Raw genomic sequence first — 568,262 nt, 5'->3', positions numbered from 1 at the left:
CAGCTAGCTTTGAATATTCAACCTTGTTGGGTTTCCTTCTGTTCTTTGCCTCTTCTGCCTCAGCTTATAGTATGCTTATGGACAACATCTGCTTTGTACTAGGGGTTCAAAACTGTACATGTAAATGCTTGAATTCAAAGATACAGTCAAAATTTAATACTTTTAAGTTGGGTCAGAAGGCAAATTTCTTGAGCTTATCAAAGGAAATGAAATTTGGAAGAAAAATGTTGGTAGAAAATGTAAAACTGAAGCCTAATGAACTTCATTTTTTGAACAAGTAGTAATTAAAAGAAGTGAAACAAGATTATGCCTGCATCTTCAAGTGAAGTAGCAAGAGTATATTCCAGCCCTGAGAGCTAGCATAGACCCTAAAGTGAAGCATCTGGGTACTTAATCTCACCCTGTGGTCAAGAGAGGTGGCTTGAATGAATCTGAAGGGATGATTCAGATCCTGGGTGCATTGAACTGCTCCATGAGGGTCTGTCCATGACTCCAGTTGACCTTACAGTGGCTGGGACAGGGAGCAAGAAGCCTGGAATTGGGTAGGCTGTGCGCCACGCTGGAGATTCAAGTACTTCTGTGTATGTGCAGTGCACATCCTCCTTTTCAGGTGTGTGGGTCAATTTGGAGAGCCACGCTTGATTTGTGTGTCCTCAGCTTAGAATCTGTGGGTACATTCTGCTGTGCATTTAACATTGTAGTTCAGTTAGTCTGGAGTAAAATGTTGCAGTATGTCTGTGTAACATGATTGTGACTGGCTTCGCCAGCTTGGAGTGAACAAGTCTCTCCCTTTCTGTAGGTTTCTATAGGGTTGGTAAAGAAGAGACGTGGCCAGGGGCGCTGAAGTGGAAAAGGTGTGAGCTTTCCTCAGCTCTGTGTGCTTTGATGGAGACCTGTCAGCCTTCCCTGCCATTGCAGAGCTGCCTGGATAGTCCCCCAGTTACCCCACAAATAGAATATCACGTGCATCCTCGCTCTTTCAGTTGGAACCTTAAGTCTGTTTGGTAGTGAGCAATGCAAACCCTGAAACAAGTGTGGAGCTGGGGAGTGACAGGCTGGTGTTTCAATTTCTGGGAAACAGCTGGCAAATTTGGAGCCCCATCTGCTTGTGAGGTTGGATGGAAAAGAAAGAGAAAGTTGCTTGAGTCTGGTGCCAAAACAGGGGACATCAGTGGTCACAGGGTCTCACCTTGCCCTAGCGTGCAGGCACAGCCTCGCCTTGGCATAGCCCTTTCCCAGCCCAAATATGCAGCCAGCAACTCATTTCTCCTCCTTTAACCTGGTTATGAGGAGCAGAGGAGAGGAACAGGAGGGAATAAAAGGAGAAGCCAAGGTTGGGGAATGGCAGGAGAAGGCTCTTGGTGGGCAGTGTGAATGGTTTGGGTTGTGGGACAGCCACCCCCCTGACCCTTACCAGGGTTAATAATATTTTCTCTGAATCCTGACTGCTCATTGCAGTTCATTAACTGGTCTGGCAGAGCAAAAGGGAAAACAGTAGTGACTAGGTAAAGTGAAACCATGGATTTTAAACTGTCCTCTTGGATGCCAGGAAGATTTCCTTTACCCTCTTTGGAGCTGTTTACTGTGCCAGTACCTTGCTGTTCTGCATTCTTCTTGCCCAAGGTTTCATGGGTGCTGAGGTGTCATCTTTGGCTAAGTATTGGTATTTCACTCATCCCGGAGGCAAATTTTCCACTAATACCTGTGGCAAAAAAACTTCAGGCAGAGTTAGCTTCTGCCCTCACAACAGCAAGGGCCTCAGTCCTAATTCGTGCTGTAATTAGGTTATTAGTTAAGAAACTGTGAATATTTCCTCTCCCCCTTTTTTGAAATATGGATGGAGTCAGACTTCCATTTGGCCCAAGTGTACTTAGTGAGGCTGAGTAGTAAAGACACAGTGGCAAGTAAAAGCACGTAATGGAGAGTCTTACCTCTGTGTCTTCTCACACAGCTGTAAGTAGTTGACTCCAAGCCTTGTTATAAAGAGGTGTTTGACCTCTTTTTAACCACAGTTAAAAGCAGCATAGCCCCTTCTCAGCATTATTTGATATGGCACAAAGAAAGGGAAAATACCTCCATGGACTTCAGTGGACCCTTTCCAGGTGTGAGGGAGCTCCTGCTGTATTTAAAGCTCAGAGCAAAAGGCTATCTTTCAATACATTGTGTTTAACTCCATCCAATTCTGTTCCCTTCTTCTACAGTGATAAAACTACTATTGCTCTTTCATCTCTCCCCCTTTTCTTCCCAAGTAGGTTCTATGAAAATGGTGTTTGGAGGCAGTAAATCACAAAATGAAAGCATGCATTCATAAAATACTTTATACCTCCCTCCATCAATATTTCAACGTGCTAACACAGACACCAACATTTCATTTTAATTACACTGCAAATTTCCCTGTCAAGGAAGAAAGCTGAACTCTGCAAGGCAGCCCAGCCCCGTCCCCTCCTTGCCATGGGAGCACTGCGATATCCAATTAGCCATGTCTTTTGTTCATCCGACTCACAGGGCTGTATGTTAGCGTGGTGCACGTCTCTCCCACAGGAGGAAGGCATCCAGCCGGGCTGAGTCTGGCCTGGCTAGTCCTTTTCTTGCCACAGGGTGAAAGGAGGTCTTAAAGCCATTGGTGTATGTATCTGTGGGAGCTGGTGCTTTGCCTGGAGACCTCCAGCGGGCAGGAAGGTCAATCCAGCACAAACAGAAGGTTTTGGAAGATAGGCTCTGGCAGTGATTAGAGGCAAGGAAAGGCTTCCCTGCTACAGCAAGTGTCAATGTTTTTTAAAGCTGTCCTTTCTGAGGTTGCTTTAGTTGCTAGGGCTGTTTCCATTTGCAGGAGAAGAGAAAGAACATGACCGTGGTGTGCAAGTTGCTGAACGACAGGCAAGTCACCCCATGCCCTCATGTAGGCTATTTTGGGAGATTTAAGAGATGGCCACTTGCAACCGAGTGGCAATACAGGAGTCAATACATTGCATGCCCGTTAACATGCTAACCTGCAAAACTCCTTGGCAGAAGATACTCCCAAGTCACCCCAAAAAAGCTACAGCAGACTTACTTAATGTGTAACATTCACAGGTATGCAAGCTAAGATAAAAATATACATGACAAAATGCTTAAGGAAAGGAGGGGGTCCCCTAATGCAAAGGAAACATGTCCCTCGTGGTGGTGCTGTTCCATCATTGTCAATTATAAGGAGTGTTAAATGTTCCTCTGTAGCAGCTGGTGTGGGATAGTATTGTAGAAAGAGCATTAAATTAGATATATTATCAGTGTAATTCAATATGACAATTTCTGTGGTCATATCCTGAAGACAGTGGAAAAGGTGGGGAGAGGGAGCAGCACCCATGACACACACAAATGCTAACTAGAAGAGAAAGAGACATTCATTTCTTGTTAGTGCGTACAAATGTAAATGTACTGATTTATGTAACTTCCTAAAGCTTAGCTGCTTGCTGCCTGAAGAAGCATTCTTAAAACACATATCCAAATTAAGATGTCACTTATCAGATAAATTGCTCTGTGTAGAAACTTTGTTTGCAAAGTCAACGTTTTTCCAACAGCCTTTTAAAAGTCCCTAAAAAACCCCCCAAAAACTGTATGGACAAAAAATATCTCTCTGTTTCTGCTATTAAGGTCCAGGAGATGGTTTTGGGGCCACCCATGTCAGAGAAAGCCAATGTGTACTCATGGTGTCAGTACAGCCTGGTCTTAGATGGTCAAACATTGGCATCTTTGGTAATGTACTCCTTAAAATTAATTCAAGTCCAAGCAACACCAAATGAACGAATGAATCGCCTTATTTTGACCTGCCCCAAGCACAGCAATTTGGGATTCTGTAATGGAGGGCTACATGTTTCAAACTGAGATGGGGAGTGTGGGATGTGTTATAGTTCACCCAACATCTTAATGCAACATTTCCTTTGCCAAGGGAAGGTGTGAAAAGTAAAGTTAAAGTTGTGATGTCTTTTTTTTTTTCTCCTCTCCTTAGGACTGGTGTCTCCCTTTTACTCAGCTATACCAGACTCGCATAAAGGAGCTCTCAGGTAGTGTTATCCATGGGGTAATGTGTATTTTCCTACTCTGTATGTATGCTTAATAACGTACGTACAATGCTCAAGTGATGTTAGGACAAGACTAGTTACTGTTTTGGACAACCTTTCCGAGGACCCTCTTGAAGTTCCTCTGAAAAGAGCTCTCCAGGATCCCCATTTATGCAAAAATAAATCTGACATCTTTAACAACAGAAGATGGGGACATACATATAAGGCCCTGAAATAAAGCTGATTTGCAGCAAAACCATAATAGGTCAAATAGCAAGTCTTCATCTGCAAGATGAAGAGAGTCAGTCATGTGAGCTGGGATGTGTTAGGAGGATGTGCAATGGGATGAAAGCGTGGGACACCACCAAAAAGCATTTCTGAAGAGGTGGAACTGCTGGTCACCCTGTGCATTAGCAAGGAAGATTTTTTTTGCTTGGTCTTGAGATGACACAGACCATCGTAGCAGCCAGCAGTCTGGAACAGGAGAGTTTAAAAAGAGCTGGAATTTATCTGTCTTTAAAGGAAAGGAGTGCTGGCAAGTTTGGTTTGATCAGCAGGAGAAAAGAGGAGTCTGGATGGGAAGAAGTGTTTTGCCAGGTTAATTTGCCTCCCTATATGGTGCAGCAGTTGCTTTAAGTCAATCTCAAAGAACTTGTGGCTGACGAATGTGGCTTGTAGATGTAGTCATCAATGCTTTTGGGGCTGAGACCTTTTTATCTGTACCCTGAACAACAAGACTATCAGAGAGCGGGCAGCAGGTAAAAAGCAAAATGGTAGTGCTTTCGGAGTATCCTCTCCCCAAATACACATTGGCAGCCCAGAAATAAGCAGGAGGGATCTATATATGTTTTTACGGGTTTGCTGTCCTTACAGGTTATGGGTTTGTTTGGATCCTGTTTGAATATACTCCATCCCAGAGTTGTTTTGCATTTCATCAGGGAATCTTTTGTCTAAAGGGCATCACTGCTGTAGCAAAGTGGAGCGTGTCCCTGCCCCTGCTTTCTCCAGTGGATATCACATTTCATTACCCTGATGAGCCTGAGTGAATTCTCCCGGTTGTGTTAATTTGCCCACAAGCCAGCCTGTGTCACGTCCGCAAGAAGCCTGTGACATTTTTTAGCCTCCCCCATCCCTTCTGGATTCAAAACCTTGAATAATAGTCGCAGCTTTGTCCCTTTTCCTACTTATTGCTTCTGAAATGGATGAGAGAGGGGGAGAGACACCCCTTCCTGTCTGCACAGATGCGGTCAGCCTCAAGCTGGGCAAGCATGGGAGGCATTTGCCTCTCAAGGCTGTGTGTGTGCCCAGTCGTCTGTGGTACTGCAAGGGCTCATGGTGGGGGGAACAGAGGGGGTGCCTTTGCACAGCCTTGGTCTTTGCGGTCTGGAGCTCATCAGTGAAATGGAAAGTGGGTGGTGGCTGGTGGGGCGGCTGTTTTGGCATTGTCCTATCCTTTGGGCTGCTGGGGGTGCAGAAGTGGAGTGCTCTTAGCTCTAATGCATTTGATGCCTTCACCAATGCTGCTTTTATTGTTGGATTTTGTTTGTTCCTGAACCATAGGTGCATCACTAGGGAGAGAACCATATAGCGTGGACAATGGAAGCTTTAAGCCCAGGATCCGAGTTTCAGAGTGCCCTGAAGGCAAGGTGTAGAGGAGGGATTTAAAATTAGATGCGTGGGGGCAGGTGAGAAGTAAACTATTTGTGTTCCCAGTGTGGTGCTGCTCTTTCCCCACATCTTCAGTTTAATCTGTATTTTGGATTATATTGATAGTACCAGTGAGTTGGAGCTGTTTTCCAAAATGTAGTTACCCAAAAATGTGAAGCAAGGTGTGCTTCTGCATGTATCACAAACAATATTCATGCACTGTTGGGTTTTTTTTCCTTTACATAAGAAAACTTTGGCTTTAACTAATGACACCTTTAAATGATGATAATTTTGCTGTTTTAGCAGCCCTGAAGTTGAGCTGTTGAAAAATCAGTGCTTATATCAGCCTAACCTGAAGGACAGGTATTAATTTCTCAAGTAAAACAAGCTCTAACAGGACAGAGAAAATTAACTACTGATTATGGGTACTTTTAAGAGAGATGGAGATGCATTCTTTCAATATACTTCTGTGATTATGTCCCTCATCAAATCATCCCAGGAAAGCAATTCAACACTCTGCAAGTCTTAGCTATGCCTCATGCTCTCGACTGGTTATTAGGCCTTTTGGATAACCATCAGTCTCTGTATTCAGGTTTCTGAGAAGGAAAGGTTAATGCACGTTGGCTCATAAACACCACTCTGAATGTGCTGAGAGGCTTTGTACTGAGCGCACAAGAGCCTTGGTCACGTGTGGACAAGAGTTACTTGCACATGGAGAACCGGCGACTGATTGAAAAAGAGTTTCAGGCTAAGTGTATGAAGGGGCTTTTGAATGGATTTGGCTGTAACACAAAGCTGTTGCTGGAGTGCTCTTTGGCAGAAGGAAAGAGGCTCCAACTAAGAACTGGTTGTGTGTTGTATCAAAGACAAGGGGTTGGGGATTGGAGTAAGTGGGTCTTACAGTAAATGGATCAAAGACATCAGGACACAGAAACTAAAGCAAAAGATAATGACGGGTAAGAGTTACCACTAATGAAACTTGGAGCCCTGAGCACTTAAAATGTGGTGAAAAAGCTGCAGGAGCTTCATTCAGCCCTAAATAACCAGGATAGGTGAGAAGTGACCTGTGACGCGCTCGTAGGTGGGACAGGGTGATGGTCTGAGTGGCCAAGGACTGCAAGAGTATTTGGAAGGATTTGGTTGCATATAGCATGGATGTAGAATGCATGCCTCTCCTCAGACCTATTTGGTAAGTGAAATCTTTGGGTTCTTTTCCAAGAGAAAAGAAGGCTAGAACTCCCAGGAAAGCTTGTTGATGGCTTGGAGGCTCACTACACGCTGAGACTGTTGCTACTATCACTTGCTCAGCTTGCCTCACACCTGGGGTCAGATGCGCAGCACCATGTATCCTGTGGATGTTGCTTCCAATGAATCAGAATATAACATAATATTATATGACATAATACTCATACCATTCACTTAAAACCAAGGTGGCAGAAGGTTTCAGATGATGCTAGGGAGAATGGGGTAACTGATGAGGATGTTTAAGTTGTCCTGACTGAGGCCACCTTTTGAGGTGTCTGCTTCTTCCTTCAGGAGCCTGTGATCCTAACCTCACCCCTTTACCAGCTGCTTAACATCTGGGGACATCAACATACCTTCATGGGACAATGTAAGTTGTACTCCAGCCTGAGCAGAAGCAGATAATCCAAACCATCTTCAAATGCTCCCAGCCTGGCCAGCAGCTGCTGTGGTGAGAGATTTCTTGCCCAAAGGGAAATTTCTTCTCCCAGCATCCCTCTGAGACTTTTTTTTTTTTTCCTCTCTGAAAGGGTTCCTACCTGCATGTTGAGCCATGCTTGAAGCAGTGCTTGTTAAATAAGTACTGCTCAGCTTTGCTTAAAACAAATGAAGTTGATTTAATATGGCTATAGAACAGCCAGGTATCTGTGTTATTTAAGAGTATTGGCATTTTGAAGGCCGAGCACTAAAAGCACTTCATTTTTAGTTCAACTGTTAATTGAAAATCAGTTGGTTTGTCTTGTTTTTTCTGTTACTTCTCCTCTGCTCCCTGCTCTCGTCTCCCCAGTGCCCCTGTGACAGGGTAACAGCTGTCAATGCAGCACCCTTGCACAACATGCTAGTAAAAATGTGGCACAAGGCCAGGCTTTCACTTGTGGTTTATTAGTTTAATTAACCAGGGTCTTGCAAATACTTCTTTGTAAGGAAGAAATGAGAGAATCTAATGTTTCTTGGGCTGGATCTTTACATCATTTTTGGGCACCTGCTGAAGGCACCAAGGTAAAAACTTGGCTTCTCTGATTAACCTTGACTGAATTCAATAATACCTTGGAGTCACATTATTGCTGACCGTGTGTTTTGCTACCTTCTCATCTTTCTAATATGTCTTTTCTTCCTGCCTTTGAAATAACAGTCAGAAGTGTTTAAAAAAAAAATCTGCTGTCTCGTGGGAGAGCTCCGCAGTGATTTTTAAATTTATTTTTTTTTTAACTTTTCAGTATATTTCTTGTTGGTGGTGTTTTTCTTACATTTACACACATAAACATTTGCATGAGAATAGCTACTTAAGAGTTGCTTAGAGGTGACCTTGTGATTTTTTTTAAACTAACTTCTGTGATGATGTGCTGAATAGTACCAGCCATCGAGAGAATTTGCCATTTGTTCATGCAAAAAGAGATTCTTCCTATGTGCCATTTTAGGAGATGATCTTGGCAGTGTTCTTGAAAAAAAAACAGTGTGGAAGCTGGGATGTCCAAAAAGAAAAGTCGGGATGCTGCCTGGCTTTATTTCAAGTGATTTGCTATTTTTTTCATTTGTATTTTTTCTTACCCCAGGTTTCTACTGTTTTATGCTGTTGAAAATGTGTGTATATGATTTTAGGTGAGGCATGAAACAGAGGATCTGAGCACTCATAGTGATCTGTAAATCCTCTGGTATCCATTCAGAACAAACTCCAGGGTCTTGTTCAGGGGTATTTGTGTGGGTGCAGTAGAAATCTTGTAGATCAAAGGACAGTAAGGCCAGATCTTAAAATCCTTTAAGGACTTTGAATACTCTAGCAATACTAACTAATAAATTGCAATACTAACCCTATTGCAATTCCAGTTTTGGGGTAAATGCTATTTACACTTCCTTCTTGAACTCTCTCTTCTTTGATTCCTTTTCCTTTACTGATACCTAACATCATACACAGTTCCTGTGGTCCGCCCTAAAAGGTAGTGGCAGTGATTCTTTCTTATAACTTTCTAATGATCTTGAGGGCGATGGCTGCGTTTTGAAAGAGAGAATATTGATTACTGTCTTAATTGTCAGTTCTTCCTTGCTAGGATCTATCCAAGCCTGGCAGGTCACATTCCAATGGGGTATCCAAAGCATGCTGTTAATTTCTCTTAAATTCTCTCAAAGCATTTGGTCAGGTGATTAAACAGTTTATTAAGGTTTACCTTCCTGCAGTGATTTTTCCATTGAAGTTTCAGTTTTCTATGCAAGAAATGTCTTCTTTACTAGTAATTTTGAAACAGAAATGTGCTCAATTTAGGAATTTAGCAGGTAAAATGCTTGCGAAATACCCAAAATCGGTACGACACTTGGTAGAGTGGTTTCTGGTATCTGGGTGTGCGAATGGCTTTAAAACCCAGGTCCAGGTAAGCGGGAGTGCATGAGGATCTCACTCTGAGCAGGCTGCTGTGGAAAGGTGCTTGTGACCTATCTGAGACATGAAGTAGACTGTAAGGTGCCTTTAGAGTTTTTCCATAATGTAGCTTCACATCTATGGTGGTTGCCTTTGTCTTCCTTGGCATTTTTGTGGAAATCCAACATCGCGATCCTGTGAGTCACAGGCAATTGAAATAACACCATCGTCTGCTTCATGGGTGATAAAAGGTAAACTTCAGCTAGGTAAACCACATCATGCTCTGTCTTCTCTCACCTCCTATAACTACTCTGACATCACCCAAGTAGCTGCAATTGGTTCACCCAACTGCTGACAGTGTCACAGCCAAGTAAAGGGAAATGTCTGCAGTTGTCTTTGCTGGAGTGTATAGCTGCCTAAGGCACACAGTTGGTATTTCTCCTTCAGTTCTGCTCTTTCAACTACCTGATGCAACTGGATGGTTTATCAGTACAATCATCTGTGTGATACAGATTTGGCCAGAAAGTCCTTGCTTTTAGATGTAGGCAGGTGGGGCTGGCAGGACCAAGTTGTTTGCTCCAGCCCTCTCTATTTGTGAGCAACCTGAGAAAATGTTGAGTCCAGAAGGGTCCAGGGAGCTTCTGTTGTCCAAAGACATTGCACAGGACAGAAGCTTAAGCTGGCTGTGAGCTGTGACCTGTCTCTGCTTATCCCAGCATCCAGCATTGGGAGCAATCGCTTTGTGAGACTACTCACAACACATTCCGAGACACCAGCAAGTGTAAAATTGGGTAAACACATCACTTTGGCTTTTTTTCCTCTGGAGCACCTTGAAATGCTAACTGTCCTGTTTACCATCTGGTATAATTTTAGATGTTGATTGGAAGTGCAGTGTCTGAAGTGAGATAGCTGCTAGCTACCCAAAAGATTCTCTCTTTGCTTACATAACACTTCTCCATGACAAATCTAAGTCTTGGTAGAGTTCACAGTCTGGTGGATTTGTGTAGGACCATCTTATTTAGAAACAGATTTAATCTCTTCACTAGCACTCTGCTGACCTGTCAGGTGCATTGTAGGTTTCAGCCATTTCTTTGGGACTGGGAAAGGGGTGCTTACCAGGTGGGATGTTTTATCTCTCTTTGGGAGTGGGTTTAGTTCAAACATATGTCATTATGGAATTTTCCACCTGCAGGTCAAGAGGAAGTCTACATATATTTTCAGAAACATGGATACCCAAACTATTGAATTAATTTGTCTTTGCTTTAATAAAAGCACTCCTTGCCTTTAGAGAATGATAATGGCACTAGATTAATGTATCCAGGAGTGCCATCGTGAGTGGCAGCCAGAGAATGAGAACTTGATGGGCTCTAAAATGAAAGAAAAATGTTTGCAATCAGTTTTGTGCTTCATTCTCCTCTTACCCCAGCTACCTGAGATGTTCAACACATAATTCTACAATTATGTAGTGTTTTTTTAAAGAGAGGCATTGTAAGTCTTCCATAAGAAACTCTCAAAATGCTATTTTCATGCAAATAGCTTTGTGTGATAAATTGAGGAACTTAAGAACCACAAAATATAGGAAATGTGGGCAGAATGCATTTGAAATGTAAAAGTTTCCTGGGAGTTGTCAACAGCTCTTTAAGAAGTCTATTGCCCTCACCTTTCAGCAGCTTTTCTTTGTGATTGCTGGGGAGAAAAAAAAAACAACAATTACCGAAAAGATTGTGTGTAGCTGTTACACTGAGGAACAACTCTTGAGAAGTGATAACGGACCTGAATGGCGTTCTGCAGTTCGCCCTTCTGGCTTTGTTGAAAATTGAGATGACAACAATGCTCCAGTTCTTTTTCTAGTTCTCAAGCTTAAAGTAAGAGGACACCCGGTTTTCTAGATGGCTTTCCCTTAAAGGTTCTCTGACACCTTCTAGCATATGTACCTGTGTTTCCTTTAGTGGCAACCCTAGCAAAGAAACCTGAATTTCCCTGTGGATGGACCTTTATTGCTCACACAGGCTCGTACAGAAGATGAGTGTATAAGCCTTGATTCATGAGGGTAAAACCAGTCTGGAAAAGCATCCTCTCGAAATTGAGTGTGGTATGAATAAAGCAAGTGACTTTTCCACACCACAAAGATGCATACTTTCTACTTCACTGCTGCGGATGATTAAGGAAAACAATTGCATTCTGACAACATGCATTGACATTTTAAAATGAAAAAGAAATGAAGAACAGATTCTGGGAGGCTTGCCATCAATGATAATGGATTTCCCTGAATGGGAGCCTTTTTGAAAGTCGAATTCTCTCTCTCTCTCTCTCTCTCTTTTTTTTTTTTTTTTTTTTAATAATGTTGCCTAGAACAGGTAACCCTGTCACAGAGAACAACTGGTGGGCCAGAGGAGTTCAGGGGGTAATCCAGGGAACAAAAATGGCTCTACACATGCGCTTATGAGCCCACTTAAAGACAAAAAAGAAAAATGCCTGAGAGGGCAAAGAGGGGAGGGGGGAAGCTGGTTTAATGCTGATAAATGAATATTTGACGTTTAAGTTCAGCTTTCATTGCTTGCAAATGAAAACTATTCTGTCAACACTGCAGGAGATGGTCCATGGTGGTTTTGATTTTGGTGTCATCCCCCATTCCCCTCAGTCCCCTGCCTGCAAGGTTAATTCTTCTTTGATGTAAAGGAAAGTGAGAAACGTTGACTTTAAATGATAGGCAGATACACACAGTGCCTCCCTGGCAGTGCGTGCTCCACATCAACAGCACAGCCCTGCTCGAGCATCTGTCAGGAGGCTGGAGCCTACATGATAACACGGCATTGAAGGAAGAGCTTTCCAGACAGGTGTAAAATGTATTGCAGTTAACCATTTTCTGTAGGATTTTTTTGCTCCTTCTGATACTGTCTTTCAGCTGTGAGGTTAAAACTGGGATGTTTACAGCTGCATCTTTTTATAGGCACCATGTGATAGGTAATTTTATGTGAAAAATCTATATAGTCCCCTGATGGAAGAAGTAAACTTAGGTGAGGCTCAGTCTCCTGTGAATTCTTGGCATGCCATAAAAAACCCCCCGTTGCAGTTCTCCAAAACATTCGCTGTAATACTTGTGCCTTGTTAAAGTTACAATAAGAAGATGTAATAAATGGATTATTTCAGCATACATTACCATGTAATGTTCATCTTGGGGCACTTGGATTTTGACTCTGTACTACCGTGCTTTGCCTGGCAATCTCATGGTGGCTGCTGGGTTGAAAAACACAAACCCTCCTTTAAATAATGCATCTCTTTCCTGCTGTGCCTCTCCTCTGGTTCAAAGACACTCCCCCTTTAAAGTTTAATAAGTAGTTTTACCATTGCTCCCAGAAAAAAGGTACTGATCCACACACACACAAAAAAAAAGTGCCTTGGGATGGAGAAGTTTAATGCTGGATGGAACTGCTCCTTCTCCTTTGCTCCTGCTGGTTTTAATTGATTCTTTGTAATTGTGTGTGTTTATTTGGATGGGGAGGCCCAAGGACGGTGATGGGAGTTTGTGAACCGCTGTTCTGGCAGACATCACCTCTGCTGAACCCATTCACAGGGAAACTAAGCTCTTGGTGATCTGTGCTGGAACTGAGCAGAGACCAGGTACTTTCTGGGGTGTTTAGTTAGGTTGCTTTCCCCAGGAGGCTCTCCCAGAACTGGTTATTCCCTTGTAAAGTACCTTTTGATTTTTTGTTTTGTTTTGTTTTTGTTGTGGGGTTGGTTTTTTGGGGGTTTTTTTTTTTTTTTGTATCTGTCACCAGCCAATGCTCCTGAAACACTAAAAGGGTAGATGTGGGGATAGGTCTCTCCATGCTTTTTGTGGCATTGAGAGACCTGAGCTGATGCCTTCTCAAAACTCATGTCATTAATGCTATAATTTTTCACAGCAGACGCAGTAGTCATGGGCAGTGATTCAGTGGGAGGGGTCCCCCCCATCCCTTCCTGGGGGTCAGAGAAGAGAAAGCACTGAGGAGCAAGCAGCAAGCTGGGAAGGCAGGGGCATGAAATGCAAACTGCATGAATCTGAGCTTGTGTCTGTGCCTGATGCTCCTTGTTGGCTTTTCAAGGGCATTCAGAGGTGTCTGTCTAAAAGGAATGGTTTGGTGCAGGTTCCCAGAGGAAATTTAAACCATCTCAGTCTGTGCCTTAATTTTCATGAGTACTGTTTGGTCTAGAGCCTGCTTGGCCTTTTGAGCTGAGCCTGCATTAATCCTGACTACTTAGAGGGTACGTCGTTACTTAAGGAGGATAATATCAATTTGTTGGTATATCGGCATCAGAGGGAAAAGGTTAGCTCTTCATGCTTCACTGACTTCTCTTAATGGGAACACCAAAACAGTTGGTCACTTCCAAAGTGGAAAGGGGAAAATGCATCTTCCTCTTCTTTGAAAGATCAGCACTATGGACAAGCTGTGGTGGCAGCATCTGTGGGAATCCTCTTCAGCCTGTCCATGCAATGAGGGGACACAGATGTGTTAATGTTCTATATGTTCTTGCTGCTGCCATTTTCTCTCTGAGATCCTTGCAAAGCCAGTATATGGTAAAAGGCTTATTTCTAACTCTGAATCACCAGTGCTCTCTGGAGTCTCTTTACAAGTCTAAATTTGTTTTATGAAGCTGGTAAAAACAATCCAGCTTAGGATGCTACTGGTTTTGCTCAGTGTGTACTACCCTGGCCCTCAGTGTTGTTTGCTTTTCCACCAAACGTTTTTCTTGGTCAGTCTGGCTGCCACTTTAGATCTCTAGTTCTTCCGGTGCTGCTTTTCTGTTTGAAGAAAGATGCAAGAAAATTACCCTGTAACAACCAGGTCTGTGAGAAATTTCCAGTCTTTAAATAAGCCATATGGGATTTTTCCTCTTTTTTTACTTCCATGATTGCTGTCCGCATAGTAAAGCCAGGCCCAGCAAGTGCTGGTAATTCAGATAAAATGCACAGCATTTAGACCTTCTATTGTTAGCTGTGGGGAGGAAAAGAGGCATTTAGTACAGCTTTGCAGTGGATTGATATGGAGATGGAAGCAGAAAAGTCTCTGGCCTCGGGTTTTCTCCAGAGCTTGGTGCAGAATTTTTATGCATGGCTTCCTGGGTAGCTGCACAGGTATTTATCCACTATATAAATAGGAGATTGACATCTTTATAGATCTACTACAAACGTGTTCTCAGCTCAAGGTCACAGTTTTCTTCATTTCTTGCATGTAGCTCATTTGCGGCTTCTCTCCATGCCTTGTGCTTGCTCTGGGACTGGCGACCCATGCTATGGACTCTCCTGTCTCTCATACTTCAGGTCCTGTTTTGCTGTCTTTTATCTGCAGGGATTTGTCTTGAGAGCCATGATGTACTTATGCATTTCCTTGTTGCTGTTGGTGCTGTATAACTAACATTTAAATATATATATATTTTAATAGTGCAGATTTGAAGGGTCCCTGTCCTGTCCATCCTCCCCCTGCCCCCCATCATCAAATAAGTTTGAGGCTTTTACTGTTGGCAGGGAAGAACTGAAGATCTTTTTTGTACCTCTTAACAGTGTTCCCTGTTCAATGGGATGGGTTACTTATGAAACCAGTTGCATTGCTACTTCTTTTAGCCTGAGCCTGATGCCCAAATCACGTCATGTTGCTTGAGGCTTAACTGACGCCCAACTTCACTGTGGGTTGCTCACTTACCTCTTTGGGTTTTGTCTCCAGTTCAAAGCCAAAAGCTTATCTGCCGCCTCTGAGGCATTCTCAAGATAGAGATTTGTAGCTCTGCCATGGGAACCGGCTTCTCCTGGAGCTGTGCTCTTGTGTGATGGGAAGAAGCCTCCTGCAGGAGCTGTTCCTACTGGGCAATGAATTCCAGTTTGGTTTCTTTTCTGTTGGGAAATAAGGGAAGGTTGCTCTATGTGGGTGGGGAGAGCCAGATGAGCACTTTCTGCAGTTTGCTCCTTTAGACCATTGTTGGTGTGTTCGTTGGGCATGTACCTTGTTTCAATTTATGTGATTAATTTTTTTACCCTCTCTAGATGAAACATTTTGAAGATGACCACAGTTTCCACATGCTCCCATCTGTGATTATCTGCAAAACAGTGATTTTTGCCTGTAGATTCCAAAGCACTGTAAGCTTCTGATACTCAAAACCTGTAGTTAGAGAGGTGACTAATTTTGCAAGGACATGCCAATCGTGTGTTCTCTGATTTAGAGGAGTAACTTTTTTTTGGAATGGCATTTGTATCATTAATGCCACTTTCTGTCAATTCAAATTGCATTTTGCAAATGTTCTCTAATATTCCTGAAAAATCAGTTTCAGCAAATGTTCCTTCTGGAAACTTTGGCTGTTGAACCGTGCAGAGATACTGAACACTGAAAGAGTATGGGCTGGAGCAGAGAATTACTGAAGGTTGCTAGAAGGCACTGTTGGGAAGCTGCATTCAGCATTTCCCTATGGGATTATACCAAGGAACCCAAACCCCTTGACTCTCCAAGCTATTTAATAGTATTTTTATGCAGCCCCAAAACTCACCACCTTCCTCACTTTTCTAACCTCTAGCCTGCTTCTCCCCACCAACCTCAACCTATTCCCCAGACCTCCCTGAGCAATGCCTTTCCCATCTAACCTTTAAGGCTTTCTCACCTGCAGAAATTCCTGCAGGTGGAGCTGGAATGACATCCTGCTGCTGGAATAAGTTATGAGGCATCGGTTGTCACAGAGTAATTGCTTCCCCATGGTTCCCAAGTTCTCATGCTTGCTCTTGATTTGCTTGTGTGTGCAGCCACCCAGACAGAGCATTCTGTGTGCCCAGTGTCCTTGTGGTCTGCAAGCAGTCTGAGCAGCGGGTGGCCAGCCTGCCCTTCCACTCTCACTGAATTGTGGCGGTTCAGCCACCTCCAGCTCTCAAAACTGGAATATCAAAGGATATCGTGCAGAAGTCGAGTTCATTTTCTTATAATAGGTGTCCTGATTTAATTCTGACAGGAGGGAATCTCCTTCCATCCTTGTCCCCTAAGGACTGCGATGAAAGGCATGGTCTATAGTGGAAAACAATTTGTTACTGGATTACATGTGTAAATATTATCCATGATAAGGTTGCCCTCACCGTGGCTTTGGACTGATTTATCTAAAGAGGCTGGTTTGGCTCCCACTGCACCTTCAGTGTGCTGTTAGATCCCACCAGCAGAGTGTCTCCCAGGCTGAGAAATAACTGCTAAAGCACAGGAGAGCTTCAAAAGGTTGGAACGTGCTGAAAACACCAAAAAATATCCTGTACAGGATTCCAGCTGTAGGCATTAGTATGAAAGGCTGGAAGCTTTTGAGAGAGAAAGGAGGCAGGCTGGGTTGCATGAGAAGACTGAAATGAATTGTAGGGGGGCTGGGATGTTTTCACTGCAAGTCGTTCACTATCCTGAAGGTATATGGTATGTCCACTCTGGAAAGGCTGTCTTGAAATCCATGCTTCAGCAAAGCGATCCTTACTTCTGTGCAGAATTGTAACACTATCACTTGTAATGCACAGTTGTAGTGCTATAAAAAGACAAGTAATGTGTCTTGAAGGATGGGAGAGTAGGGTCTCCTCTCTGTCTGCCTCCGGTTACATGCTGCAGGTAATGAAGGGGTCCTAGATACGGGCGGGTGTAGCTTTCCATGGGTCGCTATCAAGGGGCCATGCTTCCAGGGACTCTGCCAGCAGCCTCACAGCCCCTGCACCAGTAATGTGACCGTCAGCCATTTTACCTACAGCAGGTACTGGCTGTGCTGAGTTCGCTGGTGGATCTCCAGCAAAACGCAGCATCTGATGAGTGAGAAAGACACTGTGCCCTTGTCCTGCTCCCTCCCAGTCTGGGGCATTTTGCAGCTTCAGGGCTTCCACAGCTGCAAGTTAATCTGTAACTTTGTGTTTAATAGTCCTTGATAGACTTCTGCCAGTTTGGTTAAACATTTCTTTAAAGGGTCCTTTGCATACTCTGTCGTAAGGAACTCTGCAGTTCATTCCCTGTGTGACACGGCTGGAGATGTGTTTCAGCAATGCTCCAAAGTCTTTGTTTTTTCTGGTACATTGAGGTTCTGCTGTGGCTTCCAGGCCTCTTCCATCCCCTGCCCCGCCTCTGGTGGGAGGAGCACCTTGCAGTCCTGCTTCTGAGGTATTTTTTTCCTCTCTGAATTGTTTTGGACGTCTGCTACCCCATGGGGGGCCGCACGCCAGGGCTGGGGGAGCTGCTGTGCCTACTGTTGAGCTAGTGCTGGGGTTTGGAGCAAGTCTGGCAAGACTCTGCTTGATAATATGTATGTTCTCAGCTCTGTCCAAAAAGCAGAGCTTGGCTCAAACAGCTGAGCTAAACCAACAAGGTGCTACCCCTTTCCCTGCTGCTCTGCTTTCACTATGTTTCCCTATGAGTATCTGCTGGAAGACTTCATGTATGTGCCATCTCAATGGCTACCTGAGCATGTCCATGCCCCTCGTGTGCAGAGCTTATGTTCTCACAGTTCCCTCTCCCCTGGATGTTTTTCACTTATTTTTTATTTCTTGCGTTTTAAGAGCTCAGGTTATTTTAGCACAGTAAACTTTTTCTTTTTTTTTTTTTTTTGACAGTTAGTGACATGAATAAATCCTTTTCCTCTCCTTCCCATAGTTTCTTATTTAAAAGGGTAGAAGATGATTAAATCCAGCAGGTCTGATTTGAATTTTCTGTTAACAGGAAGAGGGCGGCCAATGGGGGTCTGTCAAGGCGCAGAGTTTGCATTCATCAGCATCTTGGAAGAAACAGAGATGCCAGCTGCTTAGAAACATCTGGTTTTGGTTGTTCTCCCTCCACCCCCAGCTTTTTACATTCTTTCTCTGGTTTTGGAGACTTTAGCATTACTGACTCTAAATGTTGGTTGTAGTGGGGTGGGAACTTGGTTTCTCCTCTTCTACTCGAGTACCAGAGCCCTGCCAGGGTACTGGGTTGGAGTCCAAGTGAGGGTCAGCCAGAGCAGTAAAAAACTTACTGGCTGGGTGCAGGTTTCTGAAGGATAAGCTCTTGATGTTTGGGGCCAGGCTCTGGTTAATGTAGTGCCAGCATGAAGCAGGGCCCCCTGAGCAAAGGGAGAAGGTGTTTTCCTAACCTTGGTGGCATGGAAACACAAGCAGTTTAGAGCGAAGGAAGCCCCAGTAGAGTTAATTAAGTATTGCATTTAAAAGGTGGAATTGAATGGAATTGCTTTGCATTTATTGAAGTTAGCTTTTTCTGCTCTCAAGGGTTGGACAAGAGTTGAGTACCTGTGCTATTTGGGTTGGGAAGGCAATCTGGAGTGCTGCATTAGTGTGGGTTTGAAAGAGCAGCTGTGAGCAACTCTGAGCAGTGTTTTTGCTCACCAGCAAGCTCTTAGCCTGCCTAGCATAGGCAGTGTGCTATATGTACAGTGAGGAAGGATGCTAATGTGGAGGGTCCCCTCCTCTCTACCACTTTTCCCATCATCTTGACTAAAAGATGCGTCTATAAAATTGGAACCTGCTGGAGACTGAACTAACCTGGTGTATCTGTAGAGCCAAGTGTCATCCTGTGCTCAGGTCCTGCTATGTTATCTCCCGGTGGTGCTCATCCTGGCTAATAAAGCAGGGGCTAAATAACCCAGGCAGTGCCCTGTGCTGCTGTGGTTGGCGAAGCTTGGTGTTGGCTTGGGTCCTCTATCAGTCAGAGGAATCGGTGGCTGTGCAGTGCAGACACCCCCTAAAGGCTGTGGCTCACCCGTCACTGGGGTTAGGAACCTGTGACTTGAAATAATCAGTGCCATTTCCTGTGGTCTGGATGCCATCGAGACTGGAAAATTCAGAGTAATCTTGTTTGGTGCCTGCCTGCACCTTGCTAGAGGGGAGTTCTGTTCTGCTAAAAGAATACACAGCAAATGTGCCAAAATGAGCCATTTGATGTATAAAGCAGAGCAGGCGCCTTCTCTTGGCATCGAAAGGAGTCTCCTGGCTTCACCTGCTCACATCCTCTGTTGCCAGTATTTTAGTGGGATAGATTATTTCTCATGGTGTTTTGGAAATAAAGGATGTCTTGCAATATTTCAGGTTTTCTAGAGGTTGTCCTTTCACCTGCCTGTCTCTCCCCTTCGGTCTTCTGTGCTTCTGATGACTGACTTTATTATCTTTGCTATTTCTAACCCTCTTCTGGTCCCCATCGAAGCCTGATTTCTGCTGGGGGGAAGATGGAAAAGGTCAGGCTTTCACTAGTGAAGCTTATTTAATTTGTTTGCTCTGTCTGTGGGCAAATTTGCACGTATGTTGCTAGTATGAACTATCAGGACCCTCCTGGACACATGGGCCCATGGTTGCTTATTTGTTTACCTCTTCTCCTCTATTGTTCTTTTCTCCCGTCTGGCCCAGTATTCCCAGTTTTACCTCTTCTACAAGAGAAAAGCTTAGTGGACTCCAAACAGTAAATAAAACTGACATTTGCAGCAGTCAGTCTGATACAACAGGACTGGGATGCAGCAGCACTTCTTTGTTTGGGCTTGTATCCACTCTTTATTTAAAGCCTTTTTTAATCAGGAGCTAATGACAACTTTTGTTTGCAAGAGCTGATGCACAGGAAAAAACCAGTTTGCATTCAAAATAATGGAAACTGTTATAAATAGGAAGATCTGCAAGGACATAATCAAGCTAAATTGCCCATTGTTACTCTCACTATAGATGATTTCTTGCCTCTGCTATCTGGGGTGGGTTGTTGTCTGGATTTAGGGAAAATGTGTTCTCTTTTATTCCGGTTATAAACCTATGCAGCAGCAGCTGGTTGTTGCAAGAGTGGGTTTTGCTCCATTTTTTTGTGCAGATCAAGCAAATATTTTGGTGGCTTGGATATTGCCATTTAAATTGTCTCATGAAAATTGTCTAACAGACTTCTGCCAGTCTCTTTCTGCAGCTAAACTGACCCTTTAAGGTGGACACATCTCCTAGGGGAGTGTGTTGCAGGCAGACGTGAAGTAGTCTTGCAACAGGTCAAAGCAGCAGCCAGCCAGGAAAACAGCTATGACTTGGGAATAGAGAAACTGTCTCTGCCTGCAGATGGTATGCTATAAGCTCTGGATTTTAGTGACTCCATGCAATTTATCCTATTGAAGGTAGCTGAGCCTGTAAAGAATTTGTAGCTGATGCTGAAGTCTCCAAAAAGATTATAATGCATTTAATACTTGGGGGGTTTTTTTGTTCTAATTTTCCTCAACCATGTTGTACATGAATGTGGCATAAAAGCGGCACACTTTTCTGTGCTTTTATTGAAATACTGTATTATGGAGATGGCTTATAAATTGGGCAACAGAATTTTTTGGCCCTCTGACTTTTCTGCTAAATGATCTTTTTAATTTTTTTAATAATTTGGCTGGTTGTTTTTTCACTGGGCAGTTCTCTGGCAAGTGTATGTGTCTTCAACTATGGCATGACAGTGAAGCTTAACATGAAAATATTACAACATGATAAAGCCTTCATGGTTATGGATGGCAAACATTGCTTGATAATGTCACTTTTGTCCCCAAACACAGTCTTTTGCTCACTTATTCCACATGTCTTTCTTTTAAAGCATTTTCCCCTTTGCTTCATTCTGTGCAGTGCAACCTTTGCTGAGGAATGGTAATGTTCTGAGGGTTAAGTGACCTCATTTCATCTGTGCTTCTTTCTAATTTCTAACCTCAGAAGCAGAGACCCTGAACTGCAAATTATATGAAAAGATTCTAATTAGGACAGGACAAATAATAAAATAAGAAGGGGATTTGGTTTAATTTTCTAAATTAACAAAAGGATGGAGTTAGTCCAAACCACGGTTATGGCACCTACTTGAATGCTCCACAGCATCTTTTTTTTGGCCTAGTTCTTGGTAGGAAGGCAAGGGGCTTGGTGGAGTTATAGCTCTCATCAAAGAGTTGTTTTGTTTGGACACCTTGACAAGTCATCGATGTCCTTGTCAGCTGTAAACGTCGACCTGACTGTCAGGAGACAGCTATGTATAAGAGAGGTGAAAGTGTCTGGTCTCACCTTCTGCTTCCTTGTGTGGCCCACCTGTGACAGGCAGGAAAATCTTGCTTAGATGAGCAGTTGGGAAAGCCACTGGCTTGTGGCTGAGCATGACGTCAAGTCTTCTGGGATACAAAGAGGTTGTCTCAACCCCCTTCTCATAATGAGCTTGCTCAGAAGGTCTCATAAGTAGGAGCTGCTCTTAAACTGCCTTCAGCTTCTCTTCCATAGAAGACAGATGCCCCTGGAAAGATGATTTTTGGAGTGGCCAGTATTGGAGGGTTCTTGGAAAAGGGCCCTGTGCATCTGGGTTAGCCAGATGTCCTAGAGGACATCACCTTTGGCCAAATACCTGGCGAGCTGATGCATTTTTGCCAGGTTGAGAGGAAGAGTTTTGCTAGGTGCTTGGGAAACTCTTTCCTCCATCTGCAATTGTTCGGCTGAAACTTCATTCATCTTTATTGCTGTTTTTCCTCATTCTTCTCTGGGCTCCTAATGACAGTGATTATACCAAATGCAGCACATTTCATGTACTATGGAAATGATTTTCAGGCCCAACTCTCTCTTTCAGTGCTTGAAGGATCATTAAAAATACTGCTTTTTAGAAGTATGGTTTTCTATCCTCCCCATTCTATTTCCAGTCGTGTGTTAACTTGCAAAGTAATAAAATTGCTGACTTTATTATGTTGCATTAATTAATTATCTCTATAGCAACATGCACTGATGTCATAAATATGGGAATTCAGCAGCACAGCTGGATGGAAGAAGAGCTAATAGATAAATAGGGAGAAAGACTTTTTTAAAACGCTTAAATATGTACAGTAGTTAAGTAAACAGAAGATTGCTAGTAAAGCAATATTTTGCATCATTTCTCTCTTGCTGCCTCATTCCCCTTTTGACTGAACCTTCTCTGTTACATAGGTCCCTCATGTTCTTGCTAAAGAGGTTTTCCAAGCTGTTGATCTGCATCCCTGCCTGCTCAAAGCACTGGGTTATCTCCTGCTTGCTTTTATGCTGATACATGGAAATGTAGGCAGCAGGGCTCCTCCTTGCAGGAGAAATCCCTTCAGCTTAAGCAAAGCCACCGTGCTAGGGGTGGTTCTCCATGGGGAGGGAAGGGTATGGAGCTTGTAAAGGGAATACAGTTAATTTTGGCACTGTGGGAGGGTGACACAGTGTGAGACAGGGTATCTCAAGAGGCAGGGGAGCTGGAAAAATGGGAATTTTGGCTCTGAAAAGGCTACAATGCTCTGCTCTGCTTAATGTGTGTGAGTAGTTGCAACTTGCCTGGCTTTGAGTTCTCTCTGGAGGTCCTTGTTGGTGCTACTGTCTTGGATGAAAGGCACTGGAGAGGTGTTTGTCTGAATGGTGCCTGTGCGTTGTACTTGCAATGAGCCCTCTGCAATGGGGCTCAGAGAGGGACTGTCTCTCTCTGTCTCCCAGGAGTTTGTAGCAGATACAGTATCCTAAAAAAGCAGCATCAATGGTTTGCGATGATAGCTGCAAAACCAGGCTGGGAAGAGGACTAAGTAGTTGTTTCAAGGGAAGAAATATGGTAGGAAGAGGCTGTAATTGCACTGCAGGTCTAAAGCTCCCCGGGGGCTGATACGTGGTGCTTTTGTAGCTCTTTTTTTTTTTTTTGTCACTTAGTCTATTCACTGAACAGCTTTGTTTTGCTATTTGTTTGCCGCCATCGGCTGTGAAGCTGATCAATTCTTACCAGTCCAGTGCGGCCCTTGAGGAGTAAAGGCACTCTCCATTGAATAATTTATTCAGTTAATCTATTTTGATTTTTGGCATTTGACAGGTCCCAGGCAGGATACTGTGTGTCTTTGTGGAGGAGTCTTGATACGCAGTGCTGCTATTTATACATCATCCCAGCTATGGGAAATACTCTGTGGATGTGCTTGGCAGGGTGAAAAGCTCTCAGAGAGAGCATTTTAAGATGCAAGACACTCTTGCATTCTGCTTCGTACAGAAGGAAAAGACTTTGGAATGTTTGCTTAGTTTTGCACTGAGGTAGAGCGGAGAAAATTCACAGCACAGACATGACAGACACTGATAGGTGAGCTGTTGGGCAGTCCTTTGGGATGAAGACACTGAGGGTTAAGAAAAAGCCCTTCTTTGGATCAGCCCAGATAATTTGCCATGCAGCATCTGCTGGGAAAATGAGGCCCAGTATATTGCTGGTCTGCTCCATATGTAATTAACTGCCATACCCAAGCCAGGGAAAGTTTAACTCTGAGTGCAGGACACTGCACAAACCTCACTTTAAAAGTCAGCACTCTCTGCCTGGGATAAGTGCAGAAAGGGTTAAGCTGTAAAACAACCTGCCCTTTTCTATATAAATTAAAGAAACTGTTAACATGGTAATATTTTTATTTCCATAGAAAAGTGTTTATTTTGGTAGCGTGTACAAAGTTTCAGCTATTCTAAAACACTGAGATTTCACAGCCGAGCTTTCATGTTCCCAGCAGAGAAGGAGGTGAGATACTCAAAGAATCTCTGTTCTTATTTCAGCACTGCACTTGCCAGCCAAATTTTCAAAAGAGCCCAGTTTGCTGACATAAATGGGGTTGCTGATGTGTCGAAAGAGAAGGAAGTGTGGTAGAACATATTCCTTGCTGGGTCCAAGTCTCTCCCATTTTATCTTTCTCTTCCATATGTTTCCCCTGTAATGAGAGGAATTATTTATCATTAAAGTGCTATATAATTTAAAAATTAAAGTTAAAATTAATGAATGCTTAAATTAATTTACTGACAAAAATAAATGTCTGTCCTTCAGATCCTATAATTTTAATTGGAGTGGGTTACAGCTTAATTAACATGTATTGATTGTAGTCCTGTGTGCATCTATAGGTGGGTGGACTGTGTAGCAGTGGTGTGAGAAATCCTCCTCACAGATGAAGGTGCATTAAGATTTGCTGATAACTTTCTGAATAATTGTCTTGTGAAGAGACAGAAAAGTCTTTGGTCTCAAGCTGTTTTCTCCGCAGAAAGCTTAAACAAAATATGTTGTTTAAAATTAGGGCTAAGAATTGGCATGGCCACTTTATAGATGGGAAGAGAATTCTGCTCCAAGAATATTAATGAATCATTAGTTAGATGCATGAAGAATATGGAAAGTTGGAAGGAAGTTGAAGCAAATAAAGCAGCTGATGCAACTGGAATTGTTTTTGGAAAAAAGGAAGGCTTCATTTTGATCTTGGCTCCCTACACTCTTTCCTCCTGGGCAGGTGTCCCCTGTTTCCCAGTGGGTGCTGATGGGGAGGAAGAGTGTGACAGCATGGGGTGTCATCTGAGGGAGGTGGTGGCAGATTGGCCTGCAAAGGATCGCCTGCTTTGGGCCAGTGGGAGGAGATGACATTCTGAGGCCCCTCCAACCCAAGATGTTCTGGGAGCCTGTGAAGCCTTGGGGCAGGCACTGTGCAAAGCCCCTGCAAACAGGAGCCTGGAGGGTGAGGAGGAAGAAGGCAAGCCTTGCCTCTTGGCACAAAACCATCTGCCTGATGCTGAAGGCTTTTTGCCTGGCCTGTTCCGCACAGTGGAGGACCCACTGCCAACCTTTGCAAATCAATCTCTTTAAAGAGAACTCTGTAATCCTCTGGCATTAATATTTTATGTTTTGTCAATACTATGAATTAACAGAATGGAAGATGTGCCACATCTCACCTTGCAGCCGCAGCCCACAGACTGCCTGGCCTCCTCTGAATGATTCAGAGTGCTCTTCCCTGGGACCCGTTGATATATGTGGCATGAGAGCCTGTTGGCCCTTGGGGCAGGTTTTGGTGTGCAAGGGCCATCCTGTTAGGGGAAGTGTTTGTGTAGCACAGGCCCCATAGCATCTCTCACTCCTAACCCTATGAATGCAGGGTTGCCTCTGGGAGGTCTGTGGATCCCTGGGAGTGTAGAGGACCATTAGCCTGCTGCAGTGGGCAAGGCAATGTGCCAGGATGTGAATGAAGGATTCCCATGCTAAGCTGGCAGTGTTGTTTGCTGCCTTGCCCTCCCCAGTTGAAGGCAAAGGAGATAGAGGGCATGGGGAGGGGTGCAGGATAACTTTGGTTCCCTGTGCTCTGCTTGGCCCTTTGGAATTTGCTGAGTGCCAGTAATGCCATGGGACTTTGCGCTGTGAGAGGACCCAGTGGCAAGCTTGCAGCCCCCTCACTTCTTCCCTGCATTGGTTTCCTTGGCTGTGGTGGGCACTGAGAGTTCCTGAGCACATAGTGGCATGAACTGGAGGTTAGCTAAAATCAGCCCTTGGTGGGACCATTTGTAGGATGATGAGCCAGCATAGCTCAGAGCCATCAGCTGGCAATTGACTGTTGGGTATGTATCTTTGGTCCTGTGCTGTCTGCAAGGGAAAAAAGCCATTAAGCGTGTTCTCTCAGCCTTGGATTTGAGCAGTTTTAATTTCCACAGCACAAGCTCCTCTTTCTCCAGATAGTTGTGGGTTTCTTTCTTCATTTGTTTACTTTTTTGTTTTGTTTTATTTTGTTTGGTTTTTGTTTTGTTTGGTTGGTTTTTTGTGGGTTTTTTTTATTATTATTGAATTGTATAGGTGCAAAGGAAAAAAAATCCCTCTAGACTTGATTCACAGCAAAATGTTTATAAACTCAGATTCATGTTGCAGAGGCAAAGCATAAAATAAAGGGAGAGAGAGGCTTTTTTACAGCTCATGAAGTCCCATCTCCCCTGAGCTGGAAGAGCCTCACAGCTTTCTTTTGTTACTGCTTTCTGCTCAGGGAATGGGGAAAGAATGAACAGCAATGTTTTGGGGAGCCCTCCAACCTCTCTTCTGCAACTAAATCCAGTTTGCAACTCAACATGCTGTTTCTTACCTTGCAGTGGGGTAAAAGGATTAAAAATGCGGCCACAAACCTACTGGCTAAATAGGTGGTAACATTTGATATCATGTATGAGTCACACATGAGCCACTGGCTGCTTCTGTCTGGGAAGTCCCTTTGCTGCTGGGGCGTGGGAGCACCGTTCCTTTCTGCAACCACATATCCTTTGATATCCTTTGATATCCTACATTACCCCATATAGTCACTTATGATCCCATAAGTGATTATCCACTGCTCCCAAATACAGTGCTATGCAGGTTGCTATATTTACTACACACAATAGGTGATGGGTTTGCCCTCAGGTTTCTTGGGTGTCTCAGCATTTTCAGGCAGGCATAGTATTTTATCCACGTCATCTTCTCCTATATCACACAGCTTGATCTTTTGCTGCATGGGATAAGGATGCCCTTGCTCCTTTGGAAGTTTGCTAATTAAAATCTTCCCTGTGGCCCACATGCCCTTCAGTAGGGGTATTTTAATTCATTCAGTGGAGTTGGGAAAATGGAGACTCCTCTTCTAACTTGTCAAGCCCATCCGTTGTGTTGTCCCTTCTTATTAATGCGGTGCACAGGCAATGCCTTCCTGGAGACTTCTTTTTTTCTCCAATATATTGAATAAATTCTACATCAGGAAGGAAGGTAACTTGCAATAATGAACCATCAGTGGGTATTTAAGATTGCTTTAATGGGTCACATCGATGTAATCTGCACTTTTTCCTGGGAAGATCATACTGGGCAATTACTTTAATTCATATTTATGTCAGAAGAAAATAGACAGTGGAGATAGCTCAGAAAGAGCATTTCCCTGCTAAGCAGCCAGATATAAATATACAGAAATACACCAGGGTTTGGGGGGAGTGGGGGAGTGGAATATCAGGTGTCTGGACATTTATCTCTTGCATGGAAAAGTTCCTCAAAAACTGTTTTGCCACCTCAGGATGCAATCCAAGAAAGTATGTGCTTATGGGCCCAGAAGTGTGCAAGTTTGAGCAACTTTAAAATTACCTTGAAGAGCATTTTTATCGCACTCATCTTTTTTCAGTGCTCTGCTTTGCATGTGGCTTAAAGAGCCACATGCATGGGCATGAGAGATGCCTGTAAGTAGTTTGGCTGGTTTAAAAAAAAAGATCAGATGGGAAGGAGAGGGCAGTCAGAGTTATGAAAATAAAAGCAACGGAGGTAAATATAATCAATAAGGTTCGACCTTCCAATAATGTACTTATGTCCATTATTCCTTGTTGATCAAACCCCTCTGAAGGCCAAGAGCCAGCCCGGACTGGGGTATTAGTGGCATTTAGGTTGTCTGCAAGAGAAAAAGATGAAAATTGTATGTTATCCCATTCCTCTTGGCCAGGACAAGCAGTTCTGTCTTGATCTGCTGCTGTAGGAAGATGAGATAAAGTTGCAAGTTCACTCAGTCAAGATAGATGGAGGTATCAGGGGAAGGCAATGAAAATAATACAAATTACTGGAGTTGTCTCTGTGAGGCTGTGAGGAAGGGACAAACATGACTAATGCCATGTGAATGATTTGCAGAAAATGATTTCTTCGATAAAATTTGCCTTTATAGAGGTAAACTGTCAAAGGCCACAAAGCAAGTTTTCTGATGTGTTCATGAGTCAGGATTATTTAATGAGGAAATGAAGCAGCCGTCCCTCAGGCCTTCGAGACGGGTTACCCAGGGGACTAAGAGAGAAAGAAGCTCGAACACTGGCTCCAAGTGAAGAGTGCTTGTTCTTGAGGTCACTCCAAGTTCTTCCAGATAAAATTAGGCTCTTTAATTTGAGGCTTTTCAATTACAGGGAGTATATATGCAATGCTAAGAGATGTGAAACCTAAATGCAAAAAGGGGTTTGATAATGCTACCATTCCAGTCTTGACGCCCGTGCTGTTTCTACAAATATTTCTAGTGGTTTGTATCTATATACACTTTATATTTTTTCTTTTCTGGTACACTGTCTTATTATATTGTTCTTTCTGTTTTTTGATATACCTGTGAGAAGAATCATTTATTCAACCTTTTATTTAGTGTGATTATCTCTAGCAGAAAGCCAACAAGTAAAAATTAGCGGGTTTGCACAAATACAGGCTAAAGAACTAGACTTTCTTTCTATTTTTTTAAACTTACGTAAATGCATTGGTTGAAAAATAGGGTTTCAGGTCAGCTGAAATTATTTGTGGTGTAGTCAACAAAAAATTACACCAGAAAGTAGCAATTTTAAAAAAATCAAACCACTTCTTTGTGTATTTTTGAAATGAGATGCTCTGACATCTATTTTTTGAAGCAAGTTTGTAGCCAAAGTGAAGCTAATGCTAACTTTAAAAAAATGTTTGGTGCTTCCCTGGTGAACCTTTTTTCCTCATTTCCTCCCTGCTTTAAGTCTTTTTCTTTTATGGAAGAAAAAGCAAAACTTTGTCTTGAGCTGCCTCAGAATGTCCTCACCTCCCTGACCAAAAAAAAAAGAGGTAAAATTACATGGTTATTAATTGGTTGAAACACCCATGAACAAAAAACCAAGGCAAAAAGGCAAAAGCAAGGCCACCAAGCATTTGACATTTTCATTCTAGAAAATATTTGCTTTTTTTCATTTGGTCAGCCAAGCTCTAATTCAGGAAAACATTACATGCATGCCTAATGATGAGTATGTGCTTAAATCCCTTTGGCTTCTCTCCTTTCAGGTGAGTTAGGCCATCTCTCCCGCTGAACTGGGAATTCTCAACAGCTCCTTCATGGAGACCGCTTAAACCTGCTGCTTGCTGGAGTAACTGCAGACCCATGGGTGAGGTCCAGCTGGGGAAGTCCTCCCATCTCAGGCATCAATCCCTCTGGCTCTCAGGTGCCTGCACAGATGCTCTGAGCTGTCACCATCCGCTGAGGTGCAGGATGTGTCCGTGGAATGTGACTTGAATTTTTGCTGCTCCAAAAATGGAGAATAAGCTACAGGTGCAAGCCAGGAGAAATGGGAAAGATAGCAACATCTGAGCAGTCCCCAGGCTGTCCTAGTATAGAAGAGGAGTGTCTTACAATAACTCGTGCCAGTGTGAGAGATCCTGGAGGTACCTTGGATCCCTTTTTGCATGACAGGGGACACAAGAAAACTGGTGGCACAGAGGCTGCTGGAGGAATTGCATCTGGAGGGGAGGTGGCACCTGGCCTGTGGGCTACGGGACAGGTATACGGACCTGGGCCTTGTGGGACCCCTGCAGTGAGAAGGCTTTGAAGTTTCCTCCCTGCTCGCTGCACAGATACAGCTCCTGTTAGCATGTCCCAGGAGCAGCAAAAGGGGTCATGCTTGTTTGGAAATTGCTGGTTTGAAGAATAAAGTGATAAAGGACCACAGTTTTCCTCGCTTTTCCAACCAGCAGATTCATGAGGTGACTGGGTGAGTTTAAAGGAACTTGCAGTCTTTTAATCATATTGATGGGTGGATGGATTTTGTTTCTTGGAGTATGTTTAAGACTTTAAATCAGGAGCACACTCTCTGCAATGAGTCCTTGTTGCTTATCAGCCTCTTAAGGCCTTGTGTGGTGGGTTCACCCTGGCTGGGTCTGCTCCACCGTGTACCTCCATGGGCTGCAAGGGAACAGCCTGCCTCACCATGGTCTGGAGCACCTCCTGCCCTCCTTCCACACTGACCCTGGTGCCTGGAGAGCTGTTTCTCTCACATATTCTCACTCCTGTCTCTGGCTGAAGTTGCAGTTTTTGTTCCCCACCCCCTTTCCTAAACATGTTATCCCAAAGGCGCTACCACCATCGCTGGTGGGCTCAGCCTCGCCTGGTGGCAGGTGTATCGTGGAGCCACCGGCACTGGCCCTGTTGAACATCAGGGAAGCTTCTAGCAGCTTCCCACAGAAGCCACCCCTGTGGCTCCCCTGCTACCAAAACCTAGCCGTGCAAACCCAGTGCACCCTAATTCATTACTCAGTATTTCTTTTTCAGCCTAAAATGAACTTTAAAGAGTTATTATTGGAAATATTAAAGTTATAACAAACTCGTATTAATGTTGGTTTTGCACAGAAGATGCTTTTAGTATCATATTTAATGTTCCAAACAAAACCAGTGCCTATGGGGAGCTTTGCAACCTGAATGCCTTTGATTAGGTAGATACAGACCCTGTTTGATCTTGTGTTATTTGGGGCTTTTTATTTGCATTTAGTGGCTCTTATGTTGTAAATAAAGACTCCTTTATACGTCTGTAGATCAGCATGTTACCCACAGAGCTCTGCGGAAATGTAAGATGGCTCTGGAGGGTGCGAGACCATAGGTGCAGGGCCAAATGGAAGTCAGGCATGTAAAGTACTTTCACTTTGAGGTTTGTCTCATCACAGCTGAGATGGAGGTAACTATTTTGTTTTCCCCACATGCTGTTTTGATTTGTTGAAGAATTTCCAGACTGCACTGTTGGACTTGGTTGGGTGAAGCCACTGCTGGCATGGTCGTTGCTGGTGAATTTGCTGGAAATTTGCAATGCCTCACCCAAAAGGCAGAGAGGTGCAGTAGCTGCCTCTGGGTGCTTGGCCTCTGGGCATGGTCCCAATGCCAGGGGCCAGGGAAATAAATGCCATACTCAGAGCTAACTTCAGCCATGCGTCAGAGGGCAGGGAGAAGAGGAAAAGGGCAGTGCAGAAGAGAGTTTGTTCATTTGTGTGTTCAAGGGATGCATCATGCCTGGATCTGCGGGTCAGATGGGGGTGGTTGTTAGTGGAGGGCTCTCAGTTTATTGCAGGCTTGCTCTTGGCCTGCCATGATGTGAATCATTGGAAAGCTTGCTGCTGAGAGCTGCTTAGGAGACTTTCTGCTTGTGGCCAGTGCCTGTTGGAGAGGAAAACCCAACAGGAGCAATGGGGAGGCTCCGAATGTCCTGCTGCACAAGCCGCTTTGTCTTGAGCCACCATGCAATGTCAAGGACATGCCTGGGGCACAGGGTAACCCTGGGTGGCCTCCAGTCCTGAGCCCTTGAGTGCCACTGCCCAGTGCACAGATACCCCTTGATTCTCTGAAAAGCAAACTTGCTAAAACCCACCCTCCAAATCTGGCTGCCTCCAAAGCCACCCCTGTGTGGTGGCAGTGCTATTTTGTGAGGCGCTCACAGTAGCTACCAGAGCATCAGCTCTTTCGGCATATGTGCACAAATGGGAGGGTGCAGGAATGAATCAGGCAGTCGCTGCTTTTGTGTGCGAGCAAGTTTTTCTAATGTGGTTATCTCTTGTTTCTGTAAAGGTTATAAAAGTAAATAATCCTCCTATAACACAGTGTCCTCGCGGTCCCTGCACAGCTCCATGAATAACTCTTCATGAGGCTGACTTGTGGTGATTAATACACTACAGAGGGAAATTATTTTTTTTTAAAGGGAGCAAAGAACTCAAGCTGAGAACATGCTTTGAAGAAGCTTCTTCCCTTCATGTCCCCTGTGCTCGATGCTGATTAGCTTTTGTTTCTTCCTCCAGCATTAACGGGGAACTGCTGTGGGTTTTTTTCTCCCTCCCCTGCAGTGCTGATCCCCAGCACTTTGAGGATTAGCAAGTGATCAAATTCATTGGGGGATGACCTTGCTCTACTGTAAGATCTCTCCTTGCATGCCTGGACTGCTGGGCTGCCATGGGGAAGCAGGCAGCACCCCCATGGACTAAGTAAGCAATATCAAGCCTCTTTCTGCACCCCATGCAATGTCTGTGGTGTCTGGAGAGGGACTGGGGCTGGGAAGGGAATGTGAGCAGGGATGAATCACTGAGCTGGCCAGGAGAGATGCTGGCCCTATGCAGGAATGGGTCAAGTGTATCACACCCTCTCTGGCGGTTGTGCTGTGCTGAATTAATATTTATGCTGGTCCTGTCTCTGTAATGGGTCGTTTAGCACTCTTCCAGATAGCTGTATTGAGTAGTGCCTTAGGCTATAGCCAAGAAATGGGAGACCAATGGGAACTAGGTTGGTGCTGCCCAATGTTTCTCTGAACAATGTGGCAGGGTACCAAGTACATGTAATACAGCTGCCAGGTATCTTATGTCCTCAGTGCACAGCAAAATGCACCTCTGTAATGTTCATACTCAGTTAACTGGTTACCACCATCACAGTCTTCTGCTGAAAGCACAGTGTGAGGCATACACCTGTTTTACAAAAATAAGGAGAGTAATGCAAACTGTCCCATTTTCTTGAAAATTCTCAATATTGCACCCCTCTCCATCCATAACATATACGTAAATTATCTTGCATGGAATTTAAGTCCTCCAGTGTTGCATTCCCTAATTTATGAGAAACACTTCATCTCTGTGGATCACAAATGTCCCTCTGAGACATCCAGGTCTGTTTGCTCCCTGCAGGCGTGGCTTCTCCAAAACTCTCCAGTTAGTGGTCAAATCTCTTTTAACCTTTGGAAAGCTTTGGCTTGAGAAGGAAAATATTTTACCCCAGGTGGATGCTGCTTCCTGCACAGGGATGCTGCAAAATAAATTCAACCATGAGGAAGGGAGAAGCATCTAATCTTCCTGCTCCCTAGATTTAGCTGTGCCATTAGCTGGACCCTGCACATAAAACTAATTTTATAATTTGTAAATGTAGCTGAGTGGGTTTTATAGAGGAATGTCGGGAAGTGATGAAATACCTTTAATAGATTTATAAGGAAGTTCAATACATAAAGCTTTCTCCCCCCCTTCCACCCTCCTCCCTCTGTCTTGGAGTTGCATACAACAGAAAACATGTCCATGGTAAGGGCTTTGTGGCCAGTACTCAAGCCTTTAATTTTGCTTTTACAAGACAGTTTTATAACATCAAGAAGAATGGAAAAGCTGCACACTCAAGACACTGCTCCTGGAAAGCTTTGGATGGTCTTCAGGAAATGTTTGGTGGCAAAGAAAGATGAACATCTTGGAAAGAAAAAATAATCCGCTAAACCCTCATCCCACAATATTCCTGTTCCTGTGAGCTGGGAATATCATTGGAGCACGAGAAGGGCAGAAAAAATGCATTCCTGCAATATCACATGTCTGAGGGTGAGTTTTGATTGCATCAAGAATAGCTACTTCTGTTCCACCCTATTGAATTTTCCTTATGTAGTAAAAATAAGCCGTCCCATGACCTGCAAGTCTAAGTCCCTACTTTTTCCTTGTGTTTGGGCTCATCATGGAGTTTCTCATCTGTGTGATTTCTCCAGAGTTTAACAAGGGAGAAATTCCAGTTGCTTGCTATACCTCTGAGTCAGAAAAGAGGTCTCCCCTGTCTGCTTTCACGAGGGAGGACGATATTGTGTTACCCAGTGATTTTTTTGGAGGGGATCTGTTCCTTTTGGATGTAGTTAAAATGGACTAACAAGTTCAGAAATGATTAGTGAAGGGATGGACAGATGGATGCTGTGACTGCGTGTACCCCATTTCCTTAAGAAACTAGGCTAGCAAGTGTGCCCGGATGTGTCGCAAAACATCCATAACACAAACGCCTGCCTCAAACAACCCTGGGCCCCTTATGAGGGCCTTATGGGGTCAGGAAAAGCATTATGGACTTAGAGATCTGGATTAGCAAGCCACGGCCACGCTGATAATCAGCATTCATAGAGCAGCCTTATAAGCAGCAGCAGCCCTCTCCTCCCTCTGGCTTTATCGCCCAAGGACTGAGCAAATGTGTGGCCAGCTTTCCTCCTTAGCTCTCAACCGGGGATTATTAGTAGATCTTGCTTGGTGTGGTGAAGGCTTCTCCCAGGCCAGCTTGCCCATCTCTGGCTCGGTAGTTTGCAGATTAATCTCTGATTTAAGACCTTACATACCTGAAAGTGTCGGGGGGGGCTCAGAGCTGAAAGGATTGCCTGAATGTATTTTTCCATTCCATCATCTCTGTTTTTTATGTTCTTGCTTGTGTTTTCTCTTAATGGTTCCCAACTTGGACTACTACCCTGATTTTTTTTTTTTTTTTAATTTTCTTTTTTTTTTTTTTTTTTTTACTGTCTTTCTATTGAACACTGATGGAAAAAGAGAGTGTTTTCCTCCTGCCTACTTAAATCTTTGGCTGATTCACATGGAAAAAGACACACTTACTGCAGCTCCCAAAGCCTTCAAACCACGAGGGGAGAGGGGAGGAGGGAGCTGCAGAGGGAAGGAAATAATTTATATAGGCGTAGAGTGAAGAATCACCTTCCTTTAAACTCGTGATCTGTCTGTGTTTGTACAGATCGCTGTCTCTGATCTTTTCTTCTCTGCTCAATATCTCTTCTATTATCTTTCCTCTGCCTTTGCTGTCAGATCTGTGGTGTGTCTCTTTTTGCTGGGACATCTTGCTCCCAGGAGAGTTTGAATAAGGACACTGGGACTTGAAGATCCAGATTATTGACAAGAAATCATTACTAAAACCTTTTAATGCATCTTCTGTAATTGATACAGCAGTGTGGGGATTGGTTTTTCCTGTAGATGCTGGGGTTCCCCCACCTCCCCCAATGTCTTTAAAAGCACTGAGTGTGGTGTCCTCCAGCCATTTACTGATTGGCTAAATGTATTGATGCCAGATGCTTTGGGGGTCTGTAAATATTGCCCTGTTTGCTACTCACAGATGAATACACTTGCAGGGAAGCAGATGGAGCCCAAAATACCGAGCAGCAGAAGGCCCTGAGGGCTCCCTCCCAGCTAAGCACCATCCTATGTGTAATACTGGGGTCTCCCTTTTAGCTATCAACTTGGCCACCTGTGCATGGCTACATCCCAAATTGTGGCCCTATTGCCTCGAATTAAGCTGGGTGGATCCTACAGGGAGGAGGGTGAGAGAGGTGCTCTACCAGGGCTGAAAATACACAGACATCTTACTCAGGCCACTGGGGTAAAAAGCAGCATGGCTGGGCAAGAGCAGTGGTGTTGGTGTCCACAAGGAGCCCAAAGAGGGGAGGGGTGGGGATCCATCAGGATGAGACTTGGCAAAGCACCCATTTCCTCAACCAAGACTATCTTCTGACCATATCCCTTGGCTTTTTGCTGGTATCTGTTGCTAGGAGATAGAAAGCACAGTCTCTTTTGAAGCATCTTCAATTGCCCTCTGCCTTCCTGGAGAGCTTCAGTTTTGCACAGTCTCCCTCCTCCTTTCCTCTGCTCCCTTTATCTTTCTCCCCTTGCCTCTGTGTACCGGTCAGGAAGGACGACTCGTGTCCTCCTGCTGTAATGTGGCACTGTGCTTGCTGTAAGGTGCTTGCTCCAAATAGTGCTGTGAGCCCTCTCCCCAGATCCACTTAATTAGCATGGGATTCAGCAACAGACACTAGTCTGTGGACTGAACTTCTGGCAGGGTTTCCTTTACAGGGTTAAAATAAAAAGGGAGATGAAGGATACTGCGGCGGCACGGATAAGAACAGGGATGAGTATGTGCGTAGGGACTTTTGCCCCAGTTTTGGGCTCTAAATCACTCTGTGTTCCTTAAAAAGTAAAAAAATCAATCAAAATGTATAAAAAAGGACAAACCTGTTCTCAGTCATACAGACACGTGCTTGCAGCTCGCTCCCATAGCCGCAGAGCTGCATATGCAGAGCAGGTGGTCACTTAGGGCAGCGAAATGTTTAGTGATTGCCTTGCGAGCAAGTGACATTTTCCAGCTTGCCTAAGGATGCAAGAAAAATGCATATGTGTCTCCACTGGACCCATGAGCCGGCAATGACCTATATACATGCACAATTATACACACAGGCAGATGCCCACTTCCCCACCTCGTAACAAAGGGCTGAGCCCGGTGCGGCCATGTGCCAGGACGAAAAATAGCCAGCACAGATTTTTTTCCTGAGAAACACTCAGGATTCAGGGACGTGAGCAGAGGGCAAGGGCTCAGCGGGAGCTCAGAGGGGTTGGAGTGATGTGTTTAGCCGAGCTCCTGTTTATTTGCCTTTGGAGTGAGGGATGCAGGCAGTTCGGAGGGAGCAATGAAAAATCAAGCCAGTCTCCCCTTTCCACATCCAGTAATGCCTACTGAGTGAGGGGGTCCCCACTATGGCCAGCAACCCACCTTGAAGGCAACAGGGCTGGTACCCCTCCGCTGCTCTCTCCTCTTCCTGTCCACACTGACTTGCCACTTGCCATATTTCATTTCTATTATGGCCCGTGACAGCCACGTTTAGTGATTCCTTCACACATTCATCATGCTGTGGGCGTCACAGCATGATGGCTGGTGCCTTTGTTTGATTTCCAAAAAAACTCCCCCTAAACCACCAAACGCCAAGCCAAACCAATTTTAACCTACCTTTAAAGCTGAAATTACAGGAGACTTTTCCATGGGAAGTGGAGACATTTTTAGTGATTTCTTACTGTTTCCCTTTGCGGCCTTACCCTGCGATTTGTTTTCAACATTATGGGCATTGAGTTCTCAGGCAATGGTTTATTTTGGAATGACATAGCAATCTGAAAATGAAGAGTAAGAATCAACCTGACAAGTCAAACTGAGCAGTGTAAGTTAGAAATAAACTTTTCTGGGAACTTTTTCCTTTGGGCCAAGCTGTATGTAAGTGTTAACTCAGGATGGTTGGAGTCAACTTGGAGGCATGTTTTGCTTCATCACCAAGAGGTCTTTTTGCTGTACCACACCTGGCCAGCATCAGCTGTTTGAGCCTTAATTCTACCTGGGCTTCATACATGGAAAGGGAAAAGCTCACACCAGAAGGAGCAACAATAAAATCATATTTATCCTATGAGGAAGGGCTCATCCTACCTGGCTTCCCAGTTGTGATGCAACACATAACCCTTGCCATAAATGCATGAAGCTCCATGCTAGATGCAGCAAGGGCTTTCTGCTCCTCTATACCTCCTCCTGTCCACCGTCACGCTTGGGAACATATTGTTCATGTTGAACAAGACAAACTGCTCTCCCCATACATAGTCCCTGGGCAGTTCTTGGCTGTGTGACCACCCTTCCGTCCCACTTAACTGCTCAGGCTAACGAGGGAAATCAATCTTGCTATGTGGGGCTGGACATCCATCTCTGCCAGCATTGCCCTGTCCTCGGCTGCATTAGAGGGGCCGGGGGAAGCCTGGCCACCCCTGTGGCACAGTGGACAGACTGAGCTTAGGTTCCCCACAAGCATCTTGGAGGAGAAGGGTGCAGGTTGTAGAGAATTGCAACACTGCAAGTCAAAGTTAATGTTTCAACAGTGCTGGATGCTTTGCAGTTGCTCTCTTAGTATTAATAATCTTCTTTTACCTAAGAGTTGTTTGTGCTAAATCTGCTTGTTTCTAGCTGAAAGAAAACCCATTACAAGACCATCTTGAGTCCTCTGTAGCAGTCATTTCTCTCTTTTGGCAGAAATTGTGGGGTCTGAAAAGCCCCAGCCACCCAGAAGTGTAAAATCACAAGTGACGTGAGTTGTGTTGGAGGACACTAGCCATTTGCTTTACTTTTAACACCCAATTTTTCCAAATCCCCTGTGGAGGTGCTTAAAAAGAGCGTATTCCCCCTTCTCTTTTTCTGCTAGTTTTGTTATTCTGACAAATGGTTGATGTTTTGCTTGTGTTTCTAATGCTGCTGGAAATGGTTGTGGCTTTCGTGTCTTTAAGCCGGCACCAAATGCGATTTCTGCAGAGAAATGAGAGTGAGTGCCTGTAGGTAACTGTTCTTCTGGCCTTATCGCACCCCACTATGATTCGCTCTATGAATAACACCTGCTTATTTTACATCTTGACAACAGCTTTCCTTATTTATTGAAAGACTAGGGATTCTTTGAGGATATTTCCATTTTTCTCTGCTATTTCTAGCTGTTGTGCTACAGCAAATTGGTTTCCAGCTGCACCTTTCCTCCTCCGTTTTGGCTGGAGGGAGCTTGTCTTGCTTGCTGGCTGATCAAAATCATCCCATGAAATGGTACCCACTCCTGCAATGAGCCATTGGGGGATACAGTATTAAAATAATACCTTACTCAGCAGTGATGCAATGGAGTGTGGGGGCAATATTATGTTCCTTTGCACTGCCTTATAGAGCGCTGGCAGCTCCCCAGGGTTAATGGCCACTGAAACAGAGTCATGTACCCCTTCACCTCTGCTTTTGGTGACAGGAAGGACAGCTTGCACTGGTTGCTGTCAAGAGGAGACCGAGATGGAGCATGAGAAGTTTGTTACTCTGTATGGAGTGCAATGAAGCTGTTGTTGAGCTGAAGAGCTGGTCTAGATCATCAGTGAGAAGGGGAGAAAAGCATGCTTACACAAGGCAGAAAACAGTCTTTGCTGGGTTAAGAAACATTTTTGGATAGGTTGAAAAGCACTTGCTCTTTGACAGAGCTTTTTTTTTTTTTAAATGTCAGCCTAATACCAGCTGCAAAGACACTGAGTTTTTGTACCTCTGCTTTTCTTAACATGTCATATCCAGGAGTTAACCACCTCCCAGAAATAGCTAGGATGGCAGTTGCATCACAGCCGGGTTTGAGCCATACCCTGGGTGAGTCCTCTGGCAGTTGGCTGCATTTATTAATGTGTCCCTTTTTCACTCATATTGACGGAAGGCCATGCTAAGTACCAGCATGTAGTTAGAAAATGAAAAATCTGTGGCGTGAAAGATCTAACATTATTAACATTGTTCATCAAATATTTAAAGAAAATAGTGTAAAGGCTAGTTTTGTTAAAGCTCTGGGGATTTGCTCATCCTACACTATGTATGTATACTGATGCGATGTTAACTTTTTCCATCTGTTGAAAGCTTTTCTGGTATTCTGGCTCTTAATAAAATGAGCATTAAACAGTCCAAATAGCTCCTTGGCTGGCTGTCTTAAAATTCTTGAATCAAAGTTCCCTAGCTATGATCACTTAAATATATCATGCTGTTGTAGTTGCCACATTTTGCCACTTTCACATTATCTTTAGTTGTTACAAAGTCCATGGATTTGACTTATTCCCCAAATGCTAAGTGAAACGGCAATATTTACATCCCATGCTGTCTGCTGACAAGTTCTCTCTTTTCATGAGAAAAGCAGAAATGAAACCTCTTATTGTCTTCCACTCCACTGGACAAAGCTTTTTCCTTTTGCAATATGAGCTGCTGTCTAACACCAAATAGGATAATATTTAATCTGATGGACATCATATGGTTTCACAAAGCGGTGTAGTGTAATTGGAAAAAGAAGAACGGTTCAGGATTACAGTAACACAACTCAGCCAAAATGTAAACTGAGTACTACAGGACCTGCTTGTGCTCCAGAACTCTATTTATGATCTTTAACTGATTCAAAATAGCGGACAGGATAAAAGACGAGCCTGTCTCTGTTAGTTTGCAATTAGGCACTCAGCTCACAAGCCTCTGTTTTCTAGGAGAGATCACCGCTGGCGATTGTATGGCTCATGTTTTCCTCAAAAGGATGCCGGAGCTGGACCAAAGAACTGGGGCTGGAAAAGGGCTGCTAACATGATAAAAGAAATGAAGCTCATGTTCAGAGGGAAGGTGAGGAAAGCCTGACTTAATTAAATTAGCAAAATGAAAGCTGAGGAAGATAGCTGCTTATGAATACATTGGCAGAAGATGGGGAGGGGAGAGCATAAGCAAAAGAGAACTATTTATGCCTGAGGACAGTGTTGGCAAAAGAACAAATGTACGTAAACTGTCCCAAAATAAATTCAGCCTGGAAATTGGAAGATCGTTTCTGACAATTAGAGAGCAATCAGGCTCTGGACCAGCCTTCCCCTGGGAATAGAAGGGATAAAACCCTTCCTGCTTTTAGCAGGAACTTGCAGGAGGGCCAGATCTGATGAACCAGGGATGCTGTGTAGCCCTGCATTCATTCTCATTTCCTTATTTTCCTATGATTTCTGCCTTAGCCTTATATTTATGCCAATTCTTATCACATCGCACCCTCCTCCCTGTCCCCTGGTATGTATCTTGGTTGCTTGCTTCACTTCCTTCTGATGCAGGTGGCTTTCTTCTAACTGTAATAACTTGCCTGTGTGGTCAGGAGCCTGCAGTATTCTTGGTGCTTGTTAATTTTTTATCTATGTGCCCATCCCTTTTTGTCCATTTGCCCTTCTTGCACGGAGGAGGCCAGACAGAGGACACACGGTGTCCTCCAACCAAGGTGGCTCTGCCAAACCCCACGCAGGTAAGAGTCCCTGGAGGGGACTCTGCTATTTCCTGCTTGGTTTAAATAGGTGCAAAATAGTGGTTGGAACCTATTTCTAGCCCTTGCACAGTATGACCCTGAAAATAACTTACGCCACTGATGGAGGAGGGGTTTTTTAAAATCCAAAGTACTCCTATTTGCACACCTGGGAGCTGTGGATGCTGAGCAGCCCCAGGAGACATGGCAGTAGTTTGCAATCTGAGTTCTGGGAGATACCCTGTTTGCACAGCTCTTTCTAGGTCTGGGAAATGAGAGATGCTTCGTAATACCCTAATCAGCTTTTTGTGTGCCTTTACTCATGTTTCCCTCAAACTGTTGTGAGGGGATGCAGGCAGTGAGATCACTGAGCTCACCTTGCCTGCAGGGATATTTCAAGGATGGCATCAGTGGTGCTCTTGAGTCATGAGTTTGGATGCTTCTGTTTGGTTTAAGTGCAGCAATGAAGCTTGTATGTTTAAGTTACCCTTTTGCTAAAAGTATGGGCAGTGGATGGATGCAAGTAGGTGTGAGGAAGGGATTTCTTTGCTTGTAGGTTGTACCAATTACACCAGGATGGAGCCTTCATTTACTACCATAATAACTAGGAAACTTCCAAAAAGCTGGAGGCCTGTGAGGAGAAGCATAAGATCAAATTCCTCCTGTAACCGAATCACAATGTTGAATCCCAAGTGTCCCTAAGGGGCGGAAAAAAAAAAAGAAATCTTTGTAGGTTATTATGAAAGCTTTCTGAATTATCTAAAGAAATCTTTTCCATGAGATAGTTGAAATACTGTGTTTTCAGTGGAATTAAATGGCTGTCTGTGGGTGTTTTGGGCACCTATTTTCTCTAAGGCCTTTGAAAACACCTGCCTTCATTCATATTCTCCAAGTGTTACCACTTAACTAGCCTTAGCTGCACGTGTGCTACATCAGATACTCAAACAATTCCTCTTGATGAGGGAGCAAAGCTTTGTGCTAATGCTTCTATTCTGCATGCACACAGCTCTTGCGAAGACTAGCAAGTGCATCTGTTTGAACTTTACACTGCCTTCATTTCATTTCAATTATATATTTAGTTATCATTACCAATCTTATCACATGTGGAAGTTGGAGAGGGGGGATGCGGAAGTTCTCAGGCAGACAAAATAAAACCCCTTTGCTGTGATGCTTCACCTCATTTCCTAATGTACTGCCTCACATCTCTGAAGCATACATTTCTAACCCTATTAATGCCCATCTTTTGTACAACTCTATTCCCCTTCCCTGTCTTTATTGCAGGTTTTAGATTCATTCTTATAAATTCTTTTTTCATAAGGCAAAATAGAAAAGAAGTCTGATCGGGATGCATTAAAAAGGTAATCCTAAACAATACAATCAACTAAACTAATTTAGTAAAGCAAGTTTGCACACATCAAGGTTTTTTATTCCTTTAATGCCTTAACACGTAATTGGGCTGAATGTAAAGCTGAATAGCCATTTGCAGAAGGATAAAAATGTGGTCTTTCTCAGAAGAGGGAAGCCTCTGTTCGCTAGGCTTTGCTGGGCTTCCCTCCTTGCTGAGGGACAACCGAGTGCTTAAACCTTGTGGATGGATCAGTGAGGAAGGACTTCGGAGCTGTCTTCTCCCAGTAGAGAGGGGCCAGCCCTGCAGAAGGCTCAGCTTGCCTCCCTGGCAGCATCAGGGAGGAACTTGGACTGTGAGATCCCAAGCTATGGGACACTACTTCAGACAAATCCCAGTAGTGGGATGATGCCATGGGGACAGTGTTGAGGTAGGACTGGTCAAAATTCTCTTTGATGGGGCAAGACCTTAAAGGGGGAGAATTGGTAAGAACTTAATTTGCAAAACTTCCGCCTGCTCCTTCAAACTCCTTGCCACCCCATTTTTTTTGTATGGGCCCATAGGCTATATCCCCAAGGCAGCTTTATTGTTGTCAGAATTATACATGTTCTGATCCCAACCAAATCAAACCTTACATGCCAAGCATGAAGCAGTTGGGCTGTGTCTTGTGCTCCCCCCACATCAAGCTCCTTGCCTTGTGCATCTGTAGAATGACTTCGGAGTGCTGCGTTTCCTGTTTTTTCTCAATTTCTGCCTTTGTTGATTTGGGTCCTATTTCAATATTCAAAAAGAATATTGAAATTCTCACACTTTATTTATTTAGCATTACTTTGGCTCTGCTCAGAGTGCCTCAACATTAAGATTTTACCAGCTGAGCCTTGCTATGCAATGCATGGGAGCATTTCTGCTTGCAGCCCCCTGAGTGCAGGTGTAAATTGATAGTTCTTCAGTAACTCAAACCCAAAGGCAATGTTGTGTACAACTCCAGCTGCTCTCCCATGCATGGCTGGCCCATTCTCATCTCCTCCCACTGTCGTTGCCCTAATGCATTGCTTCTGAGATGCTGTCCTAAAAGACTGTTTTGGGGGAATAGGTTAGATGGGGTGGAAAACTGGACTGAATTCCTTGTTGGAGCTCTCAGCTGCCTCCCTTCATGCCTTTCTGGTGCATCTATCTGGTAGCATAAAGGAAAATGTCATTAATTTTCAGACTAATCCCTACTGAAGTGTTGAGCTCCTTCTGATGGCCAGCAGCAGTGTGGGAGGTGCCAGGACAACTTATGTGTTGGTCAGGGCTGTGGGAAATGGTCACCCTGGCTAGCAGGTGTGATTTGCTCGCAGGTGCCGAAATGCAGCTGCCAGTTTGCCCTGGGACCAGACATAGGAGGCTTTTTGCTGTTGCATTTATCCCATTTCAGGGGCAATGTCCTGTCTCCCTCTTCAGTAATAACTACCGACTCTTGTCCATGGTCTTGAGATGAGGTGGTCTCTTCACGCTAGCACTGCCAGACCTGCATCCCCTCTGGAGCTGTGCGGGGACAGAGCGGGTGGTGGGGAACCCTAGGGCCGGCATTGGCTGCTGCTCTGCATGTGAACGGGGAAAGAGAGGGGGAAGATGGAGGAGAAGCAGCTGAGGCTTGTGCTTGGTACACTCACAATTTTATGAGCAACCCCTTCAAACCTGGGCTGGCATCTATTGCTGCCGGTGCGGTCCTGGCAGAGGGGCCATGCTAGTCCCTTCTGCAGTCATCCCTGTGGCGTGCTTCCAGGAAAGTCACTGGGTACTAAAAATAACTGGGAAATAGCTGATGGCGTGTCTTCTCTCTGTGTATTAGTGGAATTAGTCAGGAGGCTGACTCCAGCCACTGCTGCCTCTGGTTGGCTGCTCCTGGGTCCTGCTGGGCAAGGACACAAGTCTGCTGGTCTCCAGAACAGGACTTGAAGGTCACAGCACCTTGGCATTGCTCCATGGCTTCACTGCCACGCTTGGTAGGCTGTCAGAGGTGGTTTTGCTCTTATGCTATGAAACCAGGCATTGATGGGCAGTCAGCTCTTCCAGCACTGGTTGTGTTTATTGCCTTTTGCAGGCACAGTGTCACATCTCTGGCACAGCTTTCTTTGAGCCTTTGGATGAGTAGAGGCTATTGATTTAATTCACATCAGACAGACTGAAGTCTTCCAGCTTTGTTGCTCTCCTCAGCCTCAAGTGGGAGTGAGGATATGGTGTCTGGAGTATCTGTAGTCTAAAGCACAGCTCTCCTCTTTATCTGTGAGCTGATGATGTGTGCAAACACACTTAATTTTCTCCTACAGGACAGAATTTCTGGAGTGCCCCACTGGAGAGGAGAAACCAAGAGCTTGCTGTGTGTGCTGCAGTGGTCTTCTGTCCATTGCATATCCAGAGAACTGGGCTTGCAAATCACTTTGATGGTTTTCTTCCTCTCTATATCTTTATTTACTGCTTGTTATCATTCAGGAAATTATTCTCTTCACTGGCCTTTGCTGCTAGATGGTGCAAAGCCAAATGACACAGGGCTCCAAGGAGGATGGGTGAGCTGATGTGAATCCTGCTGATTCAGCTGGGCTGTTTTGGTGGTGAGGTCTGGAAGTTACAGCTGCAGGCTTGCTTTGGTGCAGTTGTGGGGTATAACCACCTAATAAAAAGCCTTGGGTGCTCAGGGTGCCCTGTGGCACGCGGAAGAGGTAGTCTGGACACCCTTCTTTGTTAAATAGTTGTTTTATTCTGGCATCCATCTAAAGAGACCTCTGCTCCATGAACTTGTGTGCTGGGTTGCAGGTAACAAAATGCCCTGCCTTAGCAAAGCTCATTCACTTCTTTACTTTAATCAGTGATAGTGATGTCAGTAACCTTGCTTCTAACAGCTTTCTGAAATGACTGCTCTTTATCATCCATGCTAAACATATTCAGCCCTGGAAACTAATGATATGGGGAGATGTCTCCCTCCCTGTTTGTGGAAAAGGGGCTCTTCCTATGTCTTGCTGGCGTGGGGGACTGTGTGCTCAGGGTTACTCTGCCAGCTAAGCCCTTGTCATCTCCTTTGAATCCTTTAGCTGGAAATACTGAGAGCTGTGGCAATGCAAACCTGGTTCAAGGACTGGTCAAAAGCTGCAGCTGGGGACATGGATGACTGTGCTCAAGCTCTGCTGCTCTGCTCAGGACTTATCTGTGCTTTTAATTCAGCTATTGTATTTATGACTCTTGCCTTCTAATTATAGGCGATACATTTTTTAGCTTTCCTTTCTGGGAAACTTGTCTGCATGCGTGATTAGGGCTGTGCCTGCTCCATGCCCGCCTTTGTTAAGAAGCGGGATGCAATTCCCCTTGCCTTTTCCCTCCTTGCAGCTGCAGCTTTCCTGGCAGCAGCTCTGATGAAGTGTGGAGTTCACAGAGGGGATAGCAACCAGGGTTCAAGGGGAAATGGGTGTCTACTGTCCTTTATAACTGCAGTTACCTCTTATTTATAAGTGCAAGCCAACAGGTGCTAAAAGCTTCTCTCTCCCCACTCCATCCTCCGCACTTCTTGTGTTGCACAGTTAGACTTTCTCCTGAGATGCTTTCTTCCCCCCAAAGCTTCTTTTGTATTTCTTGGCATTTCTGCAGGGACTTGATTTATCTATTTATCTTCCCATGCCACCTTCTTCATTATAACTGGGGTTTGGAGCTTGGGAAGAGGACCAGGTGGAGTCATCTTTGAGCTCTCTGCAGGTGATGTGGTGATTGGAGATTCCCTACTCTCTTTGGGTACTGTATTTCTTCAGCAGGGTGCTGTCTGGAATCCTGTGTCCAGAGTCACATTTTAGACTTGTGAAGGGTTATGCTTTAACAAAGTTAGTACCTGTGAATCTCTGCTTTGGTGGTCTTAGTTTGCTTGTTCAATCCAGTTGCATGATTGGATCCTATGGGTATTGATTCACCCTCAGAAGAGCGCCGCTTTGGAAAAAGGTTTGTGTATGTCTTCTACATGGTGTGGTTCCTTAACCTTTCTGCTCCAGAATAACCCAGAGACCCTCATAATTTCCTTCGGATACTAATTCTGGCTGTTCGTGGTGCATTTTTAACCAGGTGGCTTCTGGATACGTTCTTTTGAAATGTTTACTTTGTGGTAAAGCAAGACCTCATCAGTGTCTTTGGAGAAAAATGTATTCATTACTGTTATTATCACTATTTTTAGTAAAGATGCAATCTCACCTCATGCATAAAATTAGTTTAATGAAACAGCAGGAATGGGAGGGAATATTAGCTTTCCTGTGCTTGTTTGTGGAGTGAGTGAACAATTTCTTTGCTCCATCTCTGGCCTTGGATGAATTATATGTCATTGAAACAGCATAAGGAATTTGAGAGCTTCTAAATATGGTCCTCAAGCAGCCAGTAAGGCTGAGACCTGAAAACAACTTACGGAGAAAGAAAGAGGATGGCACTGGGACAGCGAATGGGTTTATGCTCTGTCTTGTAAATCCTCAAATGAAGAGGATACATTTCTTCTGCATCTAGTTGGAAAGTGCAAGCAGCACCCTGTCAATAGGGTTGGGGGCCCAGACCTTTTATGTCCAGCGGTCTTGCCTGAGCTAAGATTGTACTGTGTTTCTCTTGAGGTTATCACTGCTGCTTTTAGCTGCAACAGTGACTACAGGCAATGGTAGCACTGTTAAAGTGCACTTGTGCTTGCCAGCCCCTCTGAAAACTCTTTTTTTCCACTTAACTCTGGGAATTGGAAAGGAGAGATGAGGACAACAGTGATGTCATCTCAGGGCATTGAAACGGTGGTGATGGCAGTGTGCTGCATGAGCTCTTGTCCCCTCCAGCAGTCCCATGCAGCTTTGTGCTTTGACTTATTCCCCTTGGGACTCCAGATTGTCTTGGGGATTTTTTCACTGAAAAATGAACTTTAATTACTATCTCCCTCTCCTGTGGAAGCAGTAACTTTGTAAAAATTTAAAACCAGAAACTCTTTCTTCTTCAGCAACTGGAGCATCTTCCCCCCCTGTGTTTGGAGGGACACTCTTGATGGAAAACCTGAGCTGAGTGCTGGCTATTAGGCTTATCACAGCTTCTAGCCCTGGGATTTAGGTGGGGCTAAGCCAAGCCCTTCAGTCAAGAGGATGAGAAAAAGAAGGATGACTTTCCTTGAGAGAGGCAGGAGAAAGAAAGCAAGCTATGGTGTAAGCAGCAGGACTAGTGAGGGGAGACAGTAATAAATAATGAAACTGATCTTCTCCATGACCCTTGGGGATCTTTCTTGTACCATACTCCTCTGATCTGCCTGACCTGACCATGTCAAGAGCCTCTAGATACCCTTTGCACAATATCACAGCTTCGCTGATGTCCTTGTCCGGGTCTGCACTAGTCTAGATGTAGATTTCCATGAAAGCTGCTAAGAACTATGTGTCCTGGAGAGTCTCATTGTCTTCTCAAGCTTTGGTGCAATGGGTTAGCTAGAATTAGGGGCTCTCTGAGTGAAAAAAACCAATGAATGGGTTGGATATAAGTGTGAAAAGGAGGCAATTACAAGCAAACTCATGTTACTTCTGTCAATAGACATGAGTCAAGCTTGGGGTTCTGCATATCTCCTGATTCCTTCCTTCCCTTGCAGTTTGTATGGGATTTTCACATTTTTTTCCATGCAAGGCAAGTTTGGTTTTTGTTGTTTTTTTCCCAGCTCATCAAATCCTCTCTGGTGGTGCCAAGGCTCTGAGAAACCCTAAATGGCTTTGAGACTGGTTGTGTGCAGTGTCATTTTGTTCAGATGCCAATCCCCAGCATTCCCTCCTCCAACAACCTTACTTTGTTGTGATGGCTTTCCAATATCTCTTCACCCTTGGGCTCCTGCAGCTCCCTCAACACTGCTTGCTGCTACTTACTCCAAACCCTTTCCTCCCTCCAAATTGTCTTTGGTCCATCTCCTGGCTTTTCTTTATGACTGTTCTTCAACTCACATCTTCACCTTGCAGCTCTTCAAATGTCTCTTTTCCTTTCCCCATACCTCCTCCTCACATGGAGGTGCAGGTACCTCCATGCTGCTGTATGGCCCAGTTCCGCACTGCAGAAATGCGCTTGAATGAATGTCCTCCTGTTGAACACCATTGGCCTTGCCAACCAACATCTACCATTTACATTATATTGTAGTGGCAGGGGACGAAATCTCCCCGAAGCCTTGGAAGCAAGTGAAAACACCACCATGAACGAGCTTCCTGTGTTCTGGGTGTGAAAATAACTCCACTGGTACACAAAAAGTAATATATATATTTTTTCTTTAACCTGCTTTTCTTCCTTCTCCCTATTGCCGTTGTGTGGTCTTTGCTACAGAGCTTGTTTGTGGCTGCTGGCGTGCATAGCAGTGTCAAGATGATGGAAACATTGATCCAACTTGCTGTGTGACTCTGTTCAACACAGTGATGTGCAGTACTGTCAGCATTAAGGTTGTCTCCTAAGAGCTTCTGTAAGCCAGGATCACAGGCCAGATTGAATTGGAGGTAAACCCTATCTTTTTGCAGAGCTTCTGCTGTCTTGGGGGAGGGAAAGGGGGTATTCCCAGAGCATACAGGGACTTGTTAGTGACATGGGATCTTGAGTAGAGCAGGCTTTGTTGGGAGATTTTATCTGTTTTTATAGCTAGCGCAGGTGGATTTTCCTGTGATAAAAGCAGTAAACGCCAAAGAAGCCAGAATGCTCCTTCCTGGCTTGTAATAATCAGTTTCTGAATCACCCCAAAGTAATAGGTCTTGCTGAAAATATGGCAGAGGTCAAGCTCTGTTTGTAGGAGATAAGGGAGTCTAGCTTTGAACCAGTTTGTTTGGAGGTGAGCAGAGGGAGCTGGGCAAAGAGGAGGTGCTGTCAGTGTCCCATCTGGGGAGAAATTTGAAGTCAGCCACCCCCTTAGTACACATCAGAGAATCCACCTACACCAGTCTCTCATTTATTGGAGACTGTTTTCCTTGCTCCTGCAAAGAACGTGGACATTGCATTGTAATACCTTTCAATATCAACTTCCTGGTGTGGTTTTACTTTACAATAGTGTAGTCTTTTTTGCTGTCTCTCCTTTAAACCGGTTTTGAGCAGGAAAACAGTTCCCCCAAAGGTTACTTTAAAAGTTCTTGTCAAAATAGTGACAGCCGTGGCACCTGGGCTTTGTGCATCGATCCCATAATGCAAACAAACAGACCCATCTTAAATCCTGCACCAACTGTAAACCTTACGCTTTTTAATTGAGAAATTGATTTTAAATCCAAGTCTCTTTAAAAATCTAATTAATTTCCTTAAAAAAAAAAAAAAAAAAAAAAAGGGAGAGTCTTTCTTTCTGTCATGCTCCACCAGGCAGAAGAGAAGGAGGAGGAAATAATTCTTGGCTACATCTCTGCAGGGTGCCCTGTTGATAACCTGGATAATACAATCTGATTTTGGCCTTGAGTCTGTTCCCTTGGATTATCACATTTCTTTAAGGACCAAAAGCTGCACTAGTGATTCAAACCTGGAGGAGAATGTCTTTTTTAGTGGTAAGCTTTCATTTATTTTTTTTTCCTTTCCCCCAGCCATCAAAGGCTATAGAGGAAGCTTTCATCATGTTACCAGTGGCTTCTTTATAGAAAACAAGTTGTGGGCATGCTGACCGGAGCCCAGGTCTCCTTCTTTCCCAGTGAGGACCCTGATTGTTGGGTTAAAAGGTGGGCGGGTGGGGGGACGGAAGTGAAAGAAAAGGCTAATCTTTAAGAGGTGTTTTTGAGACAGCATGTGTATGTGTATGCCATCTGCCCTGTAAAGAAAGTTAGATTACTTTGGAAAGGTGTTTGTATGTATAAAACCTAAGGTATGCTGCACTTAGTGTTTTGGCTGAGCAGTCCGTCAGGAGCTGCATGCTGGATGTGAAGTCTCAGTGTGTAGAGCTGTTTGCATTTAGTCGGGGGTGTGCAATCTGCTTCGACCATTAGATGCCTATAGGTCAAGGGTTGAAATCCTAACTCGTGTGCCAAAGTCTTCTCCCCCACTTTTTTTTTTTTAATTCTTTATGGTCTAGGTTTTATAACACTCATTGCAAGACTGGGTTCATGAGTCTTCACTGGAGAGGTGAAGCATCCTGACTTTTTCCTCCATACTTTGGCATAGCTGCAGCTGGTTTTGCTCTGGAGAAGAAAAAGAGGTGGGTTGCCTTGTCTCTGCAGCTGCCTAAGGATTCAAGTGTATATGTCCCATATCTCTGTCTTTGAAGAGGGGTTTCTTCCCCTCCCTGGTCTGGGTGAGGTGTTTCTTCTGGAAGCCTAGGTGCTGAGGGATGCTGGAGTAGAGGGATGCCAGCTGGCCTGCTTCCAGCGGTCTCCCTCCTTCTCTTCGCTGCCTGTCATGCACCCGCAGCCACCTCGGAGCTGGATTTGTTTATAGAAACACTGTCAAGCAAGAAGTCTTTTCACCAGCTCAGAGGAGAGAGATGCTTTCAGCTACTCAGTCACCCTCAAACTGTGAAGATGCGAAATATCAGCTGCATAAAATTAATTTATTTAGTTAAGGGAGGTGTTAATTAAGAGATCTCATTTATTGTGTCTCCACAGACAGCTCTGGAGGGCCTTTTGAATTGTCAGTTCTGGTGACAGCAAAAGCTCATGGTGTCGTGAGTTAATAGCAGTATGATTCATGCCGAGGGATGAAGTGGGAGACTGTGGAAGAGGTTGGGAAAGGAGTGAAGGAGATGTGGGGGCAGAGGTTCGGGCACACCCTCCTGGAAGCTGACAGATCAGGACAAGGTGTTTTGCCATTCGTTAGCCTGCCCCTAGGTAGGCTCTGGCTAAAGGAGGCTGCCTTGGCTGCAGGAAAGCCCGGGGTGTGCAGGGATTTGCTGGCAGAGCACCTTAGCAAGCCTGTGGATCGCCAGGGCATGTGCAGCCAGGAATGTATTTATGTGGATCGACATAAAATAACTGACCGTCCCTGTGACCCAAAATGGATAAGAATCTTTGATTTATGTTAAATAATCAACTTTTCCTGCACTCTGAGAGGCTAATTCTCCTTGGTTAATCAGGATGTGTCAGTCTGATAACTGAGTGTAGGCCTAAACCAAACTTACAGGTTTAAATTTAAAGTCTCTTAGAAAATAACAAATATGCTTTATCTGAAAGAATTACATGCTCCAGTACAGCTCTTTATAGGCATCTTCTTCAGCAAAAGCTGCGCCAACACTTTTTCCCCACTTTTTTTTCTTCTCATGATCTGTATCATGTTGCTTTTGGGTGGAAATTGAAATTCTCTTGTATCAGAAAATAGGCCAAAGGGAAAAAAACTAAAAAAAAAAAAAAAAAAAAAAAAATGTCCAAGAGAAATGCTAGACTCCCTGAGTAGGTGGTGCTGCCTTCTCCTAGTCAAAAATGTTTTGTGTTTTCAGCTACCCAGTTTGTTAAACAAAGGCAGTATTGCTTTTGCTTCGTAAATCAGCCCCATCTCTTCTGGGCTTTACTTCTTGTGTGTCCTCAAAGCTTACAAACTAAGCTCTGTTGCAAAGCCAAACTTCCAATTTCTCTCTCAAAACAAGTGAGAGAGGCGGAGGTTGACAGGATGCCACAGCCATTTTCCAGCTGCTTTCTCCGCCATGAAGGAACCACCTCCTGGACTGCAGCAAGCCGATTAAACAAGTTAGTATTCAGGGAGAACATGGGGCACCTATAGAAAAATATATGGCTGCCGGAAGGTTATTTTAACCGGCTCTTGTTGCACATACCAAACTAGTGATTTTCTCCAGGTTGCTGATTTGACTTTCTTTAACCCTCTACTAGTGAACGTGTATTACTTCTTCCTTTTTTCAATCGACTTTCACTGGTTTTAACAAGGGTAAGCATCGGCCTCATATAGTCTATCGTTACTCTAATCTTGTTTTATATATTTTGTATTTTTTTTTAATTCTTTTTAAGCATGTGTGGGATGGCAGTGGCCATGTAGCTTGGATGAACCCCTGGTTGTGCCCCTTGCTGTGTGAACTCCGTGCCCCTGCCAAGGGGGATTGAGGTTTCAGGGTAGTTTTCTGCCGTTGTGAGCTCAGGGTTGGTTTTTGTTGTGCTCAGCTGCTCAGGAGTGATTTGAAAAAGAGGAAGGGCATTTTTCCAAGCAGTCCCTGCAGGGATTCCAGTCTGAAAGCATCACTGGGAGCCGCAGGTGCCAAGTGCCTGTCTCCCCAGGGGCGTGCTGCGTTTTCCTGTCCTGCTCTCGGCGGGGAAAGAAACCTCAGCTTGCCCTTGGCTCCCATCACATCTGTGAAACCTGTTTCCCTCTGAGTGAGCTCTTCCCTTGTGACCCTCTGACAGAGATGGGCAGGAAGGGAAAATGTGGTGCAAGACAGGTTTTTGTTTCTGGTTTAACCCCAAAGCGATGATAGGGCTTTCCTGTGGTGGGAGCTGTAGGGTGAGGATTTTTTCCCTTTGGGAGCTGCATGTCCAGATTTTTGTCTTCGGACTATCTCCTCTGAAAACATGCAGGACCTGACCAAGGCTTTTGCTGCAGCCACAGGTGTAAATTTTCCACTGCCTACTACTGTTGTTGCATCCCCAGTGCTGCCTTTCTCTGCGTGGTTCAAAACTGAACTGCTGCCATAAAGCATGACCCCTGTTTGCACCAGAGGAGCAGCAAAGCAGTGGTCCAGCTAGCGTAAATGATGGGAGATTGGCAGGCTGGGAGCCAGAGGGGAGCACGGATATGTCTCCAGACCTTCCTGGAAAGGATTACTGCTCCGTGTAGAGCAGGCATGCCGGAGCCCAGAAAAAGGGGTGTTGCAGGAGAGGGCATGAGCAGAAGACAAAATCATTATGGATTCATTTAAACTGTAGTGTCAGATCCTATATATCTGAGGGCTTTTGCATATTTCCATATTTATATATGAAAATTCCACAAAGTGGCTTAAAGGCAACTGAAATAAAAACAGGGCTGTCAGAGCTTGAAAAGTACCGGCAAATTTCTAACAGACCATTTAATACAAATGTATGGGCTTGGAAAAGCTCCAAGCGGGTGGAAGGTTTCTGCATGCAAATCCCTGGCCAGTCCCACATTGCTCCCCAAATGCTGGAAGGGCACTGGTGTCTTGGGTCACTGTGGTTCTGCTGGCCAGGAGGGTGCAGAGCAAAGGGGCCTTTCAGCCCGGATTACAACATGCAAGGAGAGCACTGGAACGGACTTTGGGCTGCTCTCATTTCCCTTGGGTGCTTTCTCACCACCTTCTGTGTGCTCTGATAGTTTTGGGGTGGATGGGAAGTTGATCTTCATAGCTCCTTGCTTGCAGTACCCCAAAGCTATAAGCTGGGGAGGACTGCAGGACTGAGCATTACTGTAAGTGATGCTGGTGGAAGCGCTGGAATGGTGCAGTGAAAGTATTTTACATCCCATAGAGGCTGTGGTTGCATGCAGACTGTTTTCTTTCCCAGTGGAGACCATCTCCTCCCTCTCCTGTGAGTGTGTGTGCCCTTTTCCTTTCTGATCTTTGGTTATCAGTCAAAACGAGAATTCTCCAAACCAGTGGTCTGAATCATCCTCGCTGACCTTCTGCCATTTAGCGAGTCTCTTCCCATGGATTAATTTGAAGACGCATTGCAGAGATTTATGCTTTGTACTCAGCATGGGGCCTGAGTGTGTAGAGTGGCCCTCCAAGTTTGAAAACGTACTCTTTAGATTACCCAGCATATCCTTTTTTGGATGCCTCTAGATGTTGTCCTCCTTGCCCCAGCTTGGGTAAACCTGGCTAGTGCTCCTTGCTGTAGGACCTCAATCCTTTCTGATCCCCCCATGTCAGCCCCAGATTTCACTGCAATGTACTGTAGCTCTCGGGTCTGGCTTCTAGTTTTCGTATGTACCAAATGCCTCTAAAGAGAAACTGCTGCTTTTTTCAATGCAAGGACAAGAGCAAGCCTCCCCCTTCTCCAAGTCCTCTGTCATTCAAGGCTTATTTTCCCCTTCTTCAGCCCCAAGACGGGTAGCTAGAGGCCACCACTGCATCTTTTCTTCTGAAGTTTTCAAATCAAAGGGAAATAATTAGCTGAGGACGAGAAAGCTTGGACGAAAACAAGCTGTCAACAAGAAGAAGGTGCTAATGTGTCTGTCATCCCTCCTCCCTCCTGGCCAGTCCTCAGAGGTGGAAGGCTTGAGTGCTCTGTCTCCAATGGAGGAGAGGGCGTCTCTGCTCAGCGTAGTTCGCCCATCAGCCACGGCTGTCTCCAGACATCAGGTCTTGTCTTGTGAAGATATGTCTCGCTCTTGCGCTGATTCCTTCTGTTGTTCCCTGTTGTGTGGTTGGGAGGGATTTGCTCCAAGTGTAGCTTGTATGTGGATGGCTGTGACTTCCTAGCGCAAGTGCTTTCAGCTCAGGTTTTATCCACGAACGTGGATGCCTAAAATCGATTTGTATCCTAAAAGTGCCTATTTCTCTTCATTACAGAGAGACAGGTGTGCAGAATGAGTAGCTCAGATGTAGGTGTCTGCAGTTATTATTAAGTTAAGCAAGATGAATCCTGGTGTCAGCGTCTCCCTTGACTGTGCTTAGCAGTTTGTTCCTTCTCCTGTAGGACTCCTCATGGTGACTTTGATGCAGGGTGACATTCTTGGGAATCTTGAAACTTGCTAGATATTTTCTGCCTGAGATGTGACATAGCTTCCTGGGGGAGGCATGCTCTCAGGCCATATTTCTGCAGCAGCCCCACACTGCAGCTTCCTCCTATATAGCTCTTTGCCACAGGATGTATTTTTAAACATTGATTCAAACAGCATGTAGGGTGTTGACATTTCAGAGTGTTGCCTGTCCTGAGTCTCTGAGAGAGTGATGAACAAAACCTTGACTGGGTCACAATTTTCAGTGGCAAAACTCACCTTAGTTATTTCATTCCTTACTGATTTTGGGACTGAGGAGCAAGCTCTTGCTGTTCTCAGGTGTTTCTTGTGGTGTCCTTCCTTTGCCTTGATGATCAAATATCACATGTAATTGCATCTCTAAGGGACTTTCAACTAGACGTTTCTATCTGATTTATCTTTAACGGTGCTGTTGGCTGAGGTACTTTGGGGTGATTCTGCTTTGTCAGGCTGGAAGATGAAACTCCATGGAGGTGTCCTCTCTTTCTCTGCCCCCATCCCTCATCCCTGCTACAGCGATACTGCCATAATGGTACACGGGGGGCCACTTAACCCGAGTTCCCTTGTCACCCATGTTCTCTGTGGTTCCAGCCTCAGGCCTCCAACAAAGGTGCACAGGTTGTTTCCATTTGTGCAGAAGAAGCCACGGTTTGAGGGAAGAACCCAGGTGCCGGGGTGCAAGGGGCAGTGGTCCTGCAGAGCATGGCCAGCTCAGTTCATTGCTGCCACCTATTGCTGGGTGAGGGGAAGAAGCAGGCCTTGGCTGCAGAAATCCAGAGGTGAAAACATCTGGGGACCATTGCTCAAAGTTCATATAAACATTGGGGTATAAATCTCCCCAAAACTGTAACCTCGATGTGGGGCTATCACTCTCTATTGCCCTGGTCCATGAGGGACTTTCTGGTGCCTGGTGCCCCCAGCAAAGGGCATTACAGAAAGCAGGTTTTAAGTCTGGCAGTGAATTTCTATGGGGGTTTTGGAGCCCAGGGCTAGCTAACTTCTAAAGGAATTCTTGTGCACTTCAGCGTTGGTCTTCTTGCTGGTGGTAAGCCTTAAAGAGGCTTACTCTCCTATGCAGAAGAGAGTTTGCCTGGCCAAAAGTGAGCGCAAGCATGGGTGAAGCTTCCAGAAGCTGGGGTGGAGGAAGCGGCTACCCCAGCCTTCAGCAAGACTTTTGTCCATTGCTTCTCTGCAAGGCTAATGATTTCTGAGGAAAAAGGAGCATCCCCGCATTAACAGTGGCCTAAAATACCCCATAACGGCATACAGTGCAGTGGTGCTGGTTTCTCCAGAGACACAATTCATTCCTTGGTCTGTTCTTGGGCTCCATCAGGTTTATGGCAGCATCTCTCACCTCGTTGTGGGGATTGCTCCCAAGCGTTGCAGTCTCACTCCTGGCAGGCCCCTAAGATGTCCTCAGCACCCATCACTTTTTCCTCTACCTGGCATTAGAGGGCAGTCAAAGGAAACCTTCCCTCCTCTGGCTCTGCGGGCTGCCAGCCAATGCCTGCACCCACCCCGGGAGCAGAGAGCTGACTCCAAAGTGGGACCCAGCTGCAGCCTTTGCCTTGCCCTCACTGCCTTGTTTTGGGTTTCTGTCTGTGCTTTCACCAGTCAGACACAAACTCGTAGTTTTGTGTCTGACATTTGGGATACAGCATCTGCAACGCTGATAAATCCCACGCACCGTTTCTCCCCTGCCTGGCCCTCCATCTCCTCCTAATTGACATCTTTGACTCTTGTCTCCGTTTGACAAATCAGGCTACTTATTATAAGTGATGACATGTATAAATATTGCAGGCATTCGTTTTACGTCTGGATACCGTGATAATAAAAGCTATCAGAATCTCTTCCACCTCCTTGCATAGCAATTACTACGAAAGAGTTTTCTCCTCCATCACCGGAGCAGGATGTGGAAAGTGTCTGTGACAGCAAGATTTCCCTCTTGCATTGGGGAAACATGGTTTTGGGCAGTACAACAGCTTTTTTTTAGTCTAATGCAGCAGCGGCACGGTGAGACTGTACAGGCTGTAGGTATGTAACTGGGGAATCTTGCAGGAGCCCTTTTGCTTGCAGATTTCTGGGTGTGGTGGGCCTTGGTGTCTGGGGTGGCCAGTGGGTGCCGTCGCAGGTTGAAGATGTAATCTCGATTCATGGGTGCTGTCCCTGTGCCTTACTGGAGCCAGCGCCTGGTCAGGCTCTGCTCCTGCATCCTCGCTAGCACACTGGTGGCTCTCCTGGGCTGAGGCTGTCAAATTGCAGGGTATTATTTTTAGCCTGGTTTCCTGAGGAAAAGAAGCTAGCTTATGTGATTGTACTGTCAGTGCTTTTCCTCCCACCATCCTCCTCTTAACAAGTTTTGAACCCCTTGTCAAATTTACCAGGATGGATAGAGAGCTCCAAGACGTGAAGTTCCTGCACATCTCCCTGCAGATTAGCAGCTGGGGCCACCTTCCTGAAGGAGGGCATGAGGCTCGGTCACAGCACCAGGGGCAGAAGGAGATGCTGGGGAAGGTGCGAGACAAGAGGCTGGGAACAGCCTCTCTACTGAAGGCTTAATATCTCAAATATAGATATTAAGTGCTCATGCCTTAATTAAAGTTAATTTCGGGGAGAGGCATTTTATTACAAAAGATTTCTCCAGCTCAGGCGTGTCCACGCCATCTGCTTGGAGCTGGTGGTGGCAAAGCCCTTGACCCCGCCGGGAGCGGGGACTGGCTGTGAGAACCAGCCGTTCTCACAAGGACAAGCTCATCAGAAAAGCCTCTTTTCTTCCCCCTGCCTCCTAGTCCAGGTTATTATTGACAGTAATCTATTAGGTTTTTTAAGAGCCAAGTGCTGCTGCTGGCAGGGGAAGGTGCAGAGCTTAATTTCCTATAACTTTCCTCAATGTGGGTTCTCTGATGGTTAATAGTGAGGTTGAGCAGGCTGTCCTTTATGGACAGCTCTCTTTATGGGGCTATCACTGTTTCCTTTGTCCAGCTATTTATTTTCATTAAGCTTTCAGAAACATAATAGTTTGCGATTTCTACCCTGTGTCAAAACTGGAAGTTATTAAATGGTGGCTTGACTGAGACGGACATGTGTGCACAGACACATAGGAGCTCCTGTTTCATAGGAGACTGGTCTTAATGAGAGACAGCTCCTATTAATGCTTGCTTACTTTTTTGGTTGAGTTGTTTTCTGGGAATGGAATTTTTATGGGAAATCCTAAACCAAACAATGATGCTAATAAGCTGTAATCAAAAACAGGGAGGGAGGCGACTTTTCTCATCCTATAACCCTTCCAGAGGTTTTGAAAGAAGTGCTTTTTCTACATCAAGATAATGAAAGATACTTTTTTATTACTTTTTTTAACCAGAAGATGAGGGTGAAACTCCCAGGACTGTTTTGTTGCTGGGGCCTTGGTGGTAATGTTGGGTACAGAGAGGTACAAATGCCTGCTTTGAAGGGCTTGAATCTGGGCCATTTGCATCCCTGGCTAGTACCCAACATACCAGGTTATTTGTGCTCTGTGAAGCTACTTTTTTATTGTTTTATTTTTTGTTACCTTTTTTTTTTTTTGTTTTTGTTGGGTGGTGTTTGTGGGGTTGGTTGGTTTTTTTTTTTTTTTTTTTGTCTGGGGTTTTTTTTGGTTTTTTTTTTTTTTTTTTTTTTTAAACCTGCAGACAACTCCACAATGATGCTGAAAAATCCCTGACCCAGGTAAATAAATTTGTTGTTTGAAATGGCCTTTCTTCTTCCTCCATGTGAGATCTTGGATTCAGCAAGTTGGCATTCTCAACTAAAACCCATTTTTGTCTTGATTCCTGGCCATCCTTAATCACAGTGAGTGGGTTTTGCCCATAAACACAGACATTACTGGGTAAACCTGAGTAATTCTCCTTTTAGAGGCCTTTGTTGCTGCCTTCTCCTCCCTCAAATAGCCACCTGAATTTTGAGGCTTATTGTTACATATTTTGGTGTAAAAAATGAACCTGGCTCCTGATACACTTGGAAGAGATCCAAGTGTACTCAGAATGAGCCCAGGCTTCCTCATGAAATGTTCACCTGCCTAAAGAAGGCTTAAAAAAACCCTCTTTTGTTAAGAAGGAAAAAAAAGAAGGAAAAGCCCTTTTTACCACTTAATGCAGTGTTGGGTTTTTTTGTGGGTGTTTTTTTTTTTTGTTTTTTTTTTTTTTGTTTGTGGGCAAAATTTAGCTAAAAGGGGCAGAACTTCCACATACATTGCTAAGGGAGACTTAATAATGTTTGCCCAAAGTATCTTGTCGTGAGAATTCACCAGAGTAAATTTAGCTTAATTTCTGCTGAAATCCCTTTGCTTCATTCCTTACTGCTTTCCAAAGACCTTGTAGGGCTGCCTGAGTGAGGAAGGAGAAACCGTGGTTTTGGGTGCCTCCAAAGATGATTGTTGCATTTAGAGAGGGCTGGTGAAGACATGGGCTTGGAGATGCTGTGTTGTGTGCCCTCTGATGCTGGCAGGACATAAGACCAAGCTTATATTGCATCTGTTTCTCAGTGTTTTCGTTTTTGAGATAACTATTGATATCTTTATTCCTGTAAAGTCTTCCTATATTGAGTGAGAGGTACTTAAGACTAAATTGGGCTGACTCAGCTGCAATAAGGACCAGCAATCCCTGAATAAGCAAGCCTTAAATTAATCTGGTTTGGACCTGGGAAAACCCTGGCGGGGTATTTCTGAGCATCTTGAAAAAGCAAAGCCCAGAAGCCCTTAAATGATGTTTTGGAAAGCATGTTGGGCTCTTGGAAAAGCACTGCTGAGGGATGAGAAGTGCGTCTTCAAGCTGCAAAGGGTCTCACCCACTTCTGGTGAAGTGGGCGATGAGGTGCCTGTGAACTGGTGCCACCAGAAGTTAATTACAAGCTTAATCGTGCTAGTGCCTCTCTGTCCCTGTGTCACACCACAGGGATCTGATGAGCATGCTGATTGTGATGGGCATGGGGCCAGCTGGGGAGTATCCTTGCTCCCCTGATAATTACCAGTGTCTTACAGGAACATGAGACTGGCAAGATCTCATGGCTCACTGTCTCCACTTGCTTGCTATAACAAGGAGCTCTACCACTTTTTTAAAAACTTTATTGAGAGCTATCTCAACAGCAGGCGGGTTTTTGCTCCTGCTGTTCCCATGGAGGCTGTCTCAGGCCCTGGCTCATATGGTAGTGAATGGTAATTAGCCAACCTAAATGTGCTGATGAGTGGTTTATATCAGCTCTCTCCAACCTCACCACAGTACTCAGGATATGATCGCTCAGAGATGTTCTTCATTAGCAGTTAATAGGTTTTTCTCTCTGTCTCCTGGAAATACTTTTGAATTGTAGAAGCCTTTTTATAATGGTGTTGTGCCATCCCCCCCTCCCCAGTCTGTTGTAGGACAGCTAAACCACACAGGTGGGTCTTCTTGTTTGTCATGTCCACTGAGTTTCTATCCTTGCCGCTGATCTTTTAAACCTGGCCATGGATTTTGCACTGTTGAATGTCATTCCACCTCTAACGGTCTGATTCTCGAAGTCATCATTTCCTTCCAAATGATGCCAAAACTCATTGTTTTGGGTTGTTTTGCCTCCTAAGCAGCGAGTTTGGTGACTGTTGATACCCCATCGTTAAGGAAGCGTTGAATGTGAGTGGTGACTGAGCAGTCTGCTCAGCAAAATCCCTCCAGACTGCCTCCTTTTTTGGTATTATCTATTGTAATCTTATGTTTTAAGGCAAAGCTTTTCTTTGATTCATAATTCTTATTGTAATGTTCCCCTCCTACAGTTTAACTAATCATTTGCCCATGTGGCACAATATCAAATGTTTTTCTGAAGTCCAGATGGTCAAGCTCTCTCACAAAAGACAAAGATTGGCTTTTGTCTAAAGAAAAAGGACCGTTATCTCCCAGAAAAATGTATTTACTAGGCTTGCCTGGCAGAATCAATCTGTGTGAAATCCAGTTTGTGTTTTACCCTTTTTCTTAATTTTTTGCCTTTGTGTTATTTCTCAAGCAGAGATGTTGCTCAGACTAGCCTGAGCAACCTGTAGCTGCCTGAAACACATCCTCCCACCCCAGTCTTAAATATTCTCTCTTCTTTAATCTTATATCCTCCTTCCCCCCTGCTCCCCCTTGTTAGATGAGTTTAAAATAATCTGTGGAGAAAAAAGTCTCTGGGAAGCAATGCAGCGCCACTGAAGTGATTATTTCCACTACAGTAAAGGTTGAAAACTAGTTACAATTACCACTCCTAGTTCTACATGCTAACGGGATTTGCCTTTGGGGGATTATGTTAACTATTCTGTCATGCAGGTGAGTGTTTTGTTTTGCTCCTTTGAACCGTACTTTCTCAGGCTGTCAAGGAGTTTGCAGGGGAAGATAAAGGATGCCATCCTATCCAACTTTCCGAAGCCCCAACCATGGCTCGGTGTGTGCGCCTGCACAAGAAATGCTTCTTTGCCTCTGCAGCAGCTTGGGTTGGAGAGATTCATTTTGGGTTGTTTCAAGGTCATCTCAGGTGCATCTTTTTGTGGAGTTCACTTGTACCGCTTGAGAAGTGCGGACCCTTTTTAAATTCTTCCAGGTCATATAGCTGTGAATCGAGAGGTGTCAGGGGAAAATAAACCTGGATGTTTCAAGAAAATAGAAATAAGGAGACTTGATCCAGACTCTGTGCAGTACGAGGACGGTGAAGCTTTCAGGTTGGCACCATGTGGATTCTCAGACTGAAGGCAAAGAGTTTCTCTAGCCAGGAATTTTCCACTTAATTTGTCATTTTGACAGAAAATATCAGTGTAATAGACTTTTTTGGACAGGACTATGCTCAAACCATTCCAGTGAGCTCTTGTGACTCTTTGTGAATGGGGCCAGTGTCACCTCCTGTGCTGCCCACCTCAGAATTGAGAGCTTCACTAAAAGGAACGTGTAGCCTTGTGCCAAAAATTTAGGGGATGGAGCTGCTGCCTCCAACTGATGCTTCTTTATACAATGTGGCATAATCCATTGGTGCCACAACAGGGTTGGTCCCTGATAATGCAAAAAAGGCAGCTAATTCGGTCAGTAGACCACTATGGATAGACAGCCTTCATATCTCTGCCTGCTTTGCCAGTACAGAAGACATCAAAAAAATGGACAGATGTGCTTAATTTACAAGGTGGCAGTGAGTTCCACTGGACAGAAACAGCTCAAATTGGGACCAAACCAACACAGACCAGGGCCGTGAAGGAAATGAGGAAACCCTGAGACTGGTTGTGATTTTGGGAAGAAATAACCAATTTTGCCTTAGAAAAGTGATCTAAGGCTTTCAACAGTTATGGGATCAGGTTGATACAGCCAGCGAGCAGCACAACGGATGTCAGCAAGAAGGTTTGTTGCAGAAGATGGTCCTGCACTGTAAAATTCGTGTCCATTTCCACATCTGAACTGTGCAAAGTTAAAGGATTTGACTTGTGTATCACTTTAAGTTTGGGAAGGTAAAGACATTGCAGTTCCTAAAGGGTTGTATTCTGGAGATATTCATCCTCCTAAGTACAAAACATCCTCTCTATCATTCCTGCCTGAGTCAGGATTACCTTAAACACCCCTGAGTAAACAGCCCTAGTACCCCTTTACAGCTAGTGTAGGAGAAAGGCAGGACCAGAAATTGGTTTTCTGTTGGCTCTATGGGGAGGTTGTAGCTTTAGGAGATAAATGGAATGAAACAAATCCCTGGTGAATTAATTGAAAGGGTCACTGTCTGTGGTTAATAAGTTAAAATTGCCCGTAGTTATCCAGCTGTGTCTTTCATGTCAACTAGAAGATGTTGGTGAAGCAGGAGCCATCTAGTATGTAGACTGGGTTTGTTGGTGGGTTTCATTTTCCTCCCTGCTTGCAAGTGGTTTTTCAGTGGTCACATGGACAAGTATGTTCTTGATATTTATCTGAGTTTATCTAAGATCTAGTTTTGCCTCTATTCCTCCTTGCTGATTCTTTTTCTCAGTTAGGTGGTGGTTGGAATAACTTGACTTAATGACACATTTTCAGCACTGATTTCAGCAATGACGGTTATTAATGGTTTCACGATAAGAAACAGGTGTTTCAGTATGGTCCATCAGGCAGAAGAAGAACAATGCCTCCCCAATGTCACTGTTCATGATGTATTCAATGACTGCTAGCTTTTTTTAATGAAGATTTTGTTCAACCTCATAAGTAGCATTTACTATTTAGTATGCAGGCTTTGGGCAAGCTAGTGGAGTGGAAAAGCTTTTAATTTCTTTTTAATGCAAACATGGATCTTGCAAGACCTTGTCAAGTGACTGGAATGGGCACAGGCTCTTGATTACATCTCTCAGCACCACTTGGTGGTCCTCTGCAAGAAAGTCCTGGGTACTTCTTGTAGGAGTTATGGTTCAAGGGACAGGTCCGAGCCTGAAGGGATCACGGCTATTCTCCTGGCTACCCCTGTTTTGCAACAAGGAGGCACGCCTAGAATGGTTTGGGCAGAAAACATCATTAATATAATAGGAGCATTGCAACAGCTCCTGGGCTTTGCTGCCACTTCCCATGCTTTCCCATGGATGGGTGGGTAAGGAGTGATGTTTTGGAGCACAAGGCTATCAAATATCCCAGGTAGTTTTTTCAGACAAGTTGTGAACAAGTATCACTTACCCTTCAGTATGTGAGTGGGTTTGATAGTCATTTTGCTTGGCCAAGACCACTTGGCCGAGCAAATGTACTCTGCATTTCTGCTAATCCTCTGCTCCCTCTTTGCTGCTGTTTACACTTCTGCCATATACACTGCACCTCTATTCTTCATGTGGTCTCACAGCAAATAATGCGAAAACCCTCTGGCTCAGTGTAGGTGCTGTGTAGGCCCTTTTCCACATCCTGTGCAGGAGATGTTCCCAGGGAGAGCTGCTCTCTCTGAGATTGAGTGGGGCTGGCTGTCTGGACACTTGCAGCCTCTTGCATCTTTATTTTTTACCACAACCTATAGGTTTGTTCTGCAACCATTTTACTTCCCATTGATGTTTGATATCACAAAGGGGTGGACCAGTGCAGGGTTCACCAAAAGTGCTTGATAGGTCCCCAGTGCTACCTCACGTGCCAGTCCTACACTTGGGCTCTCTAGTGAACAAGGAGAAAAAAGATTAATTGGTGATAAATAATGCATTTTGTTCCCACCTAAAGGTTGTTTGATCTCCATAGTCTTCATTCCTCCAGTGACAGCGAGCTCAGTGTTAATAGCTCTTTGTTACCCATCACAGGGCTTAAACAGCCTGAGCAGAGCTGTACTCAGCTAATATATCCGCGCCACAGGCAAGGCTTCCCATTAGTTTCTTCACAAAAATTAAAAAGAAAAAATCTGCTCTCCTGTGGTGACTTTTCACAGCTATTTCTCGAAATGAAACAATTAATGAACATTAAACATACTTTTCCTCAGAAAGCAGCAATCAGCAGAAAAGATATAGTATCCCCCTAAAATCTGCCTCTACTTATATACATGCACACAGAGCCCCTTCAAGGCTGAGTAGAATTGGAAGTGATAGTTACCAGTGTAATGTTTAAATGAGTGCTAATTACCATAAACCATTTGGATTTTTATGTCTCCTTCTGTACAGTATGTAAATCAGGGCTGGAATGGGTCTGTGAGCATGCATTGGGCCTCTGGTGTTGTGGATTAAAGAGCTGATTTTCAGTACCGGGATTTAGCTGCCTGGGTTCCATTAATGTGAATGGAAGCAATGGGGCCAACCCTGGCCACTGTGGGAAAGGGTTCGCCCTTTCTTCAGAGGTTACAGGGCCCTGCCCTGTAGACAGCTTGTGCTCACTTTCCCATCCCAACTCCCTACCTGGAAAGGCTTCCCAAGGAGGAGGCTGATCAGATGCCGAAACGACTTGGATTTGGATCTGGATAGAGGGGTGTCTTACCATCAGTGTGAAGTAGCAGTTTTTATACATTTTATTGGGTACTAAGGGCTGTTTATGGGTTTTAGCATCCAAACTGTGAGTGAGGTAATTCCACGGTGCGTGGTTCGCTGGGCAGTGCTGTTCCTGCATCCACACTTTTCATCTCCTATTCTCCATCTTTCCAGCCTGGCCTGCAACCCTGAGCGGAGGGAAAGGGACTTTGCATGAAGCTGCTGGAGATCGGCAGATCTTCAGGCACCTTGTGATACCTCCCTAGCCCCCTTTTTGTCCTTCCTCTTTGCCCCCTCTCCTGCCGTGGGGACCTAGTTTGCCTTGCAAAGTGGTCTCATTATAAATGCATCAGCTTCTGCCAGTCTCACATGCACAGCCTTCATTTAGCCCTCCAAGCTCGATTACATCTGAGGATGTCTTGGGGTAATTAAGTAATATTAGAACATTTTCTTTTCTATTTTTTTCCCCTTCCCTAATGCAGCTTTCAAAGCACAAGCCTCAGTTCTCACCCACTGGAGCCCACTTCTCCGAGCCTCTGAACTCTCCCTAAGGTACCTCGCCATGAATGAAGGCTAATTACACTTCTGAAAGATGTCATTAGTGCCATATTCATGCTGGGTTTCAGAGAGCTGGCAGGCAGCAGGGAAGGCTCCCTTAGGTGTCTTTCAGCTTCACTATGTGCAGTGCCATTGGTGAGGAGTGGGGTTCAAACTGGACAGGCTTTCTGGACAGCAAAGGGAAGCTCAGCCAGCAAAGAGAGATGCTTTGGGCTTTGTTGTGAGCAATCTCTTTCCTTGGATGTTTTGCATCCTTCATCTCCAGAGCTCATCGTGGTTTACAAATATTAACTAATTAAGCCTCTCAGAGCTCCTGTGAGATAAGTAATTGCTACTCTAATGATTGGCATTATATCCACTCTTTTCTCTAAGCATTGGACAGTGCTTTTTTGCTACAGAGAAATAAGGAAGCAAATCTTGGGTGGGCACCTGGTCTTGGAAGCATTACAGCAGAGGCAAACAACACAGAGCTGTCTTCATCCTTGGGCATCTCTGTTATAGCCTCCTGGGTTTTAAGAAAGCCTGATCTGAGAGGCCTTTGGGTGTTGAGGTAGGCATGAGCTCCATCACCTCCTCTCCTCTTCCATCCTTGTGGAGGGATCTCTCACCTATCTGCATCTGCTGTGGGTGGTTTCCAGCCTTGAGTAAAGGGTGTCCCTTGTTCCTGCTCCCTGAGCAGGAGCACGCTGTGACCAGGAGTGCTGATGATATCCCAGGAGGGGCTGTATGTGGCTGTACTTAGCAGGGACAGCCAGGCAGACTGGCTTTTCTGTTTCATGCGCTGGTGTGAAAATAAAAGGATTTTGGAAAAAAGGCTGCACTAGCAAAGCTAAGCTGCCCTGGGAAGTGGACGGAGAAGCTAATTGTCCGAGATGTGAGAATCCCAGGCTTTCCCACAGACTCTGCCTTTCCAGTCCTGGCCAAGCTGCCAGCTCTCTCTTGTCTGGAGAGGGAGACGGATGATAATTGAGAGGCTGTGTTTAATTTTGGGCATGAAGGTAGGATGTGGGCTGCAAGACAGCTGCAGGGGGAACTGCTGCATGCAGAGATGGACCAGGGCAGGCTCCTGGAGTTGTGGGTCCAGCATGTGCCCCAAGAAGAAGGAGATGTTGAAGGGAAACATAGCAAGGAGATTACTTCAGGTGAAAGGAAGAGTGAGTCACACACACAGAATTTAGGGCAAGGAGAAACCTGGGCTGTACCAGTCTGGTAGGTAGTAGAGTCCTAAAACAGTTCATTTCAGTACACTGAGATAAGCCCAGGAACTCTGTTTGCTCTGGCCCCAACTAGTCCTATCTGTGATGAGCTGGCAGGGCTTTTACATGGACCCAAACTGACTTTAGAACCTCTATTTTCTGTTTATTGATAGCTGTGTCATTCAAAAGGTGTCCTACTGAAGCTAGAGTCTGGCAATGCCCAGTAGTGAAGGGACAGGAGGCAGAAGCTGAAACCCTGTAGTTGATTCAGCCACTCCTGTTGTGACGGTGTCTATTCAAAGGAGTACTGTGACTTCACTGTGAACCCCACATGTTATTTGGCCATCTGAACGAGAAACAAATTTCTGAAAGACTCCCTTAGCCTGTAACAAGCTGCAGGCCTGGGCTGCCTGTGCTTCCGTGAGTGTCCCATCTGCCCCAGGTCAGGGAACTGCGGATGGCTGCATGGGTACTGAGCAGCTGGCGAGGCTTCCCAGCATGAGAACAAGTACCTCATCTCTCCGTGGTCACCTAACGCTGAGGCAGGAGAAGCTGGAAGATAAACAAGAAACTTCTCTGAGCATATTTAGACCGCTTGAGGTTGCCGATACTCTAATGACACATTCTGCAGATTACAGAACCTAGTAATTACAGCTAATAAGTCCAAAATGTGTAATTACCCTGTAAGCACTTTGAGCTAGAAGGCAGAAATAAGCATGGTCGTTACACACTTGTTAGGTGATCTATCGCTTTCACCATTCAGCATGCAAAATCCAGGAGTGGCAGAAAGTATAGCTACTCTTTTCCCCAGCCTCCATCCTCATCAGTGCTGAGTGAAGAGAGGAAACCACCCCATATTCCTGCATCCATTGCCCAGCCAAAATAGCTCCAAAATCCGGTTTTCTTTCATTAAGAGAGCAAATTCCTGATCAGATTTTCAGATCTGGAGTGGGAGGCTTTTGAGGGGAGGTTGTTTGTTTTTTCTTCCCACTACTTTGCTTTCCTTCCTAATTAAAGTAGCTCTTTTGTCAGTCCCTGAATTTCTTTCCACCCTCCAGTTTTCCCAGAGAGGCTTCTTAACATTTTCTGCCTCTAATCAATACACAATTTATATGCAATAACTTTGTCCAGAGAATAGGGAAGCAGCTATCAGCGTTTCTCCTGTAATTCTAGAGTGCTGTAGCCATTGACTGAAGGTCAATGCAAGCTTGACTATGACTGATTTTTACTGTCTTTGGGCAACCCATCAGCAAAATGCAAGCTTTGTAAAACCTCGGCTCAATGCTGGCCATAATGCATAGTGCTATGCAACCTGCCAAGCACACTGTGAAGCTGGCTTGCTTGGCAAAGCTTTGTCTTATGCTCATGTAGCCCTTTCTGGTGGAAGGAGGGGACTCCACACCTCTGTGGAGCCTGGTAGACACCCTGATAGATGCTATTTTCCATTATTATACAGGTAGTGGGTGCTTTGATAGCAGGTGAAGCTGACGCCTGCTCAGTGAGCAAGGAGAAGAGCTCTATTAGTCGCCCCTGGGGACAGCAAGACAATGCTGCAGAGAGGACCTTGCGCTGGGGGAGTGGGCACCTCATTTAACCTGCCTCCAGCCAGGCTTGCACTCATCTGTCCCTATCACTTGAGATCCTGCTGTCACCTCTTCAACATCCTTCCAGCTGTGGCCGTACAGCAATGGCTCCCACCAGGAAGGGGACAAAAGGACAGAGAGCAGGAGGGACAGGAGAAGGTATTAAAGAGGACCAGAAATCATCCTCTGTGCTTGTGTGTACCCTAACCCTCCCATGGACATCACGTGGGAGCAGTGGATACGTCCAATGAGAATGACCAAGGCCACTCCACACCATTTTTGGGTATCCCATGATGTCTTGCAGCAGTGAGAGCAGCCAGGGATGCTCCAGCTGACATGCTTAACAAGCAGGGAGGTGCAGACTAGCAGCCATTTGGCGTCTTATTAATCACATTTAATGTGTAGGTTGCTTTAGCGTTGATAATTTTAAAATTCCCTGTTGGAAAGGTTACCTGTATAATTACAGGTATAAATCTCAGAGACATTCTTGCCAAAACAAATGGAGTGTCTCACACTCAGGCCAGGGATGAACCCAAAGAAGCCGTAAAAAAAGGTTCGTAATGATGGACCAGGAAATCCGCACCCAGTGCAGGGTTGAGAAGAGCTGTGTAACTGCAGAGATAAATGAGGTATTTGGGTAGCTGGGAATAGTTCCTGCAGTTGTCCTGACTTGTACAAAAGTAGGAGCTGTTGCTCTCAGGGCTTCAGGTGTTAAGTGATGCCCGAGTAGGCAGAGGCAAGGAAGACATTTATTCCCAGCCACATGGGTGCTGTAGGGAGGGACTTGGGTGACCTCACCATGTCCTGGCACTGAAAGCCCTGCCTGCTGCTGGTTTCTGGTCATTGATGGCAAAATTGGCTCCAAATCTGCCTTGCCTGCTGCTGACTCCAGCAATACCCAGGCTCACGTTGCAGTCATAACTGGTGTTGGCAGTGTTTTTCAATGGAGTCTTGAGCATCATTTGATGCAGACTTAGGAAAGTACCACACAATGCATGGGTGTGGCTTGAAGGGTCCCAGCAAATGGGGCTTCATGAGGCTCAGATGGTGTCTCCTGAAGGTTGAAGAACCTGAGGATAACCTGTTTATGAAGCAGATTTTCTGGGAAGTGTGGGTAAATATCCTTGGTTAGCAGCAGAAATCTTCAGTCTTTGGAGTCATGGGCTGAAAAATGCATGTTATTTGGTCTGCTAGTGAAGGAAATGGAGTTGGGCCTGTTTGCCTTTTTTGAAAAGTCTATCAGATCATTAAATTCACATGTGCCCTTAGAAACCTGGCTGTTGGGAACTGCCTCTCCCCTGCTGCAACACCTTGTAAAACAAAGCTCACGCACTTTCATCTCTTCAAATTGCAGGTGCTTCCTAATCACAGCAGGTCTTGGATATCACCCTACTTCATACTCTTTGTCTCCTTAAGGCCACATTTGTCCACCTCCCATATTTCTGGAGAGAGGATGCTAGATGAGTAGTTGGAAGGAGAGATGCTGATTTGGATTTTTGGTCTGTGCCGGTGCTCAGCACTCAGAAGGATTAGTCACGGTTCACACTCTCATAATAAATTAATGTGCAAGGACAACAGTATATTAAAAGTAAAATATTCTGTTAACAGTAAGAAGAAATTTTAGAGACTTCAGTGTTTTGGATTGCTAATTGCAGGATGTGTTAATTGCCAAGTAAGCAATACAGGCTGTTATATAAACTCCAGTGCCCACAGCTTACGTTATGAATAGCAAGAAAAGTACATGGGACATCATCTTGATGAAACCAAGACAAACATCTAAAAACACTTAAAATACTCATCTAAAACCATCCTCATGTCTCTATGGTATCCCAGTTAATCACGGCCCTTTCTAAAAGCACTGCCTGGGTTTTGTCTTTTACATTTATGTTAGTTGCTTCCAACTTTCTCATCAGCCTCATCTATAAATTCAGACTGTTCTTAAATAAGACTGGTGCCACACAAAACCACTTCTCCCATCCCTGTGCACTGTCTAACGATTATTCCCTTATCCCTTTATATAACTGAATCAAGCCTGACACTTAAAGCACTCCCTTAGGGAAGTTATTGAATTTAACAGGGCTGAAACCAACAGGGTTCTAGAGAAATGCTCTAAAAACCTGTGCAAGATAATGGAAAACAATATCCTTTCTATAAGTTTCTGAACCACCCTATAAAATTCTATGGCAAGAATGAAATTCCGTAGGATATTTTTGCCCATAAAGAGTAATTATGAGTAAATTGGCCCCAGTGCTTTTATTGCTGAGCCCCAAAACCTCAGTGGATACTGCTATCCTGCTTTCACTTTCCCAGGATGTTTTGGCTCTACTCCTTAGCAATTCATTCTCATTTTGACCCCAGATGGGATCTTGTCTGATCGAAACCTGTGGTACAAAGTTCTGCTCTGACTTGCACCTTGACTAGCTTTTCCCTGTGAGTCCCCCACCTTCCCACGGCTCCAACAGTGAGGAGGCTTAGCTTGTAGTCTCTGTTTCTGCTCAATGGAGAGATAGTGGATGGATTAATCCCAGCTGCCTGGGATTAAAAAAAAAAAAAAAAAAAAAAAACCAACAAACAAAAACAAAACCCAAAAAACCAAAACACAGAACCCCCCCCCCCAAACCAGCTTGGGCCCTCAGCTCTCAGGAAAAGATGTTTTTCATTGGGCAAGGAGGATTACGGAGTGTCCAAAGCTTTGACACTACAAGGGATTTTGTATTACCTTGCCTGATAGTTCTCCCAGGAGCCTGTGCAAATATTCTCGTGAATGAAAACTACAGAGCTACTTCACTGGTATTTGAAATTCCTTTTATTCACAACGACTTTTTCTTGCTCAGATTGCTCACACAAAGGGCAAATATATATTCAAAGTGCTCATGCCTGAAATGGTCCTGCCAATGTTATGAAATGTTCTTTTTATTATTTTTCTCAGTGCATTCAAACAATTTCGATTGATGAACCTTAAAAGAAACTCGTGTGTGTAAGGGGAAGGTGACTCAATAAGGGAAAAGATCACATGGTGGTATTAATGTCATTACCTATTTGCCAAAGTGAAAAAAACCCTGACAGTGAATAGGGGACATCCGGATATTAATCGAGAAGCTGAACTGAGTTCGTTTAACACTCCTTGCACAGATAGTAAATGTTTCATCCCATTGACTTGTTTGTATGCACATTTTGTTTTGTGCTCTTTAACAACAGGAGGAAAAAAAAAAAAAAAAAAGATGCAGCCAAAATCCTGATAAATAATTCAACTTGCTCTGTTCTCTTTAGAGCAGTGGATACAATTGCCTACATTTGAAGACATGGTTCAGGCTGTGCCCCCTTCTCTCCAAGGCGTACCTTAAAGCTGGCTTTCAGCTCAGTGTGATGTGAGCAGAGATGACATTGCATTGTTCCTGGGACAGGTTAGGTAAAAAAAGAGCTGAAAAGGAACTGCGAAATCATGGCTTGGCACAGCTAAAGGACCCCAGTGGAAGGGACAGGGCTTTCCCAGTGGCGGGAAGCAGATGTGTCTCTTTGCATCAGTGGTACTAATGCATCTCCATTTTAGTCCTCAGCTTTCTCATCCAGTGCCTTGAACTGGGAAGAGCAGAAGTGGCTAAAGAGACCCAGGAAATTGTCCTGAAAACAGCATCAGTCTGCATCCTTTTCTGTTGGTGGACCAAGTCCTGGGCTGCTCAAAATCTGCTGCCTAACCAGTGTCTACCATTTCTCATTGTCCGCCCCATGCAAATGACACCAGTGGGAAAGATGCCTAAAGCGATCTAGGCAGGAAAGCCATGGAAATATTCACTGCATGGAAAAAAAGTAAGTTTTTTTTAAAGTAGTAGATAGAATGTCAGTTCTCTTTCTGGAATTGTTTTTCAAATAACTCTTAGTCAAAGTACCCTTACAGAACCCAGGACTATAAAAGGGGACAGGCTTGTTTTGCCCAACTAGAATGAGGTTCCTGATCTTCACAAGGGAAGCCCCTTGCTTGAAGGCACCCAAAATAAAGCTCTCCTCTCTTGGGGTGCGCCTTCCGCTCTGGAGTGGGCAACAGGATGCTGACATGATCTTCTGCACCATGTCTGAGTTCCTTGGTTTGGAAATGAGGATCTAACACCTTGGCTACAACTGGATCCTGGCTCTGGTCAGCAGAGACACCCTGAGTTCCCAGTAAATCTCCATTCTGGGCTGCATTAAGAGGGTGGCAGAGGGACCAGGTATGTCTTTTTGGGTTGAAATGCAGGAGTAAAGCCAACTGCTGGTAAGCTGCGCGCAGCCTTTAGCTAGTATGTCGTTCCTGCTGGGATGAGCAAGTATTACCACATGCCTCATCGTTTCTGCCTGCCTTTGAACTGAGTTCTCTGCTCTTGGCTCCATGAAAGTAATAGATTATGGCAGGTGGTAGGAGGAATAGGAAAAATGGTAGCCTGATAAGTGCTAAAGAGACCATCTGAGTAACTTGGGGTGATCTTCCCAGCATGACCTGTCAGGCCAGGTCTGGCAGGGCCACACCATTTCCTCATTACTGTGCCTACAAAGAACTCAGATGTCCAACCTCAACTATCAGTATTTTGTGTTTCCAAGGCAACCCTAGCTTTAACAGCCTTCATAATGACATCATTTGGTTGAAATGAGCATGCATGATATTTTGATTACCACTGGAAATATAAATTAGGTTACTATCCCCACCCTCACCCACTTGAAAAATAAATGCATTGGAGGGAGGGGGAGAAAAAAAAAACCCTCAGAAGAGGGTAAATGAAAAAATCAATTTTTACATTAGTGGAGTCCTCATTCAGCATTTCTTCTCTTTATAGATTTAGATAACAGTGATATCTTAGTTTCACAGAGCAAAGAAATTAATTACTTACTAATGGTGCAATTCAGAAATTAATTTATGTTGTCCATTTAAATGTGTCATTATTAATCAATTTAAAGGAAGGGACCTGTAAGCCAGCACCATCTGAACTGACTTATGTTGCCAGAGGTCTCCCCCTGCCCCCTCCTTTCTAGAAAATACTTCACTCCTGCTACCTGCAAGTTGCTGCACTTCAAAGTGCTTTGGCATCCCTGATGCAAGCGAAAAAAGGGATTCCTCAGTCCTGATGGACAGGCCCAACCTCAATGCGTTTCCCTAGGTAGGTACCAATGTCAGGGTTCTGCAAAGATTTTAAGGCTCTTTTTTTTTTAAGTTACTCAAATTTGTGGCGACGTACCTAAAGAGGATGTGATCTTCCAAGGCAGCTGCCTTGCGGAGATGTTTTGCTGCTGGCTTCCCCAGCAGATCTTGGCCATGTCGTGGGGTTTCAGCACACTATGGGCTTCATAATAGGGTTGGGATAGGGCAGCTGCCTTGGGAGGGTGATAATTAAATTGCCACAGATCTGATTATCTTTTTTATACTGCTGTATTTCGATGGGAAGAGGTAATATATTGCACAGGACTCTTCTGTTTCTGAGTAAGGCTTGTCCCAGGCTGAAAAGGGAAACCCCATACCATGCAGTAAATTGTGAACAAACTAAAAAAAGCGCTGCTCAAATTCTCCTTGAGACACCCAGGATTTCAGTAAGTTGCTGCTTTCCATACCCAGCTGCTCTGGCTTTACACTGGCAGGCAGGAGCCTGATCTGATGGTTTATGCTGTTTGTGTTATTAATGCCTCCAAAAATGTTGGATCTGTCATGTATTTCTCCCTGAGTTCCTTGGAGCAAATGGCAACTCCAATGACTTGGGAAGGCAACCTCCTGGAAGATCCTGTATTCAAATCCTGTTTGGGCTGCTAGTATAAAGGTGTGATAGCCATTCCTTTCCTGTAATGGTATATTCTTGTGTTAATTTTGGTGATATCCACTGTAAAATAGATGGATGTGAAAGCCTGCAATCTGAGAGCCTACTGTGGTACCTGCCTGTCTGTATCTGTATTTATATACAGGTTATTTCTTCTCCGCCCCCAAAAAGTAATGCTTGCATTTAACATCTGCTGTAGTGATAATGCTTCTTTACTAGGTCTGGAGATGTTTAGGTATGTGCTGATGGTAAACCGAAGCCTTTATTTAGCTGAAAGGGTTTCAGATTAGTTTCATGTTCTTCCTCAATGTTTTGTTTTTCAAACCAATTGCTGCCCTGCTGCCCACATCAGGCAAATTTCAGCCTGAAAGTTCTCTGTTGAACTAAAAGACCTCTTCTGTGAAACGCTGAGCCGTGAGGGCTAGAGGCAAGTAAGCGGCAGGTTGCAGAATTAATCAAGAAATCACTTAGTACCTGCAAATAAATACTTGTATCTGAAGTATTTCTTTTTCTTTTCCCCCCCCTCCCCCCCCCCAGCTCCCTCTTTGTTCTGGATAAATCCCTGGCTTCAGAGCAGAAAGACTGGGAAGAAGCAGCTGAAATTTGACAATTTGACAAACAATGGTTTGACTTTGTGCTGGAGCAGATTATGGAGCATCCTCACCCTCCCTTTTGCCAGCTCTGGTTGGAGTTCACCAACTTCCTGCAGCAAGGAGGTAACCCAGCGCTGGGAGATGGCAACAATATCCCTCTTACTACCCTTTCCACAATGCTCGCCTGCCTAATCATGTTAAAGATCATCCTGGCTTTTGCCTTTTGGAGCCAGAGAAAGCCGAAAGATACCACACCCTCTAGCCCATCCCTTGCACCTCCTGCACCCACAAGTAAGAAGTATTTTTTCATGATTTTTCCCATGGAACAATCCATTTCTCCCATTGTCCATAAGTCATGTGATAACCTTGGCAGTGGCTTTGTGGACTGGGCTCTGGAGGGTTTGATGTAGGAGTCAAGCCTTTACTCATTGCCAAGCAAAAGGGAAAAAAAAAAAAGGTGTAAAAAATGTTAGTATATAGAGCATTTGAAAGATTTTGCTTTCTCTGATGTAGAAATCGAGAAGGAAAGATAAATCCAAGTTTAAAACCTTGACTTTCAGATGTTTACTGCTATTACGTCCTCCCCATTTTCAGAATCCTTGTCCCTTTTCAGGGTGAGAGAGGAGTAATCTGGGGCATTGTCAGCCTGATTTTTATTCATTTTCTTCCTCTTTCCTTCCCTCCTTGTCCAATGGCTGCAGAATACTTCGACTGTGGTTTTTTTCTGTTGCTCTAGACATGCATGGAGGCATGCTCTGATCTTTCTTTTGTGTGCTGACAGCAACTCCATAAAATTAGTGTGTAGGTCCTTGATCACCCTGATTGCTACAACCTATTGAATTAATTTTGAATTACCCACACTCCCGAGCTATGAATGAATAGCTCATAACAGCCCTTGTGGGATGACATGTGTGGGTCCAAGTCAGTCTTTTCCCTAGGCTGCTGTGGCACGTGATAAGTAACTCTAAAACACACAACACTCATGAGTTACTTTACCTTGCCACTGTGTGGTTTTTGGAGGGCTGGATTTGGTGCCACCCCTGGCATGGGAACACAAGCACTTTGTAACCTAAAAAGCTCAGATTCTTGGGGTTTGGCAGATTCCATTATAAAACAGCCCTGAAAGTCCCTGATAGATGACATGAGGACAGAGCGGAGTGTTTGCTTGGCCTTGCTTCTCTTCAGCTGTGTTGTTTTCCTTTGCCTCATCTAGAGGATCTAGCCCCAATTTTTCTCACATTTGTGGTACGTGCTAGCAGCAATCCCTGCTGCAGGGAAGAGAGCAGTGTGGTTTGGAAGTTGAACCGCTCCCTCCTCTAGCAAAGATCCAGAGAATCCTTTGACCCTCTGTGTCTGACAGGGATCCTCTCTTCCAAAATACAACCTATGCTACAACCCATAGCAGGGAATCAAGATCCTTATATATCCCCAGCTTGGCAGCTGCCTCTCGTGTCAGATGCAGGACTCATTGCTGATGTCAATGACACACAAGGAAGTCAATTGCAATGTTATGCTTGCCCAGAGAAAAAGGTATTTCCAAAACTGCAGTAGCATGGGGAAAATGCATTGCAGTAAGCTACCCTGCCACTGTTTATAGCCTGCATTCAGAGTTCTTCAGGCAGAGTTTTGCAGACAGAGATGCATTTCCCATGTGCACATCCCTGCCACAGTATGACCGAACCTACAAGGGAAGGGGTAAGGTCATAGACAGCTGCCCTCTCCCATCTTCGGCCAGGTTGTTGCCCTCAGGTTCTTGCTATCATTAAGGCTTGAAGTTTTTAATGCATGAGGAGATATGTTGTTTGAGCTGTGCTGAATGATGAGCTGCCTCTAGGCTGGGCAGCGTGCCCTTAACCCTGCAGCCCCAGGGTCAGAGGTGGTGGTTTGGTTATTACCTTGGCCCAGTGAGCTTGGCCACTCCATCACTGCTGCATTCACCTGTGGAAGAGGATGGCATGGGCATTTCTGCACCATCATCAGTCACCTAGAGAGAGGGGTATGGGCTAGGGCTGCCCAAAGAGCACAATGCTGGTCCTATTTCAGCTCTCTAGCTGAAAGCTCTTGAGAAGCAGGGAAGATGTGAGGGGAAACAGAAAATAAACTCACAGCAAGCATGCCTGGGAGGTGCTGTGCTGGCAAATAGAGCTTGGGTCAGCAAGAGCGGATGGCTGCACCTCTTGACAACTTTTCTGGTAGTGACTGGGGGAGTAGAAGTAGGTTTTATGGTCCTTGTTGCCCATCCCTCTTTGCTGTTCTGTTAAATCAAGTCGCACTGCAGGAATATAATCTTGCCTGGCCAGTAGGCTTTGGAAATGCGGCTCATCTCCTCCTGCAATGGGTGTCATCATTGCTGCAAGGAACAGATCTCGATAGAGCTTTGTTTCGCTCTAATCCTGTACTGTGTCCCTGGTGACAGCTGCAGTGGTGCAGAGCAGAGCCCCATGGCAGGAGGGCTTAGGGCAATTTGCTCCCTAGCTGATGGTAATCCCTAAAGATGGTAACTGGTTTAAGACCTGAAAACAGGGTCTTTTTATAATTTCCTAGCCATATCTTTCTCTCCTCGTCTTAACAGTGCAGTCCACAGGGTCTTCATACCTATTTCCACAAACTGGCTTTACCCACTCTGTAGGTGCCGTATGTGGCGCAGTATGCAGTATGACCCCAGCTGAATGCCAGGTGCCCACCAAAGCTGCTCTATCACTCCCCTCCTCAACTGGACAGGGAAGACAAAATATAAGGAAAAGCTGTGGGTTGAGATAAGGACAGGGAAAGATCATTCACTGATCAGCATCATGGGCAAAACAGACTTGACTTGGGGAAATTAGTTTAATTTATTACCAATCAAATCAGAATAGGATAATGAGAAATAAAGCCAAATCTTAGAAGCACTCTCCCCAAACCCTCCCTTCTTCCCAGGCTTAACTTTACTCCTGAATTCTCTACCTTGTTCCTCCTAGAGGCCTGGGAGTGGGGGAATGGGAGTTGTGGTCAACATACACTTCCTCTGCTCCAGTGTGGGATCCCTCCCATGGGACATAGTCCTCCACAAACTTCTCCAACATAAGTGCTTCCCACAGGCTGCTGTTCTTCATGAACTGCTCCAGCGTGGGTCCCTTCCACAGGGTCACCAGGTCTGCCAGCAAACCTGCTTCACCGTGGGCTGCTCTCTCCTTGGGGCCACAGGTCCTGCAAGGACTCTGCTCCATTTTGGGCTTCCCACAGGGTCACAGCCTCCTTTGGGCATCCCCCTGCTCTGGCGTGGGGTCCTTCATGGGCTGCAGATGGATATCTACTCCACCATGGACCTCCATGTGCTGCAGGGGGCAGCCTGCCTCGCCATGGTCTGCAAGGTAATCTCTGCTCTGGAACCTGGAGCACCTCCTGCCCTTCCCTCCTTCTGCACTGATCCTGGTGTCTGCAGAACTGTTTCTCTCACATATTCTCACTCTTGTCTCTGGCTGAAGGTGAAGTTTTTGTTCCTACCCCCCTTCCTAAACGTGTTATCCCAGAGGCGCTACCACTGTTGCTAATGGGCTCAGTCTTGTCTTGCGGCAGGTCTGTCATTGAGCCGCTGGCACTGGCCCTGTTGGACGTTGGGGAAGCTTCTAGCAGCTTCCCACAGAAGCCACCCCCGTAGTCTTCCTGCTACTAAAACCTGGCCACACCAACCCAATGCAGCAGGTGTCATCCTGCAATATCTGCAGTACAACAATAAACAGTCTCAGCCTGAAAATGAGTTGACACGTGGAAAGAGAAGTGTCCATCATGAATATGCCTCAGGACAGGACTGTTCCCTCACCGTGTTGTGAAATCCCCTTGCTCATCTTTAGGATGGGTGAGTGTAAGACGCAACAAAGCCTCATAGCATCAAATGATGCAGTACAGTAAGAAATGTTATGGGAAGCAGGAGGAGGAAGCTGGAGATAATGTCCTGGAAGCACATTGACTTTTCCCCTTCTATAACTTACTCAGACAACATAGGTCCTTGCAGGCTCTTTTGTTCTAGTGCTGCTGTGGGACTCCTATGATCTGCTCTTGCTCCCAAACTGCTCTTTTGGCAGAGCTCAGGCTCCTAAGTGATCAGCAGTCAGCCTGGCCAATCAAACCATCTTCACTTGCTGCTGTTAATTGCTCTGAGAAGAGGGTGTTTTTCAAGCCAGTCACTTTATCTTTTTCTGTCTGCTTATAAGGGCAAGGTCCTGCTGCAGTGGGACAGCAGTGCATGAACTTCATCTGCTAAGAGGCAGTAGGCATCTCTAACACCATTTTTACCCATGCTGCTAATTATCTTGCATGAAATGAGAGTCCATTCAGTGTAACTAGCTGAAGCACAGAAGGTGGCTCAGCGCCAAATAAATGATGGGTTGGTATGGCAGCTGCCAAAAGCATCAGCCTGATTTGCAGGTTCACAGGTCTGCGAATGCAACTCATCCTCCTGCAAGTGGACAGGGAGGGGAAAGGGAAGAGGATGGCTGAAGGAGGAAGAAACTTGGAAGATGGTTCAGCTGAAACCTGGCCCCTTCAAGTGACAGTGATTAACGTTGCATGCTTTGCCACTAAGGAGGTAGAACATGTGGTAGGTGTCTACCAACTCTTCCTCTGAAGGCACTTATCTCATAAAAATGAGTTCTCCAGTGTATTTGACAAATCTTGATTGATTGGTCCCTGCCTCTCACAGAATCAGTGTACGTGAGAGCTTTCTCCAAGACAAAATTGACTCTACAGCAGTGTCAGCACCAGCAAGAGGAAGAGCTGGGACCAGCTGCTTTTGACATGGGTGTTTCTGCCTGTCGTGCACCTCTCTACCTCAATGCTTGTGTCCTTCCTGTAGCCAGTACTCTCTAGCTCTACCTGTCAGCCAGTTAAGCCTCAGCTTTGCAAAAGTTTTAGCATAAACTCACTGGAGTACAGCTATTCACTCCTCCAGGACACTGGAGAGGAGACTTTTAAAGGATGGCATTACAGAGGAACAGCACTAAATGGGTGTGAATGATGACCTTTTTATTAAGCACAAATAGTCTAAGTTCACAGGCTGAGCAAGCCAGGCTGGGAAAGAAAAAGACAGAGAGGTAGGATCATCTTCCACAGGCAAAGTGTGGCTGTGCAGCTAGGGAGTCTTGTTTCCATCTCATCTGAGATTAGGACACAAAGTGCCCATCAGCAGCCCACAGCTAGGTAAAAATGCTTTTATTAATAGCAGGTGCTATATTTTTGCATATAAACCTCATAATTTGACCATGAGAAAGAGTCCTGTGATGAAGTAATAACCCAGATTATCAACACATAGAGGTATGAAGAAAAGTTTCTCTCTGGCGCATCTATCTCTTTTCATCTCACCAAAAGCTCATCTTCCTCTGTGTTATTAGATAGTACTAATGAACAGAGAGCTCCTTTTTAGACACCGGCACTCTCAAATCAGTTGTATATTCTCGAAGTTACAAGATAGGTGCAGAAAAATACAGCATTTGCAAAGCATTCTTCACTTGATAAGCAGTTAACCAGTAGAGTACCCTCTCTGGGAAAATGCAGCAAAGAAAGCACCTTAAGAAATTGAAAGGTACACCTGGATCCACTTATATTAAAAGATCTTGCTAGGGAGGCCTAATTGGCCTGTGCTAGTTAGCCCAGTTGTGAACAGTTTTGTAGCTGCAAGAACAGGAGTGAGGTGCTCATGAGGTTTTCTACTTTATTCTGGAAGCGGAAGTTAGAGAAAACTTGGAAATTTGGGATAGCAGGTAAGAAATATTTGGAGATTGTGTATGTGGGACAGATTTGAGCTAATTCATTTCTCAGAGGGCTGCTACTCTGATAAGAAATTCTTCTGTTTTAACTTGAGATACACAGTTAAGGAAAAAGATTGAGCTAGATGCAGTGTTTTTGGAGTCCTCTAGGGCTAGGAGCAGGTTGTCTTTTCTCTCACTAATAAATGCTTTAGGGAATGAGTTTGGATGCAGGGTGCCCTATTGCTGCATGCAGATGAAACAATGTTTATTGCTGTGTTTCTGGAAGAGATTAAATGAAACATGGAGTCAGGGATGCTTACCTGAAAAGCTGAGACTCTGAAAGTGGCACAACTCTTGTAAAACTTCTTTAAAAAGGGCTTTGTGGTGTGAGCAGGGCTTTTTCTAGGTTATGGTGTTGATTTGAAGGTGCAGTAGCTCTCCTGCTGTGTTTGCAGCATGGACAGCTGGGAGGGCAAACTCTGCATGTACTGCAGGGACTAAAATAAGAACAATTAATTCTTCAGAGATCACTTACTCTTTTGCAAACTCTGGTGTTTGGTCACCAAGTGAAGCATGTCAGTAAAACCCGTGTGTATGTGTGTATATATATATTTTTAAACTGCTGTAAGCTACCAGGGAAGGAGTAATCTGGGGCTGGATCCTCTGTTTGGAAGATCCAGAAATATGTAGTTTGCTGGTAGGGGCTGCCTCCTCAGGAGCAGAGCACGGTTGCATGGGTGGAGAACAGCTTCGGGTGCTTCTGTGTTCTCCTAGGTCAGGCAGTGACCCTTGTTCAGTTTCTGCTACAATGTCCAAGGTTAAACTAAAGCTTTGGCTGTAGCTGGCTTCTAGCTAATATGAGTGTGTTGCTGATACTGGCTCAGTATCCTGGTCTATACTTTTCACTTATATCTATCTTTCATTACCCAACTGCAGATAAAAATGCTAGATGTGCTGCAAATCAATTTTCTAGGCAAATGGCTGCAAGGACAAGAGTGACTGTTTTCTCTTTTTTATAACTCTGCCTCTTCTGATTTATAGCCCAAAATGCATTAGTTTAGTTAAATTTCTTCAGTGTAATGGCATGCTCTCTGGTTGGGTAGCCTAATCGTGCTGTGTATCATGATCTGCTTTCCGCTTGAATGATGAGTCTGACCGATAAGTGCGCAGTGACTTCTGATCTGGGTTCCTGGGGCACTCTGCTCTCACCTCTGGATCCAAGGCCTTCCCCTCTACATTGGTGAGAGCCTCCTATTCCACTCTGTAGTTGAGCTGTGCATAGACAGGAATGCTCTGCCTGAACGAGCAATCTGCTCAAAACCGTGCCTAGCGTGGGAACCAGCAAAATAAGAACATATGGCCACTACTAGAAGATTGATTTTGGGGAAATGAATGTCGATGCTGAACATGTAGTTGGACTTTTCTTGTTTAGATCTGGTAGCTATTACAATGCTTGAGAAACTTGGGTGGTTTTTCCTCTCTGGGATTCCAGACAGACTCCTGTATCTTTTCACTGCTGGTTTCTTGACTGCTGCTTGCAGTTCTTGTTAAACTCATTTTACAGAAACTCCCATCCCTGCTCCAGGCTCCTCTGCTGATAATGGGGTTGTCTGTATTTTTGAGGCTATCCCAGCCCTGCAGTGAGCAGGCCAGGCTGTTTGCAGCTGCATGTTGCTTTTTAAAAAAGGCAAAACCAAACAAAAAAACCCCACACCAAAAACCCCAACCTTTTTTTTTCCCTCTTTTGTGGTGCTGCGCTACTGATGCAAAGCCTGTCCTGCTTTCCTGGTGATAGACTAATAAATTGAGTTTTCCTGCAGGAGCAGGGGTACCCTCTCAGACATGAATATCCATGTGATTCCAGCCATGAAAAGTGGTGTTCAAAATCAAAGATGATGAAATATTTTCATTAGGGAAAAAAAAAAGAATTGGACTATTGCTGCTGCTTCTCTCTTCCCCCTGAGAGCACTCTGTGAATTCCCCTCTGTCTGAGCAGATCTGTCAGCTTGTGGTACTTGGGGCATCACCTGTGATAATTTATCTTCAGTTATTTTATTTCTGATGGTTTCTAAGCTAATAACAAGTGATGAGGGCTGATATCCTGCTCTGGGCACCTTCCGATTACTTAACTAACAATTAATAAACCAGATAATGGAGTTTTTCTCCCACACAGGAATAAATACTCTAATAAACTGCAGCAATGCAGCATCTCCAATCTGTTCAGAAACTGCCACCAGTGCACAATTTGGTGGCCTGCTTATAAGGAGGTATTTCTCCCAGTTTGCAATATGAAAACCATGCTTGATTTATTGGTTTCCAGGCTGGTTTGGGTAAAGTTTCACACCCACTGAGCCCTCTTGGACTAAGGGCCCCTGCTCCAGCAGCATGGTTACCCATGGCATTGCCCTGGGAAAACTGTGGCCATCCCATCTCTCGGGAATGTTCTGCAGGTCACCTCTGGGCCGTGGGGAAGGAGCGAGGGGCAGGTTTGCAGGCTGGCTCCTCGCAGCCCCTGTGTGAGATGATCTGTGGGAGGTGGTAGGTCTGTTTGTTTGCAATACACTTCTTTAATTGCTGGAGCATAGGAAGGGTGCTTGTTTATTACAGTGTGTATACATCAAAGTAAATACATTAACTCCATATAAACATTTAGTTGCTGAAAAGCATCTAATTAAGAGTTCTCACCACCAGGCATCCAATTACTTATCTTGGCAGCCTCTCCTGTCCCCTCCTCTTCACCCACTCCCCAAGTGTCCTGGGGGAGGGTTGGTACTTGCAGCACGCTCTGGAGGGTGAGGAGGAGGAGGTTGGCTTCCCCATGCTGCTAGAATGACACATGAGTGACCTGTGCTCTTGTGACTGGTCTCGTGTGCTCTCTCTAATCCTGTGAACAGGCTCTATGCACCTTTTGCATGAGCCACAGGCTGTTCTATGAGACTAGGAGTTGTCCTTGGAGGTTAATGCACCACACTGACATGACCATCACACCTGGGAGCCTCTGACATCCCACAGTGCCGTCAACTGTGTGCTCCAGCATTGCATAAGGGGGACCACAAAGTCCCTGAGCATGTATTTGTCCTTTCAAATATCCTTTCCGCCCCTCCTCTCCCTGCTGCTGAATGTTTCACCTCAATCTGTCCTTTCAAAGACTAACCCCTGCAGAATATTGCTGGTGGCTGTGCATACTTTTTTGACATCCAGAAGTGTGCTAGACCACTGAGCTGCCATTCGGAGAGATCAAATGATTCCCATGGCTTTAAAATTATGACACTAGCCTTGAGGGTTGGAGGAGGTGGATACTCATGAGCTGAAAGCTGCCCCTTTGAAGTTTGGGGTTTCTGGAGATGTCATCTCTTATATATATCACCAGCCAGGTTGCTTTTTGTTTTGTTCGAGTGTTATTCTTGTCTAGATTCTTAGTGAGCAAGACCTTACTTCAAGGCAGAAGGGATGATGAGAAAGATATATGAGCCCAGATGCTCAGGCATTACATATCCCTTTGAAATGTAATAGTTCAAATTCTTCAGAAATAACAATACACTAACACCTTGCCTATTTGTACACAGCACTTCTCTCCTGGACGAATGTAAATCAGAAGATCTCTGATCTGTGGGGGGAAATCTGAGCTTGGTCTGGTTTGACTTGTGTCAAAGCTGAGTCTGGCTTCAAGGCAGAGGTACTTTCCCAAAGTCGTGGGGTGGATCGGCATGAAAACCTGTGCTGTTTGCCAAGGAGCTGCTTTGCTGTCCCCACTTAATGGAGACGACCACTGATGGCAGTGGTGGTGCGATAGCAGATGCTGACATCGAAAATTCACTGTGCCCATTTTGGTGCACACCCAGCCCCTCTGAGCATCACTTCTTCATAGGGTTGTTGGAAGGATTAGTAAAAGCAAAATCACTTAAGCAAACTGAATGACAAAGTTTCAAAGGAACATGTATTTTCTCATCTGGGTGTTGTCTTGTCCCTCAGGAATCCCTCACATTAAAAGTTGGGGGACTGACTGAGGGTGTTTTGTGATATGCCATCAGATGGGATTATGACATGAGGGGCACAGATCAGACAGGAAGAGCTTTTCCCCTCCTTACAGGAAGAAAAAAACCCAAACCCTGCCTTTCACTTTTGTGCTTTTAGCATTTTGTTTATTGCCTATTCCCCAAAAAATCCAGACACAATGTGAAATTGTCCCAACACATTTTGTGATAATCCACCACTCTTCTGCTGTCTCTTTGCTTTGGTGATGACATCCCTAGCTTGTTCTAGCACCAAGCTGTCAAGGGGCCTGCTCCCTGCATTGCTATTACCTTTTTTCATGCTAGGGCACTTTTAAAAGAGTAATTATTTGTGTTCTCATGGTTAACATCTGATCCGGGGAGAGAGGAGCTGCAGCATCCGTTCTTCCCACCCACTGGGTCATCAGCCTTGGGCTTGCAGGACGTTGCTGTGAGAATGGAATCTCGTGTCAATGTAGTGCAAGTGCTTCTTGGCCAAAAGACTCATTTGAAAGTGGTGTGACATGACATGAGCCACCTCCTGCTTTTCAAAATCTTTGCCTGATCAAGAAATGGTCCCGACCAGACACTGCAACTAAGCAATAGCATCTGCCTGCATGAATACAGGCTTAAAAATGTGCTTTAGCCATACAGGACTAGCTAAACTAAATTTTTCCTTGCTGGCTGTGACCTAGAGACTGTGTCTGAAGAGACCTTTGTGGCCATGGTCTTTGCTAGTGGAGTCAGCAGCTCTGGCAGGTGAGCAGGCAGAACGAGCTGCAGCAGCCAAACCTGTGCAGAGGCTCTCATCAGGCTCCCACATACATCAATGTCTTGTGCCTGCGAGGAACTCTTGGACAAAAATATCAAACTGAAAAAAAATATCCCCTTGCACATAGAGCGGTGACAGATCTGGATTGTCTGGAGATGATGGAATAATTTATAAGCTTTGGTTTAATGTTCCTGTTTCTTTTTTTTTTCTACAGCTGCCACCTCCCCACCTTCTGTCACTGTCGTCTAAATGAATTTACAAGGAAAAGAAAATAGTTCTCACTAATGTTCTCACACAAATGAAACATTAGCCAGAGAGACAAAAAGAAAATAACTGATTGTGAAAGCAAACCCCTCTGAGACAGTCTGAGCATTATCAGGAACAGCCTGGGAGAGGAACTGGGGAGAAAGGGAGAGGGGAGGAGAACAGAGCAGGCTGGAACAACAAATGTAGCGTTTATGATAATTATCCACATTTTAATCCCCGTTTCCAACCAAGCATTCACTTCCTTTAATTAGTTCTCGATTAGAAGGAGATTATCTAATAAATTGTACAAATAAAGAGCGGGTTATCTTTGCAGTGTTCCTGCACACGAAGTTCTGAATGGATGGGGACGCAGGGAAAGGGTTTAAGGGGGGGCGAGAGCATGGAAAATCTTGCTTTCCTTTTCCCTCGTTCCCTTGGCTGCAAATATTGGCCATTGCTGGCATTAGCGTTGCAGCCAGTGAAGTAAATCCATAATTAAACTGAATTAGCATGTACTTGGAAGTTTTACATGCACAGACACAAAGAAGGTTTCTGCTTCAAGTATTTCCAGTATGATTTGCAGGAAGGGGGGAAAGAACAAATAAAACCTTATACTTTGCTGAGGTTGATTCTGAATTTTTATCATGCTGTGTGTTCAGAGAATATAATTTGGGGTTTCTGGACCGCTGGTTGAACAGTACCTCCTTAGTTTACCAGTTGATCTTTGGAAACGGCATGAGGAAAGTCACCTCTCTATTGGCGTTTGTGTGTCATCTCAGTGTTGCAATGCTGAGGTCTCTGGGTGATGTACACAGAAATCAGACAGGTGAAGTCAGCATAGGCAGCTTAACCTATGCTCAAGCTTCAGAAGAATCTCCTGCCTTGCGTGGAGAGGGCTTTCATCTTGTGCACTTTCACAGGTCCTCGCTGTTGACCTGAGCTGGCCAGCTGAGATCCCTTCATAGGCAGAGATCAAAATGGGTGCATCTGGGGTGAGATTTTTCTGGTCTCTTTTTGATCTTAAAGCCAGCTAATCCTCAGAAGTGCATGTTTCTTCTCCATTATTTATGGGGGGAATGTACAACAGGTTTCATGGATGTGGTGACATCCTGAACATCTACAACAGGACAAATGCATCTCTGCCATGGTTTACATAGTAGGTGGTTTCCACCCCTCATCTCTCTAGTTTCCTTGAAACTTGAATGTTTTCACTGGCCTCTGCAAAACACTGAGCCAGCTCTCAAGCCTAGCATCCCAGCTTTTGTAAGCTGTGCTAGGTGAATGTTAAAAGGTAGTCAGGACTTTGCTCTTCGGAGGACAGGCTCTTAATTGTACATCTTGCCCAAGTGCAAAACCAAAATTGTGCCAACGGATTAATCTACGAGGGCTCTCTTTAGCTTCTCTTGTCAATTCTGATAATGAGTTCCCTGGGCTGTTTTGTGAGGTTTTCAGTACTGGTGGAGACACGTTATGGTGGGAGTTGTGTCGCACTTGCCCTGTGCATGGTTTTTAGTTGTCTGAGGTGGGTAGGTGTGTGCTTGTTCAGACAGGACTTCTGGCTGACTGGGTCAGGTCTAACACCTTCTGCTGTCTCAGTCTAGCTGCTTTGAGTTGCCTTTCAAAGCCTACATGTGACCTCTTCTTGCTGAGCTAGCAGCGACCTGGATTTTAACTCTAGCCCCCACTACAAAGAGGGGGGTAGAGCCCTATAGTGAACTCTTAAGCTTCTTGGAAAATTTCTTGATTTCTTTGGGCATCAGGTACTTTCCAGAATCTTGTCCGAGTTCTGTCTGGTGTCACCTTTTGTGAAAAGGCAGAGTGCCTTGATGTACTTTACTATTAAATACAGCTAGGTGGGTTTGAAGGTGAAGTCCAACTTCTTTGCGATGAGGAGGCTCTGGGATTCCTTCATCGGCAAGGGAGCTAGGTTGTGCAGTCACGCTGTGGTCAGGCTCCATCCTTCCTAATGATTTTCTAGACCCATGGTTAAGCAGTCAATAGTTTTGTTGTCTAGTTTCAATCCAACTTGACAGGAGAGTAGAGATCTTAAAGATACTGAGTTCATGTGTGCTCCTGCCAGCACAGATAAACCAGTCTGTAGCACCCTCTGACTCTCATTGCTGTTGCTGCTATTGCCTCTTGAACATAGACTGATGGTTGGGTGGTGTTCTCCAATGTGGTGTTGCTGGACTGAAAGATTTTGTCAGCATCTTGTGATGTCTCGTGCAGATACTATATGACCAAGTTTGTCAAAAGCAGGTGTGAGAAGAAATAAAGGGGGGACATGGCAGAAGCAGGAGTGAGATGTTGGGTCATGTCTCCCTGGGTTTGTCAGAGTGTGCATTTCAGTCAAGGATGTGTCCTGCTTGCGTATCTGCCCAAAGTGACCTCCCTATCGATCGAGACAGTCAATAGACAGCTACTTAAGAATAAAGTTCCATTTTCTTATTTCTTCTTCTTCTTCACTTTAATTATCTAAGTTAGATAAGCAGCTGCAGGCCAATTAGAAAACAATTACCCACTGTAATCAATGCTGGTGTGGAAAAAGGGGAAGGGCGAGCATAAAAGCTGAAGAAATGTCTTAAACCAGCACTGAGGTAACACTATACGTGACTCCATCCTTGAAAGCCCTTTGTCTTAACTTTCCCAGGGTAAAGAGCCAGAAACGCCTGTGCAGCAAGGAGTTTCAGACAGAAATGAGTGAAACCAGATGAAGAGAGCATGGAAACCCACTGCACCCCCAAAAAAGGGAAGAGTTAAGGACTTCAAGATAAGGAGGGGGACAACAGCCCTCTGATTTTTGAGCAAGTCCCTCTGTTTTCCTGCACTGCCTTCATCTGGGAGAAAGCAATCCTAACTTTATGTAGGAGGTAATGGCTTCTGCACAATTATTACTTGCCAATGAGATCTTGTGGTTATAATAGATAGCCAGATGAAAATATAAACTCTGTTCTCAGTGGCAGTCAAAGGAAGTGAATAAAATGATAGGAATTACTAGACAAGCAGAGAACAAGACAATGAACAGTATTACGCTGTGATAAAAGGTGCGTCCATGTCATGAGTGCTGCACGCAGCTCTGGCCTGCCACTGGCACCAGCAGGAGACGGAAGGATGAGGAAAGGTTCATGGACAGGCAAAAAGGACGATCGAGGTATGGAAATGCTTCTTTCACAGGCTGGCTAAGTAGCATAGGATTCATAGGTAATGAACAGAAATGATTGCTGACTGTTGTTTCCAAGAGCAAAGCTTGTGGGTATCAAGTAGAGCTAAGAGACATGAGGTGGACTGAAGAAGATTTATTTTTTTTCTTTTTTAACATGAAGACTTTTTCTTTTTATTTTAACACATGATGAATAGCTAAGCTAAGCTTGTAAGCCTTTAAGGATGTTAAACTTCATATCTGCTCAACATGCAATTAAAGGGCAATTAAGAGTGATGCAACACAGCTGCATCCTGGTGTCCCCATCCTCTGCCTTGTCTGCCGACATCACAAGAACATGGCCATTCCCAGCTCTGGGGTATTGCCACCAGGGTGACAGAGCCCTGCTTTTGGGTAGAGTCTTTACATACCACTGAAGAAAGTTAGACTTCAGCATGCAAGAAAAGGCTTTTCTTTTCTGCAGCCATTGGACAATTTCCTTCACAGCCCAATTCCAGTGAGGCTATGCTGGTATTTCACTGACATCACTGTCTGTCTCTATGGCGATGACTGGACTGTCACCATCTCGGCATTATGACCTCACTACTAGTGCCCAAAGAGGAAAATTGCGTCAAGTGAGAGAGGGCAACCATGGTTTAAACAGGGATTAACAGCATTTTATTCCATTAGCCTTCAATTATCAGTATCCTTGTGGCAGAGCCCTTCAGAAGCGTGGTATGTTTAACCCTCTAAAACCGCAATTAGAAAGGGAAAAACTGAATTATTGTGAGCCCAGCTTGTGGGTTGCATATACCTAGATGTTTTCTGCCCTCAACCCTGCCCGCTTCTCATGACAGATGGCCTGCTGAAAGGTTTTGGCATTAAATCTGTTGCCAATGTCCATGAAATGCAGCGACTGAAACCCAGAGGATGGGATGACCAGTTATTAGCAATAAAACAACCCTTACAGTCCTGCAGCCCCTACCCTGTGTGGTAAAATCCTACAGAGACATGGGAATGACCCCAGCATCACCCTGTTCACACCAGTTCCTCTCTGCCTGCCAGCTTGCCTCATGGAAAGACATCTCATGGACCTTTTTGCTCTCTTTTCCTCTTTGCCCACAGCTGGGAATGCCTGGAAGATGTTATTTTCATAGGGTGCATTTTTCTGGTGACATGCTAAGAAGAGGTCGTACCTCCTCAGACTTGGCAAGGACTAGGGAAACTGGGTGACCTGTGTAGTTCTCCTCTGATGACAAATGAGTGCTGCCCAGAAAAGGTGATTACTTAGCTGTGTTTATGTGATAGGAAACAGCACAGCTGGGAAAAATGGGGTGTTTCTGAAATAGGTGCCTGGTGCACAATAGCGAGCCTGGTCTTCCTGCTGCCATCTTGTACCATACTGTGGGACCCACAAAATGTGGAGTTTATATTCACAGTGTTGGGCACCTGGTTTTATTGGGGCATTAAGAACCTCTCGGAGGAGTATGAAACCTCTGAGCCGTGGGTGAATGTCTCAGAGAACCCATTGGATGCTGTGGAAGTTGGTGTAGGTCTGGGCTGTGCTCTTGGACCAGGATGGGGTCCTCAGGCACAGCTCCATGTCCTGGATGTTCCGTGGGACTGGGCTGGAGAGAGGCCACCCTGGCTATTTCTGCATCCCAGCACCACTGGTGAGCCTCAAGACTTCCTGCAGGCTGGCGGAAAACAGCGATGGGATCCGTTCCCCCACTGCTCAGCATTTGCTCAAAGCTGTTGGGAGGGAAAGGAGAAGCAAATGGGCAAGTTGGGAGCACAAAATGCCCTGGGATCTAGCCCATGCAAACTTTTAGGACCATGTTGGTTATCCTGCAGAAGGACAGCGTTGGCTCGACTACACTAGAGTGGCTCCTTGCTACAAACTCCAGGATCCCTGCTTGCAAATGTGTGTGTGGGTGAGCTCTCCTCCCACTTCCCTGTCAGGTGAGAGCTCTCAGGGTGGCTTTCGCCTCTCTGCCTGCTTTTTGTGCTGCTCCTGCCAGTGCAATCGCAGGTAAATAGCCACTCAGTTGCCAAATAGCTCTGTGAGCAGCAGGTGGACAAGCAAGACTGAACTGTATGCAGTCCTTGAAAGCCTGAAATCAAAAGCTGTGCTGTGGCTTCCCAGCACTCATCAGCAAAAGAAGAGCAAAAGGTGAATTTTCTTCGTGGTTGCCAGCTCAGTTCCTCCTCTCCTCGGTGTCCATACCGCGTTTCTCCAAGGAACATATCTCAGCTGGCTCTGAAAGTGATGCTAGGACTGGCGCTTCACTTGGAAAGGCTGCTTGAGAATTAGTGAGAAATAGCAGCCTTTTCCCTCAGTGCTTAATGTCACTCTGATTGCCTCCAATGGTCACCAATGTTTTTGTTTCATTATATAAGATGTGCAATAACAAAAGGGGTTTTTGGTGAAATATTAACTGCGCAGAAGTGGTTTGCTTATAATGAACCCTCTACACGGAGATTGCTAACTACGATGTAATTATCAGACCTCAGTGAATAATTCATAGCAAATAATTTAATCATTCTAGTCCTTTTGTACCTAAATCAGACAATGACTCATAATTTCCAAGAATTATTCTTAGAGCACTTTAATGACGCCTATTTTACTCAGTGAGGTCAATCAGAAGTATTTGAAGTTTGGTTGTGGCAGGCAGATCTGTTCCTTGACCAGACAGGAACAGGCTTCTGTTACAAAAACCTGAAAGAGGAAAGATAAAAATGATTATCTTCTGTTCAGACTTGCTGCTCTGAGCTCTGCTATTCTTGAATGGCTTTGTCGGTGAAATTGGAGTGCTGAAATGTTTGCATTGAGACCAATGCACAAAAGCAGATAGCATAGCTGCCGTAATGTGTTGGTTTCACCATTTATCCCATTCTAATAACCACAAGCCCTGCAAACAACAGGCCCAGCAAACGTCCTCATTGCAGGTCTGTGCACAGAGCCCATGTGTTTAAAAAGCTGTAGGAACAGAGGGGTGAGAAGAAAAAGCATAATGTAAATGTGTCTCCCAGGCCTTTTGCTTGGAGAACTTTCTGATCTATTCCCCAATTCGCTTTTTTCCAAGAGTGTGCACACTGTCTTCGCTTTCAAAAAACATATATGATCCATCACAATTTATAACCTCTGGTTTAGTGAGGAAGGGGCAGACAAATTAATCTCTATAAAAGGTTCGGTTTTTATTACAGTTACTATGCACCTTTCGCCTTGTGTAATGGAGCTTATGTTTTGAAAAAAATAAGTGTGACATCTTCCTATTTTATATCTTTCTTCTCTTTCGCTGCATGCAGCATCCTGCTCTGTTCACATGAACTGGCCAGGATAATGGGGCAACATGTGCAACTTTTCTTTCTCTTGCTCTTTCCGTGAGACGCAACATTGACATTGCTGTTTTGCACAAACCTCTTTCTCAGCACCAGTATGTGACATGTTTAGATATTACCCAGCTGTACAGATTTGCTCATTTCCTTCCCTTCTTTCTTATCTGAGGTGTCGGTGCTTTCCAGGTTGCTGTAGAGTCACCATGACTTCAATGCTTTGGGCTCCTTTTGCTGATGAGAATCATCCTGTAGATGACTGGTCTTTTTTGGGGGAATCATGCGGCTCCTGACGTCACCTCCTATGCTGATCCTGCTCTCAAACCAGGTGTCTTGGTGGTTATGTTGAATATAGCCTAGTGCTCTACGGGAAGGGATGTTGGGATGCGATGCTGCTGAGAGGCACCCATGGGGATGGGTCCACCCTCAGGCAGAGGATAGGGCCAGCACACCTCCCCCCAGTCAATTGCCTTGCTCTTTAGCATTGCTGCGTCCTTCCCCCCCACTGTCTCCCCTCCTTTCCCCATGCTTTCCCCCATCCACCTCCGACCCTTTTATTCCTGGAGAGGTGGCAGAACTTCCCTCTGGCTGGGCTCCTGTGGTGAAGAGACAGTCTCCTTTGACTTTGGCCTGTTAGACTGTAAAAGAGCTGACCTCACTGGGGATCAGGCTTGACCCCAAACTGTTAAGGAAAAATGCAGACAATCCTGTAACCGCATCCTCCTTCTCTCTGTGCCCTCTTTCCTCCTTTTCAGAAGCCAGGAATGCTGCCAATGACTCTGGCAGCCCTTGGCCCTGCTTACCTCTCAGAGCTATGAAAATTTATTGTACGAAAAGGGGGGATGAAGAGCCCAAGAGATGCATAGAATAAATTTTAGAAGAGTTTCTAGGAAAGGAGCATTGCTGTCGCTACTACAGCTACTTCACTTTCAAAGCATTTTTGTTATTTTCCTCCTAAGAAGGAAAGTCCAGAGGCCCTGACTGCTTTTGTTTTCCCCTCCCATTGTGCTGTTTCCCCATAGCTCTGGGGAAAGCACAACATATCATCCCTACCTTTCTTCTCCAGTGGTGCCTGTGTCTCTGTGTGATGCTGAGGGGAATGAGCTGCCAGTACCTGGGTTTTAAATGGATCCAGGAGAGCTTTTCCTAGCCTCTGCATCCCAAATTGATGGTGTTTTTTCCGGGAGATAGGGCAAGTCCTGGCTTTGTGCTGTGAACAAGGTGGCCTTCAGGGCAGGCTTGGAACCAGGGGGAATCAGGTTTCTGTTTTCCAGGTAGCTTTAGGAATCTCTGGCTTAAAAAAAGCTGCAAATGAGCTGCTACATAGGTTTGCTGCAACAATTTTAAGCTGAGGATGTGACTTGTACAGTGCCTGTTTCAGAGCTTGGCTGAAGCTTCGATAATACAAGTTTAGAGAAATAGGCGGTGTGTGCAGAAACACTAAAACATGAGGTTTATCTTCTTGTATCACTTGTTGTGGAAAAAACCTGGTATGTCAGCACCTCCTGAGGTCCCCACAGTGCTGCTGAAACATGAGATCTGCCTTGAAACCAATTGGATGGGAACTAGGAAGAAGGCTGTGAGCCATGCATGCCTGGATCATTGGACATGTCCTCTGCATCTGATGGCTCTCTGGCCTACAGCCATGAAGTGGTTATAGTCATACTTTGCTGTGTTAAAAAAATAAATAAAGATCACTGAAATTATGCTGCTTTTTGGAAATGGTCATCTTTGTCCCCTTCTTCTAGTTCATGGCAGCACAGAAATATCTGGGGAGGAAGAGTAGCAGTGAGGTATCAGGTGCCCTGAAAAACGGTGGGATGCAATGCCTGCATGAGCAAGGAATATGCAGCTGTCTTCCCTGGAAGCTCTCTTCCAGGGAAATTCCATCCCAGGGGAAAAACAGAGTTTCTAGAGGAAAAATGAAGGCAGGAGTCATGGGGGAGATGGTTTAGGACAGCAGCCCACCAGGTCTGTGCCTGTGCCTGAGGAAGACCAAACTTATGCAATGTGGGCATTTTTGTTCTGTCTGAAAGAACCATCCCAAAAGCCACTGCCAAGTTACAGAGCAAAATGCATGAGTGACTTTTTTTCTACCCCGCCCCCCCCCCGAAACAGATGTGAAATCTCATAAAAAAAGTGAGAAATTTTGTCAGCTGCATATGATCATGGAGCCCTGGGTAAGATCAACTTAAATTCATGCAGAGAGGTTAGTTTGCTCTGTCATTAACTCACAGTTTCTTTTCTCTTTCCCTAGCATGTTTTCCTGCTAGATGATCCCCTCGAAAGTGGTACATCCTAGGTCATTTTAGTTTCGATCACATGTATCCCAATACTCATGCTTGTAACAAGCAAGCTATATCTCCTGGATTTCTCTGGAATATTAGAGGGAGGTATTTGCTTTGGGTTGGTTTTTTTTTTTTTTTCCTCCAAATCAAGATGCATAGGGCCCCCATGTCACTTCACAAGAGATGCAGATTCTCTGGACACTGCATTAGACACTAAAATTACCAACTGGGTATTATACAGAGCATGTTGATGTGAAAAAAGTAGAAAGAAATTAGATGTGTGCGTTCATATGTGCTCCAGATCTGGATACTGCATTATAGTGAAAGGGATAGGAGGTGGAGAGTTTCTGGAGTATTGGTATGTAAATGAACACTAATTATTGCAGTCTGAATGCTGATTTCCCATGTCTGGCACTACTGGAGCACCTGGATCCTATGTGGATGTGGAATTTACTCGGGTCAGGTGGGAAGCTGGGGTCTTTTAGCTGCTGCTGGTATGCCTGGTCAATATACGCAAAATACCTAACCTGGAGTGGGAGATAAAAAAAAAAGAAAAGCTGACAATGATTTTGGTGCTGTAACATGGGGCTTTGAAGACCACTCTTAAAAACAGTGACCAAGGCAGAGCGGGGGTGTCAAGTGCTCCTGGGAGCTCGAGGATGACCTTCTCCAGGCACTGCTTGCTTTCCTTGTGCTGCAGGCAGAGTGTTTTCATGCCAAATATTGACTTGAGCCTTGTGCAGATGTCCTGCACATCTTCCTTGTCCCCTGCATGCCCTGGTTCCTGCCACCCTGCCAGGAGGTGGGAAGCCCCCGGTCATGTGAAGGCTTTGCCTCCTCATTATCTCATGGATTCCCCTGCCGTCTGCACCCTGGGCTTTTCACAGACCCCCATTATTTCCAATCCCCTTCACTTGTCAAAAGTAATTTGGTGACTTATTATCGGTCAGACAAAACAGCTCTGGGCTCTGCTGGCCCCGATGAGGGGCCCGGGTCCTTTCAAACTTTTATCCTCCCTCCTGTGTGCAGGCTCCCCACTCTCTGGGCAAAGCCACTGAGCGAGCATGCAGCAGGCAGATCCCAGCCCCAATTAGCAGCCTTTGCAAAAGGGCAGGAATTTTAATTGGTCCAGCAGTCAATTATATCAATGGAAACCCTTTGCCCTCTCTCCTTGCTCCCCTCTCTTCTGCCCTGCAGCTATGTCCTGTTACCCCTGTCCCCTTGCTGTCCATGGGCAAAGCTGCTTGCCCCTGCTCTGAGCCCTTTGCAGGGACTGGCAGCTGCCTCTGGGACCTGGTTGTCCCAGAGCCCGGCAGCGGCTGGTGGGTTTGTCCCTTCTGGCGCACGGCTGCATCCCTAACCTCTGCTTGAACTTGGGCTTTGTGCCCTCCTAGACCTGTCCTGCCAGTGGCTGTCTGAAAAAGAGGAAAACTGTGTAGGAGAATACTTTGGATTCTCCTACTGTGCAGCCAGAGGCTTGGGCTTGGTTTTCTCTATTGGATGTCAGGGAGAGGAATGAGATGGGGAGGTTTTCAGAGTTGAGCTTCTCGCCCTCTGCCTGTGTGGCTCTTGATACTGATCTGATTGTCAGCTCTCCTCTGAGAGGGGCTTAAAAGTTGGGGCACCAGGGAAACTTCCAGGCTGTTAATACTGTCACTTGCTTATCAGGAATAATCCCTTCAGATCTGAGCTGCTATTTCTATTTTATTTGCTTCCTAAAATTGCCTCCTCTCCCACTCCCACACTGGCAGTGCTCAGGGCTTTGCTGCATCTTCAACATAGCTAAAGAGCCTCTCTACCTAGTTCAGGAATCAAATAGCTGTCCTGAACATGCTGGCTCTTGCTACTTCTGATGTTTCTTATCATTTCCTTCTAAGTATTACTCTTTTGCTATAAGATCAGGCTACAATGAGTCCTCAAATCTGCACAAAACCACATCCTAAACTCACTGGACATGCTTTACAAAGTAATGCAGCTGATAGCAGGACTCAGTAAATACATGAGCTCCTGCACAGTTATTCCCAAATTTTGGCCACAGAAGCTGTCCCAGTTCTCTTCTACACAGCAAGTGCATCTTCCCAGGGCATGAAGCAGCTTGATTTTCCAATCCATCCACCCATCCATCCCACCTTTACCCTGAGGCAGGATCTACTCACATCTTAAGCAGCACATTAAAGACTGAGCCTGTGTAAAGCTGAACCCCTGACCTTTTGGTGTGGAGGTGCGAGCGGTGGTAATTGAGTCATAGTGACGCATGCTGGTTATCTACTGTAGTAATTACCAGGCATTTAACAGCATCTTGGCCATCGGAGGGGGAAGTCCTCTCCCACAAGTTGCAAGCTTTGGATTTTGCAAGATGAAACGCATAGCCGTGCCGCACGGGGATGTGTGCGCAGATGTTATGGTACATACAGGCAATTACCGTGGATACCTTGTTCCCCTCTGCAGGGGCTATTATATATCTGTAGTGGCAGCATGATGATAGGGAGCTGATGATACATGATGGGAAAGAGATTCTGAAGCCATCTGTGTGTACTGAGTGTGATATGGGTAACATCTGGTGGGCACGTGTAAAAATAGGATTATGAGCAAAAAAGTGACTGTGGGGAAAAACATCTTGCACCCTGTCTTAATTCCCCTCCTCCCCTTATTGACTGTGATATCAGACATTCTCAGGTTGCAAGTCAAAGCATTTTTCTCTGTGCATCAAACATATACAGTTTAGTAGCTGGGTATTTTAATATGCTCCAAGCACAGGAAAAAGAACTGGGTCCACTTAAAATGGGGAAGAATAGGAGGGGAAAAGGTTGGAGGAGAAGCCAAAGGCCATGAAGGAGACAGTGATTTGCTGTTGGTCATTCAGTCAGTTAGTAGCAAAGAGAAAGGAATGACTCCCATTCCATAACTACACTTGTCCTGGAAGGTACAATGTACACATGGCAAGGGACTGATAGAGCCTCCTGATTTCAAACCAGTGTGATGTTAAGTGGATAAAATGCTCTGCAGATGCTCCAGTGAGATTTCCTACCGGTGGGGGTGGGGGTGGGGGGAAGGAGATGAAGTGAACAAAGTGGAGAGAAGTCCGTAGCTAGACTAGGAGAAAACAGCAGATCCCACGCTTCCCTGTCAAGTGTCTCTCTTACTTTGATTGATCTCTGTGAGGAACAAAGGCTTGCCAGGATACCAAGCGTCTTGTATATCCTGTTGGTCTGGTTCGAGTTCATCTATTGTGAATGCAAGATCTGAGATGAACATGTCTTGCTTGAGATTTAGCTGTGCTCCTTCTGTCTCCATCATCTTGAGCTGTAAATATTCCAGAATTACACCAAACCTGGCAATTCTGTCACACATGGATGATGTTGAGGGGCTGGTAACAATGAATTGTCAGTTTTCTCATTAAATCAAATAGATGTGATTTATGGGGATGAGGTATGAGCAGCACATTAACCACCTTCTTAGAAGAGTGGACACCATTCAACCACGAGAAAACCACCCTTCTTCACCTGGCGTCCTGCCTTTTATCCTGTGCTGTTGTGAAAAGACCTTCAGATGTTGCACACTTTGATTTCCCCTTTGGAAAAACTGAAAGAGGACGGACGCACTTGGCTGCAGGGACTGCAGCATGAGGTGGTGTGCTTGGCATTTGCTTCCTTCCAAAGCACCTGGCAAAGACAGAGATACTGCTTCTTGTGGGTGGGAACAAAAGCCCCGGAGCTAATGAATGTGTGCAAAGTGGCTCATTTTGTGCCTGCAGAAGGGGAGCGAAGGGCGTGCATCTTTTCTACACACCCCACCCTGCCCTTCTTCAGTGCAGAGATTGCTATAAATGCCCATGATGTGAGATTAGGATTGGCTTTTTTCATAACAGTTCAGCCTTCGCTTAGGACCCTAAATAACAGCCAAATTCTTTCATAAGGACACCACATCCAGCAGCTCTTAATATTGCTGGGCTCACTTGAAAATACTGGCTGTAATGGCTGCAATTATGAATTGATGGACTCAAATTTGCCATCAGACCTAATGCCTAGTTTTTCTGTCTGGTTCTTGTTTCCATTCTGCCTTTCGTTGGTGTTCCTCAGCCACAATTATTTGTCATTAGTCATTAATCTTGAAAGCATCAGCTTTTTTTTCCCTTCTTTTTCACCAGAAACTCTTGCCTGCTCCCCAGTTTTATTGTTCACAGTTTTCCATCACTCTTTCTCCTGCCTCACTTTAATCAGTTTTGTACTGCTCTAAATTTTTTTTTTTTTCCAACTGGGGAATAAAGCAACACAGTGAACATGCCCAAGAGATGTGTGTGCAGCTGATGCTGCCTACACCCCCGGGATGTTTATGCCCTGCTTACAGCCCAGCCTGCTGGGGAAGGGGCAGCATCGAAGTGGTTTTCATTAGAGCTGTAAGGATCTTGGATTTTTCCGGCTCATATGGCACCTGAGTCCAAGCACAGATAACCCACGAAGCAGCAGGTTTTGGCAGGGGACAGGCATGACCCATGGTCATCCTGCAGACCTCCTGCTGCAGCAGGAGAGCCTCCACATGGTATTTCACTGGGGACCCAGGCTGGTGCGGAGCTGGTGCTCTCCCTGTGGAGCCCAAATCTCATTAAAAGGCTGGCACAGGTGGTTCTCAGCCGGGATCCTGCTGGAAATGATGAAATAATACAGGAGGAGCAAGTCTGTCAGACCTCTGACCAACATCAAGAGGTGAGAGAATAAAAGAATAAGGCCATGTGTGAAAGGGTGAAAAAGACCTCAAAAACACATGAGGGTATTCGAGTCATCACTGCTCTCTTTCTCTGGGAAAGAGCTGTCTTGCTAGAGACAGGTTAGGATGGGTCCTCACTGCAGTGCAAGCCCATAGTAAGGCAACATAGGCGTATTCAGATACCACAGATGTGCACTTCTTCCAGCATAAATTAATGCATTTCTTGTTTGAATCCTTTGGCTAAAAAAAAAAGTCATCCTGGTAGGGTTTTTTTGTTTGTTTTTATATTAACCCTCCTCTGGGTTAAAATAAAGGACACAAGGAGGTGTGAGGAAAGCTGTTGTATTTAATGTGCAAGGAGTTTTGGCTTACTGGGTGTTACCATTTGTAAGCTGCTGCTAAACGCTGAGTGATACCTGGTAATTGGCAGGCAGGGAGTTGCACCTTGGAGCTGAATGAACTCTCTGCTGCCAGAGCAGCCAAACATCTCCCAGCTCTTACTGTTTTCATCCCTGGGGACAGTCCTGTGCAGGAGAGGAGTGCCATTAACAGGGGGGGGACCACCGTGATGGGTTGCATCTTGTTTGCCTTCAATCATCTAGACAGTGTTTTGGTCACTGAATAGAAAGAGATGCTCCTAAAGACTGCTTCCTACTCTCAGATCTCCATCTTCTTCCTTCACCCTCTCTGATACTAACTCCAACTGTTTTTCACCACTTCTGAAGTTCTTGTCTTCCTTACTATTGCCAGGTTTCTGGGTTGTTTTTTTATTTCTCCATGGTTGGTTTTTTTCCCCTCTGGATTCTGAGTCTTTCCAAGGAAATGGCAGGGGCATTTTATGCTTCAGCTGTTGCTGGCCCCTCTGGTGCCTTCCAGATGGAAAGAGTCAGCACTGATCCCGGTTTTCCTTCCTCTGTGCACACACAGACTGGTAGGATAGGGACGGAGGAGGGAGGGAGCCTGCACAGGGTGCTCAGAGCAAGAAGTGAGGGATTGTGCATCCATCCCATCAGTATGAAGAAAGTGGAAATAAAGCAGGGGCAAAAAGAAGCCAGTTAAATCAGGCACATGTCTGACTCATGCATGACACACTTTGGCAAATGTGATCAACAGTAGCAAAACATATAATCTCCGATAGCTGAGCAATCTGTGGCTTTAATTATAAAACTCACCAGGGCTCTGGCAGTAGGTCCCTCGGCAATAGGAGATGGGGAGGGGGGGAGGCAGAATAGGAGAAGCTCTGGGCAGCAGCAAAGTTGTTTTTGTTTGTTTTGTTTTTTCCCTAGGGTGTTTGTTCCACTGCCTGTCCCCCCCTAACTAAGACCAAAGGCTCTTGTTATACACAGACAGCCAGGGCCATCTGATTCTGGGTGGCCTTGATGGGACCAGACAGCATGAGATCATTGCTAGATGGAGGGCAATGCTTCTCATCAGGTGCAGCATGGTTTCAGTGGTGTTTTGTGTTTGGCTGTGTTGCGTTGCATCCCTCTGGGCATGCTGCATGCTGTCAGATGTTGCCTCTGAAGTCAGCAAGGCAGAACAGACCTGCTGGTGGAAAGAGGAGTGTGCCACCCCCGGGGGACCCGGGAGGAAAGAGACCTCGTGGTGAGCTCATGGGGAACAAATGGCACTGAAGCAGGAGCAAATTGGACATTTTTGGGGAGAAGTGGGACAAAAAATATCTTTCAGGAAGACAATATCCAATAAAACCAGAGAGCTGCAGGAAGGAGAGAACTTGTGAGATTTAGGGTATAGCCTAAAATTCAGCAGACGTGTGACCCACAGGGAAGACAATAGCGTTGCGACATTTGGGGGCCAACTCCATTAAAAATAACATTGCTGAAATGTGCCAAAACCACATGTATGGCCTCCTTCCCTACTATAAAATGTAGGAAAACAGTGGTTGGGAGGAAGAGGGAAGAAAAGGGTTATTTTTGTTTAAATACTGCGGGACTAGAAGGGATCAAAAGCTGTGCCGAGTCTTTCCTGAAGCACTAAACATTTCTTATGCCAGCCAAGTGCCCAAAACTTGGCAAGCCTTCATCAACTTGATTGCTATCCAGTAGTCAAATGCTGCTATGGAAATCTTCCAAATAGCTGATGACTGATCATTAGTATTGCTTAAAAGCATATTCAGCTTTTAGCGCTGGGTTAAAACACGTAAGGAACGTGGAGGTGCCTTACCTTCCAAGGCAGCGTTTAACACTTCCCAAGGTATCATAGCTCACTCAACCCTGCGTCTGCCTCTGTTTATAAATAGGGAAGATGAGATTTGGGTCTATGCCATCAAAGCTGGTGAAGGTATTTTTGGCTTGCTACCGATTTCCCTTGGTAGCAGCCCTTGGCTGCTGTGAAGTGACTTGCTCTGTGTCCCTGCCTGTGGTCACTGGGGATGCAAGTCCTCAGCAGTTGAGTTGCCTCACCTACAGTGCTACAACAATGGCATGCAGCAATTTGGCTGCATGTGGGGGAATAAGTAACCCAAGAGAAAGAATGGAAAGTGACAGGCATCAGAAGGGGACATCTCCAGCTAGCTGGTCTAGCAGACATCCACTGTGTGTGCTCCTGCCTATGTGCATGCTCAAGGGAATGGAGCTCTGCAAAAGATATATGCCTTTTGCTTAGAGGCTTTCCACACAGTTATTGCTGAACAGGGAAGGGAGGGTGCGGCACCTTCTGGTGCAACACCTTTTTGACTCTCCCATCGAGAGAGGCCCACTGAGGTTTTCCTTGCCCCTGTCGGCGAGGTGTGCTGGAGGTGTCAGTCTGCTTCCTTTCTAATCATCTTCTCTAGCTACTGGCAGAAGAGAGTCATAGGGCTGACTGTGGTAGAAACAGATGGAGAACTCCCAGTCCAAAAAACTTCCCTTGTTTTTCCTCTACTTGGTGCAACTGTGTTGCCTGCTCTTTGCACCAAAGGCTCGGAGACCTCTCAGCCCCAAGGCCAGGCACCACCTTCTGCTACTGCAGCTTCTTCCAACTGGAGGACCCATGTCCTTCCTAGGTAGTTGTATGGCAGGAGTGTAGTCACTTTGGGGAAGAGAAGCTCCCCTGATCCTCAGAGAGGTGGGGAAGTCTATGTTGCCCCTCAGTGCTGAGAAGGGGAGGAGAAGATCTGGGTGTCTCTGAAAACTCTCCTTCCTTTTCTTACCCTGGCTGTATTGGGTTGCTAGGAAGTTGGTTTTAAAGCTCATGGAAGGGGAGAACTATGTTTGACACATGGCATGTGTGGTCATAGCTCTAGAATTAGCCAAAAGTTGTAGCAGGACTAAGGAGAAAGAAATCAGCCAAACACTCCATTTTTCCATCTAAAACTAGCTAAGATGGATTTGAGAGAGACAGAGAGGGAACAACACAAGCAAATTGGACCCATTAAGACAAGGTAGCAAAGGCAAGTCCTGAATTTCAGAACACAGTGCCTGCCTTTTCTTACTGCCTAGTAGAAATCAAAACAAAAAATAAGCTGAAAAACCTTTTTCAGCCTCATTTTCAAAGCCATCTCTGCCTTGGAAATAGCCCTGAAATGAGTCTGAGAAGTTAAGAGCCGCACAGGGAGGCTTAGGGAGGGCCCTGCTGGTGTGCTAGGAAGGTTTGTTTGTGTGCAAAATGTATTATTACATATCTCGGAAAACAGATTATATTATATTGCTTTATATTTGTGCTATTTTTGCTTCAAGACTCCAATGTGATTTGTGGCGGTGGGGCCAAGGGAAGATAACAAATGGGTTTCGGGAGCCTATGAAGAATGGAATTTTCCCCCCTTTTGTTATAGTATTAAATAGCTATTTGTATTACAGCAATTTCTTTTATTCTTCTTTTTTTTTTTTTTTTTTTTTTTTGTGGTGTGCTGAGATAAAAAAGAACTGTATTTGCTAATGCCATATTATTTAACTTAATCAGGCTGAAGTGCATCTTTAATAAATTTGCCTCCAAAATGAAAAATTACAAAGATGTGGCAGAAGAATATTTTAATGAAAACTGATGATGTAGCAAGTTAGAGCAGAATTATGTCTTCTTCCTGCCCTTTCCTATCACCCAACAGCACAAGAGAGCAGCTGATATCTCAGAAAATCACAGGCTGTGGCATATAAGTCTTTTTAGTTTTCCTATCCTGAGATCTACTCTCTCATGGAGTTGTTTTCTAGTTTCTAGATGACCTGCCAAGAAACCAGGCCCTTGAGTAACAGCATTGAAATAAGGTAGGCAGCAGTAGCTATCAGTTTGCAGGATGTGTAATGCAAGGCTGGACTGTCCAGGTGTTGTGAGGGGTGGATTGTTCAAGGGCAGGGGATGTATGACAAGGAGGACTATTCTTAGATGGATCCACAAGTAGTCCCGAATACACCCTGCTGTCCTTCCAGATGATGGCACTCAATGGTGCCAGCAAATATTTACCCAGCCTCAAAGCAGCCTTGCTGCTTCTTAGGCTGGGAGAGCAGTGATTGATAGATGCAAGAAATCAACATATGCAAGTATGTATAAGAAGGAGGATCTACATGCACTTGGTGATGCTCTTAGGAGGGCCAAATTCAGTGAGGCTGACACTGGTCTCTTCAAATAAGAGGGTCATTGCCTTCTTCCCCCTAACAGTGCTGGAATTTGGACTTTGAGCATTTCCCTATTCTCTGCAGGCATCTTAAGAAACAGTAACCACAGCTTTGTCAACAGGCTAAGCTGTAGTCCCACACCAACCTCAAATGAGGTCTCACCTAGCTACAGTCCTGTTTTCCCCAACAATCTCTCTGCTCATAAAAACTGCTAAGTTGTCATGTGGAGGAATAGAAGTTCTTGGAAACTGAGCAAAATAAACTCAGAAAGCAGAGCTAACCTCCGCAATTAGTGTGTCCAGACTCACCACGCTGACCAGATCTCACTTTGGCAATAAATACAAAAGATAAATCTGGGCTGAAAAGCATGAATCCTTCCCTGCTTCTGAGTGCTTCCTGGAGACATTTGGGTGTGAAGTGTCCTGTTGGCCAAATCCCTGCTGCTCGTTAGAGTGAAGGTCCTTTGCTTAGCCCTGGAGCACTTTCTCCTTCTGTTTGGTCTTTCAGTGATGTCATTGTAGTCACAAATTTATGACATCAGAATGTGAATCCATGGCAGCAGTCATGACAGATGAAGTATTATGGGTCCCCTGCAAGCAAAGTGAAAACTCAGCAGTAGAAAACTCAGATGAAATGTATGAGTCTTCTGTAGGAACCAGTGTCACTTCTGGCCTGGGGCCACCATAGCCAACAAGATTTATGCTGCCTGTGCCGTAGGCCTTGCTCTCACGGGATCAGGCTAAGATTAATCCAGCCAAAACCAACACCATGCCACAGAGAAAGTTACTGGGGAGACTAGGTGAGAAAAATCTGATAGAGGTGGAAGTGCTCTGAGGGATGTCCAGTGCATGAGAAGTTCTACCAGCTGGTCCGTTTTTATCTGCTACCTGACTAAAAGCGCAAAGAATGAAGCCAGTTGCATAGCTGTAAGACGCAAAGCTGATGTGTAATTTTTTTTTCTTGTCTCACTCACTGGTCAGACCTTGCTGGTTCTTCAGACTCGTCCACCAGGCATGATGAGCATGCCCATGATTTCATTCTCTGCATAATGAAAGTTCAGTAATGAACTGCCTCTGCTAGCAAGCTGGCAAGCCAGTACGTTGTGTGAGGTATCTTTCTTCCGCTTCTCACTAATCTAAGCTGAATTTCAGCTGATGACCTCTGGATCCCACACTTGCTGTGTTGGGTTAGGCAGACCTTTAGGGTGATCGTGTGTACCATCTCTGAAGCATGCTCCATCAGCTGCAGATCAGCAGTGGCAACAAAAGCTGTCCATAAAATATACTCTTCCCCAAAGGATAAGCTGTGTTTTTCCAGGTTTGCTCGCTATCCTTTTACTAGTTTCCATGAAAACAAATTGCAGTTTTCATAAACATAAACTACCATCTGGCCCTGAAACATTGGTAGGTGTTTTTATCTCCTGTCGACAGGATTTGCAAACTGTTGGGGAAAATCCTAGCAAGGTGAAAATGGGTAGTCTTGGCACAGCTCCACTGGGCTTCTGCTCCAACCCCAATAGCTCACTCTAAGGCCAGGTTTGCTGTTGCGGGTTCAGCTGTCTTGATTTGGTTGAGTGCTACCTAGCACCATCCCAAGAAGGTTTTTTTCAGAAAAGCTTGTTAGGGCTGCTTTATCCCTTCACCTGAAAAGCACACACACACACACACACACAATATCATTTAAAGTCATTCTCATGCAAGCTTTTATTCAGTGGTGATTCAGTGCTGGGCGTAAGCCTGGCACCATCTGCCCATAGCCCTGGTATTCACACCTCAGGAGCACAGCGTGAGGACAAGAGGACAAAACTAGCACAGGACTGAGATGTACAGGTTGCCCGTTAGCATAAACACAGTTCCGTCATCCTAAACCAAGGAAATGCTTCCCCCACCCCTAACTTCACTTAACAAAGCCATTAGCACTCCTATTAAATATTTAGCTTGGCGCATCGTGTTATCCTACCTGCGAGCGGGGAAGGGCAAAGACTGGAGCAGATGGGATGGGGATGATTCAGAGCATGGTGTTATGTCCCAGAGTGCTAGCTGGGGAGCTACTTAAGTCAAATCAGGCTTAGTAATGGGAAAGTACATAATTAGATGCTTTAACAGTCACGGCTGCCCTGTGTGAGGTTTTGCAAGATCTCTACAGGCTGTTTTTCAGAGTGAGTCAAGTCTTGGATGAATTCTCTGGAAGGGTTTCTGTATTCGATCTGGGTTGAGGGAGTGGAGGGCACATCTCCAGAATGGTGGGGATTAAAAGAATGGGTTTGTGTGTGTGGCAGAGAAATGAAAAGGAGCGAATTTACTGAAGATGAGAATTTAGGCAAAGCTATGCCAGCTTTTGGGGTATTGGAGAATAGAGGCAGTAAGAGATCAGCAAGAGGTCTGGTTGCCTTTGGTTTCTGTGTCTGTTCACCAAAGTTAATCAAAGGGTGGCAGTCTGACAACAGAATATAGCTGGCAAGGAAAAGTGCATGTCCCTAAAGCTGCCTGGCAATCACAGTGCCCGAAGAGTCTTTATATTCTCTCTTCTGCAAATATCACAGCATTGCTGCAAGTTTGGTGGATGCTGACTAGAGAGTTGGCATAGAGGCAGGGGCTTGACCACCTGAGGCCTTGCCTACTTTCAGCAGTGAAGGATGGCGATGAGATTTTTGTTTGGTGGTTATTTTCTGTTGGGAGGTGGAATTTAGGAGGATGGGTCTGATACCCATTCTTGGCAGGCCTCTCAGCAAAGGTCATGTTGCAAATGCAATCTCCAAACCAATGTAATTTCTAAAACACCTCCCTGCATTTATACCAGTAAACAGATTCAACCTGTTGATGAGACATTTTCCAAGGTAAAGTCTCCAAAAATACAACAACTCCTGACATTGCCCAGTGGGCTTAGGAGTGGCTCGGCAAAGCCTTTAAATGCCTAAAGGGCTCCAGCAAGAGGACTTCAACAGGTCTTTCATCTGTGCTGAGGCTTCAGTCCATCACTGTGTGTTAAAAGATGACCTATAGCTAAGAAAGGAAGGAAGCTGGCCGGACACATTTTGCAGAACTTTTTTCTGGTAGAAAATGCTATCCATAGGGCATCCATCTGGGATATGGGCAGTCATGTTTGAAACCTCTGCCTGATAGAGAGCTGGCATTAATTAAATATACACGGGGCCAGAGAGAGACTCAAGCAGAGCAAACATGCAAAATCCTTCATCTTCTAGGGGAATGCTCGCAACCTGCATATTGTGTTTCTTAGATTGGCATGCGTTTCCTCTCTCAAAAGAATCAAATATTAAATTAAAAGGTCTTGGAAGAGAAATCCCCAGATCTCACAATTCACACAATTCTTGTTTTCTGGCTAGTTCTTATTCCCAGCACAGGATATTGACATACTCGGATAAGGGTAATTCTGGGGATCTTCAGGACTTCCTTGCACGCTGGGCTTGAAAACAATGTTTAGATATGGCTCAGAATCCACACGCATTTCAAAATTGATCAGAAATGAGAAGTGATGCATTCCTTTGTGCTCATATTTTTTCCTATCACTCCCATATTCCTTAATGTGTGTTCTGCCCATCAGCAACTGTCCTCCTGCCTCAAATGCAGAAACCTTAATGAGCCTCCTCACCACCACCCTCAGCCTTGGCTGATCTCTGTGCCCCCTGCCCTTGCAGGGGTAAGGAGCTAGCACATCTCATCTCCTGCATGTTTGGCATCCCATAGGTAGCATCTTCAGTGGGCAATCAGCTCAAGGAAAAGACCTTTACATCAGTCACTGGGGTCACCTCTATTTTAAAGAGCGTGCAGTGTATTGCACAAATAGTAGGTAAGGATAAAGAACTTAAACGTGGCCTGATTTGGGGCTTGCCAAAAAGGACTTTTATGTGAATGCTGTCTGAAATTGTTGCAGATGAGAGACAAAAAGACAAAAAGTGTCAGTACAAGTCCCTCCTTGGACACTTCCACTCTGGGTTGCTGTTTCCTTCATAGCTCTTTCCCTCATCTCCGAGACAAACCAGAAGTGCCCTTCTATTTAATAACAGGGGAAATTCAAGTGATTTCAATCAATCAGCCTTACTCAGGGTTTCTGGAGGAGCGCAGCTCCAGCTCTGCTTCCCTTCCCCATTGTGTTCAAAAAATACCCAAGAACATCACATTTGTAGATTGGCAATTAATAAAGGATTCCCATCATTCAGAAAAATAGGTAAATTGTGTTAGAGTCAGACTATGGGCTCGGCTGCTTAGCAATGAAGAGAGCTGTCCGAGGCTGTACTTTACCCTTCTTGGCATTTTTTAAACAAAACATTGTCCATCTCTTTCAACTCCTCTTGGCTGGAAAGAGAAATAAACATTTTCCACAGGGCAGTGCAGAAAAGCTCTTCATCTCAGCTCTGAGAGGGAAGAGGCTGTAGTTACCTGTGGGAGGATCTGATTGTACCTGAATGGATTGATTTTCTTTATTATTCTCTCCCCTACAAAGTCCATCAAACTCTAGTCTATTGAAATCTATTTAAGTAGCCATCCTTGACTCTGGCGACTGGTTCTTCAGGGTACTCCCATCTATCAGGGGAAGCAGAAACATGTTGCAGACATCTAACGGCAACAGGGAGCTGGTGCAGGGGATTGAGAAAGTGAGAAAACGAGAAAGCAGAATCTCTTCCTTGCTCTGCTCAACATGCAAGGAAAAAAAAATCCTCTTCCCTTTAGTGAAAGCCATTAAAGAAAAAAGGAGAAGGAGGAAAGAAGAGGAAAGTCATTACGAGGCTTTGAATCTGGAGGTCTTTTAAATTTCTTAAACCCAATGTAGGTTGTTAGCAAAGAAGAAAAGCAGACACTTTGCTGATTGTGCAGGTACCAGTAAAACCTGCTGTGCTTCTAATGAATTCTGACAAAGCACTTTTGGAGAGGAGGGAAAAAAAAACCCACCAGCTTTTGGAGTTTGACCTGTGGTGTGGCCTTCATCTGAACCAAGATGCTTTGTAAGGGAGGCTTGATGGTTTCTCATTGGCTTGCAGGACTCTCTCTGGGCAGTGATGGGGGAGGAGCAGTAAAAGTGGTGATGGGGTCTGGGAGCACTTTGGCAGGGAACAACTACAGGAGACAGCTCCTTTCTTTTTCCATCTGATCTTATAAAGTGGGGCGTGAGGCGGTTGGGAGGAGTAGGTCCTTATCATGTATGGATTTAGGAGGAACCTCCTGAACTTCCAGAGCAAGTCTTTTGAGATTTTGGTGTTCCCCAGTGCTTTCTGTAGAGCTTTTCTGAACTCAGCCTCAACAGGTCTATGGGTTGCTGGTTTGGTGGAGCGCCAGGTGGAGATGTCATGTGATTACACCTCTAACCTCACGATCTCAGGCTATGAGACCCACTATTGTGATATGCCTTTTGCACCTCTTCTTGGTGCCCAAGTAAAGATTTGTTGCTTTGTTGCGATAAAGAATTTCAAAATCAGGGGTGAGCTCTTTTGCTACCAAGTCAGGCCATGGAGTGAGATTAGAGTGTGTGTCCTCACCTGCTGCTTTACATTCCAGCTGTGAGCAGATGTGTTTTCTTTATTGATGGTCCCACAGAGCCCGTCTCCCTGCTGCTGGCTGGGAAAGCAAATATTCTTGCTCACGTTGCAACTGTTGCTTCCAATGTTACCTTCAGGAACCGCAGAGGTAACTTTTCCTTTAATGATAATGGGAAGAAAGAGTAAAGATGGACAAGAAAGGATGACAACAGTGTGAATTAGCAGTCTACACAGCCAAGAGATGTATGTAGTAACTTCTTTTATGTCTTATTCTCGCCCAGGGATACCTTTGTCTTCTGCAGCACAGAAGGATTTTTAATCTTCACAAAGACAATCTTTGCTGGTAGGGGAAACAATCAGCTTTTATGGGGCTGTTCACTCCTTTATTTATTTGCAAATTCTCAGCAACAGTCAAATTTGAGCAAAGAGTGAAAAAAGAAAAAAAAAAAAAAAGTAAAAGAAACAATCCAGAAAAGGTGAACAGAAAGATGGGTATTTTTCTTCTTACTGTATCTCACAGAATAAGAAATGGATGTCTTACACATATATAAATAATAGCCATCTATAACCTACCAGTATTGAGATGTAAATGAGGTAACAGTGGGAATTTTATCTCATTCAGCATGAAAAATGAGTCTCCTGTTACAGGGAGTTTAAAGGCATGCCTTCGAAGCTGAAGGCACAAACCCTTTGCTGAAGCATGGAGCAGTAAGGGAGGCAGGTGACCTCCAGCAAAAACCCCTCCTGCCATGTGGTATCCCCTCATGTTTTGTCTCCAGCAGGGTGGCCATGCTTCTCTTGACCAGAAAAATGGAGGGGGAAGAGGAACGGTCAGTGTGCCACTGAAAAAAGAATATGTATTATTCTGCTTGAAGCATGGGAAGAGGTCAGTCTTGATCTCCTTCCCTCTAAATTTTCCCTATGAAGCGGCTTATATGGCAGACCTTGATGCCTGCCTCTGCCAGAGAGAGGCAAGGGGACCATGGGATCTCCTGTGGCACCTGCGTTCTCCAAGCACCAAGACATTTCTTCTCTTGATGTGGGAAGTATCAGACAGCACTTTGTGTTCATCCTTTTCCTTAACTTCCCATCAAAAAAATTTGTATACAAAGGACTCTTGATGTGTACAAGAGTCTTCCCTCTCCATGAGTGTTTTCAGTCCTGGCATACCAATTACTCAAGAGAGCTCCAGACATCTTATTAACAATTCCAAGGGAGGTTCTATTAAAATGGCACTGTCAAGTTGGTTAGGACCAGCCTCTCTTCATCTGTCAAGGAGTCTCCTCTTGATTCTAACTGCTTAAAAAAAGAAAAAAGAAAAAAAAAGAAAAAAAAGACAACGCCTCAAAACAAATTCACAGCATCTGCTGGTAAAACACAGATTTTAGTTGTTAGTTAATGTTGCAGAAGTCACTGTTCATGCAAGGTTAAGCCCACATAGTTAAGAATTAGAAAATCAAGGTCACAAAGATGAAGATCGATTGTAGTTTGGTTCCCTCTGAGAGTGTTTGTCAGGCAGAAGGAGATGGAGGAAAAAACCTACAACAAAATAAGATTCCCGTAATGCTGTCACATCCTTGTTTTTTGCAAGAGGTTTTTGTTCACAGCTGTATGACTGGAAAGTCTTTCTGGATAAAATAACGTCACATTGTTCCTGAAGATCTCTGTGATCTCCACTCCTGAATATGTATACATATGGTCTTTCACACATTCAAACACAGAAAAGCAATTAGATCTTGCAGCTCAGACTGTGATTGATTACTGTACAAATAGCATATGGGCATGGAGAAAAGAGGTAGTTCCTGAAACACATGGGGTTTGTATCGAAGTGTTCATCAACTACTGAATGAACTGGGAAAATCTGTGAAGACGTATGTTCCTTTCTGCATGCTCCCCTGAAGTCAGGGCTGAACTCTGCCCTTGCATTCTTAGCCTTAAAACCTGGCGTTGCCTGTAAAACACAGGTTTGGGACTAGACAGATAAATAATCTCAGTGCATCATAAACTTGGAGTGTGCAAATTCATCACTCTGCTCCTCAGCTGTAGAAAAGGGAATAACAGCATTTCTTTCTCCTTGCTGCTTCTCTGTGCTGTGTCTACCCAAACTGCTGGCCTTTCTTTGGAGAAGTGCGGTTTCTCTGATGCATGTGGTTTGTTCACCATCTAGGCTACTGCCTATTCTTTTTAATATGCGAGTGCCACTGTAGAAAACGGTCATTATAAAGCTATAAAGAGTTGACAGCACTCCAATTAAGAAGCTGTACTTAATTGCATTAAAAAAAAAAAAAAAAAGAAGAAAAAGTTTGCTGCTGCTGCAGTCCTTGATGGAGAGACCCTTGAACTTAGAAGAAGGTTTTCTCAGGTGACTCAAGTGTCTGGATAGCACTCAGATTAGACTTTGCTTTCTTTTTTCCTTTGGGTCAAGGGCATGAGTAGAAAGGCTAGGCCCTCTTATCTTACCAGACAGAACAATACGTGGTGATATGAAGAGAGCAGAAGACCAACAGTCAAGCAGTTTCTGAGGTCTGATAGCCAAACCTGATGTTGGACATGCCATTTGGGCTGTAGACAAGCAATGAACCCTCAGCTTCACCTGGCTTTTCCTTACTGCCCCACAGATTTACTGGCATTGCTCCTAATGAAGCAAGGCTCTGCAAGCCATGGTTTACCCTCCATACCAGCTCTTTCGTGCTTTGGTTATCCTTCTAAATGCCCCACAGCATCATGGGGTCCAGAGAGAAACCAGCAGTGAACTTGGAGGAGTAAGTGATGGCCCAGTGGCCCCTGCTTGCTCCCAGGTTGTCCCCAGTGCTTTGCTGAAGTCACTGAAGATGCTGGTACCTACAAAAAGATGCAATAACTTGTATGGGGCTACAGCTCAGGGTGGATCAGCAGACTAAGGTGCTTTATCTGCTGACTTCTACAGTAGTACCGCAAAAAGCAGGGTACAAAAATTACATTGAAATAAAGTACTTGACAGTGTCCTTTTCACATTGGTCAGACAACGGCCTTACTTTCCAATGCTTTTGTAGCAATTTGCATGCTATTACCCACAATGCCTTCAGCTTTAATGCTATTACATCTTGGCAGTCTCTCTAACCTAATGATGACAAACACTGCAGTATTCCCTATCTGCTCTTTGCCAAAACCCCCCAACATTTATTTGGGGGTGAAAAAGTTATTTTTCTGCTTCCCCCTTCCTTTCCCACTCATTTTTTCCCCCCCCCCCTTATCTTAAAAAGGCTCTGAAGGAAAAAAATGGGAGGCTGATAACTTTAGTACAGGACTGGCCATAATGCCAACTACCAATTGGAGAACGCACTGCTCTTACTGCTGACTTAGCCCCTGTGTCCCACATCTTCCACAGCCTGTTCCCTGTCCCTTTTGCAGCAGTTCTCCTACTACCTGCCTCTCCTGACATTTTCCCTGATGTATTACAAAGTAGTACTTCCTTTCATCCACTTTCATCTTAGCTTTGGGGCAGGGGCTTGCGTTTGGGAGTAATGTTTCCAGGTGGTGGTTTAAGTGCGATCCTCTTGTATGTCTACATTGGTCTTCAGGCTTCCTTGCTCTTCCTTTGATAGGAAATACATTATCTGAGTGATGCAATGAGGTATTCTGAGTTTTGAACATAATTTCTGCTTGGGCTGGTGATGCTAAATGGGTGTCCAAACCTGAGACTGTGCCGGCCAGCTGCTTGTTGCATAGCAAGATGCCCATAATGTGGTTATTGCAGACCTGGGCTTTGTAATATTGTGTTTGGTAGGTGCCCGCCTCCACCAGGGCTGCAGGATTAGGTCCCAGGGGGGCAGCTGCCATTCTAAAAGGACACCCTCTGGAAAGTCTTGGAGATGAGTGCTTGGGCAAGTGGCAACGTGGCATTTTTCTTTGTTCCCTGGCACAAACCCAGCTTTTCATTATCTTATTAAAGCAAACAGAATTGGGACAATAAGCTCTGTTTGTCCACTAAGTGGAATTTACTCCCTGCACGCAGCCAGTGTTGATCCAGCCCAGGTGATGGGTGACCCAGGGTCACGGGGGACGTTCAGGGATGGGTTCAGGCATCTCAGGAGGTAACAGCATTGAATGAAGAGCTTCACGTTGAGGCTGGCGCGTGGCTTTCTCCAGCCTGGCTGGCAGAGAAGGGAAAAGCTTTGTCCCAGAGAGGCAGGGGTAGCGCAGGGCAGTGTGCCGAGCTGGCCTGTCAACTGCATTTCTCCAGACAAAATGGTAAGAACAAAGCTCATAAAACACCCTTAATAGCTCCGGGTTTGGCTCCTGCAGAAAGCCGTGCTGCTTTCTCTTCTTCAGCTTGATTCCTATCCAAACGTCCCATGAACTCCCAAGGGACAACAGGGAACACGCGCCTAGAATCGGATTTTCAGCAGACAAGCATCCCCACCCCCGTCCTTTATTTTGGGTCTGGGAGGAAATGGGCTGAGAGCCAGGACCAGAACAAGATCTGTTTAGAAACCCGCCCAAAAATAGAGTTGCAGCAGCACATTCGGTGCTCGCTGAAGTGTTGGAGGTAACCAGGTTGTCTTGCAAAGCTGCCTCTCCCTCCTCCTCCTCCTCCCACTCCCTGACTTATTAATTAATCTCTGTTAATTAATCTGTAGCTTTCATTGCTAGAAGGTATCGGCGTGTTCAGGAGCTTACCAGGATTAAATATTAGTAGATGTTCCTGGGTAATAGGAATGCTGCTGTGCTCTGAGCTCAGGTTTAGTGGCTGGCCTGTAAACTGGGGCTGGAAAAGTGGGGGAGAAAGTTCTTGTTTACGTAGTCATACCTGAACCAGATAGTCTGGCCCTGTGGAAGGAGGAAAAAACCCAAAAAGCTGTTTTCAGTAACAGAGCTCTCTTTAACCTCACCTGGTGAGCCAGAGGCTCTGAGCAGCCTCTGAAAAATAGAATGCAACAGAAGCTGGTGACACAGGAAATGTTACAAACTGAACACGGGTGCCTCATTTGGCTGAGATTAGCTGAAGCCAGTATATTTTGTGTGACCCCTTTCCCACCTCTGCTCAGCGCTGAGCCTTGCAATGCCACCGTATGGGGGTCCTGGCACCCACTGCGCAAGGAAAGCATCCCACTGGTGGTGGGAGCTGGACGGTTTCATCCCTCTCCTCGTTTGTATGATGGACCTATAACAATCCTATAGAGAATCAAAGGCAGCCATGGAGTGTGCTGGCTTATAAAGTGAGCAAACATAATATTTACATCAGTAAGACTCCCTGTGTTTGACTAGAAGCTAAACAATTTAAGGGAAGATTGATTTGTTACGTTAAAGGGTAAACCAGGTCAGGGTTATGAAAAGAAGCTTTAAATACCATTCAGAAAAGCAACATACCAAATCCCCCCGCTGCTCTTTAAGCGCTGGAAATGTCACAAAAAGATAATTCAAGCAGTGGAGGAGCTGCCACATGAAAGCAGCTGGGAAGATGTCCACTTATGAGGGCTTCATCCAGTTCGATACATGCAGCTGGATCGATTGTGTTGTGTTGAATATTCAGACCATTTACAGGTTCTAAGTTGGTTATTATTCTTAAACTTATGAGCAGAAAGCTGTGAATTTCCCATAAAACAAGAAGTCAGAGAGGCAGCTTGTTTAGATAACAATGCAACAACCTAAGAATGTTAGAAAGAGCTCATAAAAGTAAACAAAGCAAGCGTGAGAGAAATTCAAATGGTTCCCTTCCCCCCTCCGGTCAAACTTTTAATTGCTGGGAATTCAAAGCAGCTGCATTTTCTGCTGGAAAAGTGCTCTGTTGCATTTTTATAGCAGTTTCCTTTACCGTAGGAGCCTCGGGAGCAGGATGGAGCCTTGCTCCATGGGTCAGATAGGCTGTGTGTGGAGCAGGAAGTTTTGAGGCGGGGAGAGGAGAAGCCAAAAAGGCTCTGGATGCCTATTAGGTGTCTAATAATCTTTCATTGCTGAAAAAAAAAGAGGGTTATTTGGCCCTAAGTCATGCAATGAATGGCCTTTAGCGTGTTTTGCCCTTTTTCCCATGAGCAGGCTGTGGCTTTTTCCTCCCCAAATGAACCATGACAAGCCCCTATCCAAACAGTAATAATAGTAGTAATAACAGTAATTATCCCAGCAGCGATATTAATCATAAAAACCTCAATTTTTTTTTAATTCACCACTCTGAAGAGCACTAAACCACTGATATCAGCTGCTTGCCTGGGCTGCCTGCACAGAGATCCTGCCTGTTCCAGGATCTTCCTGGCTGGGAGCATGCTGACCCATAGCTCGTCTGGGTGCCTGATGCTCATAAGCAGGGTGCACCAAGTCTTCTGGGGCAGAATTTGGCCTGTTTTGGACTGATAGATATCTATATGCTCAGTCTTTTTTGCTTTCAGGGTTGCCCAGTGGTCTCACTCTGTCACGTGGGTGCCTGCTGCTGCACACCAAAACCCAGAAGCCTTATCAAAGGCGAATTAAATTCTCCCCTGATAAGGCTTGGACTCCAGCTCTGTGCTAAAGTCATCTGTAGCCCTAGGTGCTCATCTGTGGCAGCTGCCCTTTTCATTCCCAAAGCTCTCTGGGTGCAGGGGAGACAAGGCGAGATACACATGTAACAGCTGATGAGGCTCATCTGACGTGAAAGGGCAACTGGGTGAGCAGCCTCCTGCCTTGATACTCTGCTGCTTGGGAGCCATTTCCCTCTATTCCCTTTCTGCAGGGAAGGGGAAAGTGGGAGAGCAAAGCAGCCTTTCTGAAAGCGTTGTCTTTAGAGGCCTGCTGGTATTTCTCTGTGCAAGCAGATTTGGGTAGCTGTGTCACGGGCTGCAGCAAGAGGTGATGCTCTTCCATAGCCAGCTTGTGGAGTTGTCACTAGCAAAGGCCAACAAAATGCAATTAGGATAGTAAGAGTCTGGGGCAAAAAAATGCTTCATGAGGATATGACAGATGTGCACAGCCAGGGAGAAATCCTGACTCTGCTGAAGCCAGTGGGGTTTTTGTGTTGTCTTCCCAGGGGCTGGGACATGTCGCGTGTCCCAGTGCTGGTGTGAGAGAAGTAGGTTGAGCTGCTTGCAGCACCAGGATGGAGCTGGTCCCTGCTGCTACTCTGGCCGCACAGCCCTGCCTGGTGCAGGGAGAGGCGGCCAGCCCTGTCCCCATCTCTACGCCACGCTAGCTGCTTAGCACTGTAGCAATTAATCACTTTGTAAATATCTTCTGTTTTACTACATAAGCAATAAGCACTTTGTCGGAAATTGCATAACTTATAATCCAATTAAACAACAATTACATTGTAATGGGTTTGTAACTATGGCATTAATTAACTTTTATTGCCCTGTAAATTAAGCATGGTATTGATACAGAGTTGAGAGCAGACAGCTGGCTCTGGCGGTGGCAGGAGAGGGATGGGAAGCCCCAAAAGCTGTTGAGGGGACGGTCAAGGCCTGTGGTCACATTTCCAGCCTCAGCAAGAGAGAGCTTAGTTTGAATTGTGAGCATGTCCATGTGCATCCTCTTTCTCCCGGGGAGGTCTCCTACCCCAGGGAAGGGAGGGATCCTGGTGGCCAAGGGTACCTGGGGACCGGCTTTGCAGCATTGACGTGGAGCCAGCGGCAGCACTGGTGGCTAGTGGAGAAGTGGGAAGCTGGCTGCGTGTCAGGAGAGCTTCTGCACGTCTGTGCGTTGATGCTCATCCCTACCGAGCACCAGATTCACCCACGGCTTGCAGGTGCTAAAGAAATGGGAGCTCTGGCCAAGGTCCTCTGAGGTACTCTGATACCTATCACCACTTGTGGTGGGAGGAGCTGTGGCTGGTTATTGGGAAATTGCCTTCCTGGAGGGGGTTTCTTAGCTGACAGTGGCACTTCAAAGTGCCTGGTGTTGATGACAAGGTGCTCTTGCCAGCTTGCTTGCTGCCAGCAGGCAGTGCTGGAGTAGTGCTCTCTCCCCAGTTAGTAGGGAGAGAAGAAATCCGGTAGGGCTGGATGCTTGCCCTCTGCTTGTGAAGTTCTCTAACTGGCAAGTCTGGAAGAGAGGTGCCTTTGTCCCTGATACCCAGACAGCTTTTAAGCTGTCACCAGGCTTGGTACCACTGGAACATGTGATGGGTTGCTTCAGTAGGATCTCCTCTCTGTGGCTCTCTGGGCAGGGAAGCTATTCTGGGGACATGAAGAGCAGGGAAATGTTTGCTCAAGGCTTGGAGGCTGCTGCTTTGTGCACACAGCTTCCCCCCTCTTTTGGAAGGGACATGCTTGCGCATAAGCACTTCCAGCCACTTTGGGCTCCTCTGGGTGCAGCCAGCTCCACACGAGAGCTGCAGGTCAAGGAATTTAGGCCAGAGCTGGCAACACCATGGGTGTCCCTCTGCCTTTCACCCCCATCCATCCCAATCCTTACACCTCCCCTTAGGTCTGCTTTGATGGAGACTGCAACTCCTGGGCGAGCTGCTGCTTGCCCAGTGCAAAAAGGCTGCAAAGGGCAGGATTTTGCAGCAACTGCTTTGGGAGCAGCCTCCCAGGAGGGAAGGGCAACCAGAAACCTATCTGGGCCATCTACCCCAGGCTTTCAGGCAGAGCAGGGAGGCAAATCCTGTCTCCACTCCTCACCCCTGTTTACGGCTGGGGATTTGGTGACCACATGTGAGTAAGGGCGTTAGCTTGTGCTGGGACTCATTTCTTTGCTGGCTGGAGGTGCTTTATATGGGGATGAGCGACTTTTCCTAAGACAGTTCAAGTGGGAAGCCAGTAAGTTGCCAAATCAAGATGCCAAACTGACCAGAGAGCTGCTTCATTTGAGGGGGAATGTGTCCTGTTCTGATGCTCCTTGACACCTTGGGAGGCAGTGAGCCTGCGGGTGTCAGGGGAAGCATTTGCAGACTAAATCCCCAGGTCTTGCAAACTAAATCCCCAGGTCTCACCTATTTTGCCTCTCCTGCTCCTGAATACACAGCAAGCAGGTCTGATGAAAGATTGGCATTTATTGCCGAGGCTTTAGAAACATGTTCTTTACGCCAGGCATGCTTGGAAAATAGATAATCAGCACAGCCGCTTGACTTCTCGCGTAACCGGTAGAGTGATGCAGATAGGGAAACTCAACAAAAATAATTATCCTTTTGATCTGGCATAATCTCTAAATCTCCTCCCCACCTTCCGAACCTTGTTGAACTACTGCTCGGCTCCCTCCTGGGTTTCTACCTCTCTGGCATCCTCCTGCTCTGCCACGTGTCTGCTCTGAACTCTGCAATCACCCAGGACATGCAAGGAGTATGATTTGGCCATGACTTGTCCTAGTTTTTTTGTGCCGCTTTTTTTTCTTTGTACGGACATATTCGTTTTGCAAAATCGCAGTTTACATGGGCAGAAGACCCATCTCATTTTTGAACTTGCTGGGACTTGGCTCCTCTCTTGGCAGAGCTGGCAAGCCACGGCTGCTGGTGGTGGGCTTGTGAGATCAGGATCACAGAGTATAAAACAATTATGGAGAACTGCCACCTTGTGGGAGCTGGGAGATGTGGCAGGACCCCCCCCTTCAAGCCCCTCACCCTCTGTGCAGGCTGGATTTAGGAGCATCTCCATGCTGGGTTTTAGGAGATGCACCTCCCTGGAGGCAAAGTGCAAGCCTTAGGATAGAAATGGGCAGTGCTTCTCCTTGCCTTGAAAAAAAAAAGTAGGAGAGAGAGAAATAAGTGAAGAGAGACAGTTGGAGGTGAACTCCAGGGATGGGTGGTGGGAATGCCATCCGTCATGTTTGCTTTCGCCCAATGGGAATTTCCACTCTCCCTCTCCAGCCTGTGTTCAGGCACTGTGACTGCCTCAGCATGCATTTCCCTAGTGCCCCCTCCCCTCTTCCTGGGTCAATAGTCCATCTTCTCTTGCTTCGCTGAGGACCCATCACTGCTCCATAGGGCTGTCATTAGGAAGGTGAAGAGCATCTGTGAGCGAAAAACAACAGTATTTGTGGCAGCTTGATTTTTCTCTTATAGAGCTGCTAGTCCTGTAAGAGAAATGGATGTGGAAATCACTCCCCAGTATTGCTCAGGGCCTTCTCTACTTTTGCCCTCCCATCACTGCCTTTATATAATTTCGATTTTCCTTTTAATTGAGGAAGTTAGTTTTCCTCTCACCTGGACATCTGTCCTTCCAGCCCCTGCTGTTGTGACATCCTGTCTTTCTGCAGTGATGGGTTGTGATGTTGCTACAAAGACCTCTGACTTAAGGTGGGCACCTGGCAGCAGGAGCTAAGGCGCTCCTCAGGCAGAGCAGTCCGGTGTGCTGTGCAGTTCAGTGACTGACGGGAATGAAAAGGGGGGGGAAAAAGATGCAGGAAAAAAATAGTATGAATCAACTGATGCTATAAATAATTTTGAGGTGTTAAAAGAAATACTTTTCATGGCTGGTTGTGAAACATCTATGGGGTTTATCTAATGCCCAGGTTTTTCCATCTGTCCAGCTCTTTTCAGAAACATAACCCATGTGCCATTGGTCTGATCCTGCCACCCCAGAGGCCAAAGGCTTTGCTGATGACAGCTCTCCACGCTCCACTGGGGAGAGGAGAAGGCTCTTATCATCCAGTGGGGCTGTGCCCACAGATATGCATCCCTGCCTGGCTCCCAGGGCAGGCAGGAAGGCAGCAGCCTGCGGGTGCTCCCCGAAGCAACACCCCTGTGATGCCAGGAGCACGTGGGCAGCCTGAGAGCGCCTGGCACTACCCGACTTCTAATTGGAACAGACGGGGCTGAGAAAAGGGAGAAGGGCAAGGGAAGATATGGGGAAAGCAAAGCAATGGTTCTTCCTGGCACGTGTCCTTAGATATTGCAAGCATCCCAGGACAGGCCAGGCACAGCGGGAGGGCAGAGGGCAGCCCCTTGCCTCACTTTCCCCTTGCAAAGGGACACCTGGGGTCAGTGCCACCCTAGGGCTGTGACTCAGGTGGTGTGTGTGAGTGGGGGCTTGCTGGAGGGGTAAAAAGAAGCACCCTTCTGAGCAGGAAGAGGGGGCAGGAAAGCAAACCTTCAAGGAAATTTCCTTTTCTTAAAAGAAATATGCCATTGCCCATATCACTGCGAGGTGACAGGAGAAAAAAAACCCAGATGGGGCCAGGCAGGACCCAGCTGTGGGTGCTGGGTGCACCCGGGCTTGAGTGTGATGCAGGTAGGGTAAGAGTTCTGTGTGAGCACCATCCTTCCAGAAGGACCCGAAGAGCGTGGTTATTACTGATTATTCAAGTTTTCTAAGCTGAACCTCATCCCAGTGAAAACTTGAATCCCACAAAGCCGCTGGTTAAATGGGAGTTCATTGAGCATTAAATCCGCCAAAGCCTTTTTTTTTTTGACTCAGTGTGAGCAGGATTTGGTCGCTGACACCTCCTGGCTTCCCTGGGGCTGAACAGGCACTTGCAGCAAACCTGAGCATCCTGATTTCCCCTGTGCCAGGTAAAACATTTTGGGATGCCCTCAGTCGCAGGAGGAGACTGAAACATTTTGCTGGGTTGGGGCACATGTGCTTGCACTTTTAAAAGGGAGGAGAGGGAGGAGGCAGGAAGGGTAATTAACCACCAAGGATACTTTGCTCGTTTATTTTAACAACTGGAGTTCAGCTTAAATTATTTATGCCAAAGCTTCATAATGCACTAGGAAATGCACTGCAACATATGTCATCAAAAGAATGAAGCCCGGGTAATGTGAAACCTCACTCCAGCCCTATTAAACTTGCGTTTAAGTGGGAAGAGGATGACTTCTTTTTTCCCAGCAAATTAATAATGTGTGCTGATTAGCACAAAACAGATTAGCAAGGTTTCTCTCCATGAGCTTTGTTTCGTCAATAGAAAGTTAATTAACAGCCCTCTGCCTTCTCATACCCAGTTATAAGACAACACTCCAGCATCACACGGATCTTAATCTTAGATTATGAGTTTGTTCATTTTCTTTAATTTTAGCTACCATTAGATCCGAGCTGTTCAGGAGGTGTGTTTTCATAACAGATAGGCCCAGTTTGGGTTTACTCTAACTTTCCATATTTCAAGGCAATATTGTATGGGTAAAGCATTGGGTTTCTCTCTTCCAGCATGCAATTATGATGTAGTTTACAAAAAGAAAAAAAAAGGGGCCACCAAAAAGTTATTAAAATGGTACGTAGAATATTAAGGACATGCTACAGATAAGCAGGTTTGATAAGGACAGAGAATACTGTATGGCATGTGAGATAGAGAGGCTGTAAAGCATTTTTAATAAGAGGGTAAACCTTGGTAAAAAAATTACAGTCCCATGGACCCAAACAGAGCTGATTATGGAGACTCCCTAAGGTGCAAATACCTAGTGCAAGGTGCAGTGCATTATGTCTTGATGAGCTCAAGGTGAGGAAATGTCCTGTCCTGTAATACTGTTATGCTAGATCAAAATTAAATATTAAATTAAGGCCAAGTTTCTCTGAAGCTTTGGCACCCCAGAATATGTTTCCCTCTCCCCCCCCCCCCCCGAAAAGACACATTGTTCATTAGAGGATCCCACTCATGCTTGAAAAACGTGCATGTAAAAAATAGAGTTACAGCATAGACCTTTGCTCGTACCTTTAGCTAAGGCCATTATTTCTTAAATCCCTGTGTGGTTTATTTTCCCACATTTGCCTCTATTTTCCCATAATTAGTGTTCTCACTACATTAAAGCTCTGGCAGAGCTGCATGCCCCATCTGCATAAAAACTGGCCATCTTCTCCTCCCCAAGGTAAGTATCTGGACCATGAGGTTTTACACATGGGCATTAGCAAACCTGCCCGAGATGCCCACATGAGGAGTCCAGGCACCACCCAAATTCCTCTTCAGGTTATGTCTTGAAAGGAGAGGAGCCAAAGTCCTGCTCCCAACTGACTCTTCTGGGCTCCAGCCCTCCCCCTCCAACCCAGCGTATGCCTTGGCATCCCAACCTCCATCCATGGAAAAACCACAAAGAAAAGAGTCTTTTGCCCAAAGACGCTGCCCAAATTATGGACGAGACGAGAGCTCCCGGCCTTTGATCTTGTGTGCGGCGATAATAACTCATCTGGCTGACAGCAACCTCCCCCTCCCCTCTCCTGCCCCCACCCTGCGTAATTAAAGGGAACAAAGAAAAAGTTGCTAATTAAAAGGAACAAGGGAAGGAGGGGGAGAGCATATGGGAGGGAGGGATGTGGTGGCAGAGCAACACAGGGCGGTACCCATGGCAGTGCTGGGGACACCAAGATATGCATTCAGGGTTGGGAAGGAGCTGAAGGTAAATCTTTATTGCTCATATACTGGGTGCAGGTTTACCTGTTCTGTTGGGTCGGGCAGGGGTTGCTGCTAAAGCACCCCAACCCTCCTGCAAGCCAAACCCAAGAGCCAGTGAAACCAGCCGTGTGCAGTGCTGTCCTTCCCCGTCTTGAGGCTTGCCTTGCAGCTCCTGCTGTGCTGAGATGTAATCACAAAGCCGCCTTCTCCCCACCCTCCAGCTGCTTTTTTTAGGATGCAGGGAAGGGTGGCCCATCATTTTGGCTGGGCCCCTGCTGGCTCTGGTGACTGCCTCCCTGCTTTGTGGCTTATGGCAGTCCTGGTGTGCCGTAAAGGAGGGGTGATTGTGACAGAGGAACTAAAGTGCAGTTACAGAGTAAATTTGCAAGCAAATGACTGGTGGTGCTGATGTGTGAAACATTTGGATCTGGAAAGGTCTTCTGGTGGCCTTCAGAGAGAGAAAAAACATAGCCTGTGAGGCCAAAGACCCCTACTTAGTTGTAGTAACCTCTTCTGGCTTTACCAGCCATATATCTGCTTGTTCCTGGTGAATTTGCAGAGCTTATTCCATCTCAAGGAAGAATGACACATGCTAGCAAGGATTCCCAGCCATGGTCACATGCAGGGAAGTCAAACACAGCATGATTCAGCCACACGGCATTTGGTTACTGCAAAACTTTGACTTATGGGCACTGTGTATGGAGAGGAGGGATGTTCTTCAGAGGGGCATGTGACACAGACCTGCCCAGCTGCTCCCTGTGTGGCACAACCCCTGCCTCTGCCAACAGCTCATGCCAGAGCTCATCCTTGCTCTTAAATGATCCATAAGGACTTTTTAAAGGCTCAGTAGAGCTAGATTTTATTCACAGTTTCACTGTGCAGCTTTCAGTTAATAGCTATCCTGCTGCTTCACAGTACAGTGCTTTCCAATTCCCTAATATGTGGCTGGGTGGTAAGAGACCCCAGTTTACACGCTCTTCCTCTTTGGCAGGTTCTCACTGAGCAGACCTCCTTCCCTGGCACTGCCTGAGGTCTGTCTCCCCTAACTTAGGGTTTGCAGGCAGGACATCCTTTGTCTGGGGAAGGCAGCAATGCTGGCAGAACTGTTTCAGACCTTACATCTCTCACTAGTGCCAAAGGAGGTTGTCTGCCCCATGTCTCTCTTATGAGGGGTGTGCTAATTTAGGACTGGGTCAGGTCAGAGAATCACCTCACCTGCGAATATCTCTTCAGCCAAAGGCAAGCAAGGATGCTCAGGGAAAGGAAAAAAGGAGTTGCTCATGCCAGCATTTTGCAGTCCCCAGCAGAGGTCCATGTGCGTCCTCCCATTCCACCCCTTAGCCATATGGTCCCCTAAAGAGCATGTTCCCCTTCTAGCAGACGCTGGAGGGCCCTTTCAAAAGCACAAATCAAAGCTGTTTCCATTGTAACCTCCAAGCTGTGTGCATAATTCATGTGTTCAGGCAGATGTACCCTCCGTAGATAATGCCCCATTCCCACTGAAGTTGTTCCTATCTCTGTTACCATGTGTCTGAATCCTTCTACCTTCTAGGCCAGCAGTATTTTTGGAGAAGGACCCTTGAGCAATTCTGCATCCTCTCCAGGAAACAGTCTCAGCTTTTTGGGGGATTTTTTAATTTTGTTATTATTATTTTCTCTTTGTCTTGCCTGTGAGTTATCCTTCATTTTCTGGCAACCCGATGTTGTGCTGACAGACAATCTGACCTAACATCACTGGGGTCAAAAAAATTTAAAAAACCCAAAGCTTAACAATAAAAATAAGCAGCTGGGGCTGGCAGAAAGAGAAGAGGAGAAAGTCAGAGGGATGGCTCAGGGAGCTGAGCGGCTGCAAAGAAGCAGAGGGGCTGGGGCAAAAAAAGCAATGCAGGACAGAGATGGGGCAAAAATCTCCTGAAAGCCAAGGTGAAAAGGACAATAAGAGTTGTAGGAGAGTGGGAAGAGCTTGTGAGGGACTCGGGAAGATTTCATCTGCATAGCTCCACCTAGGGCATGCAAGCAATGCAGTGGTCCTGCTGTAGCTGAGCACTACCCAAATTACTTCAGGCTCTGGAGAAGACACTGCTCACACCTATTGTTTTGAAAAATGGGTCCTGTTCTACCTGTCTTGTCATTACAAATAGAGGAGCAACAGGAGTCAAGGGGAGCATCAACTTCCATCCAGGAACGATGGGTGAAGCAAGGAGGAGAATGGCAGCAAAGGTGGGGGGACAGCCCATCTCCCTGCCTCCTTAGCTGTAATTAACCCCAGTACTAATGAAGTGCAACCAGACAGCTACCTTCACATGATGGAAAGCTCACAAGGAACAGCCCCGGCTAATGAGGACTGATCTTTCCCGTGTCATCCTCCTATTGTTATAATATTAGGCTAATTTTACTTTAATGTAGATTAATTGGCACCTTTCTGCCTACAAATGCCTTGGACAGTCAAGAATACTATTATTTTTTAAAAAAATTATTTCCCACCCAAATAAAATAGTTTTCTTGGATTTGGAGGAGAGTTGGAGGAAAGTAGATATCTCTTCTGAAAACCGGAAACAAGACCCAGATGGAGGCTGAGCAGGAGGAAAAAACATGTTTTGTTATTCAGTGAGCAAATTCATCTCATCCATTCCCTTGCTGGGCAAGTGCCATTCCCTTTTTGCTCAGTGTGATGGCAAAGCAGAATGAAAGGAGGCTAAATATGGCAAATAATGTGAGGGAAAAGCAGGAGCAAGCGTCATCAACTGTCTAGCCTTGCAGACTAAAGGAGCCAAAACCACTACTATTTGTATAAATGTCTTTGCTCATTTTCCTCCTGGGGTGAATTTGGCAATTCCTGCATTTCCATGTGGTGAGCAGCCATAATACAAGCTTGCCCATGCTGTCCCACCATAGTGCTGCAAGGTTGGAAAAGGAAGGATCCAGATGTTGGCTGCGTTCAACTAGGGCAAAAGTTGGGAGGCTTGTGGCAGTGCATAATCAGCACCAGCTCAATAGGAGCTGCAAGGCAAACCTCTAGCTCCTTTTAGAAGGTTGTCGGAGCAAGGCTGGGTGGAAAAGCTAAGGCAGGAAACCATCAGTCTTTTGAAAGCTGTCTAGCAATAGGACAGCAATCCTTGCACAACAGCAGCCCATTTGTGTCTGCTGTGAGACAGGAAGAGTAATACAGAAAGAGAAAAGATTAGAGTGTTTTGCAAATATGCTTCAGGCTTTGTGGACCATGATGCTGGTGGTACCAGCTAGAATCATGTGAAGCATGGGCTAAATAGACCTAGGCAAAGCTGGTCTGTTTTATTGGTATATCTGTTTTGATAGACATGTAGGTGGAGGAAGGAAAAGGTAGTGAACTGGTTATGAGTTTGGCATGGCGTGAACTAAGGGAAAAAAGATGGGGAGTGGTAAAAGGGACACATGCGGGTGGAATTGGTTGTTTCCCAGACTGCCTTGTTAATCCATCCTTGGATTGAACTCGCTAGGGTGTCCCTCATCAGGAGCATACGTTGCTGTGAATGGACAGATGTCTCTCCATTCAGCCTGGTACTGTGTCTCAGAAGATACATCTCCATTAGTTGCAGCTAGATGCTTGTGTTCAACCTCTGAACTCGCCCAATGTCCACACTGCCCATGTGCTTCCTCCTTGTCTGGCTGGAGTGACTCAGGTGGCTGGCCAGTCAAGGAAGCCCAACCATGAGCAGCAGGGACTGGTTTGGTCATCAGCATCATTGCCATAGTCAATATGAACATGCCTGAGATCTGCCAGTGGGCCAGACAGACTCAAGTTCAGCTGGCGAAGGCTGTAAGAGCTTAACCAGGACTTATGGATCAGTGATTTTCTGCTGCAAGAAATATTTTCCAACCCAAGCATGCAATTTTGAGGTAATGTTTCCCTTTAACAGGGGAAAAACCAGGTATCTGCAACCTTGGAAGTTCCTCATATTACTCATTACTGGTACTCTAATCATCTCTCCAGAAAAAAAGCAAGATCCTTTTACACCTGACTAATTCTGCTGCTGTTATTCAGAGCTGCTTTCACACCACTTCCCAAGCTTGCCAAGACACCCTTGAACCTGTTTAGAAAAGGTTAGGATGCTAATTAAGAAAAGCTATTTTCTGCCCCCCCTAACCTGAGGGAGAAATGTAAAAAGGTGCATGAGCTGGGGTTGGATCTATTATTATTCTTTTGTGTGTGTGTGTTATGAAATGTATATCCCACTTTTCCCCAGGGGAATGAGCTGCTCCTGCAGGTTCTGTGTGCCACGGTGAATATGGGACAAGAGGTTAATTTGTAGCCCTGTGATGCTCGAGCTTTCCCTTTGCACAAATATTGATCTAAGGCTGTTCAAATACCCATCCTTACCATAATAGCAGCGGTGTGATATTGCTGCTGGAGATACGCAAGGACATTGGAGGGGAAAGGAAGGGAGATAGAAAGGAGAGATGGGTAGGAGCTGCAAGTTGGGCATCCATGTTCTCTCCTTCTCCCCTCCCTTCTCAACTTAAATATCTTTTTATTGACATTTCTCTCATGGGGCTGACCGATCTTTAAAGAAGAGGAAAGCAGCAGCTTTGTTCCACCCTGGGCATTCATTATACGATACTGTTTCACCACTTGAGTCGTCTGAGCTGCCTAGGAAGTGTTTAGGAGAAGGTTAAATATAGCTGTTGAATCCTAAGCAAATATATCTCCCTTTGCCAGTTCAAGCCATAACAGAGGAGACCCTCTGCTCTCTTGCCCCTTTCCCAGGAGAAGAGCAATTGGCAGGCAGCAGGCATAGCTCTTTTGCTGAAGGAGGATGAGTGGGGCTGGTTCCATCCTTTAGCAGCACAAAGCCAGACAACCTGAGAAGACATGGAGGTTTTAACCCACTCCATTGAGTTTTGAACATGCTCTGCTTTAGGCAAAACTCCCGTTCCCTCTGCTTGGTGGGCTACACCTCGCTCCACACCAAAACTCTCCAGAATTCTTTCTCTGTTAATAATAATGAAAAACCATTGTGAATTAGCTGATTAGTCAGCTCCCCTAATTAGCTAATTACTCCACTCTGCTTTCACTTGTGCTTTCCTGTCGTTTTCCCAACCTCAGGTTGAAGGAATGAGCACGCACGTGGCTGTGCTGCGATCTTATCCTGCTTTGAAGACTTTAAACTTGCATGATTCAGCTGTGTAAGGCTGACATGCAGCTGACCTTACACAACTTCTCTCTTTAAACTCTTTTGTGTTGAGTGATGTACTTGCCTCCTGTGCCAGGGACCAGCGTGTCTCCAGTGATGGCTTATGCAACCCTCCCCTCCTCCATCCCCGCTGCCAGCCTCTATACCTGTTAAATTCCAATCCATCTTCCTGCTTCATGTAACATCTTGCCATTGCCTACATACCCTGCAGGTTTTCCACAAAGCTGTAGGAGAGGGGATGCATTGTCTCTCAAGCTGTGTCCTGGAACTAGTGAGATATGAAGGCAGCCAACTACAGGTACCAGGACATGGTAACAGTTGTGCCAGGTCAGACCAGGTATCCTCCAAATATGAGATCCTGCCTCTGATGTGGGCAATAGTGTGTGCTTGAAAACCTGTGTAAGTTCGGGGTGAACAGTAGTGGTAATGCTCCAGAATGCTTTCCCAGCCTCCTGTGGTTTGAAGGTCAGGGACGTCCTCACCCATAAGCAGTGTGTTTGTGCAGAATAGTCTCTGCAGACAAGCTCTCAGCAGAAAAAGCCTTTTTTTTTTTTTTTTGGTGAACTCTTATGAGCTGAAGAGTCCCATGGCACAGAGACACAACAGGTATAAAGATAGCTCATTTTGTTTGTTCTGAACCTGAGAGTTTCTTCTGATGCCCCTAGTCCTTGCTCCAGGAGAGGTGGAAACAGGTTTTCTTGTGATTCTCAAATCTATACAGTATCCCTTTTCAAGGCTGAGAAGCCCTTACCTAGCTAACACTCCTAGTTCCTTTGATCATCTGGTTGCCAGCCTCCAAAGTTGTTATTCTCTGAATCCGTGATAGTTACCCTATAACATTCAGCTAGGGAGAGGAGAAGCACAACTTCATGGAGAACTCAAGGCTGGGCCAGTGCTTTCTGCTTTGTTCTTTGCTCTTCCTCCTCTGCAAGTCTTTTGCTTGATCCTCCATTGAAATTCAAGAGCATGGTAGGAACCTGAGAGGGTCAAGGAGAGGATGTTGTCTCAGTCAGGAAGCCCAAGGAGGGAGATTGCAGGGGGAAAACGGATGGATTGTAGAAGAGAGAAAGCAGCATCAATGGGAGGGAAAGCCAAAAACAAGGGAAGTGCCAGAAAAAAAAATCACAGTGAATCTTCAGGTGGACATTTTATATATGGCTTTGCTTGTTTTACATATTGTACAGTTACTGCCCCTTCTGCAAGGAAGGGGCAGGAGATGAGCAGTCAGTGTGGGTCGCACCATGGCAGACCTTTTCTTTACCAAGAGCTGCACAGAAGAATGAGTCGTACATTTACTATCTTGCTACACAGAAGTTGCTTATGTGAGAAAGCAAAACTTCAAAGTGCTGTTTTTATTCTATAAGCATATTGGACCCTCTTCTGAGGTATTTCAGGGTGACTATGAATGTAATCAGCTGTATGTGACATATAGGAGTTGGTTAAGCAGGGAACTTCCTCATCCCATCTGTAATGTTGACTTTGAGAGAGCCGTTAAGTTGACTTTACTCTTTTGCCCCTGCCACATCATCCTTGACAAAGGCTCAGTTAAGTGGCCGAGAGATGATCCCATCTGCAGTCAGGGGCAGGAATCCCCCCCTTCCTCTTGCCTTTCCCATTTATGGATAGAAATGAAGTCTGTGGTACAGACCCTTAAGCTGGTTAGACACTTGAGACTTGGAAGTCCTTAAGCACATTAGCAGCTGGAGGTCCATTATTATTCATTGAATCTCTCCGGGGTCGATTGGAATCCTCCTTTTAATTGTCTGCATTCTCCTCTGTCCTTTTATCACAGAAGAAGGAAAGAAAGAGGGCGAGAGACACAGCAATCAGGTTATCTCATTACCCATCCTGGCCCTGGAACGGGACGAAGGCTTGAATTTGCTCTTCTCCTCCAGCAAAAGGAGGGAGCATCGCCCATTTTACATATTAATGGCAAAATAACAGGCTCCCCTCCTTCCCCCATATCTCCTTTAGCACGCTGCAGTTAATAATTCACATTTCATTAGCACGTCTGTGTGGCCTTATAGTGTTTCCCTTCTGTTGATGAAGAGATACTGGGAAGGCTTAGAGGAGTGGGAATTGGGCAGGACAAGCCGAAACAGCTGCTGAGGTCAGTCGGGTTAGACTTGAAGCAAATGAGCTTTTAGAGTAGGGGATTTTTGGGCACTCCTCTGCATATTTACCGTGCCAGCCAGCATACAGCAAAGGTACTTGGGCCATAGCTCCTTAACAGCTTGTAAAGAAGCAGAGAAGATCCCCCTAGATTGACCACCAGCAAGACAAAGCCTGATAATATCAACCCTGGCCAAGCAGGTAGGGTAGGAGGACTGTTGTGGACCATCAGACCAAGGGCAATCCTCTGCTCGGCTGTAGCAACATGCCGCAGAGGGAAGGAAGCTGGGTAGGTGGGGACACCAAAGTCCGTCTGAGCAGCCATCGTAGGGAAGTTCTGTTACCTCATTGCGCAGCCCTACTGGAGAGCATGATTGCCCCACACTTATAGGTCAAGCATTGAACTAGCACACTCATGAAGCACCAAGCCACCAGCAGGAGCAATTTTGAAGGGGGTTAAAGGAAATACACTCTCTGAGAAGTTGGCCGTACAAGTCCTACTGCCAGCTTAAAGAATTTAACATCAGGAAACTTGCCTCTTGAGCTTGGTTTTCCACGCACTGAAACATTAATCAACTTTTGAATCATGTACTGTATGAAATATTCATCTTTTCTTCTAGTGAAAAACAAACCAAAAACCCCAGCTATCTTCAAAGCTGTCTCGTTGTGTTCCATGCTGTGATCCTTTAGGAATTGCTGTGTCATTTCCAGCTAAGTTTATACTGTGATTGCTGGAGAGCAAGTGAGCTAAAAATCACTTCTAGAGTGACTTTACTAGTGTGTCTAGACTTGAGGGACAAATGGTTTTTGGCTTGGAATTTGCTGGCCAGATCCAGACTGGTTGTTTCCATTATGGAGAAAAAAGGGGTTTAATGCCATTTTCAAACATAATTTCATGGGTAGCCAATTCATGCTTGATCCAGTGGCAGGTGATTTGTTTATTAAAATGTTTGAAGAGAAAGCAGCTTAGATCAGCCATCCTTGAAAGGGGAAAGTCCATTCTGCCGGTCCTTTAGACACTGGTGGAAAGCCCTTCCCCAGTGGGCATTGTCTTTCAGGAAAGGCAAGAGCTGTGAGACTTGCAGGGGTGGTCTTTCCTTTCACAAAGATGGACAAATATATCCTTCTTATGGATCCTCTGAAACTCTGAACATGGATCCTCTGAAACTTATTGAACTATGTGCACTTGAAAAAGAGCCCTGATAAAAAACTGTAAAAAAAAAAAAAAAGGGGGGAAAAGAAAAAATCATATATAAAATGTACCTAAAATGTACCTTCCATTAGCAGACCTTAAGGCACTTTCAGAAATGTTGAATGAATGAAGTTTCTTCCTTGCCCTGTCTGGGGTAAACAAATCCATCCTGTCCTTCAGCTTGATCTTGCAGTAATGTCATAATCCCACCTTTATTACATCACTGTTGTCATGGAAATAACTGTGATTTCATAAAGTCTCCGTAATGACTTTACCACAAGATCCATTAGGATGGGAAGATAGATTGTGAAGGCTAGAAAAATGCTTTCTTTAAGCAAATGTATACTGGATAATTAGCAAATGCGGCAAAGGGAAAGAATGGAAATTTGATGGGAAAAATAAATGGATCCATCTTTAACATGGGCTATTTATGAATGTTTTCTTTGATTTGGTTTCAAATGGCACAAAGGCACTATTATAATACTCAATAAAGTCTGAAAGTCCCATACTTCAGGGCATAGTCAGCATGTATTGAACAAAAAGCTGGTCCCTGCCCTAGCTTCATACCTCATAAGTCCCTCAGGCTTTGAAATAAATTTTAGGGGCTTTCACTGGTGGCCCAAGAGCCTCCCACTTTAATGTGGGACCATTTGCCTAGCTGAATGGAGGAGCAGGTTGGGCACATGCTGAGGATAAGGATCCTGGGGGTCATCTGGCCAGAAACCCTTTTGTATCTCAGTATAAACTCAGCCCATCAGCTTATCTTGGAAACCCTGCCATCATTCCAGGAAAGGTCTTTAGGTTTGCCTGAACTAGGCAGCCTTCAGTAGGCAATCCCTCCAAGGCCAAGAGGCATTTGATGCTGAGGTGTCGAGCATCTAGAGCAGGCAGATGATGGCAGTAAATCTTGGGTGAGCAGGAGCTGTCAGGAGTCAGGCTATAAAATGACAAAGAAACTGCTTTGGCTTGTGTCTCCTGACAAGGTATTGAAGGAAGTGGGCTGCATTAACTTCCTAAAAAGTGTTTGGAGGTGTGATGCTGAATGGAATTCCTAGCTGGAAATCCTCAAAATGCAAACAAGTGGCTTCCACCCATTTCCCTGCAAGGAGACAGAGGCAGGTGATTAAAGGCTTGATGGAATATTAGAGTTACCTGAACTAGAGTCCTGCGTCTTTCAGCACTCCAGGCATCAAAGTGACCTTGCACTAACAGTTAATGCACGAAGTAATTCTGATGTTGGTTTTTTCTCTCCGAGAGCAGTCTGATGCTGATGGCTTATTCCTGTGTCTTTCTGCTTCCCTTAGGAGCACGTGTCTTATTGACATGTATTTATTTTTAATTTCTGGAGAAAAATACGATATTTGTGGTGGTGAAGCACACACTGCTCACTGAGTATCCTGGCCCAGGCTGACAGAGGATGCTGAAAAGACCGCAAAGAGTGCTGGCACTGGATTTCTGCTCTGACCTGTGCAATCTCTTCTCTCCTGTCCCAGTGCCCTTGTGCCATGGCTGGCAGCACCACATCAGCCAGCTCCCCAGAGATGCTCACAGCTCAGACGGCAAGGAGGACCAGGGCACTGGAGTTCAGAGAGAAGGTGTGGGGACACAATGTATGGGAAATGTGCAGGCACTGGACAGAAATGCTGAATTGAGGTCTGCTGATCAATGCTAGAAGACCTTTCTGCAAGCAAAGGCTGCTTGCGCTGCCATTTCCGTGAGAGCTTCAACATCTCTCCAGCTTTGCCAACTGTGCCTGGCCCAGGAGCAGGGATGCAGAAAAGCACTCCTGAGCTAATTGAAGTGGTCACATCCTAGCCAGCAGCATTTCCCACATTAGCCAAATTCGAGCTAAAACTAATCTCCTAGTCAAGATAAACCTCTCCTCTGCAATCCTCTTACTATATTTACATATTGAAATCCACAGACGGTTACTGAATGGGGCCATGGTGAAACTTGTGGGGATGGCTTGTGGCACTGCTGGCTCCTGGCACTGCTGGGCGGAGAGGGTATGAGGCACTACTGACACCTGCATTCCCCAAATCACTGTCGCCTCTGAAGAGCTTTGAGGAGCTGGGTAGCTGAAGCCCAGTTCAGATATTTAAAGTAGTCTTGAGCTGATGATCTGACTGTTCCTTCTGTTATGTGAAAAATATCAGCTAAGGAAAAAAAACTCTGGTAGGACTTGATACAGATACATGATGATCAGAAAACATTATCTCGTTAATTGGAGGGTCTTGCCTAACTTTAATTGCCAGTGTTGTTACTGACTGCTGTCAAATCCATGATGGAGGCATAACGTGAATTGGCTTTCAGCAATAACTTTTTGTGATTAATTATTGCTGCTGGTCAAGTGCAGTCTCTAATGATCTCCTGGGGTGTCTGGCTGAAGCAGGAGGAGAAGGTATTACCCACTTGTGCTGGCTGGGCTCCAGTTTTGACTATGCTGATTGGCCAGACAAAATTCATACCACACCATTAGCCACCCATCATGATGTTCCTCACTTCATTCTGGCAGATCCAGGGCAGGGTAATGTGTGGTCTGAAACATCTGTTGCAGTTTATAAAACCAGTGCGTTACAGGAGGGAGATTATTCCTATTCTGCCAAATGTGTAGCAAAGCGGGTGACTGTTGCTGCTAACAGGGGATGTAAGAGCTTGGCCCAGCCAGAATGGGAACCACCTTGCCCTGTCCACAGAAATACCTGAGCCACCTATAAACCAGCTCATGGACACATCCCAGGTTGCCTTAAAATGCTTTGTTGGAAAGCAGCAGTATCTCAGTACTGACTCACCATCAGCTTCACCATCTGTGGACCAAGGATGGTGGCCACATCCTGTCATGCAAACCCCCAGCCCTGCTTCCACTCCTGTTCTTTCTGCAGGCTGTTGTAGTCAGTTTTGTGCTCACGACCGTGGGGCTGTGGAGCTTTAGCACAGAGCATCTTGGCTTCTAAGCACGTTTGCCAACTACAGTGGTCAAGAGAGAGGTTGGATGGTTTTTTTCCCCAGGTTTTGGATCTGAGCTCAGAAGTAGGGTGCCAGTGAAGAAAGTAACCTATGTTTTTATTTCTTCACTGAAAAAAAATTGTTCAGGGTTTAAAAAAATAAAAACCAAAACACTGAAACCAGGAACTGAACTATGCATTTTGGGTAAAATGAAGCATTTTCATTCAACTTGAAATGAATTTTTTGACCTCCAAACCATTGGTTTTGGGGTGTGATCTTTCAGTTGGACTGCTGAACCAGGAGACCTATGACTCACACTGGTCCCCTAATGAGGTCCTCTGGACTTAAGAATAGGTACTATATTGACACCTTATTCCCTTTTTGTGTCTGATCCAAGCCCTGCAAAAGGCAGTGGAAAAAAATTGCTTTTAATAGGAGTTAGACCAAGCCTCTAATGCCATGTTTTGTTTGGGCCTGGTTGAAGGTCGTGGGGATCCTTTAGGATGCATTATGAATAGAATCCTATTTTGATAAACAGTGACATCTTTTTGCTTCCCTGATGTATATTCTTAGGCAGCTCTCAAATAACACCGATTTATTCAGATAGGCTGCTCAGGGCTGTAAGTTCTGCCTATTTATTATATGCTGCTTTTGACGAGGTCTGTAAGGAGTTCTACTTTTGCAAATGTGGTGATGTCTCATATCATAGCCAAGTAGCAGCAGGACAAGACTTAGCGTATCTTCTTGACTGCCCATACCATTCAGAAGGAGAAATCCTTCTACCATGAGAGGTGTTCCTGCACCACCAAGTGCCTGTGTCACTTATTATTTACATACTTGCTCATCTTATTAGAAATAAGAGATAAACGTTTTGGCAAATCATCAGAGACTTAGGAGTTCCTCCCTGCCAGAACTGGGGTTGAAAAATGTTTTAAACCAGTTTCTGATGTTGAACTTATCCTGTGCTCATTTCAGAGCAGCTAATCAGTTGTGGGACAAATACTGTATCTACAAATACTGTATAATGCTCTCTCTGCTGAGAACAGAGAGGTATCACTTCTTCATGGCTCCTGTGGATGCAGCTGAGCTATCGACTGCTTCCTCTCCATGCTTAAATGGACGTGAACCATGCAATTTGAAAAAAATATCCCTTAGAAAAAAGTAAAATATTCCTGGCATAGATGTCCAAGAATTGCTATCTGTTTTTCTTAGGTATATAGTCATCTTCACACTTCTCAGTGCCTCCATAAAGGACACCCTAGGTCACACAGAGTTCAGAAAAGAGTGTGGATGGTGAAAGGAGAGCTTAGACTTTTTTTTTCCCCCATAGAAAGAAGTTAGGAAAGGTTCAACTTGTCTTTTTGCCAACTAAAAGCATCCAGCTGCTGCCATGATTTTTGCTATTAAAGCCTCTGTTCTAGGTAAGGAAAACAACTGATACCCCTGCAACTCCCTCTTCTCTCCGCCTCCTCATCTAAATGGAGGAGATACTTGGCTCAGTGTTAACCCTCACCTGCCAAAGACGTTGTACCTCTGTGAATGCACTCATGTATCAGCCTTTCAGGATGATGGGCCTAATTTGCCGTGATGTTGTACTTCTATTTGCCCTATTCTTTGGTTTTCCAAGGAGCGTTTCTGCAGTTCTGAAGCCCTACATCTGCTCTGAGCAGATGCAATCAACCCCCTGTCTTGCCCTGTATAGAGGCTGCAAATGGAAGGAGCGGATCACGGACATTTCAAGTGCAGATCCCAGCTTGTGCAGCAAATAAGCCAGGCAGGGGGTCAGCCTCATGGATCTGAACAGCCACTTCTGACCTAAACCTCAGGCCGGGCTGCAAAACCAGCTGAGACTTGTTCCTACAGCACTGCAGGCTTGAAAATCAAACCTGAGCTCCAGGGGGAATATAGGCTGCTTTTGGAGAGTCAAGAGGAGTCTGACTAGCTGGTAGATCTGATTAGCCTGACATGCTGCTGAGCATCCCACCCTGCCATCGCCAGTGGGGAAGAGTGTGGGATTCCTCCATCCCTTAATATGCCACCCTCCTGCCACTCCAGTGGTGGGTAAAATCACTGCCTTGACACAGGCGCTCAAGAAGCATCGCCTTGATTTATGCTGGGAGAAGGGCGAGGAGGAACTCGTAGGCTTGATTTTTCCTCTGCTGCTTCTCTGCAGAGGCACAGCTCTGCATCAGAAAAGCTAAAGAAAAAGCTTTCTCCACAGCTGGGCTGAGCTGCTCCGACTGGATTTTGGAGGCATCACAGACGTTCGGATAACAATCCTTTACTTTTCTATTTTCATTTCATCACCATGTTCAGGACTGAGTGGTAATAAGCAGGCCCCCAAATAACTCAGTCTTCAGCAACAACATTTCTTTTCCACTGCAATGGAGAAGGCACTATTTCTAGCATAGGTTTTTCCCGTGAGTGGCTTGCATGCCCCTGTGAGAGCTGTGGGCTGTTTCTAGTGGTCTGGGGAAAGGGATTGAGTAATGCAAGCCCATTGCCAACAGGTCTGGATTCACCTCATGTGGTTCACAGCCCCACTGGAAAATCCCTAAAGCTCCACAAATCAAAAGGTTGAAAAATTCCTGGCCTGGAGTCCTGAGTGCTGTAAAAAGGCCTGGGGATACACAGCCAGTGATTTGTGTGAAGGAGGATTTCTCTGAGAAATAAGGCTTCAGACAAACTTGCAGAAGTGGAAGTGCAGCTTAACAGCAGAGCTGGGTTCATTTGTCAAGCCTCTCTCTGCTTCTGTACTTAGGAGAGTGAAATAATAATTGGGAGCAAAGCTTAGGTTAATCTACACTGAGAACATGATATTCAGTAGCTTTATTAAAAGAAGGGGTGTGGGGTAAAGCACGCGGCTTCTTGGACTCATTTTATTTTTCAGCTTCATCTTTGATGCTGGCTGGTGTTTGAAAATAACCCACTTCTTCACTGAGCAAAGTGCTGTGCAAGGAAGAAATCTCAGCCGAAGAAAATGGAGAAGTCGCTCCCTTTCAGACCAGCCTCCTAATAGTGAAAGTGCCATTAGCCTCCTAGGTGTGAAAGCTGCCTTCCCTTTGTGGGCTGAAAAGGCCAGCATGGCATTTGCAAAGCCTTGGTAAGCATCATTGGTGTGAAATTTCCCTCTGTCCCTTTTTTAAATCCAGCTCCCTGCCAGGCTGTCCCCAGGCATCTTGGGTTTCCTTCCCACTGCAAGCCACAAGAAACCCAGCTTCTCTCTCTTGTTCACTCTCTCGGCTGGCTGCATATTCCAGCACAGACGTCCACTGAACCTGACAGTGGCTTTTCCACTGGTTTGGTTCATGTGACCAACCTTGCGTGATCCAGGATGCTTTGCCACATTACTGTTCATCCAAGAGGGGAAATAAATCCCAGCATCTTCCAAGTCAGGTTATATTATTGAAATAGAAGTTGAAGAGATTATATCAGAAGAGTAAGAAAGACCGCAGAGAGGGAGGAAATCCCCTTCCAAGTCTGGTAGCTAGATCCTCTCCCTTCTAAGCTGAGCTTGCACCAAGCTGAAGGGCTTCTCAGGCGTTAGGTAATGACTTGGGATGTCCCTGAGACCCCTCAAAAGAATTATGAGGCCATGACTCACAGCTGCTGCTATCTGAACTTCCACACATACAAGAGGCTGTCAGGAATTTATTACTAATGTATTTTTATATCACCCTTCATAATAAGTAAGAAAGACTCCGGTTGCCTCTAGTGACCTTTTAATCACCTAGGGATGCGTTCAGCTGAAAGCACTACACCTAATGTGACAAGCACCCAGCCTATTGATTGGAGCCACTTTGCTTGATGTATTTATGTGAGCTGCAGGACTTATTCTATAGCATCTCACCTCTCATAGAAAGGAGAAACAGCTCTCCATCCTTTATGACCATAAAGAAATCCTTTCTGGAGTGTAACTGGTGCAGTAATGTCTTTTGGAGTCAGCTTAGAAAGCAAGCAGTCATGGTTCATTTAAAGCATCATAAGTAAGTGTTTGGGTACCATGTTCATCAGCTGATGTGAGGGCAAAGCATGAAGGAAGACAGATTGCCTGTAGTAATAGTGTTGGGGGATGAGTCTTCCCTTCTTCACACCTAGGAAGAATCCTTTTGGGTTTATAGGCTAACTATGCTACAGAAGGAACAGAGAGGGATCAGTCCATTCAGAACGAATGCTTCTGTTTTAGCTGCACTGTTTTTCAATGCAGTTAATGGCAATGGTTAAATTTCTTTGCAGGCTTTCAGAGGAGACTTTGCAGGCCTCCAAAGTTGAGACAGACCAAGTTGAGATACTCTAACAGACACCCAGGCTGCAAGGACTTGGATCCGCTTCCCTGCTCAGGATCAGTCAAAACAACAGAGCTGTAGCAGTTTGCTCCAGATAAGTGCCTTAAGAGCCTCAAACTTTTGTTCTTAATGTTACGCAGGGAAATGCAGCTCTCCTTACCAGGTTGCCTGAAAGTGTAAAGAACAGAAGTAGAAAGGAGATAAAGAAGAGCATGGTACTATAGAAGCCAAATACAGATCTAGGCTTCTTCCAGTTTTTGACAGTCTGTATAAGCATACAGAGAGATAAAGGCATAGAAGGTCCTGAAATGGTCTCATGGTTTTTGAAAGAAAAAAAAAAAATCGTTTGTTGGAGTCCCACATTCACTGGAAGAATAAACTTTCAATTTCTCTAGTGCTCTCTTCCCAGATTCCCGCTTGCTGAAGAGAGACAAAGGCTTTGTGTTAGTCTAGCTTCTCCTCTAGAAAGATCGGGAGGTAGAAAAGCAGTGGGATGGAAATGGGACAGAAAGAGCAAGCTGCTGGGCAGTGATGACCCTTAAACTCTCCTAGTGTGATTGCACAGCTAGTCCATTGATAATTTTAAACTTGCTGTTGCCCATCCAAGGTGCAAACACCATGGTTTGGTACATCTAGATGGAAATTGCTAAGCCAACTTCATGCTTCTGAGTGAAATCAGTTTAGCAAAGACATCCTTCTTGCCCAGGAAGGACTTCCCATGTGGATTTACTAGCATTACTACTCACCTGGGGTTACCATTCATGTATTTTAGAAATTAAAGCAAGTACTGCCATGCAGGGTTGAATTGTCTAACAATGACTGCTGGGAGGGTAGGTTTAGGGAAATAATGTTCTTTTCTTGCTGTATTCCTATTCTCTTTTCAGGGTGTTTGCTGATGAGCATACCTGGGGAGGAGATAGGTTGTGTGGACCTTGGGTATGACACCGAGCAGCCATGCTGATGTTCCTGTGGCATGCACACAAGATGAGAGTATTGCCAACAAGATGTGTAAATCCCTGTGACACTTTGGTTCACAAAGTTGATCTTGCTTGACCATACCCTGTTTTTTTCACTCCAAAGGCAATGGTTTTAGAGGGCTGCACTGAGAGCTGTCTGCAAGCTGACAGCACAAAAGGGTCCTTCACTAATCTTTTTTCTCAGCATCTCTAGGAAGTCCATGCAAATTTCTTGTGTAAAGCCTCCCCCCAGGTTTTGTTCCTCCATCAAACAAACAACTCCTGGGAGCTTTCTGCTCAGCTGAGAGCCAGGTTAAATTCAGTTTTCCTAGGAAATGTCTCTTGATATATTTTACAGTTTAATATTTGTCCTTTGTGAAGCATCTTCCATTCATGCTAAATGTGCACCTATTATATGCATGGTTTATTTTCAAATTCCTAGAGGAGGCTGGAGGCTCAGTCTGCTATAGCATAGAGGAATTCATCTCTCCAGCACATATGAAGCAAGGAAGCCCCAACTTTTAGTGACTTTCAGCCTAGGACCTTAGGGGCTGGGTTTTTCCCAGCTAGGAGGACTTGGCTAGAGACTATGTGCGCAGACTGCTCCTCGGTACAGGCTACAAGCATTAGCAAGTTTAAGGCCAGAAAAACATTGTGGAAGGGCAATGTGTTGTTTTTTTTCACTTGCTGGGGAAAGCATTTATCTCTGGATTTGTAGAAGTAACCTCCCGCAGTCACTCTGCGGATTTAGGAATCTTATCCCACTGTCAGTAATTTTTACGGAGTTGTAAGAGCTTAATTTTTCTACTCTACAGCTTGGCATATTATACACATTTGTCATCAGCTCTGGGGTCCTGCTAAAAGAAGACCAAAAAACCCCCAACCAAACCTACCCAGTAGGTCTCAGATTTTTACTTTGCTAATAATAGTTTGGATTGGACTTAGGATTTTATTAAAAAGCGTCTCCAGCCCTCCTGAATTTCAGTGCCAGCTGTATTCCCAACCTCTCTCACCTCCTGCTGATACCGTAACACTCAACCGGGGGTTTCATTTGGTTTAGTCTGAAGATGGGGCATTTTGCAGGTAACTCATTGGGATGTGTAAGTGGATGTGGACAGTGCTGAGAAGCTGGTGGTCTTGCCTGAGGTCCCGTGCTTCTTGCAGCATCTGCAGAGGCATTTGCAGGATTGAGGCACACTTGTGCCGCTGCAGCTCTCTGCACACAGCAGCCAAGGGAGGCAGCACGTAGTCATTCATCGTTTTGATCAAGCCTCCTGCTGGGAGCAGTGCGAGTTTCAAACGCTAAATTAAATGAATCAGGAATGTTGTTGTTTTAAAAACAACTGGCCACAGTGACCGATGGTGACACGCATCCTAACGGCTGATGGGTCCCCGAGGAATGAAGAAGAGGGAAGGGAGAGATGCTGGAAGAAAGAAAATACATCACTGGAAAGCAAATCTGATCTTGGAAGAGTATGAACAAGAAGGACCTTTACTCCTTTAATAAAACTCCTGTGCGAGGAACCGCCTACTGAGAGAGAATCCATTTCAAAACATCATCTCACACAGAACAAGCTCTTCAGTTCACTTCAGTGGAGAAATGCCTTTTGCTGTGGTGATATTTGCATTGCCGAATTTACTTCTTTGGCTACTGGCAGCATCTGAAACCAGAGGAGGAAAACAGGAGTTAATTTGAAAACATCAGTCCCTATCTCCATGTTCCCCATTTTTTCTTGACAAGCATCTGACCATGCAGAATTGATCTCCTTTTCTCCTGTGAAAACTGGAAAGCCCAGAGAAAGTTCCCAGGAGAAAAAACAGGTACAAAGTCATGGTGGGAAGCTCTCCTTGTTCTGAGCTGCTAAGCAGTGGAGATCAGGGCATCAGTTCAGCATCCGGGTGGCCCAACAGCATCCCCAGTGCAAACCAGTCCTGACCATGATGGACTCGTGGGAAAGTGCAGGGTAGGTTGCTTTCTCTTGCTGCTCATTTGGGACTTGCAAGACAAATGTCGGATTTGAATGACTAGACTGTGGGCAGCCAGTGCAGAAAATCAATTAAAATACCAAGCAGCTTAGAAACAGGAGCTTTAATTACTCCACAGACAGGTCTTTAAAAGGGAAAGAAGCCATCATCGCTGAGTAAGACCTCTTCTACCCTTGTGCTTTTTATCCCAGGGGTCTCAGGACACCTCTCTGGCACATTTTCTGCACATCAAGAATAGGTGGCCGGACCTCCTTTGTGCTGAGCAAAGTGTGGGTACAGGGCTCGCATCTTGTTTTGTGGTGTGTGAGCATAGTCACCTCAGGACATCGACTGCGTGGGGTCCCTGCAGTGCAGGTTGTAGGGGTCTGATGGTGGCTGGGCTTTAGCAGCTGGGGTGTGGTGAGGGAAAAAACTGCTTGGCAGACAGCGTGGCAGGGTGGCCGATCTTCTGTGACTAAGGCTAAAGCTTTTTATCTATAATAGAAGTGGCTTTCTGTGGGACCTGCTGCTCAGCAAGCATTTTGTTTATCAGTGGATTGGGTCTTGAAGCCTGGGAGACAAAAGATGCACACAGATTTGCTGGCAAAGTGATGGGCATTAGAGGAAAAAATTGTGCTTTTCTCAGAGAACACCAGGCTGTAGAGCCTGTTTATCCTGTCTGCCTGTTTATTTGCTTTCTGCTGACTTACTGTAATATATCCAGCATGGGCCTTCTGTGATTGCAGGAACCACAGGGATTTCAGTGGGTTTTTAGTGGCAGCGACTGGCCCACAGTGGCCCATCTCCTCCTCCCTTTTCAAAGCAGCCCAATGATGTTCGCTGTGCTGTTGCACAACCAAACTAGCATGTTAATAATACCCCGAGCATGGAAAGTATAAAACAAAACAAAGCATTGATGAAACTCTTGCAGGCTTTCCAGATGCCTGTCCACAACAATGTCCTGCTGGGAAGTACACAGAGTGAAATAAGGCTCAGTGGGAGCCAGCCAGGGAATGGTCTGCGCTCCTCCTCTTTTCCCAGCCTGGTGGAGGAGTCTCAGGACACAAGGTTGCTCTGCAGGATGTGCTGCTGACTGCCAAGAGAATGAGGGAGCCTGGTTTTATTTTTATGTAACTTTCGGGGGAAAAGGGAAAGGAAAGACAAGCCTTGCTTTATGCTCTGCATCAGAAGTTTAGATGCGCAAACTTTCAGCTCTTCTGACTGCCAAAACAAGCAATTCCAAGTCTTCCTGGGGTTTGCCACCCAACTGTCATTCCCCCACCCCAAAAGAAGGCAGGAGGATTTGGGATATAAACTCCTAATGTAGAGGAAAATAACAATAAAAGAGGAATCTGCCTGGAAAGAACAGAGGAGACTTCTGCCTGCCTGCGGGGAGGAAGAGATTTTAAAATATTCCCTGCTGACAGAGAGATGAGTTATTTCAATCCCTGAACAGCCTGGATGGGGCAGAGCTAAAAGTCTGTGCTGTGCAGTGGGGGAGTTATTGGGGATCTGGCAAAAGGGGGCTCACACCATTGGCCACTGCTTTTTTGGTGGGGCCCTGCTCCTGGCCCAGTTTGCAGTAATAATGCTCTTGGATCTCAGATAGCTCAGTGTGTTTGCACCACGATCCATGCCGTCTCGGTAGGTGGCTTCTAGTGCGTGATGGAGCCAGAATGGGGGAGCTGAAAGGGACACATACTCTTGTCTGCTGAGCACTATGCTGCCAGCTCTCACTGTTCTTGAGAAAGTCTTGCAGCATCTAGTGTTGTTTCCTGCTATTAGCTGTATGGCTGTGCAATGTTCTCTGCTTTCGCTTTTCCTTTTTAAAAGCTTCCAGGTTCAAGGCTGCCAAAACCACCTTGAAGGCAAAGAGCTGAGCTTAGCCGGGATCTTAGGAACAGGAAGGAAGAGCAGTGAGAATCCACCACTGCAAATCTTTTCTTCCTGGGGAGGGGGAAGGACTGAATGTTCCTTCTGGATTGTTGGGGTAGAGTTGGTGCTGCCTTGGGATAAGGGGAACAGGACAGGGTCCCCACCTGAGCCTCTTCCATGTCTGCATCACGGACTTGGGGTATGCAATACCCTGAGTGATCCCATGCTCCTGACTGGTGTGTACAGCTCTCTTGCAGGTAAGACCTTTCCAGGGTGTTGCTTGGGCACCAGGCAGCCATGTGCCATAGCCTTGTTCCTTCCTTCTCTGGGGTCAAGCTGCTTTGAACTGCTCCCGGTGCCACAGGGACTGGCTGTTTATTGCCTCTCCTGTGCAGCGCCCAGGATATGCAGCCCCATCTGAGTGTGGCTGTGTTGTGTAAACACCAGCTAACGAAGCTTCCCCCATGCTGAAGCCAAGGGATGACATTGCAGAAACAGTCTAGGTCAAAATAAATTGCTTTCTGGCATTCTGAGATTATCTAAACCCTTCCTTTTCCCAGGATGAAAGGGAACAAAGGCTCTTGCCTGCTCAGGAAAGAGCCTGGAATACCGTTTCTGTGAGCCACAAGAGCTTATTAGGGGTGAGGGTAAACAAAGAGATTTGGGGTTAATTTACTCAGAAGGGGGAGGAGGGAAGAACAAGATGCTGGTTTTTAAAGCCTGCCATTTCTTCTGTCAATAGCAGCAGGTTGCTGGTTTGGGTTGTCGCAAGCAGCAGTGTCTTTTCAGCGTATTGACTGGAAGCCCTCTGTGGTTTCTCTAATGGCACATTGATTTTACATGGACTCTCTTCTAGCTCAGCAGCTGCCCAGTTGATTAAAGTGGTGGCAGTGCTACCGTGTCACTTCTGATGGGGCGAAGGGGGCTGTAAGTCAGCCCCGGTTGCTGAGGGGAGTTTTTTTCCCTGTACGGGGAGCCCTGTGGCCTTTTTCCATTCAAAGGCTGTAGTGGTGCTGTATTCCCCACTCACCCTCCCATCACATCTCCCTCTGCTCCTACCGTCTGTTTGGCAGCAGATGCCTGTGCACCTTTGGAGGTGGAGGACACCGGGTGTTCTCAGAGCTGGCAGGCTCCGAGTCTGCCAGCAAATCCCCATCCTGGGTGAATACAGCTGCTGGTAGCAGGCAGGAGCTGCTGGAAGCTGTTGGTACATCAGCAGCTCTGATGGTGGGACCAGTCTCAGCTCCCAATGCTGACCCCATCCTCAGCACACAGCACTCTTCTGCAGCTGCTTGCTGAGGAACAAAACCATGCAGAAGAAGCAACTAGTAAACCTGGGTGTGGATTAAAAGAAATTGTAAAAGCTATTTCTTTGCTTAGTAAGTCACACGTTGAAGTCTTTTTGCTATGGGAATGTCTCTTCTGGCTTAAGTGTGCATGGCAAAGAAAAGTCTTTTCCAGAGCAGCATGTTGAGCCTTCATAGCTCCATAGCTGGAGATTTTTCTCTAAAGTTTTATAAGATTCTCATTTTTTCATGCCTTTGGCTGCTGGAGCCAGGTTACTAAGAAGCTTCCTTCTTGTTGTTCTAGCATAGCGAAGTTAGCACTAATGGGTTTGGAAAAGGTAGGGACATACAGAGAGAAACTCAAATATTTTTTTTAAATATTATGGATTTGAAATGCTTGAAAATTTGCCACAGTGGAAGCCTTTCTTTTCAAAAAGCATGTAGTTCCACATTAATGCTGTCCATGGAGAGCCGTGGCATAAAGGGAGAATTCCTTGCTCTAAACTTTCAAGCTGTGGACTGAATAAAATCCCTCTTCCCTCCCCCACCCCCGACTTACTTTAGTGAGTGCTTTTCTCCTGCTTGGGAAAGAAAAGAGGTAGGTCTGTAGTTTAAAGATAAATCTTTAGGTCTCTTAGCAAAATCAGTTCTTGCTGGGGTCCTGGCAAGAGCAGCTTGGAGGGTGTTTGTATCAGCTGGTGAAGGACAGATCTGGCTTTCCCCTGGGATGGAAACTTTCAGAGGAAATTATAATTCTCATCTGGTGCAAAATTGAGAGCACTTTGATTTATCGATGGAAATGATGTTGTTTTAGCAAAGAAAAATCTAAAGACTTTGATTTTCTCTTCCTCTGCCTCCCATACACACACAATTTGTAATAGCAAAGCAGATTTGCCTGTTGGTCCAGTGTCTTCCAGCTGCCCATGGGACTCCTTAGAAGGAAAGGCCATGCTTCCTACCTTATGATGTAGACCTGTGAGTACCCGTGTACCTTGGTTTAAGAGCAAGTATCTGCATCTTCCCCCTGTTCTATGGCAGAGCTGAATCCTTCATGTCAGGAGCATCACAGACCAAGCATCTGAGTTGCCTGGTCCCTTGCCAGGTGAGTTGGCAAGAAACTGCACATCAGTCCTTTAAATCCTCTGTGGGGTTTGATGAACGTTTGCTGCTCAAAACATTTTGGTTCTGCTTAATTGTCAGTTTTTGATGAGCAGCCACTTGGGCAGGAGGTTGCCACCTTCCACGAGGGAATTCCCAAGGCTGGCAGAAGCAGTAGGGGATATTTAGGAACAATCTCTTGAGTTTTCTATTCCTGCATTTTGTATTTGGAGCAAATACTTCCATGCGGGCTGAATCTTAAAAGCATCATCACTTGCTTATCATCATCTAATGGTAATACTTGGCTCTCCCCACTCTCCACCTCAGGCAGACAAAGCCATATTAAAAACAACCCCTTTTTTAGTCCATCAGCTCCTGAAAACAAAAACCTGCTGGGGGACTTCTCTGGGTGGATTCAATGCTTCCAGAGAGAATCCCAGTTCTCATCCAAAACTAATAGAGAGAAGATTTCCCTAGGAAATACCGGCATGGGCCAGAGAGCATTAAACTGGAACTTTAAGCCATTTAATAGCCATACAATTACAACTCATCCGCTCCTACTTGCTGCTGACTTCCCCATGTAATTTTCTTCTAATTTTTGCCTAATGGGCACACGTGAAAGATTATTTACTTGGTGTGCTGCTCGAATTTGATATGTACTAGGCCCAATGGTAAGGAAGACTTAGACCTGCTCTGTCCATCCTGGGCCAGCCCAAGCTAAAGCAGAGTGACACAGACTGTCAGAGCAAGGAGTGTGCTGGAGACACTGATGCTGCTTCTCAGCTCTTCAAGAGGTGGGGAAGCTTAAGGAAATGGAGGTAAAAACCAAGTCAAGGCTGGACAAGAAAGGCAAAACAGTGAGTAGAGCTAGTTGCTGACTTGCAACAGGACTATGGCTTTTCCTCACTCTTCCCCTAGCCCCTTGCTCTGGTCCAGTTTGGGTCTGTTGTAGCATCTAGCACCCTCCATTCACATTCATTTTCCCATGTGAAAGTGCAAAAATGGCATCCTCCATCAGCCAGAAGAGCTCCCTTCTCTCTGGCAGAGGGAAGAGTCCTTCCATGCCAGCCCTGGTGCAAAAGGCAGAGAAGCTTCCTCCAGCCACACTCTGCTACATCAATTCCAAGGAGGAAGAAAAAAAACCCCAAACCCAAAACAAAAGTCAGAATTGTAGACTTTCGCAAGCATTATATTAAAACAGTGTGCAGGGTCTGGTTTTTTTCCCAGGCATGAACATCGTATCAACTCTCCACTCTGCCTGCTGTCTGATAACAGCAGTACCCACTGGCTAGGCTCAGCCTGTGGTATGCGAAAGAGAGGGAAAAGAATAAGAAGCAGCAGCCTCATGTAACCTGGCAAATGTAATTTCAGGTGTCTTGGCCTCTCCTGTTACTCCTGTTCCCTGGCTCCCAAGTAATTAATTTTGCAGAAGGGAAACCCCAAACGTCTGATTGAGTTGTGTTACCCTGGAAATGGTGGGCAGTGGGAGCTGGGACTTGCTTGGGCTGCGTGCTTAGCAAGCTCACCTGTATTTCCCAATGGGTCCTGCACAGGGAACAGAGTGATTTGGCCCAGAGCAAGTGACAGTGCTCAACTGTAGACACAGAGCAAGGCTGTGGAGGTGCAGCGGGGACTGAGGGAGGGTGAGACCTCCTTCTAGGGACACCCATTGAGGATGGGTGGAAATGGGGCTGTGTGGTGTGCTCCCTTTGACTTTCCCTGCCCAGCACGGGGAGGTTTGTCATGTGCTCAGCCCCTCAAAGATGCAAGTCCCCGGCCTAAGCATCAGCCATAACATGCAGGTCTGGTGCAGTCCCTTTTTTTCTGCAACCCTTCCCTTTGCAACCTGCTGCTTGGCAGGGTTTAATGCTTTTCAGGGTTTGCACACAAACTGCCTGAAGAAGTTTCTTCTCAGCAGTGTCACCCTTTGCAGGGCCTCTCCCTCATGCACTTGAGAGGTAATTAGATAACCGCTGCCAACAAATATGTGCATTTAATAAGTATGCTAATTGGTATTGACCAACATGTGGCAAGCACTTTGTCACGTGCCAATTAGGAGTGCCTAAGAACTGCTGGAGATACAAGAGGCCGGTGATTAGACCTCAGATGGGGATCCAAGTAGATATCGGTGGCTAACCTGGCTGTGCCAGCCTCATGCCTGAGCAGGAGCCTGCAGCCCAGTCAGAGAGGGAGGGCAGGGATGGGATGAGTGCAGGGGTGTGCAAGGTCCTGTTTATCAATCCCATAAGCATGCAGGGACTTGCCTGTGATAAATTAATTTGATCAGTATCAACCATGCGTGGTGGTGTTATTTATGCCCCTGAAGGTATAGGAGGTGGGATAAAACAGTTGGATTAAAAGAACCTGCTTTTGCCTGGGTACGTAAGGCAGGGCAGACCAAATGAGACCATGTCAGTGATGGAATTCTTTGAGTAGAGTCTGCACGTGGTGGCAGAGCTTGTGCTGAGCCTAGAAGAGGGGGATAGATGGTCATCACTGGGATGCTGTGTGCTGGCCCATGTTCCTTCTGCAGCCCAGTTTCACCCAGTGTATTCAAAAAGTGAGCGTTATCTCTCCCTTCCCTTTGTTTAACAGGTTTATTCGTTCATCAGACATGCACTACAAAAAGCTCTCCTTTCCCTGTTTTTTCTTCTATCATGTTCCCAGGAAAACTTATCTGACCAGCTCTCTTTTCCAGTTGTAAATTACAGAGGGCACATGCTGCTGGATAACCAGGCAGAGCAGCCAAAAATCCCCTTTCCCACTCATAGCAATAGACACTGACTGGATGTTGTGCAGTCAGTAACTCCAGCGGTGTCCCTCAAACCCATGGGCACTACCAGCTAAAATTTTAGCCCAAACTATTAGCATGGCAGAGTGCTTCATCCACCCAAAATTACAAGCGTGTATCTCAGCTAGCTGCCTTCCACACAAGCATCATGGGGATGAGGTCCTGACATGCTCATGGGTGGTGCCACCTCAGTGCTGGTGTTGACCAACCTTACTATTTGGTCAGAGCTGCTTCCTGGGGTGCCTCACTGCCCTGCTGTCACCCATGTTTGCAGGTGTTTAGCTACAGGGTGTCCATCATTCCAGCATGAGTCCTGCTCCCGTACAAGCTGCTTCCCACTGTGTGCTTGCAGCAGCCTCCCGGAGTGGGTTAGATGCTCTCATTTGACTGGATTGGTTTATTTATTGCCACCATTAATTAACTTTGTTTGGGTAGGAACGACAGGTCCCCCGAGACTGACTGTGAGCTGGAGACCATTACTGCATTGGTGTCTGAAAGCTTCAGCACACAAAAACCCCTTGCTGCTGTCAGACCGGCACAATTAATCAACTGGCACCATTCAGAAGCTGCAGCCCAGTGTGCCTCTATTGTATAACGAGGATGGCCCTAGGACATCTTTATTTAAAGCCTCACTTGGGGTAAAAAGGTCTTGGCTCAGAGGCACAGCTACTGGTAGCACCCTAAAGCTACACCAAATACACTATCTTTTCCTAAGAAGGGGCCCAGGCATTGCATGGAAAGACCACCCATCTCTCCAGGTGGAGAGGGCTTCTACCTCCGTTCTGATGGAGGACCCCAAGGTGGGAGCTACTGCTCCCACCTTCTGCTGTGTGATGGCTCCTGGGGCTGTAAGCTTAGCTGAAAAGCCAAAGCAGAAGTGTGTGATGGTCTTTCTTGACTTAGCCCAAATTCAGCCTCTGCATCGTTTTTGTAAGAGCAGAAGAGAACAACCTTGCTTGCTTTACGCTGTGCCACATCTTGGCATGTGTAGCTGGTCCTGGAGCACAACAGCAAGTGAAAAGGAGAAGAGCTGGTTGGTTTTATATGCTACCAGGAGCACATTTCTCAGTAATAGTGACCTAATCTCACTCTTATTGATTTTGAGCTATATATATATACACAGACACATGGGGAGAGACACTCATTGCTGAAAATACAAAATCATGAACTCCTGGAAGGGCAAAAATTGTTTCCTCCAGCTTTATTTTCAAACCCAAAGAAAAAAAGGAGCAGGCAGAGGGCCTGACCCAGCTCTTGGTGGCTCTGTGAAATGGGAACTGCTGCAGGAACGTGGTACATGTATTTAAATAGGTGCTCTGTCCCCAGGCTTGAGCCATCCCAGAACATTGCTTTCCGTTATTACTGCTTCTCTCCCTGGAATATGCAAAGTGGAAAGAGAAAAGCCCCAGCAAATTAGGCAGAGCAGTTTATCTGACAGGCCAGCACTCTCTCAGATAAAGGAACAAACAGAGTTTGTCTCGTGGTCAGGGTGACACTTTGCCACAAAAGAAGAGCAGGGAGAAGTTAATTAAACTCTAAAGAAGCCATTTATTAGAAAAGGAAAGTAAGACATGGCTTTTCTTCAATACTGGAGAAAGGTTCATTATAGAGGGAAACCATTCTTTAGCAGTTAATAAACTGTTTTCTACCACCTGGCTTTGAGGAATGGCTAATGAAGTGTCCATGGCTCATTTTAATGCGCAGCTTTGTAAGGTGTCCATGGCCCATTGGCTACAATGGTTTAGTAAACAGCTGCCTCTGAGGGAACTGGAGAGCTTGTCATGTCCATAAATGAAGGCAGAGACTCTGGTGCATCGTTTTCCATTTGCCCTGCATACACAACTGCCACGCAGTCCCTACACTGCTCCATTCCTGCTGGGGCATTCTGGTGGCATGCTCTGTCACTGGGCAGAAAGGACCTTTCTCTGTCCATATCTACAGCAAAAGCCAGACCACAGGCTCTCATCGGGCAGGCTGGATACAGCTGGAGCACATCTGGAATAAACTGAACTTAAAAAATTAAAGAACTGATTGCCACTGTTTATATTTTAAAAACAAAAAAACCCAACCAAACATTCTTTCGGATGACATGGACTCAGCTTCTGGAGCCAGACACTCCAAACAAACAGCAACTATAAAGCCGCAGCATCTCCATGCGGAGAAACCATTTAAATCCTGAATCTCTGTTTGCACCCAGCTGCATTTGATTTACCCTAACTCTCCCCTGTTAGGGTAGGATACCCTCTTGTTTTCCTCAGAGTAGCTGGTAAATACCACAGTTACAAATCCAGAGAAGAACTTTAAAGCATTGGAAAAGACTTCTTATTTTAGAGAGGCTTTTTCTCATTTCAGCTTCTTGGCTATGCTGAAATTCAACAACCTTGTTATCTATAAAGCAAATATGCGTGGTGGTAGATTTGACTTTACCACCTGCACTCTGCTACCCTGTGGAGGATGCTGCCTTGAGAAGATGCTTATGCGCTCGCTGATGGTATAGCATCAACATGCAATTCATTGTGCATCAGTTCAGCTACATCTTCTTGAATATGGGGAGTCCGAGTAGGTCTGGGGAAAAAGATGAAATAACAATATTTGCTGGCAATGCTGAGTTAATACCAAAAAGATTAAAATACATCCAATGTCCAAGAATAGGAAAAAGACCTTATGATACTTAGTGAGTGGATAATAAAACGGCAGATGAAATTCAAGGCTGCTAAATGAAAAACAACGCACAGGGGAAAAATCATTCTAACTTTACACGTACAGTGATGGGCTCTGAACTGACTATTACTGCTCAGGAAGAAGAACTGAGAGTTATGCTAGGAATATCTATCAAAATGACACTTCTGCTCCATATAGTAGTTCAGAAACCAAATATAATGATAGGAGTTACAGGGAGGTAAGAGAGAGTGAAATGGGGAATGTTACTGTGCTGCTTAATGAATGTCTGGTATAGCCCACCTTGAATAATTTGTGAGTAGCTCTAGTTTTCCCGTAAAAAAAATGGATGGGAAGAAGCCTAGAAAATTATCCACTGAATGCAAGGATTGATAAAGGCAGGGCCAGAAATGAAATCATTTGTATTTTAGAGCTGAAGAATTAATGAGCAATGATTGCTCAGTTCAAGAAACACTTGGTATCAGGAGTATTGTAGAATCATAGAATGGTTTGGGTTGGAAGGGACCAAGGAAGATAATCTAGTTCTGGCCTTGAACACTTCCGGGGATGGGGCCTCCACAATTTCTTTGGGCAACCTGTTCCAGTGTCTCACCACAAGGAATTTCTTCCTTGTATCTGATTTAAATCTACCCTCTTTCAGTTTAAAGCCATTCCCCCTTGTCTTGTCACTTACCAACACCCCCAAGTCCCTCTCCTCATGTCTGCTCTCAATCCAGTCTCTACACAGCCTGTGTTTGTGCTTGGGATTGTCATAACCCAGATTCAGGACTTTTCATTTGGTCTTGTTGAACTTCATGAGGTTTGCATGGGTGCACATCTCAAGCATGGCAGGGTGTCTCTGGATGGCATCCATTTCCTTCTAGGTGTAGGGAATATCTAGAGAAGTTCCAAGAGGCAAAAGCAAACTGTTTACTTAGCACCCAGTTAAAAGGTAGAACTCGCAGGCATGGGAAATTATAGGTGCTGAAAGCATACATAGATACAGAAAGTGGTTAAATGTTTTCATGGGGGAAAAAAAGTGCTGCTGTATGGGATTAAATGGTTGTTTCTCCCCATTCTGTTGCAGAGTGGCTGCAGGGTTTGACAAACAAAAGGAGCTTTGCTGGCAGCTCACTAGGACCTGCCCTGTGCCACTGTCAGGAACCAATGGTCCCATCCAGCTGGTGGCTTCAGCTTTCTGCCTTTTCCACCTCCATCCAGACCTGCTGAGCTCATTTCAGAGGCAGAGTGGTGCACTCCCAAACACCTTCTCTGAAATGGCTTCAGTTGGCCAAGTGCAGAATTTAATGCAGTTGTTATTTTTCCTGTATTTAAATAGCATGCTGAAGGTGTTCGTGGTGTTTTCCCTCTATTGCAAATACATGGGGAGCATCCCTGCAGCCTGCCTGGCTACCCACCCTCCCACGGCATATATGGGTTCTGGCTTTTCTTCCCTACTGCAGAGCCGGGGCAAGCAGATCCAGGGCAGGATTTCACAGACACAATAGTCCTGAGACCTGGGAGGTGATGCTTCTTTCCTGGGCAGAGTTCAGCTGCTGGAAATGATCTGCCCAATGGTCCACTTTATAGCCAGGCAGACAGGTTGAAATTCACGGCCACCACTTACCAAAGAATAATGAAACATTTCCTGAGACAGCAATAAATATCTCCTGCCATGACAACACTTACCAGTGCCTCTTCGATCCAGGAAAACGTTTTAGAACTCAGCAGAGCGGGATTTTTTTAACGCCTCTCTACTTGCTGGTTGCAATGGTCCTGGCTGCTCCTGGTCAGGGGGCAGTAGGGAGCAGTCTGATGTGGTTCATGGCTCCCTGGGGAGCTCCAGTGCTGGCCCAAAAGTGGGTGCTGGTGGGGTAACCTCCTTTCTGGGCTGGCCCCATAGCCAGGTAGCTGTGCACCGTCCTCCTCCTCCCAGCTGTGGCCATCATGAAATGCCCCTGATGCTGATTAAAACAACATGAGTGAATAGCTTATCAGTTACAAGGGATCAATAACCCCTGGCTTGTGTTCTTCAGTCTAAAAAAAGTCTGAATAACATGAGGCAGGGAGTATCCGAATAGTCATCACCAATTGATAGCTCTCCCCATGCGAGCATGCAGTGGGTCACTGAGTGAGGGTCATTTATCAATGCCACCCTCTCCCTCCCCAGCATCACTCCACATTGTCCTCGGTAGCTGCAGTTAGTCCGCCCCTGTAACACAGAGCAAAGCAGAGCCTACTTGCTCACCTCCGCTCTGCCCGTGCTGCCTCCAAACAGCACCATGTCTAATTAGCAGTGCTTAATGAAAAACAAGCGAGCCGGATGGATGTAAGCACATGCTTATGTGGTGTCTGGGTGTCAAGGAAGGAAAGCTGCATTTGAAACATGTCCTTGAGTCAGGAAGATGACCTGGAGGAAAACTTCTTCTCCCCAGGCTGATGGAAAGGGAGAGGTTTGCAGTTACTGTCCCCTACCAAGGAACTTCAGTCTGGTCCAGAGCAGCTATTTCTCTCTGTGAGGAGAGGCTGTTGGTATGGTTCATGCCAGGGTCTGCTGGAAATACGCTGCACGCTCAACACAGCTGGGTTGGCTCCTTTCACCCCAGGACAGTTTTCCAGCACTGGAGATGCATAGCGTGGCTTCTTGGTGTTGGGCTGATGCAGATTGCAAACAAAAGCCACCAACTAGTAAAAATTATCTCTGAGGGCCTCTGGGCCATAACGTGAGGCTCAGGGGAGCGCAGCCAAATGTGGTCGTGCCCTCTTTAGGCAGGGCCAGAGCTGACTGTAATGAATGCAAGCCAGTCTGCAGTGGTTTCCCCAAAGGGCTGGGCTCCCTCCAGTCACAAAGACAGAATTTCCACTCATCCTGTCTCTCCCCACACTGAGAATAACCAGCTCAGAGTCCAGGTGCAGTGGCTACACCCAGTGCACCCATGCACAGAGCAAGGGTGAAACCAGGAGGAGATGGGGATGCACCAGTCTGGGCCAGGGTCAGCCTAGGGCTGGAGGGGTTTTACCACCTCTGAGCTGGATGAGAGCCTAGGGGTGGCTGTCATGGGAAGAAATGCTTTTAGCAGCCCTAGCCACAGAGGGAAAAAGAGGTGTTTGGTAGCAGAAGAAAAGCTGATGGTGGAAAAAGCTTGGGAAAGTAATAGATTTTTACAACCCAGACAGTGAATCAGTCTCATTGCTGCGGTCACTTTGAAACGGATCAGCAGAAATAAAGTGGGTTTAAATCCATAGGAGCTTGGGGAAGCCTGAGCACTAAAATGAAGCTGACAGCATGATGACTTGCTTGTGAGCCAGTTGGGGTGCAGCATGCTAGCATGCCTTAGCTGGGAAATGCATCAGAGTTCTGCTCCACGGCATGTCTAGCACTTAGCACAGCTGTGCTATGCCCCATGCATTGATGCCCAGCAGAGCAAACAACAGCCCAGCACAGCCTGCACCATAATGTTTCAGTCCCCCACATCTTCCTGCTTTCCTTAGAGATCGTAAGAGCTATGGGCAGCCCAAGAAGAGGAGTGCAAACATGCAGCGGGAAGTGATGGGGAAGAGGGAGACATCAGATGGCAGTAACCAACAGAGAAGATTGACTTAATGGGATCAGCCCTCATTTTGTTCTTATTATCAGCACCTTGGGAATGCAGCTTCTCTAATTAATTCCTTTGGTCTCTAGAACATGCAGCTGAGGTTTGTGCCCCATTAGTGACTGCTTGCACTACTGCTTGTGGGTTGGGGCAGACAGGGAAACATGGAGGTCTCTATGTAGTCAGTGCCAGGTATCTCTCTACAAATCTTTTCTTAAGCAGTTTGCCCCTCCTTTAAAGGAGAAAAAGGACTCAGTGGGGTTTAATAACTCAGGAGTGAGGATTTTTCTTCTTGATGTTCTTATGGTTGGTTGGGGGTTTTTTGTTAGTTTTTGGATTGCTTTGTAATCCATTTGCAATGTTATTTGGTTCAAGTTATGGGGGATGGGAGTAGCTGTTTCCAAAAGAGCTTTTCTTAATCCTTCTTGGGAAGATCTCTTCCACAAGGCACTAGCACCTTCAAAAATGGATGTGTATTTTGAATGTGTTTAATTGTAAAGTGGAATTTTCTTGCTAGCTGCATAAGTACTCGGTGTGCTGAAATCCAGCCAAGCCTGGGTTTCCCTGCCATTGTGTAGCCACCAATTCACTGGCTCAAGGGAAAAAGTGTTTCTCTGGGTCTCTGTTGATGGTTCACTGGGTTTTTAATGTGAAGTGGGAAGAAAGCAAGGGCTCATTTTATGCTTTTGGTATCACTCAGCATTTTATATGCCTTTGGTAAAGTTGTGATTGTTATCAAGGCTATCAAAATCTCCGGAGTCTGTAAAATCAAGGTGAAAGCTTGCTTTCATGGATTATTTCCAGTGACTTTTCTTCTGGCTTTGCTAAAAATAACACAGGAATAGCTTTCTTTGAACTTCCCTATTCCCTCCTGGCTGGAACGGAGAAGGTCAGGAGGACGAAAGTGAAAAAGGAGTGGGGGGGAAGGAGTCATGGCAGGAGTCTTCACGTGTACAGGTTTGGGTAAGATTGCTGTTTCGTTTGGGTTTTTTTCTTTGATTTAAACCTGATTAACTTTCTTCCTGCGTTTCTTTTGTTTAGCCAATGCAATGGTGAAGGCTGGGTGTTTCAGTCCCTCTGGAGCAGAAAACTTGCCACTTTTAACCGTTTCCTTTTGAAAGATCATTAGAAACATCCCCAAATCTAGAGGATGGTCTGACAATATTGCCCCCTATGTTGTAGAACTTTTATCGAAGATCTTGGGCTGATGTTATGTTGCATATCTTGTGTGAGGATAGCTGACCTGTTTTCCCTTGTAATGGCTATGGGTTTTGTTAATTACCAGGTTGGTGCCTAAATTTGCTGCCTCTTTTTGGTCTGAAGTGTTTCCATATGATCTAACAGGAGATAATGGTACCACAGGAGACTGTCAAGGTGTTGTCTCAAGGTGCATGTCCAGGAGAGAACTCCTTTATGCCACTCAGAAATGAAAGAATAATAGAAAAAGGGAAAAATAAGAAGCCTGGTGCTAACCACAAGTGGAAAGGGATTGCAGCTGAAAAATCCTCATATGGCAGAGATTTCAGCTTGTTACTGAACTGCTTCAGTCAGCTGCAAGTTTCTGAATTGTGATGATATTTTTCAAGCAAGGGGATAATGTGATGTTGTTTTCTTCAGCTGTTCATTAGTGGTGTAAATAACAATGGATCATCAGGTATCCTTTACTATCCGTAAGCTCATACTGCTTGTAATATCCTTTCTTAAAAAAGGACGATGGACAGTCCAGTGTCACTTTTGAGAGAAGGAACCTTTGCAAGATAGATGTTTGTTCTTGACCCCGGCCACCATAAAAGCTCCACTCAGCCTCTTTATTCTTTCCTGCCCACTTTGTTTCAGGGACAGGTCACTTGTCTGCAAGGAGATAAGGTGAAGGGTCCATCCTGGCTGCCACTTCCAGGGTGGGGACATTGCTTTCTGCCGTGGGTCAGCCTCTGACAGATGCTCTCCTGCCCACAGGAGCAAAAGAAGAGGTGTTTCCTCAGCTGTGGCTTTTCCAACTGTTCCCTTTGCACCATTTCCTATCTGTTATCCCTGTAAGTTGATATTGTAATCCAAGCCTAAAAAGCTGTCTTTCCTTGTTGCCCTTCACACCTGCTGCCAACTGCAGTAGGAGATCACACTGCAACACAGCCTGTGCAGGAATTTCTGCCGTGGCTTGGCTAATGAGAGCCTAACTGTATCACCTGAATGTACCTCAGGTTAATTAGAGGTGGAAACAGCCGTTTATTTTCAGTTGAAACACATTCCCTGTGGTTTTGCTGCTTGCCCTGAGCTGACACAGAAGCAAATGGTCTCCAGGAGCAATCATGGGATCTCAGCCTTCTTTCACCCAAATTTCTGTTCCTGGGCTGTTCCAGGAACACCCAAAGACCTGCCTCCCCACATAGAAGAGATGCCCCTACAATAAATTGGTGGCAGGTTGTCCCCTGTGGAACCAAGAGACCCTTGCTGGTCCCATGGGGAGGAGGTCATGGGGGCTCTCGTGGGTTGGTGGCACTAACAAGTTCCACTAGCTTCTTTGGTTATGGGTTATTGGTACAATTGTCAATAAGGGAGGTGTGTGATTCTCCACGGCTTGCAATGCAAACCCTAACTCGGTGCAGGACTTTCTGGAAAAGACATTACAGGCTATTCCCAGCTTTCTAAGTGGAGCAAAGCCAGAGTTTTCCCCGCTCTTCCTGCACTGGTGTAAATGGTGCAAGGATCAATCAGGTCCGGCAGAGGTCAGATGTGTAAGACGAAGGTCAATAAAGGTGACAGAGATGATCCCAGGAGGGACTGGAAGAGAGCTATAGCTAAACCTACAGGGTCCTGAGACAGCAATAAACCCTTAAGCCACAGTGCCCTGGAAGGCACCAGGACATAGCCCAGCACAGAGCCAGCACCATGGGAGAACACCCCAAGTCAGCCTGGGGTATCAGGTGAGATGCCTGGGGACTAGCAGCCACCTAAGGGACCAGTTGAGGCAATGCCATGTGGCAGTCACAGTTGCAGGGACAATGGCCAGATGGGAAAGCTGTGCCACTTAAGGAATTGAGTAATAATATATTTATTAAAATTTGTTGTGCCATGCCATGCACTGGTAGCAGCAGATACGTAGCAGCTCAGGTAGACTTTAAAAAAGAAAAAATAAAAAGCAAAGTGTTTGGCAAAATTTTTGCTGAAAGGAGGAAGTATATATATTTATATATGCATACATATATATAGTCCATCAGCTCTGACAAAACTGTGGTTCCCCTTGCTTCTCCAGAGAGAAGGGGAAGAAGACCCACAGCACACCTGGCAGGTAACATAAAAGGAATGCAAGATGCTATTTTTGGGGCACAAAGCATTGCTGTTGTGAAGCTGCAGCTGAAGCTGCAGCTTCACAATATATTCCCAAAGATGAGAACCAGGTGGGCACTTACAGGAGACACAGACATTAGCGGAGCAGGGGGCTAGACCACTTGGCCCCCTATCTCTCAGTAACTCAGTACCACTTATTTATAAAAGCATATTAGGGCAGAAGTTGATGTCTGTGCCTCGTCCTCACAGGGGCAAAAGTGAGTTTAGAGCAGCATTGGTCAGATTTTGTCTAGCTACTCCTCTTGCTGTTTCTGGTGACAGGGCTCTGCTTTTGTTTCCCAGTCGTGCGATGGGGCTCTTGACTTCCCGGTTTCTTTGGATGGGTTTGCAATGACACAAGAGAAGCTCGGATTGTATAGGGGGGTTGGAAGTAAGGCAATAAAATTAAATAGCATCATCTTGTGATATAGTGATTTGCCTCATTCTTAGACAAGGAAACATTATTTTCAGAATGATTTTTTTATGTCATTCTGAGGTGCAGGAGAGTTCTTTTATGTTTACTCATTTTCTTCTCATCTCCTAAGTGACATGCTGGCAGGCATAGGATGAACCTCGGCCCTGACCCAGAAGCATGTGCTTATATCTTGAGTGCGTAAAGTAATCCACAGGCATTGATGGGATTGCTAAAGGCTTGGTGTTAAGGGTGGGCTTAAGTGGGTGTTCAGCCTGAGGTCCTATTCATGGCACAGAAATGGTCACTGAGCAGCTTGTGCTAGCCGGCATTAGCTCATGGATCATCTCAAGTGGTCACTCGAGCTGTTTATTATTCCTTATTGGTAGTGTGTGACTGATCACTGAAATTATCCACTGTTGCTTCTGCACTGATTAGATTCCTGCAATTTTGGAAGAAGTGGGATAATAAATAACAAATTATGAGGAGCGAATAACAAGTGCCTCTGTTTGTGCTGAGGTGTCCTTCTTTGCATGCCGAAATGGGGATTTATCTGCTGTTGCTCTCCTCTGCCTGCTATTTTTTATTAGTGCAATGAGTTTAGGTGTGTTTTACCCCAGCAGCAGCTCGGGTCTTGCTGAAGCAAAGAGCTCTTTGCAATCCGAATGTGCTTTAGCCAGGGGAGCTGTCAGCAACTGGCCAACTCTGAATCCAATGAAAAATCTTTAAGAGAAGGAGAAGGGGGGGGGGGGGGGGGGGGGGGGGGGGGGGGGATATAAAGCTGGGAGAGAAGAACCCAACTCTAATGCTTTTTGTTCCAGCAGCTTTCTGCCACTGGTTAAATAGAGAATCAAATATGATCAGCCAGGTAGAAAAAAGAAATAAAGACTGGGTTTGCTTAAGGTTGCTGCTTTCTTTGGCTGCATTTTTCTCCTAGTGCACGTGGACTGCCACTGCTGACATAGTGTCAGCCACGTCAACAAAGGCTAGGAATATTTATATATTTATTTTCTCATCTGGTGCTCTCTGCCTGCTGCTGTCAGCTGCTCAGAGTCACCTTCCTGCGTCACCTCTGCTTCGGTGTTCTTTGAAAGCTGGCAATAAATCTAAAGCTCTTCTACAGATTTGTTGGAATGCTGTGGAGAAGTGGCAGTAAAGGTAAAGTCGACTAGGTGGGGAGATAAATTGCCTTCACCTGCCCATCAAAAAGAACATCTCTTCTCTGCATGGATGGGAAAGGTATTCCACCACCCCAGCCCTCCTCCCCCCTCCCCCCCCCCCCCAGTTTTTCCTCCTCTGTGCTGGCTGCTGTCTTCAAAGGGGAGGTAGTGTCCTGCAGAGAGATACTCACAGCTTGTGGAACACGCTCCTGGTCCTCGCAATGCCAGCAGGAGCTTTGTTGTCAGCGTGTGACAGGGCCAGGATACCATGCTGGGGTTTTGGTGTGGCTGCAACCAGATGTGCCTTTCTACTGCTGTCTGCAGCACTGAGCACAGCACGTGTGTTTGCAAGGGCAAGGCTAGAGGAACCAGCAATGCTCGTGCAAGCAGCTCCATGAAAGGCAAAACTGTCCCCAGCCTCTTTCCTACCAGTGGTGAGTTAAAGTGCTTGCAAAACCAGTCTCTTGCTCTTGGCTCTATGCACTATAACAGCATTGCAGGCTCTTTCTCCCTCTTATTTTCTTATTATTTTCTCTAAGGACTTTTGCTTTTGAAATATTCTGTTGATTTTTTTGATCTCCTCTACTTTTGAAAAAGCCGCCAGAAAGGTCTTGTCAGCAATTTAACAGGGAGATAAAAGAAGAAGGGAATTGTTAACAGAGGGATAGTGCCTGACATCTGGACAGGGCTAATGCATGATAAGACAGGAAGCTTGTAGGCCAATCTGCTGTGCTTGATCTCTCGCCAAGGCAAGGCTTGGACCCAATGGCTTTAAAGCATGCCTGTGTGGATGGAGCCTGAGTTGCCCAAATCCCTGGCGATGCCTGCAGATCAGGTATGTGGAGACCTGGTGTCCCCGCTCAGATGCTCGCTGAAGTTAAAAGTCTTTCGGCTCACTTCAAAGGGACCTAAGCCCAGATTAACTCCCCTGACCACTTTGACTGGGGGGGATTAAAAAAAAAATAAATGAAAAGGAAGATGCTGCTTCAAACCTGGGTTCCCAGGAGATGGAGGATGCTTGTAGGTTGTGAAGTTAGCAGCCACGGGTTTGAGTGTGCTAATGTCCTTCCAGAAAGCTTTGTGCCATGCAGAGCTCCTAGGTGACGCACCCAAACCTGCACATGGAGGTGGTTGGAGCAGGCATTAGGAAGAGCAATCACTGGCTTGTTAGTTATTTAGCTTATGAATTATTTGGTTAATCTTGGTGCTTTTCCATTCTTCCAATAACATTGTGCTGGAGTAACTGGTTTTCAGTAAAAACCAGGCAAACAAATAAGAGGATGTGTATAGATGCTGGCTTGAGACTCCTCTGGGGCTCCAAACACCCTTTGGTTCCAGTGGAATCGAGAGCTAGTGCTTTAATAGTTTGGTTTTGCAGTAGATGGCACCCACCACCTCGTCCCAACCTGTGCACAGACCGCGGGGGCAGCTCTGAATCCAGGCTCAGTTTTGCTGCTTGGGCCCAATTTCTGGTTTCTGCTGGCCTCCTCCTGCAAAGTTTTGCTCTGTGCTGGATGACAAAAGCTCAGCATTTAGGGAAGGACTTTTCCCATGAGTGCAGAAGTCCATGCGCAAAGAGAGGTTCCAGCAAAGAAACTGATGTTGAATGCACGCTACATTCCTTTTTGTTGGTCCATAGCTAGGAAACAAAAGATGAATGTTTTGTTTTTGTTGTGTTTTTAAGGGCAGAAATGGCTGCCGTGAGCCATGAAAATAATTTTGGCTACTGCCTGCATTAGAGATAACTCTCCATAAGAGATGCTGGCTCAGATGCTTCTTTCTTTCCATCCACAGGTGAGAATGACTTCAAAACTTAAATCCAATATATAAAGGCAGAGAGGGAAATGTTTAATTGTCCTGACTCTGCTGCAGGCTGATAAGCTCGCATTGATTTTCTGTAGTGAAGTCTCCAGAGTGTACGTGTTGGTGTGTGTGCATGTACGTGCGTGAATGTGTTTTGCTCCTTGGGTATTTCTAGTCTTCCATTGAGTGGCGAGAACTCAATGCTTCCTCCAGAAAATGGTCATTTACAGCACAAGTGGGTTTTGGTGGTTGGTTTTTTGTTTGTTTGCTTGTTTGTTTTCCCCTCCTTTTCATCCTTTCTATTGGCTTCCTACAAGCTTTCCAGCAGAGTGAGGAGGAGGTCTCAGGGAAGATGTCCCTTCCTCAGTGCATATCCCTCAATCTGAAACTCAAAGACAGGTTCATATTCACATAATTTAAAACCACCTTGTTGAGAGGTCTAATCCCTGCCTATTTCTGCTTGTAAATACAGAGGGAATAATAAAATTAAAAGCAATACTCAACTGGGGCTTTGTCAATAGCTTGATCTATTTTGTACCAGAGAAGCATGGAAAAATGTCTAGTTAACTGTTTATGTATTTTGAAGGTTTGTTGGAAAGAAAAATAAGTGAACACAGCAAGAAGGGATTGTCCAGCAAGTTTTATAGCTCATATCTGAAGCCTACGAGCTCCAAAAGATTCTGGGTGTGCAGCTGGAACCTGGCTGTTTATCTCACCTGAGCCTGCAAACCCACTGAGATTTGTTTCCCAATGCTAATTATAAAAAAAATTTGTTTGTCTGTGGTGGTAGAGAAATGTCCAGAGGAGCTAAAAAGGAGACAAGCAGAATTCAGATGGGGGGTGTGTGTGGGGTGTGTGTTGCAAAAGGAGAAAACACCAGCCTCCCTGGAGATGTAATAGGCTTAGTAGGCCTGCTTGACACATGTCGGATAAAATAAAAAAAACCCACAACAATGTTTATAAGAAGATTAGCTTGAACATGGCGAAATTTCTCTAGGGACTGTCCATGGCTGAAGCTCAAACCAACAACTACCAGGGCCTTATCAGAGTAATGAATTTTCACCACTTTGAGCCATTACAAATCCTCCCCTGGCCCCTTTCTCCACCCAAAACATCTTTGATTTGGGGCGCATCTGCTGGGGATGGTTCAATTTGTGCTGTCCCCCTTCTTGGTGGGATGGAGGTGCGGTGTTGGGAGTTAACTCACTGGAAATAACATGTTGTGACTATCCAATTTATGGCTGCCACCCCTCTGGGAGAAAGACCTGTCTCTGGGCAGCAGATAATCCTTGGGCTCATTACAACATTGTTCCGAAACAAATCCCCCAGGCTTCTGCCTGTAATCACTTTTACATACGTGCAGGCAAATGTCTCTCCATCCGTGCTTGCCACATCGCAGGTGGAGACTAAGCCAGTAGACACGGGGTTAGGATCTTTATTTGTTTGGCTGGAGTTTGGGATTTTTTTTCTGGAAAAGCAACTAAACAGAAAATAGAAAGAGACCAGACTTGAAAAATTTCAGCTGAAATTCTCAGCAGCTATAATGCGGGAGAGCAGAGAGGTTAACCCGTACTCCCCTTGGCTATTTTTGCCCTGTCCAGCAGTGCCACGGAGCTGCTCCAGTGGTTTCAGGGTTGGTCCCTGCAAGCCTTGTCCCAGGGCTGCGTGCCACAGCAGTCCTTCTGCCCCTGCTACTGCTTTTTCCATGAGTGGTCTTCTGCCAGAATCTGTAATTATCGTGTTTTTAACCCACATACTTTGGTGAATCTGTACAAACACACTTCCTGTTTATATCTGCTTAACGGTGGGAAGCGCTGAAGACTGTGCCAACACCAAAAGCAAGATTTTCACTAGCAGTAGCCAGTCTTTAGAGACTGTTTGGGGATACTTTGGAGAATAGCTCTGCAGTGCATGTTAGAAACTGGCAGGTTTGGGGGGGATCTGCAGCACATAGCTGTGAGTTATTTCAAAGTGTGGTGGCAATGTTTGTGGGGTATCGTGAGCACCTTGTGATATTTGGGATGTTTATGGTATGTGATACCCACTTGTGGTACCACTTGGAATTTGGATGGGATGTGTGATATTTGGGCATTCACATTTGGGAGGTCTGAAAGAGCTTGTTGTTTTGCAGGGAGTTGTTGTGTGTGAGTTTTGGACCCATTGAGATGGCTTCAAGAACTCCAAAATTGCTGACTATTTGCAAAACTACCAATGGCCAGCTCCAGCCAGGTTTATTTATCCTGGTGCATCAAAATGCACCTGCCTGTTGTCTTGCTTTTAGCCGGCTGCAGCAACATGTAAGCTCTCGATTAGCAGTTGCTTTACAGTGACCTGAGAGGAGCTTGGAGCTTGCTCAAGAGCCTGCGCTTTCAACTGCCTACATGACTAAAGCTGCCAGAAGCTGTCTAGAGGCAGAGGCCAAGGTTTGAAGCCATCAGTGTTTTTTCCAGTGTATGAAATACCCAGATCCAGTCTGGAGCAGCTGGCGGGGGAAGGACCCCATGCTGGCAGCCAGCACTTATATTGCCAAACCTGTACTCATCCTGGCATGGTTTGGCACACTTGCCCATCCCTGGCAGACTGCTTCTGCAGGATTACAAGTGATTAAGCAGGCATGAAAACACAGCGACCATCCCTTGTCACGCAGAGGTAGGGGTAAAGGCATGGACCCCCCTTCTCCCTCCTTCCCGCCTCTTCCCCTGCTCTCCTGGACACGCATTTCCTGCTGGCACTACAGATTCCCACAGGAAGAGCCATGCAAAGGGCTCTGGAGCAGCCCTTGCTTTAAAAATTGCTTTGCAAGAATTTGCTATGGCAAAATCACCCTTGCTATAGTAGAAGTCCTTTTGTGGTTTACACAGTGCACTCTGAGAAACTCCCAGAGTGCCAGGAAATCTCTGCTTAGTCTGCCTTTTCCTCCTTTCCATGAATTATGATCCTCTTCTTGTCATCCCCCTGGTCCGCCATGGTGAAGAAATTATTTATTTGGGAGGGGAAGGACTGTTAAGGAGGTAGATTATGCATTTGTGTTTGCAATACATGGAAACGAGAGAAAAGATTCTTCTTCCTTCTCCTCTTCCACCCTGTCTCCCTTGGTGGTCTTGGTGCTACATCCTGTATTTTCATCCAAATGGTATGGTTTCTTTTTATCTGTTTAGAAAAATAAGCATTAAAAGTTACAAGATGGATTGCCCGCATGCAGGTCTTCAAGGGCTGGAGGGAAAGACTGGGAAGGGATTATTGTGACCAAGAGGAGGCTGAAGGAGTAAGTCAGTAATATGTGTGGAACTGAAAGGTGGCTGGACCATTCATTCCCATTATGAAAAGGTACACTAACATTAATAATAATTTTAACAAGACCTGGCCCGAGCTAGCAGGTCTGGGCTGCATTTCTGGAGAGTGAATTTTTCTTTAATAATAAAATAAAAATACCATGCATACAAATGAAAAGGTACATCGGGCTCATTTGTCCTACCTGATATTTATTACTGCTTCACCTGCCTTGAAAAAGGAACATTTATTTGGCTAACACATATTAAAAGGACTGTGCATGTCGTATTTCCTTTCCTACAGCACTCAAACCCAAGAACACTTTGACTTAAAGCTCCAAAAGTGCTGGTTTCTGAGCAGCTATAACCTTTCCAAGGAGGAAAGGACTGCATCGCCTGGATGAAAGCATCTCACCATCAGAAATCCCATGTTTCTAAGGTGGGTTGTACAAGTCTTGGAGGCTGCACAGTAAGACTGGAGTTTGCCAAAACCTCTGATTTTGCTCAGGTGGGTTTCTGTAGCCCTGGCTTGTTGGGAAAATCAGCGGAGTGCAGGTTCAGGAGATGGAGCGTTGCTGAGGATTTTATCCATAAAACCACATCTTTTAAAGTAGATAATGCATTCCTTTTTAAAGGAATAAATGAGTAAAGACCTTTGAGTCTTTTATGAAGCAGCCATCAGGAAGAAAGCATTTAATTTTGCTGATTTAAGAGAACAGGGAAATCAGCTGTTAACCAGGCACTCCTCATCTGCTTTATTTTTTGGGGAAAAAAGCAGCAAGGCAAAGAGCGAAACTTGAGACAGGGGTGTTTGGGCTGCGGGCTAGGAGCTAACTGAGGTACAATCCCTGCTCCAGCCATGTTGCCAAAGGCTGTGGGAATGTGGGCACGGAGGGGCATGGGAGGTCTCTCTGCTCTTACATGAGCCAAAAGCATCCATGCACCAGAATATAAGCACCTTTATCATGGTGTACCAGTGTTTGTGTCCACACATGCAGGACAGGGGACATAAAATCAGCTATGCATGGAGCAAGTCCTACTGATGGGGGTGGGCTGTGGCACCTTGAAAAGGTTCAAAAGGGCAGAGAGGAGAGAGGATGGGCAACTCTAAGCTAGGCTGTTCACTTAGATGTGAAGGTTGCAGCTGAGATACCTCTGACAGTGAAGAAAGGATAGGCAAACTCTCAAGAAGAACCATCCCATGGAACTTCTCATGCCATGGCAGTATCACAGCAGTCTTGGTCTCCTGGCACCTGATATGGCATCCTGCAGGTTGGGATGCTCTACAGGCAGGCTCTTCTCTATAGACAGACCTATTGATACATTGAGGTACTTGGATTTTGACACAGTTAAGATCTAACAGTTCTGCAGGCTGTCCCTGTTTGTTTGATGCTGCTGTGATTCCAAAGTGAACTTAGCCAGTTTGTCCTCAGGAAAGTGTTATTTTTTTAATTTTTTTTTAATTAATGCAGGAAAAAAAAAAAGAGTGAGAACACAATATCAGCTGGGCTCCTGCTATGTCTGACACCTTCATCTTCCCCTCCTGATGCTGCTTGGCCAGACTGTCTGGTAAACATATTTGATGTTTTCTTATCTAGATGGGCTGGGATAATTGATGATCGCCTCCTGCCAAGCGCAGGGTACCACAACTGGGAAGGCATGCCACAAGAGCCACATGCTGCACACCAACAGTACACCCCTTATTTTGGGTAAATAAGCCTCTTTTTCTAGCAACGCAGCTCATTTCCCTCTTTGGACCCCGTTATTGGAGTACTATGCTTCCAGAGTGACTCACCGTTGCAAGAACAGTGTATCCAACTGAAGACATGGGCATTTTGAGTAGTGCCAGGCATCTGTTCCGTGGAAATGAAGGTGATCCTGAGTGCCAAGGGACAGAGACGGCTTGCTTTCATTAGTCATTGTTAAGATCTTGGTCCCCGGATCTTGCAAAGGCCAGGAGAGGTTGAGGATTTGCTATTTTCAGTGTCACAGCAATAGATGCTACAATCTCAGTATCTGATGGGGAGAGTGGAGGAGCTATCTCCCTGGAGGAGCCAAGGAGATGTGTAGATATCTTCTTCTCATTTAACTGACTGAGATTTCCTGCCTTTAACTGAGCCACTTCAACCCTCTTTCCAAACAGACCCTCTCCCGTGGTAGAACCTTTGTTTTGCCTTTAGTGGGGGACTCACAGAAACACCCTCTTGCAGTGTTTGCCCCAAATTTGTGGGGATTTGCTACCGTAAGAGTCAAAACCTAAGGGCAGGGGACAGGCAGACAGGTGCTGATGTACAAACACAGCGTCAGATCCCACGTGCTTTTTCTTCTTAAGAAATTAGAAGAACTTAAATTACTGAGATTTCAGTTTCCTCTCTGATGATCCACAGCCCTCCCATCTTCATACCCCCACCTTCTGTCTCATACCTGCTCTTTCGATCTCAGAGATTTTGGAAATTTGGATCCATCTGCTTCTTTCTGATAGAAAGATACTGTATCGCAGGCAATGCAGGCAGGGCCCTGGCTGAGCTGCAGTGTTAATTAATGGTAATCCCTTAATCCTAGGGTGATGGGAGAGGCCTCATTGCCCACTTTGTCCTCTCCTGAGCACACAAAGGCGTCAGACCTGTAACAAGAGTGCCTGTCCAACACTGCACCAGGCACCAGAGGTGTTTTTTTTCCTCTGATTATTTATATTGGAATAACTAGGTATTATCATGGGGGTTCCCCCCTCCGCTGGTTGTCATAATCCAGTGAAAGCACATTTGCCACAAAAAAAAAAAAAAAAAAAAAAAAAAAAGAAGAGGAAAATTATTTCTTTTGCAATTTTAAGGGGAATTAGGAGTGGAGTTAGCTAGGGCAGGTTTTCTTCCCTTCTGTCGTTCCCCAGCATCAACATTTTTACTCAGAAAGGAGCCCCAAGTGCCAAAAAGCACCATTTCACTTGGACAACTTACTGTGCTTGATCTGGAATTTTCCTGAATGCTTTCATCCAGTCGATCAAAACTGTTGAGCTCTCAGCTATCCTACACAAAAATAGCTTCGTTTTTCTTTTAATTTTGCACATTTCAGTTGTTCAATACCAGTAAGAGGCAACAGGAGAAAACATCAAGATCAGGTAATTCCCAGAGAAAATCACATTTGGCTGAAAAAGCTTTTTTCTTTTCCTCCCAGAATGGTAGTTTGAATAAAATTTTAAAAAAGAAATATTGACCAGTTCTGCTTCTGATGGTGTCTGTGTTTCATTCTCCAAAAGGAAAGCACCCAGTCCTGGCACATGCCAGGAGGCACAATTGGGCCATGAATATTAAGGCCACAGGGACACAACCTATGTCCTTACCTCTCCTGTTTCCTACAGCCAAACTTTGAGCTTTCAAAATCACCAACCCAGTAAGAAACAACAGGGCAGTGTTTTGATGGCCTAAATTTCATCTGAGTCACCTTAACTGTGCCTTTCTTCTCTTTAATTTGCTCCTGTTTTGTTATAGTGCCTGCTTCTGCATTTCCCATTGTAACTCAGCCTTGGGTCAAGGCCAGCATTAAGCATGTTTGAGCCTCCAAAGGAGCTTGTCAACATTTTGTGTTGGGTTCTGGCACAGGGGTGAATGTTATCCCTGGATCATGCTGACCTGGAATTCAAAAGGCTGGAACACCTCCCCAGCTGCAGTGATGCTCTGCCCAGGCTGGATGCGCACACCCTTCTGGGCTGTGATGAAGTCAAGACTAGAAAACCAGAGCACACAAAGGAGGGTAATGTTATCTTATGATGTGAAGCTCCTTGGAGTGTCTCACACCCTCTCCAAGGATGCTCGATGCTTCCTCTTGTATTGTCTTCAGTATGGCGGCTCAAGTCCTCCTCCAGCACCCCTGCCCCTTCCCTATACTCCTCAGGAGGGGAGGATTTACCATGGGTTTGCCTGGGTGTAACATTTAGGAGGGCTTTCACTTTTTCCCAGCATCAGCAGAGTTGTAGATGAACTAACACCTCGGCTTCAAATTAAAAATTAAGACTAATAACATTCCTATACATGTTATTAAAAACTCCTGGGTTAAACAAATACGGCACATTTCCACACACCCAAGAGTGATATTCGGGGTCTAATGAAACCTCTTCCTCTAATGCAGAAAAGTATGAATATTTCTCCAAAGCGCTCTCTTTAATAAATTCATCTCTGCTGTAAACATCATCCGTCTCTGAGGGTCTCTAAGCAACTACTGTTGGGGTCAGTCCTGTCTGCAACATTCATTTGCTGCTCAGCCGCACAGAGGCAAGCCAGGGTGGGTTAACAGGTGAGGCATAGTTCCAGCTAAGGCCATTTAATTGAGTGGACCTTCCTGCTGGAGGATAAAAATGGAAGACCTGAACAGTAGTATGTTAGTGATGTGCTGCTGGGATGGTGAGGGCTCTTCTTTGCTGGGTCTCTGCTACTAGGCTTCTCCAGAAATAGCCCCTGTCTATATTTATGGCTTATTTATTATTTTTATTATGTAATATATTTATTATATATTTATTATATATTTATTATATAATATATTATTATATAATATATTTATTATAGTGTTTACTACCCCCCTGAGTTTTAATTTTTCCTTTATTTTGAGAGCTAAAAGGCTTTTTGGCTGTGCTACTACTTGCTTTCTGCACCTTTTCTTTGGTAACATAGGAGAAGGTTTTGAGGAGGTAGAGCCTGTATTTTCATCAGCTGTTAATATAGCCAAGGGCACCAGCTTTTCTTTCATTTTGGTGCTTGAATTTCCTTATATTATAGTGCTTGGAGCAGTCTTCTGGTTTATGAAAGCTGCATGTAGAATGACTGGGATGTCAGGAAAGATGCCTGTTTCTGTTTAGTAACAGCAGCAATCCTCCGTAGTGGAGGAGCATAGGTGCTGTGATCTGTGCTGATGTTGTGTGTGTAATAGTTGGCATGTGGATAAAACCCCAGCCGTGTTTAGCCTTAGTTTTATATTACTTTGGATGGGTGAACCAGAAAAGGAAAGAAATGAAAAAAGGAGCCAAACATGCATAAAAATTAGAGATGGAAAAGACCTAGGTCACCTACTCAATACCACCCTGCCACCAGATGATTGTTCCTGGACTGAAATCTCTGCTTGGAGTTGTGGCTGGGAATACATTAACCTTTAAAACAATAGTATTAAAATGTTATATATTTTCTTTAACCCAAATGCTGGAAAGCTGGTAAATGTGAAGTGCAAATTGTGCCTGAGCAAGTGGTCCCTCAGGAAATGTTGGGGGGGTTTCTTTGTGAAGGAGCACTCAGCCTGCTGCAGTTCACTTGAAGATGGTGTTGACCTGGAGCACAGATGGCCAGCTCCTGACCTCGGGGACTGTGCTGTGTCCCGCCAGGGCTTTGTGAGAACCAGTGCAGCAAAGTCAAAGCCATCAGGGTCCTTGCAGCAGTGACCCTGTGGTTGCACTGGTCCTGCTGTATCCAGGCCTGCTTTCCGGTCCATCCAGAGAGCAGCTCATGAGAGTACAAGCAGAGGAGAAAGTGTTGCCTTGCAGGTATGTGGTTATTTTTTTAACCTCTCATGCATGGTAATTAAATGATACTCTGGAACTGAACTGTAGAGGTCCTGGGTAATTTCAGCTCCTGCTTCTGTGGCTGTTTCCTGGAGGTGGAGGGCAGGGAAATCTTTCTTCATCTCGCCTCATTTCAAAGCAGCATAGAAACGATCAAGGGAATGTGTCTCCTTGATTTTGGCCAGCCAAGGTCAGCCAAGGAAGGCACATCAATAACAGTGATTTGCCTATGGCTTTCAAAGTGGTGGTCTTAAATTTCTGTCAGTGCTTTTGACTATGTTTCATATGCAAGAGGACTGGGACACATCTACTGTATCAAGTAGATAGTGCCTTATCTACGGAGTTTTTCTTCCCTTCCTCTGCTACTGAGGTGGTGCTCCAGTTTTAAGTGGCTGGAAACTTTTTGCAAAGGCAACAGGTTGGTAGACCAGGTCCAATTTGGAAACCAGGGTTTTTTTTAATCTTCTGTTTGGACTATTGTCTGCTGTTTTTCTGAGTTGTTCGGCAAGTTGCAACAAAAAGACACAAAGAGAGATGTACTATTATTATTGGTGGTTGTTGTTCCTAAGTCTTTATTGATTTTTATGAAAGGAATAATAACAATGTGCATGAGGTATCCAGCTAACAAAAGAGGTCCTGCAGTACTCATCTCGAATTAAATATATAGAAGCAGAATCCAACTGGGATATTGACAGGCAAATACAAAGCTTTGTGATTCAGTGTAGTGCTGGAGTGAAAGCAGAACTTTGCCTTGCCACAGCCCACCTTGGTGGGGAGAGAGACAGCATTGTTCTTCTCTGCAGCTCATTGAGAGACATGTCCAAAACATCTTCGCCTGAGGCCAGAAAAAAGCATGTTATCAGTAGGAGAGAGCTGCTACCTGAGGCTTGATGTTGGGCTGACTTGTGCTAGCTTAGAGGGGATGGGGGGCAATCTGGGATGCTCTCATGGCAATAGAGTGGGGTTTGAACCATCCCCTTGTAATGCAAGAAGGTAACTCAATCAAATTGCTGTGCTTGAGCTCACCCTGCAAGAGCAGATGAGCATGTCTGTTTCTGTAGAGGGTTTCTGACAGCCATTTGTTGTTTGTCTGGGTTTCTGGTGTGCATCAGCTCAGAGCATTATTTTCAGCAGTAAAAAGGCCATGAGGAGGGAAAGGAAAGAGAAAATATGTAAATCTGTTCCTCATGGTTGTGTTTTTCTTTGGCTTGGTTTTTTTTTCAGTTGATGGTTGATGCATCCCAAGCAGGGATGGATCAGTAGGGAAGGATGTGGGGAACCAGCTTTGATGACATTGCAAATGCTCTGAACTCCTTCCAGTGTAAGTGGATCCTAACAGAGAGGTTAGAAAAGCTCACTCTCCTTTTTCCTTTTCTCCCCTTACTTCCACATGTTCTCACGTGGGCCAGGATGTAACCCACAAGAAAGACCATGTTGCTGCTGTTCCACGTGGGAGCAGAAGCTACCAGATGCAACATGAAAAGGCGTCACAGTCTTCGTAGGTTTATTGACTGATTCTCACTCTAAAAAGATTCTGAGAAATTCAAACAAGGCTCAAATAATGCTGTAATGTCAGAGCTTGTCTCTCTCTTGACTTTACAAGGAATTCCTGAGCATGATATTGAATCACAACCATATCTCTGCTCTTAAATCATTTCCTCTAGCAAAACATCACCCCATAGAGGAAGTCCCTTCAGCAAAGACAAAAATGAAAGCACTTATTGGTTTGAAAAGATCCCTCTGTGCCAGAAGCAGTGAGAGAGAGAATGGAAGTGTTAGTGCCTCTGGCAATGCCTTCGCAAGGCTGTTTGTCATCCCAGCACAAGAAGAAGCTGAGCACACACAAATATTAAACTAATATTTTTGGCACTTGGTGAATTTTGATTGTCAGTTCATACCGCCTGAGGCAGCAAACAGGAATGGGATGTGGTATCCTTAAGCTTTGTATTCGTGGCTGAATGGATGCTCCTTTTATATTTATTTATAAGTGTGTAGGACTCTTAGTATTGCTATTTATCTGTTGTGGGAGAGAGAGATGCTAATGGTAGCTGGTAGCAGGACCCAACCAAGACTGCCAAGTCAGGAAGCAAAACAGCAAAATAAAGTGGTTTTGGACCTCAAGATGCTGTCTATGCTAAATTGATGACATGGCAATTTTCTGCTCAGTTGTGAACAGAAAGGTGGCTGAGGATGTAAAGGCAGGATCACTGAAGACTCCACATTTCCCAAATCTCTGCAGTTTTGTGTTAAAATTCTTCATCCTACCTAGATGTGGAGGAAAAAAATAAAAAAGAAGCTGAAAGCTGAGAGCTGATTAATCACCAGAAGGTCAAGGCTAGTGCTGAGGCTTTTGCACAGCTGTGGGATGGAAACCTGTCCTCTTCCTCTAGATTTGCCCTAAATTTGTGTTACCAGACTTGACTTTGAGGAGATGGGATGTGTTTTCTTTCCTTGGGCAAACAGTGAGGAAAATAAACGAGGTTATCAACCCATGACCCTTCTGAAAAGATGAGGCCACCCTTTGCACTCCAAATAGCCACACTGTTGGTTGAGATGTACTTTGTGGAGAGTGTACCAATTATGTGGGATTTTTCAGAGCCTGGGAGTGGTGTGAGCTGTTATTTTCTTGAGTGAACAAGGAAGAGGCTGAGAGGTACGAGAGGTGATAGACAGCTTTGCAAGGAAACTGCAGTTAACCCAGAGTTAAATTTAACTCCCTGGGAACATCAGGAGCCAAAGACACGTTTTGTGCATTGCAGTACGTGAGGACAAGCACCCTCGCAGCTCACCACAAGTGGCTTCATGGAGGGAGTTTGTCCAGCCCTGCGCTTACTCAGCTCCAAGCTACTTATGGGGAGATAGAAGAAAATTTATGTTGTGCTCAAGGCTCAAACCCAGGACAAAAAAGAGAAATGGACAGAGAGATTGGATGGCGAAGAGAAAGGATAAGATTCTCTTTTTGTTTCTCGTTTCAGCCATTTTGAGGGTGATTCATCCTCTCCAAATTCCTGGCAATTTCTCTCAGTGACCAGCAGCTCTATCTTGTGTTGCTGACTCATAAACTGCTGTACGCTTCTTTGGCTGAATTTAGAGTAAGGAAAATGTATGCATTGGCTTTGATCATGCAAGAAGTTCTTTTATAAAGGGCAAGGGGCAATCCAAGAGAGGGGAAGAGCAAAAGATGTAGTGAGGAAGAAGTAAAGATGAAGGTAAAAGAGGTAAAGCCCAAGAAAGGAAATGTGTATTTTGAGCAAAGGGGGGAAAAACATTCATCTGATCCAAGCCAAACAAATGAACAGCATGATCAATGATGCAAAACTATGCACTGTGGTTGATTTCTTATTGCGGCAGTGATATTAGTAATAAAATCAATACCAATAGTTAGCTAGGCCTAATAACTACAGAGATCAGATCAGATTGATATTATTTCTCCTAATGACCCGCTGTTGTTGCTATTGCACACTAGGTAGGAAAAGATATCATGTCTTTTAATTAAAACAGAGGCTTCAGCAATTTTATTCACTTATAGTCATAACTGGAAATGGCTAGTCCATACCCCAGCAATTAAATCTCTCCTGAAGGCTCTTATAAATGAAAATAAAGAGAGAATCCATTGAGAATTCTCTACCTGAGAGCCTGGCACTACGTGCATGTGTGGCAACCAGATGAAAGGCATAGAAAATCGAGGCAATTAAAACTAGGGTTGCTCTCAGCTTTGGACCACTCAAAAGCCCCAAAATAGGCTTTGCAGCAATTTTTGAGGTTCTGACATCAGGCTTCATGGCTACATTTCATGCTGGAGCACAACCAAAGCCCTTCAGGTGATTGTTGAAGAAGGCTGCGTTGAAATGTCTGCTTCCAGCTGAGACAGGTCAGGCTATGGGTCACCACCTCTCCCTGGCTTGAGGTGGCCACTGTGCCCGGCATCTCACCTCAGAAACCTCCCTGGTGAACTCCTGGCCTCAATCAATGCACTTCCATGAAAAAAACGGCAGCTCAGAGAAAACAGCATATTTAAAAGCAAAAGGCACGCTGAGTTTTATTGAATTTGTTCCAAATGGTTCTACATTCAATCACCCAGAAACTGTCTCCCTGCAGGCAACAATATCTTTTACTAACGAGTGTTTGCTGTACGAAATAGCTCTCCTTGTACTTCACAAGTTCTTTGCTCTGACTCCTCACCTGCCCTGTGTTAGGGCTGCTTCCTGCTTTTCTTGTCTTTTGGGGCTGCTTCATGTTAAAGAAACTGTCTGAAAAACCTGGATTATGGAAGGAAGGAAAGAAAAAAAAAAAAAAAGAAGACATGAGGTCACTTCGGGTCTGAAGTGGGGTGAGAAAGGTGTTGTCTTCCTCTCAGATCTTGGCCCTGGGGGCTGGAGAAAGACCCTTTGGGTTGCTCTCCTGACCTCTAAGCAGAGCAGGTACAGCATTTCTGCTGAGTTACAGCCTGGGTGCAGCCTTGTGTGCTGTGCTGCAAGGATGCTTTTGGCTTCCACGGAGGCTGGGTGTGTATTTGCCACGAAACCAATGTGCAGGGTGCTTTGACTTGCTCACACCCGATGCTCTGCTCCCACCAGCTTTATTCTGGTGGCTCTGCAGTGCAGCAAGGGTGTTACGGAGGAGCAGGCTGTTCTGTGCCAAGGCATTGCAGCCCACATGGCTGCCTTTGACCCTCTTCCACTGATTGTCTCCTTGGTTTGGGTTTTTTGTTGTGGTTTTGGTTTTGTTTTGCTTTGTTTGTTTGTTTGGGGTTTTTTGTTTGTTTTTGTTTTTTCAAGCAACTGAAATACTTTTTGAGTGTGAAGCTTGCTCTCCTCTGTCTCTCCTTCCCTGTCTTTCCCCTCTCCAGTTGTGGCCACAGTCTCTGGTGCTGCACCCAAGGGACTGCTGAATGTCCCACCTGCACTGGGACAGGGATTTAAGTCCAGCATTGGGGCAACTTTGTCAAAGCGAGATTCAAAACCTGACTAATCAATTTGGTGTGCTGAGCATGGATTAAGTGAGATGTCTGCCTTGTATCTCTCAGGTGACAGCCATCTGCGGAGGGGAGAGCTGGAGGAGCAGGCTGCTCCTCTCCCAGCCTCTTTCAAGCTTGTGCTTTCGGAAACAGGAGCTTTGGGGTTTGTGTGTCTCACAGAGCTGGAAGAGGATAAAACTCTTCAGCTGCCCAGGAGGGAAGAGAGACAGAAACTTTGAATTTCTTCCCCTAGATCATAAGTAACTCTAATTGTTTTCTTCTTCCATTTTCTGCTTTTTCTTTCTCTCACTGCCTTCCTTCGAATCAAGGATTTATCTTCACTGGCACATGTATTCAGGGCTATTGCAGACAGCATTGTCTAGCAAAACACCTGCCGAGCGAGTAGGTGCTGATGCTGCTGCCGAGCTGCTCTCTGCACATCCAGGACCCTCCCTTCCCACCTGCGCCCCATACACAGCAGCATCTCCCACCTCACTCCCATCAATCAAGGTGCAAGAGTTTATTAGCAAAGCTGCTCAGACGAGCAAGAAGGATGGAGCAAGGGGGAGAAAAACACACTGAAGAGACTGCGAGACAGGAGTCAACTAACCTGAAGTGAAGGAGGAAAGCCTACAGGATTACCAGCGTAAGTAAGGACTGAGGGGCTGTACTGATGCCCTGTCTTGACAGCAATCCAAGGTGGAATGCTGAAGGACAGCACGCATGAAACAAGATAGATCATGCTCTGAGGTCAGCTAGCAGCCATGGCTGGATCTTCCCCTGCTGTGATTCTTACAATTAAATATCTCCAAACTTTGCCTGTCCTGCCATATCCAGATGTAAGTGTCATCCCAGCACAGCCAGTGCCCCAAAAGCTGCAGGGTGTGGGTGAAGGGGTGCTCAGAAAGCATCTGCACGGGCACCCACCCCGAATCTCTGCTCTCACGTCTATGCCAAAGCAGTATATCTGCCCTGTGCAGGGAGACAGGTAACCCACACCATGCCACCTCCCCATGCAGCCATCCCTGCTGTATTGCTGCTGCCTCATTTCAGCAGCCTGCTGGCTGTTGGCAGTGCATCCAGCCTAAAAATAAAAAGACAGATTGTCCACTTCAGCTGTAATTACCGACTGAAAAGACCCAGTGGGTAAAGAAGAGGCGGGGGATGTGGAAGGGAGGACAGAGAAGAAAAAGAAGAAAAGGGGAAAGCAAGAAACTCATCCTTGAACAGGTTATATCAATCATCCAGGTTGCTGCCTGTGCAAGGTCCCTCTCTGGTTCCCAGGAGGGATAACTGCATTCTGCACTGGGAAAGCATCAGCTGGACCCACGACCTCCTTGGGGTGCAGAGGGAGGGGTTCCACCCTGACTTATCCATCCACCCCAAATTATTTGTCCCCTCCATTTCTGCCATTCCTCAGCAAGCAAGGCTGGCTGGGATTGCTTACCCTTACCCTGGGAATGGGCGGGCTCTTTTTCAGGCAGCACCAAGCTCTGTGGTGTGCTTAGCTGGTCTTTGATCAGCCCCGGCCTGTACCCACATGCAGAGCTGCTGGCAAGTGCATATGGAGGGGGAAATTTCCTCTTATCAGGAACCTGGACTAAAATACACGTGAATACTAGATCCACAAGAAATTTTGTTTGGGCTTTTTTTGCCACCCTTCCCACCCCATATGTATCAAATTTGCTATGTCTCCTTTTCTTTGGAGTCTTTAAATGTCATCCTCCCCACCAACTGGGTCCTATTTGTGGAGCTGTGTTTTGGCTTATATTTATTTCTTTGGCTTTAAGTGTATCTGCCTCAACAACTGGAGAAGCTGAGACTCTTTGATCGGACAGAACAGGAGGGAACAGCAATGCCAGTGCTCCTGGCAGCGCTGCCAGCCTGTGTCTTCCTTTTGTTCCAGCCCTGGTGAATAATGATGAATCCTGGGTGTCAGAGGCGGTGAGTGATGAGTTAGCTGTGGAAGCAGAAAGCAGCTTGGGTGACATTCCCAGAGTCACTGACATTTCTTGGCACTGCAGCAAGGTGTCAGAGGCAAGGATGGATCCTAGGGGAGTGGTGGCATGGGTCACCCAAAGGGTCAGCAAGGAAAAGGCAGTGATGACCCATGGTAGGGAAGTCTTGTGGTTGCAACACTGGGGCTCGTGTGCCTGCTGCAAGATGAGTATGATGGAACTGCTCCTGTAGGGCTCCATGAGAGTGCACCTGGGGGACAGTCATCTTGCCAGCTTCTGTTTTCCCACTCCCTCAAGCCTCCTCCAGCACCTAGCAAGGCTTGAGAGACCATGTAGGAGTCACTTCCTCAGAGACCCGAGAAGCACTACAGCTGGCCAGAGACAGCATGACAGATGGAGAGACACATGCATAACCCAAGCCTATAGCTCAGGCTATAGTCTGTGTGCTGCCTCTCTTTAAAATGCCAGCAATGTCCTGTCGTTAACAGCTAATGCCCTCTAATGGGTCCATTAAACAGCTCTGTCTTTGCCTTGGCTTCTAGTTCCCCCTCCTCTACTCATAATCAGGGGGCATTACCTGCTTCAGAAGATACAATTAAACTACTTAATTCTTTCTAAATGACAGTGCTGAGCCAGCAGCAGAGAGCCATTCACCTTTACTTGGCCAAGCAAGACCCCTGGATGCTGGACTGAAGGTGACGGTGGCAGGGGAGACCCAGCTTTCCCCTTCGCTGCTGTAGCAGCATGATGGGTGTCCCTGAGGGAGTCTGCCTGTAATTATAGCAGATTTATAGCAAGTAGTTCCTCCATCCCTGTGGAGCAAAGGGCTCTTTGCCTTATCCCTACCTGAAGCAAGTCTTACCAACTGCTGTTGACCAGAAGGCTTGCTGTCCCTCCAGCCTTGCCAGCCCAGATCTTTGCTCGCTGGTGGGGCAAAATCTTCTATGATAAACCAGCAGGACAGCCAGATGCCTATTGCTGGTCCTCTGTGCCTCTCCACATAAATGTCTCTTAAAACACTAGAGGAACAGGGGTTGGAGTTTTAGAGTGACTAAAAATCGACTGCTTTTTGCTCGGTAGTTGGTTGGCTTTCTCTGGAGTTTGGGGAAATTTTTAATAGCGCTGACTATTGATAATATGTCACTGGGAATTTGCTTAGCATTTCATGGCACAAGTGCTAAAAATACAAGGTCCTGCTCCCCAGAGTGCTTGGAAACATTGAGAGAAAGCAAACTCAGAGAAGTGGTAGATGTGGAGAGATGTGGAGGTTCCAGGGGCACAGCCAGCTGAGAAGGCTGCTGGAGAATGGGCCTGAGCAAGGCTTCTGGGGACCCAGTAGAGAAAAGGGAGAGAAATGTGGGTCTGTTGGAAGCTTGGTGTCTGCACTGAAAGGCTGATGGAGCATTGTCATTTTGAGATCCACCCACCACCTCATTTGCTTTTCTCCACTACCCTTTCCTGAAGATGGGAAAACATGGCTCTGGGGCTCTTTCCACAGGTGGAAACCGTGGTGATAGTAATTTTGCTTATTCTGAGGAAGGCTAAAGGAGAATGTAGACAAGAGGAGCCACAGACCTGAGAGATGGTGAAATCTGTGCACTGTTATGTCCTACAGCAAAGGGTTGTTTGTAGCATAAAACAATGACAGAAATAGCCTTTAAGACAATATGTTACTTCCTGCAAAACTTACTCTGCATTTTAGTCTGTTTTCTGTGCCAGTTTTTTTCCTAATGACCTCTGTTACGGTAGGTGGGCCTTCATCGTCTCCTTTTCGTGCTGGGCTGTACACTTCTTGAGGTTTGTTTTCTTTCCTTTCCATGTTGCTCTGTTATAATATCATGCTGAGCTGCTAAACCCAGCTGCAGTTTTGACAGATGATGATGCATCATGATTTGACATTTTCATGAACACTAAATACACATGCTTACAAATTTTAAAAGGGAAAAGAACCTTCCATCACCACTCTCTCCTGTATTTGGTGGGGTTTTTTTTGTCGTCGTTTGGCTTCATTTTGGTGCTGATGAAAGATGCCAGATTAATGGCTCTTGAAACTAAACCCCTCTATTTAACTACTGAACAAGTGATGCAAGGGAGCCGACCATGCATGCTACTTCTCTGATGGCGGTGCTGTCCCCAGCACATTCGCACTGTCGCTTTCTGCCTCGGCTGGTGCGACGATGCCACTCAGAAGGCATCATCCATGCCATTAACCTCTCTCCCATTGCTCTGTGGCTCTGGATTTAGCACATGAAGCTTTAAATTTTTCAGGTCCATGCTGCTAGATACAGCAACTCCTTCCTTCTTTGCAGCCAAAGCAGTGTTGTACAATGGTTTGAGAGAAATGATCCTGTGGAGGATGAGAGGGATGGTTAACCCCAGAAGAAAGCCCATACTTGAAGCCCAGTCTCCTGGCAGAGAAAGGATAGGGAAAAAGGTAGGAATAAATTTAAGATGGTCAGCCCATGCTTATATTCTGGGAGCTTTTATGCTGCTGCAGAAGAAGCTAAGCGGAGTTCTTCCTTCCACGTTGGATGGAAGTGGGATCAGGCTATTTATCTTTGATGAAATGCCAAGAAAGGGCTGATTGTGTTTAGAAACAGCGAGAAGGTATAAAAGGTAGTGCTTCCTGCTCCAAGACAGGACAAGAAGTGATAGTGAGGAGACCAGATCTGATAACCATCAGCACACATCCTTTTTTGTGCTGTAACTGATGTGACTCCAGTATCCACAGTGGATCTTGGGCTAGAGAAGAAAGACACAGAGGTCTATTGACATTTCTGCCATCTGAAAAGCTGACCGTGCATTGGGATACTACAAAATAAGGAGTACTCCGGCATGGCAAATTGTAGAGGTCATATTTCCAAAGGGTAGCTCTGGGTAACACAGAGGGGGATGCTGCCAGTCAGTTATTGTGCAGACGAAAGGCAGCCCTAATTCTGGGCCTGGTGGGGCTTGCCTAATCTTGGAAAGCCAGCTAAGAAGAAGATCTTCAAGCTCCAATCAAGACAGAGGGGAGCTCCAGGTTGCTATTTCTTGTATGAAAATGGATGAAGAGAAGGCAGCAAGGGTTTGCTGTGCCATCAACTGTCAAATCAGGGCAGATGAAGGAAGAAGAAGGAGGAACTCAACACACATAGGGGAAATCCATCTGAGTCTGTACTCAGCACTTTCCCAACTTCCGTCTAATGAAGTGGTGATCCTATTACTGGTGGATCTGAAGCAGTGTGATATTTAAGTGGTTGGTGTAGACAACCATGAAGTTGCCAACGTGAAAGCTTGGTCAAATCCTCTGGTGAGCTGCAACCAGTTGCATGGTGTTGGGGCTGCAGCTGTTACAGATGAGATGGCATTTTGGTCATCTCCTGGCATCTCTCAGAAGTTTGATCTTCTGGAACAGCAGGCAAGTATGGAAACTTTCCTCTTCCTCCTTCCCCCCCCCCCCCCCCCAAGTTAAACCCTGAACAGGTGAAAAAGAAAACTTCTTTCAGGGAAAGTAAATGCTTTCTTGCAACACATTAATTTTAATTGCAGGCAGGAGATTATTTTCCTTCATTTGGGACTATTATCAACCCATCACAGTCACACTTCATCAACTGTGCTTTGTTTAGGCTGCAAGCTCCTCGGGAGAGGACTGCCTCTTGTACACAAACCAGGGGTGTAATTAAATGTACACCCCTGTACATTGATGTAAATAAAATAAACAGCCTTGTAGAAGTAGTCACCAGTTTTGTGCTGCTTCAGGCACTTGTGGAAGGGAGAGGCTTTGCACCATGGGTCTGCTCTCCACCAGCTGGCATGCAGATGTTGACGTGCTTACTGCCACCTCAAGGAAAAGGAAGGTGCATCGTTCGCTCAGTAATATTTTGCATTGAAAATTGGAAGTGCCATGTAAATCCTAAAAGCACTATTGTTTTTTTCTTTTTTATTATTATAATAGAGCCAGAAGAGCGGCAGCAAGTGGGAGCAGCACACCATGCCCATTCACAGGCATCGCGGCATCTCATTGAGAAGATGGTTTTGCCTATGCTGGCCGCCCACTTTTGCTTGCATGGGAAACACTGACCTATGGCGTTGCAATGGGTGACAAGGGAGAGGAGGGAGAGCAGGTGTGAGAAAAGCAGGCACGAGCAATCAGGTAGTGTTTTCCTTTAGCAGAAATTAATGCTGTCTGAGGCACGAAAGGGAAAAACCCAGAGGATTTGATCTTGCCTGCCACTTGCATCTTTTCCCAAGCATGGCATTCCCCTCCACCTCTTGGACCCTCGGCAGTTGGACACCACCTCGATGTCCCTTTCCCCACCTTGGGGCCTGGGGCAGGAGGCAATGGTGCTTTGTACCACTGTGTTTGAATGTCAGCCCAGGGGAAAATAGTGGGCATGGAGGAGCAGGAGCAAAAGCCCTTGAATAGAGCAAAGGTGGGCTGCTGCTGGAGACAGCAGTCCTGATGGTCTGGAAGAAGATAGTACAACAAAAGGGGAAAATTTTTGCAGGCAACCTGACTATGCTTTTATCAGGGCCCTCTTTATGTGGATCCTATGTTCTCTGATGAAAAGAGCTGTCGGGTGACTCCAACACACACCATCCTGCTCCATGGAGGAACACATCTTAATTAGCATTAGGGCTGAATGGATGAGCAAACTCCTCTGCCGGTGGAGCGCCCACCCTAACATACCCTCTGAGATTTTCCAGTCAGCAGCTTGTGGTGAAACTTTCCTTTTTATTTCAAATCCAGGGCAGAGCATGGCTGGGCGCCAGCAGGAGAGGTGGCAAAGTGGGAGCCTATCTGGGTAGGAGGCAGTGGGCAGAGATGTGGCCATTCATTTCCCACCGAGGCATCCTGCCAGTTGCACACAGCAGTCCTTTGCACGGGGAAATTATCAGGGAACAAACCCAGCTCCTAATCTGTTCCTCAGGGCACCCCCAAGCCCCCTCAGCACGAGTGATGCCAGGGAGAACGCCAGAGGTACCAGCCCTGCAACAAGCAACCAGCGAAGGGCACAGGTAGGTAACAGCTACACAAATGATGCCTCCTCCTTTTTTTTTTTTTTTTTTTTTTTTTTAGCACTGGTGATCTGGGGGAAACGCATTTGTTTGGGAGATTTGAACAGAAGTGGCAACAGATGCACTGTGTAATAAAAATGTGAAAGCCACTATTATGCTTTCAGGAAGAGAAAAGAGAGGAGAAAAACTGCAGGCATCAGAGATAAACACATGCAAGGTTGTGGAAAGGCAATATTTAATAGCTCACCAATCACGTTCTTATTTCCAAGGTACATTACCTCTAGAGCTGAATTAAATATAGAATCTTTAAAAAAAAAAAGAGAACAAAAAGAAAAAGAACAAAACCAAACACCTACCACCACCAAAAAATAAAATATTGGCTGCTGCCCCTCCACTAGGAGAGCTCTCCTAATGCCACCAGTGCATCCCCCACTTTTAATCATCGTGGGGCAGTTCTTGTTCAGCATCACCTGGCAATCCCTTCCTGATGGCTGTGCCCAAGGGTAAGTCACTCTGCTGCTTGCAAGGGCTATGCTGCGTGCCCGGAAAGGGAAGTTGTATAGTGGTTTTTTGGAGCCTATCAATAAGGGCTGTTTTACCCTTCCCACCCAACTGTTTTCACTAGCACGACCCCTAATCTAGAGACACTCACGGAACTTGATGGAGGGTCAGAAGAGGCAGTAGTAAAGGGGAAAGGGCAGTTATGGGAGCTTCTTACACCAGCTTCATCTGTAAAGGCTGTAACAGGGTGAAATCAAGGTCCATCTAGACCAGCATCTTTTCTTCCACAGTTGCTATAGGCATCTTTTTAGAGAAGAATAAAACCAAGCAGGCTGATGTGACTGGTCCTAATCTGCTCATCTTCACATCTCTGTGCCATCGCTTGTTATCTCCTTCAGCAGTGGAGGTTATTCCCCTTCCCCTGTGCATGAGGCAGAGAAGCCAGTTCCCTTGCAACCGACAAGGTTGGCATTGATGTGCTGAGGCTGCTATGGATCAGCTGGACCACAGGTCTCATTCTCCCCCGGCTATCTGTAACTATCTGGTGGGTCTTTTACAGCTCTGTTGTGGGACCCTCTTGTTCTGCACTAATATCCCACTAAGCACAATAGGACTTGTGAATAGGCCTTTTAGGCACTGCATTAATACCACAAATAAAGAAAGAATAACCGTCCCTAAATGGAATAGCTCTTTCAAGGAGGTATTACCTTTAATCATTTTTAAACTTGTGTAAGGCAACTTGGAATTACCTACAAAAGACTCTCTATAAAGCCAGATTGTACTTCATTTAATACCTATGCTTTTAGCCCTCTCTTTCCTTATTTTCTTGTACTTAGATAGATTTTCCTTTAGAAGACTTGATTTTTTTATCATTTCCAGGTGTCTGCACTGGCTCAAAAGTGACTCAGTACTTGATCAATACCTCTGGTGGCTGTTGGTACAGCCACTGATGGGAAGCCAGCAGAGAATTATTCAGGTGAAAGCCTCCAAGAAAAATCAGTCAGGGGAAGGTCGGTTAGTTTGCTTGTTTTAAATCTTTGTTGTTTTCAGAAATGGGGAGGAACCAGAGAGACAGACAGAAAACAGATTTTGGAGAATGCCAGAAGTATTTAAATACTCAATGGAGGGAGGCAGGAGCTTATAGTAACAAAACACAATTACCAGTACAACACAAAAAGGCTGATTTCCAATACGACTGCACTTTGCAGTAAGGAAAAGCCGGTAAAGACATAAGAAAGGCCTTTCTGGTTCAGGTGAAGCATGCATCTATACTTACCATAAAGGCTGTCCTGACCTCCAACTGTTTTCCTCTCTGGAGAATCTGGAGTCTGATGTAATTTCTCTGCCTAGTAACACCCAACAGATTTCCCTCCCTGCCTTCACTCCATCCACCCCTGAGCCTACACAAACATCTTCCAAAGATGTTAGAGGTGCAGAGCAATGGTGTTGACGTTTGCAGAGAGGCATGGGGTGGGGGAGTAAAAAAAACTCCTTAAAGGGTCAAATTTTCTTGTAGCCTTTTACCTTCGTATGTGCTGCTCTCCTCCAGCACAGGACCTCCAGCTTGGAGTGAGCAGGAGGACCTTCCCTGCCTTTCCCCTCTTGTGCTCGAGAATGAAGTTTATTCCTAATGCTTGCAGGGTGTTAAGCCCCCTCTCTCCTCCAAAACATCTTCTGATGCTCAGTGATGCAGGGAGCAGTCTCATGGGACCCTGAAAAAGTGCTGCTTTTGACCTGGGACTGGACCAGGTCACACCACGCTGCAGAACCTTTGATGCTCTGCTCAAGGGATGCTCTGCTGTCAAAATCCTCCCCAGGTGCTTTCTGCTCCAGCAGAGCATCCTGACCTTGCAGCACTGAAGGTACTTGAGAAAAGACCTGCATCACTTCTGTGTCTGGTTTTGGGCAGCTGAAGAGCAGCTTCCTTAGTGCCCAGCAGACATCTCTGCTTGGGAAATCCAGCTTTTATTGGCAATGTTTTCTCCGCGAGTCTCGCTTTCCTCCCCTCTCGCTCCAACCCTGTGCAGCGGATGCTGTGCTACATACCACATGTGCCATCCATCTTTCCAGCCACGTGCTATCACAACTTCAGGGAAATGGCAGATTGACAAATTGATCTGAAAGGGGTTTCTTCATTAAAGGGAAACTGTTTTGGTGGGATAACGGCAACCTGTATCACTCACCAGTCTCCAAGCACCTACAGGTGATGCTAGTACTCAGGCAAAAAACTCGTGAGGCTGAACTTCAGGGAGCCCCTTGTTAAAGCACTTGTAGCACATCGCTGCATCGGCCTGTGAAAATGTGACTGTCACCCCCAGGCTAAACCCAGCACTGAGAAACCTGACAGCCTCCATGAAACCAGCCACAAGTGACTTCTTCCGTCCTCCTTGGGAGGGAAGATAAATGTCATAAGTCATCAGCCGTCACAGCTTATACAAGGCACATTTTTCTCTCCCTGGTGCTGAGCTGAAACTGCTCTGGATGGAGGGAGGGTGAAGGGAAAACATGGGGAGGGCGAGTGGCAAAGGGGAATTGTGAATCCTGCTAAACTTCTCATGTCCCTTGGGTGAGACCGTCAGCACCGATAGGAAAATGCATGCGTAAAAGTGGGGGAAACAAGGTATGCAACCACACGAGCATTGCAAAGGCAGCCAAAGCAGGTAGACAGGTAGGTGCCTGGATGGGCAGGCATCTGTGCAACACCAAATCCTGCAGAGATTGCGCACGTACTCTCAGCACCTGCCGCCTTTGCTGAACAAATGCTTTTTCAGCAAGCCACTGCTGAATGCAAGCAGTGGTGGACCCCAGGAGTCAGGAGCAGCTAGAAGGTCTGAAAGTCCTCCCCCCTTCCCAGAAGCTGCCTGCTAATTTTTGGCATGGATACCATTTGCTGAGCAAGCTCATGCTCCACAAGTCCACTTCCTTGGATGAAGTTGCACCTTAACAGCCCATCAGGTGGGCACCCATCTTCTTAGCACCCATCAACTGCACCCCCCAGGTCCTTCTGTGCAGCCCAAAGGCGATGGACCATGTTCTTTTCTCTATGCACAGGAACGAGTGCAAGGAATGTTTTTAGTACTGAAAAGTCCATTTTCTTCCTTTTGCTGTCTTCAAGAAACTCATGTACCCCAGCAGAGCCTTCTTATTCTGGGCATGGAAGAGCAGGCTCTGCTTTCTTCAAAGCAAAAGTCATCCCAGCAGCTCATGAGAAAAGTGGCTGTAAGAAAGCAGTGGACTGGAAAGGGTTAGAGCAAGGGGAGGAGATACACCAGGAAGCCCAGCTCCTCTCCCAGCTTCCAGGTAGTTTAAGCTTAATGGTGAGTAACAATTCCTGTAGAACCAAATAATTTCACATTGAAAAGACCAAGGAAATATTTTCGGCATAGCAGGCAGTGCTGTGCTACACAGGCGGGCTGGTGCAGGCAGGGATGGGGATATTCATCTCAAGAGGCAGGTGTGTTTTCTGAGAAGCCAAATTCTGATTTGAGTGATTCCCCTCCTTGTCCCAAGTTTGGATGGGGAGGAAATTGTGGGTCTCCTCTTTCCCTAACCCCTGGTTGCTGCTGCTCTGTTTCACTCAATAGGGTGAGAGTAGGTGATTCTCATCGTCAGCCCAAGGCAGGTGCTTTCTTTGGGGATGCCTTGAGCCAGATACAACCAATGTGTATTTAACAATCTGTAGCAGAGCCTTACCCATTGTCTTGTCCAGTCTCTCCTGGAGCCCATGCAACCTCTTGGCATCCATGGCATCCCATAGAATGCAATCTCACACTCCAACACTACCTCCATTTTATGAAAATCACTTCACATCTTCCAACAGCATCCCCATGCTGTGGACTCTGCTGAAATACCTCCACCCTGGTCGAGGACCACTTGCAATGACAAATCTTGCTGAACCAGGATGACTTTGGGTCATGCAGATAAAACTCAGCCAACAAACTTTGCTGGGTGATGAGTATAGCGTGGCAAATAATTCCATGCAAATAGCTTGCTGAATGAATTGAGCTTCTCTCACCTCTCACAAACTGCCCATGAACACACTGTGACCCACGATGTCCTCAGGTAAACCAGTTATTGGAAATCATTCACCACTTCAAAATTTGTTCTTGGGCTTATGATGCTCAATAAGCGAGCTGTGCAGATTCGTAGTGGCTGGTCACATAAATCATGAGGCATTTTCCTCTCCGTCCTAAACATGCCAGAAGTCAGTGAGCTGAGATGCATCCTGGAGAGAGACAATGGACACACAGGATTACCAAATTTTGGAACATTTCAAACCTTTGCCTCCCTGAGCAATTAAGCTTTGTGTAACACATCACTCCAAGGGAAAATGGACTCTTGCAGAGAACATAGTTCAGATTTAATATTGCTATATTGAGTTCACACTTAAATAATTACCTGTAAACTTGCTTATTTGATCTGCCCCACTGACCAGTCTCTGTTGAGGCCTGGGAGATTCTCCTTTGTTAGGTTTTGCATAAGATGAGCCAGAGAAGAGGTGCCAAGGAGAGGAATGATTTTTTAAAGTGAACACATCAGGCAGCATTTGCAACATTTACCCAGAGGATATTCAGTCCTGCTATCCCTATTTTCGCGGTGGCTCTTTGCAATGATTAAAGTGCCAGCATCAGGAATCATGGGAACATATGAGAAACCCAATTTTTCTGTTAAAATAGAATAAGTTTTTTTCTTGACGTTGCAGGAAAAAGATGGGAAAAGGTCACCATTAAAGAAATGTAAAACACCACTCTGCTTCTCGTCTAATCTCATACTTCTTGATTCCATTTCTTAATTTGGAGAAGAAACCCTCTCGTTTGGAGTGCACCATATGGTTGCAGATCACCAAAATGGAAAAGACGATATCATCCGACCTTTAGAAGCGGATGCCCTGGTTTCCCACAGGCAGGGTGCTCAACAACAGGCACAGAGCAACTACCTTACATACATCTTTCGAGAGCTTTCATGACAAAGTTGGGCTTGTGTTTCCCAAAGCAGTAAGCAAGCTATGCGGGCTAGGGATGGTGACTGCATATAAACTGAATCTTCACCCTTCCCACCCAGCAGTCTCTCCTGGTCGCTGCTCTGGCCCCATGCAAGGAGAAGAATTGCTACCAGCCCTTGCCTGGGGTGCCTTATCTATGCATTATTTGCCTGCCTTGATGATGCAGCCTACTTCTTCAGGCTATCTGACAATGTCACCTTTTAGGGACCTTCACCATGGCCATGAGCTTTGTCTTATATTTCGTAGCTTTTGGCCTCTTCGCGTCTGCTGTGTAGTTCTGAGAAATGCATGGCCTTTGGTTGGGTATGTGGAGGAGGTCTCCCTGTGCCCATCTCAGATTGGACCTCTTAACCACAGGTCTATTTTTTGTTGTTGTTTTCTCCAATCTTACATTTTGAAGCAACATCTTATTGCTTCGCAAGGCCAGGAAAAGCCTTTCCTGCAAATTTGCAGTCTGCTTCCCTACAGCTGTACTTTAGGTGTGACCGCAGCACTCCCCTTGCCGTACATGTGCCTCCCCATCCCAGGTGGCCCTGTGGGCATCTCTTGTCTCACTGCTTCCTAACAGGATGTGCTGTATCTGCCTGGGGTCCCAGTGCTACTGCTGCTCTCGGTCAGGTAGAAGAAAGCCAAGCTTCCTTGGAACCAACGTTGGACATGGGGGTAAAGCCACTCAGGCACTCAAGTGGATTAAGTTTGATACAGCAGGCCAAGTGTGCTGCAGCACAGAGCGTCTGGCTGTATGCAGTCACTGCTTTGTCTAACATGCCAGCTCACCTTCATGCCAGGTCTTCCCCACCCGAGTATCTTCCCATAAAGGCAGCAGGCCAGACCTCCAGGTGATGCCAGGCAGCAGGAGGGGGTCATACCCATTATACTTTGCTTTATCTACCCACTTAGGGTGAGGCATCTCACCCATCAGCTGGAGCTGGGATTTTTGGAACATTTCTGCCATATCCTTAACCCCAAACCCATCCACTTCCATGGATGTTGCGCACAGCTGCACTCTGCTTCATCCCCAGTGAACCTTCCCTACCTCAGCAATTCACTGAACAAGTCACTTCCTTGTGTCCCCACACCTAGGCTCCTCTGTCTTCATCTCTTGTAACATCCTGTCTTTATTATACCCTACGCATCTCTCCCCTCTCTTCCTGTCCCTTGTGTTAGGCATCCTGGGGTGAATCCCATCCCTTATGGCAAACTCCTTACCTTTAGCAAGCAGAGGACTCACAGGTACTTACCAGGGAAAGAGTAAGCTACAGCATTTATATAAAACATATTAATAATTTCGCCCTTTCCCTCCACATTTTCCAAATTGATTTTTGAACTGCTAGCAGTCTTATTGCAATAAATATAGTTGAAATCCATTGCACGTAATGGTTTATAAATTGTGAATCATAATTCAGCAGGAGCCTTGGGTTTGGTTTGCTGGCTTCTGTCGGTGTGTGCACGCGTGCCTGTGTTTTTCTTTCTCCAGCCCTTAAGCCTGCACAACTCTCCAGTGGAGTAATAAATTGGGAATAATAGAAGCTCTGCTAACTGAATTTCACTTGTCAGTTGGAAGATCTCATGCTGTGTGTTAAGTTCTTGCAAATAGTGCAAGGTGAAAAATAAAAACAAAATACCCCCACTCCCTAGGTCTCTGGTCTGTATTATCAGTGGGATGTGTCCGGATGGGAGGAGAGCTTGCATTTCCCACTCCCAGCAGCGGCATCTGTTTATGCCCACCATGAAAATGGCTCCTTGTGCCTCTGGGCAAATTCAATGCTGCGGGAGGGTGTAAACTTGCAGCTATTTTGTGATGGGGTCCTCTTGCCAGAGCACCACCAGCCCCCCTGCCAAGGCAGAGATGGATAGCAGGGGAACTGAGCGCTCCCACACGATGCAGTAGCAGCAACAACGGATTATATATCCAGTTCACAGCACGGGGTCCTTCCTGCCAACCATGTTTGGCTGTTGTCTGAGGCAACTGTTTTCAGTCTTACTGTTTTTAGTACATCCCAGGATCTGTGCAAGTGAAAGTTTTGGCATCAAACGTGGAAGATCCCTGGAGTGGAGGAGGCCTGGGAGGGAGCAGCTTTGCCCTGACCAATCCCCCAGAAGTTTGGCCACAGTAAAGAACACATGCTTTGGAAGAAGGAGCATCTGACAGTGGGGGACAGTGCTCACTGTTCTTCCACCAAAACTGCCTTTGCAGAACCACGCACAAGATACTGTCCCTGCAGTCACCATCCCCAAAAACACAGTCGCAAAGGTGATGGGCAGGGGAAGCAGGAGAGTTTTGTGCAGGCAGCGAGATCCCCCCAGGGTACAGAGCCCTGGTGGAGCTCAGTGCAGCAGTCAGGCAGGAAAATCCATATCTGCTGCAAATTTATTATCTGTTGGGAGAAATGTAGCACAGATATTTTTAAAACGTGGGGCCATTAAGCTCTCCAAATGGGCCGGCTCACCTGCTATTTTAACAACACGTTGTGACACCATCTTATTTTATAACTATTCCTCTCGGACTTATTAACTCTAAGCTGTCGTATCCCATTTTGAGGGAGGAAAATGCCATCGAGATGACCGCTCCGGTCACACCGAAACTGCTTAATGAGTTTTTATGGGGTGCAGAAAATTTAAGTGTCAGTCCAGGACTTTGGGGAGGAAAAAAATGGATCAGTTAGGAATGGTAGTATTTACATTGCTTTTCATTTTCACACTCTTTCCTCTGCGTGGCTGTCATGGTTTAAGCCCAGCCGGCAACTCAGAACCATGCAGCTGCTTGCTCACTCCCCTCTTCTTTCCCCTCTCCCCTCTGGGTGGGATGGGGAGGAGAATCGAAAGAATGTAAACCCCATGGGTTGAGATAAGAACCTGTCTTATAATAACCATTGTTTAGTCCAATAACTAAAGTATAATATAAAACTACTACTAGTAGTAGTAATAATAATAATAAGGGAAATAACAAGGGGAGAGAATATAAAACTACAAAGTAAAGGGAAAAAAATCCCAACAATAAACACAAGTGATGCACAATACAATTGCTCACCACCCACCGACCGATACCCAGCCTGACCCGACCAGCGGTCTGGGCTTTCGGGGTAACTCCCCCCATTTTATATACTGGGCATGAAGTGCTGTGGCATGGAATACCCCTTTGGCTAGTTTGGGTCAGGTGTCCTGTCTCTGCTTCCTCCTGGCTTCCCCTCCTCTCTGGCAAAGCAGGAGACTGAGAAAGTCCTTGGTTGGAGTAAACATTACTTAGCAACAAATAAAAACATCGGTGTTATCAGCATTGTTCCCAGGCTGAAAGTCAAAAACACAGCACTGCACCAGCTACTAAGAAGGAGAAAAATAACTGTTACAGCTGAACCCAGGACAGTGGTCTTGTATTTATTGTGGGATGGGTGCATGAGAGTCTGTGAACTTCATCTGAGACCCAGGAATGAAGAGGATGGGAATAGTTAAGTGTCATCCCAGCAACATGAAGTGTCTGCAATAGCGGCACATCCCTGTGCACAGACCCTTTCTTGTGCCAAAAACTGCTTCCCCTGAAAAAATACGCCTCGGTGCTGCCAGCGGCTGGTGCATGCCCTTGGGCAAGGAGAGAGGCATTGCCAAGAGAAACGGAGGTGAGGTCATGGAAAAGGGAAAACAAACTACGTCTTGCATCTGGGAATCAGCTGCCAGTGCGGAAGAAGGGTGGAAAAAGGGACTTTGCAGCTTCCCAGACTTTTGGCAGCAGAGGGCTCAGGGCAGCCCTCTGAATGGGGGGGGGGGGTTGGACGCTCAACTCTGCAGTCCCAGCCTTTTTTGCACACGAGTTTATTTTGAAAAACAAACAAACAAAAACTCAAAAGTGGGGCGGGAAGGAGCTTTGGAGAAAAACACGTCTTGTAATGAGATGCCAGGAAGCTGGCAAGTTTGGGGGATGCTTGCAGCACCGCTGCTCCATCATGCTCAGCGAAGCAGTGTGTTGACAGGGGACTGACACAGTGAGCTGCCACTCGGTGTGAGACTATGATCCCCCTGCCAAGCCCTGCACTCCATGTGCAAAGCAAACTAGAGGGCTGTGAGCAGGGGTTGGCCATGCTATGCCCTTGATGTACACACCGTACACCCCCATGCCAAGGTAGGGTGGGGGTCTTGGGGCTCACTTTCCAGCACCAGCCCATTGCCCCTTCCCTGGAGCGCAGCTTTCCATCAAGAACTGAGCGCTGGCACCCGTGGTCAAAAGAGTAAGCCAAGTAGAATCATGACACATCCCAGAAAAACCACAAAGAAATTACTTCAAGGAGCCAGATTTGGAGACAAGGAATGACAGCATTTAACCCTTGGCAGCACTCATTGCTCTCTAAGATGGTGCATGGGGTGGGAAAAGAGCCAGGTGCTGAAGAGAGGCACTGGCAACGCCCCATCCCTACCTTTCTGTTGCCTGTTAGGGATAACTAGGTCCACCTGCAGAGGCTTTAGTCACACCAGGGCTGTAATCCCTTCGTCTGCATTTTAGCCCTGCTATCAGCTTTGAAGGAGGCTTGTAGATGTTGCTGTTAGTTCTAGGGTTTGGTGTCAGATGTGGGGGCTTAGGGGCCCCAGATCTGCTGGGAGAAGCTGCATTGCCTGGGCACTGTGGGATGCACAGGTAGGAGATATGGCAGGTATAGCATGGACATGGAGTTGAGCGCCTGTCACAGAGAGTTTTGGTTGGTTTTTGTTACAGATAGCCCTTAATAATAGTTTGTTGGGACCCCTGCTCTGCTACCAATGCTGGTAAGGGTGCATGTTTTCCTATGCTGTTCCCTATCACCCCACCAATTGAGCCATGTGAGCACCTTCTCGTGATTGCCATTAGGAATAAAAAGGAAACTTTGGTCCCAATTCCTGGCAGAGTATTCTCCAAACCGCCTGTGCTCTGCCTTGCTCCCCTTTTTATGTTACAATCATAGCAGAGCTTTGCTTGGAAAAATTGAAAAAGTAGCCAAGAAGAATACACACAACTGTCCAGGAGAGATAATCAGTTGTTAAAACATGCCTGCTGTTCTAATTAGAAAGGAAATGAAATTGGGTTTAAAGTGGAATTAACTGAAGGCTCCCTTATTCTGTCTATCTGTAGTGCTCTCCTATCCCTTCTGGACAAATGTGATGGAAAGAAAAAAGAAAGCTGATCCTCTCTGAAGCCTCTATCCTTTAGAAATCCCTCCAAAGCCTGGACCTGAGCAATGCCAGAGAGACACCCAGACCCTTCTGCTCTGCTAAAATGTACCTCTGAAGGTACTGAATCTGAATTCAGTATCACCAGTTATATGGGCTCAGGCAGAGCTCATGTTTCACTGCTGCCTTGTGCTAACTTTTGGCATCCAGGGAATAGATAGAAGTAGATTGCCTATGTCTAATAGGTAGTTTAAACTGTTAGAAATTATTTTCTGTTTATTAAATCTTAGTTGGTACCGTATATATCTTCTGCTTCCTCAGGTGAAGGGTTAAAAGCCTGTATCACTGATGCTAATATAATAACAATAATAGTAATAGACTTTGCCTCTCCTTCTAAATCTGCCCCTCTGGAGGAAAGTGTGCAAATAGGTAGACTGTGTTATGTGGTCAACATGCTTTTGTTGTCTGCTTTGTGATCCTTTCCCTCTTGGCAACAGGGTGATCCACCCTTTGGTCTTCTCTCGAAAGGTCTTCTCCCTCCAAGCAGTTATCACTGCTCTCGGCTATTTGGGGTGTGACTCTGGGTTTCCAACATGTGGCTGAGGATTTCCAGGGTGCTAACAGCTCCTAAAAGGGGGTGAAATTAAATATTAACAATGACAAAAAGAAATGGTAAGGTATTGACATGACACTAGTAGCACCTGCAAGAATACTTCTCACAGTGCCTGACACCTTCTGCAGTAAAACACCTCTGCTTTCACTTGAAATCTGGCTTTGCAGATTTGGAGGAGTAAAAACAAGATGTTAGCACTGCATTAGAAGTTCGCCTGCAACACCAGAAAAGATGGCTCTAAAACTGGATCAGGGAACTCCAGGGGAACTGGATGGGGAACTCCAGGACGGTGACCAGTGAGGATCTCCAGCAGCACGCAGTTTCAGTGGGAGAAGCCCATTGATCAAAGGGAGTAGAAAAAAACTGGCCAATGGGAAGACTTTGCTGACATAAATATCTCGTTGAAGTTTGAACTGCAAGTCCCAGCAGGGAAGGCCTTATCTGAATACCAGCTTGCATAGCAGTAGCTATGCCAGTTCTTATTCCTTTTGGCTAATTTGAATGTATTTATTGGCAGAAGTCAGTGTTCAGAGATATTTGCCAGTTTTGATATTTTTAGGTGAGCTCCTTTGCAGCCATCTTGCTCATGCAGCCTTCACCCTTAGCCTGAATGCCAAGGGTAGGAAGGACTCTTCCAATCAGACCTCCCAGAGGGCTCAGGGTCGGGTTAGACACTGGAGAGATGCTTCACCAGAAGGCTGCGTGCATTTTAAAAACTTGGCTGCTCCTCCTCTTGCCATCATTCTCCCAGTGTCTCCTCCCTGTTAACCTTTGCACTTGCTACCTGTGCCATTCCAGGAGTTAGCAAGGCTGGTACAGTCATGCTAGGGCTGGCAAGAGGTCCACAACTGAAGCCATTAAGGCTGGAGCGAAACAGTGTCATGGGGCACTGCACCCCAAGACAATGAGTTCCAGCAATAAATCATACACCACCACCACTCCCCCAGAAAAAGGGCATCTTTTGCCTTTTAAATTTAAATCAAGCTCCCATCCCTGAATGTTTTCATGCTGTTAGAAAGGGGAAATACCTTACCAGGACCATTAGTTATGTCTGTTCTCTATTATGGCCCTCTTATTCAGCTGCTTCCTGAAACTGCCAGTCCCTGACCCATCAATCTCTCCTCGTCTCTGCTAGTTTCTATTACTCACTCGTCTCAGAGCCTCTTATGTTTCTGCCATGTCTTTTCTTGGATTAAAAATGCAGCCATGTATTATATGTCCTCTGAGGAGGTAGGGGAATATGATGGCACTGCTAGACACGTACCAGAGTGTTTTGAAATGACACATCCATAACATATGAGAGATTCTCAGCTGGGCCATGTGCAATGGAAGGAAGCCACTTCTGGCTTTTCCCTTAGACTGAATTCCTATAGACCCCAGCCTTCTGCCTGACTGTCATGGCTCACTCTAAGGAAAGCCTTGCCGATAAATGAGCAAATTGCTGGATGGCTGAAAAATGTGCACTTTGCATCCTCTGTAATTTGTACTGCCACACAACTGTTTCTGGAAGTGAAATGCAATCAATGGATCAGACCAGAAGGCTCTAATTTCATCTCTGTAAACACTGAAGAATCAAAGTTTTCTCTTGTAATCTTTCTTTTTCAGTGCCAACAGATCCCCATCCCATCATGCTTAGACAAAATCTTCAGATAATTTCATGCTTTTCCACTTTTTGTGTCCTTTCTTTAGATGAAGATCCCTCTTTGTCCAGAGGGTCAGCAGATGTGCCATCTAAATCCAACTGAAATCCTGTTCCCCTGATTGAGGGATTGGGAAGAATGACCAAGTGGGGCTTATCTGTCATCTAGCTCACCTGGCTGTCCTGGGCACTTTTGCTGAGAAGAGCATCTCTGGTGGTTTCTATCTTTTCTTGCGCTCATGACTGCATTGTGGCACTGCTCTCTGATTCAAGATCCAGAAACTTCAGCTTGTCCCTCCTGCACTTGCGTGCCTGGCTAGGGGATGGATTGGGACTATGATCTTTGCTCTGAAGGGTTTCTGAAGACATCTAATTTGGTTCAAATCCAAGATATAGCACAGCTCTTTGAGCCAGCATTATGTGTCCCAAAGAAATCTCATTTACCAGGTTTGTCTGCCCTCTCCAACATGCAAAGCTGCAGAAAAGTCCACCACATAGCAGCTGTGAGGTGGCTGATCTGCATAATTTTGTATTTTACTTGTTTCTGGGTGTTTTAATCTGTTGCAATTAGCTAGCAAGCCTTGTTTTCTTTATGACCATTTCTAATGCTGATTGTTTGCCATATATCTTTGGGCCTGAGCCAGAGAGAACAGCAGTCTGGAAACCAGCTGGTACCTGAAGCTGGTCAGAGCACTGGACTAATGCACAGATTATTTTGTGATTACTTATTTTGATCCAGAGCCATGAAGAAATGAAGATTTGGTCTTTACCAGCCTGGAATATCACTCCCCTAAAAACCAAAATCCCCAAAACCCTCACAACCCTTTCCACCCATTAGGGGGAAAAAAAACCAAAACCCTCTGCTCATTGACTCAAATATCTGGTTCCTTCAGGTCCAGTTTACACTGAAAAACTAGTGAATGACTATTCAGTATGAGTTGAGGAGACTTTATGCTTTATGGTGGTCCAGAGAGATGTAAGTTTTGGGGTTGTTCCATGAGGCTGTCAGCTGCAGAAGGAGGAAGGCACCACTGCTACCTCCTGCCGAAGTTACCTGACCATTGCCAGGTCAGAAAAGACTTGCAGGCCAAAGAGTGTAAAAACTTGTTCTCAGAAAATTTGGGAGGAAAAAAGAAAGAGTTAAAAGCTGTTTTGCAAATCTGTTCTGTGTTGCTTGTGGAGTAAGGGTGGATGAATGAGTTAAAAGACCAAATTTGTCTCTATGAGGTAAAGCATGTCCTCAATGGAACTTGCAGTGTTGCCCGTCTGCAGGAATTGGGGTGACTGGATTAGTGGAGAAGTCTGGATGGTACAGGCATTGCCTGAAAGTATACAGAGGCGGTGATGTAGAGACACCAGCCTTGCTCTGCATGTTCTCCTGGTCCTGGTTTTTCTAGGATGCATGCAGTCTGAGCTTCTCTTGCTTACTGCATGGCTGACACCAGCCAGGTTCCCCCAGCAAACTCTTCCTGCTGCTGTACACCTGCTGAGCCCCACTTACCTTCCCAGGAGGCCTGACATATAAGAGGCAGGAGCATCAGCTACCTGGGCTTCTCAGAGGTTAAAAATAATCTGCTATACCTAATATAAACTCAAAAATCTGTATCACCTGAGCACCGACACTGCGGCTGTAGATCTGTCAGGAGATATGGGCAGATGGGAACCAAAAAAAAAAAAAAAACGGGACTCCATTAGGACCCAGCAAATACCCATGTTTTTCACTGATGGTGTTGTCCTTCACCATGCCCCTGTGCCTGGGCTGCAAGAAAGTAGAAGTCCCCTGGCCATAACTCTGGTGCAGAAGGGAGGCTGGGAAGGGCAAGAAGCTTTTGGGTATCCCTGTCACCCTCAGAATGCTCCTGTCTTGCAGGTGCAGCTATGGAGTGGGGGAACCTTCCCCAGGTATTTGAGGTGTCTGTTTGGGAGCTGGGTTTCCTGCTATTGCATAGGGGCAGCCTGGTATCACAGGTACTGCTGTATTTATTAGAAGGAAGTAACAATTCATGTCTCTGTTCCTGGGTCACACTTGAAATTAATGAATGGCTTTGAAAAAATGGAAAAGTTCCCTTTTATTTTACAGCTTGAACTCTTTCTTTGCCTGCAGGTGTCTGGGCACAATTAGGTCATGCTTTCAAGCCTTCTTCCAACCTAGAATATACAAGATACAGAGGTAATCACAGGACTCCTGAAGCAGAGTCTTCAGCAGTGGGGAGGTGAGGAAGGAGCAAATGTAGTAAGCAGGCTGTGATAAAATCATGATCTGGTGTGACTGGCACATGTAGATATCCTACAGTAACAGCCATAAAAGCCCGCACCATGATTCACAGGGCTGTAATGAAGTCATTGCAAAGCATTCACTGCTGGATGGCTTCCTGGGTCTAGCTCTTAACAGGTCTTAATGGGCCAAAAAATTGAAGGCTTCAAGAGGGAGCCTGAAGCAAAGCCCTGATTGCGATGCAGCGTAGTGTAAGAGCTTCTGTGTCCCACCCAAGCACTGAGCTTTTTGTTACAAATGGATGAGAGGAGCAAGAGAAGTGGTGTTTCTCTGAGACTGCATCGAAGATGCGTATTTGGCAGGTACCTTGTTAGAAAGGATTACTTTGTGAGCAGAGATGCTGAGGAGAGGAATTTTAAGGAGAGTTTGCAGATTTTTCTTTTTCTGGAGGACTTTAAGGGATGCATGTGTTCTTCTCTAAAAAAGGAAAATCCCCCCAAAAGCTGCTGTGGCTTGAGCATCTATCGTTTGGAGCACAGCCTTCCTGACATTGGTCCCCCTCTGCAGTCCCTTGGGGACCGCAGGCCACCGTTCCCTCTCCAGCATCACCCATCTCTCTGTTATCCTGCATTTAAGATGTTAAAATATTAGTTTGGGATGTCTGGGTAGGATCTGGATGCTAGGCTGGCTCCCCCTTCCTGCTCCAACTACCGCGATGGGCACTGGGGTCTGGGCACTCTGGGGCTATGTGTGAATGGTGGTGACCGCAAAACAAGAGGAAAAAAAGAAACCACATGCACAGGAGGGGAAAATAATCAAGCCGAGGGGGAAGGAAAAAACCAACTTGTCCTCTTATAACATAAAAGCCCTCCTCCCCTCGAAAGAAATAAAAGCCAGAGTGAAATGAAGGTAAATGCCAGAGGTTTAAGTACCACACTGCCGAGTGTGTTTTAAAGGTTACCTTTCAGGGGGTTGAAGAGAGAGCGAGCGACAGAAAGGGAAGGAGTTGGAGCACTTCCCATTGTGAGGACCACTCCAGCTCTTAATGGATTTTTATATCCTTGTCTGCTTTTTGTGACATTATTAAAATTGCTTATTTTTAATTTTTTTTTCCCTTTCTCCATCTGGGGGAAGGGGTCGGGGGGAGGGGCAGGAGGACAAACTCCATTGCCATGGCAATATCCAGCTACATGGTGCACATCTGCATTGCTGATTCAGAGCAAAAAATGAAGTTTTGGGCCAGTTTTTAAAGAGGAAAGCTGCCGCGTCTGGGAGTGTGTGTATGCACACATGCATGCTCATGCCAGAACAAAAGTCACAGGGTTTAATTACAGGTGTGGGAAGGTGACATTTCCAGTGCTTACCTGACCAGGACAAAGAAATGAGGAGCCTGAAGCAAGGTAAGCACCTGTGTATAATGTAAATGCTCTATGGCAGACCCCCCACTCGCCTTACATCTAGCAAATATCTCCTAATTTGTTATTCAAAAAGTACACCAGAATTTATCTCTGTCTTAGGGTATATGCCCATACCTTTGGAAGGTCATGTGTGTGTCTGGCAGACCTGGGAGATGTGGGTCACTAGCTTCTAAAAGCAAGGACGAAACTGCTCTTGGATGGCAAGTACCATCTTTCTGCACCCCAGAGGGCTCCTGTTATCTCCTCCTGTGTAAACTCAGCCTGCTGGAGAAAAAAACAGGTCCCACAGGTGGTCTCAGCACCTGACAGTCCGGTGTACCAAAGCAAGAGAGGCTGATGGCACAGGACTGCCAACACACTGTTCCACTTGCAGTCTGCAGCGAACTCGTTGGCATAAGCACCCTTTGTCTTCCAAGCTGGATGGCCACTGAAACGCCCCAGCAGACAGTCTTGCAGCAGGAGAGTGTCCCAGCTCCTCCCAGGACAGCTGAGGATGCTCTCTGCCTGCTGGCCAGGGCTTGGCATGGGTTTGCCTCCAGAAGGAAGGTGGTCTGAGGAGCAGCATGGCTCTGCAGCACTTGCCAGTCACCCCAGCATGGTTCTGAGCTATTAAGCAAGCTCCTGTAAGATAGCGCAGCTCTTTCTTCAGCCCTTGCTCTCCTTGGAAGGATGGTTTCAAAGACAGCATCAGATCTGAGTGGGGGAAGAAGCCTTCTTCCCATCCCACATTCAAGCGGGTGGGTAAAAAAAGCATATGCTGAAGGTGCCTGCTGTACTTTTGAATCCTTCTTTCTCTTTCCAGTTCCCCAGCCCTTTGATTGGGTTTTTTCTCTTTAATTTTGTTTTCCTGTCAGAAAGCAAACCTACGCTATGCACCCAGTGGTGTTCACACTCCGTTGTGGCCAAATAAGCTCAGAATTACTCAGAATGAGCTACCTGCTCCAAAAGCCCCATCTTCCCTGCCTGCCCAGCCATCAGAGGCAATCCTATTTCAACATAGCTCCTGAGCCTGGCTTTGTTATCTGTCTGGGTAAGCTCGTTGCTCCTTACAGCTCAAATGCCTCATCCTCATGACACGCTGGGTGGGAGGAAAGGCATGTTTTAGGTTTCTGCATGGGATAAACAAGTCACGCTGGGGCTAAGCTTGGATGGGAACCAGCATTTCTGCTGGTCACCTCCATTTTCCCCTGTACAACTGAGACATGTCCAGTGCTGCTCGCTGGGAGCTGGGTAGTATAACCAGGTGCTTAAAACACGGGTCCATGCCAGGACTCACTGGGTACAGGTGCTCTGTTTCCTCTAATGCCTGGTGGGCATGGAGTCCTGGGGTGTTCAGCCTGCAGCACCCTTCTTATCCCAGGGATGGAAAAGGATCTCAGGGTTGCTCAGCCTTCTCTGACTCTTGAGCAAGGGAGATTCCTCCTCTCCGCTTCAGATCTCTGCTCAGGGAGCAAAAGCACACAGAGGCAGAGGGGAGAGGTGATGCAGAGACTGGGATGCATCAGCACTGGGTTGCTTTGGCGTGGTTTGGTGTGACCCAATAGCATTCTTCAGGGCTTAGCCCCTCCTGGCAGAATGAAGGGGTACAGACCTCCCCGGGAGGGCTCAGGAGGTGGCATGGAGAGAAAAGTCCCCAGCATGACAGCAATCTCCACCTCTGTGTGCCCCAGCTCCCCTGCTGGGCGCCCTGACCAGGCTCTTGCTGGGCGTCAGATGGCCTCACAGAAACAAATTATCGCCTTGGCTGGGGAGGTTGATGTGATTTCATTTACTGCTGCTTTTACCAGCCGTGCTCAGTGCCCAGCAGGACCGAGGCATCAGGGCTGTGTTGGCACCAGGGGAGGCAAGCTGAGATGATAGAGGGTCCCCCCAGGCACCAAGCTCTATTTTAGACACTCTTACAGCTCCTGCGGTGAGGGATTTGCTGTCAAGGACAGGAGAGGAGCAAATCCCATGGCATGGGCTGCTCTCATGGGGCAGCCAGGCAGAGCAGGGAGTGGGAGATGGGGCCTACAGAAACCCCCTCCCATCTGGCTACCAGTCTTGCCTCCTGGAAGCCTGGAAAAGGCTTCAGCAGCAACCCCAGCTCCTGGCAGGGGACTAGAAAGGGTGAGGGGAATGGTGGATGCTCGTTCTGCTTAACCCCTTCCTATGGATACATCAGTGGGCTGCATCTGTACCCCCACCAAGTGCTAGCATAGGGACATAGAGAGACACCCCTGCACCTAGAGCTCTGTCCTGTGGCCAGTACATCAGCCCCTGGCTCTATGCCACCAAGCCCACTCTTGCAGGACCTGCCATCCCACCACCACGCTGAGCTGTCCAGACACGTCGCCAGACACTGTCACTCCAGCCGATGAGTGGGAAGAGAGATAGCTTGTTAAAACTTTTCAGCTTCACATCTGAAATCTGTTTTGTGGGCAAACAGGTAGTATTTTAGCTCCAAGGGCTCTGGTAACTGCTGCTATTGCTCTTATTTCTTTTGCTCTTCTTTCACCAGAAAGCCTACAATAAAAATACAGTGGAAATGCTTGAAGAACAGTAGTTGTCAAGACAAGCAGTTATTGGAAATACTTGGGGCTGAGAGGTGACACAGAAGTCACGCAGCAACCAGGCAGTGCAACTCCACCAGCTCCTCCTGCATCTGGCCAGGTGCATCGGGCAGAACTCCACAGGGATGAGCCTCATCATGGACAGGCTAAGGCCAGATCCTGGTGCTGTGCCAGCCACGACTCTTTCTGCAGGGCAGGACTGGAAAGGTATGGAAAGGTATTGGGTTTTTTTTGTTGTTGTTTTTTCTGCAGAGCAGGGTTTAGCATCTGCACTTAAGGAGAGCAGCAGCACCTACTTGTGCTGTGCGCAGACTTGTTTGTGGCAAAGGAGAAAGGATGGGCCGAATAAAGGGGGAGCTGTGCTATCAGAAAAAAAAGCACTGGTCAGCCCCTCCTGAGACTATGTGATGCATGCAGTGTATATATTTAGGTTTTGGTTCGCTTTCCTTGCCTCCCAGCAGCCCCAGTGTGGTGCCCCAGAGACCCAAGCCAGTGCTGCAGGGACATGCAGGCGTACCCAATGCCCACGCTGATTGCTTAATGTGGACAGCACTTGATTAGAACTTGTGTCTATTGCTGTGGTTGATAGTGCCGCTACAATGGAGGGGGGGTTGTGTATAAAAAAACCATGAAAGCCAGGGAGAGATGGAGATTTAATTGGATAATTCTCACTGAAGCATCTCCTGGTTAACCAGTCAGAACCCCACCTGCATCTTTACATTATTTTGCATGTTAACAAGGTCTGCATCCTGTGAAGTGGCTGGTGGGGCATGAGGGGTTATTAAACCTAGCAGCGACACTTCCATTTATCCTCTGGGGTAACTAAAGGGTGTAGCTGGATGTCAATGCTCATCTCCAGCAGCCCCTGGGAAGCTGGATGCCCAGCGGGGGAGCTGGGCTCTGCTTTAAGATGCTCATAACATAGAGCTAGAGCAAAATACTGCTGTTTAGGAGCTTGGGCAGCTTTAGTGTTATTGTGAGCAGACGCTATTCACCAGCAGAGAGAGAAATGATGAGACTTTAACATATAACCTCCATCAGGGTGAACAAACAGGAGCCCTGCTTTCATTTTGCCTTTTCCCCTGCATTTAGCTGATGAGTAATAGCACAAAGCAGGGTAGTGGGAGCAGAATCATAGAATCATGCAAGTTGAAAGGACTTTTAAGATCATCGAGTCCAACCCTTAACCTAGCACTGCCAAATCCACCACTAACCATGTCCCTAAGCATCACATCTAGATGTCTTTCAAACTCCTCCAGGGATGGTGACTCCACCACTGTCCTGGGCAGCCTGTTCCAGTACTTGACAACCCTTTGGTAACGAAATTGTTCCTAATATCCAATCTAAACCTCCCCTGGTGCAGCTTGAGGCCGTTACCTCTTGTCCTATCGCTTGTTACTTGGGAGAAGAGACCGACCCCCACCTCACTGCAACCTCCTTTCAGGTAGTTGTACAGAATGATAAAGTCTCCCCTGAGCCTTCTCTTCTCCAGACTAAACAACCCCAGTTCTCTCAGCTGTTCCTCATAAGACTTGTTCTCCAGACCCTTCACCAGCTTTGTTGCCCTTCTCTGGACACGCTCCAGCACCTCAGTGTCTGACTTGTAGTGAAGAATGGAGCAGCAAAACCAGTTGAAAATGTCCAGGCTTGTTTATTTCGCTCCCAGTTATCCAAAACAACCTGAATGGATGGCTTTCTTTCTTCCAAGGCCGGCCTGGACACAGACATTAAGCCAACTGAGAAAGATCTGCAAAAGACAGTCATGGACAAATGCTCAGAAGTATAAATATATCACTGGAAATTTCTGGAGCTCTTCCCATCCCAGACAACCTGACCTTCAATTTGTTGAACGTCATCTCACGATTTTAATGGTTGTCAGTGCAAACGCAAGCCAGTTGTTCCTGGAAACACTGAGCCATCCTCCAGGCCTTGAGAGAGATTCATGTTGCCCTTGTCCTCCCCCCGCCAGGAGGTTTTTCTCCAAGCACTTTATTTATCTCAGAAGCACCGTGCTGTTCTCTGGGAGGTTGCCCTCTCCTGTGACCCTCAGAAAACATGTCCTGAAAGATGTCACTCAGTAGGAAGCAAGGCATAAATGTGTTTGTCTGAAAAGCTGCAGAATCAGGCTGGGGAAACAAACACCAGGAAGGTGGAGGAAGATCTCACGTTCTTCCCTCACCAGCATCAATAGCAGTCCTAGCAAAGAGTGGGGTGCCAGGGAGAAAGCCACTGTAGGACTCAACCCTGCCATAGAACCCCCCAGTCCGGATATTTTTCACATTGGCTTCTAGGAAGAGAAGAATAAGCAGCTGATAATCCAAACTTCTCAAAATCATTGTGGGTAGTAAATTAGCAGCAGCAAGTGGAGGCAGGTGACTCAAACTGACTCATAACGAGTCACAGGAAGCATCCTTCTCCCAGAGCGTGGTCACAGCTTGGCTTGACACAGGCTTTGACAGGTATCCTTTAACCTGAGGGAATCTCTCTGAATGCCATGAAATGTCATCAGGTTTGCCTGTGTCGGCACCAAGTCCTGCTCCAAAGGGGGATGCTTTTCTGCTAATTAAAATTAATGGGCTCTTACAGCTTGTGTGCATCCAGGTTCTCGTAGGTACTAGATGCCATGGGAGGGTTGGTCACTGCATGAGCTGCTTCCTGAGCTGCACAGCTCAGACCAAGAAGGGATATTTAAAACCCCCAAGGTCCCCAATACAGACATAACTTTTAGCCAGGGAACACAGCCGGTAGTAAATATTAGAGGTTCCTCACCAACACCCATCCGCTGCAGAAACATAAACTCCATTCAAAACCAGGCACCTCTGGCCCTGTTACTCAGAGAAAGAGTCATCAGACTCTGGCAACCTCCAAAGCCTTGTACTTTGGGACTTTGGATTTAGGTCAATGTAAGCACAGTGTTATTTTAGCATCAGCAGGAAAGGCTCCAGTCCCTCAAACCTACTCCTGTTAAACACACACTGCCCTGGTTTTGGAGTGGGGAGGGATGTCTCTACACCAACCAGCAACACGTGGCACTGTCCTTGGTGATTCACCCAGAAGGCCAGTGTCAGCAGTAGTGAACATAGTGGATATGCCTGCAGGTAGTGGGCACATGCTTCCATGCCATAGGGAAGCCATAGCTTTGGTCAACTGTTATGGTGTTTTTCCAGACACCGTGATGATCTCCTTTGCTCCCAGTAAATTTTCACCCACCTTCTTGGCAAAGACAGCAGGAGGCTTTGTGCCAGCCACCCCTCCTGCAGAGCAGCTCTTGTTTTCATGTGATGATCCCAAAATCAAGCAGCCACCATTCTCCTGCACTTCTCCCCTTCACCCAAGGGTTTGTGGTTGCAAATGGAGGCCTCAAGCTCCATTTCAGCATGTGAGGATAAAAACAATGAAAACAGCATTTATAAGGAACTGCTTTTTCCTTTAACTTCAGTACCATTTACTTGGTCATGTAGGATGCATCCCAAAGCACGTTGGATTGAGCTACAAGATTCTTATTCACTTGCTTCCACGGTGCTGGAAAACGACACTGCATTTCCCTGACAGCAGAGACCAGGAGTAGTCAATACCACCAAAGATGCATCACAGAGCATCATCATCAAGCACTGGATAGCTTCAGCCAGCTGGAAGATCAGGAGATGTGATTTGAGGCTTGTCGCAAACAGAAATGCACCAGGACACATGGCTGGAGACCCTAGCCCTTCCACTCCATGCCCTTCCCGGATCTGGTCCATCTGGCGGATACCCCCTGCAGCACCCCTGATGCTGGTGCTGTTGGCAGGTATATTGCAGGAGGAAGCTGGGCTTTGCCTCAGAGAGCACTGGGTGTCATTCAGCAAAGGATGTTCCCAGCACTGGGCAGTGACACACATTGTTAGCAAGGCCAGGCTGAATCACGAAAAACAAGTGAGATGACACTCAGCAATCAGTAATTCCTCCCCCTCACTCATAACTCTGTCAGCCCGTACAGCTGGATTGTCAAAATACGTTTGTCACAGAACAATTCCTACTCTTTTTTTTTTTATTATTATTATTTTTCCCCCCTTTTTCAGACTCTGGCTGAACTCATCTGTTTGGAACAAAACCCAATATTCATTTCCTCTCTGGGCAGTTGATTTTATTATTGGCTCACCTGCTCCCGTGGCTGAAAAGCTGTAACACTAGCTGGGTCTTCAAAATTAAATTTTGTTGGGTTTTGGGTGGTGATTCTTTTTTTCCAGCCTCACGTATTCCATGACTCCAGGTTACTGGCAGGGATTTGAAGATGTACTTGGCAAAGGCACTTTCTGTCTGGGATGGGGATGAGCAAAACAGGAAGCCTGCCTCTCTCTAAATGAGCATCTTTCCAAGGGCTCAAAATATTCCAGAGCAGGACAGACCCTGCTTGTGCCTTGTATATCTTTTGCTGGGGGTGAAGTGGAGCTGTGGGCTGTTGCTAGAAGTTCCAGTGGGCAGATGAGACTAAAAGAGGAAAATGTGGGTTACTTTGGGTTTTTTTTTTGAGGGGTGAGTAGGAAGGCTCCTGCTCACCCCCAGTTTGGAAGCTGGGAGCTCTGCCAGGCTAGGATGAACTTGGGATGTTGCTTGGTCTTGGGATACTTTCCAGGCTCCCCAATTCCTGCCATGGCAGGATGAATTTTGCTGCTTCAGAGACTGTGTTCAGGAGGCCAGGCTCAGTTCTGCACTGCACTGCCAGCTTTGCTTATTTTTGTTACTGCTCTTCTCTGCTGGTCTAGCAGAAGAAAGATCTTGGGACAGGGAGGGAGTGACCAGTGTGTCCCATGGCATCGCTAAGACTGGCTCTCCCATGCCAGACCCAAAATGCTCCAAGGGCTGCTTGGAGCGCTGTGTTAAGGGTTTAGAAACTCTGGATTAGCCACTGCTGGATTAAACTCCTCACCTTTCTGTGACGAGGTGATGTTATCTTCATTCCGCAGCTGCAGTAGTGAAGCCCAAGGGTAGGAACAAAACCCTAATCTGTGTTGACACTGGCTTTCACCTCCCCAGAAATATTCTCTGCCTCACTTGTCCATGCACATGTTTTCCATGCCTATCTTTTCCGTGGGAATCCTGGCTGAGACATTTGCTCCCTCGGAGTTCCCTGCAAATGCTAAATGAGATGCCAAAGCCAAAAGCTGACCTCATCGTTTCTCAGCAGGAAATAAGTTTGCCAACAACTGGTATTTTGTCTGACTTCATATCGCAAAAGATCTGTGCCCCATCATACCTGGAAATGCCAGCCACGAGACAACGCTGCTAGCAGGAGCCAGCATTTTTACTGGAAGGAATATTTTTAGCCTGGCAAGGCATTGTATTAGGAAGCTTATTCCTTCAGACAGTAGAGTGGAACCTCAGTCCATCAGAGCAAGTGCAGACTCCTTGGCTGCAGCGCCCAGAGGAGCAGCCCACCCGGCCGGGAGCTGTGCTGGCACCAGCACCACCCCTGTGCATCCCCAGCACCGTGGACGGATCTGAATCCACCCGCCTGCCAGCATAGGTCAAGGCCAGACATGTGTTAGAACATGAAAAGCAATCCCAGCTGAAAATGAGAGGAAGGGGAAGTGTGAAGAAAACCTCGCAGGTGTCAGACAAGCCCCTCCGCGTGCCTGCCCTGAGAGGGCTCCGCATAGGAAAGTGCCTGGGGAGGGGGCTGCTCAGTGTGTGTGTTTGTATTACTGCTCTACCCCAGGAAATTGGCTTGGCGAAGCTGGATGCTGCTGCTACGAGTGGATCGGGCTGAACTGCTGTTCCTCAAGCTGCCAGGCACTCACCCACACCACCATGGCTGCAGAGCTTATGGAAATGCATAAGTAGGGTTGGGTATCCACAGAGCAAGAAGGGCCACACACCCACACTCCCTCCAACTGGCATTTTCCCTGTGAACCTCCTAATAGGAAGGGTGCAGGAGGATGGGGAGCAATACAAGCTGTCATCTGATGTACCTTCAGATTGACTGAAGAGAGGGAAGGAGCTGGCAGACACTACATGTCCTATGCATCAGGCTGCCCACACACTTTTCTCCCTCTCAATTACCAGCTGCAATAAAGAAACAGGCAGGACCAGCCTCCTTAGTGGGGCTGGGGCTGGAATGGTCTGGGATGAGTTTCTAGCCTCTTTGTGGGCTGTTCTTCTGTGCCTGCACCATGCAGTAACTTGCAACGCAGAGTGGTCAGGGGGAAATTGCGGTAATCCTGCAAGCTGGGAGCTGGCTCCCAAATGGCTGGCTTGAAACCCAGGAGGATAAATCCCACCGGAGTGTGTGCAACGCCTGGATTTTGGAATGAAGGGCACTGTAGCAGGGCTCAGGGGGATGCAAAGCAGCTGGCTGGCTGCAGCTTCCCTTCGCTCTTCTTTCATCCCTGACCCGGCATCTGCACCTTCAGGTAACACCAAGTGATTGCTGCCTTCATGCTGGTCTTCTCCTAGCAAGTCCCCTTGCACTGTTCCCCTGCTAAATTAAGATCTCTGGCCACCCAGTATCATTTTCCCAGGCACTCCTGAGCTCTAACGTGTCCCGCTGAGACCTTGCCTGTGCTGTCGCAGCAGCAGGCAGCAGCAGCAGGAGGGGGAGATGGGGTTGCAGGTGAGCCGGGGACTCGGAGTGTGACCGAGTAGGTGATTATTTGGTGGAAGGAGGAAGCAATTGCCATGTGGCACTGCCTGGGTATACCTGGAGGGCACAGCTGATGAATAGGACTGTTTTACTTGCCGCAGGCTGAGCCATGCAAAGCTCAAGAGAGTTTTTTCCTGAGCTGCTCCATTAACACAAACAGACAGCAATGCTAGCTGCTGACATCAGGGTTAATTAAATCCATCTCTCCATCAATTCTTATTCAGCTATTATCGATGGTCATTAGATCAGAGACAAAGTGACAAGCAAACAGTAATAGACTCATCTTAACCCTTGTGGTGCTGGAGAAGGGTAAGCAGACCAGGTGGATGGGGAGGTGGCTTCTCTGGTGCCCTGCTCAAACTCTCCTTGCTCTGCCTTAGAGCATCCCACCTGTATTTGAATTAGTCCCCTTGGCAGGACAGGTCACCAGCCCCATTCCTCTGGGAAGCAGAGTCTGTGCCTGTGCCCCTTTCTGTCCCTTTCCAACAGTTTCATGGCCCAAGGTCCTCACAGGAGCTGTGCTGCTCCTCAGGGATGCTGGGGAGAGCAGATGCAGTCTGGGCGCAGTGACACGTGGACTAAAAGCTGAAAGGTCTCCCTGACACATCTTTCTTACCATATCACAGAGATGGCAAGACGCTCTGGGGCAGCTGCGCCTTAGTGTTGGTCCACTGGGGCAAAAAAGTCACCCTCATCACATGGTGGCCCTGAACTACATGACAGAGTGATGAGGGTAATGCCACCCTCAGAGGAGAGACCCACAGAGCTCCTATGCAACTAAACAAACCACGGGAAAACTAGTTACTGGAATAACCCTATCTATGAAAGGACTAACAAGAACAAGGGAAATGAGCGCTTTTGGCTCCTAGAGCCCTTTCTTCTTGCAACAAGGCAGAGTTGATTTCCCCCCCAACCCATGCCTGTGTCCTGAAGGCCCTTCCAGTGCCACTCACACTTCTACAGTCAGGCTTGCGGGGGAAAGCTACTGCTGCTGCTCTCCTCCCTCTCCCCCTCTGATTAACAGCTTAAATGAGAACTGAAGGCTGCCCAAGGGCTGCAATACATTTTCATGCCTCTGCCACCGCAGCCAACAAGCTAATGTCCAGTTCCCTTCAAGGTCACTCACAACCTTCAAGTGACTTTCCGGCTTGCCTGGGGAATGACACTTTCATCCCGCGGTTTTAACCAAAACCAGCAAAGAGACAGGGTCTCGCTGGGAGTGCTGGGGCTGGGTCTTGGTGGTGGCTCACATGGGGCACACGATGGTGGGTTATGAAATGCCTGCAGTAAAATAAATATGTAGTTCTGTGCATATGTGCAGGTAAACAACCAGCATTAGATTTTTGCCTCCTTACAGGTGAAACCCTGCAGCAACATTGCCCTTGGTGGTCCATGCAAGTCTTTCCAAAAACGTAGGGTAGTCTTTGGAGATTTTACATGCGGGTTAGGTAGCTCCTTGGTTAGGAAGGGTGAGAAGGACCACTTGATGTGACAGAGCAAAGCCACTGCTGTTTTATCCAGTATTTGAAGGTAGTGCTGCAGCCCAGAATTCTCCAGATTTGTTTTCTACATTAGCAAAGTTACAAAGTGCCACCAAAAACCTGCCTTCAAACTGGTAGGATGGAGCTTTCGGTGCTTGTTGGCTTGCAGTAGAGCCTTGTTATGACTTTTGACCCAGCATGGTGCAGGAAAAGCATTAAAAATATATTTATTACCACTTTTCTGCCTCTTACCATCTTTCTTGTTCTTGTGTTGCTGGAGTTGGGCTGGCTGCAGTGGTAGGGTGTGATTTTCTGGAGAAGCAAGACTTTTCTGGAGCTCAGACTCCTTCCTCCCAGCTTCTACCCAGCAGGTTTTGATGTGAAGACAAGATTTCTGAGTGCTGGTACAAATGCCTTATGATGGCCTATATCTGCTCTGCCACAAAAAGTGCATGTTCTTGCAGGATTGCCTGGGGTTTGTGCTTCTGGAGATGATAGTTAATAGTGAGGGTGCTGGTTCATCACTCTTTGGTACACACTGCTGCATCGCTTTGGTGTTTTTGTGGGGTTCAGAGATTTCAGCGTGTGCCACAAATAGTTTTCTTTGTGTAGCTCTTTACAGCAGCTTTTAACACCTGCAAAAGCTACAACATGCTTGAGAGCCAGTGAAGAAACACTTTATGAGTTGATAAACCCCTCATGTTAGAGCTGGGAAACGGACATTCACGAAATGAATGCATGAAGGCAGTGCAAGGTGTATGTGTGGCAGGCCTCTGTCTCAAAACACAGCCCTGTTGCTAAAGAAGTGAGACCCTGTCCTTGCTCAGCATTGATCTCTTGCAGGGTCCATGCATGGATGGTGCCTCACTGCCTTCTTGTGCTGCTGAGAACCACAGAGCAGTGATGACAGGTAGCATCTGCCTGCGACAGGCTAACCCTGGTCTCCTGGCCATCACCCCAGTCCTTTCTTTAGAGAAGGAAGACCCTGGTCCAGGCAGGGAATAGGACGCTGGTGAATGGAGAAGCAGAAAAGTAGCTTTTCCACAGTCATCTCTGTAATTGGGATATGTCTTTAATATTTCCCCTATGCACATACCCAAGGCAGTATTTTATCTCCGCTCTTCCTCAGTGAAGGGGTACAGGACAGGCATGTTAGAAAATGTCTTCTGTTCCTGAGCTGCGGGAAAGAGCACGGAGGGGGAAAGCTGCTTTAGGTTCAAGCAGATCACCTTAGGCTAAATGCAGAGCTGCCCTCCTAACCACAGTCCTCTCCAGCTCCCTTGATCCAGCAAAGTGCCTGTGCCTGGCATGGACCCTCAGCTGCTGGAGGGCAGCAAGGCTGAGCTGACAAAGATAAGAGGTGGCTCCACAGCGGGGTAAGGAGGGGGCAGAGGCACTGCATGCAGTGGTCTGCACACCTGGCTGGCAAGCAAAGCCCGAGAGCTGCCCTGCTCCAGGTAGGGAGCGAGGTTCTTCTCAGCAGCTTAAACCTCACACACATCCCTCGCTTCTCAAAAACGAAAATAATTGCCATATTCATTTGAGGAGGGAAATAATTACTTCATTCATGACATGAAGTCAATTTTTGTCCTGAACCGGAGGGAGCCCTGTACTGACAGAGGGAATTACAGAGAGAGCAAAAACAGGCCTGGCATTTGTACGCTGCAATTAAAGGCGAGAAGGAGCCAGCGGTGATTTTTGGTTTGCTGTTGGCTTCCCCCTGTTCCTCCTTCTGGTTTTTTTTTTCTGTACATCAAATCAGATAACGGATAAGATGTTCTGGCTTCTCTAGCTCAGGCTGGGGGGAGAGGAAAGGTCTCTCTTAGCTTTGTTAGCCACAATGAAATGTTGTGGTTCAAAAGATGACTGTGGCAAGAGAGTGCTTTCCCCACCTCTTGCCATGCCAGCTGGGCGAAGACTGATGGGCAGATTGAAGGAGCCTGTTGGTCTTTCAGTGGAGCCAGGAGAGGCACAGGCAGGCACTTTACACAGGTTAAAAAATTTACAGGAATTTAAAAGGAAAAGAATTTTTTAAAAAAGGCTAGAAGGCCTTTCTGCCTGTGCCAGGGATGGGGTCAAACCTGAAATCTATTCCTTGGAAGGATCAAAGGGCCAGGCTGGGATTTCTGGGTGAGCAGCACAAATTGCTAATGGACTCTGGGCTTGCACACTGCTGCACACAGGCATGCTTGCTTGGCTACTGGTGTGGGCAGCAGCAACAGCAGGCTTTCCTCTGTGGGCTCCAAACAGAGGTGAAGTGTTCCTGTTGCAGCTGAGGAGTGTGCGAGCCCAGGCACCCTGCTGCGTGCCGTGCTGCCCTGAGCTGGAGTCCCTGGGGAGCTGGGGCCAGGGCGCCTCTCTGCCATGGGACCTTGTGTCTGGCATGTGCCCAGGAGCTGTGTGAACAATGGGGCTCCTGGGAGCCCCGAGGCATGCGGAAAGGGCAGTCGTCATCCTGCCATGGGGCACACAGGCTCTTCCAGATAAATTATAAGGTAGAGCCTTTGGCATAGCTCCTCTGCTACAGGGTGGCTCCAGCTAAGTGCTGAGCTACTCACTGCAAAGAGGCTTCCCATGCTCTGTCCAGATTGCCCACTGCTTACCTCAGATGCCCCTCCAGCTCACCTCCTCCTGGAGGACAGCAGGGGAGACGGGGCTCAGCTAGAGCAGAGGGGAAGGTGATACCCGCACAGGCTAATTGATACTAAATTATATGGGAAAAGAGGAAACTGAAGGTGGGCAGTTCTGTACACATTTATTTTTCACAATCTGCACTACCATGATTGAAGCTGGTGTCAAGGGTGATATATGATAGAAAATTGATGAAACATTGATGTTGAGGGATGAATATTTCAGGAGGAGCTGTATACATTGTACAGTGCTTTTCTTAAATCTTTAACCAGTGTTGGATAACCTTGAGAGGGGGTGTTTATAAGTTTATTCTGTGGCAACGGGAGCAGGGAGCCCGAGGGGATTTGGGGTATGCTGCCCCAAGTAAGAAGTGATCCTCTGTGTGAGGCTCAGCATGTCTTATTGCACAGAGCTGTCCAGCTAAGCCTGCACCACGGGGAAAATCCTTGAGGCCAGTACATGTCGAACCTTTCCTGGCTCCAAAAGCAAGTGCAGGACTTAAAGGTCAGCCCTTGCTCCACCTTCCTTGTTACAGCCCTTAGAGCATCCTAGCCTGCAGCTCTCTCATGCACCAGCTATAGCTGCTTCCCAGCAGCTTGACTTCATCCTGGCCTCAACATGCTCGGGCACAGCACCCTCAGACCAATGGAAAACAGGTTTGCAAGATGCTTTCTCCTCCAGGTTGGCTTTTAAGGACCAGCATCTAGCTTCAGCAGGGAGGTTGCCTTTGTTCAAAGGAGAGGGAGAGTAACTGGAGACTTGGCATCTGGCTGGGAACAGTGAGACCAAGCCGTGAGCAATTACAACACTGGAGAAGCTCAGAGCAGCTTGCAGCATGGTGAGTGGAAAAGCCCTGCTGACTCGTAGCTATTTTGAGGTAAGATATTAATTGAGGACCAGAGGAAAAACAATAAACCCATCCCTGAAATAGAAGCTGACAAAATGTCATCACTAGGAGTGAAGCCGAACCCACTTGTGTTTTTTTTTTCTCCCGTTGCAGAGTCTGTTGGCTTCAAGCAACTGTGAGGGAGCCCGAGTTTGGGGTTTTTCTTTGCCCCCCCAAAACCAAACTTCCTAATCTCCCTTGTGCCCAGAGCAAGGGCTTGGGAGGCAGCGACAGCTGGGCATGTGTTAGGACTAATGCTCTTCAATGGCATTTAGAAGACGCCTCGAGGGCCCTTTGTATTTGCTGCTCCAGAGATTTTCTTGTTTATTTTGGAAATTAGCAGCGTTCAAGCTTTTTTGTTAGTGAAACCTCTAAGAAAAGGCTTTTTATCACATGGAGGGAGCATCATCGAGGGTGGGGTTTCAGTGGGGTTTTGTTACCAGGGCAGGGAGAGGAAATATTTGCAAGCAGGAGTTTTTTAAGCAGCGGTTTTGATGTTTCATGTACAAAACCAGTGTTATTGTAACATTTGGGTGTGCCTTTACGGGAACAGGACCTCCTGCTGCATCAACTCTGCAGCTCCTGCCTGGAGCTGTTAACTGGGAACGGTCATCATCCCAACAGGACCAGCTTCTCACCAGCAGCCCCAGATGGAAGCAGAGCTGGATGATTTACACTTCTTATCCCCCACACTGCCTCTCCATATACAACATTTCATCTGAAGAAGCAGGATGAGCGTGAGTGGGGGAAAAAGGGAGGAAAAAGCCTGCTGGACACTCGTGGTGGCCCTTGGAGGCTGTTGGTGCTGCTGGGCCAGGAGCCCTTCCTGCACAGTCCCTTTGGGTTGTGCCAATGCCACAATTCCCAAGACCCCACCAGGAAGAGCGTTTTCCTGCCACCAATATTATTTTGTAGCACGTGCCATCTTTTCCCCCTCACGCAGAAAGCTGCAAATTGAGACCCTGAGGCACCCATGTAGCACCAAGAAAACTCTTACATATCTTTAAAAGAGATATACTTTTCATTTTGCAGTGTTCAAACACCATCTGCTGTTTTGTACGGTGGCACTTTCACAGGAGGGGGTCATTTTTAGGTGTAAATTGTTCCTTAAAGTATCTATCGTAGCAGAGGCTGAAATGGCTGGGAAAACCCTACAGTGAGCACAGCAAGTACCTCAAGCCCAGCCTGTGATGGCCATCCTCATTGTGTGGAGATTTCACTGCTTGCCTTCTCACCTGGAAAAGCATATTCCACCTTCAGTCTCCTGCAAACCCAGGGACAGCTTGCAACCAAGGTCCTGGTCCTGAAATACAGGCTGGAAAATAAAAAATCCCTGATTGCTTGGTTGAATCTAGGCCAAAGGCACTTGGGCTTATAACAATAAACTGGAATGCTGCCTGTGACATGTAACTTACGGAGGATCATGGTTATTGGGAGCAATGAGGCATCGTTTCAGAGGGATGCACTTGGCCAAAACCAGGGTAATGGTACGAGCCCCCGGGTTAATCTCCTGGGCACTTGGTCTCTATTTCAACATGGGCAAAGCAACAGCAAATACCTTGCAAGGAGAGCTAGTCTCTGATCTGTAGCACTTAAACAAATACGATTAAAATAATTGCTGCAGCTGGGTGGCTGCTCTCCTGTTTCTTGTTACGGAGTGTCACCAGGATGTAATGACTGCAGCAGCATGGCCCCATGCTATTTCAGCATTAATTTGGTATCTCATTTCCAGCTATCACCTTATTTATTTTAGAAGCTTTAATTTATGTCGGGCCAGGTATGCTAACCATCCCAATTACGTGAAGGTCGGGGAGCGGCTCATGCAAACAGCATGTGAGTCAGAGCTGAGTGCTGCAACAGTCTCTTCCCCTGGGTCTCCTGCCGCACCCGGATGATGCTACAGGAGCTCCTGCCATGGTCAAGGCTCAGGCACACTCCACAGACCAAGCATCTCCAGCCAAGTACAGGGAAGAAAATGTTTTCTGTGTGTGGTTTTTATTTTTCCTCCCAATTTTCTATTTTCTCTTGGTTTTTTTTCTCTCTGTTCTAGCTTCTTGCTGGCAACAACAGACGTTATATTTTGACGAGTTAATAAACATCTCCCCCGGGAGTGAAGGAGCTCCAGCATGCTCTGCTTCACTATGTTTTACGTCTGACTAACAGAGTTTGCAGAGCAAGAGGTGTTTTTCTAATCTGAGAACTCAGTGGCTCATGTTTCAGACTTCTCCCTGAAGCTGCTCCGCTTCCCTGCGTCTCAGAGGCTGATACCATGATGTTTCCGTGTTCTCTTGGGGGCTAACCCATTGTGGCAACCTCTCCAGGCCCTTTCTGTCACTCCCCTACCAACTCCACACCCTAAATCATCGCTTGGATCTTATGTTTTTGAGCTGTTTATCATACTTGGATATTAAGATGCTGCTGAACATCTTGCTCTGTGGCATCTCTGGGATCTGCACACTCCAATGGCACAGGGTTCCCTTGCTGACAGGAATTCCTTCTCTGCTGGAGAGGTCACCAATGAACACCAGGCACTGCTGCAATGAGCTGCTGGTGGATGCCAAGTCTCTGCATCAGGGATCAACCTTGTCTTGCTCCTCCCAAGTATCTCCATCTATTGCTTCTGTTGCTAATAGGGTGTCCCACAACCTGTGTTTTTTATCAGGCTTTCAGACCAAAATACAAGAGTTCTTCATAATTTTTTTCACCAACAGGTGAGGAAGCCCTTGGAAACCTGAAGAGCAGGGACAGATGGACATGGCTCCAAAACCTGTCACTTCTAAGATGCTACTCATGGTCATATTCTGGAGGTGGCTGCTGCCTTCATGCCTTTTGGCAAGAATAAATGAGACCTTGGATGTGGCACAAGGCAGGCCCGGGAAGATGGCGCATGGTCCGGGGAGCCAAACTGCCAGTTTGAACTTGTAGAACATTATTGCTCGTGAATTATGGATGGTTATTGCACCTCCTGGACGATAAATTATTGAGCTGACATGCTGGATGGAGAGTGAGGAGCTGATGCCGTGTTTACAGCAGGCAAATCTGGCACATGGTGTCTTTGCGGGGAGCGGGGAATGTTTTTCTCCCTTTCCTTCTGAGCAAGAGCATCTCCGCCTGAAGCTGCAGAAACAGCGGGGCTCTGCCCACCATAACTCACTGAGTCAGCTGTGAGGGCAGCTGCAGGCAAAAATCCCTGGCAAGGGATCCTGGAGAAGTTTGGAGGGGTTCTCCCCAATACCAGAGGTTTTTCTGCTTGCACTCTTGTTGGATTTGCACTCTTACTGGGGTTTGGGAATGGGTAACACTGGTCTGCAAAAGGAAATGAGATGGATTCCTTTAAAACCACGTATAGGAATGCTCACCCCAAAGCAGGAGAAAGGGCAGCATGCCAGCCCATCACTGCAAACACCAGTCTCTTCCCCCTTCATAGCATTGGACATTGCTTTTGCCTGCAGAAGATGGAAAACTCTTCTTAGTCTGTTCATCAAAGTCGACTGCATAATATTTGTGTTGGAGATGGAAGATAAAGCAAGCCAACCAATTCTGTAAATGCAAGGATGCCTTTCAAACATCACTGCATGTGCACAGACACAGGAAACTAACCAATTAATATCATAGAAAAAGGATTAATGGGGACTGTGGCCATACTTCATCAGCCTGGGCACTCATCTTTCTTACATGAAGGGTGAGGACTCTTCCCAGGAAGCTGCACAATTAGCTCCAGTGCTCAGCTTGAGCATAGTCTGGTCTGAAAGTTTGCGATGGCTCTGGCTAGCCAGCTTGCCCTCCCCTCCTGCCCTATCTCCACAGAGCAGCCTGCCCAGCAGTTTGGTGGGGATGGGGGATTTGGTACCCCACTGAAGCAGTCATTAGTCACCCCCACGTCTACTTTGGAGAAGAGGCAGGCAGCAGAACGAGCCACCCCGTGGTTTCTGAGCCTGGCTTGGTTCAGCCATGAAGAAGAGCTGTGGGTTGGTCCCTACGGAGGATGGACAGACACTTGTTCCTCTGCTGCTTTGCTCTATAGGGCTGCTTGTGCCACTCCAATGCAGCTTTGCAATGCCCAGGGATCAGTGTCACCCTGTACTGGGACACGGACATAAATCCTGTTGTCGCCCCCCATCCCTCTCTGCCTATAATGTAGCATCAGCCTGGGCACTTCTGAAGACAAGTAACCTCCCACTTGCTCTCAAGAGGACTTGGGTAACAGTTTATTTTAGGTGATGAGACACTATCTACTTATCTCCCAGGCTGCGCTGGGCTAGCGTCCCTGGCAGGGGATAGCAGGTCTGCTGAGCCCCTTGTGTGATGTATGCTACTGGCAGTCCTGGGTTTAGGGACTCCCTGGGGTGACTGCTCCATCATGTTTAACAGACCTTGACAGACCTGTATGCTCCCTGAGTTTGCCTAAATGCTTTTGGGGGCCCATTTAGGCTGTAGGTATCCATAGCATCCTGTGGCAATGAGTTCCGTAATTTAATCATGGGTGGCGTGGAAAAAGCACTGTCTTTTGTTTGTCCTTAAATCTGCTGCCCAATAACTCAATTTGGACACTCCTAGTTCCTCTGTTGGGAGAAATGGGGAATTATCATTGCCACTGCACCTGCTCCACAGCACTGGTGCTTTTATAGTGGCTCATTGCAGCTTTTCATTTGCTTCTCCCTCATTCAGATCTCCTGGCAATTTCCCACTCCCCTGCCAGCCCAGCCTGGTATCACGTGGAGGACGGAGCTGGAAAGGTCTCTGCTTTGCTTCATAGCTGTGTTGATCTCCACTTCTCTCCCACTCTTTTCTTTCATAGGTGTGGGAGACATGCTCGGGAGGCACTGCTTGACTCTGGTCCAGATGTCGACAGGCTCCCTCTGGAGCAAACTGTGGTCTTGATTAAAAACCCCAAAGCATTTTCTGGTGGTTTGGGGTGCTCCCTCCTGCCCGCTGGGTCCATGTGTGCACATGTGGACCCTTCCCCACCCACCCAGCCCAGCCCTTCACAAGCGGAAGGGCTCATAACACAGGTTACGGTCACCTTGGGAATTACTGATCTCCTAACCAAGCTTTCCTGGCCCTAGAGTAGTGGCTCCCTCCACATCCGTGGGACAGAAATGCATGAAACATCACCCAGGGTGAAGAAGAGAGGGTCCGAGGTGGGGGATGGGAAGAGGGGGGTTCAGCCTCTCCCCCTGCTGAGCAGGATTTCCATTGCATCTAAAGCTGAATGTGAAGAGGCTCTGGAGTCAGGAGAAAGTGAAGAGCTTTCCCTAATCGAATCACACGCCAGTGTCACTCGTAAAGCTCTGCAAAGCAGAATGGACTCGGGAGCCACTGAACCACAAATACCTCCTCCCTCCTCAACTCCTCCACAGGCATCCTGCCTCTCTTCTCTATCTCTCACCCCCGAACACAGTTTGTGAGGGAGCCAGGACAGGGGCTCAGAGATCCCACCTTGTGCCCTGTGTCTTGTGCAGGGCCATCACACTAGGTATCCTATGGGATCAAGGGTTTTGGGAGACCTATATGGTGCTTCATGGTCTTGGTCTTCATCTTGGGGATGTTCTGCGCTCTCTGATCATTTCTCTGTCAGGGGTGCCTCCCTCCAAGCATGTACTGGGCATGCAATCATGTCTTCCTAGTCCAGTTGGTCTTCTCCATCCTCAGCTTCCTTGAAGTTGCTACATCATCTGCTGTGCCTCATTCAGCCCCTTCATGAGTCCCTGCCAGCCCCCCAAGCATGGGATGTGCAGTGTATAGCCATCCCATTTGAAGGTGAGGGACAGGAGGACAATCACTCACCTTCACCTCCCTGGCACAAGCTGAAGGGGTAACCTGAGGACCACAGGATGCCTTTCCCAGCATGGGGTAGGGGAGCCTACAGAGCAGCGGAGGGAAGGATCAGTGCTGGGTATTTCACCCTCAGGGACCATGGGAGCTGCTGGACATTTCTGTAAAAGTCAGATTTTGACAATGCATCAAGCACCGAGTACATTGCTGCCTCCAAGCATCCCCACGGAGCTGTGCACAGAGTAAAATTAGCAGAGAGGCTGGCCAATGTCAAACCGAGAGGACAGGCTGGCTCCATTGAGGTGTCCACCAGCAACAACCTAGCCAGCAAAATATGCTGGTCTGCCTGTTTTGCAGGAAAACCTGCCTTCTCCTCCTCCAGCCCATTTTCTGCCCTGGCTCTCCTTGCGTTATAGCAAGAAGCAAATTCTCCATCCTTTACATGCAGCAGCTGGGACTCCTCTGTGGCAGTAAAGAGCATCCTTGAAGCAGGTCCATCAGTGGCAATTTCCGCAGCCTCCTTCAGTGCACCCAAAGCATGCAGGTGAGGAAATTGTCAGCAGCAGGGAGGGGAAAAACCAAACCACTGCTAAACTCAGTGCTTACTTCATGCAGGGGCTCTTTTGGTAACTACAAGGCCCCTTGAAAAATCTCCCCTTCAAAAAAGCAGAGGGATTTCAGCCCAGCTAGATTCCTGGAGGAGGAAAGCGGCTATTTGTGGAGCGAGAGGAGATGTGGCGGGAGATGGCCGAGCCTCCTGCGGCAGCAGGACCAGCAGATTTCAGAGGCCACTGCTTTCCCTGAGCTGAAAACATGCAATTTTCTGCATTTGGTCCCTGCTGCTGTGCGTGAGCCAGTGGGGAGCCAATGCGAGAGCATCTGGGCTGCAGCATCCCAGGGAAAGCAAAACTCTGCTGGGGAAGTCCAGTGGCTTTTCTTTGCTAGGGAAGCCCTTCCCAGTGTCTCGACCCCACGTTATCTGTAGCTTTGCTGTGTAGCCCCTCCTCTTCCCTGTATGCATGTCTTCAGATGCTCTCTTCTTACTAACGCCTAATTAGGTTGGTGGGACTGCTTGGCCCGATAGCATAGTTATGGATAATGCTATGCAAATTGACTTGAAGACCTAAGAACCCCCAAGCAGATAAGCACCTCTGGCTCCCCCCCTGCTTAGCTGCCTGTGGCCCTTCCAGCCAAATAGCGGCAAATAGCATGTGGGGGCTTTAAAGAAAATGCTCTTAAAACCCCCTAAGAATCATCTATTCCACCCAGTAGAAAATTCTTTATACTATAAAGATGTCTTGACATCTCAGTGCAACCAAGCACTTATTCCAGGTAGCTGAGATATTTAGTGAGGAGCATAGTCACTATCTGAAAGAAAAAGGCACTTATAGAGGACATTTCAGTCCACCTAAGGTCCACTCTAAAGTTTGGGTCAGAAAAATACCCACCCCTCCCATGACAATGCGATCACAGCTGAAGGGCACCATGACCTCAAAGTCTGAACAAGCAAGTCTTTGTCTCACCTCCTGATTATGCTTTGAGAGTTTCCTCTGCTTATTATTCATCTGATTGCCATCTTTTTTTAACACTTTAATGCACGCCCCTCCCCACTATACTAGAGACGTGAATGCGCATCCCAAGACACACACCAGAGAGGTTGGAGCTTCATCTGGCCCCATCGCCCTGCCAGTTCGGGCTGCAGCTGGCAGCTGAGTCCTGTCCAACTTGTCTCACCTCCCGATCGGCTGCTGGGAGCGGTCCCACTGTGCTGGGGATTTGATTGACATGTTCACAGCAGGCCATTAGAGGAAAACGAAGGGTAATAAGTAAACACCTGGGAGGAAAAACAGCCCTTTGCCTTAATGATAGTTTGTCATGTCATATTTTTCTAAAATTGCGAAATAGTGGTAGCCTAACCATTAATTTGCATTGCTTTAATTCATATTTTGAATACCAGACAATGACTTAAATGGCACTCGATTTAACCCACATATTCTCACTCATGTCTACAAAAAACCCGGTACAAAAGGCACATTATGCTTCCAAAAGCAGGCACTCTAAGCGCCCACTGGCTTCCTCCACTCATTAATACCAATACCCGTGCTGATACCAAGCCATCCTTCAGAGCCCCTCCAAGTGCTTTAACACTGTCCCGAGTGTTATTGGTGTTACTTAATAAAAGAATAAACACCTGCCCAGGCACAGAGTCCTCTCTAGCACAGATGGTCACTGGGCTCTGGTGCAAGTGCCTGGGGTTCAGGGCTGCACGTGGGGCCAGAGCCAAGTGCGGATGCGCCCTTGCGTTATACTGCCATGAACTGCATGAGCCCAATGTGTGGCCTCATCCGGGTGGAAAATAGCCTTTTTTTCTGGTTTATCTTCCCAGACCTCTCACCCCCAGACCCTTTTGATGCTGGCACCACTGGGTTTGCATTAGGCGCATCCCTGGCCCTTACTGCCCAGCCACGCTCTTCTCTTACAGCTTCACCCCCTTGACAGCAACTGGAAATGAGACTTTTTTTCACTCTTAAGCCTTTTCCGGCACGTCCAACTGCTCCGTAAATACAGGCTGAAGTGCAGCCGAGTGTGGGATGCTTGAGGTAGCATGCAAGGCAGTTGTATTGCTGGCAATGTGCAGGTGGCCCAAGCAGCGTGGCGTGAGTACGCCTTGTCTGGGCTCCGGCTGGGATACCCACAGGAATGGCTGAGGGAGGGGTGCTCTGCAAATCTGGGAGAAGGCAACTGGGCAGTGGGGAGAGCTTATAATGGCTTTCCAAAAGTGGATTTTCAGTTTCATGTGATGCCCTGAAGCCCCATCCCAAGTGCAGAGGCCACCCCTGGTGCTCCTGTATCCCCAGTCAGAACCCCATGGTGTGTGTGCAACACCCCAGTTCAACAGCAGAAGCTGTCCCACAGCTTCTCCATCCCATCAGGGTTTGCACTACCTCTCTGAAGGCAACAACTGAGCTCAGGCCAAGGAGCAAACCCATGGCTGCAGCAGCACTTTGGGCCTGGAGAGAGCCAGTGCCAAACCCACAGCCCCGGTTCCACCAGGCTGGCGGTGAGACACAGGCTGTAATTACTGTCTGCCTGCCAGGGTTTCTTCGCCCCCACTGCCCTACCCCGGAGGAACTGAGCAGCTGCCAGCAATTAAAAGTAGTTAGCAGTTCCCATGCTATTTTAACCACTTATAGGCAGCAGTGGTAGCCCCTTCTCCCTTAGTGAAAGGGAGCAGTTCCTGCTGTCTTCCAACACTTTTCAGCCCTGCCTGTGTGGATGTTGCTGTACAAGAAGCAGTACTGCTCTACTGTAGTGCAACTTTGCTGAACTTGAGCTTGTGTCATCTGTGGGCACTGCTGAGCCCTTTTGCCCCCCTAAAGCGAGTGGGGAGGCAAAGTGGGGCTTAAACCCAGCCTGAGACTCATGCATCAGGAAAACTGCAGTCCCACCGCCCACAGCTTGCAAACTTGTAACTTCATTTTCTGTTCTTTGCAAGAAGAAAGGTGTTCAGCTGTTGATGAGTAGCTACAGGATACCTTCCCCCAGTGTGTGAATTTTATCTTTTTATCATTTTTGTGTGTATGTGCGTCTGGGGGTTTTTTATGCTCCTGCGGGAATATTCTACAGCCTGGGCTTCAATGCCGGTTCTTGGGTGGGGAAGTAATAGCCCATTACATGATCCTATGGCGCTAATGTCGTTAGTAGAATCGTTAGACGCGTTGCTTCATGCGTTGAAGTGTTTTTGCCGGCGTGCTTCTCTTCCTCGGCGGGCACAGCGGGGAACGCCGCGCCGGGGGCTGGGAGGATGAGCTCGCCGGCTTCCGAGGGCCGGTGTCCCGCTTGGGCGCGGGGAGCGGAGCGCGTTGCGGGGCTCCCCCTTGTGCCGGCACGTCCCCACTGCAGAGCTGAGCCGGCTCGTGCTTAGCGTGGTTTTTCACCCCTGCCTCGCAGCCCCTCTCCCGGCTTAGCTTTGCGTCCCCCGTCTCCGGCTGCACGGGATGGGGGCAGGAGGTAGTAGTCGTGATGATGGGGGGCCTGAGGCCGGGAGCAGCTCATCGCAGGCACGGGGGGGGGGGGGCGGTGCCGCCCCCATCCCGCCCTGCTCCGCCCCGCCCCGCCGGTCCCCGCCCGCTCCGCTCCGCCCCGCTCGGCGCCGGGCAGCCCGGCAGTGTGGCGAGGCGGGCGGGCAGGCACCGCCGCTTCGCTTCGCTCTGCTCGGCTCCCGGCCCCGCCGCCATGCCGCCGCCCGGCCCCCGGCGCCCCGCCGCCCTGCTCATCCTGCTGCTGCTCCGCCGGGCGCTGGCCGCCGCAGGTAAGGGGGGGCCGGGGAGCAGCAGAAGTTTTTTGAGGAGGGGGAGAGGCGGTGGGCAGCATCCCAGAAGAAGGTTCACTGCGGCTTATACCTTCTTTAGGGGCAGCTCGGGAGGGAGGATCCAACCTGGGGACGTTTATTTCCTTTTCATTTATTCTTTTTTCTTTAATCTAGAGGTTGAGGGATGGGCAGGGGAGCGCAGGTTTGAGCGGGGGGAGCTGAGCCGCCTTCCGCGCCGGGGGATGCTCCGGGGGATGCTGGCTGGCAGCTCTGCTCCCGGCCCGCCCCGCCGTGCCGCTTCCTTATGATGATGATGATGATTATTATTATTATTTTTTTTTTCTTGGGGAAAGCAAAACAAATCCAGCGTTGTTTGTAGTGTCGCCGGCTGTGATCCCCCAGCGGGCCAAATAAGTAATTATTTAGCTTGGGTATTTTTTTTTATCTGCCTTTTTATAAACAGAGCTATTGATGGCCGGGCAGCTAAGTGGTCTTTTCCTATGGCTCTTCAAAGTTTCCTGTGCGCAACCCAATCTTGTGATTGAGATGCACTTAAATCCAGCCCTTCCGTTGGTAATCCCTGCCACAGACAATAAACAGAGGCACGTCTTTCCTGCTGCCCTCTCTCGTTAGGACTCCTGTGATCAAATTCAGCCTTTCTGCTATATTTCCCCCCCATCCTGGAACTCATGAGCATCCTTTGCATCTCAGGACTTTGTCCTTTGTCATCCTCCGGCGGTGGCAAAGCAAAGGTGCTGGTGTTTATCCTCCAGGTATAGAAAGATGTCCTCGAGTGTAGAGTTCAGAAGTGGAGCCCTAAAAAGTTTGATGGCTTTTAGAGGCTGGAACTGTTGGGGCTCCGGTGATGGGCAAGGTTGTTATCCCTGTGGGAACTCGGGAGGAGAGCCCATTGCTCGCTTCCTGCAGCTTCTGGCAAGGGGTTGAGGACGCGTCGCAAAGCTGCGTGCAGCACAGATTGGTCTTGTTAGTAGTTAAAAGCATCTCCTGACAAGCTGATTTTCTAGGAAAATGAACCAAGCCTTCTTTTCTGAAGCGCAATTAAGGTGACGAAGAATTTTGGGGAGGGAGTTTAATTAGATTAATATTTTTTCCTTCTCCGCCACACAAAGATCTAGTGTGTTTCGGCAAATGGAAAACAGAAATGGCACTATTGAGTTATTCAGTGGCCTGGACGTTGCTGCAGCAGCATCCTCCAGCCAGAAGAAACCCTCCCTTGCTGGAAAGGGAAAGGTTCGAGAGCTGGCAACTGGTGTCTGGCTTGGCCGGAGCAGTGCCGTGTTGTAGGGGTGAGCAGCGAGGGGCCAGAGGCTCAGAACGGTGCGGGATGCTGTGGATCCAGGGGGCTGGGAAGGCTGGACTAACCAGGCTGCTGTGGGTCAGGGTTTGGCTGTGGCCAAGGCAGCCTGGAGCTGCTGGGGATGCTGTTGAGGAGGCATGTTGGCTGGGTTGGTGGTGCAGGACCCCTGTGACAGCTGTGTCCCATGCCATGCTCTTTATTTTTGCGTGCACCAAGTTCATGCAATGGTTGAATTAAAACTGGGCAGGAGGGAGGGAGTGAAGAAGAAAAAACAAGTTAAACCTGACCAAGCTGGATCATTTTGAGTCTGGGGAGCTTTCTGAAGGCACGCTTAATCTGGCATATGTAAATGTATATAAAGTTTTTAGCCGTAGAGCTATAATTAGTGCCTCTCCAGGAGTGTTGCGTAGAGATTGCATGTGATGATGCAGAGGAGAGAGCAGAGATGGGTGCTCAGCCCTGGTGATAATGCCTTCCCTTCCCCATCCTTGCCTGGTTTTAAGGAGGGAGAGAGAGGCATCACCCAGAAAATGATTTTCTCTTTTAATAACATAGGTGGTACATATTGTTTGTGTTGGGTTTTGCATTGAGGGGCGGGGGGAGAAGCATTGTTTTGGATAGGGGTTTGAAACCCAGAAGCAGTCGTCCCACTCATCCCCAGGGCAGGTGCTGTGCTTTGGAGGGAACCCCAGCTCCCACCCGCGTCCCCTCTTCCCAGTCCTAGCTCTTTGCCTGCTGGGCTGCTCTGCTTTGTTCTGCTTGTGTGTGCTACTCTCCATAGCAAAACAACTTGGTGCAAGGATTTTGAGCTTGCTTGAGAGCCTTTCCCCACAAAGCTCACTGCACAGAGATTGAAGAAGGGCTGCCAAAAACCAAAGGGTGATGCTGGAAGCGGGCTTAGCTGACAAGGGTGTTTGCAGGCAGTGTGACACAGCTATCCTGGTGAAGGACTGTTCTTCTATCCTTCTGCTGTACCACCATCAGGAAAACACCTGGGGATGGAGGGAGCAGGATATTGGCATTGCCGTCCCCCACTGGCATGGGTCTTGGGCTCCTGCACATCAGTGCCAGGAGGCTGCCTGCCTGCCACTGTCATCGTGAGCAAATGGTAGGGGGAGAGACATGCTCCAAGACCTGTTGCTCATTGGCAAAGCCTGCCCTTGCAGGAGGTGGAGGCTTGCTTGCTTGAGGACAGTGGTGTGTGTGGAAAGATCTGCACTGGCTTTTTGTCTCCTTCTCCTTCTCCTTCTTGGTTTTGGAGACCTCTGTCTTAGAAGTGGATGCTCTCTGTGCATGATACTGACAGAGTGAAATAATAAAACAACAACAACAAAAGCAGAGAAATACAAAGATACTGCTTTAAAGAAGGCAGAATCTCTTGGAAGTGGTAGTTGGAGGGTAGGGGAGAAATCCAGATTGCATTTTCCCTATTTAGAAATCAGAAGTGCACCACTACTGACCCAGTAAGCAGCTTGGAGAGTCCAGCTGTGTCCTTTATCTCCTCTCTGTAAGGTCCCGTGGGTCCTTTTGATGCTATGTACGCTGGCTCCCTTTCTGTCCCTGTCCTAGCTGTACAGGAATAATAACAAAAAAATTATATTTTGGATCAGTTAAGTGAGCCAAGATGATGCAAGGAACTTGGTTTTGCTTCCATTCTAGCAGCAGTGCTTTCAAGTCCTCAGCCCTGTGGTTTTCTCCCTCCCAGCGTGTTTGGGGCTCGTGGGATCAGCCTACTAGCCCTGTAGGTTATCGGGAGAATCCATGAGCTAGGCTGTGCTCGGCAAAAGCCAGGCTTGCAGGCTGGTGCCGGAGAGGCGGCAGGAAGCGCTGGGCTGCGAGGTGAAGACGGAAGGGGCTGTATGAAGTCTGCGAGGAGTTCATTACAGCAGATGTTGGTGCCATAAAGCCACAGGTTCCTGCTGTTTCCTATTCACTTATATCCTCCCAGCTTTAGCGATGCTAATGCGAGTGAAAACATTTGCTGGAGCGAGGGGGAGGTTTGGAAAGCATAAATCACCAGCCCATTCCCTCTGCTCCTTCCTGCTATCCCACCCGCATGTCTTGCCTTGGGAAGTGGGGAGATTAATACGGGTGCAAGGGATGCCTGAGCCACTTGCTGGCTGCCATCAGCTCTGCCGTTGCATTTAAAGGCCCACTGCTCTGATCTTGTTTTACTTTAATACGTAGAGCTGTAATTTGCTGTAATCAGTGGTATTGTGCAAGCCACCTCTGCTTGTGAGTCAGAGCGCGGTAGTACCGAGCTGACACAGCCCTGGCCCTTTGGATGCTGGTGGGGGGGAAAGAGTAGCCTGTGTCTGGTGGCGTGAAGACTCATTCTTCTTGGGGTGAAGGGAGCTTGGGTGATCCTTTCCTGGATCTGCCTGAGCCCAGGACCTAAGGGAAATGTTGTGTGAGTTGCTTTCCCCCCTAATACAGAGCCTTTGTGGTGCACTAGGAGTGCTGGACTGGTAGCTTTTGAGTGATGTGGCTCCTCACAACAGGCTGGGGCACTGGAAAAAATCATATATGACCTGTAGTGGGGTTGCACTGGGGCTGGGGAATGCAGAGCTTTGACTTGGGAGAGGCAGAAAGCCCTATAAAGCTGCTCTGATGCCTGATTTCACACCCACCCTCTGAGGGACCTCTCTTGGTGGGAGCCTGGAGGCTCCTAGCTGAATGCAGCACCCTCCCTAACACTCCCTAAATCTCCATCTTGCTGTCCCTGCAGCCCTGCAGGCTTGGCTGACGCTTGACTTTTTACTGTTGAGGCAGCTTGGGAGCGTGGGTTTTCTTTTAGCTTCACACTGGGTCCCAGCACAGAGGGTGATGATGTTCTTGAGGGTCCCAGCTGGGTTTTAGTTTAAATTGGTTTTGACCCTGTTGGGGGGCAAAGCGCTAAAACCAGGGGCTGCAGGGGGAGGCTGGGGAGCCAGAAGGCAAGCAAAGCATCCCGGCTGCATGGAGTATTATTTTTGAAGCCTCCTGGTTTTTCGGAGGCCTGACTCACGGCACAGGAATGCGCTGGGCTGGCAGCCCCGGACCTGCTCCTCGGTGGAGGGAAGAGCTGCCTCTCCTCCTCCAGAGCCCGTTCCCCAGCCCCTCTCCTCCCAAACCGCTGGGCTGGGCTGGTAGCAGCCACATGTTTGCTGAGTTTGGATTTTTAGGGGATTTTCTCCCCCTTTCCCTTTGCTATTTGCTTTTTCACATGGGGCTGTGTTTTTTTTTTTTCTTTTCTGATGGGGCTGGGGCAGCTTGGCAGGCCGTAGCAGGGCACCTCTGGGTTGCTTTGACTGCTTGGAGGTGAGAGAAAGGCAGAGCGAGCACTGAGATCAAACAGGAGCCAGGCTGGGAAAGGCTGGGCAAATCCACACTGGAAAACGAGGAAAGGGAAGGGAAACAGCACGGGGCTTGCTCCAGCGTGTCCTGCACGCTGCCTTTAATCTCCTGTTGAGTCTCTCCCCACTGCAGCCCGGCACGGCCCCACTTGGCTCCCCTCGGCCCCCTACTGCCTTTGGTGGCTTCTCCCAGACCCGCTATTTGGCTTGCCTATTGGGAGGGCTGATCCCTATTGCAGTGGGCTCCCCCAGACCTACACAGGTGTGTTACATCTGGGTTAGGCTTGTAGTGGAACACCTGGGGCAGTAGGTCCTGGTCCTCATCCCCAGTCTGGGGAGCCAGGCGCTGCTACCTGGGGTAACTGGGTGGGTGTTGGAAGCTGTAGGCCTTAACCCAGACTCTTATTTGTTGGGAGTGTACTTTGGGGTAAATCTGGTAAAGGGACGGTGATGATGAGCTTGGCTCCCTGAGTTTCTCAATGTTGGGCTCCATGGAGAAATTCAGGTGGGGAAAGGAGAAAAAACATAAAAGCAAAGCAAGCCACATGCCACCACGATGCTCAGCAGCAGGCAGGATGTCTTCCAGCTCAAGAAGAAGAAAGTGTTTTCATCTTTGGCACCTTTCCTCAGTCCAAAGGTCTCTGCCAGGTCCCTTGCCTGCCTGCAGCATCCACGGAGGCTACTGTGTCTTCCGTCTTCCTGCTTCAGCCCTCAGCCCCACTGTAGAGGGTTCTGATGGCCAAGCACTCACTGGTTTAAGTGCTGAGAAATAACGCCCTTCCAGCTAATACATTGCTGACCTTACTCTTTCCTCTGCAGAGGAGGCGTTACCAGGTTCCAAGCCCTGGGGGTGGCTGCAGAGCTGCCTTCAGCACGTGCACAGGGGTGGCAGGCTGCGGGGCAGGGGTGGCAGTGGCACAGGAGTCCCAGAACTGCACTGTGACCATGAGACAAGGCTTCCTTCTGGAGCTGGATTTGCGCAGGTGAAATATGTATCATTGACTGCCACTCAGGGCTCTGTCTGGATGGATGTGGCTGACATGGATGCCCACAATGTAAAAAGCAAATGTTTTGAGCCATTTTTTCCCCTTTAGCTTTGCTTGTTTTTTAATTTAAAGGCAGTTCTGGTTTTTGGGGGGAGTTTTTTTTTGTTTGTTTGGGTTATTTTTTTCACCCTGGGAGATGGAGGACACAAGTTGAGACACTTTTTGAAGAGTAATATACCCAGTTATACAAAAAGCAAACTGAGCAGAGCTCTAGCCTCAAACTGAAGCTTTTCTCTGCCTGTATGGACTGTGATGTCCCTTTCCCTGGGAAAGTGAGTCCCTTCAGGTAAGGAAGACGACCTATACAGATTTGCAGAGTATCTTTGCAGGTCTCCTTCTCCACCTCCATCCCTTTGCCCCACAAATCTCATCAGCAGCAGTCTGTAATACACGTATATACAGACACAGCACAGCTGTCCTCACTTCTCACTCCTATTTATTCCCATAAGATCCAGGAGGAGGAAAAGGGCTTGTTTGCCCCAGGAGCAGCCCCTTCCCTGCCTGAATATGAGGGGCTGTGAGCATGGGCTGTCCTCCTAATCAGTAAAAATCCCTCATCAAACCAGACACAAAAGTCAGATCCTGGCATCTCTTATGCTTCCAGGGGGACCTGCCAGTGTGGTTTCCATAAAAGTCCCACGAGTAACCTTTGCTGCCCCCCCTGCTCCCCTCCTTCACAAGCCTACACTGAGTGTGAAAGCTGAGGGATTGTTTCCCTTTGAAAGAGCGTGGAAAATCTCATTTTGAGACGTCTAATGCGTATTAGATCCATCTGCCTTTCGAGCAGAGGCCACCGCAGGAGAGGCGAGGAGTTCTGAGTGCAGATGCCTAGTGCCCAGGCAGGCTCTGGGGCTCTGCAGGAGTGATGCTGTGGGCAGCATCCTCAACTGGAAGATCTGTACAGGTAGATAGCACAGGATGATAGAAAGAGGTGGGAGTGAGGGGTGGACCCCACAAAACTTCCATAGGGGTAGGGAAATGCTCTTGGGTATTGATGTCACTGCATACAGGTGCAGAAGTACTCTGGATGCTTTGGGGCTTACCCTAGGGATGGGATGCAGCACACCTTGATATATTGAACCAAATCTGTCAGGTGCAGGTATAATGTATATGAAAGGGTTTGAGTGCAGGATGGTGCGTGGGGAACACTCCTGTAAGGCATGATGATGCTTCTCCCTGCCAGGCATCCCTCCTCATTGAAACTGTATGGAGACTGACATGGTAGCTGTTGAATGACAAGAGCCGTGCAAGGGGGAGGCTTGTACTGGGCAGGGAGATGACAGCTTGGCTGAGATGAGAGCATGATTTTCTCTACCCTGACTTTGTTCTTCTGTTGCTTTGTTAGTCTTCTCTTTTGCGGAGAAACTCTCCTCACTGACACCTGCCACCGACCTGTAAATTACTCCCGATTGCCCCCTTCTTGCTATGTTTCCTCTTTGTTTGACAGCATTTAAATGTCTCTACATGTCCTCCTCCATGATTTGAACCAGGAGCAGCATGGGCTGTCCACCTCTGGGTGGACTCCTTGGTGTACCTGCATCTCCTGGGGCGGTGGCAGGCTGGAGGGACAAGACATTGTAAACCAAACCCAGGCTCCGTGGCTCATGGAGGCGGGAGGCTATTAAAAGAGTTGCACTGCATTGTATAGCGTGGGAGTTTTCCTTAGGCAGGAGGCTAGAGAGCCCAGAAACTCCTCAGGACAGATTTAAATGGGAGAAGGGAGATGCCTGGGTTGTGGTGTTGCAGTCTCCTGTCTGAGGTTGCTGTCAGTGAGTGTCAGTGCTTTCTAGGCTGTGAGGTTTTGGGCTTTTTCATGATCAGTGGAACACATGGGCACACCCAGCTGTGGCTGAAGACACCAAGAAGGTTCTCAACAGACCTTGCTTCATTGACAGTCTAGTTTCCTGGTGGACCCATGCAATGTGCTGGGAAGTTGTAGTTCTTCCTTCAGATGATGGTGACTGCTAGTTGGAGAACTGAGAGCAGTTGGGGTGGAAGAACGGGACTTCTGAGTGTTTTATGTAGATGGGTGAGCAGAACTTCTTCCACTGAGTTGATTGTCTCTGCTTCTCTCACATCTTTGGGGGGTGTGTGTCATCCCCCCCTTGCATGGTCTGTGAGTGGGAGCTGATCTCCACATGCCTGTTAACCCCCATGAGACCTCACCATCCTACACTGTCACCTGGCTGTGTTATTGGCTCTATCTGTTCAGGTTGGCTTGAAGAACAGAAGGAGGGTGTTTTCCAGCAGCCAGAAAGTGGTTGCTATTTAAAACAACCAAAAAAAAAAAAAAAAAAAAAAAAAATGCGGTCTGCTGCTTGCTTTTCATCCATGGAGCCAAATGGAGCCGAAGAAGCATCCCCACCCTCACCTGGAGGGGCATCTCTGCAGGCTTTGCAGGGCCTGTAAGTGAAGCTAGTAATTAGTGCTGGTCATGAGGGTGCGTCTTGCAATGTGGCCATGCTGTCTGCTGTGGTCTGGCCTGGGGCCATTGCCTTGTTTCTGATGGCCGCTGTCCAGGTGTGGGATGCCTGCAGCCTCCCTCCACCCCTGTTTATCCCAAACAGGCTGGGGGTGCTGCTTGGGGTGTGGGTACCTTTGCCTCCCTGCCTGGCTTGGCTGTTTTTACAGTTGGTACGGTGGTGGTGGTACGGTGTTCCTGTACTGGAATATTATTTTGAAGGTTTTTCTTTCCCTCTTGACAGATGTGAGATGTAGAGACGTGTGTAAAGTAAAAGCATGGTTCCTAAGTCCAATTACACAGCAATTAAAAATTATGAGTCACTCTCTGGTCTGGGTCGCTCCATTGGAGACCAGGCTTGTTTAAGGGTTTTCTCTTCCAGCCTATCTTGGAGAAGCTGAAGTGCCCTGTCTCTTCTGCTTTCTGGGTCCTGATCAGAGGACATCTTCCAACAGCAGGTCAAGTATTGATGAAAATCTGCATCAGGCTGGAAGCAAGCTTTTCCCAGTGCTCAGGAGCTCCTCACTGAGGCTGTGGCATCCCTATGTGGCTCTGTAGGGACTCCTCTGAGTTGCACTGGTCTATCTGTGTTGGGGAAAAGCGCTTGGTGACACAATGTTGCTACTGGGTGCATGCCCTGCTCTGTCAGCACCTCTGGGGCTGCAGGATAATGCTTTGGGCTGGAAGGAAGAAGAGATGGCAATTTGGACTCCCCTGCCATTTCCACCCATGCATTTCCACCTGGGTCTGTGGTTCCTCTTGTCCTCCCCTAGTCTTTAGGAGGGAGATGCTTGACTTAGTTGTGTAAACACGTCTTCCTGGAGGACGGTGTGTTGTCTGATGCACATCATTTTGGCTGCTTTTCTGCAGTGAAAGCCCTGCAAATGCCTCCTTCTGTGCTCTGGCATTGGCTCTAAAGGGATTTGTTTCACGAGAGGGGATTTGGCTGCACAGCTGTGGCGCACGGAGCTGCTTGGGTGACTGGGGTCCAGAGTGTGATGAAGCCACGGAGCAGGCTGCCAAGGGCTATAAAACTTTTTTTCTCCTCCTTTGCAGTCCCTCTTTTTTCATGTGTGTCTATGCTAAATGATTTGCTACTACTGAATGACTAGTCTACTTGGGTGAGGCAAGCAAGGCAGGGAGGCAAAGGCTGTGGAGGCTTTGCATGTTAAAATCCTGTGGTGCCATAGCCCAGGGATCCCGGCTTTGGATTGCAGGAGTTAAAGCCCCGCAGTTAATCCCTGTAGTGGGTACTTTAGTTACCCTCTATATGTCTGTATAAAACACTGTACTGAGGCATGTGTTCAGACTCTAAAATTTATACACCAAGATAAAAATGCTGGCTCTGCCCAAAGCTGGAAAAGCGAGATCCAAAAGCTGGGAAGAGGGTTGGGTTTTGGTTGGGCTGAACAGTGACTAACGAGAGTTGAGTTTTTAAAACAAATGCTTGGGATAAACTGGTTATGCAAACTGGGGCAAATTGTGTAGGTTCCTTTGTAGTTTACAACAAAACCCCCGGAGTCTGGAGCGTGTTGAGGCTGGTCCTGCTGGGGATGGAAAAACCCACGCACCGGCTTTGCAGATGGGGTCTGGGCTGATCAGGAAGGATCTCGGGGGATAAGTGGTAGGGAAAGCCACAGGTAACTGCAGGGCTTCATCTGTCCAGATAAAGCGTTGAGTAATGCCAATCCTAAAAACACAGTGGGTTAAAAATAGATGATTTTTTTTAAGTGTGGTTTTATAATACCTGCAAAGAGGAATTCATGCTGTGCTCAGCTTCAAGAAACTGTCAGGTTTGCTGGTCCTGTGCTGCTGAAAATATAGAAATTCAAGGGATCTTTGGGGTTTTTGCCGTGGTGTGGCCACAGCCGGGAGAATGGTGTGGGGTACGCAGGCGCGCCAGCAATGCTCGGTATGCTTTGCAAAGGCAGTCGGGCTCACGGACCGCAAGGCTTCTGGTTTCTATCACAGCCTGTACTGTTTTGGCCAGGGGCACCCATCCATCCCTCCATCCATCCCACAGCCTTCCCAGGCTCCGCAACGCTCCTCTAGAGTGCGGTGCTTTAAGGACACTAGAAAAAAGAAGCAGGTATGAGGGCCTTAGTGAATTTTTAACTTCATCCCGTGATGTGGGCTGGAGGAAGGCAATGCCTTGCTTGTTGGTAGGACAAAGTAATGCTCTGTAAAAAATGCCTCTTGCCATTTCCCCATGGATCAGTCCTCTGGGTTGAACAAAAACTGGCTTAGGCTGCTGTCATCCCTTTGCAGGAAAAGCCCGGTTGCTGGATGAAGCAGAAAATTAGGTGGAAACTGCCTAACAGGAAAATAAAAGATGATTTTTGCACACAGGGAGGGGAAAAGAGGAGGTGAAGTTGCTGCTTTATCCTGCCAGTGGCCAGCACCTGCCCTTCAGACATCCTCTGACCACTGGCACCCTGCAGTGCCTTGGCACTGCTGTACCCATGTGCTCTCCCTGCATCTCAAAGGCTTGTTGCTGTTTCTCTCATGCTAGTGGAGAGGAATGAGGTTGGAGGCTTGAGCAGCGCAGCTTTTAGGTGGTCCCTGGCTGGCTGGGGAAGGCAGAGCAGGTTTTTGCTGTCCACATGCTTGTGCCTCCCCCTTTCCGTCTCCATATCTCAATGGCATACTCGTTCGGTTTTCGTTAGTATTTATGGACTGGCTATAAGGGGACACAGCAGATCCAGCCAGGCCATTAATGACTCCTGCATGAAACAGCAAAGCCCACTTAGCGGTTTCGGCTGAAGAGTTTTACTGCAGCCTCTCCCTGTCTGCTGCTGCCCATGTCCTTTCCTTAGAGAGTGATGGGGAGGGATGCTGGCACGATTTCTTACTTAAAGAGGAAAGGTTTGGATTTGTGTGCCTATGGGAGGCAGGGGAAGGAGAGCGTGTGTGAGTCTATGGAAAGTATAGGGGGGAGAATGCAAACCATATGTTTCTGTGAGGGTCAAGTTGCAGAGCTAAAACCAGCGGGGAAGCAAAAGAAGCTGGAGTCCTGCAGTTTGGCTGCGCTTTGCATCTTGGTAGGTGTTGGGAGGGGGGATCCAGTGTGGCCTCGTGAAGGACAGTTTAAACAAACCCACCCTAAAAGATGATTTGGGTCCCTGCCTTGGCACTTTTTGGTGTCACTGCTGTCCCGTGTATTTAGGGCTGGGGTCCAGGACTGTTTCCAAGCCATTAAGGTCCTATAAATAAACAGCAGGAATGCTGGGAAGAAGCTTCTCTGGGTTGCCCTGAGTTCATAGTGTTTGCAAGTTTGATAGGAAGTCAAGGGAAGAAACATTTGCAGGGAAGGGAGTGCCTGCAACTTGCTGGAAAAGCAAGGTTGATGCTGTGCCATGCTGTCCTTGTGCTCTCCCAGCTATGGAGAGGAGAGTCAGATTAAAAGATCCATTTTCCCCTCCTGGAGTGGAAAAGTTATGTGCCGGCAGCCCAGAGTGTTGTATAGACTTCAGACCTAAGCGATACAAGCTGGATTCAAGTGCTTCTAAAAAGAAATCCGAAAATAGGGGGAGCAGCAAGGTCCCACAGCACATTTCAGCTGGGAGACACCTTTTGTTTCCAAAACCAAAGGCATGGAGACAATATCTGATTCCCTGACCGGCTCTACGGAGCTGTTTGCAACCTGTCAGCTTGGTAACCGTCTGCTCACAGACCGCGGGGATCATGCTATATATGGGACGCTGGAGAAGAGAGGCATTGCTGTGGCCTCCCCCTCCGCAGAAAGCGATTGTGGTGCACAGCATCTCCTTGGCCCTTGCACCAAGAGGAGCTCCTGTGCCTAAGACATCAAAAGTACCGATGGATTTATCTTTTAGCTGTTTGGCTTATTTGGGCTTTTTTTTTTTTTTTTTTGTTTGTATGCTTGGGGGAGATTTCTTTTTTTAGCTTGATTTCCTAAAAAAATCCAGACTTCTTTTGTTTTTCTTTTTTACAGTCATGCAGAAAAAACTGCTGCATGCTGTTTGTGTGTCTGCAGCTCTCCCTCTCTTTGAGTTAGAAGTAGATGTCTCGCAATTAAGCTCCTGACTGATTAGGAAATTAGCAAAAAAGTTTTTATCTAGGCGTGCTGGTCAGCCAGTGAGAGGGATCTATTAATATCCCACTAAAAAAACCCAACAGCATAACACTTGCCACCTACTATTGGGAAACAAAAACACCACATGGACGTGAGTATTTTGAGCAGCATATCTATAGGAAAGCGGGTTTTGTTCTGCCGCTTAAGGGAGTGTGTTGTTTGAGCTGAGATGGGTACCTTGAAATACATGAAGGACTGAGGAAAAACCTCAGGCAAGGTGAGAGAAGTGCTGAAGGATGCCTTCAGGTCATGGCAAAAGACACTTGTCAGCAGATGACCTTTATTTGTTGTGAAGGAAATGGTCCTTCACTAATGATGGTAGAGTCGCTGAAGGGGAAGCAGGAGGTGAGCATCCTACACCTGGGTCAGCTGGTGAGAGATGGGGAGGGGAGTGTGGGCTTTCTGGTAGCCTACACACATGCTTAGGAAGAAATCACTTGGCATGTTGGATGTGGCAATTTCTCAGGGCTTTCTTTGCCAGCATGTATAGAGGAAAAAAAAAAAAAAAAAGAGTTAAAAAGACATTTACGTAAACTGTGGGGTCTAAAGGCTGGAGGAGTTTGGATTGTCATAGACTTTCAGGTCAAGGGTATTCTGCAGGTTTTGCTTTTCACGTTTTTGGGGAGCAGCAATCTCTGACATCTCTGAAATTAGAGTGTCATGGGGAAAGATGAGGTAGAAAAGAGCATCTTCCCGTAGGCATGGTGCCAGCTGCTTCTGCAGGTCTTGAGGGTCTCTGCAGGGTTCGATCTGGCTGGCATTTCTCCCTAGATAAGTGCCATAATAAGCCTTGCTCTTGCTTCACTGGCAAGGTGGCCTCCTGGCTCATACCAACCAAGCTGCCCAGGATATGCTTTAAGCCAAGAGGCACTGAGTCTGGAGAAGGGCTGCTCTGGAGTCAGGTCACTTAGGTGGTGAAATGAGTCCTTGTCCTATTGCAGAATTCCCCAGGTTTTAAACCATGTTATTTGCAGAGGCGGCCTCTTATTGCAGTGCAGAAGGAGGCTTGAGAAACCATAAAGAGGTGCTCAGGAAGGTGTCGAAAATGAGAAACTGCAGTTAAGGAAGCCAAAGTGTGTTTTCTTCCAGTATCAGGACGTTTATTCCAGATAAAACACAGATGCAGAGAGATGGCATCCCTTTTACTTTAAAAAAAACCAACTATTTTGAAGTTGCTGAGAATGTGACTGCCCCTTGTGATGTTTCACGCCTGAGATAATTTCTGGCTGAGTTAATCTGGGAGGTTTTAGTCCCAATCTGTCTGTATGGGTGAACTCAGAATCTGATTTTTTTTTTTTTCTTTTTTTTTTCTTTTTTTTTTTTATTTTTTTTTTTTTTTTTTGGAGGTGGGAGGGGAGTATCGCCATAGTTTTGGACCAAAAGGTAAAATAAAGCTATGAAGAAGCATTAGTGAAGTAAAGACTTTCAGGTTTTTGGATGAATTGTGATCTGGAGCTGCTCTGCTGTAATTTTGCACACGCAGATATGTGAAACGAAATGCAGAGTATTTGCTAAAAGAACATTAGCAAAAGCTGGAAGAAATTGCTATTCTTTTCAGAAATAGGTAATAGGCATTATTTTTGGAGTAATTAAATTTCATGAGTGCTTATTTAGAAAGAAATTTAGTCCATTCACTGTATTACAGACTTTTGGAGAAGATAGTAACTCTGAGGCAAGCAGGCTGCCTCTGGGAGTAGCTGAGACTCAGAGCAGGGCTTTAATTTCAGTGGTGTATCAGTGTAATAGCATTGTTTATAAGCTTCTCTTGCCACATGAAAGCAACGTTGCATTATCCTGGTTGGTCCTAAAAGCAGTGAACCAGCCAGAAGAGGCCTGATTACAGAGCAGCAGCTCTTTCTTCCCATCAGTACAAAAGAATAGACAATAGAAACCAGGATCCAGTTTTAGCTCCAGTAATGCAGTGTCCTTTTTCTGGTGGTCATGTCACATGCTGCTTGAGTAATTCCCATCCTCATTCTGCCTGGAAAACTGGCCTCAGAGAGAGGGAGCAATGGTTTCGGCTGGGTGATGCCAGGATGAGGCGCCCTGCTGCGGGTGCAGGCTGGTGGTGATGGTGTTGTGGGTGGACCTTGCATGAGACACAGAGTTGCAGGTCTGGGAAGAGTGATGGCCTTCAACATGTGTAGGGACTGTGGTGCTGCAGAGCTGGCGGGTTGTTGGGTGGGGGAATCATCGCCCTTAGAACTGTGGAGCAGTTTGGCTGGAGCTTGGGGTTTACTTGGAAGAGTGAGCCTGAGGCATTGAAAGAGGAGCTTGCAAACGCAGCTCTCTGGTCACTACTTGCTTGTGCCATAAGCCTGTCATCCATGCATTGGGAGTACTAAAAAATGTGATTATATTTTTCCTTCAACAAGAATAACTAACTCGACCTGTGGGTAGCTGCAGGACATGCAGGGCAGCCAGGAGCTGTACAGCCTCCCTTCTGGATATGGTTCCTGCAGGGCAAGTTACCATATAGCTGCATCATGTGCTGCTTCCTGTCTTTCTAAGGTGGTATGGAAATAGGGCAAGGTTCTGTTTCCGGCTTGTTTTGTGTAGCTTGGCTTTCCCAGCCTGGCCAGTCCTCATGGGATTTAACAAGTAAAGAGAGAGCAGGTGATTGCTAAGGAGGAAAAGGGGGACCCCTTTGAGGTTGAGTTCCAAACTCTATCATTGCACAGGGCTCAGAAAACTTTGGCAGAGTTGTTTCTTAAAAAGCAGGTACAGATCACAGCTGGCTGGCTTTGACCAGGTGTTCCCAAAGAGCTGGATGGGAAAACACTGCAGAGAGAAACTCACAGCAGAAACCTCACAGCACTTTGTGCCTGGGACGAAGAGTTGGTTTGGACTTACAGAGAAGAAAAGGAGTGAGGCTGGGGGGGGGAGAAGGTGTTGTAAGATGGGTATTGGGACTGGGACATAGTGGAGGAAGCAAAAGGGGATGTAATGAACAAATACATTGTTGGGGATGATTGAGGATGCTGGCTCAGGGGGAATCTTTCACCAGCCTGACGGTGATTATGGATGCTTATTTTTCCCACTTCTCTGCAGCTTTAGACATGCAGAAGACAAACTTTTCCTGAGTGCCTTGGTGGCAGGAGATGGGTGCCCAGCATCAGCATCCTTCTGCTTATCCCCTGGGAGAGTGTACCAGGAATGCTGCCTGTCCTGCAGACAAGCCCCAGACCTGCTGCCACCCCCCAGCCTTTGGCCTCTGTGGGTTTTTAATCTTATTTACCCTGCTCATTCAGTTTTCAGTTAGGAATCCTTTTATACACTGAAGACTTATGGTTCAGCCTGAATATGTTATCAGTGTGGTGTCTGGTAAGTTTTCTGCCTCGAAGCCCTGGGGAAGCGCCTGTTCAGGGTCACTGCAATAGATTTTCCTCCTCTTTCCCAGCTGCCTAAGAATAGTGTGATTCTTACTTACTCCTTAACTTAACGGAATTACTTTCATCAGTGAAAGAAAAATGCACGCTCTAGCCAGCGTTGTCCATAAAGGCCTGTAATGCTTTTCCCTGCTTTCATAAATTCATAAATGGGTGTCAGAATGTGCAGTTAGGAAAGAATAAATCTCTGATTATTTGAGTGAGCTTGGACTATATGAAGAAGGTGGCAGGGGAAGGATGAAGGGTTTATCTTGGTGGGTTGTGGAGCTGGTGGCTCGATCTTGAATGTGGAGATGATTGAGGGGGATGGTGCTGGAGAGGCACAATGGTTTTATGTGAATGGCATAAAGGGGGAGTAGTGGAGGGACGAGGACATTGCGTTTTGCAAGAGGAGAGATGCTGAAGCATCACTTTGAACAGGCTTGTGATGTCCTCTGACCATCCTCTGACAGCTGCAAGAATTGAAGTGTAATGCCCAAAGAGAAGGGTCTTGCCACTCTCCTTTCCATCCTACTCCTGGGTCTTGCAGGTGGGATGTAGTTGCAGTGCTGGGATTGAGGGGAGCCTTCCCAGGACCCACTGCATTTGGGGCGTGGGTTGCTGGGTCATTTGCTCAGTGATTAAATGAATGTCTTGACCACCCACTGGGATGTGCCTTAGTGGCTGGGCAGGGCTCTGTGGGTCAGAATGTCATCAAAGTGGCCATTTGGGGCAGCTTTGCTTGGGCAAAGTGAGTATGTTGCACTTCTGGAGCAATCCCTCCCCAAACCCGTGGCGCTCTAGCTAAAACATACATGGTGGAGGATTGTGCCACCCTCCTGACCGTATACGTAGGGGGTGAGACAGGGGTTCCTGTTGTTTGGTAGGCAGGAGGAGGTACCACGTGGTGTGGGATTCTGAGCATCTATGGAAGCAGCCTTGTGTGCATTAATCAAAGACCCGCCTGCAGCTCCCCTTTCAATAGCCAGAGCTGAGAGAGTCAATCCATATCTATTTAAAGCACTTCAATAAATAAAGGTACTATATAAAATCACAGTGGCCCTGTACTCTCTCCCTGCTTCTAGGATTTCTCTTCCAAAAGAGACAGGGAAAGGATAAGGACTGTTAGAAGTCTCTTAGTTTTGATGGACGACCTACACCTCGCAACAGCAGTGTGGAGCCAAACACCAGCTTGTGCCACTATCTGTGCCTCTAGCAAGCAGCAGCCCTGTCTCATGGGCATCTGCAGGGTGATGGCAGCGAGGGGGCCAGGATGCGCCGAGCTCCTTTCATCACCCCAAATAATGACAGTGGAGGATGGGGGGACACATTTTCTTACGGACCTTTTATTAAAGGCAGTTTCCTTGCCTTCTCTGGCACAGCGGAGAAGCTCCATTGGTGTGTGTGCTTGCTTTTTTCCGTGGCAGGGAGAGGTGACAAGTGGGAAGCTGTCTTCGCAATGCAAGCCTTCTGTAATGCTAATGGGAGCTGCAGGTTGGCGCTCCCCTGGAGGGTTTTTTTTCTTCCCCCCCCCTTTTTTTTTTTTCCCCTTTCCCAAAGACTAACCAGGGAACACTTGTTGAAGGATAAAATTAAAAAGCCCATGGTGGTTTATTTTCAGGACAGTGTGTTTGCTTTCACATCATGCTGGAGGGAATTGCTCTGCTACTGTCAGCAAATAAATAAAATAAGAGCTTTGTTTTAAATTAGACTTTCTTCTGGTAGCTAATTAGGCGAGCTGATACCTGCAGTTGCATTACCTAGGCACCAACTGTACTGTGCATATTTGAGGCATATGGCTGGTGTCGGCAGCTTCTAAACTTCATTAGCCCCTTATTATAATTTTTTTTAAATATCCCTTTAATTGGATGCAAATCCCTTGGGGCTCTGATGGCATCAACAGAGCCCTTTTTGGGTGGATGCCCATGGAGCCCCTGGCATGGATCCGAGACTCAGCTGTCCATGGCAGCCATGGCACCATGTGGCGAGTACAGATTCACTGTGGGTGCTGGTGTGATGCTTTCCAGCCAGTGAGGGGAAAGGTCTGAGTTCCTAACTGTGAAAATAACGACTCGAAGCTCTTTTTGAGTGTTGGAGCATCCAGCCCTGGTACCAGGAGAAAGCTGAGGAAGCGCGGGGCTGGAGCCATGGTTCGTGTCCTGCCTGGCAGCAGGCGGGAGGAAAGCCAGCAGCTTGGCTTTTGCCTCTTTTCCTTCCCCCCCCCGCTGCTATTAGGTTGCTTGAAGATCCTGTCAGTCCTGTTGGTAATGGAGATCAGCCCCCGGGCACCTGTAGCGCTGGCGTCTGAGCAGAGCCTGTCGCCCTCCTCGCTGGGGAGGAAGGCTCCCGAGGCCCAGTCCTCCTCTCTCTTCACCCCAAAGGCTGCTCCTGTGTCCGAGGGTCCACAAGCCGAGCCCTGGGGGTCTTGGGCGTTATTTTGAGATGGCTTGCAGCCCTCACCCTGTGTCCTTTTGGGTGCCGTTTGTGAGTGGGAGGGGACGCAGCGCTGCCTGCCAGCCAGGGTGGGGAAACCAGGCTGTCACCTCATGTCCCCCAGGCTCATGCCCTGGGCTTTTCCCAGCGGGATCAGCCGGGCCCTGGCTCCTCGCTCGGCTTTTTTCGGAGCCGGCCTACCCAGGACTTGACTTTATGGGGAAGTTAAGCAGAGCAGTTATCCCCGGGATAATTACACGGCCCTTGCACAAGGCAGTGGGTGCTTCCGACCCCTCCGGCCGCCCCGGCAGCGAGTGCTGGCGGCTCGTAGTCACCCTTCGGGGGGGTTCCATGCCTGCCGCCCCTTCCCCCTCTTGTGTGCAGGGCGCAAGGCGGGGGGAGTTCGCCCCACACCCCTCTACCCCGTTCCTGGAGCTGTTGCAGGGTCTGCCCCCATCCCACATTCCTCTTCTGGAGGAGATAAGGATCCTGTCTGGCGCCGGGGTTTCAAATGTGCTCCCTGATTATCAGCAGGCGCCGGGGCAGAGCCCCAGGCAGCAGATAAAGAGGGAAGGGGAGTGGGGGCTGCTGAGGGAGCGAGGGCCGCGGCTAGCCCTGCCTCTCTGTCGCTCTGCTCTGCAGCCCCCCGACCTTGCTTAGCATCACCACCGCACTTGGGAAGTAGTTAATCCCACTTGAAAGGATGTTTTAAATATTGTTTCTATTTTTTTGCATGCGCACGCTGGGCTCCTGGGGCCTCATGGCTGCCCGAGAGGACTTGCAGACAAGGCTTGTGTGGGGATGGAAAGGGATGAGGGAGAAGGTGTCCCAAGCTCAGCACATTGGTTCATTGCTTTCCATCCTTGTTCAGCAACAGATTGCCTCCCAGCACAGTGGTTTGCCTCCTGCCCATGGCCGCGTGAGGTTTGGCACCCGGATGGTGCTACCAAGCACACGCTGGTGCTCCTCTCCCCTGGAAGGGAGGTCATGCATGTCCAACATCACGTGCCACGGTGCAGCAAGCACTGTGTTGCATGGAACATTGCCATGGGACATTGCTCCCCTGCCAGATGTTGTGTTGCACATCTAGTATTGCATGTTCCCCACCAGCTCCTTGCGTTGCCTGTCTTGGCCTTGCAGTTTCCCCACAGCTCAAGCTGGGCTTGGCAAAGATGCTGAGTTTTATGAGCTATAGGGCAGGGCCTTTATCAGTCGGATGAGTCCACAACGGGACAAAAGCTCTTATCACGCTTGTGTCCTGGCTGTGGCATCTCTATATGCAATTAAACCCCATGTGTCTCCTCTCTGCCAAGAAATCTGGAGGCAAAGGAAGAGACTTATCTTCCTGCTGGTGGCTGGAATTCTCTTGCAGCCCAGAGGCATTTCTCTGCTGTGCTAATGCTGAGATCTGGAGAGAAAAAACAGGCGAGTTTTGCCCTCCCTTTTCACTATTAAGCTTATAAATAACAGTGGAGCATCCTGGGGAGGGGTGCTGGGGTTTGAGTTTTCTTTTTGTTTAACTTATGTTTTTTTTCTCCAAGTGTAACTCTGGGCTGATATCCCAGGAATGTGATCTCTCCCGCTTGTAAAGCCCAGCTTCTGGCCTTCTCCTTTCTCCTCTTTCCTTCCCAGGCACTAAAGAGCCAGGCCTGGGGATGAACTGATGGGGTCTTGCATCCACAGGGATGCTCCACAACGTATGGGACTTCTGGTTTCCGATGTGATATCTCTGAAGCTTCCTGCATTAATATTTGATGCTGTTCCTTGGGGTGAACGTTAAAAAGAAATGACCACTATGACCAAAGAAAAAAACCCCAAACCGGTGGTTTTTGATTTTTAGTGGGGTGAGAGAAAGAAGGAGTGGGGGAAAGCTGAAATGCAATTGTTTTTTATGGTTTCCTGGAATGGCTTGGTTATGGGTTGGACAGCAGCAGGTCAGGAGCAGAAGGAGCGGATAGCCCCATGATCGTCTGCCTACTTGCATCTTTCCCTTTCAGGTCGTAAATATAAAACCACTACTTGAAAAACAAAAAGCTCATTAAGCTGTCAGCAGGCTCCCTCTCGGAAGGTCATAAATGTGTCTCTTAGCAGCGGGTTTCATTCCAGTCTCCACTGGGACATAGGCACTGGGTCCCCCATGGGGCTGGAGGGAGGTCACTGCCCATAGGGACACCAGTAGCTGGTGGGTGGTCGCTGACTGCGATTACAAAAAGAGTAACGTCCCACCACCACTGGTTCGAGGCTCTGCATCCATTCTTGACCTGTGCTGCAGTCTTCCACATGGACCTTGAAGTATAACCTCTAGGTATGATGGTGCTCCAGTGAAGCACAAATTCTGCACACACTCTGTCTGCTGCTGTGTTGGTGCAGAGTCGGGGTCATCTCTGCCAGCCAGGGCCTGTGGAGCTTTGGCTTCCCTTATAAAGTGTCTGACAGGGTGATAAAAGACAACAGAATATTTGAAATTAGATAAACTCTTGTGATAATGGTAATGGAGCTGGGCATGGGGTGAAGAGGACAGCATCAGGGTGGAGCGTTTCTGCCAAGGATCTCTGAGCACGGTTGGGTTTACCATGTTGGCAATGATGAGCGGTGGCCCTTGATGACTGTCCGGTGGCAGGGGCAGGTGCCGCAGGCAAGGGCACAGACTCCTGCCTCTACAGCACCTCATTGATTTTACTGCAAACAGCTTGGCTCAGCTCCTTGCAGCTTGCTGAGGTGGGTGTTAGAGATGATTCAAATAAACAGCCCAGCAAAGAGCAGAGAGGAGGAGGAGGAGGTGGCAGTGAAGAGCATCATGTTGTCTACTTCTAGGAGATGGTCTACTTAGGAGCAGCCAGGAGAGTTGGTTGGCCTTGTGGCTGGTGGTTGATCTAAATGGAGGTTGTTTTGAGATGTCTTTTGTTTTGGTGGAGTTTTTCCACTCTCTGGCTGCATTACAACTAGACAAAACAACCTTGCACATCCAGTGCCCTGGTGAAGAGGTTGGATGTGGGGATGGAGGGGGAAGAGATCTGAAGCAGGTACCGTTGTGACCCATCACATCTGTGGGTGCAGAAGCAATACATCCTGGTGTGGAAATAATATCAATGTTTTATGGCCTATTTTTCTTCCAGAGAGATATTTTCCACACTGAGAATAAGGACGCACATCCCTGTGATCTGTTTGTCATTGAGGGCCCTGGTATTTTTTCTCTTGGTTACACCATGTGCTGAAAATGCAATTGCTCTCGCATTAACATCTAATTAGCAGCAGCTAAAAAAACTGTGCCTGAAACAGGAGGAGAAAGAAAAGGGCAAGAAATTAAAGATTTAGATCATCTGGCCCTTCCTTAGGGATTGTTTCAGTGGTGTTTTGTCCAGTCTTGCGCAGAAGTCTCCAGGGCCATTACCGCTTCCCTTGGAGGCCCTTTCATTGTGTATTGAAAGAAACCTTTATAACTGTAAAAGCTTTATACAATTGAGGTAAAAGAAACAGATTGAGTCATTATATTGTTCTTTGTAATCAGCTTTGCTTTTCATTAATTTCCTCCCCAAAGCCTTATTTAGGCTGGGAATTTTAAAGAAAAAGCAGGGAAATGGCACGTGGGAAGGATGGTGGGAACAGGCTGCCTGGCTCCGGTGGATTCCTGTCCATCACCCTCCCCACCCTAAAGGCCCGGATGTGTTTGAATGTCTTCAGGAGCTGGTCTGCTTGCTCACTTTGCCATATTTAGCTGTGGTGTTTCACACTGGGGACTTGTCTGGTGTTCTCACCGCCTCTTGCAATGGGGTCCAACTCGTCTGGGCAGCTGCTCTCTGCTGTAGCCTTTTAATTTAGCTATTTTTAAAGATGACAATAATAGCACAAGAACAGGCTACAAGTGGGCATCAGCTGGTGCAAAGATGACCGGAAATCAAGCAGTGAAATAGGACTGGGCTTTTGCGGCACCCTTGCTGCTGCAGTGGCTCAGGGTGTGTGGTGCTTGGGGTTTGGGAGTTGTGCCCTTTGCAGGGCATGCAGTGACATGGGATTGGGCATGCAGTATTCTGTGTCTCTGTCCGTGACACATGGGATGCTTTTAGCTAGTGGTGCGTTCTCAGTGAGGCTTCTTTAACTAGGTTTCTATATCCCCCAATGTCCCAGTGTTTTTGATTTTTTTAACCTTGCCAGCCTGCTGGATAATATTTCTTTAAAGTGCCTTGGTTCTTTCCCTTCCCAAACCACCGTCCTTCCTCCTCTGACATTTTATGCTTTCCTCCTCCCTGCTCATCTCTCTGACATCCCCATTCTCATCCCTAATGTCTCCACTCCCCAAGTCTGTCACGTCTCAACTTGGCTCTCCAAGAGGAGATGCTCCAAATGCAGGCAGGCTGCCAGCATTGGTGCAAAACACCCCAAAAGAAATGTCCTTGTCCTTCCTGACCCATGAGCACGATGGCCCTCAACAGACCTATATGCCACTGCCCACATGTACAGGATGAGAAATGAGCAGCGGGCAGTAGATGCTGCACATCCAGCTGCCGTTTCCTTGCCCTCATGGTCCAGCACTGGACCAGCTTTAATCCTTCCTGCTGGAAAACATGAGGTGCTAATCATGGGTTGTGCCAGAGCGAATGGAAGGTATATCTCTGCCTGTGTAGAAAATGCAGAGGAGCTGTTTTGGAGGAACTGAGGTTTGCTTTGGTTTCATCTGGTGAGCTGGGGGATCCCATCCCATGCAAGGAGCAGCTCGTTTTCTCCAAGCAGCTGAGTCGAGCTGATACACCAGAAGTTTGGTGCTTTGCCACATGCCCTGACACAGTTGGTGTAACAGCGGAGGATGCAGCAGAGTTGCTCTGTGGTTGCTGCTTTTCCCAGCTGAGCATGCAGGTGGGGGTGCGTGGAGATCACAGCAGTGACTCCTGCTGTGATCCAGACCAGTCCTGAGCATCGCTGCTGTTTCATTGTAACTCCTTCTGTCTAATAGCTTTAGCTCTGTGAGGTTGCTTGCATCCCTGTGCCCCGCTCTTTTCTCACCCCTGGAGCACCCCACTGGCTGTGGGTGGATGGAGAGGGAAGACATGGGATGGCAGCTTGGGCTGGCAGCCATGGGGGAATTCCCCCATGCGGAGGGACTTGACTGCGAGCTTGCCGAGCTAGCTTTCCTCCTGCACAGCCAGGCTGGAGCCTGCCCAAGCATCAGGCCCTGCAACCTCCCCAGGCTTCCTGAGTCTCTGCATGGGATAGTATGCCAGGTGGTTCTTTCTGCAGGGCTTTTGGAGGAGTAGAGCAGGAGATGAGAGACAGAAAATACCTCCAGCTTCTGTGTCTGCTGGGCAGGACCTCCTTTTTCTTTAGGAGAAGGATGTGGGGCATCTTGCAGTGTTGCGCAAGTGTGCCCTGGTGCCAGCTGATCAACCTGCCTCTGTCCTGCAATGCTTAGTGCCCTGTACCAGGTTGTCTTGCAAAGCTTGGAGCATCCTTGAATGCTCAGAGCCCTGCTCAGGGATGTCTTGCAGTGCACAAGGGCATCCTGGAGTGTCCTGCACCAGGATGTCCTGCTCAATGGTGACATGCTCCTGAGGCTTTCCTCCTTTTGCCAGAGGTGCTGCCTATGCATACTGCTGCAGTGGGCTGAGATACCCATGCATTGCTGGGCATCCATGTGAGAATAGCACAGGGGGTTATTCATTTCACCCAGCACAGAGAGGGACAGAAAGCTCAGGAATTGCATCGCTCAGCAGATGAGACGACTTGAGTGATGGGCACAGTTATCCCCAGGAAGTGCCCTTTTGGGCAGGGGAAGGGGTTTTGGGTACCTCTGATTTGGAACTGTGGGAGCAGGTACCCAGAGCTGTGTCGGGGGCTGGGCTTGCAGGACGACCAGGGCCAGATGTTTCCCAGATGTTACTCACTTCCTGTCTGGCTCCTCTGTGTTTAGCTTTTTATGTACTTGTTTGTTTTGGACTACAAACAAAATATAAAAAGGGTTTTTATAACCCTGTTCCCATGAGGCTGCGAGTTCAGGATATAATCTGAAGTCTATTCACTATTGTCTTGATCCCTCTCCCTGCCCTCGTTGTTGTCCCGGGCACGCACAAACTCACACGCTGCTTTTGTTAAAAACGTTTTTTTCCCACATGACATCTTTTCTCAACAGGCCACAGCACCAGGCATTTTTCCTTATCACCTCCTCCAGTGCTCAGGGAAGCAGTGGGAATATCCTTGGCCAGTTAGGGATGGAGGCAGAAGGAGGAAATGCTGTGTTTCTCAGTCTAACCTGCTCCTTGCCATGCGCCGTACTGTTAGGAGGGTTCTCCTGTACATCTGAGGATGGGAAACTCATTGCACTGATGGTATCCAGCATCCTGATGGATTGGTCTTCTGCCAGAACTTTGCCTTATTGAGGATGTTTGGAGAGGAACGGGGCAGAGATGCAGAGAGAGTGAAATAGCCATGTAGACCACTTTTAAAGAAAAAAACCAAAGATTAAAACACTTGGGTTAAAGGTGTTTGTACTTGATCAGGTGAAGGCAGGGGTTAAAAAAGACAAAATAAAATAAAAAAGGGTCAGGAGTGATATTACATAAGGGAATACTGTTGGCTTAGGTGTAGGGAGGAGGAAAAATAACTTATCTAAAAGTGTTGTATGTTCTGGCATGTCCGTAAGTCCCGGCAATTGCCATAACCAAGAGCTGTTACAAAGGCAGCCAGAGTTTTCCTCTCCTGAAAACAACACGGAGCAGAACTGGTCCTGCTGCTCAGTGGGCTTGTTCAGTATATGCTCTCCTACCTGTCCCCCTGGGTCTCGGGCATCCACTGTGCTACCTGCCGGGCTCAAACAAACACGGCGAAACAAAATCCCTTTAAAATGTGTACGTTCAGCTCCTTCTGGTCTCCTCTCACTTCATTTTTTTTTTCCTGCCTGTTGGGGTTAAGGCCCCTTTTGCTCTTTTCTTTCTCCTTCTCTCTTAATTGCCTGTTAAATAATTTAAATATTTAGGACTAAAGGGCTTCAATTATCCATTAATTTACATTAGTAATTTATATATCAGGCTGAATGGACACACTGTTAGTGTAATGGGTCCCCGCGGACAGGCAGAAGCTGTGCTGCAGTGCATTTTCCTGGAAGCACAGCCGTTTCTTTACACCTCCCAGCCTTTATTTCAAGTGTGTGGCAGAGAGCCCACTGCCTGCACGCATGCAGGGCCAGGCTGCTGCGGAGCCCGGCACGCTCCTGCGTGCTTGCCCATGGCAAATGCAACCCTGTCTTCTTGAGAGAGGGTTGCTTGGGTTTGGATGTAGGTGGGTTGGTTTTGTTTCTTTTTCTTTCTCTTTTTTTCTTTCTTTTGCAGCTTGAGCTGTGCTTGCAAGAGCCTGGCTCTGCCCAGTGCAATTCCTGTACTATAGGAAGCAGACCTAAATAACCCCCTCTGATCTCAGCTGCAAGCAGAAATGTTCTTGGCAGGTTCGGGCTTATACTTAGCACTAGATTTGAGACTAAACGCTGGCTTTAAATTCAACCAGGACAGCTATATTTGCTGCATGGGTCTGCATTTTATGATTGCTGCTCGCTGCCACTGAGGAATCTTGGTTGAGGGCTCCTGTAGCTGAACTGGAGGAGCTCGGCATGCTTCCAGGAAAACTCGTCTATCTAGGAGCAGTAAGAGACATGTGGGAAGGTGCTGGAGGATCCTCAACCCTGTCTGCCACCTCCTTAACGAGTGCATGTGTTGTAAGCCCCAGTTTAAGCCTCACCTATAGATGAGGCTGCCTGGCCAGGACTGAATGTGTCACATGGTGGTGGACAGGGCTGTGGGGGCTTTCTGAGGCTAAGCCCCTTGGCTGCAGGCTAAAGCCATCCTTGGGGATGCTGGGGAAGCAGGGCTGGTAGGTGGCTGGTGCTTAGCCTTAAAAACCAGTGTCCCCTGGGGGATGACAGCTGGTTCTTCCCTCCTGTCACCATGCATCAGGACAGGGATGGAGCAATACATGTTTTCTACATTCAGAAATACCATTTTGGGGGGAATTTGGGGGGGGTTAGGTGCTTGTACGTGGTTGTTTTGAACCCAGCCTGATAACCACCAGCCCTGGGCTTGCTGGCAGCCATGGTGGCTAACGCACAGTACCATGGCATTGCTGGCATCTTGCAGACAGCTAGTCCAGCCAGGGCAGGGGCAGCCAGGCATCATCAGGATCCATCCCTGCTGCGGCACGGGCATTGGGCAGCATCTAGACTCCCCCGCTCCAGGGCAGGAGGGAGGCCATTTACTGATTGGGCTCCAGGGAAGAGCAAATTGGAGCTGAACTCCATCACTGCGGGCCACTGGGGATGTGGGAGCATGCCCTGCTCAGGGGGAGGCTGGCCCATGGCCCTGGGTGCAGATCTCTGCACCAGCCCTGCATGCCCTTCCAGAGCAGAGGTCACTTAATGACTCTGATTACCCACAGCATGGTGGTATTTAAAGCAATTAGAGCAAATCACTTATGGAAATGCAGCCGCTAGGGGACAGAGAGAAGAAGAGGACAGGGTTGGGGGGTACTGTGCTTTTTTAATCCTTTTTCTATGTGCTTTGTGCTTGATGCTCAGTCTGCATGATCCTTTGCCCCTGCTCCCTTGAGACCTTTCTGGATCATCTCTGGTCCCTCCTGCTGCACATCCCTTTGAGGTGCCTCCAAGCCGTGCAAGAGCAGTTTCACTGGTAGCTTGACTAAGGCTATGCCTTGGGTGTCCTACATCCATCCTAGCTATGCTCCAGTTCTGACGTAGGAGATGCTCAGTGCATTTGCCACCCTAATTCAGCATCCAGCATTGGGATTCAGTGTCCCAAACTTCATTTAATTTGGTAGTGTTGTGCCTTGTTAGCAAGCATCCTAGTTTTTTAGGGCAATTTTTATTGATACCTCACAGTCCTGTAGCAACAAGTGAGAAAGGAGGGAGGGGAAGGCATGGGAGGGAGTGCGACTTGTGTGTCGGTGTATCGCTACATGTAGGTCCATACAGATTGCAGCATCAGTGAGGATGCTGCCAGGTGGGGTGGCACAGACCCCCAAAGCTGGTGGATTTCCAGCTCTGGCATCTCATGCACCAAGCTGTACCCATGCTGAGGAGACGATGCTTGTGGAAAGGCTGGTCTACCTGGGAGTTTGGATTTGGTCCATGGGGCAGAGCATGCTGGAGGACAATGGGAGGAAAAAGAAACTTGGCGCTGTGGGAACATAGGTTATGTCCAGAGAAGAAAAGGTGGAAATTCCCAGTGGTGAGAAAGGAAGAAACTGGCTGTGGCGGCTTGGGGTCTCATGGTATTTAAATGCCAGGGACTGCAGGAGGGGAGGAGGGTGCCAAACAACATTAAGAAGCTCCTGAAGGCTTCCCACCTTACTGTTGATGGGAATGGGAGCGTGAGGGAAAAGGCTTTGTTTTTTGTAAGGGTTTCCTTCCGCTGGAGCATGAGGTGTTTCTCCCCCCCGGTGCTGCGGGAGGCAGCAATGCCCAGTAGTGCCAGGGCAAGGCAGGCACTGAAAATAGGCACCCACCAGAATCCCCTCTCCCAGACCCTCCCAGTTTTAATGTCCTGTAAAAGCAGGTGTGAAGTGCTAGGAGCCCAGCTGGCTTCGGCATTTACAGGGAAAGGAATAAAACTAATCAAGGTAATTGCTAAAATCCTTTTGCAACCAGCTGGAGAACACTCTCCATGCTGCAAAGGGAAAGCCAAGCTCTGGTCTCGGGTACCTGCTCGCCTGCCTGCACTTGGCTGCAGGGATTAAAGTATAACGGAGGCAAGGGGATGGGAAAGCATCCTCTATGGTAGTCTTGCTGATTGTTTGGGGGTTTTTATTCTTTAAAAGGGATATTGCTGAAAGAGGGGGGAGAAAAAAAATCTTAATATTCGATATTCAACATCAGAAGGGATTATTTAATTTTTTTTTTAATTTTTTTCTATCCCTGTTCTTCCCCTCCCCCCGTTTTTCCTTCTGTTTGTCCATTATTGTCACAGTAAAATGAGAAGGGAAGAAAAGGGCAGAGAAAGGACAATGAAAATCAAAATATTTCCAGCTTCCATTTGCGGTGATTGGTTGTTGTTGTTTTTTGGGCTTTTTTTCTTATCATAGTAACAAATCTGAAAGATTAAGGGCAACTTTAAAGACTTTAATAAAGGGACCTTAATCAGCTGCTTTTGTGATGTTCCTCCCCCCGTTGAATTAATGGGAAATTTGGGGCATCAAATGGACCTTTTCTTTTGTTGTTTTTTTAATGATTAAAAAAATGATGCAATGATTAAAGTGATTTAAAATCAGTGCAGCATTGCGCTGAGCACCTTCCTCCATTGAATTTGAATGCCTGTGGGATAGGAGATGACCCTGGCTGGTGGGTCTGGTGGTGGGAGCCCTGGCATGGGTAGTGGGTGATGCTCCCAGCCCACGCCTGCCACTGAGCAAGCTGCAGAAGAGTGGGAAAAGCGTTGGGGAAAGTAGGGCAGCATCTGGCGAGGGGCCTGCGGAGAGGCTGGCTGGAAGCGGTGGGGAGCATCCTTACAGCCAGCTTCGGCTTCCCAGGGCTTGCGGGAGCTGCTTGGGAGGAGAGAGTGGGTGAGAAAAAGACCAAAACGATGGCAAGGGGAAATGCTTTCTCCTTTTGCACTGCATGTCTCTTCTCTGCAGCCAGCTGCCTAAACTTCTTGCTTTACCTTGTTAGGCTTATGCCATCCCTCGCTTCTCTGCCTCAGCTTTGTTGAGGACATGTACAGTCCTCCTTCTCTGGATTTTGCCACTGAAACCTCATGAGCCACTTTTAGAGGGTATGGCCGGGTTGTTCCCCGCTCAGTGTTTGGCGTCTGGATGCTAAGAAGTGAAACTAGCTCCCCTCAGCCTTGTGGCCCTTGTGTGATGTGCATGTCCAGGGTGGCATGCTTGGAGCCATCATGCCTGGTGGGCAGCAGAGGATCCTTCTCTTCCTAAGGAGCACTGGGTGGTTCGCAGCTCTGCTTGCTGCCAGTTTAAAGTTGCTTTTCATGCCTGAAGCCAAGGCGGTCGCCTCCGGATTTGCACGTTGAGGGAAGTAAAAAAACAACCAACATTGCAAAACAGCCTCTTGGAAATTGCACTCTCAAGGGGAATGCTGGGGAATTTACATTTTTAAATATGTATGTAATTTGGGCGAAGGGGAAATGGCTTTCTGTCTGCGAAACCGGCAACTTTCTTTCTCACGGAGTTAGCATTTTAAAACTGCATTGCTCATTTGAACAGGAGACCCTTTCCTCCCCCTCCCCCCAGGGAGAGGTTGCATCTTGCACTTGATTTACCGCAGTTTGAATGATAATTAATAATTCCTCGGACTTTGTGGCGTAAACCAGGGCAACAAGTCCCTGTTTGTTCCTTGTTTTCTTTTCTTTTCTCTCTTTTCTTGTTGAAATTATTATTCTTTTCAAAACAGAAACACACTACACACCATACATGTGAATAAACAGCGTATTACCGCATTATCCGCTGCTGGCTTTTTTCTTTTATGAGCCAAAACAAATAAATATAAGTTCACATAATTATTATATCCATTAAAAATAATGCTGTAGCTCAGTAAACAGAACGAGCTATACAACAATACCGTGACAATGGAATTAAAATAGCACAAAGAAAAGTGTCTGTGCCCCTAACAAGAACCAGCGCTAGATGAAATTTGGAGATATTTTTCAAACATAACTGCTTCCCTGAAGGAAATGTGTAAAATAGCACAAAAGAAGTAAGCACAATAGAGTGTAACGGGGATTTGCTACATAATTCCTCCTCCTTTTTTCTTTCTTTTCTTTTTTTCTTAATTCCTTCTCCTTTCTGTAGGTATTTTCGGGGCTGTGTGAGGTGCACAGCTCTGCTCTGTTAAAACTAGAAATAAGGAACAATTTACTCCAATCTGCCTGTGCCCTGTTATAAATCTGTATAATGAAAAATGAAGAGGTTCGTACCATAAGGGATCTCAGCTGTTTATACTTCTCAGGAGGCTTCGCCTTTGATTATCATAATCATAAAGATAAACAAAAGAGCAGTGGCTCCATAAATACTCCAGCATAATGCATAGTCAACGAGCTAAATTTCTCTTCTCTGAACTCCCAGCAAGGGAAGTTGCTGCCGGAGACTGGGTGTTTCTCCTTGGCGGATTGGGATGATTGGGATTTCAGCTGGACTTTTAGCTGTGGCTTGCAGTGTTGCTGGGATGCACAGGGACACTGTGGTAGGACACCCCATGCAAGGGTTTTCCCTTGCTTTTAGTCTTCCGCTCAGACTGCTTTGCAAAAGCCTGACCTGGCGGTTTAGCTAAAGAGATGATGATTCTATCTAGTTATTTATTTAGTTTTAGTCAGGTGAAGTGGTTATTGATCGATAAGGCCATTGTATGCAAAAACATCCTTGGCGCTGCCTCCTCCTTCTTCCCACCCTTTTCTCAGAACAGACTTTGCTTTCTGTTTTTTGTCCCGTCCCCCCGCCCCGGCTTCCCATTCAGTCCTGGCTTAATGAAGGTGCACAGCGAGGGAGGCTGGCTGCAGGCTTTTCATTTGGCTGGGAGAGGAATCTGCTTATTTTTTTTCCAAGGGTGTAATTAGGGCTGGCTGGGTGCACCCCCTCATTACCCATGCTGGGGAGGAATGCTCTCTAATTATAGTGTTTGCCTGCCGCTGGGCAGGGGGAACTGCTAACCCAAGTGGGATGCCACTGCAAAATGTCTGTCTGTCCTGGTGTCCATCTGTCCCAGGCTGGGTGGGCTCCAGGAGGAGCTGGAGGTGATGGGGGTGAAGGGACAGGGCTCGCTCGCAGCTAGATTTACCCCAGGGGCTGATGCTGGGTTTGGCAGAAAGGGTGTGCAAAGGAACTGTAAAACTCCTGGAAGAGAGCAGTTGATGGAGGAAAATAAGCTGGCTTGTCAGACAGAGATGCTTTGGGGAAAAGGTTAAGTGGTTCTTCCCAAATTTAGTTATTAATAAAAGATTGGTGATAATGGAGAGGCTCTGTTGTGTTGCATAGAGGGGGACAAGTGGGTTTGCAGCCTGCGGTACTATGGAAGCAGCATGTCAGTCTGGCCATGCTGCCAGTGAGTCCCGCTGCTCTGTATGGAGGGAGTGGGGTGTGTGCGTGTTTGTTCCCCAAATGCAGCCCATGCAGCCAGGCTTGCAGGAGCTGTCCTGGCTGGCAGAAGGGGTGGACTCTACTTCTTTGGGGGGCGGAGAGGAAGACTCTGTAAATACACAACTCTGTGGTGGAGCAACACCTTCTGTGGACCCCAGCACACTGCTGGTAGTGAGGGTTGAACGTATCACCATACTGAATGCTGTGGTTTTGTGGTCTGGCCTTTGCTGAGTTGCCATTGCACGTGCTTGTGGGAGGTGTCAGATGCCACAGGCATGGGCACCCCATGAGCATGTCAATAGCTGGATATCCTGTGGCTTTGCTCCAGCCTAGAGACTTGATGCCAGGTACCAGTGTTCCTTCTCAATACCCATGAAGGTCCATGCTCAGTTTTTTGGCCTTTGCAGGCAGTTTGTGTCTGTCCCATCCTGTGCCCTCGGTCCTCCTGCAGAGGGAGAGGTTAATGAGCACCAAGCTGAGTTAATGAGGCCGGGGTTACATCAGCAAGCTGTAGCCCTCGGGACAGCAGTGCCAAGGGGCTGGTACATCCGCTGCATCTCACTTTCAGCTCTTCCAGCATGTTTTTGAGCCTGCTTTGAACAATTCAGAGGGTTTATAAGGCATGAGATTTTGTGGGCTCTGTGTAAGGAGGTAGCAGGTTGAGAGTTGGGGAGGAAGCTTCATTTGGTACAAGTGGCTTCAAATCTTCCAAACCCATCCTCAGTGACACCCTTTATTTTGGGTCATCCTCCTTTCTCCCTACTTTGCCTCCCATGGGATGTGCATCCCCAGAGGAGGCACAGTGGGCCATGGCATTGCTTGGCCTCATGGACACTTTGCCTTTGAAGATGCCACAAGCTGCTGGCATCTCCTCAGCAATGCAGTTTCATGTTGGGGGACCATGCTGGTGTGCAGGAGGCTGAATTTGTGTGATGGGGAGCGGAGCAGGGAGGGGAAGGGGATGCTCAGAGAAGAGAGGATGGTGTTTTGAGGAGAGAAGATGCTCAGGGTGCTTTTAGAAGGAAAAGCTGAGCTGTGGTTTACTGCTGGACCTGAAATTATCTGAGGAGGGCCTTCTGTGATGGGAGGCCCTTAGGAACAGGGCAGGCCTGGATCGGTGATGCCAGCCTCCCCTGAGATCAGGACTGACTGAAATGTGGTGAGATGAAGATTGCATCGGATGTGATGATGCCTTTGCGTCCCTCCGAGGGTTGCAGCAGGGATTTCCTCTGTATGGCAGGCATTCTGGCATGGGAGTGAGCCATGCCACTGCTCTGGCATGGCAATTTGCTTGAGCTTAAATGGCATCAATGCTAATCCTTAAATGAGTCTGTTCATACATATACCCTGGAGGCAACAGGAGGAGGGGACTTTCAGCCTTTCAGAAACCTCCTTGAGCCAAGCTGGTGGCTGAAGTATCCCCGCCAGCTTGGTCTCTGGAGCCTGAGCCATCACCATCCCTGCCGGGGGATTGGGAAGGCAGGAAGCTCGCCTTCTCCAATGCTGGAGATAAGCTGTCGTTTCTATATTTTTTTAATTTCTACAGGAGGATTTCTACCCACCCAGCAGGCAGGAATGGGTTTAACTGTTGCCTCTCAGGCCTTCGCATGAAATAGCGCTCACCCTGAGACAGGCATGAATGGGGGGAGATGGAGGCAGAAGGGGTTAAGCGTCCACCACCGCTGAAATTTACCACTGGAGAAAGCCCGCGTTCTGGCTTAATCCTTACATCAAATTCCTGCCTGCCTGGTGCGGGAGGGATGCGTGGCTGTGGGTGATGGGCACAGGGCTTCAGCTGCTGTTAATGCTCCTGTAATCTTCCAAATATTTGGACGGATAACAATTGCAGGAGAGGATTTTAACGCTTTCCTGTGGAGGTTTACTTGGCCACTGCTGCAAGGGGAATAGCCTTCTGGGCTTGCCATCCCTTGTGCTGTGTGTTCAGGGTGATGGGGAGGGGGGACGTCAATGCTCAACCCCAGCTCCAGTGCTGCTGCCAATGCAAGATGGTGGTATTGGTTGGGGTCATTGATCTTTAACCAAGTTGCAAAAGCTGGCTGTAAACATCTGCAAGTCAGTCTCCGGGGAACAGATGCTGTGGATAATCCACATCAACCCCATCAGATTAAAATGTGCTATGAGGGATAGGGGAGAGGAGGTTGTAGTGGAAAGAAATCGTCGGTGCCTATTCCCCTCCTCCCTTTTCTGTCTTGCTGCTCCTACCACACTCATCCGCAGGGCTTCAGGGTTTGGTCCCATGGGTTTGAGCCCTGGAGCTGTCCCCTCTGTGTCTCTTCTCCCTCAGATACAGATATAGTACTGAAGCCTGTGCTCCAGCCCATCCTCTAGCACATTACACTTCAGCGCCCAGCCACATGCCCCAAGTAGTGCGAGACTGTGGGATGGTGACAGCCTGGGACTTCCAAAACCCTCAAAAGGGAGCTGGGAAACAAGCACCCACCTCCAGCGGGAAGGAGGAAAGCCGGCAGATGGGAACCCCCGGTAGACGTCTGCCAGGGAGACAATGATTACAGTCAGTGTAGCACACTCTCAAATATTTATTAGTTTGTCGCTGCTGGGAGCTTTATTGCTTGTCTGATTACAGTACTGGAAATCCCGGCTGTGCAGGGCTCCTTCCCTGGCTCTGCATGCTAAAGTGTCTCTCTTGCATGTGCTGCTCTTGCAGTCAATGGCCCAAATTGTCATCCCGGTGGGATCAGAGCAGTGTTGGGCAAAGCAGAAGTGGCCACACGGAGGTGATGGTGTTGCACCGCTGGGAAAGTGCTTTCGTTTTCTTTATTTTGCAGTTTCTGCTGGATAGTCAGGGCAGCGGGATCAGCAGCCATTCCTCCACATGGTGTGAGCAGCCTGCTTCCCCCCCCGGATGTATGTGGTGTTTTTTTTGGGAGGTCCCTCTTGAGCATTAGCAGAGCGAGATGTTTCCCATGCAGCGGGTGGCTGGCCACTGGGAAGGCAGATGAAAGGCTGGTTTGATCACTTATGATAAACGTGCCCAGCATGGGTCTCCTCCCTTTTTTCATCCAAAGTCCCTGTTGTTTCTCTGCCTTAATTCTTCCCCAATGCACTTAAATACCAGCAACTGTATTGGGCTGGAATCAAACGCTCTGCCCAGCTGCAAATGCTATTTTTCAGCCACGTAGGGCTGTCTTCTGGATTGAGAAATCAGCCTCCCCCTTGCTTTGCTCCTGTTCACGAGTGAGCAGGAGCCTGGGGTAGCCGTGGGGTTGGGGCTCTGTGGCACAGTCCTCGTTACAAGTCTGCCACAAAAAACCCACCATTTCCGTGTCTCATGTTAGAGCTGTTTTTTTGGCCTCCGATCTCTCTTGGCCAGAAATAAAAGATCTCTCAGCTGTTGTGAGTTTGCAGGATTTAAATTTTCCCAGCAGCCAGGATGCTCCTAGCTTTAAAGGTTTGGGGTTTTTTTTGTTCAAACCTTAAACCAAGCAGGTTTGTATAACCACCAAAAGCAGATGCTGGATCTGGCCAGGGCTGGTGAGATCATCCTATTCCACCATCCTCATCCCTAAAGTCACTGTGCCCCTTTGGAGAAGAAACCCAAAGCATTGAGCTTGAGACCCCCATCATGGATTTGGGAGGACCCTCTGCAAGGGCAGGGGGTTGGATGGGGCCCATCACTGCAGGGGTTGGCAGTACCAGTTGTGGTGTTTCAGCCCCAAACCTAGTGCTGGAGGATCAAGGTGGCTCCTACCTCAGTCCAGAACATCACCCATCCTGCTGCAGATGATCATGGGTGAGTCACGAAACTGTGATTTTCACCAGGCCGTGACTCATCCCCTCCCAGCTCTGAGATCTTCTTGGATGACCTAAAGTCTCATTTAGCATCACCAAAGTGGCAGTGGGGTGGGAGAAATGTGTCTTTAGTGTTGGCTGCTGGAGGAAGACCTCTCCTTGCCTGCAGTTTTGGGTTAGGGGATACGTGTGCTTCAGTGTGTCCCCACAGGATTCTGAAAATTAGCTTTTTCAGGGATATTGGGTCTCCTCACCTGCATCCTGAGGTGTTACACCTGGCTTGGGAAGAAAACAACAATAAAATAGGAAGGAAGAAAGAAAAGAAATAAAAAGCAGCTGGCATAGATACAGAAGAAAAACTTAATGGAGAACCTCAGGCCCACATCACAGCCAAAGTTAGTATATCTTGAAGTAGTTATCATCTCTGCCACTGCTCTCAGCAGTGCCTGGGGGAGGCTGGTGCTGGCCCGGGGCAGGGCTGGGGATTGAGGGTGACTGCTCTGCCAAGAGACTAATGGGCTTCAAGTGTTTACATTCCTTATAGCAAGCCTGCTTTCTAAACCCACCTGCCCTTAGAGTTGTAAAACAAAGCCCAGGAGCCAGCCCTACCCTGGGGGTGGGTGGCAAGCGAGCCCCCCAGGCGTTGCACCAGGTTTTCTGAGGATGCTCTGCAGCACGTGCTGCCTGTGCCCTTTCCCGGCAGCCGAGCTCAGGCCCATCTTTGCAGCCTGCGCGCTGCAGGGATGCGGAGAGCATCACTTCAGAGAGGTTTTCAGATGAGCCCGTGAGTGAAGTTTTGTTGGCTGCCTCCGATGCCAGTTGGATTGTCTCCTGCCAGCCTCCTTTGCCAGGGAATTTAGATTTGTGGCATCAAAGTGGCTTTAAAAAAACCCAACAACCAACCAACAGAACAACAACTCAGTGGATGCAAAATTGAATAATAAATTACAAAAGAAAGAATAAGTGATGTTTGCCTCTGTGATACAGGTGAGAGGCTGCTTAGCAGGAGAGGGGAGCAGGACTGGTGGCTCAATGTGGGCACAGAAGTGTGGGACCATGCAGGGTGGGGGCTGGCACCTCCTCATGCCCCTGTCTCCCTGCCCGTGGTGGGGTGCTGGGAAAATTACAGGTCTGCAAATGAGATAGGGGAGGAAATGGCCGGCTACAGAGAGGTGGTGAAGAGACAGCCAGAGAGAGAGAGAAATTAGCCCAGAGTTTAATTCATTGTTTCCAAAAGAGTAGTTAATGGATTATGACATGTCCTACCTCTCTCCCTTAGTGCTGTGTTAAATGGAAATGGAAAGTCAATTTTCCTAAATGGATTTTAAACGACTGACCTCGTGTGTTTTTTTCCCCCACTGATTTTTGCTCGGGAGGCAGCTTGGTCATCTTGTTTTCTTGATACATCTGATTATTTTTCTGCTGCTCCTCCTTGCATCTTGGGATTCTGATTTTCACTGTGCAGCACTGCTCTTGCCAAGGGTGACGAAGGGAGTGGGCTCCTTTATTCCTTGCCAGCTCTGGAGATGTTATCATGGGGCTGGGGTTATTTACTGTTTTCCAGCACGCTGCAGTGCCTGGAGTAGAGAATCACAGCTCTTGCTGGGGGAAGAAAGGAGGAGGAAAAGCTCATAACGCTTCTAGGTGTAAAGAAATGCCTCATGATGTGACCTGACTGCTAGCGAGATGCCCAGAAACAACAGGTTAAGGAATAGCATCCCAGTGCATCTATGTGGTTTTTTATCAGTCCTGTGATACTTGGGTTTGATCTTAATGGGCAAATTGGTTGGAAACAGGAAACATTCCTATGCTGGATGCTGCAGATGATCCTCAGTGTTGGTCACAGCATCTTTCCAAGCCAGTGCTGGGGGTGTGAGCCACCTTGAGGCTCCCACTCCTCAGGAATTACATCCCTGGGTAAGCACTGAGGTGCTTGCCCCTTTTCAAGGCTTTCCTTGGCCTGACCTGAGCAGACATGACCTCTTTTTCTGGTTGTTTTTGCATTTAGATTGTTTTTGAAAGAAAAGAAGCAGGAAGATGGAGATGACCAGAGCAATGACTCAATCTGTTATTTGGGGTGGGATTGTATGAATCCTGATCGCATTTTGGGTGACTGCATTTCTGTGGAGGTGGCTGGGCTGAAGCAATCATTTACGTGTGATGGGCAGATAGCTGGTCCTTGGGGGCTGTGCTGGCAGGGGCTGCTAGTGTCCCCTGTGTTGTGTGATGCTGAGATCCAAGTGTTGGCAGGCGGCTGAGATCCCAAACACAACTCCACCAAAGAGCAGGATGTGTGAGATTTGTGCTGGGGTTGTGGTCAGTGTTTCCCAGCACAAGCCCTGCTGGCATTTTACTTGGAGCATGCCCTTGTGTTCCTCAGGGCCTTGGGAGGGAGTGTTGGGAAGGGGAACACTAGCTCCTCTGGAGCCTCTCTGTGTCCCTGTCACCTTCCCCCACACTTGGGTTTGTTTTCCTTTATATCTCGTGGTGTCATTTAGTGAGATCACCCAGTCTTTGGGGTCAGCCAGGGCTTGGGATATGGATGAAGGGGCTGGTACCCAGGCAAAAACAGGATGCACACTGCAGCAGCAGCAGGTCTAGCTAGCAGAGAATTGCTTTTCTCTTTTTTTGGGAGCCTCCAGCCCTCTTTTGCTTTTCTGAGCATCCTCAGCAAGCGCCGTTGGTGACACCACCGCACACAGGGCAGAGCTGGGAAGGAGAGGGAGGGATGAAGCAGCATAGGCAGGAGTTGCGTCCCGGCTGGGACAGGACTAAGGGCACCTCCTGACCCTCTCGCTCCCCTGGCAGGGCTGGAGTACAGCGATGTGCTGCCCGACTCCTTCCCCTCGCCCCCGGCGGAGACCCTCCCTTACTTTCTGCTGGAGCCACAGGATGCCTACATCGTGAAGAACAAGCCAGTGGAGCTCGTCTGCCGCGCCAACCCCGCCACCCAGATCTACTTCAAGTGCAACGGGGAGTGGGTCAACCAGAATGACCACGTCACCAAGGAGAGCCTGGACGAGGCCACTGGTGAGCAAACCCGCCCTGGCATCCCCCTGCCTGCCCTTCCGCTCTCTACTTTCCAGGCACTTCTGCCCTTTTCTGTCTTGCACATCCGTGCTGTAGATGATTCTCCTTCAAGCAGACCAACAGGTCTGTGATTCATGTTTATCATTCCCCAGGTGATTGCAATCTCATGAGGTCACTTTTGTATGTTTTCCACTTCCTTGGTCTGTGCACAGCTTGTCTCTCTTTCTATATCATCAGTGAATTTTAGTAGAGGAGCTGCCCATTTCCCGGCCATTGATGAAGGCATGATGATGGTATGGGTCACCATACCTCATAGAAGCTTGGAGAATCATAGAATCATAGAATAGTAAGGGTTGGAAAGGACCTTAAGATCATCTAGTTCCAACCCCCCTGCCATGGGCAGGGACACCTTGCCCTAAACCATGTGGCCCAAGGCTCTGTCCAACCTGGCCTTGAACACTGCTAGGGATGGAGCATCCACAACCTCCCTGGGCAACCCATTCCAGTGCTTCACCACCCTCACTGTAAAGAGCTGCTCCCTTATATCTAATCTAAACTTCCCCTGTTTAAGTTGGAAGCCATTACCCCTTGTCCTACCACTACAGTCCCTAAGGAAGAGTCCCTCCCCAGCATCCTTATAGGCCCCCTTCAGATACTGGAAGGCTGCTATGAGGTCTTGTCGTGGTTTGAGCTGAACCCAGGACAGGTCTCCACGCAGTCTTCTCTTCTCCAGGCTGAATAGCCCCAACTTTCTCAGCCTGTCTTCATACGGGAGGTGCTCCAGCCCCCTTATCATCCTCGTGGCCCTCCTCTGGACTTGCTCCAGCAGCTCCATGTCCTTCTTATGTTGAGGACACCAGAACTGTACACAGTACTCCAAGTGAGGTCTCACGAGAGCAGAGTAGAGGGGCAGGATCACCTCCTTCGACCTGCTGGTCACGCTTCTTTTGATGCAGCCCAGGATACCGTTGGCTTTCTGGGCTGCAAGCGCACACTGCCGGCTCATGTTAAGCTTCTCGTCAACCAACACCCCCAAGTCCTTTTCTGCAGGGCTGCTCTGAATCTCTTCTCTGCCCAGCCTGTAGCAGTGCCTGGGATTGCCCCGACCCAGGTGTAGGACCTTGCACTTAGCTTGGTTAAACTTCATAAGGTTAGCATCAGCCCGCCTTACAAGTGTGTCAAGGTCCCTCTAGATGGCAGCCCTGGAAGTCAGCCTGCGTGCTTGCATGCTTACCCATTTGCAGGACGTGGGGTTGTTAAGTGTGATTTGAAAGAAGCACATTTAAAACTGATAAAAAAAAAAGGAAACACTTTCCTGCAAAATGCCTAATCAACATGTAGGAGTCATTGCCACAAGGGGTAGCGAAGTCTGGCAGCTCACTCAAGTTCACAAAGGGATTAGATGTTTAATGGGTAATGAGAACATTTTCAGGTAGGATTTGAAATGCCTTTTAATGGCAGATGAGTCCTTCCCTGCCTCAGAGGACAAGTCAGCTGCTGGCTGCCTGAAACTGGGGGGGATGAGAATGTGGTTTAGGCATTCTAGGAGGTTTCTTATTGCAGGAGATTGGGCTCCACAGATCTTCCTGCCCCATGCTTTGAAATGTCTCGGCATGAGAATAAGATGTAGGATTAGATATATCATGTGCTAAAGTAGATCTGCTAAAATTGGGATGCTTTAGCTCAGCTCTTGTCTTGTCTGTGCCAATTTTGGAACCTGTGGCCTGATCAGGAAGAGGAAGAATACAGTCACATTTCTCTGCAAATCACTGAACATGCCACATCCCTCATCTCTAGAGGGCTTTAAACCAACGTGGCCTTTTGAACTGCTGTGGTGTTGGCCACAGAAGGCAGGCTGAGCTGAGGAGAGACACTGTCAGCCTGGAGGAGCACAAGTATTTTTATAGAATCTCCTCTTGTCCCTTTGATTTTTTTCCACAGTCTTGCCCTTCCCTGGCATCTCCTCAGTGCTTCATCCAGTGCTGTCTGTGAGCCAGTTTTTGCTTGGGTGCATCCCTGAACCTGCTCTGGAAAGGGAAGATAATTTCTTTTCTCTGCGGCTTTTGAAGCCTTTCTTCCTAATGCTGCTTCATCTGTTCCTGGAGTGTTTTTCCTCCAGAAGATCTCTGTCTGAAGGATGGTCAAACATGCATGGGAAGGCTGTCCCCTTGCTTCTACAGAGGCTGTTGGTAGCACCAACAGCACCGTTTTGGAGTCCATCTCCACCTCCCAGTTCTTGCAGAGACCAGATTTGAAACCCTCACTACTCTAGGGCAAAGCCACTGCAGATTAGCAACTGGGCAGCCTTCACTGAGAGGTTATTCATTTATTTTTAACATGTGGCCACACTGGGTTGAGCCAAAGGTTCATGTGCCCTGCGTGTGGCAGTGGTGGATGCTTAGAGGAAGGGTATTGAACCAGGACAAAGAGGGAGTGATGGACCTCGCTCTGTTACCTCCTAGCTTTCTAATGTCCATGATTAAGGGACGACTTGGTCTGGTGGCAATATCTTAGCAGTGTGGTCCAGCCCTGGATGGATTCCCCCCTGTTAATTTGTCTAAATGCTGTTAGGATTCATTTCTCCTCTGGATCATCCCACCATCCTGTAGCAGGAAGTTTCATGGTTTAGTGATGTGGAAAAGCACTGTATTTCTGGTCCCACCATTTGCTCCACTTCTTGCGTGAAGCAGGTTATTCAGAAACGGGTATTCATTCAACTCTTGAGTAGAACAGGCTGGAGAAAACAGAGCAGTAAGGGAGCAGAAAGTCCATGGAGCAGGAGCTTACCCTGTTTTAGTGGCAGACTCTTTTGCTTTGGGCCAATTCCTCCCTCTCAGATCGCAGTCTGCAGATGAAGAACATGTGCCAGCAATTTGGGGAGGAAACACTGCACACCTTCTTCACCCAGGCTTCAGAGATGGTATTGCTGCTATCAGTGAACAAACTGACAGTGCGGAGGTGATGCTGTGCATGTAAAACTCTGCCAGCGTGGGCATATCTGCCCAGCAGCTACCTTAAGAAAAAAGGAGCCGGAACCACAATGGTTTACAGTGCTAAAAAAATCTCTGTTTGCAATGCCTGCTGTTTGTAGGGAAAGCTGCCACAAAGGGCATGGGGGAGAGCTGGCCACAAAGTGACGGGTTAACACGGTTAGGTGTTCATGGCTTTTGAAGTGTCCTCGGTTAAAAGCTTGGAAAAAGGCACCTTAAGAGGAAAGAAAAAAAAAAAAGAAAAAAAAAGCAACTTTTAAGATGACATGTCTTGAATGATCTGGGCTTAGTAATGCTCTGACTGCGTCTGATCCAAAGCGTTTCATGTGGAAGAAAGCAAAAATAGGCCAAGTCAGATAATTCAGCTGGGTAAGAAGGGACGGTCAGTAAGAGCGGCTGTGTTTGGATGCCTGTAAGTCCCTTAAATAGGCAACCCTGTGAGCCATAAGCTTAGTCTACAGTATTGGGTAATCTTTGCTTTTGGGTGTTACAGAGATAGCAGAGCATTTGCAGGATGCTCCCCACCTTTCCAGGGCTGCTCAACCCACCCCACCGGGGCTTTCCAGAGAGTCAAGATGGTTTTGCGCCATCTCTGTCCTGGGTCCTTCTAAAAGCCCTAAGTTTTCCAAAAGTGCTTGGCCCAAATGCCTCCCCTGCCCCGCCCCTTAGTAGTGACAATGCAATTTCCTTGCATAGTAGTGACAATTTGTATTTCCTTGGTGCACATTTGTCAGCTCTTCTGTGGGAAGGAGGCAGAGAGGCAGTAATTGCTCTTTGCAGCACTGGGAATGAGCTAACAACATTACAGCTGGGGAGCAAGCAGCTCTCTATCGCTGTGATATTGAGGCCTTTTTATAAATAGAACCTGCAAAAAAAGGGCAGGTGTTGCTTAAATAAGAAAAAGCAAGCCCTGAGTCCCTCCTGCCCTGGGCGATGGCCATGCCATGAAAGGTTGATGCTTCAGGCACGCCTCAGCATCCTGCAGACCAGGGGACTGTGTCCTGGACATGGTGGTGCCACCTTTGTCATTGCACCTTTGACATGGCCGAGGTAACCTTGCAGACTTCACAGGAGTGTTTGGGGGTTGATGGAGGCATGTAACCCTTTTTGGAGTCAGTGGGCATGAAACACCACCATGGCTGGATCATTTCCTAAGATCTTTTATTTGTCTTGTTACAGCTGTGTTTAAATGGCAGCTTACAGAGATGGCTTCTCCCTGCAGCAAAGCCTTGGAGGCATCCTTCAAACTCTAGTGGCTGGGAAGGGGTGTGGGCAGGGATGGAGATGTCGGTGCTGGGGGAGAGGGCTGGTGGAGGAGGGTGATGCCTCTTGAAATGGTCAAAAGTTCTGGTCCTGCCCAGCCACACTGGGGAAAAAAATAAAAGACTCCTGCACATCAGCCATTGCCCTGGCTTCAGCTCGAAGTCAGTCTCCAGAGGGAACAGTCTCCCTGATTTGCAGAAGTGCCAAACTGAGACGCCTCCAATTCTTTGCCTTTGTCCTTGAGCCCTCTTGGGTGCTGCCTCAGTTTACTTCCTCCTGGGTGCTCCTGCCAAGCTGATGCCATCCCTCTGTCCTCTTCTAGGGATGCTGGTGCGGGAGGTGCAGATCGAGGTCTCCCGGCAGCAGGTAGAGGAACTCTTCGGCTTAGAAGATTACTGGTGCCAGTGTGTGGCCTGGAGCTCTGCAGGCACCACGAAGAGCCGCAGGGCATATGTCCGCATAGCATGTAAGTGCCCAGTACATACAGTGCTTGCTCAGACACAACGCCCCCAACAGTGTTCCCTGCCTCTCTGCAAAAGCTGCATTTACCTACCTGCACTGCTTCGGCTCACAGTCTACTAATTTAGTTTAAATGAATCCTTCTTCCAACTTATTTTCCACTTTGGGGCCCCAAAAGGTTTCCAGAGGGCACAATCCACCAATTTAGAAATTGTTTGCAGAACCCGAGGTATGACCCTGAATCCCAGGCTAAAAAAGCAGTGGTGTCAAGCCAGGTGTGTGCTGCTTCTGGCAGCTGAAATAGCAGCCAGGTCATTCATTCCTGGCTTCCCCAAGACACAGTGGGTGCAGTTGAGTGGGTTTGGCCATCTCCAAAAGTTGCCTCCCTGTTGAAGGCAGTGCTTTTTGATCAGTTGGAGATGACCCATCCTTTCTGGATGGCTCTGGTCTTAGCTCCCCATCCCAGCTTGAGGTTTGCTTCTGAGCAGACATTATCCCTACCTGCCTAGGTAAGAGGCTGTGGCATTACCTGGGTTAATACCGCATTGCCCATCAGCGTGCTCAGCTCTTCCCAGTGCTTTATTATCGTTAATAAACCAACAGTTAGCACCTTGCACGCTTTGCCTGAATCAGCAACTCTGTGTCCCTGGAGTCCCTGCTGTCGTATGTCACTTCTTTAAGCTGCTGTTTGTGGGTGTCGGCCTGATTAAGGGTGAATTAATCAGGCTGTTACCCAGCTGAATTTGCTCTCTTAGCAAATGAGATGGTAAAACTATAAGAGAACAGGCAGGCTTCCCCAGTTGTAGACAGATTTTGCTATTAGAGGGCTAATAATCTAACACATTATCCAAAACGGAGCTGGCTGGTGTATCAGCTATGTTGCTGAAGGATTTAGTCTTAACAGGGAAATTAAGGAGGTACAGGGATGGCTACTGAGGAAGCCGGTTTGTTCAGCCCCAGCCAAGGGTTTGGTGTTTCTGGGAGCCAAGCAGATGAGATGAACCAAGGATTCACTGCCCTGCTCAAGCAGGAGCTGCAGCCGTAGACGGCTGGGTGCTGTACTAGAGGATTGCAGCACCATCTAGTGATGCTCCTGCTCCTTTCAAGGCTCTGGAGTGGGGAGCAGAAGCTGGCATGTCCCACACAGCCTTGGGGACTCCAGTGGGTTTCTTGCCTCTCCTCATTCCCCAAAACACGGGCCAGCTCCTTATTGAGTGAGCCTGGCTTTTCAGCAATGGCCATTCCCCATTTCAGCACCAGAGTTCTATGGCTGGGTTCCCAGCAAGTCTGGGAACATGGCTCAGCCAGAACTGACTGGGGCAGAGCTGGGCAACAAGCCCCTGTACCTCTGAATTTGGGGATTCGCTTTGGTGCCAATGTGGGAGCCAAGCTCTTGTGCAAATCTCATTTTCTCCCCTTCAAAAAGAAATGTCCTGGTTCAGAGTCCAGACAGGGAAAGAAGTGGAAGGGTTGAAGAAACAGTGGTTAAGCTGAGATTTAGCCCAAAAGGAAAAGACAGGAGGGGGGTATAAGCTTGCAAATGCATGAAGGAGGAAAGGCATCGTCCTTGAGCACTGTGTGCTGTGCCGAATCCATTCTGGAAAACTTACTTCAGATCCTTCCTTCCAGGACATGTTTTGTTCTAGCTGTGCTATGCCAGAGGGATTTCCCTACTTGTGGGCCCCTGGGACTGAGGCAGTGCTCTTTTCTCACCAAGGCTTTGCAGGTTTCCTGGTTTCTGAGGTGGGCTGGTAATACCTGGGTTTTCCTTTCCCTCCCAGACCTACGGAAGAACTTTGACCAGGAGCCACTGGGCAAGGAGGTCCCACTGGAGCATGAGGTCCTGCTGCAGTGCCGCCCGCCCGAGGGGGTGCCACAGGCAGAGGTGAGCAGCTCAGAAGCCCGAAGAAATGCCCAGTGGGATGTCCCCTCCCATCCTGAGGAGAGACGGGGCACATCCTTGCAGATGGCTTGCGGCCATGTGCTGAGTTCGTCAGCTTTCATTATTCAGCAGAATTGTTTATTTTGGGTAGTGGATCTGTTATTCTGACATCTAATAACACATGTAACCTCAGCACCTGCTCAACCACCTCTCCCATGCTTCCTGATGTGCTCTTAACTCGTTAGAGGGAAGACCTAACAAGGAGGCACCCAATGACTTGTCTGAAGGGGAGCAGTTACAAGCGAGAGCCAAGGGCTGGGAAAGTCAATACAGATGGTTTTCCCTGCCATGGTAGTGGTGCTTTTCTTTCCCACAGATCTATCAGTCCCCAGTAGCTGTGGATTCATGGCAGTCACAATGTTCCATCCTTGGCCAAAACAGCAGTAGCATGCCCTGGTCAGGCCTGGTTTGGCCCAGCTTTTGAGGAGAAATCAGTACAGTCAGAGGCAAGGTTGGCCAATCAGTGGTTGTGGTGCTGAGGGTATTAGTGGTCTTGGTAATAAGGATGAGGAGGGCTTTGGGGCAGGTCATACGCTGGTCTGAGGAGTTTTACTCTCTACCAGGGCTGGTGAATTCAGCCCCTCTGACCTGATGTTTCTTCTCCTTGCTCATGCCCTCACCCATGCTCAGTGATGATATTGGCTCATGCCCTTTGTAAACAGCCTTCTTAAGCAGTCATGTCGTAGCTTTCTTGGAGAGCGTGGTGGTGGGGAGCACATGGGATGGGCATTTCCACTGAACTTCATGATGAGCTTTTCCTGGCTGAGTGTTCAGTTCTTAATCAGCTTAATCACCATCGTTAACCATCCTTTCCTTTGCATTGCTAGGTGGAGTGGCTGAGGAACGAAGATGTCATCGATCCCACCCAGGACACCAACTTCCTGATCACCATCGATCACAACCTCATCATCAAACAGGCTCGGCTCTTGGACACTGCTAATTACACCTGCATGGCCAAGAACATTGTAGCCAAACGCCGTAGCACCACAGCTGCCGTCATAGTCTACGGTACTGGCTCTTGCTCTTGGGGAGGGGACCTTTGTTGCTGGCCATGTCCCCAAGCCAACGGGAAATACAGGCACTTTCTAGGAGTGGTAGGAGCGAACCCCACCAGGGCATTTCATTGAATTAATACCCAATATCTGCGAAACGGGAACCTCTACTAGCTTGTGCAGGCTATTAGAAGAGTTTATTAGGTGTAGGTATTTCCAAGCCTTCTCATTTGGGTACGAAGGTGGGGTGGGGTTTAGACCCAGCTGAAAAGCTGCATTTGGCTGAACTTTGCTACAGAACCAAAGATCTGCTGTGGCCAGATGTAAGGTTGAAAAGGGACCAAAGAGGTTTGAGCACCTTGTGCATGGGGTGTGTGACATGAGAAGGCGTCTCATGATTTGCTTTTCATGAGGGTGAGCTGTTCCAGAGTGTCATGGAAGATGTAAGAACAGAGGACCTGGCAAACCCTAGGCTTACCTCCAGGCCCTGCTGAAATGGGCTCTGTTTGATTGTTTAACGCTGTCCTCTCCTCTTGCAGTGAATGGTGGCTGGTCCACCTGGTCCGAGTGGTCTCCTTGCAACAACCGCTGTGGCCGGGGCTGGCAGAAGCGCACCCGGACATGCACCAACCCGGCGCCACTGAACGGCGGCTCCTTCTGTGATGGGCAACCTTTTCAGAAAATCACCTGCACCACCCTCTGCCCAGGTAAGGTGGGTTCAGAAACTGGCTTGCCCGCTCTTCCTGTCCCCCAGGTTGGATGGTCCGGTTGTGCTCCCAGTGCACTCCAAGGAGACAGGGGCTTAGGAGACCAAAGCATCTTTCAGTCTGCCAAGACTTAAAAGAGCTGGAGATGTCTGTAGAGGTACAACTTAACCTCCTCAGACGGCAGCGGGGTTTGGTTTGCTGGGCTAACGCTCCCTGAAGGTCTCTGGAAGCCCTGACATGGGCATAGGCACCTTTTTGCTAACAGAGACATTCTGGCTCTGGGGAATGAGCCCTGAAGCCGTTACTGATGCGCCTGTGTTTTGCGGTCTGCAGTGGACGGTGCATGGACAGAGTGGAGCAAGTGGTCAGCATGCAGCACCGAATGCACCCACTGGCGCAGCCGCGAGTGTGCCGCCCCGGCTCCCCGCAATGGTGGCAAGGACTGCAGCGGCGTGCTGCTTGACTCCAAAAACTGCACTGATGGGCTCTGCCTACAGAGTGAGTATGTGGGCAGGAGGGCAGGGACCAGCGCTGTAAATGATGCCGGTGGCCATGTTGCCCTGGCACTTGGCCGTGTTGTTGTTGGCTGTGCCTCCAAGTTGATGGGGCAGGCAGCAGCGTTGCTGCCACCTGATTTGTAAATTGTGTCTTTAATAAGTTTTTTTTAACCACGCTCACCCCTTCCAAAGCCCTTCTTTTCTCACCTGGTGGGAAGAAAGGTTTGGGGAGTTTTGGTGGATCTAAATGTCCCACCAAGCTTTCTGAAATAGCTCTAGGTTTGGGGTCTCTGCTGAAATAAGGCTGGTTGTGGTTAGTGGGGGCAAGCCAGGAGGGGTTTCTCAGTCTCACTAGAAAACACCTGACCTGGGTCATTGCTTGGTAGGAGCTCTGCGGCAGCAGCTAGTTAAAAACTCAGTAATGATGATAATAGTGCTGCTGCGCTGAGTGGGCACACTGAAAGCTGAGCAGCTGATGCTGCCACCTGCTGTTGTGTGACACCACTGTCCCCTTTAATGTTGCTATGGCCAGAAATGCCCGAAGTCATGTAAGTGGGGCTGGCATCCCAGGGGCTGCCTGGGCATGGGGATATCCTCATCACTGCACTTTTACTTGGCTTTCTGAGTGCCCCAGGGAATGATGCTGCTCTCCCCTTTTTCCCCACTATGCTGTGGCTCCTCACGCCCCCTGGGCTGGCTTCCATCCCCCCAGCCTTCTGTTTCATCTCATCACCATCACACCATCACCACCTTCACCTTTTGTTTTCTAACTTTTTTTCCCTAACAGATAAGAGAGTTCTAAGCGAACCCAAAAGCCACCGTAAGTGCTCATTTCATGGCCATTTTGTTTCTTTGTGCAGCATTGCTTTGGTTTTGTTCTGTTGGATCCATGGTAGGGTTCCTCAACAGCTAGGGAAGCACAGGGTTGGAAAAGGGAGCAACTAAAGGCCACCCCAGAACTCCTGTGTATATTAAATCATGTGCTCTGCTTGAAGCTATAAATATGACCCATTTTGCACCCCTGCTCCCGTCATCCTTTTGCTGCCTGCAGTTCTTGGGTGCACCACAATGCAGCCAGTGTCATGCCACCAAAGCTACTTCAGGCATCGTCACCCCACTGTAAGGACTCCCTTCCTTGAGTTGGGGCTCCCAGGGTGCATCAGGGTTCCTGTTTCTTGCATCCAAATGAGTGGACTCGGGGACAAGGTGACACCTCCCAGAAGTGGCATAGTCTTAACATGTTTGAGATCATCAGGCCTAGGACAGGGCTTCACTCCAGCACAAAACTATAGAAACCAAGAGATGTGAGCAAGCATGGAGGGAAGAAGGAGAGACGGATGGGTTGTGAATGCTTGGCTCCTGCTGCTGGAGGCTTTACCGTGCTCTGACTTCCTTCTTCATCCCTCTCCTTTCTGAGCAAATATATTCAAGCTATACCAGGCATATAAAGATCAAGAGCCTTGTGGCAGGGGAAGGAAAGATGGGGAAGCTGAGGGGTGTCTATATAGATACAGTGACATTGAATCTTTCCAGTTGGATGCGCAGCTCAAGTACATATATATGAGATGCATTAGATAGGCATTACATTTACTCCCAGGGTTGTCTCCATTAGGATGTGAGGGTTGATAGATTCACAAATATGAGCTGCACAAACCTAATGTTTCTGTGATTCTTGGTGCTCTGGTAAAGTTTGCATGAGCTGTGGCAAAGTGTCCTCAAAAGGTTTGAGGGGTTCACCTCCATCTCATTCTCTGGCATCACTCTTGACTTCTGGACCGCTCTTAGGAAACACCCTCCATCCTCCTGCCACAGCTTTTCCAGGCAGGCCCAGTATGCATCTTCTCTTTTGTGCCTATGTCTTGAGTTAGTGGTAGGGTTGGGGAGCACTGGTGGATCTTGATGTGCATTTCTAGTGCTCCTTTTTTCACTTTAATTTTTTTAATCTCTTCCAGTGCTGGAGGCCACAGGCGACGTGGCCCTGTATGCTGGGCTGGTGGTGGCCATTTTTGTCTTCATCGTGATCCTCATGGCTGTGGGGGTGGTGGTGTACCGGAGGAGATGTCGGGATTTTGACACGGACATCACAGACTCATCAGCTGCTCTGACCGGAGGCTTCCACCCTGTCAACTTCAAGACCTCCCGGCATGGTAAGAGCCATATTCCACGCAGGTCCTGCTCACCAGCTCAAGCACAGGCAGAGAGAAAGTCAAGCTTCAAGTCACAGTAGGGGGCAGGTGGACCCCAGCCCAAATTTTCTAGGGTAATATGCTGGTATTTGAAGGCTGAGGGCTCCATGGAAGTGGTCAGGTGTTGATGGTTGGAGTCAGGGCAAAGCATCTGCAAAGCAAATGTGGCAGAGATTTACTGTAGGATATTGCTCCTCACTTAGTCATGATGCTCAGCAGTTCCCTTCCAAGTGCATGGTGGAAGGCAGACAGATGTAGCCGGGAGCGTACCCATTGTACCTCCTGTGTGCCCTTTATCCCTTGCTGGGCATGGAGGCATCTCTTCCAGTCAAGCAATGCTTTTACATCCTTGTTTCCACTGCCATCTTCATCCCATCCGAGTTTCCTCCTCCCACAGACAACCCTCAGCTGCTGCACCCCTCAATGCAGCCAGACCTGACGGCCAGCGCCGGGGTGTACCGCGGCCCCATGTACGCCCTGCAGGACTCCTCAGACAAGATCCCCATGACCAACTCCCCCCTGCTTGACCCTCTCCCCAACCTTAAGATCAAAGTGTACAACTCCTCCACTGCCTCCTCCTCGCCGGGGCTCCATGAGGGGACAGACCTGCTCGGAGGGGTCCCCACCACTGGCACCTACCCAGGGGACAGCACCAGGGACAGCCACTTTGTGAACATGCGGAGCAAAGCCCTGGGCTCCCAGCATCTCCTCAGCTTGCCTCGGGAGCACGGCAACAGCGCCAGTGGCACATTTGGCTACCTGGGGGGAAGGCTCACCATTCCGGGCACTGGTAAGCCCCAGGCTGGGGAGAAGGGCATGTTTGGCTGCTGAATGATCAAGGAGTTGCTCTTGTCCCAGCAGACTTGCCTGCCATGAGCAACCCTTTCCTATCCCAAAGCTGGCTTAGGGGAGGAAGGCAGCAAGCCATTCCCAAGCCAGGCTTCTCAGACTGGAGATCAAAGCCTCCTGGGACTTTGCTAGCTGGCCTTGCCATTGACCCAGGGCCAGTTCCTTGCAAAAAGATGCAACCTGTGGTTTTGCTTCCTAATGCAGTGGCCTGGCTCCTCCGCGTAAGCAGTGCAGCTGAGGAACATCTAGAGATGTTTCTCCTGGGGTGCTCTGGGCTGCCCTGTGTCATTTCTGTCCTTGTGCTCACCAGCTAGGGTAGAGGGGTGGTTTCTCCCTGGTTGTTTCTCCCTTGTTTTGTGACTGATGCCTGTGTGTTCCATGCTAGGGGTGAGTCTGCTGGTGCCCCATGGAGCCATCCCACAGGGGAAGTTCTATGAGATGTACCTGGTTCTCAACAAGGCAGAAAGTGCCCTGTAAGTCACACCGTGCCATCCATGCTTCTGCTTTTTGTTGGTTGCCGTAAGGCTTTCCTTCCAACCGGTATTCTCTCTCCCCTCCCCAGCCTGCCGTCCGAAGGCACACAGACGGTGCTGAGTCCAGCAGTGACCTGCGGACCCACCGGCTTGCTCCTGTGTCGCCCTGTTGTCCTGACCATTCCCCACTGTGCTGATGTCGGCTCCTCAGATTGGATTTACCAGCTGAAAACACAGTCCCACCAGGGAAACTGGGAGGTAAGGTGGGAAGCCAGTCCCTGCAGCCAGTAAAGACCATGAGTACTGCAGGACACAACTCCCTGGATGATGTGCTGACCCCCATCCTTGATTTCCCATCTTTCCCTGCAGGAAGTTGTGACCCTGGATGAGGAGACCCTCAATACTCCCTGTTACTGCCAGCTGGAAGCCAAGTCTTGCCACATTTTGCTAGACCAACTTGGCACCTATGTCTTCATTGGAGAGTCCTACTCCAGGTCAGCCATCAAGAGACTCCAGCTGGCAATCTTCGCCCCCACCGTTTGCACTTCCCTGGAGTACAGCCTCAAGGTCTACTGCTTAGAGGACACGCCAGATGCTCTGAAGGTAAGCTTACCTTGTGATGCTGGTGCAGGCTTCCTCTGCTTCCCAAAGCTGTTTGTACTGGTGGCAAGATGCTGCCTGGTGTCTCTCAGGATGGCCTGGCCCCAAGGAGCAGACAACCTGATGCAACTGCCTGCAAAGTGACCACAGTGAAGTAATTAATAAGCATGTTTACTGTTTTCCCTGTCCTTCCTCACCCTCTCCGAAGGAAACAATGAGGGTGTTGCTTGGCTCCTTTCTGCGGAGATTACATGAGAGGTTTTGCTGCGGCTGGGTGAGCGTTCTCTCTCTCGCACAGAAAACACCTGCTGCTGTGATTTGCATCATTTTTCTACAGATCCTGTTATTCCTTCATGGAGACATGTCTCTCCCCTCCTTGGGAGAGTTTTGTGATGTAGATAACATCGAGTGCAAACTGGGAAGCTTGAGTTTTGATCCTTAAGCTATCTGGACCACTGGTGCTGTGGCTGTTTAACTCCCTGTGACTTGCCCTGTGGTGTCAGGATTGCTTTAGTGCCTCTAGGTGGAGATGCAGGCAGCACTCTGGCTGCTGGATTGCATTTTTCTCGTAAGAGCTGCTGGTGTAATAGTGGGATGGTGTTAAAAACAAATAGGATGGCGCTCTTGAAAAGAGTGCCTGACCTTTGTGTTGGACCTTTGCATTGTCTGAGGAGTACAGAGGCATATACTGATGCTCACTTTATAAAGTTCAAGTTGTAGGTGGGGCTGGCATGTAAGATGAGTTGGCAAGTTCTTGGAGAGCAGCTGTCAGGGTGGCAAAGGCTGCTCTCCTGTCTGGGCTTATTGCTGCTGCTGCCTCCTCTTGGCAGGAACATACCTAGCTTTGGGTATGGAGGGAGGAGAGGAGCAGCCCCTGCTCTTCCTTGGTCTCACACTGCCTGTCATGTTGCCTGCAGGAGGTGCTGGAGCTGGAGCGGACACTGGGTGGGTACCTACTGGAGGAGCCCAAGTCCCTGCCCTTCAAGGACAGCTACCACAACTTGCGTCTCTCCATCCATGACATCCCCCATGCACTGTGGAGGAGCAAGCTGCTGGCCAAGTACCAGGTAAGTGGCAAAGGCAAGGCCAGCTAGGGTCCCAGACAGGGGACACCATTCTCAGCCAGGCTCTGTGGGATTGTGAGTGCCCTAGTCTTGCCTCCAGAGTTGTCTCCCACAGGGGTGGAGGAGTAAGCGGGACTGGTTTTCTGGTGGGATGCTGTCTGTAGGGTCCCTCTGTCCCATCTTGTCCCCATGGGGTGGCTGGTGGGAGTGGGATCTCCCAAGGGATCTGCTGGAGCCTTCACTGAGCCCGTGCTTTGGTGGTCCTCAGGAAATCCCTTTCTATCACATCTGGAGCGGCAGCCAGCGAGCCCTGCACTGCACCTTTACACTGGAGAGGTACAGCCAGGCCTCCACTGAGCTCACCTGCAAGATCTGCGTCCGGCAGGTGGAAGGGGAAGGGCAGATCTTCCAGCTCCACATCATGCTGGGAGAGGTGAGCGGTGGGGAGGTGGGGGGATAGCACAGGGTCATGCTCAGGAGCCGCTCTGTGCTGCAACATCTCACCCTGTTCTTCACCTTGCAGCATGCCAGCTCCTTCGACACCCTCCGCTCCCACCACAGTGGTACCAACACCACCACCACCCAGCTGGGACCCTACGCCTTCAAAATCCCCCTCTCCATCCGGCAGAAGATCTGCAACAGCCTGGATGCTCCCAACTCCAGGGGAAATGACTGGAGACTTCTTGCCCAGAAGCTCTCCATGGACCGGTGGGGGTCTCTGCATGCTTTGCTTTCCCCTCCTGTGCCCCAGGCAGAGGCACTTCGCCCTGCCCTCCCTCCATGCTGCAGGCATCCAGCTAGGTTGTGTCCAGCTATATATGTCTGCCCATAAATATGGATATAGCTATGCATAGTTATACCCATCTATATCCATGCATCAATCTGTGCCACAGCCATGTGTCTCTTGTGTAATTTATCTAGGACCATGCTTGTGCTGTTCCTGTCTGGATTCAACACCAAGGGCCAAAGGAAGGGAGGGTAATTTCAGCAAAACAAAGGTTGCATTGCTTTTGCATGAATGCCAGCTCTGTATAAAAATTGAAGATAGTTTCTCAAGGGCTTTGGCATTTGCGTTACGGCATTTGTATCAGGGTTCATCTTGCAAACAGGTTTGCTGCTCCAGTGTGTTCCCTCCTTCCATCCCTGAAGGGCACTGCACCAACCTGGACTTTCTCTCTGTTTCTCCTTCGCAGGTATCTGAACTACTTTGCCACCAAAGCCAGCCCCACCGGGGTGCTCCTGGACTTATGGGAAGCCAAGCACCAAGACGACGGTGATCTCAACACCCTGGCCAGTGCCTTAGAAGAAATGGGCAAGAGTGAGATGTTGGTGGTCATGGCCACGGAGGGAGACTGCTGATGGTGCTCCCCACGGCTGCTGGGCTGGATGAAACAGGGGGCAACGGGGGGGCCCTTCTCTGACAGAGAGGAGAGGCACATCCATCCCCAGGCAGCAGCTGAGTGAGGAAGGGCTGAGGCTGTCGCTTCTCCCTCCCTCCCCGTATCACTGTCAGCCTTAGAGACCCATCCTCAGCGTTTACAAGGAATTCAAGTGTTACGCAGCATTCCTCTTCCTCCTCTTTCTCCTTCTCCTCATGGCATGGGGAGGAATTAGGGCTTCTCAAGTTGGGATGGGGGCTTTCCTTCTTCTTCTTTGTTTGGGTTCCCCTGCTCCTCCTTTAACAGCATTTCTGCGTTGAAGAGATGAGTACAATCTAGGCGAACGGCTTGCTTCTGTCAAAAGCTTCAGACAGCTTAACAAGGCAAATAAGAAAGAAAAAAAGGAAAAAAAAGTTTCTTAGGAAACGCAAATAATTTATTATCCAGATCTTTGGATGAGTCCTTTTTTAAAAAAAAAAAAAAAAAAAAATTAAAAAAAAAAAGACAGATTTATAAATCTTTTTGTGTGTGTGTGAGAGCAAGAGCATTGCTATGGTTGGGGTGGCAGAGAGATTTAAATGAATACACTTTTGTAGGGAAAATCATGGAGCAAAACATGTTTACATGTCCTGGGACCCCCGGGGAGTCCGTAGGGTGAAGTGCCTCTACGCTCCTCTGGTTCAGGGCCAGCTGAGACCCTCCCCAAAACTTTTTCCTTGCAAACTCCCCTTTCCCTGGCAGCAGTGCCTGGTGGAGCAAGGGGTCCCCCTCCGCCTGCAAGGATGAGTGAGGGGTTCTGCCCTGCATTTAGGGTTCAGGGGGGAAGTGCATCTAGATATGGGTGTTTTTAATGAATTCTTCCCTGGCATCATTTGGGGGAGCTTTTTAGGATGACTACACCTTCATTTACATAACTTCAGTACAAACCAAAGATTTCAGTCCTGCACCAACCCACAGGCCAAAGGCGGGATGTTTTAAACCCGCCAGGGTTTTTGCAGTGAGCACCCCAAACCTAGGCTTTGTGGTCAGAAGGAGGTGATAAGCAGGTTGTGCCAGGGGTCCAGAGAGAGCAGAGGGCTGGCGGGCCAGGATGCAGCCCCATGCAAACTGCATTGGTCTCGAGTCCACATGCTCGTGCCTGTTTTTTGATGCAGTATTTCAGCAGGGATTCAGGGAGGGAGACCTCAATATCTCCAAGTTGCAAGCCAGGCTGAGAATTTTCATGCGAGGGACAGCATCATAAGCAGCAATCGGGTTTCCATCTTCTCATTGCAGCTCCTTTTTGTTTTTCCCTGTAACAGACCTTTTATAACGATGGAGAAGTTGTAGAATGAATAGAAAGTCATCAAGAGGTAGGCAGGAACAAGGTTCCTTGCAAAGATACGGTGTTCCAATGAAGGTAAAAATTTAGATTGCCTGCAGATAGAAATAGTTACTCAGTGAGTGCTATATCTTAGAAATGTCTGTTTAAAAATAAATAAATGAATAAAAGGATTAGACTAGATCACATGGTAAGGCTGTGGATTCTCCATCAGCGGAAGTATTAAGAGCAGGTCCTGGCTGCAAAGCTCTGGCACGGTGTTACAGGGTGCCTGCAGCACACTGGGAACTGGAGCAAACTCAGGACTTGGGGAACCATGCCATGACTGAAAGCATTGCCTTTGAAGGGTGACTCGGGAGGAGTTTTCAGTATTGCTTGGGCACAGGTATGATTCCTCTTGGCAGCTCTTGAAGCAGTGATCAGATGTGTAGAGCTGCTCCCTGTTGTACTCTGGGGTCTCTGGGATTCCTTTCTTTCTGGGTTTTCAAGGTTGTGAGAGAGAGGGGATCTCTTTCCTCTGTGCTAGATGGGAAGACTTCTGCTGGGTGAGCTCCTGTGTCACATGGGAAGGGTTTTGTCCATCCTTTAGGTTGCATTTGATCATCTGATTTCTGACACCCCGTCTCTGAGCTGAAGGAGACTAAGCAAATTTGGAAAGAAGTGAAGAATTGATGGATCAAACCAGCTGTTGGCATTTTATAGGGCTCCTTTCTCAATGCTGGGGTGCTCTCTGTGAGATGAGATGCTCTTCTTTCTGGTTGTGTCTGAATCTCTCTCGCTTTCATTCCGTCTCTAGTTCACAGATCACTGCGCCAACATGCGCACCCTTCCGTCCATCCATCCATCCGTCCCACCCGTAGGTGCCTCTGCCTCCATCCCCGTCTGTCTGTGTTCATCTTCCCCCGCTTTTGGCAGGCAGCAGCCGCCTGGATCCACCAGCGTGTGTTTGGGGAGGTTCTCCCCATTTTTCAGACCAGGGAACCTGCACTAGGAGCAGGACGGGGGGAGGCAGGGTTTGCTCCTCACCCTGCTCCTCTGAGTGCCTGCTGCCCATCTCCCATGGGAGCCAGCTCCCAGGAGCCTTCTGCTTCCCTCCGTGACTGGGGGTTTCTCTGGCCAGGCATTTTGGCAAAGGCAAACCTGTGGTCCGTGTCATGCTGGCAGTGTCCGTCTCTTGCTCCACAATCTGTTTCCATATTTATATGTCCAGGGGATGGGCCTGGTGGCATCCTCTAAAACTGCGTCTGTTTATTCTGTAAACTAAAGAACTGTAAATAAAGTTTAGCATTCCTATTGTAACAAATTAATTTTTATGCAATAAATTATATTTCCTAGTCTAATAAAAAACCTACAAAAACCAATCTGCTCACTTCTCTCATGTTCATCACTCTTGAGTTCCTGCTGGGTTTGGCATCTGCAGGGATTTGAATTCAGCTTGAGCAGCAGCTGCAACATAGGGATCCCCGTGAGCATCCCTCCAACCTGGTTTTGGGTTGAATGCTGCAGGCGTGCCAGTGCCAGCAGCAAAGGATGTTGCTGTCAGAGTCCCTAATGGAGGTAAGCTGTAGCGACTGATACATGGTTTGTTTTGGACTCACGTGAGTGATTACAAGGCAGGGACTAGTGCTATAACTGCATCTTGTGGGTTAAGCCACCATCTCCAGCAGTTCTTTTTCTTCCTTGTAGGATATCCTGCAGAAAGCAAGGACCAGGACCAGGGTGCCTGGTTTGAGAGGGGGAAATGGAGTACGGAGCTGCAATCTGTGACTTGGGCATCCTGTCCTCCAAACCCCGCCTTGCTCCTCTGCCTCCTTGCCCCATCCCTCCTTTTGGACCACCTCTGCCATGCTGCTTCCCTGCCTTAGCTCCATCACACTGGCTCTGCCAGAGGAAGAAAGCCAGAAGGCTTTACAGGGAGAGGTTAGGTCTCGCTACCCGTGCCCACTCTGCCTGGGCCACTCGCCTCACTCAGCTTGTGGGGACAAAGGTGCCACCAGGAGATGACAATGTTTTCCCTATTCTGGGCAGGCATGGGGATTCTGCAACCAGTGAAAGAAATGGGGAGGAAATTGCTGCCCTGTCACTGCAGCACTTATAACGCAGCCATGCAAAGATGCAAAACCCCCCCAGCTGGGCTTTCCAGCTCTAAACACAATGCTGAGGCAGATACTTTCTCAGAAGTAATAACCTTTTCTTTTGTTTACATCTTATTTAACCTCCGTCTTCCAAGTTGCTTTCACTGGGCACCTTTTGCACCCATCTTTCCAAGGGCCCAATTTGTGGGTAGCTTTGACCAACCGATGCCTGATTTCATCTATCGAAATACCCAGCTTTCTAATTCCCCTTAAAATTAAGCTGGCCCAAGTCTTCTCTGCAGTTGACATATTGAACTCAGCCCCCCTGACAGGCTCATAAGTGACTGCCATGCCATCACTAAGTGCTGACAGATTTATTCTGCTGGATGCCTGAGAGCACCGGAGCAGCCCACATCAGGGTCTCTTGAATTTTCTATTGCACGTTAAGGAAATTTCCTTTGGACCAGTCCCACTGGATTTTACAATTCAGTTACTATGAGCTGCTCTGTACAGCAGCAACCTGTATCGAGGAGTGGGGGGACCTGCTCTGTAAGTCCCACATAACAAATTCCAATCTCTTAACCACTACTTGCATGCCCTTTGCTCCATTATGCTCTATTATTCCTCCAGCATGGTGAGGGCAAGCAGTGTTACCGGATGCCTGGTAGTCCTTTGGGATAATCATGAAACCTTCTCTGCTCCTTCATAGCTTGCCTTGCTTTCAGACCAATGCAGGCCCTGTGTGTGGGGTTGGAATGGAGAGGAAATAGCCTGAACCCTACTTTGAGCATAGGGGGTGTCCCTGTAATCTGCACCAAGCCCATGTGGGTCTGTGTTGCAGAGGGTCTCGAGTGTGGGTAATACTGACTCGAGGGGCTTCTCATGGCTTCAGTTAAATGTCTTTGCTTCCCCTGCTCGGCTGTCACGGTCCCTTGTGTTGATACGATCCGAGGCTCTTCTCCAGCAGTGGGTTTTTTGACATGATAGACAGCAGCAGGTCAGAAATATCAGGCGAATCTATCTGAGCTGATGGGTTACTGACTCAGATAGATAGGCTGTGCCATCTCCTCAGGTGCTTTCCCAGCCTAGCATGTCAATGCAGATGAAAATCCCAAGCAGAAACCTCTGGAGGGAAACCCATGTGCTCCTCTAAAAACTTTCCATTTCAGCGCATCGCCGGTGGGTTGGTCGTGTGCTTCTGCTTCTTTTGCTCACAAAAGAAGAAAAACAATAGAGGGTGCATATGTCTGGGGCTATTTTGACATCTGGGTGGCCAGGGCTGTCCAGTATGTACTCCCTGAAGGCTCAGAGAGGCTGGAGATGGGTGGTGGCTGGCCCTGGCTCCCATGCAGTGGCCAGCTGTGTGTGCACTGGGGCTGCTGGGAGATGAGGTGTCTGGGTCGGTCTGCATCTGTCCCATAGGCAGTTGTACCTGGAAAAAATACAGACCATCTTGGGGCCTTCTGCAAAGAATGGAGACTATTTTGCTTCGATGAAGAAAAGCTGGCTATATGTGCAATGGAGGAAAGAGTATTACCTTAAATATAGGAGATGAGGAAGGCTAAAGACAAACAGCTGGCAACAGGAAACCTAAGATGTAAAACTCCACTAACTGCCAACACGAGTGCAAACAAATCGGTGAAGCACATCTGATTTTAGTGGGGTTGCAGGAAAGCTGTGGCCTCAACAGTTTATCATTCAACAATGTAGCTGCCCACGTGCCAAGGAGCCAAACCCATCTTTGCAGAAGGAATAAGGGAATGAAGAGTGGGGGAGAGGAAGAAGGCTAATGATGATTTCCTTCACAGTCCCACGGTGCCCTCAAGGTGAGTGTTAAAGTGTACTTCGGAGGAAATTGAGGACTTTACAGTGAAATTCATCCTAATGGGCCATCGTAGGAAGTGGAGTAAAGTGTCCTGGCTCTGTAAGTGGTCCCTTCCACAGAAGAACTTCCCATTCTCCACCCTCGTATCTTCAGTAGGGGATGATGCACTCGTGCTTTGGTGACTTCCACCAAAAAACAAGTCCTGACGAATGTTTTTGCTATTGCCATGCCATAAGCCAGGCCGTGATTAAAACTGATTTTAAAAGAGCGATTCTGATGTAAGCCCGGGGGAGGCAGTGCTGCTTGCCGTGCACCTGCAAGAGGTGAAATAGAGTAAATGATTTTTTTAAAAAATGGAGAAAAGGGGGAAAAATGGGAGAGTAGAGAAAACAATTAACGGGGGCAGGTACGGGAATCTGCTCCCGGGTACTGCCGGGCTGCGCTGCACCATCCCCCGCCTCCCTTCCGCGCCCCACCGCGCAGCACCGCCCGCGGGGCCGGGCCGGGCCGGGCCGGGCCGGGGCTACCCCACCCCCGGTGGGGCGGTCCGGCCCGGCCTGGCACGTCTCCGCTTGGCTCGGCGGGGAAGGAGGCGGCGGGGCAGTGCGGTGCCCCTGTAAGTGCTGCGGTGGGGGGGCCCGGGCGTGCAGGGAGGGATGGGGTTGTAGATATCTGGCTGGGTGCGTGGAGGGATGCGGCGCTTCCTCCTCCTGAAATCGAACGCGCTTTGCAAAATCCCTCATTTCCGGCATTATTCTGTTCCCCTGCACTTGGCTCAGCCCTTCCCCCGGCGCCGCTCTGCGAAGCCTGGCGGTGCTGTAGTCGTTTACGAGTCATTTTGCACAGCCCGGCGTTGCTGCTGCGGGAGTTCATGGTAGTTTACGCTCGCCTTGCAAAGCCTGCTGGCATTGCGTCAGTTTACAAGTCATTTTCCAAAGCCCAGTGGTGTTATGGTAGTTTATGAGTCATTTTACAAAGCCTTGATGATGTTGTATTAGTTTACAAGCCGGTCTGCGAAGCCTGGTGGTGGTGCATTAGTTTACAAGTCATTTTAGAAAGCCTGATGGTGTTATTGTAGTTTACACGTTTCCCTGCACGCCCTCATGGCATTGGTAGTTTACAAGCTAATTTTTTTGAGCCTTGCAAGAGCTGAGGTTTCCTGCTTTTGCAAGGCCAAAGAGATTGGTTAATTATTAATTGTGGATGGTAGCATGGGTACTGTGGTGGCAGATCCTGTTTCTGCCATGTCTTAGTTCCCTTCTCCCACATCTTCCAGGGATCCAGCCATCCCTGTGCTAAGCTGGTTCAGCGCACTCATTCGGCATTTGCTGGGTGATCACAGGCCAGAGGAAGAGGGAGCCACACACAGCAGCTTGCAAGCATCAGTTTGCAACCGTCATGGGTAATGTCTTTATTGGTGGTTGTTTTTAGCAGCGTGCCAATACCATGCACCCAGACGAGGAGCCCCTGACCGAGGAGCCCTTGTTGAGCAGATACAGCCAGCAAAAGCCAAGCGACCGCTTACATGGGGCCTATGTTATTTTTTTCCTCTTGGGCGTCGGGTCGCTGCTGCCCTTGAATTTTTTCATCACAGCGAAGCACTACTGGATGTACAAGCTGCAAAACTGCTCGGATCAGGCGGGCCCTGTGGGACAGGCAGACTCAGATCTGCGGGTGAGTATGCTGCTTTCAAGGCAGAAAAAAGTAGCTCATTTCCTTCCTAACTTGCTCTTTTTTCCTCTCCTCTTTCCCAGGTGAGTGAACGTCCTCTGGGGTTTTGCCTGCTGCAAACCAGGGGTGGAGGTTTATTCGGGGAGAACAAGATAGGTGCTTAAAACCAAAAAGCAAAGAACACTTTGTGTTCTACCTTTTCTCTGTATTTAAAGTGCTACGGTTTAAGGTGCATTTAAAAAATCTGGCTTAACCTGCCCCTTAAGCAACGCTGCCTTTCATAGGACAGTTTCTATGGTGCAAGGTAAAAATCTCTTTCTGGTTTTTTTTTTTTCCCCTGTCCTTCGTGCTTGGTGAGTGCCCAAGCCCCATGGGGCTCTGTGCTTTCCCAGCAGACTCAGCTGCAACTCCCTGCAGGCTGGGAGATAAATTGCTTTTAGCTTCTGGCCCAGTGGCAAGGTATCAAGCACATTTTAGGCGTTTTCTCCCTTGCACTGTCTGGTGCAGCACGTCATTTGGAAACAGCAACAGGGCTTTGCAGGAACACCAGCCCTGGACCACATGGCTTGTGATAGTCTCAAGTGCCCCTGGATGCTTTACTGCTTTTCCTTCAAGGTCTGGCACATGTGACCGGAGTATCTCCTGCAGTGATAAACATCTGGCTTTTGGCATATGGGATGAGGAGCTTGTCACGGGGTGACTGATGAGCTGGCCTTGGGGCAGCAGGCTTGATTGCCTCTTATTTCTCCCCAAAAAAGCTGCCTTCTTTTGCTCCTCCTGCCATGGCAGGATTATTTCCCTGTGTCCCCCTGACAAAGCAATGGTATTTCTTTGTGGCTGGAAAAAGTATTGGCATGATGAGGCTGCATCCTGTCCTCTTCCTGTTGCCAAGCTTGTTCAAGTGGTTTGGGCACATTTTATTTCTGTATAAACACAGAGCCAGGTGTGACGCCCAGGTTCTCTCTATGATTTCTTAATATGGTATCCATGGCTGTTTTTATTTTAATAGTTGTTAAGCCAGCTGCGTTTTTGATGGCGAGGAAGCAGAGTGTCACCAGCGGTGCTTGTACCAGGACGCTGAAGTACCGGTGTGCTGGTGTAAATTGAGATACTGGGTTGATGAAACTGATGGAGACCAAGTGCCCGTGGTGCCTGAAGACCATAAATAGGCTGCCTCTGTGCTAGCAAGGGTGCTTAGAAAGGAGGTGGAGGGTGCTCTCCCACCATGTGGCATGATGTCGTCCCACAGTCCCTGTGTCCCACCCACTCCTCATTGCTTCTACATCATGCTTATCTGGGGCAATTCTTGAAAAAGCTGGTTTCAAGTAGAGTAAGTATCACAAGGTGTATTCTTCCTAAAAACTCTTGCACAGCTGTATTCCTGGTCAGATCATCACTTCAGAAAGTATTCAAATGAGACTACTTCGTTGAATAAATGTTTCTCCTCCTTTTGTATGGCCGTGGCGCAATGCTTTTTACTTCTTTGGAGACAAGCAACCTGGCTTTTCCATGGCAGTCGAGTTGATCAATAATAGACCAGTTGGCCCCGTTCCTGCCCTGGGATGGCGAGCCACGGTGCTGCAGCAGGAGGGCTTACCTGCAAACCGAGCTCAAGTCTGGAAAGATGCGCCTGTGACTGGCAGCCTGCTTTTGGCTCCAGCCTGCTCGCTGCTGCTAATTTCATGCCCTGTACTCCAGGTAACGCTCTGGTGCCTTCAGCCACCGCCATGGGCCTGGATTGCTTTTCCAGCCTGGCAAGAGCCCAGCTGCCGAGTCCGGGCTGGAGCAAAATGAAAACTACTTAGCAAAAGCACCTTGGCAGCAGTGGGCAGTGCAGGCCACCACTGGTGACTAATTTGCCACTGCAATGCTTTGTTCTTGTTAGTTTTTTCCTTTAAGGTACCAAGTCCACGGTGTGCATCATGTCATGTGTTTGAAGGTGCTATAGTTAATATAGGGTCAAACACTTCCATTGTGTGCCTTGGCTCCATGCCCGAGGTGTGATACCTTCACTCATGAGAAGCAGAGGTGGCAGGAAGGTGATTTTGGGCAAGGAGGAAGATGTCAGGTTTGCTTTGTGGATTATTATTTATTATTAGCTAGGAAAGCTATGACAGTCTGTCAGTGCTTGTGTTTCTCCTCTAAAACCTTGTTTTCCATAAAGATCTTGGCCCTTGTGAGCAAGTGATGCCCAGAGGAGATGAGCTGGCCAGTCAGGGAGGGCTCAGCAGAAAGAGAGAAGAACTAGGTGTATCTTGCATAACCAAAAATTTACTCTGAAAGCATGTCTGTGATCGGTGGGAATAGCCATGTACGGAGAAGAGTTACCATCTGAGCTGGATTAACACCTAATGAGCAGGAGCAAAGAGGGGAGATAGGTATGGAGCCTGATATTTTCCATTGGTCTGGTCATGGATTAAATTTGCCACTGCCATTCTGCTGCTGCTTTAAAAATGTGGTGTGAAGACTTCTCTTTTTCACAAAAATGATGTAGTTGAAACCCTTCTACTTGGCTTTTCTTTTCTAGCAGGGTTTGTCCATAGGTAAGGCAGCATAAAAGTTCCCAGTGCAGTGCAAGCTCCTCAGTTTCTTAAATACTTCCCCGGTTCTGTTCCCGCCACTGGTGTGAGCACATTTGCTGGGAATGAACGAAGGTTTCCCCAGAGGTGCTTGAAATGCAGCATCTCTGCCAGATTACTTCATGTACGCTTCTGCTTTGTGAAAACCTTATAAAGTCTTTTTTCGTTCTCAAAAGAAAATTAACTTGGAAGTATACTTAATATCCCCAGGCTAGTTCGTGGTTTGTTTTGAGTAGGTTGGTAAATAAGTCATAGTTTTAGCAGCCAACTTTGCATTTTGCTTTGTCTTTTCTCCTGTAATTCACTGTATGGCTGTAGACCTTTGAGCCTCCTGCTTTGCCAAACTGGTGCTGTAAGTGCAGGCATTTATGTCTCTGTCTATAAGGACCCTCTAGGAGTGATTATTAGATTTCTCATTGCTTACAGTAAAGCTCTTAATAGGGAAGAATAAATTAACATGATTGTAAACTGATAAAATGACAATAATGCAAAGCTGAAAAAAAAATAAAGAGAGTTACATGCAGAGAAAACGTGCCAAGTGCCTTCTCATGCTCAGATGTGATGTGGCCCCATCTCTGTACCTAGGTAACTGGAGAAAATGAAAGCCCATTGCAGTGGGGGTGAATATGTAGGTCACCCTCTTTGCAAGCATCGTCCTATCTGCTGGTTGAGATTCCTGCAGAAAAAACCAGGGGATTAAGCACCTGGAGAAGATGGAGCAGACATGCTTTAACAGTATAATATATAAAATGGATTGAAAATGTAAGTGTTTGGCTGCAATTTTGGCAAAGAAATCTCTCTCTCTCTCTGCTGTGGTTATTGCTTTCTGTGTGCCTAGCCTGACCTCTGTGTGAGGTGGGCTGGTGAATATTGACTGATGCTGCAGCCAGCTTGCTCGGTTGATACACGAGTCCCTGGAGTAAATGTGTGTTGAGTCTCAATATAGTTTCTCAAGGAGTTTTGCGCACACAGAGAGGGAGACCGGATGTGAAAATAATGTCCTTGTGTCCCCACTTCGGCTGCTTTTGCTCGAGCATGTTCTTGGGCACGGTGTCCCGGTCATGCTGTGTGGAGAGAGATGCACAGGTTTACTAGCTATTGCAGACTTTCAAAGCAGTTAGCTAATAATATTAATGGTTTTGTGTCCTGATTTATAACAAACAGCCCTCAAACAGAGAATAGGATAAAATGTTCATGAGGTTTGTCCAGGATGCTGAAGCCAGCAAGAGAAATTCATACCTCCTTATTTTGGGTGCTGTCCCATGGGGCCAGTGCAACAGTAAGGCAGGTATTTCCTTCACCATTTTTGTGTCTGAATTGATGTCCCTAATTTCCTGAAATATCTCAGGACTCTATGGCTGTTGCAGGATGAAAATGCCCTGGGGGCCACTTCCTGCTGTTGGCCTGTGCAGTTTTGCAGTGTGTGCCAAAAATGCAGCAAGGTGGACACCTGCATCATAACCCTCCATGCATGCCATATCATGCTGTATTTAGGAACTGAAATTCATGTGTTGTTCTCCCACATCTTTTTTGTTTGTGTGTTTTTGGGTTTTGGTTGGTTGGTTGGTTTATTTTGTTTTGTTTTTCTGGCAGGACTTTTTTGAGAGTTACGTCTCCATTGCTTCAGCTGTGCCCTCGGTGCTGTGCCTGATCGGAAACTTCTTGCTTGTGAACAAGTAAGTGCTGCTCCGTTCTAGGGTCACCTGTTACCTGTGGCTCTCCCCAGCTTTGCCTGTGTTGCTCCTGCCTTTCTCTGGCTTCAGTTGTGGCTCCCAGCTCAGCCTCTCCTTCTCTTGTGAAGGGAAGCTGTGGGGTACACAGGGCATTGTGAGGGCAGCCTTCTCTCCGTCCAAAATCTCCTCATCTGTCCGTGCCTGAATCGCAGCCAGCTGAGATGAAGTGGGGTGAAGCACTGTGCACCATACCAGCAGCACCCATGCCTGGAGTTGTTCTGAGTTGCACCACTGTAAATAGATTTATAATAAATTCCTTGGTTAATTGCTTGGCAAATATTCTTTCCTCTTAAAACTGCCATTGTTTTCATCAGGGGACCAGGTGAGGAGAGCTGAGCTCAGCCAGGCAGGAGTAACACCTTGCTTTAGTCCTACCAGCTGCTGCACTGGGTTAAGAAATGGATCATCTGTGCCACATCGCAAGCTTAACTTCTGTCTAACATAGCCGTATCCCTTTGTTTGTTCCTTCTTTATCCCAGATCAAATTCCTGCATGTTTGTGGGCGAAAGGGAATGTCTTTGTGTGCTTAATCTCTAGATCTCAGCTACTGGTCCAGCTCCCTGCATCTTTCCCTCTCACTCACTCACTCTTTCGTCCTGTCCCGTGGCCAGTCTCCTGGCTGGGTAATAAGCAACTTTCTTGCTCAAACAAGTAATTACCTTGCAGCCATGCCTGGGATTGTTTTCACCCAGCCTGCTGTGTTTCCCAGGCAGGCTTTATCGCTGCTGCTGTACGTTGCTCCAGCAATGGGGATAGGCCCTAACTTCTGGGAGAAATGGCTACTTACAGCTTAGCTGGGCTTATAGGCTTGGTCCTGCTGGTAGCAAAAGTGTTAACATCTAAAGGCTTCTGAGAAAAATAGTTACTTTTTATTCCTCATCTCCCCTCACTTTTCTTTATGTTCTTTGATCCTTCTCACAGCAGGGGGGTTGGTGTCCTCTCATCACGCCTTCATGTTATAGTTTTAAACACAGGAGTGTCACTGTCCCGTTGTCCCCAGGGTGCCTGCCAGTGTCCGGATCCAGTCCTCTCTCTTCGTCATGCTGGCCGTCTTCCTGGTGATCACAGTGCTGGTGAAGGTCGACACCTCCGCTTGGACCACCCGCTTCTTTGCCCTCACCATCGGCTGTGTGGCCGTCGTCAGCAGTGCCTCGACTGTCTTCACCAGCAGCATCTTTGGTCTGAGCAGCTGCTTCCCCATGAGGAACTTGCAGGCACTGATCTCGGGTTAGTGTCCTACGGCCACGCTGTCATGGTGTGATTGCGCTCTTTCACAATCCTGTGGCTGGGTAGTTGGTTTTCTTTCTCTCCTGCATCTGATGTTTTGTCACATGGGGTTTATTTTAGAAACTTAAATTTGCCTTAAGGATAAAGGGAAGTTGCCGAAGGAGAAACATATTCAATCACATGAGCTTGTGCTTTTGTTTCTGTAAATACCCATAAATTAAAGTGCTGAGGGCTCATCAGAAAGAGGAGAGAAGTGGTCCTTCACCATACTTGCCTGGGGGGTGAACACCCTGCAGAGCAGTGTGACAGCTTGACCTCATTATTTGTTCTGTGCAGGGGGAAAGGAGGAAGGAGCTGGAGGAATCTTCAACTTTGCATTGTCTTCTCCTTTCTGTTCAGCATTTCCATGTGTTTCCATCAGTGATGAGGGGCATGTTGGGAGCTGTGAGTGATGAGCTCCCTGGAGGTTCGATAACATTATAAATGTGCTGCGGAATGTCTGACAAACTAAGATGGGAAGGGGAAAAAAATCAAAATGGAGGAATTTTCCTGAGGCCAAGACAGGAGTGTTTTAATGAGTTTAGCCCAGTGGGGAAAGTCGCTGCATCCCCGAGATGGCATACCTGTTGCTGGTGGCTTGAATTCCTGACTGGGGGGATGATGAAGAGGTGGTTATATGTGTGCCAGTGGAAGGCCAGATTTAGGCTTTGGGCAGGGTTTGGACTTTCTCTGCAGGACTCAGCACATGCAAGCCCCACAGGTTGGGTCCCATCCTGACCCCTGTGTAGTGCCATGGCTGTGTTGAAAGTGCATGCAGGATGGGACCTCAGCTGTGATGCAGTGCCACAAATAGCTGTGTTGCAGCAAGGCATGGAAATGGAGATGGGGTGGTATGCGCAGCTGCACCCTGAGCTGGGTTTAGGACCAGCATGTGGGGCAGGGGGTGAGCTGCTTCCCCTTGGGGGGGTTTGTGCATAGCAGCAAGTGCTGCTGTCTCTCATTTTTCCCTTTGCATCAAAGTCCTCCTCACTGGAGGTGCTGTGGGTTGCTCACTGCCACCTCCATGTCCCCCACCTGTACTCATCTCAGTCAGGCTGGCTCAGTTCTGGGCGCTGAGCTCCAGCTCTCTGGTCCCTCACACAGGTCAGGCCATGGGTGGCACGATCAGCGCCGTTGCCTCTGTGATAGACCTGGCTGCAGCAGCCAATGTTACTGACAGCGCCCTGGCCTACTTCCTCACCGCCGACATCTTCATCATCATCTGCATCATGATGTACCTTCTCCTTCCCAGGTTGGAGTACTCCAGGTGTGTGCACCTGCCTGCCAGCGGCATCCCACATCCCATGGGCTGAGAGGGTTTACGACTGTTGATGCTGAGCAAGGTTGCTGGGGGCACCCATGGGATGCTCGCTGTGCCAGTCCCTGCCCCGTCACCCCCCAGCATCCCACCGTGCATCATGCACACTTCGGCTCTGGCACTGTGCCACCACCAGCCACGCTTCCCCATTTGGCCGAAACCACAGACTGAAACCGGGCATCTGGCCCAGCATGTGCTGAGTTTCTGGCAAGCCTCCCTGGGGGATAGAGGGTGCTGATGCCGCAGCTTCTGAAATGCATGAAGTCAGCAGAGAGTCATAGACTGGAAGCAGCCAGCTAGGTGGGTCCCTGTAGGGCATCCGTATAGGCAACATCATGCAGCATCATGATGTGCATGGCCCATTGGTCTTGTTTATGCATGCAACCCCCAAAACCACCTGCCCCCCTCAAATGCCTGCTGCAGTAGGTCCCCTCTGTGAACTACTGAGGGTGGAAAGGGATACCCATGGTGGGGAGGAGGGAGTGTTACCTCCCTGTATGAGCTACCTCTCCGTACGAGGCGAGAGCTGGAGGTGTGGTGGGGTTGCTGCAACCACCTTCACTGGGTCCAGCAGACATCCCTGCGTAGGCAGCTTCTCTCCTGCTCAGTTTGTGTTCTTCTCACATGCACTTGGCTAATAATCTCCTTCCTTCTCTTTCTTCAGGTATTACATGAGCAGCCAGGAGGAGAGCCCATCTCTGGCCACTGTGCCACCTGATAGCTCAATGGAGGATGAGGCAGAGCCAGAAGGCACCACAAATACCTCCTTCCTAGCAAAAAGCACAGGCATCCCACCGCTCCGCCCCATCCTGCAGAAGACCGCTCTCCTTGGCTTCTCCCTCTTCTACATCTTCTTCATCTCCATCATCATCTTCCCTTCTATCTCCTCCAACATTGAGTCCGTCAGCAAGTCATCAGGAAGCCCGTGGAGCACTAAGTACTTTGCACCGCTCACCAGTTTCCTCCTGTACAACTTTGCTGATTGGTGTGGGAGGCAGATCACTGCCTGGATCCAGATGCCTGGTCCCAAGAGCAAGCTGCTGCCTGCCCTTGTCCTCCTCAGGACCATCTTCCTCCCTCTCTTTATCTTCAGCAACTACCAACCCCGGGCTCAGATCCAGACAGTGGTCTTCAACCAAGATGTTTACCCAGTGGTCTTCACAGCGCTGCTGGGGCTGAGCAATGGCTACCTGGGGACACTGGTCATCATCTACGGCCCCAAGATCATGCCAAAAGAGCTGGCTGAAGCAGCAGGGGTAGTGATGACATTTTACCTCATGCTGGGGCTGGCTGTGGGGTCTGCCTTCTCTGTTCTCATTGTCCACCTCATTTAGAGGAGCAGTTGGAGGGAATGCCCTTGGTTTGTGGTGATGTTGGGTATTTAGGATTTTTTCCCCAAAAAGCCAGGCACGCCATGGTTTTGGGGTAGGCTGCCTGTCTTGCTAGGGGTAGGAAGGGGTTTGCATCCAAGGGGAAAGTCCTCCTTCTGAGAAGGGGTGTCCCCTGTGCCTGGGAGGTCCTGTCAGACATTTGTCATTCTCCATCTCGAATGGGGCAAGTGGACCAAAAAAACCTTGTCCTCCCCAGGGAGCTCAGGGAAGCGCTGGGTGCACAGGGAAACCTGGCTCTCACCCCAGTGCCAGTGGGTAAGGGTGGCTAGCTGGTGCCACCATGCTGGTTTTAAACTGAAACCAAGGCTTTTGATGGCACCTTGGGATTTGCTGCCTCGTTTTGAGTTTACCCCTGCAGTGTTTTGGTGGTCTCAGGGGGATCCCCGTTCATCAAACTGAGGTGGTGAGCTAAAGGGAATTTGAGCCCTGGAGCACCTTCAAGGAAGCTTTCGGAGCAGATAGCAGCCACACCAGGGAGCAGGGCACCATTTCAGGTGTATTTCATACATTCGTGCCACAAAAAAGCATATATAAGGGAAACCTCTCCATTTGGACTTGTGCTTGCTTTAATTTTTGAAGATTGAATTGAAGGATCATCCACCTCCCAGCACAGTGCTACTAGTGCCAGAGTTGTGTCATGGCCAATGCAAGATCATTTCTTCAGTTGTGACTGTGGTGTGATGGTTGTGGATGCCAACTTACCTGTCTGCAGCTGAACCCCAAGGAAAGTGAAATGCTAAGTGGCCCTAACCTAAGGTTTTTAAGATGCCTTTAGTCTGCATTGAGAAAGGTCTATGAAAGCCAGGGAGAAGTATTAGGCATTGATGTCATGTTCACAGCAGAAAGCTGATTAATTTACTTAGGTGGTATATGGTCTCCAGATGTTTTCAGAGGGGTGAGCTACTGTGACACCCAAAAATATGGCCCACCCAAAGAGGACTGGCTTTTAAAGTCACGTAAACTTCCATGCAGATGCGCCTGGACAATTATTGTGTTTATTTTCTCAAATGGTGTGGATTTGTGGTCTAGGAGAGGTGAACTGGGAAGCAAGGATGTAATGGCATAACTTGGCATTATGAATGATGCCTCAGGGATACTATCTATGGAAAATACTTCCTTTAAGACTGGGTTATTAGCAGATGTTCTGTTAATGGGATGCTCTCAGCATCTCCTGCTTGACAGAGTAGCAGTGAAGCTGCTGGTCTGAGTTGCCAGGCTGTCTCCATGCTGTGCTGGATGTGGTAGTTAGCGAGAGGAAGGTTGCAGGGCTGGTGCCTTTCCACCTGCGCCTGCCCTGGCTTTGCTGGGCGAACAGCAGGGATCGATGGTGGTTGTTGCCATGAGGTGATGTGCAGGGTTGGTGTGTGCTGAGTTTTTATATAAATCCTTTCCAGTGTTTAGTTTGGGCTCGTTGGCAATACAGACACAGTTTTGCTTTATGGGTGATTTTTATTTAAACATAAAATCCAGACAGAAGTGGAAAATTTACAGGGTGTGCAGTACCGAGGAGCAGTTTTACAGCACGTGACTTTGTACATGTGGGCTCTTAATCCTGTTGCTTCAGTAGGTTTGCAGCCCTTCAGCCCTTGACACATGGCCAGGGGCTGCTTTGGCCAACGGTGACCCAGATGAAGGTCCACCTCAGCTTGAAGGGCAGCCCAAGGGTTAAGGGTAGTGATGCTGGCAAGCCAGCTAGGTGCTGCTCATGGGGGTAAGCACTGCCATCACCTCCGTGGGTGCTGGAGCATTGCTTGGAGTAATGCAGTACTTGGTTGTGGCTGAAAAGCCCAAGCCAACCTCTTGTTGGCAACCAAAACATCCCTTTGAGGCCTTCAGTGCTTCCTACTTGAGAGCCTGCCATGTGGTGTGCTCTCCTCAACTCATACATTTTACCTCTGGTCCCAGGTGTGATGAGATTCTGCTTGTTTGCTGACTGCTTTGCACTCTGTTGATCCTCTTCATGTTACAGACCAAATACCTCTTGAGACAGAACTTAGTTATCCAATACCTTTGCTAATAAAGTTAATTCTTGATACTGTGCAACTACTGGTGTCTGGAGTGATTTCTCTTGAAGACAGCACTGATGCATGAAGTTTTAGCTTGCATTTTTCCTTCTGGTCATCCTTCTCTCCCAGCTTGGACTGTAAACTCTGAGAAATCACTGACAAGGGCCAGGTGAAGGAGCCCTGAAAGAATTGCCTAGTTATTCTAATTTAGTGTCTCCACATGACCTGCAGGTAAGTGCATCTGCAGGCGGAAGTAAAGCAAAAAGGGAATATATCCTTTGTCCTTGATGGTATTCAGCTAAGTAAAGTTAGAGAAATGGCGGGGGGGGGAAAAATCAATACAGGTTCAAATTGGGCAAGAATCAGATCAGGGTATAAAGCAGGGACCACTGGTGGAGTACAAGGGCATATGGTATGAGGTACAAGGATGGATGCTGACAGGCAGCCCCGAGTGTGTGGGTGATCCCCCTGCAAAACGAGATGGGTTATTTATAGGATACTGCATATAATGGCACATAACGGAAGTAATTACTGCTATATACTGCCTGGGTGAAGATGCATCTGATGCCCTGTGTAGGCCATATCAAAGAGCTCAAAGTAAGAAAATGCAGAATGACAACTTGTCGTGGTTTGAGCCCAGCCGGTAACTCAGAACCACACAGCCGCTCGCTCACTCCCCCCCCCCCTTCTTCCTCCCCCCGCTCCCGGAGGGATGGGGAGGAGAATGGGAAGAATGCAACTCCCACGGGTTGAGATAAGAGCAGTCCCGCAACTAAGGTATAACACAAAACCACTACTGCTACCACCAATGATAATAACGATTAGTGAAATAACAAGGGGAGAGGATACAATTGCTCACCACCCGCCGACCGATACCCAGCCCGACCCGAGCAGTGATCTGGGCCTTCCGGGTAACTCCCCCCGGTTTATATACTGGGCATGACGTGCTGTGGCATGGAATACCCCTTTGGCTAGTTTGGGTCAGGTGTCCTGTCTCTGCTTCCTCCCGGCTTCCCCTCCTCCCTGGCAAAGCATGAGACTGAGAAAGTCCTTGGTTGGAATAAACATTACTTAGCAACAACTAAAAACATCGGTGTTATCAGCGTTGTTCCCAGGCTGAAAGTTAAAAAACACAGCACTGCACCAGCTACTAAGCAGGAGAAAAATGACTGCTATAGCTGAACCCAGGACAGTATCCACCCCTTATTCCATACCATTCACGTCATGCTCAGATCCCACATCTCTCAGCACACCATCACCCCTGTCCCATATATACACATATATATACACCCACACCCACACACAGAGAAAGATATCGTTCCCTAGTCCATGGACCAATCCCTGTAAAATTGCTGAACTCATCCAGTCCATGATGTCAGGTTCCATCTCTTGTAATAGTCTTTCAGGGCAGGAGGGACGGTACATAGTGTTGGGTTGTTGCCTGCTGATGATACCGCCAAACTCATCTGGTCACTGCTGAGCTCGTCTGGTTTCCTCAAAATTCATTCTTTGTTGAGGTGATGATCGGAGGGAAGTCAGGGTCAATGGCTGGTGACCTGAAGATATCTAGCTGGTGGGCTATAAAAGTGTTATAGAGCAGGCAACAGCGTACAATTGAGTTCATTGGCTGTTTTCCCCCAAAATCAAATCCCCTTGAGGTACACATCGGACTTCCCCATCTTCCCGCATTACCCACCAAGTATATCCAGGTCCCTGAGCAAAAGCAACCCCACGAGTGGGTTTGCCTTTACCTGAAGCAGGAATAACCCAGACTGTCTTCCCCAACAAATTCTTTATGTGCACCACAGGAACTTTATCCCCCTCTACAGTACGTAAAAGTTCTGATTGGGCTGGGCCAGCCCTGTTGGCAGATCCCCTACTGTTGACCAACCAGGTGGCTTTTGGTAAATGTGTATCCCAGTGTTTGAAAGTCCCACCACCCATTGCTCTCAGTGTAGTTTTTAACAGCCCATTGTACCGTTCGATTTTCCCAGAGGCTGGTGCATGGTAGGGGATGTGGTATACCCACTCAATGCCATGCTCTTTGGCCCAAGTGTCTATGAGGTTGTTCCAGAAATGAGTCCCATTGTCTGACTCAATTCTCTCTGGGGTGCCGTGTCGCCACAAGACTTGTTTCTCAAGGCCCAGGATAGTGTTCCGGGCAGTGGCATGGGACACAGCGTATGTTTCCAGCCAGCCGGTGGTTGCTTCCACCATGGTAAGCACATAGCGCTTGCCCTGGCGGGTTGGTGGGAGTGTGATATAGTCAATCTGCCAGGCCTCCCCATATTTGTACTTCAGCCATCGTCCTCCATACCAGAGAGGCTTTAACCGCTTGGCTTGCTTAATTGCAGCACATGTTTCACATTCGTGAATAACCTGGGCAATAGTGTCCATCGTTAAGTCCACCCCTCGATGACGAGCCCATCTATATGTTGCATCTCTGCCTTGATGGCCTGAGGTGTCATGGGCCCACCGGGCTAAAAATAATTCACCTTTATGTTGCCAATCCAAGTCCATCTGAGCCACTTTAATCTTAGCAGCTTTATCCACTTGCTGGTTATTCTGGTGTTCCTCAGTGGCCCGACTCTTGGGTACATGAGCATCTACGTGGCGTACCTTCACCACCAGGTTCTGCACCCGAGCAGCGATATCTTGCCACAATGCAGCAGCCCAGATGGGTTTACTTCTGCGTTGCCAGTTGCTCTGCTTCCATTGCTGCAACCACCCCCACAGGGCATTTGCCACCATCCATGAGTCAGTATAGAGATAAAGTACTGGCCATTTTTCTCGTTCAGCAATGTCCAAGGCCAGCTGGATGGCTTTCACCTCTGCAAATTGACTCGATTCACCCTCTCCCTCAGCAGTTTCTGCAACTTGTCGCAGGGGACTCCACACAGCTGCCTTCCATCTCCGATGCTTTCCCACAATACGGCAGGACCCATCAGTAAACAAGGCATATTGCTTTTCACTCTCTGACAGTTCATTATATGGTGGGGCCTCTTCAGCACGCGTCACCTCCTCTTCTGGTGACATCCCAAAATCTTTGCCCTCTGGCCAGTCCATGATGACTTCTAGAATTCCTGGACGACTGGGATTTCCTATTCGAGCTCGTTGTGTAATTAGTGCGGCCCACTTACTCCATGTAGCATCAGTTGCATGATGTGTAGAGGAGACCCTGCCTTTGAACATCCAGCCCAGCACAGGCAACCGGGGTGCCAGGAGGAGCTGCGCTTCAGTTCCAATCACTTCTGAGGCAGCTCGAACCCCTTCATAGGCTGCCAGTATCTCTTTTTCAGTGGGAGTGTAGCTGGCCTCGGATCCTTTATATCCCCGACTCCAAAAGCCAAGGGGTCGACCTCGAGTCTCCCCTGGAGCTTTCTGCCAGAGGCTCCAGGTAGGACCATTCTCCCCAGCTGCGGTATAGAGCACATTTTTCACATCTGGCCCGGCCCGGACTGGTCCAAGGGCTACTGCATGAACTATTTCTCGTTTAATTTGTTCAAAGGCTTGTTGTTGCTCAGGGCCCCATTTGAAATCATTCTTCTTCCGGGTCACGTGGTAGAGAGGGCTTACAATCAGACTGTAATTTGGGATGTGCATTCTCCAGAACCCCACAACACCTAAGAAAGCTTGTGTTTCTTTCTTGTTAGTTGGTGGAGACATTGCTGTTATCTTGTTGATCACGTCTGTGGGGATCTGGCGGCGTCCATCTTGCCATTTTATTCCCAAAAATTGAATCTCCTGTGCAGGTCCCTTGACCTTATTCCGTTTTATGGCAAAACCGGCCTTCAGCAGGATTTGGATTATTTTCCTCCCTTTCTCAAAAACTTCTTCCGCTGTATCACCCCACACGATGATGTCATCAATGTATTGCAGGTGTTCTGGAGCTTGCCCCTGTTCCAGTGCAGTCTGGATCAATCCATGGCAGATGGTAGGGCTGTGTTTCCACCCCTGGGGCAGTCGGTTCCAAGTGTACTGGACGCCCCTCCAAGTGAAAGCAAACTGTGGCCTGCATTCTGCTGCCAAAGGGATTGAGAAAAATGCATTGGCAATGTCAATTGTGGCATACCACTTGGCTGCCTTTGACTCCAGTTCATACTGAAGTTCTAACATGTCCGGTACGGCAGCACTCAATGGTGGTGTGACTTCGTTCAGGCCACGATAGTCTACTGTTAATCTCCACTCTCCATTAGACTTTTGCACTGGCCATATGGGGCTATTAAAGGGTGAGCGGGTCCTGCTGATCACTCCTTGGCTCTCCAGTCTGCGGATCAGCTTATGGATGGGAATCAAGGAGTCTCGGTTGGTGCGATATTGCCGCCGGTGCACTGTTGTGGTCGCAATTGGCACTTGTTGTTCTTCGACCTTCAGCAACCCCACAACAGAAGGATCCTCTGAGAGACCGGGTAAGGTGGACAGCTGCTTAATTTCCTCTGTCTCCAAGGCAGCGATACCAAAAGCCCATCTATACCCTTTTGGGTCTTTGAAATACCCTCTCCTGAGATAGTCTATGCCAAGGATGCATGGAGCCCCTGGGCCAGTTACAATGGGGTGCTTTTGCCACTTCCTCCCAGTCAGGCTGATTTCAGCTTCCAGCATAGTTAACGCTTGGGATCCTCCTGTCACTCCAGAAATAGAAATGGGTTTCACCCCTTGATACCTTGATGGCATCAGAGTACACTGTGCACCGGTATCTACTAGAGCCTTATACTTCTGTGGGACTGATGTGCCAGGCCATCTGATCCACACAGTCCAGTAAACCCGATTATCCCTCTCCTCCACCTGGCTGGAGGCAGGGCCCCTCTAATAGTGATCACAAAATTCTCCACTTCTGTCTTGTAGAAAGGGATTAGTATTCCTTATCACAGGAGCTGGAGTAAAATCAGCTCTTTCGCTCCATCTGGGAAACTGCTCGCCAGAGACTGGAGCAGCAGCTTTCCTGGGAGGATCATCCTTGACCATTGTTCTCCTCTTCAGTTCACGCACCCGTTGCTCCAGAGCTGAAGTAGGTTTTCCATCCCACTTTCTCATGTCTTCTCCATGATCCCGCAGGTAAAACCATAGGGTGGCCCGTGGCGTGTACCTCCTATATTTTCTTTCTCGAGCAGTAGGGCGCCTTCTGTTGATAGCTGAGACATGGGTTGGTACGCGTGGAGAGCTGGATAGATCGGATAAATCGTCTCTCAATTGTTTGAACTCCTGGGACAGTTTTTCCACAGCTGAAATGATGGAAGGGGTGAGATTGTCTTCGAACTCTCGGAGTTGACGAATCAGGAAATCCACTGTTGGTGATACTCCGTCATTCCAGGTCATTGATGCCAATGTGTGGGCATATGATGATGGCGCACTCCGTGTAAGTTTCCGCCACATGGGTCGTGTACATTCGACTTCATCTGGGTCTACGGATGTGTTCCTGGAATCCGGCCTACGATAGATCATCTCTATAATGGCTGATTCCCTCAGGGACTGGATGCCTTTCTCTATCGTGGTCCAGTTGGCTGAGCGATTCGTAATATCGTCTTTGTAGGGAAACCTTTCCTTCACAGCTGCCAGGAGCCGCCTCCAAAGACTGAGGGCTCGCTTCTCTCTTGCAATCGCTTTGTCAATTCCTCCTTCCTTAGCAAGTGATCCCAGCTGCTTGGCTTCCCTACCTTCTAGTTCATGACCGTCGGCCCCATTGTCCCAGCACCGGAGCAACCAGGTGACAATGTGCTCCCCTGGAAGACGGGTGAAATCTTTTCGCATATTCTGTAGTTCGGTTGAGGTCCGGGGTCGAGAAGTGACCTCTTCTTCTTCTTCCTCTTCCTCTGACCCACGTAGTAGTAACTCTTGTTCAGGTGCTGTTGCATATAGTAATGGCACTGGGTCTTCATCTTTCTTCGCTTCGCGGGTTGCTCTTTGTGCCTTTCGTTTGCTTTTGCTTACAGGGGCAACAGACATTGTCACAAACTGGACATTTGGTTTAGCTGCAGTGTTTGTCACTGTGGTTGGAGTGGCTGCAGTGTCTGCCACTAGGATTGGAGTGGTTGCAATGTCTATTGCTGGGGTTGGTGCAGCTGTTGTGCTTGGGAGTTGAGTAACACCAACAGCTGCATTATCTGTTGCTGTCGGGGTTTGAGTAGCTACTGTGCTTGTCACTGGGGTTGGTGTAGCTGCAGTGCTTGGAGTAGCCATATTGTCTGTTGCTGTCGGGGTTTGAATAGCTACTGTGCATGTCACTGGGGTTGGTGTAGCTGTGGTGCTTGGAGTAGCTATATTGTCTGTTGCTGTCGGGGTTTGAGTAGCTACTGTGCTTGTCACTGGGGTTGGTGTGGCTGTGGTGCTTGGAGTAGCCACATTGTCTGTTGCTGTCGGGGTTTGAGTAGCTGTTGTGCTTGTCACTGGGGTTGGTGTAACTGCTGTATTTGAAGTTGGAGTAGTTGCGTTGTCTGTTGTGGTCAGGGTTTGAGTAGCTGTTGTGCTTGTCACTGGGGTTGATGTAGCTGCTGTACTTGGAGTAGCTGTGTTGACTGTTGTGGTCAGGGTCTGAGTAGCTGCTGTGCTTGTAGTTGGCATAGCTGCGTTGTCTGTTGCTTTGCCATCAGATCCAGAGACATTTTTTTCCCTTTGAAGGTGCTGGATAGCGTTGAGCAGGGCTCTGTAGGCATAGGCCAAGCCCCAGCACGTTGCCAAAATTTGTCCCTCTCTGGCATAACCAGGACGACAGCACACCTCGTTTAAGTGTTTTACTAGTTTTTCCGGATGTTGCACTTGTTCAGTGGTGAAGTTCCAAAGCACTGGAGGGGCCCACTGGCCTAGGTACTTGCCCATACTATCCCACACACCCTGCCACTCATAACTGTCCAGCCTCAGGGAAAATCTCCTGGTGGTCCTCCTATATCGTCGTCTAACCCTAGACCAGATTCGAACCTGATACTGCTGAATTTTTGACATTAAACGAAATAGGATGTTCCTACGACGGGATGGCCATGGGTAAAACACACTCCGTATGTTTGCCAACATGCTGATCCCCAGCACAATCAGCAGGCAGGTTTCAAGGGTACTCAAAGGCCATCTAAAACCTTCAGAACTCTCAATTGCTGTTGCAAATAGGCTGGTGGGGGAACGGGGGGTGAAAGAGAATGCTTCCTTCGTAAGTTTACCCCCCGAGGAGAAAAAAAAAGATATGCAATTGCTAAAATATTTCATTATATACCTCCCAATGTATAGTGGTGATGGCCACGCTGGAAGCACAAACCAGACCAGTTTCATGATCAATGAGTCTATTGTATTACAAGTCATTACCATGAAGTACAGTGAAACAAGAACCTTAGCCCAGGCCCCCCAGCCGATAAACGCTAAAACAGCAAATAGTGGCTGTAAGTAAGGTACAACATGCTGAAACTCTGAGATCAAGCGCAACACGTCTGAGAGCCAAATAATCACCATTGTGATGAGTAGTAACAATGAATGCTTATCACAAATATGATTAAACACACTCTGGTCAGATCTGTCGTTATCTCAACCTTTCGAGCCCCACGTTGGGCGCCAAAAAGAACTGTCGTGGTTTGAGCCCAGCCGGTAACTCAGAACCACACAGCCGCTCGCTCACTCCCCCCTCCCCCCTTCTTCCTCCCCCCGCTCCCGGAGGGATGGGGAGGAGAATGGGAAGAATGCAACTCCCACGGGTTGAGATAAGAGCAGTCCCGCAACTAAGGTATAACACAAAACCACTACTGCTACCACCAATGATAATAACGATTAGTGAAATAACAAGGGGAGAGGATACAATTGCTCACCACCCGCCGACCGATACCCAGCCCGACCCGAGCAGTGATCTGGGCCTTCCGGGTAACTCCCCCCGGTTTATATACTGGGCATGACGTGCTGTGGTATGGAATACCCCTTTGGCTAGTTTGGGTCAGGTGTCCTGTCTCTGCTTCCTCCCGGCTTCCCTTCCTCCCTGGCAAAGCATGAGACTGAGAAAGTCCTTGGTTGGAATAAACATTACTTAGCAACAACTAAAAACATCGGTGTTATCAGCGTTGTTCCCAGGCTGAAAGTTAAAAAACACAGCACTGCACCAGCTACTAAGCAGGAGAAAAATGACTGCTATAGCTGAACCCAGGACACAACTTAAATGGAAACAGTAGTTGCAAGGCAGAATGAAGTATACTGTATCTTGGATGTGTTAGTTGAAATGCAATGACAGTTTATTTCTTGATGGTTTTAAATAATTATCTTTGAGGAATGCAGCCATCGACCCCAGTTTCCAGTTCAGGAATGATGCATGCTCCCTGCGTTACACCAGCACCAAGGTGGGACAGCCAGCAGAAATGCTGTGGGGGTCAAAACCTACTTCATGGTATTTAGCTAGGAGTTTACATTTTTCTTTCTAGGTCTCGATGAGCTTTACAAGAGGGAGTTGCTCCCCAGGTATTTGATTGTACCAGGGATACTTGAGATCCAGAGGAAGACCTCAGCTATCAGCAGGGCTGGAAGCTGAGCTTGGTGCATGAGCCTTCCTCACCTGTTCACATTGCCAGGTTTTATTTGTTTAATTAACACCATCCCCTTAGCTGTTTAAGACAGCCTAGCAGGGTTGTAAAGGTTTACACCATCTTCAAGCCAAGGAAAGTGGGTTGTGAGGTGGCTGGCAGGGGAAGGACCATGTGCTCTCTGCGGGGCTTGGCCTCGTCTCACCAGTGGGTATAAAATGATGTAGGAGCTTGAAAAATTCATGAGGGTGGGCCCACAAAGTGAAACTAAAGATGGGCATGAATCCCTGCATGGTGCCAAGTGGCAGAGCTGCCATTTGCCCAGCACTTGAGGCCAGCATCACTGGCAAAACAACCCAGAGGATGGAGAGCCCCTGCGCTCTCCCAGCTCTGTGGGGAGCTGGCAACCTGGCATGGTCAGGATGCTGCTTCTGCCCCATGCTGGTTTCTCCAATGGCCTTTGGTGTTAAATCTAGTTGGTGGAGGGGAGATGAAAGCTGTGAACTGGCAAAGCAACACCAGCAAGACAGGAGGGCATGGGCAGCAGGAGGTGTTTGGATGAAAGGGCAGAAAGCGGAGGAGATGCATCTGTTGCAGCTTTTGCTCAAAGGAAGCTAACTGAGCCTATGCCCATCCTTATCTTTTGTCCTCTCAGCTTAGTGGTGCCAGCTACTCCTCCTTCTTTTGGAGCTGGAGCATTTAAGTGTAAGTATTTGGGGCTTTAAAGCCAACAAACACACTCTAGGAGGAAAGGAAACTGTTGTTAGAGTGATACTCACCTCCCATCAGTCGCAAGTGACTTTCCCTCTTTCTCTCTGATCTCCAAAGCCTTTCCAGCCTGTCCCCACTCAGTGGAGTGCCCCAGAGGGTAGAAATGCTGCCACCTCTTCATCTGTGATACCAGCCTTTGCATTGTAGAGGCTTTGGCATAGCACTATTACCCTTTGGGAGGGGGAAGCATCTTTGAAACAACCTCACTACCCTTCAGCATTGCCTTGGTGATGACCAGAGAAGCTCTGCTGCCTTTCAGCTGCTCCATTGTACATGTTTTGGGACAGGACTCACCCTTTCAGTGTTTTGCTGTGATGCACTGCAGGTCAAAGGCCTAGAGAGCTGAAGTGGGATTGCCTTTGGTGGCTCGACTGCGGGAGGAGGGACGGTTAGGGTGGTGGTACATGGTACCCGGTACATGGCAAGGTATCTGCCCAGAGCATCCCTGCACATCTGCATCTGTGCCTGTCCCTGGCATTCCAACAAAACTTTTCATGAGCCCTGGTGGGAGTGTGCATGACCTTGTTCTTGATTACCACCCTGTGGCAGCTTCATTTCTATGGGTAGCAGGGTCCCCAAGCAGCGCCTTGTTCTGCATAGCAGTTCGGGCAGCATGAGGAAAGCCTTCACCCCATCACAGATGAGGTGATGTTCTCCAATCCCTGCTGCTTCAAAATGCTGTTGCCTTCTCCTCTGCAACCATGGAAAAGATATTTTCAAGGTATTCATGCTTGCATGCGCAGGGTTGAAGCTTGCCAACCTCTGTGGCTTTGTGGTAAGCATTCTTCTGAAAAGGGAGGTGTGAGCCAAAGGTTTCAAATGCCAGCGGTCATCATCTCTGCTAGGGGTTTGGGGAGGGCCACAGTCCCCAGCAGAGGAGCCGAGCTGATCCTCCCCCTTCATAGGTGCCCCAGAGAAAAAAAACTCAGCTTTGAAACCTCACCAGCCAGCTGCAGGCTTGCCCGGCTGCTGTTCTCCTTTTACGTGTTTTATGGAGTAATTTGTACTATATTTACACAACGGTGATAAACAGTTTTTAAAATGGAAGCGAAGAAAACGCTGTTGAGTGAATTGTTACAAAAAAGCCCCATTTGCCATTCCAGCAGGGGGAAAAAAGGGATAAAAATCACTATCCTAGGGACATGCTGTTCGTCAGATCTGTGTATTTTTTCCCTTGATTTGTGTGCCTAATGTGAGAAGAAGAAGTCGCAGATGCATGCTGAATTCTGCGGGGAACATATGCATGCATTTAAATCATTTACAGCATTTACTGGTGCAATTGTAAAGCACATTATTTTTCTGCATTTGTAATTAGGCTCTAAACAGATGGTGAAGGACTGTAGCTTCTGATTAGACAGGCTTGTGCTCTGTTGGACGGCACTGTGAGAACAAACTGAGAAGGGAAAGTTTTCCTTCTAATTTATCACACCATGGATTGTGGGGGATAGAGTATTTGGGGCTGGCTGAGTGCAAATTCCAGTGTGCCTGTAGCAGGCTGGGCAAAGCTGAGCAAGCCAGGAGGTCTGCTCCCTCTGCCATCCAGCTTGCTGATGCATGGGGTGCACGCATACCCCCCTCCGGCTCAGCTTCGCTTCCAGATTTTGTAACCCCCCCTCACTCTGTGCTGCACAGCTTCGGGTACCCAACAGTGCACGGTACAATGTCTGCTTTGACAAATGATTTTAATATGAAGCAGAAGGCTTGGGTTTGAGAAGGGCCTTTAAAGCAGGAGCAAGCGCCAGGCTTGCGGCTGTGTATGAGGAGCCAGCGTGTGTGCCTGGTGTTAGCTTTGCTCTTCAGCATTGCCTTTTTGCTGCCACGCTGGCGAGCCCTCAACTTGTCAAGGTGGATAGAGCTTTCCTGCATCTCTAGTGGGGCAACCTCAGGAGCTTTGACAGCAATGTGTGGTTGGCCTGTTGGATCTTCATCTCTGGGTCCTGGCTCCCATTTTAAATACATCACCTCAGAGATCTGCTAGCCTTATTTTTGACCTTAAACAGCAGCAGCAGCTTTTCACAGCTAAAGTGCAAGTACTTCCATGGTAAGCCTGCATTTCTTTGCATGCCTCCTGACTCTAGCTGGTCAGAAGTCATTCCTTACTATCCGGTAGTCACACAGAAGAGAGCTTGTTAGGGGTTGTTTGTGCTTCTTCCCACTGTTTCTTATTTTCCTAATTCAATTACAGGTGTGTGAACCCAGCCACAATGGGTTAAATGAAAGGCAACTGGAAGAGAAAAGAAGCACAGAAAAGGAGCAGCTCAGGTAGACCCATGGGGCTGGAATTTGAACCGCTGGGCGAGGAGCATCGGTGCCCTCCAGGTTTCCCCTGAGGCAACTGTGTGACCAAATTTACTCTGTGACCTGCTTGCTCATTCCCTTGCAGCTGTGCAAATAGCGGTCACCTTCCCTTGCGTTTTTGTCTTGCTCCCTGGGTTACTATCGAGGTTACACACAGGACACCCCAAGAGGGAGGCCGTCTTCTAACTGGCACAACACTCTGGGAAGTCCTTGACCACAGCCGGGACACGCAGCTCGGAGCCCTCACTGCAGGGAGGTGACACAGCACAGGGTCTGGTGGCGTGCGGCAGGAGAGGGCGTCCAGCCCGGCCTGGGCAGCGGAGACCCAGAGGGCTGTCGTGAGGATGCTGTGCCTGTAGATGGCACCTTCTACTCTGCTGAGGAGGAAATCAGAACTGAGGGTTGGGGAAAACTGTCTGCTCAGGTACGGCTCAAAGCTGGGAGGTGGTGACACGAAGTGACTCAAGGCAGACATCCCCAGGGGAATAAAGGACCCAGCTCCCAAAGCTGCCTCCCTCTCACTGTGACAGCTCTTGCTCAAGACTGCCTATTGCAATCATCACCAAGCCATCGCTACTCTGTGAATTTATTAACATTCCCCATCAGCAGGAAATTACGCGAAGGGCTGTTTCAAAGTGAAAAGCACCTCCAGCTGCTCAGAGAGTTGGTATGAAGGAGGTTTTTCCCTCATTCACCCCTTCTGGATCTAATAAGCTCAGGCAGGGGCTGGCTATGGGGTGCAATCAGTGTCCTTAACAGGAGACATGGCCTAACCGCTTCCAATTTGGCCTAAAAAGGGAGACAATGCATTTTGCAAACAGGCTGTTTTGGGGTCTGCAAAGGGCAGAGCTTCAGGGTTTCAGCCAGGTCTCTTTGGAGTGGGCCTGTAAGGCTTTTTGGAACTCACACCTTGATCCTTCTGGCTGTATGTTACCACCATGCTGCAGCTCTGGCTATCTGGTTAGATATAAGGAAGAAATTCTTTACTGTGAAGGTGGTGAGGCACTGGAAGAGGTTGCCCAAAGAAGTGGTGAATGCTCCATCCTTGGCAGTGTTCAAGGCCAGGCTGGACAGATCCTTCGGCGAAATGGTCTAGGGTGAGGGGTTGGGGGGTTGGAATTAGATGATCTTAAAATCCTTTCCAACCCTAACTATTCTATGACTCTATCTAGCTCCTGTTGCCCTGGCCTAGCTGGGGATGCTTGGTCCAGGGGTAGCTCAGCTGGACTCATCTGTAAACATGAGCTGGTGGACCCTTGATGAAGGGTGCCATATGAATTGAGCATGTGCTGCAGATGTGTGCCCAGCTCCTGCCCTTCCCACCATCTTTAAACACAGTTGCTTTACTCTCCATAAGGACTATCAACTTTCAAAGACATAATTTGAAACACAGTACTTCTGTGCTTCTAAAGGAAAAAAGGGAACCAGCTGCTCTTTCAGCGATTTTCTTCTATAGAGAGAAACATGAGCAATCCCTTAACTTTGCTCAGATTCCTCTCCAGCATCCTTCACTCATAAATTCCTAAACAAACAGCATGATCCTAATATTGGTCTTAAAATTCTGTGTGAAATGGACCTGGAAATTAATTTCACACCAGAAAACCTGTCTTACTGTCAGCCACAGCACAGGTGGTCGAAAAGAAAACCCTGCCACTGCTATACAAATTAATTCTGTGACTCAGGTGAGAGGATAGGATGGTGGGGGAGCTGCCTCCCTTGTGCTGCTGTCCCAGCCCACGCCTCGACATGGGGTGCTGGGAAGCCGTGGGCCATGGAGGGTACCATCATCCCCAAGGGGCTTGTGGTCTGGGGGACAAAATCACCATGTCCAACAAGAAGTGAAAGCAAGGGGCATGGGCTGCTTCTTCCTGAGCAAAAAAAAAACAACCCTCCTGCACTTTTGCACAGGTTTTATTTACTAAAAAAGGATGGTAGATTGGGGAAGGACATCAAGAGATCCTTGTGGAAGACTCCCGGGAAAAAGAGGTGTGAAGAAATGACTGATGGTACAATATTGCATGTACTGGCTGTCAGGCAGCTGATATCTGTGCAGACCCTGGAGTCCGTGGCAGTACATGGTCCATGGCAAGCAGAGGTAATTCAGTACCTTAGTTGGGCAGGGCTTTGCACGTGCCTGCATTTTGCCTGCTTTCCATTTTTGTCTATTTAAAGGTTTAGAGACGAATGGAGATCCCACCTCTTGCCAGCAAAGGCAGAGAGAGGAGCAATACACCATAGGGATAGTTGGATGGAGAAATGTTCTGTGGTTAGAAAATGAGAGGGGGAGAAGTCCTGCAGTACAATTTCAAGGTTGAGCAAGTGGTGCCAGAAGGCTGCAAAGGCTCTGTCTAGCTGCTCTGCTTTCACAGGCAGGGCAGAGAGGTGATGGGATCTGGCTCAAAAAACATAAGGTTTCCCAGTAATGAGCCTGTGGAGAAAGGCTGGGATAGCAGGGAGGTTACCTGAGCCCTCCTGCTAAGCACTGCACTCCCTGCCTTGTAGGGTTGGCACTAACTGTGGTGGACTCCAATCGCAATGACAACTGGGAGCATCCCCCTGCTCGCAGTGCATCACTTCATTTCAGTCCCTTTTTTCCCATCTATGAACTTGTTAAAAGGCAATTGTGATGGCACATCCCCCATGGGCTGCATCTCAGAGTGACATTGCTTTCTTCACACAGGAACTTGGGAATGTCAACTAGATAAGTTGGTTTGAGGTCCAGCCTGCACACAGCTATTGCTGTTGCTGCCTGATTAAACCAAGCTTGACAGGGAGATACAGGTCACAAGATACTAAATTCCTGTGAGTTTTGTGAACCTAGGCAGTGAAATCCCACTAGTCTTCCCTCCTGATGGGAAAGGCTGCAGCTTGGGCTCATCTGGGAATTGGACCAAGAGTCCAAGCCAGACGCACAGGCCAGGAGGAACTCTTCTTCATTAGAGCTGACTTCTGTAAAACAGATGACAGGTCTTTAAACTGGTCAGAGTATGAGCTGGAAGTCAGCTACCCAGCCTGCACGCTGAAAGCTGTGGCGTGAAGCTCAGGCATAGAAACCAGGCAGTGATTAAGCAGAGGAGAGCTGTGCTTCTATTTAAGTAGAAACACTGAGCTGAATTTATCATCAGTTGTTGGGATATCACTTGTGCAAAGTCAGAGCGGCTACAGATGACAACGAGGCCTGAAATGTGGCTTCAAGTTGCTTAACATATGGTTTTGCTTTGGTCTCTACCCCTCTTGTTGTTTCTTCTCCTAATTAGTTCCCTGACTTTGTGGACACGGCTGGGATCTGCACTGCACAGGTATCCTGGCTGCATACATGCTGCCTTGTGCTGATGAAGAGCCCAGGACAGATAAACCACATGGACCTGCGCAGGCTTAGCTTAGCAGGATGCTCGGAGCCCCGCACTGGTTATACCTGCACCATTTGCCCTCCTTGTGACCTGCAACTTTAGGACAAGCTCAGGTACTGAGGACAAATCCTTGGCAAACCCTATACAACCCAGGTGTGATGCAAGGAAATTACTTGCCAGCTCCTTTGTTAACTGCAAACAGCTCATCACACTCAGCTGTTTCTCAGGGACTTTTGTTTTTAACCCCAAAGCAGCTGCAGATGTGCTAGGGCTGACTCTGGGATGTAGTATCAGGCCCAGCTCCTGCCTGCAGCTTAATCAGGTTTGGGGGAGGTCCCTGCCCAGCACGGGGAGAGGATCCCTCATCCTGGGGGAATCCCTGCAGCTGGGTGGCCACTGCAGAACCCCCTTCTCCAGGATAAAGGTGTGAGCACCAGGAGCAGACCTTTGCCCAGTTCAAATCAATCAGCTCAGGAGTTGGGGTAATTGCATAATTAGCAGAAGCTGCTCTAGAAAGACAAGGGCTTAATCATCTCCTCCTACTCTTGCAGAGGCATTTGCCTGCTACTGTTCCAGGAGGAGAGATGCATAGGTGAGTGGATGGGAAGGCTCCTGACTTTTCCAGGCAGGGCTCCAGGAGGGGCTTTAGCAGCATGATCTGTACTTGTTTAAGTGTTTTAATTAAGGCTGCTTGTGATAGGGTCTGGTAGGAAGGTAAAGCTCCTCCAAGCCACAAGTGGTGGGACACTTGTGTATGTGTATGCAGCAGGGAAGGACTGAAAGCCTTGGTCCTCCTGTGGTTGAGGGATGTAGAATGCTGCTTTTGGGGCTGCATCACCCCTTAGGTGTAAGGACTGGTACCACTGCAGGCTGCTTACTATGGCTTTGTTGTTTCCAAAAAGGCAAGAACTGGGATGAAGTGGTGGGATTTGGCTGCCTTCCCTAAGGCTGCTTGTAGGGAGAACTTGGACTGGAGGCAAGCATTTGCTCTGCATTGTCCTGCTGGGCTTTGGAAAACTGTGAGGACCTGCGGTTGGAGGGGTCTGGTGGTAAGAATGTGAAGGATAAGGTGGAAACGTGCATCAGTGGCATGGCAAATACAACGCTGTGTCTGTAGACACCAAGTGCCCAAGGGAGAGGCACTAGGCAGGAAAAACTGCCATGGGGCTCTCTTAGCATGCTTGCACCTGCGGTGCTGAGACCAGTGTGCTGCCCGGATCATCTTCCTGCTCATGTATGATTTACGTGCTCCCCGGGCCTGCCAGCTGCTCATGCACGAAGGTCAGAAAAATCATGATTATACTAATAACAACAACAAAAAACATTAAAACCCATGAGGCTGAGTTAAACTTCATATGGCCGGTGCCTGCCTCGGGCTGAAGTTGTATTTGAAGAGGCAACCAAGCGCTGCCTCGGGAGTGCCCCCCGCCAGCCCGGGGGTGATCCCGGGATCTGGGGACCGGGAGTCCCCGGAGGCGCTCAGCGGAGCCGGCGCTGAAATACCCGTTACCTGGGCAAGGGGCGCTGCGCCGCCCGCGTCAGCCGCCGCTCGGGCTCCTTCCCCACCCCTTCCTCCTCCTCCTCCCGCGGCGGCTCACTCGGCTGGTAGGGCGGCGGGGGCCGGCAGCCCCGGGGGGGGTATGGGGGACCGCCGCTGACATCGGGCACCGAGACCGCCGCCACAGGTAATGCCCCGAGAGTTTTCTTTATTCCGCGTTTATTTCTTTAGGGGGGTTGCGCGGAGGATGCGTGGAGCCGCTGGCATCTTCTCCCCTTCCCCGGGGGGCGGCTTTACTCGCCGTTCTCCTTCCCAAAGCTCCTTTATTTGCTTCCACCGAGGGGACAACTTTGGGGTGAGCGCTGCCATCGTTATTATTATTATGACGATTTTTTTGGGGAGGGTTGTGGGGGGTGTCGTTCAGAGCGGTGGCTTCAATGGCAGGAGACGGGAAGCCCAACCTTTCTCCCCTTTAGCAAAAATAAAAACAATACTGTGTGTTGGTGCCTGCTGTCCTGCCCTCGAAAGAGTAAGAGTTGTCCTGCACCTTCCCATTCCCGAACCCATCCTCGGCTCTAATTTTGAGTTAGGAGTGGAAGGAGGAGGCGGTGGGAAGCTGCAAAGTTTTCTCGGGCGAGCCACGGCTGAACTTCTCTGGAGGCGCGGGGAGAGGGATGCGGGTCCGGTCCCGGCCGGGCGGGACAGCGTGGAAGTGAAGGAGGTGGGGGAGGCTTAATCCCCTCAAAAGCATTAAACGGGAAAACAGCTTTTCAAAATGACACACTTGTCCTGAAAGGTTTCTTTTTATTTCTCGAGAAAACACTTTGAGACTGCTCACGCGTTTCTTTGCTTGCTCCTCTTTTCCTTAATATCTCCCGAAACCTGGAATCCTCTTTTCTTTAAATAAATGCTTTCCTGACCACTTCAAATGTCGCCCCCCGCGCACATCCAACTTGGCATTGGCCAGGCATCTTTAGCTTTGAACTGCTGGGAGTCGTTGCCGGAGCCTTTATTTAAAGAAAATGCTCAAACTTCAAGAGTCTGGTCCCCATTAAAGCCAGCCAGCCAAATTGCATTACCCATCCTTTTAACTCGCAGTTTAGGGTTTGTTAGGGGTATCTCGGCTGCAATGTCTTTGTGGCAGGGATAGCTCTTCCCCTTTGGTTTGATCTATCTGGCACCAGTCCCTTTGTTCTGATCAACAATTTTTTGGATGCTTCATAAAGGTAAATAATAGCCCATGCTGCTTGCAATTAGAAATATACGTGTGGGGCTTTGTTACTGGCAATTAATTGGGAAAATACAAAATCTGTCATGTTGGTAGTAAAGACCTAATGAAGAAGAAAAAGGAACTAATAAGGCTGTTGATAGAAAAGGCAACAGTTCTTTAGAAAATAATAATTTAAAAAAAAAGGGCTAGCAGGAAAAGCGGAGCTGGGGTAGTTATTTGACCACATAAAAGGATGTGGAAGGACGGGATAATGTGCTGCTTGTCTGTGGGTGAATAGTGGAGCTGGCTGAGACGGGGGTGCAGCCCAGGACTCTCCCACAGGTACCTGCATGGGAAGGGCAAATCCAACACCAGTCCCGTGCCAGCAATGCCCAGGGGTGCTGCTAGCATCCTCTTGCCAACCGCTGTTGTTTTCCCAAGCTGCCTTTCCTCTCTTATCTGCCAGTGTTTTCTGGGGGTAGTGATGGTGGAATGGGAAGTTTTCCATGCTGGTGCATGTTTTCCCATTGTTGTTTGGTTGGGTTTTCCCCCCTGTGCTGGGGGAAAAGCCCTGTCTGGTGGCAGATTCGCTGGGCATGACAGATGTCGAGGGGGTCAGGAGGGCTGGCAGAGCTGCCGCTTCTTGGTGCCTCCTGTGGTGGGGCTGCATGCAACAAACCTGGCTTCTTCCCAGGGTCTTCCTGGCACATGCTATGGCAGCCTGAGATGCGTTGGTGCATGATAGAGCTGGTGCATGATCTTTTTTTCAGGGGGGAGGGAGAAGGATAAGCTATTCCCATGGGAAACTTGCATTTGCCAAAATCCAGATGGGTGTTTCGAGAGAGGGAGTTTTACCATTATCTCTCTTTCTCCCCTGTCCTGGGGAAGGAGGAGATGAAACCCTCTTGCAATTCCACTTTCGTTCTCCGCTTCCCTCCCTCCCCATCACAAAGATCTCTTGTTTCAGAAGGCAAACTGCAGGTTTTGTAGCACCAAGTCAAGATTGTGATATGAAAATACAATGTTTTGTTTTAAGTCCAAATCATAGAATGCACCCTTTATGGTAAACTGTAAAAACTGATGTTCTCCTCTTTTTTCTTTTTTTTTTTTTTTTTTTTTTTTTATTTTTTACTGATAAGTGGGAGAAACAATGTTTGCAAGAGGTGGGAGCTGCACAGCATGGCTATTTGCTGTAGCTGGGCTTGGGAAGGGTACCCAGCCCATGTGCGAAGAGACTGCATGTCCCTTCCAGTGGCATCACCTGAATATAGCAGGAGGTAGCACCAGAAATGGTTTCTGGTGCTCAGATGCAATAATCTCCAGAATAATGTCCATGGTACGGTAGCTTCTCTGCTGACCTGATGGAGGTATACAAAGAAAAAAGGCACTGCAAGGCACTGCTCCACTTTGGAGCGCATTCCAGGGGTGGTAAGGACATCTTAAAAAGGATTTAATTTATGAAGTTTCTTGGATGTTCTATGCAGATCATCTTGAGAACAGATTATTTTTGAATTTAAGGAGCTTTAGGATATGAGGTTGGCTTGATGAGGGGCAGGCCTGTGGCCTCTTGTTACAGTGTAAAATCTCATTAGGGTGGCAATAGCCTGATTAATTTAGCTGGAGGTTTGCTTTGTGAGCATCAGTAGTTCAAACTGCACCCCAAATGCAAACTTCTGTATTTTTTTCCACTACAGTGTCTTGCTTCCTCCAATAAGACTTCTAATGTTATAGGAGGATGAGGGTTACTTTGAGATTTTTATGGCTCAAAACCTACAGACATGAAAATTTATGCCTTCATGCTTGAGTTGCTATTGGACCCTATTTCAGCAGGCAGGTTCTGTAGCCGAAATGTGGAATTCCAGTGGTTAAGACTTGCCCAAATCTTGCAGATGTCCTGGATCTTGCCTGTAGTTGGGTAATAACCAAAACCCTATAGCAGGGGCTAGAATAACATTTATGCATGGCCTGTGCCATGCAGCATGCTGAGCTCAAAGCTTTGGTCAAAGCGAGCAGGAAATCTTTGGTCATGAAGCCTGGTGGCTTTCAGTCCGTGAGGATGTTAGCACGTGGCTACAGTGGGTGCTTGCTGACAGTGGTGTGCTCCATAAATGATCAGAGGGGCCATCCCGGCACATGCTCTCTCTCTGCTAGACAACCTGGAAGGAACATCTGCTTAAACTCATGCCCCAGGGCTAAGGACCTGGCAGGGTGTGTCTTGCAATGGAAACTCTGATCTGGTTGGGGGGGGGGGGGGGCGGGCGGGCTGTAATGTTGCCACCTCCCCAGCCTCTGCCAGAGCCAATGTTGCGCTGAGGCTTTCTTCTGTCCTTAGCCTGACTTGCTTTGCAATGATTGTGCATTTGATGTAACAGCTGCTTTCCAGGGGAGAAAGATGTCCTGCTTGGAGTATCCTGGGGACAAAGTCACTGGGGGTAAAATCCTGATGGGAATAAGGGGGTATGCTGGTGCTCAGGCTTCTGCAGCTTTGAAAAGGGCACATAGGAGAAGGACTGGACACCTTAGAGGGTCCTCAGCCACAGCTGGGGTCCTAGAAGGGCAAGCGTGAACTAGCCTGTGATGAGTAATGAACTACTGTCATTAATCCAAATAACTTCATCTGTGCTGATAGCCGTTGTCTTAGAGCTTGACACCCTGCTCTCAGGGGCTGCTGTTTGGGATTGAGTGATTTGGGGTGAGGGGGGTAGGTGTGTTCCTCCTAAGTATCCCCATCTTCCTTTCCCTCTGCTGTCTTTCCCACTTTGTTTCTCCCCCCTCATAAAATTTCAGCTCGTGAGTGATTAGCCACAGCGTGCCCACGGTGTTATTCCATCAGGCAAAGCCTTGCTTTTATTAGCTCGAACAGCCAGTGGGCCTTGAAGACATCTGAGCAGGTAAAGTGCCTCTCACTGAAAGTTAAGTGAGCTTTGTGCAAAAGCAGCAAGGACACTTTCTCTTGATTTGGATGAGGCAAGAAATGGCCTGAGAGCTTTTGCAGCTCAGGTCGCTCGGTGTGAGGATGGTTTTTTAGTTTTGCTTGGGATGTGTTTTGTGTCTTCCCCCCACCCCAAGCACCCCCATTTCTCTCTCTTTTTAAGATCTACCTTTCCAGCCTGCAGTTTGAGTTACTAGAGGACTGAACAAATAGTCTTGTTGCTTCTTTTTAGTGATGCAAACATCCAGCCTGGAGCTTAGAGGCATAGAGACAGGATGATCCCATGTACCTGGGTCTTGTGCTGATGGGGCTTGGAGTGGTGCCTGCTGTGATGAGTGTTTGTCAAGGAAGATGAAGTTATTTAACCCATCTTCTTTGGCAGGGGTTTGTAATGTAGTTTGGTTACTGATTGTCAAGAGCTCCTGGTTGTGTGGCTGATGGCTTACTCTTGAAGTTGATGCTGACTTTTTTTATTGCATTGTTCACACAAGTGAGGCTTATAGCATGCTTCCTCCTGCTGCAGCAAAAAGGTGATGTTCACATCCAAAGCTGCACCTGAGTGTGACAAGGAGGGAGGTGCCATGCCAGTCCCTCCCTGTCACCCCAAGTGCACAGCCCTGCCAAGACCCTGGCTTTGCTCCTGTGCTGCAGGGGCCAACCTGAGCCAGGGGGCTTGAGCTGTCATCATCCACTGCATGTCTGCTAAATGTGTTTGTTATTCTGTAAATGCAGTGGGCAATATTTAGATTAACACTTTTTTTTCTTCTTCTACTTCACAAATGTTCTTTCCTCCCTTTTTTTCCCCCCTTTAAAAATCCCAAACCAAACAGAAGTTGCATGCGTGCATCTGAAGCAGCATAGGCAGGAGTACCGTAGGATATGTAAGCAATAGACTGCATGGCAGTGTTATAGACTCGCTCAGAAACGTGTCAGAGCCTGAGGATGTTGGACACTTCTGCGTTGTTTTGGTGGTGGTGCTTGGAAGTCCAGCCAGACTGCTGCCTGGTTTGGTCAGCAGGCAAGACCTCCTTCTTCCAGGCAGGGCACAAGAAGAAAACACCTGGCCTCCCCTTCACCAGCAGGCTTTGGGTCAGACCTTTAGCATCTTTACATTTGCCGCTTTGTCCGTTGCTGTTTAAGAGGCTAGAGAGAGAGTCCTGTCTTGTGGGACCAGACCGTGCATGTCATTTCACCGAGTTCAGCTTTCTACCACCTCCTAAAGTAGTAATTGTCACCCCTCTTCCCCCTTATCTTTTTTTTTCCAATAAGCTAAGCTCCATTGCTGTTGGCTGCTTTTCCACGTCTTCATCGCACATTAGTATCACCTGCTCTCCAGCTTTGCTGCGTTGCCTCCATATGCTGGGTTCTGTGCTGGTGCAGCCTGGGGACCAGCAGAGCTGGGAACCTGCTGGCTTGTTCTCCATACCCTATCCCAGTCTGCCTCCTAATTTAGAAGCTGTCGTTCCAGTTTAAGTGAGGTTTTGTGACAGGAAAATGGTTGCCAGTCACCATAGGCGTCGTAGCAACCAGTGCTGGAGACTCAGTAGAGCCAGTGCTGCCACACTCTAACCCTCTCCCCCAAACCCTAAAACAAATAAGAAAAATACCCCCAAAAAACCCAAGCCATCTTCTCTTCCACTTACCTAAGAAAGATGCTGCCTTCACCATGGAGGGATGGGGGGCAGTGACTGCTGCATCAGAGAATGAGGGTCCCCCTTCCTGAGGCTCCCAGGGTGTTATTTTAATATTGCATGAATTAAGAAGTGAATTGGATGGTTGTACTTGTAGCACTAAATGACTTTCCTTGGGGATACCGCAGTTGCGGTGGAGGGTTTGCATGTTGCTAATGCAGAGCTGAGCAGTTATCAAGGATTATTTTATGGCAGTTGCAATGACTTGGAAAACCAATTTCACTTCCAATCCAGACAAAGTTTTCCTGCATGGACTGAGAAGTTCAAACGTGACATTTTCCTCTGGTCTCAGACTTCTGGTTAAGCAACGCGTTAATGTCATCTTGCAGTTAATGCTTGTTCCCTATGGGAAAGCAAACCTCTCACAACCCCAAACAAGATGTTTTCACTCCAGTCCTTGGTTTGAAAAGGGAGTAAACTGCTGGAAATGTGGGAGACTTTGGTGTTACTTGTTGTTAGCAAGTAACAACTAGCTTTTTCCTTCCTAGAAGAAAGGTTTAAATATCACTGATTGGTGCTAGCTGGGAGCACGGCACAGAGCAAATCGGACTTGCTGTTGGCTTTGTGGGTATCACATGGGCTGGGTGGGGAGAAAACACCTGTGTCTCCAACCTCAGCTTTGCTTTTGGGGTGAAGAAGGGAGAGAGCATCTCTCTCTCTCCTGCAAGCAGTGTCTCAGGGCTTAAGTGGGTTGCGGCAGCGCCAGTGGCTGTGCCCCTTTGCCCTCTGTTCTGTGTGCATCCATCCACCCGCCTCTGCATAAAAATACACTGGCCTGTATTTATTTAACAAGGAAATTTTTTTCCTTCGCTGTGGGGAGTAGAAGAAAAAAAAAAGGGCAAATTTTTTCACTGGGAACAAATCTCATTTTCAAGAGTCCTGACAAAATGAGCCATAAAATTACAATATTTCAAAGTGCTTTGTAATTCTAGCGCGGACGGCTCTTCATCATGGAATCTGAAAGCTCAGAAAATATAAAACTCATTAGATTAAAATAAACCACCTACCGCATGGAAGAAAAGCTTATTTATCAATATCAATTTACTTCTGATTACCCTGTTCTGCAATTTGTTACTTTTAGGAATTATGATTTGTGTATAGCTCATGCCGATATGTGAAGGAAAAAAAAATTAACTTTTACTTTTTTCCTTTTGAATTCTACTTATTGTAAAGACCTGGCCAAGAAGCAATAATAAGAAGAAAAGGTGAATTTCTAGTGGTGCTTCCATTTGAGGAGCAGAGGGCTGGGAAAGTGGAAGCCACTGTGCCTCTGCAACCTGCTGAGTTTTGGCGTGAGGGTTGGTGCCACATGATGTGCTCTGCTAAAGAGGATTATGGAGGTGGTTTTTATGATGCACATTTGGTGATGGCCCTTGTTGGAGCATCCTCCTGCTGGCTCTTCTGAGGTGGCCAATGTGACGGAGGAAGCTGAGGAGGGAGAGAGGGCATGGATGGTGTGCTGTGGGGAGAGGAGTCTTCCAGCTGCTGGCTGGATGCCACAGGCATGGTGGGATCCTGGCAGCATCTCCTGGCCTTCCACCCTACCTATGAAAGAGCAAGTGCTGTGGGTGGGCAGTGCTGGTTGATGGGCTTCCTTCTTTTTTGGAGACATAGTTTGTGCTGCATCACTGAAGAAGGGTCTTTTTGGAAAGGAGTGTAGTTTCCTCACATGGAAGCCATTTGGGAGATACCTTGATTTACACTTTCATTTCTTCTTTATGTTCCTGGAACAGTGCAGAGCAAAGAGAGGCTGACACTATAAATTCTGAGGTGGAAGTGTCGTGGTGCTGTTTGGGGAAGGGAAGACCAGGTCGGGGAGAGGGGCCAGGGGTTTGTGGAGTGATTAAAGATGCCAGCAGCAGCTCAGATGTGAGGGCATCTCTGCCAGCAAGACACAGCCGCCACAGAACCCACTGCTGTTGCTCTGATGGAGGCAATTAAGTGTGTTTTGTGTGCATGCAAGCCATTCTCATATGCAAGTGCCCCAACAGTGCATTTAAAAATAACCAATACAGGTGCAAAGCCTGGAAGCCAGTGCTTAAGCACCCCAAGAGCAATATGTGGCCTGGGATCGAGAAGCAGGAGCATCTCTACTCCAATATTTTGCAGAGGTGATATGCTAGAAGGCTCTTGGAGCCTCGCTGCCAACTTCACTTGGATTAATGTGTGCCAAGGACTGGAGCATGCTCTGTCTGCATAGCCAAACAGGTGGGATCTTTGCCACATTTAGGGATGCAGCGATGTTGTTTAAGCAGCTAAAAAGCCGCCTCCCAGGCTTGTGCAGCCTGGGGCAAGTGGGCTGAAAAACCTCTGCTTGGCCTGGGCTTGTTCCTAGACTTTCAAGCCCTGGACTTCTTTGCAGAGCAGTGTTTCAGCAGTAGAGGCTCCTCCAGTTCCCATCCATCACCATTTAATGCAGTTCTGTCTGCTGCTTCCCGTGCCTTGGGGAGCGGTTGCCAGTGGACTGGGAAATCTCTGGTTTAACATTAGTGCTTTTGCAGCCAGGAGACAACAGTTAAGTTCCCAGAGATGACTTGCCCAGAGACATTATTATGCTGGAAACTGCACTGAATGTTTCCTACAAAGAGCCTCTTTCAGGCAGAAGGTACAATTTAATGTGCTCTTAGTCACAATTTTTAAGTTCTCCCTGGAGATTTCTCAATCCCATTCCTAAATATGCAATATTCGAGCGAACCATCTCAGAGAACCAGTGAAGAGCTGCAATATTAATGAAGACAGACAAAATCAAAATGACATTTCAGGCAATTACTTACATAATGAAGTGACTGACTTGGAATATACAATATTTAGATTTATCATGACACTCGAAACAGGATCTGTCAACTGCCTTTATTTCTACATCACGTAAATTGTTTTTCCACTGCCCTGTTGCTTTTTAAACATGGTCTGTGTATCTGGAAAATAATGTTTCTGCTCACTTGGGCTGAGAGTGGTGCTGGTTTAGAAGAAAGTTAATGTTTTCCTCGATGGCATTTTGGCACAGCAGAAGACAGGAAGAGCATGGGCTTGGGGTGCCTTGCTTATCTCCATCACATCCTTTCTGGCAGCAGCACAGTGAGCTTTGCCTCTGCAGCCTGGGCTTGATGCTGGCCTGGGGGCATACAGGGGCCTGAAAGAGTGGCGTTGTCTATGTCTGAGATTTTTTTTTTTTTTCCTCCCCGAAACCTGTTAAAGCAGAGGAAAACTGAGAAGTTTGGTGGTTTTTGTCATTCGAAGAGTCTATTCTGCTTTTGGCCAAATCTAAAGATTTAAAGGGCCTGATAGGATGCCTGGCACCTGGGGAAGAGGTAATTTTAGTTTAGAAACTGGGTTTTTGGATGCTCTGCTGATACTATATGCTCAGAAGTCAGAAACTTGTTGGGAGGTGGAGGATTGAACTCTCCTGCCCTGTCTGTGTTTTCTGGGGAGATTGGCATGATACACCTAAAAGTTAAGCAGTGCTGATCCCAGAAGTCTTCTCAGGCTTGTGCTGAATTTCCTGACGATGCACAAAGAAGACCACAGCACCATTTTTATTGCCTAGGTGCAGACCTTTTCTCCCCAGAGACTCTCTTGTGGCAAAACAGCTGAAGAAATTAGAATTCAGGGCCCTTGATATGGTAACAGAGTTGTTATGAACTGACTTCTCTAACACACCTATCAGTGAAAATATGTGTAGCTATTGCTTTGAAGCAACTTTAGGAGCATCCACTCATTCCTGCTGGGATGCAGGCTCCCCTGCAGACGCAAGGAGCACCCCGTGGCATGCCCATGCATCTTTTAGGGTGGCAGTGGGGTATGAACTCCTCCACCCTTACCTGGGGTCAGAGCCGCATCCTGTGCCCAGCACAGTGCCAGCTTTGGGGTGCCTCTGTGAGCTGTCATTGCCTTTAGTGTGTACAGAGCAGGATGCTGTAAAGGGCTGAGCTGCTGCTTTTGGTGTTAATGGAGAGTGATGGTGGGTGAAGGTGGCACCCTGGGTTTGTGAAGGAGTTGTCTGTTTGGGTGCTCCCCAAGTGGGAATCACAGATATCACAGTAGCTTATTCAGGTCTGTTGCTTTAGTGAGCTGTTCTTCAAGTGTTGCGAGTGCTGGGTGAACCAAAATTTGCTGTGTATATGACCAGTCACAGGTGTAACAAGTCTCTGCTTAGATTGGTGGATGGAAGATGTCATTTCAGCCCTCATGGCTCAGGTCAGCATTTGATCTCAGGCGGGAGCTGCTTATGCATTCAACTATGGGTTCATCTCAGTGTTTGTTGCCCAAAAGGCTGCCTGTTATGTATGCTCTCTGCCTTTTGCGTCCCTGGGTCTGCTGCTGCATGGAATGTGCTGAGCTGGTAGGAAAACGTTCCTGGGCCCCACACCTTTCACAGCACCTGTAGAAATATGGAGAGCTTCAGAGACAGGTAGCTTAGATGTGCTGTCTGCTTCAGACTCCGTGTGAGCCGCCTGGAGGTTTCTGTTATGTTTATGTACCGTGTGTAACATACACGATTTATACTTGCCTCTGGGGTGGAGTGTTTTAAAATATCACATGCACGAGTTTCCTTGTAAAGCATGACTTTGGGGTTTTGTGGGGTTGATTCCGGAAGAGCTTTGTATTTAATAGTCTGAAAACCATGTGAGGATGCAGCCGTGCTAAGCAGCTCCCTGTTACTGTTTTGTTCTGCTGCCTTGCCATGAAGAGTCATGTACTGTACTGAATATGAAGCCAAGGAAATTTGAGAGGCAGAGTGGGATGCAGGCACATTTGCAAGCCTGTCTGCTTCCAGTGCCTGTTTTGCAGCTGCCTGGGTGGTTTGAGGGGCTCTTCTTTGTGCTCTGAAATCCTGGTGCCTCTTCAGTGATTCTGGGTCAAGCTTCCCATGTAGCTCTGCCAACACATCTTAAATCCCAGCGCTGATGGCTTACTGCTGTCTTGCTCCTGGGTTGCAGCAGCTCTTCATTACCCACAACATCTCACCTGGTGCTTGAGCAGCTTGTCTCAGCTGGGGCTGCTTCTGCTCCAGTCCTGACTGCGAGGGCCACTGTGGCTTATCCCCTTGCATAAGATGAGCAAATACGCTTTGGAAAGTGGAAAATAAAAAAGCATATCCCCTACACCAGGTTAATCCTGGTTTCAATTTGACACCTGCCAAGAGGGTGGTTGGGGCTGTATGAACTAAGAAAGTGGTGGTGGCGGCACTCCTGGGTGAACTGCCCGATATAAAAGCCAAGCATTGACAAAATGTTGATGTCCTGAGTGTCCTCCTGTGGTGCTGGAACACTAAGATGCAAGCTGGGGCAGGACTACATCCCCAAGCCTTCTTTGGGGAGACAAGGTAATATCCATAAAGCACTGGACTTGACACTGCCTTTCTTCTTTGTCAGGAACCATGAAGCGTCACTCTGCTGCCAGCAACTTTCTGCTTCTCCTCTTCTTCCTGGAGCTGGTCTCTCTGGGTAAGTCATCTTACAGTCTGTCCAGTGCTGTGCTTTTCTCTCCCCTTCTCTCCCTGCTTGGGTTTCATGTTTGCAAGGTACAAGGGTACTATTTGATGTGTTTGTGGTCTCCTGATGAAGTTAGAGCAGCATTGCTGTGGTCAAGGGGAGATATGGCTGCTATCGGTAAGCAGATCACCCATCTCTATCACGTGTGGGCCTAGGCGCCTGCATATTGTGCTCCCATGCAGCCACTTTTCTTGCAGTCAGTAAAAGGACACACGTAGCACCAGGTGGCCCTTCCTGGGAGAGATAGGGTGGGACTGGAAAGAGGCTTGGAGGAGGAGGATGCACTGGTGGGGCTGGATGGTCCCAGTGCATCTCAGTGGGAAGTCCTTGACAACTTCTAGATGTGGGTTCACAAAGTCTGGTGGTGGACCTAGCAGTAGACATGTTCATAGGTCATTTTGTGTCAATAAAACCTAAAGGAAATTAGCGGGAACAGATAAAAGGCAAGGATGGAAACCAGAAGCTTGTTAGCTCTTCAGCAGAGGTATTAGTGCCAGGGTTCTCCCTGTGCTTTCAGCAGCAAAATTATTACCTGAACTGAGCTTTAATATATGTTGTGTGGGGAAAAAAGTCCTCTCCGAGCTGCTAAATCTCTATTCTAATTCTGGCTGGAGGGAAGGGCAGGGCTCTGGGCAGGCAGAGCCTCCATGGTCAGCTTTCCCCCCATTGCCAGGGTCTGCCTTTTCAGCATGATGCTCTTGGTTATCACGGGGCACATGGGCTTCTGACAGTGGGCCGGGGGGTCCAACCCAGCTGCTGGGTGAAAGCTTGTGGGACAGCTGCTTTCTGGTGTAGAAAATGTGCCTCTCACACCGGGCTTTGGCGTATCGCAGGATGCATAAGCACTGCAAATGTATAGCAAAGCCCCGTGAAAATTGGGTTTGTTACACGAATGGGCTAAAGCCCCTGGGTGCCTGTGGGGGAGAGGGAGGCCGGGGGATGTGTGGTTCTGTGGCACTTGCTGATAAACAATAGCAAGCATGCGTCCATTTGATAGCACTGTGCCCTTTGGAATAAAGGCAGGTTTTTTCCCCTACTAAAGCCTCATGATGACTTGCCCAGATTGGCAGCCTGATTAAGCAGTTGAGGGATGACATTAGCTGTGACTGACAAGTGCAGTCAATCTCCCCCGGGTGTCGTATTGGATCAAGTATAGCCTCACTAGTTAACTGCCCTGCCACTCCTCTGGAAGGGGAAATATAAATAAAGAAGACAACCCAATAAGTCCTTTGCCCCAGTCTGAGCCTCCTAAAATTTGCCCCCACCTCACCCTCCCAGGGGCACTGCTTATGTGACTGGTCCAGTACATCCCATTGGAGTACACTGGGATGGTGGGTTTTGCTTGCCTGGCTGGGGACTTGCTCCTTCATCTCTCCTGTGTAGCTGGTCACAGCACTCATACCTGGTGTGTGCATGGCCCTGCTCTGGGTGCCTAGCTGGACACAGTGGGTAGGTGATAGCAAGCTGCAAAGCCTTAGGGAGGCAGTGCAGGGAAATGGGGATTTGGAAGCTTGCAGATCAGCAGTGTATCCTAAATCCTGCCCTGCCCAGGGCTTGGTTGTCATCTCCCTGAGGAGTGCCTGCCCTTGATAAGCAAGTGCTGGCACAATGCTTGAGCCTGGAATTGGGAGAAATGTGTGGACACACTGCCGTATGCTTTTGGGACTGCAGGTGATGGAACTCCTCTTCCCAGACAGCTTGCAAAGCTCCTGGAGAAGCAATTAGCTAGGGTAAATGCAGCAGTGCAGGCTAAATGGGCTTGGTGTGTTTGGAAGAGGGTTTAGCTCTGGCATGACAGTGGAGTCTGCCCGCTTCTACCCAGCTACTGCAGTCACTGGAGATGAGCAAAGACCTTCATCATTTCTTGGTTAGGAGGGACTGAGGGATGCTAACCAGAAGAATGGGTCCATGATTACCATGCTGTTGGATCAGCAGTGGTCAAGGTGCGAGTACTGACTCTGAAGGGCAAAGTGGGAGCAGGTTTTACAGGAATAATGTGGAAAAAAGTCACCCAGCACATTGTAACAACATTGATCATGATCCTTTGGAGCCTGTTGGTAGCATCCGAAGGAGGAATAAAGTGTATGGTGGAAATGATGGGTTTAAGAGGATGATTTCCATTTGTCATAGCTTGTATCTTTTGACCTACATTTTTGTATCATTCAGATGCTTTCTCTCCATCCCCTCCCATCGTGCACTGCCCTTCTGAATGCTGACAGTCTGGTAGTATGGTGACAGCCTTGCTCTTTATCCTGAGATTTGCAGCCCAAAGCAGAGTTTTGCCTCTAGACCCTTGTTCAGCTTTCCCCAGCTCTCAGGTGCCAGTTGCGTTCCTCTCTTAACACATAGCTTCTCTGTGCTCGCAGACTGGTAGTTTGAATGCCTCCCAGCACCTGATGCAGCTGCTGGATTTGGAAGATACAACTTATTTTTACTATACTGTTGACACTAACAAATGTATTTTGAAATAGAGGGGTTTGCAGAAGTGAGTTCCCTGCAGTAAGGCTGCTTGGTATGTTTTAGCCTCATCTGCCCCCTTCAAAGCCTGCTGGCCCTGGCACGGCAGTCAGCTACGAGTGTGCCTCAAAGCCTCCAGAGATGCCATTAGCTCTAAATAACCCATTTTGTTGGGGTCCTTCTCATTTTCTTTCCAGCTACTTAACTCCAGAGGCTGAGATTTAAATGTGCCTTTGCAAGAGCACTGCCTCTAGTGCTTTCCCACTTCTCAAGGTGTTTAACAGACCTGGTGCCTTGAGAAAGAGGGCAGTTATGAAAATACCCATCTTACTACGGAGGGAGCCTGGGAGGAGCCCAGGCTGCACCCCCATTCTGTGCCCATGTTCCCCCCAAGGGTGTTTCCTTGGGTTTTTGAGGAGCAGATTTGTGTTGGAGCACAGGTGGGACCTATGCTCAAAAGGTCTCAGAAGCATGTCCCTCTGTTGAGAGCTTGGGCAGGCAAAAAGGATTCTGAAACTTGGTCTAATTCTTGCTTCTTAAGGTGAGATTCTGAAGAGCAGGGCATGAGGGTGGTGGCAAACTGTAGTGTCATCAACGGGGAAACCTAGACACCTGATCTCATCTGGGGTTTGCTATGCCTTTGCCTGAAGCGATGTCTGCTGTTGTGGCACAGCTGGGGTAAGGATGGAGGTGTTGCTCTGTAATGGCTGTGTTGACAAGAGCCTGGCTGGATTTGCTACTGCTGTGGTGGGGGTTTGTGAGGGGGTGTCACCCTGCCACTTTGCTGGCAATTTTTTTTTATACTTGCATAATTTTGGGTTTTGGATCCGCTCACATCAAAGGCAGTTACGAGGGGTCACAGCAGGGAAGTGCTGCCCCATTGCTTCCAGACAGTCTCCTTGCGAGGGGCTGTGCTTGGGACCCCAGTCCTCCCTCTCCCCCTCCTGGGACTCCCCATCAATGGGCATCAACTATTTTGGCCAGACCAGTTCAAAACTCTGCTTCCCCATGCACAGGCCTGGTTTTGATGCCTGGCAACTGAACCGTATTTCTTAAAGCCTGCAGGCTTGGCCAGCTCCGACTGTGTACCAAGGAAAACCCATTCTTCAGACACAGCCTGCTCAACACCAAACCTTTTTGGAAAATCGTTGTGTATCTCTCCCACCACTCTTTTTCCTCCATCCCTCAAATGGTAAATCTTTCCTGGTTGATTTTTTTCCCCAGTTCAGGCTGCAGTTGTCATTCTCCTATGTGCTCTGCACTTAACTCTGTTACCTAATGAGGCTTAGGTGGAGGGTGCTGCGGTCCAGGGGCAGGCTCATGGGTTTCCAGCTCTGTGAAAGAGGAAGTAGAAAGAAGTGAGCCTGGTTATTAAAGGTGAAAGGAGGTAATTAGAGGGAAAGGTGATTGGGTGATGAGAGGCACACTGGGTTATGCAGGGATGGCTGACAAGGCGAAAGGCTCTCAACCGTGGGAATGAAGCAAAGGTATTAATCATGCGCTAAAACAATAATTGATGTTCCTGGTCCCTGAGCTGTTGGCTTCCCCCTTCCCCTCTGCTTCCACCCTGCAAAAGAAATACTAAAAAACCAAAGGCTCGCAGAGGGAAGCGGCTCCCCAGCTAGCTTCTACAGGGGACCACATGATACTTTCTGTCCTGGTAGCTCCCATCTCAGGGTTACTCCTCAACATCATGATGCCAAGCGGCATGTATATCTTCCTGTGCCCTGAGCCTCTCCCAGCCATGCTGACCCGTGCATGACATGCCAAGAAAATAATGCCTTGCTTTTGTCCTCTTCCCAGGTTGGGGCAATCGGCTGCCATACTTCATAAACTACTTCTTTGACACCTACCTGCTGATCAACGAGGATACACCCGTGGGTAAGTGGGGTGTGCTCATGGGTATGGGGGTCTGCTGCTGCCAACCCTCTGATGGAAGAGCTTTAAAGAAATGCTTTTCTTTTGATTGACAGATGTACATTACTTTATTTAGCTAGGGATCGGTTTTTAGCAAATGCAGAAATCGACCCGGTCATTCTCGGCTTCTTTCCAGGCTCTCAGTCCATTAAACTTGCGGTCTTCAATCAGGGCGTGACTGGCTTTTAATGTGGGAGGAATCGATTGGGAGCAGAGGGTGGCTGGAATGGAGGCTATGGTGGCCCTTTCTCACATCTATGTCCCCTTCAACTATGCAGCCTGAACAGCAACCTCTTTAAAAAAGAGGTCTTGTCTTACCTAAGTTATCATTGGAACTTTCAAGGGTTGGAAACCTCCGAAGAGGTTTCCTCTAGTGATTGCTCAGTTCAACCAGAGCTTCCAGCTGTCTCTTCAGGGACCCCTCAGTTGCACCTTTTGCAGCCTACACTGTCTGAGCAAGTAGGCAGGATGTGGAGTCTTGCTAGTGAGTTTCAGATATATGGTGTGGAAGCTTCTGGGTGGTAGGTGAGCTCTGCGCAAAGATGCTTGCCCAGGAGAAGGCTTGCTGGAGCTGCAGCAGTCTGCCTGGGGAATTTGGTATTCCAGTGATGTTCAGGTTTATTTGCAATGTGCAAGAACACTGAACACTGCTGCTTGGGTGCCTTTACTCGCAGCAGAAGGCAAGCTGCAAACAACGTAAGGAAAGGAAGGACCTGACTTCACCGTAATTTTTTTCTAATTCCATCCTCCCCATGGCTTCCATCCATGTTATTTTTTCATGGTCTTTCAAAGCCCACCCCTTCCTTACAGGTTACTTCACACCTGGTTTCTTTGCTTTGTTCTCAGTATGTCCCCTGCACCTTAATTGCCAGTGTCCCTGCAAACACACTTAGTGCTGGATGTGTCCTGGACAAGTCCCAGGGAAGAAAGCAGCTGTGCAAGAGCAGGAGTGAGAGCTGGCTGGAAGCAGCTTAATGGAAATGTTTCCTTACCGAGTACGTGGTTCTTGAAGTACTTGAGCTTGAAATACCTTATGGGAATTGGACTGAACTCCTATTTTGACAGAAAATGGGGGAAGATTTCTGACAGTCTGCTTTCCAGTGAGATATTGTGCGAGTAAAATTGTTCTTGGAATTACTTTGGGAGTTGAATTTTATTTTTTTAAACTTTGTATTACACTGTACAGAAATGAAATTCACTCTTAAGAATATTGGCACCCTGGGATTTTGTTTCCAAATGCGCCAGAGGGAAATGTCAGCCTTGAAAATGTCGGAAAACAGTGTTACTGTGTTTTCTGCTGTTGGTAGATGCCTTCTGAGTTAGGCTTATTAATTAAAAAAAAAAATTATCTGGGAACACCTTTCTTATATTCTGGCTGGGGTGTAAGTAGCAGAACAATATGTGGTGCCTCTTTCCTAGGGGAAAACAACCCTAGCATCTCCTTTTTGGAGGTCTGTTAAAAGTGCCCAGCACCATGGCATTGAGTGAACACCCCTGTGCAGCCCTGTCCTCCCCTCACTAAGGCATCCCTGGGGGGGCAGCCTCACCTAGCACCAAACCCAGCAGTCCCTGCTTGCTGCTTGCCATGCTGACAGGGATCTTAAGCAACAATTAAGAGATCATTCCCCCTCTAATCACTTACAAGAGTAAATTAGTCTTGTCAGGAGCCATTAAGACAGAGAGCTCGGAATTCATTAGTAGAGATTGGGCCAAGGGAGCTGCTGGCGCTGCCGCTGGTCCAGGCTGATTAATTTCTCCCAAAACATCATCAATGCCCATCTGTTTCATTTAGGTCTGGGGAGAGCAATTTTCAGGTGGACTGACCCTCTAGTCAGTTATTTCACCCAGAAGTAATGGAAACACACACACACACGTGCACACACACAAAGGGAATAGGAGATGTGAGCTTGAGGAAGGCAGAAGCAATTGAAGGGGCCCTGAAAGAAATTGCAGGAAGGGGGAGATGCTTGGAGAAGAGGAGGAGGGGTAATGACTGGTTGGGCTGTGGTGGCATGGGAGAGATGGGGAACCTGGAGAGCCCATATCGGCTGCCAGTAGCCAGCTCACTGTGTGTTTTACTCCAAAAGCTGGAGTACTGGCTGGTTAACAGCCCTTATAAGAAGAGTTTGCAGGAGAAGGTCTGTCTGTCTTTGTTGTGCTGCTCACTGCCTTTAGCAAAATCATTCCAAGGGCCATTTCATTTAATCCCAAACCTTTGAGGGCTGTGGGTAAGGGAGAGTGACATGGATATTGATACCAGGCAAGTTGCTTGAGGTCTCTGGCAAACTGCTCACTGGTGTGCTGGGGAGGTGGCATTGCTGCAGGTGGGGATGTGCAGGCAGTGCTCTGGGTTTCTCTTGATTGGGGTTCCCTGTGCTGCAAAAGGAATGTCTTTTTACCATAATGTAATGACTGGAGTCTAATTGCCCAGCAAATGGATTTGCTGTTTGCAGGACATGAATGGGAAAATGAAGATGATCCATCATGTCGGATTTGTAACTAGCCTGATAACCACCTAGCTTGGATTCACCCAGTTTCTCTGAAAGTTTTCATGCCTCAACACCTTACAAAATGCATGACAAAAGAGGGCATTTAGACGAGTGCAATTCTACTTTCCCTTCATCCTAGTGATAAGTTGTAGCATCACTGGAATAATGTTGTCTTAAAAGAGTGGGAAACACTCATTGCGCTAGAGCTGATAACATGCACTTGGCTTTGCTATTGCATGTCAGGGGCATAGTTACCTGTGTGGGCTGGGGACAATGCATCCATCCTAACCATCAGATCTTGGTCCTGCATGCCCTGCTTAACGCTACAAGAGGGGATTAAATTTGGAAGGGAAACCCACCAGGATGTAGTTGCAAGTCTTGACCACCCCCTGGGCAACGTGAGTGTGAGAAGATGCTGGTGAAACTGGGAAAGGTGCCTGGGAGGCACCTAGCAGGTGGCGAGGCTGGGCTTTCCAGGGGCTTCTTCCAAGTCTGCCTGCTATTTGATTCCTCTAGTTATTTCTGGGCAGGAGAGCATGCAGCTGAGCTGCTCAGCTCTCTGCCTCACCAGCTTGCTATGATGCTCTCCTGTGAGCATCACCAGGATGCCTCCAGTGCCTCGTGGGATTCTCAGCCCTGGGTCTCCCCAAAGTTGACTGCCTCAGCATCTTCTCCTGCTTGTTAACCCATGCCAATGTAGGGCTAAGGAGAACCTCTAGCTCAGCAAGTCCTGCGGTCAAGGCTGTTGATGCTGGTGCTGATGCTGGCTCAGCACTTGGAGTGTGGCTGGGTGCAGGGGTTTTGGGCTTACAGGCCTTGTGTGCTCCCTGACTCACCAGCTCAGTGCCACCATGATGTGGAGGGATGGGTGGTCAGGGGGATGCTGAGCTCGGTGCCTGCAAGGAGGTGGGGACATGCACACGACAGGGGGCAGAGGGTAGGTTGAAATCATAAGAGCGTGTGTGCAATGTATAGGGCTGTGTTTTCTGCTGAAAGCTGCCTTTCTCTTCAGCTCTATGCCTCTCCCAGGAGGAATGGGCTGTGCTCTCCATTCTTTGGGTTCACTGTGCTCAGAAAGCAATGTGGATGACTGACAGGGAATTTTACGGTTTTCTTCTGCCCCCTTTTGTTATATGTAGCTTTTGCTGAGCTGGTAAATACACCATAAGTAGCTCGTGCTTTGGGAACAGGGGGCGGCAAGGGAGCATGCCTTTGTGAGCTTACAAAAAAGCCTGTTTGGGGACTTGCAGATGATGACTTCCAAATGCTGATGCGGGAATTTTGGTTAAATACAGTAGAAGAGAGGATGATTGCTGGAGACTCCCAAATCTCTTGGTGGCGTTGACAGAGTCACAAATTCTGCCAGAGTGTGCGCACATGGAAACAGTCTTGCTTGGGCACTTGGCTGTGCTGTTGGATGTTTGAAGATTGCCGTCTGGCTCTTGGTATTGAATTGGAGAGCTTTGCTCTCTGACAAATTTCTGATGGTGTGGTTTGACTTTCTGCAGTGGGGAACTTGGATTACACTTTCCCAGGGCAAGCTGGAGCCCTTCCAAAGCAGGCTACATTAAGCAGACCACCTCCTCCACTTGTAGAAGGTGACAGAAAGAATTTGAGAGGAAAGCTGATTTCCCCCCGTGCCCCTCCACCAGGGAAACCTACACCAGCCAATGGGCTTTGAAACATATGGATATGTCTCCAGCAAGTTCTGAGGGGCAGAGCTGAACCTTGCCCTTTGGGACCTATGTCACCAAAATGAGCTGTAGTGGACATTTCCCATGGAGTTGTGGCTCTTACTGTCCCCCCAAGTTGTTGCAGCCTAAGAGGGGCCTGGGACAGTGGAGTACTGCTGCAGTGTAGGTGTACTTTGGCTGGTGGTAATTAATTAGGTTGGTGTGTGTCACCTTTTGCTTTTCAGGGCCTTCTGGGACGGAATATTACTTCACAAGAAGACTGGAAGAGGAGCTTGGTATTTAGCAGGCAGTGGCAGGGTGCTTGCTAGTAACTGCACGTGGATCTGAGGCAGCATGCCCCTCTGATATTTGTGGGTGACTTGACTTGATTTTGCATCCTAGGCGATAAGAAAGCTAGAAGGCTTTTCTTCTCTAGGCAGGGAAGGCTGCCATCTTCTGCATGCTGTATCTGTAGTTTCCAAAGCAATCATCTCTTCCACCACAGCCTTTCACTGCAGTGCTCTGGTCGTGGGCAGCCAGATGCGTTGGCACCCGGGTAAGGTCCCTGGGGGTGCAGGGCCATTCAAGCTGTTGCTGAAGATATGGTTATCTGTGTGTGATTAAGCACGGGCTGTCTCAGCTAAACCCTGCCTGCTCGTTTGATTCCACAGCTGTAGGCATCTGCTGGCCACTGCTGTGGCTGAGCTCCTTTGGGGTGGCACTTACCTAATGTATCACTGGAAGGAATAAAATAGTGCTGGCTCTCTGATCTCTGCATACTTCTGGACTGATAAAACTGTTTCAGAGCTATCTGGGCCAGATATCCAAGCATGAGGCTTGTGGGCCATCTGCTGGGGACAATTTTGAAGGGGGGACTGTGGGCATCAGAGCACAGTGCAGCAACAGGACCCTTTTCCTTTCGGTGTCTGCTGGCCTCTCCCCTCACTTGCAGGGGCGTACAACTATTGCTGGGGAGGGGAGGCTGCTCTAGCATATGCTGTTTTGTCCCTCTTGCTTAAATACTAAAGCTAAAAAGAGAAAAGTAATTTAATCTCTGTGCATGTGCACCACGGGGTTAAAAGTCACAGTGGCAAGACCAGAAAGCACTGCGGGCTGTTAACGAGGTGCTAATTGGGTGCCAAGGAGGTGTGGCCCGGAAGAGCACTGAGGATGGCTTTAAAGCTTGAGGTTAACTCCTTAAAAGCAGCAAGGTAGCACAGGATGCACTGGGACGCCGAACTAGTGCAAGAGCCTTTGTGAATGATACAAGGTAGACTGGCTTGTTGGAAGATGTTTTTGGGAAATGTGGTTCTAATAGTAGAGTGGATGGAGAGCTTGGGAAAGCCTACCTGTTTGTAAGAAATATCTGTTAAAGAGTATGGGAACTTCCTGCCTGCAGCTGAATACTTGGCTGAATTTGTGGGGAATAGCCTCTGTTTGGTCTAATTGAAGGTACCACCTACCTTCCCTTTAGAGACGCTCCATCCAAGGTTGCTGTGCTTCACCAGCTCCAGCCATGCGTTACTGCCCTCCCTGCAGCCAGGGTGAAGGGAACAACTTATCTTCCCAGGGCCAGAAGTACTTTGCTACCTTTGGTAGGGTCTGGGAAAACATTGCTTTTTCTGCTTTTAAAACTCAACTGGACAGAATTTGATGCCATCAGCAAAAACGCTGTGCTTCCATGGCAGGCGTGCAAAGCCTAGCCATTTTCAATGGCCTTTGCACCGAGCAGCTTTGTGGCTGGTGTTGCAGCAGGTGCGTACTGCCTGTTTTCCATGAGAAGGCTGGAACAAATGTGCCCCTTTGGGCTGATAGTATGAGCATATACATGTCCATCACCTCAGCGGGGTGCGTGTGTGTGTGTGCAGCTAGCAGAATTGATTTGGCCTTTTACAAAAGATAATTTCAGAGGAATATGCTAGTCTCTGACTGTGAGAGAGATTGAGATATTTTTGAATAGGAAACCTGCTTTGCAAGCTTCATTATGGGCATCGCTGAGAGTGGGTGTGAATATTCTCCTTTAGAGACAGAGACTGTAGGAACATCACCTTAGTCTTCTAGTATTAATTGAAAGTACTGTTATCATCCAATGGCTACTTACTGTTTAAAACTGAATTTCCAGGCTTCTTGAGTGCTCTGTAAAGGAGAAGCCTTGTTTCTAAGTGTAGTAACGGCCCTAATGAATAGCAGTGTTTGAGGAGTATTTTAAGAGGATTTCAGCTCTCATAACTCAAGCCCCTTTTCTGTCGTTTGTCATTAGAAGGCCCATTGATGAAATTACTTGTTGAGCTGTAGAAAGTACAGCATCGTTAGTGAAAACTTAAGGCTAGAAAATTAGTTATTCCAAACATCAAGAAACTTAAGGAAAAAAAGTTCTCCCTTACCCAAACCCTTAACCCTGCATCATTAAATTAATCACTTCATCAATCACTTAAATTTCATATCTGCTTTGCTAATAGGCAATAATGTTAATGCTTATGTTTAAGAAGGGAAAGAGAGGGAGAAGGAAGAATGTATATTTGCAGTGTGGACTAATTAACATGTCAGGGTAACCTTGCTTTTGGTTACTGCCTCATCAAACCATTTGGAGGTTTGATCTCACCACCTTTCATGTTTGAGTGTGTGAGCCCTTGTATGGGGGCTGAGCCCTTTCAAAAGAGATGGAGAAAAATGTGCATTTGTGATAATGAGGTCTGGGGTGATTCTTATGTCTGAGATGACTTTAGCATTAAATATCTGTGCAGCACTGTCTGTAGGATCTTTGTGTGCTGGCTTCTTGCTGTGTATTGGGCTGTGCTTAACAGAGTGCTTCCTGTTACTCTGGAGTGTCCAGGCTTGGATGTATGTACCTTCCCAGCTCAGTTAAATTGGACCCTTTTTCTGGCTGGTTAGAAACATCAGCATGGGTGATAAACCTGATATAAAGCAGGGATAACAATGTGAGTCGAGCTTAGTAAAGCAAAAAACACAAGGTGGGGGGAAAAGTATATATGCATGTATATGTGTGTATGTATTCTCAAAGTAGGAGGTTATATATGTATATCTTTGTGGAAGTATTAATATTCTAAGGGAATGTATTACGGGCCAAGAGTATTTCCCTGTACTGTAGGGAAACACTTGCATATTCATGCGCTCATAATTTTTATTTTTGGCATGGAAGGTGAGCTGTGCATTCACTTTGAGTCTATTGGTGGGACCTTTTAGAAAAAAGCTATGGTTGCAAACAGTGATAAACATACTTGTGCATTTTGTCAGATCAGGAACTTGTTATATTTGGGTTGTGTGAGCTTAAAAAAAGGGGGGTGGGAGGAGTACACGCCATTACCTCCTATTTCTATGTTTGCACAAGACATTTTAATTTGGGATGTCTGCAGTCTGGATCTGCTCCACTACTCTGCCTAATTTTGTTGACTGAGGAGCTAAAACAAGAAGAGAGGAGGCAAGGTGATTCCTTTGCATTACACAACAACTTCATGCCACCTTGGAGGAAAGGGATGAAGCATCACATGTCACACTCTGTGCCTCAGCATGCTTTGCCATTTAGCCTGAGGCTGCAGTGAAGTCGCAGGTGCATTGAGTGAAGGGTGCTGGGATTAGATGTTTTTGAGCTGGGCTGGAATCCAGCCGCTTGCACAATTCAAAGTTTATCAATGAAATGCTGCAGAGGCACATATCCAGCTCTCAAGACAGCTGGGTGAAGGGGAAACAACTCAAGGCACTTTGCTGTGCTGCTGGGAAAGGTATCCTGTGGTAGTCTCCATGATTCTTTTTACACAGGTTTCAGACTTCTAACCTTGTGAAAAGAAAAAAAGAACTACAGAAAACCTTATTTAAACGTAGTTGCTGTGGAAGTACTACTTTGTCTTTAAGAAATGAAAAATTTAAACAATTTCCTCACCACCATCAATCTGTGATTGTTGCTTCCTGGTGTAAAAGTAGTCATAAAAAGCCAAAGAAACCCAACCAAAAAAACCAACAACCCAACCTGCGTCAAAATCATCTGAGCAATTAAAATGTGAAAATTTACTTAGGCACCCCTCGTTATGGAAAACCATCACATTGCTATCTGAAAATAACCAGGTAGAAGAGAGCTGTTCTGGAAATGTGTGTATGTGCCATGGGGCTGAGACTGTGGAATAAAACTCCCACTGTCGGGAAGCATCTATGCAGAAAACTGCTGTTATCCTGGTGAGCACTCCCTGTTTGGGGTCAGGGTGTTGGCAGGCAACGCACTGCCCTGGCTGTGTTGATTGTGTGGGTGGCAGGGCTGCCTCTTGGGAAGCTTGTTTTATCACAGTTTCTGCAATTTCGGAGCCTGCAGGACACACAGGGTGGTCACCTCCATGTTGTCGCATGAATCCATCCCCTCCCCATCTCCTGGCTTTTAAACCGATTTATTGTTGGTATGTGCTAATGTACCTTTCTGCCTTTGAATGGCTTAATGTGCTTGATTGGCAGGGGGAGTTAATAAATTGGTTCCTCCTGTCAAACTGCTCCCCTACATTGATGGCTTTTGAATTAACTGTAACCACTTGGGGGAAAAAAAAGCTGGAGACAGCGTTGTTGGACAACTCAATGAAAACATCTGTTCAATTTGCAGCGGTGGTCAGAAGAGTGAATAAGCTCTGCGCGGTCCCTCTCTTAAAGATTTATTAATATTGCTCTTTACACAAGGGGGAAAGATTTCAAACACTTGACATTTAATGGTTAGTATCTCAATTTTATTCCATTCATCTGCATGGGTTTGTCAAATGCCTGCTCTGTTGAGGCTCTAGTATTGTATTGCGTAGGCTGTCTTTTTGCGTGTGTGCAATTAGGAGGGCCATTCGGTACCTGAACATGGAGGAACCTTTTTCTTTCTTCTTTCTAATTGATTAAGTCTGAGGCGAGAGATCATATTATGGAACGTAATACCTTTTCATGAACAGTGATGTGGCTTTGTTTCTTGCTCCACTGTTCAGTTTCAAGCAGTTAATTTGAAAACAGGAGGAGAAAAAGACTTTTAAAATGTAGAAAGTCCAAGGGAGGCTAACAATTCAGGATGTGGGGAGAAGTGAGGAGCATTCTCACAGGCAGAGATTAATGGTTGTTACTAATGATTTTGGGAAATAGAGGGGAAGAAATAGATATGGCAAGAAGACCATAAAATAAGTGACGGCGCTGCAGAAAACCTTGATTCTTGAAATGCACCTTTTCCCATATGACAGCCGCATCAAATTAAACACATCCTACTGGATAAAACAATATTTCTGTACAAAAAGAGCACTGATGTAAAACCCAGTGTAGTGGGACAGTAAGGCAAGTAAGTGAAGGGATCACGTAGAAAGCAGCATCCTGTGTGTGCATCTCTTTCCACCATCCCTGAAGCAGCTTTCCGAGCAGCATAAAGGAAAGAGGGTGGAAAAAGTCTCCTTGGCTTCTGCAAGTTGTTCTTTGTCTTGGAGAATTTGTTGCAGTCCTGGGAAATCTGTCTGCAGTCCCGTCAGGTATGGAGCTGGGAGTGACAGCTTGCAGAAAGCACATTAGCCAGAAACCATTACCCATGTACTTCGGTAGTGTAGGGGAAATAGTCATAAATTAAGGCTCTGTACTGGAGAGGGCAAGGGGAAAAAAAAAAAAAAAACCAACAAACTCCCAAGCTGATATAATCATGCTGCAACAGGATGCTCTCACAGAAACCATAAAAATTGGCAGGATGCTCTGAGTTTTTGCAACGCTGACAACAGGGACATAGGAAGGCGAGCCCAACGAGGGCTGGGGCGCTTCGCAGCCATTTTCTGGCAGATGGCAGGTACAAAAGTGTCTCCTAGGAGGCAGGGGAGCTGTTGCCTCCTTGGATTTTAAACCACGAGCTTGGGTTTTGCATTCCGATTTGTAAGTTGGAGGTGTGTTTTTTCTTTTACTTGACACACTTGTTTCACACCTCAAGGAAGAAGACACAACATATTCTGGTCCTGTTGCAGAGCAAGCTTGCAAGGTGCAGACAGGGAACATTTTAAGTACAATTTGCTGATTTGCCTTGTTTTTGTTGTTGTTAGAAAAATCTGGCTTCTTTCAATTTCACCCAAAAGCATGCCACTGGGGAGTTGTTGGACTGAGTCATTAGCTGGCTGCATGATTGATTTCATGTCTCCATTTCCAGCTTTGCCATTTGCTTTATTGTAGCCCTTTGTGCAGGATCTCTGGTTCTCAGGGAACCCCCTGTACATTGCTTTGGGATCCTGTTGGGGAGGGGAAAGGGGGTTCTGTCTCTTGCCTTGCTTCTGCTATGTCTCACCCCCAGCCCACAGCACAGTCTCCTGTGTTATGCAGTGGAAAAGGAAACCCTGTGAGGGGCTTGTATGGGACATGTGCAGCAGAGTCTTCATTGCAGTTAATATATCTGGAGAACAATTTTCTTGCTTTTAAGACAGCCTTTGATTATATTTTTAACCTCCTCCTTTACAGCTACATTTAAAATACTGGCTCCCTACCCAAGAATGAAAAACCATGGTAGTAGCAGGTATGTGGTGCTAAATACAGAAACCTGGTCTACCTTGCCAGACTGCTGAGCTGGAAAGGCGTATGGGAGCTGTATGTTTTGCAGGCTATGCTGAGGTGGGGAAGGCTAGCTTGGCCTGCAGTGTAAATAGCAATCAGCATCTCAATGCTTTTGCTGGACTTTCTCCATAAAATGCTACAAAAGTCCCTGGCTCGAGGAGGACAGGGGCATTTTGTATCAGATGATGTTTCCTTAGGCATTGTGTCAGCAGCCTGTCTTGGAATTTGCATCCCTTGGACAGTACCAGGGCAATGATTGGGCTGACAGGCCAGAGATGTCTTCAGTAAGGACATCTGGAGCGGGTTTCTTACTCCAGAACTTTTCTCCCCTTCTCCCACTCCCTAACCCCTCAAAAAATACAACCCACCAAACAAAAACCAAAAAACTTTGCTAGCACAGATTTTCATGCAGCCTCTTTTGAGCAAGAAACATCAGTACTTGGCTGTCCCGGCTGGAAGGTGCCAATAGGGTTGTTTGGGGTGGTGACAAGGGAGCTCACTGGATGAACTGCTTTGCCAGGCATGGTGTTATCCCTGTTATCTGTTAAACCCACCACACTGTAAAAGTGGAAGTGGCCCCAGGTGGTTGGATAATGGCATATTTAATTGTGCTCTGAATGAGATTAACTTCTCATGTGACAGTTTGACATCTTTATTATTATTAATGTGTGAATAATACAGTGCAGCTTTTTTTAATACATAACTTTGGTAGCAAATGTTTTCCTTTTGTTTAGCAGTGTCTGTTACTCTGCTGGTTAGCCACTGTCAGACTCCTAGGCTCCAAAGGCAGGGATCTCTGATGTCAAGGGATGCTGCACCTATTTCTTTCTTTATTAAATGGTAATTGCTATTGCACTGCAGCTATTCTCATTTATTTATGATTTTGAACTGTGAGTAGAGGTGGTGGCAAGCAAGTCCTCCAGTGAGTCTGGAGTTATTCAGGCCAATGGGAGGGGTGATGGGATGGGACACAGGGGCTAGGGACCATCTTTCCCAAAGGCCAGTCAGGAAGAGCAATGTCTGTGGACAGGGAGGATGGCTGGCACTGTTCCAGAGAGTTTTTATGACCCTAAAAACTGGATATAGGTTTGCACCATTTACCGTTGCCTGGCTGAAAGGGAGAACATTATTCAAAACACTGTTGCCTTACAGTGGAAAAGTGCTGGCCATGGGAAACAGCTGCTGCCAGGGAGGGAGCTTGGGGTGCTGCCAGGGATGAGCACAAGTATCAGTGGGGCTGCGGGTGCTCTGGCAGGGGCTGGGGCTATCTCTCTGAGCAGCAGGCAAGGGAGATGTGAAGGGTGGGAGGCAGCTGCAAACTGTCAATTCCACGAGAAGTAGTTTCTGTGATGTAACTTGCTATTAAACAGGATAACAAGGTCAATAATGCCTTTGCCTGGGAGAGCTTCAGCCAACACTTCTATCAAAACCAATATTAATTTTCACTAATTGGGAGCTGCAGCTAATGAATGTCACAGCTAATTTACCTCATCCATAATGAGGAAGAGGAAGGGGTCAGGTGCTCAGGATCAGACCCTGCAAATCTGCCTCCTCTCTCCTCTTCCTTTCTTTCTTGGCTGAGCACGCATTTGTCACCTGGGTGGCTTGCTGTCTGTGGGGACATGGCCATGTGTGTAGTTCCCCGCTGCTTTCATCACAGGGTGATGCTTCGGAGACACAGGGAAGGAGCTGTATGGGGAGATGCACTGTGCAGCAGGTGTTGTCTGGTCCAATCTAAAAGGAATGAGCAGGCAAGTGACTGCTCAGGTGAGGCAGAAAGGACACAGCATCATGGAGTAGCCCAGCTGGCAGCGCTGGGCAGAGCAGGCTGGTGCCAACGGGGAGGTAGGCAGGCGACCTGCTGGCTGTAGGAGAGAGTGCAAGAATGTTTCTGGAGCTCAGCTCAAAGCAGTGAGGGAGAAAAAAGAGCTTGGAAGGATTTGCAAGGGAAATTTTGGGAAAGAAAATGGTGACTGTTGTCCTGAAGAGGAAGCTGCAGTTAAGCATGTTTGCTCTTGGAACTCTAAAATTAATTTCAAAAGCCTTTACTGTACATTTTATCCACGTTCTTTTCCATACCTTTTATCCAGTGACTGCTGTATGCCAGGGCACACAAACTAGCCTGGAAAGCACCCTGTGCGAAATGATGAAGCAGTTTGTTTGTCACCATTAGTAGAGTCTTCTGACTCACTTTAGGGAGTCTCTTTCTCTGATAGAATATTGCTGTGGGTCTTTGATTTTGTGGCAAGCTGGACAAGCATTGCAAAAGACAGGCATGTTGTTGGGATTGAATTCTTTTTACCGGGTAGCTTGTGTGCCTTGCAGGTTGGCTTCCTGCACTGGTCACAGGCAGGAGTATTCCACGATGTTGCCAACAGTACTAACAGAAGGTGAATTTCTGATTTGAGTTACCCCTATTCGTCCTGTAAAGTTGATCTGATGACTTGGGCAAAGGAAGAAAAGGTACACTGTCTGTTTTATCCTTTTAAAATGGCTCAGGTTTTATAGCCTGTACTTTCTAAACAAGCTGGAGACTAAGAATTATCCACAAAGATTATTTTTAAGTTAGAATGAACTGGAGAAATTTGTTCATTGTTAGGATGGCCAAAATTGACTGAATAAATGATTCGTTGGTTTTGTTGTGTTGCCCTGACTATAAACCTTGGGAGCCTTCCTTGTCTTGATCTATTCTGCCAGCAAGGGGATGAGCAACACAGCACCATCAGCCCATCTGATGCGCGCTTTGAGGATAGAAGAGCTGTTGCCTTGCCTGAGGCAGCTTGCCTCATAGACATCTTCCTGTTTTGGGTTTCCAAGGCTTTGAGAAAAAGATTTGGCTTTTAGGCATGCCCTGAGAAACTTGCACGGGAAAGTGATATGCAGAGAAGAGCCTCTCTTAGAAAACATCTCACTGAGAGCATTTTTTGGGGGGCATCTCATGAGGTTCAGGTAGAAGCTGCTTATGGTCTTGGCTCTTGTCTGTATGCAAGGTGGGCTTTGCCTCTGGCAGCCTACCAAGTTGTTTTTGCTGCCAGCCCATATCTAGCTCCCCAGCTAGTCCTGGCTTGGGCCAATTTATTTGATTTGGGCTGTTGGTCTGTGAAATTGCCACCCAGCCCCTGGTAGTTCCTGGTAGGTGTTTTGCCTCTACGTTCTCTAAGGCTTGCTGCACCCGCAAATGGTTTGGCTTCTTGACTTGTTCCTCACCAGATCTTGCTGTGTCTGTTATCAGCTTTGGTGGGGAGAAGAATGTAGCAGCAAAAAGGCTATGAATGATTCCATATCCATGCCCACAACATGCTTAGAAATGATAGAGGTAGTGCTCCTTGTTTCGTCCCAAATGATTTGATCTACAACAGGAACAAGGGCAACTTCTGGGTAAGCAAGTCTCAAAAAATTTCATAGTTTGGAAAACAAACTGTGATCCTGTAGGCTTTCCCATAGCTTTCTTTACTTTCTTCATGAAGACTTTGACACTGCAGTCAAATGCTTTTTTTCAGAACAGGTTAGGAAGGAAGAAGAGTAAGAAATGGAGAGAGCAGGATGTAGCCCATTCCTTGGTGGTGCAGTACTGCTGATGGGACCTGAGCTTCATGACCAGCTACTTGTGCAAAACAAGTCTCCATATAGGTTCCCTATGTGCTTTTACAATCCTTGGTACACATGTGCAACCTGCCCAGAGGCACATGCAGTCCAGTATTTCCTTTGGCCAGAGTAAATCCAGTGGTTGATCAGATCTGAGCTCTGCTTGGGAAGCTGGCCACACAAATGTTTGAAGGGCAGAGAAAACCACCCATTAACATTTTCTTACCTAAATTGTCTGATCCCAGCAGGTCAGCTCTAATCTGAGGAGCAGTAGTTAGTAACATACTCCTCTGCTTCAATCCCAGAGCTTCTTCCTCCCTCCTTCAAACAAATCTCCCACTATCACCAACCCAGCTATCTGCAGCATTGGTAGCAACAGTGACAAAACAGTGTGTACAGTAGATAATGAATGTGGGTAGTTGATCCACTTATTGACCCTGCTTTGAGCAAAAAGATACAGCTCACTAGCATGTTGACAGCACCAGAGGAATATCTGGGAAATCTTGGGAGGGAAACCCATCCTAGAGAGATTATGCAGTGTGACTGTGCTGTCTTTGGATGATAAATACGTGGGGTTTTGTTAATGTGCTGGATGAAGTTGTATTTTCAAGGTTTACCCCGGTTTCTACAGCACCTGTTGGCTGTTGGAGTTGCAGTACCAGTCATGCTACAAAAATAATAGCGTGGTGCTGACAGTGAAATACAAGCAAACAGCAATATCCATGAACTCTTTGATGGTATTTGTATATAGGAAGGTGTAGGCTCATGCATCAAATGTCTTATGGCAATGGATTCCTGATCCTTGAAAAGAAAGGGTTGGAGGGAGTTTGCAAACCTCTCAGCTGTATGAAAGCAAGTGTGACTTGTGCTGCAAGGATTCTGGTTTTTGTGTATGTGTATGTCTACCCAGTACATTGAGGATGTGGGGTTTGGGTGGGGGGTTCTCAAACCAGGGTGTACTTTTGCTCCCTGGTGGGAGGAGGCTGCAGTGGGGCTCTGTTGACATAATTTGCTTTCCCCACCAAGCAGATGGGATCTCTGGGACTACCTGGAAAGCCTGAGGCTGAGCACAATTGCTGGTAGCTGTTCCCCTCCCCTGCTCTCCTATGTGCCCTTTGGTGGGGGCCAAGGTGGTTGAGAAAGTTTCTTTGCATTTATTGCCCAGAAAAACCGACCTTCACACAGAGTAGTTCTTGGGGAACAAGCTTCCCCAACCATGACAGATTTGACTATAAATCTCCAGTATTAATGCCCAGGTTCCCAAGGTCTGTCATCCTGCGTGCCAGTGAGGCACGCGAGTTGCTCAAAAACAGCATACAGACTCATCAGTCATTATGGAGGCATGTCAGAAAGCTGTTGCTGCAGGCAGGGAGGTTGAAGGAAGCCTGTGAGCATGCTTCTGTGGGGGTACGCAGGGCAGATGGGAGAATATCCTCAGCTGGGAGCACACACAAGTATCCCAAAAGCTGAGAAGGCTGGGAGTATGCCATGTGCAAAAGACCACCTTGAAAGAGAAGATATTTTCCACCTGGAAAATATCTGGGGTGAGGAGGCTCAGATCTGGAGCCCTGGAAGTCTCATCACTGTTGAATGGCTTGATCCCTGTGGGATCAAGTTCAGCTGCACAGCAGTCCTGAGTCCCCCAGCTGCCCAGCATAGAGGGTTTCATCTGCCACCTATTCGTGGTGGATGAAACCACAAATTGTCCTCTACCTGTTTCAGTACTTGGTCTTGCTGTTATAGCCCAAATTGCCCTGTGCCCTTTGGGAGCAGGCTGCAGGTCCTGCTTGAAGGCATGCATTTTCCTTTGCTGTACAGATGTGCGCACCCAAACCAGGCTGCCCTTTGCAAGGGTTGCTGCTGGTTCAATGCCATGTTAGTGGTGAATAATGCCAACATCCATCCAGCTGCCACCCACTGCAGAATGACTGTTGCAAGTGGTGATGTTATTTTATTTGCTTTTTTATTTTTTATTTTTTCTGTGGCTATCTTCATGGATAACTCTGAAAGAAGAAAAGAGTATCTTAGTGCATTTTTTTTTGCCCTTTATGGGAAGAGTCAGACTGGTTTTTAAATAGACTCAGCATGAGTATCCTTTATTGGTATAGGTATTAAGTTAGTTATGAATTTCTTGCACTTTGGGTCCTAGGAAAATCCTTCTCTTATTCCTTTTGCATTCACTCGTGGTTAATAAAGCTTATTAGCACACTTTAATAATGACAGATATAATCTCAGCTGAAATTTGAGGAAATTTTGGGAGCTACCAGGGCCAGGGTATTCTCTCCATCCTGTCAAGGACAACGCCTAGAATGAAGGACAACCAAAAGAGAAGAAGAATGGCTGTCCTTTAATGGGAAGGAGGAAAAGTGGTGCATTTCTTGCTGGTGACAAGAAAGTGCTTGTTCCCCATAAAAAAGCACTGTATGTGAGTGTCTGTGACATGGTTGGGTTGGTGGAGTTTGGGTTTTTATTTGAGGTTTTTAGCTGCACCTCATGCTGTGGAGATTGCCAGCGCCTGCCAGCTACTCATCCTTTCAGGTTTGATGCGCTAAGCCTTACAACCCCATGAAGTCTTTTTGTAGAGCCAAGGGGCCAAATGGCTGGCCATGGACTCACAGTCTCAAATCATAATTCCAGGTGGAGGGAGTAGAATGGTTTTCTTCATACAAGAAATAGTTAAATAGCACAGGAAAAGTTCACCTCCAGCAAATGGACTTCCACGGTTAAAACCCTTAGCACTGAGCTCCCCTGTCCATGCTTCCATTTTATTCTGGGGAAGAGGCGACACAGTGTTTAGACCCAGCTTTTCCTCATGTGGATGTATCGCTCAGGAGTAGGTATAGCTTCCAGACTGGGTCCTCGGCCCCTCTAGCACATGTTTGTGATGCAGTGCTATTCAGTGCAGCGCTGTGCAAAGCCCTTCAAGAAAAGCAAGCTCAATTTGCCTGCAGGAGCTGACAACGTGAGTGTGGAATACCAAGAGGGCACTTGAAGCACAGGAGGTTCCTGAGATGCTGTGAAGGGGTTGGTTTTGCATGTGAGTTAGAGGCTGGTGCTGCCAAAGGGGCTGGAAAAGTACTCAATGTACATGACACAGCTGTCAGGGCAGAGGTGGCTGGGAGTTGTCTTTGATGTGTACAAGTAGCTGTTGGCAAGTAGATGCTAAATTCAGTGGTCAATAGCTATTTTTCCCTCAATCAGGGCTTCATGGGAAAGCGAAGCATTGGAAGTCTTTACTTTGAGCAATTGAAAGAAAAAAGCCTAAAATTGTGACTTACTGTATCACTTTTCTCTTCATACATTTCCACTTTTAGAACAGACTGTGAAACCTCAGTGATTGCTTTCTTTTTGCCTTCAAACAACCCGGCAGCTGGGTTTTAGCATGGAGTTTTGTTTTCAGTTTGGAGTTTAAGATTTTAGTTGGTTTTACGTATGACTAAGAGAGGGTTTTGGTTTGGTTTTTTCGGGGTTTTTTTTGAGGTCTGGCTCATCTGGACACCAGGCGAGGGGTGCATAGACTCCAACACCCCGCGCAGTTCTGACCCAGCTTGCAGAAAGAGCTGTGTGCAGCCCGGATGTCGCAGGTCACTTTGGCCATGGGAAGTGTCCCCTTAGGCTGGGATTCTTGCTATGGTGACTGACATGATGACTTGGATGGAGCTCTTGGAAAATCTACTGTTGGACATAGCAGTGCAGTGGAATAAAGGACCAGAACACAGGGTCGTCCACTTGGTTTATCTTAATATTGGGTGATCTAGATGCAATTCTGCATGTCCCTAAAGTGAATGTAATGCTACAGAGAAATGGGAGCTTGTTAAAGTAAGTAGTGGATGAAAACTGAGCTCTTCTGACATCCCCAGTACAGGATCCTGCCTGATACTGTTCACCTGCCTCATCCCATGCAGCTTTAGGTCTGCAACACGAGGGGTTTGCAAGTATTGCTGCTTCCCTGTGCAACATTTGCTGCTTTGTCGTCTTAACATGGTGACAAAGATCATGGAAAAACCTGTTTCACTTGTCCAAAACAAAAATTGACTTGTTCTTTAAAAGTAAAGACTTACAGAGGATGTCGTGTTGCCCCTCACCCTCTGCCAAAATACAGCAATCTCTGGAACAATCCTGGGGGGCAAGCAAGGGAGACAACTGCATTGGAGCAATACTGTGTAGAAGATTAAAACTGGTCTTGTAGGAGGATTTGTGATTTCAGACATGTCATAAGTACTGTATAGGCTACCTGCTAAGGAGGAGTCTGGGCTTGTTGCATGCCCGAGGGATTACATCAGTCTTGGAAATGGTCCTTCCCTACTTCCTTTCTCACCCAATTTTCTCTTGCTGCTGTAATGAAATACCTGCAGCAACTCTCCCTGAAGTTTTGAGACAAAAAGCACCTGGGTAGATAGGATCCTGAATAAGGAGCCCAATGGATGTTTCTGGAAGCTACCAAGAGATGTTTTTGCTGGTGTTTTGCATGAAGTCTATTAATTCTGGTAGTCAACTGTGCTCTTGTTCTCTTTGTGACGACTTCGGTACAAGTGTTTTTTAAGGAAATTCAGGCAAGCTGAGCTCTGTGTATATGTGTGAGGATATGTTTTTGTGCAGGTGCTTCCACAGACCCTTGGAAAACTCTTTCTGGCAGGACATTGCAGTCCGTCAAGATGCAAAAGCATTCCCACCTGACCACAGTGACCATTTACATGGTGCGAACAGCCAGTTGCCAACACAGAGCAACAGTTGTAGGAGCATTTAGCAAGAAATCCTTTGTCTGAAATATGTTTTTAATAAACCATTCACTGAATATATTCAAATAACAAATTCCTGCAAATCCGATTCTACTTGCAGGCAACTCACAAATGAGAAAGGCTAAATTAATTGAACGCTTTAGTCACTAGGGATAATGGTCCAGCTGTAACAGAGATCTCCAGATCTTTGTTTTCAGAAGAGTATGCTTTCATAGGAAAAGCACTCGTGTGTATATTAACTCAGAAACAAGTTTACAGCTGTGTGCTTGTGCGCTCTGCCTTGCACTCCCACCAGCCACTGCAGAGCTCTGTTCCAAGGTTTCCTCTTGCAATAAACCGCCTCTTTATTTCTTGTTCATTGTCCTCCTGGCCACGTTTAGACATCTGTGACGTGCAAAGTGAGGTAACGGCCCTTTGAAAATCTCCCAGGCTTCAACAAATATCACCCTTGCTGTGCTCCAGGATGTACCACATGTTGCAAGTATAGCTTGCTGCTTCCAGTTTAGGCTGTTGCGGCTTGACTTCTCCCTTTTATTTGGGTGGATTTGCTGCACAGACCATAGATCAGCAGAATGAGTTGCTGTGTGTTGTGTCATGGCTTCTAAGAGCTTGCAGGGATGAGCAGAGGAGCATTGGTGCTTGGAAAGGGGGAATGCTCTCAGTTTAATTTAATCTAAAGACTGAGGCTTTGCCTGACTTCTGCTGAAAGAGCTTGGCTTTATGAGTAACTTAGAGTCATCAGTCCAGTGCGCTCCATCCATTTCCCTTGGTCTTATTTTGTTTCTGTTGTTAAACAGCCCAAGCTGGTTTTGAAGCCCTGTAACTGAAGTGCCCCATTACTCACAAGAGAATGTGGGTCCGCTCTTAAATGTCTCTCCATGTCTGCATCATTAATAACTGTAATACTGGCATTACTTGCTCCTAAATAGCCTCATTTATCAACAAGCAATTTACTGCAGTGGTGTGGTGGGAACTCAGATAAGCTTGTGCCTCAGATACCCTGGCACCACCTGCCAAGTCTCTCCACATCTTCTCTTTGGCATTTGAGAGGGAGGGAGGCGTGGTGGGAAATGCTCCATCCAAGATGTGGCAGTCGTTGTCAGCCCCAGGGCAGTGGGTTGTGTTTGGAGAAAGGCAACTTCAAGGCCAGGACCAGTGGACGAAGGGGTTGATGGGTTGCACATGTTGTATTTCCCCAGGCTGTCACCTTTGTGGAGAGTCTTCCAAGCATCTTCTTGTTTCTCTTGGTTCCTTTAAAGGTTTTATTTGCTGTTCAAGGGGTAAGAGGAGCAGGAAATGTAAACTTTCCTAAACTGGCTGCCCTGGGCTTCAAATTTCTGGCCCCTTTCTCTAAGTCTTGATTTTACTGCAACCACGTCTTAGAGATCAAGAGTTGCTAATTCAACTCCAGAGATAAAAATCAAGAAGGGATTTCACTGCATCTTCATTATAACAAGCCAGAATTCATCACCCAGAGCATGTTTTGAAACCTCAGAGAGTTATGGTGACAGTCTGAGGCCAATTTGCTTAGAGATCTGAAGTCTGCAGACAAAAATCTGACTGCTGATACTATTTCCTTCTGGCATTGGGACTTTGACACATATACCGAAGCACGCTTATGCTGGAGCGAAATACCCTGCAATATTTGGGCTGAGGTTGGCTATATTTATTTGTTCCCCTGAACCATTCATAGAGCAGAGCAGCTGGGCCGTAGGCAAGCTGTAGCACTAAAGGTTTTGTATTCCCTGTGAGACTGAGAGCCTTGGGGATGTTTCATCTTTTGTAAGGCACAGATGAGATTTCAAACAAGACGTGAATGAATCGTGCTTGTGCTTCACTTGCGCAAGTAAAATTTGCTGACAGGTTTTTTTCTTTTCCCCATTCATATTGATCAGCTTCTCAGCTTGACAGGGTTGCTGGTGGAGGAAGCGGCTCTGAGGCAGCATTATTTCAGAGGTGGTGCTTTACACTGTGGCTCATCCCTGTTATTGGAGCACAGCTGGTGTCCTACCGATGCACCATTGATGGAGCAGTTCAGCACTGGTGTTCGGGAGACTTCTCTGTTGGCTTTGCTGTGTTGTTGCCTTACTGTTCTGGGGGTGTCTGATAGGCTCAACACCACAACAGTCCTGGGACCTGGCCTAGAGGTGTTGCAATTTAACAAGCTTTATCTCTGACCTCATATTAATTGCAGAACAGCTTCTCTTTTCTAATTAACACAAAGCTATGTTACCTTGCCTGGGTAAGGTGCAAACTATTGCATGTGTCATCTTACTCATAAATCATTTACTTACACCAACTGGTAAAGCACCTCATTAAGTAGATTTCTGGGGTCCTGCTTTTCTGCTGTTTGCCCCTGTGTGTTTCTAGAAAGCTTGGTGTGGCCAGAGAGAATTAATGAACTCAGGGATGATGGGTCAGCTGCATATCCTGATCTCCTTTGCCCTCCTGCTTTCTGCATTGAGTGAGAGAGAGCAGTGGGCATGTATCCTTGTTTTTCTAAGCTGAGGAGAGGGAACTCTCATCTGAATTATCTCAGTGGAGCTCATATTAGTTTATTGCATTCACTAAGTAGAAGCTAATTCCTGGAGTTAGAATTTGGTTTCATTCCTCACTACTGTCCCAGCTGCTGGAACTGGTTGGTACTTTCTGGACATATGGTAACTCTTGGTTTTCCACCTGCTCTGGACCTCCTTTTCTGGGAAGGATGGCAACATCTTGTCTGTCTTGATGCTGTGTTTTGGCTTGATTTATCCCCTAGGCAAGCATCGTCAAATCATTCTTAGTGAGAGTGCATGGCTTGCTTCAGGTGGCTACTCAGTCTTCATGTCTGACTGGCAGATGCTTCTGAAAATATGGGTGCTCAGCATCCCTGCTGGTACTTGGTTTTAGCTGGTAAGGTACCTCTTGGTAGTCAAAAAGGGAAGCCACAACAGGTCACTTACTGAAATTATTTCTTCTGACCTGTGAAGCTCTATGCACGGTGTCATGGTTTCTCTGGCAGGAGTGGGAGTCTCTTGTTATCTCTCTTCTTGCCAGCTGGCACTCAAAATGCCAGCTTGCCTGGTTCTGTTTAGAAAAAGTCCTCTGCCCTTTGGCTTCCCAAACAGGACTGACCCCAGCACTGTGGTGCTGCTTATTTAGTGTCTGCGCTTGCTTGTACAACTTGTTTGGTCAGTTGGCATAATTTGTTTCTGGGAGCGCAGTGACTCTGTGCTAACATCAGTTACCACAGAAATCCCCCAGCCATGTGGTTCTGACATCCATGTTAATTTAGAGTTCATTCCAAGGAAGAGTTTGGAGTGATTGCTTTGGAGGATTTTTCCCAAAACCCTCTCTCTGTGTCTAGTCAGTAAAACTCCTGGGAGGAAGGTCTCCTCACTATGTCCCTGAGGACCCTTACCTGTCCCAGAAGAGCTGGGATGCAACCCTAAGGAGGGACACTCAGCATTCCTTAGTTCAGCTGTTGTTTTCATGAAACTTGTAGGAATGCTGTGTTTTCAGTGGCACAAATCCTTCTCCTCTATTTGGCTGTAATTTGCCATGGAGGTTCCTGAGTTACGGGGGAGAGGATGGTCATGGTTATAACTTGTGCAGCCTCTGGTGGGTGGATTGTTAAATTAACTGAATATCCCACCTACACACATGTCCATTTTTCAAAGAAAAAAGCTGGCCATCAAGGTAGGTGTTGGTACCTCAAAGAGCTGCTTTCAAAATGGCATTTGGGGAAGGGAGTGCCCCAGCCTGCTTGTGGTGTGAGATTTGTATGGATGGACATGAGTGCATCACAGGCCCTTATGACAAAGTAGGAAAATGTGAGTGTAAGGGCAGGTTTAGTGGTGAATGCCTCTCCCCAGCATTCTGAGTAGACTCAGTTAAATATCTTACTAGTGACTAGGTGTCCTGAGTCCCCTCGATGGTCTCAACCTCCTTCTTAGAGCTTGTCCAGTGCCCAGGCACTGGTGGGAAACCAAAGTGAGGGTGAAGGTCTTGTTATTACTGATGGTCTTGTTTTTCTGCCTTTAACTGAGCCATGACATTCATGCAGAGTAGAACTGAGTGGTGTTTCCCTCCATGCTCATACCTGTGACAGTTTCCTTTGACCTATGAGTGTTTGATTAATTAAAACCCAGACTCTTCTTTATGGACGGAGGTGAGGATGTTGGGAGAAGTCAGGAACGAAAGAAATATTCCTTATCCTTTCTGGGCTGAAAGGATATTCTATGGATTTAGGGTTTAAAGTTTGTGTCAGAAATGTTATTCAAGACTGCATTAGCTAGACTTCCCTTGAGTAAGGAGGGTTGGTACAGAGTGGGGTGTTTTGGAGACAGGTATGAGGTGCCATGAAGCAGTGCTCATGATAATTTGGCAGCATGGTCATGCAGAGAGAATGGGTTGCCTTCACAGATGGGGAGCACCCTTCTTCCCGCTCCACAGAGCTAAAACTGGGGTTTGGATCTCTAGTCAGTGCTTCTGGGGCTATTCCAGAATCACTTTTGTAGTATCTTTTCCAGGTCAATTTAAAAGCCTTTGGGTGATGCTGAGGCTTTTTGCTATTATTTAACGCCTTAGTAGATTTCACTGCTGGGATGTTTCTGCTAGCCCCAGATTTATGTTTTTCTTTGTTTTTTCAGTTCGTCGTGCCTCCTCCTACCCCTATACGTATGTCTCATGAATAGTTATTAGTAATCACATAAGGGCAGCTCCAAGGAGCAAGGCTGCATCCAATATTTAGGGTTCTTCAAGAATCCCATTCCCTAGGCTCCTAAGTGAAGCTGTGTGGGTACTGATGAAGATCTCAATCTGATTTCCAGTCAGCAGTGCTCACAAATGAAGACAATATTCCTGCCACGGTTGAATTGGAAATGGTCTTGCCTGCTTTGTATCATCTTGCCTATGCTCTTAAGAATTGTCCTGGTCTTCAAGAAACCTCAGGCTTTGTAAGGCTCTACACTGAGTGCTTTCCTGGGCTCATGGGACATCTTGTGCATTCCTGTCTTTAATTTACAGTTCTGTTGTAAAATATCAAGTTAATTTCACGTGATTTCCCCCTTTATAGTCACATGGTGCTCAGTGTTTATGCTTCCCTTGGGATTTATTTCCCCTCATCCTCTCCTTGTATCTATTCTCCAAGTTTACCAAGCATGGACTTTCCACACTGGAAAGTCTAAATAATTTCACAATTTCCTGCTGCTTCTCTTGTTCTCTGAGCCTTCTCAGATAAAGGTGTGTGCGTGAAACACCAGTTAATTTTCTTTAAAATTAGTTTAAAACTAAGTGCCTTGAATGGTTGGCTCACCTGCAGACCTCATCCTTGTGATGGGCTACTCTCTCGTGATGATCGCTTGTTCTCTGGGCTCTGCTTGGGAACAGGATCACATCCCAGCTGGAACCAGCTCCTCACCTTCCCCCTCCTACTGTGGGCATGATGAGGGAAGGACAGTTATCAATAAAAGTGAATGAGACTTTTTGACAGAGCAGCTTCTGTGAGGGAACTTTTTTTATGGCACAAACAATGGATGGAGAAGAATTTGCATAAAACTCATTACAAAAAAGTACAAGTTTCATAAATCTTGTGATAAATTAATGCGATATTATTCCGAACATGATGTATTAATTTTAGGATGAAATGAATGAGTCTGTGATCATTGTTGGTAATTATGAAGCTCCCAGGCAGTTTGGAGAGGAAATTATTTTTAAGAGGGCTTTTTTAAGTGTGGGAACCCTTCTTACACTGGGAATATCTTAACAGACCCAGACTCCTCATTTTACAAGAGTTTCTTATCCTACTCTCCTGATTTGGTGTTTTGGGGTTTTTTTGGGGGGGCTTGGAGGGGGGGGCTTTTTTGGGGGTTTTTTGGTTTTTTGTGTTTTCTGGTGGGGTTTTGATTTTTGTTTTTGTGTTTTTTTTTTTCTTGATGTAATTGTATTTACTTATCTCTTTCATGCTGATACAGAAAACTCCTTTCCCAAAAAAAGGAAACAAAAGTTCTTTCAGTTTTTGCAAACTATCTATGTCCTCTCTTGTCACAGTGAAGGGCTGTGAATTTTGTAAGAGGGCAGGAATTCCTGCATTCCTTGCTCCCTGAGCAAGGACAGGCAGGCGCACCTCCTGAGCCCATTGCTGTTTGCAGGGGATTGCCCAGGGATAAGCAGTTTTTTAATCCCTTTTTCCCAGGCAGATCTGGAGCTGCGACAGGGATACTAAGGTTTATCGGTGATCTCAGTAGCAATATGACAGCCTAGTTGGAGAGTTGTGGTTAATAAACTGCTGTCTCCAAGCCAAGGAGGTGCCAGTGAGCAAGCAAAGGCTGTGACTTCCATCCACTGCAAAGACACAGCACTGGCATGAAAGCATACACTTTAAGTGGTTTTCAGAAAGCTTGCTTGATATCTGTGTTGCTGTAAGACCTGTTTGAAGGCTGTTTTCTGAGGGAAGTTGCTCTGTCTTAACCATGTTGATATAAGTGTTGTCTTTAATTGGAAAGATGCCACTTCTCTGCCCATGGGCATGCCAGCAGCCTGGTGACTGCTTGCACAGCATCTGCCAGGAGAGCCTCAGGTATTCTGTCTACTTTAATGGTAATGCCAAGAAAGTTCAATACACTATTGATCTTGCATCACCCCCCCCCCCCCCCCAGCCCCTCCATTTCTGTTGTAAGGTTAACTGAAGTGCTTGGTAAATAGCAAAGCAAACCAAAAAAGCCCTGTGTTATGGCTGCTCTTGGTGTGAACGCTTGGCTGCTCTTTACCTGCTGCTGTGCTCTTCCTTTTAAACAGCTTTAAAAACCCTTTTAAAAGTGTCTATGAGAATTGGGGGGGAATGAAGGTAGGCAGTGCCTCTTTCTGAGGTTTACCACTGGCTGTCAGGTCTGCTTATGGATTCCAGCTCAACACTGACTGCCCACTTAAAATAACTAAATGCAGCAGAGAAATTACAGGCTCTGTCTCCTGGCTTTCAGTATTTGAAGAACTAGGAAAAACTCTCTGCTGCGCCTTTTGCTTCCCAGCTTGATAAACTCACCCAGAAATGTTTTTAACTGCACAGATTTGTTTTTCCTCTTCTGTCACCCCTATGTTTGGCTCCTTTCTCTCACGTACATGATGAGTGATGGCTGTAGTGCACGTGGTTCCTGGACCAGCTTGTCCAGGGCTCTTTCCCCCGTAAAAGGAAAAGTCTTCCTGTTTTCTGATGGCAGAACATGTACCTTTCTCACTTTTATTATGAGACCCTTTTTAAAAGGTGCTAGTGTCTCCCTGCCCTTCTTCACTCTGCACAGTAATTGGAGCAGAGTCAGTCTTGATGGGGTAAGTTGATGCTTCCCATTAGCACCTGGAAAGAGAAGCATGTCATGCTGAGCTCAACTTGAATTGTAGGAGTGGAAACTTCCTTTGCTGAGTTGTTCTGGAAAGTTTTGGCTCAAGTGGTTGAGTCTTTTCTGAAAAGGAGGCCTCTGAAGGAGGCCAGAGGGTATCTGTTCAGGTTGTGTTTAGGAAATGAGCTGGCAGCCACTTCCTTTTAGGTGTATCTGAATACTGTCAGCCAGGGTTTAATCTCAGCGTGCTTGTGTAGCATGAGTTTTGCTATTATTGTTCGCCCAAGCCACAGTCTAGCTGCAAGGAGCAAGGTCAAGTGTGCTTTAGTTGTTCTCCTAGCTCCCTGCACTATGCCCACGCTTGCATGCTCCCTTCATGTCAGGTGGGGTCTCCTGTGCACATTCTGTCCCCAGCTCTCTGGGAAGCCCAAACATGGGAGCAGCTCTCACTTGCTGTGGCCTCCTGCTTGAAACTAGGTTTTGCTTTATTTTTGTTGCTAGGGAGTCGCTGTCTTTCCCTCTTCCTCACATTGCTCAGAGATTGCTCAACAGAAATATTGGTATTTCATCTTTTCTTTTAAAAAATCTTTGGGAAAACATCATGGAAGGGATTTTCTTTTTTTCTTCTTCTCCCCCCCCCCCCCCCCCCCGCCCCTTTTTTCCCCTTTTTTTCCTTTTCTGGTTTTTCTCTCTCCCCCCCCCCTTTTTTTTTTCATTTTCCTTTTTTCTTTTTTCCTGAAAAATGAATTACAGGCAAAGAAAAGGAAGCAGGTGATGAATGAGAAGAACAGGGTTTGAATTTCAAGATCAGATCCATCAAATCCTGATACCAAGTGCATCAGAGGCCAGCATGCGGTGATGAACTGGACTAATTGGAGATGCCTGTGCTGGGGTGACTGGGGCAGGAAGGCAGAGCTGCTGGCTAGCTGCTAACACCAAGAGTTTTGTGGGAGAAGTGAATGGGATGTGGTTGTCCTATCTCTTTTCCAAGAGTGGGAACCAAGGAAATCTGGTGGCAGCTACTTTGGAGCAGAAGTGTGATGGTGGCTTTCATACAGAGCGACTCCTTGCTGCAGGATGTGGATGCTGAAACTATTTTTATGTAAATAAATTTGTGCTGGTTTGAGAAGTTGAATAGCAACTGAGGGCTCTCTGTACCAGCTTGTGACCATGATTGAGGACCATAGACACCACTCTTGGCAGAAAGGCTGTCTCCCTGCTGCTTTCCTCCCCGGTGTGCCCAGCGCCTCTGATCAGTTTGCTGCTGCTACTTAGAAATTTCTGCCTTTTTATTCTGCAACACCCCCTTGCTGTAAGCCTGTGGTGCTGGCAGACTCTGGACCACGCTCAGCAGTAGTGGCAGAAGATGGGGAGCCAAGAAGCTGTGTGGTGACTCTGCCCACAGATACAATCCAGAGCTTCGAATGGGTGAGAAATGACAAGCCAAGGAGAAACAGGCACTGGCTTTTAAAAGCAGGGATTAAAATGCTTTTAATATTAAAGTGTAGCTGATGCCTGAAGCCTAGAGCCTAAAAGCCAGTGCAGTCAGCAGAGAGATTCCTATTAACTCCACTTGGGTATGGATCAGACCTTTTAAGAGAGCATCTTATTAAGTAACTAATTAGAAACCTGCCCCTTCTGTTGGATCCCAGTGCCCTCTATCCCTCCCCACCCCATTGCTGTGCAGTCTGTGTCAGCATCTTGCTCTGGTAGCTTATTCATCCTCTGACTCTTTCCCTGGCCCTGGGGCTCAGCATTTCCAAAACCCTCCAGGAGCTCTGGGATCCTCGTGGAGAGTTTGCTTTTTCTCCTTTCTCACCCCTCTCTTGAAAGCAAAACGAAGTGAGAGGAATTGGGAGGGTGCAGCTCTGTTGCCTACTTTCCTCCTTGGCAAAATGGAAGGACAAGAAAAATATACAGGGTCACAGGTACAAGCAAGACACTGAGACAGGAGTTCCTGTATGCAGGGGAAAAAGTACACCCTATAGAGCAGCCAAACCTTAAAAAAAAAAAAAAAAAAAAAAGGCAGGAACAAAAGAAGCAACAACAACAAAAAAAAGCTCCTGAGGTCAACTGAAGTTCAAGACTTGGAGAAAGAAGGAAATCTGTGTGAGGGAGAGGGAGAAGTAGCCATGATTGAGAGAAAGGAGGCAAAAGGAGACAAGATAAATTGTGATTATCTGGTGGAATCAAGACACTTAACTGCCCTGTCTGATTCCTGAGGGGAAACAAATGGAGCCTATAACTTTGCACTGCAGAAGGATAATTCGTCCCTGTTTCCTCAGCCGTCACTCGTCGGCTCTTGTGCTTGTGGCGGCTCAAACAGCACAATTCCGGAGAGAGCCAGGACAGGCTGTTTTTCTTTGCAAGTGCCCTGAGAGGGGTTTCTGTCAGATGTGGTGCTCCCTGTCCAAGCAGGACCCTTTGCTTTTTTTAATGATTTCCAAGTGATACAGATACACTTACACGGAGGTGCTAGCACTGCTTTTGCAATCCTTTGGCAACTCCTGTGTTGCTTACATGAAAGAGAGTGTGGAGTCCAGCTGCAGAGCTGATTATTGCTGGTTTGGGTGCTTGCGTTGGTCTGGCTTCACCTATGAGTGCAACAATAGCACCTCCCCAGCGATGAGGAAGAAATGGGATTTCTTGTGATCTGTTGAATGGTGACCATGCACAGATGCTCCAGCTCCATGTTTGCTTTGTGCTATCTAGCTAGTCTGGTCCTCCTCCCTTGATGCAGTAAACTAAGGGGGGGGGGGGGGGGGGGAGATGGCGGGGGAGGGGAAAGTAGGATTAAATAAATTTATGCTAAAGAAATGGGCGGAAGGTAGCTCACACAAACTTTTGTCCTGGTGATGAAAGAACAAACGACAAAGCAACTGTGAAGTCTCATTTCTTATTTAGGCATCTGTTTCTCATTATCTTCTATTAAATTTGTTATTTTGATCTGTATTTTGTGCAGGGTGGTGTTTTGGGTTTTTCCTGTAATGGGTTCAGAGGTGCTCTTGAGTTAGGCTGATGATTACTGACTGGTGGACAGGTAAGGGAATGGGTAAAAGAGCTTTTGGTGCCTTACTTGTGAGGATTTGTGCAAGATGGTATTTTCCTGTGACACAGTGCCACTTACAATTTAACGTTCTGGCCTGACCTGTCTATGTTTTAATGAAGTTTCTTGTTTCTAACAAAAAAAAACCAAAAAAAAAAACCAAAAAAAAAACCCCAAAAAAAACAAAAAGGAAAGAAAAGTTGAAAAGGGAATAGGCTCTGAATGTCCCTCTCATGTTTCCCTTTCCTCTTTTCCCTCTAAATCTGTCCTTGATTTTGATATTCTGGGAGCAGAGAGCAGTAAGGTCCAGCATGCTCTTTCACAGGGATCTATCTCTGCACATCTGCAGACTGACCAGAGTGAGAAAAGCAGGTGGGATGATGCACTCTGCCCAGAAATGCCATGCCTTGTTGTCCAAGTTATTCTGAATTTGGGAACTGAATTCCCTGAAGTGGGAAGTAGCTGTAACGCAAAGAGACAGACAAGAGTTAAATGTTCATTTGCTGGGTGATTGTGGGTTTTTTTGGTCTGGTTTGGGGTTGTTTTTAGTGTAAGTAGGTTTGCAGCACGCAACCATGAATACAACTATGATTAGAACTGGGCGGGACGTGATTTTCCTTTGCAGCAGGATTCGTAAGATCGTTTCCCTTCCATTGAGATGCAACTCAGACCTTTTGAAGTATTTGTAATTCTGGAGGGAACTGCAGATACCCTGTTGATCTAGGGCTTTTGAATGAGATGTAGAGGGGAAAAGTCTATTCTGCCAAATTTAATAGGAAAAACAGAGAGACATGATCCTGGATTTATCTTGTCCTAGTTACTGGCTTTCACTGCCATGGGGACTGTCACATGCTCATTTCCTGGGGCAAAGAAACCTTTGCTAAGGATGGCTTTGGATGTCCTTCAAAATAAAACCAAGCTAGTAACTTGCTTCATATCAGGCTTCCAATGTTTAAGAAAGTGTAGGGTCACTTTGTGTCTGGTGTTGGCTTCATTGAAAAGATGGAAGTGTTGCAGATGAACTGGCTGACCACAGTTTAGATAAGGACTCTTGGTTTTGGGTCTTTGTCCAAAATGTCTTTGATTGTGACCTGTCACTCACTTGCACCTGTGTTGGTGAATGAAAATAATTTCCCAGTAGTTAATTGTAGTTTCTCTTTTTAAAACAACTGCTATTCGTTCTCCAAATAGAAATGTGTCTGGATTTGGGCATTGAGTCTTGCTGTGCTTTCATGCTCTGAAATAGTCATCTTTAAGTATTATATTTGGTCCTCCTTATGTATGTGCTTGTCATGGCCTGAGTCATAAATGAAGAAGTTCAAGATTTTAAAGCCCTTGTTAAGTGTAAAGCATTTTTGCTAGCTCTCAGTCATTTCTGGCTTCTTCTTGCATCCAGTGTTGAAGATGATGTGGCCAACTGAGCAGCTTTCAGAATTGCAGCCTTGGCAGAACCAGCTATATAGCCCTGAAGTCACTCCTCCAAGTACCCAAAGAGAACTGTGGCTCTGCCAGCTAGGGCATGGAAAGAGCTTGCATGCTTGGTCCCCTTACCTGCCGGAATGGCTGGTTTTGGGATACTCTCCTTTGCAGATGTGGTCCACCAGACTTTTTTGGTCATGAAAACAGATTTTTACCAAACAAGCCCACATTACCAAGCACTTCACCTGGCTGCTTGATCCTCCCCATTATTTGCCATACTGTCTCCTGAGTTTGTACTAACAGCAGTTTTATGTCACACTAGGATGTCACCCTGACCACGGTTGGTGGCCTTGGAACCTGCCAGGCAGCTGGGTCATCACTCCAGTGCGCTTTGTCAATGTACAGCGCTACATTTTTAATCAGAAAGTCACAAAGTGCTAAGTCAAATGCGTTACAAAAGTCTATTATTTCTTTGCAGTTACCTTTATCTGCCAAAATTGTAATCTCATCAAAGAATAAAATCAGGTTTGTTTGACAAGGCCTATTTTCCATAAAATCATGTTGACTGGCATTAATTATGTTCCTATCATTTAATTCTTTATTAATGGAATCTCATATCAGCTTTTTCCATTATTTCCACTGTGATTGATGTCAGGCCAACTGGTTGGTAATTGCCCGCATCACTCTGCTTGCCGAGCTCTGCCACTGTGTTTGCCCTGCGGTCTGCTGGAGCTTCCCTTCTCTTCCCAGATGGATGGAATTGCGGCATCTGTTCTCCTTGGCCAGATGATTTGGGGTCTTGGAGTGCTCTCATACTGCCAAAGATGGCTCACACATAGGATGGTGTGTCCCCTCCCAATCCTCGACGCCAGGCGGCCAAGGGGATCTCCCATCATTATATCTACCCACCAGCTTTTTTCCTTCTATTTTCTCCCCCATCCTGCTGAGGAGGGGACTGAGAGCAGCTGGGTAGGTGACAGGCAGGCAGCCAGCCATGGTTGACCTGCCACAGCAAACTCTGAATGTGGTCAGAGCTGTCATGGAGAAGCCCAAAATGATTTGAGGAGGTTCTTATGGGGCTGAAAAGATGGTGTCCATCCCTTGCTTTTGGAGCAGCAGAAATCATGCTGCTCCAGGAGCTGTGTGGATATCAGAGAGAGGACTCATGGTCTCCATGCAGCAATTTCAGAGGCTTTGTGTTGCCTCTTGGGTGCCGTTAGGAAGAGACATTTACAACCACATGCCTGAACAAGGTCTTTGTTATCTGGACTATTCTGCAGGATGCTGCAGATGGTTTTAAATATAATTTGACAGAAGGTAGTGATGGATTTGTCCCAGCGCCTCTCATGATCTCTGGGTGCGTGGGCTCCATATATGCCAAGATGTCCAGCACTTGCTGCGGCTGCCATGTTTAAAACAAACCCCAGGTCTGTGTCTGGTTCCAGGCACTACTGAATCCCTGGGCCTTGAGACACCTATGGGCATCATATCTATGCCCTTGGCATTGGGTTCTTTGCTTTTGACCTGGAAATGTTGTATCTGCTGGTGGCACCCCTTGACAGGGGAGAGTGAACCTAGAAGAGGCATGGGTTCCTTCACTCTCTCTAGCACTGAAGATGGCTATGCTTCTGCTGAGCTAATGTGGCTTTGTCTTTTGATAAGGGGGAGGGAGGAGAGGAACTGTGGTTTGGTTTATCTATGCTAGAGAGAACAATGCTATGCTTAGTACGCTAGTAAGACCATGCACAGCTTGACTCCCCTTGTTGCCTGAGGCATGGTAGTACCACGGGAAAATGGTTTGGGGATGACTTAAGGGAGGAAGGCAGAAGACCCGCATTCTCTGGCAAGCTGAATGTTTTCAGGGTTTCTTCCTCTCTGTCTTGTTGTCCTGTTTTGGTCATGATTTCTTTTTTGCTGTCTCTCTCAGGTTCCTCAGTGACACAGCTGCTGGCTCGGGACCTGGACAACGATCCGCTGGTCTTTGGCGTGGTTGGTGAGGAAGCCAGCCGGTTCTTTGCCGTGGAGAGCATGACAGGTGTTGTCTGGCTCCGGCAGCCCTTGGACAGAGAGGTAATGCTGCTTGCTGCTGAGAGCATCCTCAGCTGAGGAGGGACAGGAGGGAAAACATTTCTGCTCAGATAAATGATGGCTCCCCACCTTCTGTGGAGCTGAGATGTAATCTGGGTGTTGCTCCCATGTAGAGTTGGGAATCCAGGTGTGTCCACATCAGGGTCTGTCCCTAGGCACCTTCTTACTGTCCCCAGCTTAGCGGGGCCACAGGAATAAACAGGGTGCTCTGGTTCGATCTGGCCTGTTGATTTTCCTGGATCCCAGAATAGTATCTGTGTGTGGAAGTAAAGAAAATTATAAATGGACATGATCTTCCAAAGAGCCAGGATGCTTATTCTTTCAGAGAAATAGACAGGTTCCCTCTTTAAATGTATATTCTGATTAAATCCTGCACTATTTAGAACAGTGTGTGAAGAGATATGACGTATCCGTGCTTATCCAATCTCATCATGACTTTTCATCATCTTGTGGATTCAGGCTACTGGATGCTAAATTTGGCAAGATTCTTGCCTTGAAGCTGTTTCACACCCCTATTTTGAAGTGTAGCTTTGGTGTGCAAAGATGATCCAGGTGCTTGTTTTATAAAAGCCCTGGCCCTTGCTCTGTTCCTGGAGCAAGGAGAAAGGGATGGCACAGGCTCTTGGACAGTATCTCAGTAAGACTGGGAAAATACTACATGACTTGGGCAATGTGCTTCTTTTCCCCTGTGCTTCTGTTGCCTGTATTTAGTACTTCCTTGGCCAGAGGCAATGTTGTGAAGATAAAACTCATTAACACACCTCAGGCACTGGCAGTCGTGGTTGGAGCCAGCCAGATGTGGGGATCTGGAGGAGCAGGATGGTGGATGCTGCTCATGCAGGGGGAGGGCAAACCCAATTTCACAGTTTTAAGAGTGAGGCTCTGGAAAAATTAAGCAGTTTTCTTCACCCTTCTCCCCTCCGCCTCCCTGTGCCAACAGCTGCTGGCATGAGTCATAAATCTTTCCTCATTCAAATACCTACTGTTTCCCAACAGTTATGATACCAGCCTTAAGCCAAGGAGGGAGATCAATAGTTTTTATGGTGTAGGATGGGAAAGGAAAGAGCTGGGCGGAGCTTGCATGCATGGCCAGGCTGAACCAGGAGAGGATCTTGCACCCAGCAATTGATCCCAGGGGCTCAAAGTCAGTGATACATGGAAGAGGGTGAAGACAGACACATACATAGCTTGGTATGGATATTGGAAAGGTGTAAATGATAATTTATGGTGGAGGAAGCAGGATGGCACAGGAGGCAAGGGATAGAGGTGGATAGCATGCTGGGAGCAGAGAACGCTGGCCTGGATGCGTAGGATCAAAAAATCGGGGGAGAGAAAACCATACAAGAAAACTGGTGGGAAAGGAAAAGCAAGAGATCAATTCTGGTACAATGGAGAAGAAAAAGAGAAACCTGAAAAGGGAGAGGGAGTCACAGAAGGTAAATGATGCAGGAAAAGGGAAAATAGAGAAAAAGGAGAGAATGTTTGGAGGAAAAACAAATTTTAAAATATTTTTTACTTCCACAAACATTAGAAGGAAAATTATTCTGTTTGTGTTGGGGTTTTTTTTAAAAAAAAAAAAAAAAAAAAAAGAAAAGGCAGACCCTGTGTCTGAAAGATTGTTGTGGTTTAAGCCCAGCCAGTAACTCAGAACCATGCAGCCACTCGCTCGCTTCTCGCCCCTTCTTTATCCCCCCCGTTCCCAGAGGGATGGGGAGGAGAATCGAAAGAATATAACTCACACAGGTTGAGATAAGAACTGTCCAGTAACTAAGGTATAATACAAACTTTCTACTGCTGCCACCAATAATAATAATGATAAGGGAAATAACAAGGGGAGAGAATACAATTGCTCACTACCCACCTACCATTATCCAGCCCGACCCCAACAGTGATACAGGCCTTCCGGGTAACTCTGCCCCGGTTTATATACTGGGCATGACGTGCTGTGGTATGGAATACCCCTTTGGCCAGTTTGGGTCAGGAGTCCTGTCTCTGCTTCCTCCTGGCTTCCCCTCCTCTCTGGCAGAGCATGAGACTGAGAAAGTCCTTGGTTGGAATAAACATTACTTAGCAACATCTGAAAACATCGGTGTTATCAGCATTGTTCCCAGGCTGAAAGTCAAAAACACAGCACTGCACCAGCTACTAAGAAGGAGAAAAATGACTGCTACTGCTGAACCCAGGACAAAGATGTATGTACTAGAATGAAAGGTGGAAATGGAAATTAGCATGCGGCGGCTTTCTCTGATTTATTTTGTCAAGTTTTTAGCATTTCAGTGCTCAACAGGTTGTTTCTTATCTCCTGTTATTCCTTTCTTCCCTACTCCTTTGTCTCTCGTGGCAGCACCAATGAAGAGGGGGAAACAGGTGAAAGACGCTGATGCAGCAGGGTGGGATGTCACAAGGAGGAGGCTCCATCGGTATTTCAGCTCTTCTTTTTGCCTGCAAGCATTGCTTCAAGGCAGAAGCTAGGAAAGGCATTCTCAGGTTTAGTTCCCCACCTATTTGGAAAGGAGGCCTGGGGTAGGCAGACGTGGGGGTAGGAGAGTGCATGCTCTGGTGAGCTGTCCCCCAACCTCTTCTCCAAGATGAACTGCTACCCTAGTGCAAGCAGAACTCTTGGTCTGGGCACCAGCGGCTGCTGCTTGTCCCTGAGCTGATCTTATTAGGAATAACTCAACCAAATCTGCAGCACAGAGAGCCATTTCAAACTTGCTCTCGACTTTCCTGCATGATGCTTTGGCAACATTGACTTGCTGTGCTCTAGCAGCTCAGGCAGGGGCACTAGGGATGGGAAGGGATGCTGGAGGAGGAAGAGATTGCTGGGACTGGGGGAACTGTAACACCACATGGTGCCCAGGTACCAGATCAGTGTGACGATCCAAGCCCTGCTGTCCATCCCATTCATGATTGTTTGGCAAAACATGAGTGAAATGATTGCTGGGTGGAAAAGAAAGGTCAGGGAGAGAAGGTCTGCCTCCACTAGCAATATCCGCCCACCCCGACACCAAAATAATCCCCTCTTCCCCACTTATCCCTCAACTCAGAACCAAGACTTTACCATATTGCCGTTTAAGACCAAGCTGTTGATTTACTTAAAGCAATAAGGGGCAGAGAGGGCCGCACAGGCATTTTTTTGAATGGGCTTAAGGGATTTCAGGCAGTTCTTACTACAGACCCTGGGCTTATCCCAGTGTTCCCAGCTGTGTGATATATGAAGAACTACTGCACGGCAGGTAAGCTGAGAAAGCAGCAGCAATATTTAGATGTCCTCAGTGAGACTGTGTTGTATTGTCATCTTGAACAAAGGCTAATTACATAGCTTTTTCTTTGGACTTTCTTCTATTTTTGCATTGTCCTTGTATCTTGCAGTTGGAGATGGCACTGTGGGTGGAAAACTGCTTTTCTCAGCCTTGCACTTTACTCCTCTTGCTGATACAAGCAGGCAGCCTCTGGCTTTGGGTACTGGGCGGGTGTGCAAAGAGAGCTAGGGCTTGCTGGCATGCTACAGAAGGTTAAACAGTGGATGCCTCTCACCTACTTCAGCCTAGTTGTCTGTTTAAAGCACTCAGCTGCTACTCAGGGAGTCAGTTCCATAGTCCTTGCATCCTCCTGACCCAGAGCAGAGTAGCTCTGCACCTGTGAAATACACTGGAGCCCCACTGGCATTGATATTTCTCAGCATTTTATACTCAACATAGGTAATTGCACTCAAGCGCCCCTTCTCTTCTTTAAGGTCCTGAAAGCATTTTGCATGTAATAATATTGGCTAAGAGTCCCAAGCCTGCCATCTGCAGATAAACACTACAGTATCTTTAGTTATATGTTTTTCTTCTCTTTCCCTTTCAGACTAAGTCAGAATTCACGGTTGAATTTTCTGTCAGTGACAGCCAAGGGGTAAGTGTGGTTTCTCATTTCATGGTCTGTGGCATGGGTGGAGGGGAGCAGGGAGGATGAATGCATGGGTCGCCGGGGGACTTTCTGCATCACCCTGAGGGGTATGGGGAGTTGGGCCACCCCCGGCCATTGCTTGCCAAAAGCCCACATCCGAAAACAGCCACAGGCTTGCTTTAGGTTTTAAACCCATGCATAAAGCTGACAACCGCTCTCTGTTGTTTATCCTTGTGACCACAGGTGATCAAAGGGACAGTCAACATCCAAGTGGGAGATGTGAATGACAATGCCCCACGATTCCACAACCAGCCCTACAGTGTCCGCATCCCAGAGGTAGGGATTGCTGCAGCCTCTCCACACAGCCTGGCTTCTGGCTCTTCCGTCTTTGGCTACGCCTGGTGCCACCACAGAGCTGGCTGCGTGAGGGCCACAGGGCTATCCTCCTGCCCTGGACCCTCAGTGAGGTTGGGGGCAGGATTAAACATCTGGAAGTTATTGTTGCCTGAAAAGAGGCAGAAGCAAATTGAACCATATTTTGGGTGTTGGGAAGGCAGGTGGAAGAGGACCTTTGGGCTCAGAGTCTTTGCAGCTTTGATGATGTCTTTCCCATGAAAAATGTGAACTTTGAAAATAGCTGTAAATGGGATTCTGTTTCTTTTTCTCTTCTTCTGAGCCAGGGGAGAATCTCTGTGCAGATCTTGTCACAGAGGCAACCTGAGGCAGGGATAAATATTTATCCAAACAGCTGATTTCTGGCAGAGTCCTGCCCAAAGGCTGCTGCTTTTGTTGGTGGTTTACTTTAACAGCTCTGTAGCAGGACTTGTCCCCTGATGTCCTAGGAATAACATAGGTAGGAAGAGACCACAGGAGATCATCTGGCCCAAGCTCCCACTAGAGTAGAGAGAATTTTCATGTTAGATCAGGTTGCTCACAGCTTTATCCAGCCAAGTGTTGGAACATTTCCAACAACAATTTCCCCAGACTTCTGCCGCTCTCTCTCCATGCTGGTCCTTGCGAAGAAGGTGATACTAGTCATACCATCAGGGAGAGCTTCCTCACCTAGAGCTCGGCTTTGCAGAAATACACCAGGAACTTACAGATCTGATGTGAATTTTGGCTTTAAAGATGTTGAGCACAAGGTGCTTGCTGATGCTAGGATGATAAGGTCAGGATATTATATTTGAAATAGGGAATTAGTAGGGCACTTCATGTCATCCAGTGGAAGGAACCTCTCCCTCTTACACCCTGGTGCCAGGACAGAGCCTGTTTTTCCCAGGGCATGCCTCGGGTGTGCATGAGGTCAAGTGTTGTTCTGTGTGTGTGAAATCAAGCAGTCTACGGTAATTGAGAAGTACAAACGATTGTGTTACAATGGTTTATTTAATATGCTGGCTGCTGGTGCCCTGCCGTGCTGGGCTTTGATCTTTCCCTGTTCCTCTGCTGTGAGGATGAGGTTTCTTCATTAAGTTGCTTGTGATGTATGAGCTGGGAGTTTTAGTCTCATCTTTGCACCAAGTCATCTGAAACCTCCCTTTGAGAATGACACTGGGTCAGAGTCATTTCTTCTCCTCTTTAAAGCATGAGCAGTGCAGAAATGACTTGGCAAAACCTGCATGAGCTGCTCCTCACTTTTGCCTTTCTGCTTGGACCTCTGGAAGCTGATGGTTGACTGTCTTGCTTTGCTGCTGCTTCTCCTGGTAATGGTCTGTCTGCACAGGTCTGCAAAGCAAAAGGAATGTCAGTAGGACTGAAGGAGAACAGTCTCCTCTCCCCTGCCCTCAGATTTACCTATGGTTTTGCTATTTACCACACCAGGTAAGAGGACTCCCTACTCCACGTGAAGAGAGACATGGAAAGTGGGGTTTAGCAAGCACAGTGCTTCCCCGAGTGCTCCTGCTTTGCCAATTGGCCTTTAAAGCTGTGCTTTTCTGGAGGTTGGCCTAATCTAATTATAAGATGCCATGTGCCAGTTTCCAGTTTTTATCTGTGATCTTTAACCAAGGGCACCGATCAGAGGGTAATGAGCCACGAATGCATTGCTCAGCTGGTATCCTGGAGGCGCTTCTGTTCCTCTGCTGGGGAGAGAGCCTTTCCTTGTCAGGCACTATGATAGCAGGGCATCTAAAGATGCCCACCATCTAAAGAGGACCTTCCAAGGGCCCACAGGAGATGTAAATGATGAACTAACTATGCATGTGTTGACATGGCCCTCAAGGAAGAGATGCCCACTTGCTTTGAGAGCTTTGCTGGGCCATGTGTTTTCCCTGTTGCTTCTTCACAAATACTCAAAGCTGGAGGTGACAGAGCATGGAGATGTGCCTTCAGAAGCTGAGGCTTTTGGAGCCAGGGGACACCTGGGGTGCAGCTGAGGCTGGAGAACCGGTCATGGGTAGAGGAAGATAGTGTCCCTGGATCACCATCCAGATAGCTCAGGGGAGGGTGAGCAGTGAGAGTGTGGATAGCAAAATCTGCCTCAAAGATTATCCAGCCCAAGCCAAAGGCCTATGGCTAATGAATAAACCGGGGCTGGAGCTTGGGGACAGAGAAGAGTCTAGCAGAAGCGCTAGCGTGGCTTTGCATAGACTGGCTCTGTGCAGAATTGGCAGCTAATGAGAGTTTCTCTCTTTTTAATTTTGAGATAAATGGATGTATCGATTTGCAGTTGTCCTAGCTAATGGAGCAGCAACAGAAAGGCTATTTAAACCTCACTGCTATTGTGTGGCACTGGGAAAGTCAAAAGAAGAGTGTGCATAAATAAATGGAACATGAAGTAAACTGACCTTTAAAAACAATACTGCTTCTAAATACCCGTCCTGGCGTTTTACGCAGTCTGCTTGATATGAGAATGGAAATTTATTTGAGCATGGGCTGCAGACTGCAATTCCTCTCTAGCGTGGGGAGAGGGGAGAGGATGCCCAGTTTAACTGTGGACTCTGCATCGCAGCAGCTCCAAATATCCAGACCGGGGATTGCTCATGTGTTGGGCTGATGCCATTGGTCCTCCGTGCTTGTCATGTCTTAATCGCATCCACAGCACCTGCCTGGAATAGCTGACCAAGGGCCCATGTGTCAGGAGAGGGATATTGCTCCAGCGTAATCGTCCGTCCTGTCTGGGCAAGGGCGCCCCATGATTTGCTTGTCAAAAGGCAACAAGGCGGTATGGATACTTTCAAGTCTGTAAAGAAAAGGGGAATCCTGCTAGAATTGGCAACTTAATTCACCAAGCTGGCCTCGACAGAGCTCATTAAGTTCTCATGTATTCATTTCAGGCTAATGGCTGTCATGCTGGCTGCTGTTTGATTTGCTATAATAGACTTTTACGGTTTTCCAGTTTGCTAGGATGTGTGTGCCTGTGTCCCTGCCCTGTGGTGTTGCTGTAGTACATTAGTTAGCTGCTCATGTGCTTGCTACTCTGACCTTCAGGGCTTGTTCTCTTCTTGGATGCATCCCTTGCACTTCACCTCTTGCACTCTTTTTTTACCCTCCTCATTCTCACCCAGCCCCAGGGTACCATGTTTCTAGGAGTTTCAGGGTTTGGCTTTTAAATGGGGAGACATTTATTGCTGAGCCCATAGCAGGCTGTTGTGGCGGTGCCTCAGTTTCTGACAAGTCTGATCTGCTTTATCTAATCTATTTTTCCATTTCACTGCATCTGTAGGAAACTCAGTCTTGTTGGATTGTCATGTCATTGCTTTTATGTGAAGCAAGCAAGTGAAGTGGAGCCAAGCCCTGCGTTGGTTTTGTGGCATATAGTGTGGTGTTGGGATCAGGGTGGACTGTTTTCCGTGGGTGCCTGCTAGGCTTTCCAGTCCCAGCTTCCAGGCATGAGACCTTCTGGGGCACACAGCCCTCTGTTTGTCTATGAAGTGAACAACCTTTAAGGTTATGGTTAAAAGGCATGGCTCTGCAAGCCTCTCTTCTGCATCTGCTACTTCCAGGTGCTACGCTATCTACAGGAGCACATCTTGGGCCCTGCAGAGGAGGTTCCTCAAACATTGAGGCTGTTATGTGGCATGGTAACCAAGTCTAGTACCTTCTTGTGAAGAGCTGTTTTCCTCCATACCACCCCCAATATACTGAGCTTGCTGATCAAGTTCGAACTGTCCATGGCCTTCTCCTGGGCCTGGAGCATCAGCAATTTTCACGTGCTGGCAGAAAGGTCACTTAATTGTTGGTTTCTTCACTGAATGTCCCCTCAAGAGGTTTCCAGTAGGGTTTTCTCTTCTTTGGAGCCTTCTTCACCTCATTCCTTCTGTTACATTTAATGCAATGATTTACAAAGCAATATGTATTATTGGGTTACATCTTCCAGCAAAAAGCTGTCCTCAGCCAGGCTCTGGGCCGTAGACTGCTGTTTAGCACCCCAAACATTCACGAGATAACAGTTGCACCACACAGAACTATCTGTAACTTGACAGGAGATAGTAATTATAAGGGGGCTCTATTTTTGAAAGGCACCCACTGCATCTGTAACCACAACCATCTGCCTTGGGAATTTGCTCATCTTGTCTTGAGTTCAAGCAAATGCTAGTAAGAGCTGTGGGAAAGGAGTTCAAAAATAAAAAGAAAAGTTTCTGGGCAGCTCACAGCATTGGCTAGGTACCTGTAATCCAGCTTGCAGGTGTCGCATCTCCTGAACTCAGCCCTGATTTACTAATTTATTTCAACTGGGGGGCAACCGGGCACTTATAATCGACAGCAGTCTCTTCTGCTCTTGGAGCAGCCTTTGGGATTGAGCCTTTGCAAGCTGTTGGTCACAGTTTCCATCCTTAATATGGTGATGTAGTTGAAATAGTGGATTTTATGAATTTTCTTTAATTGTGCAGAAAAGTGTTTGGTGGGGAGGGGACAGAAAGGAGGGAACCGTCACTGCCCTGTCCCATTACACAGCCTGGAACCAGACCATACTAGGTGGTGACCAGGGGTAGGGAGGTTCAGAGAAAACCCCCAAAGCTCTAGCTGTAATTAAAATTATTATTTTGCTTTAATGGTAATAATGTCTGTAATTACATCAGTTTCCATGCCATCCTGCCTGGGAGTCTTCAGGGGCTCATATAATTCTATTGCAATGGTTCCAAGGCCTGATGCTGCGCATATGAAGCAGCTGCAATGAGCATGAGTTCCCACTTCAGCTGCATTAGCCATTCCCTTACATGCTTCCAGGCACCTTTTGGGTTTTTTTTTCCCTCTTCCTTTAAAAAAAAGAATCTTTACACTGAAGGCTGTGGTAACAGAGCTGATAAGAAAGATGTTCCTGCCATGTTGCAAAATGGCCTATAATCATTGCTGGCTGCTCTCCTTTCTCATTTCTTTTTTTTTTTTTTTTTCCCCTTCCTTCCCCCCTCCTTTCCCCCCTTTCTCCTTGCTCACTGTTTTTCTTGTCTCCCTGATCTTATGCTTCTGTGTGGATTTTAGAACTGAACAAATAATTTACAATGAATAAGTTATCCAGCCTTCCCCTCCTTCCGCCACTTTTGTACAAGCAAAATTTGCAAGCATATTGAACTCCTCTGCAGCACTTCAGATGCAACTTTTATTTATTTATGGTGGTTTGGTGTGCTTTTTCAAAAAACTTCCTAGAAAGGCAACAGATTAGTGAATTATTCAAGCTGTGTTCATTAAACACTATCGGCCAGACGCAAGCCAGTTCTCTTTCCTGGGTAGGTAAGCATCTCTGTCTCCCCTCCACCCTGGCATCCCATTGGCATGGCTGGTGCTGGGGACCTAGGGTCATCTCTCACCTCTGGTGCCTGCTGGAGAAGTGGGAGGTGAGGCTTCGACTGGTGCTCGCTGCAGCAAGAGGGTCTCTGTTGTGCAGGTACGTGGCAATAATCTTCAGCACGCAAAACATTTATCAAACTTCCCAAGCATCCTCATTTTTAATTGTGCTTGTTGTTGCTGGGTTTCATAGCCAGTTTTCATCAGCCCTGACGGAATAGTTGGCTGACATCATAGCAGGTTAGATCTCCATGCTGTCTCTCTGGCTTCAGAGAGCTGGTCACCGTGAAATTGTACTTCACCTTTCCATATTTTTTAATTATTATTTTTTTAGCAACCTTAAATTACTTTCCAACTTTGTTCAGCAAACTCATGGAAGCAGAGAGACGTTGTGCCTTCCTTTCAATAGTTTTAAGTGCAGGCATTCTGTCCATCTATTAAAAAGCCATCTCTTAGCTGGATGTGATAATCCTTTTGAGAAGGTTCCATCTGCTCTCTAATCACTAGGTAGAATATAATATCCCTCAAAGAAATCATGTCTTCTTCCCTCCTCTCTCAACCTCAGCCTGCATGATCCACCAAGATGGGACTATTTCTATATTGCTCAGGAAGATTGAATGTTAAAACATATATTTACATGGAGAAAATTGCCAAGTCGAGATTTTGCCAGCAGTGCCATTGGGCACCTTTTTTCATCAGTAATCAAGAGCCTGTGCAAGTGCCTGTCTCCTGGCTTGCACTGACATGGAAGAGCAGAAAGGAGCTGAGAAAGTAGCAAGTGGATAGGGACTGAGGGATGTGAATAATGCACAAGTCATCAGGCTGAGTTTACTCTGACGGGTGGGATGCCATGCGTGTTGGCACACTGGGTACGTTTGGCTCTGGGGCAAGTTTATAAATATTCATAAAGGTCCCCACTTTCCACATGCAACCAAAACATAAACAAGCTGTTGAAGTGCAGGGAAGAATGGGTGCTGTCTTGAGCATTTGTTCTGGCTTTCGAATGCTGGCAGTTCCTTTGGGCAAGAGCTTGGAAGCATATCAGGAGACAGCTGCCATCTTCTTCCTGCTCTTTTCCACCAGCACTAAAGAAAGGCACTTAAACAAAACAGGCTATGGTGCATTGAGAAAAACACAGTTTTTGGGCTAAAGGGTTTGTACAGCTGAGATCAGAGATGTCCCCATGACTTTAACTTTTCAACAGGTAAGGTGTTGTTAAGGAGTCATGCTGCATCTGTATGATAAGACATGGAGGATTTGAGTGGCGCGACTTGGCTATGGGGGTTTGAACAGGACTGGGAGACTGGTGGAGGTCTTTCCTTTCCTTGCATGGAGGAAGTTGTGTGAGGAAGTAGGTGCTCAGACCTGGAAGCATCCTTCCCTCTGAAGGTCATCTGTATGCAAGTTTCTGCCATTATTGCTGATGCATATACAGTGACGCCAGGTGGAGAGCATCAGAGGATCTTGGGTGATGCTCTGACGTCTTAGGGAGAAAGAAAGTCTCCACCTCTGGCAGTTCTGCCCCTTATATGGCTTCACGGGTGAATAGGAGACCCTGGTCCTTTAAAGCACGTGCCTGAGGAGTGAAATGAGAGATGCAACAGAAACTACTGGGGTGGAAAACTCCAAATGGCGTGGAAGTAATGTGTAAAGTGTCCTGGAGATAACAGTCATTTCCACCAGCCAAAACTTTGGCTCTTTCTGGAAGAATACTGCAGGAAAGAGGGGGGGCAGCCTGAAAATTAGAAATAGTCGTGCTGTTCTGACCAATGTAATGCTGGGTAGACATGGGGAATAGAGAAAACAGAAAGGGGAGAAAACCGCAGATTTAGAGCTGAAAAGAAAGCTAGTGTGGGGCAGCAAGCAATTTGGTGCCTCTCTCGAGGAGCCATCGTGCTAGGAAAAATAAGACTGCTGGAGCCAAAGAAATATTCTTGGGGCAGAGGAAGAGAAAGTATACAGAAGCATTCTTTAAGCAAGGAGCACCCAGACAAAGAGGGGAAAGGTACCTTAGACAAATCTGTAATCGTTCCTCTTGGAAGAAATGGGGACAAGGGAATCTCATTTGCTGAGCTTCTGAGCAGCCCCAGGACACAGACATGCTCTTGGGTGCTTTGTAGGAGTTATTTCATATAGGTGCTGAGGCCCCATATCTGCCTGTCCCTTGTTGATTTTTTCAAAGCACTGAATTTATTGTAGGTGTCTGGCCCAGACCCATCCTTGAGGCCAGGATGACATCTGAGTTCAGGATGGCCAGTGTCAAGTGCTGATGGCTCCTAGGGATCCCCTTGACCCTGCTGGCAGCAAGTGACAGGGTAGCTCTGACAGGACATGCTTCCTCCGTAGCAGAAGCAGTGGTTTGTGGTCCCGCAGCATCTCTTGCTGCAGGAGAAATTTAGGTTTGGGCTGAAAGGCTGTTCTTTTCCAGGGGACTAGAAGCACCCGCAGGGGGGGTTTGAGCGCAGCCCTTTCGGTATAATTACATTTACACATCTGGGCAGCAGATGGCTTCAAGGTCTCTTCCTTGTCCCTGGCAGGAGGAAGGGCTCTCTGCTGCCAGAAGCAGGCAGAGGAGCTAATGAATGTGACCTGCTAGCAATTAGTTTTGTTTTATCTTTCTTTCCTCTGGTTACAATATTCTTCCAGAAGCCTGGGATATAACTTATTATCTCATGCCAGCCAGCAAAAGCCCCATCCCCTCCCTTTGAATCCCTGTTTTGTTTACCTCCCTCTCCGTACATCATGTTTTAAGTCGGCAGCAGGAGCATGCCTGGCTGTAGAAGTGTTTATTAACACATTCAGGCTGCGAAGGCAGTGCGCAGGTAGCAACTGCTCGGTGCAATGCAACGAAATAGCCTTCACTGAAAATTATTATTTTTTTACCTATATATTCATGCAGTTTATTGGTTTGGGCTCCTTTTTCAATCATGCCTCCTAAATTAAGGTATGATTAAGGTCATACTGAAATGCACTGTACCGGGGGACGGTGCCCCAGCTGCTGCTGTTTTAGGATACAGGCTCTTTACTGAAAGAATTGAGCTCAGCAGCCGACCTGTGAGGTGGGCACATACTAGCATCCTCACTCAGTACATCTAGGAAAGGTGAAGCTAGACCTGTCAGAAGAGGCTTGTCAAACCATTTTTTTTCAATAAAAATGCCATTTTTAATTAGGATGGAAATACTTAGGAAAAATGTTGCCATTTTGACTGCAAAGCTGAGCAGAAATAGTGTTGAAAAAAACGATAAAAAGCGCTCTTGCAATAGATACGTTCCAATTTCTTTTTCAGAATTGCATTTTGTGTTGTATTAGTTTATAGTGTGTCAGTGACAGTCATGTATAATAAGCTTTCTACTACTGGTCATACTTTGTGATAAAATAATAGACTAAATCAGTCTCTCCTGCAAATATTTAAATATTTACATGTGAACTGAACTGTTTGTATCAGTTTCAAACTATTTTCATTACAAATGGAAGAAATTTGATCCAGGAGGAAGTTTCAGTCAGTGTTAGGTAGCTATTACTTAATTTCAACCATTAATTGCTGTTGAAACTTAAAATGTGGTTGATGTATTTTTGTCAGTGTGAATAATGAAAAGAGCAAGAAAATTGAATATAGGGTTCAAGGCAGCTTTGTTTCAAGAAAAAAAACCTAACTGAAAGTTTTTAAGTTTCAGGATTTGCTTTACAAGAGATTTAAAAAACATTTTTCTTCTTTATTTATTTTCTTTTTTTCCTGTTCCTAAATGAGGATGCAAACCGAACCTGGCTGGCTGTGGGTTTAGACAGATGATATCGAGTGGGAAGGCTTGGCCCGGGGGCACCATATACTGAGCCATTGGGCATCTATGGAGATCATGTCCACCGCTGCAATGTTGCCATCAGGCCTCCCTCCCTTCTGAGCAGCAGAACCGTGCAAATGTGTGGTAAATGAGCTTTGCAAATACACTTTCGCGTTTTTCCTCCCCACTGCCCCTTTCCTGACTCCTGCTGTGTTTCTGCTGCTCTGCTTTGCTATCCAAATGTCAGGCCCTCCTCTTTTTTCCAGTATGAGCAGCTCACAAGGTGGTTTTGTGCACACATGTGCTTGCACGTGCATGCAAAGGATCTCAACAAAGAGCCATGCAAGGCAGCTCTGTGTCCTAATGCAGTATGTTTCCAAATAATTAAGTGTGAAGAGGTGCATGGGTGACAGCTAGTGGCTGTCACCCTGTGTAGGATGGTGGTTGTTTGTCCCTCTATTTCCAGGGACTGAGCTTGTGCAGAGTGGTCCAGAAGGTCTCACTGGGGTGCCAGTGCGATGTATTCAGCCACAGCCTCTCTGTCTCCTCCAAGCTCAGGTGATGCTTATGCTGACAGTGCTGACAGCCTCTCTGTTTTTCAAACCTGCCTTGGTTTACATTATGTTGATATGTCACTTCCAGCTAGGCTTGGCCCACAATTGTAAATCAAACTTGAAAGGGTAATGGGAAGGAGGGAAGTGAGAAGAGGAGATAGTAATTAAGTTGGCCACCTTCTGTCCAGCCTACATGTGATGAGTCTTGGTTTTTCATATGTGTTTGGAGGCAACTCCTGCTTAGATGACCTGGGGTATGGCAGTTTGTGCCAGGGTAGCCACCAGCTCTACCTTCTTACTGGTATTTAAGGAGGAAAAAATGAGTTGTAACTGGTAGGTTCATCCAAGGCATGTTTTTTAGCACTTCTAAGTTTGTTATCAGGAGTGGAAGATATAAACATCTTTCTCTAACTGTAAATCTTTATTTAGAGGTAAGCTGAGAGCACAGCTCTCTGAGCTTTAGATGAAGAAGGACCTACTTCTGTTTCATACCATAACCAGACCTTAATGGGCAACCTGAATAGGGAAAGATTTCTGCTGTGTGTGTGATTTGGAGGACCCCAACCCTACACGGGTCAGGAGCTACTGAGCCAGCACGTGGAAAATCACTCTATTAAAGGTGCTGGGAATACGCAGCCAGATGTGCGTGTGCAGATTTCTCAGCATCCCAGGAGAAAAAGCTGCCCTCTCTTGAGATGTGCTGCCCATGCTTTGCCTTTGATGTAGGCTGAGAGGCTTAAAGCATAGAGCTGTTCCACTGCAGTGGTTAGCTGATGGCCCATGAAGCATCACAGGGGTTTTCAGCTGGCTGGTGAAATAGCAGGACAGGTGGATATTTTGTTTTCCTACATATAACTTGTGCATTTGTGGAAGGAAATTTTGGAAGGAGGCTGTTTCTTCTGGTATGAGCCCCCGAGGACTACGGCACTGCAGTTGACCCCAGTTCTTGCAGTCAACAGGGGAATGGATGTCATGCAAGTGGGGATGTCTCTGCCCTGTGGACATAGCTGCAACATTCCTCTGAGCACATCTACATTGTGTGCAAACTCCTGCTTAGGTCTGAGGGCTGCATGAGCTTCAGGGAATGGGCTGTGAGAAAGCTGGAAGCCTGCATCCTTCTACTGTGGGTGGGCCAGTCTGGTATCCCACCACACATCACAGGGTGCCTTCTTTACAAGTCTTTCCCCTGATCACTCCACTTCTGAGGGCCTTGAACACAAGACCTAGCCCTGTCTGCAGGGCAAATGGTACTTTTTCAGCAAAGTTATATCTCCAGAGCATGTGCTTCATCACGAGTCCCTCATCATCATCATCGCCTTAACTAGTGTCTTGCTGTGTGCTCCCACATCATCTTTGATCTGCTCAGATGATGTCAGGAGAAGCTCAGCTCTTCTCTGGAAAACATTAGACTTATTTTTTACTTTTAGTACTATGAAGCAGTGAATCCTTCTTATTTTCTTATTGTGAGCACTTCCGAAAAGAAGAGCAAAAGCGACTGCCCCTGTCTCTGTGGGGTTGTATGAGGATGTTTGGTGGCCCAAGCAGCAGTGTTGGTGCTTTCTGTTTGCACCTAACATGCATCTCCAAGGAGGCTGATCTCTAGGCCTCTGGTGTTTTGGGATTGGGAGTTCAAGAGACAAGTGGAGGTTGGAAAAAGAGCAAGAAGGAGCCCAATCCCTGGTAGGAGGGTGCCTGGTGAGGAAAAGGCAGTTTAGAGGAGACATTCAGGAAAGATGGCTGGAAGGGACAGGAGGAGCCAAGCGTTACACTGGCTGCAAGGGCTGCGAGTCACATCCCTCTTACATGTTTGCACTTGAGGCTGAGCTGTGGCAGGCGTGCTTTTTTTTGGAGGGTAGGGGAATGGAGGTTGGTGAAAAGCCTCATCAGAGCATTATGGAATTGGAATGTGAAGTGTAATTGAGCAGAAAGCCATTGTCTTCCCACAGCCTGTGCCGCAGGACCTGCTGAAGCACCCTCAAATGCCAGCCTGGGAATCCTCCTGGAAGACTGGGAGGTGGAGGGAGCACCCCCTCAGCTGGGTCCTCTTAGCCACCCTCCTGTGCCCAGTGCTTGCGGAGGGCGGTAGGAGATGGCCACTATAGGGGTGGTGTGGAGGAGAAACCAGACTAGTGACAGATGAAGGTTTTGTGTGAAACAAGCACAGAAAGGTAAATGGGTTCCTGAGCTGCAATCTCCGTGCTTGCAGGCATCAGTGCACTCTCTGAATGAGTCCCTGTAGCTTGGACAGCATCTCCTGCATCCATCTGTGGACATGTCCTCTCACTGTGCTCCTTGCCCATGTAGGACACTAGAGCGGAGCCCCACCAGGCAGCCCCATGCTCCCTCCCCTTGACACCTATTGTGCAAATGCCACCCACAAATGTAGAAATGCTCCACAGCATTCACTAGCATGGCCAAACAGGTGATATTTTTGAGTAATTGGAACGACTAGATTAACGTCATAAACAGGAATAAGGCTGGTTGGGATGAATGTAATTATTAAGCATAACTGTGAAATGTTAGTCACCACTCTGGTTCCCTGCCTCGCTAATGGAGGGAGCGTGTAGAAGGGGATGTGGGCTTGGAGAGCTGCTGACATGACCTCAAGGAGGGGATTAGCAGAAGACCCCTCCAGTTTGTATCTCCAGCACAGTGACGGCGTGAAGCGAGTGGCCCAATTGTGTACCTTGTCGTGCGTTATTGATTGCCAAGCAGGCGAAGTTAAGTGCCTCTCATTAATATTTGTTTTGGTCTTTTCCGTGAATTCTGATGACTGGAGGAGATGCTTCTTATCTCTCTCCTGCAGGTTTTCTTTCTAGAGGGTTCCTCTGGCTGGTGACAAACCTAGGCTGTGTAGCTGCTCATCCCACTTTCAGGAGGAGGGATGAGTTAGTAGCTGACATGAAATCTTGGAAACTCTGCAGACAGGAAGCGAGGAACCAAAATTAACACAAAATTAAGAGGTAAAAAATGCTCTGCTCAAGTCATGCAGATGAGATATGGATTTCCAGATGTGGCTGGGTTTGTAAATTTCTTAAAAAGGGACTCTCTGGGCACATAGGTCATGCTGTCTAAACTTCTAAATGTATGAGCAAGGACAAATAGTGTGAGCTGTGAAGCAGGTAGCCAGGGACTGCTTCTCAGTCAGTGCTTTTGTAGCTGTTTTGAGGTTTGAAATTGAGAGACAAGGCTGTGACTGGTGCACTTATTGCAGGTACCTTCTGGGCTGTTGTTGTGACATGGGTCTTTCAGCATCTCCATCTTCTAGAAGATGGCCTTCTCTTCTTTTCCATTCATCTTTCTGTTCTGGAAAGCTTGTTCTGGAGGCCTGACTTGTGCATTCCTATGACTCTTGGCCATCTCTCACTTATTGTTCTTGGTAACAGGCTGTATTTTAGCATCGCATTGTGGTGGTGCCACTCTGGCATCATGCCTGTTTGTATCAGATGTTGCTTTTGAGGCAGTTGCTATGGCTAAGCATGTTGAGAAGCTGCTTGCAAAAGTTTCTTGCCTCGACTGCTTGGTTTACTTCCCTGAATAACAATCTGTTTGCAGAGTAAGGCATGAAGGAGGTTGTCCTACTGCTGTGTCACATGCTGTCTGATGTCCTAGGTCTGAAGTGGGTCCTTATTTCTCTCCTCTCTCCCTAATCCTGGTGTGTGGTGGATGACTCTTTGCTGTCTGTACCTCTCCTTCCAGGCAGCAGGGGCCCCTAGATGACTGGGCAGGTCTCGACTGTTGGGTTATCGTCAGTGTCTCTCATCAACTAAGACAAGAAAGGGGTTTTTGAAACTTGACTGTAGCTTAAATAGGGCAAAGCACTATTTCTTTCTGTCTAGTATAATTATGCCTTGTTTGTCAGGCTTGACTTAACCACAACTGGTCCACCCAAAGCTATTGAAATGATTCTGAGCATCCATTTCTATCTATTCAGGTTGTGCTCCTAGGCACTTAGGTTCAGCTTCTGAAATGAAGGATTTCTGGTGTGCCCAAAAGCAGTGAAGAGAGCTATTTTAATGTGGTTGCTTCTCTAGCTTTTCAATGGAGAGTTGTGTTCATGTCTGCTATGAAGTGATATTGGAGTCCATGGAGCATGAGAAACTGCATTTGTTTGTGGGTTACAGATGAAGACCTGTCAAAAACCTTTTTAAGCACTGGCAGAAGTTTTCTTTTTCATGATACATTTCACTTAAAGGCTTTGCCTCCCAAGGAGGTTTGGCTTTTCTCTTTCTTGTTTTCTATGAGTTTGGAAAAATATGGTTGCCAAAAGCTGCTCTTCTCTTTTTTCTTCTATCTCCCCATCCATTTGGTGGGGTGTTTGGATCCTCTAGGGTGCTCTTGCTTCTGGGGAAAAAAGAGGGTGACGAGCACTGGGAGAGAGGGGGAATGGGACATGGATCCCTCCTTGTGCTTGAAGCAGGTGCTTTATCAGCTTCTTGTGGGAGAAGCGCGTAGGTTATTTCCATTGATTTGGTGTCAGGAGATGTTTTTCAAAGGGTAAATGTGTTTATAGGATTTCTGTCCTTTTGTTATAAGAAGTGGGACGTTGTTTCTGGGCATGGGAGTTTGCTAAAAGAGTGTCACATCAGTTCTTCATCAACGTGTTTCATGTTGCAACCCTATTCCTAGGTATGCTATGTAGGTGGCGTGTGAAACAGTATTGCTCGTTGCCATCCACTACGATTGAACCTTTTATTCCGTGCAGGCTCTGGACAGGCATCAGGAAGCTGGTTTCAGGCACCATGCCTTGATATGTATGCTCCTGGCTGTGTCCATGGCTTATGTTTGAGCTGCTGAAACATCTGCCTGGCTGTGGGTTTAAAAATACGATACAACTGGACTCGTACAGAACAAAAAGTGGTTGTCAGAGTTGATGGGATTGTTTTTTGCCTACCACTGTCTCAGCTCCAGAGTTGTCTTAAAGCATTTATGGTGAAGGCAAGAAATTGTCACAACCAGTGTTTTCATGCAAACACTCTCCTCTCCACTTGCAGATTAAATACCTTGGGAGGATAGGGGATACTGGGATGTGGGCTGGGGCATTTCAGCCTTGATGCAGGGAGGTCTCCTCTGGGTTAGGTCTTTCTGCAGAAGGATTCACACCTTTATCTTCCTCCTCTTTATACACTTTTATTATTACACCTGAGGGAAAACAGTGTAGTTTGTAGCCTTCCTGGCATTCCTTTGGCCAGTTGTTTGTAGCAATGTCCTACAAATAATGAGCAGAGATGCTTTATGGAAGATGTTCATCTCCAGCCTTTCAGGTACCCAGGAAAGTTCCTCGCCTTGAAGGGGGATAAACTAATAACATTACTCTGTGTTCCAGCTGGGTGGGTCTCATTACTAATTAGCAAGGGATCTTTGTTAGGAAGAAGTTTCTTGCTACGAGCTGCCAACCCTGTGTGTGTGTGCCATGCTGCTGTGACACTGCTGCTCCTGGGCCCCTGGGTGTAATCACATCTTCAGTGGGGCTGGCAGGTGTCAGAAACCGAGAGAGCTGCCAGGTTGTGCCAGCAAGCACCCACCCTGGTGTGGGGTGAGGTGGAGGAAGGAAATAGAGGAGGAAGGAGAGGAGCTGTATGGCATTTATTGAAAACAGTCTGCCTGCAAGTACCAAAGGACCTCGCTTGCAGAGAAGCAGCGCTGTGGTCTTGAGCGTTTGGGGGTTTTCAGCAATCTAGTGGGAGGCCTTGGAGGGGAAATGTTAGTGATGACACTATCTAAATGTTAGTGGTTATGGCCTGCAGCTCCCAGAAGGTCTGTGAGAAGGAGGCTTTAATTGACTTGTCCTTTTGTGGGTGTTGTGCTACTTTAGCTCATCGCAGATCCAGCTGTTCTGCATTTATTTGTGTGACCTGTTTGCGAAGTGAGAGAGGGGTCAGTAGCAGGGGAGCTGGATCCTGCCCAGCTGTCCTGGTAAGAGAGCAGTTCCTGGGAGAGAATACTCCAGCTTCTCCTGGTCCATGTAGGACAGTGGGCTGGTGTTAAGTGAAACAATAGCCACAGGTTTGATATCCACAGGCAGGATGCTTCTGTGGCCATGTATTTCACCACCTGCAATAAGGTCTGTTTCAGCTGAGCTTGCTGTTCCAGCAGAGGACCAAGATTTAAAATAACACAACAGAAGATGACAGCTCCCTACAAAATCCTTGGGACTGACGCACAGTCCTGCAGAAAAGTGACTGCAGCCAGGTAAGATGGAAACAAACCAGATGAAGTAGCAACAGTTTGCATCCCCTTAGCACATCTGACACTTAAAGTTAAATGGGTGCTGATTTAACATGAACTTAAACCCAAGCTGGCAGGAAAAACTCAGCTAGCTATATCTCAGCCTCCTTCCTTCATGGTTGCTATGTGCAGATCTCTGGGATGACAGGCTGGGCTGCTGCCCAGGGCACTTAGGATGACTTGGAGAGAAGGTGGTGGTCCTGCATTTCCTTTTGTGTGCTCCAGAATGAACCAGAGTATCTCCTAAGGAAGCTGCACTATTGTAAAACCAAGAGTATTTGTGTTCCTGCAGCTCCTTAAAGCAAGGTTGGAGAGAGGAATTGATAGCTGTTCTGGGTTTGCCTGCCTCATTTTCTATAGACATTTTCTCCTCTTTTTGCCTTGTGCAAGGGATGGACATCCCTTGGCTGTGGAGTTGGTGGAGCAGCTCCTGCTGCCCAGCAGCTGTGTGATGTTGGAGCAGAGGGGGTGAGGGCATGTTCAGGGCTGGCTGGGATACCCGAGGCAGCAGTTTTACTTGTCTCAAGCTCAAGGGGATGGAGGAAAGATGGCAAAATGACTGGCTCCTGCTTTCTGTCCTCCAGCAGCTGTGAGTACAACTGCTCATGGACCATGCCGGAGAGCTGCTGTTTTTTGAAAAACTTCCCCTTTCCCTTTAATTATTTTTTTTTTTTCTCCAACGTTACTTTGCTCCTGATTTCTGAATTATTAGCAGAATAGATCTCAGCTTGGCGTACTCCTGCCCCCTGTCTCTTCTCATCCTGGGAAGATTCTCGGGCTGTCTTTGGTCCACAGGCATGGCTGATTGCTTCAGAGCCTGTTCCTTGTGAGTAATATCACATTCACTGCTGTAATGCTGAATGGAGGATCCCAAACATTCCCTCCACCCCTTCTTGCTGTCTTTTTCCAGCAGGGATTTCTCTCACAAAGCTTGCCTGTTGTGGGCCATATACTCTGGGTTGGCATGGCAGAAGTGCTTTCATTTAACAGATCTCTTATCAGGGTCAATTTTCTATTGTTTTTTCCCTTTGGGTGTACTCAGGGGAATTTATTCTTTTTAACAGGCTTATTCCAGTGTCAGATATTGGTTTTAAAAGCCTGTAGGATCCTTTGATTTGATTTCTGGAAAATATATTTGGTTTCTGGTCTCCTCCTGGGACTGGGAGGCAGGGATGGATAGAAAAGAGGAGGAAACAGCAACCACTTCTGCCCATCTAGCAACAGCTTTCTTATCCTGTGTGTTTTTCACACTCACTTTTCTTCCACTGTCACCATGAGCTAAGTCCTGCCGGTGGTCCTGCAGGAACCCTAGTTCAAATAATGTGCCAGATGTCTCCTTACAAACTTTAAGTGGCACATCTCTAATTCTTGCAGGTAGCCTGTACTGGCACCGCTCGTTTTTTGCATGTCTGCTGGCTGCTGTTACTATTTCTGAGAGAGCTGTGCCGGTGTTATAAGCCATAGCAGTATCTGGAGAAATAAGCACTTTTTCAGCTCTTGTTGTGAAGGTGTGAAGATAGTGTTTTAACTCACAGAAAATGTGTGAGCCAAATGAAGTCCCCCTATGAGGACTAAGGGAATAGGGGCATGGACACAGGATGATTGCTACCCCCACCCCCATGCTATTTTGCCTTTATTTCGCTGTTATGTTCCACAAGTCTCAAGTTTTCTCATAAATGGAACTAGAAGCGGGTTTTGGTTTGGTGATTTGGTTAAATTGCTAGGAGGGACTAAATTGAGAAATACCCCCATACATCTCCCTTGCAGCTGAGGGCAAATTTAAGCACTGATTCCAGAGCTTCTGAAAATGGCTTTCTCTGAAAATGAATTTTGGCCTCTCAAAGTTCAAACATTTATCCTGAGCCAGAAATATACACAGATTTGCTCTCTAATTTAATAAAGCCATCCAAATAATATGATTTCTCCCATAACCATCATTTATGTTTCACAGTGAAATGATAATGAGAAAGTCATTAGAAGTAATAAACAAAACAAAACCCACACAGCAAATACTTCACTGAGCCTGACTGATGGGAAGAAGAGCAGCATTTGAGTCTTAGGCCACATAATGTTTGCTGGGTGCAGCTGTTTTGAAGTAGATCCGTTCTTGAAACATTATTTTGCTTGTTGCATTTTAATGGGATTTTTCTGGCAGAGCGGGTGGGCACCAACAGTGCACGGGCACAGGTCTGCAATTGGGTTAAATACTGCACCAGTGCCAAGTTGGCATTTCTGCTTTCACATCTTGGGGATTGGCTACAACTAATCATTGTTGGCAACAATGATTAGTAGGCACCATTCATTCTCCCAAATCCTCCTTCTTATCATGAGTTTGACAAGATGCTATGTTTTGATTTCCTTGGTGAAGACTTGAACCAAGTGTACAGTGAATGTGTAGAGAACAAGAACTATATCAGAATATCAGAAGTCCCCTCTCTTCTTTTTATGTATAACTGTATGTGCACTTTGAGCTGCAACCTGAATATTTGTTTCTGGGTTATCCTCATCCAAGTGAATTTTCCTTTGATATCAGTGTTTTGCTTCAGTGGGCATTCTTAGATTTAGTAGCTCTTTACCATTTATAGCATTTATTGTTGCTATATCTCCCTTCTGTTATCCTTCTGCTACCTGACTGTGGTATTTAGGGTCATGGTTTAGTGGTGGAGTTGGCAGTGTTAGGTTTAGGGTTGGACTTAATGATCTTAAAGGTCTTTTCCAACCTAAATAATTCTGTGATTTTTCATCGCTGTGAAGTTGTTCCGGCTGGGACCATGTGAGGTGGCTGGTCTGTATCACCTTCATTTTGGGGTGCTTGAGAGGTCAAAGCAGAGATGGCCAGAGGGATGGTATGCTGTTGTTGGGTATCTGCTACCACTGCCTGTACTGGGGGGTCATGCTGGCTGCTTCCTCCAGCACAGCATTTCCAGAACTGACATCACAGTGGTTATTTGGCTGACACTGTTATACCATTCCAGCTCTGGCATTTGTTCTTTTTGGCCCAAAGTAGCCCACATCTGTTGCTGCTGAGTGTTCATTCACTGCCTCTCATCGAGGCTTCGGGGGAGGGCTAGGATCTCAGGAGCAGCTGATATCTGGTGGTTTGTTGAGACTGTTGGGCTTCCATCCTCATTTGTTGGTTTTCTGATTCAAGGATCTTTTGTTGATTTCTGTGCTTTCAAAAATCACATTGAAGGTATGTGGACCCAATGTAAGCCTGTTTTCTTTTTTCTCGTAATTATAAATTTTAATGCTACAGTGTGAGCTGCTCTTCTGTACAAAGTCAGGTCTGTAAAGTGGACATGCTGAGGGCACAAGCAGATCCTGTGAAATGTGTGCGTTTTCCAACCATGACCACTGCACTGAAGAACTTTTTAGCTTCTGTGCTTAGGAGAGCACAATGTCTGCTCATGGTCAGGCGATGCAGAGTACCACAAGCTGTGAACGTCTGAGTAGGTATGAAATGACCCTTCCTTAAAGTTTGTTTTTTTTCCTGCTCCCACTTGAACTTTCCTTGGTTTTAGTTCTAACTGCTGTTTTGTTTTAGTCTGTTGACTCTCCCTAGACACTGGGTAGTTCCTATGTGTGTGTAAAGGTTAAGTCCCGTGCCTCTTGTGAAACTCAAAAATGGAAGGGTTGAGTTGCCCTTTTTTCTCTGTTCTGCTTTTTTGGGGTCATGATGCTTTTTGCTGTGAAGAACAGTCATTTGTCTAGAAAGCCTGCAGGGAAGGGATGCTGGAAGCAGCAAGGTTTAGCAGTGCAAAAAGTTTGGCTCAGCCATCATAAGATGCCAGGAGAGGAGTTGGAGGAGTTTTCTTCTGCTGTCCCCCTTTCTAGGCCTCTGTCATCCTCCGTCCCTCGTCCCTGTGTTTCACCACCCTTCTAGTCCCCAGAGGAGCTCCAGGGGCTGTTTGTGGCACTGGTGGTGCTGAGCCAGGCATGTCAAAGCTCCTGCAAGCTGGAAGAAGCTTTCTCTCTACTCCTATCCAAGAGGGATAATGAGTCCTTAGTTTTCCACCCACCTTCCCTGGCCTGAGCTAAGTGCTAGCAAACAGCTCCTCCAGTTTAAAACCTCCCCTCATTTTTCATTCCTCCTGTATACATGTAATAGAAAATAAATAGTAATAGAGGAAACTCTGCTGGCAAAAGGTTCCAGGGAATGTATCTTATGCATTGCTCTTTTCCTACTGCATAGCTCCTGTGCAGGCTGATGAACTAAACTGTGCAAACCCAGACATGTAACAGCTCTTTTTTACCTTCCTTTGAAAAATAAATAGTATATACAAGCTGTCCTTGGACAAACGCTTGCCTGCCGACATTTCAAAAATTGCTCTTTTAGGGTCCTCCTCACTCCCTTCCTGCTTTCACTGTCATCTCCCTCCTTTCTCTTCCTAAAATAAAATCTTATTTATTTTTTTTCACCTTTGGAAAATGGTTTAAGGGAAAAAAAAAAAACCCACAACAAACAACCCAAAACATAAACAAAACAAAACCAGATGTGCACACACTGGAGCTGCACGGTGGTGAGAGAGGAGATAGCTGTTCTGGCTTTTACTCATTTTTCCTACCCAGATATGCTGTGAGCGATTGGCTATCCCCTGCGAAAATGAGACTCCTGGGTCTCCTGGATGCTTTCATCCAGGGGGAACTTTTGTATTTCGAGTGTATTTAGCACTAAGTTGAACATGAGTTTCCCCTAAGCCACTGAGAGCAGCTTGCAGCCTATGTTTTCAGCAGCCTGCTTTTGGCAGAGGGCTGCTGGGTGCGTGAAACCTGTGCTTGAGGAAAAGCTGAAATGCCCAAAGGCATGCTTGTTAAAAATGAGTTTCCTTCATGTTTGGAGGGCAGATCTTCAGCTGGAGTTGCATGAATTTTTGTTTCCAAGAGACTGATCCTAAGGATGCATTTGCAGGTGTACACCTGCTGTATCAGGGAAAAACAAAGTGATATTGTTGTCCTGTATTGTTGTCTTAGCTTCGAGGATGCTTGTCTGTCCCTGGAGAGTGGGATAGCTCATGTGGGTAAGAGGCTTTGCTGGGGCTGAAACCAGAAGTGATCATCACTTGGGAGTGCTGGAGGAGATTCTGGTGGCTTCCCACAGCTTATGGAGAGGTGTAAAACAGAGATACTGGTCACTTCCTGGGGATGTTGAAGGCTCTGTAGGATGGACCTTGCTTGTGGCTACAGCGTGGAGGAGTTGAGCAAAGCTGGGAATTGCTATTTAAAAGATGCTAATGGAACATGACTGTCTTTTATAGGAAATAAGGGGAATTGACAAATCTGATTCATTTAATAACTGCAGGAATGCTTTGGGTACACTGGTAAAAACAAAAGAATTGTGAATCCACATTTTTTCCTGCTGTCTCTTTTTGTTGCACTTCTGATAGAAATGCCAGTGCATGGTTCAAAATGCCAGACCCTGGTTTACCCAAAATCACTGATAGGATGTTACCTGGCACCTTCCACCCTCAGAGCAGGGTGCACTCCAGAAAGAGAAGAGCTCCCTTTTGCAGCAGGGGGTCTTGAGCTTTTGCTGGAAAGGTGCCGGGAAGGTGGTGGGGTGATGGGGCAGCTGTGTGCCGCTGTCCGGCTTTGCAGTCCCTCACAGAGATGTGGCAGCGTACCCAGGCTACATGCACATCCTTGGCAAGGGCCCAGCATCCCTCCAAAGGCAATTCTCATTCGGTGAACGGTGGTTTGGCAATAGTCAGTCATCAGGCACTTATGGATCTTTCAAGCCCCTTTCTCTCCCTAATAATCCCACCTCTTGGGAGGTATTGATTCTCTGCTGCTGGCTGCCTCTTGGTATTCCGCAGTCCACTTTTGTCTGTGTAAATCGCTGCGCTGTCATTTTCACGCAGCAATTACCTACTCTTGATTTCTTTCATCGTGAGTCCTTTGCCAGAGATCTAAACCCTGTACTGACAAACTACCCTGGAAGAAATAGAGAGGTTGGGGTTTGGGCAGATGTTTTGCACAACAAAAACTTTGGGGAGCATTTCCCCTGCGGTGTGATCATCTCAAAGGTGCTCAGTCTGTCTGCAAAAGTGACTTTATGCCTTGCTTTTTGCTCGTGCTGAAACCAGGAAATCCTTTGCCTTGTTGCTGTGCAAAGGGTCAGCCTGAAGAGCTAGGGGAAGCAGTTTTCCAGGCTATCCTTGATCCTCCGCTGAAAAATAAGCACCCATCTGCGTAAGCTGTGGCTTGCTATGGAGAGGTACCTGGTACCAGTGTTCAAGAAAGCTGTGCTTTGGGTAGACAAAAGCCCAAGATACATCATAACAAAGACCAAAATCAGCAGCTGTGTCTATCTGAGGATTTTGGGGCAAAAGCTTCCCCATGGTGTTGCTCTGAAGAGCTTGGGTCCAAACATGGTTGCAGCAGAGCTGAGGTGCTAAAGGAGAAAGCAAGGTGGAAAGGTTAGGAGATGTCTCTACTTCAACAGAAGCAGTTAGTATCAGCTGGCAGGGGTTTTGGGTTGCTTGCTGTCTCTTGTGCTGTTACGCTGGAGTCCTCGTGCAGGACTCTGGCTTGCCACCTGAGAGGGTGGCTCACTTTTGGGCACAAAAGATCCCGCAAGCACCTGGGTGAGATGCTGCCAGCAGCTGCATGTGGGGATGGGGTTTGTCAAGTGTTGAAGGTGTCAGGCTGTGGCTTTACAGGGTGTGCTGGCAAGCAGGGGCTGTGCACTGGAGAGCGGGCGCTCATGGACCAGCAGCATTGCATGCAAAAATGATAGGCAACTTCCAGTCTTTGTGACTTTGTGTTATGTTTCCAGTCTGAATTACAAGGAAAAGGGCTAAAAACGCTATTAAAAATGGAAGCAGAGATTCATGCTGACATTTCTAGGTCCTAAAAGTCACCAGGGAGAGCAAATGCCTACACATACATGTTTTGGAGGCCTTTTGTACCACAGCAGCTTTTCCTAAAGACATGGACACAGTTGTAGACAAAACTCAAACCAACGAACCATCCAAAACCCCCAAACAAAAAAACCCAACCAAACAACAAAAATACCAAACCCCAAACAAAACAAAAACCGAACAAACCAAATACAGACCAAGAAAGGTTCAACCTCAGGCCCTTATGCTGGAGTTTCATGGTCTTGGGTAGTTTTGATGGCGATGAAGGTATCGGTGCAGCAGCTTTAAGCTGCTTCTTACTTTCCGAAAAGTGGTCCTTTGATTCAGGGTTATGGTTCAGCCATGTGGGGAGAGGGGAGATTTAAGAATTATTTTTAGTCCCAGGTGATTTTTTTCTTTACAGTTGGATGAAAGTTGAAGGAAAGAGAGATTTACAGCAGTGGGGTTCCTTCAGCCCTGTCTGCTGCAGTAGGGGAGCTGCAGCACCCCAGCAGTGGCAAGTGCTGTACTTAACCTGGCACAAAGTTGCATCTCCAAACTTGAAGGCATTTTGTTATTAAAATGGCATGCCTGGCCGGTGAGGGCTCTCACTTGAACAGAATCCCCATCCTAGCAGAGAATAAATTAAAAAGCCAACTGGCCGCGGCTGCCTGAGGAGTGCCGGGACCAGAGATAGGGCCAGAAGTCAGATAACAAACAGTGTCCAAAATTGCAGCGCCTGGAGCAAGGCGTGAAATTAAAACCTTTTCTGCCTCCTCCTGCACGCTGTAACAAAACAGCTCCTGCCACAGTCTGCCGGCACCGGGAGTGAAGAGAAGAATAATTAAATACATAGAGATATTTGCGTCTGATGGAAGGTCTTCTGAGGGAAAAGATGATGTTTCTCTGCTGTGGACCGTGGGGTTCTTTAGTCCTGCAGCCAGGCTAAAACTGGGAGGGTCTGTGGGCTGCCCTGCTAAGCCTTTCAAGTGCTTCTGCTACCCAGTGTAGGAGGAATCTGTTGTTTTTTTCTGTTGTTGTTAGCTTTTCCTCTGAGTTTCCTCCTCCACCTTCCCTTTTGGGCTCAGCAGCAGCCCAGGGATGTGCTGGTGTTGTATTGGCTCTTCTCTTCCCACTTAGCAGGCTTTCCAAACCTCAGGAAGGACATTTCTCTGGAGTTACCACCCAGGAGTGATGAAAAGGGCAGCACTTTTTAATCAAAGTTACATTAGGTGAAGCTCATATTATTCACTCTGCTTTATTGCAGCTATTTTTACACGGGGGTTAGAAGTTAATACTACCCAGTGAGCCTGGTTTTGCTGAATTCTGACAAGCACCAAAATCCATCAGCACATCCAGACAGGGTAGGAAAGAGCCCAAGCAAAAAAATAAACTCACTAGCTGAACTGAAAAAGCAGTCAAAACCCCAAACCTTTTAAAAAAATCAGACCCTCCATAATAGAGGGTCTGATCTGGAAGGGGCAAAAACCAGTCAGGACCATTAGCTGTAATCAGCAGAAGGGCAAGCTTTTGCAATCAGCATGGAAAGGCGAGCAGGAGCCATAGCAGGAGGGCTCAGGAGTCTGTGGTGCTGCAGGGTTAGGTTTTTTTCCTTGCCCTGAGAAATGAGCCTGATCCTCTCCCAGCCCTTGTCCGCAGCCACAGTCGATTTGATAATGCTTAGGATGATTCTTCCAGAGAGATGCTGGTGCTCGGGAAATGGTTGTTGTCTGCAGCCAGCATCTCAAAGTGAGCAGGTTCAGCAAAGGATGCTTTGCAGGATTGTGTGAGTTTTGGTTTGCGGGGGGTCTTTTTGTTCCCGCCACTCCTCCTCCCAGTAATACCAAAGGTTTAAGCTGTGCTAATTCCTTGGACCTGGCAAGGATGGCGGCAGAGCTGGGATCTACTCTGCTGGTTGAAAAAGGACGTGATGAACTGAGAGAAGGAAAGAGGGAGTTGTCCCTGTGTTCCAGAAAAGGGCCAAAATGCAGGTTTTTTAGTTTCTCCTTTCTGGTTTTTTTTTGGTGCCCCCCCTTTTTTTTTTTTTTTTTTGGTGGTGGTAGTGTTGTTTTTGTGGTTGGTTGGTTTTGTGGGTTTTTTGTTTGTTTGGGTTTTTCTTGTTTGGGGTTTTTTTTTTTTTTTTAATTGTTTCTTCTCTCTCTCTTTTTTCACCTTTCCCCTGTTCTTTAACATAGAGATCCCTTGCTGGAACATGCTTTCCACACTGGTGCTTTCTAAGCCTTTTACTGGTATATTATCCCTTCAGGAGATGCTATGGGTGAGGCTGTAGGACTCAATTGCCTTGGTTCTTGTGATGTTCCTGGGGTGCTCAGAGATTGCGGTCCATTTAAAAAAAAAATAACCCAACCAAACATACAATCCAATCCTGAGCAGTTTTATAATAAAACACCAGGTATATTTAAGAACTAGTTAAGGTATTTTTAAAATCCACTTGACACAGTTGGTGTCACAGTTTGCTTGCTTCGATCCCTCTTCTGATGCAACTTCACAGTATGCTTGGTCAGTTCTTCAGGCTGTACTGGGATTTGGGCTGTGTCTGGGCTTTATTAGAATTTAAAGAGAAAAACTGTTTGTCTTAACATAAAGTATATGAGGCCTTGGGCAAACGCACAGAGTTGCAGCAAGAAGCATTGCCCTTGCCCCAGAAGCTGCTAAGGGGGCAGTGAGAGGTTGCAAGCTGCAAGAAGGCAGTCAGAGACCATCGATGCTGAGCAAGAAGCTGGAGGCTCCCATGCTGCCTGGAGCTCAGGACATTCCTGCTTGTCTGGGGGCTAGTTCAGGTTGTGTTGTAAAATGCAAGCAAAGAACAGTTTGCTTTTTCTACCACCCCTCCCACAACTGAGGTTAGGGAGTAGTTTGAAGGCAAATTCAGTGGCTTTGCAGGCACTTACAGAGGCTTTCTGATGACTGGGGGGAGTTTGAATGCCAAATGATGCCAAATGCCGAAGACTGCAGAGGGCAGGACCACTGGAATTGAAGGAGCTTGCAAGGGAGACAGGAGGCTTTAGGAGAGGGCTCTCAAGGTTAGATGCAAGACCCATGCTATTCCCTTGACTGTTAGCATAGGAGCCTTCAAGGATATCCTCTGGAGCTTTCATGGAGCGCGTTGAAAACTTAGGGTGGTGTTTAATGTAGCATTACTAAGCTACAATATTGTAAGTACTCAGCCTTGTAAACAAGGGATGGTGATGTTATTCCCTAAGTAGATCCGATTCCGGGATTGTTTGGCTTATCCCCATCTTCAGACCACCCTGCTCTACATGAGCAGAGGTATGATGAGTTGGGTCTGTGCCGGCTGATGGCATTCCTGTTGAAGCAGCATCATGCTGAGAGAGATATACTGCCCTTCTCCCCTGGGTACTGCTTTTTGCCAAAATGAATCACCTGAAGATCTTCAAGAGGTCATGTCTGGAAGTTGAGGTTGACCAGTGCCTGTGCTGATGTTCCTCATTCCTTCAGATGACTTGAAATGCTGTATGTTTGGGTGTGTCTGTGGTACCTTAGCTTTGCGTACACACCTTAGCTTTGAGGCTTTTTGCCTTTGCTTTACTGTGGCTTGTCTAGGAACGGAGAGAAAAACTTACGTGGGCTTAGAAACTTAAGCTCACCTAAGACTGACAGACAGTAGGTCGTTGCCAGACATTGGCAATAAGCTTTCAACGGTGATGACAAGGAAGTGAGTGAAGGTGAGAAACAGCGAAAGAAGAGAGGAGAAATGCTGATTTATTTACAATTGTAAGTTTTGTTTAAGTTTGTAACTATAAACCAGTGATGCTAATGAGAGAAAGTTGGGCAAATAATCCATTTTCTCAGGTGTGAATGAGGGCAAAGCTGAGGTAAGAGGAGAACTGAAGTTACCCATGTGGAAAGAATAGACTTAACCCCTCTTCCTCAGGCAAATTTCAGGAGGATTACGCTGGATTTGTGCTTGTTTCCCACTATGCAGATGCTGCCCTGGGCTCTGATGGGTTTTGGCCTAGAGTGATTGAAGAGAATTCCAAAATATTGCTCCTTTAATTCATGCACGTGCCAGTCAATGCAGCCGGTGAGCTGAGTCCTCTGGGAAAATTCTTTTCATTAGGAATCCTGCTAGACTGGGAAACAGCACAAAGTGAACACAATCATCCCAGCTGATACACTGAGATCCCAGCCGACATTAAAGAAAAGCAAAGCTGAAACAAAACAACAGAGAAGCTGAATGATTCAAAGAGCTTTATTGCTGTATGTGAGCCCTCTGTGTTTTAATCAGACCTTGGGGGGCATGTGCTGACCAGGATAGGAAGAGAAATGTACCAGTGATGTGGCTATGCAGATGCATCTGATGGTCTGCATCTGTTCCTCTTGCTCCAGGAGCTTGGATGCATTGCTCTTGCAGAGCAGCCCCTAACACAGGATGCTCCTGTAGTGGAGTTTTGTCTCTGCGAGGAAATTAGCTGAGAACTGTAAAACAAGGAAGACAGTACCTTGGAAAAACACTTTTCAGAGTTTTCTGCACGGAAACCCTCGGCCTCACTAAGGGCGGTGCTGGGAGTAGATCTGTCCATCCTTTCCTCAGGGTAGTATCTAAAATTTGAATCTGATGCCAAAAAATGACAGCCTCAGTAAAGTTCCTAGGTGCGTGATGTGAAATGGTCTCTAGATAAAAACATTTCTTGTAAAAGCTCAGGGCAGACACAGAAGTGAAGCAGCTATTTTTTAACATTTTTGCAAAAACGGGTGTCCTAGCAAGTAGGCGCACACAGCAAAAGCAGAACTATGATTTATATCTCCTATCCCGTCTGCAAGTTCCCTCCCTTGTTTCCCCATTGGTTGGGTACTCCAAGGTTCACAGCCTATCCGATATGTATAATCTACATGCTAACTGTCCTGCCTCTGTTTACATCTCCCCTTACTCGATTTTGTATGCCCCTTCCTCTTATTTATCTTCTTTTATGGTTCAATTTCATAACTCTCTGGCAGACATGTGTTAACCCCAACTTAATGTTTAACCAGCCTGCACCTGCTTAATTTCATAGGTTGTACCAAGATAATATTCTTTTTAACCACAGAGTGTGTCTTTCATCCAGAGATGACATTGCAACAGAGTGTGTATTTTTAAGTTATGATATCTCAAACCCTTTGTTTCGTTTCCTTAATAACTTAGCCCCAGCCCCAATATTGCAAAGTCTTAATATTGCAAAGCCCCATCCCCAATATGTGAAAACAGCGCAGTTTCTCTCATGATGCTTTAGAACTTCACCACCTGCAGCCAGAGGCAAGGATTACTTGTCTCTCTCTTTGTCATTAGGAGGTTGATGACTTTATTCGCCCTTTTCACACGAATATTGCCTTTCTGCTAAACAAATAACTGCTGTGTGGATCTCCATGGTTAGCATAGTCACTGCAAATTCAGAGTGTTAGTCCTCAGTCTGTGCTCAGCACTGAAGGATGCTCTTGTTCCAGAGCTGAACATCAGTGCCTGGTCTGACGCAAGGTGGTGCTTCCCTGTACAAATCTTGCTGTACTTCGACTTTCCCCTTTTCCTCTGCTTTTGAGGCAGGTTGGCTTCTAATGCTCCGTGCTTGGCAACCTTCTTCTGGGACCAGACGCTTATGCATCATGTACCTCAGAACTCTTGCACGATTTTTCCTGCCAGCTGAGGTCTTTGCCTCTGATCTTCCCAGGTGGGAAAACCTTACTGTCCTAAGGAAGTGTGAAAAAAACTACTGTGCCTTGAAGAGTAAGATGAGCATCTTCTGCTTATAGCAGAGGGCAGGCTCTGTCCGCAGGGTGCCTCATCCTCAATGCAGGCAGAAGGCATCGAGTGTAACAGCAAGACAAAGCTTCTCTGCACATAGGTTCAGAATGTAGCACAAAGCAGGGAGTTTTCAGGTCAAGGCAGGTAAAGGTGGGGTGTTTTGTGTTGATAAACCAGTCTTGTGTGACATGCATGCTAGCAGAAATTAGTTTGGAGCATGTGGCACATATGCCATTCCTTATGCTGTTGCACTGGGATACTGCATGAAGTGGGGAACTTCATGCTTTTCTTCCCATATCTTCCTCCTTCAGGTTGCTAGGTTGCCTGTCTTTAGTATATGTCTTAATTAGCTTGGTCTAGATCCTTTACTGGGTTTTCCCTCTCTAGCAGTTCAGGGGCAAGTCAGTCTTCATATATTGCATTTAAAGAAAAAATACTCCCCAGAGGTTCCTTTGTCTCAGGTTTGTAAGTGCTCTTTCTGCCTGTGAGGATTGCTGAGGTGCTGGGAGAAGCAAACTGGGGTGCTACCTCTCATAGGAGAGTTGTATCCACACTGCTGGTGTCCCTCCAGGGGAACCATGTCACAACATGGCTCAACAGAAACGCTTTGTGCTGGAGTTTGCTGTTTTAGCATGAGTGTTTCAGTAAGAGCAAAGCCCAGTGAGACCTGAGCTGGTCTGTTGTTGATCCTTCCTCTGGTATTAGTGTCATCTGTGGGAAGACAAGGAAATATTTTTTCGAATCAGCACAGCTGTATGGATTTTGCTTTTGCTCGTATTGAGAGCAATACCTGCTCTCAGGCTGCTGCAGAGGCTCTCGCAGGAGTTTCTTTTTGATGGATCTTTGGGAACTACAAATCCCAGAGTTCAAAGAGAGATTTTTTTATTTCCTCCTGCTTTTCTGAGGACAAATTACATGCTCCACCTACGGTCAAATATGGGCCACTCTGTGCTGTGAAAGGTGCTTTTAGCTTTTCTAGCAGAACAGAAGATAAACAAGCAGTAAAATAAATAAGGTGTTAAAGCAGGTAGGCTTCTGTCTGCCTGGCTAAAATGGTAGTTCAAGAGATGGAGGAAAGAAAGGTGATCCTCTTTACAGGAATACATGTGCTAGATCAGAGGGTCTTTTGAAGACTTAATGTGGTTATCGAGTGCCTGTGGGATAGAAGATGATAGCGAGATGTCCTGCTGGTGAGTTGAAAGCAAGTCCCAGTTTCTCCTTGGCCAGCTGGGCTGGCCACTGGATCATCCTCCAGGGTGGCACAAGATAGCTCAAGAGAAAGGGAGGAACAGATACCAGGCTGGCATGGAAAGCAATATGTGAATAGATAAGCATCCACAGATTGCATGTATATATTTGCACTATACTGTATAAATGAATGCAATACCTAATGATTCGTGGCTATTATTTGAAGGGTCCCACTGTTACAGATTTATTTGTCATCTCTTGTCGTAACAGCAATGATAATGAATTCATTTGTATTAATGTGAGTGTCATGGACTTCCATTGATGTTCCACATTAATTAATGTACCATTAAAAGAAAGTGTCACCCAATTAATATCAAGTGGAAGCAATACTGCCAGTGTCCTGTCATTAGGGTTTCATTTGTAATGCATTGTGTTAGTGCTCTGCCTTAATGGAAGTCATCTGCTACCCAGAGAGTCACTTGATGGGCTGCCACGGGGATGCCAGTTTGTGCTCTTGCAGCAAGGGTTACCCATACAAATCCGTGGAGACAGGCTGCTGTTAAGAATAAGCCTTGTTACTGCTTGTGCTCGGAGCATGGCAGCCTGCACCACTCCTGTCCTCCCAGCTCTGGCACAGATGGCTGCTGGAGGTTGGTGTGCTGGTTCCAGACATCTTTTGTCACCAGCTTAAAGGCTGGTGTGTTAACACATGTTCTTGACCTTTGCCTGTGTTTAGAAAGTAAAAGTTAGTGACAACTGTAAATAAAATGGGTTATAAAAAGAATCTGTTTAGTTTATGGTATTACTCCCAAGCAGAAGTCAGAAAAGGGATTTCATCTCTCACCCCACAATGTGTGTTGGATGGTAACAGTAAATCACCCTGGTGATCTGACTTTGCTACTGAATTTTAATAGCGAGGGGAGGCATAGTGGAAAATCTCACTGACTGCTGCGGGTCAGGGCTGCCTTTGCTTCCCTGGACAAAGCTGCCTTTGCCAGTTCTGAGAGCTGAGGCAGGAGAAAAGACTTTGACTGTGGCCACCTGGATCCACGTGGTCCATGCCCACTGTCTCTGACAGGATTATAGCCAAAGGGGTGCCAGGCCATCTGCAGTGCATGCCCTTGCAAAGGGGGAGATTGCTCCAGATGCCCTCTTCCAGCAGGAAAATCACACCAGCAGGAGTGAAGTGGTGCCATCTAGGCCAGGAGCTCTCTGACTGACAGGTTTTCACATTCTCAGCATTTGCCTCTGACTTTCAAATATCTAGTTAGACCATCTTGTGTTCCCATCTGCTGCCTCCAAAGTTCAGATTGACATAATAGCAGCCCAGGGGAGCAGCACGGACTTCCTTCCAGCTCTCACTCCTGCCCTGCCCTGATCCTTGAAGGCTAGAGATGGATAACGGACAGATATGGGAGAGAGACATGGCTTCTCCAACAGAATTTGGCTGCAGGTGCGGAGTTGGTGGTGCCTTTTTCTTCTGTCCCATCCCAAGGCAGTGGGAAACAGACTGCTTTACAGGGTGATCTCCCTTCCTACGAGAGCTTTATTTCCCCTCCCCCCCCCCCCCCCCCACCTCCCCAGATCTAGGACTCTGCATTTATGTATTGAAAAAAAAAAGAGTATTGGTTCAAACCAGTTGACAGCAATCTGCTTGATGTCAATGGTCTGTGCCATTTGTTGCTTACCCATCTCCCAACCTTTGTGTTTCCATTCTTCCAGATGATTAGTGAAAATGTCAAATACTGGGCAGCAGGAATCCATTTAAAATAGACTTCCTGATAATATTCCTTTTTTGTAATTGTATTTTGAGGGCTACATGCTAGCCAGCTGTTGATTTTGAATTATTTTCGGTGTTAATATCATAGAGCACCAAGTCACATGGCTTAGAGAAGATGATGTATGTGATTTTAACCATGTCGCCCTTTTCAACCAAGATTGTTCTCTGGTAGAAAGATGATAGAGAATACAACAGAATCTATTGTCTACGAGTGTTGTGGGAGGTGTTAATGCCACTACCTACCTTTAATTCCCTGTTAGCCAAGAGCTAAGCTGTGGGTTTCATTAGTTTGCCTGGAACTGATACAGCTGAGAGCTCTGAAGCCACTCCTGTGAAAGAAACCCTGACAGCATGTTGGTTGCTGTGCCTGCTCCAGTGCCACTTCTCGGTGTTTGCAGGGCTGCTGAACATCATCAGGAATGGTCCAGCAAGAGCCTTGGCTATCACCTTTAACACTCTTTGGCAGGAGTTACCACACCTGCTGACTGAGATGTGTGAGCCCCACTGGATGAGGCTGTGAGTGGCCTGAAAAAGGCTTCCTCTGTCACCTTTTTTTCCTCAAATATGGAACAGAAACACTTTTTTTGGATTATTATTGACAATTCTGCCGTTTCTCTCTGGAAGTAGAATAGTGCTATATTTAATGAGTTTTTGATGATTGTTGGGAAACTGGAAAGCTCTTAGCTGGGAATTTGTACCCTTTAATTGCATGACTTTGTACATGCCTGATAGCTTATGTGCAAGGCAACTCCAGGTAGCCCTTGTCCAGCAGTAGATGTCACACACTGATGCTCTGTTTGCAGATGACCAAGTATATACTGACACACCCGCCTGATGGACCTGCATCCTCATGTATGCTGTATTGGGAACATTTTGAGGTTGGGTTTGCAAAGGGCTGCCAGCCAAGCACTTGCTTCTCTGTGGTTGTTGCAGATGGTGGTGACCCTGACAAAGCAGAAGGGGCAGCAGAACCCCCAGGCTGCTCCTGTGCAAAGCAGAGACCATGGTGTCTTTTGTGGGGAGGCCTTGGAGGGAGGGACCTCCTGCCTCACCTGCTAATGGAGGTAGAGTAAGTAGTCTGTGAAGAGACCTGGAAGGTAAAGGAAAATTAACTTTTTTTAAGGAGTGGTAGAGTGCTTGGAGCGATGTAGAGATGTTCCAGCTGCCCCAGCCATTGAGTCGGCTTCATTTGGAGCTCGGCTAAGGTGCCTCTATACAAGCGCCCGTAGTATGGGGAACAAGCAAGAGGAATTAGAGATGTGTGCAAGGCTACGGGAACATGATGTCATTGGTATCACAGAAACATGGTGGGATGGCTCCTATGACTGGAATGTCGGAATGGAAGGTTACAGGCTGTTTAGAAAAGACAGGCCAGGCAGATGGGGAGGGGGTATTGCTATCTATGTCAGTGATAGGCTAGAGAGTATGGAACTCTGTCTGGGGATGGGTGATGAGGTAACAGAGTGTTTGTGGGTCAGGATCAAAGGGAAAACAGCAACAGGGGACATTACGGTGGGGATCTGTTACAGGCTGCCTGATCAAGAGGACTCTGTGGATGAAGCACTCTACAGACAGATAGGAGCAGCCTCACGCTCGCAGGCCCTGGTCCTCATGGGGGACTTCAACTATCCTGACATCTGTTGGAGGGACGGTACGGCCCGGCACAAGCAATCCAGGAGGTTCCTCGATTGTGTGGAAGACAACTTCCTCTTTCAAGCAGTAGAGGAGCCGACGAGGAGAGGTGCCATGCTGGACCTTGTGATCACCAACAGGGAGGGACTGGTTGGAAATGTAACACTCCAGGGTAGCCTTGGCTCTAGTGATCACGAGATGGTTGAGTTTGAGATCCTCAGGACGGTGAGAAGAGCATGCAGCAAGCTCACTGCCCTGGACTTCAAGAAAGCAGACTTTGGCCTCTTCAGGAACCTCCTTAGTAAGGTTTCATGGGATACAGTCCTAGAGGGCAGGGGGGCCCAAGACTGCTGGTCGGTATTCAAGGATCACCTGCTACGTGCTCAAGAGTGTTGCATCCCGACTAGAATAAAGTGCAGCAGGAGGGCCAGGAGACCTCCATGGATGGACAAGGAGCTGCTGAGGAAACTTAGAGGGAAAAAAGAAGCTTATAGAAGGTGGAAGCGAGGACAGGCCACCTGAGAAGAATATAGGAGCATTGCCCGAGAAGCTAGGGACCAGGTTAGGAAAGCTAAGGCCCAGCTAGAATTAAGTTTGGCAAGGGATGTAAAAGATAACAGGAAAGGATTCTATAGATACGTAGCAAATAAAAGACAGACTAGGGACAATGTAGGCCCTCTCCAGTAGCTATCAGGAGAACTGGCTACCATGGATTTGGAGAAGGCTGAGGTTCTTAATGACTTCTTTGCCTCAGTCTTCACCAGCAAATGCTCTGACCACACCACGAAAGTCTTGGAAAGCAAATGCAGGGACTGTGAGAACGAAGACCTTAGGCCCGCTGTAGGAGAGGATCAGGTTCGAGACCATCTTAAGAACCTGAATGGGCACAAGTCCATGGGACCTGATGAAATCCATCCACGGGTCCTGAAGGAGCTGGCGAATGAAGTTGCTAAGCCACTGTCCATCATATTCGAAAAATCCTGGCAGTCAGGTGAAGTTCCCGATGACTGGAAGAAGGGTAATATAACCCCCATTTTCAAGAAGGGGAAGGTGGAAGACCCGGGGAACTACAGACCAGTCAGTCTCACCTCTGTGCCTGGCAAAATCTTGGAACAGTTTCTCCTGGAAAACATGCTAAGGCACATGAAAAACAACGAGGTGGTTGGTGACAGCCAACATGGCTTCACTAAGGGGAAATCCTGCCTGACCAATTTGGTGGCCTTCTATGATGGAGCCACGGAACTGATGGACAGTGGCAGAGCAGTTGATGTCATCTACCTGGACTTGTGCAAAGCGTTCGACACTGTCCCACATGACATCCTTGTCTCTAAATTGGAGAGACATCAATTTGATAGATGGACCACTCGGTGGATAAAAAACTGGCTCGATGGCCACATGCAAAGAGTTGTGGTAAATGGCTCGATGTCCAGTTGGAAACCTGTAACGAGTGGTGTCCCTCAGGGATCGGTGTTGGGACCGGTCCTGTTCAACATCTTTGTCGGCGACATGGACAGTGGGATTGAGTGCGCCCTCAGCAAGTTTGCCAACGACACCAAGCTGTGTGGTTCGGTTGATACGCTGGAGGGAAGGGATGCCATCCAGAGGGACCTTGACACGCTTGTGAGGTGGGCCGGTGCCAACCTTATGAAGTTTAACCAAGCCAAGTGTAAGGTCCTACACCTGGGTCGGGGCAATCCCAGGCACTGCTACAGGCTGGGCAGAGAAGAGATTCAGAGCAGCCCTGCAGAAAAGGACTTGGGGGTGTTGGTTGACGAGAAGCTTAACATGAGCCGGCAGTGTGCGCTTGCAGCCCAGAAAGCCAACGGTATCCTGGGCTGCATCAAAAGAAGCGTGACCAGCAGGTCGAAGGAGGTGATCCTGCCCCTCTACTCTGCTCTCGTGAGACCTCACTTGGAGTGCTGTGTACAGTTCTGGTGTCCTCAACATAAAAAGGACATGGAGCTGTTGGAGCGAGTCCAGAGGAGGGCCACGAGGATGATAAGAGGGCTGGAGCACCTCCCATATGAAGACAGGCTGAGAGAGTTGGGGCTGTTCAGCCTGGAGAAGAGAAGGCTGCGTGGTGACCTCATAGCAGCCTTCCAGTATCTGAAGGGGGTCTACAAGGATGCTGGGGAGGGACTCTTCCTTAGGGACTGTAGTGGTAGGACAAGGGGTAATGGGTTCAAACTTAAACAGGGGAAGTTTAGACTAGATATAAGGAAGAAGTTCTTTACAGTGAGGGTGGTGAAGCACTGGAATGGGTTGCCCAGGGAGGTTGTGGATGCTCCATCCCTGGCAGTGTTCAAGGCCAGGTTGGACAGAGCCTTGAACCACGTGGTTTAGGGCAAGGTGTCCCTGCCCATGGCAGGGGGGTTGGAACTAGATGATCTTAAGGTCCTTTCCAACCCTTACGATTCTATGATTCTATGAATTCAAAATTTGCAGGGTTTTTTTCTTTCTGGCACAGAGGAACCATCCCTTCCACCATCACCAGTTTTAAACAATCTCTGTAAGATTTATTTTGCCTTTTAAATATATTCCTTATAGAAAGAAAGAAAAATTGATTGAAATACCTTGTTTTGACAAATTTCAATTTTTCTGGAATTTCAGTTATATCTACTCGCAGATGTACATATAAATGCCATAAACATTTTTAAACAATGGGTCAAAATGATTTTGAATATAAAAAGTGTTTGTTTGTATTTAAAAAAAAAAAAAAAAAAAGGCTGGAAACATAAAGGTAGACTGCTTTGTCCCTGCCAGAGCTCTCACCACCTCTTTCCAAAGACAAAATGAGTGACTCCTCTACCTGGGTTTTCTGGTCTCTCAAACTCTGCTTCTGTGCTCACGACTTTACGCTCCTGTAGCTCTATGCTCGTAACGGTCCATCTCGGTTGCTGGATAGGTTCCCAAAAGGTTCCCCTGCACAGAGCAATGTAAGCCTGCTGGCGTTAGCTTTGCTCCTCATCATTACTTCTCACAGAGCTGTTTGTACTCTCCTGAGATCTGGGGCAACAAACACAGGGCACAGTGTAATAGCTTGAGTTACCTCGAAATAGAGGCTGTCAAAGGAAATGAGCTTCGACAGACAAAGCTAGCTGTCTGCTTAAACAACCTGTAACAGCATGGGTGGAATGGCTTCTTGAAAGCTGGTGTGGAACTTGTTTTCTTCTCTGTGTTCTGTTTCTTCTGGCTGCTTGTTGGCATGGGCGGTGGGTGGCTGTGCTGAACAGGGCTGTCTGGGGATGGGGAGAGACCAAACACAAAGAAGGCAGCAAGATTTGGAGGAAGGGAAGAGAGAAGCAATTCCCACTTTCTGGTGGTTTGGCTGTGGATGGTGGACATCGTGGTGCAGCACCTGTGCAAGCCCAAGCCTTCTGCTTGCTGTGGTCTAAAAGGCAAGCAGCTTTTTTTCCCCTGAAGCTGCAAATTAAAGCTCTGCAATATAATGGTTTCCCTTTCCTCACTTTCTCTTTTGAATATAGCTATATTCTGGATAAGTTCTTGAGGCACATGGACACTCTACTGCTCCCAAAGTGAAGAGCAGGGGGGTGACATGTCCCACTTATCACTGCCTGGAAGACACAAAGGCTAGAGCCAGTTGGGAAGATATAATGAAGAGGAATACTGTGAGTTTCTTTATTAGCATTTCCTTCCTCTTCCATCTACCCTCTCTTGCCTCTCCTGGCCTTCTCAATACCTGTGCTGCAGAAGTTATGGGTGCCACACAGTGCAGAGCCACTGTGCACCCAGCTTTTGGGGATGCTGTGCCATAATTCAACCATCTGAGCCCCATGCTAACAAGGGCAGAGTTATCTTTGATGGGAAATGGGGCACCTCTGGGCTGGAAAAAGCTAGCAGGTTTATCCCGCAAGATACCAGAGCATCCTCTCCTGCTTGTGGCTGCCTGCCCTCTGCCTGCTGAACACCATTGTCCTGCCAGCGTGGCGAATTCCCCCATGGGCTTGCTAGTTACCATATCCCTTTCTTCAGCACCGTATGTTGGGTCAGGCTGAATCTGCCTTGAATAAGTGCTCTCAGCTCTGAGTGCAGTTATCCAGCAGCTAATTCAGTCTCCAACTCCTATAATGCATCTATTCCAGCTGTGTTTATGGTGTTTTCAAAAGCCCCTCAATTGAATTATAGCTCTGCAGTGGCCGTTTGCCAGTGTCATCCAGTAATGAGTGAGGTCACTTAATAGAGATAGCAACAAGAGATACATATTAACGAGAGCTTATTGAAAGGTGGGGTGAATTTCAACAAAAAAATTTAAAAAAGGAAATTATCAGGTTTTAAAATCAAACTTTGAAATTGGAAATTGCTTGGCTTGGACTAGCAGTAATGCAGTTAATAAATGTAATTAAAAGTGTAATAAAGAATACAGGAATTGTAAGTCTGTGCACATCCGTGTGAGCATTTAGAGCTGGCATGCGAGCAAGGGACCCAGTCTGGCAGTTGGGCCACTTCCAAGATGGAGCCTGAGGGGAAACCAAAACTTGGGACTGTTTTTTGCTCTCAGCAGAGTCTGGAAGAAGGACTGCCACTTGTTCTGGCCCTGCTTTTGCAGTTATCTCCTGCAGCAAATGAGACCCAGACAGGAATGGGCGACTTAAAGTCTGTCCTGGGCAGTCTAGGGCTGAGAGAACCATGCCATCAGCTGTAGCAGAAAGCACTTGGATCCAGTGTCAGCTCTGCTATGCAGCACCTCTGAGATGCCCTCACTTGAGCAAGAGGCACCAAACCCTCCTTCCTGCCCTGCAATGAGATGGGATTGGTGGGAGTGCCTTTGACTTGAGCAGAGGGATGTCTGAGCCGGCTTTTAGCGAAGCTCAAAGCTCCTTTCATCCACCCTGCTGTGCAGTGGTGAGAGGCAGGGAGAGGGAAAAGAGCCGCCAGGAACAGCAGCAGGGAATTTTTTAAGAGTAATAGGTTGACCTGAGATGTAACAGGAACGTGAAGCTTCTCCTGATGGGAGTGGTCAGCTCCTGCCTTGATGCAGGGGCAGCGTGAGGGTTGGGAGAAGAAAGCAGGACCCAAAATAGAGCTGGCAAGATTGTTTCAAGTGCTGATGCAGAGATCAGAGCGTGTGCAGCTTGGTAGGCTGCCTGCTGCTTCAAGCCCTTGTGCCCGTCACTGTATGCCCCCAGTCCATTTGCGTCGCTTCATCTCATCGACCTTCAGACAGCTGTTTGGCCAGATTGCCTGCCGTTTTTCCACATTATTTGCATCGGTACAGCATGCGCGCATCCACATCCTAATCATTTCTACCAGCTTCTGCTGGGGCGCTGCTGGGTGACTTTGCCCTGTGAGGTCAGATGGAAGTCCTCTATGTGGCCAGCCACTGGAGATGGGGAGCAGGCTTTATTTAAGCATCCTTAAATAAACCCAAATGAGCATTTGTAGTGCCCATCCAAAGCTTGTAACGACCTGTCTGTAGGTTGGAAAAGTGGATGTATCTAAGGGAAGGGAATGTCTGAGAGATTAACTGCCATACCTTCTCTGGTTCATCTCCCACCTGTACTTCTATCCAGCTCTGACCCTGCTGTAAAACAGCACCATATATTTCCTCTCTCAGCCCTTTGCCTGCAGGGTGTGTGGTGTCAGGCCAGCTGGACAAGGCTGATGGATCAAGGCACGTTTGAGGTGTTGGTGGTCTGTGGCCCGTGAAATGGTTTTGCTATGGTGGAAAGCTCTCAAAGGCACCATGCAAGTCTGCTCCGTTAGCAAGGTGAGCAGCTGTCTGACAGCCAGAGGGGTTTATACACTCTGGGAGCAGGAGCTATGGGCCAGGTGAAATGGCATGGGTGCTGGCTTTTCTGCAAACAGCCTTTTCATTTTAGACCTTTGTGAAGGAAGAGCTTGTTCATATAGCTCTATATATGCCTTAAAAATTGTCCACCCTAAAGTTTTCCTTGATTTGGGAGCCTTTTCCCTGGGCGCTCCTCACCCAGCCCCCATCTGGTCCTCATTGTGCTGGTGTGGTCCTGCTGCTGCTTTGGTCCCCCGTGCTTCTCTAATGCCACCTGGCTCTGTAGCCTGTGGGCAACATCTGGTGGCAGATAAAATGAGGTTGTGTTCTGATGGTTTTAGGGAGCCCTGCCCAGTGCCTCTCACAGTAAGCTGCGGCCACATAATCTGCCTGATAGGGCACATCATGCTCCTGGAGACTGTCTCCTTCAGGTTGTAACCCACCTTGTATTGCGGTGTTGTGTCAGAGCAGCATCCATCAGAAATTTTATTACTAATGCATTTTATAGCAGGATTCATAATAAGATATTAAAGACTATAGGTGTGGCCAGAGAGTGAGGTGTAAATATTTTAAAAAGGCCCTTTTCTGGTAACCTTTTCTTCAGCCTTAGGTGCCCTTTTACAGAGAATAATGTGTAAGGACTTGATTTGCCAGCTGTCAATGTGCCGGGGTTAACACAGGACACATCTGTGTCTGGTCACTTATGCAGGAGGGTTGCATGGAGGTGACAGCCCAGGCCAGGTGAGGCGTTTGCTATGGTGGGCCACACTTGGTCCATACCCATAAAAACTTTTGGGTGGAAATACAGCTTCTTTTTGGTCACTCAAAGGTGTGTATTTCCTATGTAAAATTGTGTATTGCTGCACTGGTGTGAGAGAGGTAAAGTCTTGGTCTCTCCTTTGCTTCCTCCTTGTGCAGCACCATCCTTTCGTGGTTATACAGGGTTTTTAGGGTTGTTCATTCCTTATTTTAATGCAAATCTATCCTTGCTATTGATGATCCACTGAAACAGAGTAGTCTCCTTCTACCTTGGGCTCTTGTACCTTGCTGCCTTTGGTTTGGTCTTACTGGTGCTTCGGATGTAACGTGTAACATGCCGTTACCATTCAGTATTTCTTTCTGGCAAACAAGACCTCATCAGCTCCTTCCTGTAAGATTTTTACAACAGTCAGAACCTTTCCTATTCATTTATTGCAAAATAAGGGAGGCATAAATGTCCTTGCTACCTTGCACCCCAACATCCCTAGCCCATGCAGCTCAGTAGTATTGCAGCTGGCTCACCAGAACCCTTGAACTCCCCGAGCTGCTTGGAGGGCATGCTGGAGCCACTCCTGCTGAGCTGTCTGATGAAGGATGGGGTGCTGGAGACAGGTCAGGAATGGGTCCCGCTCCTATTTGCCCTCCTCCTCCTCCATGGGAGGCATCTGTCTGCATGTTTATTTTTATTTCACATCTGCTGGCATCATAACAAAGATTTAATGATATGACATAGTTTTGTCACCAGTTCTTTTTTCTGTAGTGAGTGATGAAGCTTCATCACTGGCTGCTGAAGAGAGTTGAGAGCTTTAAAAATGACAGAATTTGGTGACTCATGTAGAAAATTCACCTGTTTGCCACAAGTACCTGTAGGCTATTGTCTGTCTGCATTTCTTCTTTTCTGGATAGAAAAGGCGGAATTTGCTATTTTTGCCTGTCGGGGGACTAAGCATAACCACAATTAATCTTTGCTAAGAAAGAATAGCCACGAGGGACACATAGAAGAGTCCTATAAATAGGCCAAATGCTGAAAATTCAGAAACACGATCTGTCTTTAGCTGGCCTGGTTCAGGGCTTACCAATCGCATCTCCTTGGGACGTGCCCTCTGCCTCTTATTTACCATCAAACACTAACCCCAGCCAGTTCTGTTTATACAGATGTTTCACTCCATTGTTCAGATGATGGGCTGCATCTTTTGACAAATAAAGACATCAGCCTCCTGCTGAGGAGTATCTTGAGCCTGTTTGACCCAAAAATGGCAAGAGGATTTTAAAGACATGCTGCTTATGCTTTTTAAAACAGATGGTCTGAAATTCCTCCCAGTTCTGACTGTATCCTGCCTGGGCATGAACACTGAACATGAAACCTCTTTTCCTAGAGACATCCTAGCATATGGGATGTCTGCATCCCACAGCTAGTTTTGTCTTTCCAGAGTTGTTTGTTTGCTTGAGTTTGAGCTGGCAGAAAAGGATGCATTACCTAGAGCACTTCTTATAGGTCTGCATCCTTTGACCTGTGTGCTGTTGGGAATAAGGGTATGCATTTGGTAGTGAAATTTTCCCACTGACCTGTGCACTTTGAGCAGTATCAGAGATTTCCCCCTCCAAGACTTTACTGTTCTCCTTCAGGCTTCTGTAATGGTCCTCCTATTGTCTGGGAGCCCTTTTGCTCCCCTCCTAAATTCCCACACACCATGACTTGCTTGTGCTTGCAGGTGCTGACTGCCACCCACTGAGGTCCTGCCCCAAGGTTCCTCACAGCCCCTTGGATGCTTTGGTGTAGATGCCCATGACTGTTTCCCAGGGCCAGCCAGAAACTGTCCAGAGCTGATACCCTGCTTGTATGGGTTTTGTGACCCTGGCAAATGAAGGGACCTGGTCAGCAAAGCTGTAAAATAAGGATAAAAATACAGTAATCGCCAAGTCAGAGCTCAGGTGATGTCTGCAACGGCTAGAGCTGGTGACCCCTGTGTCCCTCCAGGCAGCTTCTGCTTTGGAAGGACGAGGAGATGAACTCTCTTCAAAGCCTGCTTTTGGGCTATTGTATGAAATACAATGCCAGGGAAATCAAGCTCTCCTCTTTCACAGCCAGCCTTACAGCCCCATAATGACGGGTGACCAGAGCGGATTTGCATGTTAAGAGGAGTGGCTAGGGGCACTTAAAAAGAAGGGAAAACATATTCATCAAGTCCAACTTTATATGAATATTATTACTCCTGAGGACAATATACCCCAGACCTCATTGGTGCAACCCTGCATCTACTCTTTTCACTGCCTCTCCTTCCCCTGTTAATGGTTAATTTGTAATGCTCTTTGTCCTGACATTGATACTCTAGTGGCTCTGGGGGAGGAATCTGAGAAGGTAGTTGTTGGAGGATGTCGACCTCCAGAGCAATGCCCTGTGGCAGCAGCAAGGGGAGGGCTGCAAGATGCTCTGGGGCTGCTCCCGGCTGGCCATGATGGCTTGGGGAGGCAGGTAGCCCAAAGAAGGATGGGAGGATGCTCTAGTCCTGTCTGGGAAGGTGTCTTAGGAGTGCTTGGAAAGAAAACACCCATCACAGCCCCCTCATGAAGGGCTTCTCCTTCACAACATGCCTCCTTACATGGCAGCAGGGCAGATATGGGTTAAGCATGACAGAAAATCAGCAGTTGTAAAGCAAAGAGTAGCAAACTGCTGGGACAAATGGGCTGGGGAGGATGTGGTGCCTCCATGGCTAGAAAGCTTTAAGGGTGGGAATGATTTAGGTGTAGTACGAGGAGGGGTTTCTCTTTCGAGGTCCCTTCTAGCTATGTCTTTTACGCTTTTATGATTGCTGATCACAAAAGAAACTTGAAGGTGCTTTAAAAAATAATCTTCAGGCCATGCCCTGCGGGCTGCGAAGGTTTGATTTAGAGGGGAGAAAAAAGAAAGCAAATGAAAAACCTAGGTGGGAACTGCAACTTCTTGCACCTCTGCAGAAGAGACACTGAAGTAAGGAAAGCGGAGTTTTGCTGGAGCCTGAGGCAAGCTTAGGTATCAGAGCACGCCTACAGTGCCGTGTGGCTGGATGCAAGGACAGGGAGGCGTGAGGGACGTGTGTGGATGAGTACCCAGGGCCCGGACTCATGAATGTGGGTTGCAGGACATGCCCTGGGTTACCCACTCTGTCTGACCAAGCTCACAGCAAATCTTGCCACCTTTCTCAAAGGCAGGTTTCTGCTGGCCTGAGCCTCACTGGGGCAAATTTAGATGTTTCGGTTCTTTTCTGGTGCCATCGCCCAGTATTAAACTGGTTAAATCAGATCTCCAAGCATGGAGACTTGGTTTCTCATGCTTTCTAGTGGAGGTGGTGGCCCAGGACAGCCTTGATGAAGCCCTGGCCATGGTTCACTGCAAGCTTTGTGGTTCCCAAATAACCTGACAGTGGCTCAGTTTATTGTTCAGCTTTGGCCAAGGATTTGCAGAAGGTGCTCCACTTAGAATCAGTGCCTATCTTCTAAGCTCTGTCTCTCCTCAAATTTCCTTTCCACCTTCTCATCACTTTGTGATACTCCTCTATGAGCTAAGGACAAAAAATTTAAGATGAATGAAATTAACAATAAACCACAAAGGCTTGGGAAGAGGTTTGCAGAAATAATCCGTATTATCCCAACTGGCCATGACCAGCCCCTGCCACATCTTGTTTCTGATCTTTGCTGTCTCCCTTTCAAGTTTTAGCTCTTCGTCAACCCTTAATGTGGCTGTAAACATATTACAAACATATGGACTTGCCCAAGCCATCGTGATCTGTGATTACCTGAAGTCTAGGTCCGCAGCAAAATCTTTTTGATTGCCGTCTGTGCTTCTGCCTTTAGAGAGACAAGAATATGCATTTAAGATTTGCATAGGAACATGCAGCTGTTCCACCAAAAATGGATAATTGTTCTCCCTGCTGTGAAGTTAAACAATAAGAAGTGCCAAACTGCATTTGCCATTCCTGATTTTGTGCACTCAGCTGCATATTTTATGCATGTAGATTAGTTCCAGATTTATGACGATTTAATTGTTAATGTCTGTGTTAATCGGGCCAGGTTGTAGTTGCTGTGGAAACTATAACTTTGACTTTTGCGTAAACTTCTGTGTTGCATTGAATGCATTTTTTTTTTTAGGCTCTCATATTTAATGCCTTATGGTGAAAATGGAGAGTGAATCAGCGTTGAAAATAAAAGTGCCTTTGGGCAGAAAACAAGTTTCAGTAAAGAGTAATTTTTCTGGAAAGTTGTGATGTCTGGGAAAATGAGGGTTTGTGATAGAGTGCCATCTTGACCGCAGCTGTATAACTATTATTATAAGTGTGTAACAACTATTATAGCTGCTGCAATACTGTAATAAAGAAAACAGCTGTATGACTTATAAATGTCCTGAAAATACAGGACTGAAATTCTTGAGTCTCCAGATATTCCTTCTGGTGGACAAAGGGAATTGCTGATCTGTGTTTGATGGGAAAATGGGCTGGTGCAGAATTTTACTGGTTTTTGGGTTTTGTTTGTTTTTGTTTTTTTTCCCCAGAATACACCGGTGGGCACTCCGATTTTCATAGTGAACGCCACAGATCCAGATCAGGGGGCAGGAGGCAGCGTGCTTTACTCCTTCCAACCTCCCTCCAATTTCTTTGCCATCGACAGTGGCCGTGGCATCGTGTCGGTGATACGGGAGCTGGACTATGAAGTGACACAGGCATACCAGCTCCAGGTCAATGCGACGGTGAGTCTTATCCTGGTGGCTACAGGGGAGGAGACATTTTCTGGAGGGACTGCAAGAGGGAAGGAGCTGCTTCTTACTTATTTTCTTGCCCTACTCTGGCATCTTCTTGGCCACATCCAGCATTTTCCACTTAGAGAAGTATTTTACCTGGGTAGTTTTAAATCTCTGCTGTACAGCTTGTGGAGCACAGCTGCACCTCTGCAACAGCAACTCATGCATGTCAGGGCTTCTGTATAAAGGCAAGTAGCTCCCTTGGTGAAGAAAGCCAGTACAGGGCATATGGACTATTAAATCCTCTGGTCTCATTCCTATATACAACTGGATTCAACTGTATTAAATCCCCTGAGCCCCACTCAGCAAAAGCTGAGTTCGGACATCAAGAGCTAAAATTCTGGTGGACAGAGAGAAACCAAGGTCTTAATATAGTTACAGTCAATACCACTGTATTGGGAGGGGACTCCTGGGAGATGTATGTCCAGGTGGCCACTGTGGCAAATTATGCCCTACTGAATGGGAAACATCTTTCCTGGTGTCAAATCTAGCAAGATCTTGGCAGGGAATGTGTGGATGGGGAACATGTGAATGAGGAGCACAACACAAGCAGGCGCTCTGGATGGTGCTCCTTTCCCATCTCAGATGCAACAGAGGAAGGTGGCATTGAGCCTTACAATATATCTGACCAACTCTGCATTCAGGAGAGGGGGAGAAAACCCTTACTGACCCCTCCAGGGAGCTGGCTAGAGCTCTTGGAGCATGTGATTTAATCAAGATCATTGTCTTGATGCAGAACCACAAATGTCATGAGGACAGAGAGGGCTGCACAGGGCTGCTTTGCTCTTCATGGCCACGGGGACTGGGCATTCACAGACTGCAGGGCCACAGGCAAACAGCTCAACCTTTCAGCCCAATCCTTGCATGTTTGAGGCTGTGGAATTTTTCCCAGAAGCTTATTTTTTCTGAAACATACCTAATTTTATTTTAAATACTCCACTGATAAGAAGCCCTCTGCATTGTTTGTTTCATTATCAGTCTCTGTCGCCAACACCCTTTCCTAGGACGTGCTATCGAACTATCTAGCGGATTAGAAAATGTGGGACCAAATACAAGCTGTAATGGAAACATGCCTTTCATCCACACGTCCAATTGTGGTTTCCTCAAGAACATAAGGATATACTTTGGTTCACCCAGCTGTATCTAGCCCTGTATCCCAGGTGCAGTTACCACCTGGAGCAAAGATAAAATGGGGGCATCTCTGGTGCTTGCTACCTAATACACTCCTGGCTTTTAGTCATTTCTAGCTCCGGAAGTTCAAAGACTTAAATATGAAATCTCTAAACGAGACTTGATTGCAGTTGTGGAAGTTTCTCCTCAGCTCGGTCACAGGGCACTGGTAATTTCTAGCAGAAAGGCAATGAGAAACCTTGGGGCAAACCTCAGTCCGAGAAAGAAGGATGAGAGTTGCACCAGTATAGCAGGAGCTGGAAGAGCATTTGCAGTCTTTTGCCTGCCTGATGAAGAGTTGGCATGGTCTGGAATAGGAACTGGGGTGATGGTGAATTTGGGGTGGCTGTAAGGGTGCAAGAAGATTTGTGGAGCCTTGCTTCAAGGCAGGAGCCATTTCATCCCGATGATGTAGTCAGCAAGAGCAGAAAGAGGCTGGAAACGGCAGCATGAGAGATGGTAGGTGAGGAAACTTGAAACGTGCTTGCTTTTTCAGTGCTATCTGTAAACATTTAACCAAAATTTAAGATGTGAAGGGGAGGGGGAAGAAACATTATCTGAAGAAACATAAGACTTCAACCTGATAACACTAACAGCAGAGTGTGAGTCAGAAATAAACATCCATCCAGGCCATAAATGCTGAGGCCTGCAGGTTAAGAGGATAATGCGCAAGCTGTGTTGTTGAATACGGTTTAAATTAACATTAATCTTCTGGCAATCAGTCCTTGCTGCTGTTCAGAGCCAGTTTGCAGAAGTGTGCAGTAACCTATAATGGTCACCTTTCACCACGGTGATTGATTAGGGGGTAAGGAGAGATTTATTTCCTTCCTTTCATGTGTTATCTCTTTTCTCCTGCCTTTTTAGGAAAGGGCTGTGGGCATCGGGGTCACTTTTCAGCACCCATGGGACAAGCTGCAGCAAGAGAAATGGTGTCAACGGGGCACTGCCAGGACAAAGCTGGTGGCAGTGTGTACTGCTGCTGCACTGGCTGCCAGAGAAGGGTCTTGCTCTGGGAAAGTGCTTGCAGCTCCATCCTGATGGGTTGTGAGGGGGTGTAAGAGAGACGATGCTCCTGCTGGAAGCATTTAACTGTTCATAAGCCACTGATGCTCGTTGTAAGATTGTTGTGTGCTTGTGACCTGCTTTGCAGAGCAGGCAGGATGGCTCCCCATCTCCCCGAAGCTATGGAAGCGGCTTGACTTGCATCAAAAGGCAGCTCCTGGTTACCCCAATCCTGCCAGTCCCCATGCAAGGTGGGAGGGGAGAAGTTTGCAGTTTATCAGAGCCAGAATCATTAGCCCAGTGGAAAGGAGGTTGCTACAGTGAGGATGTATCCTGTGGTTGTGGCTTCCACTCTGCCTTCTGTGTGAGAGCTGAGGCATCCTGTGAAAACAGAAGCAGCACTTAGTGTACATACCCTCTGCCAAAGCTCAGAGCAACAAATACAGAAAAGAATAAAGCTGAGTCTGCAACGCAGCCAGTGGGGTTACAAAGAAACATGAGGGAGCTGGTGGGCTTTGTCATGTTCCAGCTGACAGAGCCCAAGCTGTGCAGAGGCACTGGTGCTGGGGGGTATGAGATGCTCGGCTGTGATGTGTGGGTATGAGAGTCTGCTGGCAACCACACCCAGGTCTTATGGTGCACAGGTACCCTAAGCTGTAGCTGCATTAAGAGAGAATTTATACTTTGAAGTACATGTTAAACGGTGTTTCTTCTTTTTCAACTGAAATGTCATGAAAACCTAATTGGTGCTTGCTTTATTTTAAAGGGCTAATGCTGCAATGAAATGCATATTGTATTTCATTTCAGCTCAGAGGGAGGAACAGTGGACAATAATTCCAGGAAGTAGCTTGAAAAAGAGATGATTACCTGGACTACTCATAAATTTTGACCCAACTACCACTGAGAAACTTAATGCTGTTGAATAATTCTATTTTTCTGATAGAAATCCTTTCTCTCCTCCACCCCAACCCTTGTTTTTTTCAAGGACCAGGATAAAAGCAAGCCACTGTCTACTCTGGCCAACCTGGCAATCACCATCACAGATGTGCAGGACATGGACCCCATCTTCATCAACCTGCCGTACAGCACGAACATCTATGAGAACTCGCCTCCGGTAAGGGCTGCTGTTTCGCTCTAATGTGCATGACCATAGTGATGCACTGGGGGCCAAGGGAGCATGGAGCGGGACAGAAAGCACAAGGTATCCCAAAAGATTTGGAGGAAAACCTCCTCTTTGCAGAGATATTTGTCTCTCCTTCCATCTATCACAGGTTTGCATTGCTCTGCCCAGATGTTTGTGGCTTGGGTGCAAAGAGGAGCCCTGTTTCCATGCTGAAGCACAAATGCTCTGAATCATGAGATCCAAATGGCACCCAAAGAGGGGCAAATCTTTTCCTTTCTGAAACAACATGTTTCAAGCCAGCCCCAAAACTTTTTGCCCTTTTTTAAAAAAGAGAGCCTAAGCAAGGAGGTTTAGGAAGCCTGAAACCCAAATAAAATGTTTTCCTAAACATTTTTTTCTTAAATTTTTAAAAGGCTTTATGTTGTTCTTAGCACACAGTAACCCCATTTCCTCCCCACCGTGTATATGCATGCTATTTCTAATAGAAAACTTGAAGAAAAACTTAAACGTTCTTGAAATGAGCCAGTTTTGAAAATGCCAGAATCATCAGCCATTTCAGCACTTTGAGTATTTTTCCCCAGGTTTTGCCAAATTGATCCAATCATTTTAGTTCTTCTGAAACCCGGTTTGTCAGCAAACTCACTGTTTGTGGAAAACATCTCCCAATCTCTAAATACAGCAGGGTTTTTGTGCCCTGCAGCAGATGATGGGGAGTGTGGCAGGCAGCTTTGGCTTTGGGAGCTGTTTGCTCTGCTCGCAGCAAGTGTGCCCAGGGTCTTCAGCCCAAGGACCAGCCAGTACTGAGCAGTATCCACCTTCCCAAGGCACAGCTGTGTATCCCATTGCTTTGTCTATAGGGCAAATATTTTTGTATATGGATGGAAAAACATTCTGCTCTAAAATGATGGTGTGGTAGTCATCAATATCAGACATGCATCCTGCAACATCTCTGGTGCACTGGATCCAAAATGCCTGTTGGCTCAGTTCATGCACTGGTAGGGGGAACCCCAGCTTGCTTCAGTTCATTCCTTTTTATTCATTTTGGAGCAAAACGCTGGCTCTGATGGCACGAAGAGCGCTGGATCAATAGGACGGAGTCCTACTGTCACAAATCCCATGGTCAGACAGCACATAACCTCTCTGCTGGTCTGAAGATGACCAAAAAATGGCTTCATGAATTACTTTCACAAAGTGAAAATTTCAATGTGTTTCAATGCTGTTGAGATTAAGGAGTGTTTCTGTGGGGGGCAACATAAGCTGCAGGTAAGAAAAAAACACATCTTAGATCACACTTAGCTGGGGTTAAAAAAAGCCTTCGATGAACAGACAGAAATGAAAGTCTCACAAGTATAAAAAATTATAGACTGCACCTCCTTCATGGAGTGACCTGGTATCCAGGAAAGGGGACCTCTCAAATTAATGATATATATCATTAATATTTATCAGCTGGAGCTCGACAATCTGTGTTGATACACCGATGTGTACCATAGTTCTTCCCAGAATTTACACTGTTTGCAGCAGGCAAAACAGCAAATAATTCTTGTGTAACCTGAAACAGGAAATCAATGAAGGAGTGCTCACGAAACTTAGAAGTTTTCTGGAGGATTTAGGGATTTTAATTTCTCTTGGCCCTGTGTAACATCTCCAGAGGCACTGAGATATCCAAGACGGATAGATGCCACCAGAGACATGGTGAGGAGGAAGACTGTTGAATGTGGGCAATATTTTGAGTGATACTGCTCTCTGATTTGGACCCAAAGTCCCATCTTTCATGAGAGAAATCACTACTGAAACAAGGACGTGGTTTGCTATAGCAAACCTGGGGTTTAACGTGTGCATTATCATCTCTCCATGGGAAGTCTTCTCATCAGCTCTGCCCTGCACCCGAGGGAGCCAGTCGCACATGCAGAGTAGTAACTGTCGCCCTGCAGAATGGCTTGTCACTGAAAAGATAACAGCAAATCTGGATGAGGAGTCTGGGCTTGGTCAACTTCTGTCCAAAAGCAGGCTTCCAGCTCAAGCAGACAGGCTGCAGTGCATTTGTGGGTGATGTTTGCCCTGCCATCGGGCTCAGCAGGTCAAAATGTGCTTGAGAAATCTCATCCCCGTCCTAAATCTACAGAGCAGAGACTTGCTGCTGTTCTATATGCCCGCTCTCTGTCTCTCTTGCCTTTCTTTTTATCTGTGGTGCACAGCATGTCTGTGTTCCTCTATCAATATATCAGGCGAGAATACCTCATCTAAAGTGTATACATTACCTAATAAAATCCTTCTTATTTGGGATTATTGCATCAAATTTTAATTTCCTCACTCGAGTAACAGCATGTCAGCCAGCCCGTCAGTGAAGAGCCGATAGAAGGTGAAAAGAGTGGATAAACTGCAGCAAATTACCGCAAACAGATCTCTATCAGCCCTTTGACTGGAATTGACTGGAATTAAGAAGTGAGAAATGGGATTTTTTTTTTTCCTGCCGTAGCAGCTTTCTGAAGCACTCCCCCCTCCTCCTCCTGCTGCAACGCTGGGCTGCGCTTTGCCTTTCAAGTCCCTAATCCTGTAAGAGAAGAAGAAAAAGGGGTGGAGGGATGTGAGAGGGGAGAGAAGTGCCATTGTAGCTCTTACTTTTCTCAGGCTGGGATCTGGTAGCATGATTTAGAAGCATTTTGGGCACATGCTTATTTTGACAGTGAGAAGAAAGGAATTTCATATTGGGCAAATGAAGAAGATGCAGGGGGGGGAGGTCCCTGGAGGTGTTGTTTCTTCCTTCTCGATGCTGTTGATCTTCCCAACATGCCTCAGACATCTCTCCCAGGGCACCCAAGTGCACCAAAGCTGCCTGTAGCTGTGGCAAAGCTTGGTGACGTTGTATTTTTCATCTTCGGAGTCTTTTTGGGTGTACATCCTCACAGCGTTTGCAGATTGGATAGCATTGTTGATGTTCTTCAGACTTAATAAGGGCTGGAGGAGAGGGGCCATTTCCTCTTACAGAGATGCTATTGGCCTAATGACCCGCTGCTTTTGGACCTCTGCCAGTGCATAGCAGCTTCCCTTTGGGGTGAAAGAGGAGGAATCCACTTGCTAAGAGACAAGCTGAGGTCTACGAAAATGTGCTTCATCCCACAGAGAGCCATGTGCAGGCAAGAGCTGGAGCAAACCCCATTGATGCTTGGTCCCAAGACTAGAAGTTGTATTCCCTTGCAATAGGATAGTACAGATACGTGTCAAATATCATTAAAACAGTTTTAATTCTTCAGCACCATCCCCCTCCTCCTCACAAAGTCCTTGGATTGAAGAAATAATGTAGAATCAGTGCTATTTTTGCCCTAAAGTCTCAATAGCTCTGAGTTAATTCTTTCTTACAATATTTCCAGCCCATCAGTGTGAACACTTTATTAAAAGCTCAGGTTTTTATTAAAAAAGGATTGATTTACCCCTGCCCCTCTTCAGAAAACCCTCAGATTTTGTTTGGATAATGTGCCATTCTTTATTTTCTTTGCCTTTTTTTTAAGCATAGGCTTTTCCAGATTATTACTTTTCTAAACCTTCTTCCTCCTTCCCTAGAGGGAGAGAGTTACTCTGTTCTGGTGCTTCAGAACTTCAGCTGAGTCCTTTCCTTGCAGCCACCATGGCCTGTGGTAGGTAGGCAAGTTGGTGCTTGTTTTAAGAAATGTCAGGAATATTTGGGAGATTGAGAGCTGTAGGTTTGCGTTGCAAATACTTGGGGTGAGTCCTGGGCAGAGCTGTTAGCACTGGAAGTCAACATGTTTCCATGAGTATGTGGAAGCCTTGCCAGATGTGCTTGGCTAGAGACGGTCCCCTCCAATTTAGGGGTGCAGTTGGCTGCCTCAGGGAGCTAGGGCACGGCACAGCATCTTCTGCCCTTACTGTGCTAAGACCTAGACAGTAAAATGAATATTATTGTAGTCTGATAGGATTTTTGAAGAAAAACTGGAAATTGTTGAGATGTGGCTGTTGAGAGGTCAGTCTTTGCTGTTGTGGTATGACTGTGATCACGGGTTTATTTTGGTTTGGGTGTTTTCTCGTTTCTAGTCTCTTCTCTCTGTTTAGTTATCTCTGCTGGTATGGTGGGCAAGGCTTCATGATCATCACAGGAACTAAGAGATGAGTATAGTCTATGTGTACAATCACGTTTTGCATCTCATCATCTTACTCCAACACATGCTGAATGGAATACTCCTTCCTGTTGACCATGTTGAATTATCATGCTCCAAGACTGTCTTCATCAGTTCTTACCACTCACTACAAAACCAGTAATTGCCACCAGCGATGTGGATAAACGTTATGTCTGTCCTGTGGCACTTCTTCAGCGTCTTCCCCAGAAGGATTAAGGTCATAAACACTGTGCGAATGCTTGGGGAGGAATCATCCATTTTCAGGATCTGGGATCCTCCAGTTCTGTGGGTATTAGAACACTCTTGTGAAAGAGCTAGCAGGAAGGATGGAAACCAGGGACGATGCAAAGAGGTGCCCGGATTCCTGTCCTTCCTGTAGTTCCAGGACATGGCATCCACGAACGTTAGGGAACTCAGCTTCACTCTGGCATGTATTTCTCCATCACTGGTGAAGTGTGGCTCATCCCCAGGAGGGGCTGGTGAAGGGGCTTTTGGAGAACAGGGAGACACACAGGTCTGCAGGGAGAACGGGGAAGACTAGACTCAAAAACCAGAAGCATGGAAACCATCACCATGGGCTTGCCAAGGCCTTGCAGTTGAACCCTAGAGTGCTCTCTAACAGCCCTCATTCTTGTGATCAGATGTCTGGTTAATTTCTTTCCTATGGATGTCTCTAAGGCACACGCTGCTAAGATATCCTAACGAGATTCCCCCTTTTCCCCTCCCAGACTTTCCCTGCTGCAACATTTGTGTTCACCCTTTTATCTCTCCCGACAGCCCTTCCCCTTGGCTGCTACAGGAGGGACCTTTCCCATAGATAAAGCGGCCGCAGTGTGGCAGGCCGATTGCTATTCCTCAGACATCGCGGGAGCCCTGCCTTCTCCCACAGCTGCCTTCCCTTTGAAATGTGCTGCACGGCAGGCAGCACTTATCATTCTGCACTGCTCCCTCGCTTTTTGACAGGTGATGAGCAAGCTGTAAGGTGGACCAAGAGCCTTCACCCACCGCCTCCGCCATGGAGGAGCTCTTGTTTTGCCATGGAGTGGAGGGGGGCTTACAGCTGCCCCATGGGGACAGCGGCTTAAAATAGAGTATGCTGGATTGCATGCCTGCCCTTCTTTTCTTTTTCTCTGCTTTGCATTGCCCTCCTTTCCATGTCCCTTGTTCTGCTTTCCCACCTGTTTCTTTCCCGCTTTACTTGTGCTTTTTATCTATCTTTGCTCCTTTGGAAAGCACAGTTATTGTCAGTGATTTAGAGGCACTTCGGTGGCTGCTGAGCCTCACCAGCCGAGTGCTGCTCAAAGGCCAGTGACCTGGGATTTATGGCTAGTGTTCTCTGTTAATAACATGGATTTACTTAAGGAGCCCATTGAAGTGCCCTCAGAGATCAGGGCATAGGCAGTCTGCCTGGTCCCAGGGGCCTTCTTTATGGCCGGCAGTGGTAAAGCATCACTTTACCCTGTGGGTAAAGAGCCCACAGGGGCATGGCTTTGAAAGCCGGGGAAGAGGGCAAGTCCCTGCTTTCCACTGGTGGTGTTTCTGCAGCAGCTTTCCCTTTGGCCTTCAACCGATGGATTGCAGGGCAAATGCAACACTGCTGTTCCTCTGTGCTCCCTCGTTAGATATGCAAATGCCTCCGTTGACATTTCCTTTGAGGGCAAAAAAAAAAAAAGCTTTTTTTCCCACTGTTAATAAACCAATGAAAAAAGAACAGCTGAGTTGTAAATTTTTTCACACTACATTAATCATGTGCATGTGCATGTGTTTGTATTCACATGGGCTCACTGCAGTGCAGCGGGAGAAGTCAGCTTATGGAGTTGACATAAGCACATGATGTTTTTATTTAAAGCACTAAACAAGAATTTTGAGTGACTTTTATATAATTAATCACTTTTGGCGAATTCTTGGGCTTGTCGATCTGCCTCCTGGGCTGTAAGAAACAGGTCTGTCCTGCAGGATGGAGTATGAGATGGGTGAGCTGACAGTTGCAGAAGCCTGTGGGCAATCCCTGTTCACAGCATCTGTCCAACCCTCCTTCTCCTTAAAGGTTTCAATTAAATTCTCTGCAGCTTGCCTAGCAAATTGTACAGCTGGATGCCAATGGCCAGCAGAACATTCCTTGGTGCCTCATTTGAAGAATGCAGGGGGAGAAGAGGACCAGTTGAAACTGGGAAGCCACCAGTAGATAGAAGTGGTGTAGTGACCAGTGCTGGAGATCGTGGTGAGGGGGAATTGTTGCCTTTGTTTATCAAGGGTCTGCAGAGTGAAAATATCTGTGGTGGAGAAGTGTAAGCTTTGCCTGTCAGTCACAGCCTGTGCAGCTGTGGTGCTATAAGAAGGCATGTCCTGGCTTTGCCAGTGCTGCACGTTCAGTTCCTGCTGCACCTTCCTCTTCTTCCTTGAGCACTCACAGCTGTGCTTACCACATCGACCTTGTTTCAAACCCCTTCCCTCTGGGTAAGGGATGAGTAGCATGAGGAACGTGTCTGGTGGTGCTCTCTCTAGCCTCTACAGACACTTGCCTTGGTATAAACCTAACGGACAGTCAAGCTCATCCTGCTAAGTGTTTCCCTTAGAGGACATGTTCTCCTGGTCATGCCCTCAGCATTGCCAGCTATGTCCTGTGGTGGGCTAGCAGAGTTTTGCAGCTTGCACAGGAGTGAGGACTGGTGAGCCTGAACTGCCCCTAGAAGCAGGTGATGAGACTTTTCTGTGGCATGCTTTGTCCTTGAACAGGTTTTCCTAAGCATGTGGCCCATTGTAAGAGGTGCAAGGCCTTGGTAAGGCACCACAGGAACCCCAGAAGTGCTCATCTGGGGTGACTGTAATGCATGTCTCCTCTTCCTCCCCAGGGTACCACCGTGCGGATGATAACAGCGATCGACCAGGACAAGGGCCGTCCCCGGGGCATCGGCTACACCATTGTCTCAGGTAAGTTGAGGTGGAATGTGGTGGGGAGTCTAGTGAGGATAGAGGAGCTAGCCCTGCAATAAGTCTTTGTACATCCTGTGCCTGGAAAATCATATTTGGCTAAGTATCTCCTTGACTGTACTGCTTGCTCTTTTGATTCAACGTCACTAATTACTGTAGCTTACTGCTACAACTGAAAGCTTTTACCTCCCTGAAAAGCTTTTTCTGCTTTCAGCACTGTTGGAGTGCTTCATTTGCAGCATCCCCTTTTCCTCAAGCAGCAGATGTTATTTTTAACAAATTTCACAATATATCATAACAAAACCTTTCTGTCCTAATGATGAGCTACAAACAGCCCTGCTTTACACAGCATCATGGAGGAGATCTGCATAAAACTCTTGCTGGCAGTGTGGTGTTTATTGTTTAGGGAGAGAATGGGGCATATTATGGGCTGAATGGCTCCTGGCAGTTTCTGCAGTGTTTCCCAAAAGCACCCCACCTCGAGGGCTGGCCTCCCAAAACACTGCCAGAGCTTCACAAGCTGGGAGGCAGGGGGCTGGACCCATGAGGGTGCAGGGCTAGAGAATTAAGCTTAATTAAAACAGTGAAGGGTTTCTGCCTTCTGACAGGCATGTGGCTTATTCCCACCTTTGTGGAGCGACTCTGAGGCCCAGGGTACTCCTCCCAAGATGCATGGGTATCTTGCTGAGACTGATGTAGCTGGTCACCCAAGGATCCTTGCTGGGCAGTGCTTGTCTCCTTTGGGTCCATAGTTTCTGGATCTCTTCTGATGGCTAAAGAGCCAGGGGCAGGGCAGTCTGGGCAACTGTTTCCAGATAAAACACAGTTGTGCAATGTAAACGCAAGATTTGGGAACTGGACCCATCTTATTTAAGATGCCTTGAGGTCAGTGATCCTTTGCCATATCCAAGGCAGACTTTGATGCTCACTGAGCAGCACTTGGACGCTGCTTTGGCGGGGCTCTGCCCCAGGGACAGACAGACTGCTTGGGTTAACCCAGGAGCAAGGGAGCTTGGTGGGTCTGGGTCATAATCCTATTTCTGGCATTGCTTTTGCTGGTGGAGGGAGGGAATCTTCAGAGCAAGAAATGGCTGTAGTGCCTCCTCTCCCTGCTTCAGGTGCATCTCTCACATGCTTCAGGTACTGGTTGGCAGCTCCTTCAGGCTACACGTGTGGAAATAATTTCCCAGTTCCTCAAAGCCCAGCCATTTCAAATTCTCTTTTAATCAATCTTTAAGGTCAAGGTGATTTCACCCTGATTTTCAAGTCCACTGATCCTGACTGCAAGTATCCTGGTCACTGTGCCTTTGAAGATGCCAGGATTATTTATTCCTCTAATTTCCTCTGCAATTTATTCTAATGTTCCCCTGGCATGAATTAAGTGAAAGATTCCCCCAGATTGCATGTATCAACAGGCCAAAGTGCAGTAGGGACTTGCTTTTGTCTCATTGGAGACTGGACTGAAACCTCTAGTTTTGCAGAGGCTGCTGAACTACTGTGAGGATGGTAAAAGATTCAGCTTATAGAAACCCCACCCAGCTCAAAGTCTGAAGATGGTCAGCAGCTGGGAAATCACCCTTGTCCTGTTTGTACACCCTTCTTTGGGCATCTGCTGATGGCCACAGACACTTTTTCTGACTCAGTATGGGTTATGCTGTAGGTATCTAATTTTCCCTTGTCAGCACCGGTGCAAAACAAACAGCTCTGGGTTTCTAAGAGACTTTATTTGATGGCTAAAACCTACAGAAACAACTGTGTAATCTATAGGAGGTTAATTTGCTAAATGCATCCATTCATGGTCATGTCAGGCTTTCTGCTCATCAGATGGTTACAGCTGCTCTACCGAATCAAGGAAACAAACCTTGGACCCTTTGGACCCTGGGTTTTCACCTGCAATGTTCATGCATGATCTTATTTCCATGTCTATCTTTGCAGGAGGTTTTCCTGCAAAATAGTCATGATGTCCCTTTGCAAGTGTCCCCTGCTCAGTGCCAGGATAGCATCAGTTTGGTCATTAAGGGTGGGTGGAGGGACGGTGGCAGGGAGCCAGGCGTGCTCTGGCAGCCTGGTTGGGGAGGATGGGGTGTGCAGAGTGACAGGCAGGCAGATCAGTGCATAAGCTTCGCATCTGCTTGCATATGCCAAGAGCTTAATCCCTTCCCCCAGTCCTGCCTGGTGGGGGGCAGCTCTCATATCACAGAATCAGGCAGAACACATCAAAGAGTGATTAAACTGCTTTGCATCTTTTTTTTTTTTTCCCCCCAAACTTGAGAATTGCGGAGTAGGAGTCATAGAATCATGGAATGGTTAGGGTTGGAAAGGACTGTAAGATCGTCCAATTCCAACACCCTGCCATGGGCAGGGACACCTCCCTTTAGACCAGGCAACCTGCCCAACCTGGCCTTGAACACTGCCAGGGACGAGTCCTCCTCCTGTCAGCAGCAGCATCTTTCAGAGTGGTGTGCTGGGAAGGATTAGCCCATGAAGGGACCGAGGGACAACTGCAGATACCCACTATTGCCTCCGGCCTTCTGCCCATTTTCACCCTGCCTCCAGCTCAAGGCAGAGGTTTCCAAAATCCCTGAAGCCAGGCTTGGGGATACCCTCTTTCCGCTTTGGGTTGTGTTTGTTGCCAGAGCCAGAGTTGGGCAGCTCCTTTCAGCTGTCAGACTGTGACCAAGGTGTGTGGCTGCGGGCAACTTTTAAAGAAAACATGGTCATGGAGCAAACAATTTTTTTTCTGAAGTCATAAGAGTGTGAGTGCCTCCCTGCCCTGCTCAAGGCACTCTCTTATACTTTACATGGTTTGCTGCTTGCTTTTGAAAGAATATGTTACCTTCTGCCGGAGAGTCCAGACATGGGAACCAGCAGCTAGCATGTCTCCAAAATCCTGCTCACCCAAGGCAAGTGATTTTTTTGGCAGGCAGGTAAAGCCTAATTTGTCATTATCCTCAATCACAATGGTAAAGGTCAGCAAGCAGATTTTGTGCCTGAGCTGGTAAATTTTTATGGCAGTTTTGCAAAAAAATAGCTTAACATATGGGAATAGGGAAGCAAATTAAATTAGAAACCAACCATAAGCAAAAGCGAAAATGGCCAGTGGAGGTAGTAATTATACTCTTCACCTCCTTTCCACAAGGGGAGGTGGCAGCGATACTGTTCTCATTTCACGGCAGGGATGGGTGATGTCTCCCCCAGGCTCTCCCATGTCTTCAGGCACAGGGCTCACGTGTCTGGTCTGATTTTACTAGCTGGGGTTGAATATACAGCAGCAAGAGAGCTGAAAAGCAACCTAGCCATTTATCATTCCTTTGGTATTAATATCTAAAGCATTGGTATGATTTGGAGGTGGGATATAAAAATTAATTTGGAATTGCCGGTGTCCTTTTCAGCTCCATCCCTCAGGTAGCTGTGCCTCGGGCTATACTACTGCAGCTCTTATTTATACAGCTATCTCCAGCACAAGGTGCTCCCATGACAGGAAAACAATAAAACTAAAAGATTAACCATAACCACATAAAATAAGACTTAAGATTTAACTTTACGCCGCCAGCTTACAAAGCTGTTAAGCCTGAAATGACAGAGGAGCACTGATCTAGCTGTGCCACGGCTTTGGCTAGTTGTCCTGATAGGGTGCATGAGCCTGCCTGCTGCCTGCCTGCCTGCACTCAGAATCTTTTCCATATCTTATAGGGAAAATCCATTCAGTTGTTTCTCCTCCTCCCTGCCAATCTCCATGTTTTAACCCCATGAAAACATGAACTTTTTTGCCCCACGCTTTGCAAGGAGTGGGATCACCGCCCTGCAAAAGGCCATTTGAAAAAGAAATCCAGATTGAGAGTGTGCAATTCAAGCCCCTTGTGCTGACAGGCTGGTCAGTGCCAGGGCTCCCATCACTCTCATGGGTGTTTCTGCTGCTTTTCCCACGTGAAAGAGGGTGCAGGCAGCCTGTGGCCAGTGCCTTGCAAAAGCCCTCCCTTCCTGATTTCCCAGCTGCTTTGACAGGTTGGAGATGCTCAGCCGCTGAGGTCAGGACTCTGTTTGAAGGACAGATAATTAATCCAGCAAAGTAATCCACAGTTCCTTTTCGGCAGATTTATGGAGATAGCCTCTGTACCGGGGACTTTGGCTCATCATCTTTCATTTCCCAGGCAAAGCAAGTGACTTGTTGTATAACACGACCTGTTCTAGATAAGGCTTTTCATTTAGGGGAACTCTCTGGTCTAACAGAGATTGATTTTCCTGGTAGAAATCGGACAGCCACAGTGCTCTCAGCAGGATCAGGCCTGCAGACGGCAGTGTGTTTTAATGTTTGCTGCTGCTGCACATCACCTGTGGTGTGGGGAATCCTTTGGCTCTTTAAGAGAAGGATTTTTATTGAGAATTGAATAGCAATTTAACTAATAGGCAGGAGGGGATTTTGGCCCACTAGCTTTTGTTAGGAAAATGTATTGTATGACTATAGTCATGTGCTTTGCTCGCTAGCAGTAAACTTTGAGTTTCGTTTATTTCCAGGACAGCCAGAAGACTTTGCATGTCCTGGCATGAAGGTGACCTGTGCTGCTTGGGCAGGCACTGAAGGGTTAAACCAGGGAAACGGTCCCAGGGCTCCAATGTCAGTCTCTGCCTGCCTGACACATTTCAGGTGCAGTGATGGATGGGCAATGGGAGATTGCACAAGGGCAATCCATATGTCCTTCCTGTGGCTTGGAAAGTCCTGCAGGAGAGAGGGGAGTGAGTGCAGGGCTGTCAGTCAGTGAGGTGGTCCTTAGGGCTTTTCAAAAACCCTTAGGGCATTTTTTTTCTTCCCCAAGTTGATTGTTTTAGGAGACTGATGCAGTTTCTGGCAAAGCATTTTCTTCCTAAAGCTGGTGCATCCCAAGGGAAGCATGAATTAAAAATCATTATTTGAGCAATGTAATAGAAGTGTGAGTTACAAAAGCAAGAGGGAAGCATGTCTGAAAAGAATTGTTCTCTATCTTTCTTCTGATTTTCCTGCTAAGGAGTAAAATGTCATATAGATATATGTGTGTATGTGTAATGTAAAAATCAGTGCAGTAGCTCTCAGAACATGTTTCACCTAGTCTTAACAGATCTGGAGTCCCCCATTGCCTTCCTTTTGAAAGTGCAGCATGATGACTTGAGGTAAGGTTAAGTGGCTAAAGAGGTCTCCCAGCACTCAGCTGCTGTCGCCCCTCCTTGTATTTTGACCTGACTTAATAAGGACATGGCAAAGTGAACCACTTCAACAAGTCCCTTAAACTGGACATCAGGGAGGCACCTTGGAAAAAGGACCTGTTAATTTTAATATTCCCGTTGCCAGGTGGCTTACATCGTGCTGTCTTTTTTCCCACATTTGGATCACTCGGTGAACTACTAGGGTGTCAAAGTCCTCATAAATTACACCTGCTGGGAGGGATTTCCAGTGTGATTTAAAGGCAGTCATCATAGCAGAACATTTCTGTAGGAGGACACGCTGATGGGTGGAAAAGTGCCTCACGTCAAGTTATTCATCAAAGGCTGTTTTCCCCACCCTGCCAATGCATGAGGATGAGACAGCACAAAGAGGAGATGGTGGCTGCAGCCATAACCCCTCTTTTCTTGGCTCGATTGCTCCCTGTCTTCTTCCCCACTGCTAATGATGTTTTGTTGTCACATTGGCATCTTGCTTTGGCTCCCTGGCAATCCAGAAATCACTGGAAAGAGATAGGGTTGTGGTAATGGTTTGCATGGCAGGTGGTCTCCCAGCAAATGGCCTTCAGTAATTAAAACTATACATTTCCTTTTATGTGTAAATATGAAACAAAAGCATAGTTTTTGTTTAATATCTGAGACTTCCTATTTAACTTCCTGGGATTTAATGTGTTTGCAAGCTGTCGGCAATCTCTGGAGAAGAATGAACCTGTGCTGTCTCTGTTCCTGTTTGGGCTAGGGAAAGCAACCAGTTCTGAGACGGTTTTTAATGGAAGATTTTCTGAAAGGTGTTGAGCTTGGACATATGGGATTTATGTTAAAAGCTGATTCAGAATTGTTACTGGGCATATTACAGTGTACTCCTTTCATATTCTCCTGATGAGTCTGCCTACTGCTGTGGGAGAGACAGGAGAGATTTGTGGGTCTCTCAGTCTAGTCCAGGCACAGTAGCCATTAAGGAAGTGCCAATTTTATATGCATGCATCCTTCGGCTGCAGGCTGAGAGCATCTTCTGCAACTGCTTCTCTGAGGTGGTGATGCCTGGCAGCCCAGACCAGCCAGTTCTCTCTGGGAATGCATGCTGCCTTCTGTGCCCTGTTTATTAGGACAAAATCCTCTGTGAGCTCAGGCGGAGGGTTAAAGTGTTGTGTTTACAGAAATGAGTGAAATAAATATTTATGGTGGTTTTCCCTCTTGACTCAGGATACAGCTTTTGGCTGCTCTCTTGTAGCAGGTTCTAGGGTTAGATTCATGGAAAGAGGAAAGGTTGTGAGGAAGAAAGCCAAGCCAGGCAGTGCTGGTGATTTGCCTTCCCTATGAGCCACAAAGCACATTTTAGATGATGTGGGGGAACGGTGGTTGTGGTCCAAGACTCAGCATCCTTTTGTGTGATTAATTACGCTCAGAGCAGGAATCTTTAAACTCTTCAGGCTCTGTTCTTTCTGGTATCCAGCCGCAGCTCCTGGGGGCTTCAGGAGGGAACCTTGGGTGGTAAAACTCTCCTTTTATTTTCTCTTACTGTATGTTCAGTTCTAAAAAAGGGAACTGTGTGAGGGTTTAATCTGAGCTGCTTTTGTGGCTCTGCAAGATCAAAAATTCTGCCAGTTGTGCTAGAACGGGCAATTAAATCTTTCGGGGGAAGATACTAAAAATGCCTGGTTGCAGAGCAGGCATGTGTGGAGGAGGGCCAGCACACAGCTTTGGGCTTGAATCTGTTGTCCCAGAGAAAGCTGCATCTTCTGGGAAGAAGAGCAAACCAAAGTCCAGAGCAGGAGAAACAAACATGGTTTTGTAGAGCATCTTGATTTCATGCAGAGTAAAGAAACAAAGCTCAGGTTGTAACCCCTTTTCCTTTGGAAATCACTTTTTCCTTTTGAATTTAAGCATGGGGCAATGTATCTGCCCTGGCATGCTTCCCTGCGTATCATGCAGGGGCAAAAACTCAAGGTGAAGAGCAGCGAGGTGGTCATGGCAGCTGATGGACTATTTATATGGTAATAACTGTGTCTGTTGCTGACTCTATGAACCACATCCAACAGCATCTATTTCAGTGCCAAAGAGCCCTGACAGAGCACATTTTGATTAATAAATTATCCAGCACAAGGTGTGTGATGGGTTCCCCTTTCACATCTCATGAAAGTCACCTGCTCCAAGTTCAGCAGCTTAGCAAGCCCCATGCAGCTCCCTGATATAAATGGCTCTTCATGTAGAGGGGTGTGGGAAAATTCTCCTCCGTGGGGGAATCGGCTTCCCCTGGCTGACAGGTAGCTCTTTGCTACAGCTGAGCAATAGCTGCATTTCTCCCTCCTAAGGATTTGAATGATGCTCAAAGTCCAAAGGGGCGGGAGGAAGGAGGAGACACCAATGTCTTTTTTATCTTTTCTTTTTTTCCCCCTGGGTTTGAGCCAGTATTTTTAATGGCCTTTTTAAGCTGTGAGAGTGTTGGCTGAGGGCAATTAAACATTATGGCCCTCATCTATAAAACTCCTCGTTATAGCCATGTTTCTCCAAAACGATGCCTATGCCACCACCCGTTCCTCAATGAGCCTGGAAAAACACTCGGAATGGGCTACTGTGATCCATCCCATTGCCCTTAACCCAGCACCACACTGGTCACTGCCTTCCTGGTCCCCTGGCCAGACATGGTGTATGTAGCAGCTGCTGCTGCCCCTGTACTTATATATGGGCAGAGGAATGGGAAAGTTCTCCTACCTGTCTCATAACAAGAAGCTAGGCTTGTATGTCCTGAGCAAGCCTGTTCCTTGCCAGGTGAAAGCAACAAGTCTGCCAGAAATATACTCATATTGCTGTCCTAAAGTTATTTTGTTCTCACCTTTTCCCTGTCTTTTTGAGTATTAACAAACATTGTCTCCTTTGCTTTTTTTCTGTATGTGCTCCCTTTTCCTGCTCAGCCTTTCCCTTGCCATCATTTAATTTCTGCCCTATCTCTGATTCTTACCCTGGGTCCTCTCTCCCGCTCCCTCCTGCTGTCCCCAACTTTGCACTGTGTCTGGATCCACAGGTTTGCAGTGGTAGCAGAGAGGTAGAAGTGGACCCTGCTTTCCTACAGGGTGTCCCTTTCTGGTGGATGCTACCTCCTAAGCAGCCTCACTTTTGTTGTCTGGTCCCTGCCCTGCTTTTCTTAAGGCCATCTTTGCTTTCTCAGCACTTGAAAGCAGAACTCCTCCTTTGCTCTATGAAAGACCCACTTACTCCTTAGCTTTGTCTGCTCCATGAAATGAAGCTGGATTGCCTGGTTCTCTGTGAACATGCCACATCCTTGTCTGGACGGGGAAGGAGGCAGAGGATAGGTAAGCCTCTGTTTAGCAGAAACCAGAGCATGGCCTCCCTTCTCAAACAGAGGCATGGAAATGAAGTCCTTAGTTTCCATCTAGGAATGCTTTGGTGGTTCAGGCCAGACCTTACACTAGGTAAGAGATGGCTCAAGCAGGGAAATGTCCAGCACCTGGTAACTCCTGAGCCAAGTGAGTGATTGTCTTATTGCCTGCCTGGTGTGGAGCAGAAGACTCTGTGTGACGCAGCATGAGCACTGCTTGAGAGAGACCATGCAAGGGGAACATAGAGGAGAGGAGGAGCAGAGGGGGTACCTTCTTGAAGGCTACTTGTCTTCTCTGTTAGGTGTAGCCCCATGATAGTTTCTGCCTGTGTCATTAAAACAGTTTGCAGAGTGCAAACTTGGAGATGGAAAGGTTCGTGTTGTTCTGCATCCTCTGAGAAACGGGGTTATCTGGGGATCTCAACTGCTGCAAAGGTGTTTCATCTTCTCTGTGTTCTCCATCATGCATCTGTGCATTGCTGTATCGCTTCAAAACCAGTAATGAGCAAAAAGAGGTTTGCTCTGTTGACATGCCCAGCAGGCAGCGCTGGCCACAGGCCACGCAAGCTATCAGTGGGAGCATTGGGACAGCGTGATGAGAAGCTGGCTCAGTTCACAACACCCACCTGCACCCACAGATGGCTATGGGTGGCCAGCTGGGAGCTTGTGACCAGTGCAACTGGGAGCAGGATGGAGCAAGCGCTGGGAGAGATGGTTGAAAGCCATCAGCTAGTGTGGCTGTCTGCACCAGCAGCTGCAGATTAAGCTGTGCTTAACCCAAGGTTGGCTTTTTCCTGGGTTGGGAAGGTGATGGAGAGATAATGCAAGAACCAGGGAGGGAGAAGAAATTCTACAGAGGTGGGGAATGTGAGAGGCCAGGGGGAGGGAAAGACAAAATTGGTGATTTTTCCCCCACCTTTTTTTTTTAGCCTTGCTCTGAGGAAATTGAAGACGTGAAGATTAGAGAGATTTTTTGCAAAAAAAGAGTCTCCTGGGAATGTGCATTGTTCAGAAGTGCAAGTACTTCAGCAGGGATCGCTGGTCAGAGGAATAATGAGGTGGTGGGTGGAGAAGCATTGTAGAGAAAATTATGAAAGGCTTCTGAGGGACAAGTTTGGAGACACCTTTTTACCTTTTGAGGCTAATTTGCAAAGCTGGCAATTCTCTGCTAGCAGAAAGGCACCCCAGAGGGCATCAGATGCATATCTGCCTTCTCTGTTGTGTTGAGGAGGCTGAGCTAGAGAAAAGGCTCTGATGTGTAGCCTGGGAGGGTATTTGGGTCCCTAAATTATTCATCCATCCTTCAAAAAATTACTATGGTCAAATATGAAATGCATAACCATTCTCAGGATGCAGCTACTGGAGGTGTTAGGAGGCAGCATGCCATTCCTCAGTGCTGTGTTTAGTCCTTTGTGTCATATTTCTGCCCTGTTGACCTATTTCCACTAAAATCCATTGGTCTCTGCATTTACAGATTCTTGTTAGCACTACACTTTATATTAGGGGGAGTGTACCAAGAACGCCCTGATGCACAAACTTTACCATGGTGACATGGCATCCTAGAGCATTTAAATGACTTGCAGCACAATTCAGTGCATCTTGTGGAGTGTCCTCCAAAGCTAGTATCAGAAGAAGTCTCCTAAAGAGACATAAATTACAGAGCAAAGGTGGGAAGTCAAGATGAAAAGAGGGGAATTGCCCAAGAGAGGAGACTAGAGATCTTCATGTATGGCAGCGAAAGTTAGATTAAAAAAAAGAAAAGCTGCCACTGATGTTTTAAGTAGCTGTGCATCAGTTCATTAAGCTGGGTAGCAGTCAATGGGCCATTTCAGATGGGAGAGAAGACCAAGGACAGAAATGAGAGGCATTCAGCACAAGAGGAAGATGTAAAGGCTCAGTCATGGAGGAGAAAGGTGTTCTGGCACTTTGGGATCTGGGAGAGATCCTTTATGAGCCGCTCATAAAGGCCAGGGTGGCTGCTGCGGCTGGGAGGGAAGCTTTGGCCATCCCGTGAAAGGTGCAGCTGTGGTTAAATGGGGGATTGGAAAGGAGTGACGTGGATGCTGAGTGATGGAAACAACTTTCTGTGACAGCAGGTCTGTCTTAAAGCTCCCTTCCACTAAATGACAAATGTTGTGTGTGTTTCCTTCATGCTGAGATCTATTGAGAAGACAAGGGGTTTTTTATTTTTGACTGGGATGAATATAGCTTACCTGCAGGGTTTTCTTGCTCCCATTTGGAGCTGGACCAGGGGTTTCTGCATACCTTGAGATGATGAGGGGAGTGGCGTGGGTGACCATATCCCAGTGTATAACCTCCTTGGTCATCACTAATTCAACAGCCAACAACCTCCTCTGGTATTGTGTCGGGCCTGGCATCAGGTATCCCAGGCACTACATACCAACTGCTTTCTTTTGTCTGGCTGACAGAGAGAGCACCTGGGACTGGCACAAGAACATTCCCAGTGCAGGACATTTGTCTTTTTAGCATCTGCTGGCTGTGAGACTCAAGTGTTGTTTTAATCCTCTCTGGGTGCCTAATTCCCGAGGAGGGGTCAAGCTGAGGATAGGATGCTCAGTGGAGGCAGCACAGACCTCCATGGCACCTTGTCTGGTTGCTTGCATAAGGACCAGCAGAGCGGCCAAATTTGGCTCAAGCAGAGGGAAACAAGGCAACTGCATGGGGTCAACACATCTGTCAAGAGTATAAAAGCAGGGCAAATGCTTGTAGTACTTTCCTTAATATTCTCCCTGGCTCAAATATGTCCAGCTAAGAAAATTCCTGAGCTGCATGTGGCTTTTCTGTTATTTGATAGATGTTTTTTTCCTTTCATTAGCTCCCCAGTCTCTCCTTGAGTACGTGTGGACTTTCACCACCCTCAGTATCCTCTGGCAAGAGGCCCCACAGTTAAAGTACTGCTTGTTATGTGAAGCTGGTACTTTGGAGCTTAGTCTGTCTGCACCTTCCTCTGATTAATCTGGACTGATATCCCTTAACTCTTGTATTTTAAGAGACAGGCCATGCCCACCTCAGGGGCATGGTGCCCTGCGAATGCAGGCAGTTTTTCAGAGGGAAGTACCTGGATTTGGCGCTGGTTTTGGCTGTGCTACTGCATATTTGAATAACCAAACTCCCTTGAAATTCTTTATCTGTCTGCAGCATTCACAACATTATTGGCTGTTGGAGGGAAAGCACTGTTTTGAGCCCTGAGCTGGGGCAGGTGAGAGGACGAGAGGACCATTACAGCCATGACATTTTAAAGCATATTGAGATAATGTGCAGGATTTGAAGAGACGAGCCTGTGCCCAGCTTGGAGCTCCTGGCCTGCCAACAGATCTGCTTTGTAAAACCTGTCAAGAACCAGGTCCAGTCATGCATGGAGACTGGCAGGGGAAGAGGCTTGTGTCCTCCCACTTCCCTCTCTGTTGCCCACAGCACCATGTGGCATCAGCTGTACCAGCTGCTTCTGTTCATACTGCCTGTTACTTTCCTCAGGTAACACCAACAGCATCTTTGCACTGGACTACATCAGTGGAGCCTTAACCCTGAATGGGCCGCTGGACCGGGAAAACCCCTTCTATAGTGCTGGATTCATCCTCACAGTGAAGGTGAGACCTCCTCCATCTGGGAGGCAGACTGGCAGGGCAGGATGAGGAAGGCATCCTGCCTGGGTACAGCTCATTTGAGGTTGAGACACAAAACTGGGACATGTTGCTCCTGTGGGCATCTAGAGCCATGATGCACTATTCCCTGGCCAAGCCAAGCGAGATGTTTAACACAGCCCACTTCTATGGTGGCCCAAAATGTGGTTGCCTCTATATGGATGGATAAGGTACTTTTTGGTGCCCAGCCTAGCCTTCAACTAGATCTGCCTACTGTTGTATCTGCTGGCAGGAGGCAGATGCCCTGGGGTTACAGGTAGCATGAGATGCCTACATTCAGGCACCTGAATTGTGCCTGCTGTACCTATTTCCCACCTTTCCTCCCCAGACCCCTGGAAAAACAGTTATATTTTGTCAAGTCAGTGTGCAGCGGTATAACAGGGCATCATCTGCACCTGCCCAGCACAGAAAGGCACGGCGAGGGAGTGATGCTGAAAGCTGCCTCAAGAAAAGGCTCTGGAGCATGGTCTTCCAGCCCTATCAGCCCCACCTGAGAGCGGCTCCCCAGCTCTGCTCACAGCCCTGCAATTAAGATCAATACCAAGCTGGGCAGCTGGTTAGAAACACATTTAGTAGTATAGATTCTGCTGGGCTGGTGTGGGGAAAAATCAGCATTGTAGGAAGGGTCATTGATTGGGAGGACAGCAGCCATCAAGTCAACATTCTCATTTTGGCAAGTGCAATGCTTTGTCAGGGGTGCAAATGGACAAGAAATTACCCATCTGGGTCCCAGGCACAGGTTATACTTTGGAGCTTTAGGCATGTCTTTATGCACCCATCCCTGGTATGTCTTGGTTTGGGCTTTTATAGTATCTATTCAGTAGAAATGGAAAGAGGGAGGATTGTCTGGTTTTAATAGGGACAAAAATATCTGTTTAATTTTGGAAAGATTTGTGAACCTGAAAACTTGCCCGTTTTCTTGCCTGCATGATAATGGACTTCCAACTATATTCTGTTGATCCGATAGATTTTCATTTCCTCTCCCCACAAACTCTGCATCCTCCTGCAAATGCCAACTCTCTGTGTCCTGCACCCACAGGACCCAAAATGTTCTCTGCTGCTGTTGTCCTGGAGCACACAGTGAAAATACAGCTGGATTGCTCCTTGTTTGGATCAGCCTGTTCTGCTGTTGTGTGCAGAAGCAGCGAATAGCAATGAGCCGTGTGGGTCGTGTTAGCGCTGCTTTTCTGTGCCCACAGCAAAGCAAGATTATCCAAAGGACAAGAGGAGGGACTCTGCTTGTAAAGGCTGATTCACAAGTCTTGCTTCTCTGGCAATAAAATCTGCACTCTTTCCTTTTGGGAAAGCAAAATTAAAGTCTTTCTTAAGACAGAGGTGTGATTTGGAGTCATGACTCAGCTCTGTATTTAGACACATGTTGCCAAACCTATTTTAAGGTCTAAATCTTGTTTATTTCTGTTGCCCTAGTTTTCTCTCCCTTCAGCAGTACTGTGGTGGGTTAGTTCCCTGCTCCTGGTTCCACCTCAGGAGATGGCAGAGGAGAAAATAGGAGTAATTTTTTCTCCATCATGGCTTCCCTTATTTTGAGGACTGTCCCAAACATCTCCTAAGACAATTTTTTTTTTTTTTTGTTCAAATGCTTGGGGCAGGAGAATTGCCTACTCATCCCCTAGCGTGACTCTGAGTCCCAACAACCTGTTGCATGATAGAGCCAAGTGAGAACTTGTCCACAGCCATCTCAAGGGAAATGTTAAACCCCTGGGAAGGTTTGCGAGAGTACTATGGGTCTGAAACATGGGTGATGGAAGAGCTGGGTCAACATCTGTGTGTTAATGGGTCAGCTGTGGAAAGTTGCTTAAGGTTAAGGGGCAATGGCAGAACCAACTGAGCATACTTCCTTGGCAAAGGGGAGGAAGCAAAGGCTGCAGGAGTCTCTAATCACAGCGTTCATGCTTCCTATTACATTTATTGTTGAAAAATAAAGGCTGCCCTGTTGTTTTCTCTCCTTGCAGGGGACAGAGCTGAATGACGACCGCACACCCTCCAACGCCAGTGTCACCACCACCTTCAACATCCTAGTTATTGACATTAATGACAATGCACCTGAGTTCAACAGCTCTGAGTACAGTGTGGCCATCCCAGAGCTGGCCCAGGTGGGCTTTGCCCTTCCCCTCTTCATCCAGGTGCAGGATAAAGATGAGGTGAGGTATCCCCTGCTGTGGGCATTTCTGTCCATCCTTTGTAGCATAGCACTCATGGTTTTTGGGGGTGCAATGAAGGATAAGTCACTGATGAACTTGTGATGAGGTGCATGGTTATGTCCTGATAACCACTTTTTTAGCTCTTACTGGTGCCAGTGCTCAGTACCCTGCATGCAGATAGACGCCCTTCCCAGAGAGCAGGCACAGAATGTGCTTTAATGCAGTCAGGATTGCACAGTCACTGAAAGCCAGAAAATCGGATTGTGTGGGATGCTGATTCTTGCCTGCTTCTGAGGGCTCTTGTTGGGTAGTCCTTTGCCAGTCTGTTTTAGAAAGGCATAGGGTTTTCTGCTGGGCTCCCAGGAGACCTGCCAGGAAGCAGAAAGAAGGGACCTCAGACTCTCTGTCCTTGCAGGGATGGGTACTGCTGCGACCTGGGAGGAATTAAGAGATACCTGCTATCTTGGGGCTGGAGGAAGCGTGGCGGACACTGGGATAACAGTTCATCACTGCAAACAAGTTGGGAGCGTTGGAGGCTTGTTGCTCCCTTGTGTTAATGGAGCTCCTATTTGTTACTCGCTGGTCCATGCCATGTAGGGATTGCAACATGTTTTCCAGCCTTGGGCTTGCAGCCTTCAATTACTCTGATTATTTGACTTGTGCAGTTCACGTCTGGCTGCTTCTGTGTGCCAGTACCCTCCAACCCTTCCACGCTGTGTGGTGTCTGCTTCAAACCAGTGCTGACACTACATGGTATATTTTCCGAAATCCCTTGATAAAGCTCTGGCTACAGGCTCACACCGCCCCTATTCCTTTTCAGGCTGAGTGAGAGATGAGGGGAGAGGGTTTGTCAGAACAAATGGCATCACCAGGATGTTTTCCTGATGCTTCAGGGAAATGATGTGATAGTACCAAGGAATATGAAACAGAATCTCTCTCCCCACCCCCCAAAATCTCAGTGGGTCAATTAAATTGTGCATCTTCTAGGATGCCTTTGCTGGCTGAGATGATGGATTTGCTTTTCACCAGTCCTGGGTGGAGTTCACCGCATCTCGTAAAGCCAGCCAGAAATCCCTTTTTTTTCATTGTGAAGTGATTATGACACAGAACTAATAATCTACTTGTGACATGATGTCACCATCCAAGAGTTATGAGTTCAGCCTGAAGAGGGGCAGATGAGGTATTAAGCAGATAAAGAGACTGTTTTTTCTTGAAAATGTCAATTGCTAATAAAGAAGATATGGATATGACAGATGCTTAGGATAGTTTCTGAATAGAGCCACTGTCGTGCTTTCTGAGAGATGTCAGCAGATCCGTTTTTGAAGGGCATTGTAAGACTTCTGTTTGTGCCAGAAGGATGAAGGATCTGTCTTTATTTCTGGTTAAAAGCTCATTTTACTGGAGTGACTCCCATTCAAGAATTCACTTTTCAGCCTTGTTAATTTTAAAATGGGAGAATAAAAAATAGCCTTGCCTTCCCGATCGCGCCAGCAAAAAATAGACTCATTCTTTTGATGTATTTCTTTAACTTCCTGAGATTTCCCCGAAAGAATTGGCTGAGATTTTTAAAACTGCTGAGAGAGGACCTCGTGTTCTAAGGGAGTCTGAAGGGGTTTTACTGTACACGTCTTCGGAGACCGTCATATTAGCATGGATTCATTTAACCATAGCATTATTTTCACTGATAAGAAGCACAGGAGAGCTGATGTCTTGAAGTATCTGGAGGGAGGAAAGTTATAAGCAACTGTTTCTTGTGGGTTTTTTCCTGCAGTGGATCTTTATTATTTCCCCTTGTGGATGCTTGCAACAGGATAAACCATCAAGGTAGCACTCTTCAGAGGAAAAATAAGGACAGCCTACCCAGGTTGTGAAAAAGATGTATAAGAGACAGGAGTGGATCTGCATCTGCAGCCAGGTTTGTTGTAGCACTGCTTCCCAGGTAGTGTATTTACAGAAGTCCAAGACCGCCAGACTGTCAGTAGAAACTTACAGAAGGAGAAGAGAGTTGCCTTACAGTGGCATTTTGGATGCTCAAGTACCACATGAGAATTGCGAGGCTTTTACAAACCATCTGGATTTGAGGTAGCCAAGGTGGTGCCAGGCTCTCTTAGCTTTCTGTGGGTGCAGGGGTATAGGGATGGGACGGCGAGGACTTTAGGCAGGGATGTGACTGAGGACATGACTGACAGAGCTGTTTTGTCAGCATGGCCTTCATGCTGGAGATGACATGATTCATTTGTGTAAGGGGCAAAGGAAAACAAGAAGAGCATTACATATGTCTCTAGGGAGAGCAGCTAAATAAATAAATGAGAGCAGATGGATAGAGGCACATGAAGTCAAAGCTAGAGTCTTCAGGAAGATCATTTTGCTTGTGTTTTGAATCCTGCCTCCCCACCTATGTCTTTAAGTCCTACGAGAGCCCTTGGCACCTTGGTTTCTTTCTTGAGACAAGCCATCCAGCCTTATTCTGGCCCCTAGAGCAAATTTTGACACTGTTCCTTCAGCTGAGGTACTACTTGGGTGGTGCAGCCCATGCCTGAAGCTTGTCCCACCTACAGGTTCTGTAGGGTTGGGTGTCTATGGGGAACCTGCCTGCCATTGCAACCCGGTTGTGTCTTTAAAGAGCTGGGGAAAAGGGTGTTGTACGAGTCTGGCCCTTAAAACGCACTGCGTGGGCTACAAGGGCCGTTAAACAAGAAAGAGTTTTGTAACCAGGTCCACGCAACTTTTCTAAATGGTGGGGTTTGGTCTTTCTTTCTTCTGGTGTGTTTTGCACAAACTTAAATGATTGCTTTTTGAATGAGATAGATTAAAGATTCATCTAAGCACTTAAAAATGTATTTACGTTGCACACAAGACCACGCTTGAAAGCATGTGCTTGAATTCACCTCAGTATTTAAGTGCCTTTCTGAAGCTTGGCTGGTATTAACGTCTCAGACGAGGTACCTAAGTGGGGTGCCTGCAAGAAGAAACCCATTCCTCTGAGTCTGTCCCTTGCAAAATCCCAGCTGCTGTCCCTCAAATGTGGTCATGGTCTTGCTCCAAGAGGAGCTGGCTGGGAGCGCAGGGTGGGACGGAGAGCACCCAGGTTGAGTCAGGTTGATGACCCCAGACATGGACTTGGGGTGCAGCCAGGCGGTGTTCAACCAAGTGTGCTGGTTTTGGTTTTTGCATTCTCTACAGCTTATCGAAAACACTTGAACACAGGAGAAATTAGTACACAGGGTTTGCACAGGGTTTTGGACGTGGCCTTCTATGAAGCAAGAAAAAAAGCATTAACCTCTGTGCAGCTGAGTTTCTCCCTCTGTCAGATAGACAGCAAACCACTTGAATACCTTTCCAAAGCTGTCTGAAGGCCGTTTATGAAAATCTGTGAATGTTTCCCAGTATTTAGACTGAGCCTATACTCAACTGGACACCACAGAAAACCAGTATGTATATACACTCTCAGACTGGGGTTGGATTCTCTTCTCATTCACACTGTGATAGATCAGCAGGGAAGAATAAATCCTGTGTGTAAGATGGAAGATTGAACCCATTTCTGCAGTAAGGTTTGTTTCCAGATTGAGAGCAAGAGCCCTGAGCAGTGGAATACGTTTGCGTTAATTCAGAGGGCTGGTAAACTCAGGCTCATCTACTCCAAGGCTGGCTTAGGTGTGAGGGGCATGGATATCCTTCCTGGATATGCTGGTATTTTACGGCCTGGTGGCTTGATGCAGTGTTTTAGGGTGAAGGCAAGGGTTTGGCTATGCAGAAAAAGGATCAGGGCACCCTACAGGGTATTCCCTATTTGAGCTTCCTATTGCTGCAAGATCCACAGGGATATATTAAGAGAAAGAGCAGCATAGTTTCCCAGCGCACGCCAGAGAAGCCAGCTCTTCTACCGTGCCTTTCGCTTGATTTTCCCTGACGCGGTTGACTGAAGAGGAAGAAAAGGGCAGAGGCTGTATAAAGCACGAGTATGATGGTCTGACATTTTAAAATAATTTTGAAACAATTCTCCAAAATAAGCATATGGAGGAAGATAAATGGGGAATTTAAAGAAAGAAAATCCAGGCCATAGGAATACACAGTATTTGTTGCATAAAACTGCATCAGAGACTTGCATAGGGATATCGTACGTGCCCATGTGTATGCAGGTGCAATATATGAATCATCCGTAGCATATATATGCATATGACAGACACGTGCACTATAAACATGATCTACACAGCAAGGAACTGTAAAGGGGAATTGGCGGCGCTCAAGTATTCTCTCCCAAAAGTGCCAGCTGCCAGTCGGGCTGAATTAGATTTCACAGGGGTTTTTGCAATACATGGAATTCACCAGCAAATTACCCTTAAAGAGGGAAAATCAATCATTTGGAGCAGAGATAAGCTGAAGGCAAGGCAGCCTCGGATTGATCCCGTCTGTGCAGGCGTGTGTGGAATTCAGCAGATAACCTGGGGAGAGTGGGGAAGGAGAAAACTCGTCCACGAGGGGGGAGCGGGCAAGGAATGACACTTTAGGATCGACAGAAAGGCAGGAGAAAAGGGCTGCCAGTGTGGGGAGGAGAATCAGAATGGCTGGGGAGCATTTTGCTCCAGGCATCCTGTATCATCCACAACCCCAATGAGGTCCTTAGGGGTGCAGGGGACAAGGGCTTGTGCCCAGTGAGCCCTCAAAAGGATTATTGATGCTGTCGTGCTCGGTTACTGGGTGGGCAGTGGGTGTTGTGCGAGCAAGGGTGCTGGGAGTCTGGGCTGGCTGGAGGGGCAGTGGGAGAGAGGCAGGCAACTCCAGAGAGGCTATTCAAAGCACTTGAGTTAAGAGCTTTAAAGTGGGTGGAGAGAATAACCCTCTTTAATGCCTTGTGTTTTCAAAGGAAGGATTAAGCATTATTTGTCTCTGACTAGCTAGAACCCCAGGCTAAGGTATCCAAGCCATACAAAGAGGCACTAATTGCTTTTTAAAAAAACCCCACCCAACTCTTTTTTTCCGCCCTTCCTCCTCTACCACTCCTGAGTTCTTAGCACTTTTCCTTGCTTTGCAAACTTGACAGAATGAGAGGTATTAAATGCTCCTCAGCTTTTTGTAGGTACTAGCCCTTGCCTAGAAAGTGGCTGGGAGGAAAGCTGGAGCTACACTGGGGTTTGTGCTTTGGAAAGGCAGGCTCTCCATTTTGGAAAAGTGAGCTGTACCTGAGCTACAATGAAGGGAGCCAAAGGTAGCCCTCTACAGAGCCACTAAGAAGAGAACTGAGGATCCCAGGCTGCTTTTCCCAAATCCAGCTCACTCTGTGCTGAAAATTATTGCAGGCCACCAACCTGAGCACCTTCATGATTTCAGGGCGTGGTACGGTTCAGTAAGGACGGTTTCTTGTCTAGAGGTTTGGTTTTTTACTTATATTTTTTGTGTAACCATTGGTAAGGGATGCTAAATGCTCGCTTTGACTGGTGGAAGGTTGAATAATTTCTGAAGCGTTTCCATGTGCACTCCCCTGAGGAAGCGGCTGGGTGGGAGCAGGAGCAATGGATGAAGCCAGCGGGTGATGGTGGGGGAAAAAGCAGGGATAAAACTTATGATCCATCCTCAGCCAGAGATGGAACAGCTGATGTGGCTGTTTCTGGCCTCCTGATTTGAGAAGGGGCTCCCTGAGTTGTTGTGAGCCCTGTGAGCGCCTTGCAGGTTGTGAGAGCAGACTTCTGGCCATGATTCATGGGAGGTGCATGAGCAGGTCCCATGTAAGTGCCTGGGACCTCTGGAGGGACACACGTACCCAGCTCCTGGCATGTCACAGTCTCACACCTTAGCTTTTGCCCTTGCCTGACAGTCTGTGCTATGCTGGCTGTACCCAAGAATGGCATTCCCTCTGCTCCCGTCCACTGGAATTTAAGAGGGATATTGGGCACATGGAGCTGGCAAACAGGTCCATCACAAATTGTTCAAATATGAAGCATTTGGGGTAGATCAGTCAACGATCACTTTTTTGAAAATTGGCTATCTGCATGAGGTTGATCCTGGCACTGTGGCATCGTGCAGTCTTGTGTCCCAGCAGCAGGGACATGGTGCAGCTCCTATTATATGCTCCAAGGAATACACATGCGAAGAACAAAGTAATAATTATGCCCAACTGCAGCTATGATTGTCTTTTAGCTGAATTGACATGAAATTTCCATCAGTTGCAGCGCTGGCGATGGCTGGGAGGAGGTTTGATTGCTGAGAAGGAGGCAGCGGGCAGCAGCCTCAAACCACAGTGAGTGCTGGCCCTGTGCACTGGCACGAGATGAGATGAGCTGGAAATGTGAGGCTGTGTCCCGGCTTTGTGCAATAGCGAAGTTCCCTCTGAAGCCTGTTTCTTTATGGCTCAATTTGTTTCTGATGGAGGGTACATGCAGACGGGTTTATTATTGTAGGGTTGCTAAGCTTTGGCAGGCTGCTCATTAATTTATGCCTCTGAAGGAAGGCAAAGGAGATGATTTGTTTTCAGTGATGGGGAAAAAACTTGAGCAGTACAGGAGCTGATGGTTAAGGGGTTGTAGGGAGGAAACAGGCAGGTAAAGAAGGTTGCGTGTCGATAGCACACCCATACATCCCATGCTAATTCTCAGCACCACAATGAGATGATGCTCTACTGTAAGCCCACCACTGCACACCAGGACCTTTGTGAGCCCAGGGAGACAGCACTTGTTTTTCTTCTTCACAAACACATTTCAGATCCATTGTTTGCTCTGGATGGCAGGAGCAGGTAGGAAGGGGTGAGGAAAAACGCAAGTAGCTCCCCATGGCTTCCTCTGGAGCAGGGGGTACTAGCTGTGAGCTGGGCTGAGCCAGCCCCTTCTGCTGGGCAGCTGATAACAACTTGAATATTCAGATTTGCTTTCAGCCATCTGCAGGGGGCTCGCAGTCTCCGGGAACCAGGAGCAAGGAAAGCAGCATGGGGGCAGAAACAAAAAAATAAATAGCTGAATAAAAATATAAATGGCAACTCACAGCAGCCCTCCCAAGAGGCAGATGTATTCCCCTTCTCCAGACCTCTCATGGGGAGACTTGAGGCACTTGAGGGGCTGTTAATTAGGGATGGTGGGTATCTGGAGGCTGATCTCCTTCCCCAGCTGGAGGGGAATTAATCCACCCAACTCTCTTCCCGCAAATACTTGGATTTCTTTTGATGTTTAAACTTTTATCTCATGCCTCCAACAAAGTCGCTCCTCTCCAGCTTCCAAAAAAATCACTTGCGTTTCACCACCACGAAAGGTGCTTTTGTGTACTGCAGGGTGGGCACTGGCCTCTGGGAGAGTCACCGAGGGCTCAGCAAAAGAGCTGGGCAGAAATTCCTTAATGGAAAGGCTTTTGTCACTGTTGGAAAATGGTTCTTTGTTATAAATTGGCATCTTAAGGACAGGGTAAGAAATAATGGCTGGGGGAGTGATGCCTTCCTCCTGCTGTTCTCTGTATACTCTGCTCCCTCCCTCCATCGCAGGCTCTGTACCAGTGCAATGCCTTACTCATGCCAGGGCTGGTACTTCCATTTGCCAGCAAAACATCTTTTGGAAGGAGCTTTTGGAAGTCTGCCCTGAGATGGGTCAGTTTTGTTCCCCTGGAGGGATGTTCACTCCCCTGTTGTGCACCAGGTGAGCATTGCTGGGCTCCTGGGCAGCGGGTGCCCTTGGGGCTTGCTCCTGCTGTGTGGCTCTGCTGGAGATGCTCAGCTTGCACCCTGCTCTGCAGGCTACTGGGCAGTGTAGGGAGGAGGGCAAGAAGGGATTCTCCTCATGTCACTGGCTCTCGGTCGTCACACTTAGCCAGCTTTTGCTGTTAGTGCCCCTTCGTGCATTTAATTGGTCCCTTTTTCTGATAGGAGGGAGGTCATTCAAGGAAAATTGGAAACTCAGCTCTGGCAGCTTTTGAACTTGCTTTTCACATGCTCTGGTGGGCTGTGCTTTGGGAAGAGGTGCCATGCCCAGAGCGAGGATCCTGAAGTGCTGGTTTTGATATGTTGGTGGTCCCATCACTTTGCTGGCCAGGTCTTGGGAGAGGAGGAGCTTTCCAGTTCCCAGTTTGAGCTGTCTTACTGGAAATAGCCCTTTGACTGCAAGAGGCACTCACACTGTGCCCCCCAGCACAAGGCAATGAAATCCCAGTGTATGATACCCTGTGCGATGTGTGGATCTTGAAACAGTAAAAGGGATTTTCCCTCCAGCTGCGTGCTGTGCAGGTTCATCCCAGGAATGCATTCTTTTCATGTACACATGGATTTTGTATAAAATGGGTGCACATGAAAAGAAGATTTATAGAAATCGCATGCACTGTACACCCAGTAAGTATAATAAAACGCAACAAAGTGCTTAAGGTTGGTGCCGAACCCTATGATTCAGTTAATCAAACCCAAACAGAGAAACACTCCCCTGCATCTCTGGTAATTGCCTTTTTACATATCTGAAGGCAAAAGGCTGTGGCCAAGCTGCTGGCACTGGCAGGTACACAGCCGACATCGAGGCTTTGCAGTCAGGTTGGTGCTTTTGTCCTGTGCTCTCCCCTGGGCAGACCCCAGGTGCCTGCAGCCTTGCCCTGAAGATGGACCAGTTCCTCTCTACTTTGTCACTGTCAACCTTCCTCTCTTCCTTCCCAGGGACCCAACAGTGTTTTTGAGGTGTACCTGGTGGGCAACAATTCCAATCACTTCATCATTTCACCTACGTCCATCCAGGGGAAGGCAGACATCCGCGTCCGTGTGGCAGTGCCGCTGGACTTTGAGACCATTCCTCGCTATGAATTTTCGGTAAGGCTGCACCCCTGTGCTCTATGGGATGTCCATGTTTTTAAGAATGACCATTAACCAGGCTTCTCTCTTCCTCTCTCTAAGCCACACTATGAAACTTTGGAGCATTACAAAGTGACAAAAAAATTGAAATAATAATAAAGAAAACACTCAGCTGCAAGAGCTTAAGCAGAGCATGCTACCCTTTGCTATGTCGCAAAATGTAGAAGCTATATAGAGCATAAAACTTCAGGTGCATCTATCAGGCACCAAAGCTCTCCCCAGCCTCCTGCTCCAGCTTTGCACCACTCTCTGCCTGAGCTATAAATTCACAAGGAAGGCAAAGGAGGTTTATACCACACCAGCAGTGTCAGTCCTGATGGAGGGGCTTTCATACCACTGGTGGAGAAAGATGAGCAAAAGCCTTCCTACCCTTTCTTTAAGCTGTGGTGGGGTGCCAGGTCCTGGTTCCCCAGGCAGAGGCTGGGGCAGAGTGTCTGGCTTACCCAGAGCTAAGCAGCTCCCAGGGAAGAGGCTCTTTTTTGAGCATCTGTGCTTTGGTGGTTAGCACTGAGGTGGCTAATCTGGTGAGGGAGCTCAGTTGAGCATTGTTTTCTCCATTGAAGAAGAAAAGATAACTCTACCAAGCATTGCAAACAGTGTCTCCAACCCTCCTCTTTGCTTTCTGTCTCTGCCCAGCTCTTTGCAAATGAGAGCGTTCCAGACCACGTTGGCTTTGCACGCGTGAAGATTAACCTCATCAACGAGAATGACAACCGCCCCATTTTCAGCAAGGCCCTGTACAATGTAAGCCTCTTTGAGAACACCACCGTGGGCACCACTGTCCTCCAGGTCCACGTGAGTAGGAGCATCCTGTCTCTTTCTGCAAAATCCTTGGCATGCATGTGGCTCCATGGTGCCCATCTTCAAGGGATGGGCTGGGGAGCCTGGTGGGAGTTACTGGCAGTGGGAGTGAGGTATAGCCTTCCCATGGGCTTTTGGAGCAGATGTCTTGACCTTTGCTGGTCTCTATGTATGTGATTCCTACCACACCAGAAACTCAAGGAGATTCCTGCACTGAAACTTATCTGCAGACAGCAGCTTGTCGTGCAGATACTGATCCTAGTAGTCATAGTCTTGCTTCTCCCTCCTCCTCACTACATGGGATCCAACAAGTATTTCAGTTGTGTAAATGGCTTGTGTCCCATCACATACTCACTGTCTCTCCCTGTCTCATCTTTTTGTGGGAAAAGATGCTGTGGTACCTACTGAACTTGGTCACTTCCTCAGTGAGAGCAAATGCGCAACATTTATGTTTCAGTGTGGGTTTTCTCACCGCCCTGTTTGGAAGCATCATCTGCCTCAACAAAATTGAGGTCAATTGAGCCAAAAAAAGGTTGAAGGATGGAAAAAGAGGAGAATTACTGTATTTAGCAGAGCATGGTACTACATGGCTGAAAGCAGGATGGTGGTGCAGCAGACAGAGGTGGTGATGATCAAGGAGCGTTTCTGTAGACCTCGTCCCTCCTGTGTGGCTTGGTGGAAGCACCCTAAGTCCCTGACAAGAAGATAGGTTTCCCAGGGTGCGAAGGCAATGTCAGTCGAGGTCAGTGGTAGTGTGGGGCACAGAGAGAACCAGAATGAATCCTTGTGCTGAAGAGTGGCAATAGGAAACAAAGCTCCTTTGGGACAGGAAATATCAAGGCGGGGTGCATCAAAACCCCTGCTAGGCTTTGAGTGTGTTACTACTGCTATGGTTTGTCATACATGAATTTGCTTGACTTCTTCTCTGGCTGCCCTCCCGTCTCCCCCATGCCCCCCACTATCCCAGGCCGCAGCCCCTGGTGTCCCATTGACACAGACATGCCAATGCAGAGAATAAAAGCCCTGACAAAAGGGTTGGGTGTATGCGCCTGTGCATAAGTGTGTTTACTTTACAAACAGATGGTGTGAAACTATAGAGCCCCTGAGCTTTTCCCATCTGACAGTTATTAATATTTCAAGCAGATGTTTAGCTAGTCAGGCCGTCAGACACTAAACAATGAGATTGTTACTGCATCTTCTCTTTCCCCAACTTCCAGCTATGCCAGCATTTCAGAGTGAACGCAAAATGCCAGGAGTTGAATCTTCTATGATAAATCAGAATGGAGGCAATTAGCACTGAAATCCAGATTGCCCTCCCAGCTGATCCCAAACTTTTAACAACCCTCACAAAGTACCAGCTCCTCCTGCTGCTGCTGCTTGACTTCGAGACGCAGCCCTCTGCTTGCTTCCAAGGCACTGCCCTTCTGCGTGGTGCCTCTCCAACTGTCCCATGTGCTGCACACAAGAAGCCTGCTTTCCTTGCTAATAAATTCCTCCTTTCTTTTTTTCCTTCTTTTCCTCTTGCCTGGGAGCTCTTTATGGGTATTCACCCATAGCGGTTAGGGATCTCAGTGCTGCAAAAAATGCCCCTTTGTACAAGTAAGTGCAGGTTTTGAGCCATGCGTTTTGAGGGGCAGTGGATTTCCAGGGTTCTAAGGACAAATCAGGAGGCTTATGAGATCAGGATCAGCAGCGGAGTATGTGGGCTGGGCAAGCGGTTGCCAATGGATGGAAGGAGGCTTCCTGCCAGCCACTGCTGGAAATGGCCAAGCACAGCTGGCAGGGCAGAGCAGTGCCTGCAGCTCTTTCCCACCAGGGAGGCAAGGGGCTAAAACCATGGGGGCTGAGGCAAATGGAGATTGCTGGGGAAGTTACTCCCAGCAGCCCAGGAGACCCTAGGCTGGTTACCCACCTTCCAGCAAGCACTTCCCTGCTAGCCCCCTTTGGCTGTGCGTGGTTGGCGGGGGTGTAGGTGAGGGGAAGGGGTTTCCTTCATGACATGGGAAGAGCCACGATCCTGCCCTGCCAGGCACGATCCTCATTGCCACCCTTTCCCCACTGCCCTTTGCTTGGCTGGCTGAAAATGGAAAGGCAAAAAACAGAGCAAGCAGACTTCATTTGCAGTGACAAATGGCCATTCACCTCTGTAGCATTTCAGCTCCTAATGTCAGTGACAGCAGAGAAACATTGCCTGTTACACGTATAAATCAACTGTAAAACAATCCGAAGTGCAGGCATCTAGTAGGGACGCAGTGCCACTGCCTGCTTTCTGCTCTCTGCCTCTTTCCCTTTGCCCAGAGATGCCCTCTTACACACTCCTGTGGCTTCCTGGGCAGATCTCAGTTACTTCCCTAGCATGGCACAGCCTTTTCTGCCCTCTAAGATTTTGTTTGTCTGCTCTTTGTTCTTTATTTTGCATTCCCTCCATTTCCTGTCTGTCCATTCATCCATCCATTCATCCATCTGTTTAATTCTGTCCATGAAAGGCATTTATCATATACATTGTGTAGTCATTTGCTTGCATGAGAACATCTGGAAAGTCCAGGCTTCACAGGAACAGATCTTGTCCTGTGCAGGGAGCCTGCAATACACCCAAAGGCAGCCTTCCTGCCTCCGTGCTCTATATCCATGTGATAAGTACCTTAGGCCAGAGATTTCTTCTGTTTGCTTTTGCAGAGACCAGCATGAAGAGGGCCTTACTCTAAGCTTCCAGGTTGCCCTGTTACATATTGCAGTTCGGAGTTAGGCTTCCAATGCAACCTAATAGCTGAGCAGAGGGGTGAGCAGGCTGCCTGGGGATCTGCAGTAGTTAGTACCCTCTCCCCATGCGAACTTCTCTTTTCCCCTGCCGCAGGCCCTGCTGTGCATGAGAAAGCCAGGCTGCAGAGGCCACACAGTGGCGCGTTCCTTCAGTGAGGCTGGGGTAAAGCAGGGAGGTGGCCAGAGCTCAGCCTGAAGATATGGGCAAGTTCTGCCCCAGCTACCAGCAGATATTGAAATATTTTATTTTTTTTTTCTATAACAACTGGCCATGAAGCCTTTTAATAACACAACAGAAAAGGTCAGAGAAAGAATTTCACACTTCTTGAGCAGGCAGTCAGCCAGTATAACTTCATGCCTTCCAGGAACGAGAGGCAGCAAGAGCATATATTGCACCCTAAATTAACTGGGGCTCTGATACCCCCAGCCAAGTGCTGCCTGGGCAGCTGGTGGCTTTTGATGGGTGCTGTGGGCTGGAAAGCTGTGCTCTGGAGAAGCGTGTTGAGGAAGGGTGCCAGCTCCACACGGTACAGAGGGCTTGAGGCTATGATAGGAAGCCCTGAGGAATGGTGGTGCTAGGGTGTGTGAAAGGCCATGTTCAGCTGTAGCCATGATCAGTATCTGTGACGAGCTTAGCAAACATCTGCCAAAACAGGTCCCAGCAACTGGTTTTCTCCTGGGGTTAGAGGAGCAGGAGAAAGGAGGGTATCTCCAGCCCTGTCTCTCCCCGTTGATAAGCCCAGTAGCTGGAGGAGAGGATGAGTTGCTAGAGTTAGAGTCGCATCCACAGATCTCAGACCAGATGGAGGATAAATCTGTTGCAGAGGGACAAACCAATGGGCAGATGAAGGAGGAACAGATAAAAGGGCATGGTCTGACATTCATGCCTCTATCTAACAGCATCAGTACAAGTCTTGAGGAAACAGGTATGGCATGACTAGTGACACTGCCAGAGCCAATCCCCTGCACAGGGGAATAGCAATTCTATGGGAGCAGGGAATGATGGGAGGGGAAGATCCAGGAAGGAATGCCGTCTGCTTTGGGACAGAGTGCTGGGCAAGGGCTGAGGTCCGGGACTAGAGAAGACCTAGTGGGGCCTGTCCATTAGTTCTATTTGAGTCCAGAGGCAGCAGAAGCCCTCAGGTATGTGCCCCCGTACTGCTGCTACTCCTTCATGTTCCAAGCTGCCTCAGTACCAGCATCAGGGAGTAGTATTGCGGCTTCATAAGCCATCATGTAGCGTGTCAGCTGAGATAGGAGCAGAAAGAAGAGTCTCAGGGTCCCATGCCTGATGACTGTGAAGAGGTCTGAAGCTGGTCAGGCTTCACACCTAGGTGCTCAGGTCTCTGCTCCTTCCTTCCCCAGGTGTGAAGGGTTTGACAGTGGTCCCGGAGCCTCACATCCCATTAGCTGTGGTGGGGCTCCCATGAGGAGCTCTTTTGTGACCTGGGGAGGGGGAGAGGCATGGGCAGTAGATAAAGCTTTTAACGGGGAAACTTTTTTGGGTGGAAGAAGCTATGAAAACATGGCCTTGCTTCTGGGGTCACCATGACCAAGCCCAGCTTCCAGCAAGCTCTCCTCAGCAGGGAGAGAAGATGGAAGGTTCAGTCTAACATTCCCTCTTGTTATTCCCTCTTGTGCCTTTCTGGCACCAGTCATGCTCCTCGCGTGTGGTGGAGAATGCTTGGCTGGGAAGAGCAGGGAAGGTGCAAGCATGTGTTCACGCTTGTCACACTGAGCCTGTGGCATGTGTGACCCTGTGCCTTGCCACCTTGCAAGGCTGCAGGGTCCGAGTGCTGTAATGGATGGAGCAGAGACCACAGCATCCCTCCAAACTTGTCTTTGGACAATGCTGCTTTGACAGCAGCTGCCATGAGTCAGTGTGGTGCCAACTTCCTAAAAGCCAGGGACCTGCACGGTGGTGTAAGTCTGTGCATTGTTCTCCTTTGCTGGTGCATTTGCTAGACCTGGATGAATAGGGAAGGGACCTAGGACAACCCAGCAGAAGGTATGAATTAAGGGACAGGAGGTCTCCTTAAGCTCCTCAATACACTACAGAGCTGCACAGCACAGTCCTCCTGAAAACCTCTGATAACCAAAATCATTAAAGCCTAAACAAGCCAAGAGTAACTTGTTTTTAACACAACAATGCATTTGATTTGCCTTGAAGGGTCTGGAGAAAAATGGTTCACCAGGAAAGTGTGGAAAGTAATCCTAGCTCTGTGATCCCTCCTCTTTGCTCTATTTGCTGTGGTCTGGCTTGGCTGTGCAGGCTAGGATCTGTAGTTGCAGGCTCTGTCAACTGGCTGGCAAGCAGCAGCCAGCTGGGGAGGCTGCTGGTGGCCCCCTCCCTGCCCAGGCTCCCTGGAAAATGGCTGGGATGAAAAGGGGAGAGGAGGAGGGACAAGTTTGCAGAAAGTACCTGGCTGCCCACCTTCAACCCCCATGCAAGCATCTCCCAGCAGAGGTATTAACCCTTGTGGTTCCCAGAGCTCTCCTGCTGCTCCTCCTTACTCAGGCCAGGTCAGACGATCCAGCCACCTATTCAGGCACCTCTCTGACACAGATCAGATGAGCCATTCTTATGAAAATAATGTCAACACCTCCCTGGGACAGTCGTGTAGTGATTTGTCCCAAATCCTTGTTGAGTTAGTGACTGCCTTCTCCCCATGACCTTAACCTTCCACATCCTTGCAAGGTTATGCTCTTTGCCTTGCCTTAGTGTCCTCCTTACCCAGAAATACCTCTAGTCTGGGGTGATGCTGAGTTTTACCCCGTGACAACCATCCTCAAGAAGTCTGAAGGTGATGCTGGGACTTTTCAGAGCTTTGAAATGTTTGCCCTATACGCAACATTTTCAGGCAAGCTTGCTAGTGTGCTTTCCAGAGTTATCTTTTGCAGACCCTCAGGAATAACCTGAGCATCTCTAGCAGTCCACAGACCTCAGACTATAAACTATGGTGCCCAATTCGACCATCAGACATCAATTTCAGTGTGGGAATGATTTTCTGTAGTTTGTGGTATGCAGCGAGGCAGGTAAAATAAGCATCATGTTCCCGCGGGGCTCGATAACCTGAATCTGTAAGACAGTCTTGTGCTTTAAAAAACACCACTTTCCCTTTTTTTTTTGAGTTTCAGATTATAATTTTCAGATTATTTTGTAGAGGGAGGAAATGAAGGTTCCTCAGTAATTTTTGCAAATGCCTTAGCCTGTGTATTTTTATATATGCGTGTGTTTATACTATTTTATATATATATGTGTGTGTATGTGTATTCTGGTTCACATTCCTGGATATTCCCTTTCTGCTACCCTCCATGGGTTGTCCCCAACCTGATCATCATCCCCGATGCATCCATTCACCTGGATTTTTGTCTTCCCCTTCCCTGGCACTGCACTTCCTCAGAAGAAGCCTTGTTAGTAAGAGCCTAATGAAGTAAATGCACTAATTAACCTTCCATTACTCTCCTCATTAAGGCAACCTTTAATTTGATTGGCAAAGTTTCTCTCCTTTACCATCCAGCTGTCAGTTTTCTTCTGCTTCTTCAATCTCTCTTTGGCCTCACATTGGGGATGGGAAAATCTATCCCAGCCTGATTTTCTTCCCCCTTCTTTCCAGCCAGCTGTAAATGCCAGTCAACAAGAAAGAAATAATGTAGTTTTCCCACCCTGGGAAGGAGAGTTGCAGACATCAATAAGCACCTATTTAAAATGCAAATTGGTTTCTCAATCAGCCATCAGTCTGCACTGGTGCAAGTTTGGTGGGCAGCACAGGGATACTATGGTTCATGGGCTCTTGCATCCTGACTGGAGCTTTTCAGTGGTTCTGGGGCAGCTTTTGGGTGCCTGGGAGGGCTGCATCCCTCTGGGTTTGTCCAACTCCAAGTGCATGTGGCTGACACAGGTGAGATATGGGGCTTTGCAAACCTGGGGGGTTTCCTCTGGTTGTCTGTTGGAGCCTTCAGGTCTCACCCCACCCTGCGCCCTTCCATCCCCTTGGTCAGGGGCACCCTCTATCCCCCAACATCTGCGTAGCCAGTGCTGTCTTTTGTTGCTAGATGATCTCCAAAGGTTTTCTTTCCCCTTCTTTTTCTTGGCAAAAAAGTGAATGCAGGGGGCAGAAACAGTCTGAGATAAAAGGCAATAGTTGTGGAGGCTACAACTACTAAGAGGAGGAGCTGGGTGTAGCTTTGAGTTGCTGTTGGGCGACGTACTGTGCCAAGAGGTCACCCCAAGCTGTATTTCTGTCCCACGTGGTGATGGTGACTGTGTGGGCTAGCCTTGAGGGAAAGCTTACATTGCTTCTGATTTTGGGAAGGTTGCATGGAGTAAGGACCATAGCCAATCAGAGCAGGGAGTGAGGTGGGGAAATATCTTGCAAATCAATGGATGGATGAAAAGGCTTCCAGGGATGACCATACCTTCAGCTTCTGCAGGGAATCAGCTAAGATATAAAACATCCCCTGTCCCATCCATGGCACCTGGCATGCTCTCCCAGCACCAGGACCAAACTGTGGTGCAGCCTGTCGTCTCATGGGACATTGGTGGTCAGTAGGACAGCATTCCTGAATGTTGCTAAGAGGAAGGTAGAGCTTCTCAACCTCTTCCAGTTGACTAATGCCCTAAATTTTACTTAGGGGGTTGAGTTGTGTTGTGCCTACTGCACCTATTTTAGAAGTAGCTTGCACTGCCTTTGCTTTCCCACATGGGTTTGGTGGGTACAGATCGGTCAAACACTGGGAGAAGAGCACTTGCAGGTCAGCCTCCATCCTTTCTTTCTGCCTGAAGTAAACAGAAAATGTATTGGAAAGCCCTTGCTGAAGAGGGCGAATACCAAGGAGGTGGTAATGGGGCACTGCCATCCAAACATCCAGGATGAGCTGGGCAATGCAGGGGATGGGCTCAGGCATGGGGACAGGACTTTTACGAAAGCAGGAGGGAGTTCACAGGGCACTGGTAGGAATATGAAAGCATGGCTCAGCAGCTCATAGAGGATGGAGAAGGAGGGGGACTGTCAGTTGGACATTTCTGATGTCCTCCAAGCATGGACTTTGTAGCTTCTTTCAGCCCTTGTCCCCTCCCGTGGCCCACACATCTCATCCTCCTCCCGTTAGCATCTTAATTGATCTTGTTGTTCTCAATCCCCCTGAGTGCTCTGACTCCAGCTGTGCTTAAACAGAACAAAATCTCTTCCAATTTCCCCACCGCTTAAAAGAAAATTGAATCCTTTATCTGCAAGAGGAGAGAAAAACTGCAAATACATAAAACAGTAAATAGTTAAATAATCAAAGCAGGTGATTCCAAATTGCCTGAAAGTTAAACATGAATGGCTTGTCTTCTTCCTGCATGCCTCTTGGTTTTTTTAAAAAAAAACCCAAACAAAAAAAACCCCCAAAACCCACCTAAAAATATGCTTGCACTCCTTGTTCCTGTTAAATATTCTTATCAATCCAGCTCTGTAAATAAAGGAGAGGGGAGGAGGGAGTTACCAGGTAGCAGCATGATTGACAGATCTGAAGTCCTCGTCTGTTTGTCAGGGCCCAGTGCTTTTTGGCTGTGTTTATCTCTTTAATCTAAATATCAATCCGTAAGACTGAAATGGGATGGAATAGGAATCATGACAGCCTGAGCGCTGAGGAGACAGACACTTATTGCAGCTTTTGCAGCCGCTCCCTGTCCTGATGGAGCTGTCAGAATAAACGCACAGTTAAAGCACAGAGGTGGGAAAAACAAAACAAAATCACAGACACACCACATCACACACACCCCCAAAAAAGCCATTTCAGCCTGTGAGATGGGAAAGAAAAATGTGGAGCAAATGCAGACCTGCTCCTGTCCAAATTGCATCCTGCAAAGCAAAAGATGGGCAGCAGGATCCCCCCCCACCATTCCCAGTGTTCCCAGTAGGAGATAAGGTTGGGTAGTTTTCTCTTGATGATGATGTGGGAGGTGATACGAGAATTTTTTCCCAAGGTGCTGCTTGCTGCCATGTGAACACCCCGGCTTCACACATCCTTCTCAGCAGTCCCTTTAGGGCAATAACCATCTTCACCTCAGTATGTTCACTCCCAGCTTTAGCACCTCTGAGCAAGGGCAACTCCGTCATGCTTTCCCACCTGCAAAACTCCAACAAAGCCACTGCTCCTGGGATTTTAATCTGTTTTCTAAGCTGGCCTCTCCCATACCCACATCACCCACATCTCTCCCAAAGCAGCCAGGGCTCTGTTTCCTTGAGCAAAGAGCTCCCATGCAAATCAGTACCAAGCTGGTGCCGTTAGCTGAGGCAATGCTGTGACAGAAGCTACGTCACCCCATGGAGAGACGATCTTGTGCAGCCCCTCATGCTGCTGACCAGCTGCTGTTGGGGTGTTAAGGAGAGGCTAATTTACTTAAACTGGGCATTTGGGAGCCAGGAGATGTGTAAATCAATCTCCTGAGATCCTTTGCACCATCCAGAGGCTATTTCTGCCTCAGGCCATAGGCTCTGCTTGATCTTCCAATGGCTGGCTGCTGTATCCTGTAACCAAATCCCTTTTGGTAACTCCAGTCACAGAAGTAAATCTAAGGCTCTCCATCCTCTAAAACACCCTTGAGAAGCAGATACTTGCTATCTGACTGAGACGCAGGTTTTGTTTCCAGCTCCTGGGGAGCAAGGATGTTGTCTTCCTATAGCTCAGCCTATGGTTTCTGGACCATGCTTTTCCTTGGGCTTAACAAGGAGCATCCCCATTGCTCTCTCTGGGACTGCCTCTGCCTGGCAGGTATATGTTTTGGGCTTACTATCCCTTGCTGATAAACTAAAAAGCCCGCTCTCTGGCTGGATTTGCTTCACACACAGAGCTGCATCCAGTTTCAGGGTGAATTATCTTCGTTGCTTCTGGACAAAGGTTGGGCTTTGTCATTCCCTTTCTCCAGGCCAGGATTCAACACAGAATCATAGACTAGTTTGGGTTGGAAAGGACCTTAAAAATCATCTAGTTTCAAGCCCCTGCCACGGGCTGGGACACCTTCCACTAGATCGGGTTGCTCAAAGCCACATCCACCCTGGCCTTGAACACTGCCACAGCTTCTCTGGGTAACGTGTTCCAGTACCTCACCACCCTCACAGGAAAGAACTTCTTCCTTATATGTAATCTAAATCTACCCTTTTTCAGTTTAAAGCTGTTATCCCTTGTTCTATCACTACATGTTCGTGTCCATCTCCAGCTGAGGACCAGTTTGACTCTTTCCTCCTCCTTTGCCTTTTGCACCCTTCTCCCTGATGTGCCCCAGATGATGCTCATCTCCTGAATGAAATGGAGTTGCAGATGATGGGAGGCATGACTGGCTTCCAGAAGCTTTTGTGAATACTTCAGAGATCATTGGGGATTTATATTTCCTCCACTGGACTTTGACCTTAATTTCTTCCATTTTGCTGGGCTGTAAAATTCATTAGAGACCCAACAGCAAAGTGATTGAGATGTCAAGCCAGGCAATTGTGTGGTTATTTAATCTATCAGATGTGCTGCTTGCCATTTAAGTGGACAACAGGAGAATATGAAATCAATACGGTTCATTAGTGGGGAACTTGTGCCCAGCTCCAGCACGGAGCTCCAGTAAAACCCACTGAGGCAGGCTTCTAAATGGTCTGGGTGTCACCTTGCATACTGGATATCCATGCTCAAGATGCCTGCTTCTCTCACTCAAGGGGTGTCTTCTGTCAGCTCGTGTTTTAACCCCTGATCTCCAGCCATTGCAACAGCCTGGCTACAGTACATTGCTCCCCATTAAATCAAGGCTGCCCAGGCAAGTGTTAACCTCTCTTGCAAGGAGCTGATGTTGCAGGGAACACTGTTATAAAACACAATCAAGGAGGCTGTTGTTTTCCCCGGTGGCTGGCAGAAGAGGTGGGGAAAAGCTCTGCAATTCCCAGGGGGGTTGATTGGCTATTTTTCCCCCCCCAGCCAGGTTCAGCACAGCCTTCTGTGGTCGTTAGTGGCGATTGAGCTGCCGGCTCAGCACGTGGTCTGGAGCTGCTGGGGAAGGCGGCAGCGGTGGTACCTCGGCATTGCCTTGCTTCCTCACTCCCACCTCCCTCCTTCTCAGCTAATCATGCCATTGGGCTCCAGCTCGGCAATGCCAGCCAGCCACGAGCTCTACTTGCGCCTGATTGCCACCTCCCACCAGGCAGCTGCTCTTTAAAGGCCTGGGAAAGAGAACGGTCAGGGCAGGTGATGCCAGCAAGAGAGCTGTTTTCTGCCTGGGAAGGGCATAATGACTTTTAGTAGGTTTTCCATTGGTTTTCTTGATGTGGTTTTGTAGCCTGGCGATTGCTTCTCATGGGAGCTCTTGGCCCTTCACATTTCTCTCCCCCAAATCACAAATCAAACCCAAATCTGGGTGGATGCTAGAGGTTAGCTGTTATTCCCCTGGGACCTGAAGATCGCAATGATTGCATTTAAGAAGGGGTGCTTGCTGTTTAATACATCCAGGTTTAGGTCCCTCCAAAAATCACTATGATGACAGGGCATGGCTCACCACTCTAGGTTGCTTGTACCACGATCTGAGCAGCCTGTGGCTGCCACTCTGCACCAAGGAGCAACCACACCCATCTCAATTTCCTAGAAAACTGCAGAACAAATAGGAAGCAGACAGGAATCCTCCTTCTATTTGCTTTCTCCCATGGCCCGAACAGCGGTGCTTTGGTCTCCCTGCTGCCCACCCAGCATGGCCAGGGGACTAGGTAGTCAGGCAGCAGGAGGACGAGACTCACACCCAGTCACTCCCGTGCGCTGACAGCTTTTTGATGTCCTGTAATTGCTTTCCTGCTACGACTCTTTTAAGCAGAGAGCTTCTGGCCAAAGCAATTTGCTCCCCATCAATTTTTATTTCCTGGTTTCTGCATGCGAGGTAGGGGAAGGAAAACAAAGAGGGTGAACAACAACAAACTGAGCTGGGACCCGCTCTGGCAGCCCCATGCAGATGGAAATGTGGGAAGGATTTGGCTCCCTTGGTGGCGACCAAGCCATCTTCAGGCAGGCAGGAAATGGCATCCTGTCTCATCCAGACAGTAACAGTCATCCTTCCAACTTTGCTAATCCCTGCAACCAACCTCCAGCTGCTTTTGCCTGTCTGACAGATTTGGGGGGAGGACTGCCATACTGGGGGCTCCACAGGGGATCCGTGTCGCCCTGAAAGGCTCTTCTTGGCTCTTTCGGCCCTTCCCTGCTCTTCCTGCCATGCTCCCTGAAGCTGCTGTTGGGTAGAGTTAATCTCGGGCAGTTTAAGGAGTCGTTGAGTGAGCTCGGTGGATGATGAATGTCGAAACCACTACGGGCGAAGCTCCGTGGAGCTGTTTAAAACTGAATTCTCCCATGTAAATTTCTGCTCCATCAATCCTGATGACATGTCAAACATTGCTATTGTTTCCCGAACAAATTGGATGACATGCCCTTTCCTGCAGATTTGCCCACGAGACCAGAACCGCTCACTGGCTCCTCATTTTTGCCTCTGGCTCTGCCGTCCCACAAGCTGGTGGGGAAAGGTGTTCATGACAGCCCTTGATGGGACAAAAGGGAGATGTCCGAAATATTTGTGCTTGGGGGATGGAAATGAATTGAGAACTGGGTGTGGGTATTTTTTGTGCACCTGTGATTCACGTTCTGGGTGTCCACACATGCTGCAGCTCAGTAAATTAATCCTTTGGGTTATCCGGGCTTTCTCTTCTTGCCGCTCTCCCAGAGTTTAGCTGCACAAATGTGGTTTTTCAGAAATGGTCTGTGCCTGTGACAGCTCATAAAAGTACAGATGTGGACCCGCGTTTTCATCCTGCCCTTTTGCAGGCTCCAGTGGGCAAATCCTGCTTTAATATTCTGGGCAGCAGAGGAGCAGACGTAAAAGCCATTTGATTGCTTCTCCAGGTGGAACCCCGGGATACTTCCAGCCAGATGCCTTTCCTCCCTCGGCTGCTGAGAGGGATGCATGTGTGCCAGGGGGGACGACCAGTCAGTGAAGGGGCTGAGCTGCAAGAAAACACCTGGTACCCAGGGATTGTGAAAGGCCCCAAAAGCTGTTGTCTCGATGGGATCTGGGGTATTCTGCATGCAGATTGCATGTGTTCCTTGGGAACTCTCAGGATTGCTTTGCAAAGGGGGTGCATGTCACCTCCTGAGGGGTTCGAGCATGTGAGCATCTTTTTTACCCTTAGAGGGAAAAAGTTTGGTAGTGCAGAAACAAGTGTACATCCAAAATTAAATATGCTGAGCGTGCATGGGTTTGCTTTTTGCATGTTCCCTGTCACGCTCAAGTAACCTGCTCTGTTGCCCTGCATTATGCCCATGATGTTCAGTTGCCAGGATAGCCATCAAGCAGGCATCACCTCCCACCTCCCCTGGTGTAAATCAGGGCAATTAATTAGCCTGGCTTATGAGGTGGTGTATAGGGCAGAGCTAGGTTGCCCAGCCTCCTAGCTCCTCGTGAGCTCACCACTTTGTGTTGCTGGCAGTTTTGGCTAGCCTGGCATCCCCACAGCTCGGGGTCCAGCCCACCCTCCTGGCTTGGCTCCCCACCACCTCCCACACCAAGAGGCTCTGTGCTAACCTTCTTTTAACCTTCTTCCTTCTTTATATTTTTTTTCCCCGTCAGAAGAAAATTACACTTTCCCAGTGTTGTCTGTCACTGCAATAAGCACTTACAAGTGCAATTGTACGGGGCCAAATGAAGGGAATTCATTTTGCCTGTGCTCTGTGACACTGTCAGGCCTCCTGTAAATCACTATCTCATCACCAGCCAATCCAGATGCATGGAAAATGCTTTTTTGGGCTTTGATCTCACACCAGCCACTTAGGGATTAATGGGACCTAGGGGTTCACAGAGATTGTGGGACGAGAAATAATGGCTGGAAAAATCCTGGCTGGAAGGGCGAGGGCTGGCTTGTACCAGGCAATGCTGAGGATGCTCAAAGCACTCAAGGATTTTGGGGAGAGAGGACCCAGAGCCCTAATTGGTCAGCCCTGGCCAGGCTTTGGGGGTTTGCCACCACAACTCACAGCCACCTGGGCTGGTGGCAGGTGTTAGAATGGGGAATTAATACCAGTATTAACTGGCTGAGGGAAGCTGGGGTGGGCAGATGGTAGATTAACCCCCCTCCTCCCAGGTGTTTCCATTGGAAAAGCAGGCAAGCTCTGCCTGGGATGGAGCACCTTCATAAGTGTCTTCCCTGGTGTCCTCTGAGGAGGGAGATGCACCCCAGAGGGGGCTTGCCCTCAGGAGCAGGTGCTGCTCACTCTCTGGGCATCTCTCCAGGCAGATTTTGGCAGGCTTGTTCCATTTTGTTGAATGCAATTGCAATGAACATGAGAAGTAAAACGCATCTTAGCAGTGGAGAGGAAAATCAGCAAAATCAGTAGGTCTGAAAGACTGGCTCCACCAGCCCACCCCTCAGCTGGTGTAAAGCAGCAGGAATTTACCACTCAAGCTGGGAAAGCGTTTGGGGAGAGGAAAAATGAATTAATCCTAGCTAGTTTTCATGTCTTTTCTTCTCTGCCACCCCATGGTGTGGCAGGTAAGCAACACATAGGGGTAAGGCAGTTTGGTGTGTTCAAGCTCCTACTCTACTGTCAAGGGTAATCAAGGCCATCAATAAATCAAGAAGGTTTCAGGAACAGGTTGTGTTCCATGCCTGTCCTAAAATACAGCCTTTTGCTGATATCTGGACATAAAATGTGCCTTTGACCCTGCTTTTTCAGAGACCTGTTGGTGTCTAAGTAATCCAGACAGGCCTCCATTTAGAAAATATAGTGGGGGAGAAAAAGAGTATTTTGGGGCTTGTATTCCACTTTCCTCACCTAAAAATAAAATTTTCTGCTCCTTTTTCCTGCCACTGCTCATGCATATTTTATATATTCATTAGAGATAAAACTTTAAAACATGCATAAATCTTGCCTTGCTCATCCAGAGCTGACACGCTGAGTTTTGCACACCTTCCCCAGAAGGTGCTGGTTGCTTAGCCGTGACCAGCCTGCTCCAGCTTCAGCAGCTGGCGGCGGTGTACGTGCAGCCACTTTTGCACTGGACTGGATGAGAGCTGGCATTGCATGCCCATGCTGCAGCATCCCGAGAGGTATCAGTCCTTCAGTGGGGTTGCAGCAGATTGTACTTCTGGAAGGGCTGCCTGGTGGGATCTGCTTGTGGAAAGCAGGGTCTGCATCCCTTTCCTTGCTTTTCCTGGTCCGTATTTTAGCCTGGGGGGGAGTTTTGAAGTGGGATAGGTTTTTATTTTTCGCCCTGCAGCCCCAGCATGCTGCCAGCCCCGATGCACAGAGAACGGTAGGACCTGTGCTTATGGGGTCCTGGCTCTTTGCTTCATGGGGCCAGGATGGGTGGTCCACAAGAATGGTCCACGGAGACATTTATTTCACATGCACTTCCCAGATTAGCTCAGTGCATCAGGCAAAGTAAGTAGGCATAAAATTTCCCACTGCCAAAGGTTTGCGGAGTGATGCTGAGAGGTGCTGATGGAGAGCTGTTATCTAGAGCAGGCTGGGAGTCAGAGACATGCAGGATAACCCAGGCGAGCACAGACAGCCCCAGCCCTTCATCTCTCGGGTGATAAATGTCAGCACATAAGGTACGCACTGGCGTTGCCTGCTGGCATCTGGGTAGAAGGAGGTAAATAGGACATAATGGATTCACTAGTGTGTGTAATGCAACATTCCCATAAATACCTTCATTTATCAATAAACTTTTATTTTCTCAGGCAACTGACAATGACGTGGGCACATACGGGAAAGTCAGTTATTTTTTCAGTGATGATCCTGACCGGTAAGTGTGACTGAACCCACCAGCATGAATTTGATTCCTCAAAATCCTCTTCTAACCTCGCCAAGAAGCCAGATGGCAACTAAGGGCGTTTGTTATGTCCTACATATGTATGTCCCTGTGATATACCCTATGAAAACCGCACTATGCTGTCTCCCAAAGGGGTGGGTTAACTTGAGCACATGCCTGATGCTCAGCATGTTTAATCACTTTGCTAAATCGGGACCTACAGAGACCAACAGTTGTTGGCCCTGGAGCATCGTGTGTGACTCGCTCATGGTGGGCAGTTGGGGGAGGTATGTGGGCTGCCCTAGCAGAAGGGATGTGGGGCCCTCTGAGCCCCCTTTCTCTGCCTGTAGAGCAGTACTGAGGGTTTCTACCCCACCACCTGTGCTAAGTTCTTGAAGATGCTCTGGGACTTAATACTGTTCAGAAGAAAGCTGTGAACTTCACCCGCTGTGGTGCTAGCTCTCAGGCTGCTGCCACCCCATCTCTCCATCCAGAGCATGTGGTCACCAGGGCTTTCCCTCTCCTTTCTTGTCCCCTCAGTTTCTCAATGGACAAGGACACGGGCATAATCCTCCTGACAGCTCGACTAGACTTTGAGACCATGCAGCGCTACACCCTGACCATCATCGCCCGGGACGGCGGCGGGGAGGAGACAACGGGACGCGTCAGGATCAATGTCCTTGATGTTAATGACAACATCCCCACCTTCCAGAAGGAGGCATACCTGGGGGCTCTCCGGGAGAACGAGCCCTCTGTCACTCAGGTGGTCCGGCTCCGGGTGAGAGACTGGAGCAGCTCCTCCACTTGAGATGCACAGTGGGAGACAGGAGTGGGTTAGGTCCCCATTCACCCCTGCTGTTGTCCTTGCTGCCATCCCTCCTGCGTTCCTCCTAAGAAATGCTTTGTGCTTTACTGCAAAGTGCAGTCAGGTGCAGTGCAGCAGCTGGGAGCTGCCTCCCTCCTTCTCGTCTCCTCCAAGTCCCATGTCTATACAGCATTCCCAGGATCTGAGGTTTCTCCCAGGGCACATGCACTACCTCCGTATCACCTTGCTCTGCTCAATAAAGTCAGCAGGCATCAAGGGGAAGGTGCTCTGTTGTTGATGGAGCTGTAAGCCTCTGCTGTGGAGGGAAGGCAGCTAGGGAAGACTGTTTGCTCCTTTTACACAAAACCAAACTTTGCAATGATGCAAAAGCATGGCTTTTTTTCCCTCCGTAGGGGCCAGGCTGGATGAGTAACACAGGGAGATCAGGAGAGGGGGACCCAGCGAGTTGTTCAGGGGAGGCAGGATGGGAGGGAGAGGCTGGTTTACAAACCTCCTTGGGGGGCATCTTCCCTAATGAGTGCATATCGTCCATCACTTTTCCACTCTCCTTGGGCCCAGCCTGCACCTCCCATCCCCTCGTCTCTCTCCTGTTGCATATCACAGCTCCCATGCTCATTTACTCCCTCTTTTCACACCCCAGGCATCTGATGAGGACTCCCCTCCGAACAACCAGATCACATACAGCATTGTGCAGGCGTCTGCCTTTCAAGATTACTTTGACATTGCAGTGTCAGAAGGATATGGAGGTAAGCACTGGTCCAGGGACCAAGGTGCCCCTGACAAGTAGCAGCTCCGGCTGCACTTATACCCCTGCAAGCATCATATCAGCAGGCTGCTGGCAGCTCCTCTGCTTGTTCTGACCTCACCTGCAACATGCTCCTTTGCAGCAGGACTTGAGCCAAGCCGCTGCGGAGCTGTGTCTCTGTGTACACTCTGGGTTATGCTAGCTCAGTAATTCTCAGCACTTATGTTTTGGGAGCATTTCCACCTCGAGCAGCCACTGTTGGCCCTGGGGAGATGGAGTGGATGGGCCACACCCCGAGCCTGTCCACTGTCCTGCTTGGTGCGTGAATGCCTCCTGACCACCCTGCTTTGCATCCTTTCAGTGATCAGCGTGAACCACCCCCTTGACTACGAGCAGGTGGCCAATGGGGTTATTTACCTGACCGTGATGGCCATGGATGCTGGGAACCCACCACTCAACAGCACCGTCCCCGTCACCATAGAGGTGTTTGTAAGTATGGTGCCTGACCAGACTGTTGTGGTTTCCCTGCAATTGATCTGTAACAGTGCCATTAACTGATCAATACTCCAGCAAGACTGTTCTGCCCTTAGATATGTACATGTGGGTTGTGATTACCCATGTCTCATGTATGTATATATGTGTCATATAAGTTTCATGTACATATGTGTCCCTGACATACTGGTTAAAGAAATACTGTCCCTGCCATGTGATAAGGTCTGAGTAGCAGAGGGTGAGTGAGAGAGTGTGTCTGAGGGGTGTCGTCACAGACAAGAGCTGATGGGCTGTCCTAGCCCCATGCACCTCCTCCCTCTCCTTGGCCATGCACAGTGCATGGGGAAACCACTGGAAGTAATGTGGCAGGAGCCACAGCTAAACACAGGGTGAGGAGCAGAGCTGGAGATGGGATGGAAATCTACCTTCTGCCCTTGTTTTTGACTGGAGAGGTTCATTGAGCACCCGGTGAGCCGTTCTCTCAGGTCACAGGGAACTCCTGGCTGGGATGCTCTTCATGCCTGTAGCCAGGAGGTACTCACTGAAGCTTGGATGCAGAGGAGAGAGCTTTGGCTGTGCATTAACACTTGTAGTGTTGGAAATTATCAGTCCCTGAATCAATCATGGGCAGCTAATTGTTTATCTCCCCAACACTGGCTGTCCTGGCCCAGCTGTAGGCTTTGCTGAGCTTCTCATGTGCCAGCATAGGTGCAAACCCCCTTGAAGAGAGGTTGCTGCTGGGAGAGGTAAAGCGTCACAGCATTCCTTGAGAAGATTAGATCCGGTTGTCACTTTGAGGCACATTGTGGTTCGAGGACATCTGGAGGGAGGTATTGGCAATGGAGACAATTTACTTGATAACCTGTCAGTCTTGCAGTGATGGGATCTAAGCCAGGCTGGCAGCAGCGTCGGTCTGAGAAGGTGAAGAAGATGAAGTCCACAGTGCTGCAGGATGGGAGTGAAGTCCCATGAGCGTGCCTTTCTTCCAGCTCCTCCAGCATGCTTGGGAGAGGGGGAAAAAGGCAGTGTGGGCAGGGTTAGTGGTGGTTAAATGCATCCTTCCCACACTATGCTTTAGACAGCATAAACACCTCTTTCTAAAGACCATACTTCAGTGGGTCATCTCCTCTGGGTTGAGCTTGTATGTTGGTGGGTTTTAAGTAGCTGTCACTTTTCCCACTCTCAACTGAAGGGATTTTCTCTCAACTGGAAAAAGAAAAGGGGGGGGGAAGCCAAAAAAATAAGAAGAAAATGAGGAGGAAGTGTTTCACGATGGTACTTGAGGAACAAGAGCCATGAAAAGGCAGAACAAGAGCAAGTGTGGAAGGAGGTAATTTTTTTTCATCCTTTGGTTGTTGGTTTTTAATAAAGAAGTCAAACTCGCCTTGTAGATTTCCCATTAGGGGACAATACGCTTTTGCAGATGGAGCTGCCGAATCAGAACTAATAGTGCGCGCCACACCAGGGTCCGGGGAAATATCACTGCTAATAAGTTTCTGCCTCACTCCCTGCCGCTGCTGCTCCGTTCAGGGTGATGAGCCAGCAACTTATAGCATGTGTATGTCTGGAGGAAAGGGGGCTGTGTGCTTAGCGTGAGCATCTGTGGTTGTCTGCATCCTTGAAGGTGATCTAACACTGTCTGAGGGTGAGGTGTAGGGAGGAAGGCTGAGGTTTAGGGGAACAAGGGAAGCTGGATGCCCTCTACTGTGGGAGCAGAGGAAGCGTGCTGGGTCCTCTTTGGCATCGCTGCAGGTGCCACTGGAGGCACATGGGAAGGTTTGCAGTGGGAACCTTTGGAGTTCGTGTTGCTGAAGTGGAAAATATCCTTCTCAAGTAGAAAAGCCATGCACCGTGCTGCAGGCAGGTGCACGCCAGCTCCAGCCAGATGGAGAGATGGCCAGAAGTGAGCCCCTGCCTCCCTGGGAGCTGGCTTGCCGGGCCGTGGCAGTGCTGAGCACGGCCTGCTGAACTCAGGACTGCTAACAAAACAGCATGATGTCTGCTCTGACTTGCAACCACCCAGCCTGGACCGCGGCACAGCTTACCAGGGTCTGGCTGCAGGTGACATGTGGATGCATGCTCAGTCTCTACATTTCCTTTGCTTTTAAACTATGCAGACCTCCTGGGTTTGCCCTGGAGTGATGACCCCAACCCTGCTGTCTGAGGAGAAGAAGGGAAGGTGAGGACAGCACCCTGGGCAGCTGGCAGTTTCCTCATTAGCCTCGGAGGAGGCAGGGTGAAAGCTGAGTGATGCAAAGGCTGATTAAAGACCACTTGCTTCCAGCAATGAGAGCAGAGGATGGCAATTTAATTCCAGTACGATGGGCATTGGTGGCATGTGAAATTGCCTCAAATATCAAGTTTGGTGGCAGCAGGAGCAGCTGAGCCTGCAGGTCCACCAGCAGTCTCCAGGTAGAGCATGTCTCCAGAGCAGCCCCAGGGAAAGAGCAAAGTCCATAACGGTGTTTTAATGTCCTGGCAGCTCCATCCTTCCCTCTGTAGGCGGTTGGGTTTGGTTCATTTAAGGCAGATTCTTAACATTGTTTAAATAGCATTTAAAGGCCCCCTGGGGGAGCTTTAAACTGGTCCAAAATCTGTTTTGGGGGATGTTTCAAGCAATTGCTCCTGCCTAGTTGCACCAGGCTGGCCACAGTTGCTGGCACAGACAGGCTTGGAGGGAACGCATTTGTATGCTAACAGCTTCTTCCCAAAAAATGCTGTAGCTGATCTCTCTGCAAACACCCACAGCAGTCCTCTTAAACAAAGGCAGCCAAAGCTAAGCAGCTACACTGGCCATGCCAGTCTGGTTTCAGACCTGTTGCCCAGGGTGCTTGGTAATGAGATAGTTGGTATTTTCCCCACCGTATAGCTCAGCAAACTCACTGGCAATCCACTTGCCTTAACCTCAGCTGTCTCCACAGTGAGATCGTGTTCTTAGACCTCTGGAGCCTTACCCGAAGTCCACCTTTCCCATGCTCATGTCTTAAGCTGGTCACATCTTGAGATGCAGTCAACCACGAGCATCCCCCATACCAGACTTTGGCAGCTACCTGATGATTTTGCCTTTTTCCCAACCACTCTCTTGACTTTCTTTGCTTCAGGATGAAAACGACAACCCCCCCACATTCAGCAAGCCCTCCTATGTTATAACCATCATGGAAGACATTATGGCAGGTATGGAGCATACGCTGCTCCTTTTCTAGGCTAGCAGAAGGGCCCTGGGGGTCTTACAGCCAGAAGTGGGTGGGTGATGGCTTTTTGGAGAGGTAAAAGCAGAGACATGGCAGTTTCATAGCTGAGGATCCTGGGGGTTTGGCCCCATTGTGCATGCAGGTGAGGGGACCCCTTGGCTGGGTGACCTGCAGGAGTGGTGTGGGGGCACAGGGCAGCTGGGTAGAGCTGCTTCAGGATGCAGATGCTCATCCCAGCCCTCATTTCTGACTCCCCCAAGGAGCCACAGTGCTGTTTCTCAATGCCACTGACATGGACCGGTCCAGGGAATATGGGCAGGAGTCAATCATCTACTCCCTGGAGGGCTCCTCACATTTTCGGATCAATGCTCGCTCAGGTGAGTCTTTGTACATGCTCTTCCTTTCCTTTCAGTTGCCTCTCTTCATTTTCCCCTGGTTTTCTTCCCCATCATTGTTTCTCTTTCATCTTCCTCCTCTCCCTGGAGCAGCCTGCTTAGGAGGCACACAATCTAAGGAATTCACCAGATTTCAGACACCACCATTTGCTTGGTCAAAGTGAGAGCTTTGGCTGAGGTATCAGTGGAAGCTCAGCTCTTGGTGGGAGTGACTTTTACCTAAGAAAAAGCTTAGGCTGCAAGGTCTGATGTTATCTAAGGAGAGGCTGCCCGCCTTCCCTTGCTGACATAATTTTCAGTTCGTTATGGGCAGAAACGAGTGTGAGGGATCTCAGGCAGTTGTTAGATGAGCTCCTGTGGGAAGTTACAGCAGGAAGTTTGCAGGAGCTTACTGACAAGCTGACCTTTCCAGGATCCATCTATTTAAAACTGAATCAGAAGAAAGGGCCCATTTGTGAAGGATCCTGTTTCTGGTTTTGAGTGTTCCTTTTTTTCACCAGTGCCCCTGTTCACCGTACGACATCTCTAATCTCTCTCATCCCTTGCGGCTGCAGGAGAAATCACGACAACATCTTTGCTGGACCGGGAGGCCAAATCTGAATACATCCTCATTGTCCGGGCGGTGGATGGAGGCGTGGGCCACCATCAGAAGACAGGCATTGCTATGGTGAGTGTGTGAAGGAGCAATTCCCATCTTCTCAAGCCATAGGTGCCTGCCTGGGGCTGGCATTGGGAAGGGCTGCCCAGGCACCAATGCTTCAGTTCTGCACGCTATCAGTGTTTAATTTTAGCTGTGTGAATGGGTAAAGAGCTTACAGTGTTGTCTGCCCTCTGGGCTACTCCTACCACTGCTCACAGCCCTTGCACAATGACTATCTGGCAAATGTAGATCTTGAAATCAGTCTCCCTCTCCTGGCAAGCCATTCACTCAAGAGACACTTGACCTTCCAGAGCTTTACATGTCCAGCTCTCCATGCAAAGACGGTAACAGGTACCTATTCCACCTGCAGCACGGCTCCCTTTGTTCATGCCTCTTGAGAAAATGCTTAGTTGGAGAGTCTGCAGGCAAGCTTAGTTGCTCTTGATGACTACTATTCACATAGTGCCTCTATCAAGGGTTTCCAACCAGCTTGTGATGCCTAGGCTCCTCAGACAGTTCTAGTGGAGGTACAAGCCATTGTACTGAGGATTGAAGCCCAGTGCTTTGCCTTGCCCTTTGCAGATGTCAGGGAGGCCAGCTGTTTGCAAAGGTTTTGTAAAAGTCTTCGGAAATATCAGGAGGTCAAAAGCCAAAGATCCATCTCTCATTGCTCATGGCACCATGTTGGCTTGAACATTTCATAACATTTGTGTGCCCTTGCCCCTGGAACACCCAGTTGGGTTGCAGGAGAGATGTCCCATGCAACAGAGGGTGATGCAAAGATATATTGTGCCGAGAAGATCCCTAAAATAATTGTCGCTACTGCTGAGGGCAATCAGGAAGTGTATGATCCATATAGCAGACCAGAAGCTCCCTATGCAGCCTTCCAGAGGCACATGACAGCCATGGCTGGGCAACAGCACAGCAAGATGGATGCTGGTTTCCCCTTTAGGGCTCCAGATGAGATGATGTTCTCCTAATAGTTTTATAGAAGGGCAAAACAAAGGCAAAACTCTTTGCAACACAGATTGCAACTAAAAAAGAAAAAAAACCCAAGAAAAAACCCCCACATCATAGTTCTTAAAAAGTTAAAGATAATTAAAACCTGGTGAGAAGTGGGTGGTCAATTCAGTTTGTCTGCTGTCATTAGCAAGGATATATACCCGGGACTCAAAGTTGTTCCCTATCATCGTTCTTGATCTGGGAATAAGAGTCCATTTACGGGCTTTGCGAGGTCCCTGGGTGTCAGACAAGCACCTGGGGTACTCAGAGTACAGGTGAGTCACCAACCTCCACAGGGACTACTGCTGTGCTTTGGCTTGTGCCCGGGGACTGTGGTGTCCAGATTCGCCTCTTCTGCCACCGGGTGGCACCAGCAGCTCAGCCTGGCGCGGCGTCAGGGCCCGCTTCCTTGGGCGCAGAGGAGACCCCAGGAGACGCCCAGCCAGGCACCGGGGGCTCCATCCTGCCCCTCTGCCCTCCTTCCCTTGAACTAGAGCTTTTCCCTTAGGCACCTTTACAGACTCACAGGCTGGATTGAAATGGGTGATCTGGGGAGGTGAGAGACTCCTAGACAACAGGATGCATCCCAGAGGCTCACTACTGTCACTTAGATGCCACTTCTCATGCTGAAAATGAAGCTAGGTAACACTTCAGAGCACCACCCTCTCCTGTGCTCTCTTGTCTTTGCACCTCCCACCCCCTGTTACCGTACCCTCTCCTGCTTTCTCATTTATTCCTTTTATTTTTCTCTCTTTTTACCAGTCAGATTTTCCTTCCTTTCCTCCTGTGCTTCCACTGTCCCCTCTCCCCCACCACCGTGACCAGTTTTGCATCCCACCCCTCTAGTGAAGTAGCTGCTTGAAAAAACACCTTGTGCCCCTGCGGTTGTTTTAACTGCAAGGTGATAAATACGTGTGAGTCAAACCCAGATCAGATATGCCAAGGAGCCTTTGCTGTGAAGATGCAAGAGGTTGTTTTCTGTAGGCTTTCCCTCTGGAGGGTGAACATGTGTTGGGTACCTGGTACTGCTGTACCCACAGGGGACACACCATGCTGCCCCAGGAACCAATACCACTTGCTTGCTCTCTTGCAGGTGAACATCACACTGCTGGACATCAATGACAACTACCCCACATGGAAAGATGAGCCATACTTCATTAACCTGGTGGAAATGACCCCCCCCAACTCGGACGTCACCACAGTAAGTGCAAGGGAAGGTGGCTGTTTTGCTAAAAGCCTCTTCCTTTCACCTGGAGAGTTTGTCACCCATTTGGCTGGAGCAGAGAGTCACCTCCTAACCAGTGTCACATTCAGCCAGGCACCATCTGAGCCTCTTCACTACTGCCTGTCCCATGCACTTCTCTTCTCTGCTGGGAATTTTTTTTTCCTCCCCAAATTGTGTGAGGTTTGGCCACATTCTCCTTTTCTTAGCCTCTCCTGCGACCTCCTTCAAGGACCTCTCTCAGAGACATTGATTTACAGCCTTTCAAGTCCCTCCGGTGAAATAAAAGAGGAGAGAGGGAGGCTTGTACTCCATCACACCGGGAGAAAAATGACGGGCAGGAAACGGAAAATAAATGAGGGAAAAGTGAAGAGAATCCACAAAATCATATAAGGAGGAAGGCTGTGAAAGAAAAGGAGTTGTGGCGGGGGACAGGGGGGAAGAAAGGTCTGGCAGCGCAGCCTGAGCCCAAGCCTGGCAGTTTCTTCTCTTCCGTGTGGCACCAGCCCCACTGCTTAGTGCCTGCTTGATGTCATCTTGCCTTTGACATCCCAATTAGTTGCTGGGAAAATAATTATTGTGTCACTGATATGATGTAAATTCAGCTGCGGGACAAGCAGCAGGGGGCAGAGAAGTTACAAGTGTAATGAAGTTGGGTGTTTTTTTAATGTAGATGTCCCCTGTAATTACAAATGTCACAGGGAGAACAGTAAAGCACAAAATGTCTGGCATGGAGAACTCCACCAGTGAATTATTTCCAGCATTTCCGATGCGGCAGCACAAGTTCCTCTGCGTGCCTGTTGGTCCTCTTCATTTTATTTTTCTGAAGGATGCTTTTTTCCTAGCTGTCTTTATTTAAAAGTAAAAAGCCCATTGAGTTGCTGCGTGCTTGTGTCTTTCTTGCCGTGTCATTACCTCCCAGGCTCGCAGGACAATTTTAGTGAGATTTAACACCACAGCAGAGGTCTCAAGGGTACAAAATCTCTGCAAGTATCATGAAAATATATAGCTGTATGGAGAAAGGAGAACTTCTTGCTGCTGCTGGTATGGGGAAGCCTCTCATATGAGCTCAGCCTCATTATTCGACACTGGTGAATCTACGTGAGAACTCACTGTGGGAGTTAATTTTCTGCGTTAATTTTTGCTGTTTCTCGGTGGCAGGTGGTGGCTGTTGACCCAGACCTGGGGGAGAACGGCACGGTGGTGTACAGCATCCGACCCCCCAACAAGTTCTACAGCCTCAACAGCACCACAGGCAAGATCCGCACCACCGGTGTGCTGCTGGACCGTGAGAACCCCAATGCCCAGGAGGCCCAGCTCATGCGGAGGATCGTGGTGTCGGTCACTGACTGTAAGCCCTGCTTCCGTCCCGCTCCTCTTTGCCACAGTGGTTTGTCTTGCTCCACTGTAGCTGGAAATTGCTGGGGTTCAGGTTGTGCAAACGTCATCCTCCTCACCCTCTGGTTTCCCTTCGTGACGATTTTCACTTGTTGAGTTGAATTTTCTCAGCGTGATTTTTCCTTTATGATGACGTTTCTTTTCCTTTTATGTTTTAAGCATAAGTTGCAAAGATGTTTCTGAGGTTAGAAAATGAGAGTAGGTTAAAACCTTCTGCTAAAACAAACCAGAAACCTTCAAAATGCAAGCACAGTCATTTCTGTAGCAGCCCTGATGAGGAGCCTGGGAGGCAGAAACTCCCCCTCTTCCCAGTCTGGCTCCATCAATATCTAGGAAAGTCAGTTGAGCAGCTGGGGGAAAAGAACTGATCAAGTGGTGAAATGTATTCTTCTCCGGAAATAGGATCTTAGGGAAACATTTTTAGGAAAAAAAGATAGAGATATGAAGATAATTTTCTATTACCCAGCCTGTTTCCAAGAGGCAGGAGGCACTTATAACCTCTGTCCCTTTATATTCTTGCACCACTCAGCACTGTGCTAAAGCCATTGTCCCATCCATCCTGCCAGAAAGGCAGAGATAAGCACAGGCTGGTGCTGCTCTTGTTTTAAAGCTGCATGTACAGGTAGCCATTGGTCTGCCTTGCATGCCTGCTGCCAGGGTCAGTTTTATCCTGCCAGGGGACTGTGCTCATTATTCCAATGGGCAGTAGTGCAAGGGGTAACACGGACAGGTCAGTGCCTCGAGGGGACAGCACCATCCTGCATCACTGTCTGCACAGGAAGCAAGGGCTCCTTTTTAGGGGAAAGGGGTGGAAATGGTTGGAGGCATTAACCTTGAGACCCGGTTCCTGGCCTCCACAGGTGGGAGGCCACCCTTGCGAGCTACCAGCAGCGCCACGGTATTCGTCAACCTGCTGGACCTGAATGACAATGACCCCACTTTCCAAAACTTGCCCTTCGCCGCTGAGATTGCTGAAGGCCTTCCTGCAGGCTCCTCTGTCTTCCAGGTGAGCATGTCCCATTGCTGCCATGCCCCACGCTGGGAGCTGCTGCTGCTGTCGCTGCCATCGCTTCTGCAAAGCAGACAGTACATCCTGACCATCCTCTAGCAATGCAACCGGGAGAATGCAGAAGGGGTTGTGCTATCCCACCACATGTGCTCACTCCCAGCAGAGGGGATGCTCCAAGGCCCCTTTGTTTCAGCCCAGCACCGCTGAGGGCAAAGAAACACTCAGGATTTATGTACTGTGATTTTCATTGCCAGGAGATGATCGGGCTCCCCAGTGCTCACCCCTTTCCTCCCTTCCTTCCACTCTCCCCACCAGGTAGCGGCCATCGACCTGGACGAGGGTCCAAATGGACAGGTGACATACCGCATGCAGGTGGGGATGCCCCGCATGGATTTCCTCATCAACAGCACCAGTGGGCTTGTCACCTCCACCACCGTGCTGGACAGGGAGAGAATCGCCGAGTACTACCTGCGGGTGGTGGCCAGTGATGCCGGTGTGCCCTCTAAGAGCTCCACCAGCACCCTGACTGTCAAAGGTGAGTGCATCAAGACCCCTCCAAGCCCTGCCTGGCTGCAGAGCCCCCTCTGATCCCCAAAAGGTGGGTGACAAGGACACCTCACCAGAGGAAATGTAGTTTACATAGGAGGCACACTGAGGAATCAGATATATGATTTGACACATTGTGTCAGTTTTTATGTACGGTAACACATAGGGAGGGCAGCCCATTGCACTGCCATCTCCAAAGACCTCATATCTTGCCCAGTGTGAGGTCAGCATAGCGCAGAGATGGGGAAAATATGGCATTTCTGGCAGAACCCCCAAATTCTGTGTTGTTTTTCCTTCATTCTGCCATCCCCAGTGTTTCTTTTTATTTTGGCCTGCCTTTTGTTTCAGCATGTGATTTGCATCAGCTGCATGTCTGGACAGCCCAAGCAATCCCAGTTCAGAGCTGGGCCTTTATTCTGTGATCTGTCTTTAATACATTTCTATTTAATGGCTTCACACAAGGCTAGTGCTGAGGATAAGCATCACCTGGAAATAAACTGACCTTGCATTATCCTCAGGCCTGGGCTTGGAAAAAGAAGTTTCTGGTCCTGTAACTCCAGGGCCCTTTGCCATACACCAGGAAACACTGGGCTTACATTTAAGCCCAGATTTTCCTTTGAATGGGGATGAAAATTAGTTTCGTCCAAACAGTAACTTTAATTACAGTTATGTAAGGTTTCTTTGGATGCAAGGGGAGGCATCTGTATGTGTCAGAGGCAACTAAAATACAGCCCGCAGCCATGGGGACAATTCTTTACAGCTGGTTCTCAGGCACCCCTGCCACAGAAATGGCAGGGAGCAGCAGGCAGAGCGTTTCCTAAGATGCTCAGAGCAGCAGGCAGGTGGTTTGGGGAGCCCAGCAGAAGTCAGCCTGGCATCTGCAGGAGGGGCAGCCCTTTGGGGGGCACTCAGGTCTGCTCCCCCTTTCAGTTCTGGACGTGAATGATGAAAACCCTACCTTCTTCCCTGCGGTCTACAATGTGTCGCTGCCTGAAAACGTGGCCCGGGATTTCAAAGTGGTCCGGCTCAACTGCACGGATGCTGACACTGGGCTGAACGCTGAGCTCAGTTACTTCATCACAGGTATGCCAACCTTGCAAAACGCTCCAAAAGGAATCTGTGGTTGTGGAAAGGAGCAGGCTGCCCCAGACCTTAGCCATGGTGTCCTGCACATCAGCGTTGCCTTTTCCAGCCCCTCCAAACCTTGTACGATATCGCCCTCTGCTGAACAGCCCCGCTTGGCTTCGGCCTTGCTGACTGCCTGTGCCCTGCCCGGCGCAAACCCTTGCCCCAGGCATCCCCTGCCCTCACGCCTCCGGGATACAGCCAAGGAAAAGCATGAAGATGGGCAGAATACGCTGGGGAGCAAGGGCTGGAATAGCATTCACATTTATGGTTGGAAGCCTCTCTAGAGTTTTAGGGTATCTTGTAGCCCTGCATGCAGGTGGTTTTGGGTGGGCAGGGAGAAGGCAGGCATCTGCAGCACCTGCAGCAGGAGGCTGGGGAACCCCCCGGAACCCCTTATGCTTTGACTTGCAAACTGCACATGTGTCATTTAGCCCTCAGGAAGAGGGCAGAAATAGAAGCATCACCAGAGAGTCACTTTTCTCACAATAGCAGCCTCACGTTTCATCTTATAGCCGCTCCAGCTTCCCTCACAAGAGAAACGGTGTGTGTTGCCCCACAGGTACCGCAGGCCACATGCAAAGTTACCCCAGTTTGCTTCCGAAGCATTCAGGAAATGATCTGGGTCTTACATGATTCAGCTTTTCCTACAACCATCTCTCTTTTCCTGCGCTGTGAGGCAGGCACAGTGTTTAGTGTGGCAGAGAGAAGATGCTTTGCTCACTTCTGCTGCAGAGACTCTTTGCCTCGGACAAGATACAAGCTCATCTTACAAAGCTTGCATTGCTCACAAGTGTGTGAAATGCAGCCCTTCAGGAGGGCAGGCTGAGCATTTGTGTTTTCCATGGCTGGGCTGACCCCATGCCCAGGCTGCAGCGCCGCATGCAGCGCGGACTCTGCTCCCTACATCCAGACAAAGGGTGACCTGGTCCTTGTCCTTTGCCACAGGTGGGAACCAGGACGGCAAATTCAGCGTTGGCTTCAGAGATGGGGTGGTCAGGACAGTCGTGAGTCTGGATAGGGAGACCGTGGCATCATATACATTGATCCTGGAGGCCATCGGTAAGGATTTCCCACTGTTCCCATGGGACCACTGACACACAGCCATACAGGGTGGCTGTGCATGTGCCAAGTGGCCTCATGGGCGAGTCAGAAAGACAGCAACCTTTGAGGCGCTCTATAAACCAGAGCCTGTGTTTGGCATTAGCATTTCACAGCCCACGTGCATTAGTATGTCCTGACTCCAACATGACTTTTGCAGGCAGTAAATTCACGCCTCAGGCTCACCCCAGGGCTTTCCCTTTCCCCCAGGACAGGCAAGGCCACCCATTCCCAAGAAGCTCCATGCCATCTAGGGCAGATCTCCACCCAGAAATGCCAGCACCACAGCATCATTCACCTAATGCCATGCCAGCCTTTAGCTCAGTGGCTGCCAATTAATCCAGAGCCACCTGGCACGGGCAGAGGGCCCATGTGCCAAAGGCATCTTGGCCGTCATTCCCAGAGTTTTATAATGATGTACCTGTTTACAGAAGACTTTTGAAAGGAGAAATAAGTGGCCTGGTCAGAAATCTCGGGGGCATGGCACTGCAGGTGCCACGGGGTCTGCAGCAGGGATGCTGCACCGGCTGGGCATGCAGGACTGCATCCCAAGCAGTAAAGGATCTGTTCTGCCCCTCTGATGGGTATCAGACTGCATATGTTTTCCCAGTCAGCAGATCCCATGGGCTCCAGCTGAGTGGGTTTAATGCTCACTTGCCCTGGGCATGTCAGAAAAGCCAAGCCCAACCCATGGTCCCCATTGCCTCATCCTTTGTGCCATGTCCTTATCTACTGAACATCAACCGGTGCTGGTGCTCTTTAGCTGTAAGCTGAGCTGGGTCTACAGGAAACTCATCAGACCCCTGCCTGCCTTCATCTCCCAAATCCCTGACCTCCAGCAGTCCCTTCCAGCATACATCACTCTCTTAGTCTACAGAGTTGCTTTAATGACTAGCTGTGTTTCCAGCCTTGCTGGGCAGTGGTTCCATGGCAGAGTTTGAGGGTGATTCAGCTTTTCCGTTTTCTTTAAGGACAGGCAGAAAAAACCCAAACCACTCCATGGTTCAGTGTGGGATTTGCAAGCCTCAGAAAAGACAGGATTTTAGTTTAAAAATTCTGATCTTGTTATTTTCAGTAGCTGAGGGCTGAGCACCACCTGTGTGCAAGGAAGAGATGGAGGTGACCAAACCTCTGCTTGCCTTTCTCTCCCATACAGACAACGGCCCCACTGGGAACCGGCGCACTGGGACTGCCACCGTGTATGTGACTGTCCTGGATGTCAATGACAACCGACCCATCTTCCTTCAGAGCAGCTACGAAGTCAGCATCCCTGAGGACATCCCAGCTGCCAGCAGTATAGTGCAGGCATGTGGCTCTCTTCCACCAGGGCCCTTGCGTGGGTGAAGGGGGTCCCCCACTCTCCATGCCCTGGCACCTTGGCTGTGAGCTGCAGGAAGCTCAGGGCAGAGATTTTCTCTCTCCGTGAGTGGTCTGTTGCCCCAGACAGGGCAAGATGTGTTCTTGCTTGTGTGCCTCTCTGCTCCTTTGCTAACCTAAGCTGTGAGCACCAGGGAGAAGACAGAAAAGTGCAAACAAAAATTCAGAAATTCACCCATTTCTGCAGAGGTGAGAGGAGAAAACCCAAGTGCCGTGCTGGTAAAGCCCCTTTGCCTGTCTGGGTCCCCATTTTCTCCCTCCTCCCGGCAGAGAAGGGAGGGGCTGAGAGCGGAGAGCTCAAGGGGAAGGGAGACGAGTGCATGTAAAGAGATGCTCTGAGAGAAGGGGGGGGAACTGAGGGAGAAAAGCATTTGGACTTTGTTTTCATTTTTGTTCTTCTTTGAGGGACCAGTGCGCAGAGCTGAATGGCTCAGTGAGCACTGAATGAATGCTGGCATTCACGCAGCCTCCAAGGGCTTCCAGCATCTCTTCAAACCCAGGGCTCTTCTGGAGCAGGCACCAAAAGCTCTTTGCAGAGGGCCCTGGGAAGGCTCCTCCTGCCTTGAATACCTCTCCCAGCACAGGGAAAGGGGCAGCTTTGTCCCTGGCTCTCCAAGGCAGGGTGAGTCACCAGGAGAGAAGAAAGGAGCCTTTTGCCTCTTGCAACAAAGGTTTGCTGAGAGCCCTGCTCTGGGCAGCCAGTCACCAACCGCGAGCCCTGCAGCTCCTCCTCACCTGTTGTGCCATGGCACATGGTACGTGATGCCCATACCACCATGCCTGCCTCTGGGGTCAGGCATCTGCCTACATTCCCTGCCCCTGGGGTGGAGGTGCGTAGGAGAGCTGTGCAGGGAGAGAGAAGCCTTGCCATGGGACTCCTAAAACTGAGCCTGTTTTTCAAATCAAAAGACTGTGAATGGAGGAAACCCTGACATCAAAGTCCCTCTTCTTAGAGAATGCTTCCCAAAAGAGGGATGCCCTTGGAAGTGTGTGGCAAACGAGATGGTATTTGGGGGAAGTTTGTTTTCCACAGAACAAAATCAGAGGGAAATGGAAATGCGTAATCACCTGGGTTTAGTTTAATTTACACCTTTAGCGTGAGCCATTTGTACTGAAGGTCTCCCCTTTCAAATACATCCCCACATCCCTGTGGCAACAAGAGAGTTTTCGAAGGTTTCCCCATCTCCTTCTCTGAAAGCCAGGCAGCCCAGGGCCAAAGGAGAGCAGGAGTGTCCTCGGCAGCTCGGAGAGGTCCTGATGCAGAGCTGCATCTCATGAGGGTCAGAGACCAAGTGAAACCCAGAGAGATGGGCTTCAGTGCTCACTGTGGGGCCTCACTGGGCATGAAGACTTCACCCAGAGGGGTGAACTCGATGGGTGAACTCGATAGCTGAACACAATGTGAGCTGCAGACCTGGAAGAATTAAGCCACTTTTTCTATTTTCTACTGATTCTTCTAAGCACATCAGCTTACCTGCTGGCTGTTTTACCCTTTCCCAGCAGAAGTGAGCAGCTCAGTTTTGCGCAGTGTCTTTCCAAGCTGGCAGTGGCTGCAAGCCTCAAAAGCTCTCTTTAATGCATTTATAGGCATGTTTACCTGCTCCCACTGCTCATTTATTGAAACAGGTTTCCAGCAGACAGCTGTAGCATACATCCTTCCAAGCATCTACCACAGGAACCACGGCTCATTGCATGGAAAGAGGGTAGACAGGGACTGGGTGGCACACAGGGGCCACGAGCCTTCCTCTGCCTGCTCAGGACTACAACTCAGGGACACTCTCAGCTGAGGATTGCTTTTTGTGGAGCCCATTTGCCCCAGGCTGCCTCTCTTCAAGGCAATATTTGTTAGGTAGCCAGCTAGCTCTTCTCTCGCCCAGGTTGTTTGTTCAGGTGCCTCGCAACTTGCACAATGTTTTCCAACACGAATAAAGCAGCAGTATTTTTTGGACTGCCCAGTGATAGCTGTACGTGGTTGTAGTTCGGGTGCCTCCACCTTTCCTGCCAGGAAATGGTAACCTGAAAGCATTTGGGAACCTGAAATAGCAAAATCTCTTGTCGCCTTGTAGAGTCACTGCCTGGAAATGAGCTGCTCAAAGGGGCTCTGCCAGGACGCTCAGGATACCAGGGGCTGCTTGAGGAGGGGACTGAGCCTGAACCAAAAGCCTAGCAAAGAATAGCAGTGTGGGGTGAGTTAGTTCCTGCAGCGCAGGGTCACATTTTGGTGGACTCCATGATATCCCAGTTCTGGCTGGCGAGGGAGCTCTGGGGCACCGGCTGACTCCTCCTGAAGGTATTGATGGAGCATTGCAGGGAGCCCAGCCGCTTCCAGAGCCTCAGCTGGGGCTCACTGGCATCCGCCAGGTGATGGGGCATGCACTCGCGGGGCCCCCAGTGGGACTGGTCCAGTGCCGCTGGCTTGCAGAGGGTGACAAAGATGAGGAAGGTCGCCAGGAGGAGGAAGATGCAGACAAGTGCGACAATCACAAGCAGTGGGTCTGCTGTCTTGGGGGATGCAGGGCTGGGAGGGACCAACTCAGTGGTTGAAACCAGAAGCCCAAGGAGAGGCGTGGTAGGAGAAGTCCCATTGCCAGTGTCCTCTGTGCTCATCTTCCCTGCAGTGCACAAGGTAACACAGACAAGCAACATAGGTGATTACCATCTAGAAGCTGGACATACAGCCACCCTCCATCTAGCCTGATGAATTTTTGGCTTGCCTTGATGTCAGAGGTCCTCTTAGCCGCATTTTCTGTGACACAGTGGGGATAGGAGGAGTTTGTCTGTTTTGCCAGGAGGCAAAGCACAGAGGTGGGATTTTTTATACCTGCAAACATTGCCCTGAACCGAAGAGCAAAACTGTTTGGTAAAGAAATCTAGCAAATGTAGTACTATGTACATATTGTACCACGGCCCTGGTGATGACACATGCAGGGAACATGCACACATGTTGCATGAAGCTTTTCTGGAAGTGGTAAATAACCATACACTAGAGACAGTCCAAAATCTTCACCTCTGAGCTGCTGGGGTTTGGTTGTTCTCTATTCTCCAGAAATGTGGGTTTGTTGAATTAACTGTCATTTGGGTTTTTATGATTATGCCCTCTCCCCAAAGAAAATGGATAGTTGGTTGAACATCTGCCCAGATAAGTCCTCATCAAGCTGTATTGCACTATTTGTTGGTTTTTTGTTGGTTGGTTGGTTTTTTTCAGAGATGAAGCATAACTCCCTCACCATGCTTGTGCCAAAAATCCTCGTGTTTGGCATTTTGCTGACCACGTTTCAGGTTCAGACATGTTGTGGGTTTCTCAGCCAGTTCTGCAAATAGTGATGCAAACCAGCTCCCCAAAGCCTCAGCAGTAAGAGCTCTTACTGAACACCTGATGGCTGACTCACCAGTCAGATCCCCCCAGCTTGCATCCCCAAAGCAGTTTGCACCCATCATTTTGCTCTCATGCACCCTCCTGCACCCATTCCTAGCCCCAGATGGGCTGTCCCAGAGGCCAGTATCTCTCCAGCTCGGAGGTGAGGGTTGGGGAAATATTGCTGTGCCAGCCCTCTGCAATGCGACAGCTTGCCTTGGCCCTTGGTACTCTAGTCTGTGTGCTGGAAGTAAAGCTTTATTATTCTGACTTTCCTACAGAGAGGTGGGAGTTAGAAAAGTGATGGAGAGCTGTTAGACTGGTCTGTGGCCAGGCAGTCTCCTGGCAAGCATGGATTTCTACTGAGACCATTTAAAATTAAGAATTTAGGAGGGGAAAGGAAGGGCTGCAGGGACTGCGAGGGTCTCTGGTCTGCTCTTGCGGCCACCATCTGAAAGCCACACAGGTTTGCGTAGGCAGCAGCCAGACATTCACCAGAAAGTATTCAAAAAAGGGGAGATGAGACATCAATGACCTGTTTTTAATCACTAATTGGAAACTATGAGACACCGCGGCAGAGATGAGCCTGGTGGAAAGAGAGGTGTTGCGTCAGAACAGACAAGCATTTTTCACTGTCCCCATCCAAATTACACAGGCGGAAACAACCTTAAGCAAACACTCTGAGAGCTGCCAGGCCGAGCACTTGGAGGTTAAGGAATCCTTGGACTTGGCTTGTCTGTGGCCCTGCCATACCCCCTGTGTAAGGGTGCGTGCTTACGTTGGTGAGCTCCCGGCTCTGGTTTGCCAGGACCCTGCCTTGTCCCAGAGGAGACAGATTGCTCCTGCATGACCCGTGCCCCTCCCCTCACAGGCAATGACCTGAGATACAGAGGGAATAAGGTCAGAGGCTTCCACTAGAGTTGGGTGCTGGGTTTGAGGCACCTGGGAGATGTGATTTATTTCTAGAACACTTTGCATCACCTGAGCTTGAGCATTCAGAGCTGTGATGTTGGCAGCCTCAGGGAAAGGACTGTATCACCCTGGCCGGAGCTCGGAGGCTCTGGGGAGATGTGGCTGCTTCCATTGGTCAGAGCCAAGTCCACACTCAGAAATGGGAAATGCAAAAATAAGTGGGCCAGCATATGAGAACACTTCAGTTCGAGTGAATCCCTGTGCATACTGCAAGCAGGCTCAGGGGGCCAGGTCTCTTGTCCCTTCCCCTAAAGTGGTGTTTTCACCTCTCCTTGCCTGGCTCAGCCCCTTTGCTCCCAGCTTTTGGAGCAGAGCAGCCCCTGGCAGCCTCAGCCATCCCAAGGACCCCTCTGCACCATAGGCAGGCTGCTCCTGTGCACTGCCCGGGCATGAAAACCAGCAGGCAGGGCTCCTGCTTACTGCGTGCACCAAAGGCAGCCTTAATCAAGGTTACCACAGCTACCTTAATTCTGGCATTTACTGACCACATGTGGTTTGGCTTAGTAACCTTATATTGTTCATTAAGAGCAAGCTGGGAGGCCTGGGCAATTTCTTCAGATTGTTTTTTGCTCTGTTGGTGGCTTCTGTAGGGTTTTTCTTTTACATCCATCTGATGGTGTCCCTTAGAAACTATTCAGAAGAGATCACACTGATGTTTCCCTAGGCTTTTTTCAGCTATGCCCTCTTCTCCTCTAGCTTCCCAGACATCCTCTCCTCACACCCAGCTCTGCTGGCAGAGGTGCGGCCTCAGAGAAGGTCCGGGCTTTCCCTCACCTAATCTCTAAGACCTTTCAGAAATAGAGCCGAGTACATGTGAGCAGTGACTCCTTTTTAGGGTCGATAGGTTTTCAGTGTATTAATGTACATAAAGCTTTCCCCCTCACCTCCTGCCTGAGGCAGAACTACAGGTGCTTCAGCAGAATTTCAGAAAAAAAAGCCACCAAAACTGTGGTCCTACCAGCAGAAAGGTCAGGGTATGGTCAGAGCAGCACTTCCCTTGCCCACAGCACATGTGGGGACGAGGGCTTCCCTCCTGCAGGGTGGGAGCTTGGTGCCTTTCTGAAGCATGGCAATAGATCAGTTGCCTACAGTATTTTGTACCCACTGGCCAAGCTGCTTCCTGCATCCCTGTTCATAGCATTGCCCCTTCCCAGCATTGCTGTTCCCACCCAAGCCCCACATTATGAACCCAGATGGGTTAATAAGAGGCTTGCCCAGCCTGGCAAACCCCCCCAGCAAGATCATCACTGCCTGATCCAATCTAACATGGGATATCCCCACAAGTACTCCAGATCCAGCACTGGGCATGAGGCAGCCAAGGATCAGAGGGAAAGAAGAGAAATTGTGAAAAGCAAAATGTTCCTGAGGAGAGTAGAAAGGAAGAAGAAATTATTCTTGTCTGTGAGCAGCAAAGAGCGTTATTCTGCCCAGCACCGAGTGCTGCCTGCCTGGCCTGGCCCAGCTGCGTAGTTTGGCAGGAGTTGTTCCATATGCTCTCCCTCCCTTTTCTCAAACTCCTGCAGAGAAAGAAAAGGCTGTTTTCAGGCACTTCTGTGCATGTAATACAGCTCAGATGAAAAGCAGCTCTCTTTCCCCTCCCCATCTTGCTTAGCGACACTTTTCTGGAGCTTCCCAGCTTTTCCCAATTCACTCTTTCCGCTCACTTGCAGGAATGCTGGAAGGTACCAAACACACAGCTTACCGACCCGGATAGTTGGGTACTGAAAGCAAAGGGCTGTAAGTGATGCTGTACCCTACCACTCTCACTGTTAAGCAGCAGTGCTGCATCCGCAGGACTTTCCCCTTCTCCCATCACTGGGACAGACAAAGCAACGCGATGGGGAAGGGAGGAGGGATGCCTGACTTCAAACTCACCCCAAACTCCGCGTCTCCCCTCTCCACCCCGTTTGCAGCCCTTTCCCCAGGCGGCGTCAGGGCTGCGGGATGGCGGCACGTCCCCGGTGTCTCACTCGCCCCTCGGGTTAGCCTGGGCGACCAGCGGTGGGTTTGCCACGGGGGTTTGGGGTCCCTACCTCTCACCGGCCGGCCGAGCTCCCGCACGCCTGCCTTGCCGCCTCTCCCACCGCGCTCTGCCGCTGCCAGCCCCCTCCTCCCTTTTGGAGGGCAAGGGAGGGTGGGAGAGAGCTGGCAGCCAGGCTGGGGACAGCCTGAGTGTGCAAAGCCAACGGGGAGACCGAGCCCCCTCCCAGGCTTTGCCAGTGCGGCGGTGCCTCAGCGCTGGGCACCACAGGCACAAAGGGTTGAGCCCCCCGGGATGTATTTCCCTGGGCTTTGCCCCTGCGGGAATGCTGAATGGTACAGTCGTGGTAGGCCGAGCCCCCTGCGCCGGGGAGGGGGCTGCGGGCTGCCCGCCGCAGGCCTGCTTCACTTCCTAGCAGCTCTGCACCAAGCTGCCGGCTTTTCTCTCTTCCTTTTATTCCCCAGCTCCTTCCCTCAACTTTTCTGACCCTTTTCCTGCAGCTGGGGGTGTTTGAAAGGTAGCCTTAAGAGCAGCCCACTCACTAGCAGGGGGATAAAGCAGGCTGGAGGCATCCAGGGCTCGGCTGCACAAGGAGCCTTGCACCTGCAGCAGAAAGAGCTTTTCTCCCACCACTCGTGTTCCAATGCAATCGTTTTCCAAGTTTGGGACAGTCTGTCAAAGTACCACATCTCTTCTAGGACCTCAGTGAGTCAAACCAGCAGCAACTGAGCTTTTTCCAGTCTGCAGGCTGGGGGGACCATGCATTGGTTTAATGCAAACTGCTTTTTTTCTTCTGTTAAATAAGAAACAAAGACCTGGGCAAGGCCATTTTACCTGGTTTATGTGCTGGAGCTGCCTGCAGCAAATGCTTGGCGTGAGCTGGGAAAAAGGTGGCTAAGGAGGTGTTTGCAGGGCGCAGTTTGCTCATCAAGTTGAAAATCTTTCTCTTTGCTCACCTTGAAATGCATTTTTCCCAGCGCAGCAGGGCAGGAATTGCACAAAAAGCAGCAAAGATTTGTCTTCCATCCCATCCCTTAGGTTTCCCTTCCACCACTGCCACCTCAGCAGGGTGTTCAGGCTGATGGGACAGATTTTCCCATGCCAAGGCCGCCAGTCTGCCTGGGCATTGCTTGCCTGCTGGTGCAGGACCCATCTATCACACAGGAGAACACAGCCCAGCTCCTGCCCAGAAATGGCCTTGGGGAGACCCAAGAGTGGAAGAGATGGCATTGGAGGGAGAGCTCTCTGCTGTGACAGGAAGGTGCTGGGTCAGTGGTGAAACATGGAGCAAGGCATAGATAGGGTTGTGTCCAGCCGTAAACAAGATGTGAGCTGGTCCAGGACAGAGGAAAACAGTGTGTATGTGGCACAGGGGTGGGAAATCCAGTTAGTTTGCAAGTGCAGGGGTCAGCATTTTCTAAGGTTTCTGATGACACAGACTGACTTAATGGAAGAGAACAACAGCAGTTCAAGGCATCTCAAAACTGCATTTCAGAAGAGCATCTCATATGCCTTCAAGTGTTGTATGGGGCTGTGGATGAAAACCAGCCCAGGGCTTTAAAGCTGAATCCCCTTGCCTCACTGTTCCTGCTGCACATGCATCCCTTGCAGCAACCCCTCCTCTTTTCAGTGCAAGTCTGGGTGCAAACCCCCATGTGCTGGAGAAAAGGAATCCACTGGGTAATATTTGCAGGGAGAAGATGCAGCAGCAGATGCTTTGCCAAGGGAAGCAGGTGGAGAATAAAGGCTAAGGCATTCCTCATGTCCTCCCCCCGGTGATTTGCAAGCAGCCACCGCTGAGGTTGTGCTTTGGATGCTTTGTGGGAAGTGCGGAGGGGAGATGCGGAGGGGAGATGCGGTGGCTCAATGCCAGCCGGGGAGGAAGCCCCGGCCCCGCTGTCCCTCTCCGGGTCCCGCTTCCCAGCTGCCGGGGCCGGCGGGTTCCTGGCTGGACTTTGCGGGGAGAGCGCTGCAGTGTTGTTCAGCGACACCAGAGGGGACCCGTGCTTTGGGTTTCCCAGGGCGGGCGGCTGATTCGGTACGTGCACGAACTGTGCAGTGCATCACAGTTAAGGGCTGCTCCCACCCGCCGGGCGGGGTCTTGCAAGGACTCAACAGTGTCCAGACCACCAGCGCACACTAGGCTGGTTGCATTCATGTTTGTTTTGGTATTTTTTACATATGCTGCTGTTGATTGACTTGCCCTGTATTGTGGGCTGCATGCGCACCAGGCACGGGACCAGCTCTTGCTGCCCAGCTCAAGCCATCTCTGTAGACAGGGAGGGTCCATCCCCAGCGGCATCTCCAGTGAGACAAGCATTGGTGTGTGAAGCAGGATCGATGGAGGCTTCTCCACCAGCACACTGACCTATGGGATTCATGGCATGGTCTTCAGGCTCACCTCCCAACCTGCGCCCATCAACCTGGCAGCTGAGGGTTCCCAAGCCCATTATCCTTGCTGTGTGGTGAAAAGGGGAGGGTAACTTATTTTGCTTTGCAGCTGGAGCTGGTAAGCTCCCTGGCTCAGGTGGAGGAGCAAGATGTCCAGCCTCGGCAGCATGGGAGGACTTGTCATGGTCTGGAAATCTCTGCACTTCTGCACTTCTTCTTCACTGCTTTTCTTTTCTCATAAAGGTGAAAGCCACAGATGCAGATGAAGGCATCAATGGGAGAGTATGGTACAGAATTGTCAAGGGTAAGTCCAGATGCCCCTTCATGCATTGGTGAGTTTGCACCAAACTCTGGCCAGTTGCGCACACAGCCTCAGGAGATTGCACTCTTCATCCTTTTGCACTTTGCAGTCCACGGAAACATCCCCTACACCCTTAAGCAACACGTTAACATTAGGGTTAATTGCTGGGGGATGATTTGTCATGGACAGACACCTAGATGCCGTAGCTTCTGGCTTGGCAAGGGCCAAACGCTGATGTAGCTGAGCCTGATGTAGCTGGAGGCGATGGGGCTTGGGTTTTGCTCAATCATCTTCCTCCAAGATAGCTTCCTTGGCATGTCATCAAGACTGATGCAGTGGTGGTGGGCAGCATCCATCTCATTTCCACCCCCATCCCCCCTCCAGGAAACGAGCACAACAACTTCCGCATCAATCCCAGCACTGGGCTGGTGATGCGAGGCGTGCGGCACCTCGACAGGGAGCAGAACTCCTCTCACGTCCTGGAGGTGGAGGCCTACAACACAGAGCAGGGACCTATGAGGAGCTCTGTGCGGGTAAGGACCTTGCAACCACAGAGGGGTGGGCAGCAGGGCAGGGCGGTGGAGGAGTTAATGCAGAATATTCAGGATGCTTCATCAGAGGGCAGTCCTTTCCAGCCCTTGAAGGCATGCAGGAAGTTGGAGAAATCTGGTATGGAAATGCTGATGGAAAGTCTCCGGAGGCTGCCTGTGGGTGGAGAAGAGCTTGTTGGGATCTTTTTTTGTTTGGTTGGTTGTTTATTTTTCTTCCTTCCTGTGACGTTTCAGTGCAATAAGGCTGCTAAGTGGTGTGGCAGCCGCTGTCAGAGGGAGTCCTGCTTGCCCAGCGAGATGTGGCTCTGCTGCCAGGAGAAAGAGAGCCTCAGCCTCAGCCTGTTGAAAGCTGTTTCTCCTGGCCAGGCATCTGTTTAAATAAGCCAGGACCCAGTGGCAATAATCTTTAGCAGTGACACACCAGCTTCCCATGGTTCCCACAGACCCAGCCCTCTGGTTGCATCTATTTTTAGACCCAATGGTGGGGTGGGCTCTGGCCAAGCGTGACATGCCCACAGCACCAGCAGCAAGTTAGAAAACCAGGAGGAGAAAGGGCAATCCCTGGGGAAACAGCAGCTTGACCTGCTGAACTTTGAGCAAAATTTCCCACCAAGTTACCATCATTTCTGCATTGCAGAGTCTTTAACTGCAAGGTTATGAGCAGGAGATCCAAAAGCACATGGAAATTAATATACAGACTGTATCTCCCTCCGGCCAGGGAAGTACTGAACCACTCTTAACCACAGGGCTTGCTTAAATCCATGATGTTAAACTGTGTGTTCATTCTCCATTACATGGTGTTTGTACTAGAGACGATGTTTCTGCTGTGCAGCAGGTGAGTGCCATGGGTTGGCAAAGGTTCACAAGCCTTCCTGGCTCACCCATGGTTTCGCTGGGGGGTTTCACAGGTGATCATCTACGTGGAAGATGTCAATGATGAAGTGCCGGTGTTCACCCAGCGGCAGTACAACCGCCTGGGGCTGCGGGAGACGGCAGGGATAGGGACATCGGTGGCAGTGGTCCGGGCCACTGACCGAGACACAGGTAGGAAGCTGGGGGTGAGAGATACCCCACTTGGTGGGGAAGTGGTGGAACCAACCATTACCACTGGAATCAACCAGTGGATCCTGGCTTGGCTGGGTTGAAATCCTCACATGGGATGGGCTCTTCTCCATGGTCGGGGTCGGCATTGGTGGTGCCCACCTCTTTGGGATGTTTAATCCAGCTGGCGCCATGATTCCTGCTCTGTCCCAGGGAACGGCGGTCTGGTGAACTACAGAATCCTGTCGGGGGCAGAAGGGAAGTTTGAGATCGATGAGAGCACTGGCCTCATCACAACGATCGAGTACCTGGACTACGAGACCAAAACCAGCTACCTGATGAATGTGTCTGCCACGGACCAAGCCCCCCCCTACAACCAGGGCTTCTGCAGCGTGTACGTCAGCCTGCTGAACGAACTGGACGAGGCTGTGCAGTTCTCTAACAGTAGCTACGAGGCTGTAATCATGGAGAACATCCCCCTAGGCTCTGAGGTGCTGCGGGTCCAGGCCCGCTCTATTGACAACCTCAACCAGATCACCTACAAGTTTGACCCCAACACCAATGCCCAGGCGCTCTCCCTCTTCAAAATCAATGGGATCACTGTAAGTAGCTGCAGCATGGGCCCTCCTTGCTTGGTTGTCCACCATGAACTTCAGTGTTGGTGGCTGGCACAATTGCTGTTCATCCTTGGCAGGGTGTGATCACGGTCAAAGGCCAGGTGGATCGAGAGAAAGGGGATTTCTACACCTTGACGGTGGTGGCTGATGATGGAGGACCAAAAATTGACTCTACAGTGGTAAGTAGCTTCTACCCGCTTCTCCATGATCCTCTGTCAACCTCAGGTCACCTCTCTCTTCCTCTGGCATGGAACAGCAGGTCCTAGCTGGTCTTTCTGCTCCAGCTGGAAACCCTGATTTGGGGAAACCCTGCATTTAGCTTCTGCATTTCATAGACTGGAATTTCTCAGAGCAAAACGAAAAAAAGCCCATCCCAAACTGTAGAGTTTGCAGGTCACTTACCAAGCTAAAACAGTTTTGAGGGAGGTAAATTTGGGTGCCTTGAAATACTTCACAGTGGTTTATGTTTAAGAGGGTTATATTTGGCAGTTTCAAAGGCAGCCGAGTACGGGGGTGATTTGCATTTCTCTGCTGGGGCAGGAGGCATGCTGGGTGCACTGCCAAGAAGTTTATCTATTAAAAACAAAGGGATGCGCCAACAGAGGAGCCTCTCATTCACGGCAGGGGGGTATCTGCGGACCCCAACACTGCTACAACAGGATGCAGGACTGCCACTTGCATATGCCCGCACCTCCTTATCCCCCATTAACTCTTGGTTCTCTGTTTTCTGTTTCCTCTTCTGCTGTCCTCCAACAGAAGGTAAGCATATCCGTCACACTGGCATCATCGTGGGTTCCAGGATCCATCCCAAACTCCATATTGAGCTGCGAGGAGGGACCACGGTGGAGGTGTCCAAGCCCATCCCACCAGCACCAGCCTCTGTGACACCCCCCAGGATATGGTGCAGAGCCTGTGAGCCACCCTCCTGCTGGCGAGCAGAAATCCCAACGCCCTGATCTGGCATTTGGGACAGCAGCTGCTGTATCCATCACAGCAGCTGAATGGACTCTGCTCCTGGCTCTCTGCTTTTAATTTAGTGGCAACAATAACCGAATCACTCTGAGGCACACAACTCGCTCCCCAGCTTCCTCTGGGATGTTGTTGCATTCAGCCTGGTCACACCTGGGGCTCGAGCACCCATAAATAGAGCCCCGGGAACAGAAAGGCTCTTCCTCTCCCATTTCTGTGTCGTGTTGCAGCTCTTGGATTACAAATGCAATGAGAGCATTTCCTCTGGCTAATTGTGGCCAAGGTAACCTGGTCCCCAGTCACCTGCGGTTGGGGTGCCTCTTTGAGCATCTCCTGACCCGTCTCTCACTCACTCATGTGCCTTTTCCCAGGAGGAACGTCAGGTCTTCTCTATGCCCATCTCACTCTGGTTTAGTTAAATACATGCAGTTCTGCCTTCTTCGTGCCCCTTTAGCTTTTAAGCAAACACTGCCCAACCTTTGGGCTGTGAGCACAGACGAAATTGCTGCTTGTGAAAAGCTTAGCAGGAAAGGTTCACCTTGAAGCAGCATGAGTTGCTCTGCCCATCTATTTGGAGGATAAAAAAGCAGAGGATGCTTCATAGAAAAATGCACCACTGAAAGCTGCAGCACCCTTGCACTTTCTCCAGCCTCTAAGCATCCCTCCACCTCCTCCTTCTTCTCCTCTGCAGACAGGGATGTAGCTTCAGCTCCTGGCCTCAAATACCTGCACCCATTCCCACATGGGATGGACAACACTCAAACTGTTAGCACCTTAGATGGGTACAGTGGGTCAAGAGTGCGCCAGAGCTGTCAGTGTGGCTGTTGATGCCGGGCGGGCAGGGGGCCAGCTCCTGCCCTGGCCCTGCCTGAGCCCTGTGCCATGTCCATAGGTGACCATCACAGTCCTGGATGAGAATGACAACAGCCCCCAGTTCGACATCACCTCCGACTCGTCCGTGAGCGTGGCAGAGGACAGCGCTGTTGGCAAGCGGGTGGCCCTGGTCCTGGCCCGTGACCCAGATGCAGGCAGCAACGGGCAGGTAGGGAGCCTGGCACAGCAGGCTGGAGCTACCCATAATGCTGTGACAGTGTTTCACTGATGCAAGATGCCTCCATCAGCATCTTCCCAATCCCTTTGCCTCCTCTGCATCCCTGCAAGAGCAAACTGGACATTGACGCCAAGAGTTTTGTTTGTGCAGTGAGTATCAGCCCTCCCCAATAGAGGCATGCAGCAGGAGAGGAAAAACATCCTCCTCGGGCTGTCTGGGGCAAAGGGCTCTGTGGGACACGTGCCAAAATGAGTCTGGCAATCGGAAAACCAGCTGTGGCATCTCCTGCCATGGGGAATGGTGGCGAGGCCCTTGGCAGGCTGAACAGGAAGCTCTCCGACGTGTTGTTTTCTTTACCATGCAGACAGATGTTAATGAGGTCCTGTCACCCTTAATACCAAAAATTGTTAGCATCATAGGAGAGCTGTGGATGAGATTAAGGTTGGCACATGGGTGTTTGATTTAGGGTGGCTACAATTAGCCAGCATGCCCATGGACCCCAGCACATTGGACCTTATAAAATGCTTAGAGACTTCCCTAGGAGATGCTGAGTTTGTTATTGTAGGGTCTCCTTTCTCTCCTTCCTCCTCACAGCATCACATTGCCTTCCCTATTTTTCTTTTCCCATGATGTTTCCAGGTGACTTTCTCGCTGGCTTCAGGGAACATTGGCCGGGCTTTCGAGATCCGTACCACCAACAACACCTATGGCGAGGTGTTCGTGGCAAGGCCACTGGACCGGGAGCTGCTGGATCACTACACCTTACGAGTAAGCACCAAACCACCCTTCTTATCTCCTTCAGCTTCTTCTGTTTTGAGCATTGAGGCTGTTTTCTTGGGGCTGTGAGCTTAAAAATGGCATTTTTCTTGAAAACCCATCCCCAACTGCAGATCCAAGCCTCGGATGGTGGTGTGCCTCCCCGGAGAAAGGAGCACACTCTGCGAGTAAACATCCTCGACGTCAATGACAACCCCCCCATCATCGACAGCCCCTTTGGCTACAATGTGAGCGTGAGTGAGGTGAGCACCCAGCCCTGCTTCTCTCCTTCCATCCTCTCAACTTTATTGTCCCCACCTGCCCTGTGGTCAGACCTCACCTTGGATGATTTAAGGGTTGGTGGCTCCTTGCAAGCCCTCACCTGTGATGGCATCCTAGTTTTGGGCTAGGAGGGAGCTCTGTAGTTAACTTTAGCCCAGGAGGCTGCAGGGACCAGCAGGAAAGAGAAGTGGCTACACACCAATGGAAATGCCACCAAAGCGACACAGGAGGCAGCACAGTGCAGAATAGGAATTGCTTTCAGGAAGCAGCTCGGCAAGAGCTAGATAATTAAGCAATAAAACACAATCAGGCGTGAGAAAAGACAGCTTATTTCCTGTCAGTTTAATTCCTGGACCGGGGGGTTCTCAATTTGATGATGAAAAATGAAATATGAGTAATAGCCAGTGACACTTGGCTGTGAGGAACTGCTGCTTATGATTAATAGCTTTGCATTAACGTTATTGCCCTGTTAGGATTTTCTTATCTATTTAATACATGTTCAGAGCTGGTTGAAGAACAGAATTTCTGTTTTGATTTCTCTTGTAATGGGGCCATCCAAAAATAATTAGCTGAGCTCTGAGTCCATTACACAGCCTTCACCTTTGCACACACACTGTTTTTTACACTCTTCCAGGCTGTGCCAGCCTAGATAGGACCTAATGCACAGCTCTCTGCAACAGGGAATCAAACTGATTCATTGCAATAAATGGGAGATGCTGTAACACAAGGAAAAATGGTACAATGTTGGTGTGCAGCAGTAGCTGGCTTTGGTGTCTTAACAGCAAATATCACGTGTTAGTTTTATTCTATTTCTTTTTCAAAGCTAATGTAGAAAATACATTTAATTTCAGAGTTTCAAGCCAAAAACTGTCTGAGCACTCAAGCAAAGGGCAGAGCCTTCCATTGCTAAGCCTGTGGCTGATTCTCAGCTGAGCTAGCAGTGGCAGAGCAAGTAAGTCAAGTTTTTGCATGAAGATGCACCTGTTACAGAATCACAGACTGGTCTGGGTTGAAAGGGACCTTAAAGCTCACCTGGTTCTAGCCCTACTGTCATGGGCAGGGACACCTTCCACTAGACCAGGTTGCTCCAAGCCCTGTCCAACCTGGCCTTGAATACTGCCAGGGATGGAGCATCCACAGCTTCTCTGGGCAACCTGTGCCAGTGCTTCACCACCCTCATAGTCATACAATCACAAGAGTTATTTCATCTTAAATGTAGCACAGTCAAAACCCACAGCATCTGGGGAAAGAAATAACCTAGAAAAAACAAACAAACAAAACCATTTCTAGTACAAGGCATATATAAATTACAGGATGAGGATTACAATAAGGGCTTAGTGAAACATCGTTTACAATAAGCGCTGAAAAAATAGCATCCAGGAACTAGTGAAAGAGAACAGCCTTCTGCTTGGCTGCTGGGTGTTGGAGCAGCGAGTTTGGAACCTCAAGCACTGCAATGCCTGGAAAAACTAGGAAAAATTATATTAGAATTATATTATTAATTATGTATTTTCTATGTTACGAGGTACATGTGATCTATGTTGTGTATCTCTGCCACTTACCCTGCCATCTCACCCTGCAGAACGTCGGTGGTGGCACAGCAGTGGCCCAGGTACGCGCCACCGACCAGGACATCGGCCTCAACAGCGTCCTCTCCTACTACATCACCCGCGGGAACGAGGACCTGACCTTCCGCATGGACCGTGTCACCGGCGAGATCGCCACCCGGCCGTCTCCACCAGACCGCGAGCGGCAGAGCTTCTACAGCCTGGTGGTCACTGTCGAGGACGAGGGCAACCCCTCCCTGTCGGTAAGCCACCAAAATGTGCTTTCCAAGGGAATGATGGAGCTGGGCAGCACTGTGGAAAGCCAGCTTAGACACCAAGTGTGGAAAGGAGGAACAGGCACAGGGCGTGATGTTTTGATGATCCGGGTGATTTGGGTTACGACTCAGAGTCCAAATCTGCTGAGTACAGGTTTGGTTCAGAGCCTCCTTCAACACCTGGTCCTGCAGGACCATCTCTTGCGGTCACTTGGGGAGCTGCTGTCTCCGATTTGTAAATGCCAAAAATATCATAAGCATCCCAATGGGCAAGTGTGCTGGCAGCTGCAGGATTTGTCCTGCCTGCCAGTTTCTCACACTCAGAGTCTGAAAGGTTTCTGGATGTTGCTCACGCATCCCAGGGCAGGGGGTCACTGGATCAGCAGCTGAACCATGGTTCAGCTCACCATGGACTGATACATGTCTGCTCTGGTGCTGGCAAATGAGAAGAGCTCCAGTAATTGCTACTACTATAGCTGTTGTGAGACTTGGGCACCTTGTTGATCATGTTTCTGCCATCTGGAGTGCCCTGCCCATGGTGAGCAGGATTTGAGCATGCATTTGGGGCCTGATATGAGATCCCATCCATCATACTTCGGTCTGGGGACATGGCCACCTTGCCTTGTAACTACCAGCCTGCAGGAGAGCCTGGTAACTCCATTTGCTGCAGCCTGGCTTTTTTCACCCATGCGTTCCCCACTCCACAAATAACAAGTTTCATTATTTGTGCCTCTAAAGAGGACTCTGGCATGGGAGGGTCATATGAGCAAATAACATTTGGGGCATTTTCCAGCCCTGAGTCTCTCCTAACCCCGTGGCTCTGCAGGGATGTGAGCGAGCAACTGTGTGCAGAAAGCAAGCCCAAATTGTGAGACGGGGAGGCGCGACACCCTGCCATCTTTCCTCTCCCCAGCCTCTACCTGCAATCTCTTGCCATCTCTCTGATCTCCCAGCAGAGCTCTTGCTGCAAAGCCCTGCTCTACATTTTGAGGAAACAGGTTGCAAACAGCAGTGTGAACTGTGGCTTGCAATTCTCACTTCAGGCTTTGCACTCTCAACTCCTCCTTCCTGGGTAGTTCACACACTTTCTTGTGCATCACCATCTTTTTCTTAAGCCATGCTGCCACTGTGGCTTAAATCTATTAAGTCTCTTCCCCCAGAATTAGAGAAGGCAGCTTTGTGTAACTGGGGCACTCGATACTGCCAGCTCCTCCTTGTCCCCATCACCCCAGCACCATGGGAGCATTGGTTCTGCTGCTGTGATGAGGAATGCCGTGTGCTAAACTGGCAAATCCCATTGCCATGGCAATGCCCTCTTCCCTTCCCATTGCCAGAGAGGACAAGTGACACAGCTTATCACTTCACACTGCCAAAGCAGTGTCCCAGCAGCCTTGCTTGTCCTCAGGGTTTCTGCGGCATGACCACCACATCACCAATGAAAGTTATGCCAGCAGCAACAAGCAAAATCCTGCCATGCTGAAGCAAAACAAAGTGTCCAGTGGCCCGATTCCTGAGCAGAAAGAAGTTTCAGCCCATTTCAGAGCTTGAGGATGCTTAGGTCTTGTGAAAGGCTGTCCTGCATGTCAGTTGGGGACTGCTGGCCTCATGCCTGGGTGATGAAATGATGTCCATCAGGAGTTTGTCACCTACTAGAAACTTTGGTTTCACAAGTCTGGGCTGGTGCAATGGTGCACAAAAGGGGATTATTGTCTGTAATTCGTATGTGTACTTCACATACTTCATGTATTTCAAGATTTAGCTTTCTGAGTATGGGAGAGGCAGAGGATACAGCTGGAAGACGTGGAAGTCCTGTGGTGATCTGTGATATCCAGGATAGCAAGGGTGCGTGGAAGACTGGCCATCCTCTTGGGAGCTGGAAATGCAGGGGAGAAAAGCTGAAATGCTGATGATAAAAGGAAAGCATTTACCTCAACAAGCACTGCAGGAAAGAAATCCTTCACAAGATGGTGAGCTGTAACTGGAAGGTCCTGGTGTCCTTACATGGGAATTGCAGGAGTCACCTGAGCTCTGTTTGTCCCTGGTGCAAGCCTGCAGCTGCACCTCCCCCAGGGCTGGCCCTATTCCAGAGTCTTCAGGATGCTTCTGGTGGGAGAAGGAAGGATGCCTAGCCAAGGGAGCTGCGTCACCCACGTGCTGGAGCTGGACTTCTGATATCCACAGACCCCAGGCACTGGTGCTGCCCTGAGGCAGGGTGGATCAGCAAAGCTGCTCAGATGCCTATCTCTCAGCCACACCAAGCCAGGGCTGCTTCAGCCTCTGCAGTTTCTGTTCCCGTCCGCCCGCTCCAAAACAAGAGTTCAGGTGAAGCGCTGCAGCTCCTCACTCTCCTCATGAGCCCGAGTGCTGATGCAGTGGAAAACAGCCAGCAGCAGGGCACCCGCTCAATGTGTGTTCCCAAGCCAGGCACTTGCGAGAGCTGGAGGGGGCCCATCAAGGTCCATAAGGGCATCTTTCTGGGTCACCTTCACCATAAACATCCTGCCCAAAGGTACAGCACCATGCCATCCTCTCCACCACTGTTGAAGCCAAGGTGGAGTGCCAGCACCCACCATGCCAGGGCTCCTGCTCAATGCCTGCAGAGCCATCTCCTCTCTTCCCTAAAAGTCTAGTTTTCCTTCTGGCAAGTTTACCAGTTAGGAAAAGGTCCCTGATGCCACTCAGTGCCCAGGGTGGCACTGTCAGTGCCTCTGTCAGAGAACATGGCTGATGATAGCTCACCTCTGCCTGCCCACCACAGCTGCCTGCAGCACAGGGCATACCAAAAGCAAGATTTCTGCAACACAGAGAGAAACCTGTTTCCAGAAGAGCTTTTTTCTGTCAGCAAACAGTGCATTCATTAGCAAATGGACTAGGGAAGTGATTGTTCCCCTGCACCTGGCACTGATGAGGCCGTAGCTTGAATCCTGTGTTCAGTTTTGGGCTTTTCATTACAAGAAAGACATTGAGGTGCTGGAGCGGGTCCAGAGAAGGGCAACAAAGCTGGTGAAGGGTCTGGAGAACAAGTCTTATGAGGAGCGGCTGAGGAAACTAGGGTTGTTTAGTCTGTAGAACAGAAGGCTCAGGGGGGAGCTTATCGCTCTCTACAACTACCTGAAAGGAGGTTGCAGTGAGGTGGGGGTCGGTCTCTTTTCCCAAGTAACAAGTGATAGGACAAGAGGTAAGAGCCTCAAACTGCACCAGAGGAGGTTTAGATGGGATATTATGTCTTCACTGAAAGGGTTGTCAAGCATTGGAACAGGCTGCCCAGGGCAGAGGTGGAGTCACTGTCCCTGCAGGCAGTTAAAAGACGTGTAGATGTGATGCTTAGGGACATGGTTTAGTGGTGGACTTGGCAGTACTAGGTTAATGTTTGGAATTGATGATCTTCAAGGTGCTTTGCCTCCTAAATGATTCTATGATTTTATGATGATTCTCTGACTTGGAGAGTGTTTCAAAGCAGTTAGGGCCCACAAGCAGGCAAATCCTCAGTGTGCCTTTCCAGCTGCAGCTGCTGGGACAGGGAGAGGGAAGTGCCGGAGGCACTGGCCGAGCTTCCCCAGCAAAGCCAGGAAAGGGGCTGAGCTGTGGCTGGCAACAAAGCACAAGTCCTGTGCTCAGGAAGTTACGTTTGCAGTGGGGGCGTTGGTGCTGGCTTCTCCTTTATCCCTCTGCCTGCGGCCAGACCATCCTGAAGTTCCTCTTGCTGTAACCAGCACAGGATTAATCAAATCCTGCAGCGGGCCAGGGCGTCCCCTCCCCCTGCAGAGGCAAATGCTGCTTCCTGCAGCCACGTAGTATGAAAATTCAGTGTGGTGCCTGGGATGCTCTGCCCAGGCATGCTGCCTGGTACGGCTATTGCTCAGGTCTGACACTGTTTTGATATGACTAATGTTTTTGTTTGTCTAGTGGAAATTTTTCCCCCACTTTACAACAGAAACAGAAGCAACAGAAAACAAAACAAACACAGAAACACACCCTTCGAGTAACAGTGTCTACCACAAGGTTTTATGTCCTCGCCAGGGGTTGAGTCATGCTGGAGCCTGACCCATGGATTCTCTTGGATAGGCGATGCCAGGCTGCTGTGTTCAGACAGAAGATGCTGGGAAGGCACCTGCATCCCATGGGGCATGGCAGGATCCTCCAGCATGGCTGAAAGCAGTGGCCCCAGGGGTGGGTGCTTTGGTCATGCTGGCCCCAGGAGGATTGGGGGAGGCCAGCCAGAGCGTTTCCCAGCACCTGCTGCATGCTCCCATGCCTCTGCTCCTCTGCAAGGGCTCTCGGCCATGTCACGGGAACATCCTCCTACACCCTCCAGATGAACTTTCTAATTTACAGGCATTTAAAAAAAAAAACAAAACCAAAACCAACCAAAACCAAAAACATCCTTTTTTCTCTTTTAATCAGCACTGATAATGAAAGAAAGATAAACTCCCCTGATCCCAAGCTGAGGATAAATTTGCAGCAGAAATAAGGCTTCTCCCAACATGTGTCCAGCTGAAAAGGCAGCAGCCTTGCATGTCTGTGACCATCTCAAAAGGCTGGCAGGGAAGGAGGGTTCCATCAGCAGCAGGGAGCCTCTCCCCTTCCTGTTTTGCAAAGAAAAAGGTAGTACAAGGTTGGCCGGTGACGGTGTTTTGTCTCATGGTGGATAAAGTACTTTACCATCCGCTCCCAGAGAGAATGTTCAAAGATGTAGAAACAGGCTGATATTGCAGAGCTTAAACCCCTGACAATAAGTTAAGTCCTTGGGGAGGTTTGTGGGTGCAGGTCATCCTTCCTTCCCTGCATCCCCAGTTTTCAGCTAGCCCATAAAACATGAGCAGTACAAAGCCGTGCTCTTCTCCATAGAAATAGTTAAAAACCTAAATCTGGGCAAGAGAGGTTCACTTCCAGCCCCAGGGCAGAGCCAGGACAGGAGGCGAGGGCAGGGCTCCTGCTCCCAGCTTCATTGTTTAAGGCTTTGCTGCCCATGGCCATACTGCCCTCCCCAGGGTCCCGGCTGGACGCATGGCACAGTGGCTGCCTGGCCTCTCCCGGCTGTGGCTGGGGGATGTGGTTTTCTCCTGGGTCTTTACTCTTTCAAGGAATTCGGTGAGTCGGGAACAGGATCTGGAAAACGACAGACCAGGGGTATTAGTCCAGCTGAGAGCTGTGGGGGTCTGCTTTGGCAAGCAGCCAGACTCTGCTTTTGCATGGAAACAGAGACTCTAAGTCCTTCCCATCTTCAAATCCCTGGGACTTGATGTCTCACATAATGCAAAGTTTTCAGCCAATATTTAACACCCGCCCCCCTTTCCCATTCATCCCCATGGCTGCCCCTTTCCTTCCCACCCCTCCTGCCATGGCCTCCATGGGGGCTCAGTATTGCCAGTCACTCACCCAGCGTTGGGAAGAAGCAGTCCCCGGGGCCTGGGGGGGATAGGGGGGTGCCGGGTTCAGAGAGCAGGTGCCGGCCAGACTCGGAGGGCTGCCGGCTGGCCATGTAGGAGAGCTGGGGTCGGGGCCGTGACTCCGTGCTGGCCGAGGGGACTGCCTCAAAGACAGGGTTCTCAATGCCCTGGGCATTGCTGGAGAAGAGGAGAGGAGAGGATGTGAGAGGTGAGGATTTGCATTTTTATTTCAGGAGCCTTTTTTATCCCTGGAGATAAAACTGAGCACTTGGAACAACAGGCAGGGCAGGGAGCAGGTTCAGGCAGTGGCACCTCAGGTGAGAACAAGCAGGGAGCCCGCTGCAGAGGGGGAAGCTTAGCTGAAAGGCACCCTGGTTTCAAGTTCTGGAGCATGGGAAGATGTGTGCCCTTGGCACAGGCGAAAAGAAAGGAGGCACTTCCCATTCAGAGGAAGGGAAGAGGAACAGTGGCTGCCTGGAAAAGGACAGGATTACAGGTATGGATGCCACCAGCATCCCCTTCACCTTAGTGGGCTGAAGATACATGCCAGCTTCAAGGGGAGGGGAGGACAGGACAAAACCCTTGCAGGGTCCAGGGTGCAGGCAGAGGGGTGTGCAAGGAGGTTGAGGGGAGCTGGAAGTGTGTGGATTTCCTCACCTCTCCATCCTGACAAGCTCATGAGCACCTGCCAAAGACAAAGCAGTTGGTGTGAGTGCTGGCAGCATGAAGCCCAGTGTCAAACCCAGACCCACTGCCAGCACTTTCTGGTGGTCTCATCCACATCCAATTCCTCCTCTTCCTCTGCATCTCTCACACCCTTCCCCCTTCTTTAACATCAGCCCCTTCTTTGCTCCCAAATCTCCTTCTGCAGTCTCCCACCTTGTTTACTCCCCAGCCTGACCTCCTCCTGGACTGAAACCACAGCCTGTGAAGAAGGGGGAAGGAGGCACTTGTGCCAATGCAAGGTGGGGTGAGCGCAGTGCAGTATCTGGGCTGCAGCCTGGTCCTGCTTGTGCCCAGATGCACCCACCACCTGCCTGTGACACCCTCCTGGGGCTCTGCAAAATGCCACCCCAGCATTTGGTTGTCCTTGTGTTTGTCCAGGCAGCACCCTGTTATTGATCCCCTCAACCCTTTTGCCGCAGCAGATCCTGCAGGCTCTGTTAGTCAGGTGTGCTGGATGTCTGCATGGCACATGGCATCCTGAGCCGAGATGCACAAAATTTGGCCCACACCGTGCTGATGGAAAGCACCTGGTAAAAATAACCTGTAGCCTACCTAGTCTAAGACACCCAGAAGCAAATTCCCCTGGGAATTTGCCTTCCATCTTGTGCTAAATAGCATCCAGGTGATGCTTTGCAGCATAGGGTGGAAGCTGCATCCCGGCCACGGCAAAATGGGTGCATGAAGGCACGCAGCCAGTCTTTTCAGCCTGAGATGGATGTCGAAAGCACAGTTCCCATTCTTGTGCCAGCATCACATCCACTGCTGCTGCAAAACCCACTTCTCCAAAGGGTTTGCTCAGAGCCACGCAGCCACCCACTGAGCTCGGTGAGAGAAACCGCAGGGCCCCTGGCTTGCCCAAGGCCTGATGAAATGGCTCTGCTGGTTAAGGTGGTGTCCCTTTCTGCTTAATTACTGAAATCACTGGGAGCCAAGCACGGGCAGGAGCTGGCAGCTGGCTGCATCTTGGCACTGCCTGGTTTTCTAAGGCTCGGGCAGCGGGGAGAGACCTGGCTTGCTGCAGTCCTATTGCCATACACATGTAAGGGGTCTTTTTAATAAGGGGGTGAGAAAAAGAATGAATAATGCTTTTTCATTCACTTAGAAGGCAAAGCTTCTATTTCAGGTGTAAGGACAGATGAGTAAATGAGCCAGCTCTTGCAGGGGATGGGGAAGAAAGGGCTCAGCAGGGAGGGGGCCTGGCAGCATCTTTGCAATTCTCAGTGTCCCCAGCATGCTCCCTGGGTGCCTTGCAGGCATCAGAGTTCCCCTTCCTACCCTACACTCCTTACCTGCAGCCTGCAGGCATGGCTGGCCCTTCCCAGAACAGCTTTGCAGGAGGCATCTGGCAGGGACCTGTCTTTGGGCCACCTAACACTGTGCCCATGGGCAGCTGAACCAGCTGATCCCAGTGGGACACATCCCATCCCATAAAAGCCAGGCTGACACAGCCCAAGAGATGAGATGGGTGTCCCTGCTGGCGGCTGGCAAGGGGAGGGTACGTACGTCTGCTGCTGACAGCTTGTCTCTGCTTGTAAATCAGGAGCAAGATGAGGGGCAGGCAGAGGATGCCCACGATGCAGGCGCCTGTTGCCAGCGCAGCGGCTGTGATATCTGCAACACAAGAGAGCAGAGTTGGAGCGGGTGGTGGAGAGAACTCACCTTACATTGCCTTGGTTTCCTCATGCCATACCAGAAGCATGGGGCAGCACTGGTGTTGCCCCACACCTATGAGGCTTCCACAGACATGGGTGGTCCATTCCTAACCGGGATTCATGCTGGGATGCATTACCAGTTCCGGAGATAAGCCCTGAGGCATCAGTTTAGGACATTTACCAATATCCTCCATTGCTGGAGGACATCCCAAGGTCTGTCTTTGTTCTTCTAGATATGAGGAGAGAAGCAGGGGCCCTGATAAAGCCCTTTGAAGTCAGCAGAAAGGCTCCCAGCAATTTCAAAGAGTGCTGACTCCAACCCATGGCCAGCTCGTCAAAATCAGGCTGCCTCAAAGTACTCAGGCATCAAAGGGCTTGTTACTCAAGGCCTCTGCTAACAAATGTGCGCCTGCACAGTATTATCCACAGAGGCTCCCCAGAAAGGCTGGCAGACTTCAGGCATGTCTGTGGCCGTCAAGGCCCACGTGGGATGGCTTATGGCAGGGTCAAGGGCTGCCTAAATCAAGGGCAAATTCAGCTCAAGCCCTTCTCTCTTGCACATCCATCTGGGGAAGCAACTTCTTGCTCCATGTGTGTGGTTTGGGGGGGTTGGGGTGGGGTGTTTCCCTTTTTCTCTTTTGCCTGACAGGACAGGGTGTCCCAGCACTGAGAGGTTGAGGCAGAAACGACTACTGGTGGGGAGCAGGGGGCAGTTTCCCATGGGTGTGCTGGCCCCAACCATGCTGCAAACCAATTTTAGCAAAATCTGCCCATTTATTACCCCAGCAAACAGGGGTAGCTAGACAGGGCAACCCTCCAAGGTACCACCTGCCTAGTGAAGCGTAGGCATCTTCAGCATTTAGACATTGTCTGAGCACTCAAACAAGATTCAGGTTTCCCCTGCTTGGGATGAGGGGGCATGGGCTTGGGATGATGGCAGGGACTTGCAAGAGGTTCCTGCAACTCTTTACCTTTCTGTCCCATCCCATCTGTTCATGGCAGTGGCTACTAAATCCCCAATCATGTTTTGTGCAGGCTCAGGTGATTTATAACCCAAGGGTGAATGATCCCCACAGGCTTCAGGGCAGTCATATCCAGGTGATGGGCCAAAAGAGGCTCTCCTCAGCCTGAGGATGTGTCTGTCAGATGCACCCACGGGGACAGCCTCAGAAATCACTCTCCCAACACCCGACTGTGAGGTTGCATCTGGACACTGGTGTGTTTACTGCAAGCAGTCATCCCTGGGGAAATACATGGGTGAGCAGAGCATTGGAGAGTTTTTTTCCCTTTACCTTTGCTGGTGGCAGTATGAAACGTGCAGTTTTGAAGCCCTCCTCTGCCTGTGGAGGAGAAAAGCATGTTAAATCTCAAGTGATTTGCATAGGTACCACATTGCTCCTGATAGCTGTACTTGCCTTTGCTCACCAGTATTGAGAAAATCAGCCCAGAGCATCCCAAAAGCAAGAGTTTTATCCTGGGAAACTTACACCAAGATTCCTGTTGCAAGACCCTTTTTCTCTCATGGCAGCACGGCCTTTTTGTTTTATTGGTCTAAAAGAAAAGCTCTCTCTCCTAACACTGCAAATTAAGGGCAGGAGATGCCTTCCCCTCCATTCTCACACCTCCTGGGCAGCTCTCCCCACTGGGCTGCTGCCCTGAGGTTATCTACAAGCCCTGCATCCCAAGCAAAGCTTGCAGCCCTCACTCAGGCTTGGAGAACCAGCCAGGTCCCTTTATGCTAGGGTTTGTTTTCCTCTCTTCCAGAAAGAGGTTGAAGAAGATCAGTGAAACTATGTAGCATGGATTTTATTGCATTCCAGCCCCTTGATTTATTTTTTCTTTATTTTTTTTTTTTTTCCTTCTGATGTTCCAGTGCTCTCTGGCCCTATTTCAAACCTTCAACATCTGCTGCTCTTTGACTCTTGCAGCATGGCTTTGGCTTTCAGCACCAGCTTGCCCTGCCTCCCCAGCCCTGATGCTGCACCCCGGTATCCCCCACCAGCCCTTATCTGCCTCCTTGTCCTGATGCACCCCGGCATGAATGCAGGACTGGCAGGGGCTTCCCTTGCCCCCCTCACCTGGCTGGATCTGGAGCTCCACGAAGCCATGAGCGACCTGCAGGGTGTGGGGCTTGCCGTGCTCCCGCCTGGCCTCCACAGCGTAGCAGCAGTAATTCCCACTGTCCTGCAGTGTCAGGTTCATCACCACAATGTGAAAGGCTCCGTGGTGGTCTGGTACAAACTCCACCCCATGATGGCTGGCTTGCCCCCCGACAGGGGATTTTTGGGTGCCATTTCCCGGCAGCTCATGGTGCCTGCCCAGGTCGTGGTGCAGCTCCTTCTCAGTGACGTTGCGGATGTGCTTCTTCTCAGAGCAGCTCTGGTCACCGTTGCTGCTGAAGTACCAGGTTTTGTAGAGCAGGTCATGGCGGTCGGCGAGGGGACCACTGATCCGGCAGGTCAGGGTGACGTTCTGGCCCTCAGGGCAGACGCACAGTGAGTATGGGGTGGTGATGAGAAAAGCTGCTGGTCCTCCTGCCAGGAAGAAGGTACAGCAGATGAGTCAGACCCTACAGCCCTGGGTTTACCCTGAGTTCATAGCAAAATGGGGATCCTTCCCCAGACAAGCGCTGCAACCCCACCACCTATGTTGGCAGAGGTATGGCTAGGGCCTGCCGAGAGCAATCAGCATCAACATCAGCCTGCAGGCAGAGGGGAAAAAACTTCACCCATACCTTTAGGGCAAGAAAACTCATGAGCTCCCCATTTCCTGAGACAAGGGAGATGGGAAGCACAATGTGAGCCCTTTGCTTGCTCTGTAGCAACATCCCAGCAGGGCTGGGAGAAAAACTTCACTCTAGAAATAAGCCCTGGGGGAAAGGCATGCTTTAAATACATCTGAGCATCAGCTTTATGATAGCAGCAGGGAGGCAGAAGTTTGCCCAGGGCCAGCAGAGCTGGCAGAGGTGTGTGGCAGGGCAGTAGAGGTCTGCTACGGGGCACCAGTCCTCTGCAAAGCATGCAGAGGATGAGAACTGCGGCAGCAGGGTACGGCTCGTCAACGAGGAAATGAGCTGCGCCAGCTGCAAAAGAAAAATAAAAGAGGGGGAGAAAAAAAGAAAAAACAGTGAGGAGGAGCTCACCCCCCCTAAGATCAGGCAGGGAGCAGGTCCCACCCTGCTTGTTTTTCAGCCCTTGGGAGGAGAAGGGGGAACTGGCCAATGCTGACTGTGAGGAGCTGCGTGAAAATGAAAACAATTTGCAGAAAGAAATCCCTGACCACTGCTGGCTACGAAACATGAGCAGGAGGCCTGGCAGAGACGCAGGAGCAAGGGGCGCACCATGGCCTTACTGGTCCCATCCCAACATACCGGTGGAGGGTACTGGTGGATAAGGGAAGCTGTTCAGCAAGGGAGAGAAAAGAGCAAAGACAGGCAGGTCTTTGGTGCTCTGGCCCCACCACTGCTTTGTGTTTGCAGAAGTGCAAACATAATTTTCGAAAGCTGAAGTAAAAGCAGATTCTGGGTTCATTTTCTTCAAATTATTGGGAAAACAAGGTTCCTGGGGCTGGTTTGCAACAGAGAAGATGGTATGAAGCAAACGTTCCTTTATTTTGGTAACATCCTGTTGTGCCATTAGCTCTGCCACTCTTTCGCTTTGAGGTTTTTCACTTGCTATACTGAGCGGGCGTCAATCACAGGCAGGGTGCGCTGCGCCTGCCTGCAAGCCATCCAGCTAGGTGAGAGGCTCCCCATCGCCGAGCTGCCCAGAGAGCATCCTCCTCAGGGCAGGGTCACCGTGTCACCGCCCGGCACAGCGCTCCGTTTGAGAGAGTGAAACTGAAAATGTCCCCCATGTCTTCCACCTCTTGTGGATATTTATGGGTGTTAGAATGACAGTGTAAGAACAGCTGTGAAGTCCCTGAGTCCCAGCAGGCTGCCTGAGGGTGCTTTGCAGGGAGAGGGTGCTGTGGGAATGGCACCTGCCCCACCAGACGCCCCTGGTCTGCAGCACAGGGTGCTGAGGAGTCCTGCGGAGCTGAGGATAGTGTGACATTTGCCAAACTGCTCCGGCTAATCACACCGGCTTCCTGCAGGCACCTCAGCCTGCTCCCCGTGGTGTGTGCAGCAGCACATCCCCAGGGATGCGCTGGGGCAGGGGTTTGTGTGGCCTGAGCTCAACAGTGCCTAGTTTGTGCTTGTTTTCAAGCCCCAGCTGCTCCTCATCCTCAGATGCTGCTGGGGCCAGGATGCTTGACTAGGCTGGCTGGGTTTTGGCATGCAGCAGAGGGGGTCCCCCACCTCCTTGCCAGTGCACTGAGCACAAAAGGCACCTCAGATGTGTTTCTCAATACCTGCCACAACGGGAAGTGCCCCATTCACATTGGGGTTCCCCTGGGAGCCAGAGGAAGGGAAGCCAGGGCTCTATTGGAGGAAGCCACACTTCCAACACCTTGCAAAAGTATCTGCAGGAGTCTTTGTTTTCCACACACCCCCTCAAACAAAACGGGGCCATCCTGCGCATCCCGCACAGCCTGCAAACCTCTGCCTCACTGAACCATCCAGCCTCCATCTCCGGGGCTTGATGGGAACCGTCTGGATAGAAAGTCAACACAGCCCACGCTTTCGGCAGCAGCGCCCAGCTGCGGGGAGGGGCAGAGGTTAACCACGTGTGCAAAGCCTTCAGCATTACCGACTTCCCTTCCTTCTCCCAAGCAGGGGCAGGCTTCCAAAAGACATCAAGCAGAGGAGAAAACAGCTGGGAGAGGAGAGCAGGCAAGGCATAGTTTGCCCCATAGCAGTGCCAGGGAGGTTGCTCCCTCCCCAAGATGTAACGAGGGGTTTATATCTGTGCTAGACGCCAGATGGTACCCGGAGGAAATGTCTTCTGTCAGCATCTTTGCACTAAAGCTCATGGATCTTAATCTCCCCTGGGTGCTGTGGGCTTCTTCCATGCCCAGACCCCAGGTCTGGCTCCATCTCATCCTGGTCGCACCATTCCCTTTGAAGTCAGTGCTGCTGGCAAATGCCAAAATAAAGCCAGATGCCCATCTCTGCACATCCTCAGCTGAGAGAGCCTGGACCCGTCAAGGTCCAAGCAGAGAGATGTTGTCTCGTCACCATCTGGTAAAAACAGAGGAGGGCTCAAGTGGGTGCCAAAAGTGCCCCTCTTCCTCTTTGGCACCTCAGTATCTTTGGCTCCTAGCTGCAGCGTTGCATTGGTGCAGCACAGAGCCTGGTGCAGTGCTGGTACATGCCCAGTGCCAGCAGCACTGCCTAGCTTGAAACCTGTGAGCTCCCCTTCCAGAGAAAATAAAGTGCAAAAAAATGCTAATGCCAACCAACTGCTTAAATAAAACAGGATTTTATGCCAAATTCTGAGTTTGGTGACCAAAAGCCTCTCCTGGCTGCTTCTCCTGACTTTGGTCCCCTGCTCTGACAAGCAGGTGGTTGATTTACACTCCTATGACTTACTTACAGAAGTGATTTCGACATCATGCCACCTCTTTCCACTCCAGGGCAATCTGGGTTGGAGGGCTGCAGCTTTTGGAGGAGCTCACCCACAGCAGTGGAGGGGTTGTCGGGTTGAGAGTGACTGCTCAGTGTCAAAGTGAGGAATCCAGCTTTAATTCCTCTTGTGGGAGCTTTTGTAACAGCCTCACATGAAAGTGCCACAAGGTGTCATTATGCTTCAGAGTTATCAGCCAGGTGAGATATGCAGGGGCATCCATACCTCAGCACAAGTACTTAGAGCAGGAAAGAAAAAGGAGAAAAGACTTACTGAAGATGCTTGAGACACCTGTGTTAATGGCCCTCATCTCCTGCACCTGGAGGAGCCAAATAGCTTTTTACCTGCAGAGCTGCTCCCTGGGTGCATCATCCAGGTCATGGGGAGAGCAGCCTGGAGCTATTTGCACTCATTGGAGGGTCCTGCCTTGCTCCTCTTTCAGCACAGCTTGGCTCAGGGATGGAATCACAATGCTGAGTTTGCATTTTGGATGCAATTTTGGAAAGCCGGGCTCAGATGTCATCCTTTGGGTGGAAAGGTGCCACTTCTCCATCCGCCTAGCTGCCAGCATCCCCAAAACACAGAGGAGCAGGATGTTTCCAAGGGCTCTACTCCATCAAGCCCTGCTAAAATTAGCTGGGGGTTCAGAAAGTTTTGGCAGGCCCAGAGTTGCACAAAGCTCAGTAACTCTGGCACCAGGCTCATGTTGAACATCGGTGTCCAAGGTTGTTGCTTTGAAGAAGGCTTGATGTTCAGTCCCAGCATCCTAGATGGATAAATTAAATAATCCAAAGCCCCACAGAGATGCTGGGAATCGCTCCTGGATGTTGAGAGATGCTCAAATGAGAAGCAAAGCAAATCCACACGAGCCTTGCTGTCCCAGAGAAGAAGGGGCAGTGGGGGCATAAATTCTTCCTGGGGATGTGCTGGCAGAAATCCTGGAGGTGGTAACTTTGTCTTCCCAGGGCATAAGGAGAAGCCATGCCCAACAGGATGCGCATCCCCTGCTTGCAACAGGGCAAAGTGAGACCACGGTCCTTCCCAGCTTCGTTCTCTGCTCCTTCGTCCACAGATGAACTGCAGTTTTAACTGCCACCGCCCCTGCTCCACTGCCGGACCCTGGAACCCCGGTACGGAAACGCTGCCCGCCAGGGCTGGTGCGGAGTCAGGCGTGGAGCATCCCCTCGCCGCGCTGGCGAGTGGCCGGCGAGCTTCCAGCGCTGGGAACCGCTCGCTCGGGGGAAGGGAAACTCGGCAGCCGCACACGGTGGTCCTGGCCCGCCCGGCTGCCCACCCGGAGAAGCTGCCCGGCACGTCCCAGCAGTTACGGCTGAGTGGAGCATCCTTAGAGAAAGCGTTCCAGCCCAACCCGCCTCTCTCCGCTCCCCGGGACTGGTGGAAGGCGCCTTTCACCGCCGCGCGCCAGGGGAGCACCGCCGCGCCGGGCAAAGCGCCGTGCGGGAACGGGGCGGCACTTCCAGCTCGGGGTCCGCAGCGGGCGGCTGGCGGGGCAGGGGCATGGCTGCTTTCCTTCCACACGTTAGATCAAAGCAAAGGAAGAAGGAAAAAAAACAGTCCCAGAGTTTTAAAACAGCAGCTCCCCTGTGGCTCCTCTCCCCCGACACATCATCGTGTGAAAGGCTGGCTTGACCTCCCCCCCTCCAGTCCACAATCACAGGTTGCGAAAGCAAATAACCCCCCAAACGCCCTAAATTCCTTGTGCCGAGGCACAGCCCTGACCAAGCGAGCGCGGCGCGCCAGCCAGGAGGGTTTTGCCTGGGCGGGGAGGCGAGGAAAGCAGCAAGCTGGAGCTTACCGTGGGAAGCGAGCAGGCAGAGGGCGGCCAGCAGCAGCCCAGGCCGGGGGGCCGCAGGCTCCATCGCGGCTGGGGCCGGGGATCGCTCGGCTCCGCGGAGCCGCCCGCACGCTCTGAGCAGCCCCGCAGCGCCGGCCGGGCTGCAACACACAGGAAATTTCACTGAGACACTGCGCGCAGCAGTGCGGAGAACTGCGAGCACCCCCAGGAGGTGAGAGGCGGCAGGGAACGGCAGCGCCCCACGGGGGACCGGCCCCGCGGCGGGGTGACGCTTCAGTCCCACCCGCTTGGGCAGCAGCGGGTGCATCTGATGGGGTTTTAATTACAGAGTCGCAGGGGTAGCTTAGAGCAAGCTAGTCCCCTGCGTGCGTGTTTGAGGTGCACAGGAGGTAGCTGAGGAGGATGCTCACCGTGCCGGGGACATGTAGGTCCTCAGCCGGGAGGGGCTGGGTGCTGGTCCCCATCCATTCCCAGGTGGGAGCCGATCCCCTGGGGACAATCTCCAGTTTGCTTCATTAAAGTGCACTTTGCTTGTAATTAGAGGTTTTCTGTGTTTGTGAGGATTAAGTGGGCAGAAATCCTCCTGGGACGAATGCAAGGCAGGTACAGGAAAGGGTAACTCAGAGAGGTAAGGGGGAAGAGAACAGAGGTTTCCCAGTAAAAAGGGGCGCAAAGCATCCCTCTCCTGCAGCCTGTTTACACAGGGGGAGGCCTTTACTCTGCCGTCAAATTGCAAAGCAGCACTGATTAGCAAAGCAGCACTGTGGGCTGATTCGCGGAGCTGAGCTTTGAATTCAAAAGCCATCAACAAAATCCCCATCTGCAGCTAAGGGCCACCTCTTTTCAAAACAGTGTTCCCTGGAAAGTGGAGCCTGGAGACACATGGAGGTTTGCAAGCCACAGGAAGCTTTGCTTCTAACCTGTTCTGAATCTGGAGCATGTCATGAAATAGAAAAGTAGCTAATTGCTGTGTGGCTTTGTGGTTTTCACAGCAAACACATCTGTGATGCTTTCATCAAAAATGTAACCCTTGTCTACCTGGAAGAAATTTGTTGGTGGGTGAGGTGTAGACACAAAGTCCAGAGACTCCAAGAAAATGGTTTATCATCCTGAGACGCCATATCTAACGTGAGCCCTTAGGCAGGGTGGCATGCTCTTGTCACCTCCCTGTCCCCAGGTGTACCCCCATCGTGACATATCCAGAAGACAGCCTTCACTGCCTATGCAGGGCCAGATACAGCTGGAATAGGGTCAGGACAGGCTGAACCTGACCAGCAGTGAAATTGTGGTAGACAACAGGACCTGCGAGAGGTCAGTCTGGTTGTCCAAGATGTTAATTTTTGCTCCTCCCCTGAGCCATGGCAGCAGCATCTATGGGTATTTTCTATCCTACCATGTTGCCATCCTCAGTAACAACAAGGTGCCCCTGGTGTCAACATGAGGACTCATCATGCCTCCTCCAAAGGCTGTAAGGCATGATGGGGTTCAGCCTCTGGCTTTCTCTCTGCCATGGGCTGCTCCCCAGTGTTACCAAGAACAGTAAAAACTGGATGAAAAAGAGAAGGATCCCACAGAGACACACTTTGTTTGGGAACAAGGGTGTGATTTAATCTCTGTATGTTTATCTCTGTATGTTTATCTCCAACCATTATGTGGAGATGCATCTGCAGCCACGGCACATTTCATTTTGAGCCCTGCATCACATTTGTGCCTATTAGCAGGGTTGAGCCCACATTGGTCATTGATCTTGACACATCCAGCCTTCCCAGCCAGCTCCAGAGGTTGCAAAGCTGATCCCTCTACAGTTCTTAATGTAATGTCCTCATGTCCCTCAGGCCACCACCACAGTGTACGTCACCGTCCTGGATGAGAACGATAACGCTCCCACTTTCCGGCAGCAGCTGTACGAGGTGACCCTTGACGAAGGTCCTGCCACGCTCAATGCCACCCTCGTCACTGTGCAGGCCCTGGACCAGGATGAGGGACCCAATGGCACAGTTGCATACACCATCACCGAAGGCAACATCTTGGGCACATTCCACATAGACAGTGCCACGGTCAGTAAGGTAGCCAGCCCCATCCTGGGCATGTCCCTGTCCCACTCCCTTCACTCCTGGCTGCTGTCCCCTTGCCTTGCAGGGGCAGATTCGCACAGTGAAGGAGCTGGACTATGAGATCAGCCATGGGCGCTACACCTTGATCGTCACCGCCACTGACCAGTGCCCCATCATCTCACGACGGCTGACATCGACCACCACGGTAAGGACCTGCCGGCGGGATTGCGACACCGCAGCCTCGGCAGGGTTGAGGAGTTCCTCGCGTGAGCAGTTTCACATCTCCTTCCCAGTGGTCACCAGTCGCTTTTCCCAGCTGCAGCCAGTTTGCCCAGTTGCTGTCACCCCACTCACTCATGGTGGTTTGCAGCCACGCGGGCAAGGGATGCTTATGAGTTAATTAGCCCAATTATTTCATCCTGCAAATGCACAAACGGGGGAGACTCCCAAAACAGCTTTTAAGTTGCATTGTGTTTTCTTGGTCCTTCTTGTGTGAATGGACAGTAGATAATAAAGCATTCTTATTGCATTAAGTTCTGTTTCATCTTTAGCTTCTCAGATTACTTATCTGCTTTTAAAATTCCTTTTTCATTCCTCTAGTCATTTTTTTGTTGATTTTCACTGTAGCTCTTCCATTTTTCCTGGACCATGGTGCACTGCTCAAAGTGTGGTGAAGGCAGACTAGCAGGTCCAAAACAAATGTTTTGCATGAATTGAATACACTGGGGGTTTTTTTTTGTGACCAAAACCAAAATTTCACAGGTTGTATGGCAGATATTGTCCATGCCCAGACTGATTTTGGAGTCTGCAGGTGGAAGGGATAGGTTAGATTTTCTATCTGGCTCTCTATTACGGACCGTTATACCTCACCCAGATGTTAAGCCAAGTGTTTTGTAGGCCCCAAAAGGAGTTAAGTTCTTGTGTGCAAAGGAAAAAAAGAGAAACATTTTTTCTCTCATCTAAGAAGAGATGCCAGTGTGGCAGAGTTCCATGGATAAAGTCCCCACGAGTGAGGCAGCACTGTGCTCCATGCTTGGGCAGATGGGAAGCCTTCTGATGTGTGCATCTGATGCTGCTGGAGATGCATTCCTGGCCTAGGAAAACTGCAGTGGAAACCTTGAGACCTGGGGTTTAACTACCAGCACGGACAGCAGCAGCTGACGGCGTGCTGAAGGCGAAGGCAGAGCTTTCCCTGCTCTTCGCCCAAGAAGAGACATGAACTTGGAAACCCCTTCAGCAACAAGGACTGAAGCTGGAAGGGATAGCAAACACCCTCCCTACACAGCCCAGGGAGTTTGTGCCAGCGCCATGACAAAACATAGCTTTTAGGAGGAGGTTTGGTGATTATTTAAGATCCCAAGTGATGGGAAATCTGTCACCCTGATAAGGTATGCCAGTGTTTGTTTTTTTCCACTGCTAGGAAACAGCAGAGACTCAGACATACTCTGCTGTAAAGATTAGATTTAGCCAGTAACAAATGCCCATCTGATGGATTTAACCATCCTTTAATCCAGGAGGCCAGAAAGTTCTTCATTTTCAGTATCTTTCTCGTAACCACCCATACCACCAAAGCTCAGCCTTTTATTAGACACTGGAGACTCTCATCCTCAGGCAGCATTTCTCCATTGTGCAAGTTCCCTGAAGCCAAATGGATAACCCTCTTTGCAATACAGTATAGTATAGAGCTATATAATATCTTCTGTGTATTGTGACTCAGCTAAAAAGCAAGACTCAAGTTTGTTGGATCCCCAGCTTCGCCAGCAGCCCTATAGTCCTGTCCTAAAATTTTTTATACTTTCCCCTTCGGAGATCCGTAGGATTGATTTATAACCAGCTAAGTGTGTTGCAGGAAGGAATGCTATGAGGGGAAACATGCCAGCTGCGTTGGTGGTGTTTTGTGTTGGAATAAGGACACAAGCTGCAAATCTTTTAAAGTTTACTCAGCACTAGGAGTGAAGCCCTTGGTGTGGAGGAAAAGGAGTGAGCAAGTGTGCAGCTCGCTGCAGAGATTGGGTCCCTCTGAACTTATGGCTTTGGTGGTCAAATCCATGTCTGTGGTTTTCTCTATCCAGTCTGGGTTTCAGGATGTGGATAAGAAGAATATTTGGCTTTTATGTAGACTTCTCCATCATGGTTGAAAAGGGTCCCACCTGCGTGCAGCTGGAGTTTCATAATGTCACTGTAGGATGGGCATGATGAATGAGGAGTAACTGAATCTGAGCCTCTGAACTGTGAGGTGGATGTTTGGTGAACCTAGCAAAGCTAGAAATACAGGTGGGATTTTTCAATGTCACCTGTCCATGGCTTCCCATGCTCATGGCCAGCAGGCTGGTCTCCTCTTCCCTCCCTCTCCTCTCACTGCCCTCCATGCTCTCACCCTGTCCGCAGGTGCTGGTGAACCTCAATGACATCAACGACAACTGTCCCACCTTCCCGCGGCCCTACGAGGGTCCCTTCGACGTCACGGAGGGGCAGCCTGGCCCTCGCGTCTGGACCTTCCTGGCCCATGATGGCGACTCAGGACCCAGCGGGCAAGTGGAGTACAGCATCATCGCCGGGGACCCCCTCGGTGAGCAGGGACATGGGGGCACCGCTGCTCCGCTGGCTGCCCCATGGAGGAACCTGGCTTGCAGGAGCGAGGGCGGAAGTGTTTCAGCAAAGCCACCCTCCCTCCCAGCACTTCTCTGAATTCAGCCTTTCAACACCAGGAAATCCTATTTTGAGCGACAGGAAGCTTAACCTGTTCATGGCCAGCCAGGGGGTGGCCGGGGCTTATGCAAGGGAGGGGGAAATCTGCTAAGCAATAAAGGCAAACAAAATTTAAAAGGCGAAAAAACAGACCACAGAAAGAGAAACTGAGCTGCAAATACACAGCCCCGTCTCCTCACCCCCGTGGGGTTTGCGGGGCATTTGGATACCAAGGTGCTTTGTAACCCCTGGCAAAGCTGCAGCTCCAGCCCCACCAGCATCCCAGAGCAGGTGGCAGCAGAGCCATGGGCATCCCTAGCCATGGGGACATAGGGCTGTCCCTCTGTGAGCAGGTGATGACTTCAGTTCAGGGTATCTGGAAGGCAGAGCCCAGTCCCATCTCTCACCTGACCCAGCTGCAAAGCTTTTCCAGAACAACCAGGATGCAACCCTTGACTCAGGGTGGTCCATGCCATGTAGCCCACACTGCCGTGGACATCTCATGGCATGGGCAGGTGCCTGGAGGCTTGTTGGCATCTTCAGAAAAGCTCAGTCAAGGCATGGACACTTCTTGCTTGGCCATTCAACCCATCCCCTGCTCCCACTGGTACATGGGAGTGCATTCAGGGTAGTCCTGGCTGCCACAGTCCTTCCCTATCTGCAATAACAGGGTATGGTGTTGTCCCAGACCCGCCATGGTGCCTGTCCCCTGGCTCCAAAACAAGCCATTCCCTTAGGAAGCCAGGCCACTTGCAGCAGCACAGCTTGAACCAGGGCCCCTCTGCCTCCTACAGGGGAGTTTGTGATCTCCCCAGTGGAAGGGGAGCTGCGGGTGCGGAAGGATGCTGAGCTGGACCGCGAGAACATCCCCTTCTACAACCTCACCATCGCTGCCCGGGACCGGGGGGTGCCCCCCCTCAGCTCCACGGTGAGTTCCGTGGAGCAGTGTAAGGAGCTGCAGGGTGCCACCTCCCATCCTCAGCTCCTTCCCCCTGGTCTCTTCCTTCACTCTCCTCCCCTCCTTCTCCTGCCCCTTCTCCCTGGGGCTTTCCTCCCCCAGACCATAGTGGGCTGAGGGGGGAAGCCCACCTCTTGCCCAGTGAGGGGGCAAAAAAAGATGGGAGGAATGGAAATAGGTGCCATGTGCCCACACTGTTTCTCTCCCGGCAGATCCTGGTGGGTGTCCGCGTGCTGGACATCAATGACAACGACCCTGTGCTCCTCAACCTCCCAATGAACCTCACCCTCAGCGAGAACACCCCTGTCTCCAGTTTCGTCACTCGCGTCCTTGCCCGGGATGCAGACCAGGGGCCAAACGCCCTCCTGACCTTCGACATAACAGCAGGCAACACAGAGAATGCCTTCTACATCAACAGCACCGTATGCCCCCAGGGGGGTGGGATGCTGGGACGTGGAGGGTGGGCACCCCTGGACCTGGAGTTCTGCCTTCCCTGGGCACCCATGGATGCTGTCTAATATCCTTGCCCTGGCCAGAGGTGTCCTGGGGAAGCACTCCTCATGTCCCTTGTACCTATTTCTTCCCTTTTTTCTTGGTAGAGCGGCATTGTCTATGTAAACCGCCCACTGGACAGGGAGCGAGTGGCAGAGTACAGGCTGACCGTCACAGTGAAGGACAACCCTGAGAACATACGCAATGCCAGGCGGGTAATTATGGGCACTGCCAGGGCTTCCAGCTATGCAGCTGGCAGGGCAGGGGGAGAAGGGGTTCCTGCCATGGCCAAAACTGGGCGGTGCATTTACCTACAGTATTTCCAATAGCAGCTACATCCCTTAAAAAGCATCTGGGGGTCACAAAAAGGGGGCTGCAAACCCCCTCCCCAGCAGATGGACCCAGTAGGATTTAGGTCAAGTCCAACATCCCATGTTGACTCCATGCAATAGCAGTAAACATCAGAGAAGGTGGGACAAATTTGGTCTGGAGAACTGGACAACCACAATAACACCAGAGCATCTTTTGGCTCTGCCAAGATGTACCAAGCATCACTGTTCAAGGTGCAGGCTGGGAAAGGATGCCTAGTCCCAGGGTGAGAATCCCTGCTGACCCTCCATGGGTGGTCTAGGAAGCACAGCATCATGGCTGCACAGGAGTCCATCTTTGATCAGCACTAAGCAGGAGGTGGGAGAAGTGTGAGGTGAGCTCAAGGAAAGGACGTTGCAGTCATCACCCTCTTGTCCCTGTGTTCCTTTAGGATTTTGACCTGCTGGTCATTTCCATAGCAGATGAGAATGACAACCGCCCGCTCTTCACCCAAAGCTCCTATCAGGCCGAGGTGATGGAGAACTCATCCCCGGGTAGGTCTCTCTTTGCCTCCCTGTGTGGCTCCTGGAGACTCGCTTTGGGGCTGGGTGAGGGGAAGTGTCTCCTGGACATTGTGGAGGAGACACAATGCTGAGAAGGGACAGGTTGCACAGCAGTGGGATGGGGATGCTGAGTATGAGGGTCTCCTGCTGACCACCAGTGAGGTCAGCCTTGAGGACACTGTGGCTTTGGTCCATGCTGCTGGTGGAAAACCTTCCTGACACAGGTCAGGCACAACCCTGCAAGTAATCGTCCCCATTTGGGAACTTCTTGGCTGCAGACAGCAAGAGGCACCTGCGGTCTGAACCGAGCCCAGGGGGCAGCCTTGAGGCCATCAAACTGCCCAACATCCCTGCAGGGGATAGGGTGCCATCCCTCCATCATCAGCACCTGGAGCCACCTTATTCTGGGGGTTAGGGATAAAACAGTCAAGCTTGTCCAGGTAGACATTTCCCAGCCAAAGAGTTAGAAATATTCTTCTTTTATTTTTTTGCCTTCCTGCCATTTAAACCGCTCCCTGCTCCAAGGCCTCAGATACCTCCCTGTCCCACCATCGAGGGACATCGATGGGACAGGCGAAGGGTTTGGGTGCCTTCAGGTGATGCCCTTGGTTGCAGGGTGCTGGTGCCGCCCGTCTGATGGATGTGTCTGTCTGTTTGTTTTTAGCCGGACGTCCCACTGCCTCACCTGGGCCTCACGAGTCGGTCTGCAAGGCTGCAGCAGCTGCCCCCTCATTGCCTCGTGCCTTGCGAGGCCCCACTCTATCACCTCCTCCATCCATTCATTGCTGTCCCTCATGCACCACCGGGATGGGGGGGGGGCTGAGGGGCGTTCCACAGGGAGCTGACACTCTCCCTAACCCTTATTATCCCATCCAGGGACTCTGGTCACAGTGCTCAATGGACCCATCCTAGCTCTGGACGGTGACCAAGGCAGCAACGCCATAGTGACCTACCGGTTCCTGGAGACATCCTTAGACTTCTTTGTTATCGACAACAGGACAGGTGGGGTGGCTCGTCAGGTCCCTGTCCCCAGCTGAGGACCATCAGATAGTGATAGGGTCTGTCACTGGGCTTTTCCCCTTCTCCAGGTGTCATTTCAGTGAAGTCTGGCACTGTGATAGACCGAGAGGCTTTGCTGGATCCTTGGCTGGAGTTCACACTGGTAGCTCGTGATGTGGGGGGGCTGAACAGCACCGCCAGGCTGGCAGTGACCATCCTGGATGACAATGACAACTGCCCCATTTTCCAGCCAGCGTCCATCACGGCGCGGCTGTTGGAAAACAGCCCCCCAGGTCAGGAGAGGGCCGGGACTGGATGTGAGGGTGGGTGATGGGGAGACTGGGTGTCCCTCTGGGACTGTGAAGATCCAGCTCCCAGTGTCAGGGCTCACCAGGATGGGGTTGAAGGGAAAATCTAAAAGTAACTGCTTACATTACTTTACAGTATTTGCCTTGGGACTGTGGGCTTGTTGCTGCTGCCCTCACTTAAGCGGGCTGTGTCCCCCCTTTCCAGGCTTCTCTGTCCTCCAGGTGATGGCCACAGACGCCGACAGTGGCCTCAACCAGCAGCTGGATTACCGGATCGAAGGTGGTGGCCAAGACAGGTTCCTGATTGATGCCGTCACGGGGGTGATCCGTGTGGCTAACATCAGCATTGACCGGGAGGAGCGGGATGCCTATCGGCTGATGGTGGTGGCTGTGGACCAGGGCACACCGGCACTCTCTGGCACCGCCACTGTCAGCCTCTTCATCGATGATGTCAATGACTGCCGTCCCGAATTCATCAACCCCATCCAGACGGTTAGCATCCCCGAGTCAGCCGCGCCCGGCACCGTGGTGGCCGAGGTCACTGCCATTGACCGGGACCTCCACCCTCGCCTGGAGTACTACCTGCTGGAGATCGTGGCCCGCGACGACACAGATGCACTAGTGCCTGAACAGCAAGGAGTGTTTGCAGTGGATTTTAGGACAGGTAGGAGAGCAGGAAGGGCAGTGCGGGCAGCGTGGACCCCTTTCCTTGCTTCTTCTTCTTCTCTGCCCGGAGGTAGGTGTCTGAGGCATGGGGAGATGATGCTCCCCTCCTGCCTCCCCACTCTTCTCCTTTGACTGCTCTGTCTTACACTGCCCTGTCCTCTCTCCCCAAGTCGACTGACTTAACTAACCTGTTTCTTTCCTTTCCGGCTCTCAGCCCGTCAGGTTTGTCTCTGTGTCTGTGCTCGTTTCTCTCTCTGTGCCATCTGTCACCTCCCTCCATCTCACCCATCTCCATGGCAGGCTGCCCCACAGTGGGCTGGGGGCTGCTCAGCCTTAGCAGACCGGATGCGGGCACCCTGACTGGGGGAGCAGAAGGGGCACCCTGGGGTAGGTGGTGAGCTCTACCCTTGGGGAAGGAGGTCCGGGAGCTCCCCATGTCTGTTTTGGAAGCACAGAGGTGACTCAGGAAAGAAAAATGCCCTTGTTGGAAAGGATATAGGACAAGACTCTTAAAGGTGCCTGGATGCTGAGCTAACGTAGATGGGGTCATGCAGGGCAGCAGCAGCAGTTGCTCCCAAACCCCTCGTCCACGCAACCCAAACCCTTACCTGGCTGAGGCATCATGAGAACCTGTTAGCTGGGCAGCATGGAGCAGGCAGGAAGACAGGAGGTAGAGAACAGGGAAAAGGAAGTTGTCTCCTCCTGTAGCTATCAACTGTTTTCCCTATTTAGCCTTTGGGAAGAGGCAGGAGAGCAAGTGCAGCAGAGGGTGCAGCAGTTGGCTCGTACAGACCAGTCTGCTGAGGGTCCTCAGTGTGGGGGTGCAGGCACTGCCTGTGACACCCAGCTTTTTGGGATTCCCAGGAGCTGTGAAGATCAAAAGTCCCCTCAACCGGGAACTGGTGGCCACCTACGAGATCACCATCTCCGTCCATGACAATGCCAGTGAAGTCATCGACCGCTCAGTCAGCGTGCCCAATGGTAAGCATGGGTTCTACCTAGAGAGTGCAGGGCCAGGGCTGGCACAGCCTTTCCCAGGCACCAGTGCACCTTCTGCGTAGCCGGCAGCTCTCCCACCTCCCACTCTGAACAGCAACATTTCTAGTGGGACCAGACTTGGACCAGCTCCCATCAGCTTCAGGTTCTCCTCTGAGCCCTCCTTTAGTGAATCGCCTAACATCACAGGGCTGCAGCGGGGATGGAGAGGGCTGTGTGCCCATAACTGTACCATGGGAGACACCCATTTCTTCATTACCATCCCCATTATGTCTTGCCACCCTGCTCCTAGTAAATCCTGGCCTGTATGTGAGAAAGCACACAAAAATCAGGAGCAGGTCTGCAGTAGGTATCCCTCAGATAGCTCAGGACATAGCAGCTTTGCTGAATATTACCATTTTTCTTGATTAACCAGCGCCATTTAGTTTTGTGCTTGTATCTTTACAACTTTCCTTTCTCCCATTTTTTCTTCCCCTCTTTTTCTCACTTCCTCTTCTCTTCCCCTGTGGTGTCCACCATGGCCACAGCCAAGCTGACAGTCAATGTCTTGGATGTCAATGACAACACCCCCCGCTTCCGCCCCTTTGGGGTCACCTATTTCACTGAGAAGATCCTTGAGGGAGCCACAGAGGGCACCACACTCATATCCATCTCAGCAGTGGACCCGGACAAAGGTGCCAATGGGCAGATCACGTATGAGCTGCTGAACCTCTCCCCGGAAGGCTACGCCTGCCTCGAAGACCAGTCAGCAGGTCGGTGGCCTGGGGAGGTGAGAGCCTGAGGCAGGTCAGTGGCCTGGGGGAGGTGTCTCATGTCAGGGTCTGACATCCTCTAGGGAAGGTTGTGGCCAACAGGACGGTGGACTACGAGGAGGTGCAGTGGCTGAACTTCACTGTCCGAGCTTCCGACAACGGCTCTCCCCGCAGATCCGCTGAGATCCCTGTGTACCTCCAGATAGTGGACATCAATGACAACAATCCCATTTTCAGCCAGCCATCCTACCAGGTGAGCTGGGATCCCCTGCTCAACCCCATGTGGGGCTGAGCAGTGCCTGCCAGGTAAGGTCAGGCACAGAGCTGGGGGATTCTCCAGGGACACCTTCCCTCTGTCTATGCTTGAACCATATGAAGAAGATGGTCAACCAACCAATGTACTCTGTGTGAAATCTTGTTCTGGGCCTAGCTGTACCCGCCCCTGGGTGCCCCACAATGCCTTTGGTTGCTGCCCGCTAAAAGAGTAAGTGATGAAACAACCAGTTCTGCCTGCTCCCTTTGCTTGCAGAAAGCTGTCTTTGAGGACGTGCCATTGGGTACAGTCATCCTCAGGGTCAAGGCCACGGATGCAGATTCTGGGCGTTTTGCTGTCATCCAGTACAGCCTGGGGGATGGAGAGGGCAAGTTTGGGATAAACCCCAACACGGTAAGGAGCCAACTGAGGCTGGAACAGAGCGGGGAAAAGGGAGGGGAGGCTGATGTGGTCCTACCTTGTTCCTTGCTCCCACACCTCACCTTCTGCCCCTTCTCGAGTACCAGCTCTGCCAGACAAGGTCCACCTGAAGGTCTCTATGTGCTGCAGGGTGATATCTACATCCTGTCAGCCCTGGACCGGGAGAAGAAAGATCATTACACACTGACGGCTGTGGCCAGAGACAACCCTGGAGACATCTCCAGTAACCGTCGGGAAAACTCTGTGCAGGTAGGGTTCTCCTCCCACCACCCCTCGTGTGGTAGTCACGAGCAAGAAAGTGTTAGATCTCAGGCTTTCCTCCCCAGCAGGCTAGCTGGTGTCTTTGGGAGCAATTAGGTAGAAGGAAGAGCAGATGACCCCAGGGGCTGTGGGATGGATGGTGCAAGGGAATTTGTGCCGCAGGGACAGCATGTCAGCAGGAGGGGAAGGGGAGCGTGACGCTACTGTCTGCAAGTGTTCTAGTATGAATGGGTGCCCCAGCCACAGCAGGCCCCATTGTTGGAGGCAGGAATTCAGCTAGCAGAGCTAAACAAATAGCAGGAAGGGCACCACAGTCCAGCAGCGGAGTCTTGGGTCACAGCAGGGGTACGGCCTCCAGGGCTTGCCTAGCCATCTCCAGCCTCATGTCACCCAACTGGCTGTGCTTTGTCAAAGGTGCTGATCACAGTCCTGGACATCAATGACTTCAGGCCCCAGTTCAGCAAGATCCAGTTCAGCACCAGCGTCTACGAGAATGAGCCAGCAGGGACGTCGGTGATCACCATGACTGCCACAGATCTGGATGAAGGGGATAACGGCATCGTGACCTACAGCATCGAGGGCCCCGGAGCTGGTAGGTGCTGGTAGTGGAGTGCTCCTCCCCAGGAAGGAGTTATGATGAACAGCAGTTAGAGGAGACATAGGGACCAAGCCCACACCCTGTGTACTGCAGCTGCTTTGAAGTGAGGTTGTGCACACACTCCCAGGAGAAAACCGAAAGTGTAGAGCTTTCGGTATTGCTCCACAGTTCCCAGTTCCTCATGGTGCGGCGTGTTACGGCTTTGCCCTCCTTTGTGCTGCAGCCCAGCCTTGGCTTATCCTCTTGTCTTCCCCAGCACAGCAGCACTTTCTCTGTACACAAATGCATCTTGGAGCAAACTCACTGCACACTTTAGAGGAAAACTGAAAGGGCTAGAAGGTTGTGGGTGGATAGTGATAGTGCCTGAAATGCAGTAGATCTCTGCACACTGAGGAGCGATGGGAACCAGGAAAAAGCCAGCATAAATGTAGAGGAGAATGGCAGAACATTCACTTTCCTGAGACCCATAGGCTCCTCTGACCACCGCCTGGGCAGGAGCGAAACACAGCTAGGGGTGGCCTGAGAGCAGGGCCTTTAGCACTGACCAGTGTCAGGGATGTGGCAATGGGCAGGGATGCCCTGAAAACCCGGAGACCAGCCACAACCCTGGCCTCAGGCCGCCAGCTCTGCTCCATCACCCCTTGATAGGGATCTCCCAACAGTCAGAGGTGTGCTTCAGCTAGTGTACTATAATTTATCTGGTGCAAAGTGTCTTGAGCCAGAGATGTGGGGGTTTTCTCCCCCAGAGGCTTTCAAGATCAATAAAGACTCTGGGCTTGTCACATCCCGGCGGCGCTTGAAGTCCTATGAGAGGTTCAACCTGACTGTGGTGGCCACGGACAAGGGGCATCCCCCTCTCTGGGGGACTACCATGCTCCACATTGAGGTCATCGACATCAATGACAACCGCCCTGTCTTTGTCCGCCCGCCCAATGGCACCATTCTGCACATCAAAGAGGTAAATCCCTCGAGAGGGAGGGGAGGTTATGGCATGCCAAGACCACTCCCAGGAGTGCTCCTGCCTACCAGTGGCAAAATCCAATCTCCTTCTCCACAAGAACAAGACCTTGATTTAACATGTCCCAAGAAGGTTTGGGTCATGGGCCTACCAGTGGCAAAATCCAATCTCCTTCTCCACAAGAACAAGACCTTGATTTAACATGTCCCAAGAAGGTTTGGGTCATGGGTCTGGACAGTCAGCAACAGCCCCTATCCATACATGCGAGCAGGGATGCTGAGGCAGCTCTGGGGAACAGAAACCCTAGCAGCACACAGAATAAGTAAACAGCCAGTCATTGCGGGCCAAGCCTGTTTATAACCAAGGGCCAAAATGCTGACATTTAGGATGTTTCTCCTTTCTGGGAAGCCGGGCTTGGCTCAGCAAGTCCCCAGCGCATACATAGAGCAGCCACCATGGCTGCTGCCAAAGAGAATCATGGCTTCATGTTGCCAGCCCCCAGTTGGATTTTGGCAGTGGGAGCCTGCTGACCCTGACACAAGGGGGTTTGAAGGGTCAGGGGGAGCAGGGGGCTCATATGCAATGCTGGGACTGAAGGGGTGCATGTGTGCAAACAGGAAATCCCCCTGTGGTCCAACGTCTACGAGGTCTACGCCACGGACAAAGATGAGGGCCTCAACGGAGAGGTGCTCTACAACCTGCTGAAGACGGGGGCAGGGAACAAAGACTGGGAGTATTTCAGCATTGACTCAGTCAGCGGACTGATCCAGACGGCCATGCGGCTGGACAGGGAGAAGCAGGCAGTGTACAATGTGAGCCAGGTGGCAGCACAACTGCAGGGTGGCTGGGGAGGTCCTCAAGGCTGTGGGTCTGGTGCAGGGCTGGCGGCATGTAGGTGATGTGATGGGGATGGGGTCAGCTGCCACAGTTGTGAAGATGCTACAACTTAGCAGGAACTGGGTGGTTATCAATGCCATCAGGAAGTTGAATCCTGGTGGGCCAACTCCCAGTTCCCTGTTAAATCCCCCAAAATCCTCCACCCTGCAGCTGTTCTCACTGTCCCTACCTCAGCTGTGTCTCCTGGTCTGCATGGTTTTGCCCAGGATACCCTTTTTGCCTCTCTCCACAGCTGATCATCGTGGCCTGTGACCAGGGCCAGCCAGCCTACGAGACCATGCAGCCCCTCCAGGTTGCACTTGATGACATCGATGACAACGAGCCCGTCTTCCTCAGGCCGCCTGTAAGGTGCCAGGATGGAAGGGTTGGGACACACGGGATGCGGGGATGGGGATGCCAGCGAGCATATATGATGGAGCATGCACTGCTGGGCATCATCATGGTGGGGAGCAGGATGGGATTTGTCCAATTTTATTTAAAGCCACCTCAATTCTCATAACCCTCCCTTCTCCTGGGGTCTCTGGTAGAGGGACAGTCCCCAGTACCAGGTGCTCTCCGTCCCCGAGCACTCACAGCCAGGCACTGTGGTGGGGAACGTCACTGGGGCGGTGGACGCAGATGAAGGCTCCAACGCCATTGTCTACTACTTCATAGCAGGTGGGTGCCAAGTGGGGAGGGGATGGGCAGCTTTTCCTCTCCTTGCACAGCCCTCACCAAGGGTTTCCATCATTTCCATCATCTCCTTGTTGCCTTTCTGCCCCGGTCAGTGGGTGAGATGGCATTTCGGAAATGCCGAGCCCGAAGGGGGCTAACTGGGTACCCCTTTCTGCACTCAGATGGGAACCAGGAGAACAACTTCCAGCTGAGCCGAGAGGGGAAACTGAAGGTCTTGCAAGACCTGGACAGGGAGAAGGAGCCGTACTACTCCATCATTGTCAAAGCATCCAGCCAGAGAAACTGGAACCCTCCTCAAGGCCAGCAGGCAGGCAGAGGCCAGCTCTGGGACCTCAACGGGGACCTGACCCTTCAGGAGGTGCGAATTCTCCTGGATGACATCAATGACCAGTCCCCCCAGTTCACCAAGTCAGAGTACACAGCGGGTAAGGGGTTCTGGGATCTGGGGGGGAACCAGGAGCCAGAGGTGCTCCAGGGAAAATCCAGCCACATGAAGGGGCAGTGAGAGCCAGCCTGGCCCCAGGTCCCTGTCCCGTCTCTCTCTCAAAGGGGTTGCCACCGACGCCAAGGTGGGATCAGAGCTGATCAGGGTGGTTGCAGTGGATGCTGATGTAGGCAATAACAGCCTGGTCCTGTACAACATCTTGGGCATCCGCTACATCAAGCAGCACTCCAATGACTCAGAGGAGGTGGCCAACATCTTCACCATAGGTGCGTACCCTGCATGCCATGGGAGTACAGGCCATGGCCAGAGACATCCCCATGGCCAGTGTCACTAGTCCTGGGCTTGTGACTGTTCTTCCCCAGGAACCCTTGATGGGATCCTGCGAACCTTCGACCTCTTCACGGCTTACAACCCCGGCTACTTTGTGGTGGACATCATGGCCTCTGACCTGGTGGGCCACAATGACACAGCCATTGTGGGGATTTACATCCTGCGGGATGACCAGCGGGTCAAAATCATCATCAATGAGATCCCGGACAAAGTCAGGCAGTTTGAGGAGGAGTTCATCAGCCTGCTCTCCAACATCACGGGTGCTATTGTCAATACAGACGATGTGCAGGTAACCATCCACCTTTGAGGTTGCTTTGAGGGGTAGGTGACCTTCCATATGCTGCTTGGGAGGTGTCCTTTGAGGGTGCCCTGTCTGTATAAACCATAGAAACCCATGAGCTCTGAAGGTGACAAATATACATGAGGCAGGGGCATATTAAAGCAGTCCAGCCCAAACCCATGTCAGGCTTGAGGGTCTCTTACCACATGAGCACACCTCAGGGCATGTGTGGGAGATGCCCCATGAGGAGACACCTCTCCCACACTGAAGACCTTGCTGTGTCTCTCCAGTTCCATGTTGACAAGAAAGGTCGGGTGAACTTCGCACAGACAGAGCTGCTGATCCACGTGGTGAACAGGGAGACCAACCGCATCCTGGACGTGGAGCGGTATGTCACCCTGCCCATCGCCCAGCCCGTATCCTGGCCCATTGAGTCCTTGGGAAGCCTCATTAATGTCAAGATGTCCAAGCAACCCTTCTCTTCCCAGGGTGATTCAGATGATAGATGAGAACAAGGAGCAGCTGAGGAACCTCTTCAGGAACTACAACGTGCTGGATGTGCAGCCTGCCATCACTGCCCAGGCCCCGGATGACCTCTCAGCTCTGCAGGTAATGGTCCAGCTGGAGTGGAGATGGTTGCTGCTTGCAGATGGGGCAATGTCCCATCCCATTCTGCATGTCCCTCCATGATCTGGAGAGGTGTTTCACCCAAATGATTTCAGGCAGGTGCCCACCACTGGGTGCCAGAGGTTGCCACTACCCCTCTGTTCTCCTAGATGGCGATCATCGTGCTGGCCATCCTGCTCTTTCTGGCTGCCATGCTCTTCATCCTCATGAACTGGTACTACCGGACAGTGTGAGTAACACCCAGGCTCTGTCTCACTGGCCAGGGGGACCCACGTAGCTGCTCCCAGCCTGACAATGCCAATAAGCAAAGGAGGGCATCAGCTTCCCAACACCTTCTGCACCAGGCTGGTTCAGAAATTGCCCCTCTTCCCCTGAAATATAATGGCTTTAATACTGATAGCACCTCTCCCCTCCAAGCTCGCCATCCCAATAGATACAGGGCCTCTTTGCAGGGTTATTGCAAATCTGTGCCCCCGTCTCCTTTGGAGTACCTTCTTTATTTTCTTCCCTGATTCGCTGTATTTCTTTCACAGGCACAAAAGGAAATTGAAAGCCATAGTGGCTGGCTCCACCGGTGAGCAGTGCTTGGGGTTTTCCAGCTGCATGAGATAGCAGGGTACACAAAGAGCATAGAGGGAGTACACAGGGTGACATGAGGGATGTCTGTGGGGTGTGATCCTGTCCAGCAAGGCCCAGTGGTGGGAGGCTTTTCTCAGTTTCCAGGCTTCGTGCTACCGGATGCATCCCAGTGTGTTTCTCATGCCACCAGTGCCTTTCTGGTCACTGGGCCTCCATCTCCGATAAAGAAGTCCTGCCCCGTGGTTTACTGCTCATCCCACGAACACGCAACTCTTTAACTCCCCTCCCTTCCTCTTTCAGGGAACAGAGGTTTCATGGACATCATGGACATGCCAAACACCAACAAGTACTCCTTTGATGGGTGAGTTCTTCCCTTCCATCCCCTCACTGGTTTGACACCTTGCAGGGTCGCAGACTGCTCCTGAGAGAGGGATGCCTGCGTTTTGCAGCCAGGGATGCTTGGGATATGGAGATGCTATGCCTTTCTGCTCTGTGGAGGGATGCAGCCAGGCATGCCATGGCTGCTTGCCTTGAGAGCTTTCAAAGCCAAAAGACCTTTTGCTTTCTCCTGTGACTCCATCTCTGCCAACACTGGCCAGGCTGGGGGTAATCAGAGATGACCAGTGGGTGTCGACATACATCTGGATCTGGATCAGCCAAATTCATGCCTGCGCAGGGCAGGAGGAGGCAGCACAACCCCAGCATCCAGGCTTTGGATGGGGTTAGGGATGCTGTGGCTCCTTGCTTGCACTGAGAGCTGCTCTCCCTCCTCTGGGCAGGGCCAACCCGGTGTGGCTGGACCCCTTCTGCAGGAACATGGAGCTGGCAGCACAGGCAGAGCATGAGGATGACCTGCCAGAGAACCTGAGTGAGATCACTGACCTCTGGAACAGCCCTGCCCGCACCCATGTGAGACATGGCCCCCACGGGACACCTCCTCGCTGCACCCGAGGCCCGCACCACCTCCTCAGCTACTCTCTCCTCCCACAGGGGACCTTCGGGAGAGAGCCTTCCGCAGCCAAGCCTGAGGATGACCGCTACCTGCGGGCAGCCATCCAGGAGTACGACAACATTGCCAAGCTGGGGCAGATCATGCGGGAGGGACCCATCAAGGTGAGTGTTCAGTGTGGGCATCCTCCACCCAGGGGTCTTCTCCAACTGTTACAGCTTCCAGGTTGACAGCTGCAGTGCTGGAGGGTGATGTTGCTCCATAAAATGCTGGGATGAGGTCAGCCTCCCTCCAACCAAACGGTGTCCCTTGGGTAACCCGTCGTCTCTCCCCCTCCACCCAGGGCTCTCTGTTGAAGGTGGTCCTGGATGATTACATGCGCTTGAAAAAACTCTTTGCCCAGCGGATGGTGCATAAGGCCACCGCCAGTCAGGGGGACCGCTCCTCGGTCTCAGAGGTAGACGTGGTGTGCATGGGCATGGGGAGATGCTTGCCGTGCCCGCTGGGATGCAGTGTGTCTTCTCAGCCCACAGACTGCAGTTGCTCCCTGCAGCCATGGTCCCCATCACCCAGTGGTGTCTCCATTCTCTGCTTGGCCCAAATGAGCCAGACGCTGGGTTTCCACTGAGGCTGCTGGTTCCCCACAGTGCTCCAGCTCCTGTATCCCACTGTTTCCTCTATCAGCAGCACCTTATCCCTCGGTCTCTCCCACCCTGAGGGACAACCATCCTCTTTGCTGGGTGGGCTCTGTCCATCATCTCCTGTCTCTGTCAAGGGTGGCCAAGAAGCTGCAGGTCCCTACACACTTGCAGAGACATCTTCCCTCCCCTGTGCTCCTCTGAGCTTATCAACCCAACAAGTTTTGAGGCAAAAAGGCTGGGACAGAGGGTTTTGGTGCAGGAGGGCTGCAAGGGGAGAAGCAACTCCTCTTGCAGCCTTCTCCCTCTTCATCAGGAGCAAAACATGGGGCAAACAGAGCAGAAGAGAGCAGTAGGATGGGAGACACCTTTCAACCCTTTCACCCCCTTATCCCTCCTTGCCCCTATCCAACTCCAGCCTTCCCTCAACTCCTTCCCTTGTCTGCCTTCTGCCCCATACAACCTCAAATCCCAACCTGGGTCCAAACTCCTCCTTGGCTGCTGTGGGGGCTGCTGCTGGACACACCACCTGGCTGGCAGCTGGTGCACCCACCAGATGAGTGAGCGATCTGGCTGGAGACCATCATCATGCTGGTGATCCTCATCACCACACTTCAGAAGAGGAGGGTACTGTCCCTCCCACTGGGCTCCAGCATTGCAGAAAGTTTGGAGGCAGGAAACAATATCTGCTCTGGCCGCGGTGGTGATTCCTCTGCTCCATGGACTTTCTGCAGCTGATCCAGAAGGAGCTGGAGGAGGAAGATGAGGAGCGCAGCCCAAGGCAAGGCAGCCTCCGCTTCCGGCACAAGCAGCCAGTGGAGCTGAAAGGTCCCGATGGCATCCACGTGGTGCATGGCAGCACAGGCACGCTGCTCGCCTCTGACCTCAACAGCCTGCCCGAGGATGACCAGAAGGTGCTGGGTCGCTCGCTGGAGACTCTGACCACTGACTGCGGGGGCTACAGCGACCACAACGCCCGCACCGAGTCAGCCAAGTCCACCCCCTTGCACAAGATGCGGGAGGTGATCATGGAGAGCCCTCTGGAGATCACCGAGTTATGACGAGTGGTGCTGGTGGCGGTGCTCCTCTAGGCAAGCCGGGGCCAGCGGGGATGAAGCACAGACCAGGGGGTCGTGGTGGGGGCCAGGTGCACCCCGAGACCAGCGCTTGGCCCCCCCTTCCCCTGCAGGAGTCCAGGCCAATCGGTGCAGATCGCTCCGGCAGCCTTGGAGAGCTTGGCCCCGGGAAAGGGCTCTCAGGACCGGTATGCTTTTACTCGCCTGTCATTTATCCATGAAAGCATTAATTTTTTTTTTTTATTTTATTTTTCTTATTAAAAAAGGGGTTTTTTTAAGAAAAACAAAAAAAGCGAAACGAATCCAATGAGTCTGGGCTGGACAGGTTGAAGGTGCAGCGAAGGTGCAGATGATGCGCTGCATCCCCAGGCACAGACTGGGGACAAGCAGCCGTCATACCTCGACCACAGGCACAGGGAGAGCCAGGCAGTGTGGGGAGAGGCTAAGTCCATTTGGCATTAACGGCACCTTTCCAGCAAGGAAAGACCCAAAAAAAACCCAAACCAAAACCGAAAACATTTCTCCATTTTGCTGGCTTTACCAAAACATGTTGCGACGTTGAGAGAGACTGACAATAACTGGGGCTTCTGGATGTGGAGTGCTCGTGCGTGTCTTTTCTTGCCCTTTTCTTTCTCCTTCTCTCTTTATTTCGGGTTTGTTCGTTTGGGGGTTTGTTTCCAATTGTAACCTTGTGGAGAGTTTCAGGCACGGTCTGTTACGGGACTCAGAAATACACTGTCTATGGCTTTGGGTAACCTGTCTGTCGTCCTTCCTCCCTGACCACACTGCAGGATTCAGTTTACCCAGACGACCTTTTGAAGAGAAAACCCCCTTTTTCACTTAACTCACACCTCAATCCATCACCTTCACAAGATGCTGCCCCAGGTGTTGTGCACCCCGGATTTTGGGGGAAGCATTAAACCTCCCCCAGGCTTGCCCCATCTTGCACACCAGGAGAAGCAGGAGGGAGACAACCAGCTGGGCTCACGGGAAGAGTTTATTTTCGGTGAGATGCTCCCGTGCACGCTCAGGACTGGGCACTGCAGGAATCCCCCCTCCTGCAGCAGGGAGGGACAAGCCAGCACCCCGCTGCCCCTCACCACCACAGTTGGGTCAGCATAGGGGCATCGGCAGGGATGTATGGGTGAAAGGGAACCTTTGCCCCCAAAGTCACCCATTTTTTGTGAGTATTCAGGGAATACTTCAGAGGTATATATCTATAAATTTAATCCACTTTGTTTCTTTAACTGGAAATGGGGTGGGGGAGAGGGTTGTGTAGAATAAAGCCACCCCAGTTTGAAGAGGGACCAGCAAAGTGCTGGGCTTGCCAAAAGCTGACAAGACCTGTGGTGTGAGGCTGCTGGCTGCCAGCTGCCCAGAGTTGGCTAGTATTTGGGCAGCAGAAACCATCCCAGCCCATTCATGTTGCAGGATCTGGGCTTTACAAGCGGGGTGGGGATAGAAGTGGGGATGGGGATTTTGCAACGACCCCAAGAGACACCAAGGCTGAATCTCCAGTCCTGAAAATACTGACGAGTCCCTTAAGCTGACTTAGAAATCCAAACCGCAGGGGTGGAAAAGGAAGTGGCAGAGGAGGCTGGGTCATCCCACAGCCCCCGGGGTGGTGAGGCTGGTGGGCTCCTGCCATCGCCATTCATAGGTGCAGACACATCCCAAGGGAGGGTGTTTGGGATCCTGAACCAAAACAGCAGGGCAAGCGCAGCCAGCCAGGGAGGTGACTCCTAGTTCCATAGGTGACGCCGGCAGTGCTCGACAGCCTGCAGGAGAGACAGGGAAGGATGGTGGTGGGAGGCAGGGACTCCTGGCACGCTGCAAACCCGGGGGAGGGGCTGTGGCCAACACTTACCTGGCACTCGATCGCCGTGGCCATGTTCTTGCACCAGTAGTGTGGGCCCAAGGCACAGAGGTCTGAGCCCAGGAGATCCTCCTCAGATGAGTCACAAGCTTTTATTTTCTGCATTGCAAAGGAAAAGGGTGGGAAGTGGAAGAAGAAAACCCATGAGCACACTTTGATCCCACTGCCCCTCTCCCAGAGCCCCAGGTTGGGACAAAAGATGCCCATCTGGGTCCGGACTGCCCCAGGGAGCAGGTGTAGCATCCATGGCATGAGGACACTTACGGTGCAGACGAAGGTGGGGTCCATCATCTGCACGAAGAGCCGCACAGCCTCCGGCTCGTACTGCACCACGAGTGCTTCGCACTGGGAAGGAGAGAGGGGTGAGCGCCATGAGGGGTGTTGGGGGGTCCCCCCCGGGTGGGTGCTCCCCCCAGCTCACTTTGCCGGTGAGCGGAGCGGGCAGCAGCTCGCAGCCCTTCTCCAGCATGTCACCCAGCTCCGCCAGCGTCTCGTTCTTCAGCAGCTCGTTATCGAAGTACGTGATGATGATCTGGCAGACGTTGCAGAACGCACCCGCGCCCGCTGCCAGCTGCTCCAGCGTGGCAGGCCCTGTGAGTCACAGCGGGGCAGTGTTAGCACCCCTCTCCCCGGGGACATGGTGCCTGGGTGCCTCCCGGCCCCGCAGCTCACCACGGCGGGTGTCCCCGCTCCGGGGGCAGCAGCGCAGCATGGTGCAAACGGCCGCCGGGTCGGTGGCCTCCAGCAGCATGATGACCACGGCTTTGCCGTAGGAGTCAACGAAGTCCTTGCACTGCCCGATGACGCTGTGGGGCAGCATGTAGCACACCTTCTCAATGTCGTTCACCAGCTGCTCCTGCCGGGAGAAGGCAGGCAGAGGGAAAACCCCACTCCTTGCTGCCCCCTTTCCCCACGCATCCATCCCTGAACAGCAGCGGCAGGGCTCACCTCCGTCACGTTGTTCTCCAGGAGGCTCTCAGCTGCCTTCACAGCAAACTGGCACACCTCACACAGCGGTGTGGTCTCCTCCCTGTCCTGTGGGAAAAAGTCAGTGGGATGCACACTGAGCCCCCCCAGCGCCGCCACCATCCCACCAAGCCATCAACCCCCACGAAAGATATTCCCCACCTTGGAAAAATTGAGATGCTTGAGGAAAAATATGCAAAATAAAGCTCCTCCTTCTCAGCATTTGGATTTTAAGGAGCATGGCAGTCAGGAGGGGTACCTGCTTACCCACAGCGTGCTCAGGACCTGCATCATCTTCTCTGTGAGCAGTGTGTGGAGGGGCAGCACTGAGGCAGAGGAGCAGAGTCCCAACTGGCCACACAGCTCCATGGGGTCCTGGGGAGAGATGTCTTAAATCGGGGGGGCATCACGCCCCAGGAGGGTGAGCCTGTGCCCCCAGTTCCCAATGGAGGGTGATTTCAGCCCACTGGGTTCTCTCTGGGTCTCGCTTACCTCAGCCAGCTGCCAGTGGAGGGACCAGAAAATGGCAAGAAAAAGAGAGAATAAAAACGAATTACAGCAGTTGCAAGCCAGAGAGAGGGGAAAAACATTTACAGAACATAAAGCAGTGGGTTTAATTAAAAAAACAAGAGCAGGGCCCCGCATTTGCTGATGAGGTGTCCTTGGCTGTGCCTCTTGAGAGCCCCCACCAGCACCCACCCATCCCTGGCAGCCTCGGGAGCTGCTCACCCGCTTACCATGTACCGGAGCAGCTGGACAGCCGTGTCCACGTACTTGGCCAGGTAGTGCTTGCACTGTGCAGGGGAGACACGGTGTCAGCACCCAGAGGTGGATGGACACCCTTCCACCCTGCTCACACCACATTCTCTGCCAGGGCGCTGCCCAAAAGCTGCGAAAGATGCTCCTGTGCCATGGTGACATGGAGGAGGAGGAGGGAGCCCAGCATGATGGTGGCATCCCTTACCTGCTGTGCCAGATCAGGTGCCAGGCCCTCACATGCCCACTCGGTGCGGGCCACCAGCGCCTGAGTGAAGGCGGTGTTGGTCCCCAGCTCCAGCTGCACAGTGGCCACCAGCTGCAGGCATTCCTCGCACACTTCTTCCTTCTCCTGCAGGACAACATGGGCAGGAACACATCAGTGCATCCCAGAAATAAAACTGAGTGGCCCCAGTGCCTCCATTTGCAAGGCTGGGATTTAAATGCCAGTCTCAATCTGGGGCAGCTTTTTGGCCAGCATCTCTCTGGTCCCCGCCCTGCACCCTGCAATATCCCAACCCAAAATTGGTGACACGCCAATCAGATGCCATTTCAGCTGTACAGTAATCTTAATGTTTTCTAAAAATGATTGTTAAATAGGTGATGCTGAGCGGATTCTCACCCTTAAGCAGCATCAATGGCATTCCCACCTGTGCCATAGTACCTGGGCCTCACCACGAGGCAGGTCCTGGGGATGGAGCAGGAGGGGCACGTTGGCGATGAAGGGGGTGACGAGGTCAGCAAAGTCCTGAGCAGGGTGTGCAGGGGCTGGCGGCGGCTCCTGAAACTTCAGGGCCCCCGTGGGGCTCTCCCGGGGCTGGCACAGCTTGATGGTCCCACACACCACCTTTGGGTCTGACTGGGGGAGCAGAGGGATGGGGGCTTGGGGTTGCATCTGCCCCATCACCCTGCTCCCTCTCCCCACCAAGCCTGGGTCATTTCCATCTCCACCTCATTCCCATGGAGGTTTTGTTCTAGGCTCCAAGCATCTCCCTTGCTCTGCAAGCCTCCAAGATATCTCAAACCATAGAGAAATGCAAACCCAAAGGGGTCCCCCACCATTTACCAGCACTTGCTTGCCCAGCTGGACAAGGATAAGGATACCGGTGTCCACCATCCTCTTGCACTTCACAGACCAGTCCTGGAAGGGCAGGTACTGGCATTTCTTATCCAAGAAGAGCCGCAGCTTTTCCTAGGTAACAAGGGGAGAGCTCAGGAATGGGTGGCCCTGTGATTTGGGGGTGGCACACCAGACCTGCATCTCACTCCAGGCTGTGACCCACCTCAGTGCGGTTGTCCTGCAGGATCTTGCCTACCACAGAGACTGCCATCTGACATAAGTGACACGGGATGCCCTTCTGCTGATAGAGGGGACACAGCGGGATGTTGCCATGGCACCCAGACCCACCACTTGCTCCTCAGATCCCAAGCCAGATCTGTTTCTGATCTCCCTAGAAACACCCCACCAAGGGGCACTTGAGAATATCCTGGAGCATCAATTCTTTTTTGTCACTCACTCTGCAGACACATTGCTGCCTGACAGCACCAGCAGATGCTCCTCTGGCTGCCCAGCAACAGGTTGGGCAGGCTGGGATTGTCCCCCCAGCCCCACATTTTGAGGCAGGATGGGCACGTCACTCCATCCCCCTGCCTCCCAGTGCGGTTACCCCCAGGGCCCGTTCCCAGACGGTGATCCGGCAGAGCTCCAGTGTCCCACACTTGGCCGCTGTCACCACATCGCGGCACCAGTCCTCCGGCCGCGCGCTGCACTCTTGGAGGGGACTGGCCCCAGCTGTGGAGGGGGGAGAGAAAACCATCAGTGCCCCCAGAACACCTCAAGACCATCTCTTGCCTCACACCAACCACTCCACCAGCCCTGCCCCGCAAGCTGGGGCGATGCTCTTCACCCTCCCGCTGTGATTCACCCTCAGCTTTCGCAATGGTGGTGCGGCTGCTGGATTTTCTAAACGATTTTATAAGCCCAGCAAAGGCAGGCTTTGCCAGGCCAGCGCGTGCTGCCAGCTTTACCAACATCTCACAGCAGCTTTGGGCCATTGTCAAAAGCAAAGCGAGCTTGGGGATCATCACCCTCAGCCTCACAGCACCCTTCAACACACTGGGGAGGAGGCTGCTCATAAAAAGAGCAATAAATCTTGCAAAATGAGCAAACCAGGGCGGCAGCACACAGCCCTGCACAGCAGCCGGTTAGCCACACCGCGGCTCCCAGCAACGGTTGAGCAACCCTGGTTTGGGTTGTTATTTTTTTCCATTTCCTCCCAACGACAGATTTTCTCCTGACTGCAAATCCCTGGCACAGCAGCGTCGGCATCGCCCACCCTGGTTGCCGAGCAGCATGGTGGTATGGTGCAATGCCAATGGTTTAATTGCCACCTTGGCGTGTCAGGATTCATTTGGGATGGAGCGAGGGTTTATTCCCACCAGGGGCTGCACCCACCCAGGATGAGGCTGGGGAAGAGGCAAGGAGCCAGCACAACCCAGGCCCTTCACTGCCCCGCTTTGGCCGGAGCTGCTCTGGAAATTCAGTGGCGCATTGGGAGCAGGACATGAACAGGCAGACAGACAGACCCTGCTGCATACCCTTTTCTAAGCAAAGCACCACCCATCTCCCCCAGAGCATTTGCATCCAGCTTTTATCACCCAGCCCTAGCCATATGATCTTGCATAGCAGGAATAAAGCCGAGAGCAGAAACTGCTCCTTCCACCCACCCTGCCCTTATCAGGTTTCTCCCCAAAAGCTGTTTTCCTGCATGCCAGATTTTAGCAACACCTTTGGCTCATCCATAGGACATGTTGGGGCAGCAGCTTGAGATGCGTGGGGGCCATTCCAGCAAGTCACCAGGAGTGGGAGCTGTAGGCAGGGGACCTCTGAGCCCCCACCAGCCCCACCATTCCCAAAGCACTGGCACAGCTCGGCAGGTGCTGGGTGGTGTTTCAGCGCTGATTACCCCATCGGGCTGACGGCAGCACCAGGGCAGGAGCGAGCCTAGGGGCAGGGCGAGTCCCCCCGGCTTCCCATGCATGCCTTCCCACACACCTCTCTCCAGCAGCGCGATGCCGCGGTCACTGCATCAGCTGAGAGATAGACATTTAGGTTTTCAACCCTGGCACTAGCATCAGGGCAAACAGGAATGGCAAGTCAGCGGAAGTGTTATGGGGCAGCACCAAAAAAAAGTGGAGATGGGAGGCAACAACCCCACAGCTTGTTTCTGAGCTGGTTCTGCTTGACCCACAGACACAGGCCAGACCAACAGCATAAGGATGTTGCCAGTGACAGGATGAGGGGATTTAGCTGTTCTAAAAGGCACTGGTGGTTTGGACCTGCACCTTTGTGGCTCAAAGTGGCTCTCAGCTCGGTGCTTACTCCTTGCCCTGCTCAAGATGAAACTCAGGCAAGTGATGGGCCACAAAAATAATTAACACTAATCACAACACCCAACTGCTGAAAGCAGTGGAAGCTTCCCTGGGAGGAAAGCATCACCACAGGACAAGCAACCAGGGCAACCAGTGCCCTGTGAGCTCTCCTCTACCTTTCTGATCTATGACAGAACAGCCTCATGCTGACAGGCACCCGGGCAGCAGGATGCCAGACAATGCCACTTTCGGCAAACCCCAGCATGGAGCACAGGGCAAGGCAGGGATGCTCCCGTGCCACTGTAGTGTCCCCAGGCCAGGCAGGAGTATCCTACCCATGGCTGCCAGGCCCCCAGGGTGGGGTGGGCTTTGTTCGGGGGGATCCAGCACCGAGCTCCACATCTGGCAGGGCTGTGCCAGCATTACATGGAGCCCCAGAGCACACTGGCTGAGCCGGCAGAGCCTGGCAAGCAGGTTGTGATGTAAACCCTGGGGGTGGCGGTGTGGGCCCCAGCGCCCCAGTTCCTGGCCCAGTGCACACCCCTGTTACAGCAAAAAACATAAATACACTCTTCCCATCATCACAATCCTTCTCCAAGGCTTACAGTGGTCCCCGGTCCCATAGCCACAGTAGCCATGCCATGCAGCCCGACTGCTGCCACGGGAGCCGTCGCCAGCTTCCAGGGCAGGCATCGCCCAAAGCACGGACGTGCCGAGTGTGGGTACGCATTCCTGCTCCGCCTGTTGCTGGCTGCGCACCTTGGCATGTCCCCCCCCACCGCCAGGCCACGTGTGTGCAGTCACGACTCCACCACAAAGCCAGCACCCGGGCAGGTCATGCCAGAGGAGCCAAATGGCCTGAGCTTGGGGTAAATTAGGGTGCAAAAGAGGTTCTTCCCTTTAAAAGGTTGGAGGGTTTTTTTGCCTACAACAGCAGGGCTCCACAGCTTCCCTCGGGAAACAGCCTCTGGAATAAGTTATTTCTCCTCAAGCAGGGCTCAGAGCTCCAGACCCAGGCTCTTCCCAACTTGTTTGCTGGGGAAGGGCAGGGAGAGTCCTGAGGTATCGCTTCCTCACTCTTATGGCGGAAACCTAGGGGACAGCGGCGTAAAATAATCTGCAGGATGATTGCTCAGATACCTAAAGCCCCAGTGATGAGGGGGGACACCTTCAGGTGGCACCATGGTCACTCCATCATGCAAGGACAACGAAGTTTGTTGTGAATTTCCCCCACATCACTCATGCACAGCCAGGTCCCAATGCCCTCCATCCCCTTGCTGCTGAGACACCCCATTAAGTGGTCTTCCTCCTATACCTCAGCAAAACACCAGCTCCATCTGAATCTCTGCTGTCCAAAGGGAGGGAACAAACCACTTTTTGCCCCATCATCATCTTTAAGGGCAGAAGTTGCAATGCTCATGTCCAGGTAGGCAAGAGGTCAAGCAGCCAGTGGTGCCACCAGCCTCAACTCTCCTCTGGCCTAACCACCACCAGAGAGGGACGAGGAAGCACACTAATGGAGCTTAAACACTATAGCTGCAAACAGTTTTGGAGTTCTGAGGGGTTTGCTGGGCTCTCCTTGAGTCTACCCCCATGCCTGGCCTTACCTTGGTAGGAGCCCAGGCACACAGAAAGGATCAGCAGCACCCAGCCACTCCATTTGCTCTCCATGCCGTTCCTAAGATAGTCCTCAGTGGCTGGTTCCTCTCCTGTGCTGCTCCCAGACTGAGGAATCTTGGATGGGTTGAGAGAAGTAGTGAGAACCCACACCCACACAGGGCAATTACCACACCCCTCTCCTTATGGCTTGATTATAAAATCATCACCAGCCTGCAAGTGGAGGGAGGGACCAGAGCCAGGCAGGTATTCCCGGGAAGTCAAAACCAGCCCAGAACCGGCTGCTCAACACTAACCACTCCTGGCTGCAAAGGGTGGGCACAGCCAGGGAGAACTGTCCTAGTACTGTGCGATGGAGCTATTTCCAATGCTCTTCACCGAATTCATCCTTATGATGCATTCATAAGGGATGAACGCATCAGCCCTTACAAAAAAAGGTCAGCAGTGAAGATACTAAAGACCAGTAAATTTAGGACAATTGAACTGATTGTGTATTTAGAGGTAGCCTCGCAGTTTGCATAAAGCGTTTAAAAGACACTTGTTTTATTCAAAGTAAAGCAAGGAACAAAGACAAAAGGGAAGCAGCCACATTAAATGCAAGTCAGCACTGAAGCCTGATATCAAGCAGCTTCAGCAAGAACTCCCTCCAGCCCACACCAGACAGAGGAATTGCAACACGGGGCTGTTGCCTCACATCAGGCATTGTGTTTGTCCAGGGAAGAGAACAGCAGTGGCAATCCCTGGCAAGCCTCTAACCTGCAACTGTGCTCAATATAGCAAAGACTTGATGGGACATGCATGTTGCAAGGCAATGGCAACTCAATGGGAACTAGAGTCCTGTCATTCAGCCTGATTCCCATTGACATTTTGGGACATGCCTTCTCCTGACTCTGCAGCGAAGGGGAAGCTAACAAGACCCTTCAGCAACTAGCACACAGTAAGGAAATGAAACACACACCGGTTTACAGAAGTTTTTATTGTTCATTAAGGAAGCTTTTGTGCAAAAATCAAGACAATGTTCTTTAGAAAGCAACTGCACGTGTCCCCCCAGCACAACTCAAGCAGGTCAGGTGCCACGGGCCACAGGAAAGGAGAAAACTAAAGAGACTCCCAGCAGTAGCACAGGATTTCCTCCGGTTTGCCTCACCCAACAGGTTGCTAGCATAATCCTTTACTACTAAAAACCCAAGAAAATTAAAACCTTGCCAACATGGAAGAGCAAGTCTCAATCCACCCCTACCTCCCCCCAAGAAAATTCATGTTAAAGAGAACACCATTGAGTTTAAAAGATCAAATACCATGCTGCATGCCATAGCGTAACACAACCTGTACCTCCAGGGCAGCGATGCTGAAGAGAGCCCATTTCCTGTCTGGCATATCTACCCCAACTGGGATACACCACTGGAACCACTGCACAAGCCTGCCAAGACATGTATTTTACATTTTCAGGGGAAATTATTTGCCTTTTTAGAGCCACAAGTGCTTCAATGTTCTGTACAAATGCAAACAGGAAAGACAAACCAGTACTGCTATCTGTCAACACTGCCCAGATGTTTAGCATGTACACATAGTAACTAAAAAGCTGCAGTTAAGTGGTTTTCCATTAAAATAGCATGAAAATTACTTTGCTTGCTTCTAAAGCAGTTACCGGAGCTCCTGCCTCACCCAAGACACCACAGGAACAGCAGCAGTTGCCAGCTCCTTTCTGAACATGACTGGAATTTTCAAAGCTCCACCTCTGCCCAGATTCTCCTTCCCAAAGCTCTCCTCACAGCTACTTTGGTGCCTCTATTTTGGGGGTTAACTTGACCAGAACCATGTAGTAAATGCTGCTAAGGAGTGCAAGGTCCATCTTAAGCGATGTAAGCATGATTCTCATTCGAAGCCCCTACACCTCAAGGGCCTGACTTGTTTCCAGGGTAGCAGCCTGTCTCGAAAGGCTTTTGTTCAGAAGTTCAGGCTGTTTCAGTGGGATGCTGCAGAGGCGTGAAAGGCAGGTTGTCAGGTATGTCAGCAGAGCTGCCAAATACCTACTCCAGTGCTCCTACTCTGCCATCTCTGCTTGCTAGCCAGACACATTTCCCAACAGAAATGGGAGCTCTGGAAAAAAAATATTTGTACTTTAAACTACTCAAAGGTAAGTGTCAAGTGAGATGGGGAGGCAGCAATGGAAACTGTCCGTAAGCCTCATAGTGTCTCTGAAATTTTAGATAACCAAAATATGCCATGAGAACAAGAACAGATCAAGGAACAAACCAGCGGTTTACAATAAAGCCCGTTTTTTTCATGCTTTCTGCCCTCTGTGATGAACTCTCTTTTGATATATGCACAGCCCCTGCTGACTTTTTCCCTCTCCATCTTCTACTGACCCAGCTCGCTCCACCTCCTTGGCACCCAGCTGGCTGCATGTAGGAAGCTGCAAGACTAAGCAGAACTGAGCAACAAGGGTAAGGAAAAAGGGAGCCATTCCTTAACTACATCAGCATGCTTCAAGAGACTGAAATCCCACTGTACTGGGCTTGATAGTAGAACACCCATGCTTATACCAAATAGTCCAAGGAAGTAAAAAGGACATGATCAAAAGGTTGAGGGAGGTTTTCCTTAACTATAACGCCACCATGAGCCATAAGTGTGGTCACTCAAATGCGAATGCATCTTTTTAGGTACCAGTTACTTTGAAAGTTAGCTGGGCACATGAAACCCATTCTCTGCATCTGTAGAGCTTTGAAAATTCCAGCTGAAAGGATTCCCAGGTTCAGCATTATCCCTTAAGAGTTCCCTACGGTTACACAGAAAATGAACATTCTAGCCAGATGTTAAAAATGCAAAGCATGTAATCTTCCCAATGCTGACTACAGAAAGACATATGAAAATTTAGTCACCATCTTGTTCTTTTTTTAAATTAAAGGATAATAGCCTTGTCTCATTTCACCTTCTCTGACATTCTTCCCAGCACCTAAAAAACACTCCAGCCTATCAATTAAAAAACTACAACACACTGACTATTTTTAGGAGCATAATGAGTTAAACTGTACAATCAAAAATATCTTTGTTAAATCGACAATGAAGATCTGATCCTTCAACAGCAGCACTGCTACAGAAGAGTTACAATAAAGGAACTTGAAGGTCAACTTGTTAATGAGGCAGAGAGGAGGGACATTTGAGATACAGCTCTCCGCCAACCTCGGCCCACATTTTAAGAGCCATGGCAAACTTTCAGAACTGGAAATTCCTCTTCTAGTTCCACACATGACGTTTGCAGTGATCAACAGCCTAAAGGGAAAGAAATAGTGCACATTAGTGGAAAAAAGCCTGTTGCAAACAAGCATGCATCTACACATACAATTCAATACCTTGTTTTGAGCCAAGATCTTGGGAGCAAATCTCTTTTTCTGAAAATAAGTGATTCCAGAGAGGACTAGAACATCCTCCTCCCCACCCAGAAGCTTCAGGAAAGAATGCTGATGACCCTTAGCCAGTAAGGCGTGGCAAAGAAAGCATTAGCCCACAACACTGGAAGCCAAATTTTAGAGCCTGATGAGAGGTCATGACATGAGCTGTTGGCCACAGGAACACAGACTAAATATAAAGCTCACACTGTACCTTACTATAGATTCTGAAATACTAGCAGACAGGTGGGAGATAGGAACAAAAGTGAGTGGAAACCATCTGCTTTAAGATAGATAAGAGCTATGGAAGCCCCTCTAATCAAACTCGACCGTCTCTAGATAGTACCCTTTTGCTTCCTGAAGCTGGAATTCCTCCACTTGAAAGTGTGGTGTAGAAGCTGGAAAAGTTGCTTATAAGGAGCTATCAAGGACCAATAGAAAACCTGAAGCAGAATCCTGCTTTACGTACGTTGCACTGAGCAGCAGTCTCCATGTTCTTACACCAGTAACCTGGACCCCAAACACAAGCATCATCCCCCAGGAGAGGCTGCTTAGCTGATCCGCAGACTCCAAGTTTCTGCAAAAAGAAAAGCAGTGGTCAGCATTTTCCTATTTGCACCAAGAGATCTCAACTCCAGCCTTACATCTGGGCTTCCACCTGACCGAGCTTCAGGAGCTCCCACAGCACTATGCTGTACTGACAACTGCAGTCACGCTTGCAGCTGAACATGAAGCAGTAATCTGACACAAGGAAGAATTAAGTTACCGCAACGGCTTCTCTGTATTAAGTTCTGAGAAACAGAGCTTCTAGAAAGGAAGCTTTCTCAATAAATGTCATTTAACTTCTCATCACATTGAAGGCACACACTACTACTGAACCTCAACAGCAGATAACCACTGGCAGCTCTTTTCCTCTATCCTTCCTTGCACAAGGCTGGCAGTCAGAGAGCGGTCCATTCAGTAAGCCTGAGGCTTTGCACAACCGCATTTGCTCCAAGCATTCAGCATGACGATTTTTATTCCAGCAGAGGTGGTGCATGCTAGACACTGAAAGGCATACAGAAGAGTAGGCAGGACTGTATGGGAGCCCATACTCAATAGAACTAAATGCAATACTCACAGTGCAAACAAAAGTGGGATCCATCATTTCTGCCAAGAGTTGCACAACCATGGGTTCATACTGATCCACAAACTGAACACACTGCAACAAAACACAGGTTGAGAAATTCTGTTAAAGCCTTAGAAGAGGAAGATACCGTCTTCAGAAGGCAGGCCTGTACACTAAACATCCCAAAACAAACTGATGAAGCAGAGGGTTGAGCTCTGCAGATTGAAAAGGACTCAGCACTGCACTAGTCACACAACTACATAATTTGTTGCTACCTTATACCTGCCTGCAACTTTATGCAGACAGGTTATGATGAGAAAGGGGTCAAAAGGAAAAGAACCAAGTAGGACAGGCTTTGATTTGCAAAGCTTAGTCTCTAATTGTGAAGATCACATCTATCGCAAGAGGAAAGCACACTGAACAAGCTGGAGACAAACATCCTGAACAGGACGGCAGCAATACAGTAATGACTCTTCAGCACTTCTAGCCCAAGTAGTTACTATTCACTTCAGACCAGGCAGCAGGAGGAATGCTTCCCATGAGTAACAGTCGGCCCTCTAGTGGAGAGGCCACCTCCAAAGCACAGAATATATTGGCATTCTCAGCAGAGACTAACAGCACCAATTAATAAGCGAACCACAGCTATTAAACAGCCTCACAGCAGTTAGCAGGAATAGCTGTTTCATAGCTGCTTTAAGCTACACATATAAGCAGTTGCCACTTGCTGACACTCAGCAGCCACCTAACAAGATTTCCAGGTAAATCTTGATATTGGTGGCCTAACAGGTGTTGCTTTTTGCTGTCTCACTGAAATTATCCAGCCTACTTCCAATTACTTTGTTAATCCCCTGGACAGGATCAGTTTCAAGGAAAAAAAAAAACCAAACCAAAACAAAACAAAAAACCCAAACCCTTTCAGCTGTTCCCACCCGCTGTTCTCAGAACACTTCCAGGCAAACCTTACTGACTGCAAATTACTACAACAATTCATCCAGCCAATTCAGCCCCTTAAAAGTCTCTGTCTATTCAAAGGTCTGCCAACAGCCACAGATGGGGAGCACAAAAACCTAATCCTCCTGCACCCCAAACTCTTTTCAACCTCTAGCAGAGGAAGGCTGACTACTCTCATAAAACACACTATGAGATGCTTTTTCCAAATACTCTGCAAGATGCTTTGTCCTTCTGTTCATCTCCATCTGCCTTGTTCTGACTGGAAGGCAGGCTGCCACACAGCAAGGCCTATGTGGTCACTTGACTGCCTCCAATGAAGCCTGCTCCCTCTTTTTTGCTCCACTGCACATGAGAAGCTGCTATGCTTTGGTGCTAACTAGTAAAGAGAGAAACCTAAGAAGGATCAGGTTGCTGAACACAAGCCAGTCCCAGCTGCACCTGTGGACAGTTTGTCTCCAGCTACAGACCAAGGCAGTTGGCCAAACACAGAGACCTCTATTACCAGTACCTGGACATTTATAGCAGAAGTAGACACACTTGAGAGACGCACCTAAAATTAGCATGTAGACAGAATATCAGGTGAAAGACTCAGAAAACGAAATAAGCATAATTATCACTGTAGGGCCTATGTAAACCCAACAGACCATCAGGTGAAACTGAGGTAAGCATAATTGTCACTGCAGTGCCTATGTAAACCAAAACAAAATCAACAAGGACAGTTCCCAACCATCAAAAGACCATTGTTTTTTAGCCTGCCTCCTGCACAAGTGTTTTACCTGATCACTGACAGACTCTGGCAGGAAGTGACAGACTTTTTCCAGTAAAGCTTCAATTTCAGCTGTTGTGGCATTCTTCTCTAGTTCTTTGTCTGCATAAGCTACCACCATCTTGCAGATATCACAGAAGCCACCTGCAGGTTTCACTACAACTGAGAAAAAACAACCCACCAAAAACAAACATCAGTGCTTAGGTAGTTCCCCCAAATAGAAGAAAGGAGGCAGCAAAGTACTAAAGCACATGTCCTCAAATGAGATATAATCATAGGTGAATCAGCTCATTTTGCAACACCACTGACTCCTCATTACCAACCTGATGGCGGTGGAGGCTTGTTGGCAGCACAGCATTTCAGCATAACACACACAGCTTCAGGATTTGTTGCCTCCAAAAGCATGTCAACCAAAGCCTGGCCATAGACATCAATGAAGTCCTTACACTGGTCCTTGACACTTGCTGGGAACAGGTAGCAGACCACCTCCATTTCATGTACAATCTCCTCCTGAAGCACAATGAAGGATATATGGCAAATGAGGAACAAAAATCCGACTCAATTCATTAGTATATGTTTTCTTACTCTGCTCCACCCAGGATGGAAATCTTGCTCTTATGAAATCAGACAATAAAAATAACTTTCCTTCCCCCTACCACACAGTCCCATTTTAGCCAAAGCCTAGGAAGAGGTACCATTTCCACCACTTACACACCTCTGTCTTGTTGCTCTCCAAGAGGCCAGTCACTTCTTTCACCATGGTCTCACATATTTCACACAAGGAAAGAGTTTTGTCTTGAACTAAGGCTTTCTGAGCACACACAGAAGAAACATACAAAACAATAAATCAGCACTTGACCATTTGACAGGAACAATTTGTAAAAGATCAGTTTAACAGCATTCACATTCAGGTGCAGCACACTAATTCATTTACTTAGCTGGCCAGTTTGAGCTGGATTCAGGTCAGACAGAACGCAAAACCAATCTTAAAGGTCTCAGTAAAAACTTTCTCTGAATGAACACTCATGGCTTAGTTAAGACTACAGTCCACAGGCTGTATGAGGAGGCGAGCTGAATTTAGTAGACACGGAGAAATAAGCAACCCCACGGTGACCGGAGTCAAGGAAAATTTGAAGTGTTTATTAGAATACACTGAGAACACCCTCTTGCTTCCAGAAGAAACACAGAAATTGAGAGACTTGAGGGAAATTGTTTGGAGCCTGTTAATCAGAAGTTAACTGACCTCAAAAGACTCCTCTTTCCTAAAAACCCTCAGCCCGTATCTTGCTCAAAGGCTATGGGAAGCTAAGGTGCTCCTCCGAACTCACAAGCTTCAGCATTCTGTGATCACTCATCTGCTCATGCAAAGTGCTAACCCATTTTTAAAAGGGATCAAAGCATAACTCCAAATGTAGAGAAAAAGTCAGATTCAGCAATTTTCCCTCTAATATTTGAGGTGTCATTTAAAATGGCTACTGTACACTACTACTGGAAAAAGAGTTCCCATTTTAATCCCAATTATTACCATATACCTTCGATTTAACTTAGGCTTTGTTATTCTAACAAATCAATCAGCACTCCTACTTTACAGATCAGCATCAGAAACAAGAGGCAGCCAGGAATTTATATGCAGGGAGACCTGGATTATTCTACACATAAAAGCTCATATTTTTCCTTTTCACCTAGTTCGTTACACTAGAGCAAAAAGGAAGGTAAAGCTGTTGAGCACAGAAAGTCTATCTTACCTCCACCGTTTCCATTTTTGCTTCATGAACCACTTGAGCTGGTACCAGAGTCTGAAGTGGAACAGATTTCACAGAAGAACAGAACCCAACCATGGCACAAATGTCCTTTGGTTGCTGGAAAGAGATGTATAAACAATTTTTAAAAGCCTAGAAGACACTGTCCTTTTTATGGAGCCTGTGAGTAGGCACGAAGTTTTAAAAGGCTCCAACATAACTAGAAGTTTCATGAACTACTTCTACTTCAAGTATTGCCAAAGCATTTGATATGGTTATAGGCAGGACAACTACTAGATGAAGTTTAGCATCTTTCCTTTGAGGAGGAAAAGGTTAGGCCACATTCATTTAAAAACCCCATTTACCATGAGCTATGCAAACCCTTCAAAGGAGTTGACTTAAGAGCTACCAACACCAAAACAAGCCACCAGCAACACATTAGATCTGCATCCACAAAGCTGCTCCCCTGAAAGCTCTAAAGTAATCACAGAAGAGACTAATTATCCTGACTTCAGAATTCACCCAAAAGCTGAAAGAAATGCCTAGCAGAAAGGACACCTTTTCTCATTCACAAGCTACCTTCTTTAAAGCATCCAGTAACACCACATTTTGCAAAAAGAAACACATTCCCGCGTTATTGAACACAGCCTATAAGAAACAAAAGTTAACCGTGTTAAAACCCAAGCTTAACCCTTTTCACAAGTATCAGCAGTAACTATTTCAAGTGTTCTTTTCACAGTAAGAGGGAAAACAGCAAACAGAAACAAAGCCTTTAATAAGTCTCTCAAAGGTTTTAAAAACATATTACTGTTGTGGTTTAAGCCCAGCGAGTAACTCAGAACCATGCAGCTGCTCGCTCACTCCTCCCTACTTCTTCCCCAGAAGTGGAGGTTCAGTCTGCAGCTAATTATACAATTACTAAATGCAAAAAGTAAATGCCGGACATGAGGTAAACTGCTCTAAGGAGGTCACATTATACCTACACAAAGTGAGAAAGGCTGTCCAAAGTAATATGCAAAACTTGAATTTTCCCACTTGAAGTCTACTTAAGCTAAAAAAGTTACCTTTGGTCCTACAGATAATTAGAAGATCTTACCCTGTCACCCGGGCATCAAGCTTCTTACAGCAGAAGCTTATGCAACAGTTAATACATCATGCCACAACCTCATGCACAGGCAAAAGCAGTATCTCCAAGATACAGTGCTGCTTCAGACTACTCCAGGCAGTATCTTTAAGTCAAGCCCTTTGGTTCATGCATTGTAAGAAGCATTTCCAGATATTAATGTTACAGCAACACCCACATACACACAACATGCTCTCTCACAGAGAGATGACAGACACAAGGTCTCCCAGGACTGGTTAAATTAAAAGCCCAAACAGCTCTAGAAAGCAGGAGCCTAAAGGCCTCCCGCTTCTTCTTTTCAATTCATGTACTCCAAACATCTATACCATTGTCCAAGATTTAAAGGTTAACCAAGAAAAGACCTGGGGACAGCTTCACTCAAGCCCTTTTGAGCCCAGACTTCAAACCAGAAGCTGACAGGAGCCACTGGCATGCTGCTTCTGCATCTATCCTTCTTGTACAAGAGTGAGCCATTTTCTGCTCTACTGCCCAAAGCCTAATCAAGCTGAAATCTCAGTAGCACAAACTGGTATCTGGAGCTGGAAGTAGGAATGACTACTGGAGAAGTCTATAGTCTTTCTCTGTTAAATTACATAAATATCCCTTGTATCTGTCAACACTGAGTACAATCACACCATGTAAACAGCTATTCAAGCAAGAAGTGAACTACAAGCCCTTTGAGAGCAAGATATGAACTACAAGCAGGCTATCACCACAGGCAAGTTGCTCACCTACCTGATCCTTCTGTTGACAGGGAAGATTGGAGACAGAGGAAGAAAGAAGAAATTAAAGATAACAGTTAAGAGATAACAGGCACTTGCAACTGCATATACTCTCCATGAAAATGATGGAATATTACATGATCCCCCATCCCAAAGATTCTTAGCATTGCTACAGCAACTCATATTTAATTGTGCAATGCTAACCAGCATTATTCATTCAAAGTTATTAATGCATCCTGGGCAAGACTATTTCCAAAGTTTGTGAACACTCAGCCAGATGCAAGGTATGGTCACATTCCAATTTCAGGTATTAACACCACACTGCATTGCAATGCTTAAAATGAGAAACCAACTGTATTTGGAACAAAGATTTGCTTCCCTTCCAAATGCTTAAGAAGCAGTGTAAACTTCTAAGTAGCCTTTAGAAACTGGAAATAAACAAACGAGAAAAACAACCAAACCACCACAAAAAAAGCAACAGCAACAAAAGCCACTATGTTGCCAAATTCAGGTTGAAGTCTGTCACATACTCTATTCATAAATTCACCTATCATTTGTTATATTACTTGTGGCAGGCAGGCACTGCACTCTCTAAGGAAAGGCTTAACTTTTTTTCTTAAAGGCTTTGAGATCACTGGATAAAGAGGTGCTATGAAGGTGGTCAGAGGTAAAATATTTAGTATGTTGCTACAAAAGACAAGAGCTGGTACAGTACCACTCACTCTCCATGACTCCTATCCTTTCTAGGACTCCTACCAGGAGTCTTGAGATAGCAATTCCAGAAGAAGGACATTTAGTCTTGCTTCAAATAGACACATTATCTTTAACATGTGAATCAATTTTGCAATACTGGGATAAAGACCAACTCTAATATGCTTACCAGAATTTGGTGGGGAGGGGGGCAGTGGTGTAAGTACAGGACTGAGATAAGAGTATCAAGGAACATATGTAATGCATCTTCTGTGTTTCAACAGGTAAGATTGCCTTTTGCACCACTAAAGGGGTTGTGAAAGAAGAGGAAAGCACTAAAGAAAGCATTCTAAGACTGAACTTACTGTTCAATTAAATGCCAAGTTCAAAGTGTTAACACCAATACTGATGCAGCAAACGTTCTCCTCAGACTTTTACTGCAGTAAATGTTTCCTGTTTCCATATAAGTTAGCTACACAAAGCAGAAAAATGAACTGAGAGCAAATATTGTATTCTACTGATCTTACCATGTGCATCATCATTTGGATGGCCAAGTCAGAATATTCAGAGATATAGTTCTTGCACTGCAGGAAGTGAGAAAAAAAGAGTCTTGTAAATATCAAACCATTTAAGCTGTAAAGTTAATTTAGAATTTTCTAATACTTGAAGGTATTAATTAACTTTAACCTACTTAATAACTATTCTGTTGTCTTTCAGACCTTGTCCCAAATATAAGATGGTATTTCAGGTTACAGAATCACTGCACACGTAGCTGCTTATTTGATAAGTCCTTTTCTCTTCCTCTTAGAGCAAAAGCACTCTCCCTCATTGGTATGACCACATTACCCTGCCAGATCATTTTCATGAAAAAGACCTTGAAGGGCTAACAGGAATCTCAAGTCTTTTTCCTCTTCCCTAGTCCCATACACACCACCCCACCCAGCGTTCTTGACCAGAAAGTTTATTATTTCACTGTTATTGTTATGCTGTGTAACATATCCTACATGTGACACACTCTTAGTTATATTAAATAGAGATCACACTGAGAGGATGAAGTCACTGAAAAAACTGTTTTACGTATGCACACAGGAACAAATTTTTAAACAACAAAAAAAGCACTTACCATATCAGACATTTCAGGTCCCAAACGGTCACACTCCTCCTTAGCATGAGCAACCAAAGACTTTACAAAAGACGAGTTTGTCCTCACAGCTTCCTGAACATCAGTAACCAGCTGAATGCAATCTTGGCATACATCCCCACTTCCCTAGACAAAGAGTGAAAGGAAACAAGTTGACATATCTTCATGTAACATGTTTTAGAAGCTTCCGCTACTACCAAGTTTTAAAAGCTATTTTGAACTATATATAAACCTTAATACTCCACAGAATACTTAAAAGCCTAAGCTAATATGAATACACAAGCTACTGCTGGTATTTGCACCAGCCACTAGATGGAGATTAGGTACCTACTTAGCTCTGAAACCCAAGATAACTATTAAGATATCTAATCTTCAAAATCTCTTGGTTTTGTGACAGACCACAGCAGCAAGGTTTCCAAGCCTGGCATAGATCTTACCTGCTCCACCCACTGCAGCTTGTTCTCCACCCACTCGACTGTATACCTCCTGTATCTAGACTTGCTATCAAGATGCAGCCTCTACTCACAAGTTCATTGTCTCATCTACTCCCCTTTGTCAACTATTTGTTCTTTTCTGATTCAGTCTGTCACCTCTGGATTCAGAGATGAATGCTTCCCCTGAAGGGCACATCTAGAAGATTACTCAGAATGCTGGAGAATTCTTCCTCCTTTGAACACTGGTGTCAAACTTGCTCACAGAAGAAATTGTTTCTAGTAAGGCCTGCTTGACTTATACAGTCCTGGATGGGAACAGCCTAGCACAAGACCTGTCTTTATAAACTGTGGTTGCTAATCCAGGATTATACCTATGGTCCACCTACCGTCTTACTTAGCTTTAAACCCACAGGTTAAGGAAAAAGGTAGTTGTCTTTATTTGTGCAGCAGCACAAAATTCAATAGGAGGCAGTCACCCATGTGAAGCATATCAGCCTTATCTGCACCCAGTACAACAATCCCTTACCGAGAATCATCAACAAGTTCGTATGCAAAGGAGCACTGAAGCTCTGAAGCAAAAAACTTGCACTTCATTTGCACACTGGAATAGCTCTGCACCCTTACCTTTGACTTCTGCTTGGGTTTGTCCTGAGGGTAAAGGAGAAGAGGCACGTTAGCCATGAATGGGGACGCCAGTTCAGAGAAATCCAGCTCTGGTATCTTATTTGACTGGAGTTGTTTCTGAAGTTTCATTGCTGCAAGATGCTTCTGAAGGGACTGGCACAGTGCAAGGGCACTACATACAACTTCAGGTTTATCCTAGGGGAGATATGATACATACATAAAGCTCTAGACTGATGGCACTTTTGTATGAAGTTCAGAGTAGAAAGTCTTACAGCTGAAACATGGAAGGGAAAATGTTTCACAAGAAGGAAGCAGTTTTCAAACTTACACTATTAATTGCAACACCAGTGATCCATACAAGACTGAAAGATCATATGCACAATCTTGAAAGAGAAATTCAGGCACTGACAGGAATAAAACTTTCAATTCCAACAGCTGCAAACTGTTACCTACTTACCAGCTCTTCTTTGATCATATCCATGATAACGGGTAGGTACGAATCCACAATTTCTTTGCACTCAGAGACTAGGCCTTGGTCAGGAAGAAACTCGCATGTCTTTTCCAAGTAAGAGCGGATCTCATCCTATAAAAGATGAGGTGAGCTATAAACTATCAAAATACATATGTATGTCTGTCTCAGGTGCTCTTTCATTCCCCAAATGCATAACCCAGAAAAAAAGCCCCTTGGACTCACACAAGGTCCAAGCAGTTGGGAAGCAAAACTAGAATGAGGTTTTACACTGCAGCTCTATTTTCCCTAGGCTTGGACCTTCGATGAGACCCTGACAAAATGAAAACATGAAATGCTGCTTTCAAGGCCTGCACAACACAGACTTGCCAGCACAGAGCACTTACATTAAGAAGAGCAAGTGAAATTATGGACCAATGGGACAGTGATTTGTTTATACAAAGTACTCCCAGGTTCACAAGAGAAAAAGGGAAGAAGCACCCACAACCAGAATAAAGTCTACTTGGTGTAATAGTCTAGGGATTGCGGTATCCCACCTTTGAAGACTGATGGCTCACTGGCACAAGAAAATTTTATTAAGCTTCTACAGTCAATCAGGGATGTTAGAGCATGAGAGGATTTGCTAATCTCTAAACCAGAAAAGGCCATTTAAAAGCCTTTTCCCCACATACTCTGGCCACTTTCAACATCTGCTGCTTAGGTTGGGAAAACATCACACAGACTACCCCATTCCATCACCTCACCTTGTGATTTTAAGACAATGAAATCAAATAGTACCTTGGGGCAAGAAGGGGAGCTCTGCTTACCTCAGTGCCATTATCCTTCAAAACCTTGCCAGCCACTGTCACAAGTTCCTTACATAAGTCACAGGGGATACTGTTCTGGAGAAGGAAGTAGAGTTAGTTTAAGACAGACTTAAGTACCTGTAAATGCAGTGTGCAAATAAATGTAAAGAATAAGCATCACACTTGGAATTGAAGTTAGGGAAGAAATATGGGAGTATTCCCATATTACTAAATATGCAACTGGAGTGGAAAGAGGTGGTTTTAAATAGTCAGGCAATTCCAAGCACGTTCAGCTCCAGTTTCCTCAGCACATAAACATGGTATGAAGAAGCAGGCATGCTACCACTTGCTCATTTCATCTAGTCCCACCTCCCGTGAAGTATAAAGTATATTGCCCAAAGAAGTGTTCTCCTGAACCTCTTTTAGCTTACTCTTCAGAGTTCACACTTACTAGAAATCTAAGAACTTTTCAGGATGCTTCACACATTTTAGTTCTGCTCTGCCATTGACATTCCTCCCTTCCCCTACTTTTCCACAAACTGGAATGTATCTTGACACAGATATAGCCAAGGTAGACTGAATGCATCTCTAAGTAAAATGCCTTTTCCCCCTAGAAAATTGTGAACCAATACCACAAATTACAGCTGCATCTAGTAAAGCGGCGCTCGTATTTAGTACAAATGCAACTTGAAAAGCCACACTAAATGTACTATTATTTACTGTTATGGCTTTCATAACTTAGTATATTCTGCATCTTTTGTGGAACATTAACTTATGAGAAAGACCTAAAGAAGCATTTTTAGGTTTTTTTAAATAAGCCTATCAGTTTTGCACTGCTCAAGTGAAGGATAAGAAAAGGCTCTACGAATTAGGAGCCAGTTTACTAGAGGAACATGTCTAAATTACACTACCTCCTTTCCACACATCACTTCGTGATTGTGCAACAGGTCACAAGAAAAGTCAGCAGACAAGTTGTGCAAGTCAGAGAAAGGGAAAGCAATCTTTATCTAGCATCCAAATTAAGGCATAGTATCCAAGGCATAGACAGATGTAGCACTTAACTCTGATCAGAGACTTAAAAATCTTCATCAACACATGGAAACCAGCATATGGAAACTCAGCTACAGGTGAAAAGTCTCAGTAGTCAATACTTACTACAGTAGGCTTGTTCCAGACGTTCTGCTGGCAGTGTTTCACCGCTCCACACTGCGATGCTGTCCGAACACTCTGACACCACACCTCTGGACCCTTCACACAGTCCTTCTGCCACAAAACAGGGCTTGCCACAGCTGCCAAACAAAAGAATTATTCTTTCACAGTTGCATATTGAATGATTTCCACCCAAAGCAAGCAGGTTAATGCTGTATTGTATAACCATCACCTCTCCAGTACACCACTTAGGTTTACTAACATTTTTAAGCACATTTCAACCCAGTAATTTCTGTCCTGAAACATGAGAATGAGTCCAAAATAAAGATTACACAGCCAAAGAACTCAGAGAAACCTTAACAGTTGAACCTCCCTACTGAAGTGCTTGAGCCTCCACACCTCAGCAGTGGGTTCCCCCATTATCCACCTTGTGAAAAAGCCACACAAAAAAGACCAAAACAAAACCCAAAGCATTTTGCTTAGCACAAAACCACTACATGAAACACAGAAAAAAAACCCAAAACAAAACCCAAAGTATTTTGCTTAGCACACAACCACCACATGAAACAGAGGAAAAAAAACCAAAACCTAAAGCATTTTGCTTAGCACACAACCACCACATGAAACAGAGAAACTGCTCACTGCAGAGACCTACACTTCAGACAGCCGGTTCCCAAAGCTACAACTTCTCTGCTCTCCTGTCCTACTGTCTGTCCTTGCAATCACTTCAACTCTGAAATAGCAGTCTAGCTTGTAATTGTTGCCTGCATTCTTTCTCCCAGGTGAACCACCCTTTTCTCATACAACAGCTGAGCACTAGGAAACTAACTGGATCAGAAGCCACAAAAGCGCACATTACATGGAGGACTTAAGAGCCAGCTGCAGACCAAAACACTTCCCATAAACAAAGTTCCAAGAAAGACAAAAAAAGGAAAAGAGGGACAGAAAACAATGTGAGACATGTTCTACAATATAATTTTAAATCCCATTAAATCTATTGGGACTTTGTTTCCTTTTGGTCAGTTCTAGAACTATGTACAGAAAAATCTGTGGGGTGAAAAAAAAAACAAACCAAAAAAGCTTTAGGTCCTTGTCTGGACATTACCTCCCAATGCAAACGTGAAATTGGTTTGCAACCTGTAAAATTTTGAAGTAAAATACAGAATACCATTTCTGGACAGCCTTCCTAAAGCGATGTAAAAGATATGGACTATTAGTAACTCACAGGGCAAGTTAACCAACTGCACATTTTAACTGGCTATTCAAGCTTTTTTTAATTATTGTGCTGCCTGGACAGCAAGACGCTGAACTTCCCCTAGTTGTATAAACCATCCCATCTGTCAGTAGGCTCAAATTCTTTAGCAGCCAGTCTCCTATGTTGCACTAAACTATGAATGAAGATACGACTCCTAAAATCCTACAGCAGGCAGGCCCCAAGGAAATCTGCCACAGTCTATGCCTATGAGGCACTGCTGTCAAAGTTTATAAAAACATCCTAGACAACAGAACCAAAACATTCAAACCTATTAGCTGTACAGGTGTTGTTTGGGAGCCACCATCCTCACATCAGTGCTGTTTGCACATCACAAAATGCTGTAGAATTATACTGTCCTATAAAGCTTCTAGCAAGGTTATGATGGAAGAACAATCACTTTCCCGTTTCTCATGTCTTGGTTCTAAGTTATCAGAGGATCAACTTAATGGATGAATTACCAGTGCATCTACTGGGTACATAGCCACTGCACATCAAACAGAGCAGATAAACACTGCTTTATAGGTGGCATTCTGCAGCTTTCTTTGCTGTCGATTTATAAAGCCTGCTTAGACTGGATTTCACAGAGGAATGACCCATTTATTTTAAGAAAAACGTGCTTTGCATGTTAAATTTTCTACAGAAGTCTGCCACTCTCTCCCAGCAAAAAGCCTAGACTGAATATTATTCTTCAGCAAGACAGCACACTAGGGCTGCTTATAAGACTAGGAATAAGACTTCAAAGCTTCTAATAATGTATGGTTAGCAAAATATTTACAGGCAGCCTATTCTAAACTACAGCATTATTGATCTGGAAGCACTAAGAATAGTTCAGTTTCAAGTCAGACTGGTCAGCCAAATAGCTGTCAGCTCTGGCAGGATGACAATAACCAAATACACACTTAGTTGAGGGAAAGTTATTCTTCCCTTTCAGATACTGGTATTGAATTGTCGTAGAAAGGCTCTGCATGCAGAGTCAAGCTCTGGCTACAAACAAGCAAGACCTTGACTTTAAACAGTGGAATTAAGAGCTTCCAACTATTTACAAGTCTAGCTTTTAACCTATGCCTTTAGTTCTGTAAATTAGAGCAAAAATTATTGCCCCTCCCCTGTTTGAACCACACCATAAAACTAAACTATAAAACTACAATAGTTATTCCAAGCAGTTTCTCAAACTCTCAATCTAATAGGCCACTTAAAACCCAAACTGAGGAATTCATGCCATAACTTGTACTGGTTTAACTTAGCTCTTAATAAAATTTCAGGTTTTGTTCAGCTTTTTACTTTTAAGATCCCATCACTGCATGACTTTTCAGATCCATACCAGCTTCAGCAGAATGTCTAACAGTTCTTTTTTTTCCTCATAGCCTCTGACCTGGTCATTTTAAGTGCAGGACAAAAGAAATACTATGCTTCTGACCTATGTTTACTTATCAGCTCATCTGGCTCTATATCTTTAACAAATCCCCTGCTGCACGGCTTCTTCATCAAAGAGATGCTCACACAGAGTCAGTCACTAATGCTGACTTGCCAGGACACAGCAAGAGATATCAGTCGAGCAGCAGTGTTTTGTCAGGTTACAAGACTGAGGCAGAAGAAAACCAAAGAGCAAGGCAGTAGTCTTGAAATCTCTGAGGTGAGCAAAGTGCAGGTTGCAGATAATTCCATTCAGAAGGGGGGAGAAAAGGTTAAAATGAATTGATTTTTGACAGTATGTTAACTACTTGTCACATCTGATTGCACTGCTTTGCTGCATCATGTCCCACCAGCTTGGAAGGAGTAGCTTCTAGGAAGAGGCATACATGGCTATATTTTATTCAGATTCTGCTCAAAGCACTACCACTGAGCACACACTCACTTCTATTTGAGAATAAGGACACTGATGTCATCCACAATCCTCTACAGGGGGACCAAAGACACAAATCTCAGAAGAGCTTGAGACCACCAGGGACAGTGAAGAATGAGAAGCCTTAAACTGTTAAGTCAGTGAACACTGAAAACTAGTTTTAGCATGCAGGTAAGCACCCCAAACACCTTCCCACTAGTATTATTTGAAATTCTCAGTCCTGCACAACATCAGAGCAAGATGAAATGCCAATATGCCTACATAACTTTTCCATGAAAAAAGCCAACAGATTCAGGAAACCCAAGTTACCTATGCCATGAGGATGAACACTTATCTACAGAAAATGGAGGAACAGCAGCATCCTTTCAGTTACAAAGGACACTGTAGAAGTTCTTCCCTTCTGAAAAGGCAACTCTATATTGGATGTTTTGCGTACAGATCTTTCTGGTCAAATGGTGACCAGGCAAATTTATTAGAGCCGCATATTTTAGAAAGCAGCTATAGAACAAGGACAACATACACTAAGCATGGCTTTCTTCCTTTCATCTTCCACAGTGACTTCAAATATAGTTGAGCTTGTATTAGCTTATTCTATATTATGTTGAAACATTTGTATTACATAACAGTGCCTAACATGAAAGGATGCACCTTCATTGAATAGTATCCACCCTTTCTGAATGTCCCAGGAAAAACAGAAACAAAACTAAAAAACTCTGCATTAATTCAGATCTTGCAGATTCAGTAAAGAATAACCTGAAATCCTTTACTGTTCCCTAAACTTTTTCTCTTCAGCTTATTTTCCTATTTAATTATGAAACAGCATTTTTCCTCATATATTAACTTCTGTTACAACAAAAGCAAATACACCAGTGAACTGCATTAAGACCACGTGCTGTTTCATAACAGAATGAACATTTTGGAGTCTTAACAGTTATCCTGCCTGTTCTCTCAAAATAGCCTCTGCTGCAAGAAGAATGACACCTTAATGTGGTATTTCACATCTCCAGTACAGCAGCAACCCAAGAGAAAACAAAGCACTGTCAGTTAACCTCACACAACTCTTAATGCTTGCTGGATAAACCAAATGGGATTACCTTCTTAGTTATCTCTGGCACCCCTTTGTTTTATATATTATTCTTTATTTTAAGGTCATCCATTTTTCAATAGATTTCTCCTTTCTCTGTAGATTAGCTCTCAACAGTCACAAGTCATGCCCACCCAAACTCGCCCCCCTTCCCTGATGTTCTTGCAAGCCACTATTTTTAGAGCACTAAATAAGTTTATCTGTAAAGGCCAGGGTGTTTCTTACTTGTCCTCCTCACTGGTTGTCCCTTTTTGAACCACTTCAGAGATGTGGTTTCTTCAGTTTTAGAAGGAAAGGTCTTTGCTCCACCAAGCTTTTCCTAAATTAAGCAGTGAAAGAAAATGGAGGAGGAAGGAGAAGGGGGCATAGAAACACAATCCATGCATAAAAAGTACATGTTTCAGATGTGAGAGATTTCAGCTTTTGGGCTTCTAACCAAGCTGACAGCCCACAGGCACCCCAGAGTCCTTGTGCACACTTGCAACTTGTCAAAACCAAACAAAAATAAGAGCAATTCATACCCACCCTGACCTCCCTGATGCTCGAGTCTGACAAAAGAAGTCATCTCCCAGAACAAGCGTTGCCACAGAAACACAGCCTGAAGCCCAACGACATAATCAAAATACTCCAAAACTGAAGGGTAACAGCAGAAAAGGAAGGAGAAACCTTTTCTTTGAGGCCCAGGCCAGCAACCTAACCTGCCAGAATACCAGTAACACAGTCCTGACAAGTGACAGCTACTGAACATCACCTGGGGCTCTGCCGGGAATTCACACAAAAAACAGTTTAAAGGCTGTGAAGATAGAGAGAAGCCTGCAACTCACTTCCACAGTGGCATTATCCTATATACTTCAGCAACTGTCTATGTATCCCAGAGACTTCTTCAAATGCTAACTACCACCTCCTTCCTCGACACCAGGCATCTGGAATGAAAATGCTAATATATGGTCAAAAGTTAGGGGAGTAGAGGTGACGGCCCCCTGAGACAATACCACCTTTTCTATGTGGAAAGCTTAATGCCATGCATGTGAAAGCACAGTTCAGATCTTCACTCCTCTTCAGGAAACAGGAATCTAAAAGAAAACTTATAATGGCTGGATTACCATCCTTCAAGAACAGCTACTGGAAAATTGTTAGGTAATTACCCTTCCTGAAAATAACCTTCCCTTCCCTGAAGCATTTGTGTTACTCTTCTTCCGGGGAGAGCCACCTTGAATTTCTTCCTGAGATTCTCAGAAAAAACATCCTAAGCAATCCCCTCCAAAGCTTTGCTGTATCTACTAATGAGACTTTCATGATTGTGCTTAAAAGTTAACACCTTATATAAGCTTCTAGGAACAGGGATTCTATATGGGCCAGACCATATTCCCTAAAGAGCCAGAGGATAAACCAGAAAATTACTGCCCAGAACAAACGCAGCTTGAAGACACAAGCCTCCTGCAAACCAAACTGCTAGGAAAAGCTTGGTGTAAACATCATTTTTACACACAAAATCTGCAGTTGGCAAGAAAAGGAAAGCAATAACCTGCTCTTCACTTTAACAGGTTGAATTCAAATGTGGAAGATAACTTGGGGCGCTGTCAGCCCTTATGCCTTTATGACAGTCTAACTTGTTCCAAGTATATTAATTTATTCATCAGAAGGGATGCTCTTTCCCAGGCTCTCCCACTTGTCAATGTTAAGAAAAAATAAAAAGACCATTATCTCCCAGAAATACCCATAGACCAAGTGAATGCACCAGTCTCTGACATTCTGTGCTCAGTTAATGACTTTTCCCCATTTATTTTGAGAACTGCAAAAGCAAAGTGTGTTTAACTTAAAAGTCAAGAGGGATCAACTTCATCAAATGTTACAAAGTGTCAACAAGTCAAGGACCGACCTCAACCTGAAGTTATCTGAAGGGCTAAATACTCCACAGCCTCTCTGGCAGGTTAGCGAGTTTCAGTAGAATTTCAAAAGTTGTAACCACATCACACACTAGTAATTCATGCCAAAGGTCTACTATGCCTCTTAGCATAGCAAATTAATGAGACAGTAAAATGATCACGGTATTTGAGAGATTATAGACAATTTGCAGAAGAAATGGATGAAATCTGGCTAGCTGTCATCATCTCAGATGTTAGTTAAAAAATCAGTCTTCCTGTCCAGTACCTACTGACGAAATATCAAGCTTTAAACATCTGTAAGCACAATTCACAAGTTTTGAGTTAACACCATGATTGGGGTCTTCCTCAAAGTGGGGAACACATTCTCATTTTGGTATGCTACTTCTGCAATAAAACATTGTTCTTACCTCAGATGCTCCTTTGCTTCCCTCACCAGAAGACAAGCATGGTAAAAGAAGCAGTTTGTGTACGCACAACTAACCACAAAATTAAAGACAGCAGAGAACAGGATGAGCAGAGACAGTAAAATCAGCTCTACTGCCCCAGTAAATTGTCCCAGCTACTATAAAGGCTGCAAGAAAGTAATTTCCACATTGACTAGGGGCTGCTACCAGGTTGCCAAGCAAGCCCCAACTTCTGCCTGAGATTCTTCTATGACAGAATCTAGAAGAGACATTTGGATGCTCAGGAGCATCTGGTAGTCATCAGCACTAGCAGTCCCACAGAGTATGTTAAGATATTCCCAAGAAGTTATGAGACAATTTCTCCCTGCAGCAGATCCCTGTAGAAACATACACAAATGTTTTGAACATACTTTTTGTCCATCTCCATTACTTCTGGGTTTTGCTTGATTGGTTGGTTGGGGGCCAAGGGGGGCAGATTTCATGGGAGTCTCTGGAAATTTTGTATTAACATCCCCTTCTCACCAGGCAAATATATTCACACCACAAAGAATGGCAAAGTCTGCCAGTTATGCAGAAAGCCACTTCTGTAAGAGAAGACAAAGTTCCTGGCCACGGATTACACTGCAGTCCCAGCAAAGCACAGGTGAAGTCCAGAGGCATCTAGAAACTTCAGAAAACAGAAGGGCAGTTCAGGACATTGCCAGGAAGAAACAGAATAGTCATCTCGGGAGCAATACTTTTTTTTCCACACTGCTGCCAGAGAAGTGCTTTAATGCAGAATGAATACCAGACATGGAAGACAACTCAATAGGAAGCTCCCTTAGGAAAAGGGGAGACATCAGACCCTCACAGCTGAACAGACAAAGTATGCCAGAGGGATGAAAAGAGACATGTTAAAGAGCAGCTTCAGGGATGACAGCAGTTAGCGATGGGAAAGCCTGGAAAAGGCAAAAAGTAGTGCACACGGTGAAAGAATAACGTTCCCAGGAGTACAGTGATGGAAGCAGCTGATAGCAGGAAAGAAGAAAGTGTTACAGCCTGATCTCTGCATACTAATGATTTGCATCCCAGTGTGGAGAGTCAAAGGATTTTAAACTGTTACATTTGGAAAAAAAACAAAAAAACAAAAAAACAAGCTTTAAAATCTCATTGCAAGATTTATTTACTCAGCATCTTCAAGAAAACCCCTCTATATGCAGTCTTTTACAGACGTAGGGAACAGAGTTTAAAACTAATCAGGGCAAACAGTGTAAACGTGAGCCTCTTCACTCCAAGAGAAAGAAAAATACTGGTATCTGAAATTAAACATTGCTCCGTGACCAAACACAAAGACAAGCATTGCCTCAAAATAAATGCACACACTTCAAAGACCACAGCAGCACACCTTTTAACTTGTAATAGGAACTCTGAGATCTTAATAGCAGCAAATTAATTGTATACAAAGGCTGCTACATGAGGGGAATGGAAAAAAAAACCAAACAAACCAAAAAGCCACAACCAAAAAAAAAAAAAACCCACGCAAACAGAAAAAGTGAAAGAAAACAGAAAATGAACTGCAAGTAAATCCTAAAAGAAAAAACAAACCCTTTTTATGTCATGGAGGTCTAAGGCATTGCCCCAAACCTGCTTTGAAGAAGATCCACATGGGACATTGAAACAAAAACCCACTGGCAGCCAGCAGTAATTGGTCCTGCTTCCCCCACAAAGTAAAAACCTTCCTACAGGCTACACCCTCCCTGAAACAGTACAGTCCAACCTCCTAGAGAACCCCAACTGACATCACCATCACTTCATGGAGACGCGTTCAGTTTTGCTGACAAGCTCCTGCTCTCTTGTCTCACCATCTACATCATCTCAGTTTTCATGATTCCCAGAACTGCTTCTTTGTGGTATGCTGAATAGCACAAACTGGGACTGTAAAAAGACCACATCGGACTTTGGAAGCTCTGCAGATGCAACCTCCTGATTTGCTGGGCGTGACCATGACCAGGCAGAACAGCTTGCACAGCTCCTCCAGACACCACCAAGAACAACTCTTTCTATTTATATTTCTTCTGCAAACAAGGAGGAGATGGTGCAAGGGCAGGTTTACACAAGCCATGTGACTGGTGCACTATTGAAGCACCACTTCATTATGCGACAGTTGTAAGGTGACACACCCCCACAGTATTCCCTGTTATTCCTCTAGGAAAACACGGATGTATTTTTTAGATATAAGACATCTTCCACTATTTGCCGAATTTATACTACAGTAGTGGGCCGCATCACCCTAACATTTTTGCTAGAAACCACATTCTCAACCAGAACAAGCCTGCAAACTACAGAACATACTCCAACTATCTGCTTTCTCCACATCCTCCAGAAAATTCAAGTCAGACTAACTCAGCCTTCAGTTTTCCTATCCTCAGATGTTCTGATGGGTGTTTGCTAGACGAATTACACATTAGCTTGAAATCTTGTAAGGAAGGAAGATTAAGTCTACTATTTTAGCAGTGGGAGGGTGTGAAATAATCACATACTCAAACTTTTTACTTTCTACTCCCAGCTTAACTTTTATTTTACCAGGAGGAAAAAAAAAAAACCAAAAAACAAAAAACCAAAAACCAACCAAACAACAAAACAAAAACACCCACAAAAAAATCCAAAGAAACAGAGCTCTACTTTAACTGCGCACCCAGCCTTCCTTCTTTCCTGGTCTCAAAGACAAGCAATCATCAAAGAGCGCACCAGTAGTCCAGAGAGATCCTGAGACCTGTACGCCCTGCTTTAATTCCCTCGTGTCTCCCTTAAAGGGAAGATGCAGAGAAGCGCTGTAAGTAGGTCAACCAAAAACCCTCGTGGCCTACCAGCCATGCTGTAAGCCAGCCAAGTAACTCTATTAGAATACGCCAAGGGTGGCTGGAGTTTGATACAGCTAATGAGTTAGCTCAGTAGACGAAGACAGTGTTTCAGGTTGTTACAGCAAAATCTTCAGAAAAATCTGCACAATACTATCATAGGCGAGTCAACTGGTATTCATAACTGAACTTTGGTGAAAAACACAAGTGTTTGTGTTAAAACACTGACTTTCTAAAGAAAAACAGGCCTAACAAGTCTTCTGCTATGCTCAGTTGCATACGCATACCTTTAACAGGCAGACCAAGCTAACTCTCATTGCTGAACTGGTTTCTCATTACAATCTCCTTAAATACACTAATGGGAAACCTGGTGAATACTTCAAGGCAAATCCTTTTCACTTTTAAAGCACAAGAAACTACAATGATTTTAGTGATATGGAAACAGTCCCAATAGAAATGAGAATTAATGGCAGTCAATTCAATGCAGGGCAGACAAATATGCAGTGAAAGCTCACATTTGCTTTCTTGTTTCCAGCCCTAAAAGTCTGAGATTCTCCATCAAACTGTGCACGTATTGATCTATTAAAACTCCACTTAAGTACAAGACTAGCGTACAATCATCAATCATGCAAGATCTCAATGGCATAATCTAGTGTAGTCCGCCAATCGGTTATGCCTATGGTTTTTAAACACCTAGTCAGGTTTTGGTTAATTTTTTGTTTGGGGTTGGTTTGGGTTTTTTTTTCCACTTGTGAAATGACGCAGGTTAAACTCATAGGCAAATAAGCTCTAGGTTTAAAAACCTTACTTAAAGGAAAGTTCTCCAAAAAATTGTGTGCATCACTGTATTAGACCTTCCAACTTGGGGGTTGCTAGCCATTCCATACCACAACCTGAAGGTGTATTACCCCCTCCAGTCAGTTTATGAATCATTTCTGCAGCTCTGCCTAGCCTCTGCAGAGTACAAAACATAAGCATTGCATTTTCTAACCTCCAGCCCTAACGTTAAAGACACATATCAGTTATTCCTCCCACCACCACTTTCACCTCAGCAGCAACATGTAAAAAGACAGCAAGCAGCGAAATTAGGGGAATTTTCTGCGTGGAGCAAGAGACCCTAATGAAATGAGGCTGCTAAAAGCACACAACAGAAAAGGCTACCTCTTGCCATCTGAAAGAGGCTTAACACCCACCCATGCCAAGTGCCAAAGATAAACACAGCTGCTGGCAGACAAACAACTTCTACCAATTGCTCTTATTTGGCTCTATGAGGTAACATGGTTGCCCAATTAGTGTCAGATATGGATACAAACTGATCCGATGCTACCACAGTGCCATCAGAAAGTCATTTTCCTACCAGCAGTGGGAAAGGCTGGTTTTTCACAGGGACTTCCCTCTTCTCCCTGCATTTACCTGAGCGCTACTTCTGGGCGATTCCCCCTCCCGCCAGATACAGCTTTTCCACCACAGCAGCCACCCTGAAGGTGCCCTTAAAACCCTCGCTCCCCCCCCCCGGCTACGGGCGGTACCGTTAGGCCCCACACCGGGTTGCGCCACCGCGCCCGGCGGAAGGCTCCCCCAGACCCCAACCCTCCCTTATCGCTGCCTCCTCTCCCTCCCTGCGCCTTCGCCAGCCGGGCCCGGCAGGTCCCGCTGAGAGAAGACAAACAGCTTTATGGACAGGCCTCCCCCGCCCCGCGTCCTCACAGCGCCGGCCGCTCTCAGCCCGCTCCTTCCCGCGCAGGCCCTGGTGGCCGCGGGGGCTATGCGTGAAGGAGGCGCGAGGCCGGGCCGGCGGCACCGCTTACCGGCCGCCAGGAGCCCGAGGAGGCAGAGGAGCCGCCGCGCCATCGTGCCCGCGCCCGTCTGCAATGCGGCGGCGCCACCGCCCCCCCCCGCCCCTAGATAAAGGCTGCGCCGGGCGCCACCGCGCATGCTCGCCCGCCGCACCGCCCCCGCCTGGCTGTTGCGCATGCGCAGGGAAGGCAGCCGCGCGCTTTACGCCCGTCACCCGCTGCCCGCCAGCCGCGCATGGCTCGTGGTGCGGTTCGCCTGAGACGGGCTGGAGATGGCGGCGGCGCGAGTCCCCGCTGTGTGGCAGAGCCCCGCCAGTATCCGTGCGGTATAAAGGAACAGCAATTAAAGTAAAATTAAGAAACACAGCCTGAATTCACGTGGTACCTCCCAATCTCTTAATCTTCCTACATGCATTATGCTGCTTTAGCCAACTAAAGCAACTAACACAGAAAAAGAAAAATAGCAGTATTTTCCTACGGGATCATCAAACCGAACCAGGTGAGGGCCAGAGCTGGTCACTCAGGCAGGAGCTGGGCTCACCAGGACTGCTAGACCAGCTCCCCTCAAGCCCATGCTCAGGGCATTGTTGCTGGAGGAATGGTCCCTGTAAGCTGGGTGCTTCTTGCAGCCTGGGGAGCTTGGCTTGGGTATCTTCTGCACCATCAGCATAACTTGCAGACTCGGCACATCTGAAGTCCTCACACCTGTGAAGCTCATGCTGCTCGGTTCATGAGGATCTTCGTGCTGTTGCCCTTCACCTAAGGGTATACATGGTCTTACCATCTTAGGTCTCTACCTACACGTTCATTTGTCAAGGACCAGACTTGTTGATAATGTTTCAAGGTTTACTTTCAGTTTAAAGCTTAGGAGGAAGCGGAGCTGTTCTGATTTACTTTGCCAGTCTATACCAGACAGGGTAATGCACATTTCTCTTTTTCTTACTATATTCTTAAAAGAAGTCATGTGGGAGGCTTGTTACCTCACTCTGCAAGACATGGCAGGAGAGCTTGGTGCTTACACAGGGCCTTTGCTCCATGGCAGCCAGCACAGCTTCATTCCAAGCCTCCCAAGCCTCTGCTATCTTCCCACCCCATGAGGAGCCAGGACTCTTAGGTAATTCCCAAACTGGAGCCAGACCGAATCAACAAGGCAGAACGCCACCCGCAACAGCAATTTTGGCCAGACTAAACAAGCAACCTTTACTCTGGTGCTAAAGCCACCTTGCCTAAGCAGGGCTCAGCATGCTTCTCTTATCTCTGGAGTGCACATAAATTGTCAACGAGGCATCTTGACTTTAAGCAGCAGTCAGCTACGAACTTAGGAACACACAAAAAAAACCCAGCTTCATGAAGAATATTTAAAAGGGGGGTTAAATAAGACTGTCTGGAACAGGAGAGCTATTTCAGCAGGCAGCGTGTTTTACTTCTGGGAACTGAAGGACAGGGGAAAGGAGGGACTAGCATCTAGCCAGTGGGTGCCACGGTGAATCTATACTCATTTCAGGCACCTAGACTGCCTGTCTTAGCCCAGGTTTCTCCAGAGCTTCGCCATTTCTAGCCAATTTGGAGAACTTACATTTTTTCCCCTCTCAAGTACAGAGCATATAATATCTGGCCAGCAGCTTCCTGAAAAATTGTCACCATGACATAGCGTTCCTGGCTTAGCCATACCACCTGCTAGTTTTATCACTTAAAAATGGGATTAAAAAAAACCCTAAAATGGCATCAAGAGTTCAGGCACTGGCTGCTTGCCATTGACAATGGGACTGTTTGCAAGAGTGGGAAACCCCAAAGGGCAGCCCACCCTGTTGAGACCCGGTCCAGCTCACAGGTGTGAGGACCAACTGCATGAAGAGAGACCTTGCACCGAGGATGTGAACTACAGCAGTCTGCCATCAGCCTACTACCTTCTGCTTTTGCTGAACTTCTGCTCAGATTTGGGGGTTCTCCTGAAGATAAACCTCTCAGGTTGGGTGTCAGATGAGGCTTCTGAGGAAAGGACCATGGCCTGTCAGTAGTCACACACAGCTGAGTCACTTTGCAGTGGTTGAGAGGGGGCCTTACCAACCCAAATTTGATTTTTGGCCCCATTTTCAGGGAGATGTGCATGATCTGCATAGAGAAAGTGAGCAGGAAGAGCCTGTCCTCCCTTGGGCTGGAAAGCTGTGGCTGGGCGAGGGACTCTCCTGCAGCAAAACACATGACTCACTTGCCAGGGCCTGGCATCTAGGAGCTCTGCCCCTACCAACCAGTTGGACCAGGCTGCCATCACAGCCAGGCTGGCTCCAGAAAGCCTGATGCTCAGTTTTGTCATGCCTACAGCACACAGATTCCTTCCACCGTGGCCTCACCCTCCTGGCGCCAAATTCTCCAGTTTGCATAAGTGGTGCACGTGAGGCATTTCTGTTTGGCAATCTTGGGAGGCCAGCCAGAGGCCCCTGCAGGCTCTGCTTTTGCAGCCTGCCACAGCCAGCTCCATAGATACATAGATAGATAAATGCATTTTCTGCAGCAGCCTGGCTTTTGGGCCATTTGCATTTCCACTCAGACTGCAGCAAGCCATCAGAGAGGAAGCAAAGCCAGCCACAAATTACAGCCTGGCAGCCTCAAGAAGAGCCTTGGACACATTTGAAGTTTGTTCCAGCCCAAGCAAGAGCAGCCTCCCCATGACTCACCAAATGGTTTGTCTTGTGGGTCCCAGCTGGACTAGGGACAGACTCCCACCACACACCCCCTTCCTCACCACTATCAGGCTGCAGAGAAATAGCTCCTTCCCTGATGTACTTCTCAGAGCAGAAAGCATCAGAGCATTTTCCAAATGGGAAGGCAATGCTGCAGGGACTGCATCTGAGGGCAAAGCTGCAGCTCAACACCACCAGGAGTGGACAAGTGGGACAGCAGCATGTTGTTCTCCTCCTGGCACTGTTGCTCATCAGCCCCTGTGCCAGGCTTGTTCAGCTCCCGAATGCAGAAAAAAAAAGCAGATGGTTCTTTACTGGATTAGTGGCCTGAGTCAGCCCAGGGTGCAGAGCCAGTGATCAATGATGAGTCAGCCAGGCTGAGAGAGTTAGACAGCAGCGACCCTACACTTCTCCAGCCTCTCAGCCCCTCACATCAGCACAAACAGCCACACGCTCTGCCCACCCAACCAACAATCCAGCTTTAAGAGTAATCCATTCCTCTCCCTGGGCAGTTTTTCACCTGGATCCAGTTTGCTGCCTGAATGCTTGTGGCAGCATGGGGGAAAGCAGTTGAGGACCATCCATTTTTGGAGCTGCACTGCAGCAGAGTTCAGTTTACACTGGCACAATCACAGGCCAAGCTCCTTCCCATGTTCAGCCCAGCCACAATTATCAAAAGGGGTCACACCAAGTGCACTGGATTTTCCGAGCAAAGCATAACATAAAGCCTTCAATCACTGCAGCTAATTCTCATTTCAGTATTTCCTTTGTCAGCTGTCACAAGTTTTACATTTTAGTTACAAGCTGCATTTTGTTTAAATGTTTCCTCAGCATTTTAGGTACTAGTTACTGGGATTAGACCCCTATTCCAAGGCAGACCATATCCCAGGGCAACTGTTCCTTCATACCAAGTAGATCAACGCAAAGAGAGTCAGCAGCCATAAATGCTTTGCCCCCGTGAACTGGGATTTCTGACCAGCGCTAGCAAGACCTAGAACAACAACGGTCACCAGAAAATCAGATGATTCTTCCTAAATACAGGGGAATCATCTCTTCTTTTAAGCATGGGCTTTACAAATATGCACAAAGATGCAGAATCCTGTTCCTGCTCTCATTGTGTCATCTTTTCAGGGTGATAAGCAATAAGAAAACAGCCAGACAAACCTCTGCAACAACCTTTGAAGGAGAAACAGCTTTCTTATAAGTGGAAAGGAGAATTAAGTCATATGTTTTTCTGTAAATCCTACCCCTCAAAAAAAAAAAAAAAACCACAAACTATACATTTAGGTCACCCATGAAGAAAATAAATAATGGATTTAAAAATATATATCAGAAATCACAATCGAATAAACTCTGACCAAGCAAAAGAGGAGGAGGAGGATTTTAGGACACCTTTGGTTCCCATTCATGCTACAACACAAAAAAAGCTCCCCAGCAGCCCCCAAGAAGCATTACCTCTTTTCTTTCCTAGCTTGTCTAGAAAGATTCAGACAACTTGGGCTGCTTACTGGGAGCTAAGATCCTCTCCAATATGAGGAGCAGGCTTAATGCTTTTTAGGATTTCTGCAACAAAAGATATGGATGAACAGAAGAACCTATTCCTGCCTGTCACTGCTCTCCCTCAGTCACCATTTCCTAGAGCAGCCAGGCCCTTGCAGGCTCATCTATCCCACAGAAGAGCCACTTTCCAGAAGGTGCTTTTAGTTTATCACCTCTATCAAGAGGAGGAAGGGAAAAAAAAAAAAAAAAAAAGGAAAAGGAAAATCCCAACCTTTTAAAAATCATCCCAGCCCACTTCTAAGAGCTGGCCCCTCTCAAAGGATGACATTGCAGAAGTAAGCAAGTTTTTAGTTTGGGTCTTCAAAGCCTAAGGGGACAAAAAAAAAAAAAAAAAATCATCACACCCAACTCTGGTTGACAGTCCCTTGCACACGCTCGGGTAGGCTGCTGCGGCATCAGCAACGTGGTATTGGAGCATGCCACCAAAGACCACTGCTCTGTCAGCTTCCCAGAGGAGGCACTTGCAAGGAGTTTTGCATGCACCCCAAAGAATACACTGCCAAGCAGGGTGTGCATTTTCCAAAGCAAAAACCAAAAGGCATGGTCAGGCTTTGGTGTTAACTCTGATGGGGGTAGGGAGTACAGCAGTAGAGTGTCTCTTTCACTGTAGTATTTGGTGTTGAGTGGAGAATATCTTCCTTTCAAAGAGCAAGTGTTAGCACCACATGGCTATGTCCTCCGGGAACAAAGCCGAGCATCACTCAGGTGTCACAGAGCGAAGTCGGATATTCCTCTTTTACATGTGTTCACTCCAAGGTAAAAGGCAACACATTCCCCATCCTCATCTTTCAACACCTTCTTTAGCTGTCCATTGATTTCGGGCTTATCTCAGCAATAAACACATGACCAACAGCTCCGAATGCCACCACCTTGCTTTTGCCACTGCCAGACAGAAATGGGCAAAACTCACCTGCCAAAACCAAAAAGCTTTCACAAAATATGGGGCCAAGTTGTTTTTGTTTGCTTTCTGCTTTGCAGGTTTTCAGGGATTACGCTTAGAAGCTCTAAGGGCTTTTTCAGCAGTGCAGACTATTTCAATCCAGCCCTTTCACAGCAGATGGAAAATCTGCTTTGATTCAGTTCAGCTCAGACGGAAGTGATTAGATTATCATGGGACTCCGAGAGCCATGGCTTTAAGAAAAAGCACAAAGTATTATAGGCTTTGCAGAAAAAGTAAGAGTTGGCATGGGACAAAAAGCTACAAGGGCTCCTGTAGGGAACCAGACTGAGAAGACACCCATCCCCTGGACTTTCTTCATATAATTTCCTTTGCTGTTGAAGTACTTGCTTTCTCTTCCCTCATTATCCACAGAGTAAGGAAAGGCTCTGAACTGCGTATACTATTTGAGGAAGAAGATACAAAGCAAAAGAGTTTGGACAAGAAGTAAAAGCCCAAGTAAGCTGTCCTCAAAAATTGGGGTGTTAGCTGCTGCATAGGGAAAGGAGTAGGAATAGATCAGGGAGATCATATAGTCTGAGATCTTAATAAGCAGCCCCAGAAGCCAGGCAGAGATCACACAGGAACTCCTGCTTGCCTGCTCACTGTTTGATATGCTGTTGCAACATCTGCAATCCCTTTTCTTGGTCACAAACTCAGGAGGCATCAGGCAGCACCTCCTCACATGTGATCTCGCCTCAGCTGCACACTCACGGTTGAGGACATCTAAGCCAGGCAGTGGATTTCAGTGAAGTTTGCAACAGCAGCTAACCACTGACCAAAACTGGTATGAGTTTATATTAATCAAAGTCACAAGGACATGGGGAAGTGGCAAGTCCAGCTACTCGTAGCTTCCACCACAAGGTCTTTCGTCACCTGGCCTCCACCAGCAGCACACAACCCACACCCAGAATTGTGGGCATCTGAATAGCTGTCCTCTGCCCTCTTTGTACAAAAGGCTAAAAATCCAATCAGAGACTCGGTCTCCCTCTTCCATTGTCCCAGCTAAGTCCAGGATTTAAATGGTTGGGAGCAAGTTGCCCACTGCAGTGTTCATCCCTCGCTTGCTCCAAGTCTGACAGTGAAATCCCATGTCAGAATTCATGAGCCTCGTTTACTGTTTTCTCACCCTGTTTCATAGAGCAAAAGCATATTTCACACCAGGACAAAAAAAGCCAGCTGAACTGCAGCACAAATAGGGCAGACAGCTACAATTCAGCACACAGGGCAATAGAGATGTTTTATGGATTCCATGGGCAGTGCTGTGACTAATGAAGTACTGCCAGCCTACAGCCCAGTTTTCCATGGCAATCACAATTTCCATGGTTATCACCTAATGTGTCTTTGAGACTTGCTCTTCACCTCTTCCAGGAGATGAGCTGGTTCAATGAAGGATTATTTTAACCTTCAATTTGTAAATCACAGGCCTGAGAAAGTCGCACCACATACCCACACAAGCTCAGCTACAGCCAGGAAATAGCTAGATCAAAACTTACCATTCTACTGAGCTTTGTTTGCCATGGTGAATGTCAGAGAAGAAACAAAACCCCTCTTGTCCTTCCCCAGGGAAGGGCAGAGAGGCGTAGGAGTTAGCTCTCAACCCTGGGCACTGTGATCCAGCCAGCTACAGAACAAAAGCATGGCTGAGCCCATAGAAAAGAAAAAAATGTAAGAAACGACTCCATAGAGAACAGCCAATGTCAGTTCCTGGCTTAACACATTGAGTCAAATCCTCCATTTGCAGAAGGACATAGACACACTGACTCAGCACCCCTCAAGAATCTACCACCAACCCAATCCCCCCCCCCCATTTCCAATTCCCCCCATTAGTCCATGCTGCAGATGCCCTTTAAAACTTATCCAACAGCTGCTTCCCCTCAGGTTGTAATTTTTTTGTTCAGCTGCAGCTGATCTCTCTCTGTGCTCCTTTAGTTGGACAAGGTTCAGAGCCGTGTTCTGTCCTTGCTAACACATCTGCAAATGAGAGTTAATTAACCCTGAGAGATTTGGAAACTGTTTTTCCCTAAAAATGAGGATTATCAGGTTTGAGCTGCTCTGATTTCACCGTAAAGCTTAGAAAGCAAACAGGTTTTGCTCTTACTCGGTTTTCTTGATGCTGCCTGAGGCAACCAGAAGATATTTGGAATTTATAGTGATTTCTAGCAAAAGTGTCTGATTTTCCCCTTAATCTTTTCCTAGCTTGCTCTGAACAGATGGTCCGATGGCAGCCTCCCAACCAGCAGCCTCCCAATTTGAACAACCTCAAATTGTTCTCTTGCTGCACTCAAAGACCATCATGTAGTGGTGGTGTTTCCTCCTACAGGTGTCCACACAAAGCGGGTGACGTCCAAGGTGGGCCTGGTCCTTCTCTCTCTTGAGGTTTTACACTAGGAGGATCTTGCCCTGTGTCACATACCATCTCTGTTTCCACAACACGCCCTTCAAATGAGACCCACCATGTCCAGAGCTGCCAAGACAGAGAAGCATATTTCATACTGGCAGGCTGCCAGGATGCAGCAGTACAATTTCCTAGAGGTGGATTTTCCACAGGCCCAGCTAAAGGGCTTGGCTGACCCTAGTGACACTGACATCCCAGTGAAGTCCTCTGACTTCTGGGCAGATACTGGTTCTCTGTTCTTTATCCACTCTGGTGCTTTTGTTTCAGCTTCTTCGTTAGAAAGGCCCTTTCCCGTTGTGAGCAAGGCTTCAAAGGTCACGGTACTCTTATTTTGTGTTAAGTAGCAAGGATTTGGTTATCATGAGGCCAGACAAGGTTTCCAGGCAGAGGCGTTATCTTCCTTTTGTAAGCAGACTGACGAGGTAACAGCATGACTGCTAGGGGATTGTCAGAAGATGCCCTCTGACCTTCTGCAAACAGTGGCTGAGCTCCAGGAAAAATTAATACCACCACCCACCCCCCCCAAAAAAAAAAAAATGGCAGTCAAGCAAACTAGTAGAAGTGATACGCAAGAGCAAGCTCTGATCCTTCAGCTGGTGGCTGTGGAATCTCAAACCTGAAAGCTCTTTCAGAATAAGATTGCCCAGACTGAGATAAGTCAGGTTTCTGTGTGTCCATAGTGATGTTCAGAGTGAAAGCATATGCCTGAACTAATGCTGGAAGGGGCTGCTCTGCTCTCTCTTGCACCCTGGCCATGTGCTCTTGCCAAGCTCCTGATCCAACTAGAAATTCACCTTGCAAAGAAAAAGTAATAAAAGATAAGTCTTGTCTTCAGGCTCATGTTGCTGCAAGTGACACAAAGGACAGGAGAGGGAATGTGTGCCAGGGACAGAAAGAGAGCACAGGACAACCTTTTCCCTGCCTTTAGGCAGATTTAAGCACATTGTGAAATTGCAGGGCATCAGAATAGATGAGATACAAATAATACATTAGGATAAGGAAATAAGTTGCATCGATAAACCTCACTGATGAGAGCACTCAGCTTAAGGACCCTCTTCCAGCCTAACGTTTCTTAAAGGTTTCATCAGCATTTGGGAACATTTTGATAAAACCACACTGTCTCACAAACATCTTGACACCAAGGGTTTGGCTAAGATATTAATAAGTCACTGGAGGCAGAATTTATCTTCGTACTCTCAAGACCATCTCATGATGTTCTCAGTAAGGAGCAGAAGAGAACACCCTGCAGCAGAGAGCGTCCTTGGCACACACTTGGGTGTGTTCCTGTGCCTGTATATTACACTCCCAATGGGAGTTTTAAGAGGAGCCAGCAGCTAACCCGCCACATAGCAAAGCTAAATCTAGTTTTGTAACACAGGCTTCAGAGAAGCATGGAGAGAGCTTGGTGCAACCTTGCAAATCCCATTGCAAAACACCAGCTCTGCTCTAGAAACCTCCCGAGCAAAACCCAGTGGGCAACACGGCTAAACAGCTCAACACATACTGGGTGCTGAGCACACAAACATCTGAGTCACCCCTAGGGTTTTCTTAGTGCTGAGCACTTCTCAATTAAAGGTGGTTCTCACTTCCTTCTTTTGGAGAAAATGGGACAAGTCATAGTTTTGCAGACATTTCTTCTGCTAAGGCTCAGAGTGAGTTAACTGGTGCCATTTAGCACAATCGGTTCCTTTTTGCAGGGGGTTGCTCTTCATATGCAAACTTGTCAGAAAGAAAATCCAACTATCAGACAGGATCGGTCTCCCAGCTATGAACATCAAGCAAAAGGAGCTTTATTTAGTTGATTCTAAATAGAGTTCCCTGCCTTGAATGGTGTGTTGGGATGTGGGGTGCTCAGACGGGGAGTTTTCCACGTTTGTGAAAAGCAGGAAGACTGGATTTTACCCAGCCGAGGGTGCTGCTGACTTTACTAAGATGCTGACAGGAGCCTGATGGCATTTTTTTCAGTACAGTGCATCTCCAAAGCCAATAGCACCGGTACAAACATGTTTGCAGTCTGCATGTGATCTTGTCTCACTCACCTTTTTACTCTATGCCAGAGACTTAAAAAGCCAAATGAGAAAGCACAAGGCTTCCTGCTCGCCTGGGGGAGCAGCAGACTGGCCTTGCTGGCTGTCGCTTGGATGGGGGTATGTATGAGAGATATTTTCTACTGGTATCACTATTTCGAAGTTTGCCCGTTTCTCTTCTTGCTAGATGTCCCCCTGGCTCAGCTTCTCTCACCATGTCAAAATGAATCTCTGCGTTGCAGGTTTGGAAAGTGTTTGCTATGATTAAAAATAAGCTAACTTCTTTATTTCACCCTCAGCAGTTTTAGAGAAGCAGAATTGAAACAGGAACAGAAAATGCGGAGCAGGGTTGTTTGAAGCTCTTGCGCGTGTTGTGTGTGCGGGTGGCAGGAGGCAGCAAGGGAATGATGTGCGGAGGTCAGTCAGAAGCATGCTGACTGTGAAGACTGAGTTTCCCACCAAGCTCCCTAATTATGTCCTCTTGTTTTAAGCATACCTGCTGGGGGTGAAAAAAAGATGAACTGAAAATCTCTCTGGTGAGCTCAAATGATGGGATTTGCTGGGGCTGCACAAGCCAGTTTGCTTACAGAGGACATCTAGGAAAGCAAACACAAGAAAGCAGCCATGGACACAGAGATACTAGATAGAAACTGGCCAAGTATCAGTTCACTGTGGACAGCAGCGACTCCGTCCTCGGGTCATTTGCTGAGCAGAGGATGGCCTGAATAGCTGCCCATGGGAAAGTGCTGTTGTGCTGGACAGAGAGTGCAGAGCTGCTGTCTCTTTTGCAGAGACCTTGGCCTGCTGCCTCTGCAGCAAATAATTAGTTTCTTTAAGGGACCCAGGCTCAGATGTTGTTAGTGAGCCAGGCCTAGCCTCCAGCAAATGTTCCTGGTTTATGGATCCCCCTTACCTTGCTCTTTGCTGGTTGTTATCTTCCCAGCCTTTGGGTCCTGTTTGGACAGTACTGCTGTTTGGGCTTGCTGCCCTCTTCTATTTCGTGGGCAATTTGCTTTTTCTTCTTCAGTGGCAATGCAGGCAGCACCTTCAAAAGGTAATGTACTGGGGCTGCACATTGTGGTGTCAGGTCCATTGCTTTGGACTGAAACACCCCACTGGGGGAGGTCTGCCAGCAAGAGATTAAGAGAAGGGCTCCTGGTGGCAGCTGAGATGCCAAGAGAGGAACGGGCACTGCAGAGGAAATGCATAGGTTAGACAGGGAGCAGGCAGGAACTGGAAGCTTTTTGCTTCATCTGAAAAAGAGAGGGGAAAGGAGGAAGGGAAAAAGCAGATGTGGTCTCTGGCCGCGCTCACTTTCCTCCTCCAGCTCGCAGGACCAGGAAGCACGGCCTCTCCGCACGCAGCGGAGCCGGGGGGGGTGGGAAGCCCCAAGCCAAAGCCGGCGCTGAGGCAGCACCCGCTCCCAGAAAGGGCTGCGGCAGCAGACTGGGCGCCAGTTTGCGGAGGAGCGGGCGAGGGGCCGGCGTGCGGCCGCCAGGTGTCGCCAGGAGCCTGCAGCGGGGAGCGGCATCCCCGCGGGTTTGGAACGGGGTGATGGAGCGCCTCCTTTCAGTTGGCTTTTTGCAGTCTTGGGCATGGGAGCCACCAGCGCTTATACTTACACGGAGAGAGTCTTCCCGATAGGTGGGTTTGTGTTTAATTATCGAAAGATCATCAAAAGAGGAGCTGGAAAAGTTTCAACTGTTAGCTCCTCAATCTGGTTAGGAAGCTAGCCTTGGCTTGGCAGAGAGTCTGAAAACACCTGCGTGAAGTCTATGTGGGAAGATCATCCAAGAGGAAAAGTCCAAGGACAGGTGGCCCGGTGACTGAAAATGGTGTCTGGCCCTTGGAATCAATATGTGATTTTTATACTGATGCCTTCCTCATACCAGCCCACAGTCAGTGAGTGTCATTAGAGCTGTCATTAAAGCACCTGAGAGTGCTTTTCTTGAGAAGGTCAGGTATAGGTTATGGATAGGCACACTGCACTCAGCTGGAAAACTGGGCTCTCCTTCAGCTTGAGCAGGGAATTGCCTGCTTTTCCTTCAGGGCACAGGAAGCCTTGGTGTTCTAGGATGCATACACACACACACACTCTGCTCCCAGCTCCGAGTGTGATACACCTATGCCCTGGCACTGAGACAAACCTTCTCCCCCTTCAGGAGTGCACCTTGGCTGGGCAGCTGAGGCTCTGCACTAGGACCCATCCTGCATGTTTTAGTTCAGCGCCATGAGCATCCGTGTGGCTTTCAGTTCCCCATCCCTTTCGCCAGAGGAACTATGGGGCTAGAGGAGGCAGAGATCTTCTTCTGACATAGGCCCTGGCTCCCTCGGCCAGCTGATGCAGCCATAGGAGGTCCTCAGGCCAGCCCCAGTAGGAGCAAATCCTATCAGCAGCTGCACACTCTCCCTGGGAGGAAATCCTGCCATTTGCAGGTGCCTGTGCAGTTCTGTCCCCTGAAACCACTGCACCCCAGTCCCTTTGGCTGCTGGAGGATATTGTTTTCTGGGTTATGTTTGCAAAAGGCCCGCATGCAAAAGGAAATTGGGGTGTTTGTGTC

General features: G+C 47.8%; 7 protein-coding genes across 27 annotated transcripts; 3 read left to right on the top strand and 4 right to left on the bottom strand.

Annotated features, from left to right (window-relative positions):
- Nucleotides 1–221,103: 221,103 nt before the first annotated feature.
- On the top strand, nt 221,104–277,252 carry UNC5B (unc-5 netrin receptor B). Of its 2 annotated transcripts, XM_030488407.1 has the most exons (17): nt 221,146–221,237; nt 258,948–259,169; nt 263,745–263,888; nt 265,663–265,766; nt 266,651–266,831; nt 267,355–267,522; nt 267,856–268,020; nt 268,807–268,839; nt 269,972–270,166; nt 270,603–270,995; nt 271,440–271,527; nt 271,617–271,785; nt 271,897–272,130; nt 273,045–273,194; nt 273,460–273,624; nt 273,715–273,899; nt 274,385–277,252. In XM_030488407.1, exons 1-17 carry the CDS (start codon nt 221,162–221,164, stop codon nt 274,548–274,550), a joined length of 2,838 nt encoding a protein of 945 aa, XP_030344267.1. In that variant the 5' UTR covers nt 221,146–221,161; the 3' UTR covers nt 274,551–277,252. The 2 variants fall into 2 exon arrangements, with proteins under 2 accessions (XP_030344268.1, XP_030344267.1); XM_030488408.1 differs by lacking the exon at nt 268,807–268,839 and having other exon boundaries at nt 221,104–221,237.
- A 3,071-nt stretch (nt 277,253–280,323) lies between these two features.
- Nucleotides 280,324–291,792, top strand: SLC29A3 (solute carrier family 29 member 3). Of its 4 annotated transcripts, XM_030488416.1 has the most exons (7): nt 280,337–280,407; nt 281,068–281,193; nt 281,386–281,465; nt 285,635–285,717; nt 286,775–287,001; nt 288,145–288,307; nt 289,023–291,792. In XM_030488416.1, exons 2-7 carry the CDS (start codon nt 281,190–281,192, stop codon nt 289,690–289,692), a joined length of 1,227 nt encoding a protein of 408 aa, XP_030344276.1. In that variant the 5' UTR covers nt 280,337–280,407; nt 281,068–281,189; the 3' UTR covers nt 289,693–291,792. The 4 variants fall into 4 exon arrangements, with proteins under 4 accessions (XP_030344277.1, XP_030344274.1, XP_030344276.1 ...); XM_030488417.1 differs by lacking the exon at nt 281,068–281,193 and having other exon boundaries at nt 280,324–280,407; XM_030488414.1 differs by lacking the exon at nt 281,068–281,193 and having other exon boundaries at nt 280,325–280,407; nt 281,223–281,465.
- A 16,477-nt stretch (nt 291,793–308,269) lies between these two features.
- Nucleotides 308,270–522,071, top strand: CDH23 (cadherin related 23). 9 transcript variants are annotated; one of them, XM_030488590.1, is made up of 69 exons: nt 308,270–308,339; nt 319,358–319,429; nt 323,738–323,815; nt 356,586–356,728; nt 360,596–360,643; nt 360,881–360,973; nt 405,151–405,345; nt 408,554–408,682; nt 415,674–415,752; nt 427,778–427,890; nt 429,918–430,106; nt 438,718–438,867; nt 439,546–439,704; nt 455,205–455,269; nt 455,816–456,053; nt 456,742–456,847; nt 457,208–457,335; nt 460,440–460,512; nt 460,790–460,906; nt 461,479–461,591; nt 463,660–463,767; nt 464,950–465,139; nt 466,047–466,192; nt 466,511–466,730; nt 467,672–467,824; nt 468,815–468,928; nt 470,124–470,272; nt 479,287–479,347; nt 479,729–479,877; nt 480,804–480,939; nt 481,150–481,538; nt 481,631–481,732; nt 482,310–482,312; nt 483,415–483,564; nt 484,213–484,341; nt 484,464–484,592; nt 486,194–486,421; nt 503,360–503,581; nt 503,664–503,783; nt 505,967–506,147; nt 507,061–507,194; nt 507,437–507,646; nt 507,824–507,931; nt 508,477–508,579; nt 509,465–509,590; nt 509,677–509,880; nt 510,101–510,559; nt 511,426–511,542; nt 512,085–512,309; nt 512,393–512,562; nt 512,839–512,976; nt 513,133–513,252; nt 513,679–513,856; nt 514,609–514,820; nt 515,438–515,632; nt 515,950–516,060; nt 516,245–516,374; nt 516,554–516,817; nt 516,942–517,103; nt 517,200–517,456; nt 517,738–517,835; nt 517,936–518,056; nt 518,224–518,303; nt 518,608–518,648; nt 518,954–519,014; nt 519,433–519,562; nt 519,644–519,766; nt 519,946–520,059; nt 520,975–522,071. In XM_030488590.1, the coding sequence occupies exons 2-69, from the start codon at nt 319,363–319,365 to the stop codon at nt 521,299–521,301; spliced, it is 10,080 nt and encodes a 3,359-aa protein (XP_030344450.1). In that variant the 5' UTR covers nt 308,270–308,339; nt 319,358–319,362; the 3' UTR covers nt 521,302–522,071. The 9 variants fall into 9 exon arrangements, with proteins under 9 accessions (XP_030344450.1, XP_030344442.1, XP_030344443.1 ...); XM_030488582.1 differs by lacking the exons at nt 509,465–509,590; nt 509,677–509,880; nt 510,101–510,559; nt 519,946–520,059; XM_030488583.1 differs by lacking the exons at nt 360,596–360,643; nt 360,881–360,973; nt 509,465–509,590; ... (1 more) ...; nt 510,101–510,559; nt 519,946–520,059.
- On the bottom strand, nt 471,402–476,903 carry C5H10orf105 (chromosome 5 C10orf105 homolog). 4 transcript variants are annotated; one of them, XM_030488603.1, is made up of 3 exons: nt 476,547–476,903; nt 473,059–473,179; nt 471,402–472,956 (listed from the first exon to the last, which is right to left on the bottom strand). In XM_030488603.1, the coding sequence occupies exon 3, from the start codon at nt 472,949–472,951 to the stop codon at nt 472,556–472,558; it is 396 nt and encodes a 131-aa protein (XP_030344463.1). In that variant the 5' UTR covers nt 472,952–472,956; nt 473,059–473,179; nt 476,547–476,903; the 3' UTR covers nt 471,402–472,555. The 4 variants fall into 4 exon arrangements, with proteins under 4 accessions (XP_030344463.1, XP_030344461.1, XP_030344462.1 ...); XM_030488601.1 differs by lacking the exon at nt 473,059–473,179; XM_030488602.1 differs by lacking the exon at nt 473,059–473,179 and having other exon boundaries at nt 476,705–476,903.
- Nucleotides 490,816–501,724, bottom strand: VSIR (V-set immunoregulatory receptor). Of its 3 annotated transcripts, none has more exons than XM_030488597.1 (7): nt 501,525–501,722; nt 496,280–496,735; nt 495,494–495,541; nt 494,053–494,160; nt 492,481–492,508; nt 491,813–492,000; nt 490,816–491,542 (listed from the first exon to the last, which is right to left on the bottom strand). In XM_030488597.1, the coding sequence occupies exons 1-7, from the start codon at nt 501,586–501,588 to the stop codon at nt 491,505–491,507; spliced, it is 930 nt and encodes a 309-aa protein (XP_030344457.1). In that variant the 5' UTR covers nt 501,589–501,722; the 3' UTR covers nt 490,816–491,504. The 3 variants fall into 3 exon arrangements, with proteins under 3 accessions (XP_030344457.1, XP_030344458.1, XP_030344459.1); XM_030488598.1 differs by lacking the exon at nt 501,525–501,722 and adding an exon at nt 499,982–501,282; XM_030488599.1 differs by lacking the exon at nt 492,481–492,508 and having other exon boundaries at nt 501,525–501,724.
- Nucleotides 522,072–522,295: 224 nt separating the features above from the next.
- On the bottom strand, nt 522,296–530,401 carry LOC115608991 (prosaposin-like). 2 transcript variants are annotated; one of them, XM_030488596.1, is made up of 15 exons: nt 529,894–530,401; nt 526,582–526,706; nt 526,198–526,275; nt 525,981–526,106; nt 525,579–525,773; nt 525,123–525,266; nt 524,896–524,952; nt 524,651–524,659; nt 524,426–524,533; nt 524,141–524,227; nt 523,865–524,048; nt 523,614–523,783; nt 523,457–523,537; nt 523,184–523,291; nt 522,296–523,094 (listed from the first exon to the last, which is right to left on the bottom strand). In XM_030488596.1, exons 1-15 carry the CDS (start codon nt 529,955–529,957, stop codon nt 523,059–523,061), a joined length of 1,572 nt encoding a protein of 523 aa, XP_030344456.1. In that variant the 5' UTR covers nt 529,958–530,401; the 3' UTR covers nt 522,296–523,058. The 2 variants fall into 2 exon arrangements, with proteins under 2 accessions (XP_030344456.1, XP_030344455.1); XM_030488595.1 differs by lacking the exons at nt 525,579–525,773; nt 526,582–526,706; nt 529,894–530,401 and having other exon boundaries at nt 522,296–523,291; nt 526,198–526,518.
- Nucleotides 530,402–530,861: 460 nt separating this feature from the next.
- PSAP (prosaposin) lies at nt 530,862–556,268 on the bottom strand. 3 transcript variants are annotated; one of them, XM_030488592.2, is made up of 15 exons: nt 556,111–556,268; nt 545,000–545,133; nt 543,866–543,940; nt 543,048–543,173; nt 542,591–542,785; nt 541,515–541,658; nt 540,919–540,975; nt 539,715–539,723; nt 537,863–537,976; nt 536,833–536,928; nt 536,441–536,627; nt 536,128–536,279; nt 534,413–534,493; nt 533,762–533,869; nt 530,862–533,176 (listed from the first exon to the last, which is right to left on the bottom strand). In XM_030488592.2, exons 1-15 carry the CDS (start codon nt 556,235–556,237, stop codon nt 533,141–533,143), a joined length of 1,641 nt encoding a protein of 546 aa, XP_030344452.2. In that variant the 5' UTR covers nt 556,238–556,268; the 3' UTR covers nt 530,862–533,140. The 3 variants fall into 3 exon arrangements, with proteins under 3 accessions (XP_030344452.2, XP_030344454.2, XP_030344453.2); XM_030488593.2 differs by having other exon boundaries at nt 532,796–533,176; nt 539,715–539,720; XM_030488594.2 differs by lacking the exon at nt 539,715–539,723 and having other exon boundaries at nt 531,296–533,176.
- Nucleotides 556,269–568,262: the final 11,994 nt, after the last annotated feature.

The sequence above is a fragment of the Strigops habroptila genome, chromosome 5 (genome assembly GCF_004027225.2).
Source record: "Strigops habroptila isolate Jane chromosome 5, bStrHab1.2.pri, whole genome shotgun sequence".
In the NCBI taxonomy this organism is placed as follows: Eukaryota; Metazoa; Chordata; class Aves; order Psittaciformes; family Psittacidae; genus Strigops; species Strigops habroptila.
The sequence above is the reverse complement of the archived record's forward strand: the minus strand, read 5'-3'. Positions and strand labels throughout refer to the sequence as shown.

What these genes read in the sequence shown, in the direction of transcription:
- UNC5B (XM_030488407.1), top strand. Translation starts at nt 221,162, where the DNA reads ATGCCGCCGCCCGGCCCCCGGCGCCCCGCCGCCCTGCTCATCCTGCTG. An exon ending in GGCATATGTCCGCATAGCAT is followed by an intron (nt 263,889 to 265,662) that starts GTAAGTGCCCAG and finishes TTTCCCTCCCAG; the next exon opens with ACCTACGGAAGAACTTTGAC. An exon ending in CAGAAGCTCTCCATGGACCG is followed by an intron (nt 273,900 to 274,384) that starts GTGGGGGTCTCT and finishes TCTCCTTCGCAG; the next exon opens with GTATCTGAACTACTTTGCCA.
- SLC29A3 (XM_030488414.1), top strand. Translation starts at nt 281,238, where the DNA reads ATGCACCCAGACGAGGAGCCCCTGACCGAGGAGCCCTTGTTGAGCAGA. An exon ending in AGGCAGACTCAGATCTGCGG is followed by an intron (nt 281,466 to 285,634) that starts GTGAGTATGCTG and finishes TTTTTCTGGCAG; the next exon opens with GACTTTTTTGAGAGTTACGT. An exon ending in CCCAGGTTGGAGTACTCCAG is followed by an intron (nt 288,308 to 289,022) that starts GTGTGTGCACCT and finishes CTCTTTCTTCAG; the next exon opens with GTATTACATGAGCAGCCAGG.
- CDH23 (XM_030488590.1), top strand. Translation starts at nt 319,363, where the DNA reads ATGAAGCGTCACTCTGCTGCCAGCAACTTTCTGCTTCTCCTCTTCTTC. An exon ending in TTCCTCGCTATGAATTTTCG is followed by an intron (nt 438,868 to 439,545) that starts GTAAGGCTGCAC and finishes GTCTCTGCCCAG; the next exon opens with CTCTTTGCAAATGAGAGCGT. An exon ending in GCTCAGTTACTTCATCACAG is followed by an intron (nt 467,825 to 468,814) that starts GTATGCCAACCT and finishes CCTTTGCCACAG; the next exon opens with GTGGGAACCAGGACGGCAAA.
- C5H10orf105 (XM_030488603.1), bottom strand. Translation starts at nt 472,951, where the DNA reads ATGAGCACAGAGGACACTGGCAATGGGACTTCTCCTACCACGCCTCTC.
- VSIR (XM_030488597.1), bottom strand. Translation starts at nt 501,588, where the DNA reads ATGGAGCCTGCGGCCCCCCGGCCTGGGCTGCTGCTGGCCGCCCTCTGC. An exon ending in TCATACTGCCACCAGCAAAG is followed by an intron (nt 494,161 to 495,493) that starts GTAAAGGGAAAA and finishes CTTGTGTTGCAG; the next exon opens with ATATCACAGCCGCTGCGCTG. An exon ending in CTGCTTCTTCCCAACGCTGG is followed by an intron (nt 491,543 to 491,812) that starts GTGAGTGACTGG and finishes GTCGTTTTCCAG; the next exon opens with ATCCTGTTCCCGACTCACCG.
- LOC115608991 (XM_030488596.1), bottom strand. Translation starts at nt 529,957, where the DNA reads ATGGAGAGCAAATGGAGTGGCTGGGTGCTGCTGATCCTTTCTGTGTGC. An exon ending in TGCCTCGTGGTGAGGCCCAG is followed by an intron (nt 525,267 to 525,578) that starts GTACTATGGCAC and finishes GTTGTCCTGCAG; the next exon opens with GAGAAGGAAGAAGTGTGCGA. An exon ending in GAGCGGGGACACCCGCCGTG is followed by an intron (nt 523,784 to 523,864) that starts GTGAGCTGCGGG and finishes TGTGACTCACAG; the next exon opens with GGCCTGCCACGCTGGAGCAG.
- PSAP (XM_030488592.2), bottom strand. Translation starts at nt 556,237, where the DNA reads ATGCGCGGTGGCGCCCGGCGCAGCCTTTATCTAGGGGCGGGGGGGGGC. An exon ending in CCTCGGGCTCCTGGCGGCCG is followed by an intron (nt 545,134 to 556,110) that starts GTAAGCGGTGCC and finishes TTTGTTTGGCAG; the next exon opens with CTGTGGCAAGCCCTGTTTTG. An exon ending in CAGAGTCTGTCAGTGATCAG is followed by an intron (nt 534,494 to 536,127) that starts GTAAAACACTTG and finishes GTTTTGTTGCAG; the next exon opens with TGTGTTCAGTTTGTGGATCA.